Source organism: Chlorocebus sabaeus, chromosome 3, assembly GCF_047675955.1.
Source record: "Chlorocebus sabaeus isolate Y175 chromosome 3, mChlSab1.0.hap1, whole genome shotgun sequence".
NCBI classification, from domain to species: domain Eukaryota; kingdom Metazoa; phylum Chordata; class Mammalia; order Primates; family Cercopithecidae; genus Chlorocebus; species Chlorocebus sabaeus.
In genome coordinates this window covers 7140630-7717345 of record NC_132906.1, presented here as the reverse complement: position 1 = coordinate 7717345, position 576716 = coordinate 7140630, and the positions used below count along the sequence as shown (strand labels likewise).

Genomic DNA, 576716 nt, shown 5'->3' with positions numbered 1-576716 from the left:
TTCCCACCAGCAGTGTAAAAGTGTTCCTTTTCACCACATCCATGCTGGAGTGCAATGGCACAGTCATGGCTCACTGCAGTCTCAACCTGCTGGGCTCAAGCAATCCTCCCACCTCAGCCACCCAGAGTGCTGGGACTACAGATGTAAGCCACCATGCCTGGTCCCTTTGTCTTTTTCATATGAATTACTTCAAATATGTCAGGACTTACCTTTATGTCAATAATTGGATTTTCAGCCCTGTTTCTTATGTTCCTAATTTGTATTTCTATAATGGCTAGTTCGACAGGTAAGGAGCTTAGAAGTTGCCACTCCCTCTTAACAGCAAGAAAAAAGCTGAGCAAACTGAAAAATCAACAATTCTTTTTAGATCCATAAGAGAAAATCCACAGGGAAAACTGCTGCCCCCAACTTTGCACAGCCGGAGAGGTAGATGCGGAGAATCACAATACACTGGAGGAGCAGAAATTTCCGCAGGAACCAATGCTGGGGTAGGAAGACCTGAAATGTATTTACAAATTGCTGGACACTGAGTGTGGACAAGTCAAAGACTCCAGAGGACCCAGTTCTAGTGGGTGCCTCCACACTCTTGTGAGTTTTACCTCCAGGAACTCCACCAGGTTCTCATAGTAAATATTAGAGAAAAGTTCTGCGCTTCCAGCAGGGAGAGGGGACCTGTATTTTGAAATACCGAGCACTCCATTCTTCTTAAAAAGATTTGCCTTAAGGAGAAACTGGTCAACCAGAGCCTAACTTGCTAGGGTTTAATTACAGCCTAAGTGACCTGGGAGAAAGGAAATATCCAGCTCTAGCTCACCCTAGCCATCCTTTCTCACCTAAAAGGGGAGGATAAAACTAAGAAGCACTTGTGAAAGGCACAGTCCAGAGACACAGGCTCACTAGAAGACTGAGGCCTGGAAGGGCGCGGTGACTCACGCCTGTAATCCCAGCACTTTGGGGGGCCGAGGTGGGTAGATCACAAGGTCAGGAGATTGAGACCATCCTGGCCAACATAGTGAAACCCCGTCTCTACTAAAAATACAAAAATTAGCTGGATGTGGTGGTGCACGCCTGTAGTCCCAGCAACTCAGGAGGCTGTGGCAGGGGAATTGCTTGAACCCAGGAGGCGGAGGTTGCAGTAAGCCGAGATCACGCCACTGTACTCCAGTCTGGAGACAGAGCGAGATTCTGTCTGAAAAAAAAAAAAAAGACTGAGGCCTAATCCCAGGTCTATAGGGTGCTTCTCCTCTCCCCACACCTTACCTCCACATCACTAAAGGCCTATTTACAGCAGGTCCTTTTACCCAGCACATCATGTATGGCTTTTAGCAAAAAGTTACAAGGTATACTAAAAGATAAAAAACACAGTGTGAAGAGACAGAGCGAACTGCAGAAGCAGATGTGGTAGGGATAATGGAATTATCAGACAGGGACTTTTTTAAAACTACGATTAATATCCCAGCACGGTGGCTTACGCCTGTTATCCCAGCACTTTGGGAGGCCGAGGCGGGCAGATCACGAGGTCAGGAGTTTGAGACCAGCCTGGCCAACATGGTGAAACCCCGTCTCCACTAAAAAAATACAAAAATTAGCCAGGCGTGGTGGCAGGTGCCTGTAATCCTGGCTACTTGGGAGGCTGAGGCAGGAGAATCACTTGAACCTGGAAGGTGGAGGTTGAGGTGACTATGATTAATGTGCTGTGGATGCTAATGGATGAAGCAGACAGCATGCAAGAACAGACAAGTAGCACGAGCAGAGAGAAGGAAATTCTTTTTTTTTTTTTTTTTTTTTTTGAGACCGAGTCTCGCTCTGTTGCTCAGGCTGGAGTGCAGTGGCGCAATCTCAGCTCACTGCAACCTCTGCCTCCCGGGTTCAAGTGATTCTGCTGCCTCAGCCTCTTAAGTAACCAGGATTACAGGTGCCTGTCACCACATCTGGCTAATTTTTTTTGTATTTTTAGTCAAGACAGGGTTTTGCCATGTTGGCCAGGCTGGTTTCGAACTCCTGACTTCAGATAATCACCCCACCTTGGCCTCCCAAGAGATGGAAATCTTATGGAAGAACCAAAACGAAACGCTAGAGATCAAGAGCACTGCAACAGAAGTGAAGAAGGCCTCTGAGGGACTTCTTAGTAGACACAGCTAAGGAAAGAATCTCTGAGGTTTCGGATATGTCAGCAGAATCCTCCAAAACTGAAAAGCAAAGAGAACAAAGAGTGAAAAAAAAAAAAAACAGAACAGAATAATCGAGGATTGTGGAACAACGACAAAAAGTGCAAATACGCTTAACAGGAATACAAGAGGACAAGGGAGATAGAAAGGAGCAGAAGTATTTGAAACAATGACTGAGAATTTCCCCCAAATTAATGTGAGACACTAATCCACGGGTCCAGGAAACTCAGAGAACACCAAGCAGGATAAATGCCAAAACAAACAAACAGAAAAACCAACACACAGGCATATCATTTTCAAACTACAGAAAATCAAAGATTTTTTAAATTTCCTAAAGAATCAAGAGGAAAAAAATACCTTACCTATAGAGGAGCAAATATTTTATCTGACGTCTCCTCAGAAGCCATGCAAATAAGAAAAAAGTAGAGTGAAATATTTAAAGTATGCGAGAAAAAAACACCAACCTAGAAGTCTGTACTGAGCAAAATTATCCTTCAAAGTGAGGGAGTAATAAAGACTTCTCATGCAAATGAAAATTGAGGAAATTTGTTGCCAGTAAACCTCTCTTACAAGAAATGTTTAGAGAAGTTCTTTAGAGAAATAAAAATAACGTAAGTCAAAAACTGGGATCTACATAAAGAAGAGCATCAAAGAAGAAATAAATGAAGATAAATTTTTCTTTTATCTTCTTATTTTTCTTATTATTAATAGATCTAGCAGATAAGCTTGTTCAAAGCACTAACAATGTGTTTGGTTGTGTATGCTTTTGTATATATCATATTTATATGCTTGTGTATGCTTCCATGTAAGTGAAATGAATGGCAGCAATGATATAAGGGGTGAGAAGGAGGAACTAACATTATTTTACTTTTATAGCCTGGCCAACATGGCAAAACCCCGTCTCTACTAAAAATACAAAAATTAGCCGAGTGTGGTAGTGGATGCCTGTCGTCCCAGCTACTCAGGAGGCTGATGCAGGAAAATGGCTTGAACCTGGGAAGCGGAGGTTGCAGTGAGCTGAGATCGTGCCACTGCACTCCAGCCCGGCGACAGAGGGAGACTCCGTCTCAAAAAAAAAAAAAAAAAAAAAAAATTATTTTTATAAGATATTCCCATTACACAGGAAGTAGTGTAGTATTATTTGCAAGTCAGCTTAAATTTAGTCACAAATGTATATTGCAAAATCTAAGACGACCACTAAAAAAAAAAAAAAAGAAGAAGGAAAATAAAAAAACAAATATAACTGGTGTGCTAAGAAAGAAGAGAAAATTGAACCCTACAAAATGCTCAACTGAAACCACAACAGGCAGAAAAGAGCGGAAGACAAAAATAGAATACAAGAACAAAGGGAACAAATAGAAAACAGTAACAAATATGGTAGATATTAATCTAACTATATGAACAGTCACTTTGAGCATCAGTGATCTAAATGTACCAATTAAAAGGCAGCATAAATCAAAAAACAAGCAACTCACTTTAAATATAAAAACAGATATAAATTAAAAGTAAGTGGATGAAGAAACATACGCCATATTAACACTAATCAACAGAATGCAGGAGTAGTTATGTTAATTTCAGACTTCAAAGCAAGGAAAACTATCAGGGATCAAGATAGCCATTACACAATAATAAAGGGATTGATTCTCCAAAAAGACATAGTAATCCTTAACATGTATGCACTTAAAAAGAGACCATCAAATTACATGAGGCAGGCCCGGGGCAGTGGCTCACGCCTATAATGTCAGCACTTTGGGAGGCAGGTGGATCACTTGAAGTCAGGAGTTCAAGACCAGCCTAGCCAACATGGTGAAACCCTGTCTCTACTAAAAATACAAAAATTCGCCGGGTATGGTGGTATGTGCCTGTAATCCCAGCTACTTGGGAGGCTGACACAGAAGAATTGCTTGGATCTGGGAGGCAGAGGTTGCAGTGAGCTGAGATGGCACCACTGCACTCCAGTCTGGGCAAAAGAGCCAGACTCTGTCTCAAAAAAATAAATAAATAAAATAAATAAATAAATAATAAAAAAATTACATGGGGGCAAAAACTGATAGATCTACAAGAAGAAATAGATAAATCCACTATTATGGTTGGAGACTTCAACATCCCTCTTCCAGAAATGGACGGACTCAGCAGGCAAAAAGTCGGTAAGGATGTGGCTGAACTCAACAAGACGACCAGTTGACTGGATATAATGGATATCTATAAATGCTATCCTCCAGCAACAGCAGAAGATGCATGCTTCTCAAGCTCATGTGGAACGTTCACCAAGACGCCACATCCTGGAACATAAAATGCACCTTCACAAATTTAGAAGAGTGGAAATTACACAATGTCTGCTCTCAGACCACAGTAGAATTAAACTAGAAATCACTAGTGGAAAGATAACCGGAAAATACAAAAATACAGTGAGATTAAACCACACACTTCTAAATAACACATGGGTCAAAGATGAAATCTTAAGAGAAATTTTAAAATGTTTTGACTTAAATGAAAACGAAAACATGACTTACCAAAATTTGTGGGAACAGGCAAAAACAGTGCTTAGAAATTTATAGCACTGAATGTATATATTAGAAAAGAAAAATATCTAAAATTTAAAAATCTAAGCTTCCAACTTAGGAAACTGAAAAAAAAGAAAGCAAATTAAATCCAAATTAAGTGGAAAATAAATGAGTAGAGCAGAAATCGATGAAAGAAAAAACAGGAAATCAATAGACAAAATCAATGAAACCAAAACATGGTTTTTTGAAAAGCTCAATATGATTGATAAGTTTTTAGCTAAACTAACTGTAAAAAAAGAGAGAGGACACAAATTACTAATATCAGAAATGAAAGAGGGGACATTGCTACAGATTCCATGGACATTTAAAGGATAATAAGGGAATACTATGAACAATTCTATGCCCACTAATTTGATAATTTAGATAAAATGAACTAGTTCCTGAAAGACACATTCTGCCAAAAGCCACACAAGAAGAAATGGATGATCTGAATAGGCCTATATCTATTAAATAATGGAATCAATAATTGATTACCTTCCAAAACAGAAAGCACTAGGCTCAGGTGGGTTCACTGGTGATTTCCACCAAACATTTAAGGAAAAAATTATACCAGTTCTCTACATCTCTTATATAATGATATGGTTTAGACATTCAGTTGTTTTCCTCAGGTCTGCAAACTCCTTTATTTCATTTTGTTGTTTCATAATATTAGTCAGGATGAATTAGGTTATGCTACAGTAACAAATCTAACCACAACTTTTCAGTGTCTTATCACAATGAGGTTTTTTGTTGTTGTTGTTGTTTGTTTGTTTTCATGCACAACTGGGTGAGGGCTGACAGCTCTCCAGAGCAGCTCCTTTCCAAGAGATGACACAGAGTCCAGGGTACTTGCATCGTAAAGCTATGCCACATGGAACCTTAACGCTATACCACATGGAGCTGATGGTTTCTAAGTCGCCCAGGCAGGAGAAATAACAGCACAAGGAATTCACACACACTTGCCGGCCTGGCGTTGTCTTGAATTGGCCTGGAATGTTCACCTAGCAATTAGATTTATTGCTAGAATATACACTTTTGGGTCAGATGGTAGGGTTCAAGGGAATGCGAAATGCCTGTGTGCCCAGGAAGAAGAAAACGACACAAGATTTGGTGAAGCCATGGCATTATCTCCTTCACATTTACCGTATCATATCATTCTTGCATTCTTGAGCTCTTATTTTATTAAATATAATGGCCTTTAAAAAATTACTTTCCAGTGTAAAGAGATTGGGAGGCATTTTCTTCTTTTATTTGAGAAAAGTTTTCTTGTAAGTTCTTTGCCAGTCTTGCGCTTATTTGCCTGTTTGCTTTTCTTTTCTCTTTTTTCTTTCTTCTTTCTCCTTCCTTCTTTTCTTTCTTTCTCTCTCTCTTTCTTTCTCTCTTTCCTTCCTTCCTTCTTTCCTTCCTTCCTTCCTTTCTCTCTCTCTTTCTTTCTCTCTCCTTCCTTCCTTCCTCCCTTCCTTCTCTTTCTTCCCCCCTCTTGCAGCATCTTTGCCTAGTTATAATGCTATTTCTTTTCATCTTGAACAAACAATTCTGTCCAGACCTTCTATTTTCTCTAATAGAATGTGGATGACTTTTTTTGAACTCCTTTTCCACTATATTTAAAAACAAATTTTCCCCTCTGAGTTATAGTTTGTGGATTGAATATTTCATATTTTCTATATATTTTAATATGAAAAGGGATAGTTGGAAAGGAAGAGTTTATCTGTGGTTCTAAGTGGTATTTTTTAGAATATGTGAACCTTTTCTCTCTTCTGAGATTTTGTTAAAATGCTCACACCAGGACTCCCAATCCCCATGTGAGGACTGTCTCAGATTTGGGGGTTTTTTCTTGTGATATGGTCACTATTGCTACTATTCATCAGACAGAAGAGGAAAAAGATTAAGACACCCACACAACTTGTTCCTCTCTGGTGGGTATTAGTGAGAGGCGTTAATGAGAATTCTTAGGATTTTTCTACTCACCAGCATGGTTTTGGAGCATAGGGGTAGGATTAGAAGCTTAGTCTTTCTGTGCTTTTCAACTCTGCTCCAGAAGTTCCTTGGCTAATAATATTTGAGGTGTGTTTCATTAAGGTATAATTCCATCATTGCCTATGTGCTGTTAATGAATATTTGGGGGTTGGTTTTTGTGATTTTTCTTTTAATGTGTTAAGGGAGGGAAATTCTTTGATATAAATCCCATCTGTCATTTTCATCTAGACATCTATTCAGTCCAGTTTTGTACTTTTTTATAAATCATTGTCAATGTAATCTAAATTTTCAAAATTATTGTATCCTTTAGTCCAGAGGGTTTTTTAATGATTTTTACAAACTCTGGACTGTATCTGTAGATTTGGCCCCTTTGTTAATTTTTGTCTCCTCTGTCTTTTTTCTTTTCTTTATCAGTCCTACTAAAGGACTGTCTAGCTTTTGTTTCAAAATCACACTAACAATGGAAATCCTTAAAAAGTTTAAGACATGTTTTCTACGCTCAGTAAACCTTTAACAAAAGTGTAAACATTATAAAATTAAGATGTAAATAGTATGTTATTGATTACAAGATAAACTTTTAATTTTAATAATTAAGAAAGCAAATCGGCGGGAGTGATGTTTACTAGGGCCACATGACGAAGTACTATGGATTGAGTGGCTTCACAGAAATCTATTCACTCATGGTTCTAAAGGCTAAAAACCCAAGATGTGGGTGTTGGCAGGCATGTTTTTTTCTTCTCCTTAGCTTTTAGGTGGCCATCTCCTCCCTGTGTCTTCACATGGTCTTTCTTCTGTACCTGTGTTCAAATTTCCTCTTCTTATAAAGACAAGTTATATTAGATTATGGCCAGTCTTAATCACTTCATTATCACCTCTTTAAAGATCATATGCTATGGTTTGAAGATGTCCCCTCCCACATTCAGGTGTTGTCAATGTGACAGTATTAGGGGGTGGGGCCTTTAAGAGGTGATTAGATCATTAGGGCACCTCCTTTCATGGATGGGATTAAAGCCCCTACAAAAGAGGCTTCGGCCGAGCACGGTGGCTCACACCTGTAATCCCAGCACTTTGGGAGGCCGAGGCAGGCAGATCACCTGAGGTTAGAAGTTTGAGACCAGTGTGGCCAATATAGTGAAACCCTGTCTCTACTAAAAGTACAAAAATCAGCTGAGCGTGGTGCTGGGCACCTGTAATCCCAGCTGCTAGGGAGGCTGAGTCAGGAGAATCGCTTGAACCCCAGAGATGGAGGTTGTAATAAGCTGAGATCGCACCACTGCACTCCAGCCTGGGTGACAGAGAAAGACTCTGTCTCAATACACAAATAAATAAATAAGGCTTAATGTATTTTGTCTACCCTCTGTCATGTGAGGACATGGAGTTCCTCCCCTCTGGAGGATGTAGCCCTCACTCCACAATGCTAGCAGCTGGATCTTGCACTTCTAGCCTCCTTAACTGTGAGAAATAAATTTCTGTTCTTTAGAAATTAGCCAGCCTGTGATGTTCTGTTATAGCAGCACAAGCAGACTAAGACCTCTCATTTCCAAATACAGTCACAGTCCGGGCACGGTGGCTCATGCCTGTAATCCCAGCACTTTGGGAGGCCAAGGCAGGCAGATCATCTGAGGTGAGGAGTTCGAGATCAGCCTGACTAACATGGTGAATCCCTGTCTCTAGTAAACTACAAAAATTAGCCAGGCATGGTGGCGGGTGCCTGTAATCTCAGCTACTTGGGAGGCTGAGGCAGGAGAATTGCTTGAACCTGGGAGGCGGAGGTTGCAATGAGCCGAGATCGCACCGCAGCACTCCAATCTGGGTGACAGAGTGAGACTCCCTCTCAAAAACAAACAAACAAAACAAATACAGTCACATTTGGAGGTACTGGGGATCAGGGCTTCAACATACGAATTTTGAGGGCACACAATTAAGCTCACAACAAGTAATCAGGAGACACTTTTTAATGTTATGTTATAGGCTGAGACACTAAAAAAATAGTGACTCAAAAAAAAAATAGGTTATTTTCTCTCATGAAGCAACCTGGAAGTAGGTAGTATGGGGCTTCTTGTGTGTCATCCGGTGCCCCAAGTCCCTCTGAATTGTTGCTGCTCCATTTCCCAAAGAATTGCTCTCATCCTGTTTCTAGAACTTCTAGTCACTCAGTGAATATCTGTGGAATAACTGAATGAATAACATGGTGTGTTCTGGAACAATGAAGGGACTAGATGAAAGGAAGTGAGACTCCTGATAGGATTAAATACATAGAAAATATGATTAAATATCGATGTCTGACCAGATTTGAGGAAGCCTTGGAAGCCAGAGGGTTTTGGAAGCAAAAGGGATGAAACAAACCCAACTCATTCATTTTCTACCAATGAGAAAACTGAGGCCCAAGAAAGTAAACTGATTTGCCCACATAGCTAATAAGTAATCATTCTTCTGATTCCAAGCGAAGGTCACTGCTTTCCCCACTATCATAGGCACAATATGGATACTCTGCAGTTTTTAACATGGAAAATGACATGATGTATGCTTTGTGGTAGGAAGACCAATTTTGATGGCTCTTCAGTGTCATTCATCAATGACTATTGAGATACTGTGACTGACACTGATTTTGTGCACACAAAAGATAATTGTTTTCCTCTTGGCTGCTAACAGGCCGCCCCCCACCCCGCCCCCCCCATATTGTTCAGGTTGGTGGGAGGGGAAAGGAGATCCTTTGTTCTAGGAGACGGAGTGCCCTGCCCAGTGTGTGTGTGTGCATGTGATCCTGATTAGGCCAGTCATGCTCATTCCACTTCCCTTTGCCAATGATTGGTCTAACGTTGACATGGACCAGTTGATATGTGACCTAGTTCTGGCCAATGAGATATAAAGGGTGTTCTTCCGGGTAGTTCCTTGACAGAGTTTTCTCTGACTTAATAAATAGATAGGACTCAGCAAGGAGAGGACTTCTTCGCCCCACCTCCTGACTTGAATGTAGTTGTACAAGCCACCTTGTGACCATAAAGTAACATCAGAATTGGCAGGGCAGAAAGACAGGAAGGGCATGCTTGACCATTTCAGCACACTGTGAAATTGCCTCATTCTACCTGAAACTGTCTTCTGCAGACCCCTTACTATGTGAGATTATTAAATTTTGTCTTTATTGCTTAAGTTGCGGTTAGGCAGGTGTACCGTTTCTTGCAACCAAAAGCATTCCTAACTGGTATATTCACCATTACGTTTGCTTTTAAAACAAGCAGTTAAATGACAAAAGATCTGCTTGCAGTTCCCTACAGTTTTCTTTTTCATATTTATTTATTTAGACTCAGGGTCTTGCTCTGTTGCCCAGGCTGGAGTGCAGTGGCACAGTCATAACTCACTGCAGCCTCAACCTCCTCGGCTCAAGTCATCCTCCTGCCTCAGCCTCCCAAGTAGCTAGGACTACAGGTGGGTGCCACCATTCCTGGCTAATTTTTAAAATTTCTTTGTAGAGACAGGGTCTCAGTATGTTGCCCAGGCTGTTCCCTACAGTTTCTATACAAAGACGTACAAGATAAAAATTCAGAACTGTACATTCCAGAGGAGAGAAGGGTCTGGTTGACCAGAGGGCTCAGGGCACTTGGGCCCACACTCACACACGGTAGGTGAGAGTTGAACAGTCCGACAGAAATTGTCAGGGTGTTCTGGGCGCAAGTGCAGGTCCCAGCATGAGCAAACGATGACAGCTCCTTTGGATACCCTAGTGGACCTGGATTCCAGTCTGGATTCCAGACCTGAATTCCAGTTTAAACTCTTGCCTGAGTGTTCTAACGCTCGTGGGTGCTTCAGGAAGTCTGCTCTTTCAGTCTTACAACACTCCCTGAGGATCATCAAGCCAGGCATGTGTTGAGGCAGGAAGCTCCGAGGCTGAACAGCACAATAACAGGCCCCCTCTCTTACCCCACCTCCAGGCTGCAGGGCCTGCCCTTGGCTCTGAGCTGGGTGAATTTCCTGACTTCTTAATATACCTTCCTCCTGGGGCTGAGGTCCTTATCTCCTTCCTTTGTGGCCCAAGTCTTAATTTTAGTGTCAGGGGATCAGACCAACAGCCTGAAAGTTTCCTTCTAGGACCTAGAGGGGTCTTTTAAGCTAAAGGGACTCCTGGTGGCCTGTTGCAAACTTCCCAATTTTTAGATGTGGTCAGGCTCTTCAAATCATGTCACACTATTAAGGATTTAAAAAATACCATAGGTAACAAAAAATACATGTTTAAGTGACTCTTGGCTGGACGCAGTGATGTCTGTAATCTCAGCACTTTGGGAGGCTGAAGCAGGAGGATCGCCTGAGGCCAGGAGCTTGAGACCAGCCTGGGCAACACAGTGAGACCCCATCTCTATGAAAAATAATAAATTAGCTGGGTGTCGTGGCACACACCTGTAGTTCCAGCAACTCGCAGGGCTGAGGTGGGAGAATTGCTTGAGCCCTGAAGTGCAAGGATGCAGTGAGCTATGATTGTACCACTGTACTCCAGCCTATGTGACAGGGCAAGACCCTGTCTCTAAAAAATCAATAAATAGTGACTCTTCACCCGCAAGACCAGGTACTGAGACTGTAGAAGAAAAGCAATCACTTTAATATTTGGGGGCTTCTTTTTTTATTGATAAGGAACAGGTTTTGGGAGCTTTTCTAAACTGGAACTGTATTTTCACTGGTTGTTAATTATAACTGCTGTTCTTTCTAGATACTGAAATCACAGGATTCCTACCTTTTCCTTTTCCACCATCATTTTTTTTAAAAAATGGGATAGGATTTTAAGTGCAAAGTACAAAATAAGCCAAGACAAAAGTGAGCCGTGGCTTGCCCAGGCAGGCAGTGGGGATTGGTGGCCAGAAAAGGCCTAGACAGGCCAGCAGCCTGTCAGCTTCCACCTCCTCCAGCTTTTTTACTGAAGCCGATACCTGTGGATTCTTCCTGGTTCTGGAGCTCAAGCACATCATGCAGTTTGATGGAAAAGGGAAGGGTGGTGCTCAAGACAGAAGCAGGAGGAGAACCTCAGGTGGACTCTGGACAGCGTGTGCCGCCTCCGCTGTTGTGTTGCCTGAGCCTTTAGCTGGGTCCTGATGAAGGTTCCAGCTAACCCAGGGATGCTGATGGAAGCTCAGGGAAGCAGTTGTCCACATGTGGGAAACTCCATAAAGCACCATGGAGCCCTGAAGACCAGTCCCCAGGGGCAGGAGTGATTGCTGGGCTACCCAAGGGAGGAGATGTCAGGACAAGAGGGAGACAGAGAGGTCTTCACCAAGATGAGCTCCTGCCTCTGAGACCAACCTTGGCAGATCAAGGTTTTTGTTTTAATTAAGGAGCTGGGGTGGGGGGTTCTTACACAGAGCTAAGGATTTTGTGCTAGGACTTTGGCAGCAGAGGCTGGTAGAGAGAGGAGATGAGCAACTGGACTGGGGCAGGACGGAGAAGCAAGGGAGCAGGGAACAAGACAGCAATGAGCTGCCCTGCAGTAATAGCCATGCAATCCAACAGTTACCCAGGAGCAGGGTCTCACAAACGGGCATCTGAGGGCTACCAGTCCAGAGGATGGGGCTGGCACCCAGAGGCTGGCTTTAACCATCAGGGGACACTTGAAGTCAGACAGGAGGCAGGGTCTCAAACGATGCCTAAGGGGAAGGAAGAAAGGGTTCAGTCTTGAGTAAATGTACATGGTATGCTGGTGCCCATCCAAGGCCCAATCCCATCAGAGGCCTGGAAGTACAGCTTCCAAGGGCAGAAGTACAGCTAACCCATGGGGATAAGTGCTGGGGGATTAGTCAGGCAGCATGCAGGAGGCGTGTGGCAAACATTACTCATGTAATCATACTTAACACTTATCCAGTGCTTAGTTTGGTCCAGACATTATTATAAATGCTTTTCTGGATTCTTCCTTTAATCCTTACAACAACCCTACTATTCTATCATCATCCCTGCTTTGGAGATTAAGAGACTAGAGCTCACAGACATTAAGTGACTTGCCCAAGGTCAGATATCCTGCAAGAGGCAGAGTCAATATTTGAACCCCCGGCAGGCTGGCCTAGGAGCTGTGCACAGACCCACTTTGGCAGTAGAAGTTTTTTGCCCTCTGCTCTATGTTGCTTTCTGGGTGCAAGCGACCCTGGGCACAAAGGTGGCAATCTTGACCTGAATAAGTTCTGAGCTGACCTGCAGGCAAATCCTGCCTGCCTTTCACTGACTGAGGAGATCATCTCACAGGGATCCAGAGAACAGAGCAATGCATCTTAGGCTCTCTCCTTCTGTGAAGAGGCCAGAAGGTATGGGGATTGTGTGGGCAGAAGCTCTCAGCGATAGTCTCAGAAGGTCAAGGGTTACCCCTACATTCTGATTCAGGTGTGACTGGCCAAGCACATCACCTCGCTGCCTCTTTCCTCAAAGCAAGATCATGTGATTGGACTAGATCTATAAGGTCCACTTGCGCACTAAGATTGTATGATTTTGTGTTTATCTTTACCAATCTTCTGAATTTCTTTCCTTGTCCAATCATGGGGACTTCTGCATAATTCTAGAAAAAAAATGGCTAATGGTCTTGCAATATTATCTTCCTGTTCCCAAAATTGCCTAGAATGCTTGCCAACAAATCATGTTTGTTTTGTTTTGTTTTAAAAACATAGTTTTTAAAGTCCTTTTTAATAATATCGTTAGATGATGCAGCATGGGTTTTTATCCTCTCACCCCAAATTTCGTTTTCTCTACTTAATGATCTTCAGCCATAATTTTCAAACAAATAACATGGAGAAGAAAAGGGATTTTTAAAGGAATTTATTTAATTTTCAACACATAAAATGAAAAAGAAAAGTGATTTATTTTCCTCCTCTCCATCACATAGATAGTAATTTTCCGGATTTTTCCTTTTAAAGGGTTTTCTTGTTCTTTTTCTTCTGCTGCATTTTTTATCTGGTTTTTACTTCTCCGTGCTACTTCTTTCTGCAGCAGACTTTCCACATCAACTGGATTTGTAACAGTAGGATTTGTTTCCTCTGTAATTGCTTTATACCTCTTCATGCCTCTTCATCACACTCACACAGAATTTGCTAGAAACTCATGGGGAGGACATATGTCTTCCTATCAGTGAAACCAAAGCTCTGGTCAACAGGTTACATTCATTATCCCTCCTTTTCTCTGTAGCCTCAGGCTCAGATCCTGAAATTTACTTTGGACCAATCGTTCGCATTTTCAATTTCCGACTAGAATAGAAAATTAACTTTTGCTCTGAAAAAATTGTAAGCATATGCATAAGAGGAAATAAATGTTCATAAATTATGTATGTTTCAGCATTATCAATACATGGCCTAGCATGTTTCATCTTTACTCCTCTTGGATAATTTTTTAAATTGATGCATAGGAAATGTACATATTTTTGTGGTACATGTGAAAATTTAATACATTCATATAATTCGTAAAGATAAAATCGGTGTAATTGGGGTCTTGGATAATTTTGAAGCAAATCTCAGTCATTTTATCACTTTGTGATTACTTCAGCATGTGAAGAAAGGGAATTTTAATTAAATAATAAACTATTATTTGGCTGGGTTTCAAATTTCAGCAAGAAAACCCACACTAATGGTATAGCTGGGGCTTATTTTTATAGATTATTATTTTTTCAACAGAAAAATCTAAAGTCAATTATGATACGCAACTCTTCCCTCCACAGTACATTTGGTTGAGCTTCGGGATCTAACTTTCTTACAAATGCCGGACTTGCCTCCAGGAGGGCAACAGAGCCGTGTTTCTGCAGGCCTGGCTGACTGCTGGGCGGATGGCCCGCGGTCCAGGGCAGAGTGTGGCTGGCTGCTCCGTGACTGCTGCCGCTGCTTATGACAAGTGTGTCCAGGAGGAGCCTGGAAGAGACACAGGAAGGAAAGGGCTGGTCTTCCACCGAAGTCGCCAGCAGATCTGCCCTGAGGGTGTGTCTGGAGTTCGGGAACTTTTGAAGAAGGAAGGCTAAAACTGGAGTACTCTGCTAGGCACCCCTCCTTCCTCAGAGGTGGAAATTAAACTGCCTAGTCAGAACCTAGCCATTACAGAAAACTCAGGCTATCTCAAATACATGTGATTTTTGTCTTATATAGATATGACATATATGTTACATGTTAAAATTATAACATATGTATGACATGTGAAGTCAGGATATAGCACTACCTGTTGAATTTCTACTTCCTTAAAATGTTTAGACCTGAGCCACGCTATCCTGTTGTCTTTTTAAATATTTATTTATTTATTTATTTATTTATTTATTTATTTATTTATTTTTAGAGACAGGGTCTTGCTGTGTTGCCCAGGCTGATCTTGGATTCCTGGACTCAAGCAATCCTCCCACCTAGACCTCTCAGGCAGCTGGGACTACAGGCACACGCCACCACACCCAGCACGCCATCCCTTTAAACTCTGCCTTGGCTCCAGCCTGACAGTAAAGTCAGTTGCTTTCAATTGCCCGCTCACCCCAACATGGCTAAAACTAAGTCCTCCTGCTTCGTCTCCAGCCATCTCCGCAATGTCCCCATCAGCCAGTGCCTGACTTCCTCAGAGTCCTCCCGGGAACCCTGAAGTTCTCCTGGTCTTTTCCCTCTCCCTCACCTCAACCCCAAACTCAATTATTTCTACATCCCTTCCCTGAACTGCTAACCAGAGCCACCCTGCACCCTCCCCTTCCCCTCATGGTACCAGCCCTATTCTATTACCTCTTAACAGATTTGCTTTTTCCTTCATGAATTTATTTAATGGTTTATTCATTTCCTTCCAGTCTCATTCCCTTGTAACCCACTATTGGCCAGTCTAACCATCCTAAAGCCACCCCTTCCTGTACTGACAGAATGAAACACATGTGAGCATCTAACCAACGGCCAGGTCTCAACCTTACCTGTGCAAACTCAGCCTCCCTGTTCCCAACGCCTCCACCCTTCACTGGCCTCTCCCACAGTTGATTGGTTTGATTACCTTCTCTGTCTTTCCAGAATGCCTTCTCTTCTCTGCTGATATAAACTGTTACTACCTTCAAAGCCATTTCCCAATGCAGTAACTAATGATTCCTTTTAGAACTCATAACTGTATCTTGCCTTTAATCGCCTTAGAAATGTTTCCGAATATTTCATGGAAGCCTGGCCTTCTCTAATAGAGTGCAAGGTCTTCTAGGGGAATAATTATATCTCCTATGTTACTATTTTCAATCGAATTAGCATGGCATTGCTGAATGAAGGAATACATTTCCCGGATCATGCACCATGCCATGAGTTGTTTCCTTCCACTGCTCAGCCAGGTCACTGGTGGACTAAGCTGGTAGGGTTTTAAGTAAAGCAGGGATATTGATGAGTGTGTATGTGCGTGTGTACATCTGACTAAAAACATTCCAGTGTCAAATTAAGATTATTTTGGAATTATTTACAATGCAGAAACTGGAATGTCTAGCAAGAGGATAATAGTTTGCAGCTATTAGCTACAACAGTTATGAAGGCTCTATAGAAACATGGAAAGATAAAAGCCGTCTGTATGGAAAAGGCTCGAATGAAATACACCACAGTGATCACAGTGGCTCTGCTGAGATGATGGTATTATGACTCATCCTCCAGACCTTCCCTTCTTTTAATCTTTACCAAAATGTTATATTTAATGACTGTGAGTATATTAAAAGTAATAAAACAGGAAAAAGAGTAAAGAGAAAAGTCAATGGCTGGCAGTTAAGTTTCTCTACTTGGCCACTTTTCCTTTAGGCCTTGTTTGCTTCTCTGATTTGCCGCTTCCCCTGCCCCATGCTTCTCCAACTATCCCAGTCTGGGCTTTTTTTTTTTTTTTCTTTCAACTTTTCTAGTATGCCTTCAATAAAACCTACCTGTCTTATTTTTTCTTGCTAGGACCATCGATTATTCCTAAATAATGACATGGGAAATGTGAATGAGTTAATATGCAGCCTCCTTTGCTGAAGGATAACGAGCTAGAGATAATGACACAAAGGAATAATTGGAGTCCTTCCTTGGTTTATTCAACCTCCACAGATCTCTACTTTCATCCATCCGTCCATTCATTCATTCATTCACTCACTCAGCTTTGTCCTCGTCAGTGATTTTGATGATGACCCAGAAGGCACGTTTACCATATTTGTGGATCATTTGTAGCAGGAGCTATAGAAAGTCCACAGGATGGCAGAGACCAGAAAGACTTCGACGGGCCAGAAAGGCAGACTAAAACAAACAAGAGGCTTAAACAACACGCACAGGGTCTGCAGCCTGAGTCAACCCAAGCGGCGGCTGCACAAGGGCAGCCAGATAGCAGCTCTCGTGAGAAAGCCTTGGGGCTTTCACCGAGAGTAAGTTCCGGAAGAGTTCAAGGTATGAAGGCACGGACAGAAAAGGTTCCTTTAATCTCAGGTCCCAGGAACGAAAGCAAGTTCTCTCTGTAGCAGCCCCTGGGAGGAGCAGGAGGAGCAGGCGAACCAGGAGTCCAGCGCTGGGAGGTAGAGCCTCAAAAAGCAGGCAGAATTCCAAGTAAAGCCAATGGCGATCTTATAAACAGCAGCAGCGCCCACCCATGCGAGGGAGAAGGTAGTCAGGAACAGACAGGAGCATGAGTAGCAGGAACAGGAGGAGCCAGGGAGCCCAGGCCAGTGGCCCCTGAGGTACCACCAGTGCAGTGCCGCCCTGCTCTCAGTGGCATTGGCCTCATCTCCAGGAGGGGGCTGTTCCCTGTGCTTCCTTCTCCACACTGCTCTTCCCACCTGAACGATTTTCCTTCCTCGCTCCCACTGGGCCTTCCCACAGGCTTTTCTCTCTGCCTGAAAGGAAAACTACCTCTAGGAGGAGGGAAATGATAGTTGTGCTGCATTTTCAATCCTGAGCGTGTCACCTGTGGGGACACTGATATGCTGGAGCCTTGTAAGCTGAGCTAGATGGAATTTCCCTTCGTGTCAGCCGAAGGGTAACCAAAGGGACGTGGATGTTGAGGCTGGAGACAAGATGCCCACGGCACAAGAGGTGTTTTTACGTGTTCAATAAATTTTCATGTGGAGATATTAGAGCATTGAAGAGGAAATCCACAAATTGACTCAGTAGATGGGTTGAATGGCTTTTAAACCCAGCACCAGATGTTTACGTTCTTTGAAAATGGGGGCATTTCAGTCACAGTGGTAGCTTCCCATAGCATGATTTTTGAGCCAGTGGAGTCATCAGCATCTGATAAGTAAAATCATACATGTGCCTACCTGGTGAACTCCACAGAACTTCTTAGCAGAGATTTGCGAGTGTGTGCTCTTTAGACCAAGGAGCCTGAACTGTCCAGAGGATATGTACTGTGAAGCTTTTTAAAATATAACACAGAAGGGTTTTATGAGATCATCTGCTTCTTGTATTCAACCATACATATTTGCGTTATGCAGAATATACCCATAGAGTATTTTTTCCTTTTGTATCAAGCCACCTAACCCAAGTGGGAAAGAAATTCCCGACTGATCCTCAGTGACTGTAGCTGATCAGCTCCGCGCTTGGTCTTTGGAGGAAGGTGAGAACCCAGGCTCCCTCCTGTCTCTCACACTGGTGCTCCAACACCCTTATTCAGTCTCGAATATTAAAGCTGATGGATTTAGCAACAGTGTGCTTCTGAATAGGGGTGAGAAAGAAACCTCAAGAGAATGTTTGTAGCTGATAACAAGAGAGAAGTGTCTGGTTTTGCTAACCAAACAGGAGATGAAATGTTCTTTTGTATGTGAGCAGGAAGCAAGCAGATTGTCTAGTTCAATAGCTTTTTATACCCACCAGCCGTGTTGAATTCCATCTTCTCCATCAGTATTATCTATAAAACCTCTTTCATTAGTGATTTAGTTAGGAGAGTGCTGTAGCCTGTTTTCATTCAAAGGCATTATCTCTTTCGGGGAGAGGACTGGGAGCTATACGTTTATTCCCCATATCTAAGCTAAAATGAAATCAGGAACAAACCCTTGTGACAATCTGTAGCATTTTTGAATTCTTTGTGAGAAAGCTAATGCAACTAACAAAGAAGTCACAGTCAATAAATTGGTGACTGTAATTAAAAGCAACTTTTCAAAAGAGTAGTTGGGAGATGTGGAAGTCCACCCTAACTGCAGCATGGTTTTCATGTGAATCTTAGATTTGACTGTCACTCTATTAACCTTAAATAATTGAGCAAATATTAATATCATTGATTAGCATCTTAGATTATATAGATTGCTTCAGCTGTCCGTCAAATACCTGTTCTGGCTTTACAGATACAACGTAGATTCATTGCTGGCAGCAGGTTTGGAAAATGTCTCTATGAGTTAAATATATCAAAATGGCATTTGAAAAAATGTATAAGCAAATTAAACCTTTGTACATGGTACTATGGACCACTTTCACCCAGAGTCAAGTGAATGTCCCTCCTGAGAAGCCCTCCTTGGGTTTTCCCTGCCAATAAATGTGCCTTTTCTTCTTTGAGCCCATGGAGGACTCAACACCCCTCCAGCACTGGAATGCCACTCCTGCATTGCAGCCTCTTCAAGTGTCCACCTCCTTATCACAGTCCAAGCCCTTTAGAAGGCAAAGATGATGACTCTCCATCAGTGTTTTCAGCCCTAACCCAAAGCCTGGCCCCTGCTGAATGCTGCAGAAGGACGATGCTGACAGCTTCTCCTTGAAAGAGGGTGTAGGAGTGACAAGCAGCTCTCAGGTGAGATCAACAGACACTGTGGCTCTGCACCTATGTCCCAGGCTGTGTTCAGGGCGAGGGGACCAGCGAGGAGAAGGATCAGCTGTCAGCTTCCAGCTGTTCTGCAGGATGATGCTGTGGGTTTTAGAGGACGCAGGGGTGCGGGAGGCAGAGAAAGGCGCCAGGGAGAGGGGTGAGGAGAACTGGAAAAATAGAAAGGGCTAGTGAAGCCAGCAGGTGAGCAATGCCTCCGGCAGTCTTCCTTGCCTCTGAACCAGAAGGGATCCAGGGACAGTTAGTGGCTCAAGTCCTGTGGCTCCAGGTGCCTAGACGTGCATTTCCTGTGTGGAGTGGCCGGGGCCTCTCCTTGGTGTGCAGCCCAGAAGTTTGGCAACTTCAGGTTGCCCAACCTTCCCAGGCGGGGAGGTAGTCCAGTCCTTCAGGAAGAGTCGCTGGCTCCGTTCAAGTGCCATTACAGCCCTTGTATTATGTCCCTCTGACGGGTTCCAATAGGGCTATTTTTCAAACCTGCGGTATTTACAGAGACAAGACTGGGCTGCTCCATGCAGCCCAGAACGATTTCAGCCTTTGAGGTAATGGAGACATAATTGAGGAACAACGTGGAATTAGTGTCATAGCAAATGATCTAGTGCCTCAAGTTAATTTCACCCGGTTGTGGTCAGAGTCACTCATCTTGAGTAGCAAGCTGCCACCAGAAAGATTTCTTTTTCGAGCATTTAGGAAATAAAGTTCAAGTGCTGTGCGCTTCCAAGTTGCAGGAGCAGTTTCACGCCTCAGCTTTTTAAAGGTATCATAATATTATTCCTTGTTTTGCTTCTAGGAAGCAGAAGATTGAGGAAATGACTTGGGCGGGTGCATCAATGCGGCCGAAAAAGACACGGACGCGCTCCCCTGGGACCTGAGCTGTTTCGCAGTCTTCCCAAAGGTGCCAGGCAAGCGTCAGTTCCCCTCAGGCGCTCCAGGTTCAGTGCCTTGTGCCGAGGGTCTCTGGTGCCTTCCTAGACTTTTCGGGGCAGTCTGATCGGGTGAGAAGCGGCGGGACAGCGCGGGAAGAGCAGGCAAGGGGAGACAGCCGGACTGCGCCTCAGTCCTCGGTGCCAAGAACACCGTCGCGGAGGCGCGGCCAGCTTCCCTTGGATCGGACTTTCCGCCCCTAAGGGCCGGGCGGCGGAGCTTCAGCCTTGTCCCTTCCCCAGTTTCGAGCGGCCACCAGAGCTGAGTAAGCCGGGTGGAGGGAGTCTGCAAGGATTTCCTGAGCGCGATGGGCAGGAGGAGGGGCAAGGGCAAGAGGGCGCGGAGCAAAGACCCTGAACCTGCCGGGGCCGTGCTCCCGGGCCCGCGTCGCCAGCACCTCCCCACGCGCGCTCGGCCCCGGGCCACCCGCCCTCGTCGGCCCCCGCCCCTCTCCGTAGCCGCAGGGAAGCGAGCTTGGGAGGAAGAAGAGGGTAGGTGGGGAGGCGGATGAGGGGTGGGGGACCCCTTGACGTCACCAGAAGGAGGTGCCGGGGTAGGAAGTGGGCTGGGGAAAGGTTATAAATCGCCCCCGCCCTCGGCTCCTCTTCATCGAGGTCCGCGGGAGGCTCGGAGCGCGCCAGGCGGACACTCCTCTCCGCTCCTCCCAAGCAGCGGCGGCGGCTCGGAGCGGGCTCCGGGACTCAGGCGCAGCGGCCAACGGGCGCCTGGCGGCGAGGATTACCCGGGGAAGTGGTTGTCTCCTGGCTGGAGCCGCGAGACGGGCGCTCGGGGCGCGGGTCCGGCGGCGGCGGAGAACGAGAGGAAGGACTTGGGCGGCCGGGTCGTTGGCCGCGGGGAGCGCGGGCACCGGGCGAGCAGGCCGCGTCGCACTCACCATGGTCTTCTGCTGGGACACCGGGGTCCTGCTGTGCGCGCTGCTAGGCTGTCTGCTTCTCACAGGTGAGGCGCGGCCGGGGGCCGGGGCCTGAGGCGGGCTGCGATGGGGCGGCCGGAGGGCAGAGCCTCCGAGGCCAGGGTCGGGTGCACGCGGGGAGACAGGGCTGCAGCCCCGAGAAGCTGGCTACGGCGAGAACCTGGGACACTAGTTGCTGCGGGCACGCTTGGGGCCGCTGCTCCCTTTTTCCGAGGGAGCACCTCGGGGAGTGGCTGGCCTGGACCCGCGAGCATCAGCGCTCAGACGGGGTCCGCGCTGGGGCTGTCCGTTTGCGACAGGGTTGCCGATCCCTTATGCAGCTGTTGGGTTGGGGTCTCACTGCCGAGGCCCCGGGCACTAGGAGCCCTACGCACCTGGACCTGCCTGGCACCCAGAGCCCGCTCCTAGGCGGCCTGGCGCAGATACACGGGGTCGCCTGGAGCCGGGAGCAGAGGCTCCTGAATGCCTGCCAGGCTGCCCGGGGCAGCGCTGGGCTGAGGCCGGGGCGTTGGTGATATTGGGCACTGGCCGCGACCTCGCGCCACGAGAGTGAAGGAGGGGAGCCGATTTGGAGGAGACGCGTGCCTGCGGGGAGCAGGAGGAACGCAAGAGAGGGCCAGCGCTGGCATCTCATGACCCGCTAGGGCCCCCGAGCCGGACTGTCCCGGGGAACTCGCGGTGAGCGCCCGCTCCTCCCAGCCCCGCGCGGACCGCGGGGCCCCAGTGCGCTGCGCTCAGCCACCGGGTGGGGCCTCTGCCGCGAGCAGGCGGGGTGCGCGGTCCAGCCAGTGTCGCCGACATCAGTGACCCTGACCGACGAGGGCAGCCCAGGGCCCAAATACTGTTAAGTTACTGACTTACAAGCCTAGCCTTTAAAATCCCCAGCGAAGAGAGGGCGGGCGATTTTGACCAAACGATGCGGTTTGAGGAATCGGTGAGGTCCGCCCGCCACCTAAGTCAGCCTTCGCTGGGCGTTTGGGAGACGGGCGGTGGAACCATCAGGGGCTGGGGGTTTTACCAGCAGTTAGACCGCCGCCATCGAGGGGTCAAAGCCCCAAGGAACTTGAGGGTTCGGACTCGCAGCCTCTGCTCAGTGGGGCTGAGTGGCGGAGCCTTGTGCCTCGTTCCCCTGGGCGCAGAGAGCCAGATTTCGGAGCGCCTTTCTTTTAAGCATCGTGGAGAAAAGGTAAAATATGAAATAAAATACAGTAGTATAAAATAAATCATTGCAATGATTCCCGGGAGGAAAAGTCAATAAGATGGAGCATACTAAAACCACCACCACAACAAAAAAAAGCTCGTTAAACTCAAAAAGCAGTAATAGTTAAATATTCTTTCTCAGTGGGAAGACTAACTAGAAGGTCAGTTTCCAAGTAACAAGTAATAGTTCCAATTAGATTGGTGAAACTACTAAACCCGGAGACAGGGCGAAGTAGTAACTTCTGAGAACTCACTGTAGGTTGGGAAAGATGCTAACATAACTATATTAAATAAAATGTTGTATTTTCTATTTCACGAATACATTTTTTGTTTTGAAAAGTCACTTGTATTAAAATATAATTGCTTAGAGAATTTAAATACCTCACTCGACTATTATGTAAAGATAAATCTAGGTAAATTACATGAATCTAAAATTATGGAGGGAAAAGTATGTGATTTATTAGTTTTTCTACTTCACATAGATATATCTTTATTTCAAAAACATGCTGACTTTAGTGAAGCATCGTTTTGTTTGTAATTGGGACCATCTTAGTTCGGTGGAAACTTTACAGAAACGTGAGTGGGATCCTCTTGTGATTTTTCTTAGATTATAATTTACTGAAATGGGGCAGCAGTTTTCGAACTCTGATTTTTTTTTTTTTTTTTTTTTTTGCACTTTTTTGGAAGAAAGGACTAACATTGGCAAGGTGAGAACCTCTTTACCTGACAGTTAACAGAACACACTGTTAGCTCATGTTAGCTCAGTCTGCAGCGTGGGTGCTTTTGAAAACCCATAGTTTCTCTGTCTGGTTAACAAGCATCTCACAGTGAAACCATCAGCTACCACCTACTTTACAAACCGCATCAGGGCTTTCATGCTCAACTGAGGGGCTGCATATCCGGGAAGCAATGTCTAGTAAGAAGCCACATTTCCGCCCTGCAGAGTTCTCTTGCATCATTAGGAACCTGGGTCTGCTTTCCTTCAGGTGCTATGTAATCTTTGAATACTTATCAGCTATTGATATTGTGTGTGTGTGCATGCCTGGTGTGCACATGCATTGAGATGTAAAATAACCAGAGGCTCAGTAATACAAAAAGATAATGCCTTTCCCCTCTAAAGAGTTTATTTACCTCTTCCAGATCTTCTGGGACATAAAAAGATGCTAATAATTCAGATCCTTTCAAGTGCTCTCTATTGCTCTTTCTCTGTACAGGATACCAGCACTCTTTCTCCAGCTCTGAGCCTCATTTCCTACTTTTAAGGTATCACAGCCTGGATGAAAGCTAGAGATCTTTTTCTTTGTCCTCATTTTTCTTGAGTTCTTAAACAGCTAACATTTACAATTTACTATAACTAAGTGGAAATATTGAAATCGTGAATTTTGTGAAGCAAGTCCACATTAATAACATTAATGTGTACATGAAAATACCTATTTCAAATTGAATGTAATAAATCTCTTAAAGTTAATTTTTTGTAACAATTTTTGTTGTTTTCTCCAAGGTTTTTAACGAAGCTGCCCTTTTTTTGGGTCTAAATTGCATATTCAAAATACTAATTATTTAGGAGCTTTGGCAGCCTACATAGTTTTCCAACTGATGCATCATGTTACAAATGAACTGTAGGTGACTGCTTACTCCAGTTTCTCAAATATTTTTACTTTATATTTTAGCACTTTGTTCCATTTTTTAAATTTCCCTGTTGGAAATTCTATAATAGGCTATCTGGTTTCTTTTCTAATGATCACCAAATGGGTACTTTGCTTTCATATGTAAAATGAAGACGTTAGAATAGGTGGTTGATTTCTAAGGCCCTTTCCTGACTCCAAAATTCAATTAATGATTCCAAGAAATGGCCTGAACACCGTGTCTGTCTTTCCCTTTTTCTCTTCCCCACCTTATTTATATTTGTATGTAGAGTGGATGAGAAACCATATGATGCTGGAGCTGTTAGGATGAACTGGGTTTCCCCTGCTAATCACATTAAACTTTCTTTTTCTCTAGTAGTATGTACCTAAATAGCCTGTCAGTTTGGCCTTGTGTAGGCTGTTTTGGAAGAGATGGGCTGGTAGAGGACGCCTGAGCCAGCAGTCATCTTTATCTTGGGCTTTTTTTACTAGTAGAATGTATAACTCTATAAAGTAGATGCTCCCTCAAAACTCTAGTGGCATTAACTCTTCTAAGGATAGCAGTCATTTTAAACCCCTATTTATTTCTTGAATTTTAAAAACCAACACTTATTTGCTTCAAAATGGCTTTATTCTTTTAAAAAAACGTTCCAGATTTTAACAGGGATACTAAACTCCGTATTTAAGATTGAGCCTACTTTATATGACTTTTAAGAAACTAAGTAATTACTTTGTTCTTTCCAAAAATGATTGAGACATTTATAAATCTACTTCAAATTTATTTAATATGGAAGTTGAAAATGATGTGTTACAAAAAAATGGTTTCACATTGACCAAAATAATGTAATGTCCTTGAGGAAGATTATGCAGCCAGTCGCGATCTACACAGCAGAGTTTTATGGCTGATGTTTGACCTGGCTTGGGCAGTTGGGCAAGACAAGAACAAGTAACAGAGTAAGTAGCTTCTGTAGTGCTTTAAACTGAGATGTGTATGTGGGTGGGGATAAGAATGGAGAGAAAGCGAGAGAAGCTATCTTGGCAATGAATGTTAAAAGCGAAGCCTGCTGGTGTTAGTAGAGACCAGGAGTGTCCAGTTCTTGGTTTGGATCTCACAGTTAGGGGTCTGTTGGGTGTTAAGTAAATATCATCATTTTTCAGTGCGTTTGTCATTGCAGGTAGGGGAGGAAGGGCATCTGAAATCATACCAGACTTTTTTTTAAGTAAAAATATATTAGTGTGAGTAGTTAAAAGCATAGACCGTCTGCTGCATTTGGTTTAAGCAATTTGGTGGAACCGAACAGTCCATTCTGCTCCACTGGCCTTCATCGACAGGAGGGGCTTGTAAGAAATGACAAGATCTCCTGCCAGATGCTTTCCAGGATCACTGGTGGTTCCTCGCACTCTTGGGTGCTGTGGAAATTGCATGCTGCTGATTAAATTGCTGGATTTTATACCAGATTGAGGGAGGGGAAGGAAATGGGAGGAATGGGGTATTTGAGGGAGGGCTTGAAAAGAAAGCTTCTGACTTAGCTCATGGGGCTGCAGGGGGGTTCATTAAGGAAACAGTTGCATTGAGTCTGCTGAAGATAGTGGACTAGATTTCCTGCATTGCCGCTGGGGCGGATGTGGGGAGATGTCAAGAATTCCTGGGGATTTCCCATCCGTCTTGGTAAAGCTGGATGCCTGAAAGCCATTTCTGATTGCTGCTCCTTTCCTCAATTTTGAGCTCTTTGAGGGACTTGATCTTGCCTCACAGACACACACGCACGTTGTAAAAGCTAGATGGAACCTCATAGACCCCATCTACTCATGCCAGAGATGGGAAAACTGGCCCAGAGGAGGCCAGTGCTGTTTTTCAAGGTCAACAGCTGGCTAGTGGCAGGCCCAGGAACAGAACCTGATGTTCCTGCTACAGACAACATCTCTTCTTCACTGGTGTATTTCCTCTTCCCCAAACGGAAGGCAGATGTTCAAATATTTATTGACTAACATTATTACAGTGCTAAAATTTCTTTCGAAATGACATCTTTTTAATATGAAGTTTTCTTCTATTTTCTTAAAGCACATAAGGGGTTTAAACTAAGAATCAAAATGATGGCTGCTTAGTAGCACGCCAAGAGGTTTGATGAGAAGATTAACTTTCCTTACAAGCACATGGCATCCTTTTTCTGAACAGCTGTGGCTTACATACTTGTGGCTTATGGTACTAGCTTTGTCTTTCACCACTTCTCTCCACACACACACTGGGTTCCAGCTACACAAACTCTACCCTAGTCAAACAAATTATTCCCCCTTCTTCAGAGGCGCCTTCACTTTCATCACTGTGTTCATGCTGCTCGTCTGCCTGCAAGACCTTTTCCCTCCCTCTATGTCTCCTCCTTCCCTACTTGCAAGATCCAGCCCAGTAATCACCATCTCTGGGAGTTCCTCCTTGGAGCTCCCAGACAGCACTTGCCATTTCTTCTGCTCTCCTGTAGCCCTGCGGTGTACCCCTCCTCCAGTAATTCTCACTTTGCATTGTTAGGATTTTATGTGTCTGTAGTCCTTTCTCTTTGGGAGAGACCCCATGTGTTAGCTGTCAGACCGCTGGTACCTAATGTAAAGCCTTGTACAGAGACTCTGGGTAAGTGTTGGAACGAATGAGTAAATTGATGAATATGTAGCCACACTATCATTTCAAAGAAGCAATCTGATACAAATTTATTCCATGAATTTATTCCAGTATAGTAATGTGCCCCTGCCTGTTCATTTCACCTCATTTACAAGGGATTACTTACAGCAACTGTTCTCAACAGATAATATTTGTCCTCTTCAGTGAGCAATTGAGATGTATGAGATCAGCTATGCTCTTCGACTCTCTCAGAAACCATCTCGTGTCCTCCCCTCCTGTGTGGGCACAATGCTTCACTGGGGCCTCTGAGCCACCAAAGCCAGGCTCTGGTCACTGCAGGAGTCCTGTCTTGGCCTCTGTTGGTGAGGTGCTAAGCACTTTAGCCTTGTCCTGCAGTGTGTTATGCAATTTTTAGAGAACAGAGTCCTCAGATTTTAGGGTTTGACTTTTTTGCCCACTCTTAGACTCAAACCCAAGTCCTTGGGTGTTGGGCTGAGATGCATAACTGAACGACAGAGGTCCAGCCACAGTCAGAACCAACTCTGTTTTAATAGGGGCATTGGTTATAGGACCACACTGGTCTAACTTCCTCTTTCTTTAGGATGAGGTCTCCTCAATGCTTCATATAAATGGGTTCCTGGCAGGACCACCCTACTGGGTGTTAGACATATTCTTAAAAATTGGAATCCCATGGCTTGGGCTCAAACTGGTACCTCCCTATCCTCACCCTCATCCCGGCCCATGCTGCGCATGCCCACACCGTACTCCAAAACATGCTTCTCACTGTGTGCTCCGAGGTCCAGAAACATCAGCATCCCCTGGGAACTTGATGACTCAGAGCCTATACTTTAATAAAATCCCCACGTGTTTGTTTTTTTCATTAAAAATCAAGAAGCTTTGATTTTAGTAAAGGATCCAAAGTCAGTTCTGGTGTCAGGGTTCATTTCCTTTTATTTTTATTTATTTATTTTTTGAGACAGAGTCTTGTTCTGCCGCCCAGGCTGGAGTGCAGTGGTGCAATCCTGGCTCACTGCCACCTCCACCTCCCAGGTTCGAATGATTCTTGTGCCTCAGCCTCCCAAGTAGCTGGGATTACAGGCATGTGCCACCATGCCTGGCTATTTTTTTTGTATTTTTTGTAGAGACAGGGTTTTGCCATGTTGGCCAGGCTGGTCTTGAACTCATGGCCTCAAGTGATCCACCCGCCTCGACCTCCCAAAGTGCTGAGATTACAGGCATAAGCCACCATGCCTGGTCCCATTTCCTCTTCACTAATACCCTAGTGATGAACTTTGACATGTGTGACTAAGGGACTAGACCTGGGCCAGCCAGGAATCTTTCTCTTCTGGCTCCCATGTTGGTCTCGTGCCACCTTCTGCTGGGACATCTGTGTCCTGCTCCAAAATTCTTTACAAAATCTTGTACTTGGCTTAGACTTGTAATCAAAGTAAACAGAGGTTGTGGTCTTGAAGAATACCATGGTTTACCAAATCATGGGTGGCGAGATCAAGGTCCTGGAAAATATGGATTTGGTGGAAAATAGTAAAGATGCAATTAAATAGCCAGGTTTTAACCATAAGGTTCTACGAGGCTTTTGCTTCTGAAAGAAAATGACTTGGTGGCAAAAACCAGCAGTGGTAAGTATCCTGCAGCATTTTTGGTTATCAGGGAGGTGTCATTGTCTTGCTGCATTGTGCTGCCGCCGATCACACATTTCATGTGCCTCTTCCTGGCTTGAAATTGAATGTATTTGCACTTACATTCTTCCTTGTCATCATTGCCAGTCCTGACAAATGCTTTTACCTTGTCACAGATTGTCACGGTGCTCGCAGGCACTTTTCCTCAGCCTGGTCTTCTATCCTTCTATTTAATGGGTGGAGCACAAATGGATTTCCTCTCAAGCCACAGAACCACCCATGTGGTCTACACAGGCAGAGCTACAACAATTATCGGATTCTTTTGTTAAAAGGGGCCTGAGGTGAACCTAGCAGAAATGAAAAGCCTTGGCTGTTATTATACACAAATATAAAACCACTTAAACTCAAGGCCACCTTTAGCAAAACCCTAATTAGGAATTAGTCTGCCAAGTGATTTCTATGAAAGCCTTTGCCTCTCTCTAGGGCCACGGTCCCCAGCCTGGGCTCTACATTAGAATCATCTGGAGAGCTTTTAAAAATCCTCGGGTCTTGGCTGTAGCCCTGACCAATTTAATCATGAACTATTGAGAGGGACCTGGGTATAGGTAATTTTAAAGCTCCTGGGTGATTCCAATGGACAGCTGAGGTTAAGAATCTCAAATTTCATCACACATTAGAATCACCTGGTGGGCTTATAAAACTAGCTAGCTGGGCCCCACCCCAGAGTTTCTCAGTCAGTAGGCCTGGGGTAGGGCCAAGAATGTGCTTGTCTAACAAGTTCCCAGGGGATGCTGTTGGGCCTGGTCCAGAGATCATACTTGGAGAACCTCTGCCCAGGGGCTAGTTTGAGAGGCCTGGCCACATGGGAGGCACCTGCCCAAATGCCAATCTGTAAAAGGCACTAAACCATCACTAGACAGACGACAAGGTGGAAGAAACGACGAGAATTCCTGCCAGGAAGAGTATGTGTTGGTGGAGTATGCAAGAAGGAATACTTGGAGCAAATGCCGGGGCATTGAATCAGTGAGTCTAGATTAAATTGCCTTCCCAGGAGAGGGGGACTGTTTCGCCGAGTGAGGTAGGTACGTTAGCGGCAGAAGTGAATTGCTGGTCTAGACTAACAATAGTCCTCCTTCTCTGCCTTATGCTGTGGAGCGCTCAGTCTTTCCTCTATGTAAATATTGGCAAACACCATACTGTTGGCCTGTCCCGGGCACCCCCATGCCTTGGTCCAGCCCTGGTTTCCTCCAGTATGCCTGCAAAATTGCCTCTCCAACCGGGCCTCCGTATCTGCATTTCCGGGGCTGGGATCGGTATGGCTCCCACTTGGGTGGCTGAATTCTACCCGTTGGGGCAGGGTGGCCTCCTGACTTTCATGATGTGCCAGGGTTCTGTCCCCACTGTGGTGAAAAGCTACTGCTGGCTGGAGACAGAGCTGGCCTCCTATTGTGTGAAACTACGGTCCTGGGACACTTCTTCTGAAACACCAAGAATTCAAGCTGCTTCCCCCTTGCTGGGGGCATCCAAGGTAACCTGTAGAGCATTTAATTCATAATATTGCATGAGCTCCACTTTGGTGCTTTTATTTTCAGATACAGAAAGAGCATACACTTGAACGACCACACAGTCACTGTTTCTACAGGGCTGAGGCACAATAGCCATTTGGATCTGCCATCTATTGCTACATAACAGGATGTGCCAAAACGTAGTCACCCACCACAACAGTGCATTATGCTTCAGGATTCTTTTAGACCTTTGGGCTAGCCTCAGCTGAGTAGTTTTCCTTGGAGTCTCACCTGGGTCTCTCATGCATCTCTAGTCCCTGGCATTTCAACTGGGTCCTTGGTGCAGGGCCTCCCTGTTCATGAGATCTTTCCTCATTCAGTAGCCTGGCCCGGGTCTTCCTTTTCCTGGGGGCAGCGGTGTTGCAAGAGTGTAATGGTGGAAGCTGCAAGGCATATTGAGGCTTAGGTTTTGGAACTCCTACAACACCGCTCTACCACATTCTATTGGTCAAAGCAAGCCCAGCTCAGATTCGAGGGGTGGGAAGCAGATGCCTGTGTGGAGAGGAGCACAGCCTCACCAATGGACCACACCACTGTTCCACACTTCATGTTTGCTTTTCAGTCTAGCTATTAGGCTGGAGTTTGGCCAAGAAAATACAGTAAATAACTTATAATAGTAAATAACAATAAATACTACATAATACCTTGACTCTTCTAAACAGTATCTGAGAGTTAAAGAAAACAACAGGCCCCAGAGAAGAGCTTTCTATTCATACATCAAATTTTGTTTTGGGTACCTGGCAGGCATGCGGGGCGGCAGCCTCTGATGACTAACATGACACCAGTAAGGGAGGACAGCTGACCCCAAGATTCTGAGTGCAGGCAGTGCTGCAGCTTCTTGGGGCTCCTATCATAGAGGCCCTGATTTAGCACCTTTTTCTGGAGGTGCAGAGACTGCAGGGACAGATGTGCTTTGGGGGAGGGAGAAAGGAGGCAACCAAGCCCTACTGACTATACAATCAATATATGTATTGATTGACATACATTATTTTACTCAGTCCCGAGAGGTACGGTCCTCTTAACCATGCAAAAACTGATGCTTAGGTAAATTAAATACTTTCCCTAAGACCACAGAAGTGGTAAGTAAACCTGGAATTATTTGAATCTGAGTCTATCAGACTTGCAAACCCGACATTTAGGGCTCCCCCTACCATGCCTTCGAACCTAAATGAAAAGAGGAGAAGGAAAAAGCATCAAGGGGAGTGTGCTAGTCTTTCCCTCCTTCTATCCTTGGAGTTTGGCCATCTCCAAAGAATGTGAGAAGCCACTGCTACTCCAGCTTAAAGTGGCCTTGGGAGATTCCACTGCTCTATGTGGCAGACACTGTTCACATCTCCAATAAGACAGAATTTTAATCATGTGGGTTTTCTTATCATAGGCATTCAAGGACCTCCCAAAAAACTTAAAGTCAGAAAAAAGGAGCCCCAAAGCCATCAAGGACATGATTTTATGTGGACTTCCAAACTGCTTTCCCAGATATGACTTTAAACCAGTTCAGATGACAAAGAACAGCATGAGACCCGCACTTTACTCTAGAAAAACTCGTATCAGGCAGGTCCTAGGAGAAAGCTGGGATTGCCCTCTCACAGGTGGTTTCCAGGAATCCAATGTGGACTCCTCTGCACCTTTCAGATCCCAGAAAGCTCACAGCTTTTCCAGAATGAAACTGAAGTACCTCAGGGAACGACCCGGAAGTGCGTTTGACCCTGAAGGCAGATGCTACATGAGTTGGATAGGGGAGGACATTAACTGTCCCCCAGGGAAGGAAAGGAGTGTAAGTACTGAACATCTCAGCACGGGGCACTTTCTGTGTTAATTCAATCAAGTCTCTTCCTAGCCATCTACCGTGCACACCTGTAACTTTGTTTTATGGATTGAAACCCCAAGACTGAGGAATCCCTGCTGACTTGCTGAGGGCCACCCATTTATGAAACAGCCAAGCCAAGATTCAAACCGAGGTCTTTTTAATTTTGAAATCGGGGACTCTTTCCACCAACGTTTACTCAAAATATCTTGAATGATTAAATCTAGGGATTAAAGAAAAAAGGCAAGAGTTTTGTTTTCAGGGTTTAGAATAAAAAACTGTCATATTTGTGAGAAAAGACAACCATCCAAGAGACTTTTTCTCAAACAAAGTGACCTGTCAGTCACTTTGATTTCCCTGTTTGATTGGCAGTCGTTGAATAGTGAGCAACACTGGGAGCATTTATTTAAGCCCTGTAGCCCCTGTGTCTCTCCCTCCTCCTTAGCATAGACCTACAAGAAGTCAAGAAGGAGAAAATAGTGTTTTCCTTCTTCTTTCTTGACCTGTTACTCGGAGAAGGACACTTTTTCAACCAGAATACTGTCATGTTACCAGAATCTGAGAAAAATCCTATCCTGCCACCTATTGAGGAGTTTTATCTTTCACTCCAAAGAAAAAACTGGAAAGTCTGGTCAAATAGATACATGCTTTAGATGGAAATTATATGGAATGGTATATATACTATGTAAAAATATACATGGTGGCTATATATGTAAAAATCCACTGTTGGATTTTTATGGTGGTTTTCTTTCTCTAAATTGGCATTAGAGAAACTAAAAATGTATGTAAACAGATGGGGAGGCAGGGATATATAGAGAGGATTGCAAACAATTTCAAAAGGCAATGTAAACTCTGGCAACAACATTGCATCTATGATTAATGGTATTGTTTCCTTTTTGGGAAACATTGTCTAACTCTCTTTTTCCACTTAATGTCTCCTGCTGGATCAGATTTTTGTTCTCTGCTATTCTTTGAAAATTTTTATGGCTTCAGAATCCTCTCCATAAGGAATTCTGGTACAACTAGAGAAAAATATATGTGTGGAAATTGAGTAATTGCAGTGCCCTGGAATGGACTTTGGGTACCTGTAACTTCTTGAGCGTTAGGAAATATTTGACACACATTGTTGGTGTACAAACTAAAAGTGGTTCAACCACTCACACTCCCATCCCATCCTCTGTCTTCAAAACTGGTCAATGAAAAATACCCTGTCACAGTATTTGCTACACAAAGTCACTTAAAAGGCAAATGGGAAATTCAGGAGACTAACAGGAATGAATTTTCAGGAATTTCTACTTCAATTTAGCCTTTTGGGACTGACATTAAACTTAGTGGTTCTATATCCAGATATATCTTTTCTTAGAGGGAGTAAAATCCTAAACTGTATAGAAGTAAAGTTTGCTTGATTGTTGCTATTTCTTAAATGTGCTTTGTAGTCCAGACCGATGGACATGGGATTGCCTTGCTGGAGTAATTCATTCACCATTGTGGGATAATGTTGAATACAAACTTAGGAGGGGAGGTTTAAGAAATACTCCTCTTCCAGTAATTTGGAGGGCTGTCTTTTCTTTTCCTTTTCTTTTTCTTTTTTCTTTTTTCTTTTTTTTTTTTTTGAGATGGACTTCCACTTTTGTTGTCCAGGCTGGAGTGCAATGGCATGATGTCAGCTCACTACAACCTCCATCTCCCGGGTTCAGGCAATTCTCCTGCCTCAACCTCCCGAGTAAGTGGGATTACAGGCATGCACCACCATGCCTGGCTAATATTGTATTTTTAGTAGAGACGGGATTTCTCCATGTTGGTCGGGCTGGTCTCAAACTCGCGCCCGTGTCGGCCTCCCAAAGTACTGGGATTACAGAGTGAGCCACCACGCCTGGCGAGGGCTGTATTTTCTCCCACAATCTCATGAGGAAAAACATGAGTTATATTAAATTTAATTTTCCTGATCCCAATTTTATAGCCAGTCATTATTCTAGATTCATACCCAGTTTCCAAGCTGAGTTCAGGCATGTGTAGAAAACTTTTATTTTTTAACATTTTAATACATTCATTTAAAGATGCTCAAGGGATTATCATCAGGTAATCCATTATATTTTATTTTGAGGTATAGATATGGTCGTATTCATTGTGTTACATGTTCATCATTGAATAAGTGTTCTTATTTTTTAATTTAGCTGAGTTTTACTAAGATATATCACTTATGTTGGTGAAGAATGTGTGACTTCCTATACTAAAAGATGGGGTCTTTAAAAACACAGTGTACATAGTTTGCAGGAGATCTCTATTTGTTGATTTAGATTATCTTCCATATTTCTTAGTATTCACCTATTCTACTTCCAAATGCCATCCCCTAAGAGGCCAGCTTAGAGCTGAAAGACCTTCAAGAAGAAGGAATGTTTTTGATCCATCTTTGCAGTTGTGAATCCAGTACAGTGCCTGGCACATAATAGTCACTCAATAAATACTGGCTGGACTGACTGAAATCATATCCTGAGCCATTTCTCTGGGTCTGAGACCCTTCTAGGAGTCATGGTTCCTCATTGGTTCCCCTTCTAAGTGTGTGTGTGTGTGTGTGTGTGTGTGGGTGTGTGTGTATAAGCAGAGGAGGTTAGGAGAAATATGCCCAGGAGCTGGCAACAATTCTTCCAGTTCACAGGTGATCTTCTGTTCCTTCCATTTGGGTTATCATCTAGGTTCAGTGACCATTTTCTCATTTTTGGCTAAGCTGACCATGTTCTCCTGACTCGACTCTAGACTCAGGATTGAGAATGAGGACTTACGCTGCCTACTTTCTACAGAATTGCTTCCCAAAAGATATTTTCCCTGAGATGAGCCTTCCTGCTAGGATACTGTTAACTGGCTCAGGTTCCCAAACAGCACAGAAGATAGTTGATTGGAACCTTCAATTTCTAGGTACACCAACAAAGCCCGAGTCACTTTTAGAACAGTCTAAAGGACTCCAGAAAGATGTTTTCTATATAATTTGGACTTCATAAACTGCATCAAAGTAAGCTGAAGATTAACATCAGAACTTTATCACATTCAGCCTTCCAATCTCATTTCATCTCTCCTCCATTTTTATATACAAAGCAAATGATATTCTGTCATTATTTGTAATCGATTCTAAAGTTGGAAGTCTGTATGAGGAGAATAGATAAGGCTTTGTACTGTTATAAGGCTTTGTATTGTTATATCTTTGTATTGGTTGCACAGATAGTTACTATTGCCGCCATTCTTTTGTTACCTGGAATGTGAACATTTTGGTTGAAAATGATTTCCTCTTGGCTCTGGGCCATGTGTGGTACTGGCTAGGTGAACTGCCAAAAGGAAGGACACGTTAAGAACATGAAGTCCTGGCTAATGCATCATATCTGACAGTCCTCATTCATTCCCTCATTGCTGAGTCTCCACCCTGATCATCTTCCACGGTGCTCTGTTTCAACAAGCACAACATGACCTGAATATGTATCTAAAGCATGATTACTTGTGGCTTTTTTCCCAGTGGCAGGTGAAGTCAGGTAGACCACAGACAAAAGATATGCAAACCAGAGCACTGAAAGAAGGTGATAGAGCTTTCTCCTCCCAGTATAGAGGCCGAGGAAAACAGAGTTGTGAGAAACAAGGAAATGTATGTGAAACTGTTAGAAGAAAACAACTGTTTAAAAGGGAAGATGAAGCTTACAGAGTGGGAGGATGTGGAAGTCTTTGAAGGAGAAAGAGACTTTGCTGTTTCTTTTAGCAAATACACATTGATTCTTCAGGTCTCACCTTCAACTTTATTCTTCTAATAAAAGACTCTCGCTCCCTGGGCTGAGTGAGGTACCTCCACACCTGGCACTTCCCCATGATAACACACAAATATAATGTAATTATCTAGTTCCTTTAGCAGAAATTATTTTTATGCATCATTACATATATATCCATATAGACTTATTTATCTGTTGTTCATGCTAAGCTATAAACACTGTAAAGGAACCAACCACGTTTGTCTTGTTCATATACCTCTTGGTATATGTTCAAAAAATTAAATGAAAGAGTAAATGTTGAGGTTAAAGATGGAAAAATAAACAAGGTAAGGGAGTGAAAGAAAGGGGTCATATAGAGAAGGTAGTGCGGGGAAAAACCAGGATTGGGTGACAGTAAAAGAAAGATAAGAAGCATAGGTAAATGAGGACAGGGTTCCCAGACTCCTGGAATTGCATCTAAGAGTCCAACCCTTCACCCAGTTCATCAGTCTCATCCAAAGGAGGTGGTGGCTTAATTTCACGGGAACAGCTTCGGCATTGGGCACCTTACTACCTTTCCACAGAGCTGTTCCTTTTGGTTTTATGTAACTTCTGCTTACTGGTTTTGGTTTTGTCCTCCAGAATGAGCTGATTCATAAGTTATTTTAAAGCTGTTAGGTTGGTGGCCAACTGATAACAGAAACTGTTGTTGTTTTTCTTCTATCAGAGATATAATGTCTTGGATGATTTTTTTTTTTTAAAAGGCTAATTTCTAGAAATACAGTTCTAGGTAGAGTAATGAAGGTGTGTGAGTATACATGCGTTGAGAATGAAAACCAGCATTCCCCAGGCATTGAGTACAAACAACTCTGAAGTCTTCTATGGGTATTTGTAAGGAAGGCCTTAATACCACATGCCAAAATGAGTGACAAGCTTTATTTGGTAAATTATTTCTTTTAAAAATTGAGATACTGCTGGTGAAAATGTACTGCTTTTAATAGATTACTTTTCCTTCCAGAACCTTGACTCTCAGCAAAACTTGTATAACATGAATTCCATCTAAGATAAGATTTTTTTAAGTTTTTGAAATCTTAGGAAAGCACAGCTCTCATAAATATTTACTGCATGAAGGATATCTTAAGAAAATGTGAAATTAGAAAAACCCAGAATAAAAACTAACAGTTTAATCAACATGTCCACCCCATTTTCTAAGTATGCTTTATCTCCAAAATATGTGTAATGAAAGGCAATTATATTTCAAAGTGTTTAACTTAGAAGGAAACTGATTTTGACAATAGAAAACACAATGGTCAAGAATTGCATTTGATGAGTCTTAGAAATTTGCTAATGTAGCTTTCAAAAACTCAATTCCCCTATGATGGATAACTTTATTGCACACTCTTGGCCATTTAAATCTCAAAGGTCAGAGGGTTTGTATATATTACTGGTTGCAAAGATAGAAATCTTCTCAACTTTCCTGTTAGTGAGTGAATTTAAAGTATACCCTTTATGAATAGTCTAAAGGACTCCAGAAAGATGTTTTCTATATAATTTGCACTTCATAAACTGCATCAAAGTAAGCTGAAAATTAACATCAGAACTTTATCACATTCAGCCTTCCAATCTCACTTCATCTCTCCTCCATTTTTATATACAAAGCAAATGATATTCTGTCATTATTTGTAATCGATTCTAAAGTTGGAAGTCTGTATGAGGAGAATAGATAAGTCTTTGTATTGTTATAATAACACTTTTGGCTGTTCTTGCATGAATAGCTACAGTGCTAAGGTGCACACTTGTCTATCTCCCTGTTTGCCAGCCTTTCTTCTTCATTTTATTATACAGAAATGTGAAGGCACTATTTGGGAATCAAACTAGAAACTTGAACAATATGCATTTTTTTTTTATTTTTATTTTATTTTATTTTTATTTTTATTTTTTTTTAATATGCATTTTATGGTAATTTAATATCATCACATTACAGCTCCATGACATATTCCTTTTTTTCCAGAAGGAACTGTGTGTGGATCTGAAGATTATGTCACATGACAGGTTATAAGATGTAGCTGAATAAAATTTAAAAGTTCCAGTTCCCACTTGTATATTTTAAGTGTTCCATGGCAAGCTCCTATACTGAATTGATAAAATATCTCCCAGATCTTTTCTGTGAGACTTTCCTTCTAAGGGAACCCACAGGGATCCACACAAATGATAAATCCATAACATTGAAACATGCTGTCATCATCTCTATAGATGCCTGGAACTTTGACACTGGACAGTAATGAAAGCAGAGTATTTGGTAAAATATCTGGACATAGACCAAACTGTAATCCTAATGCTATGTAAAACAGAAAAACTTTCCATTTTAGATTGCGAGTCACATGCATTCCATACTATGCTTCCAAATTGGGTAATTGTTTATTTTAAGAGAACATGGAGGATGCCTTTGGCAGAACTGAAATTTGCAATCCTAAATGATATAGAGATTAGAAGTCTAACATTAAGGGAGTTCAAGCATTTTATTAGGACTACTGCTCTTAATAATACAACTCTATGCAAATGCTCTTGCAGCTAAAAGCATTTTGTCACTGATCAGATTCTATGATTCTAAAGAGGATGCACAAATTGATTTAAAAAATTAACAAATTACTTTAAAAACTCAGTTACTTTCATTAAGCCACGTGTATATTTAGTCTCACATACTCTGAGTGTGTTTATTGAAATCGCACCTCCACTGAGCAATCAGTTATCATGTGTCTTCCAGGTGTTCACAATTGGAAAATGTGTATATTCCGGCCTGAAGCAACTTCTGAGTAGCATAACACTACTGGCAATTATGATCCATTCTATAAGACATGACATCAGAGCTCAGTTTCCCTGCAGACCTCTGAACAGTGACATTGGATAAGAACATAAGCCCGTGGCGAGTATGCTTCAAATGTAACAAGTGCTCTGCCATTGATAGAGAAAACAGAGACGTGTCCAAGCCCTGCCTAACAGACAAAACGTTCCTTTATGCATTTTTAGGGTGTAAAGAGTGTTTTCTCTGTTTGTGGCCCTTTGCATAACCAGACGAAGGTCTACCAGACTTCTCTACCGAGTATTTTACGAGTTACGTCTTGTGCCCTGTCAACCAGATCTTGACCTTTGCCCTAGGCAGCTCAGATAACTTTCATGACATCGTATGGTAAACTGAAATGACATATTGTTAGACAGCTCTGTGGAGGTGGGTTTTGAACTCATTTAATAACAGACCAGCGGTGTAGGAGTAGAGCATTTTTTGGGAAAAGGTAACTCCTTGGTCAGCAGGAGATTTCTCCCAAACCAACCTTAATTAACTCTGATGTCACATGAAAAGGAGTTGTGCATGGCTGTAGGTCATTGGAAGGGTAGGCCCCTGATGGTAGCCTGGTGACAGGCCTAATGATCAATGAATGTGCCCTGTTAAACTGTGACCCACAGAGAAGGCAGTGTCAAGTGAAAAGCTCAGAGAGGCACGCGGAAGACATGTTCCCCTCATAAACATTGACAGTAGGAATGTTGATGGTATTAGAGCATTTTTTCCTGGTAAACATTTTAAACCACACAAATTTTTTTCCTTTTAAATAACTTTTATGAAGCTTAAGGAAAAATGAGTAAAGTCAATGACCCATGTATAGATGGGATGAAAACCGTCCAAGTTCTGATGATTTTAGACTTTGGCCACTTCAGTGGCTAACAGTGTGATGTCTTTTGTGCCAAGAGCTACAAAATCTATTTATGGGTTTCATTGACAGACAATTAAAATATGAATTGTAAGACAGCCTTAAAACGAACAAACCAGAGCAGAATTATTGAAATGAACATAATTGCAGAGAAGTGCCAATGCCAACTGATGACGTTAAACGTTTATGTGATTTCTTAATTTATTTTTTGACACCTGGATTCAAGACATAAATGCTGTATACACGACTATTTTGAATTTTCTATTCAGGCTTTGAGATCAGAGACTTCACATATTGAATCAAATAGTTTAGGGATTACTTAGAATGGCAAAACCTCTAAAGCAAGAAATCAGTGTGGTAAAATAGTGAGTTTAATATACTATAAAGATTTAAAGGAAAAAGTAGGTTCCTAGGTTTAGAAACTTTCTACAAACTAAATATGCTGTTGCTGGACAGCAGCTGCCTAAACATTCAGTGCTATTGTGGACCTTGAAGACCAATAACATAATTACTCTAAAATAAAATATTAGGTATTTGTAAAGGTGCCCATGTGAAAGTCACAAATAATCTCATCTGCATAAGGGATTAGTCAGCAGTGAGTCACAGCCTCATACTCTTGCCACATACAAGTCAATTTCTAAATCCCCGCCTAGAAAGAGCTTTCCCTAAGCCTAAGCTGAATGAAAAATGTAATTAAAGCACACACCAAAAACCTCTGCTCGTTCTACATCAACCTCCCCACCACCATTCAAACAAACTTGAAGTTTTCATGGAGAGAAAAGCGTATGCATGCGTGTCAGCAGGCGTGTGTGTGTGCGTGCGTGTGTGTGTGTGTATTTATGTGCACATTCTTTCTTTACATTCTGTCTTGATTTAAGGCCAATTGTTTTGAAAGACAAACCCGACATTTTAAAAATTAATATCATTGCTAATTGTGAGACGTAAAAAAATATGCTTTCAGTTCATACAAATCCCCATGGCTTTCACATCATCTGTTTAGTCTGTTGGTGGATGGAATATGAACTCTCTGGCCTTTCTCCATCATTCTGGAAGAGAGGAGATGGGACATTATAATGCTCTTCATCAAAGCATGGTCCCTGTCAGCATAGCTGGTAGTGTAGTCTCCATTTAATGTGGTAATTTAAATCTAGGCATTCACTTATAATGTCCACTTCATATTGTCTGATAAAATACTTGGATAGAGATATGACACAGAGGTTAAGAACCAAGAGTTAACTTTTTTATTAAGTTTCAGAGCCCTATAAGAATTAGCATCGCAAATAAAAATGTTAGTAGCTTCTGGAAATTTGCAATTGCATTCTTAACCCTTCTCCCACCCTTGCCACGAACCACAAAGATTCTATGAGATTTAGTCTATGAGACTTAGGCCTTTAATAAGCTACCTCTTAAGGAAAGAATATTGTCTCTTATTGTGAATTATGTTTAATTAACCTCGAACAACCTTTGTAAAAGGCTCATGATCTTAAATTCAAATTTTAGAAACATGATACTTGGGGATCTCTATTTAGATAAAGAGGCCATTTATCATGCAGGATTATGTACTACTGAAAATGCAGTATGCAAAATCAAAGACAGATGCATTTCATTTGAAATAAATGGAATATACAGAGCTTTAAGTTAAAAACAAATAAATTAGAAATAAAAAAAATTGATATAAAAGGAAACACCAGATTTATTCAGAGAGTCTTAGCTACATAATTTGTTAAAAATTTCAATTTAAATAGGGAAAATTCAAAAATGCAATTAGGAGTGATTTAAAACTAACACTAAATTAAATTGAAAAGATTGTAATGGGGGAGGGAACAGTACGTTTTTTGCAACATGTTTGTAAACTTCTACTATTAGGTAGTGATGTTACGGAACATGAAGGAAAAATTAGGTCTCTAAAATCAGCCTTCTGAAGTTTTAAGCTGGAGAAACAACTAGTGTAAAATCTCACACTGATGGGGTCATATGTGGCAACACATTTCAAAATAACTGGATATTCTAGGCTTTCAACAGAACTCTGTGATTACTTTAGTCATAAGTTGTTAGGTTTTTAAAAATAGCTACCTTATTGAGATAAAGCTCACATACTATAGGAGGCCAGAATATGACACCCCAAAATACGACTGTAAGAGACAAGAATATTAAAGTATATAATTCAGTGGTTTTCAGTCCATTCAAGAGTTGTACAACCATCACCATTAATCTAATTTTAGAACATTTTCATCACCCCCAAAAGAAACCCCATGCTGATTATCAGTCACTCTCCATCCTCCTCCCATCACGCCCTGGCAACCACTAACGTACTTTCCTGTCTCCAGCATTTGCCTGTTCTGAACATTTCATATAAATGGAATCATACAATATGTGGCCATTTGTGACTGACTTCTTTTACTTAGCACAATGATTTGTGGGGTGTGTGTGTGTGTGTGTGTGTGTGTGTGTGTGTATGTGTATGTGGTTATTTTGTTTTGTTTTGTTTTTGAGACAGACTTTCTGTCGCCCAGGCTGGAGTGCAGTGGTGCAATCTCAGCTCACTGAAATCTCCTCCTCCAGGTTCAAGCAATTCTCATGCCTCAGCCTCCCGGGTAGCTGGGATTACAGGTGCATGCCACCACACCTGGTTAATTTTTGTATTTTTAGTAAAGACAGGATTTCACCATGTTGGCCAAACTGGTCTCGAACTCCTGACCTCAGGATGCACCTGCCTCAGCCTCCTAAAGTGCTGGGATTACAGGTGTGTGCCACTATGCCTGGCCTGTTTTTGTTTTTTAACAATAAAACTAGAGGAACTTATTTTCTCATAATTCTGGAAGCTGGAAGTTTGAGATCAAGGAGATCAAGGTGCTGGCAGGTCTGGTTTCTCCTGAGACATCTCTCTGTGGCTAGCAGACAGCTGCTTTCTCCTTGTGTGCTTACGTGACTTTTTCTCTGTGCGCCAGCATAATGTTTTCAAGATCATCTATGTGGCAGCACATATCAGCATTTCTTTTTATTGCCAAATAATACTCCATTGTAAGGATCTGCCATATTTTATTTACCCATTCATCAGTTGATGGACATTGGATTCCCTTCCTTCCTTCCTTCCTTCCTTCCTTCCTTCCTTCCTTCCTTCCTTCCTTCCTTCCTTCCTTCCTTCCTTTCTATTTCTTTCTCTCTCTCTCTCTCTCCCTCCCTCCCTCCTTCCTTCCTTCCTTCCTTCTCTCTTTCTTTCAATGGAGTCTCGCTCTGTCACCAGGCTGGAGCGCAATTACGCAGTCTTGGTTCACTGTAATCTCCGCCTCCCGGATTCAAGCCATTCTCCTTCCTCAGTCTCCTGAGTAGCTGGGACTACAGGCGCACACCACCATGTTCAGCTAATTTTTGTATTTTTAATAGAGATGGGGTTTCACCATGTTGGCCAAGCTGGTCTCGAACTGCTGACCTCAGGTGATCCACCCTCCTCCGCCTCCCAAAGTGCTGGGATTACAGGCGTGAGCCACCATGCTGGGCCCAGGTTGTTTCTTTTTGGCTGTGATAGGTAATACTGCTGTGGACATTGTGTGAAAGTTTTTATGTGAACAGACGTTTTCATCTGTCTTGGGTAGATACCCAGGAGCGCAATGGTTGAGTCATGTGTTTAAATTATGATCAACTCTATGTTTAACAATTCGAGGAACTGCCATACTGTTTGCCAAAGTGGGCTGCACCATTTAAAAATCCTACCTGCAATGTAAGAAGGTTCCAATTTCTCCACATTCTCACCAACACTTGTTCTTATCTGTCTTTTTTTATTTAAGCTTTCCCAGTCGGCATGAAGTGGTGTCTCCCTATGTTTTTTATTTGCATGTTACTGATGACTAATGATGTCCTTTATCTTTTCAAGGGCTTATTGGTCATTTATATATCTTCTTTGGGAAGGGGTCTATTCAGAGCCTTGCTTGATTTTTAAAATTGGGCTATTGTCTTTTTACCAACCGTAAGTCTTTTTAAAATGTGATTTCTAACTTACACATTGTTATCAATTACTGTGATCCCAGGATCAGAATTTTTAGCTGAAAAGGACCATAAAAACCGAAGTCTAACCTCCTGTGTTGACAGATGAAGAATCGGAGGCTTAATGTGACCTGCCCATGGCCACAACCGAACTCGCCAGTGGCAGAGCTAGGGAGATTAATGACTTACAATAAAAAAGGGGAAAACACAGATGTTTCATGATTTATATTCAAATAAAGCTCCTTTCTTACAGAGAATAACCCTAAGACTTCAGTAGAATAAGGGGCACCAAAGTGGCATCTGGTGGGAGAGAAACCAGGGAATTTGTCTTGAAGTTGGGTTCGACCAGCTAGAACACTGTTTATTTAGATTAGTAAAAATAGCAGTTTTCTAAACATACTCTTAGTCAGACTTTACATTGAGAGTCTTGAGTTTTAAAAGTGACCTCAAGGCTGTCTGGTTCATAATGACCTCTAGTGCGAGTTGGCTCTTTTAGTATCCATCATGGTAGCTCTGAAGAGCATTTGAAGAAGGAACCTCAATCATCTGGGCTTTGGATTTGGTTGCAAAATAAAGCCATCCTTTACTTACATATGTATTCACCCTTCCCATTGAAGTCAAAGAAAAAAAAAATTCCATTTTGCCTAATGAAACTAAGATGGGAAATTAAGTGTGGCATTTTAGAACAGTCTACATATAGGCCTTCTATGTGAGGTTTAGCATGTGGGAAAGGAGAGGGATTTGTGTCAAAGAGTCATAAAGTTCTGTTACACCTGCCAGATAATACAGAACAGAAAAACAACAAAGAAAATACTCAGATAAGATCAATATAGGCTGGGCGCGGTGGCTCACGCCTGTAATCTCAGAACTTTGGAAGGCCGAGGCGGGCAGATCACAAGGTCAGGAGTTCGAGATCATCCTGCCTAACACGGTGAAACCCTGTCTCTACTAAAAATACAAGAAAATTAGCCGGGCATGGTGGCAGGCGCCTATAGTCCCAGCTACTCGGGAGGCTGAGGCAGGAGAATGGCGTGAACCCAGGAGGCGGAGGTTGCAGTGCGCTGAGATGGTGCCACTGCACTCCAGCCCTGGTGACAGAGTGAAACTCCATCTCAAAAAGAAAAAAAAAAGATCAATACAAAGTGTCCGTGTTCAAATAAGTCCACGTTCACATGTTGGTTTTTTAATGCTATTAGCTTACACTGCTTGACCTTAACAGTTTTTCTAACAAAGTAGCATGGGATAAAGCCCATTTTCATGCTGTGTGTTGAGTTTTTTTTTGTTTTGTTTTATTTAAACATTAATTTTCCTGATGTAAGGAGATCTGTATGCCTCTTATGATTATATTGTAATTGACTTTGATGAAAACAGTAGTTCACAGAAGGGACAAGATCGTTTATTGGGAGGACAAAAATCATTCTTTTAAATCAGATTTTTAGGCTGCCATGTGAAGCAGTGGAAAGTTCTGATCCCCATCTGAGCTTCATTGCTAAACTATAGCACTCCACCCTTGAAAATGAAACAGCCTGTGGATTTATTATCTAAATGGGCAATATGACTCTGAGCTACTGAGACGACCAAGCTCAGTCCCCCATGCTGTGACTATGCACGTGTTTATGGGCATGTACATACATATCTATCTTTATATAAATCACTAATAAGATGGGCAAGTGTCTAGCATGCAGTAGATGCTAAAGCAGATGTTGAATCTTTGTTACTCAGATAGGTATATGGACGTTAAACTGCCTCAAAGAAATGTTTTAAGGTCTAATAATGTGAATTCAAAACATTTGAGAAATAAATATTTTCACTTTCCCTTTTTCTTATTCGTTTTCCTGTTAAACTATAATCTTGACACTTCCAATAACCTTTATGAGATTCTAGTTTCCTATTAACTGAAGGATAGTGATGCACTCGAAATCACCAGTTACTTGGAAATTTATTTCCTTATCCTTCTGTTTTCCTTTGTTTTGGTTAACTATTTTTTATCTAGCTTCCTCATTCTAAGTGCAAAATTCACTGATATTACTGGAGACAAATTATGTAGCAACATTTTTTTTTTAGAATAACCCCATTTTTGTCAGTGTCTTTTAGCCACTCAGTTATGTTGTCTTCTTCTGGTTGGGGGACAGCGTGGGGAGTGCAGACAGGAACAAGTAGAGGGCACACTATTTAAGAGACCTTCTGTAAATAGAACTTCTTGTCGGGCACGATGGCTCACTCCTGTAATCCTAGCACTTTGGGAAGCCAAGGTGGGCGGATCACCTGAGATCAGGAGTTTGAGACCAGCCTGGCCAACATGAGGAAACCCCGTCTCTACTAAAAAATCTAAAAATTAGCTGGGTGTAGTGGCGCACGCCTGTAATCACAGCTGCTTGGAAGGCTGGGGCAGGAGAATCGCTTGAACCCGGGAGGCGGAGGCTGCAGTGAGCCGAGACTGTGCCATTGCACTCCAGCCTGGGTGACAAGAGCGAAACTCTATCTCAAAAATAAATAAATAAATAAATAAATAAATAAATAGCACTTCTCTCAGCTGGGCTTTGGGTGGTTCTTTGAAGTTAGCGGTTTCCTCTGATGAGGGTCAGGAGTACTGGTGTTCTAGGTTGCTGATAAAGAAAGATTCATATGATCTGGAAACCAAGATGTAGGCAGTGGGATTTACTTCATGTCACAAACAGGGGAACTGCTGCTTTTCCTGGACGGGAGCGCTCAGCATCTCCAGACAGACCACAGAGATAACTATAAGTAATGCCAGAATTTTCCACAGGAAGCTTCAATGGATCTTTTCCAGCACGTGAACAATTGCTCAATTAAATCCCCAGAGTTCCATGCCGTAAAGAAGGGCAGAAACTCTTCTGGCGTAGTTTCTCAGGGCAGGTGTTATCCATTGCTGGCTGTGGCTTTAGAAAAGCCTGGCGTTTCCACAGATCCCTGATTTCAGGCTACATGTTGCCTCAAGAAACTCATAAAGATGAGTGAAAATATGTTCCTAGGTACCTGGAGGGGTCGGCTTGATCTAGGAGGTGATCTGATAGACCAATGGGATCCATATGAAACAGGGATTTTAATTTAGTTAATATTCAGCAATTTTATTTAGGAGTACTTTGATACCAGGATAAAAGTTACTTTTAAGATATTAATTTCGGCTGGGCTCATGCCTGTAATCCCAATACTTTGGGAGGCTGAGGCAGGTGGATCATCTGAGGCCAGGAGTTCAAGACCAGCCTGGCAAACAGGACAAAACCCCACCTCAACTAAAAATACAAAAAATTAGCCACACTGATGACGCGCACCTGTAGTCCCAGCTACTCAGGAGGCTGAGGCACGAGAATCACTTGAACCTGGCAGGCGGAGGTTGCAGAGTGAGCCAAGATCGCACCAAGGCACTCGAGCCTGGGAGAAAAAGTGACACTCTGTCTCAAAAATAAAATAAAAATTTAAAAGATGCTAATTTATATCGTCAGCAATACCAGAAAAGCACGTGTTAATTTAATATCTTTGAAATTATATACCCAGCAGAATGTTCTGACAGAAGCAGGGGGAGGGGAAGTGATTCTCCTAGATGTCGGTGACAGTGGGCATCTGCCACATGCCAGGCAGCAAGCCAGCCTCTTCCACAGCACAGCACCGAATGCGCACACCCTGCCTGTGAGGTGGCTCGCAGGCTTTCCATTTCCACTCATGAGCAGCCTGAGGAGCAGCAAATGAAGTGATCCCAAGGCCATGCAGTCAGTAGGTGGAAAAGCTAAGCCTCGGACGCAGATCTTCTAACTGAATCCAGCTTTCTTTGAGATAGTCAAACCCAAGAGAAACGCTGGAGAGCACTGCTGGGCATAACCAGGGTATTTGACACACGCATCTCATCTCACAGATCTGTGTGACCTAATGGTAAAGCCTGCATGACCATTCACTTCGAGCTTCTACCTTTGCTTCCCCTGTTTAAACTGATTTTTTAAAGTAAAACTATGCCCCGAGATTGATGTCAATACTAAGTTTTCCTCCCTCCAAGAATCTCTTTCTTCTCTCCTGCTAACTTCTATTCCCGCCTAAGGAACGCTAATCCTGGACCCCTCATCCCCTGCCTTTCGGAGGCATTGCAGCTGCCTGGGAAGAGGGGAGGAGGAGGAGGCTGGTGAAGAAGAGGGAGAAGGAGAAGAGAGTGAGGGATGAGGGGAGGAAGGAGGCGAGAGAGATCCTTACTGATAGTATTCTGATTGGTCAATAAGAACTTCAAGGGAGGCTCAGCCTCTGTAGCACCTATAGTTCAAAAAATCATGAGGCTGTCTGTTAGGCTGTTCTTGCATTGCTGTAAAGAAGTATCTGAGGCTTGGTAATTTATTAAGAGGTATAATTGACTCACAGTTCTCCAGGCTGTACAAGCATGGTGCTAGCATCTGCTCGCCTTCTGGTGAGGCCTCAGGGAGCCCTTACTCATGTCAACGGCAAAACAGGAGCAGGTGTATCACATGGTGATGGCAGAAACAAGAGAAGCGGGCAGGTGCCACACACTTTTAAATAATCAGATCTAAACGACAGCACCATGCCATGCATGAGGGATCCACCCCGTGACCCAAACACCTCCCACCAGGCCGCACCTCCAGCACTGAGGATTATAATTCAACATCAGAACTGGAGGGTCAGATCCAAGCTATATCAGGCTGGGACTGTGAGAAATGGAAGGTCAGAGATTTCAAGGTCATCTAGTCCAATCTCTTTTTTACAGATAAGAGAGCTGAGATCTGGAAAGAGAGATGACTTGTCTAGGGTGACATAACTAGTCACTAAAATGGATGTCATTATTGCATCATACAGAGATGTGTAGACTTTAAAGCACTTTCACCACCTCACTTCATTGCCTCACAACAGTCCTCTGTGAGATGTTTGTCGAATGTCACGTAAGCGTGCAAACAGTTCCCTTTTGACTGTACCACTATAGAGGGAACTCACAGATTATGTAAGACAAACCAAATGGCTTCTAAAACTGATTTCGATTCTAAAGTTAGTTTTCCAAATGAGGAAACTGGTTCAGAAAGGGAAATGATTGACCAAAAATATCATTGCTCAACTAATGATTGCACTAAGTCCAGAGCCCAGGAAAATTTCTGTACTTTTTATTCAGAAAAAAAGATGAGACAGGCCTACAGGACTAGGTGAGCCACACTGGAAAAAGTTCAGTATTGAAAATATATTTTGGATGACACATTTATTCTTGAAAGTTTTTACTAAGTTATTAGATATTTGAATATCATAACAAGTTATATATTCTAATATAATTGCATTGAACCTATATGAATCCAGTAACATTCTACATAAATAGGCTTTTGGATGTTATTTAGGTCATTTGGTATAAAAGGATATATAATATTTATGAGCAAGGGTAGAGCTAGAAAAAAATTGTGAGTTAAGAGAAATTTGTATTAGTGTATCTTTTGCTTATAAATTAAAGATGCAAGTACATTAAAGATGTAAATAAATTAAAAATGAAAAACTCACCTTTATGGAAAGATAACTAAAAAGAGGTTAGAAGGCAACTTATAAATAACACATTTTAAAAATTTGTTTTTCAGGATCTAGTTCAGGTTCAAAATTAAAAGGTCCTGAACTGAGTTTAAAAGGCACCCAACACGTCACGCAAGCAGGCCAGACACTGCATCTCCAATGCAGGTAAGTGACTGTGTTGGTTTGGGAATAATCTAGTCCCCATGCCTAAGGCACAATCATTCCCTGGCAGAGTAAAAAGGTAGGGACCTCAGTGATCTCCTGTGATCTGCAAAGTGCAAACCATACCCTCCAGCTTCCCATGAAAAGGGGATTCATGGGGAAGGGAGAGCATTACTCACTCAGGGAAATGGGGGAAGGGATGCCCAGATAGTTCTGCGTCTTCATTCTGAGTATTGTTCTGCAGCTTTTCTGAATGTGTTGCTTTCCCGTAAAGAGGAAGATGACTACACTTAAGAGAGGACCTCCACTTCCTAATAAAATGAATACTTAGGAACTGGTGCTGAGCCCAGGGCCCAGCCATAAATATGTTTTGTCTTCTTATCTGTGATTGCAGGGGGGAAGCAGCCCATCAATGGTCTTTGCCTGAAACGGTGAGTAAGGAAAGCAAAAGGCTGAGCATAACTAAATCTGCCTGTGGAAGAAATGGCAAACAATTCTGCAGTACTTTGACCTTGAATGCAGCTCAAGCAAACCACACTGGCTTCTACAGCTGCAAATATCTAGCTGTACCTACTTCAAAGAAGAAGGACACAGAATCTGCAATCTATATATTTATTAGTGGTAAGACTTCCATTTTCTACATTCTGTTTGCTGCTGCTTTGCAATGAGTCATAAGTCTACCCGGGTCCATTGGAAGGGTTGCTTTCCTGGTGAGTGTGAAAGAAACGGGTTAGGAAAGAGACTCCATCCTAGTTGTAGACACTTTCATGAATGTCAATTTTAACCAGAATTGTCAAGGCCTGGTCAGTCACTTGTGTGCTCCACAAAGAGAGAGACTGGTCTGTATAGATGACCTCTGTACCCACAGCTCCTAGCACAGTATGTGGCCCATAGTTGGATGAATAAGTGAATAAAAGGATTTTAGTTCTATTCCTTAGTTATTGAGAAGCCCAAAATAGAATACATGATTTTTGTCATTTAACACAGCTGCATTCTCTTATATGTTGGAACTGTAAAATACTGTTGTTTCTACTAAATTAATAAACACAATGTTGCTATTATCACAAATGTTATATAACTGGTTCCAATGGACAATGTTGTATTATTTCATGTTCACTGAGGAACTACTACAATGACATGAGAACTGGCACTGACCAGGATACAGTGCAAAGGGCAAAGGGTAAAAATGAATCATGTTTGATTCATTTTTTATAGTACTCGTAAAAAAATTATTTTCATTCATTCATAATTTTTATGATACTGTATTTCCTTCCTTAGAGAATGAACAAATGAAGTAACATTCAAAGGGAAGAAATGCAAAATCTTTTAAGAAGTAGAAACTCACAGTAAAATCGGAACCCAGAGAAAGAATACTAAAAATGGCCTGTCACTTTCTTCTTCTTGTTTAGTTCCAGTCAATTTTCACATCTTGAGGGGATTAAAGAAAAAGGCACACACACACAAACAAGGCTGTAGAGAACACTAAGCAATATTAGTAGGCATTTCAGACACAGAATCAGGTTTAAAAAAAAAAACAAAAAAACAAAAGAAAACAACCAACCATCAACTTCAATAGCTAAATATACATTGTGGGTCTACCTTCTGGTGAGTTCAAGAACTGGGTCTTTGCATTGGAGGTAGTACAATAGAATTAATGTTTTAGTGAGGTAGTTTTTTTGGTTTTTTGTTTGCTTGTTTTGTTTTGTTTTGTTTTGTTTTGTTTGAGATGGAGTCTTGCTCTCTCACCCAGGCTGGAGTGCAGTGGCACGATCTCAGCTCACTACAACCTCCGCCTACCAGGTTCAAGCAATTCTCCTGCCTCAGCCTCCCGAGTAGCTAGGATTACAGGAGTCTGCCACCACTCCTGGCTAATTTTTTTATTTTTAGTAGAGACGGGGTTTCATCATGTTGGGCAGGCTGGTCTCGAACTCCTGACCTCAGGTGATCCACCTGCCTCGGCTTCCCAAAGTGTTGGGATTACAGGCATGAGCTACTGCGCCTGGACATGAGATTTTTTTAAATTTGTGAAATAAGGCAACTAGACAGTGTTTTCCCTGAGCATAACATGTACATATCCAGATTCAGGATTAGTCTTAGGAGACAGCAGAACAGTTGCCTGTTATTGACAGTAACCTCTGTAGCTGCCATCAGCCTGATTTTGACTGAGCCACTTTCATGTCCCCAATCCTCCAAATTCTGTTTTGACATTTTGCACTTGGTCAGCGGGTAGATAACTGTAAGGGACTAACCATCCAAGCAGTTTGCCATCAAGGGATGCAGTCAGCTCACTTCCACGTAAGAGTGGGAGGTAGGCCGGGGAACTTTGCTTGGGGAAGTCAGCCCGCTTCTAAAGCAGGGATGAAAGGATGGCAGGCAGGAATAAGGAAGGGTGGAGAAGGTGCAGCATTAACAGCAGAGACTTTCAGAGAGGTACTTTTGCAGCTGAGGGGGAAAGAAAACATGCTTGATAGTGGTGGAAAAAGCCATATACTCAGCCATCTGTTCCCTTTCTCTAATTCCACATAGCATATTGTGTTCTTTCCGACATTTGTGGAGAAAGGAAAACACTGCAGTGAGTCACAGACTGCCCCTGTCTCTCTAGGGGAGAGGGAGAAAAATGTACTCATTCTAATATTTTCATAAAACTTTCTCCTATGGGTTTATCAGTCTGACTTGCAAATTAAACACTTAAATGAATAAAAAGAAAACCATCTCTTTTTGTTTTCTAATAAACAGTGTTCAACTATTTTCACCTTTAACTCCTCAACTATTCAATAGACACCATGGCTTTATGGAGCCAGGAAGTACAAGCCTCTCCACTCAGTCCCCTACTATCGCAAAGGAGAGACACTACTACTTAGAATTAGTTCCATTTCAACTACACAACAGAGCAGATCTGGCAAACAATCATGACTTTGAGCGTCAAATTCGTTGTTCATCTAAGCCCTGTGATGGCACAGTCCATGTCTGTCCTGGTTACTTTTATCTGCAATGTGCTGCCCTGGTAGAAAGCCTTGCACATATTAAGAAATCAATAATACTTGCTAAAGGAATAAATGAATGGATTAACAGGTGCTGTGTGGAATACTATGTTAAAACTGACATTGAGGATAAATTCCAGGCTTAGTGGGAAAAAGTGCCATGATTGATTATTGATGTCTCTTGTAAGACTGTGGGGGAGCAGTGGCCATTAGGTCATGTATTTATCATGTCTGCCTTCCTGTAATAGTCCACAACCATTCGCAGAAAATTACAAGTTCCAATATCATAAAACACTTGCATAATTTGCTGGACATCAGGAAATTATCTATCACAAAGATTGTTTTTGGACAAGGAAGGATTGTGAAATGCATTGTATTTCATAGGTTATTATGGAATACACACATATATATACAAACATATACTGTGAATATTATATGAGCTCATTGGAAAAATTGGTGTGATAATATTATGAGACTACTATTTTTAAATAGCACTGTTACTAAAAGATGTTGGAATCAATAATGGTAACCATAGAAGAGCCTTCTGAATCTTGTTTGCTAATTGATTTAATCAGCAAATATTTAGGAAACAGTTACTATGAGCCTGTAACTGTACTACTGTGAATAGTAACACCTATTTTGTTATTTGTTTCCTGGTAGGGTGATATTGGTCTCATAATCACACCTTGTTAAAGTCCAAGATAACTGTGATATAATCCATTAAACAATCATAACTTTTCCGCGGAGCCTAGTATTTTATATATCTCTTTTTTCATTATTTTATTAACTCTCTCTCTGAGGAAATTTGATCTTCTGCTTCCATTGTTACTGAACACTTCCATGACAGGTTTATTTTAGTTCAGGAGCACAAAACTTATCTCTGATGACTCAGAGCATTGTCTCTGGCACTAATAAAACTCCAACCATTTCCTAATACACAGCTGTGATTATTCGCCAGATATTAGCTTGGTTATCATGTATTTATTATTGTTGAATATTTACTTTAGAATATGTTTGCGGGATTTCAGCCCCAATAAGCATCTGCAGATTATTGGGATTTCATTTTATTTTTCTCCGAGGATGAGTAACCGCATTTAGACACGTCTTTTGAAAAGGTAGATTTGTAGTCTAATAGCGTTTTAAGAAAAAGAATCAGGAGTGCAGCTCTGTCTACATATCATGAAATCCAGCATGCAAATTATGAACAAACTGTTACTTAGGCATTATTGATTGCCTGCTGCGTAACAGGCACCGTTCCCACCTGAGCACTGATTAGGATGTAACCTCTGATATGTAATGCTCAGAAAAATCAATATCAGCACTTTGTCATTCCAGCTTGTGTAAATCCACCAAACCTCTAGCATAATGTATTAAATCAGTTTAAGCACCCAAGTAATTATATTTAACTACTTTACTTAATTACCAAATTATCTAGTAAATTTAAGTTTCCACTAATATAATAATTTCTTATATTTGTTTCTTTTCGCTTAAACAAATGGTTTCATTTACTTTATGCCATTTAATCCTCACAACCATCCAATGAAGCATCATTCTCTTCATTTTACAAGCGAAGGACCAAGAATCCACTTCACATCAGGGCTCTGTGGGGAGTCATGGCAAAGTGCTAGCACTGGAATAAGGTGGTCAGCTTTTCCCTTCACATTCTCAGTGGCAGGAGGAGATCAGAAGGGGCAAGACTGAGGCAGGAAGCCAGATAGGGGCCTGCTCTGTGCATCAAAGCAGGTGGAAGGCGGTGTCCTGAGTTCACTTTGGTTGTGGTCGGGAAGGAGAGTTAATAGAATTGGGGGATTCATTGGCCTTGGTTATCAGAGGTTTAGTGGCTGAGGGAAAGAGGGGAATCAGTGTGACACTCAGAATCCTGGAAGGGGCCACTTGGTCCCACAGCCAGGTGGAGCTTTGCCACACTAAATTACATTGATGCAAAGGCACCATCATTATCATCATCCTCTCTGGATATACCCTTGGTATGGCTTTTGAATCATAATAGTGGAAAATATGGTATACATTTGTAAAAACTGCTTTCTTAAAAATGAATTGAATATAGCTACAAAATACCAGGTCATAAACAAAAAGTTGAAATGGAACTAATTACAAAGCACCTCCTAATTACAACAGAATACAATTCTTCTACTAATTTCTAGAAGAATAGTAATGTTGGGGCTATTTAGGAGAACCTCATTCCCTTGGAGAGAAAAAGGAGCACTTTTGCACTTCTTTTCTGACACTCTGGTCTACACAGGAAATTGGCTCTAGGTCAGCCTTTTCTCACAGTTAGAAGATTTCATTGAAAATATTATTGTAGTGTATTAGTTATGACTGTAAAGTAAGAAAACTGACCAGACAAGTTTTTTAATGGCATCTCCAAAGTGTTTAACACTTGTCAATATCTTTAATTTAGTTAGCAAGACCTTAAACTTAGGGTGTTGAGCTCCCGACACCCCACACTGTGAGGTTAGCTTATATCTCTCTCTCACCAGCCATAAGCTTCTAGTGTCTATTTAAACATAATATCTCCTCTTGAAAAATTATAATCGAAAAGCAAAAATGATGGGGGTGGGTGGATCCCTTCTAGTTCATCCCTGTAAAATAAACTCATCTCTTCTCTTCTGTTTCTCTTTACTTGATTGTTTCCCTCTCTGACTCTATTAAAGTCAATGGGTTGGAGCATTTTTACAACAAATTTTTCCACAGTTGATTTCCCCATATGCACAAAACTAATGAGATTTGCATAGCAGCATAATTTGAGGTAGAAACATTATTGGATGCATTGGGAATATAACTGAAAGCAGTAGAATTTCTAACACCTTAGATATTCTGGGAAAGAATAATAATTATGCTTTTATATAAACGTGTTTAGTGGGGGGAAAAAAAAGCTCTACCTGGCTATGAAACCTTGAGCGAGTAGAAATCCTACCAGTGCAGATATTCTGATTCTTTTTTTGTTTTTATTTTTACTTTTATTTTTAATTTTTTTGAGACAGAGTCTTGCTGTCTCACCCAGGCTGGAGTGCAGTGGCGATTCTGAGGAGGATGCAATGAACTCATTTGTACTGAACTTCAGTTTTCCTTAAGAGCTTTTACTTAATTATCTCTGAGAAAAAGGGAGTTGGTATTTCTTCCATGTTATATATGAGAAAACAGCCTCAATTACTTGCACGAGCTAGACAGAGCTCATACACTGAGAAGCCAGGATGAGGATCCAGCTAGGTTAGGGCTATTCCCGCTGCACTGGAGGTGTAGCTCTTGACATCAAACTACGCATTAGTTGTTGTTTTAATTGTTAAGAATATAGATTACATACTTATTAAAATTTTTTAACCTCGAACTTAATTTTTTTCTTTTGAGGAAAAATTTACTAAGTTGAGCAGGGCTTTTTAAAATGTGCCTCCAAATTCATTAATGGGCTATGGAATCAAATGAATGGGTTGCAACCTGCATTAAAAAAAAAAAAAAGCTGGGAGCTGGGGCATCCACCTGTAGTCTCAGCTATTTAGGAGGCTGGGGCAAGAGGATCACTTGAGCCCAGGATTTGAGGCTGCAGTGAGCTGTGATTGCACCTGTGAATAGCCACTGTACTCCAGCCTGGACGACATAGTGAGACTCTGTCTCAAAACAGAAAAACCAACCCAGGATAGAAAAGAAAATATCCAAGTAAACTGCAAAGAGTAAGGGTAAGTGTTGTTTAGTAAAATTATTTTTGTTTCAATTTTATACACGCATATATCCATTTTACCCGCATAAATGTAAAGTAATATGTGTGTGTGTGTGTGTGTGTGTGTTTAATGGGTCTGACATAAAATGTATTTCTTATTATGAATGTTAGCATAATAAGTTTAAAAATTACCAGGATAGGCCATAGCTGCTATTTAGGTAAGCAGTGCCAATTGTAAGCACTGTGATTTTTTTGGGGGGGTGGGGGTGTGGAGGGGCACACCAGTACTGAAACAGAGGCCTGGAGAAAACGTGGCTGTGGAAAGAAGCCCTCTCCTTTAGCTGATTTGGGTCCACTGCTTTTGGTGGCTCTGTGCAATCCACTCATTTCATTCCTGAACTGAGTTTTCCCACTCGGAGCCTCGGCCCAGGAGTTTCCACCGGCAGGAATCGGTCTGCAGATGTTGATTACATACCTACTCCACATAAGGCCCTGTTGTTTGTTGTGTGGGAGACATAAAAAGCAAAGTCACAGAATCCTGTAATTGTGAAGTCCCTCAGTTACTTTCTAGGACCATGGCTTACAGATTTGTGAGTATTTTTTAAAGCACGAGTTTTATTTTTTAAAGAATAACTATTGTTCCGAAGTGGGTCTCTAAGGAGTGAAGAGGGCTCTGTTAATAGCCCCTAATGGGGAGCGCTATTCTTGTTCTGTGAGGCGTGGCTGTTGCTCCAACACTGCCTGCCTTTAGATCCCTTCCCAGATCTGACACAATTTGGCACACACAGGAGGCTCAGCCAACACTGCCCAGCTGGGTGATGGTTGGGCAGATGGTGTTTGTTGCCCAATCTGCCAGACTGGTATGGCAAGTCCAATAAACATCTCCATGGAACCAGCAGGGACATCAACAGAGTAGCAATCTGCAGGTTTCATCGCCTAGCCTCGCTGCCTCCACTTTCCCCCTGTGGGGATCAGAAGGACCCTTGTAAGGTGGGAATGCACCAGGAGCGTGGTCCCTTCATCCCCAGACCAAAAGGTGTTCATGCTTTCGTGCAGGTCAGCGCTGTGAAGGGCAGAGAGCAGCACATGGCTGAACAGATTGCCAAAGCTTCAAAAATATGTCAATGGAATCACTGTCATAATTTCATGAGATAAACTTTAAAGTATTGTTTCTATTCATCAAAATTCTCCTCCAAGGGAAAATAAGCAAAAACAGTTTACATTTTGCAGGAAGAAAACAAGAAAGCTCCCAAAATAAAACCCAAACTCATAGCCACATTAGTTGGTTGAATTTTTTAGGCATAGATTTCTTAGGAAATCTATGACATTATCTAATGTTGCTTCGTTAATGTCTAGAGTCTTCTCTGGTTTTAAATTTCTGTTTTCCACATGGCTTCATTCTCTCCTCCCCCTGCCCATGCAAAGAGCTTCCCTCCCTTACTCATCTCACCTCTGTCCCTAACATGTGGTTCCTTCCATGTGTTTTCTGAAATGTGTGTTTCTTCTACCACTAATATTCCAGTAGGAACTGGTTTCCAAAGTTTTGATCAGGAATTGTCTAGGGTTCCTACCATAGAGTCACTTGAGTCCCTGCATTGCCAGGAGGCCACAAATGCAGACAGGTTGGGTGATGGATCCTGTTTTTCCTCTCACATCCCTACTGGATGCATTTGCTCAGGAGACTGGTGAACATGTTGGGGTGAACAAAGGTGGGACTCTCAGTCTCTGGATGACATGTCTGGAAACCCAAGTGAGATTCCTAGAATGGCAGCAACCTGAGACTGACGTGCATCTGCAGAATTGTCCTTCAAATTCTCTAAAGAACTCCTAGGAATTTTCTGGCCCATCTGCAAACATCTTCATCAAAAACCTAGTACAAGGTCAAGTTTTGCTGGATTTATTTTTTCATTTTGATGAAGATGTGAAAGAGGGGAAACAGATATTTCTAGGGTTTAAAATACACACTGATGATGTTGTTGTTTGCAATCGCAGATTTTTTCTTGGGAATTAGACCCCTCTACATCCTGACTGTGCACTCCCTCTAGGGCGGAAGTATGAAGGAGATTATTCATTCTATCTATCACTGGCAGACAGCTGATTAGGACCACATGGTGAGAGTTTAGAGAACAGTAACTTAACTCTTAACCATTTTCTTTTCCAGCTATGTGAAAATTGGATGGAAGACATTCTTGATATCTTTAAGCCCTGCCATGTCACATTTTCCTTCTAAAAACATTTCTGTCAATAAACACCAAGGGAGTTTGACCATAGAAGACCCTGACATGTGATTGGGACAGAAGCCACTCATGTTGGTAGACTTGTTGGCAGTCAGGAACAAATGCATCTTCTCTCCTTGGCCCCTGCCCCAGACCATGTATTCTCCTAGGATGTCCTAGGAATTTCATCCTTATCACTTGGTGTGTGGACATGTAAAATGTTCAGGCCATTCCCTCAGAGAGAAAACAATTTCTGGGGCTCTCTAAAATCCATACCAGAAAAAAATTTCACATGCCATCTCTCTAGAGCCACATTGCTAAGATTTACTAGCAACAATGCAGTTATACATCGTCAGGCATTTAGTAGAACTATATAAGTACTCAAAAAGAATCAGAATGAACATAGTCCTGAATAAGCTACTTGGACACAACTTAAGACTTTGAAAAGTTGATGACTGTGGTGGAATTATGATATCTAAAGATGGGCTGGGTGTGGTGGCCCACGCCTGTAATCCCAGTACTTTGGGAGGCTGAAGTGGGCAGATGACTTGGGGTCAGGAGTTCAAGACCAGCCTGACTGACATGGTGAAACCCCATCTCTATTAAAAGTACAAAAAAAATTAGCTGGGTGTGGTGGCGCATGTGTATAGTCCCAGCTACTCAGGAGGCTGAGGCAGGAGAATCGCTTGAACCTAGGAGGTGGAGGTTGCAGTGAGCCAAGATTGCGCCACTGCCCTCCAGCCTGGGTGACAGAGCAAGGCTCCATCTCAAAAAAAAAAAGAAAGAAAGAAAAGAAAATAAATCTAAAGATGGTAATGAAGTCCAAAGGCAATAAAACTGACCATATTCTCTCATTTTTTCCCCTACAATCAAGAAGTGCGAAAAACAATGGATCAAAACTTCATGGTTTTAAGGATTTTAAAAAATCTCCCTCAAGTGATCTTTTAAGAAAAATAAGCAAGGGACTTTTTCAGAAGAAATCCCCTTAAGCTGAAAAGGCTTTACGTTTCTGGCATTTCATAACTTTAACAATGATAATGAAATGCTTGCCTTGCTTGGAGATGAGGAGGTGATCTGTTTTTATCTTTATGGTCCTTCCAGTTCTAATATTCTACAGTTTTTCCTTTAACTATTTAAAGTATTTGTTCAGTGTGTCATTTGATGTATTTTTGCTGAATTATGTTGGCTAGCTGATTGTGTTGTTCAAAATAGGTAGCTTACTAAAGCAGTAAACACCCCTCCCTTCCTTCCTTCCTTCATCCAATATCAATTAATAAGCTACAGTTGAAACAACATGATCCAGGCTTCAGACTGGTTTCAAATCCCTGTTCGGATACTCACTAGTTCTTTGACTTTGGACAAATTACTTAATAAGGAGAATGGTTAACATTTAGGTGGATCTTAATCCATGCTGGGTGCCATCCTAAGCACTTTGCATTCGTTAACAGATTTTATCCTCACAACAATCCTGTGAAGTAGAGCTCTCATTTTAAAAATTAGATGTGTGTGCATGTATGTGTGTGTGTATGTATGATTTTTTTTTTTTTTTTTTTTTTCCTAGAGCAGTTTCAGGTTGACAGCAAAATTGAGAGGAAGGTACAGAGATTTCCTAAATACCCCTTGTCCCCACATACATAGTCTTCATTATTAACATTCCCCACCAGAGTGGCACTTTTGTTTCAGTTAATGAACCTACAGTGAGATATCATAATCACCCAAGTACAAAGTTTTCATGAGGGTTCACCCTTGGTGTTGGACATTCTATGGGTTTGGAGAAACATACAATGACATGTATCCACTTACAGTACCATACAGAGTATTTTCACTGCCTGAAAATCCTCTGTGCTCTACTTCCTTTCCTTCATCCCAACCCCTGGCAAACACCTATCCTTATCTTTTTTTTTTTTTTTTTTTTTGAGATGGAGTCTCATCCTGTTGCCCAGGCTAAAGTGCAATGGCGCAATCTCACCTCACTGCAACCTCCACATCCTGGGTTCAAACGGTTCTTCTGCCTCAGCCTCCCAAGTAGCTGGGATCACAGGTGCCCACCAACACACCCAGCTAATTTTTGTATTTTTAGTAGAGACGGGGTTTCACCATGTTGGCCAGGCTGGTCTTGAGCTCCTGACCTCGTGATCCACCCGCCTCGGCCTCCCAAAGTGCTGAGATAACAGGTGTGAGCCACCGCGCCAGGCCGGCAAACACTTATCTTTCTTACTGTTTCCATAGTTTTGCCTTTTCCGGAATTAATGTAGTTGGAATTATACAGTATGTAGCCTTTTCAGATTGGCTTCTTTCATTTAGTAATATGCATTTAAAGTTCCTCCATGTCTTTCCATGGCTTAATATCTAATTTCTTTTTATTGCTGAATAATATTCCATCATATAAATATTTTTATATTCAGAGTTTATATATTTTTATATTCATTATATAATTATATTCATAGTTTATTTACCCATTCACCTACCAAAGGACATCTTGACTGCTTCCAAGTTTTAGCAATAATGAATAAAGCTGCTGTCAACATCCCTGTGCAGGTTTTGTGTGGATCTGATTCTTCAGATCCTTTGGGCAAATACCAAGGAGCATGATTGCTCAATTTTAGGGCAGTTGAATGGCTAGTTTTGTAAGAAACTGCCAAACCATCTTCCAAAGTGGCTGTCTCATGTTGCATTCCCACCAGTAGCAAATGACAATTCCTATCACTCTGCCTGCTTGCCAACGTATGCTGGTAGCAGTGTTTTGGATTTTGGCTGCTCTAATAAGTACGTAATGGTCTCTCATTGTTATTTTAGTTTGCATTTTCCCAATGACATGAAGTGGAGCACCTTTTCATATGCTTATTTGTGGTCTGTATGTCTTCTTTGGTGAAATGACCCATTTTAAACAGGGTTGTTTGTTTTCTTACTGATGAGTTTTAAGAATTCTTTGTATGTTTTGGAAAACAATTCTTTTTCAGCTGTATCTTTTGCAAATATTTTTCCCAATCTGTGCCCTGTCTTCTCATTCTCTTGATGTTGTCTTTTGCAGAGCAGGAGTTTTTAATTTTAATGAAATCCAGCTTATCAATTCTTTTGTAGATCATGCCTTTAGTGTTGCATCTAAAAAGCTATTGTCATACCGAAGTTCATCTAGGTTTTCTCTGGTTATATTCTAGGAGTTTTATAGTTTTGCATTTTACATTTAGGTCTCTATGATCCATTTTGACTTGATTTTTCTAAAGAGTTTAAGGTCTAGACTCATTTTTTGTTTGTTTGTTTGTATGCAGATGTCCAGTTTTTCAGCACCATTTATTGACAAGATGATTTTTGCTCCTTTGACAAAGATCAGTTGACTGTATTTACGTGAGCCTATTTCTGGGCTCTATATTGTGTTCCACTGACCTACTTGTATATTTTTTTGCCAATATCATGCTGTCTTTATTACTATAGCTTTGTAGTAAGTATTGAAGTTAGGTAGTGTCAGCCTTCCAACTTTGTTCTTCTCCTTCAATATTGTGTTGGCTATTCTGGGTCTTTTGCCTCTGCATATAAACTTTAGGATCAGTTTGTCCATATCCACAAAGTAACTTCTGGGATTTTGATTGGGATTGCATTGAATCTGCAGATCAAGTTGGGAAGAACTGACATTTTAACAATATTGAATCTTTTTATCCGAGATGAAATATCTCTCCATTTATTTAGTTCTTCTTCAGTTTTGTTCATCATAGTTTTGTAGTTTTCATCATATGTACAGATTCTTATACATATTTTGATAGATTTATGTCTAGGTATTTCATTTTTGGGGGTGCTAATGCAAATGGTATTGTGTTTTTCATTTCAATTCTACTTGTTTTCATTGCTGGTATATAGGAAAGCAACTGACTTTTGAATTTAACTTTATGTCCTGCAAGCTTGCTATAATCTCTTACTAGTTCTGGAGGTGTTTTTGTTGAGTCTTTTTGATTTTCTGTACAGATGATCACATCATCTGTGAACAAAGGCAATTTTATTTTTTATTTTCCTGTCTATATACCTTTTATTTCCCTTTCTTGTCTTATTGCATTAGTTAAGACTTCCAGTGTGATGTTGGAAAGTAGTAGTGAGAGAGAACATCCTTGCCTTGATCGTGATATTAGTGGGAAATTATTATCATAGTCATCTCCATTTATTTCTCAGAAAGGGTAAGTAACTTATTCGAGGTTATATAACTAGTGCATGGCAGAGGTGGCAACAAAGTTCTTGCCTGTAACCACCTCCCATAGTCAAGAGTGTATATGTGCAAAACATTGAGGACAGTGTCTGGTGTATAGTATGCACTATATAAGTGTTTGTTATTATTAATACTACCACTCATTATTACCATTTTTTGAGCTTGGTTTTCTCAACTGTAAAATGAGAAGAGTATTACTTCCGGGGCTATTAGGAGACTAAATGAGATAATATAGACTGCCTAACACTTAGGAGGCAGCAGTGATCAGTAGTAATCCCTATGTGTGAAAAACACTGTGCCAGACAGAGTAGGAAGGACAAAGATGATACCTACAACTTTTAGGGGGGCCTCCAGTTTGGTGGGTCAAAGAAAATGAGTTACAATTAACCATACTGCAAAGCATGATGGGAAAAGAACAGTAAAAGGGTTGTAGACGGGGGGGGTGCTCTGCCTGGGACATTCCACCCTTCCCCACTCCCCCACCCAGCTCTTCTGTAATAGCTCACTCTTCGTCATTTTTCAGGTCTCAAGTTAAATATCACCCCTCTGGGAAGCACCCTAGGCCCTCCCAAACTCGGGATGGTGCTCCTGCTGACCTTTCACACAGGACTGACCTCTCACAAGCTCTAAGGACAGGACTGAGGCCATCCTGCTTACCATGATAGCCCCCGGACCCAACACAGGGTATAGTACACAGAAGAAGGTGCTCAGTAAGTCTATGTTAAATGAAAGAAACATGGGATTTTTAAGTAGATTAGTCTTACCTGACTTCCTTGACTTTAAAAAGGAAATTGAGGGCACACTGAGAAAATGAGACAAATGTGGGGGTCAAAATCACATCACGTGACTAAATCATAATCCCCAAATTTTCCAACAGACTAGAACGGTGAACAGGGATTAGCAAAATGTGATTTAGCAGGAATACATATAAAGGCCTGTATTTGGCTTGCAAAACCCACTATCTACCCTAATACTGGATGGGGGAAGCCATGACTAAGACAGCACACATGCAAAAGACTTCAGACTCTCAGTTGACTCCATATTTACCAAGAGAATGTATCCAATCTTGGGATACATTAAGAAATATGTAGCACCCAGCCAGGCATGGTGGCTCATGCCTGTAGTCCCAGCACTTGGGGAGTCCGAGGCAGGTAGATCACTTGAGGTCAGGAGTTTGAGACCAGCCTGACCAACATGGTGAAACCCCATCTCTACTAAAAATACAAAATTAGCCAGGCATGGTGGCACATGCCTGTAATCCCAGCTACTTGGGAGGCTGAGGCAGGAGAATTGCTTGAACCCAGGAGGTAAAGGTTGCAGTGAGCAGAGATGGCACCATTGCACTCCAGCCTGGGCAACAAGAGTGAAACTCTGTCTCAAAAATAAAAAAAAATAAAAAAAAAAGAAAGAAAGAAATATATAGCACCCAGAATAAAGGTGGTGCCAGACTTAGGTGATGCTAGACTTACTGTTTAGTTTACACCTCAAAAGGGATATTACAAATAGGAATTTCAAGCAAATTATTAATCCCTTTACACTTCATTGTCATCATCTTTAAAATGGGTGCCTGCCTTATAGGGTTGTGAACATTAAGTAATTTGACGATTTTGTTATTTTCATTGGCAAGAAGCAATTGAAAGGACTGAAATATTTAATCTAAAAATATAAAGAACTGGGTGGGAAAATAAGAGACATGAGTGACAGTCTCCTTCAAAGTTCTCTTATGTGAAAAAGAGATTAAGCTTCATCTTTATAATCCTAGATGGCAGAACAACTATGTAAGAATTTCAGCTTGACTTAAGGAAACACTTTCTGACATGCAAAGCTGTCCCAAAGTGGAAGGAATGCCTTGGGAGTGGTTAGTCCCCATGCATCTAGGAGGCAGACACTCATTTGGTGGGACCAGACTAGATGAGGCCTCAGGACCTTTCCACTGCTGGGATTCATTAAGCACCTGGTGTAGGTCACTATCATTTATTGATGTCCGGCTCAGACTTGTTATTAATACATACATCATCTCATTTCATCCTCGAAACAATCCAATAAGAGAAATTCTTTTACAGAAAAGTTAGAGAAATTCAATACCATGTTTAAGGCCGCATACTTCTGAAATTATCCAGTCAAAGCTTTGGGCTCAAGTCTGGCTGACTCCAAAGCCCCTGGTCTTTCTAACGTGTCCTTGCCTGGGCTCCCACCCCAACTCCCTCCGACCTTTGTGTGCGTTATAAAATAGGAGAGAAGGGACAGGAGCGCATGCAGGGTTGCAAACGGGAAGTATACAGGCTGGATTCAGCGGGCACACGTGTTTTGATTGGCAGGCACAGCACTTTTGGCTGCCAATGCTTAATAGCTAGAAGAGTTCACATAAAAATTTCATTTCCTACTTATCTTTAAAAACTGGAAACACTAGCCACACTGGCCCATATTTCCACTTGGCAATAACGGACTGCAGCAAGCAGGGACGGCCCCCTTCAGACACGGGCTCGTGTTCCCAGCTGCCACCACGCCTCCTGTCCCCCCTCCAGTTCCTCCACTCCGGTGCCTGGCCCCCAGAGGGATGTCAGTGTGCTACTCCCAGTGTGAACATTTCAAATGAATGCATAACAAATCGTGAGTTTAGGAACAGGGAAGTGCCTGTCCCACATTCCAGATGAGGAGGCTGAGCCCTAAACAATCCCGTGGTGGCGCGGGTCATCAGTGCAGCACTTCGACACAGCCCGACTCCTTCCTCCCCTCAACTGCCCGCCCCCTACCCCGACCCCCCTGCACACAGCTGTGCTGATGGAATGCGTCGGGACTGTGCTCTCGGAAAATCCACAGTCCCCAGTGTCCCCACTGGAAAGGGGTCTGATCAGGCATCCTTTGCACCTGAGAGGGAATTTCCTCCCCAGACTCCAGAAAACAGGGCTTGCTCTGGTGTGACTGTTGGTTTTTTTTTTTGAGACGAAGTCTCTCGCTCTGTCGCCCAGGCTGGAGTAGAGTGGCGTGATCTTGGCTCACTGCAACCTCTGCCTCCCAGGTTCAAGCGATTCTCCCACCTCAGCCTCCCAAGTAGCTGGGACTACAGGCGCCTGCTGCCACACCCAGCTAATTTTTTGTATTTAAGTAGAGATGAGGTTTCACCGCCTTGCCCAGGCTGGTCTCGAACTCCTGAGCTCAGGCAATCCTCCCACCTCGGCCTCCCAAAGTGCTAGGATTACAGGCATGAGCCAGCATGCCTGGCCGACTGTTGGTTCTGAGAGGGTCTTCACCATCTCCTAAAAAGTCCCCAGCACCTTACAGCTGAGAGCTAAGCAGAGGATCTGATGACTCAGGCTTGGTTTACATGGTGAGACTTCATCAGTCTATTCTTTCCATTTCTAGTCCTGTCAGAAGGCTCCATGTTACTCCTGTTTCTGGGCCCTCATTTCTCTCCCACTGAGTGTGAATATTTGAAGATGTAATTGTCATGCTTGAGTCATTCAGGAGTGTCGGGGCCAGATTTTGGTGTGGTGGAGGGAGACTAGCCTCGGATCAGGAAGCATGAATTCAGTTTTTGCTCAGCCATTAATCGTATTCCTGTGCTTGTGGGAAGGTCTCTCCTCTCTGGGCCTCAGTCTTCTCATCTGTAACATGATAGGCAGTATTACAGCATCTTAAAAGTCCTTTGACAGTTTTATAATGTTATGATTCAGAGGCAGAGCTGGGAATAAATAATAGGACTTGGGACATGGCCAAAAATCTTAGCAGTAGAAGAAAGATTTATAGTAATCCATTAGAGTCCTTGCTTTTGCTTTTTCTTTTCATTTCCCTCCCTCCCTCCCTCTCTCCTTCCTTCTTTTCTCCCTCTCTCCCTCCCTTCCTCCCTTCTTCCCTTCTCCCTTTCTCTTTTTCTTCTTTTCTTTTCTTCTGAGATATCTCAACTGATCAAGATGAAGATCTCTGACTGAGGTCAGTCATGTGGTTAACAGAACCTAGAAACCGCCAGCCAGCTTAGTGTGAAAACCCAGAGAGCGCAGAAAGCTGAGACCTTAATCTTACAGTCCATCAAGCTTCAATTCAGCCAGCATTCCACTCTCACTGAGATCTTCAACCCACTTACTCAGATCTTAGCTGTAAATTTTTAACATGAGGTCCCTACTTCCCTTCAAGGCAGGTATTAGTACTTTTTCCTCTAATCAACATGAACACTCGTGTGTGAGGTATGTGTGTGTGTCTGCTCAGCTAGACTCTGAGGACTTGAGTCCAGGGACTGTCTGTGTGCACAGTGCTGGATACATAATATGTCCTGATTTCACCTTTCTTTCTTGCTTCATCTTATATCTTCTCCGTAAACATCTGTTGACAGTGTGCCATGTGTCCGCCTCTGCTGGACATCAGATTGAGGGGATTGGTTATCCTGATCCCCTGCCGCTAGACACCCACATTCCAAAGAGCTTTCCAGGGGGTTTAGGCGAAGCCAGAGGAAGGAGAAAAGGAACCGCCACTCCTGTTCTCTCCTTTCTAACTCTTCTCCTTTACTCTGCTCTTGCTATTCAATCTGCTGTTATAAGTGAGGCAGTGCAAAAAAAAAAAAAAAAAAAAAAACACCAACGTCTTTCCTCTGTGGAAAGGCGGGTAGTAGGCAAAGAGCTCTTTTTCAGAAAGAGGCATTTCTTATTTTTTTTTTAACCACACAAATAATACATTTTTAAATGTTTCATTTCAGAATGGCATCTTGAGTCTGAAACACAATGACTTTTCTCTAAGTTTACCCTGCCCAAATAGAAATATTTGTGTAACATGTAAGTATCTGTCTGCATGGCAGAAACTAGCAACTGATTTTCCGATATTCCTGAGCCAGTCTCAGTGAGATTTTTCATTACCTTTGAATTTGTATATGAATCCACCAATAGTGGCGACAGTTGTTATATTTTTAGCTGATAAATTATAGCTGAGGTTTTTATGATATTCATTTGGGTAATCAGGATAGCTTACTAGGAGATATTAAATTGCACATTCCATGTGGACCATAATACCCACCCACACCAGGCAAGTATTCCCACATGTGTGAAGGCAGAGATGTTTCATTATGCTACCTGCCCACCAGGGGCTGCCAACAAGGAACTGAAGGACATTTTTTTTTTTTTCTTAGAGACAGGGTCTTGCTCTGTCGCCCAGGCCGGAGTGCAGTGACACTGCAGCCTTGAATTCCTGGGCCTTGATTGATCCTCCTATCTTAGCCTCCAGAGTAGCTGGGACTATAGGTGTGTACCACCATGCCCCGCTAATTTTTAAAAATTTTTTGTAGACATGGGGTCTCACTATGTTGCCCAGGCTGATCTCAAACTCCTAGCCTCAAGTAATCCTTCTGTCTTGGCCTCCCAAAGTGCTGGAATTATAAATGTGAGCCACCGCGCCCAACCTTGAAAGACATATTTTAAATCATGATGATTCTATCACAGGGGAACATTTTATTTTTTGTGAGTGGCCCAAACTGGATGCGGGAGGAGAGTGGGAGAGAAATGCTGCAAAGACTCATAAGGTGAGGAGTTTACCCTGGGAGACCTCTGGGAACCATTCCAGCTCAGCCAGCTCAGGAAACAGTGGACCATCATTTCTAAGAAAGAGACTAAACCTCTGTTTTAGTTCAAAATAAGTTTTATTGAGATATAATTTACATTCCACACCTATTTAAAGTGATGATTCAGTAGTTTGTAGCATATTGACAGATATATGCAACCATCATCACCACAGTCAATTTTAGAACATTTCATTGTCTCAAAATAAACTCCATAGGCTTTAGCTATCACCCCTTATCCCCCCATATCTCCCTAACCCAAAACAACCACTAATCTACTTTCTGTTCCCATAGATTTGTCTCTTATGGGTATTTTATATAAATAGAATACATAATTTGTATTCTTTTGTGACTAATTTCTTTCACTCAGCATAATATTTTTGAGATTCTTTCATGTTGTATCATGTATCAGCACTTGATTTCTTTCTATTTCTGAATAATATTCCATTGTATGGACATATCACATTTTAGCTATCCATTAATCAACTGATGGACATTTGAGTTGCCTCTACCCTTTGCCTATTATGAATAGTGCTACAGTAAACATTTGTGTACAAGCTTTTGTGTGGACATAAGTTTTCATTCTCTTGGGTAGACACCTAGGGGTGGAATTGCTGGGTCATATGGTAACTTTATGTTTAACCGTTTGAGGAACTGCCCGACTGCTTTCCAAAGTGGGTGCACTACTTCACATTCCCACCAGCAGTGGATGAGAGTTCTAGTTGCTCCACATCCTTGTCAACACTTGTAATTATGTCTTTTTTATTATAGCCATTTTAGTGGGTATGCAGCGAATCTCATAGTGGTTTTGATTGGTATTTCCATGATGGCTTATGATGTTAAGTATCTTATTATTTGCTTATTCACTGCTTTTTTATCTTCTTTGGGAAATGTCAATTCAGATCCTTTTCCCATTTTTAATCAGCTTCTCTTTATTATTGAGTTGTAACAGTTCTTCAACTTTTTATTATTTCATAAAATTGTATATTATATTTTATATATTCTAGAGATATATAGATACATAATACATCTAGATTTTTATGTATTCTAAACATATAAGTATATAGGTTATATATGTGGATTTTAAAAATCTATTTGAGACATGTAAAAATATATTTTATACATTCTAGATTTAAGTCCCTTATGAGATATATAATTTGCAAATGTTTTCTCCCATTCTGCAGGTTATCTTTTCACTTTCTACACAGTATTCTTTGAAGCACGCAAGTTTTAAATTTTGATAAAGTTCAGCTTATTTTTTCTTGTGTTATTTGTGCTTTTGGTATCATATATAAGAATCCAATGCCATATTTGAGATCATGAAGATTTACCTCTGGTTTCTTCTAAGAATATTATATTAGGCCAGGTGTGGTGGCTCATGCCTGCAGTCCCAGCACTTTGGGAGACTGGGGCAGGAGGACTGCTTGAGCCCAGGAGTTCGAAACCAGCCCTGGCAACATAGTGAAACCCTCATCTCTACAAAAAATTTTTTTAAAAAATTAGCTGGGTGTGGTGGCACATTCCTATAGTCTGAGCTACTCAGGAGGTTGAGGTGGGCGCATCACTTGCGCCTGGGATATTGAGGTTGCAGTGAGCCATGGTCATGTCACTGCACTTCAGCCTAGACAAAGTGAGACCCTGTTGCAAATATATATATATACAATATATTATATATTATATTATATAACTATAAAATATATTTTTTTATAGTTAGCAATTTTTGGTTAATATTTGTATGTGGTGTGATGTAAGAGTCCAACTCCATTCTTTTGCATTTGGAGTAGCAATATTTGTTGAAAAGATTATTCTTTCCCCACTGAATGGTCTCCTTGAATATCAAGTGGCCATAGACACATGGGTTTATCTCTGGGCTCTCAATTCTATTCCATTGATCCATTGTGCCAGCACCACACTATCTTGATCATTGTAGTTTTCATTTGAAATCAAGAAATGTGGAGTACAGTCTTCCAAGATTGTTTTTGCTTTTCAAGATTGTTTTGTCTATTCTGGGTCTCATGCAATTTCATATGAATTTTAGAATCACCTTGTCAATTTCTATGAAGTCATCCGGGATTCTTATAGTTATTGCATTTAATCTATAGATCAATTTGGGGGACATTAACATCTTAACAAAATTAAGTCTTCTAATCCATGAACATGAGATGTTTCCCACTTAGTAGATCTTCTTTAATTTCTTTCCACAATGTCTTACAGTTTTCAAAGTATAAGTTGTACGCTTCTTTCATTAAATATATTCCTAAACACTTTATTCTTTTTGATGCTGTTATAAATGCAATCGTTTTAATTTCATGTTCAGATTGTTCATTGCAAATATATAGGAATATAATTCATTTTTGTACATTGATCTTATATCCTGCAATCTTGCTGAACTCATTAATTCTAATAGTTTGTAGTGGATTCCTTAGCATTTTGTAAGATCATGTCATCTGAAAATAGAGACTATTTTCCAAAATAGCTGTACCATTTTGGTCTTCCCAATCTGGATTTATTTTTCTTGCCCAATTGCTCTGGCTAGTACCTCTGGTACACTGTTGAATAGAAGCAGTGAGGGTGGACAATGATGTCTTATTCCTGATCTTAGGGGGAAACTTCCAGTGTTTCACCATTAAGTATGATGTTACATGTAGGGTTTTTTCTAGATGCCATTTATCAGGTTGAGGAAACTCGATGCAATTCCCGCTTTCCTGAGTGTTTTCATCATGAAAGGAGCTTGGATTTTTGTCAAATCCTTCTTCTGCCATTTTAAGATAATCATGTGGGTTTTGATTTTTATTCTATTGACATGATATAGTAATTGCATTAGTTTTTGGATGTCACATCAATCTTGCATTCCTGAAAAAAATTCCACTTGGGCATTGTATATCATTCTTTTTATATGTTTCTGAATTCAGTTTGCTAGTATTTTATTGAGTTTTTTGCAGCTACATTCATAATAGATATTGGTTTGTAGTTTTCTGGTGATGTCTTTCGTTTTGATATCAGAGTAAAACTAGCCTCCTAGAATGAGCTGGAAAGTTTTCCCTTCTCTTCTATTTTTTGGAAAAGTGTTTGAAAAATTGGTATTAGTTCTTCATGTTTGGTAGAATTGACTTGCCATCTGGGCTCTGACTTTCCCTTGTGAGCAGTTTGTTTTTGTTGTTGTTGTTGTTGTTACAATTCAGTCTCTTGTTATAAGTCTACTGGGGTTGTCTAATTCTTGTTGAGCTTGTTTCAGTAGTCTGTGTCTTTCCAAGCATTTGTCCATTTCATCTGTGATCTAATTTAATGGCATGTCATTATAATATTCCTTCATAATGCTTTTTAATTTTTAATTTTAATAGTAATGTCCACTGTTTCATTTCTTTTTAGTCTCACTCTGTCAACCAGGCTGGAGTGTAGTGGCACAATCTTGGCTCCTGCAACCTCTGCCACCTGGGTTCAAGCGATTCTCCTGCCTTAGCCTTCTGAGTAGCTGGGATTTACAGGCACCTGCCACCATACCTGACTAATTTTTGTATTTTTAGTAGAGATGAGTTTTCGCTGTGTTGGCCAGGCTGGTCTTGAACCCTTGACCTCAGATAATCCACCTGCCTCAGCCTCCCAAAGTGCTGGGATTACAGGCATGAGCCACTGCACCTGGCCCTGTTTCATTTCTGAATCTAGTAATTTGAGTCTTGTCTCTTTTTTTTCTTGGCTTGTCTGGCTTAAGGTTTATTAGTTGTGTTTATCTTTTCAAAGAACCAGCTTTTGGTTTAGAAATTTAGTGAAACTAATTCTGTTGTTTTGCATTCTCTTCAATTTTACTACAATCTTTATTATTTTCTCCCTTATGCTTCCTCTAGGTTTAGTTTTCTGTTCTTTACCCAATGTTCTAAGGTGCAAGTTTAGGTTATTGATTTGAGATGTTTCTTCTTTGTCAATATAAGCATTTATGGCTATAAATTCCTCTCTAAACACTGTTTTACCTTCATCCCATAAGTTTTAGTATGTTTTATCTTCATTTACATTCATGCCAAAGTATTTTCTAATTTCTTTTTTAATTTCTTCTTTGACCCATTGATTATTTAGGAATGTGTTAATTTCCAAATATTTGTGAATTTTTCAAATTTATTTCTGTTACTGATTTTTAATTGCATTCCACTGTATTCAGACAACATACTTTGTATTATTTCTGTCCTTTTAAATTATTTGAGGTTTGTTTTATGGTCGAGCATAAGGTCTATCTTGGAGAATGTTTCATGTGCACTTGAGGAAAATATATACCCTGCTGTGATGGGTGAAATGTTCTATAGATGTCTGTTGGGTATAGTTGGTTAGTAGTGTTGTTCTGGTGTTCCACTGACTTTTTAAAATCTTCTGTCCAGTTGTTCTATCCACTTTTTTTTTTTTTTTTGAAATGGAGTCTTGCTCTGTTGCCCAGGCCGGAGTGCAGTGGTGCGATCTCAGCTCACTGCAACATCTGCTGCCTGGGTTCAAGCGATTCTCCTGCCTCGGACTCCCAAGTAGCTGGGACTTCAGGCGTGCATCACCACACTGGCTAATTTGTGTATTTTTAGTAGAGATAGGGTTTCACCATGTTGACCAGGCTGGTCTTGAACTCCTGACCTCAAGTGATCCACCTGCCTTGGCCTCCCAAAGTGCTAGGATTACAGGCATAAGCCACTGTGCCCAGTCCACTATCTCCTATTGAAAGTGGGGTATTGAAATCTTCACCTATTATTGTTGAACTGTCTATTTCTCCCTTTGATTCTGTAAGGTTTTGCTTCCTGTGTTTTAGTGCTATGTTATTAGGTACATATATGTTTTTAATTGTTATATCTTCCTCAAGGATTCACCCTCTTAATATTATCAAATACCCCTCTCTATCTTCACTAACCATACCCTCACTAATAATTTTTTATTTAAAAGTCCATTTTGTCTCGTGTTAGTATAACCACTCCAACTTTCTTGTGGTTGCTCCAAAGCTCTGTTTTGAGTTGTCAGTGACTTTGATGGGCAGTGTAAGTCAGCAAAGAACCTGCCTCTTTTCTTTTCTTGTTCATATTTCAAATAAAATATATTACCAATCAGTACCTTCTCCTTGAGTATTACTTATGGTCCACAATATGAAGATCTGTATGATGTGAAAACTCTTATGTCTAGATAGAACCCTTTTCATGGGATTGGTTAATTCATTTTTATCCTCTCCACTTCATCTTCAATAAATGAAAATCATACCCTCCTTTAAAATGACTAGGTGTCCTCATGACCAGGAGAAAAATGCAATTAAAAGAAAGGCAACCAGGAAAAACTTTGTAAAAACCATAAATATGTACATGTGCTAGAAAACAACGTGTTTACTCTTGAACTCCTCTTCAAGTCAGAAACCCTAAACAATGGACATTGTTTACTTGCTCTGAACCCAGCAGAAGAACTCCCAGGTGATGCCAGTTGGAAATGGAATTGATTGAGGATAACATGCAGGGTCCACTATGTCTGTATGCTTCAATGTACCAGCATGATTACAGATTTCAAAAGGAAAAAACCCATTTAAAAAACAGACATCATTCCATTCTGAGCAAGGGTCCCAGTTTGATCTTTCTCCGTGTCTGAGCCCACTTGTCCTGAAGGATAGGTGACAGCCCAGATACTCCCAGTGGGTGAGAAAACCTCATATTCTATGCCAGTTTCCTGTCACTGCTTTGAGCTCTAAGAGTTCAGAGAGGTGAGGGCAGTGTGACCTCCACCTAGCTGAGTGTTGGCATGAGTCCCTGGTGACAGTGTGTCTGAGCTGCCGGTACACCGGCAGTCTTTGGAGCAGCTCTTCCTCACTCTTTCAACAACCAGCCAATTTGGTCTCAGGAAATCACTCTGCAGTGCTGGCTGGGATTGGAAGTCATTTTTAATTTTGTGACAAAGACAAATGTGTCCTACGGGAGTAGTAAGTAGTTTTACTGGTGATATTAATGGAACCGTGACCTCTTCTATATCTATGGTCCTACAAAACAAAATATGTTTGTATTATTATATGTCAGGCAACTTCATTCTTAGCCCTTCCTTGAAGTAAATTGCAGAGGAAATATACTATTAATAAGCCCAGAGAGTACTGTTCGTGTGTGTGTGTGTGTGTGTGTGTGTGTGTGTGTGTGTGTGTTTGTATCTGCAGTCATATGCTCATTTGCAAACACGGTGGATTTATAATGCCACTACTGACTGTCACACAAATGATGTGTTTTGCATTGTGTTTGGAGGGACACAAATCACTGAAGTTCTGATATCTTTGGATAGAATTTCAGTGGACCCAGTGCTGAAATTGATATTGGCTTTTAAAGGCCAATAGCTGTAGTAAAATTTAAGTGTTTGGGGGATCCACAGTACCAAAGGGAAAGAAGAAATTCAAAGATATATTGAATTAACCTTTTCTATTTTCAGTTGGGATTGGTATGCATTAGTCTAGAAATGACTACACTGATTTTATTATCTCCTGTAGGAACTTTTTGTGCCAGTGCCCTTTGTTGAAAACGGTCACTTAAGGAGACAGTAAATTAAATATGAAGGATTTACAGTTTAGTTAAACGAATTAAACCATTTCTTGGTGTTTGTGTTTACCTTGGGAGGCACAAAAGAGAAAAAAATATAGACTCACAAGAGGAAGGAAAGGAATGATCAAATCCCAATAGTCCATGGCTGAATGTCTAGCTCCACAACTTTATTTAAAGGAGGAATTTAATGCTGATAAGAAATCCTTGTCTCTATCTGATTAACTTTCTCTCTGCATATGTTACTATACCCATTGAGATTTCCTAATAAACACGTAAGTTTATTAACTGTGACAGTTAATGTCTCATTCTATTATAGAGGACGAAACTCAGGTAAATCAAATGCAAAATTTATAGTTTTCCTTAAGCAAAAATGGATGGAGCTTTATCATTTGAGTTTTAACTTTAATAATTAAAAATATTACTATAAAATAACGCATGATCATTCTAGGAAGACTGACAAATACAGAAGAAGGTAAATAAGAAAACAATAATCCATAAAGCCAACACCCCAAGATAATCATTGTTAATTTTTTTCGGGTAGAGAAGGGATCTTGCTGTGTTGCCCAGGCTGGTCTCAAACTCTTGGCCTCAAGTGATTCTCCTGCCTCAGCCTCCCAAAGTACTGAGACTGCAGGTGTGAGCCACTGCACCTGGCTGTTAAAATTTTAGTATATTTGTTTCCAATCCTTCTTTCTATGCCACTATGTCAATATATATTTATATTTTTGATAGTTAAGATGATGAGTATAATTTGTGATTTTCATATCTACCTACTGGTACCAGCAGCGAATCTGTATGGGTTTACAGCAACTTGATCCTTGCCTCCTTGGAGGAAAGAATTCAGCCAAGGGCATTAGTAGGTGTAAGGCAGATGGAGAGACCGAGGCAAATTTTAGAGCAGGAGTGACAGTTTATTAAACAGTTTTAGAGCAGGAATGAGAGGAAGCAAACTACACTTGGCAGAGGGCCAAGCAGGCGACTTGAGAGATTAAAGGGTTTGCGTTTACTCTCCCCTGATTTTTCCTTTGGGATGGGCTGTCCACATGCACAGTGGCCTGCCAGCACTTGGGAGGAGCTGCGTGTGCAGTGTGTTTACTGACGTTGTGTTTGTGCTCACTTGAGGTGTTTTTCCCTTACCAGTTGAGCATTCGCAGAGGAAAGTCATATACCGGTGAAACTCTGCCATTTGGCCTCTGAGTGTGCATGCTTGAGCCTGCTCGCCCAGCTTCCGAGATCTTATCAGGAAGCTGCTGATCACCAGCTGTAGGTGTTTTCTATCTGTTGGGAGACTGTCTATCTCTGGTGCCAGTTGTGACTAATTATTATTTTAGAAAGACAGTTTAATAACCACCTGTCCGTCACCTGATGGTCACCTGACATTCTTGGGAGGAGGGGCACTCTCCTGCCCCACTCATGTCTGCCTGATGCCAACTCTAACACTACCCCTCTTTGTTCATAAGTTCAAATGAGTCAAAATAATAATAAGAAAATTAACAGCTAACTATTTGCTAGGGAATCATTCTAAGTGCTCTACATATCTTAATTCATGTAATCCTCATTATAGCCTGTTCACATAGATTTTACAGATGAGGCACAGAGGGCATAATGATTTCCCCAAGGTTTCACAGTTACACAGGACCACAGCCAGGATTAAACCCAGGCATTGAGGCGTACTCTGAACCACCATGATCTGATGCCTCCCTCCGACTCAAAGCCTGTCCCAAAGTCTGCTGTCACACCCCATCCCTTGGTGATCAGTCCTTTTTCAGAATTTCTCCAACACTATACAGTACCATGAGGTGCTTACTTTCCCACTGAATGTGTGGAAATTAGCCTTCATCTCTAAAAAATCATTGTCACCTGCTGGCAGCCCTTTCTGTGGGGGCCTTCAAGAGAAGGTAGCCAGAGGTTCAGCCTTCAGGGTGCTGCAGGGGAAGGGGCTGTAGATTGGAGGCAGAAGTAACTGGCCTACAGGCCTGGCTCTGCCCATCTAGACACCTCATTTCACCTGTTTGTGCCTTTTTTCTCATCTGTAAAATGACAGGGTTGGATACCTGTTCACTCATTCATTCAGCACACATGAGACAGACATGAATACAATCCATTTCCTCTCCTCTAGGAACTTAGCATCCAAGGAGTACCCAGAGGAAAAAACTGCTGGTTCTGTGGACTGTATTGTAACAGAATCAATGGGAACACTGGGAAAGTCCCTAAGGTGGGCTAGGGTGGAGACGGGTGCAGGAAGGAAGGGGGCTAGCAAGGCTTCCCAGAGGATCAGTGAGAATTATTAACATATAGGTGCCAAGGACCACACAAGATGGGCTGTGGTGAGAGGGTCTCTCTAGAGCTTACATCTGTGCCTCCATTCCACACTGCTGTGCACAAAACCATCCCATCTTCAGCAGGCTACTGCAATGGCCCACTGTTTTTTCTTTTTTGGCTTAAAACTACAGACGTGTGTTATCTCACAGTTCTGGAAACTCTAAGTCTGAAATCAAATCATCTGGGCCATGCCCCTTCTGAAACCTGCAGGAGAACCCTTCCTCGCCTCTTCCTACATGCTGGTGGTTGCTTGCAATCCTTGGCATTCTTTGGCTTGCTGCTGCATCACACCCGTCTCTGCCTCCGTCTGTACATAGAGCAAGTCTGCACACCCTGTCTGCCTTCACGTGGCTGCCTTCTTATAAGGATGCAATCATATTGGATTAGGAGCCCTCCCTTACTTAGCTTAAGTAATTACATTTGCAACAACCCTGTTTTGAAATGAGGTTACATTCAGAAGTACAGGGGGATTGGGACCTCAGCATATCGTTTTGGCGGGGACACAGTTCTACCATAATGATCACTGTAGCCACCATCTAGTCTAGGCAACCATTGCCTGCTTACTGCTTTTGTTTCTCTCCTATTCATTCTCCATTCAGCATCCTGAATGAGTTTCATAACTCACAAACCCGAGACAGGACCAGCAAGCAGGTGGTGGCCTGGTTGGTTCTTTCAGCAAATGGAGAGAGTTCACACAGGACTTCTTTCCATTTAGTATATAAGGCTGGAGCAAATGGGGGACGATCAGAACACAATGATCCTTGCCTGAGGATGTCAATGGATTCCCCAGGGCAAGGACAGGGTAGACTGAGAATGTTTCTAAAAGGATCTCGGGCTCATTCTGGTTCCCTGAGGAGTTACAGGGAAGCTGAACAAGTGTTTGAATCCTCCTTGCCTCTGAGACTGGCCAAATGCCATGCTTTTTAAGGAAGTATTGGTGCTTAAAATATTTTCCAGACTTCTCTGCAGGTACTTGCACATACTTTGCTATTAGCAGGTAAGTAGTGCATACTAAAGAAATAAGCCTAATATACATATGAAATAAATGCATCATTCAACACAGCTTCTCCTGCCTGTCCCCCTCCCCCTAAGCAGCTCAGACCTTCTCGTTCATTATTATTAGCCTCCGAGGAAAAGTCTCGAAAACCTTTAAGTCATGCTTCTGTGATTCAAATGATAATCCTCTCCTCGACTTGCTAGACTTCTGCATCACCTTGAATTCTCCAAAGAAGAGTTGACTTCGCCACTGCATCTGCGCCCTTTGAGCGCTTACAAAGGCTCTGGAGGGCGCTTCCTGAGGCATTTAGCATAACTGTGGTGATAAGTTTATGCAGAATTTTCTCCTTTTGCTCTTACTGCACTTTTAGGCCTCTTCCCACAGTGGTCCCCCCATATCACAACTGCATATTAGGGTATGGGGCAATCTGATCAGAGGCCAACAACAGATGTGAACTTAGGCTTTATTAGGGAAGCTTTCTTTTTCTGGGTAGAAACACAGAGGGCCAAACTCAGAGACAAAGATATGAATGTATGGATTACATTAAGGGAGAATGGTGTGACTGTGGCAGTGGCTGCCTTACCCCACTAGCTACAGTGTCTAGATGCTTGCGTGTCAATCATTTATATATATATATATATATTTTTTTTTCATTTTCTTCTCATTCAGATACAGGTAGACCTTTCGTAGAGATGTACAGTGAAATCCCCGAAATTATACACATGACTGAAGGAAGGGAGCTCATCATTCCCTGCCGGGTCACATCACCTAACATCACTGTTACTTTAAAAAAGGTAAATTTGAACACTGCTTTTCTCAGAATACTTTTACTGCAAACAAGCATAATGAAGTTTTACTCGTTTTATCTTTCCAGAATAATTTCCTTACAGACATCTGGGCTTCTCAGTGGACTTTCCTGTAACATCCTTTTACTATAAGGAATCATGCTAGAAGTTATGCCCATGGATGTGGTTAAATAGAATAAAATGATAGTGTCTTAAGCATGAATCGATGTGAATAATGAAAGAACTGAAATCATGAAAAATGTTATGTATTGCCACAAACCCAATTGTGTGCAAATGTGAGAAAAATCAATTCTGCTGCTTACACAAATTAATAACTTTGCAGACAGTGGATTATCCAGATTACTGCAGAGTAGACAATGTCAGCAGGGTGCCCAGTTCTCCAGGCATTGACATTCTGGCTTCATGCATAAGGAGACACCACCTTTGGTTTGAATTGGCAAGTTCCTTGGTGAAAAAAGGCCTGTCTCCCGCTGAGCACCCAAACTTCATCTCTTAGGAAAAAAAGGGAGGAAAGGCCATACATGAAACTTTTCTTCATATGATATTGTAAATTGTACGTATGGAAAGGAAAAACATTTAGGGTAGAATCTAAGAAAAACAAAAACTAAACATATGACAATTTAGCTAATTAATCAGCAGTAAGAGTTAGGAGTATACCAGGACTCAGAACTGGATAAAAACTCCCCAGATGGAAAACTGTGCTAAGTTCTGAGAGCTTAGAACTTTAAGACAAACAGTCAAGGCCGCCCCAGGGCAGCAGCTCGCACAGTGCATCACAGAGCAGGCACTCAGGAAGTGTTTGGTGCTGGTAGTGGTGGCAGTTAGGCTGGAAAGGTTTAGAGAATGATTTTCAGTCTCATCCATCAACCCTGAGTCCTGAAATGTGGTGGAGGAGTCTCCTCGTCCTCTTCCTTGCATTCACTGTCCTGGGTTGTTACTCACGTAGGCCCTCAACATAGTCCATCGGAGACAGGTTTTGGCCTCCATTACATTTGTGTGCCATCGCCAGGAAATAGACAGTCATTATGGCAGAGCTGGAAATGCCAGAGGAGTCAAACTCCTCAGCTGGTCAAGATAAAAACACTCTGGTTTCCAGAGTGTCAGGAACTTCCCAGGTCATAGGGAGCATTTGAGCCAATATCTTGCCTTCTCATTCAGTGTTCTGTCATCCTTCTTGAATGGTCTAGTTTGTATAGGAGGAAGACACGGGTGGTTAAGAGCAGAGGCTAGTGCCACATTGCCTGCACTCTGAACACACTGCCGCTCATCACTGGGCAAACTAATGAGTCATCAAACCTCTCTCCACCTCACTTTCCCCATCTGAGGAAGGGGGTGATGACAGTGGTACCACCTCACATTGCTGTTAGAAAGATTAAGTCAGGTGATATATGGAAAGCACTTAGATCAGTATCTCAGTTCAAGATAAGCCCTATTCAGGGGTTAGCTTTAGCATTATTTAACAGTTTAATACCCAATACTGTACTTAATATATCACCAAGTCATGTTTTCAACAGCATGGCATTACTCCCCTTAGTCTGAGATAATTATTGCTGTATGATTAATACGGAAAACACCGTGTGGAGAGGGAAACGTTCTCTTTCATGCGCGCGCCAATGCAGGTGGGTTTTTCGGTCATCAGGAACATTCCAAAATTCCCATATAAAAATCTGGGGCTGGTGGGAGTCTCTTTACTGTTTTTCTGCGTAAGATCTGCAGTGCACAGTTTAAAAAGAGAGAAAGAGAAGTGTACAATTTTAACGGGGATTTTGGTTTGGCACATGTGTACTGGAAATATTCTAACCTATGACGTATTTCTGCTGACATGAAGTTAATATCTTTCCCTTTCATTTCTCTTATTGTCCCTTTTCTTCTAATTTTCTGTCCCCTCCCTCTCCTTTTCACATGCCTGCTTTGGCGGAGCCGTGGTCAACTGCAGACAGGCCTTGCTGCCCAGGGCATCCTTTCGAGGCTGAGATCCACCTGCCCATCTGCCTTCATTCTTACACATGCGGTGGTGGCCACAGCTGATGGGCTACAGTCTTTGACTGCTTTAGATCTTCTCAGCTAAATGTAAAGTTACTTTGTCAATGGAATGCTACTAACAGCCGTAATGGATAGATGAGAGTAAGATAAACACTTTAAAGGAAATTTGAGTGTATTTTTAAGTTGTACTGAGGAAGCCTGTCAGCAAACCTTTCTTTTAGATTCAGCACATACTTGTTTTCACTTATTTGTAAAGTAACATAGATGTCAGTCCCTGACTTAAATTTTTCTGGGTTTTCCTTTGTCTGCACTAAATTAGAAGAGAAGGTTTTTTTTGTTTTTGTTTTTGTTTTCCCACCGAATACATTCCTAAGTTTACAGGTAGCACCTTGATATAGTGCAACATGAAACGAATCCGTTAATTGCTTTCAGTTCTTCATAAACAGGATGTAATTAATTTCAAACCCAAGGAACACCGGTAATACATTCCAATGTAGGCACAGTCCCTAGAAGAGAGGCACTAGTGGCTTCTGGACTAGAAATTTCTGCCATAGGATCACAAATCCAGATCAGCTCCTTCGGCAAGCAATAGAAATAAATGACAACTGGATAGAGAGAGGGACATCGGGTGCACTTTTTAAAAGGCGACAGGAAAGGTTTCAAGCTTCTTTATGGCTGTTTGGTATTTCCTGTATAATCTGTTGGGGGAAGGTAATTTGATTTTTTTTTTCCTTTTTCAACTGGGAATAACGAATAGTGGTAGTTGGGAGTCGACCACCACTGAAATTGGACTGGCAACCTGGCATCAGGGGAATTTGGCTGGGCCACTTGATGGAGCAATGACCCTTTACAAATAAAGTTCAATCCCACGGCAGAGTGTTTATCTTGTAGTCTTTAAACGTTACATTCTTGATGTCAGAAGAAGGCATAAGGAGAAAGTCAAATCATGGATTATTTTCTTCTGTTTGGACTCACCATGCTTGGGAGTACTTCTAAGCATTTGAGAGCACTTCATTCATGGCAGAGTCTCTGGCCTCCAAGGCTGCCTTCACCATCAGCAGCTCCAGCTTCTGGGATTTTCCCTTCCAGAGGCAGAGCTGACACCTTCCTTGTGACACAGCAGGATCCTCAGAATGACAATCCCAGTGAGTGCCAAGTTAATGTTATGAATCTTGGAGGACCTGGAATTATTTACAGTCTTTTGAAGACAGCCACTTCTTCAGTAAACCATGCAAAATGGGAGGAAAAGCTATGACTTGTTAAAAGCGCTGGACGATGAAAACAAATGAGAATAATCTGGCAGCCCCAGTAGAAAAAAATGCAATTGGCTTCTCTCTCTTTTTTGAGATGGAGTCTCGTTCTATTGCCCAGGCTGGAGTGCAGTGGTGTGATCTCAGCTCACTGCAACCTCCGCCTCCCGGGTTCAAGCGATTCTCCTGCCTCAGCCTCCCGAGTGGCTGGGATTACAGGCACCTGCCACCGTGCCCAGCTAATTTTTGTATTTCTAGTAGAGACAGGGTTTCACCATGTTGGCCAGGCTGGTCTCTGCTGACCTCAGGTGATCCACCCACCTCGGCCTCCCAAAGTACTGAAATTACAGGTGTGAGCCACCACGCCCAGCCTGTTAATTGGTTTGTCTGCTGAGTGTCCGACCAGTTTATTATGAAGATTCCTGGAGGCCAAAGAGTTATGGGCTCCCCCTGAAAGTCTGATATGACAACTAGGTCTATCCTGGGTAGGTGCCACTTGTTGCCAAGGCTGATAGTAAATTATCATAATTACTATAATTAATCATAATGCAAGTATCTTTTGCTATATACAAAAAAACTCAAGAACCAATGATAGCAAACTAGAGTTTTTAACCTAGTTTGTTATAAGCAAACTACAGAGTTTTACTATTTTCATTTTAGATGAAAAACCATGTTTTCACCAACTGCTGGTGAAACAGTATTGCCAACCAGTGCTAATAGGACCTTGTTAACACATGCCTCTTCCTTTTCAGTTTCCACTTGACACTTTGATCCCTGATGGAAAACGTGTAATCTGGGACAGTAGAAAGGGTTTCATCATATCAAATGCAACGTACAAAGAAATAGGGCTTCTGACCTGTGAAGCAACAGTCAATGGACATTTGTATAAGACAAACTATCTCACACATCGACAAAGTAAGTGATGCTTCAGAGGCATGAACATAAGCCGAAGTGCTCTTTATTTTTATCTGCGTAATGAAATCTTAATTTAAAAAAATTTCTCTTTTATGCTTGCAGCCAATACAATCATAGATGTCCAAATAAGCACACCACGCCCAGTCAAATTACTTAGAGGCCATACTCTTATCCTCAATTGTACTGCCACCACTCCCTTGAACACGAGAGTTCAAATGACCTGGAGTTACCCTGATGAAGTGAGTGACCCATTTTTCTATTTCTTCTGCAGGACAGTATTTTTAGCAAGTGAAATCCCGCAGGGTTTTTGAGATGGGAAAAATCAGAAAATCCTGATTCCTGTGGCAGTGTTAGTCAATAAAGCAGCTTTGGGTTTGGTTCGAGTGCTTTCTTTGCCTGGCATTTCATGAGTGTGATATGCAGAGATATCGTCTTTTGATGTCTGGAAGTTTTGTTTTGAAGAGCATAGACTGGTATTTCTATTGCATGATTCTAGGTGGAAAGAAAGGGATTGTTTCATTCCTGGAAACTATTCTGTAGGATTTAGAGATGAGAGAGAAATGTATCACTAAATGCCAGGCAGGGACTGCCTTTTGTAACAACAACAACAACTTTCCAGGAGGCTGTCTCTGTCAGCGCATTCATTTAGGATACTGGCAGACAGTCAGGCACCTGATTGGAACATGTTTGGAAAAGATATTACAACCCAGTCATCCAATATTCCATTTGTTAAGTGTCAGGGGAGCAATTCTGTCCTTCAGAAAAATGAGAAGAATGAAGCCTGAGTTGGGTTCCCTTATTCAAATCGAACATCTTTGCAAACAATAATTGTTTTAGAAATGTATACATGGGGAAACTATCATAAACTGTTACGGAAATTTTGACAGTAGTTCTGGCCCCCATTTCTTGTGTATCAGCGTGATTTATGCGGCATATCTCAAGTACAATCATTTGTTATGTTGTTCAGATTGCCCAATTACAAAGTCAATTTATGATTAAATTATGTATGAAAGATTAATGCATGAGCCCCAAGCTAGTGTTGTTTTTCATCGACATTTCTTGCCATGGAAATGGAATAACTTAGCAACAAAAACGTGTAACGAGTGCCCTGTAGGGGCACATTAAGGCCTTATCTGTCATCAGCTGTTTTCTAGGAGTGGTATTGTTTCATTTAAATAAAAATGCTATGGCTTGTAGCAATATTTTCTGGGTTTTAATAGAAATCAAATATTCTCAATAAGTGCCAAGAGGGAAGAAACTTCTATCCTGCTAGCATTGCTACTGTAAGTAAGAGTATCTATAATACATCTATTAAATGCTAATAATCTTCTAAAACAGCACTGTCCAACAGAACTTTCTGTGATGGAAATATCCTGTACTTGTGCCACTAGCCACATATGGCAGATGACCACTGGAAATGTGACTAGTGTGACTGAGGAAATGAATTTTTGATTTCATTTAATTTTAATAGCCACATGTGGCTGGTGGCTGCAGTACTGGGCGAAGCAACTCTAAAACACAGGATGAGTTATTTCCCAAGTCAGAAGCAATACCAGTGTTACTCAACTTGGCAAAGGGAGTAGTACCTGTATAAAAGAGCTGCAGAAAGCTCCCTCAGTCTGTTACGTTAAGGGACTAGTTCTCTGACTTTTGATAGTGGCAATTGACTTTTCTCTCTGGTTATTGCTGAGAATGAAGAAAATGGCCTCAAAATGTGTCTGTCTGTTCCAACAGGGAAGTAAATGGACAGGTGGGTAGAAGTGTATTAAATGTGGCACAGAGGAGAACTAAGCTCCCGATCCAAAGATCAGTTCTGGACAGCTCCCAAAGACATTTTTCCATGCTCCTCCCCTCTGCCCCTATGACTATGGGGAAGGATTGAGAGGCGGAAATAACTTTTTAGTTATAAAATACAGTGCTTAAAAAAAAAAAAAGGGAGAAGGCAATGTGATCTTGTCTTCTCAAAACAGTGAGCAGGACTGTCATTGTGGCCAGGTCAGATTGCGGAGCCTAAGACTGATTCTTGTTCTTCTCTGAGACAAACCTGGGACAGCACCTTTCAAGTCTTGGTTAAACCTGCTGATGGCTTTGCATGTCCCCAGATCCGTTTACTATGATTTAGCCAACATGGGCAAGCATTACTCAAATAGTGAAATAATGAAATTATAGGATTATTCCACCTTAGTAAGTAGAGACAAGACTCATTATCTTTTCCTTCATATCTAGTAGGGACAAAAAAGGAAACTCACACAGTGATTTGGTGAGAGAAGCACTGTCATTAAGCCAGACACTAAGGCTTATGATTGTCATGTTTGTGTGTGATATGTATGCCTACAGAACAGGTCACTGTGTAGAGAGGTGTGTGTGCCAGAGGAAGGACACTAGATTTATGCTCAAAAGACCTGAGTTCCTGGCCAACTTGGGCCAGGGGGTCCCTTCCTTCAGTTTTTTCATCAGTAAAAGGGCAGTCAGCCTGCCAGTCTCACTAGGTTGTTGAGACAAACAATTGAGATGGTATATGTGAAAATGCATTTGAAGAAAATTAAGTGCTAAATAAATCCTACTATGCTACATATTTGAAGCATCTCTAGACACAGATATAGTTTCCAAACATTGTGCTCTAGGTGGATGTGACATGATTCTTAGCATAAAACAGAAGCTATTGTCGAAGTTATGATCTAAGAAATGTTAAAATCCTATATAACTTTAAGCATGAACACTCACTCCTTCTACATTTGTTATACATTTTCTTTCTAGAAAAATAAGAGAGCTTCTGTAAGGCGACGAATTGACCAAAGCAATTCCCATGCCAACATATTCTACAGTGTTCTTACTATTGACAAAGTGCAGAACAAAGACAAAGGACTTTATACTTGTCGTGTAAGGAGTGGACCATCATTCAAATCTGTTAACACCTCAGTGCATATATATGGTAAGCATAGTTCAGCGTTGCCAACTCATGCTATGCTTTCTAATCATTGTAGATGTCTGTGTTCTCTAAATAAGTCAGTTTTCTGTTGGCCAAGAGTTACGTTAGCATGAATGAATATGACTTGGCCATGGTTCCCTCCTCGCCCTGTCAAAAAGCAAACCACATTAAGTACTCTTTAAATTTAATACTTTTGAATTGAACAGAGAGTCCTTTCTTTAGATATTTATTATAGCTAATAATTCGGTTAGAACCTAATATATTTATGAAATTTTTAGTGTCCTATATAAACAAAACAGAAAAAGATGATGAATTTTATCTTTATTACCTCAGAAAAATTTCTCAGGTACTACCATGAATTAGAGAAATAAAAATATGGTATGCTAAATCATTTAGAATTAATGCTATTTTATCCCTACTTTTACTCTCATGGAATCCTAATGTTGTTGCTTAATTTCAGTATGCAAATTCTATAAAGAAAATGCTTAAAAGCCTTATTTCCATTGCTGAAAAGGAAACAGTGTGGAGGGCAGAAACTGTGGAACAATTCTCTATCAGTAGCCTTTTATTTCCTTTTGTCTTTCTCCAGTTGATTTTTGATATCAAATTAGTTGTTTTAGGGTGCCCAGAGCAACTTTTTCTCACCTTGCTCACAGCAGCCACGTAGACTTTTAGAAATATCTTCCCACTTCCTTGTTATTGTGATAGAGATATTTAAGGTGTTTTACTTTCTGTTGCTCTGCCACTGTTTTATGTTGCTAGGACGTGATACCATTTGACTTGAAAGGCGTGCACCAGTTACGGTGCTTTTAAAGTATCCTATTCATTGATCAATATTTAGGCTTATTGATAGGCTCTATCATAATTCAGCTCTGTTTATTTACTCATTGATTACACCCTCCCTTCATGAGGCCCTAAGGTTTTGCTTATGGAAATATATTCTTTTCTAATGTATTTATCACTTCTCCTTTCAAAGATAAAGCCTTCATCACTGTGAAACATCGAAAACAGCAGGTGCTCGAAACTGTAGCTGGCAAGAGGTCTTACCGGCTGTCTATGAAAGTGAAGGCGTTTCCCTCGCCGGAAGTTGTATGGTAGGACCATACTTATTTCCATAACAGTGTAAGATGTGCTTTGTAAGTGGGAAGCTGCAAGAGCCTAATGACTCCAATTCCTGACAAAATACCAAGAGACGTTCCTCAGACAGCTGCAGAGAGCTCAGAACTCTGTAGATTCTTGGGTGGTGGAGGTGAGAAGGGCTGGGGGAAAGGAAATAATGTAGCAAGGTAAGCAAGAGATGAGGTTTGTTCGAGTGCTCACTTCAGTCTAGTCAGTCTCTTACTGTGGTTAACTTTCTGCATCTCTAAACCTTCCTATGATGTCAGCATTCTTTGAATGGGATGCGTTGAACAATGACTAGGAAGCACTTTGAATATGTAACATGCTCTATTAACCCTGAAGAAGTGGACTCTTGTAATGAGAATGATGAAAATAATTCTTTTATGTACAGCTGGGTTGAAAGTTCCAGTCTTGTTTTAAAATTAAACAAACATTAATAGAGACAAGACCTACTCATTTGAAGATGGGGACGAATGGGCCTACTTGAACTAATTAAGTTTTTTTTGGCTAGAAGGATATATATTCAAAACCTCGTTCAGCAGTTTTTGAAAGCACTAGTACAACACCTGATGTAAAACAATGTAATCTGTTTATGATCTGCAATCATTTTACAAAATTACTGTTAAATGCCAATACCTTTGGCTCAAGTCATTACCTTTTAAACAAAGGTTATGGTGCAAAACTGATTAGCAAAACAACCCATACAATAGGGATGTGGTGCCGTTTTAGAATCCCCCTGACCAGCGCTGATTTGGCTTTCAATGTCGTATGAGGGTAGTGTGTTTGTTTGCAGTTCCCTTAAATACTTAATAGGGAATTAAAGAGAAAATTTTAACTTTGTGCTATGTCTTCATGCCATTGCAGTAGAAAAATGATCTTTTTTGCTTCAGAATATCAAAAGCATTTAGTAGTAAATTTTTAGGTTTAATAGTAAATTGAATAGTAATTTAATGACTCCAGGAGGTACATTCACTCCACCGGGGTCTGAGAGCATGCTCATCTGTTAGTGTTGATTTCTTCAGTAACTAAGTCGCAAGGGCATTAAAAAAATTCAGTCCACCGTCAAAAATGCTGACTTGTTGATAGGAAATAATTTAAAGTAATACCAAGACAATATTTGTAATCACAAAGTGTAGCATCCTCATTTTAATTACTTAGGATCTGAGACACACTAGTAATGGGAATTTGTTTGTAGGACTTTATAATCATGCATGATAACGAACTAAGTTCCCAATATTAAACCTTTATACAGAACATAAGAAACTCCTGATGGATTAAAACTGCCTATTTAAAGAACCATGCATTTTAATGAAATCACAGAATTTTAGAGTTATAAGGAACCTTTGGGAAACTCTAGAAAATTTGAGAAAATTGGAGCCCAAGCTGGTTAGTCATGTGTGCAGCAGCCTGCAGTGAGTAGCAGAGCCAGGTCAAGCATCCAGGCTCTGACTGTCAGTTCTGTGTGCAATAGAATGATATCAATGCATCGATTCAGTATTTAATATGTTCTTAAAATTTTTTTAAGTTTATGCTTTCTGTTTGTTTTGCACCTTAACTGTTCTTCCTCAGAGGAGAAATCTTGATCATCTTGATTTCACTCTAGTTTACGAAAGGGACAACTGGTGTGACCATTTATAAAACTAATAAGAACTCCACCTGAGACCACAATAGGAAAGTCTATTTGTATTTTTATCTGGAGAAGTGATCTAGTTGATCTGACTTACAATGGCCCTTATACTGCTGATGGAGCCTCGTGGAAAACTCTGAAAAACATCTCGGATGGAATCAGAGCCCCTGCCTCTGGGTTAATCCTTAAGTCACAGTGGTCACCGGTATCCCTGTGGGCACACTAAGCTACTGTTTTTCTGTCTTCACTCGCTTTATTTCTTCCTCCTTGCCAGTAAATATGAAGTGTTACCCAGTCTAAAAAGCATATCTGCCTTTACTGAAAAGTTAATGGCTACATTTTAAAAATCAACACTGATGATCAAAGATTTGAAACTGGTCAACTTGAGGCCGGGTGCGGTGGCTCACGCCTGTAATCCCAGCACTTTGGGAGGCTGAGACGGGTGGATCACAAGGTCAAGAGTTCAAGACCAGCCTGGCGAAACCCCATCTCTACTAAAAATACAAAAATTAGCTGGGCGTGGTGGCAGATGCCTGCAATCCTAGCTACTCAGGAGGCTGAGGCAGAGAATCGCTTGAACCCTGGAGGTAGAGGCTGCAGTGAGCCGCTTTGCGCCACTGCACTCCAGCCTGGGCGACAGAGTGAGACTCTGTCTCAAAAAAAAAAAAAAGAAGAAAGAACTGGTCAAATTGAGCTCAAAAACTTAAATGACAGTGTTACCAAAGTGATATTGCGAGGCCATGTGAAATGACTTACTGATTATGCTTTTAACCACAGGTTAAAAGATGGGTTACCTGCGACCGAGAAATCTGCTCGCTATTTGACTCGGGGCTATTCGTTAATTATCAAGGATGTAACTGAAGAGGATGCAGGGAATTATACAATCTTGCTGAGCATAAAACAGTCAAATGTGTTCAAAAACCTCACTGCCACTCTAATTGTGAATGGTAAGTTTGCTGCTCAGGTTTTCTTCTGGTTCTGATAGGAAATAAATTAGTGAACACTTATGAATTCAAGAATCAGCATAACAACATCAAAGATAACAAAATTTCAAATAATCATTTGAAAAAACACTTAACGTTTAGTTCCCATCTTCAACAATCTCGTGTTTGTTTGTTGTATTCCATAGGCAGCATGATCTTTTATCATTGTAATCACAATGTACATACCATGGAATCAAATTATTAATATTCTCAAAACACTGCTACTATTTTTAAAAATCTGCATTTTCTTGACAAATAGGAGGGTTTACTTGTTTTTTGTTTCTTGTTTGTTTCCCTGACATCCAAACCAGTGAGAATGTGGTCCTTCATGTGTGGCCCAGGAGAAAGTCATTAGAACAGCTCTTGACTTCTGTCCTGTTCTTCATCTCCTTTCCAGTGAAACCCCAGATTTATGAAAAGGCCGTGTCATCGTTTCCAGACCCAGCTCTCTACCCACTGGGCAGCAGACAAATCCTGACTTGTACCGCATACGGTATCCCTCAACCTACAATCAAGTGGTGCTGGCGCCCCTGTAACCATAATCATTCTGAAGCAAGGTAGGGACAGTCAGTTTTTTGACTAACTTTCAAATACTTTTTGACACCTGGAATTAAGATTTTTTTAATGGACACAGATGGGAATCTGCAGATGGGGTGTACTGTATATTTAAGGCAAGGCTCTCCCTGCCTTGGAAAAAGGTGGGCAACAGCTACTCTTCTTTCTTACTGAGTATACCTTACCATTGGCTAACAATTTCATAATTTTTCTCTCTGGTTTACAGTTTTAGAAGCACAAGCACAAAACTAAGGTCCTCCCATGAACTGTTATATGAGCTCAGGTTGGAACTCTGGTATCCTGTTTCTCAATTGAAGATCCCTAGACTTTGGCTATACCACTATGTCAGTTACATTCGCGTTCCCACTGTTCATTTTGTATTCTTTGGATATGATCCAAGTTCTTCCCAACACCGATGATCACTATGTTTCCTACTTTTGGGCTTTGCTCTTCCATCTGTCTGAAATGCACTTCCACCCACTGCCTGCCTCCTAAGAGGGCCTTACTTATCAAACCCCATGGCTCAGTTCTTACATCACCTTCTCTGTGAACCCTCCTGACTGCCTCATTCAGAATCACGTCTTCCTCCTCAGTATGAACAGCACTTTGTTCACACCATTGTTACATCGCTTGATGCACACAGGTTTGTCTCTCTCTAAGCCAAGAGCTGACTGAGAGTACCCCTGTGTCTTTAGGCTGGGTGAAGGCTGGCACACAGTAGATGCTCAGTGTATATTTGCTAAGCGAATACATCCCCACCCTCTGCTAACTGTGCAACATTTCTTTGCATCCTGTTGATGACTGAGCCTTGTTTGCTTTTTCCTCTTTTTGTTTAGTCTAGAGGAATGATACTAAGGATAGTTCATGGGAGCTAATTTGAAGAACAGGAATAGAATTGATAGGTGCAACAATAAGATATTATTGAAACTGCCCAAGAATTATCATTATGCCAAACTATTTTCCTTTTTACTTTTAACTCCACTTGCAGAGTGTTCAGGAGGATTGTTATTAAAAAAAAAAATTGATAGGAAAAGTAAACAAAGCATAATTCTAATGTAAACAGATAGAAGTGGCTATTTGATTTTCTAGATTATTCCCACAATTCCAACTCGTTTTGCTTAGGGTGTATTACTCTCAGAGTAGAAAGTTACTGGTGAGTTATGTAATTCCTGGAAAGTAGCTATTTCCACACATCTGATTTCTCATTTGACTGTCATTTTCTAATAATAGAAATATAAAGGACTTAAAAATCTTAAATATCTTCTTTACCACTGTGAATGTTTAACGCAAAAGACAGTGAGATCTACTGAAATTCTATACTATTTTGCAAATTTGGGGTATGCATCAATATTAATGGACCCATCCTCTTAGGGTCTTGACATATGTGCCAACCTAACATGCAAATAAATCAAAAAATAACTAAATAATTGAAGCTATTTGATTGGGATAAAAGTGTAGAGTTGAATTTTTCTGGAATAACAGAGCCTTTTCTAAATATATTTACATTTTGTTTTGGCAATATTAAATTTAAAATTTCTATTCTATCTAGGATTAGAACTAGTAACTATGTTAGAAAATAACAATTATGAATGATAGAACATAATGTTATAAATTTGGGTTTAAGTGATGCTGATAAAATGTGATTTGGAGAATGAGGCCAGCTCGAATGGAACTTTGTAAACATTAGCTTTCTTTCCAATTTCTTTGTGGTATATGGGATCTTTCTTCTGTGTTATGCAGTAAGTTCGCCAAGGCCTAAAAAGATGTCTTCTTCCTTTCAGAGTGGTCTCAAGACTCAGAGCATTACCTTAAATGTTTGTTGGCCATTTGAATTATTCTCTGTTAAAGGCATTTTTTTTCACTACTTACAAGACTGATAAGAAATGAATGTTTAAGGTTGCATATGCTTTATTTCTTTAATATGTTGCTGCTTGAAAGTATCTGCCAAAAATGTACACATCTTTGATGTACAAGAATGAGAACTTGATGTACATTAGTCAGCAGGTACTAATTGAGTAGCCTACCTGTGTCAGACCCAGATTTGGTGCTTGGTGGTTAAATCAGTACAGTTAACTAGAAATGTTTCAAAAATATATGTAGAAACTTTGTACACTAGAAAATAAACAGAACCACTCTTTCACCCTGTCAGAGAGATGAAGCTAAAATTTACAGATAAATGAAGCCCTCTTTAATTACCAAAAGTTCTCAAATATGTCTTTATGTAAATATATTTGTATATACTTAGATTAACTCAGATTCAGCTGTAGACAGGAATTTTAGTAACACATGAGTACGAAATGCTCTATTGCACTTAGTTCGAGTGATATGGTAACATATTTGCATACTGGTGTCTATACATGATCATCAAAAGAGATTGAGTGACTAATATATGCACACTACTCTCAAATATGTAGAATAATTCCTGGCATTTAAATTTTAGGCTCTAGTGAAAGGGTGTATCTACATATACCCCCGCTAAAGCATTTGTTCAGTTTGAGGGCAGAATATAGTTGTTTAAGGAACTCGAAACTATTAATTGGTTTAATATGGCCAGACAGTTAATGTATCTAATGTAGAAAGAGGTTCAGACTTAACTCAAATTGTATGTATCTAATATAGAAAGAAGTTCAGACCTAACTCAAATTGTTTAGTTTCCTAGAGTCTAATAAATATGTAAACATATTAAGCTATTTTATAACTACTGACAGTTCAACTAAAAATGTCACCCTTTAAAAAAAAGAAGTGGCAAAATGTTTTATGAAAACGAGCTAAGTTTTAACTGAGTAATATTGTGGTTTTCATTTTGCCTAGAATTTGTTCTTATAAAACATGAGGAATAAAAGAGAGGAAGGAAAGGATGATTACTTTTAAACTTAAACAGGAAATGAACCAAGAAGAAATAAAGCAGAATCTTTCCCCTTTTCAGTTTTTTTGCATTAAAAAAAGGAAAATGGGGCCAGGTGCAGTGGCTCATGCCTGTAATCCCAACACCTTGGGAGGCCAAGGCGGAAGGATCACCTGAGGTCAGAAGTTTGAGACCAGCCTGGGCAACATAGTGAAACCCCGTCTCTACTTAAAATACAAAAATTAGCTGGGTGTAGGGGCGGGCACCTATAATTCCAGCTACTTGGGAGGCTGAGGCAGGACAATTGCTTGAACCTGGGAGGTGGAGGTTGCAGTGAGCCGAGATTGCACCACTTCTCTGCAGCCTGGGCAACAAGAGCAAAACTCTGTCTCAGAAAAAAAAAAGAAAAAGAAAGAAAAGAAAAATGATAAGAAAACTACGATATTTCTTTTGAATATTAGTAACACCAAAATAAGTCATCAACACTGAATGAGGTGGAATATTTTATTTTTCTCATCCTCAGCCAACTGGTAGACTTCTAAATAGATATTCCTAAACCTGCTCCCATGAGTCTCAGCAAAAAGCCAGAGAGCATCATAAGGATGTTAGGCATATAGTGCCTTCCACATGTCTGTAGTTTACAGCCTCTGCTCATAAAAATAAAGATAAGGATACACACTTCATAGAAAGACGATGAGGATTGAATGAGGTAATGTATTTAGAAAGTTACAGAGTGCCACAGATTTTCATCGCTAGCATTGGGGTACATTTCTTTAAATAAGACCCAAGAACCTTTAATGAACTTGAAAGATTATTTCTGCCTACTATAGAGCTAGTTTCACAACAGTTAGCAGTTTTACCAAACATTTCTGAGAAATGAATGTAAATTATGGAATGTAAAATACAGTTTTGTTGTGCTTTAAAAATAGTAATTTAGTAGGTCTAGGGTGGAGGGTGGCTGTGGAATTGAGGAAAATATGACTTTTCAGAAGAAGAAAAATTAAGGAACTACAGAAGAGTTAGGCAAAAGTAAAAGGAAGAGTAAATGGAAGGGTGTCATGAGGGAATGAAGTAATTCTCCCAGTTCATGTGGGCTGTCCCATTCATTGTTTTCCCGTCATGAGAGGAAGTGGTTCTGCCCTGTGGGTTGGCTGAGGCTGGGGTGGGCTGAGTGGGCATGTAGGGGAGCTGATGCCTGCTGGACCAGTCCACTTTCGATCTCTAGAACTTCACGTTTGCCCTGCATTTTGAACAACTAAGTAGTACTACTAAACCCCCCGTGGACTGAGCTCCGCTTGATCTTACAGTCGTCTGTGAACTCTGCCACAGTACTGATGCAGCCTCACAGGAGTTACTATTTAGATAACATTGTCCATGGCAAGGAGGTTGGTTGGTTTCTAAAGGAACAATAGTAATACAGGACTGGAGGGAAGGGGACTTTCTCTGGGGAATGGAAAGTGTGGATTTGAGGAACCAAGGAGAGGATGGAGCAAGGACAGTCTTGGCATAATCAGTTTGTACTGCAGATCACTATTTTCTCAGGAAGAATCTAAGATGTTGGAAGGCTACTTTTCTTTATGTGTGCTTGAATACCAAGGAGACCCTCGGGTAGCTGACTGTGTGGCCTGAGTGGGTCTTTGTGCTCATCTGTTCCCCACAAACAGGGCATGGTGGGGGGCTTCTGCTGATCTCCTTCCTGGTACTCTCATGAGCTCTGATCACCTCCTCCATGGGTGTCCAGAGTCCACCTGGTTGTTTCTGGATTGTCTTTTCTTCTTTCTAAAACTAAGATCTGTTTCTAAAATGTTGAATGTGTTTGGGTCTTTCCTCTAGGGAGGTTCAGTGCCTGCAGCCTTTAATTACTGCAGTTTTGTTTTGAGAGCACACATTCTTTAGATCTTAGATCTCTCTCCCCATCTATCACAAATCGTAGTTTCAAAGGAAGAAGTAACACGGATTGATTATAATATACAGAGTTGTACCACATACTGTGTTATTCCCCTCTAATGGAAAAAAAAAAAAAAAAACCTTAGGTAACATTGGGTTCTTTGTGAACAATCTCATTTTCTTTATAAGCTATCTGTGATAACTACTCAAAATATGTAGAGAAACATTTCTATCTACATTGCATTAATACTGCTGACATCTTACAAAGCAACTTGGCATGTCACTGATATTCAATCTAAATATACTGTCAACCATCTGCTCATCACACAAATATTTATTAGGCACCAACCGTGTGTAAAACATGAAGATAAATACCACTTGTCTTTAGCATTTATATTTGCATTATACAAGATTAAACATAGTTGGTGATTACTTATAGGATCTATATAGGTACCTGTAAAATATCTACTACATCCTCCCAAAGATAGAGAATTGGGAATCAAGGAAGCAAGTCCTATTCTTGGCACAGTCCCTGACTTCTGTGTGATCTTGGCCAGTTCTTTAATCTGTGTTTCTATTTCCCCTTCTGTAAATGGCAATGGCTGTGCTTCCCCGTTCCTATCATACACAGCTATGAATGAGTTAACTTAGAAAATCATTGTAAATTATATTTTCTTCCTTCAAAAAGTCTTGAAAGTATTTCCCAGTGGCTGCACACTGACGTTTCCCTTCTGTTCCATATAAACTATAAGGCAATTTGACCATTAACTCTGAGGATCGGTGACAAATTAATAGAAAATTTCAACTTATGAAAGTAGAATGACTGTCAGAAAAGTCTTAAATGGAGGTACAAACTCTGTGACACAGAACTGACTTCATGATTATAATGTTAATAAGGGCCCAGTAAGGAAAAAAAAGATGGTGCTGCAGCTCCTCCACCACTGGGGCCAAGCCATGTTTTCTGCAGTGCCAACCTGGACCACCTTGCCAGCCTCGGTCCAGCCCATACAAATGAAGGCATTCTCATTCTCTGCCCGGTTAGCTCTAAAGCTTTGCCTGCTTTATTTGGTCTTCTGCCAATGGGTCTCTTCAGGGTGTGAAAAATGTTGGGTTCTCAACTCATGGAAGGTTGAGGGAGAACATTATTCTTTTGACTTTCTTAGATAAAACGGTAGGTTTTCTAAGAAAAATCTATTAGACATACATGGACTCTCAAGGAACTACTTGCAAAACTCTAAAGTAGGTCAGGACTGGAGTCTAAACTAATCACATGCTTTAGAAGTTAACTAGAAAATAATGTTTACCGCCATTCTCAGTGACAGTGTGACGTCCCATGTCTGAAACACTCTTCATGTGCCCTAGCAGTAGAGTACTGTCGGGGGTGGGGTGGATGGTGTCAAGAGAAAGCTGACCACTCTAAGAGTAAGGGTGGTTTACTGCCTTCCGTCCGGGGATGGGGGGATGGGGTGGCCTACAATATCAGAAAAGCAGAGGCATCTAGGAACTCTGAGAAGGGCTTCTGAGAGGGGCTTGCCTAATTGCATTTCTCTATTGTTTACGTCAGCAAATTGGCAAAGAAAGGAGGGCCTGAGTCATTAGGGATGTGTTAGGGATAGATCATTTGGGGGAAACATAGTTTGGCTCATCAGTGGGGTATGTAAAATTAACAGGACAGAAACAAGACAATTGTTAATGGTAGTTAATTAGAAATGTACTCAAAGACCCAAATTTAATTGACTGCCAACATGAATGTCTATTATTTTTATGCTGTAACAGTTTTATGTCCCATATTTTATTTTACATCTACACAATGACAGTTTTAACAATATAAAGATTGAAAAAGTCAGCATTTCCTGGGGGCAAAATGGAGGTCAGATGTCTGAGGGAAGCTGTAATTTAAGACCTCTTCTTGTAGAAATATGGTCACATACCTCATGTTTAAATATTGATCACATTCTTCCTAAGTACACATACAATTTGTATCCATCCATGTGTCTCAACATACATTCTGTACAGTGTATGCCTGGGTATGCAGCCTCAATTCAGCCACACTACAGAGAATTTTAATTTACCACAAACAAAACCTTGAATCAAAATGAGTACTTTAAAGAAGACCACTTGACCAAAGACCACTTTAGCAGGACTTTGAGCTTGAACAAACAGCCAAATAAAACTGGCCATCTTATACAGGAGGCTTTCATCACAAGCCAAAAGTGAATGTTCACTTACTAATGAGAAACTTCTTGCATTCTGTTATATAATTACTGGACGAGGAAGTGCATGCTGCTCAATGTGAATGTTCGAACAACAGCCCTGATTAATATTTCAAACAAAGTCCTGAGAACAGAGCATGAGTTCATTTGCCAAAGGCCCCTTTGCCACTTTTCTATGCTTTGTGAGATTTTCCTCCTTTTCCTAGTCTTCTTAGTAATACAGTGAATCTGACGAATAATTGTTTCTAATGAGTTAACTGTCTCCTGTAATTGCTATCAAACATTTCATTATGTGTTTTAAATTAAACCAAAAGGCTGAGTCACAAGAAATCTATGTGGGATGGTTTTTTTGTTTTTTTGTTTTTGAAATGGAGTCTTGCTCTGTCGCCCAGGCTGGAGTGCAGTGGTGCGATCTCGGCTCACTGCAACCTCCGCCTCCTGGGTTCAAGTTATTCTCCTGCCTCAGCCTCCCAAGTAGCTGGGATTACAGGCGTGTGCCACGACACCCCGCTAATTTTTTGTATTTTTAGTAGAGACGGGGTTTCACTGTGTTAGCAAGAATGGTCTCAATCCCCTGACCTCGTGATCCGCCTGCCTCGGCCTCCCAAAGTGCTGGGATTACAGGCGTGAGCCACCGCACCCAGCCGCTGGATGGTTTTTATAGTGATCTTTTCAGCAAGATTCAATGTAGCTTCTCAGGTTACCAGAAGATAGTGACACACAATTTGGGAAGATTCCTTAAGAAGATTGGCAGAATCTTTCAGATTTTCTGTGGCCAAATTCACAGATTGAATGAGCATTTTTATTATTGAATCTAGAAACTGATGTCCTGACACAAGATCTTTAGGTGATGGATAAGTAGAACAAATCACTTATAAAACATGCGCGTCTGCCTGGGGATCTACATTTTAGTGTATCTTCACTGACTTGGTAGATTTTTTTCTTAAAATATGGTATCTAGGTGACTTTAATGTAAAATCAGTGCCCCTTTAGGTGACAAAGCAGAACCTGTTGGATTGAGAAGATGGAAAGGGCGTGATAGATTTAGACTCTGGCCCTGACAGTGCCTTATAATGAACTTTTAATCACTAGCCCTTGTTTCCTCATACTTTCTCTAGAAGCTTCCTAGGACGTTTTGCCACCTTGAATACAATGGTCTACTTCATTATAATAGCTGTGATAGACTTAATCAATAAGTCATTTTTGGTGCCAAAAGCCAATGTTCACCCCTTTACACACATTATCTCTAATCTGTACAACAGTTCCACGGAATGGTGATTACTTCCCCTCTTTTCCCATAAGTAAAACTGAGGCTCAGGGAGTCATTTCTCAGGTGTTTTCAGATTATGGTATAAAGAGGGAGGGCTGGGCACAGTGGCTCATGACTATAATCCCAGCGCTTGGGAGGCTGAGGTGAGAGGATCAGTTCAGCCCAGGAGTTGCAGACCAGTCTGGGTAACATAGAGAGACCCCATCTCTACAAAAAAATAAAAATAAAAAAATTAGCTGGGCATGGTGACACGCGTCTATGTTTCCAGCTACTCAGGAGGCTGAGACAGGAGGAAGGCTTGAGCCTGGGAGGTCGAGGCTGCAGTGTCATCACTGGACTGCAGCCTGGGAGACAGAGTGAGACCTTGTCTCAAATAAATACATAAATAAAAGACAAGGGGCTAGATACATTGGCCTTCCAGAAGGTTACTTTTCCCTGGTGTCCCATAGGAGTCCTCAGAGGAGATCTCTGTGGATTCCCAGGGGAAAGAGCTGAAGTCGGCAGAGAATAGGTTTGGGAGGGCGCCTGCCTAACCTGAGGGGTTTGCTCTTGTCTGTAGTGAGTTAGAGCTGGCCCGTCTGTTGAGTTAGAGTTGAGCGGAGAATGGGAGAGGAAAGGAGAAAAACGCGGGCAGCAAATCGGTGAATTGGGCTCAAATTTCATGATATCTTCGGGCACCAGTGGTGACCTACAGCTGGTTTGGGCCCCACATCTGCAGGTGGGAGTAGGAACTGGAGGATAAACTCCACTGGGATGAGCAGTGCCTCCAGCCTCAGGAGGGAGGCAAGTCTAACTCACAGTTAATGTGCCTGCTTATTGTGGCACTTTACCCTGTTTGTATTGTCCTTTTCTGTGACTTTCGCACCATCCAGTGGTATTTGATCTCTTGCAGGGCAGGGAGCCCCATTCTCTCATTTATTGTTCGGAATTAATGTTCTGGATTAGGATTCAGCAAGCGCTCAGCCCTCAGTGGGCCTCACAAAGCTCATGGCTATTTAGGCAGGAGAGCAATTAAAGGCAATGAAAAGGAGGGGTCAAAAGAAAATGAAGGAGAAAACATGAGGGTTTACAGTTGATGAGGGAATGAAATGGGGACATGGAGGCTGCTAATTTCAGCCTCGGCATGCCTTGACCTAGTCACTGCAAATGATTCATTCACTCAGAATTGAAGAATCTGAGCCAGGCACAGTGGCGTGCTCTCGTAATCCCAGCTATGCGGGAGGACTGCTTGAACCCAAGAGTCCTGGGCAAAATAGCAAGACCCCCATCTCAAAAGAAAAAAAAAGAAATTAAGGAATGTTAAAGATTTAATTTTTAAAAAGAGATTGTTTTATAGGTGAGAAATTGTGGCTCAAAGATAAATAGTTATCTCATTTCACAGCTAGTTAATGGCAAGCTCAGAACTAGATGCATGTCTCTGATTCCTGTTTACTATTATTTCCACCATAACACTGTATTGAGTCTCCATGGGAGGTGCTTATAATCTGGCCAAACGAGTCAACCATGAGTGGTAGATGGTGATGCTGCAGTTTAGAGGCAGCAGCAAGGAGGAGGTGGGATCTGGGCCGTAAAGAGGATGGGTAGGTCTTGGAAAGTTAAATGGAAGGGGAGAGGGACAAAGTTGTGATGCAGTGACACAGGCATACAAACAGGTTGGAAAGTTGAAAAGAACTTGCCAGAGATTAATGTGATTGGTTCATCAGATTTGGGTTGAGAAAAAATAAAAACCAAAATTGGAAAGGTAATTTTGGACCTGATGTGAAACTTTTTCAATGGAGGCTGAATGGTTGAGCCAGGCAGTCACCACCTGGCTAGTGCCTGGATGTTCTGCTATCTATTGGCCAGAAACCTACTTTGTCCCTCCTTCCAGGCTGATGGGCTTCCACAGACTCATTATTGGTGGTCTTCTACCTGTGGCACTCCTTCAACCTGCGGTATGTGCACTGTATCTCAGAAACTCTACCCTCCATGCCTGAAAATCAAAGGCTTGGGTTTTCACTCACCCTTTTAAAAAACATTACATGGGTGCATATTATTCAGTTTCTAAGGTCTTTAATGTTCCATTTGCCTTGTCATCATCATTGAAAATTACATAAGATGATCACTGATTGCTACCTTGTTGACAAATCAGCCCTTGTGAGTGTGAAAAAAGTCCTTGAACAAGTAGCGTGAGGAAAACAAAAATTGGTATTTAAAGACCATCTAGATATAATAGAAGATGGTGGCTGACAGAGGCTGTATAGCCTGGGGTTTCTACTTTTATTTTCTTTATAGCTAAGTTATTAAGCATTTACCTATGGGACGTTAAGTGCTGGATATGTGTTTTATATGCATCATCTCATTGAATTATCACAGAACTTCTCTAAGACAAATACTAGAATTATTACCATTTTCCAGATCAGGTAGAGAGTTTGAGTATCTTATTAGGACACTAGTCCTGGTTAACATGTCAAAGAGCCTGTAAGTGAGCAGCCTTCCAGCATGACATCAACCAGGCAGTTGAAAGCATATCATTTGTCACCACCAGGATTGGTTGTGTCACAACTACTTAGACATTAAAATGAGTCATTTTTAGTCAAAAGCTCATGATCCTGAAAACCAGTATGGTGACATCAAAAGCTCACAATCCTGAAAACCGGTATGGTGACATCAAGAGATGCAACATAGTTTAGAGTTTAAGGACGTGGGCTCTGTTGCCTGAATCCTGGCTCTGCCACCTACTGGCATCCACTGGCTGTATGATTCTGGGCAAAATAAACCACCTCTCTGAGTCTAGGTTTCCTCATCTACAAATGGAGTTAACAGTACTGACATCATAAGGTTGTTTGAGGAGTTAAATGTGATCATAGATGTGAAGTACTTAGCACAGTGGCTGGCACATTGCAAGTGCTAAGTTTGTTTGCTGAAAAGTACCTGGTACTTCTAGTACTTTTAGGCAGCTCTAGGGCTGCCCACTGCAAAGCCACTTCCCTCTGAAGTGGCATCATATACACACTAATGTTCTGACAAGATGATCCATGCTATTAGGTTAATGTTCTCCCAGGAAATATATTTACATCTTGGGACAGGTCCTCTCACTGTTTATTCCAAAGAAATCAGAATGGGACCAGAAATGGTGGCTGTTTCAGATTATTTAGGAAATCAAAGGAGTTACAGTATCCAAGGAGCTACTCTCGTTGGTGAATTCTCCCTCAGCTATTCAAATGGTCAATCACTCAAGTCTTGTTCAGCCTATAGTAGTATATGGGCTCTTGTCATTTTACTTGCCTGTGCTCAATTGTATTCTGATATTTTTCCATTAATTTGACCTGTCTCTTCAATAAACATATATGTTTCTAAATAACAGAAGGAATTAAATCATCTGCTTCTTGCAGGGGGTGTGATTTTACATCTCACATGAAATAAGAGTGAGCAAATTCTGTTTCAGTTGAATAAAATGGTGCTATTATTATTATTATTATTTTTGAGACAGAGTTTTGCTCTTGTTGCCCAGGCTGCAGTGCAATGGCGCAATCTTGGCTCACTGCAACCTCCACCTCCCGGGTTCAAGCAGTTCTCCTGCCTCAGCCTCCCAGGTAGCCGGGATTACAGGCATGCGCCACCATGCCCGGTTAATTTTTTTTTTTTTTTTTTTTTTAGTAGAGACAGGGTTTCTCCACGTTGGTCAGGCTGGTCTCAAACTCCCGACCTCAGGTGGTCCGCCCGCTTTGGCCTCCCAAAGTGCTGGGATTACAGGTGTGAGCCACCATGCCTGGCAAAAATGGTGTTATTATTGACAAGGCAATATTTTTGCCTATATTTGAAGATAGGCAAGAAGAGGAGGCCATTGCCAGTCAGTTTCCTATTTGCCATTAGACTTGATGACACTGCTTTGCATGTCAGCATCCTTGCCTGAGTTGAAACTGTCCATGACTATCAGTTTGTCAGGTGCTGACACTGCTGTGCTGAGGTTAGTCAGGGCCCTGGCAGATCCCATGTATCCATTAATATTCATCATTGTGAATGGAGAGGTGCTGATGGTGGTGACATCGTACTTAGATCAGGTGTGCATGTGAGGTCATTTGACAGTCACTAGAGCCCCTTTTTCAGCACACTTGAGATAAGTGTAGATGGCAGGGTTGACATCTGATGTGAGGTAGGGTTGACATCTGATGTGAGGTTGGGTCCCCATCTCATCTGGCCATTCTTTGGCAGGACCCACTCTTCTCATCGGGGAGTTAACTGAGCAAAAGACAAGTGTTGCTCACCCACTACTTCCCAGGTGATTGGGCCAGGCACCAAAGCTATAATGATGAATAAAACATAGTCCCGTTGTGTACGTAAGTAGCTCTCGATGAAATCAGATAATAAACTGACAACTAACATTAATGATTTGTTTCCTGTGTGCCAGGCACTGTGCTAAGCGTGTTATACATTTAGTATCACCCTAATATTTGCTGATGTCAAACCAATCTTCTTTCAATTCTTTATTTAAATTATTTCCCTTATGTGTGTGTTTTTAGTGCCTATAATAAAACTAGTAAAACATGGTAGCTTGGGGTTGCTTGTTTGAGTTGGTTATGCTAAGAACACATCCATTCCCAAAGAATTTGAGGTAGTTCACAAAAAGGACAATACATAACTAAGCAGCCTTGGTGAAGTGAAAAAATGGGTAAGACCAGTATGGAGGTACGGCCCACAGGCTTTACTTTCCAGTTGTCAAGAGCAAGAAAGAGAAGTGAAACAAACATTTGCAAGATTAACGGGCTCATAAGATACCTTTCAGAGGACTGAGATCCAAGAGAAGTGATTTCTTCTCTCATGTGCTGTGGGACACTAATAGTAGGCAAACTCCCTGACCACACTTCTTCCACAGTGAGTGTCAAGTCTGGTAACTAACATCCCTCAATGTTGGCCAATGCCATAGCGCCAAAGCAGAATTTATTAAAAATGATTTTGTGGGCTGGTGTGATCTAAGGACAAAATTTTAGAATGATACAAGAAATCAACAAGACTGCTAAGTTCTCCGAGCAATCTTCTGTGACTACGATTCTCGTAGTCAGGTTTTTGACATCCAGAGTTACATAACTGGAATGTTATAAAACCATGATTTCAACTCAGGTCTGACTAGCTCTAAAATCTATGTTCCTTATACTAACCTGTGATTCCCTACCTCCACTCCCAAAAGCTTTCTGGATGTTTCAGTATTGACCACTAAATAAGAAGTAAGTTGTTCTCTTCCTTTTCGTGAGAACAAAATATAATGATAGCTTAAAATATTCTCCACTGAGTAAATGCAGCTACTATTTTAAGCCTCCTTCTTGAATGTGTTAAAGGATATTTTTTGTAGGCGCTCCTAATTTTTTCTTAAAGATTTCTTATTTCTCAAATCACCCTTCCTCACCGACTATTCTTTCAGTAAGAAGAAAAGTGAATGAACAAAACAGGTGTCCTCTGTGAGGCCCCTATCTGGGTGTAGCCAAGTAAGCACCCACTCTTTTAGCCTCTCAGTTACCCAGGTGCAGGCCCGTGAGGATCCCCTGGCCCTGGACTGTGTGAAGGAGAGCGGGGAGCTGGGAGGGAGAGAGTGTCTGGCTTGGGAGGGGGCGGGGAGATTGCTGGCACTCACTCTAGAAGCCAGCAGAAGGAGCAAGGAGGAAGGAAAAGCAGAGGCTGGGAAGAAGGGCCATGTTCTGAGTGTGAATGGACCACAGGGCCCTCGAGAGCAGGAAGCAGCGTGAGCCAAGACGCTCACGGAAAAGCTCTTATCTAAACAGAGGTGGCCCAGGACGCTGGATCCCCTCCACCATTGTCCAGGGAGCCGATCCGAAGTCCACAACCCCCGAAACTCTTCTCCACTCCCCCTTCTCCATTGAGGCAAGAAGTAATTTTCAGTATGGGCTCCAAGGCGTCACAAGGTCTCTCACTGCACAAGAAAGTCACTCCTCCAGGATCCCCTCAGCCTGACCCTGTGACCACCCTGAAGGCCCAGGCCCTTTTCCTGGAGCAAGAGGAGCAGGAACCATTCTGTCTAAACACTCCTTCCAATGCTACGCCTTTTTCTGCCAGCATCCGCTCTCCTATATTGTTTCATCTGTTTTAAGAGAACGTGGCCGGCTGCGGTGGCTCTCGCCTGTAATCCCAGCACTTTGGGAGGCCGAGGCGGGTGGATCACTTGAGGTGAGGAGTTCGAGACCAGCCTCAAGACGGCAAAACCCTATCTCTACTAAAAATACCAAAATTAGCCAGACGTGGTGGCACACGCCTGTAATCCCAGTTACTCTGGAGGCTGAGGCAGAAGAATCTCTTGAACCTGGGAGGCGGAGGTTGCAGTGAGCCAGGATGGTACCACTGCACTCCAGCCTGGGGGATACACTGAGACACTGTCTCAAAAAAGAAAGAAAGAGAGAGAGGGAGAGAGAGAGAAAGAGAGAGAGGAGGGGAAAAGATAGTGTTTGCAGATTCTGTTAATCTGATGGCTCAGACACACAATCACTAATGTTTTGACACACACCCACAGTAGCAGAAGAATGTTTACATCAGGCCCTGCTACAGGATGGCCGCCATAATGGAGGCCAGCCCTGGTCATGCCCTCTGGCAGGGTTCCAGATGAGCTTTTTTTTTCCTTCCTATTTTTTTAAAAGACATTTTACAGCTTCAATTTGCTTTTCATTACTCTTCTATCCTTTTGTTTCCGAGCTTGAAATGATTCAATATTCTTTACAAACAGATTCTAATCACAGTTAGCACGTGCAGTAAAATCTCATTAAACAGATAAGCAGAGTTCACACAAGTCCTCAGATTTCATCATCCAAAAAAAAAAGAAGAGAGAGATTACTGTCTTGAGACTTCGTAGAACTTTCTAGACCCTCTTTGTTGCCAAATTAAATGTGCTTTCATTATACATTTATATAAACATTCATTCCCAGACAATGGTTCTGTCTCAAATAGGCAGCCACTGGGAGTTGGGTACTCAAATCGCCCACACCCACACCCCTGTCCCCGGGGCACTCATTCTAGCATTGGAGTTTGTAATAAAACAGGCCAGCTTCATCCCAGAACATGCTCCTTGATCATGCAGACAAAAATAAGTTACCAAGGAGACAAAAAATTGTGATAAATATTGGATGGTTTTATTTTGTTGTAAGATTTTTTTTTTTTTTTTGAGACGGAGTTTCGCTCTTGTTGACCAGGCTGGAATGCAATGGTGCGATCTCGGCTCACCACAAACTCCGCCTCCCAGGTTCAAGCGATTCTCCTGCCTCCGCCTCCCCAGTAGCTGGATTACAGGCCACCACGCCTGGCTAATTTTTGTATTTTTAGTAGAGACAGGGTTTCTCCATGTTGGTCAGGTTGGTCCCGAACTCCTAATCTCAGGTGATCCACCCACCTCAGCCTCCCAAAGTGCTTTACAGGTGTGAGTCACCACACCTGGCCAGATTTTTTTTTAACAATAAAATGTATCAGCCAGTAGAAGGCAAAGAGTTCCTATAATTTCACCATCAAAGCATGTTTATGACCAAAACAAACTAGAATTTATGCCAAAAATGTAACTATAAAGTAGTCTTCTGCCCCTTTCCCCTGTCCTTGTCCACCAATAGACAGGTACATCTTCTTTCTCCCTCTTAAAAAACAAACATTTAATTTTGCTACTGTCTGACTTTGTGCTGGTTTGAATTTAGAGGCCCCCCCCCCCGAGTTTTCCTCTGTAACAGGTGACTCTGAGCCAGACTTTCCCCATGGTGGGAAAGGTTTGGGGAGGTTTTTTGGGATCAGAAGTCACCCTACATGATGGACAGAGCTCTGGGATGGTGAAAAGAGGAGAGTCTGGGTTCTGATCCTAATTCTGCTCCTTTCCCTGTGAACTTGAACAAAGCATTTGATTTTTCAGAGTCTCAGTTTCCTTATGGATAAAAGGATTTACGAAATAAGGATCATAATACCTGCTTCATAGGGTGACTGTGAGAACTAATTGAGGCAAAATGTGTATTGCTTCTAGCCCAGGCTTTAGTAGCACATAGTAGCAGCTCACAAAACTTGTTTCCCTTCAAGCAGCCAAGAATCGGATATGAGCACAACAGAGATTTGAAATGCCAGCTTAATATCATTTATTGAAAGAGGATCCTTTTTAAAAACAAATCTGTGTGTCTTAAGACTAAGGCTGTAGAGCAGACCTTCTAGAATCAATGTGGTTATTAAACTGGCAGGAAACCATTTATGAAATGAGAATTTTATACTGGATTGCTACAGGAGTCTTGGGTACCATAACAGGCACTAAACAGATGGACAGTTTCTAGAAAGGCTAAATGAAGTGTTGAACCATCCCACCCAATACTCCAAGAGAATTGATCATTTTCTCACAAGAGAATCACTTCAAAGAAAACCCAAGTACTTACTATCACAGGTAACGCTCACCCAGCTGGGCTTTCCCTTCTGATTCCACCAGATGTGACAGTCTATCCCCCTAAGGAAAGAAAGTACTGGCTCTGCGCTTTAAGTAGGGGGAGGGGAGAGGAAGGCAGGAGGAATGAAGAAAATCTAAAAATAAGAATTGTTGAAAACCAGCAATTAAGAAAAAGCACAGGTGAACAAAGGGGTACCTTTGGGTGTGCATTGTGCATTACGTTTCGTGAGTGTTGGATTTGAAAAGGTGAATGGAGCCTGTCTTGAATTTAGGAACTGCAGGGTGACAAAGTGAGCTCTCATAGAAACAATAATATAAACTGTAATTGCAGACTGTGCATGCACTGGTCATTCAACATATTTTGATTGTGTAAGATGAGAGATGTTTAGCAAATTTTGGAAGGAGACTGACCATGTTATGCAAAAGGAGCTAAAAAAAAATAAAGACATGGAATCCTCAACGTAGTAATGGTGTTTGTATAGTGAATATTTGAGATGTCTTTTCTTACTATATCCAAGAAGTAGTGAAGCATAATAATTTCTTGTCATATGATGGTAGTACATGGATATCATGTTACATATGGTGTTGGGGTCAAGTGCACAGGTTCTGAAATGAGCCAGAACTGAGTACAAATTCTGCCAGCAGTCATACTGTCAAGATTGTAGGTTTGACTAGGCACATTGGCTCACACCTGTAATCCCAGTACCTCGGGAGGCTGAGGCAGGCAGATTGCTTGAGCCCAGGAGTTCAAGATCAGCCTGGGCAGCATGGTGAAACTCCATCTCCACTAAAAATACAAAAATTATCCTGGCATGATGGCTCATACATGTAGTCCCAGCTACTCGGAAGGCTGAGGTTGGAGGACCAGTTGAGCCCAGGAGGTCAAGGCTGCAATGAACCAAGATTGTTCCACCACGCTTCAGCCTGAGTGACAGAAAGGAAAAGAAAAGGAAGAAAGAAAGATTGTAGGTTTGACCTCGTGTTGGTTTTGCCTTTTTCTGTGGCTCCAGACTGCCTTCATCTGTCTTTGGTCACAGAGAAGCCAAATATTGTTGAGTGTGGTGGGAATAAGGCAAATTCATCACCGTTACAAGAAAATCAGCCCAAAGCATGTAGCTCAGTAGTGTCATCTGCATATATAGAGGGTGGCGGTTTCCCATAATGTGTCAAGAGAAGAAGACTAGTAACTTAGACCAGATGGGGAGTTCCACAGACGGCTCCCACTCGGAATGTGGAAGGCTGACACACCACACATGAGGCCCTAGCTCCTTGTGTTGGAAACAGAATTGGCTGCGTTCTTTTAATTTATTTGTATCAATCTCTAGTCCGAAACTAAGTTGTTTCAGGTCCAGAGCAATCAGCAGAGATGACATGGAGTACACTCTTAGCCCATAATTTTTTTTGTTTTTCTTTCAGGGGTTATAAATACCTCCCTGCCATTGTACTTGGCATGCTGTATGCAAATGGAGGTAGGAGTCCTATAGCTCATTAGGAAAGGGACCAAGGCTTGGAGCAAAGAGAGGACAGCGCCGAGCTGAGGCTGATAACAGTGGCCTTGTCCAGAATAGTGCATGGGAGCTTTCTTATCTCGCTTTGGCAGGAGGTGCTGTGGACTTCCTGTGCGAAATCAGGAGCGAACGCTGCTTTCCTCTTGTTGTTCGGCTTCCTCCCCCCTCAAGACAGTTCCCAGCACAGTGATTATCTTTGCATCTTCAAACATGGCACAATCTACTTCCTTAAGAGCTTGATGTATTCTTAAGGCTTAGGCACATTCCCCTCCCCTAAATCTCTTTTCAAGTGCTGTTATATAGTAAGGCTTCTAAATGACATTCTATTTTTATAGCCCCAATTACAAAGAGGGAAAAATAACAGCCCCTAAATTAGAAAATAGCCACAGAATCTGTCCTTTTTATGTGGAAGAGCTGGCAATAAGTCTGGCCTATAGTTTCCATACTAAGGCTTGTGCCCTTAGTAACTGCCCTCAGAGTCATGGGTGTGGGATGGGGGAGGTGTGGGGTGTCAGAGGTCAACAGCCCCAAGTGAACTCAGATAGCAGACTGTATTTCCCTTGAGAAACATCCAGGCTTGCTTTACTCTAACATATTTCTTTGCATTTCCTAAAGCCCAGGAGTATGAAATTAAGATCTTTGACTAAGGCCTCCCTGATCTTTTTCCTTGCTTTGGGGGAAAAGGAATAAAATCTGAAAACTTGTCTTCCAGATGCAAGAGAACTTTAGCTGTTTGATGTCACAATCCCAAGTACATATGCGCATGTCTAATCTAGGTATATACACATGTATATGTGCACATTATATATACTCATGTATATAAGTACTGTACTTATGAGTGTTTGAAAGACAGTAAGTCTAACACGAAATTAAGGTGGGGATGTTATAGTCTAGAAAATGGAGAATATGGATAAAGAAAAAATAGGGCAAAGTGACTCTAATATAATGACTTTTAAACTTTGTCATTAAAATGTTTCTAATAAAGGAGAAAGTGTATAATTTCTCTTTGGCTCAGTTTACTTATCAATAAGCATTAAAGTGTTCATTTATTTTACCTGATGATTATTATAAGGATGATACTGGGTAAAAACTGCAGAAATTCCTTGAGGAATGGTTACCTTTTATTCATTCTTTTCAAATTTTAAATCTTGTAATCTAACTGTAAAGACATCTTTAAAAACATTTGGGGAAATCTGATACATGGTTTAGGTGCAAACACCACCATGGAATTATTGCTAATTCTCTTAGGTATAAAAGTAGCGTTGTGGTTATATTGGAAAAATTTGCTCATTTTTTAGAGAGACCCACTGAAGTACATAGGGCTAAAATGACAAGATGTCTGAGATTTGTTTTAAATACAGAAATCTTTCATTTGGCCAGGCTAGAAAGTTGAAAATAAATTTAAAAACACAGAAGAAAAAAAAGAAGGGATAGATGAAGCCAATGTGACAAAATCTTGACAACTATGAAATCTAGGTGACGGGCATATGGGAATATATCACCCTATTCTCTCTATTTCTCGGTATGTTTGATAATGACAAACAATTAAAACAAGTAGAAACTCTTAGCAAAAACAACATGCCGGTACCTTGTGCCTGTCTGCACGTGTGCAAATGTTTATGGGGTGCTGACGGCATGCTCGGGCCCTGCCCTGCTATGGGGACAGAGTGAATACGTTGATTTGTCCCCTGTCCAGTAGCTGTCGGCCCAGCGGGGACTCAGAACCATTAAGTCAGCACTTTAAAGGTGGTGAGTACTCTGCAAGAGGACGTTACAGGGCAAGGACCCCCGCAGATGCGGTAGTTTAACACTCTGGAGTTCCTTCTCAGCCCAAGGACCAGAGAGGAGTTGTAACAGAATGTTTTTCTGATTACATTCCCTTCTGTCTTCCCCTTTTTCTCACTGACTTGCGCCTCCCATTTTCCTCTCACATAAGTCATTCCTGTTCTTGGCTACTTAAGACAAACCACTCATTTTTTTCTGGAAATGAAGCTTGAAAATTTCATTTAGCCTATAATCCCAGGTACAGGCTGACGCGGCAGGATTGCTTGAACCCAGAGGTTCGAAGCTGCAGTGACCTATGATTGCACCACTACACACTCGACTAGGTGACAGAGTGAGACCCTCTCTCTAATAATAACAATAATAATAAAATTCCTCTTGGTTTAAAAAATCTGCAGAATGTGCTCAAGACATGTACAAATTAGAGACCAGCAAGTTTTCTGCTCAAAAAAATTCTAGTCCAGAAAATCAGAATGCAAAATGGTGAAATGTTTAAAACAGAGAGAGAGAATTCATGGACCTCAAAGATAAATAACATCAACGCCTTTATTTTATAATTAAACACTTGAGGCCTGAGAGCTTGAACAGTTCCCCAAAACTCGAGCAGAGTTAGACTGAATTTAATAACTGTTTCATGATGTTTATTTCCATATGCACTTAATTAGCCCTGGAAAAAATTAGCCATCCAACTGCATATTCCGATTAAAAGTCAGCTTTTTATAGATATAAAATAGTATGATTTCCTTGACGTTTTTATTCATTAACATAACTTCATTTTTCCCGTGTTTGAATGTTACTTCCACTAAAAACTAAAATCTAGCTATTAAATTTTAAAATTTATGCATTTTTACTTAATATTAACATTTAGAACAAGGATATATGGTGACACACTAGTGTGGGGTTTTTTTCAAGTATGAGCCAAATATATTTGCTATTTTTAAGTTTTGAGGATGAATGTAGGAAAAAACCTAAGGAAAAGAAGACTCACACATAAAATTTGTGACTTTGTTATCTGAGGACTTACACCAAGTTTTCATTTCACCTGTCTGCATTGACTGAACCATGCTGTAAAGTCACATTGTGATAACTTTTTTTTTTAATAGGTATGACTTTTGTTCCAATAATGAAGAGTCCTTTATCCTGGATCCTGACAGCAACATAGGAAACAGAATTGAGAGCATCACTCAGCGCATGACAATAATAGAAGGAAAGAATAAGGTATTGTTCGTAAAAATGAGCACTGGGATGTTTATTCTACAAATACACTGTCAGCTCCCAATTCTAGGTTTATTGGAACCAGGAGTAATTCAAATGTTCAAACAAAAATTCAGAGAGAAGAAAGACAATGTCTGAACTATGTCTTTATGGAGATACATACAGAGACTACTCAAGCTGCCAGTTCCGACATAATGAGTACTCATTCCTAATGGTAGAGATGGCACTGTCTGCTTCAACATCAAACTGGCCCACACTGGTGGTTCGCAATACTGGCTGCCTATTAGAATACTCTACCAATTATTACTACATCCAAATCTCCGGAGTGCAGCCTAGGGCTTGTAAAAGTTTCCCAGATGATTACAGCATGTGATGAGGATTGGAATCACTGAGGTACATAAAGTGGGATCCCAGTAAGCAAAAGCTAGTACAAGACTTAGAGCGAAAACTGAATGTTTCTATTTTGTGAAATATGTATTTCCCTCTGTCTTTGCAAGATCAAAGCTTAAGTTGGGGGGGAGGCGCAAACACACAACCTATCAAGATTCCTTGACCTCATCAGCGCACTGTTCATTTTATACTCCCCTCACCCCCACTGAACCTTGGCAATAGCTAACAAGCCTGTGAGCTAGGCAAGTCTCAGTGGTTCTCAGACCTAGTGGCTTTTTCCTGTTGAATTAGAAAAGAATACACTTAAAAATCTGCTATTGTCTGGCACAGGGATAGTGATTCTTTTTTTTTTTTTTTTTTTTTTTTTTTTTTTTTTTTTTTTTGAGATGGAGTCTCACTCTGTCACCCAGGCTGGAGTCCAATGGCATGATCTTGGCTCACTGCAACCTCTGCCTCCTGGGTTCAAGTGATTCTCCTGTTTCAGCCTCCCAAGTAGCTAGGATTACAGGCACCTGTCATCACGCCTGGCTAATTTTTAGTAGAGACAGGGTTTCACCATGTTGGCCAGGTTGGTCTTGAACTCCTGACCTCAGGTGATCCACCTGCCTTGACCTCCCAAAGTGCTGGGATTACAGGTGTGAGTCTCCATGCCCAGCTGTGATTCTTTAAAAAAAGAAAAAACATATCAAGTATCCCCTTGCTGACATGTCTGTTTACACATATATATCTTGATTTGGAGTAGAGACTGTTAATACAGTTTCCACTGCCTGCTTGAGTGTGGATATGCTTATGTTATCTATTCAGCCGTACCCTTTGCACTTGAAAATGACAAAGTAGATGGCATCGTTCCTCATGTATGATTTAACAATAACAACAAATAACATCTATAATTTTCATTAAGTGAAACTTTTTGACATATGCTAATGTCAACATCATTCTTTGGCAGATGAGTGTGGTTATCTCCATTTTAAAGATAAAGAAAACAGAGATGATAAGATGATTAACCCAAAGCCAGCTTAAAAGTGTAAATGAGAGACTCAAACCAAAGTCTTTCCTTTCCAAAACCTAATAATCTTATAGTCAAGTAAGCCAATGTAGAAATTAGTCAGAGTGGCAGTAGCTTATACAATAACACCAATAGTCTCTTATTAAACATTTAGGAAGTTTTTATAACTACAGCAGTAGCTGTAGGTGGTTTACAACTCTTTTTCTCTAACAGAAATAAGCAGTACTTTAAAACATGCCGTGATGTGTGGCTATTGATAAGAGAGCAGTTTAATGAAATACTTAGAAGAAGTTATATAAACTTGCAAGTTTAATTTGTTCTTTCTTTTTTTTTTTTTTTTTTTTTTTTTTGAGACAGAGTCTCACTCTGTTGCCCAGGCTGGAGTGCAGTGGCCCAATCTCAGTTCACGGCCACCTCCGCCTCCCAGGGTTCAAGCGATCCTTGTGCCTCAGCCTCCCAAGTAGCTGGGATTACAGGCGCATGCCATCTAAGTTTTGTATTTCTAGTGGAGACAGGGTTTCACCATGTTGGCCAGGCTAATCTAGAACTCCTGACCTTGTGATCTGCCCGCCTTGGCCTCCCAAAGTTCTGGGATTACAGGCATGAGCCACCACATCCGGCCTTCAGATATTTTTAATAAGGAAACTACCTCAGTTTATTAGCAGTGGACAGCAAATTACTTGTCACAAAGTACTAGAAAAATGTCAAGATGCCATTCATTGGTTATGTCAATTCGTTTTGTTTTTTCCTGAGCGTATCAGGAGGATGTACTGTTAACTGCTGGATATTAACACAAGAATTTATAAGCTTAATTTCAGTGGTAACTTCTAGTGCTATTTTGATATCCTATCCACAAAAATATACAATAGGAAATAAAATGAAAAATGAGAAAGCTAGGTGAAGTTTCTGGCTAACCCAAACCATGAAGTAGCAACTTGACTCCATATATAATGTAAAACCTATCAAAATCAGCGGAAGTGGAGTATCAAAACATGCCCATGATAAAAGAACTTCCATGATTTTCTCCATGAAGGTTTAAAACAAATTTATTGTCTTGTAATTTTATAGTTATGCAGAAGATTTTAAATATAGACCTCTGCACTTGTGCTACCCAACCTGCCATCAGGAGCCCTGGAGTCAAACTATGACACTTCCTCTCTGTATAACCACATGCAAACCAGCTCACCTCTCTCAGCCTGAGTTCTTTCCTCCAAAAAAACAGAACTAATGATACTTGCCTTAGCTAGTTCCCTGTTACGAGGGTGAAATGAAATAACATAATGAAGTCCAGGTGCGGTGGCTCATGCCTGTAATCCCAACAATTTGGTAGGCCGAGGCGGGCGGATCACCTGAGGTCAGAAGTTAAAGACCAGCCTGGCCAATATGGCAAAACCTCGTCTCTACTAGAAATACAAAAATTAGCTGGGCATAGTGGCGGGCGCCTGTAATCCCAGCTACTCGGAAGGCTAAGGCACAAGAATCGCTTGAACCCGGGAAGTGGAGGTTGCAGTGAGCCGAGATTGTGCCACTGCACTCCAGCCTGTGTGACAGAGTGAGACTGTGTCTCAAAAAGTAAATAAATAACATAACATAAGATAACATAGCATAACATAACATAACATGAGAAAGTCCTATACAAGTACTACTTTATTCAAGTGATTGTCATATGTACCCTTATGCAATTCCCCCAACTGATTGTGATCATATACAATGAAGACTTTGTTAAACAATTGTTTGCACTGAAAAAACTTTTACTACTCATACTAAACAAAGTCTCTCTCTATATATATATAAAATATATATAAAAATATATATTATATATATTATATATATAAATATATATAAAAATATGTAAATATATATATATGGTACATATCCCATTAGCAGTTGTAATTGTAATATATTAGACTTTAAATAAATTATTGAGTTCATGTCTTGAATTTAGGAGAATTTAGTAACTTTACTTTTAGCATCTACTAATGTATCTTTTTGTGGGTTTGAAAAAAATGTATCTGTCATATGATGGTGACAAAATGGAAGTTTTGCTGTTTCTGAATTATATGCAGTGCTTTTTCTCTTACAATTAAAACTGTTTTTGTTTTGTATACATTTTTAGAAAGTAAATTAAAGTCCCAGCTCAGACTGCAGTGATCCCTTTATCCACCGTCACATGGTAGCCTGCCCAGCAATGCTGCTCCACAGGTCAGTGGGGCAGCGCTCACACTCATGCTGGAGCACCTGTTGGATTTTTTTTCTTTGTTTTGTTGTATTTTTTTGTTTAACTCAAGGAAGGGTATAGAGGACAATAAAATTTAGTTTCCTTATTGGCGAGTTTTGGCCCAGATTTGTGAAAAGTGAGTCATCAACTGGAGTTGCTAATAGCAAATGTGCACTTTCGTATTGTCTAAATGGGGTTGCCAAAATGTTAGGTTTGTAGATACGGAGTAGGAAGTAGAAGGAACCCCGTGTTAGAAAAAACACACAGGAAATACGCTATCACAGCATTAATTCTGTAAGGTTGGAGAATCATTACCATTTTAATGTGTTAGCAATGTTTCCATTGAAATCCTTCTGACTGTACCTTGAGAAGTGTGTCCTGTATAAGACAAATCCATGACAGGAGCAAGAATCCCAGCCACAGAATTACAGCTTGTGTTTCAGTTCCCACACACACCCCAATGTTTTCTAAATCTCACGTTTTATTTTCCCATCAGTTGGCTCAAATGTGCCACCCTGTGTTAATTTTAGATTCTTCCATGACCTTTATACATCTACTTTTATTTCTCCGTGAAACACTTGAAAGGAAGCTATATTAGAAACATCCCGAGATTAAAATCAGTGTTCCATATATAGATTTTTAAAGAACGAGTGCTGGAATTAGGTTGAATGACACATCACCCCATCCATTCTATTCCGTGAGGTTCAAACAACATTGTAGTAACAAATTACTAATGCTTAGTGAAGGGGAAGGAAGGAAGGAGCATGAAAAACTCCAAACTTACAGTACTTGCTGATAGTTTTATGAGCATTCCTGGGCCATACCAAAGAGCCCAGAGAATGGGCTTGAAGGATCTATCTCTAACATGTAAATCCTTGAGGGCCAGGCCAGGCAACTGGAAGCACCCCGAAAAGCAAATGTAGTAAAAATGAAGAGTAGAACGCATGTGTCCTTTAAGACTAATATAAACTTTGATATTCTAATTTTATTTATTTATTTATTTATTTTGGCACTATCTCGGCTCATTGCACCCCCCACTTCCCATGTTCAAGCGATTCTCCTGCCTCAGCCTCCCAAGTAGCTGGGACTACAGGCGCCTGGGACTACACCAGGCCCAGCTAATTTTTGTATTTATAGTAGAGACAGGGTTTCACCATGTTGGCCAGGCTGATCTTGAACTCCCGACCTCAGGTGATCCGCCAGCCTCAGCCTTCCAAAGTGTTGGGATTACAGGCCTGAGCCGCTGTATCCAGCCTGATAGCCTAATTTCATTTCAGCACTTCTGCTTTTTATTCTTCCTCAGTCCTTTTTCAATTATTTTCAATTGCGGAAAATGAAAACTATAGAACTAATACAAGTAGATATCCTTAAGAATTTATTTTGGCATACCTTATAGAATAAATGATTATAATTTCAAACATGCAACTCAAATTCTTGGTTACTTTCTCTTTGAAAGTATTTAGTTGATATTGCATGCCCCAATTGTGATGCTATTTTCATTTTTTTCCCTTGACACCATAGTATTTGGATGTAAGCACTGAGGAACAGATCTTTTCCTTTATTCAGAAGACTCAGACATTGAAACTCACTGTCCCATGCGAAGCTGCCTTCTAGTCCAGCCAGACTACACTGAGCTACAATTCACACTTGAGCTCCTTTCTCTGACCCTATAAAGTTTAAACTTTAATTGTCAAATAATTTTATTTTTAACGAGAAAATGTTTGAATTTATAATTTAAAAATATACCCTCTGAAAGAGAAGTACTCTAGAAATGAGATAAATTTTAGTAAAACTGATCATAGAATATGTTTCACCTTATTTTTAACTTTTCTTCTTTAATGATAACCATTGTACTTATCAAATATATTTTCAAACCACATAACAACACAACAGTTGAAAAGCAGCTTGCCCCTTATGTAAAATGTCATGAAAGAAGCAAACTAGTGTTTCTGTAAACAGTAGTAGTATTTAATTTATGTTACCCATCTCTGCTGATTAAAGGAAGTATTCTCAAGGAAAAATTCAATCCAAGGTGTAGACAGAACTTTGCCAATCAATCTGTGTTATTCAATTTAAAGAGTCTCAACGAGAAGCAATTTGGTACAGAGATTAAGAGCATAGGCACTGGAGGCAGACATACCTGAGCATAAATTCTGCCCAGGCCTATCTGTGGTCCTTTGTATCTTTGGGTGAATCATTTAATCTCTCGGAACCTCAGTTGTCTTACCTGTAGAATAGGGTAATACACCCATCTCACAGGGTTTTAGGGAGGATTAAATGAGACAGTTCCTATAAAGTGCCTTGCATGCTGCCTAGTGCATTGTAAGGGATACATAAAGGTATGCAGAAACAAAGAAATAATGTAAACTCCCATCAACATTGTTTTCTGCTTCTGTTTTAATAGAAGCTTTGTAGACATGATTTCTGGGGCAGGCTTGACGATGAGTAATGTGTCTTGTTTTTGAAGGTGTCATTCACACAAAATGAGAAAAATTCAAATACATTTCTGTCTCCATCTTGTGACCTGGATTCATTTCACTTCGGGGCACCTCAATTTTATTGTCTGATTATACATAAATTTAGACCTATTTGACTGTTTGTTGGAGACTTGTAAAATGGCCACGGCCATTCGCAGGTTACCTGCACAGGTCTTAAACGTGGCAAATGTATACATCTGAATTGATTTTCCCTTGCCACAAAACCCAGTTCTTGTTCTCAGTTGCTCTAAGTTCAATGAAATCAAAATCTTTTAAATAAAAACCCAAACACAACTCATAGAGGCAGGTAAATGTTGTCCATAATTTCAAACACTCTCAAGCCAACAGAAATGGGTTTGTCACTTATTTACTGAGCAATGATTAATCTGAGAATCTAAGTAAGTTTCTCCTGAGGCCCATTAGGATAAACACTTGAGAACTAACTTCATAAGAAAACCAGTGCTGGAGCTGACACCCCAGCTTAAGGCGGCTTCATCTGAGCTCCTTGTTTCTGAAGTTTCTGCAAACTGCTTTGAAGCATCTAAGCTTCCTGAGACAACATAAGGGAGTCAGAGTTATATTTGACGATCTCTCCTGTCTTCCAGCTTCCACCAGCTAACAGTTTTCTCATGTTGCCACCTACAAGCTTCTCTTCTAACTACTTTTATTTCCTTCCATGACTCTAAACTGGTGGGAACAACAATTACAAGGAAATGGCTATTCAGAATTTTTTATGTCCCACCTCTTACAAAGATTCATCATCAAAATAAGAAAGGGACACCTGAGCTCTCTTTCATACTCTTTCCCGTGGGTTATTTGCCTTCATATGAGCTTTCCTTGCAAAACAGAGAATAATTTTTGTATGATCTTCAAGGAGGGAAATTCCTTTCTATCACCTTAAAGAATGATAGTGTTAAGGGGAGGGATTGTGTCATATTCATCTCTGTCTCCCTTACAACATCTGGGCAATGCCTTGATAATCACTCAATAAATGTCTGCTAAATTGTCTGCCACATATTGCAGACACTTTCATTATCAATAATTTCAGTAATACACAGAGAATATATGGGTAGGTGTAATGAAGCAGATCCTTCCAACAAACAGAAGAGAAAGCACTGTGTACTACTCACCATACCACAGTGAAAATTGTAGAGAATTTGGACCAATGAATTTGCTGGCTAAAAACATTAGGAACATGTTTTTAAGTCTTCCTGATCTGTAAAGACAGAAATACCTTAATTTATTAGATGGAATAAGAATACAACTAAAGTGCCTAGCACATTACTTAGAAACTCAGAAAATATTAGGACTCTCTCCTACAGCCAAACCACTTGTAGAGTATGTCCACCACCTTGGAAAGTCAGCTGTCACATTTCAGCCTTACATTGCTTTAGCCTGTAAGCCACTTGGTAATTATACTTCAGCTAGGACACTCCATTAGTCTGGAAGCATTAGCACAGCCTCTGCAATTTCGAAGCCCATAACCAGTTATTTTTGTCCTAGGAGACAGGCTGCAAAGATTTATAAGTAACTGGACCAACTTTTCCTTTCTGTAATTTTAAGTATGAGAAACTAACTAGCTTTTTCATTTTTTTAATGTAGATTATACACTACTTTTTAATGCAAGCTTGGGTTAAATTTAAGAATGTTTAACAGTTTGTTTCATATTGCCAACTTTTTTTCTTTGGAAGACTGCAAGTCTTTAAGTTGTCTAAAATTTTGTTTCATTATTTTGTTTCATTACTTTTTAGACATCACAGTTTGAAAAGTGCTTTCAAGTTCATGCAATTTTGACTGCTAATGTTTCTTTAGGGACTAAGTTGTCAAATAACAGCACTAAAGTCTAGTGGAACAATATTATTGTATTAATTCATAATTTTTTTTTTTTTTTTTGAGACGGAGTCTCGCTCTGTCGCCCAGGCTGGAGTGCAGTGGCGCGATCTTGGCTCACTGCAAGCTCCGCCTCCCGGGTTCACGCCATTCTCCTGCCTCAGCCTCCTGAGTAACTGGGACTATAGGTGCCCGCCACCACGCCTGGCTAATTTTTTTTATGTTTCTGGTAGAGACGGGGTTTCACCGTGTTAGCCAGGATGGTCTTGATCTCCTGACCTCATGATCCGCCCGCCTTGGCCTCCCAAAGTACTGGGATTACAGGCGTAAGCCACTGCACCTGGCCTATTAATTCATAGTTTAATTTTTCATCTTCTAGATTAGCAATAGAGACAACTGAGAAATTAGGTAATTTACACACACACACACACACACACACACACACACACACACACACACGGCCTCCTTCAGGACCATCCATTGGTGCATGCCACATTATTTGAACATATAAAAAAATGTTTCAAGCCAGGTGAGTGACATGTACCTGTTGTCCCAGCTACTTGGGAGACTAAGGCGGGAAAACTGCTTGAGCCCAGAAGTTCAAGACCAGCCTGGGCAACATAGCAAGACCCCATTTCTTAAAGAAAAAATAAAGTTTCAACCAAACATTCTCTTCTGTACTTGCTCACTTAACATTCTTGTTATAGAACCAAATAGCAGAGAAAGCTCCTGTCACAACTGGCATCCATGCTGTCAGGTCACCCAAACAAAAGGGAAGGCCTCAGCCTCACCTGTTCCTCTCATTGATGTGGGACTGACCACCTCGTAGGGTAGGACGTGCAGTCCCACATCTCAGCTTCAGGTCTGTAATTGTTAGGCCAGCAGCACGAGATAAATAAGCCTGAAACCCTCATATGAGTCGGATGTCATAGGCCCCGGTCTCCTGAGGACCTGCTTTCCTGTTATTTTTCCATTCTTGTTGGGGCTCGGCAAGAGGAGAGCCTTCTGGTAACCACCACCTATGTAATACTCTCTTTGCAGAATGAATGGAATAGCTGAATCATTTCAACCTCAGAAGTAGCTTGGGGTGTTCAATTAGTTATTTGTCCTATTGCTAGCTAAAGTTTCCTTTTCTTTTGCAGACGGCTAGCACCTTGGTTGTGGCTGACTCTAGAATTTCTGGAATCTACAGTTGCATAGCTTCCAATAAAGTTGGGACTGTGGAAAGAAACATAAGCTTTTATATCACAGGTAAGCCACACATCCTATACCCAGAGACAGCCTGGTGACTTCATTCTCTCTTCAGTCTTGTTTGCTTTTAGTGCATTTATAGCTTGAGTGATTTTTTTTTTAATTCCACAGAATTGTCAAACTTTGAGTGCCTTCATCCTTGCTCTCAGGAATAGAATTCTACCTCGTCGGATCTCCTAAAGAGTTATTTCCCCGAATTCTCTTTTAGAGTTATTTGTGTTTGTCTCCCTCCCAGACTGGATTGTGAATTGGGAATCTGTATGCTCATTTTTTCATTCCCTTCTGTACCTAGCACAGGGTCTAGTACATAGCAGTTCAATACCAATCAAGGAAACCAATTATAATGCATATAATATGATGACATCGTTTTTGGTTTTGTTTTTGTTTTAACCAAACAGTTAATTGTTTCACAACTTAGGTAATTTAGACTTTTTGGGGAATAAGGCTCTATAGCAATCTGAAACTGAGCTTTATTAACAATAGTTAATGTGCTATTTTTTGATAGCATTTAAGAATTTTTAGCCTTAAATATGATGGTCTCTGCAAATCTTAAAAACCTCCAAGGTACACAAATGGCACTCCCTATGTCCCTCAATGGGTACAGGAAGGAAGCAAGTAGCTCAAAGTATAAAAACAATTGCCTGGCTCCACACTCCCCCAATTTCTGAGGAAACATGGGCAGTAGGCCAACTTTCTGGAAACGTCTTACTGAACGGGGCAGGCTGCAGAAATTGCCAAAAGTTCACCAGAAAGAAATAGACAGGTTCAATTCCATGATACATATGCGTTGTCAGATCACAGGAGCCTCTGGCAAGTTAACCAAGCCCCAGAGAAGCTGTGCCATGGGAGATATCCCTGAGGAGATTCTCAGAACATCAGGGCTGGCGGGGATTCCAGAGGCTGTTCTGCATCATAGCTCTTGTGTTTTCCAGATGAGCAAATGGGATTTGGAGAGGTGCATAGCAGAGCTGCTCTAGGCCAACTCAGTCCCTGTCTCTTATGTTAGAGAAGTGGAAGAGAAGTCATCTTTGCATCCATTCCAAATAGGACATGGCCTTTAGTTAGAGAAGGATTCAGATGGAGATTTCACACAGATTGGTGCTCTAATAAAACTCAGAAGATGTGGACTAATTAAATACAAAGGTTTACACTGTCCTTTATATTTGGTTGGAAACAAGTTACTGTCTCAACCCATAGTCAGAGTATGTCTGATTTAGAATACAAAAGACTGAACAATTCTTGTTTTGCTCTGAACATTCAATAACTTTGTAACAGTTTAATGAGCACTGTTAAACGGTACAGTTCAACTCTACTGAGCACTGGGAGGAGCATCAATGAAGTCCTGTCTTTCTAGGAACACAGTTCTAACACCAAGGAAACAAAGAAGAAATGTTAAATTACATACATCCTAGTATCAAAATTTATGTGCAGAGGTCATGTGACAGATGAGCTTGCTTTCTAAAGCCACCACTGTCCAATAGAGATATAAGTCACAAATACCATTTAAAACTTTCTAGTAACCATGTTTTTTTTAAGTAAAATTAATTTTATTGAACCCAATATATCCGAACTATTGTGATTTCAATATGTAATCAGTATTTTAAAAAATATTACACTGCTTCAGTTTTTACACTTAAATCAATTTAAATAAAATCAAATAAACTGAATATGCTTCAGTTCCTCTGACACAGTAGCCACATTTCAAGTGCTCAAAAGCCACATGAGGCTCACAGGTACCATATTGAACAGTGCAGCTGTAAGACTCTGAGAAGGAAGCAGGACCTGAATAGGTAGAGAGAAGGTGGGATTTGAATAGGTGGAGAGAAGAGAACAGGCTTGCCCTGACATTTTCAAAGCCAAGACAAGAGTACCAGTGGAGGCCCACAAACCATATGTCTAACTACTGACAAGTTCTACATCAAGCAAACAAGCCATTAAATATGTTTTAGCCCCCTATGAACAAATATACTTTCATGATGACCTGAGAGGTCAGGATCAATTTAGAGCTCTGAGACTACTCAGATTCCACAGTAGATTGTGGCAGCACCTGGCGGTGCAGAAAAACTAAACCACCCACCTCCCCTCTGCGCCCCTTACCCTGTCCACACTGCAAGGGGCCATGCACCATGTGTGGTGTCTCCCAGCCCACACATCTGAGTTCTGTCCGTGCCCCCCAAAGACAGTCTCCCTTGGCCACTGCTTGGACAGACCCAAAGGTGTGAAAACTGACAAGCAATCTGAGCTCAGGAGGCCGGACCTAGGGAAGAGCCAAGCTAGACGCAGATTTTTCTAGGGAATTCTGAGATCCCAGGGTCCTGGAGCATGATACAGGAATGAAGTGACACAGGCTGTGGGTAGGCATGCTCACTTGGCCCCATAAACTCTTCATATTGTGGGAAGAGCTATGACCAGAAGAGAGCTGCCACAGGGACCCTTCTTGCCTGGGTCTGAGGGCAGTACTGGAAGAGGATGTACCAAGAGAAGAGGGAACATCATGCTCACTTCCTTATTAATCAGTGTTCCCAAGGAAAGCTAACCGATGCCTAGCATTAGTCACAGCACCAACATCTGGCTAGCCCAGAGTCTCATCGCTGCATCATATTTCTACCCATGGTGTTGTTGCTGAGAGAGTCCAAGTTGATAAAGGTGATCACCTGCTGAATTCAGGCGGAAATTCCCTCCTACCTCTCACCATATTGTACAATGTATAACCATGGTGGGGTAGAAACCTCTTCTAGATCCCAAGGCTTATCCATATTGGACAGGGTCCAAAAGAACAATGAGAATTCAATTCAGACAGACCTATTTGAAGCTCACAGTTCTTTTCCTCTAGAAATCCAAGAGCTTTAATCTTAAAACTGACACAAGTTCAGCCAACCAAGCCCTCATTGCCTGGAATATACTTTCCCTTAATCCTTTTCTACCAGTCCTGAAAAGTTCTAGTTTTGATTGTGATATTAGGTTAACTTGCTTACATTCATTATTAGTTTTTAAATAATTATTATCTTTTTCTTACTCAAATCTTTGTCACTAGCGAAGAGCGTAAAGACTCAGGAATGTTGTACCTCATATGCCTATTTTTTGAAAAAAATGAACATATATTTGTTCAGTGTTTATACTTGACTCAGTGAGGGTAATGCTTTAAAAGTGCCTGTCTGAAATTTTAATGCTCTACTTATCTAGATTTGGATCTTTACTGGTCCTCATTTCAATCATGTTGTCCCTTCTTTAAAATACAATTACTTGGGGCCAGGCACAATGGCTTACGCCTGTAAATCCCAGCACTTTGGGAGGCTGAGATGGAAAGATCGCTTGAACACAAGAGTTTGAGACCAGCCTGAGAAACATGGCAAAATTCTGTCTCTACAAAAAGTACAAAAACTAGCTAGGCCTGGTGGCATGTGCCCGTATTCCCACCTACTTGGGATGCTGAGGTGGGAAGATCACTTAAGCCCAGGAGGTCGAGGCTGCAGTGAGCCATGATGGCACCACCACGCTCCAGCCTGAGTGTCAGAGTCAGACCCTGCCACAAAACAACAGCAGCAACAACAACAAAAAGACTTTTAGTTGCCTTCCAAACTGATGAAAATGGTAAACTGTGGCCATTAGAATCCTTGACCGCTTCGACTCCAAACTGTGGCACACACTTATACATAGCATCCACTTGAAACAAACAAAGCTTCCTGGTAACCGTTCACTCTCTTTTTAAATAATGTTATTTCCACTCTTCAGTGGCAGTAGAGCCTTCTTTATTTTTTTACCCAACAAACGAGATCCCTGGCATCCTTTTAAATTCCTATGCTTGTCCCTTTCATGAACTTAATGCACATGCCTGATCCAATTGAGTTGAAATATCTACCCCCAAGTATGCACCTTTACAAATAGATTACACTGTCATCTAACCCTGGGTCGAATGCCTCTTCTGAGCAAGGGTTGATTCTTCTCCATGACACCTCATAAGATGCCATGGATGTGATAATATGTTAGATGGATGAGTATTATTTGGTAATGATGATGACTGTGCTGAATTCGCCACAGATACTTAAGTGTGGGAAGATTTCTTGTTTTCACTTTGAGGGTTAGAAGGCAATTCTTTCTTGGTCTGTTTTTGTACTCAGACTAAAAAAAAATCAACATGAATTAAGGAGAAAAATCCCTCCGGGTTCATTAAATAGTTGAGCACATTTTATTTATCGTCTTCCATGGATCAAAAGAGAATACCAAAGGGGTGAGACTGAGAAATAGTCATTTCTAAGAGGCTGTCTGATAACATAACAAATTAGCTTCAGTGACCATGTCCCCTATATAAGAAACGGGCCTCAAAACGAATTTGGTTCTTTGCTTTTCCTATGTGTGTGTTTTTGCTGTTTGGCTGGCACTCAGCATGACTGTGGGTGTGTTAGCAATTACTGAGGGTGAAACAGGAACAGCACTGCTTTATCTCCCTGGCTTCCCAATGTCACTGAATGCATTTTATTTTGAGATTCCTGGTGGTGCTTGGCAAAGATAAACAAAATCTTCCATCAGGAAACCTGTGAGCTATTTCCACAGGAAGTTTCAAATCACTAAAGTAAATAGAAACTCTCTACACGATCTCAATGGTGTTACTTGGGCTCGCTTGGGTTCTACCTACCAGGATGAGAGCTCATAAATGGAAAGTCTGTGGTCTTGTAAGAGCTGATGGCAACCAGTGCACAATACCTCTGCTCTAGTATCTGTGTAAAAGTTGATGGCTGATGTTTTACTCCTCATGCTTGGAAGATGTCCCAAATATAAAAAGATGCTGAATTAGAGCAACTATTTCTGACACCTTATTGTTATCTTAAAAGTGACTGTCAGCTGCCCCTCCTGCATCTTCTGGCACATTCTTAGATTTTCGTTTTAAAAGCAGGAAAACCTCCACTGGTATCCTCTCTCCTCAGCCACTGACGGCTTCGTAAGCCACTGTTACGCCCCGCTCCCAGGTTCCAGATGAATACTTTGGCATTTCTTCAGACGTGACACTTTATAATAAAGCCAAAGCTCAGAAAAATCAGAAAAACAAGCAAAGTGAGATTTAGGAAAGAGTTGATATGATATCTAATTTTGGACTATTGTCCCCTTAACGTTTAAAGGTTTCTTTATAGCTTTGTGTGCAAAGTATAATAATAATAATAGCATAACATAATGCTTTTCATCTTCAAAGCACTTTGTAAGATGTTGGCCCAAATTCTTTGCTCAAATGCAGATACACCACTAGTAGTAAGCAATGGGAAGGTTTTGAGAGCAGGTCAGTTCAGGGCCGGCAGACTTTTTAAAATCCTCCCGTGAGATTGGCCAAATGATACTAAGGAACTCTCAGCCCCAGAGTGGACTGACGGCCCAGGTGAGGCATGCAGGGGGGAAGAGCTCATGGGATGTTGACAGAGACACCTGGGAGATGGGGGTGAAGGTGCCCAAAATATCTGAGACAGGTCTCAGTCAATTTAGGAAGTTTATTTTGCCAAAGTTAAGGACACATGTCTGTGACACAGCCTCAGGAGCGCCTGACAACATGTGCCCAAGGTGGCGATTGAGGTACAGCTCGGTTTTATACATTTCAAGGAGACATGAGACGTCAATCAATATGCGTAAGATGTACACTGGTTCTGCCTGGAAAGGCGGGACAACTCAAAGTGGGGAGGGGGTTTCCAGGTCATAGATAGGGGACTTCTGTTCTTTTGAATTTCTGATTAGCCTTTCCAAAGGAGGCAATCAGGTATGCATTTATCTCAGAGAGCAGAGGGATGACTTTGAAGAGAATGGGAGGCAGGTTTGTGCTAAGCAGTTCTCAACTTGACTTTTGCCTTTAGCTTCATGATTTTGGGGTCCCAAGACTTATTTTCCTTTCACAAAGATTAGCTGGAAATCGACATTGGAGAAAATGGCTTTTAATGATATAGCCACCTTCAGAACATGTTTAAAATATTATTGAGAGTAAATTTGATTTTTAAAATTATTCTCTTTACCCCTCTATCACCCCCATTTTAGAATCTGGCAACTCTTCCAGATTAGTTGTCCACATTTTCAGAAGAAATCTTTGCTCTCTCAGGTCTGAGTAGAACCATCCCCATGAAAGAAGTCCTGAGTAAATCAGCAGGCTCCTCTCTGGCCCACTGTGGTCTTTGCTGGACCAGGGCAAGTAATCTGGGACAGGAGCAGGAGGAGGGTAGTGAATAACAGTTACTTCTCACTGCAAAAGTCTAGGACTAAAGTGGAATTGATGGCACTTTACCTAGGACTTTCTATTTTCACTTGTTTGCAAACTATTTTGGATAAGTTTGACCATAAGTGTGCCTTTGGTTTTTAGGATGAATTGCTCTTATGTTACTTCACTATTTTGCCCGCTTGCCAGTGTCACTTGCCAGTAGTAGTACTGTGCATCATTTTAAAAATAGGAAATGAGGCCGGGCACAGTGGCTTATTCCTATAATCCCAGCACTTTGGGAGGCCGAGAAGAATGGATCACCTGAGGCCAGGAATTCGAGATCAGCCTGGCCAACATGGTGAAACCTCGCCCCTACCAAAAAGTACAAAAATTAGCCCAGTATGGTGGTGCATGCCTGTAATCCCAGCTACCCTGGAAGCTGAGGCAGGAGAATAGTTTGAACCCTGAAGGTAGAGGTTGCAGTGAGCTGAGATCATGCCACAGCACTCCAGCCTGGGCAACAAAGCGAGACTCTGACTCAAAATAAATAAATAAATAAATAAAGTTAACACCCAAGTTGGAAAAAACATGCCACTTTGAAGAGTAACTTCAGGTAAATCAAGAGAAAATGCATCCTAATAACTCTCCTCTTTTGCATTTCCTACCTCACTTCTGATAGAATGAACTTAGTTGATTCCCACCTGCTATGTTTGCTCATTTACCTTAAATACTCATTCTTCTTAATGCTGATGCTGAGAGAATTTGTGCACAAATGATTCTTAAGATCTTTGAATATCTCATTAAAAGACACTGATTTTTCTGTGAACTGAAATTCTTTATTCTTATTTTATAGATGTGCCAAATGGGTTTCACGTTAACTTGGAAAAAATGCCGACGGAAGGAGAGGACCTGAAACTGTCTTGCACAGTTAACAAGTTCTTATACAGAGATGTTACTTGGATTTTACTGCGGACAGTTAATAACAGAACAATGCACTACAGTATTAGCAAGCAAAAAATGGCCATCACTAAGGAGCACTCCATCACTCTTAATCTTACCATCATGAATGTTTCCCTGGAAGATTCAGGCACCTATGCCTGCAGAGCCAGGAATGTATACACAGGGGAAGAAATCCTCCAGAAGAAAGAAGTTACAATCAGAGGTGAGCACTGCAACAAAAAGGCTGTTTTCTCTCGGATCTCCAAATTTAAAAGCACAAGGAATGATTGTACCACACAAAGTAATGTAAAACATTAAAGGACTCATTAAAAAGTAACAGTTGTCTCATATCATCTTGATTTATTGTCACTGTTGCTAACTTTCAGGCTCAGAGGAGATGCTCCTCCCAAAATGAGTTCGGAGATGATAGCAGTAATAATGAGACCCCCAGCCCCCAGCTCTGGGCCCCCCATTCAGGCCGAGGGGGCTGCTCCGGGGGGCCGACTTGGTGCACGTTTGGATTTGGAGGATCCCTGCACTGCCTTCTCTGTGTTTGTTGCTCTTGCTGTTTTCTCCTGCCTGATAAACAACAACTTTGGATGATCCTTTCCTTCCATTTTGATGCCAACCTCTTTTTATTTTTAAGTGTTGAAGCTGCACAAACTGAATAATTTAAACAAATGCTGGTTTCTGCCAAAGATGGACACGAATAAGTTAATTTTCCAGCTCAGAATGAGTACAGTTGAATTTGAGACTCTGTTGGACTTCTGCCTGGTTTTATTTTGGACTATTTCATCTGCTCTTGATTTGTAAATAGCACCTGGATAGCAAATTATAATGCTTATTTATTTGAAAATGCTTTTTTTTTTTTTTTTTTTTTTTACATTAAGCACATTAATCTTGAACTGGAGCTTCTAAAATGGGCCCCAGGGGTGCAAGATGTTGGTGTAATTCAGAGATAGTAAAGGTTTATCGCAGTGTGAATTATAAGAGTCCATCCAAATCAACTTCCCCTCCCTCCTTTCATGCGATCCAGGTAATTGTGCAGTTAGTGCCACAGTAGACTAGCCTAGCAAAGGGTTTGCTCCTTGCTGTCTCTGACTGCACTGCACAGCTATTGATGGCACCTGAAAGAAAGTGGATCATGCCTTAATTTTAAATATTCCTGTCCTCTGGTTATTATTTTAAGGAACTCTATCATGTTAAAATGACAGTAATTCAAAGGTGTACCACAATCAATTTATCAAGGAAATAAAGGCTATTGCAACCAGAGAATTAATGCATTCTTCTAAATGTAAATTTAAAATTTGCCCATTAAAAAGGTCCACTTTCCCCATATGCAGATGTTAATAGGATTTTTATGGGGATTAAGAAACGACAAAACTGTAGAAGCAGAATTCAAAGTAATTTTTAAAATACATACCAGTTTTAAATCAAGAGAAGTTATAATTTCTTGTTTTAAGCTTGCATTTGAGGGAAAATGACTTTTTCACCAATTTAATATGCATTGTTCTGTTGTTTTTATTTATGATTGATCATTATATGTGACTTGCATAAACTATTAAAAAAAAAAACAAAACTATAATGACCAAAATAGCCATGGCTGAGAAACACAGTGGCTGGACAGTTCAATAGGAGGTGACAATATGACAACTTCTCAAGCTTGGGAACTCACCAGACTGTTTCCTCCTTTAGGTAACAGACTCTGTCCCACGGCTAAACTTGTCTTTCACGTGGGAATTGCTTTTGTCGAATGTGAAAGAGTAAACAATAGCATTTCCCCAGAATGCCAGTTTTATGGAGCCCCAAATGCTCTGAAAACAATTAGTAACCTGGAAGTTGTCAGCCCAAAGGAAAGAAAAATCAATTGTATCTTGAAATTTTACCTATGGCTCTTTGGCCTGGCGTCTTTGTTCATTATAAGTTAGTGTGTTCCTTCAGGAAACAATGCCTTAATAGCATAGAACGTGGGGGCCTTAATAGCTGCTAACATTAAAAAAGCAAATAGGATGATTGAGGGATCCTTATGAAAACAAAATGGTGAATTGGACATGCAAAACCTACCTTTTCCTTCTCCCTGTTGCAATTTTTGTGGGGAGGGGAGGATGGTAGTATTTACAAAAGATGATTTTAAGAACTTCCAAGAGATGAGTATAAGAATTCCATAGAGTATTAGTTGTTCACTGTGTAATTAATCCTTCCGGAGAGTCTTTTTTTTTTTTAAAAGAAACTTTTGGGTGGGTTTTGTTTTTTACTACATACCCTAGGGGTATGTTAACCTGGGGTATGAAGGGAGGTGAAGATAACAGAGGGGGTGGGGGGAAGAAGAAAAAAGGAGCCTAAAATGGGGAATAATTGAAATGGAATAGGGGGTGTGAGGCTGGTTCCTCAGTCCCCATTCCAAACGGAGGATAGAAGCTGTGTATTTATGTGACCTGGCAGATCTCTGGGGCCATAACACTGTAAAGTAAAATAACCTGGTGGACAGCTATCTTTGGCTACTGATAACCAGCACAAATGTCTGTTAATTCTGATTTTCTCAGTTTGAAGGGATCAGCTACACTGTTAAACTTTGGAAAGCCACTACCTACTTCCATTAAGTAACTTAGGTTTTGAAATATGGGTTCAACGCACCAGCCTTATTCAGAACGTCAAAATAGATTATATATAATGTATAAAGTAAGAATTGACAAAATATGATTCCTGGGTTGATTGATCATTTAGAAACTAGCCAAAAATGAGACTTTTAACATAGAACATTTTTCAGAAATGGGTACAAAGAAAAATGCATATTACTGTACATTTCAGAATGTTTATGTGAACCTTGTATTTAATTGAGAGTCCCATGTACATTCTGCAGCCTTTTTGCTGCTTCTATCATCTGAAGTTTGTGTAGTACAAATAAGGCCTTTGAAATTCTTAATGACATTTATGTTAAAATGTTCTCTTCTCTTTAAACATCGTTTTCCAATCCACCTGTCAGGGAGTCCAAATCGTGTCTGTGTTGATGATGTTATACTTTGTAGCTAGAAAAACGATTTTAGTGTTGTGGGCCCTATATTCAGACTTCCTTTTTATAAGACCTATGGGCAGTGATAGATTATTTTATCATATTAATGCATGGGAAATAGTGTGCTGAGGAAGCTATTAAAAGTATAACTCAGTGAATTGGGTCTGAGTTTTAAATAAGATATTTCAAAATTGGCTTGCCACCGTAAAAGAGACTAAAAAATAATATGATACAGTTCTTTATGGTCTTGTCATGTTTCGCTGATACGTTTGGGGTCTTTACTATGTAAAAAAAAATGCCAAAATTGTAATGAGCAAGCATGTACAAGTAGTCATAAATCAAAGGTTTTAAACAGGACTGCAGTTTCAATTAGGAAAAGCTGTTTGACAGATAGCACCCAATGCAAAAACAGAAATATTGTAATGGTTCTGCGTAGGGGGCAAGACGAGATAGGAAAGACATGCTCAAAGAGGCAAAAGGATCATTGCTATCATTCATTCCACGCTAGTTTGAAGAAGTTTCTATACATCAGAGCACTTCCTTCAACACACTTTTTTTGCCTTCAGATTTCATTTTTTACAAAATGAGAAGACTAATGATAAGCTATAGAAATCAAAATTTATTGAGAAATCTGTTTCTCCTAACAGGTAGTAACCCTGCCATGATATACTTCTTCAACAATGTTATAAAAGTTATATGATAATACACATTTTAACTTGGGATTTCTAAATTGCTTTAACAAATGCTAATCCTGAGAGTTGCCCTGCAGGACTCAAAAGAGAAAGGTTTGGGGACTTGGCAGAACCCTGCAGGGACATGGAATCAAGGCCATTGCAATGTATCATCTTTGTAGCATCGTCATCACTCCTAAGCTGCCTTCAAAGTTTTAGTACACTAAGATGAGGAAATCAAAAACGGGCAGAGAAAGCTCATACTGTATAATTGAAGACAGTAACAGAGAACATGTCAGTTATGCCAAAACTCTTTTGATTTCTGTTCCAGGATCTCCAACAAGAGGGGAAAGGAATGACTTGGGAGGGTGGGAAAGATATTAGGAGTTGTTTTTATTTTTTACCTTGGAAGCTCTAGCTACCAATCCAGTACCCTCCTAACTAGAATGTATACACATCAGCAGGACTGACTGACTACTTCATTAGAGATATACTGTACTCATTGGGGGCCTTGGGGGTACTGCTGTTCTTATGTGGGATTTTAATGTTGTAATGTATTGCATCTTAATGTATTGAATTCATTTTGTTGTACTATATTGGTTGGCATTTTATTAAAATAAATTGTATTGTATCATATTTGTATGTTTTAAGAGAAAATAATATAAAATACAATATTTGTACTATTATATAGTGCAAAAACTACAAATCTGTGCCTCTGCCTCTTGAATTAATTCTTTGGTTGCTTGCATTTGGGAAGGGAATGGAGGAAGGAAAGAACCAATAAAGCTTTCAAAGTTCAAGAAATTCTCCTGTTTGGTCTGCTGCCTTACAACTTAGGTTACTGACAGCTGAGTAACACAAACATGCCCCCACAAATACATCAATAAAAACACACAAAATTGTATTAGCCTATCACTACAACACTATATATAAAAATTCATTACAAGACTATACACAAAATCATGTTTTTTATTTATATCTCCTGAACTATTATCCAAAATCCTTGAGTTTTAGAAAAGCTTCTCTCAAAAAAGGAAGGAAACTAGCTAGCTAGGCAAAAGCCTTTGTATTGAAATCTAAAAATACAAAATCTAGTCCTTGATTTCACTGTGTTGTAATAAATTTCAATTTATTGTAGCATCTTATTAAAGTGGAAGCAGCAGGTTAATGATTGAAGAGAAAGTGAACAAAATGCAAATGAAACCTAATAGTTGAGTTTTGCTGTTTCTCTGTATATTTTAAATGTTGATATGCATAGACAATATGAGAATAAAGTTGACGAGTAATCACAACTCCCTTTCTTTCTTCATTAGATCAGGAAGCACCATACCTCCTGCGAAACCTCAGCGATCACACAGTGGCCATCAGCAGTTCCACCACTTTAGACTGTCATGCTAATGGTGCCCCTGAGCCTCAGATCACTTGGTTTAAAAACAACCACAAAATACAACAAGAGCCTGGTAAGAGACTTTTTTCTTGAATTTATTATTTCTCATCTTTCATCAGTCCCTTTTTCCTTTAACATTCCCATCACCTGCTTCCAGTATGTGTAGACCTACTTGCTGATAGAGCCCCAGACACCCGGATCTGGTTCATGCTGATACCAACTTCCAGTGAGGAATATTTGGGCCAGTTCCTATGCAGACCATATTCCTAACCCATAGAAAGATCCTGCAGATCTATTCAGCTGGAATGCTTTAAATAGTGCATTCAGAAAGAAATGAGAGGAGCCATGTAGAAAATGATTCAGTTCACCATGACAGCTGGGACAGTGAGGAGTTAGTTTCTTGGCTTTGAGGTATTGCAGAACTTGGAACAACTGGCATATATGAAGTTCAGAAAAGTAGATTTACAATCTCTTTTTCTTTTTTTCTTTTTTTTTTGAGACGGAGTCTCACTCTGTCGCCCAGGCTGGAGTACAGTGGCACCATCTTGGCACACTGCAACCTCCACCTCCCGGGTTCAAGCGATTCTCCTGCCTCAACCATCCAAGTACTTGGAGAAGTAACTGGGACTACAGGCATGTGCTGACACCACGCCAGGCTAATGACCACGCCAGGCTAATTTTTGTATTTTTAGTAGAGACAAGGTTTCACCATGTTGGCCAGGCTGGTCTCAAACTCCTGACCTCAGGTGATCCGCCTACCTTGGCCTCCCAAAGTGCTTATAGGCGCATGCCACCCAGTCCAGCCGATTTACAATCTTTTAAATTCATCTACGCAGATGTTAAGGATTTGGTAAAAAGAAGACTTTTTAAATTATGTTTGATCGTACTAGTAAAAAAAAAAATCTACACGAGTGGGTATAGGTTTATTTTCTTTCAATAATACACATAGTGCTATGGGGTCCATGGGGAATTGGTTCCAGAACCTTCTGCAGATTCCAAAATGCACTGATGCTCAAGTTCCTTATATAAAATGGCATACTATTTGCATATAACCTACACATATCTTCCTGTATACTTTAATCATCTCTAGGTTACTTTTATTTTTATTTATTTATTTATTTATTTATTTTTGAGACGGAGTCTCACTCTGTCTCCCAGGCTGGAGTGCAGTGGCTCGATCTCGGCTCACTACAAGCTCTGCCTCCCAGGTTCAAGCGATTGTCGTGCCTCAGCCTCTCGAACCAGCTGGGACTACAGGCGCCCGCCACCACACCCAGCTAATTTTTTTTTCTTTTCTTTTTTTTTTTTTTTTTTTTGAGACGGAGTCTCGCTCTGTCGCCCAGGCTGGAGTGCAGTGGCGCGATCTCGGCTCACTGCAAGCTCCGCCTCCCGATTTCACACCGTTCTCCTGCCTCAGCCTCCCTAGTAGCTGGGACTACAGGCGCCCGCCAACACGCCCGGCTCATTTTTTTGTATTTTTAGTAGAGACGGGGTTTCACTGTGTTAGCCAGCATGGTCTCGGTGTCCTGACCTCGTGATCCGCCTGCCTCAGCCTCCCAAAGTGCTGGGATTACAGGCATGAGCCACCGCGCCCGGCTCTAGGTTACTTTTAATACCTAATACAATACCTACACATCAATTCTGTGACAAGTTCTTTGGTTTTTGGAACTTTGTGGAATTTTTTGTTGAATTCACAGATGCAGAATCCACGGATACAGAAGACTGACTGTACTCTTTCTTTCTTTTTTTTTTTTTTTTTTGAGAGGAAGTCTTGCTCTGGGCTGACTGTACTCTTAAAAACAACGAGACTTAAACCATTAAGTATAAACACTATTGCCTGCCTCATAATTCTGTGGTTAAATAAGAGTACATTGAAATTATTTATGATTTTAATTGATATTCATGTTTTATTAAAAATAAAATTGCCATTTATTTGCAATATTCCAACAACCTAAATCAAATAAATAGCAATATGGAGTAGTCCTTAAATGTGAGTCCTCTACACAAAACGAAACCTCCATTTGAGTTTGATGCACAGAATGGGGTTGTGGTATAACAACTCCAAATTTTAAGATATCTGCAAATGTCTTAGAGAGACCTTACACTGAGCAGGTTCAAAACCAATCACATCACTTCATTTTTCTCCATAAAGTAGCACCTCCTCTTATACTGACATCAGATATTTAATCATCCAAACTAGAAGGTGATGGCCTCTCCTTTACCCTCTTCATCTAATCAATCACCAGACTGAGCAGATTACACCTACTAAATACTAAATACTTCTCAAATCCATTCCTTTCTCTGCTTTCCCATTATTCTCTTGGTCCTGGCACTCATTACCTAGCCTCTGAACACCTTCAGTGGTCTCCACACTTGTCTCCCTATCTATCTTTGTATCTACTTTCCACACAACAGTATAAAATGCAGCTGTGAACATGTCATTTCTCTGCTTCAATTCTTCCGCCGGCTCCAACTCTTCATCTCTAACACACTTTGATGAAGTTCAAGAATCTGACAGAGAATGCCCTCAACATTGGGCCCCTGCCTACACCTCCAATGTTATGCTCAGCGTCGCCTGCCTTGAACTTTCTAACTTTATATTCCAGCAGTGCCAAACTCTCGTAGATCACTGCAGACATGATGCTGCTTAAACTCCCTATGCTTTCTTTGGTTCTTGCATACTCTCTGACTGGAGTAGCTTCCCTTTCTTTGTCTCATCCCTTAAAACCCAGATTGGGTGTTCTCTCTCCAACTAGGCCTTACAAAACTCCCACAGATGGGCGGCAGTTCCTCCACGAGTCTTTATTACTTGTAACTGTTTCTACTTCTCTCTTACTGAGATTTTTAAAAATCATCAGTTCACATGTATCTGTATTACCTATGCATATTTCTACTCCTCTCTTATGTATTTTTTAAATCGTCAGTTCTTATATGTCACCCCTCCAGAGGGCAGATAGTTTCTTATTTGTCTTATTTATGTCTTGTCTTTTTATCTTCAGAACCTAACACAGTGCTTGACAATTAATAAATAAATATTCTATGCATGAATGAATAAATGGTTTTCAGAAAATCTTAGGCTATCCTTAGCAAGCTCATAGTGGTAGCACAAATGCCTGGATTTGGCATGGAGGTGGGGCCCGTATCAAGGAAGTTTTAAAGCTGAAGGGACCTTTAGAATATCTTTAGTCTGACATGTAGAATGGAAAACTTAGGCTCAAAGAGGTAAAGTGATTTTCCCATGATGACACACTACTAAGATGGGTAGTTTTGTGGAAAACTAGTCCCTCAAGATGTTCTCCCAGAATAAAAGGATGAATAAATACATGAGTAAATAGCTTGTGAAAGAAACTGGTAAATTGTACTAAGTTTTTTTTGTTTGTGTTTGTGTTATTTTGTTTGTTTGTTTTTGAGATATAGTCTTGCTCTGTCGCCCAGACTGGAGTGCAGCGGCGCAATCTTGGCTCACTGCAACTTCCACCTCCCGTGTTCAAGTGATTCTCCTGCCTCAGCCTTCCGAGTAGCTGGGATTACAGACACCATGCCTGGCTAATTTTTTGTATTTTTAGTAGAGATAGGGGTCTCACCATGTTGGCCAGGCTGGTCTTGAACTCCTGACATCAAGTGATCAACCCACCTTGACCTCCCAAATTGCTGGGATTACAGGCGTGACCCACTGCACAGGGCCAACTGTGCTAAGTTCTGTATTCCTCAGACTTACTTGATCACAAAATCTATTTTATGAAAGATTAGTGTAGGATATTGAATGATTCTTTGAAAGAAGTAAATGTGAAATAAGTTCAGTTTTTATAATTTGGAAGTGGGTTAAAGAATCAAAGTTAAAATGATTTGGGAAGCTTAGGACCATTATGAGACTATAGGAGAGACAAGGCAAGAGAATGTGCCCTGGCAGCTACCACATGCAAAAAAAACGAGTCCAGTGTGCTGGGGAGATGAGGGCTTGAGTCCTAGCATGGCCCTCATGAGTCATATAAGAATTTGGGCAACTCGACTGGGTGCGGTGGCTCATGCTTGTAATCCCAGCACTTTGGGAGGCCGAGGTGGGTGGATCATGAGGTCAGGAGTTTGAGATCAGCCTGGCCAACACAGTGAAACCCCATCTCTACTAAAAAAATACAAAAATTAGCTGGGCGTGGTGGTAGGCACCTGTAATCCCAACTATTCGGGAGGCTGAGGCAGGAGAATCACTTGAACCCGGGAGGCAGAGGTTGCAGTGAGCCAAGATTGTGCCACTGCACTCCAGCCTAGGCAACAGAGCTAGACTCCATCTCAAAAAAAAAAGAATTTGGGCAACTAGTTATTCCTTACTCTCAGAGTCCTTTTTCCCTTATTTATAAAATTGGGATAATTCTGACCACACAGGGATGTGGTGAGGTTTAAATGAGTTAACATAAGCTGGCCCATGGTCATGGATTGTTCAATGCTGCCTTCTGACCCACCTCATTTATACAGAAATTGTCCAGTGAGTTGGCAGAATGCACTGGAAGGCATCAGAGTTAATTAATAAGCTCAAATGTCAAACAACCCTAAAACAAAATAATACAGATTCTCCCCCAACCACACCCTACCACCCAGCTTTCTCTGATCTTCTGAGGGCCAGAAGAAGAATGTCTAAAAATAGGTCCACTTTGGGAGGCCAAAGCGGCTGGATCACAAGGTCAGAAGATCGAGACCATCCTGGCTAACATAGCAAAACCCCGTCTCTACTAAAAAAAAAAAAAAAAAATAGCCGGACGTGGTGGCAGGCACCTGTAGTCCCAGCTGCCTGGGAGGCTGAGGCAGAAGAATGGCGTGAACCTGGGAGATGGAGCTTACAGTAAGCTGAGATTGCGCCACTGCACTCCAGCCTGGGCGATTGAGCAAGATTCCATCTCAAAAAAAAAAAAAAAAGTCATATAAATTCTTACACAAAATATTCTATAAATATCCTTCTAGGATGCTACTATTTAGCACTTATTAAGTTCAGCTATACCAGTCATCAGTTTTCCTTCTCTTGCTTCCTTTTATTCACCTTTAGGAAAGGGCTTTCTTAATTTTCTGGAGATAATCTTCCACATGTATATAGTTTCTGTAAAGTTTCATATGTAATATCCCCACTTGAGGAGCAAATGCAATAGTCAATGCAATATGCTCCATGAAGATGACCCTTATGTTTGTATATATGAGTATCTTCAAAACTGCCAACTCTTTGATGATTATTTCTTTTTATAAGCCTATGAATAAAGGTAACCAAAGTGTTAATCCCTGATTCGCCAATTGCTGCAAAACTGAAATGGAAGAATACTAAGATCATGGCCTGCAAAGACTGAAAAGTAGTTCATTATATATTCGGCCTTTAGCCAGCTTGACTGAGTTGTAAAACCCTGAAAATAAACTGTATATCCTTTAGAGACTTGAGGTGCACCTTTTAGATGAAGCCTGGCAGCTCAAAAAGGATTGATATAGTAAGAGAATTTTAGTGACCTTGGATCACTGATAGGATCCAGTCCATTATCATTGTTATTTTTTAAATGATAACTTGCTCCCATTCCAAAGAAAATACGAGAAAGGAAGCGAGGCACACACAAGGGCTCACGCTTTGTACAAGCGCCTATAAAATGCCTACTTGGGGTAGTTGGAGCTTTTTCCTCCCTTATCATTTCCTTTCAGGAAAACACTTTCAGTGGGGCACAGTCATTCACCAGAAGAAAGACAATTTTAAGAAAGAGTTATAAAAGCTGAGTAGTAAATTCTTGGGCCAAAGGGCATCAAGCAGGAATAAAAGGGATCTTAAGCATGAAGGTCCTGGAACCCATGTGAATGGATTGCAAGAGACAGCCTTGGCCAGGGCAACCCACACAAGAAGAGACAGGACCCTCCACACCACACCACACTGCCTGAACACCTCGGGGGTGGCATGCTGTCTGCCGCCCGTGCCCAACTCCCAGCATCGCTGTCAGGCTTTCCAGGGCTTCGACTGCTTGGCCCCATCCAGCTCCTTACCACTTACTTCCTGCCGCACCCTGACCCGACTCTTCCTCACTTTTTCCTGTCTCCTCTTCTCCCCTCAGCCCTCTGGGCCACGGGCTGCCTTCAGTTCTCGCCTGAAAAATTCTCCTTCCTCTCACTACGCTATTCTGCTCCCACTAATTCTTTTTTGTTTTGTGTTTCTTTGTTTTTTTGAGATGGAGTCTTGCGCTGTCGCTCAAGCTGGAGTGTAGTAGCATAATCTTGGCTCACTGCAAACTCCGCCTCCCAGGTTCTGGTGCTTCAGCCTCCTGAGTAGCTGGGACTACAGGTGCGTGCCACTACGCCAGGCTAATTTTTGTATTTTTAGTAGAAACAGGATTTCACCATGTTGGCCAGGCTGGTCTTGAACTCCTGACCTCAAGTGATCCGCCCGCCTTAGCCTCCCAAAGTGCTGGGATTACAAGTGAGAGCCACCGCACCCAGCCCCACTAATTCTTGATATTGTGAAAGATCTTCTCTCACCTTCCAGGGAAGTGATTCTTCCTTTTTTCTGATGTCTAGGTTTATGTACAACTCATGTCATTGAGCACATCACTTCATTGTTCTCTGGTGTTACATGTGTTTATTTTATAATATCTTAATATGTCTTCTCTATTAAACATAACAATATAAGATTTATCGAGTGTTTACCAGGTACCAAGGCACCGTGCTAAGTGTTTTAGAGATATCTCATTTAATTTTCACAACTCTCCTATGATGTAGGGATATTATTAGATGCATTCCACAGATCTGTTTTACTTAACAAGCACCTGCGAGGTGCCTGCTGCTGCTTTCGAACTTTCTTAACGCTAATTTCCTAATGCAAATAACTGGTCCCAGGTCATAGATAGTGAGTAGCCCTCCAAGGTTCAGACCAGAAGAGTTTGACTCTGATACCTGCACTCTGCCCACTGAACATATGGGCATTTAGCATTGAGCATAACTAAACATTAGCTCACCTCACTCACAAGAGAATAAATGAGCACCAGTTTTAAATGATATCGTGAGCACCAATAAACATGTATTTAAAATAATGAATATCTGCTCATTCCTAACCCTTAAAGATTAAGTCTCGGTGAGGTGCGCTGGCTCACACCTGTAATCCTAGCACTTTGGGAGGCCGAGGCGGGCGGATCATGAGGTCAAGAGATAGAGACCATTCTGGCCAACATGGTGAAACCCTGTCTCTACTAAAAATACAAAAATTAGCTGGGCATGGTAGCACACGCCTATAGTCTCAGCTACTTGGGGGGCTGAGGCAGGAGAATTGCTTGAACCCAGGAGGCAAAGGTTGCAGTGAGCCGAGATCACGCCACTGCACTCCAGCCTGGGCAACAGAGCAAGACTCCTTCTCAAACAAACAAACAAAAAGATTAAGTCTTTTGAAGACTTTGGTTTATTTAAAGCATGTTTTGAAACATTTTAAAAGCATATTAAAAACACATAAAGCATTTTTTTAAAAACTAGACATGCCATGTATAAAGGTAAAAATTATTCTGAACCCAGATTGGGGGTTAGTTTTAAGATTTAAGGTAAACTAAAGATTAAGTCTCTTGATGACTTTGGTTTATTTAAAGCATGTTCTGAAACATTTTTAAAGCATATTAAAAACACATAAAGCATTTTTAAAAAACTATACATGCCATGTATAAAGTTAAAAATTATTTTGAACTCAGATTGGGGGTTACTTTTAAGTTGTAAAGGTCCAGAATGTATGCCTAATATCATATATTTACTTATTTAACAAGTATTTATAAGGCACTGCTTTGTGTCTGGCACTGTGCTAGGCTCTGTAAATACAGCAGTGAACAAGAAAACTGAAATCTGAAGAACCAAAAATCTAGAGTAATTAAGTGATGCATGTATTTACCTGAAATACAGCTTCTTCCAGCAACAACCCTGTGTGTTCTGACTTATTCACTAGTATTGTGTCAACTGGTCTAAAAATGGAATAAGGCAAATTAATAAATGGGCAAGCAGAAAAATTAAATGGTTCGATCATAGTATTAAAATATATTTAATACATTGGATAGCTGAAAAGAGATACCCTTTGTGCTTTAATTTTCCTAGAGAAAAAGACATACTCTTTGTGCTTTAATTTTCCTAAGTTAATGCATACAGTAAGTTCTCAATTGTTGTTAGCTGAATATACAGAATGCAAGAAGAGATAAGGGAAAATTAGTAGGGCCTCCAAATTAGAACTGAGTAAAGAAGCAACTGGGAACTCTTAGGAGTGACTGATATGGTGCAAAGTGTTGAAAGATGAAGGTAATTTTAAGACCTATTTACTTTGAAGAGGCAGGTGAAAAGAGAGTAGACAAGCTAAAGTGAATATAATACAGAGAGCCAGAGATAAGAGAGGAAAATGCAGTGTGAAGGGACTAATACCAAGAAGCACCACACAAGAGTTCAAGGTTGGAGATGAATCCTGTTTGACAGTAGTTGCTTTGAGTATGGTCTGATTCCTAGGGGTATATGGACAGCAAAGGTCTTTTTAGAAACATTTCTTTCTGTTGGGCTAAAAATATTTAAGGTTTGCAACCCAAACTTGGAACAAGCGTACAGTGTCACCTTGGAGAACCCTTGACCCTAAGTGTCTTTACTACCTCTCCAGGCCACCCGCCTAAAGGACTGACAGCTCTCCAAAATAATCAAAAAGTCTCCTTTCTGCCTTACACTCTTCCCAGGTTCTCCAATGAGGTCGTAAAATGTTTCAAGTTGTGACATTGCTGAGCAGGTGCTGTAAGTGGGGGGCTACTGGCAATGCTCTTCACAGTGGCACTGCAAGGAAGTAACATAAGTTGGCAAAGAAGATATGGCAGAAGGCCTATCTAGTTTAGCTTTGCACTGATACAGGCACAAACCATCTCACAAGTGATTGTGCTCTGAAAGAGTCATTAAAAGGCTGAAAAAAGTAACAAACTCTGCCTCTCTGGAAATATTTGAGAAAACAGAAGGCAATCTTGATCTTAGATGTTTTTAGTAAAGCCTGCCTGAACCAATAAACCATCATCAAACTATTATTTAAACTAAATTTTTATGAAGGCAAAACATTTCTAGAATATTTTAAGGTTGAAGCAGTAGTATTAGACAACGAAGAGTTCAGAAAGAGTAAATTCTGTCTTAAACAGACTGAGGCTGGAGCAGGAGAGAATCACGTTAACCCAATGATTAATACTCCTTCTTAAATGAAATCTTCTTGATCACTAGGACTAAGTGTTTATTTAATACTTAGAGGACATCTTTCCTGTCACACTATATCACTGACACCAAGTGTCTGCATCTGTAGGTACCATATTCAGATCCTAGTACCTAAGGGGACAGAATCACCTCTGAATTATAAAGTGATTTGACTAGATCCAGGAAAGATCTTAAGGAACCTTAGAAAAGAGAGAGGAATGAGGATGTTAATATCCAGGCATGAAAAACTGACCATCTGTCACCCTTAGGCTTCTAGAATCAGCAGTTTTGCTTGATTCCTTAATCAAATTCCTTAATGAAATTCAGAAATGTCAGATATCTTTTGCAAAACTTGAGTTGTAGTTGCCTTTTCCTTCTCATGAAGTCTATCCTTACGGTACACAATGAATGAAGAACTATTATTGCAGAAAAGAAATGTGAACAAGATATCCAGGGTGTGCCTGTGAGGGTGAGCTGGCTGCTCTACTTAGCACCCCCACCGAGACTGGAGCTGATCTGCTGTTGTGATTCACTAAGCAGCTGTTCTCGCTAGCCCTGTCTCTTCAATATGTGCCATTAAGGTCAGGGGCTGTCTACATCCAGATCAAGGAAAACCAAGCTTCACTGCTGATACGCGAGTAGCTCTTCTTCCCTGCCAGTGCTAGGTTGCAGAATCAAAGCTCAGTTCTTTTCCAAGAACAAAGTTCCTTTAGGAGGTAGAAGAAAGGAGAGTAATGAAGTAAGAGAAGGAGTGAGGTAACAGCACACAAAAACTAACCTGTTAACATTGCCAAACTTCAGCCCTACAACCCTCATCTCAGCCAACAGAGGGAACCTGACTTTAAAACACAGCCCTATCATGGCGAAAAAATTGAAAATGTTACTTCATGCACTTTCTGCAATTCTGCAATTACTTGTTAATGTTTGGCTAGTTCAGTGAGACTGAAAAGTACAGTGGTAGAGTTCTGTGATTTATATTTAGAAAAGTAAAGTGATCCATGAGTAAAGTTCCATGTTGAATTGGAAAGCAACAGAAGCTGTTTGTGAAGAATCAGTCAGCCCTAAAGTATCTCTTTTTATTGGCAAGATTCAGGTGATTTAGGTCTTGCACCTACATGCATAGGTATACACATACATACACAGCAATATATCCTATACTAATGCTTTGCCTAAAGAAGATTTCCTGGATGCATTTTACAGCATAACATCCTAATCTCTATTCAGCCCAGAAAAGCCTCCTGAAAGCTGCTGGCCACAGTAAGGTCCAACTGAGGGATCATACATTGGTCAACACAAACATATATTCATATGAATAGCAGGGTCCCCTGCTAGTTATCTAAGTTTAGTGGTGGTGGTGATGTGTGTTTGTGTTTGTGTTAGGTCCTCTTAAATGTTTAAATGAAAACTTTAGGAGATAAGAAATAGGAGAGAACTTGTAAATGTGGGCATCACTTTAGAAAAAGTGTTTTTTGGGTTTTTTTCTTTATGTTTTGTTTTGTTTTTGTTTTTTGTTTGTTTGTTGAGACAGGGTGTTGCTCTGTTTCCCAGGCTGGAGTGCAGTGACATGATCGTGGCTCACTGCAGCCTCAACTTCCCAGGCTCAGGCGATCCTCTCACCTCAGCCTCCCGCATAACTGGGATTATAGTCACATGCCACCATACCCAGCTATTTTTTTTCTCTTTTGTAAAGATAGGGGTCTTTCTATGTTGCCCAGGCCTCATTTTTTTAAACTGTGGCAAAATGCACATAACATAAATTTTACCATTTTAACCATTTTAAAGTGTACAATTAAGTGGCACTAAGTACATTTACAATGTTGCAAAACCATCACCATTATCTAGTTACAGAACTTTTTCATAACCCCAATCGGAAATCCCGTGCCCATTAAAGCTTCTCCTTTTTTGTCTATGAATTAACCTCCTCTTTTGATTCTCTCTGTGACCTCTCGCAACACACGGAAATGTACTTTGAGCATGGCCAAGATCAGCAGTGAATTTTGTCTGAAGAGCAGTCAATGCTTGAGGGACCAATGGCCGAGAAAAAGAAATGGGGAATGAAGAAAAACAAAGAGAAGAGATACAAAGAGATTTGGGGACATCGTGGGGGTAGTGGGGGCGGTAAACTCTCCCAGCAGTCATCCCAGAGATCTCTCAGAGGCTATACTCTGTCCAAAGACACTAACTCCAAAACTGAGAGCCAGCGTCTGGGCTCTTAGAGTGAGAGGGATCTCAATCCCTCATCAACAAAGTCCTCCCTATGCTAAAGACTGGATGAGTATAGAAGGAAAACTCATACACTCCCTTAAACATGCTTTCATGTTTTAGCAAAATAATTAGATGAATTTTTTCCGTTTTACAAGTCCAGAATCTGCATGGAAATCTCTCCTCCCCTCAAGCATAAACTTCAGACAGTTTAATCAGGACCTAAAGTGGCACATACACAGCAATGCAGCTGGGATCACCACTATGCCCAGTTCAAATATACTCTCAGATAACTAGTCAGTGAACTCAGCCCACCCTTTCCACGACTCTAAATTGCTGCTGAAAAAAATCGAAATCAAGAAAATTCACCTCCCATTCAAACGATAAACCTGATTTTTATATAATCTCCTGCTACCACGGAGCCTTAAACAATCAAGACTGTATATTAGTTTAAGTAGCCATCTCATTCAACTCAGTCGTAATTAAACTGAGCGTCACTGAGAAACAAACTGAAATGCAGAAAACATACTCTATATCACGTTCCCTCCCCCACCCCCACGCGCTGGGGCAGTCTTCTGACTGAATGGGTTTTGATTTGTCCTTTTATTGCCTCAATCTACAATTGTAAATTGTCATAAAGTATAAATCTACTTTTCTTGCCTCAAAAACATTCATTCACTCATTCTAACATAGTCAATATTACAAAGTTTTGCAAATGTTTAAGTATTTGAATCTATATTACTTTTAAACTTTCATTTAATGGCTCTTTGCCATTGAGAAAGAGGTAAAAAGGGCTACAGTTTCATGTCTTAATGTTTCATTTTTATTTTATTTATTCATTTATTTATTTTTGAGATGGAGTCTTGCTCTGTTGCCCAGGCTGGAGTGCAGTGGCACGATCTCCGCTCACTGCAACCTCTACCTCCTGGGGTCAAGCGATTCTCCTGCCTCAGCCTCCCAAGTAGCTGGGACTGCAGGCCCACACCACCATGCCCAGTTAACTTTTGTATTTTTAGTAGAGATGAGGTTTCACCATTTTGGCCAGGATGGTCTCAATCTCTTGACCTCGTGATCCACCCACCTCAGCCTCTCAAAGTGCTGGGATTACAGGCATGAGCCACTGCACCCGGCCATATATATATATATATATATATATTTTTTTTTTTATTTAAACGAGGAATAGATGAATACATTCCCACTGTACAGAAATAGAGTAAGCTATAAAAGTTTCCCTTATGGATAGGTAATACATATTTACTGTTTGATATGTATCTTGTCAATGATTTTTCCATTTTTTAACCTGTACGTGTGCACATATACAAATGTGGGCTTTAAAAATATATGATCGGGTGCAGTGGCTCACGCCTGTAATCCCTCAGCACTTTGGGAGGCTGAGGCAAGCGGATCGCCTGAGGTCAGGAGTTTAAGACCAGCTTGGCCAACATGGTGAAACCCTGTCTCTACTAAAAATACAAAAATTAGCCAGGCATGGTGTCAGGCACCTGTAGTCCCAGCTACTCAGGAGACTGAGCCAGGAGGATCGCTTGAACCCAGGAGGCAGAGGTTGCAGTAAGCCAAGATGGTGCCATTGCACTCCAGCGTGGGAAACAGATAGAGACTCCATTTCAAATATATATATATACACACACATACACACACACACACCCCAATGATTCATTCATTCAATAGATATTCACTGAGAGTCAACTCTGTGACAGGCATATTAGGTGCTGGGAACAAAACAGGGACCTCGAATTTACATTCTAATGGAAAAATACAGGCAACAAATTTAACAAACTACTGTCATGTCCCCTTATCCACAGGGGATCTGTTCTAAGACCCCAAGGAGATGCCTGACACCTCAGATTATACCAATTGCTGTCCATCAGAACATGCTCTGTTCATGTCTTCTACCCACAAACTTAAATGCCTTTTCAGGTTTCTTTTTCCTTCTTTCCAATTTCATGGATAGAAGGTTCGTTCTTACCATAGATCTTAGCCAACTTCAGCATATGATTTTTTTCTTTTCTTATTAAGTCAAGAACTTTCACCTTTTAACATAAAAGGAAGTACTTCACAGCTTCATTACTATTCGTGTGCTCTGGGCCATTATTGAGGGAAAATAAGTGCTCTCTGAACACAAACACTGTGATACTGGGACCGTCTATCTGGTAGGCCAGCTACCTCCTAAGGGATTCATAGAAGGGTAGCAGCTACAGCGTGGAGATGCGTGCGGGACAAAGGGAAGATTCACGTCCTGGGTGGGACAGAGTGAGACAGTGAGAGACTTCGTCATGTTACTCAGAATGGTGTACAATATAAAACTTATGAATTGTTTATTTATGGAATTTTCCATTTAATATTTTTGCACGGTGGTAAACTGAAACCACAGATACAGGGGGACTACTATACAAGCATATGGTATAAATCTGATAATCATCACTGTTATGATGAAAATAAAATAATGGATTACAGTGAGTCAGTGGTAGTGGGCTTATATGGGAAACCCAGCATTTCTGAGATAAAATTTGAGTTGAGGTCACACCATATGTTGTTTTAAGACTTGCTTTTATTACTTAATATATCTTGGAGGTCTTTCTATGTCAGTACATATTGTTCTACCCCATTCTTTTTAGCAGGCATACACTGTAATATGATATGTATTCCCATAATTTATGTAACTACTCCTCTATTGAGAGAAAAACACTTTCTTGACTAACTTCTTATGGAGTGCAATAGTACTGATTTTCCTGTCTTAAAATGGTCATTAGAATTGCTACTTCATCATACAAAAAAAAAAGCCACTGTAGGTGAATGGCCGTCTTCTGCGGAACTAATGGATCCAATCTTGTGGACAGACTATGGCCAATCTGAGCACAGCACAAGGATTTATTGGGGCAGGAGCGTGTGGGTGTGTGCACACACTCACATGTATGTGTTCACAGTTTACAAATAAACATAGCTGATAGCTAAGGTTATATAGATAATAACCATAGAGTTAGTACCATTTGACACATTTGTAAGTGCCTGAATCATCCTGAAATGCTTTATTAGAACAAGAGCAAAGTTCACAGTGAAAGTGCACAAAGCTGCTTTCATTTTAAATATTTAGAATACGTGTGTTTTTGGCACAGTTTCAAAGAATTCATTTTAACTATTGCCTCTTCAAGGCTTTTAGAAACTATTCTGCTATAATAACTCTATTTTGTAAGTTAAAGTAGTGAAGGAATAGACATTATCCCAAATGAAAGGACCTTTGTTTCTGGTATTTCCCTTATTCGGAGGTTACAGTGAGAAGATTATTATACAGGTTTTTTGTTTGTTTGTTTTTTGGTTTTTGGTTTTTTTTGAGACAGGGTCTTGCTCTGTCACCCAGGCTGGAAGGCAGTGGCGTCATCACAGCTCACTGCAGCCTTCTCCCAACTCTCCCACCCCTCCAAGTAGCTAGAACTACAGACACATGCCACCATGCCAGGCTAATTTTTTTTATTTTTTTATAGAGACAGTAATCTCACTGTGTTGCCCAGGATGGTCCTGAACTCCTGGGCTCAAGCTATCCTCCTGCCTCTACCTTCCAAAGTATTAGAATTACAGGCATGAGCCACTGCACCCGGCCTATACAGCTTTTTTCATCATTGTCCCCAGTCTTATTCTTTTCTAAGTGTTCCTCTTCTTTCTCTGTCTTTTTCATGGCTAAAGAGTAAATCATCTCATCAGGGCTTACATTGCCATCAAGTCTCCTTTAGACACTACGGTTTGCAACATTCTCATATTCTCTTCCAACTTAACGCATTATTGCAAGGCTGCTTTTCACTATGTCTCAAATTATCCCATGTGTCAACTTTTTTTTTTTTTTTTTTTTTACATTCACAAAAGCTTTGCCATGAGGCTTGATCTTAGGGTGAAATTCTCAATAAAGAAGAAACCACATCGTAACCATTCAGAAGCACTGAAATCATTCATCTTTTTAGTGTCATTTAATGGACTAATTGTTCTTCATTTTCCTTTTCTTTTTTTCTTTTTTGGAGATGTAGTCTCATTCTGTCATCCATGCTGGAGTGCAATGGCATGATCTCAGCTCACTGCAACTTCCATCTCCTGGGTTCAAGCAATTCTCCTGCCTCAGCCTCGCAAGTAGCTGGGATTACAGGTACCCGCCACCACGTCTGGCTAATTTTTGTATTTTTAGTAGAGACAGGGTTTCACCATGTTGGCCAGGCTGGTCTTGAACTCCTGATCTCAGGTGATCCACCCACCTTGGCCTCCCAAAGTGTTGGAATTACAGGCATGAGCCACCGCACCTGGCCTTCATTTTCCAATTGTGTCAGCCTTTGCCATTTCACTAAACTCAAATTTCTGTTCCTCAGACATAGTTTTCCAAACATCCAAAGTTTGACTGGATATATAAAATCTCCTTTGTGGAAAGTCAGTCTGACATCTTGCCTCTAGCTTTCCCGGGTCACCTTTAGCCATCTCTATGTTTTGGCTCTTCTGGTTCTTAGTTCCAACACAGCTCTTAGCTAATCAATTAAAAGCTGCCAATCTAGCCAGGCGCGGTGGCTCACACCTGTAATCCCAGCACTTTGGGAGGCTGAGGTGGACAGATCACCTGAGGTCAGGAGTTGGAGACCAGCCTGGCCAATGTGGTGAAACCCCATCTCAACTAAAAACACAAAAATTAGCTGGGTGTGGTGGTAGGAACCTGAAATCCTAGCTACTCAGGAGGCTGAGGCAGAAGAATCGCTTGAACCCAGAAGGCGGAGATTGCAGTGAGCAGAGATTGCACCATTGCACTCCAGCCTGGGCACCAAGAGCAAAACTGTCTTAAAAAAAAAAAGCAAAAAAAAAAAAAGCTGCCAATCTAAAGATATGATTATTTACTGTGTACCTAGAATAGTATACATCAACATCACCATCGTCATCATCGTCGTCATCATTGTCGTCATGATCATCATCATAGCTATCATCATCATCATCATCATCATCATAGCTACCATTTATTGAAAACTATGATGTGTCATCTTCAAAGAACCCATCCTTTAGTTGGAGAGCCAAGACAATCATAACAATAATAAACATGGCGGGGCACGGTGGCTCACACCTGTTATCCCAGCACTTTGGGAGGCCGAAGTGGGTGGATCATTTGAGGTCAGGAGTTCAAGACCAGCCTGACCAACATGGTGAAATGCTATCTCTATTAAAAATACAAAATTAGCTGGGCGTGGTGGCGCATGCCTGTAATGCCAGCTACTCGGGAGGCTGAGACAGGAGAATCGCTTGAACCCAGGTGGCAGAAGTTGCAGGGAACTGAGATCGCACACTGCACTCCAGCCTGGGCAACAAGAGTGAAACTCCATCTCAAAAATAAATAAATAAATAAATAAACAAACAAAATTCACTTTTTATTCTATTAAACTCAACATACATATATTAATTGCCTACTCTGAGCCTGACCCTTTATTATATTCTAGAGAAAATGAAAATAAGCAACACATAATCCTCACCTTTGAAAAACTTAAACATAATAGGTACAAAGTCAGTTCATAAATGTGCAATGTGAGTGGTATAAAATAACATCAGATAAAAATGAGCACTTCTGATGACTACTTAGGGGAGATTTTATGAAGGAGATGTCATCTGAATTGGACTCTGATGAATAAAGAAGACAGTTTTAATAATGAATATTAGTTTGGCCAAAGTGGATGAACATAATGTTCTCTAAGTCAACAATACAGATGGTCAACTGAGCAACAAAACAGAAGCTGCTGGTCAGACTAATAGGCCCATTTAGGAGAGCAACAAGCCACTTTTGTGTGTTGTGGGGCGGGGGGTGGGGGAACAGAAGGCAAACACATGGCCTGCATTTATGTAATCAAATGGGTGAATTCAAAAGCTCTACAGATTTATTTACTCAATGGTGAATTGGATTAAAATTATATTCCATGGTCTTCCCTGGGCAATATGGTGCTTACACATAAAATGCCAAGATTGTCCTTCACCTTAAGGTATAATGGGAAGAAATAAAACTATCTACAAAGTCCCTTGAAAATTATACCTTTAAAATTGACAGTTGGACATCTTGAAAATTTAGACCACATCCCACGAATAAATTAGGCCATGATGGTCAAAAACTTATCCACCTCCTCCATCAGCAGCCGACATAATAGGTAATTCAAATTCTCACACTGAGTTTCACCATCAGATACCTTAGAGGACACCCCAGGTTTCTAAAAAACAGCCCAGTGTAAAGTTTTCCTTAGCAAACGCATGGAACTACCAGAGTTTGCATTCTAAGCTCCAGGAACTGAGGCTTTCTGAACCTTAAGATGACAAAATTAACTGACACAATTTTATAAATTCTGAGGTGAGCTTGGCATGCTGCAGGTCATCAGTCCATACCACCACCCAGGGAGCTAGCACTAATAACCAGCTTAGCTTCATCATATTCTGCAAAGATTGCAAAGCTCAGTCCCCTCCTCCACCCTCTACATGACATTTTCCATTGTCTTCATTTACATGGTCATTTTCCTCAGTTACTGAAGGTCAGCTATCTGTCAGCCCTGCACTAGACACTGGGGACTCAGTAGTAAATAAGGTAGAGTTACCATTCTCCAGGAGCCCACAGTGGAGTGGGCAGATAAGAAAGTCAGCAACTTTATGACAAAATGGTAAGTGCCAGAGTAGGGGCATGCACAGGGTGATGCAGAAGTAACAGAGATGGGGTCCAAGATCATCAGAAGATGCTTTCCACCGGGCGCGGTGGCTCACGCCTGTAACCCTAGCAGTTTAGGAGGCCGAGGCAGGTGGATCACCTGAAGTCAGGAGTCCGAGACCAGCCTGGCCAACATGGTGAAACCCCATCTCTACTAAAAATACAAAAAATTAGCTGGACGTGGTGGCGGGCACCTGTAATCCCAGCTACTTGGGAGGCTGAGGCTGGAGAATCTTGAACCCAGGAGGCGGAGGTTGCAGTGAGCCAAGATGGTGCCATTTCACTCCAGTCTGGGCAACAAGAGTAAAACTCCATCTCAAAAAAAAAAAAAAAAAAAATGCTTTCCAGAGCAGCCAATCCTGAGCTGAATATTAAAGAACAAGCAAATGCTAACCAGGCATCAAGGGAACCACGTGTGCAGAGTCACTGAGGCTTAGAACAAACTGCAAATAGATTAGTATGGCTGATACCAAAGACACATGTAGGGATGCAGCAGGCAGCTAAGCTGGGAAGATAGGAAGGGGCCAGATCATGAAGGTCCTTGCTTAGTAACAACATAAAAACTTATCGCCATGTATATACTCTAAGTCATGTCAAATATATCTTGCATCCATGTTTTTATTGGCCCTCACAGTAAGTCTATATAAGTTGATCTGGTTGCCAACATTTAAGAATCATGAGCTTTAACACTAAAAACAAATAAATTCAAATTTCTGCCTTCTTTCTAAAACTCAGAAGACAACACCAGACTCAAATCCCCAAATTCCCAATAGGTTGGAGCTAAGCAAAGGCTTCTGCTTTTAGATGGGAGACAGGCTTTCTGTTCTCCAGAGACATAGTCCCCCTTCCATTATTTCATCCCCAACTCGTTTATATTACGTGCCTGGCTCCTGAAGGCATCTATGTTTGCAAGTGCTGCTCTATGCCTGTTGGTCCATCTGATACAGCTTCTTAGAGTAAAGAGAGAAATAAATAATGGGTTTCCATGGGAATTGTCAAGTCTTCAGTGGTTAAAGAATCTGTATTCAGTGTCAGAAGTCAAGGAAATACACAAACAAGCACATGGAAATGACTTAGGCTATACTTTAGAAGAAAGCAAGCAGGCCTATGATTAAATTATCTCAGAAACACGAAGCAGAGCATCATGTTTATAAGTGAGTTCTTCCCGGGCATGGTGGCTCACATCTGTAATCCCAGCACTTTGGGAGGCCAAGGTGGGCAGATCACTTGAGGTCAGGAGTTCGAGACCAGCCTGGCCAACATCGTAGAACCCCATCTCTACTAAAAAATACAAAAATTAGCCAGGCGTGGTGGCACACGCCTGTAATCCCAGCTACTAGGGAGGCTGAGGCAGGAGAATCCCTTGAGCCTGGGAGCAGAGGTTGCAGTGAGCCAAGATTGCACCACTTCACTCTAACCTGGGCGACAGAGCGAGACTCCACCTCAAAAAAAAAAAAAAAAAAAAGTTCTACATGTTAGTTCTAATGACTAATACCCAAAAAGGAAAGAGAAAATTCAAATAGAGTGACCTTTCAAAGACTTCAATACTATTTTACTATTTTACATAACAAAAAAATTATATCTAGGAATAAATATAACTAAAGAAAAGCAGGATTTAAAGAGAAAATCATAAAACTATTAAATGACATAAAAGAAAATCTAAATAACTCAAAGATACTCAATATTTTTCTACAAAAACACTCAGGTAGAACCATATTGCTATTTTTGTAGGTCAAAGTATTGGCAATTCCATATGATTCTACCTAAAAATAAATATGACCATTTCCCCCAAATTATAATATAATATGAACTCAGTGGAATTCCAATAAACATTCCAATTGTGCTTTTTATGGAATTTGACAAGCAAAATCTGAAGTATAAAGTATCGCAGTATAAAGGGCCAAGAACAGTCAAGACCATTTCGAAAATGATCTGGTCAGGCCATACCATGTATCAAGATGTGTTAATATTAAGTAATCATAATTTAACTTATGTGGTACAGTGATAGACAAATAGGTTGCTGTGAATAAATAAAGAGCCTAGAAACAGAACCACAAATACACAAATACATGGGAGCTTCAACATAAAAAAATTCAGATAGTATCTGAGTAGAGCTGGCACAATAACTTAGTGGGAAAAGAAGATCTTATTCAATAAATGAGGCTGGGATCACTGGCTATTTATATGGTAAAAATTAGGTCCTTACTTCACACCATACACATACCCCTCCCCAAAAGAAAATCTAGATAGATTAAAAACCTAAATAAGAAAACACAAAATATGGCTGGGCGCGGTGACTCAAGCCTGTAATCCTAGCACTTTGGGAGGCCGAGACGAGCAGATCACGAGGTCAGGAGATCGAGACCATCCTGGCTAACACAGTGAAACCCCGTCTCTACTAAAAAATACAAAAAACTAGCTGGGCGAGGTGGCGGGCGCCTGTAGTCCCAGCTACTCGGGAGGCTGAGGCAGGAGAATGGCATAAACTCGGGAGGCGGAGCTTGCAGTGAGCTGAGATCCGGCCACTGCACTCCAGCCCAGGCGACAGAGCGAGACTCCGTCTCAAAAATAAAAAAAAAAAGAAAAAACACAAAATATTAAATGAATCTTTTAAACTGATTTTATGAAGAAAGTATACAAGGTGAATGCTTTATGATATCAGGGTAGGAAAAGATTTCTTAAGTAACAAAAAGCACAAAGTATAATTAAAAAAACACTGATAAATTTGATTATGTTAAAAAATTTAAAGCTTTGTATTAAAAATTCACCATGGCCAGGGACTGTGATGTACACCTGTAATCCCAACTACTCGGGAGGCTGAGGCTGGAGGATCACTTGAGCCTAAGAGTTCAAGGCTGCAGTGAGCTATGATCTTGCCACTGCAGTCCAGCCTGGGCAATAGAAACAGACCTCATCTCAATAAATAAGTAAATAAATAAAATAAAAATTTACCATAAGTGAAGTTTAAAAGACTGTTCATACAATGAAGGAAGACTTGAAATGTATTAAGCCAACAAAGAATTAGCATCCCAAACATAAAGAACCCTAAAATCATTGACAAAAAGACAAATAGGACAATAGAAAAATGGGCAAAGGATAGAAACAGGCAATTCACAAAAAGAGAAACCTTGAATGGCCAATAAAAATATTTCGCCTGACTAGTAATCAGGGAAATGTAGATTAAAACCACAACAAGATACCTTTTCACATCAATCATTTTGCCATCAATTAAAAAGCATGGGCTGGGCGTGGTGGTTCACACCTGTAATCCCAGCACTTTGGGAGGCCAAGGCTGGTGGATCACCTGAGGTCAGGAGTTCAAGACCAGCCAACATGATGAAACCCTGTCTCTACAAAAATACAAAAATTAGCCAGGTGCAGTGGTGGGCGCCTGTAATCCAAGCTACTCGGGAGGCCAAGACAGAAGAATCACTTGAACCCAGGAGGCAAAGTTTGCAGTGAACCGAGATTGCACGACTGCACTCCAGCCTGGGTGACGGCAACATTCCACCTCAAAAAAAAAAAAAAAAAAAAGGATAAATATAAAAGCATTGCTGAACGGGAAAACAATCAAGTTGAAAAGGATATATAATCTATGATACCTGTTATTTTGAATTTTTAAGCACACAAAATAATAGTCTGTGTTATGTAGAGATACGTACCTATGTAGAAAAAGTGCAAAAGCATGCATGAGAATTTACACACCAATTTCAGGTACCTCTGGAGAGAGAGGGTAAAGGAAGGGATAAAGTATCTATAAATCTTATTTCATATAAAAGACAGAGAGAAATGGATCTGTGTAAAGCGAACATGGCAAAATGTTGACCCCTGATCATCTTAATGGTTGACACATGGGTTATGTTTTTCCTGCACTTTAAAATTTTTGAAAAGTGCTCACAGTCAAAAAAATTAAAATTAAACTAAAAATAGAACCCCTTTAAAAAGGTATTTTCCTCAGCAGAACAGAGCCTGTATCCTAGGATTTGAGTCATATAAAGTGAATATCAACAGATTAAGGTATTAGAGAAAACAGGGGGAGACAACAATGAATTAAGTATGAAGAAAAGATCTGAGGAATGAGACAAGCTATAAATCACTGCTTATTTTTGAAAGAAGGGAAATAAACAGCAAGAGTGGAGGATGAGCAAGGGCCTGATGACAGTTGTGAGCATTTGAGTGGCCTATCTGATGGGGACGCATCTGTCTCTGTGTCGTTTGTTATAGTGCAATAGCGGGCACGTCAGAAAGAAGAGCTTTGCCCATTGAATTTGGACACCTTCTCACCCCATTTCCTCTCCTTCATGGACTAGAAAAAGGAATCTGTGCCAGATGATGTTAGCTCATGAGTATCCTGGCTACTATCTCTCACCTTTCATAATTACATGCTCTCCTTGAATCCAAGTTCTTTAACTTTATTTGCTCATGGTGCCAGCCCCCTTTTTTTTTTTTTTTTTTTTTGGTCAATTTTTAGTAGAGATGGAGTCTCACTATGTTGCCCAGGCTGGTCTCAAACTCCTGGACTCAAGCGATCTGCCCGCCTCAGCCTCCCAAAGTGCTGGGATTACAGGCATGAGTTGGGGATTTGAGTGATAGAAAATTGGCTGAGTTTCAGATCTGCTGCAATGGAGATGATTGTAATCATTGTAGGTACCAAGATAGCTGCTATTATAAATGTTCATTGACCTCGAGCAACTGTACAGCCACACTTTTATTTTCTGTAATTGCCACTTACACTATATCTTATACTTCTCAAAGCTTCAATGCTTCCATTTAAGTTATCTCAATTGATCATGAAATAGGTGGAGCAGGTATTATTCTCATTTTACCGATAAGGAAATAACCCCAAAGAGATTAAGTGACTTAGCCAAGGTTCTGGGGAAGAGCTGTCATTTTTTTCCTGTTATCTGGGTTTAAAATATTGGAATCACCTTGGACTCATCTCTCTCTTTTTCTATTGCTGTATCCAGTAAAGCACCAATTCCTACAGGTTGTTTCTACAGAGTGTCTGTTTCCATTTCTTCCTCTATACTTCCTGTCAAGCAGCAAGTTCCCACCATCCAGGTTTGAGACTTCATCATTCCTTGCCTGAATTACAACTGATGAGCAGAACTTGCAGATACTATGCTTTCCTCATTCCAGTCCAGCCTGTATTCTCCTTCTAGACTGAACGTCCTTAAATGTCGCTTTCACTATGCTCAAAAATCTTCATGATTCTTTTTTCTTTTACATTTAATTGAAACTCCTCAACCAGGATTTCAAAGCTCTCCTTAATCTGAATTCGCCTTTTCCAGTCACCTACTCAAAACAGGTCTTTGGAAATAAAAATAGCTAATACACACATGAAAAAATGTTCAAAGAAATACAAATTAAAACAATCATTTTCATCTATCAAATCAGCAAAGTTTTGTGTTTTTTATTTTTTAGACGATACTGCTCATTCTCCACTCTTGCTATTTATTTCCCTTCTTATGAAAATACGCATGTTATTACCCTCATAATTTGTCTCCATCCCTCAGATCTTTTGTTCATACTTAATTCATTGTTGTCTCCCCTGGTTTCTCTACTACCTTAATCTGTTGATGCTCACTTTGTAATTCCCCAAAACTAGAATTTGTAGGCAAGGATTTCTTTTGCTTGACAGTTCATCACCAGTATCTAGAATAGTGTCTACGACATAGTAGGAGCTAAAAAAATATTTGTTATATAAATGAACAAACTGTGTTTTCAGAAAATACACTTTAGAAAGACTAAAGAAACAACATTTGGGAGGTGAGACTGTAGGTGTTTGGAGTTTGTGTGTTTTTTACATTTCTTTCTTTCTTTTTTTTTTTTTTTTTGAGATGGAGACTTGCTCTGTCACCCAGGCTGGAGTACAGTGGCACCATCTCGGCTCACTGTAAGCTCCACCTCCCGGGTTCAAGTGATTCTTCTGCCTCAGCCGTCTGAGTAGCTGGGACTACAGGTGCAAGCCACCATGCCCAGCTAATTTTTGTATTTTTAGTAGAGCTGGGGTGTCACCATATTGGCCAGGCTGGTCTCAAACTCCTAGAGCTCGTGATCTGCCCACCTCAGCCTCCCAAAGTGCTGGGATTACAGACATGAGCCACTGCACTCAACTGTTTACATTTCTTTAATTGGCAAATAATAATAATTATATATATGGATGGGGTACCGTGTGATGTTTTAATATTAATACATGTATACAATGGGAAAGATCAAATAAGCCTGATTAGCATACTCATCACGTCAAATATCATTTCTCTGTGGTGGGAACACTTCAAATCCTCCCTTTTAGCTATTTTGAAGTGCGCATTATTTTTAACTGTTGTCACTTTGCTGTGTAATAGAATGCCAGAACATATTCCTCTTATCTAACTGTAACTTTGTACCCAGTGACCGATATCTTCTCTTTCTGTATCCAACTCTCCCCACCCCAGCCTCTGGTAGCCATCACTCTACTCTTTACATCTGTGAGTTCAACTTTTTTAGATGCCACATATAAGTGAAATCATGCAGCATTTGTCTCTCAGTGCCTGGCTTATTTCGCTCAACATAATGTCCTCTAGGTTCATCCATATTGTCATAAATGACAGAATTTCCTGTTGTTTTTTAAGGCTGTAGTATTCCATTGTGTATATACACCAGATTTTTAAAATCTATTCATCCATTGATGGACACATAGGTTGCCTCCATATCTTGGTTCTTGTGAATAATGCTGCAATAAACATGGGAATGCAGACATCTCTTCAGCATACTGATTTCAGTTTCTTTGGATAGATAACCAGTAGTGGGATTGCTAGATCACATAGCAGTTTTCTTTTTAGTTGTTTGAGAGGCTCCATATGGTTTTCCAAAATGGCCGTACTAATTTATAATGCCACCAACTATGTATAAGGGGACCCTTCTCTCCACACCCTCGTCAACACTTGTGATCTTTAATCTTTTTGATAATAGCTAATCTCATAGGTGTGAGGTGCTACCTCATTTGTTTTTTTCTTTTTTCTTTTTTTTTTTTTTGAGACAAAGTCTCACTCTGTCACCTAGGCCAGAGTGCAGTGGCATGATCTTGGCTCACTGCAACCTCTGCCTCCCAAGTTCAAGTGATTCTCCTGCTGCAGCCTCCTGAGTAGTTGGGATTACAGGCATGCGCCAGCACACCCCGCTAATTTTTGTATTTTTGGTAGAGATTGGCTTTCATCATGTTGGCCAGGCTGGTCTTGAACTCCTGACCTCAGATGATCCGCCCACCTCGGCCTCCCAAAGTGCTGGGATTACACGCGTGAGTCACTTGCACCTGGCCTCATTTGGTTTTGATTTACATTTTTGTGATTAGAGATGGTGAGTATTTTTTTTTCATATATCTACTGGCCATCTGTCTTCTTTTGAAAAATGTCTATTCAATTTCTTTGCCCATTTTTAAATAGGATTATTGGTTTTCCTGTTATTGAGTAATTTGAGTTCCTTGTATATTTTGGATATTGGCTCCTTATCTGATGTATGATTTGCAAATATTTTTCCCAATCTGTTGGTTGTCTCTTCACTCTATTGTGTCTTTTGCTGTGCAAAAGCTTTTTAGTTTGATGCAATCCCATTTGCCTATTTTTGCTTTCGTTGCCTGTGCTTTTGGGGTCATATCCAAGAAATCTCTTCCCAGACCAATATCATGGAGTTTTTCCCCCAAATTTTCTTCTAGTAGTTTTATAGTTTCAGTCTTACATTTAAGTTTTTAATCCATATTGAGTTCATTTTTATATAAGGGATAAGAGAAGGGTCCATTTTCATTTTTCTGTATGTAGATATCCAGTTTTCCCAACCCCATTTATTAAGGAGACTATCCTTTCCCCATTGCGTGTTCTTGGCACCTTGTCAAAAATCAATTGACCATAGATGTTTGGGTTGATTTCTGGGCCTTTGCTTATTCCATTGGTTAATGAATCTGTTTTTATAACAGTACCATGCTGTTTTGATTATCATAGCTTTGTAATATTACATTTTCTTTTTTTATGGTTTCAAATGTTTCTCAAGTTTTCTATATTAAGTACATCTTTCATAATCAGGAGAAATACACAAACTATTTAAACTAACGAAATACAGCCTATAGTCTGGCCAGGCCTGTTTTATCACTATCCTGGAACAATTAATCAATCCTGTTTATTTCTACATCATGCCATTTCTCATGCTTTCCTTTCTCACTTCACCTCTGACAATCTTTCAAACCTCAACTCGAGGCCCACCTCTTCTATGCAGCCTTCCCCAAGTGCACCCTTCCTTACTGATCTCCTTCCCTGTGCCAGACTTTCCACTTAATTAGTTATACTGTGCTACATTCACTCATTCTCATTCATTAAATATTTTCTATTTGCTGGCTTGTGTGTGTGAGTGTATGTGTTGAGCATGTGAGGGAGAGAGAGAATGTATATGTGTGTGTTTGGTATGAATTAATTTTTCCATCTCAACAGATACCATGTCTTAGCCTGACCACATCTTAGCCTGCTGTTTTTTTTGTAACATGAACTGATGGCAGAGTAAATGCTCAACAAACACTTGGTGATAGTACAAGGTATTGAAGCTTCAAGGTCTTGAAGCCTTTCAGGGGTCTGAAAGTTCTTGGGGCTCCTTCTACTACACAATGCTCTGTAGTAACCCTTAAGCTTACGTTTACCGAGCACTTACTAGGTGCCATGGGCTTGCCATTTATTTTTTCATTTATAGAGTAAGAATTACTTTCATTTTTATCTTAAGATTAAGGGAACTGAAACTTAGAAAGATCAAGTAACTTGCTTAAGTGACAAAGCTTGAAGCGCTAAGGCATGGATTAAAACACAGCCCAGGCAAGCTCGTTATCACTAGGCTATATTGACTCACCAGGCTTTATGACAAATGAAATATTATTTCCTTTGACCCATATGCCACAAATGTGCTTTCAGTCAAACTGCATGCTCTTGGTGAAGTTACTTAACCTCACAGAATCTCAGTTTCCTCGTTTGTAAGAGGAAGACATTGTTAGCTGACAGACTGGTTGTAAATGTCAAGGTACGAAAGTGTGTCACACAATGCCGAGCACATAGAGGGCGTTGAGTCAATGATAGTTGTTATTATTAGATATGCTGCCTTCTTGATATCTGCAACTTTCAAGCTGGGCATGGCAGCTGCCTCGCGTTTCTTTCTACAGGGTGGGTGGATCTGCATCTCCGAAGCTGAGGATCACAGCTCTGCTGGGTGGTGAAGGTGCTATTAGAAAGCTTGTTAAAAAAAAAAAAAAAAAGAAGAAGGAAAGAAAAGCAAAAGAAAGCCTGGACCCAGAGAAAACAAATAATCAACCCTGCCCCAGGTTCACTAGAGCTCGGATTTCCTTGTCTGAATGCATAATGATAGGAAGAAGGCTGTGTTACAGAAGTAGCTGTTTTTTGTTTGTCATCCAGGCCCACTAATCTAAACATCTCACACTCCTCAGGAATTATTTTAGGACCAGGAAGCAGCACGCTGTTTATTGAAAGAGTCACCGAAGAGGATGAAGGTGTCTATCACTGCAAAGCCACCAACCAGAAGGGCTCCGTGGAAAGTTCAGCATACCTCACTGTTCAAGGTAAACAGCTGCTTAAGAAAGCAACAAGAAATTGGTCAGACATCTATTTCCCTGTTTGTTTAACTTTCCACCTCCCAGTCTCCTGCTGCCCACTCCAGTCTGTTCCTTTCCCTGACCTCCTTCTCCCCTCTCCCTGCCACTCCGGGAAGGGACTGTCTGGTTCTGTCTGGCAAAGCAGAAGGTGAAGACACTGGCTGGCCATCCTTGAGAGCCCAAAATCTGAACGCGGTGTCTGTGGGAGAAGTCGTTCCCAGAAGAAAGGAAACCCAGTTCTGACAGTGTGATGAAGCTCTGCCACAGAGAGTGGCCAGAGTAGTCCACACCTGTGAGACAGACGTCCAAGAAGGAAGAAAAGGGAGGGGGTAGGTGAGGAGGGGGAACTCGCACACTTAAAATTGTTCATTTGTTTTCCTTTTCTAATTCCCAGGAGTTAGACATATGCTGCTATTCCAAATGCTTTAATAAGCTGGCTTTTAAAATGAAGTGTGCTGTAATATTTTATCAGAGAGAAGCAATACGTAATCAACAGACCACATTTAAGAAAAATATTCCAAGTGCTTCCTCTTTATAGGTCTCAGACAGTTTGCTCAGCAGCAAAATACAAAGAGGCCTAATCCTGCCCTGGCTATGGCCATGTGGCTTACATTTGGAAAACAGTTTTGACCTCAATTTCAATTCTCTAATGCTAAGAATCATCCAAAACATAAAATTTACAACATCATAAAATATCAGATTGGCACCTCTTAGATGTAAATATCTATGGCATATTGAGGTTTGACGTGAAAAGATGGAATTTGTTCAGTAGCCTATTTCCAAATACTAACCAGTCGACTTCAGAATATGCAAGTATTTTGCGGGGAGGAACTAGGAAGAAGGCAATGTAATTCAGTTTTTTTCCCCCTGAAACTTACGTTGCTTAAATATTTTAACTCTGAGAATTCACACCCCTTTAAAACAGAACATCATCTCTATTCTTTTACAAGGAGATGAGCCACAAATTTATACTTCCAGAAAAACTGAGAGGGTAGCATTCCCCAAATACCTTTAGTAATGGTTTTGTCTCCCAAATAATCCTTGTTCTAAAATATTATGTTCACTTTTCTGTTCGGTCGTACAGAAACAGTTTATTAGCATCTCTGTTTAACACCTTCTTCCCCAGATGGCTGCTAATCTGTCTTTTAACAGGCACCCCAGACATACAGCCCTCAGGAATGGCCGTGTTGGGCCAGGGAACACAGAGAGCAAGGAGACCTCACTAATCTCAGAGCAAATGTCATTTCCCCCATATCCTCCCAACAACCCCGTGAGATACACAGAGCAGTGATAAACCTCCAGAGAGGTCTGAACTGACTCAACTAACTCATACAGTCTAGTCATGGCAGACCGGAGGAGAAAACTGAGCTTTTCTCAGACTCTCCTCCCCTCACCCCATGACTGCCTTCCCCTGTGCCCACCCCTCCACCAGGGAATATGGGGCAGCAATGGCTGGACTCTGATGGCCTGGGAGGAGCCTGGGTGTGAAGCAGTGCTGTTTTTGCATGTTTGTAGTTCTCCCCAAAGTCTTGACTTCCTTCCCTTTTCTGCCAGGTTAATCTGGGTTTCTCAGAAGCCAGTGTGCTTAAAATTGTGCATTTATGACATCTGTGAGTTTCTTCTCCCCACCTTCAGAACCACCACCCTTCTGTTTGCCAGCAGTCTGCTCTGCAGGAGGCCTGCTATTATTCTTTCACTGCCCCAGGCCAGATCAGCAGCACTGGGGGGGGGGGGGGGGGGGGAGGCTTCCAGATTGGATTAGAGTCAGTCTTTTGGCCATTGGTGAGCTCGACTTGCCACATAACGCCAAGCATGGCCTCTGTTTGTGATGTTAGTGCATCCTGGAATGTCTTTTGTACAGGCTCCATTCCCTATTCCAGCCAAATCCTTCTTGTGCTCTCAGGCCAGCTGAAATGCTTTCTGCCCTGGACTACCCTCCAGGATGAACAGCTGAGGCAGATACTCATTCTCTGCTCTCTCACTCCCCGCTTCTGGAATCATTAGTCAGTACTTATTTTATTCTGCCTTTTATTATTATTTTGGCGTTGATATGCTTCTCTTCCCTACCGAATTATAAACTTTGAGACAGTACTGTCTGACATATCTTTGTATCCCATACACATGCCCAGCACTTAGCACAAAACATTTATTTAGTACCTTTATGTGCAGGCACTGTGCTGGACACGTGACATACTTAATCCTATTAAACCTTGTAAGAATTTGAAGCAGTCAATAGTAGTATCTTCAGTCTACAGATGGGAAGACAGAAGCTCAAAGAAGTTAAATAACTTGCCCAAAGTTGCACAAAGACTACGTGGTGAGGCTGAAACGTGAGTCCATGTAAACCTCAGAATATTTTCACCGTTGCTCCACTCTTCTCATGCCTGAGGTGCCTGAGGAAGTTGTCTGCAAGGACTTAGGATAAAATTGAGCAAAAGCACTCTTCTAGTGATCCTGTTATTTTTATTTTCTCCATTTCTCTTATGTTTACATGCCTCTAGACTTCCTACGCTGATTCCTTTTCCCATTAATGTTATGCTTCTCTGAAAAGTCAGATGCTAAGAATGCTGCATTACTGATCATTTCTTTTTTTTTTTTTTTTTGTATTTTTTTTTAGTAGAGATGGGGTTTCACCATGTTAGCCAGGATGGTCTCGATCTCCTGACCTCGTGATCTGCCCATCTTGGCCTCCCAAAGTGCTGGGATTACAGGCTTGAGCCACCGCGCCTGGCCCTACTGACAATTTCTAAACCTTTCTGTTAGCCATATCATTTACTCTTGTGAAAAGTGGAGGTAATTTTCACTTGAATTGCCCATATTGGTTGCCACATATATATAATATATGGCATATATAATGGAATGTGTAAACATATATTCCATTCTGTTGTTCATTATTGCCCCCAACTGCCATGATTTTGAACTCTGTGTCTGCTTGTTGTAGTTTGTTGGCCTTCTCCTTTGCTCTCTTTTGTAAGAGTGATGGCTATGTCCAACCTTTTTTGCTTAAAAATTGTAGTTAGCTGAAAACATGGACTATGTGATTGGCAATCACCCAGCCACACCTGAAATATTGTGCCCATTTATAAAAGAAACAAATAAGTAGAGCTATATCCTGGATAGGAATAGGATAGTGCCAGAAAAGAGGATACTTAGTCCAAAAAAGAGACAACAAGAGGGTAACAAGATTGTTGTCTTCAAATACTTAAGGAGCTTTCGGACAGAAGAGGCATGTAACGCATTCTTTGACACACCAGAAAAGATAACTAGAACCAAGCGAAGGGAGATGGTAGTGAAATCTCCAAGAGGCAGGTTTCAAGTCTATATAAGAATATAATTTTGCACAGGAAGAAATTTTGAACGTTAATAGTATGTGGACCTTAGAAAAGCTTGCATGTATGAGTCCGATGCAGTGTCTTGAATGGAAGTAGTTTGGGTTCACTGGATTAAAATTTGATCCTGGGATGCTGTTCACAACAGCTGAATACGGTACCTGCTCAGTAATTTTATAACTGAAATGGGACTCTTCTTCTAGAGTCATTGTTCTTCCCACCCTGGTAGCTATGAAACATTCCCTAGATTTAGACTTTATTTCCTGTTAGATGCATATGGACCCTCACACTGACCTATCTTGTCAAATTGAGTTTAGGAAATGAAACCAAGCGAACAAGTTGTGTCTGTGGCTATGTTTAACAGATTTAAAGAGGTTGGTGAATTAGCCAGGAAGGAAACTGTCTGCTCTTTTTATTTCCTTTGACAAAGGATTCTTATACCCACAGATAAAACAATGTGTTATTTTTGTATCTATAAAGGATGAATGAACTGTGGAGTCAAAGTACCTTCTTTAAATAATCACAGGTCTTGTTTGGTTTGGACCTAGCGCCAGCACGAGGACACATGAAGTGCTCAAAGGGGAAATTCCATATCAAAACCGACAACAGAAGTGTTAGTAACCAAAATCATTTCTGAAATTAACATAGTGCTCAATAGCCCTGGAACTCAATGGGGCTGTTACAATTTCATCCAAGGACTTAAGCTATGCTTTATAATTATTATTGCAAATAACCACAATATATATAAGAACATTCTTTTTTTATTATTTTATTTTATTTTATTTTATTTTATTTTATTTTATTTTATTTTATTTTTTGAGACACAGTCTTGCTCTGTCAGCCAGGCTGGAGTGCAGTGGCACGATCCCGGCTCATTGCAACCTCTGCCTCCCGAGCTCAAGCAATTCTTCTACGTCAGCCTCCCAAGTAGCTGGGATTACAGGCGTGTGCCACCACGCCTGGCTAATTTTTGTATTTTTAGTAGAGACAGGGTTTCACCATATTGGCCAGGCTGGTCTCGAACTCCTGACCTCAGGTAATCCACCCACCCCCGCCTCCCAAACTGCTGGGATTACAGACGTGAGCCATTGCGCCCCGCCAAGAACATTCTTATATCAGATTTAGGCCTTAGTATATTTCATTTATAAGTACAAAGGAGAAGACAACTTGAAGAACAACAACTATCATTTTAAGCATTTTTTAAAGATGATTGACAGATACAAAAATCACAAAAGCACAAAAGGACTATGTCAGGGTCCTGCAGTCTAAATGCTGGTCATGGCATTAGAGGCTGATATGCAAACGATTGCACGTTGTCACTTGCTTGAGAAAGGACTCATCCAGTAGAAAGTAGACACTATGTTCCCTAATAAATTAAATTCCAAAAGTCAAGAATAGAAAAAACTGAAAACAATATGGCCGTGGGTCTTCAGTCACTCCTTTGTATTGTCCTTGGCCAGCTATCAGTTTTCAGTTCTCCATTTTGACCTTCCTCTGATCCCTGACTGACCTCCTTCCACGTTAGCTCCTCTCTTCCTGAATCCTGCCCCCAAATTCACTCCTATGACTATCCTGGCAGTGAGAAAGGATGTGATAAACTAATTCGCATGAATATGTTGGGGATTGATGTTACGCCTCTCATGGGTGTTGGCTATTTAGAAAGGTTTCCCGAGGAGAGAGCAGTGCTCAAAACAGAGATGAACCAGCTGGCAATAATGCCAATAGGAGGGCTGAGGGACAGGGATACATATGCCTTTATACTTCACATCTAACCAGTGACATAAAGCTGGCCTTGATCAAGAAGAATTTAAAAAAAAAAAATGGTGATGGAATTCAGTTAGGCTGATTGAGGTCTTTGTAGAGAGTTCTTGAGGCAAAATAATTCAAACTCAAAAGATATTCATCCTAATTCCTTCTGTAGAAACTAGACTGGCATAAAACTGCATCGGGTATTTTAGAAGTGGGTGTTAGGCCTAGGGAACTTGGTGCTGGGCTCTTTGAGGGCCTGGGACCATGTAATTAATATCTTGCACTTATAGAACATGAAGTGCACTATTTTATGCACATCCATAATCCTACTTAAGTTTTGCAATAATCCTATAGGTACAAGGAAGTACAGTTAGTTGAAAGTGAGAATCTAGGCACAAAAAGGTTAAGTGACTTGTCCAGAGTTACACAGCTAGGAAATGGCAGAGCTGAGAATTGGAACCATGTTCAACCATCCTGCTCTATTGCATCTCAACTCTAAGGTAGCACAGCACGGTGGTTAAAAAGACCCACTCTAAAGCCGGATGCCTCACTCTTCATGAGCTGCATAACTTTTGCCAAGTTCCTTACCTTCCTGGTGCTTCCAGTCTCTCGTTGTAAAATGGGCATGCTAATGATGGTATACCAGTCTTTATAGGGTTGTTGTAAGGATTAACACATTTAAAACAGCATCTGGCATATAATAAAAATTTTGTAACTGTTAGCTAACATTACTATTTGTTAATACGATATACCAAATTGCATTTCAACAGAAGTTATACTTTTCCTGGACTCAACTAGTAGGTCACTTAAAAGGTGTTCTAAGCCACAGAATTCCCGTTTGACTTAAGGATTTAACTTGTGAAAAAAGAAATGTGTTCCAGAACTAATGTCACATAACAGCAATTTAGATATCCATACTTAAAAGTACTCTTGAAAATGTACTTGAAATTTAATGGGAATACAGCATTTCCATACATCACTGTCCTTTGGAGTAGTTCCAAATTGGTGTACATAGATTCCTAAAAAACTTCATCAACAGTAACAAAGGTCTGCAGGCCTATTTTAACATTTCAATAGACTCTAGAGAAACCACATTGTAAGGTTACTTGGATTATGATGACTGGGTTTTAGATAGAAGGAGATGACACTGGTTGAGTGACTCGTGTTGATCAGGGATCTTGAGAGTCAGGTCAAAGTGCATCTGAGTAATGTTCTTTTCATCCATACCTAAATCTTTATGGAGACTTCCTCTGAGTCAATGCTGGAGACTCAAAGCGAACAAGAAACATGTCCTTCTCTTGAGGTCCTAATAGGTTAATGGGCAATAAACCCACATAAGTAGTTACTCAAATTATAATAACAATAGAACCAGAGAATAACATCTAAACTAATCTCTAGGGTCAGGCAAATTTCTCAGGGAAGTGGTGGACCAGTTGTTTGCAGAAATTGATAAGTACTTAGGTCCAAATCTGATTTGTTTCAGAAAGAAAAGGCAAATTGTATTAAATAATACATGCCATGTGTTTGGATGAAAAAAAAAAAAAAGATACCCTGCACTTGAGGTCCAAAAAGTGATATGGAAAAAAAAAAAGGAAAGGGTTGGGGTAAGGGGTGTAGATGGAGAAACAGCGAGTGTGGGAGAGGGAGAGAGGAAGGGAGGGAGGGAGGGAGAGAGAGAAGGGAAAGAAGGAAGGAAGGAGGGGAGGAGAAGGAAAGAAGGGAGGGAGGGAGGAAAGGAAGGAAGGGAGGGAGGAAGGAAGGAAGGAAGGAAGAAAGGAAGGAAGGAAGGAAGGAAGGAAGGAAGGAAGGAAGGAAGGAAGGCAGGCAGGCAGGCAGGCTTGCTTCAAAATGATAGCTAACACTAGGTTTACACAATTCATGTGTGAGGAAGGGGCTGTTATCTCCACTTTGTAAGGATGAGGAAACTGGGGCACAGAGTACCTGCCCTTTCCTGATGAAACCTGTGTTCGGTCCCTAAGTGAAGGCAGGCCCTGGGCCAAGGTGCTCTGGTCTGGTCTTTTGCTTGGGGTGTTTCCTTAACTCCTTGGGAAACTGGTTATATTGCATGAGCTGAGTTGGTTGGCTCTGCTGCCTACCCATTCATGCGGTCTGATGCCACACAGTGCCATACGTCAGGGCTGGTGTGATGCCGCCAGACCATGCAGCCCAGGCCGTGTGTACAGAGAGCTACTGTTGCTATCAGGAAAGCTCAGGACACTGTGCAGCTGCAGAGACTTCAGGCAAGATACATGCCCCTTCAGAACTCAGACCATCCCTGGTGTGGCATCTCCCCTCCCTATTCCAAAAGGGATGGTATAAAGCTTGGGAGAGTAATTGACGTGGAATGCTCTGTGCAACCAGGTCAACTGTCTGTCATAGATACAGTTATCATACACTCTTTAAATTGGCTATATTCTTGTCAGTATCCCAAATAAAAGTAACCTTGTACTGTGTCCTGATGCTGGCCTTTCACATACATCATGTGGGAGCCATGTCCCTGAGACCCAGTGCTAACTCCTAGTTACTGTCAAATCCCACCCACATTTCCCTGGCCTCTTTCCCCTCCTGTGTGCAGCTGGGTTATCTCATGCACTTAGCTCATCAGCTGTCACCAGTAAGTTGAAGCTGGGTTTAATCAGGCCAGTGTGTGGATGTCTGACTGCTGAAAAAACACCTAAGGGTTCACTGCAGTCAGTCACCCAGCATAAGACTGTCCTAACAGTCGCTTTTCAAACAGAGATAGAGACTGAGCCATCAAATGCAATAGAGCATTGATACTACAGCACATTCTGTAAAATTCTAATGTTTTTCAATAAGCAGTACTGAGCATTATTAATATTAAATAGATCTTTCCTTCCTGATAAATGGTCATCTTGAGGATGTTTTTTAATGGGCTGATTCCTTAAATGTGTAAGTGTTTGCACACAAACACATTTGGTCCCACTGAAACGAATTTTGCTTGAGTAAGGACTGTGGAATTAGACTTTGGGGGTCAGCTTCCTGTCCCACAGAATGCAGTGGGAAAGTTCCCACAATCAAGGGGGCCTCTCTTAGTGCATTCCATGTGGGAAGCATCTGCAGAGGTTTTATGCAGACAGTGCAATGTCTCAAGATGCTATCAGCATCTCCGACAGCCAAAGGCCACTGTGTCCTGAGAGGATCCCAATCCCAATCAAATTCCACAAAACTTATTTGCAGCATAAGCAAGAATGTGTGTGCGTGTGTGCGTGTGTGTGTGTGTGTGTGTGTGTGTGTGCAGCAAGGCCGCATTAAACCTCACTCACTGTGGAGAAAGAAACCAAACTCATATGAACTTGAGCTTACAATCTTCCCATTGTGAGGATGTGTACTGAGAGAAAAGGTTATCATACTGAGAAATTTCTTTAAGGAAGTTATTTTCAATCAACCCCATGAGGTTCAGGGAAACTTAAGCACAGCTGACAAAGCAGCAAATAAGCCAATTCATTCATTTGACCACTATTTTCAGGATGTCTACTATATGCCAGGCACTGTTCTGAACCCCGGGGATGTAGCAGTGAACAAGAGAACCATAGCCCTACATTCTGCTGCTTCACTCAGAATTTATAACACGCTCATCAGTTCATATTTGAATACCAGACTGTAAGAGCTCCAACCATGCCCTTTCTCTTCTCACTGTATACTGGCACCTAGAACACATCTGCAACAGAGGTGGTGGTCTGTATGTTTTATGAAGTAATACACAGGAACAAAGATGTGACCCTAAACTCTTTTTTTTTGAGATGGAGTCTCACTCTGTAGCTCAGGCTGGAGTACAGTGGCACAGTGGCACGATCTCAGCTCACTGCAACCTCCGCCTCCCAGGTTCAAGCAATTCCCCTGCCTCAGCCTCCTGAGTAGCTGGGATTACAGGCGCCTGCCACCACATCCAGCTAATTTTTTGTACTTTTAGTAGAGATGGGGTTTCACTGTATTAGCCAGGATGGTCTCGATCTCTTGACCTCATGATCTGCCCACCTCGGGCTCCCAAAGTGCTGGGACTACAGGCGTGAGCCACCGCGCCTGGCCCCTAAACTCTTTAAAACCCTCATGAAATTCTTTAGAGATAGGTAAAGCAAAACATATATATATTTATTTATTCACCCAACCTGATGAGTAGGGTGAATAAGTTATGGACTCAGTCGACAGGAAGCACACATTTTGGCAGAGAAATAGCAAAAGCCAAAGCATGGAGGTTCAGAAGGGTTGGTGTATTTCAGAAACTATAAGAACTGTGGCATGACTGAAGCAAGTGGGAGGACAGCAGGAGATGAAGCTGAAAAGAGGCAAGGTTGGGCATAAAGGATTTAAGGATTTGGACTTCTATCCTGACGGTAATAGGGAACAGACAATGGAATTTAGACAGAGGAGTAATAGGATTTTAAATTGGTGATTTGGCAAGATCACTCTGGCTGCAGAGGTGGAGGACAGACTGGAGGGAGCCATGGCCAATGAGGTAGTCCTGGTGAGAACTGATAAGGCCTTATTTTAGGCAGTCACAGCTGGGTAGGAGAGCTGATAATTTAATGATCCAAGGAAGTAGAATGGGCAGGACTTCGTGATGGGCTGGATGGAGAGAAAATATCAGTTTCCACTCCAGACTAAAAGATAACTTTGTGGCGGGGACTACGGCCAATAGGAAGTGATTAATCTGTGCTTGTAAAGGCTGGAAGGATCAGAGAGGAGGAAGTGGCGTACTCCTGGAAGCTTAGTGGTTAAGCATGTGCAGTCAGATTATCTGGGTTAAAATCACAGCTCCACCACTTGCAGGCTGTGTGACTTTGGGCAAGAGGCTTAATCTGTCTCTGTCTCAATTTCCTCATTCATACAACGGGAACAATCTAGCTTGTAGGATTTTTGTGAGTCTTTGGTGACAATCAATACATGTCGGTCCTTAGAAAAGTCCCTAGAATAGAAAGCACTCAATAAGGGCCAATGAGTTATTGTTATTCTCAGGTTTACAGCTTGTGTATTTGCTATGATTTGGGCAGGAAACCTTGGCTCCAACTGCCTGCAGCCTTTAGATCAAACCCATCACACAGATGCTGAGAAACCCCTATGGTCTGGTCCTGTCCTGTATCTTGTATTATACTTCCCTATCTTTTCACAGGTCTGGGTCTTTTGTCTTGTTTTGGTTTTGAGACGAGTCTCACTCTATCAGCCAGGATGGAGTCAGTGGCACGATCTCAGCTCACTCTAACCTCTGCCTCCTGGGTTCAAAGCGATTCTCCTGCCTCAGCCTGTCGAGTAGCTGGGAACTACAGGTGCACCCCACCCCCACCACACCCGGCTAATTTTCTTTTTGTATTTTTAGTAGAGATGGGTTTTCACCATGTTGGCCAGGCTGGTTTTGAACTCCTGACCTCAGGTGATCTGCCCATCTCAGCCTCCCAAAGTGCTAGGATTACAGTCGTGCGCCATCGCACTTGGCCAGGTCTGGGTCTTTACTCGTACTGTTTCCTCTGCCTATAATACCCTCCCCTGCCTTCATCTCTGTGGATTAAAATTCATTTCAAATGCCACCTCTTCAAAAAAGTATTATTAGATTACTATTAGATAGTAGTATATATTAGATTCCCTCAACCACCAAATCTTTTAAAATCTAATTTCTTTGTATTTGCCTTAAGTCTCTTGGTTAGGTTTGAATGGGCTCCTTGAGAGTGGCAACCGTCCCTCATTAATCTTTCTATCTCCTCCGGCCCCTAACCTTGCCTCTAGTACAACTCAATACATCTTTGTTGCATTGAAACAAAGAGCCCCGAAGATGAAGTGCTCATGTATGAAATTGGAGTATTACTGCCACCGATTTCATAGGGTAGTTTTGCATGCTTGGAATATAATAAGTGCTCAGCAAATTAGATCGTCATCCACATCATTATTTCTAAAAAGAAAGTTTCACTTGTCCTTTGCCCACCTTAATATAAACATCTATCTGTCTGTCTGTCCCTCTTTCTCTCCCTCTCTCTTTTGAGACAGGGTCTTGCTCTGTTGTCCAAGCGGGAGTGCAGTGGCACAATCATAGCTCACTCACTTCAGCCTTAAACACCTGGGCTCAAGTGATCCTCTTGCCTCAGCCTCCAGGGTAGCTGGGATTACACGTGTGTGCTACCACATCTTTTTTTTTTTTAAGAGAAGGAGTCTTGCTATGTTGCCCAGACCGGTCTCAAACTCCAGGGCTCAAGCGATCTTCCTGCCTTAGCCTCCCAAACTGCTGGGATTACAGATGCGAGCCACCACACCCAGCCACTTCTGTCTCATTATAATTAAGTTAAAGGATAAAGGCATTACTTTAGAATTCCTGGGAAATTGCTCACAAGAATCAATACTGTTCTGGTCCATGGAGGCATTTCTTTACAAATTCCAGAGTTCCCTCTCTGGAGGCATGACTTGAATACTTTAAGTCTTTTCTTTTTGGTCTTGGAGGAATAGTGCTCAGCTTTTGATCTCTGTGATTCTGATAGAGAAGGTGACTGGGAAGGATTCAGGTCCAGCAATTGCCTCTTCTATCTCAGGCCTCCCAGTTTGGCTGATGAAGTCAGAAACAGAGCCCTAGACACAGGGAGTGGGATGTGGGCACTTGGGCTGGCTGTTCCAAAGGGAGCAAACAGGCAACTGTGGCAGTCCTGGATTTATTTTTATTTTTAAAACCTACTTTGAAGAATTTTGTGAGTCCCAAAGGAGCCCTTTTATGTCATTATTTTGTCTTTTTCTTTAGAGTTTCCTCTAAAACTCATTAGGGAGATTTAACATATTCCAGATTTAGCACTTTAATGGGCTTTTGTTCCTGCCTTAATTTTTTCCCATTTTTAACTTCTCCTCTGATTTTTACTTAGCTATTTCTGGAATTACAAAGTTTGCAAAGTTGACAGCAAAATTTCTGGAAAGCCTTTTCTATGTGAGTTCATGTGTATTGCCTGGCTCAGTAGGTAAGAGATCTGTCCCAGAGACTGATTTTGTGGCAGCAGATTGGGTTCGCTATGATAAACCATTTAGGGAAACTGAGCCTCTTTTATAAAACCACAAAGATTCTGAGTTTGGGAGTTTCTTTTTTGCACCACTATTGTGATTTTTTTTCTCTCCAGGAACCTCGGACAAGTCTAATCTGGAGCTGATCACTCTAACATGCACCTGTGTGGCTGCGACTCTCTTCTGGCTCCTATTAACCCTCTTTATCCGAAAAATGAAAAGGGTAAGAACATAGATGATGTTCTATGCTCCTTTTTACATATATTATAAAATGCCTGATCTGATGTCTAGAGTAGGCAAACCAACGTTGGACCCTCTTTCTCTCCCTTTCCTCTCATTCCTGTTTCTGACCTGGTGAACACAGAAAGAAAATAAATCATCAGACTGTCTCTAACCACAAGGTGGGGTGTTCAACAGAAAAGCCATAACAATGAACTGATGAATACTTCTTAGGGACAGAAGGTATTTTTGATATAAAATATGTTAATAGAGTTTTTAAAGTCAACATGGGACCTGTGAAACCTTTATTTCCTAACCCTCACTCTCTGCTAAGAAATAAAAAGGAGGCTGGGCATGGTGGTACATGACTGTAATCCCAGCACTTTGGGAGCCGAGGAAGGAGGATTGCTTGAGGCCAAGAGTTCAAGACCAACCTGTCCAACATAGTGAGACCCTGACTTTATAAAATATTTTAAAACTTAGGCAGGTATGGTGGTTCACACCTGTAGTCCCAGCTACTCGGGAGGCTGAGGTGGGAAAATCACTTTAGCCTGGGAGGTCAAGTAAGCAGTGAGTCATATGCCACTGCACTCCAGCCTGAGGGACAGAGTGAGACCCTGTCTCAAAAAAAAAAAAAAAAAAAGGAAAGGCCCACCTTTGACTTATCTCATAACATATTGGAAGTAAAAATAAGTGAACTCTTGTTCTATACTCTCTCAGTCACACCACAAAATTAAGTTCTTTAGAGTGTGAGGTCCAGGTTGACATTCAGGACGTCGGATTTCTGTACTTAGGTCTGCAATATGATCTGCTTCTCTGAAATCCAGTGGGAAAAGAGCTTACATTCATTCATTCATTCATTCATGCTTCAAATGTTTACTGCATACCCACTCAGTGCAGCATGCCAGGCCCTGTGCAAGGCCCTCTGGTGACAGTGGGGCAGATGCTGGAGTGAGCAGTCAGGGGAGATTGACTTTAATCAGTCACACAAATGTCAAACTGCAACTATGAATTAACTGAAAGAGTGGCTGCCTAAAAGATGTGTAAGAGGAGTGTTAAGGTAAGGAAGAGAGGAAGGAGTGTTGTCGGCAGAGGGAAGAGCATTTAGGAGGCTGGGCAGGGGAGGAGGAACACAGTGAGAAGGAGAGACTGACAGAAGGCCAGGGCTACAGTGTGGAGAACAGGAGGAACAAGGTATGAAGTGAGGCTGCCAAGGAATGGAAAGGGAAGGCGGCAAGGCCTGGCCAGGCAGGGTCTTGTAGGCCATGGTGAGGAATTTGGTCCGTATTCTAAAAGCAATGGGAAGCCTTGGGGAAGAAAGGTATGTTAGGCTAAGGAAGGGATGGGGGAGTGGGGTGCCTAGTGTGACAGATACATGTCTGGAAAAATTATTTTGGCTACTGTGAGAAGAATGGACTGGGGGTTGTGGGGGGAATAATGAATAGAGAGGCACCTGGTAGAAGACTTCATAGCAGTCCAGGTAAGAAATTATGGTGGCTGCCGGACATGGTGGCTCATGCCTCTAATCCCAGCACTTTAGGAAGCCAAGGTGGGTGGATCCAAGATCAGGAGATCAAAACCATCCTGGCTAACAGGGTGAAACCTCGTCTCTACTAGAAATACAACAAATTAGCTGGGCGTGGTGGCAGGTGCCTGTAGTCCCAGCTACTTCGGAGGCTGAGGCAGGAGAATGGTGTGAACCCGGGAGGCAGAGCTTACAGTGAGCCGAGATCACACCACTGCACTCCAGCCTGGTCAACAGAGTGACACTCCATCTCAAAAAAGAAAAGAAAAGAAAAGAAATTATGGTGGCAGGCTGGGCGTGGTGGCTCACACCTGTAATCCGAGCACTTTGGGACGCCCGGCACTCAGGGTGGATCACCTGAGGTCAGAAGTTCGAGACCAGCCTGGCCAACATGGTGAAAACCTGTCTCTACTAAAAATACAAAAAATTAGCCTGGCGTGGTGGCAGGCGCCTGTAATCTCAGTTACTTAGGAGGCTGAGGCAGGAGAGTGGTTTGGACCCAGAAGACGGAGGTTGCAGTGAGCCAAGATCACCCCATTGCCCTCCTGCCTGGGCAACAAGAGTGAAACTCCATCTCAAAAAAAAAAAAAAAGAAAAGAAAGAAAGTATAGTCGTGGCCAGGCGCAGTGGCTCACGCCTGTAATCCTAATCCCAACAGTTTGGGAGGCTGAGGTGGGTGCATCACCTGAGGTCAGGAGTTCACTGCATTCCAGCCTGGGTGACACAGTGAGACTCCGTCTCAAAAAAAAAAAAAAGAGAAAAGAAGGAACGAAATTATGGTGCCTCTGACTAAATGATTAGAGTCAAGGGATATTTGGGAAGTAGGACTCGATCAGAAGGCCTCCTCAATTTCTAGAGGTTAGCCCTTATTAATATGCCAGGTTTTATGGGAAGCTCTTTATGTATTATGTCAATAAATTATTCCAAAAATATGAAAAGGTAAATATATTATTATTCCAATTTTATAGAGAGGGCAACTGAGGCTCAGCAAGATAAAGTTAACTGATCCAAAGTCACTATGGTTGAACCTTAGTTTTGAACCCAGGCTATTTGACCTTAGATTTGATATTTACAACCAATAAGATATACTTTATAGTGCTAGTATGAGAGACAAAGCCAGCAGCCATCCTCTATGGTAAATGTTTAACATCAGGCTTTTGCCATTTGGAGTGACTGATTTTGAGACATGACAACTAAGTCCACTGCTTGAGAAGGAAACAAAGATCACACAATAGTTTTGAAAGGGGAGATACACCATATAGGGAAATACATCTAACAGAAGCAAAACTTGCCAAATCTGCAAGGGAGGTACAAAGGCTATAGGAGTTCAAAGGAGGAGAAGGGGAGAAAAAACTTCCGAGAAAGCGAGGCTTGAGACAGACTTTGAAGGCTGTAGCTGGAAGGAAAGAAGCAGAAAAACAGCCCGCCCTAGTCCTTCCTACTCCCCAGAGCGGGGAAGTAGTCTGGTTACTTAGCATAGAGGAGCACAGGAGAAATAAAACTGGAAAGGGGCTGGGCACGGTGGCTTACACCTGTAATCCCAGAACTTTGGGAGCCCGAGGCGGGCAGATCACTTGAAGTCAGGAGTTTGAGACCAGCCTGGCCAACATGGTAAAACCCTGTCTCTACCAAAAATACAAAAATTAGCTGGGCATGGTGGCAGGTGCCTATAATCCCAGCTACTCGGGAGGCTGAGGCAGGAGAATCACATGAACCCAGGAGGCAGAAGTTCCAGTGAGCCGAGATCATACCAACTGCACTCCAGCCTGGGCAACAAGAGCGAGACTCCATCTAAAAAAAATAAAAAATAACAAAAATAAAACTGAAAAGGTACGTTGGGACTAGATTGAAGAGGTCCCTTCTATTTCTAAAATTCTGTGAAATTTTGATGTCAATAAGAAAGAATGAGAGCAAGAGATCATTATCTCAAAAACAGAATGCCTATAAAAATTTGAAAGGGATTAGGAGAGGCAAAAAGGAACAAGACATCCAAAAATATTTCCACGTGGTTCCGCTAACGACAATGTAAATTCCTCATTGATAAAGACGGCATTTTATCTTTTTATCCTCACCTTGCATAATTATAGCTAACATTTATTGTTATAATTATAGCTAACATTCATTGTTGCTTACTGCATACCAGGCCCTGCTCTTAATAGCCTTCCATGGATTGTTTCATTTGATATTCACAACAACCCTATGAGATAAGTAGCATTATTACAGATAAGAAAACTAAAGTTAGAGGGCCGCTTGCCCACAGTCATGTGTGTGGGTGGGCAGAAGTTGACCTGTGATTCAAACCCAGGTATTCGGCCCCCAGGCCTGGGCTTTGAAGCAGTTCGCTGTGCAGCCTCCATGCCAAGCACCTAGTAGCTGCTCAGTGTTAATGTCAATTGAAAGAATAAATATTTGCCAACTAACATTTTACTATCACAGTCTCCTCAAAGCCCTCACTTAAGGTTTGTTTGGTGTCTCCTCTCACCTGCCTTATTGAGAGAAACCATAAAATTCCATGGGTGCCACATGGGAGACTGCCTACCACTGCCTATTCCCCTGCCTCTGTCAACACTACTGCCACCCTCCCCACACACCCCACATGAGCCCAAGATGTCCCTTGTGAGGTTTTAGCTATCCTATGCTCTGTTGAGGACTGGAGATTGTTTCTCAAGGCTTTGGGTATACTGGACATTAAAAAGTTTAGTCATAAAACCTACTACTACAGCAGCTTCTCTAATGGGCACCCAGTACCCTGGTATAGGAATTCATACTCTTCACAGAGTGTCTGGCAGGCCGTACCCTCATAGTCCAACACCAAAGGCAACCCCAGTTCGTTACAAACGTGTTCCATATCGTTTTTTGCTTCTCATCCTTTACGGAGGCCAAGCAAACCTTTCTGCCTTGAGCTATTTGTCACACATTTTAGTGATAATTTTTGTGAGAAGGAGAATGATTGCGAGTGATGGATGAGGTGAGCTGTGACAGCCCAGAACAGAGTAAGGGCTGAAGAATGCGGGTGGGTGTGAAATGGTGTGTATGGAGTGGTTGTCTTCTCTATTCCAACTCTGATCCTATTTAGGGAAAAGCACCAAAAGGAAGGGCCTCAAAACTCATTTAAATGAAGTTTACATAACTTCTGGCCAAGAGTTATATGGGAAAACATACTTCCTTTCCATCCTATCCAAGAGTCTGCCCACAGAAATGCAGTCATCAATTCTAGAAATTTGCCCATTAACAGGAAATACCCCCATTGATACGAATCTAAAACATTAAATGTAAATCCACTTATCTATGATCTGAAATAAAGGGTATTTTCTGGGCTTGATTTGCATTACCAAGATAAAAAAGCACTTCAAGGCAGATGTCTGCCTTACTCACTTGACATCCTACCAATGGACAAAGGAACTCAGAATGTGGCTTGTGTGTAAGTCTTATACCATATTTACTCCTTGACCTTTGAAATAATCAATTTTTTTTTTTTTTAAGACAGAGTCTCACTCTGTCACCCAGGCTGGAGTACGGTGGCGCCATCTTGGCTTACTGCAACCTCCGCCTCCTGGGTTCAAGCAGTTCTCCTGCCTCAGCCTCCCGAGTAGCTGGGACTACAGGCGTGTACCACCACACCCGGCTAATTTTTGTATTTTTAGTAGAGATGGGGTTTCATCATGTTGGCCAGGCTGGTCTAGAACTCCTAACCTCAGGTGATCCGCCCACCTCAGTCTCTTAAAGTGCTGGGATTACAGGCCACCACATATGGCCTCAACTTCCATTTCTTACAGAAGGTAAACCTTACTCTAATCTCACTAAGGATTCAGCTACAACCTTTCCAGATAGCTGAAGCAACTAAGAGGTCAGGCCTTCTGAAAGTGTAAACACTTCATAAGAAATGTGCCTTTCAGTGCCCCAGGGATCCTGGGTTTACTTTGCCACTTCTTGCCTTTCCTATATATGTAGAAAAGCCACAATGCACCCGACTGTTGGCCCATCTGTAATGTATATTCCTGCTTATACAAGATGGCCATGGAAAGTTATTTTTAGTCATTGTTTGGAATGACTTTATAAAAATGCTTTGCATTTTTTAGCAAGACCATCATATAATTGTTTAAGATCAAATACAACACATAAGGTCACTGGAGAGTTTGAGCGCATGTTATCCAAGATAGGATGGTAGAGCTCACATTACAGAAATGTAGTGTGGGAATAGTAAGGAGTTGTTTAATAGAAATTGCACACTTAAGTATGATGACTGTATGTGAATGTGGAGAAGTACTTTCTGTACCTGGTCACACAGTTTCAACCAAATGATCCCAAATAAAACAGTGGATGTTAACTGAATATCCAGGATTCGTAAAGTTGTTTTCTTCTTAATGACTTTGAGATCTCTTTATTTCTCAGTCTTCTTCTGAAATAAAGACTGACTACCTATCAATTATAATGGACCCCGATGAAGTTCCCCTGGATGAACAGTGTGAGCGGCTCCCTTATGATGCCAGCAAGTGGGAGTTTGCCCGGGAGAGACTTAAACTGGGTAAGATATTTGTTCAACAGATTTATAAACCTATACTGAGTACATATTACATTAAAAGCACTGTGCTTTGAGAGATGCAAAGTAAACCAGACCTGGGATTCTACCCTCCAGCTGCTCACAAACCATCAAGGGAGATGGACACAAAAGTAAATAATTCCAAAGCAATGCTCAGATAACAGTACAAGGTGACAGGCAGCACCTGTGTGTTCATTCAACAGTTATTAGGCACCTTCTCTGAGCAGCAGATACTGGTCAAAGCCCTGGAGATGCAAAGGTGCATGCATCTCTTCCCTCAAAGGCTCAGTCTGGAGATAGGCGCAAAAGTGGTAAGTGAAGGGGGACGGGAGAGAGGCGTTCCAACAGGAGGATTACAAGTACACGTACTCTTACATAATGAAACTGTTGAGGGATTAGAAATAGGTGATCCAGAACGTAATTGAGGGTGGCAAGGAACAGTGAAATCAAACATTTGGTGAAAGAGTTGGTGCTTTTCAAGGCCATGGATCAAAAAAACCCTCTGCACAAATCCACAAATTACATACTTGGATTTTCCTGGGAATGTCCAGACCGAGTAGAAAGCCCTAGAGGAGTCATTTAAGTTTCACTTTTGAAGAGCAAAGACTGTTGTTTTCCAGGTAGCACAGATGCTATAAACAGCAGGCAAATGTGCTTTCCCGCAGCCTACCTTCCAGTTCCTCCAGCTCAGACGTCACAAAGTCCATTAATCTCCAGCCTCTGGTGCTACAAAACAATTGAAACCTCAATTACTCCTACCCAAAATGTTTGGATTGTGGCTTCTGAAAGTTTTCCAATCACTCCTGTGTATGCCAGAGTCATTAGTAGTTGAAACTAGGAAAACAGATTGTGGATCCGGTATTCTTGGAGCTTGTCACTCTCAGTGTGGAGAGCCTGTTGTTCCAAATTCAACAGTATCACCCCTCTCCTTACAAGCAAATTATACTGGGGTGAGGGACGTAGAGGGTAGAGAGGGGAAAATGGCTTTTGTTTTTCTCTTGGGCTTTGAAATGATTCTGCTTACATTGAGAAAGGACTGGCCTCAGGAGCGTGTTCTGTTTGGCTTGGGGAGGAAACTTGGAAATCAGTTAAAAGCTGGAGAGACAGGAGAGAGCCAGCAATGGCTGTGGACAGGAGAAAAACTCAACTACATTTAGAGTAGTTAAGGGCAGGTGGCACACTGGATGAGTTCCTTCTACAAGTCTTAATTATATGGCAGCTAGCCCAGCCCCTCAGTGACCTCGGCAGGAAATAGGGGATAATTTTCCCACAATCACAAGCCATTCTCAGCCCACATTGCTTTCCAGAGTTATTAGTCATAATCAAACGTGCTTCTTCCAGTACAGGATACATGAGCTTTCTGTCCCATCGCTTCATTCCTTCCTAGTTATCATTGCGATCCACACCGCATCACAGATTGCTAATCCTCTGCCAGAATTCCCCTGGGGCTCTGTGGGTTTAAATAATCCCATTTCAGGATTATGATTTTCAGTCTCCTTGTTAAAGATCATTCTTATCGTTCTTTTCCTTTCCAGAGTTGCCACATGCTAGGATTTGGCTAATGTCCATTTGAGTGCCTCTGATGGGTGAGAAAAAGTGTGTCAAGTCTGCTAACTTTGTCTTTCAATGCAGAGTGTGGCTGCAAGGCCTGGAGGTATACTCCTCTGATTGATTACCGTGGGAGCAACGAGGCCCAAGACTTGTTTATTTCTTAAGCCAAATAAATGACAAAGTAATTTGAAGTAATGTCTAGCAACTGAAAATAACCCAGATTATGTCCAGATAGAGAGAAAAGGCTGTTTTAACTGGCAGTTATACTGGCGTTGTAAATGTAGAGAAATACACAAGGTTATATCTGGTTTCAGCTGTGTCTACTGTGTTGGTTGCTATCAGCAGCCCTAGTGAGTGAGGTTGGAATTTATAGTACCTGTTAGATGGATGCAGTTGGAGCTTGGGTCAAAGGTGTTGCTACCACTAAAATTCCTGAAATCCAAGAACAAAAGGAACCTTTAAAAAAAAAATGATTCCTCACTAACCCATGGGAGGGAATTCAGCTTCTATAAATTTATCACAGAACTTAGGAGAGAATTCAGCTCCTATAAATTTATTAAAGTTAGAATAGGCCGGTTGGTGGCTCACACTTGTAATCCCTGCACTTTGGGAGGCTGAGGCAGGTGGATCACCTGAGGTCAGGAGTTTGAGACCAGCCTGGCCAACATGGTGAAACCATGTCTCTACTAAAAATACAAAAATGAGTCAGGTGTGATGGTGCGTGCCTGCAGTCCCAGCTACTCAGGAGGCTGGGCCAGGAGAATCATTTGAACCCGGGAGGTGGAGGTTGCAGTGAGCCAAGATCATGCCACAGCACTCTGGCCTGGGAGACAGAGTGAGAGTCCATTTCCAAAAAAAAAAAAAAATAATAATGTTCAATATTGCATCTTTCTATTGGAAAATAATCAAAAGTCAGAATTACCTAACATAGCTAACCATACAGGTAGTCTGGAGTTTGGCAAGCAAATGGTGCCTGGGCTGGTGCTGCCTCTTGTAAGACCAGCCCTGAATGCCAGAGACAGCCCAGCCCATGCTGCCATGCACTCTCCCCAGTGTCCAGGGCCCCTGGCCAGGCCAAAACATTCTTGGAGGAGATTCCAATATCCTTGCATTGTATGGGAATGACCTAGCACACTTCCGAGCTAGTTAGTGGCATTCCAGGAAACACTGAGGAGAATTTTAAGGGAAAAGAAGGACAGGTGAGGTCAAGTCTGATGCAACTTGGCTCCCCTGAAACTGGAACCATGGGTCTGCAGAAGGATTCCAACACATCAGATGACTAAGGAGCCCATAACAGCTTCATGCTGCTTTATGAGGCAGCAGTCGGCTTCCAAGAGAATAAATGAAAAGACTGAAGGAAGCCAAATGAGAGCCAGTTTATTCTCACTGATAAGAAGCAAAGTCCCAAACACTTGTTAAAATAAAGTGTGTTGTGACGGGATGTGGGGGCTGAAACTATGGAAAGTGCAAAGGATGCCACTTACCCCAAACATGCAAGAGTCTTAGGAGTGTGAGGAGAAAAGATCCGGATATTTCTCAGGCTCAGGACACTTTTCTTTTTAGATGGCAGAAGGCACTGTGGAAGAAAAACATTGATCTTTTATTCCAAATAAAACAAGGAATAAACCTCCAACCAAAATGCACCAGTTTTTACTAGTGTAGAGAAGGCATCTGCCAGCGCTGTTCCCACACCTGATTTTCAGATGTAGCACTTTCAGGATCCACTGGAGGCTCTTTTATTTCAACTCAAGGGTCCCCATCCTGGTCTATTTTTTGGACGATTTTACACGAAGAAGGAAGCAGAGGCTGTAGCTCTGCCCATGTTGCATGCTCTGGGAGGAATGTCATTTAGTAATCACCACAGGAGCATATTTCACAAAAAGAGAAAAGTGTCATCTCTCTGGTGTTCCCTCTGAATGCAGAGCATGTCCCTGCAGACAGCCACACAGAGGCACTAATGATGACACTGGTATAACTGAAATTTTCATACATCCTAACTGGACACCTGGGGTGGTGGGTAGTGGAAGACATTAAGCAGAGCAAGGTAAAGACATTTTTGTCACTCAGTAGTTGGGCATAAAAGTAGAAAGCTTCTAATATGATGAGGAAGAAGCAAAGCTTCATTACAAACTACAAGAAACAAACAAACAAACAAACAAAAATGTCCTTTGGAGAAAGGGAGGGGAGTATGAGGAGGGAAGGAAGGAAAGAAGGTTAATTAACTGAAGGCACATTATCAGACAGGTCTAAGAAAGAGCACTTGGTTGGGAAAGGAGGGGTTGTGTTAAATTAACAGTCTAACTGCCAGGATTTATAATAGTTTTAACCAACCCATGGTATTCTGTCATTTCACCTTCCCCCAAGAAGAGCCAAAAAAGAGTGACTTATTTCACTTACTCTTCTTTGAGCATATCATGCTGGAGGGGTACCATTTCTCTGGGTTCTACTGAGCTGTTTCCTGATGTGCAAAAGGAAGTTCCCTGATATAAAAGGTAGCTTAGGCACTCCAGGGAGTGCCCTCCCCAAAGGGCATCAATCTCAGGGTCTCTATCCCACGGGTCCCTCTAGTTACCTATGACTAGGAGACTCGCTTTGTGCATCCCACAAATTCCTGAACACTACTCTCCATTGGGCAGCAATATACGGTAATAACAGATAGCACCAGGCACCAAGTTAGGTTCAAGGAAGATTCAGACATGGTCCTTGCCCCGCTTTACTCAGGGGGGCTCATTCTAGGACAGGGAAGGAAACATATTAACAGTCATTAGAGCATAGCATTATGGAGACCATGGAAGAAACCTTGCTTGGTTATTGCATTTAGCAACTACCTCTCTGGGGTTGAAACCAATCTCTACCAGCAGTTGACCAGGCTCTTGTGCTGAACCATGAGGATTCGTAATATTCATATAAGACACATTAGAAAGACTGGGAATATTTTGCCTGGTAGGGGAGTCGGAGAAATGACTTAGTGATTATTTGAAAGTTATGAGCTTTATTATAATCCACAGTAGTAACCACCATTTTCTATTTCTCCCTTTTTGCTGAAAACAGATGAGAGAAAATGACTGCAAATGGCAAGAAAAAGAGCTTAGGTTCCACACAGGGAAGTCTTCTTGGTCATAATGTTATTAAACAATGGAACGGACTTGGTCCCATCTCTCCTATGTGAGGACCTTGTGGAAAGGAAACTGGACATCTCCCTTCACTGAATGCCTTCTAGGGACTTACTCTATCTCTGAAGGATGTGGGGCCTCAGGAACAGAGTTAAGAGTTGAAAGGAAGAGACTCCAGAAACAAGTCCTTTACTTTGTCTCTTTTAGGGTCAGTTCACTGGAGATTCCATGCCTCACATGCACACATAGGAAAAGGCATTTCCTTCCTGAAAAAGACTTAAATTCACCCTATTGCCTTGGCAAACAAACCACTGTCTTCTCTTCATTGTAGGCAAATCACTTGGAAGAGGGGCTTTTGGAAAAGTGGTTCAAGCATCAGCATTTGGCATTAAGAAATCACCTACATGCCGGACAGTGGCTGTGAAAATGCTGAAAGGTATGTATGCTGTAGTTTGGCTTTCAACTGACGCATCACCATTTTGCATTTCCTAAATGTTGGTACAAGTTAGATATAGCCTGGGAACAGACACAAGCTTTTCTGCCCCGGCCACATAATTTTCTTCTACTGCTAGAGGCCTCTTTGCTCATGAGTTTTAGATTAGGCCAGCACGAGCTCAGAATAAACCTTGTAAATGGAACAATCCAGCACAGTCCACACAGGAAAACGATCTCTGTCACCTCAAAGGTCTTTCTCTTCTCACATCGCAGACTGTAGACAACAAGGGACTTAAGCCCATTGTAACTGCAGGTTCAAATTTTGGCATGATCCACTGTGATGCTGTAATGGAAACTTAGCAGCACATCCTAAATCCCAATGGCTTTGCTTGGGCTTGACCTGACTATAAAGTAAAACTATAAAGCTAGAACAATTGAGTTGACCAGAACCCTAAACTATTTTATACTAACAACCTTAGCCATAAAACATTTCCTCTTTAGCAATTTGAAAAACTGAATTATCTTTCTAGTGTTGAAACATACTACTACTCTGTGAAGCACTGGGAGGTAGAACCAAATCACACAGTGACTTATGCCCAACACCAAAGACAGATTGAAAATGAAAATCAGTGAAAATTGTGTAAACCAAATGTCTCAAAGACTCACAGGTCCTTTACAGTGTAGAAACTACTTCATTTCCTCATCTGTAATGGAATTTTATGATGCTTCAATTCAACAGAACTGAAAACTCAAAAAGCAGCTTTTAACTCTCCAAAGTCTCCAGGATATTGCTGGGAGATTTTGAAGCCCAGCAAGCTGTGAGTCCAACTACACAGGTACCTAGTACAGGCTCCAGGAGAAAGGGCTGTTTGCTTAGAGAGACTTCAAAGTTCTTAATCTTCTAGCAATAACTCCATTATTTCAAAAGGCCCTTGTAAATATATTTTCAACTTCAAAAGGCTGTACTCCTCAAGAAAAAACTAATAAAACTCTGCAAAGAACCTGCCAGTTCTACTCTGAAAGTAGTCTGGGAAGGAGTTTGGCATCCACAAGTCAGAACTTTTGTTTGGAGTAGACTTCCCAGACCATGGCAGGTATTTCTGTAAAAATAGAGGCATGCTAGCACCCTCCTCTCAAGAACCCCAGATTCTGAAGAGGCATCAACTAGAAAGCACCAGACTAGATGCTTTTCATATTAGGCTGAACCATATGAAATGGCCATTTTTCTTATGTCCTTTCAACAGCTTTGTGAGGTAGACATTATTATCCTGTTTGCAGATGAGGAAACATGGCCAAGAAAGGTTAAAGAGCCTCTGCAAGGCCACACAGCTGCTCAGTGTAAGTCAGGGTTCGTGTGCGAAAGTCTTCCAGCTTTGAATGCAGTGCTCTTTCCTCCACACCAGTCTGCCACAAAAGAGGGGCTGCAGAGGTCTGGCCTCCTGGAATTGGCCCACTGCTCCAAAACCCTGAAAATGATCCTGGCCTGGTTTATGGAGGCAATCCAGTATCCAACCTGGAGACAGGTGGAAACTAAATCTGGAAGCAACTGTTTCCTCAGCTAGTCCCATTTCCCTTCTTGCTGCCACAAATTGTCCTCTAGGAGAGGCAGCTCTGATGGCCACACTAGTCTGTTGGGGATCCAAGATAACTCCTGTGGCCCTGCCTATAAATACAGCAAGCTGAACCAGAGCCTGGTTTTCTTCCTCCAAAGAGGAAAGGGTTATAGGGAGACGAATGAGTTTGAAAGAAGATTCTAACTTGAGATTTTTTTTTTTTCCCCTAAGAGACAGGGTTTTACTCTGTCACCCAGGTTAGAGTACAGTAGCATGATCATCGTTCACTGCAGTCTCTGCTTCTCAGGCTCAAGCAGTCCTCCCACCTCAGCCTCTCAAGTAGCTGGGACTACAGGCTCACACCATCACACCTAGCTAATTAAAAACAAACTTTTTTGTAGAGACAGTCTCACCGTCCTACCCAGGCTGGTCTCAAACTCCTGGGCTCGAGCAATCTTCCTGTCTCAGCCTCCCAAAGTTCTGGGATTACAGACGTGAGCCACTGTAGCTCAGCTTTTTTTTTTTAAAGGCTCAGAGAATCTCTTCTATGTAATACAGAGTGCGTGTGTCGTGTCTTCATAAATGCCTATTTCTTTTTTTTTTTTTTAGCCATCAGCATTGATTATAAAAGACTGCCAAATCACCCACTCTATAAAATTCCTTAAAAAAAAATTCATTCAGCATTCTTGCTTAAATTAATTGGCCATCTGTTTCTGGGAGATATAAAAAAGGCATGGCCCAGCACGGTGGTTCATGCCTGTAACCCCAGCACTTTGGGAGGCCGAGATGGGCAGATCACGAGGTCAGGCATTCAAGACCAGCCCATGGCAAAATCCCGTCTCTACTAAAAAATACAGAAATTAGCTGGGCGTGGTGGCGGGTGCCTGTAGTCCCAGCTACTTGAGAGGCTGAGGCAGGAGAATCACTTGAACCCAGGGGTTGGAGGTTGCAATAAGCCGAGATCATGCCACTGCACTCCAGCCTGGGTGACGGAGCGAGACTCCGTCTCAAAAAAAAAGAAAAAAACAAAAAAAGCATAAAGTGAAACAAAGGCCATGAGTCAAAAGCTCTTTCAAAGTGTCCTTGAGCAAAAATATTAATCTTTTTAGGCCTTACACTCATGCCTGAAATAAGAAGAGTAATTGTGTTTATTTATTCCAAAATATTCGTTGAGCATCTACTGTAAACCAGCCCTCACCCCATGTGCAGGCTTTGGAGTTTATCTGGTTATTATTAAAAATGATTTGTGCTTATGAAATACCATGTTGGTATCTAACACAATGTTAAATGCACATACCTCTAACCTACTTCCAGGACACTGTCCTACAGAAACACTTACATGTGTGCACAGAGATTACACACAGACTATCACAGTATTAATTGTAATAGCAAAAAGACTACAGACACTCTAAATGTCAGGGACACCATTAATCAATTAAAAAGAATGGGCCCACAGTGGCCACCATTAACGTGATTAACCTGCTGAGCATGGTGTCTCACAACTGTAATCCCAGCACTTTGAGAGGCCAGGGTGGGTGAATCACCTGAAGTCAGGAGCATGGTGAAACCCTGTCTCTACTAAAAATACAAAAATTAGCCAGGCATTGTGGCACACACCTGTAATCCCAGCTACTCGGGAGGCTGAGGCATGAGAATCGCTTGAACCCAGGAGGAGGAGGTTGCAGGGAGCTGAAATCGCACCACTGCACTCCAGTCTGGGTGACAGAGCGAGACTCTGTCTCAAAATAAATAAAAATAAAAAATAGAAATAAATAAAAAGAATAGAAAAAGTCTCTGATTTATTAAAAGGAAGGAAACAGATTTTTTAAAATAGACTATAAATGTATATGATCTCATATATATATATATATAGGACCTCTGATTGAATATACATATTTATAAATGCATAGAAAAAGGTCTGAACACCAAACTATTAACAGTGACTGCTTCTAAGAAGGCAAGTGGGTTGGAGTGGCTTTCACTTTTTATCTAGATCATTTTACTTCGTATCTTTTTATTCCAACTTATATTGTTGAAATATTTTACAGCAAGATTATTTGATTTTTATATTTCTAAAAATAATTTAAAATGTTTAAATGCCTTGCAAATTAACTAATAAGAACAAACAGAACAAACTCAATGTAGGCTTTAGACTCTGCTAATTCTTGGACTGATAATGCTTATCTCTGAGATTGAAGTCGAAGTCAGATGCTATGGATCCTCACAACCCAAGATAACCCTGTGAACTCCAGAGAGGAAAGGGTTATAGGGAGAAAATAACACATTGCAAAGATGTTTACAGAAGTAGCCATTCTGCCCTGGCAGGCCCCTTGTGCTCCTTCTCTGTGACTCTCCAAAGGGAGAAGGTGAGAAGAAAGGACGTGGAAGTGTACTCCCTGCCTGGTGGGTTCTTGCTGCACCTGGTTCCGACAGAGGGAAGCCTTTGGAAGGCACTTTCACGAGGTGCTCAGTTCTGAGTCAGCGCATTGCTGAACAGAACTAGGTCCACCAAGAGGAAATGTCCAGTGACTAACCCCACTACTGTGCTGGGCCTAACTGTAATCAAAAGGATGTTGGCTCAGGAGGGTGGGAGTAATGAAAACAGTCTGGAGACTTGGCCTTTCTGCAGAATGTGGGGAAGTTAGTGAAGCAACCGGCTGAGCACTGACAAACAAGGAGGGCAAGAATGCCGCCTCCGGCGGAAGGAGCCCCATTGTCCTGTCGCCCTGACTCTTCCTTGCTTCTCACACAGAGGGGGCCACGGCCAGCGAGTACAAAGCTCTGATGACTGAGCTCAAAATCTTGACCCACATTGGCCACCATCTGAACGTGGTTAACCTGCTGGGAGCCTGCACCAAGCAAGGAGGTAATGGAGAAGGGGAGGGCCGGCTCCATCTCCCCCTGCACAGGCTGGGAGAACAGTTCTCTGCCTTAAAGCTCCTTCTCCCTGGCACTGTGCTTCCTCGCTTCCGGGAAAATGGCCTCCCTCATAGCTCCAGAAGAAACAACTTGTGCATCTACAGAAGGGTGCTCCCATAAATCCCTTCCCTATACAGCTAATTTAAAGATTCTGAAGAGGACTCCCTTTTAGATCTCCTTCCACAGGCTCTAGGCCAAGCAGAGGGCACTTTTCTCTCAGGATGGGTTTGAAGAAGTGTGGTCAGAGCCAAGGTAAAAGGTAGAAGGTTGCATATTCCTTGAAGCTTCACCTAAAGGAATGAATGAATCACTACTGGTAGGGTCCCGGGAGGAGGTGATGTGGGGGCCCTTCCCTCCAGATCCACCATGCAGATAGACCTTACCCAAGGGAGCAGGGACAGAGCTGTGCTTTATGATTAACAGCTCCAGCATGTTGTCGCAGATCTTTCTTTCTGTATGGCAGGGTTAGAGCTTGAGAGAAGATGTGTGATCACTGTTTGCGCCAGCAAGGTGCAAAGCTGTGCATGCCGATGTTTTCTCCAGCTCTCAAAAGAGGTAGCAGGGATGAAGGGTAGCTGGGGAAGACCTATCTGCCAGGGGCGAGGGTGGTTAGAGAGGCGCTAAAGGCCGGCGAGGCCAGAAAGATTCGGAGGGACCTGGCCAGGGCTCCGCCTGCTTCTCCGTCATCCCCGATAACATTTTCTCGTTATTTGTCGTGGCAACCTCATTCTGTTTGCCTCAACTGCATCTGTAAAACTGACCAGGGATAATGAGACAGCCTACCCTTATGTGCGGCCGTCAGCTCCCTGCAGCCGGGCGCCAGTATGGAAGCCGCTCTGAGGAGGGCGGCCGGACCCCAGGCAGGAGTCGAGCTCTGCGGCATCCGCCGCCATAGAGGGGAGATACAAAACTCTGGAAGCAACTTCCCGTTCGGGAACCTAGGGAGAAGATGAGATGCTATCAGGATTTCTAGCGTGTCCTCATAGTAAGAGAAAACCACTCCACCAGGACCAGCCCAACTTCTGCAAGACACAAAAAAGAACTAGCGGCTTTTGGGCTCCCAGCATGCCCTGGGCAGCGGCGGGTGAAGCAGCTCCAGGGTCACTCCCCTTTGACCCGGAAGTGGTCCTTGCTTTGTGGGTTGCGTGCCCAGCCCAAGCACGCAGTGGAAACGCAGAGCAGGAGAGAGGAGGCCTTCAGAGCACCACATGGGCGCCACAGTGCAGCTGGACTTCCTTCCCAACCCTCTTGCTTCCTTCAGACCGGGGTCGGGTTGACAAACGAAGGTCAGCCTGTGAGCTTAAAATGGTTTGACCTTTTTCAATAGTTGGGGGAAAAAAATAAAAAATGAAAATAATATTTCATGACATGAAATTGTATGAAATTCAAATTTCTGTGTTCACAGTTTTCTTGGAGCACAGTTATACTTGTTTGGTTGTTTCCAGGCTACAAAGGCAGAACTGAGTAGTAGCTCCTTGGTCTGCAAAGCCTGAAATGTTTACTAGCTGGACCTTTACAAGAAGAGTTTGCCGACTCCTGCTTTAGATACTCTGGCAAGCCCCAAGGCAAATTGCGCAGACACTGCTGGGGAGAGACGGCCAGGTAGCCGTCTCTGCCCTGGGAGGGAGGGAGGAGCTGCTTAATAGTCCCAGGACTGGTGTGACAGTAACCAGAAGCCCCTCTACTTGCAAGAGTCTGGTTAAGAGGCAGAGAGGCTGGCTTTTGCCTCTCCCCTCCTCAAAGGTATTTCTGTCCTCCTTCTTCTAATCCTTTCTCTCTAATGCTTCTGCACTGCCCCCCACCTCCAATTTTTTTTTTTTTTTTTCCTGTTTCAATTGTGTTCTTTAAACGCCGCCTTAGGTGAAACTGAAAAAGTCACCGTATTCATGGGCCTCTCATCCTTAAATCGCATCCCTCGGCCCCACTAATACAAAGGCTGGTTGATTTGAGGTTTCTCAGGCAGGCTGAAGGCTGGCAAATGGCTGACTGGCTTGGTGTGGCTGAGCATGAGCATGTGCTGTTTTGGCTGCAGGGCCTCTGATGGTGATTGTTGAATACTGCAAATATGGAAATCTATCCAACTACCTCAAGAGCAAACGTGACTTATTTTTTCTCAACAAGGTAAGGATTTTAAAAGTTGGAGTTTTTTAAAGATAGCAATGAGTTTTCATTTAGTCTGCAGCAATATAAAGCAAGAGAAACCTGTATTGTTCTGTTAATGATTAAGCTTAAAACTCAATCTCTGCTGCTTCTCCTTTTTTCATGTATTTTTTCCCCCTGATAATCTGTTACACTCTAGTGTGGATAGCACAGAGAATCATTTGATCCCTTTGTGTATGCAGCCATAATTTGAGAGTAAATCTACTAGCCATCTATCTAAATATCTATCAATAACTTTCTGTCTTTGTCTTCCTATATATGTGTGCATGTGTATATACATGCAGACATACACAAGTCACTTATTTCTTTAAGGAAAATAATAGTTAATATAATTGTCTCCATTTATTAGGTTAGATTTTGACTAAGGCTAAATCAACTGAGTGACTTTTACAATCAGCAGTAGACCAATGATGGGGCTAGGGACAGAAAGCATTATCTTTCCTTTCTACTGCCCTTTCTCCCACTTCCTGACACCCTCACTACCCATGTCATCCCTACATATACTCTGAACCAGCCTTATCACTAAATAAAAGCTGTGTAGTAAAAGGAACATGTGGACCCAAGACCTAAGGGCAAACAAGGTTTAAAAGACATTATTGGACCGGGCCCGGTGGCTCACGCCTGTAATCCCAGAACTTTGGAGGCTGAGTCGGGTGGATCTTGTGAGGTCAGGAGTTCGAAACCAGCCTGGCCAACATGGCGAAAATCCGTCTCTACTAAAAATACAAAAATTAGCCAGGCGTAGTGGCCCACGCCTGTAATCCCAGCTACTAGGGAGGCTAAGGCAGGAGAATCGCTTGAGCCTGGGAGGCAGAGGTTGCAGTGAGCCGTGATCACGCCACTGCACTCCAGCCTGAGCAACAGAGTGAGACTCCATCTCAAAAAAAAAAGAGAGATTATTGAATGGAGCAGAAATAATTTACTAAAACTTTGCCAGTGTGACATATGGCACCAATACTGTGTCCTCCTCTGAGCTGAAGAAGTCCAAGGGACAGTGATTCAACATTATTAACCAGTAATCAGCAACACTGGTGATGAACCCATGTAGTGTGGTGGTTAAGCACTGAGACTCTGGAGTCAGACTTCCTGGATTCAAATCCTGTCTCTACCGCTCATGAAATCTGGGAACGCAGATTACTCAACCTGTCTGTTTCAGTTCTCTCATTTATTAAATGAAGCTTATAATAGAATCCAGCTGATGGGATTATCGGGAGAATGAAAATCTCTCAGTTAAACATTCAATAAATGTTAATCATCACTGTCACCACCACTGTCATTATCATCATCAACATCATTGACCTACTAAGATAGAAAAATTGGGTGAGTCCAACTTCATGCCACTGATCTACATAGTGGATAAAATGTCTGAAATCCAAGAATGATGCCCATCTTTATAATGTGGGCAAGAATCTTCACACACAAATAGGAACCACTGGACAGCTGGCCAATTCTCTCATCCCTCAAACTTTGATCTAATCAAAGACAGAGTGTTCTACCAGACAGGCAATATATGCAAGAACATCATTTTCCCCAGGTTTAAGTCAGGTCCTCTAATAATTAGAACTCTTTTTTTTTTTTTTTTTTTTTTGAGACAGAGCCTCTCTCTGTCACCAGGCTGGAGTGCAGTGTGCGATCTCAGCTCACTACAACCTCCGTTTCCCGGGTTCAAGTGATCCTCCTCCCTCTACCCTCCCGAGTAGCTGGGATTACAGGAGCCCACCACAGTGCCCAGCTAATTTTTGAATATTTTGGTAGAGACAGAGTTTCACCATGTTGGCCAAGCTGGTCAAACTCCTGACCTCAGGTGATCCACCTACCTCAGCCTCACAAAATGCTGGGATTACAAGTGTGAGCCACCGTGCCTGGCCTAAGAATTAGAATCTTGAAGTTGAAAGGGATCTTTGTGATCAGTTGTTTCATACTCGCAGGCTGTAGATATGCTCAGAGAAGTCAAGTGATTGGCTTAAGGACACACACCTACCATGAGGTGAAGTCAGAAGGAGAAAGAACTCAGCTGTCTTGACTCCTCCTCCACTGCCTTTTCTGTGCACCACACTAAATAAGGTGAAAAAAGTATAAGAAAAAGTGGAAAGTGGTGCCTTGGGCTGAGGGCAGTACAGATTCCCCTTAGTCCTGAAATTTTGGACTGACTTCAGGAAGAGCGAAGCCAGCAGAATACCCTAGGGACCTGGGCAGGATGGAACGTTTGGGTTTGTGCGTCCTTTGTTTTGAAGAGTTTGCTTCCTTCTCTGGCTATATTTAATGATTTGCCTCCCTGTGCAACTTGGTGGAGCTTAGTGTTTTTGTGGAAAATCCATGGCTGTCTTTCATATTTGGAAGATAAAGGTAAAGGAAAGACAAAATCAAAAGGCTAAATTGCAAATGGAATACTTCATTTGCCAAATAAATTAACTGGGATCCTTAAATATGGTTTGTAATAAATTCACTATATTCTGCCAGAGTCCCAAGAGTTCAGTAAATTACCTTTATTTAACAAAAGTGGTACTGATAAGCAAAGCTGAATATACCATTGATTGGGAGTCAGGAAGGGAGTGAGGGAGCCTGAGTTTTGGCCCTTGGGGACGTGCCTAGGCTGTGACTTCTGGGTGCCTTGGGGACGAAGGCTGCCCAGGGAGAGTTTTCACATGCAGAACCCTGAGTGAGCATGTGGAGCTTTTTTCTCCCCACGCTATTGCCAGCGCTTTGTCTGATGCCTTCTGTCCCGCAAAAGATCTTGTGAAAAATAAAATTCCAGTCTCCAAATGAACAGAATCCAACATAACTGCATTGTGGAAACACAATAACAAATAGTGAAAGTCTTTACCTGCCCTCAGGTGGGTTACCTGCGATGGCAGTGGGTATTTACTCTGAGGCCTGCCTTCCTCTGCAACCCGAAAGGTCTCTTTTCAGGGACTGGGAACCTTGATGCCCTTTTGGCTTTTAGACTAGGTTAGGGCTGTCCCTCCTGAAGCTTTCTCCCTGTGCTCTGCTTGCTCCCACTGTGCCCTCTAGTGGAGGGATCGCTCTTGCTTTGTGACATTTCTAGAAAAGCCCAGGAAGGATGGGGGAGGCGGGTTAATCCTAGCACTGCCATACCATGCAAATAGATCAAGGGACACCACTGAACCCCAGTCCCTCTCTGCCTCTGCCTCAGTATTGCTGTCTAGCAGAATCTAAGCTAGGAACATGGTCTAATTATAAAGCCACTGAAAGTGCTAGGTTTTTAGAGTGTCATAGTTACTAGATGAATTACAAAAGGCAATAAAAATCTTTTCTGGTTTCCCATGAACACCCAGAACCGACAACTCCTTTCCTATGAATCATAAAATAATAGCATAATAGAGCTTTTCAGAAGAGGATAATGAAACTCAGAAAAGTCAGGTGACTTGCCCAGGATCGCATGATTAACGGAAGAGCCAGATGAACCGGGGCTTGAATGCGCGTCCAGGGTAAAAGGCCATTACTACCCTTGTTAGAATCAACTCGTATCTTTGTTTTGAATGGAAGAGAAAAAAAGCAATGTCCATGTTCCCTCCTTCCCCAAGGAAACCTGGGAAATTGGTAACTATAGCCTTCTCTTATAATTCCTCCTAGGGGTTACAGAGTGAAGCACCAAGCACGCTGGGGATCCTTTCCTCTCAGTGATGTCATCCTTCACAAGATGGCTTGTGGCATGGAAGAGTGGTTAAGGGCACAGACGTGGGCACCGACCAATCCTGGGTTCAAGCTTTTTTTTTTTTTTTTTTTTTTTTTTTGAGCTGGAGTTTTGCTCCCATGGCCAGGCTGGAGTGCAATGGCATGATCTCGGCTCACTGCAACCTCCACCTCCTGGGTTCAAGCAATTCTCCTGCCTCAGCCTCCCGAGTAGCTGGGATTACAGGCATGCACCACCATGCCCAGCTAATTTTGTATTTTTAGTAGAGACAGGGTTTCTCGATATTGGTCAGGCTGGTCTCAAACTCCCGTCCTCAGGTGGTCTGCCTGGCTCGGCCTCCCAAAGCGCTGGGATTACAGGCGTGAGCCACTGCACCCGGCCAGTTTTGCTATTTATTAGCTGCATGTGAATTTGATTACTTTACTTCTCTGAACCTGTTTTGGAAACATTAAACAAGAAATGTACCTAAAGCTTTTAATATACCGGCTCACACAGAGCAAGCATTCAGTAAATACCCACCACTGTTAATTTTTTTTTTTTTTATCTGATCTAAGATGCTGTCTGGAAGCCCAGGCAAGAGCACAACAGACTCTGCAACCCCAGAGGTAGTCAGGCTCCTGGACACCGTAGGGCCCCTGCGCTAGTTCACAATACATTTTGAGAAGTGAAATGCTCTCATTTCTCATCAGGCAATTGCCAGTTGAGGGACTGGTTTCCCACTGCTGTGCTGGAGCTCCTTTTTACCTGGGTCCTTTTCGGTCTCTTCAAAGGATGCAGCATTACACATGGAGCCTAAGAAAGAAAAAATGGAGCCAGGCCTGGAACAAGGCAAGAAACCAAGACTAGATAGTGTCACCAGCAGCGAGAGCTTTGCGAGCTCCGGGTTTCAGGAAGATAAAAGTCTGAGTGATGTTGAGGAAGAGGAGGGTAGGTATTAATTCCTTCCTGTCCTACGCGCTGAGATATTTTTACAACATACTGTGCATCTCCGAAATTTTTTTCTTATTTATCACTCTAATAAACATCCGTGGGAGACTCGAATGGTAATGTCCTGAGGAGATAAGATTTGAATTAAGATTATTTACAGAGTTACTAATTTTGACAGGGAACTGTACCGTTTTCTCCCCTCAGGCATTTTCATCCTAATGGATCATCCCCCTGCCCCCATGCTTGGATAAAATGGGCTGGAGGCCTGGAAAAAATCTCTGGTGTTCATGTTGAAACTCAAATACTCTTAAAAATGAACTCTGATCTACTTGTTGGTTTGTTTTATGTTTTGCTAACATTGTTCCAATAAACTGGGATTTGGTGGGATAACAAGAGCCATTACAAACAGTTACGGTTCTAATGCTTTCCAGATTCTGATGGTTTCTACAAGGAGCCCATCACTATGGAAGATCTGATTTCTTACAGTTTTCAAGTGGCCAGAGGCATGGAGTTCCTGTCTTCCAGAAAGGTCAGTCTTGCTGTTCACTGTTTTTTCTTCTTTGCCAGGGTTGGACACACACCTTTGCTATAAATTCATTTTTCCTAGTATTTGCTGATACCTGTGTTCTTAAATGTAGAACAAACACCACTGCAAGTACCTTAATTTGCCCTGATATGAGGATTTTTGAGAATGAGGAGTCGTGGATACCAGTGGATAGAACTTAATTCTGGGGAAAACTCACAGGTGTCAGACTAGACAAATCTGGCATCTGCTCTCCACAGTGCCCTCTGGCGTATTTTCAAATCTGGCCCAAATCGCAATACATGACTTCATAGGAGAGCTACTGTTAATATAGCCATGTGGGGCCCTCCCACAAAACTGCAGCTGAAGAAAGATCTCATCTTGGCAGCTCAGGATAAAAGGCTGTGGGGCAAGTTTTCCCACTGGTAAATCTGAGATAACCAGCTTCACTGATCAAATAGTAGCCCACGAGATTCAGAACATGTCTTGACTTTGGGGCTTGGGGACTTGTATTTGTAGAGAGACTCTTCATGTTTATGGTAGCAGTGTGCACTGAGAGGTGCTCCCTTCACAGCATGGGAAATGGATTCCCAAATTAAGATTAATGACGCAGAGGTGTAGGAAATTAGTTGGTTAGGTTAAGGAAATGCATTGATTATGCAGCTGTTTTATTATAGTGCATTCATCGGGACCTGGCAGCAAGAAACATTCTTTTATCTGAGAACAATGTGGTGAAGATTTGTGATTTTGGCCTCGCCCGGGATATTTATAAGAACCCCGATTATGTGAGAAAAGGAGATGTAAGTCAGTTTGATGCTTATTTGACTCATTTATGTCCTATTACTTTTAAACAACAGACTTGGTAAATATTTACACTTCCTCAGCTGTAGTCCCTGAAAACCATCATTGGCTTTCTGTGAAGACAAGCAGTCCAGAGGAGCGGCATCCCAGAGAGCCCTTGTGTAAGGCTCAGAAAGGCCACTGTCTCCTGGTTCTGCTCTCCCCTAATGCCTGGCCTGCCACCTGTCCTTTGGGCAGCGCTGTGTGAGACTTGCTAACCTGAGAAGTGTTTGGTGGGGCCTGGGTGAGACCTTAGCATTACCTTCCTTTGAATCCTGGGGAAATTCCTTGTACCACTGAAAAGAACAGCCTGGACTCTTTCCCTCAAATAAACCCGGGTGATTGATTCAGCAGGTGTATCTGTCTCAGGAAAGGGCGGGGAAGACTGTCAGCAGTAGCTGGCTATGAAGGAGACTGTTTACTTCCCATGGCCTTCCATGCCTAGCATCTCTCTGCTGGCTCGCACTGGCTTCTCTTCCCTGCTTGTTTTCAGACATAGTGTTATTTTTCACTTTTGTAGGTGACGTCCCATGTCCTCCCTTCTCCAGCCTATATACCCTGAGGGTTAAGCTTGTGTCTGGGCACCAGTGAGTTACAGTAGTGGTTCTCAACTTAATTGAACATACGTATCGACTAGAAGGTGTGTTATGCTACAGTGTGCTGGCCTAACAAGCCTTCCACCCCCCAGAGTTTCTGAGTCAGTAAGTCTTGGGTGGAGCCTGAGAATTTGCATTTCTAACCAGTTACTACACCAAGGGTGTCCAGTCCTTTGGCTTTCCTGGGCCACATTGGAAGAAGAATTATCTTGGGCCACACATAAAATACACTAACACTAACAATAGCTGATGGGCTAAAAAAAAAAAAAAAAAATTGCAACACATCTCATAATGTTTTAAGAAAGTTTACGAATTTCTGTCAGGCTGCATTCAAAGCTGTCCTGGGCCACATGTGGCCTGCGGGCCAGGAATTGGACATGCTTGTTCTAGAAGATGCTGACATAGCAGGTCCTAGGACCATACTTTGAGAGCCACTGCACCACAATCTGTTTGTATAGAAGCAAAACATATGACTTCACATTGACCCTTTGTAAAAATAAAAGAAAATAGAGGAAAACAAACTTTCCTTGGGGCCCTGGTCTGGAGAGATGGCATCAACCTTCATGTTAGTCCACCCCTCCTTTCTGTTCATCTGTATCTGAGTCAGCCTTCCTGCCCGTCCCACTTCCTTTCTCCTTGTCTCTCCTTTATCCCATACCTCCCATTAGTCCCCACCATCTAAAGTGGTGAGGCCTAACTCCCTGGGATTCCTGCTATCTGAAAAAGAGGAAGATTTGTCTACATGCTTGAAAACCAACTCTATATTCTCTTTCAACACTGACTTCCTTCCTTCTTCTCTTCTTTCCGATGCTTTTGCACACTCTCCCTATTCAGTGACTTTTGAAATCTTGTCTTTTTGCATAGGAATGCTTTTAAAATCCTCCTTCTTGGGAAAAATTTTTAGAAATCACCACCATTTTTCAGGATATCTTCAAATTCAGATCACTTTTCCTTTTCCAAGCCCTGAGTGTCCCTGTGGAGTGCAAGCTTTCTTTGTAGGGGAGGATTTCTCATAGAGCCGTGCAGTTAAGGACATGCTGAACACATCAGAGGGGCTTACTGAACATGCACTGCCTTCATCAGACTCAGTATAGCACTCTAGCTCCCTCTTTTAGTGTAACACTGCATACTATGGTGTTTTCTATGTTAGAAACCAGAACTGCTCTAGGAAATGATTTATGGGCCATATGTTATCTGGGAAGTGACCCCACGGGCACTTGGATTGAATGTGCTTTGTTTTCATGCCCTTCTGCTCAAGGCCCCTTTGCCCTCTTCTAGACTCGACTTCCTCTGAAATGGATGGCTCCTGAATCTATCTTTGACAAAATCTACAGCACCAAGAGCGACGTGTGGTCTTACGGAGTATTGCTGTGGGAAATCTTCTCCTTAGGTAAATTTGGGAGAAGGAAGAGATCAAACAGCCCAGAAATAAATGTCTGCATCTTCTGCTGAATGTCCTTTGGCTAGATAGCCTTTAGATTAGCTCCTACTGTAACAAAAACTCTTAGGGTGCCATGGGTCCATGTAGACTCTCAGATGAGTAATGGCATATGCTTGTCTGCCCTCTACTGTAAAAGGGCTTTATCATGAGCAAGGTCAGATGGGTATAAAGTCTGAAGTTGGGTTTATCTTTTTCTGTACTTTGCCTGATTCTGTCCTTTTCCAGTTCCTCAACATGCACACCTCTAACGCCCTTACCCATTCCCTCCCGGCATCTCCCACCACCTCAAAATTTCTTCCTAGGAAAGGCCATAACAAGCCCAGCTAACCCAGTGAGGAAAGTGTTGTTAGAAACAGGAGACCTTTCCAGTGCCTCTGATATTAACACATGATACGGCTCTGGACACCGGATTATACAGGATAAGCAGTAAAGAACACTGGTTGTATTTATTCTGCTTGCAAAAACATCCACTATGGGTGGCTAGAAGTCCTGTTCAAAGCACACAGATGCGTGCAGAGCCCACATCTGCTTGCAGACACACAGTGATGATCTGAGGCCTCCAAAACTCAAGTTCTAGCCAAGAGTCTTCTGGGCTTTGCCAAAAATTTGCCTTTCACAGCAAATAAAAGTCACCCAGTAACATCCCTGGTTTCCTGTAATGTGTGAAAATCATTCCTCTGCTTTCGATGACAGGCACCTGTTGCTTCCAGTCTTTGAAAGCAGCTTGGCGGCTGCAGTGGCCCCACAATGACACAGTGCCAGCACTGCACGTCTCCCAGCTGCTTCCTACCAGCAGTAATCACTAGAAAGTGCAGACAAACAAATGCTGAGGTAGATGAGGCTCAAGGGCTAGAACAAGAGTGCATTAGAAGGCCTTGCCACCCCCAACCCTGGCAAGAATCCCCCTAAAAGGAAAGGTTGTAGGGGAATCCTGGGCAGTAAAACTGGCAGAAGGCAAAGCCTAGGCCTCTTAGGTCTCTGGTGCTCTTAGGTCTGCAGACTCCTGACCACGGGCAGCCCCCACCCCATTCCACTCCATTCAGCCCAGCCCTGGAGCCCAAAGCCCCCCTTCCCTCAGGCCTGTCACAACTCCTAGAGCCCTGGTACTATAGGAAGTTTGCAAGAGAGTGAGTTAAAGTCATTCCCACTCAAGTGTGAATGATTCCCACGTAGCCTATCCCAAATCTATTGGCGTTTTAAAAAGAAGCCTAAGCCAAGTGCCGTGATGGTGAGGACCTGGAGTCCCAGCTGCTCTGGAGGCTGAGGCAGGAGACTTGCTTGAGCCCAGGAGTTCGAAGCTGCAGTGAGCTAAGATCATGCCACCACACTCCAGCCTGGTGACAGAGGGAGACCCATCTCTTAAAAAAAAAGAAAACTCGCTAACCCAAAGGATGAGTCTCTAATGATGGGACTTCTTTAGAGTTACTTGTGGGGAGAAGACCAGGACCCTTCAGACGACACCTCTTCCTCTGACCACACAGGCAGGAGTAGCCATAGGAATGGCCTGTGGGCACCAGCCCCACACCATGTGACCACCCAACCAAGCGGGTGTCCTTAGCAAGGACTCGCTGACCTTCTCTGTGTGTTGTACTGTCCATTGAGATCTGTTGTAATCACTGGGAATTTATTACTAAAACATCACTTTAAAGGGAGGAAAGAAACACTGAATTGTACCCTCTTGGTCTTTTGTACCCTGAAGCTATAATAGGCCCTGTGTTTTCCACATTGTCTCCCACAGGCGGGTCTCCATACCCAGGAGTACAAATGGATGAGGACTTTTGCAGTCGCCTGAGGGAAGGCATGAGGATGAGAGCTCCTGAGTACTCTACTCCTGAAATGTGAGCCCTTGGTGCCCTCCGCTCCCCATCTGACAGCTCGCTTTTCACCAGGGCATCCCTGAGAGGGGATGTTTCGTGGATTCTTAGAGTCCCAGTCTTGGAAGATGCCAAGGTTCTTCTTTCCTTTAGAGATGCTCCCCTCAGCCCGTCAGGCCCAGTTATTTTGGGAGCATTTTCTTACAGTGGGGCACATGGCCCTTGACCCATCCCTACCTGTTTCCTCTCCTGACCAGTGACATGACTTTTCAAGGGCTCTAGCTGGGAACTGAAGTTAGAAATTCAGTTTCTAGGTATGAATCCAGGCAAAACAAACAGGCCACCCAGGAACTGAATGCAAGACCTCGGCCTCACTCACAGAGTGGGAGCCAAACAGGCCTAGCAGCCCTAGGGATGGACCTTGATCTTGTGACCATTCCTATATCTGCACGGAACGCCCATGAAGGGGTTGATGTGGTCTGCAGAAGAGGTCTTGGAGAGGAAAAGGGGAACTTCCTGACGTCATGATTATGCTTCACAGAAGGCTTTGTGGGCAATACAAGTTCCTTAGAATCCTTTAGGAGGAATAGGGGCCGGGCGCGGTGGCTCACATCTGTAATTCCAGCACTTTGGGAGGCAGAGGCGGGCGGATCACTTGAGGTCAGGAGTTCAAGACTAGCCTGGCCAATATGGTGAAACCCCGTCTCTACTAAAACTACAAAAGTTAGCCGGGCCTGGTGGCAACTACTTGCGAGGCTGAGGCATGAGAATCACTTAAGCCCAGGAAGCAGAGATTGCAGTGAGCCAAGATCACGCCACTGCACTCCAGCCTGGGTGACGACAGAGTGAGACTGTGTCTCAAAAAAAAAAAAAAAGAATCCTTTAGGAATAGGCCCAGCAGCTGTCTGGAGCTGCCTGGTCACATGGCTTTTCGGGGTGTCCCTGTGAGGCTTTCTCTACTGTGCAAATTGCACTTGCTTGCCTCTCTTGGACACACTTTTTTTCCTGGGGCTTTGTGGATGTTTTGCACTTTGAGGCCTGAGCAGGAATGTGATGACACTTGCACTTTTGTGGAGCTGCTGACAAGGACTTGGGCCTCCCTGAGGCGGCACCACCTTTCCTGAACTGGCAGGGGCCCTCCCATTCCACCCACACAATGGGGTCCTGTCAGAAGCACTGGCCGGCCTTTGAGAAGGAGTCAGGGAATGCAGGAAGTGTGGGCTTGGCCAAAGGGCAAAGTCGCTGTCTCTTTCCTTCATCATCTCGGGGTAAGGGTAGGGCAGGCCCAGAATGGGGAACTGGAGAGGTGGACGGAAGACTCAGGCCCAACAGCAGGGCTGGGTAGCTCTGCCCACGCATGGGGAAGCAGGAGGGGACCTGTTCTTGTCACAGGTGCATGGTGTCCTCATCAGAAAAGTACAGGGAGCTGAGGCAAGGCGTGTTTCTGAGAGCTGGGGATAGAGCTAGATGATTAACTTTATGATTTTCTAAGTGTTTTCCCACATATAGTCTCATTTGAAGTTCCCAGAGACCGTGAGGGGTGGTCAGGGCAGCTGTTATAATCTGAATTTAGCAAGTAATGAAACTGAGATGCCGAGACCTGAAGCAATGTGCTGTCTGTCAGCTGAGAAGCAGAGGAGACATTCAGAACCCAAGCCTCTGGACTGACGTCCCTAGACCACAGGGGCTGTTGAATTAGGAACAGATCCCACAGTCCTCAGAAGAAATGGTTCTCTGATATGGCCACTCATGCTTTGAATTAAATATGTCCTTCCAATCTTCACATAGTCTGAAAATCTCAAGAGTAAACTCTCAATTACCACTAATAATTGTTATTATTAAATAACAATATTTTTACATCAAAATAAATGCAAAACAGTATGAAATTAATTTTTATTTTTACTTCCGTATAAATTCTAAATAGTATGAAATTAGTTTAGTTGGGTTTTTTGTTTGTTTTTTCCAGATAGTGTCTCGCTCTGCTGTCCAGGCTGGAGTGCAGTGACGTGATCTCAGCTCACTGCAACCTCCACCTCCTGAGTTCAAGTCATGCTTCTTCCTCAGCCTCCTGAGTTGCTGGGACTATAGGCATGCGCCACCACACCTGGCTAATTTTTGTATTTTTTTGTAGAGATGGGGTTTCTCCATGTTGGCCAGGCTGGTCTCAAACTCCCGAGCTCAAGTGATCCACTGGCCTTGGCCTCCCAAAGTGTTGGGATTATAGGAGTGAGCCTCCATGCCTGGCCTGAAACTAGTTTTTATTATAACAGTATTGAATAATACTGATTAAATAGTTATTTGGTGCTTATAAGTGCCACTATTTTAAGCATTAATTTATTTAATGCTCCTAACAGTCCTATAAAGTAGGACTACCATGATTTCCATTTCACAGATGAGAAAACAGGCACCGCACATGTAAGTGATTTGCTCAAGGCTGCATTGGTAATAACTTAAGCGAATTCAGCCTGAGTCCAGAGACCACAGCACCATCCCACACCCCTGCAGAGTGCGCTTCCCGATCATACCCAGGCTGTGGTCGGAAATAACTCAGAGGTACAAAGTCACATCAGCTTTGGGCCAAAAATTGCCTTGGACTTGCTCAAACCTTCAAGTCTTTACATAAACCTCACTCAGGTAGCTCCCTTGCCTCGAGCGACCTAGAGAGAGTGGTGTGGTTCCTTAATTCTGAGGAGGGAGAGATTTTAGACATTTTAAAAAGTAAGAAGCTCTGGTGAAATATTTCTTCAGAAGGCCAGACTTCAAACCTTCAGACATTTTCTCAAGCATGTGAAAGCTGATGGAGTAATTTCCTTCTTGTTTGTTCTAACAGTAGGAAGGGCTGGGTGAGGACCAAGTGCAGCTTCTCAGAACTGGGATTCTGTGATCTGAACTTGGCGTAAAGCGGTGTGTATTTGGGAACTTGGGTGATAGCTTGGAAAGAAAACTTCCTGGAGGCCCCTCGTCTCCAGCTTGGATGCAAACTAATGTCTCTTAACTTTACTAAACCTATTTACTTAGTGGCACAAAATCTTGTAACATTGAGTTGTTGGTTCCTTGCCCAGATACTGTTGAATCAGATGTCCTTCAATAAGGGAATAAGCAATGAATTTTTTGATTTTGTGTTTTCTTTTCCTTTGGTGTTTGCTGAGATGATTCACATTGGATTTTAGGCAAGAAGAGTGGAAACTAAAAATCGGAATCCAAGAGTCAAAAGTAAAAAACAGCAAGTGGTTGTAGATGGTTCCGTTTACAAGTGTCAGCAGGGCAATCAGGGAGTGTCCTGCTCAGGATGGTGCCTCTCCCAGACAGCAGCTTGATCCTGTGGGGAGATGATGGTGCGGGAGGAGACGAGCCCAGAGCCTCTGCCTGAAGGCCTCTCTGGAGCCCAGCCTCAACCTCACAGGCTCAAGTGATCCTCCCGCCTCAGCCTCCTGTACTACAGGGACTACAGGCGTGCATCACCATGCTTGACTAACTCTTCTATTTTTTGTGGAGATAAAGTCTCGCTATATTGTCCAGGATGATCTTGAACTCCTGACTTCAAACAATTGTCCCACCATGGCCTCCCAAAGCATTGGGATTACAGGTGTTAGCCACCACACCCGGATTCTTTTCTTTTTTTTTTTTTTTTCTTGTTTTTACCTTCCTGTAGTCTTACTGCCTTTGGCAGCCACCTCATATACTTTGAAACAAAATAGGAATATACTTGAGAGATATCTAGAGCCATTGGCGCCCCCTAAAGGCATACCTCTAAGAAGTGTCCGAGGGAGGATATGAACTGGGGTTTCTCCCAGCACAAGCACAGCTGTGCTGTCTGCAGTACAGCTGAAGAATTCACAGAAGGAGCAGAGTCATCTCTTTCTGGAGACGAGTCTGACTTCTTTTAGCAGATATTTATTGCTCTGGGGTAGGCGAGAGGTGTGGAAATGAGGCCCTGCCCACACAGTGCTTACAGCCTGATGGGTGGGAATCAAATTCGGAGCCCATTCAGATTTGAGTGTGACTCAGAGTCCTTTTTCATCCAGACCATCTTCTAAGAGAAGAGGTAACGTATAATAAACATCCCTTGAAAAGCGCAAGGTTCAAGGAGAATCAGTTCTTAATGCAGTGTGCGTATGGACCTCTGGCCTGTGTTTTTCAGAGAGGGCGGTAGGTGCAGACCTCAATTCCATGCAGACATGCCCAAGAGAGGAGCCTGATGCCGTTACATCTAAAATGTAAAGAAGAGGCTGGGCACGGTGGCTCATGCCTGTAATCCCAGAACTTTGGGAGGCTGAGGCTGGTGAATAGTTGAGGCCAGGAGTTCGAGACCAGCCTGGCAAACATGATAAAACCCCATCTCTACTAAAAATACAAAAATTAACCAGGCGTGGTGGTGGGCACCTGTGATCCCAGCTACTCAGGAGGCTAAGGCAGGAGGATCACTTGAACCTGGGAGGCGGAGGTTGCAGTAAGCTGAGATCACGCCACTGCACTCAAGCCTGGTCGACAGAGCGAGACTCTGCATCAATAATAATAATAATAATAAAATGTAAGAGAAGACTTGCAGAGGAATCTGTTGACATTGGAATCCCAGGACAAGATTTGACCTCTGTGCTATTAGGACAAATGTTTCATATGCAGGTGCCCAGCCTGTACTGTGTGCCTTGAGTGGTGGGAGGCCGGTTTGTAACAGCGGCTCTGCAGTGCTGGGGGAGAATGATCAGCGACACACAGGAACCTTGCTCACAGCCCCAGAAACTCCACACTGGGGCTTCAGCTTCTGGAAGTGACACAGTCATGTACACAGGACCTTCCCCACTGGTCTCCACTGCTTAGTCCATCAAGGGAAGTGTGAGGACTTGGAAATGCCACATGCTTTTTAAGAAGCCAGCTAAACAACCCGAGAATGAAATAAGTACCACAGACTATTCGGCCATTGATATTTATGGCTGTATGACCTTTTTTTTTTTTTTTTTTAAACTTTAAAGTACATTGTCCTGCTTCTGAAAGTGCAGGGAGGAGTACTCCACTTCACACTCAACTGCAGTGAGCAGTGGGGTTTCCTTTCTGAATAGCTGTGTTTCAGTCACAGAACTCAGACCTTCCACCTGCAGAGGCCACAGGCACAACAAAGAACCTGGGTATCCATGGGCTCTGGAGGGTTGGTTAGTCTGTCTTGGTAGATGTGTTTTCCACTGACGGCAGGACCTGGCTCAGACAGCCTTTTAAGTGCTGGTGCTATAAACCCAAACCTAAAAGTGAAACAGGGTCACATAGTATACAGAAAGCTTGGTCTTTATGCAGATGACAGCCCTCCCTTTGCAGTACGTAAGGCAATGCATAGGATGATCACTGCTCTCCAGCTACTTCTGTTGCTGTTTTCCCCACCAGCTATCAGATCATGCTGGACTGCTGGCACAGAGACCCAAAAGAAAGGCCAAGATTTGCAGAACTTGTGGAAAAACTGGGTGATTTGCTTCAAGCAAATGTACAACAGGTAAAACGAAATTTATCTACATCTAAATGCCTTTGAGTGTACATCGGGGGGCATTTTATTTGTTTTTTTAAGTGCTATTAATAGAATAGCTGAGATGAGAAGTTTTAAAAAAGTGTGTGTGTGTGTGTGTGTATGTGTGTGTGTACAGAATTTTCTCAAAACACAACCAAGATTGTATGAATGACAAATCAAAGTTGACATAATGGTTCGTAGAAATTGTTGAAGTCAGAATTGATGCAATGAGAGCTCTATCTTCGGTATTTTAGGATGGTAAAGACTACATCCCAATCAATGCCATACTGACAGGAAATAGTGGGTTTACATACTCAACTCCTGCCTTCTCTGAGGACTTCTTCAAGGAAGGTATTTCGGCTCCGAAGTTTAATTCAGAAAGCTCTGATGATGTCAGGTAAGATTTCTTTCTCAAACTTTATATCACAGAATTTTCCAACAAAAAAAGGAAAAAGAAAGAAGGAAGGAGGGAAAGAAGGAAGGAAGGAAGGAAGGAAGGAAAAAGGAAGAAAGAAAGAAAGATTGTGTAGTGATCAGCACCCATATGCCCATCCCCTAAATTCAACTGTTGTTAACATTTTGCCCTATTTTGTCTATTATACGCTCTATGATTGTGTTTGTTATGGATTTTTCTTTTTGCTGAATCATTTAAAAGGAGGCTTAAGTCATAATAGTACTTTACTCCTAAATACTTTGGTATACATTTTGGAAGAAGGCTATTATTGCTGGGCACAGTGGCTTGTGCCTGTAATCGCAGCACTTTGGGAGACTGAGGTGGGAGGATCACTTGAGCCTAGGAGTTCAAAATCTGTCTCGGCAACATAGAGAGACCTTGTCTTACTAAAAATAAAAAAATTAGCCGGGTGTGGTGGTGTGCACCTGTAGTCCCAGCTACTCAGGAGGCTGAGGTTGGAGGATCACTTGAGCCCAGGAGATGGAGGCTGCAGTGAGCTATGATTGCGTGACTGCACTCAAAGGAGGACATACTCCTATGTAAACCACACCAAAATTATCACACCAAATAAATTCCTTAATGCCATCTAATAGTCAAATTTCCATAATTTCACCTGTGTCTTTACATCTTTTTTTAAAAAGCAGGATCCAATTAAGAATAACAGATTACATTTTCTTAAGTTTCTTGTCTATCTTATTCTAGAACCTTCCCCCATCTTTTCTTTTCCCCACGACATTGAATTTTTTGGTGAAACCTTAGATAAAACTAAACAAACAAAGCGAGCTGTGTTTTCATTTGTTTTGCTTTGTTTTGACCTAACAAATGAATCTATCCCGTATTACTGCAGAGGGAACTGGAGAAGGGGCAAGGCAAGAGAACAGATATGTACTGTGGCCACTGCTGGCCCCAGGGCCTGACTTCAGGACTGATAGTTATGCATGCATGAAACCTGGGCAGGGCTGATGGTTACACAGACACGTGCTGGGTCTGGCACGGTGCTAGGCTTTTTCCATCTATCAACTCCTTTTACGCTCAGAGCAGTCTTGGGAAGAACATATTCCTGTTACATAAATGGAGACCTTAAGGCTCCCAGGAGGAAGGCTTGCCGAAACTGTGTAGCTAGAAAGTGGCAGAATAATTTTCTAACCCAGGAGTTCTGACCCTCCCTCCCTGTACCCGATGTAGTCAGGACTCCTTTTAGGGCTTCCAGACCGTGCTATGGACCTCTAGCATTTCTCTTTGCAGTAGGCACAGCTCTCTGGCTCTGACCTCAGTTCAGCCACCAGGGAAGATATGGGAAGGAGCTGCAGCAGTCAGAAAATACTGCTCACAGCCGGGCGCAGTGGCTCACGCCTGGAATCCCCCCAGCACTTTGGGAGGCCGAAACGGGTGGATCACCTGAGGTCAGGAGTCCAAGACCAGCCTGGCCAACATGGTGAAACCCCGTCCCTACTAAAAATACAAAAATTAGCTGGGTGCAGTGGCATGCACCTGTAGTCTCAGCTACTCGGGAGGCTGAGGTAGGAGAATCACTTGAACCAGGGAGGCGGAGGTTTCAGTGAGCTGAGATCGTGCCACTGCACTCTAGCCTAGGTGACAGAGCAAGACTCTGTCTCCAAAAAAAAAGAAAAGAAAAAAGAAAATACTGCTACCCACCTGTGACAGGACTCAAAGAAACCCAGTGGCACATCCAGACTTGTGGTGATGGATTACAGGTCTGCCTCACTGTTCAGGCCTCACAACCAGCCCAAGAGGCTGAAGCAGATGAGTCATCATTTTGTGAAGTTGGGAAAACTAGTTCGGATTAAATAAATTGGCAAGGTCTGGCTGCGTTAGAGGGAGAGGAGGGGTGGGTGGCATGTCAGTTATATGTGGACCTTCTAAGGGGGCTTAGCCTTAGGCCAGTAGGGAGCTTGCCCAAGACACTGGGACTGGCAGAGAGTGACAGAGTATGGGACTGAGAAATTCAGTCAGTAGGTGAACTTGCCTTGCGAGTAACCACAGAGTGGATGTCTCCAATAGTCCTTCCTAATAATCATCAACAAAAGTCAGTAGGTAGTTATAGAGACATCATGCAACACTACCCAATTCTCCCAATCTGTAATCACAGAAAAATATACAAGCCTGGCGCTAGCACTCGATTATGCCATTAAGTAATATTTAGCCATGTAGCCATGCCAGGTCATTCTGCCGCCTCACATCCTTTTCGGAGTACCTGCTAAAGTCCTATCTCTTCCCTGCACATCATTTCTCTCCTGCGCCATTGGGCACTCAGACGAGATGATGCCTCCAGGCTCTCCTAGGCCTGACATTCTCTGATTTCACAACAGACCGGAGCAGGTCCCTCTGGGAGTTTCCTCAACATGACAGAATGTGAATTGACAACCATGGGAGGCAGTGGCAATGCTGTCAGGATTCCCAGGGGTCACAGGGGGAAGATTGGGGCCTCAGGAGTTAGGTGATTCCTATTGGTGTGTTGGTTCCTCTTAGCTGGGATAGGATGCCTGTGGTCTCCTGACTCATTAGAGCTGAATGCCTTTTCCTGTCTTAATAATTCTTTGTTTCTTCATTAGATATGTAAATGCTTTCAAGTTCATGAGCCTGGAAAGAATCAAAACCTTTGAAGAACTTTTACCAAATGCCACCTCCATGTTTGATGTAAGTCACGAAGTTAAGGTACCCAGTGCACGCTGACAGACCCCTTCTTCAGATCCCTTCCAGACACCAACGCCAGTAGTGTGGTAGCTCTTGGTCAGCGAGGGTCTGGATTCAGGAGTGGCTGAAATGACAGTGTCGGGAGGACTGACAACTAGACCTAGCTGTGCAGAGCTAATTTGAAAGTAGAGTTCCATGAACTCACTCCAGGACCTAAGTCCCTGCGTGGTAGGAATTTAGACCCTTAGGAAACTCCATTGTGTATTTCTAAGCTGCTTAGCTGTCAGCGATGCAGCTTTGCTTTCAGAGTAACAGAGGAACTCCCAGCTGTGTGGGTGGTGGCCTTTGAGGCGGGGAGGGGTCCACCCAAGCCTTATGCTCCTTTCCCCTGAGGCTCTGCAGGTTGAACAGCTGTGTTCCTACCCAGCCACACTGGGAGAAGCCAACCAGTATAGCCTGGCAAACAAGAGGCCTCACCAGCTCTTCTGTCTAAAGCCCAGTGATGTGGGGTTGAGGGGCTAAGGGGAGGTGAGGAGGATGGGCAGGAGCGATACTGCAGTTCCTTTTTTTTTTTTTTTGTTGAGACAGAGTCTCGTTTTGTCGCCCAGACTGGAGTGCAGTGGCCGGATCTCAGCTCACTGCAAGCTCCGCCTCCCGGGTTCACGCCATTCTCCTGCCTCAGCCTCCCGAGTAGCTGGGACTACAGACGCCCGCCACCGCGCCTGGCTAGGTTTTTGTATTTTTAGTAGAGACGGGGTTTCACCGTGTTAGCCAGGATGGTCTCGATCTCCTGACCTTGTGATCCGCCCGTCTCGGCCTCCCAAAGTGCTGGGATTACAGGCTTGAGCCACCGCGCCCGGCAATACTGCAGTTCTGATGTTGCAGCCTCTGGGACTCAAGGTGTTATCTCCAGATAGGCAGGTTCCTACAACCTAGGAGCCGGCTAGAAATGCCAACTCTCAGCACCCACCCACACCCACTGAGTCAGGTGCGCCTTGGCAAGATCCCTAGGGGATTCCTGGACACATTAACGTTTAAGAAGTGCTGGTGAGGCCGGGCACGCTGGCTCACGCCTGTAATCCCAGCACTTTGGGAGGCCGAGGCAGGTGGATCACGAGTTCAAGACCATCCTGGCCAACACGGTGAAACCCAGTCTCTACTAAAAACACAAAAAAATTAGCTGGACGTGGTGGCAGGTGCCTATAGTCCCAGCTACTAGGGAGGCTTAGGCAGGAGAATGGCATGAACCTGGGAGGCGGAGGTTGCAGTGAGCCGAGATCGTGCCACTGCACTCCAGGCTGGGCAACAGAGCGAGACTCTCTCTAAAAAAAAAAGAAGTCTGGCAATGACCATGTCCCATAAAGGGCCTGGAAGGCCAACAACAGTGTGAAGGTGATCACTACAATCAGTGTGGCCTTGAGGCAAGCACAGTCATCCTTAAAAAAAAAAAATCACAACCTTATCGGACACACCAGATAAAGGGAAAGATTATTTTAAATATTTTAAGCATCAAAAATAAGCTGAATATTATAAAAGTAAAGTATATGGATATATTGTTTGGCTGCTTGGTACATTGTTTTCAAGGCCAAGGGAAAAATACTGAGCAAAACGTGAAAGAATTCTCAACCTTCATCCTCCAACCCTCAATCAGTGGTGAATGATGACAGCTTCTTTGTTTGCTTAGGTGTTTACTCATAATTAAGGACACTGCCCTGTAAGACTCTTAAAGGGTGGCAGGAACAAAGTGTGGGATCCACTTACTGGAACATGCCGTATTAACAAAGTAGTGAAGAGTCTGCAGGCAACTCAGTGCCAAAGAGAAACCAACAAGGAAATCTAATTGCTGGAGACTATAACCAAGGGGTGGGGGATGGGGGCTGAGAATTCCATCAAGTTTAAGAAAAAAAATCAAACCATGTCTTTATGATTTCTTAGAATTCGTGTCTATGGTGGCCACCGCTACTATGGCATACTCATAGTCAATCACGATCTGCCAAATTAGTTTTAGTATCTTTATGCGATAAGTTGCATCATAGTTTACTATGGAAAATGTTAACCTGTTACTTGCCATTTTCCCTTTTGCTTAAATGTATTTACTTCATGTTCAGGAAGGGCCTCAAAGTCACTGGAGATCAAACATGATTTGCAGCGGGTCAAGTTTGTAGTGACCAACTTAGAGAAAATGCTTTGTCTCAATAGGTGGGGATTGTGGAGGGTGAGGCAGAGCCTGGATCAACAGATGCATCCCAGGATCATCCCTCAGGCTCAGCATGGACTCCCGCTGGGCCAGGCAAAACTATAACCTTTCTCCTTCCCCCCACCAGGACTACCAGGGGGACAGCAGCACTCTGTTGGCCTCTCCCATGCTGAAGCGCTTCACCTGGACTGACAGCAAACCCAAGGCCTCGCTCAAGATTGAGTAAGCATCGGGTATCTTTTCTGTGATCAGTCGATGGAGGGTAGGAGGGGAGATGCTGGGGATAGGTGGCGTAATGAGGGATGTTTGAGGACTACTTGCCCTCCTGCACTATAGTGTTCAGGCGTTGCAGAAAAGCATTTCCCCCCAGAGGGCAAAAAAAGGGGAACATCAAATGGGACATTTGAGCACCAAGCTCTGGGGAAAACATGCAGAAAATCTTGCAGACAGGCATTCCAGACGTGGGAAGCACAGTGCCTCAGGGAAAGAAGCCTGATGTGCCCACCTGTGCATGGCGCAGAGGGAGACGCGCTCCTGGCGGTGGGAGAGGACGCCCCCGCTGTTACTCCCTATGCCGGCAGGGTTGATACATGAGGAGTCCCAGTACTGTTTTCCAGGGCTAAGACCTGTACCCTGAGAACTCAGCCCCTACAGATGAGTGCCTTTCCCATTTCATCCTGGCACCCTTTTCTCACTTGACAATTTCTCCACGAAGCCCTGGCTTGACCAGTCCACCAGCTCCTCCCTCCACGCCGCGGCCACCACTGTCAGGAGTCTTATGCACCACCCAATGCCGCTGCAGCTTCTCTGTGCGAGTCGCTACCTCGCAATGGTGCTGGACTGGGAAAAGCTGCGCCTGTCGGATGTTCCTTCCTTTCCTCGTTCAAATGCCTGTTCCCTGTCTCACCCAAAGGCAGAACCTGCTCCTCTTTCACCTGAATCCGGGGTGGGCAGCCATTTTTTTAAAGGGCTAGATAGCAAATGTTCCCTACTGCCATTAGCAGGAGTGTCCAATCTTTTGGCTTCCCTGGGCCACAATGGAAGAATTATCTTGGGTTACACATAGAATACACTGACACTAATGATAACCGATAAGCTAAAAAAGTTGCAAACAAATCTCATAATGTTTTAAGAAAGTTTACGAGTTTGTGTTGGGCTGCATTCAAAGTCATCCTGGGCTGCGTGCAGCCCGCGGGCCACAAGTTGGGCAAGCTTGCATTATAGTATAAAAAGCAGCCATAGACAGTACATCATCAAGAAGACATGGCTCTGTTCCCACACACTGTATTTACAGAAACAGGTGAGCATGGCCAGCGAGTCCATGAAAAGATGCTCAGCATCATCAGTCATTAGGGAAATACAAATCAAGACTACCATGAGGGGCTGGACGTGGTGGCTCATGCAGTAGTCTCAACACTTTGGGAGGCCAAGGTGGGTGGATCACTTGAGTCCAGGAGCAACATGGCAAAACCCTGTCTCTACTAAAATTACAGAAATTAGCTGGGCGTGCTGGCATGTGCCTTTAGTCCCAGCTACTTGGGAGGCTGAGGTGGGAGGATCACTTGAGCTTGGGAGATTGAGGCTGCAGCGAGCCACAACTGCACCACTACACTCTAGCCTGGGTGACAGAGGGATAAAAAAAGGGAAAGAGATTACCATGAGATACCACTTCATGCCCATGAGGATAGCTAGATGAAGTCAGTGTGGCGAGGATATGGAGAAATTGGAACCCTCCTACACTGCTGGTGGAAATGTTAAATGGCGCAATCACTTTGGAAAACAGTTTAGCTGTTGCCCTAAAAGGTTAAACAGTTACCCTGAGACTTAGCAATTCAACTCCTAGGCATATACTCAAGAGAAATGAAAACTGATGTCCACAGCAAAACTTGCATACAGATGTTCATAGCAGCATTACTCATAATCGCCAAAAGTAGAAACAACCTAAATATCCACCAGTTGATGACTAAATGAATAAAATATGGTATATCCACACAATATAAATTTGTCAATAAAAAGTATGCAGTACGCATGCATGCTACAACCTGGATGAACCTTGAAAATATTACGCTCAGTAAAAGCAGTCATAAAATATCTCATATTGTATGATTCCTTTTATATGAAATGCCCAGAATTGGTAAATCTGGAGGCAGAAAGTAGACCAGTAGTTGCCTTGGCCTGGAGCTGGAGGGTGTGAGGAACAAAGGCTGCTAATGGGTATGAGTTTTAGGGGATGGTGGCAGCTCTCTAAAGTTGATTATGGTGATGTTTGCACAACTTGTGTCGATACAAAAAACCATTGGCTTACACACTTTAAATAGGTGAATTATGCAGTATGTAAATTATATCTCCATAAAGCTCTCATTAAAAAAAAACGCCAGCCAGGTGGGCAGATATGAGTTATAGTTTTTGAACCCTGATCTAAATCAAAGAATGGCAACAAGTGCCTCCAAGTGATGTACTTAGCACAGTTCATCGACCACAAGTAAATGGGAACGACGGGCATTTCCAGGCAAACATCTGTGTGTTTGCTTTTCACATGAGCACAATGGTATTAGAATTGAGTTACAGCCCATCAGAGGCACCAGTGAGGAATGAATGGATCAAAGGGGAAGGTAGGATACATGCTCTTTTGTTTCCTACTTTAGAACACCTCAGAAAATGGGTGGTGACTAATTTTATCTAGATATTTGTTAAAGAAAAACATAAACTATAAATTGTATCCTCTACTCTGAGACTGAAAATATAGAACATGGACATGTTAGTCCAGACCAGTCTAAAACATGCTTCACGGGTTCCCTTCCTCATCCCAGATCCCTTGAAAATAAAAAATTCAAACGAATATTAAAGGGCAAGAGCAGCCCTTCCTCCTCAGGTGTCTGTCCTAGTCTGGATATAACGTAGAGGACCCAGAAGCAAGTTTCTCCACCCTTGAGCCTTGCTGGTGACAAGTAGCACTATAACTAAAAACGCTTCCTCTTCTAGAACACAGGCACGAGAGGGAGAGGGGCACTCACCTGTGTGTGTGAAGTTCTATTGTTTTCTGAGACTGTTGTAACAAATTGCCACTAACTTGGCAACTTACAAGAGAAATTTATTCTCTTGCAGTTCTGGAGGCCAGAAGGGAGATAAAATATGAAAAATTTGAATATTTTGGAGGGCAGGAGGCATTTCTCAGCCTACCACAGAAGCTGTTTGACCCCAGAATAGGAGAGGGCTGCATCCAGGTCTTGGAGTTACTTTCCACCCGGATGATGGGTTTGCGTTGTCTTAGCAGACATTTCACACCCTCCCCCAGCCACTGTCTTTCTGCCCCATGACACCCAGCTGCTATGAGGGAGGCCGTGTGCAGCTTTAGAACAGAGGAAATCTGACAGCAGTTGAGGGGGGGTTTCAAAAACCATGAACTCTAGGACAGGTATGAACAAATGATCCACTCACAAAGAGTGGATTTTAGTGTCTTGTTTTCTAAAAACCAATTCTGAACATTTGATTTCTTTCCTTTCTTTAGCTTGAGAGTCACCAGTAAAAGTAAGGAGTCGGGGCTTTCTGATGCCAGCAGGCCCGGTTTCTGCCATTCCAGCTGTGGGCACATCAGCGAAGGCAAGCGCAGGTTCACCTACGACAACGCTGAGCTGGAAAGGAAAATCGCGTGCTGCTCCCCGCCCCCAGACTACAACTCGGTGGTCCTGTACTCCACCCCACCCGTCTAGAGTTTGACACAAAGCCTTATTTCTAGAAGCACATGTGTATTTATACCCCCGGGAAACTAGCTTTTGCCAGTATTATGCATATATAAGTTTACACCTTTACCTTTCCATGGGAGCCAGCTGCTTTTTGTGATTTTTTAATAGTGCTTTTTTTTTTTTTGACTAACAAGAATGTAACTCCAGATAGAGAAATAGTGACAAGTGAAGAACACTACTGCTAAATCCTCATGTTACTCAGTGTTAGAGAAATCCTACCTAAGCCCGATGACTGCCCTGCTCCAACCTCCGCCACCTCAGGGCACACAGGACTAGTTTGATTCAGGAGCCGCACTGATCACCCAATGCATCATGGACCCCACGAGGCCAGCCCCGCAGCCCAAAACCCAGGGCAACAAGCCCGTTAGCCCCAGGGATCACTGGCTGGCCGTAGCAACATCTCAGGAGTCCTCTAGCAGGCCTAAGACACGTGAGGAGGAAAAGGAAAAAGGCAGAAAGCAAGGGAGAAAAGAGAAACCGGGAGAAGGCATGAGAAAGAATTTGAGACTCACCATGTGGGTGGGGAGGGGGACGGGGCTCAGCAATGCCATTTCAGTGGCTTCCCAGCTCACCCTTCTACATTTGAGGGCCCAGCCAGGAGCAGATGGGACAGAGATGAGGGAACATTTTCTGGATTCTGGGAGGCAAGAAAAGGACAAATATCTTTTTTGGAACTAAAGCAAATTTTAGAACTTTACCTATGGAACTGGTTCTTTGTCCATTCCCATTCGTGGTATGTTTTGATTTACAGCACTGAGGGTGGCACTCAACTCTGAGCCCACACTTTTGGCTCCTCTGGTAAGATGCACTGAAAACTTAGGTTGTATCCATGGCATGATGGCCTTAACACTTAAAATGTCACATTCTATTTTGAGTATTAATATACAGTCCAGACACTTAACTCAATTTCTTGGTATTATCCTGTTTTGCACAGTTCGTTGTGAAAGCAAGCTGAGAAGAATGAAAATGCGGTCTTGAGGAGGGTTTTCTCCATACCAAAACTAGGGCTGATGGAGGAAAAAGGTCAATTAGGTCAAGGGAAAACCCCATCTCTATACCAGCCAAACCAATTCACCAACACAGTTGGGACCCAAAGCACAGGCAGCCAGTCATGTTTCCTTTTCATTTCATGGGGATTCCACTGTCTCACACTAATCTGGAAGGATGTGGAAGAGCATTAGCTGACGCATATTAAGCACTTTAAGCTCCTTGAGAAAAAAGGTGGTATGTAATTTATGCAAGATATTTCTCCAGTTGGGACTCAGGATATTAGTTAATGAGCCATCACTAGAAGAAAAGCCCATTTTCAACTGCTTTGAACCTTGCCTGGGGTCTGAGCATGATGGGAATAGGGAGACAGGGTAGCAAAGGACGCCTACTCTTCAGGGTCTAAAGATCAAGTGGGCCTTGGATCACTAAGCTGGCTCTGTTGGACGCTATTTATGCAAATTAGGGTCTATGTATTTAGGATGCCTGCACCTTCTGCAGCCAGTCAGAAGTGGACAGGCAACAGTGGATTGCTGCTGCTTGGGGAGAAGAGTATGCTTCCTTTTATCCATGTAACTTAACTCTAGAACCTGGGCTCTAAGTAACAGAAGAATGTATGCTTCCATTATTATGTGCCACATCCTTGTTTAAAGGCTCTCTGTATGAAGAGATGGGACCACTATCAGCATATTCCCGAGCGAGCCCACTGGCTCCTGGCAGTGGCTTTTGTGGAAGACTCACTAGCCAGAAGAGAGGAGCGGGACAGGTCTCTCCACCAAGATCTAAATCCAAACAAAAGCAGGCTAGAGCCAGAAGAGAGGACAAATCTTTGTTCTTCCTCTTCTTTATATACACAAAAGCACCTGTGACAGTTGGCAATATTATAAATCAGGTAACTGGAAGGAGGTTAAACACAGAAAAAGGAGGTTAAACACAGCCCAGCAAATAGTGGTAACAAATAAAACCTTAGCTATTCATATGTCTTGATTTCAATAATCTAATTCTTAAATCATTAAGAGACCATAATAAATACTCCTTTCCAAGAGAAAAGAAAAATCATTAGAATTCCGTTACTCAGCTTCTTCAAACTCAGGTTTGTAGCATACATGAGTCTATCTATCAGTCAAAGAATGGTTCCATCTGGAGTCTTAATGTAGAAAGAAAAATGCAGGCTTGTAATAATGAGCTAGTTACAAAGTGCTTGTTCATTAAAATAGCACTGAAAATTGAAACATGAACTAATTGATAATATTCCAATCATTTGCCATTTATGACAAAAATGGCACTAACAAAGAACAAGCACTTCCTTTCAGAGTTTCTGAGATAATGTATGTGGAACAGTGTGGGTGGAATGGGGCTGAAACCATATACGAGTCTGTGTCTTGTCAGTCCAAGAAGTGATGCCTAGATGTTAATTTTAGGGACCTGTGCCTTGTTTCCTAGCCCATAAGAATGCAAACATCAAACAGATACTCGCTAGCCTCATTTAAATTGATTAAAGGAGGAGTGCATCTTTGGCCAACAGCGGTGTAACTATATGTGTGTGTGTGTGTGTGTGTTTTGTGCATAACTATTTAAGGAAACTGGAATTTTAAAGTTACTTTTATACAAACCAAGAATATATGCTACAGATATAAGACAGACATGGTTTGGTCCTATATTTCTAGTCATGATGAATGTATTTTGTATACCATCTTCATATAATAAAATTAACTTCCAAAAACGTACATATTTTCTCCCGGATTTGCTTGTAAGTGTAAACAAGAGGTCACGGGTGTCCCTGGGGGATAGAGGACTGGTGTTCTTTACTAAACACAGCACAAGAAAGAGAAAGCAAACACTGCTGAAGAGAAGGCAAAGAGGCTTCCATTGGTCCTAGAGAATGGCTGTGCTGAACAATCCGAACACTGCAAACAGTAAGCAAAAAACAAAATCAAACGAGGCAGATTGCCCAGAAAACTAAACCCTAACATCAACAGGATCATGAAACAAGTAAAGCATATGCTGGGTGTGAGTGCCAGCCGCAGAGAAAAGTGCCCTCAATTAAAAAGAGGCAGTTGTCCCCAAACACTAATTTTCAGCTGATAAATCATTAGCATAATCACAGCGGGTGTGTGCACATGCTGCAGGAAACCACACAAAATAACAGGCAAAAGCTTGACACACAAGAATGTGTCAGTACACATGCCAGCTCAGCGTTCTTCAGTCTTGTTTTGTGGATTACATCCTAGGAAAACAGCTCAGGTCATAAGTACTAGCAACTGAATAAGTGACCAACACTTTGTCTTAGAAAGTGGTCATAGTATTACCTGCCTAATAACGTCATAAGGAAACTAGATATAAGATATTTTAAGGGGAAAAAAATAGGCCTACTTTATTTGGGACAAAGACAATAAAAATGGATAAATGACGAATCTCAGTAAACTTTTAGTTAACTCAAGAGGGCAAGAGGCATTTTGTCTTCAAGAATCTGAAACCTTTAAAAAGTATTACGGGTTTCATAACATAAGAATAAAATCACTCATTCAGGCAAATGACTTGAAGAATGCTTGAGGAATCAATGTCACGTCACAGTTTAGAAATGTTCTCATGGCTCTGGAAACTTATAGTACATTTGGGAATTTATTTTTATTTTTTCCTCCAGCAGAAGTATGGCCTAGTAAGGTTTATTGGACTCCTCAGTGTTAAACATATTACCAGACTTTTGGGTTTCACAGGCCAGGAAATTAAATAAAAGAAAAATCCTTGATCCCAACAAGGGGATGGCCATTCTTCTATTCTGCGAACTAAGAACACTTAAGGGAGGGGGAAAAAAATACAAAACAAAATCCAACCGGATGCTACTAATGTTCTATTTCCTGATCTGGGGGGCAGTGCACAGGTATGCTCACTTCATGATGAGTCACTGAGCTGCACACTTACTTGTGAATGTGTGTGTATATATATGAATGTATGGATGCAATTATTCAATACGATATTACTAAAAGAAGAAAAAACCCCTACCATTTAGTACCACAGCTTTTCATAGAAGAAAACCCATTTGAAAAGGTGGAAGGGCTTAATCTCAGACCAAAATATATTTGTATTTGAAACATACCTCTATTATCCTTCTTTTTCCCATTTTCATTTGTACTAGAATAAACTAATGAACACATGTTGTTCCACAGATTGGTATTTGGGAAGCAGTGATAGCTAGTAATTGCTATCATTGCTATCATTTGAGTGCCCAATATGTGCCAGCAACTATTTAGAGTGCTTTAAAGGAATACACTTATTTTCAAGGCAATCTAACATGATAGGTAATATTAGTATACCCTTTACGTCAATGGGAAGATTAAAGAACCCCAAGACCCCACTTGTCATGTCTCCCCACCTCCAAGCTTATGTCCCCTTATACTGTGTAGCCCTTCTAGATGGCCAGCCCAAAACACACTGGTCTCCCTTCCTCTCAGACTTGAAGCTATTGCTTTAGCAATTCTCCACCCCCTCCCACCATCAATTTTCCCCTCTTCCATTGGAACATACATGTTATTTCTCCCATGTCACAAAATTTTCATCTGTACTTTCTCCTCTAGCTACCACCCAATTTCTCTATTTCCCTTTACAGCAAAATCCCATGAGCGAGTTGGTTATTAGTTATTATTACTTGTTGCCAACTCCCCTCCTCCCACTCCCTCTTAAACCCACTCAAACCTAGCTTTCACGCTCACTTACCGAAACTGCTTTTGCTAAGGTCACCAGTGACTCCGCGTTGATAAATCCAATGGCCAACTCTCAGTCCCATTCTTATTTGACACTTCAACAGCTTGACACTTATTCACAAAAACAACTTCAGTTTGGTTCCAGGACATGATACTTTCTTCCTCCCATCTCACTGGCTACTTCTGTCTCTTTTGCTGGTTTTACCTCTTTCCCCTGACCTTTGAACATCGCTCTAGTTACCCCAGGACTCGCCCTTGAAGCTTTCTTTTCTCAGTCTATACCAACTCCCTTCAAGATCTCAACCAATCTCAGGGCTTTCAGTGACACCCATATGATGACTTTCATCGACAGAACAGATTCTCCCTACCCGCTGCAACACTCTAAACTTATATATACACAAGTGCTAACCTGACATCTCTCCTGGATGCTCTGGCAGACTGTATTTTTTTCGAATACTGGTGTATTTTTCAAAGATATTCTATTGTATTTTTCAAGATAGCTGCAAGAATATCTCCCATCTCACACGACCTTTGGCAATGTCCCCTCACCTAGAATCAGAGCTGGCTTTAGGACTCACTCGTGATCAACGGAATGTGAAAGAAGGGACACTGCATGGCTTGGAGGCCAGGTCAGAAAAGATCATGCATTTCCTGAGTCTTGATACGCTCACTCTTCAACAGTTCCCGCGAGGGACCCAGCGGCCGTACTTGGAGAAACCTAAGCCACATGGAGGCCAACTGAAGGTGCTCCCATAGACAGCAGCCAGCTGAGCCCAGCCTTCAAGTCATTCCAGCCCCCAGCCATTAGAATTTCCCAGCCGAGGCCCAATCACAATGGCGCAGAGACAAGCCTCCCTGCTGTGTCTTGCCCGGATTCCAGACGCACAGAATCCCCAAACGGAATAAAATGCTTGTTTTATGCCATTAAGGGTGGAGTTGTTACAAAACAAATAACCAGAACAAATGTGTACTAACCATCTCAAACTTAATGGGCCTCAGATCAAACTCCCAAATTGTCTTCTGTTTCTCCATCCTCGCGTCCCGTAGACTCCTTGTTACAACAGTCTCTTCCAATTCAGTAGAATCCTCTATCCTGTCACCATCAAGCCAAAAAAAAAAAATTTTTTTTTTGAGACAGGGTCTTACTTTGTCACTCAGGCCGGAGTGCAGTGGCATGATCTTGGTGCATTGCAGCCTTGACCTCCTGGGCTCAACCAATCCTCCCACCTCAGCCTCCTGAGTAGCTGGGAGTACCTGGGACTATAGGTGCATGACACCACGCCTGGTCAATTTTACTTTTTGTGGAGATGAGGTCTCACTATGTTGCCCAGGGCTGTCTCAAACTTTGGGCTCAGGTGGTCTGTGCACCTTGACCTCCCAAGTGCTGGGATTAACAGGTGTGAGACACTGCATCTGGCCAGCAAGCCAAAATCTTAAAGAGTCATTCCTGACTTCTTCTTTGTCCATATCCAGTGAATCAGGCTGTTGGCTCTACATTTAAAACATATTTGGAGTCCAGTCACTCTGCACCACCTCTACTGCTACCACCCTACTCCATCTGTTTTTATTTTTTTTTGAGACAGTCTCGCTCTCTCACCATGTTGGCCAGGCTGGTCTTGGAACTCCTGACCTCAGGTGATTCACTTGCCTCGGCCTCCCAAAGTGCTGGGGTTACAGGTGTGAGCCACTGCGCTCAGCCACAGGTGGGTTTTAAAACTCAAAGATGGCTGCGCGCGGTGGCTCACGCCTGTAATCCCAGCACTTTGGGAGGCTGAGGCAAGCGGATCACCTGAGGTCAGGAGTTCGAGATCAGCCTGGCCAACATGGTGAAACTCCATCTCTACTAAAAATATAAAAATTAGCCGGGCATGGTGGCGGGTGCCAGCTACTCGGGAGGCTGAGGCAGGAGAATCGCTTGAACCCAGGAGGCAGAGGTTGCAGTGAGCCAAGATGGCGCCACTGCCCTCCAGCCTGGGCGATGGAGTGAGAATCCGTCTCAAACAAAACAAAAAAACAAACCACCAAAACTCAAAAGACATGGGTTTTGAAATCCAACATCCTTCACTTGGAATGCTGTGAGAGTTTCCCACCACGCCAGGACCTCACTTCCTCCCTCAGTCTGTTCACAACGTCGTAGCCAGAGTGATCCTTTTAAAATGTCCTATCAGGCAGGAGAATGGCGTAAACCTGTGAGGTGGAGCTTGCAGTGAACTGAGATCCGGCCACTGCACTCCAGCCCGGGGGTCAGAGGGAGACTCTGTCTCAAAAAAAAAAAAAATGTCCTATCATGTTACTCTTCTGCCGAAAATCCTCCTGCAGCTTCCTCTTTTATTTTTTATTGTTTAGACAGTCTTGCTCTGTCGCCCAGGCTGGAGTGCGGTGGCTAGGTCTCGGCTCACTGCAAGCTCCGCCTCCCGGGTTCCCGCCATTTTCCTGCCTCAGCCTCCCGAGTGGCTGGGCCCACAGGCGCCCGCCCCCGCGCCCGGCTAATTTTTTGTATTTTTGATAGAGACGGGGTTTCACCGTGTTAGCCAGGATGGTCTCCATCTCCTGGCCTCGTGATCTGCCTGCCTCGGCCTCCCAAAGTGCTGGGGTCACAGGCGTGAGCCACCTTGTCCAGTGCAGCGTCCTCTTCTAGTGAGGGTAAAAGCCAAAATAACTTAAAATGGTTCACAGGACACGCCCCTTCCCTACAGACCTTTATGACGTCATTCCTACTTAACTTGGCTCTACAACATTCGCTTCACCTCAGTCGCTCCCTTGCTGTTCTGCAAAGACTCTGACACATTCCCTCACCTGAATACTTTACCCCCAGATATACACGTGGCAGACTCCTCCATTTCCTTCAAGTCCTTGCTCACATACTGTGAGGCCTCCTTTCCAGACCACCACCCCATGTGAAACTGTACCCCCACCAACCACACTCCTCATATCTAGAGTTGCAAGATGAAACACAGGATGGCCAAAGGAAATGTGAATCGCAGACAGACAAGAGAATGTTTTCGTATATATATATATGTCCCATGCAACACTGGGACATACCATTTTTTAGTGTATGTCCCATGTAATACTTGAGATATATATACTCATGCTAAAACAAGTTATCCATTTATCCAAAATTCAGATTCATCTGGGTGTTCTGTATTTTTATTTGCCAAATCTGTCAACTCACACCATTTACTCTGCTTTCCTCTCAAAACCATTATTACCTGCTAATGTACCATGTATCTGTCTTCTCCCTGCTAGAATGGGAGCTCTTAAGCAGCAGAAAATTGTTGTCTGTTGCGGTCACAGCTTTTCTCTTGGTTCCTAGAACAATGCCTGGCATATAACAGGCATTCAATAAACTAAAGAATGAGCAAGCTAGATGTGGTGACTCACACCTGTAATCCCAGCACTTTGGGAGGCCGAGTCGGGTGGATCACTTGAGGTTAGGAGTTCAAGACCAGCCTCATCAACATGGTAAAACCCTGTCTCTACTAAAAATACAAAAATTAGCCAGGCATGGTGGTGGGCACCTGTAATCCCAGCTACTCAGGAGACTGAGGCAGGAGAATCGCTTGAGCCTGGAAGGCAGAGGTTGCAGCGAGCCCAGATCATACCAGCCTGTGTGACAAAGCTAGACTTTGTCTCAAAAAACAAAACGAAACAATATTCCTAATGTTTCCTCCTAAGAAATTTAAAGCTAAAAGATCCTCCAAACACTCCATTCTAGGAGACTAGTCCACCTTTTATCCCATGACCTACAATGGTCATTTGATTTCCATCTGAATCCACAATTTCTTTCAATATCCTCTACACGAAAGCCCTCCTTGCACTTCTTCTCTCCTCTGAATTCCTAAAACCAAGTCATGCTGCTGGAAATAACTCTCCTTTTTATTCTAATTACCCTTCACCTATGCCTCAAGCACCTTACCATATCTGTCTAGTAGTTCCCCCTTATCCATGAAGGATATGGTCTGAGACCCCACGTGAATGCCTGAAACAGTGGATAGTACAAACCCTATGTATACACTATGTTTTTTCCTGTACATACACACTTATGATAGAGTTTAATTTATAAGTTAGGCATAGTAAGAGATTAATAAAAATAACGAGAAAAATTATAACAATATACTAAAATAGAAGTTGAGTGAATATGGTCTCCCTGCCTCAAAATATCTTAACTGTGCTTCAGGTAACTGAAACCTCCGGAAGTGAAACAGCAGTTGGGGGGTGGGGGTGGGGGTGCTTACCATATTGTTTTTTGTTTTCAACTTTTCATTTCAATGCACAGAAAAAACACTCAACACTAAATACTAACTACCTAGGTTCAACAAATGTTACCATTTTGCCATATTTTATCTGTCCTTATAGTCTAAATAATGATTCTGGAGAATCTGGGGGAAGGGATGCCCCTCACCTATATGATACATTAAGTATTAAATCAAAGACTGGCTATGTATCATTCCCTATGCTTTCTCATGAGTAGTCTGCTCTCCTAAACTATACTGTTAGTCATGTATTATATTAAGATGTCTGGGTATAACTATATATTCTGTAAACACCAAGTCCCCATATCTGTCTTAGTGCCTAGAACAGATCCAAGGACACAGGAAGTAAGACTTAAGGACTATTTGATAAATTAATGAATAAATTTGCTGCCAATTCATCCAAATACAAAAATTCCTCCAAAATGCAGAGGAAATAACCAACCTTTTAAAACTCAATCATAAAACAAACATCATCTTGTTATATGAACAGTGCAAGAAAAGGACAAAGTTATCTCTGTAATTCTTTATTAAAAATACTGCTGTACACATAGAGACTGAAAACAGGATTAAAGATGAATAACGCAAATTGGGTCATGACATTAGAACTTAACATATTGGTGCTTTTTAGGGAAGTTGCTGACATCCAAATCACAGAACCAAGGTCAAAAGCAAAATACAAAGGTACCCTCAAAAATATTTACAATGAAGTAAATACACTAACAGAATTTAAAACAGGTACAAAAACTGGAAATGACCAATGTTACATGATTTCAAGGGTTGTCCTTTCTGTGCTTTTATCTGTCACGACAGGAAGGTGTGGAAAGTTTATATCCTTAATTTGACTACTCTCGGATATTAAAATCTTTCTATGAATTAAAAAGACTTTTAGACAACCTCTTAAATGGAATTACACTATGGAAAACAGGGCTCCCCCAAAAACACCTAGGCAAAACTGAGAGTTCTTTGAAAACCATTCCCAATAAAAACTAAATGAAAAATAAATATAAAACAAAGCTTAAAAAAATATGCATTACCTGACACCAACCTTTTCTGGCTGACAATATTTATTCATGAAAACATATCAGCTGTCTACCTTTTATATGCAAACCAAGTCCTGAGGTTAACTAGGGGCTGAAGCAAACTAGCGTTTAGGATGCAAACATTCTTGGATTTGTGATGTAAACTTGCCTTGCAGAGGGAAGTTTGCTGGTCTATACAGAATGAGAAATTCAAGCCCTATTTTAACCCCTGCCCTCTTCAGCTTTCACAAAACATTGGTCCACAAATTAAATTTTCAAAAAGTTCCCAGACCCCAAAACTAAATAGATGATCCCCTTTCATTTTCAAAGAAAACAATATTGGAAAAAATCTCCAGCCCGCTTATAAATTAAGCATTTCATATTTCTTCTAGAATACAAGTAGTTCTTTTTTGTACAAAAGAATTACAATATGATTTGTCAAAAAACATATAAAAAGACAGCTGCTCTTCCTCAAATACATGAGCTAATGATAAAAGACTTTTGCATGTTAATGTCTCCAAGTTCTTGTTCTTTTTACATAAAAAAGAACATTACGGTGGCAAATGTTAATTATCCTTTTAATATTGAACATTATGTTCTTTTAAAATCCATCCAGATCAAATGCAATAATTTTCTTTTTAACTCAACAACTGATGCTACCAAACGTGGACTCAATATACTTGTTAAAACGTGTAAAGCGTGTCTCTAGTCTTCAAAGCTTTCAGGTGAAGAGAGGTGCTTTTTCTTGATGCAAATCTCAAGGCAGAGAAAATCATTTTAAAGCTTATAAAAAGTGGACAGAGAAATACTAAAAACTTCTCTGAAATATACAAATATGTGTAATTATTAAAATTGAAGACAGTAACATCAGTTGCAAGTGCTTGTGAGTCTGTCCTGACCTTTTGAGTTTCCACATTTTCTTCATCGTTGCATGGTGAGCACCCAGTGCTAGTAAAACATTCAGTGCTGGGAAAGGAGATAGAGTCTTCATTACTGATTTTAAGAAAGAAAATTCCTATGTATTTGGCAGTCTTCAGTATCAAAGTATAGGTATTTCATTTACTAGAAATTCCATGAATACCCAAGTTTGGCGACAACTGCTTGTCCAAATATTAAGAAAGTTAAGAGGAGGAAAATTCCAAACTTTTGAGATGGACTCATTCAGGAATATCGCACAGAGTGAGTTATTATCAAAAGTACTATTACTTTGGGCTAAGCAGTGACTGCAAAGGCACAGCAGATCGTTATCCCTCCAAATTCAGGCTGTAAAACATCAGAAAGCTCTTGATACCAGACCACTGCTGAGTTTAGTTCATCTTCTGAACAGTGTCTCTGTGTCTGTCTCCAGTGTAAAGGACCATAATAAAGCTGTGGTTCAAAGAGCAGAACTTCATACAAAAGAAAAAAAAAAAAAGCAAACTGGAAAGAACCTAAAGTAATATACTCCTGAACTTTAGGCCTTTAACACAATTTCTTAATTTTCTCCTATTTAAAAAATTTGCATAAATGTAAATGTATCTGACTAGCAGGCAAATGTCTTTTTAAAAAGGCTCTAGTTGAATTTGAAGGAAAGAGCTATACATGCTCCTTCAGTTACTGTTTATCTGATCTTTATTCAGAAAGGATTTAAATCAACTAACAGGGGAATTCATATCCAACAATTCACTGGTATTTTCTCGGTTTGTTCTTACGAACAAAACAAAACAAAAATCTCAATTTGAACTAACAGTGGGTGGCATACAGAGAGCTTGCATACAATACTCTTACGAGAATTACGCACTATACTGAACTTCTATGAAATTATTTACCTGGTCCATAATGTTATTCAGGGCAACCCATTCCAAAAAGAGCAAATTCTGCAACCCTCAATGGCAAAAACGCTGCCCAGCATTGCTTCCCAAAAATGTCCTTGCGAACAGTTTCCCTTAATAAGTATACAATGTGGCAAAATTTCAAAGATCAGAAAAAGTCTTTAAAAAATTAAAATTAGTGCATATACAAGTGGAAAAAACAAAAGCAGGAACATCATTCACCTGATGGTGCTCCTAAATCTAAAATAAATTCTTCACAGATATAGCCTCCAATGGCAGCCATAGCTCTTGGGTAAGTGAAACATTCTTCCTTTCAAGTAACAGTGTACCTGACTGAAGTGCAAGCAGCTTTGCTCATCTCCTGTTCGTTTCCCAAATGTGAATGAGATGATGAAAAGTTCAGCTGTAGTGCAATTTGCTATTGGTTAAGTTCCTTAGCCATGTCCTGCGTGCTTTTTTAGCAAATACTACAACTGACCATTCGCAGCTGCAATCAGTTCTTGAAAAGTATTTTCAAAGCAGCGCTTTAAGTCACTGTAGGTCACCACGAGTACACTCTTCTCATCTCTGGAAATCAGGCTTATTTTTTCTGGCACACCAGCATCTAGCTGAAACAATATATACACAAGATATGAATTCATAACATGCAGAAAAGAATTTATCTACATTTGCAGCAAAGATAAGTAAAATATCTAAATTTTTTGGTCACATTCCCTTTCAGATATTCGTAAGTACTTTACATCATTCACTAGTATGCGCATAATTTTCGACTCAGACATGTTCACACAAACACTGCCCTATGTTTCTAACTATCCCTTCGCGGAGCTTAATGTTCGCTTGCATTATAGTCTACCCAGTTGACGCTCAATAATTTTTCTCCCAGTATCTTCCATTTTTGGCATCATGAATTACAATGCAAAGAACATACTCATCTACTTAATTTTTTTCTTCTGTAGGAAGTATTTTTTTCCTTAGGAAAAATACTTAGAGGTATAAATATTAATAAAAAAATGTAAAGTATTAAGAAATTAGTCTTTAAAAATATTTTTAAAAACACAAAAAAAATAAAGTAGAAGTGGTTTATAGCTTAGTACATAGAACCAAATTGTTTTCCAAAGCGTATCAGACACCATGAATTTATAAGTTTTTAATACTTTTCCAGCAACCCCACAGCGAATGAGCACCTTGCTATTTAAATTTAGATTTTAACTACTATTATCAAAGTTTTTTTTCATACATTTACTTTGGTATTTCTGCTTGTGTAAATGCTAGTATATGATCTTTACCCACGACCCTAATGGAATTTGGCAGTAATATTCCAGTGAGGTCTTTATAAAGCATAAACACTGACCCTTTGTCGGTCCACTGGTCTTATTATGGTTTTCACTTTGTTATTTTCAATGTACTTTTTTATTTCATTAATTGATACAAAATTAAAATATGTTTACAACTCACTGAAGGCTCAAACATCCAAATCATTTACCAGATAATTTCTGTCATTACTTCTACCAAAATAAGCTTATATAAAATCTTAATTTTGTATAATCAATCTGGCCATCCTTCCAATTTATCACACTCTTTTCAAACTTAGAATATTGTCAGACTTCAGATTCGGGGTATTATTTACTACTAGCTAGTTCATGATGTGAAATGTAACTTTCTTCAAATTTTCAGTTATCCTAATTTCATTATTGATAATTTCATTATTGAATGGTCTTTGATGAATTTAATGAATATTATCCTTCATTAAATGATCTTTGCTTAAGGCAACTGTCCATGGCTTAATCCATATTATCTACTTGTCAATGTTTGTTCTGGTTTTATGTATTTTTAATTACTGGTGCTCTGATACTATGTTCTAAAATCTGACAGAATTATTTTCTACATACTGCTCTCAAGAAAAGGTTTTTCCCCTAAGAGAAATAAAGGGAAAATAAATATATAACTCATACTGAATTAGTTCAATGATACATATAGTTTTGTGCAGTCTTATTGCCCAGGCTGGAGTGCAATGGTGCAATCTTGGCTCACTGCAACCTCTGCCTCCTGGGTTCAAGCGATTCTCCTGCCTCAGCCTCCCAAGTAGCTGGGATTACAGGCATGCACCACCAATGCCCAGCTAATTTTGTATTTTTAGTAGAGATGGGGTTTCTCCATGTTGGCCAGGCTGGTCTCCAACTCCCGACCTCAGGCGATCCGTGTGCCTCGGCCTCCCAAAGTGCTGGGATTACAGGCATGGGCCACCGCGCCTGGCCAGTTTTGTGCAGTCTTAATGTAGGTTATTGACAATACTCCCTATAGAGTTTTAAGGAAGTTAAAAGAAGGCAAAGTAGTGCTTAAAAACAAACCATAACATTTTCCCTGAAGGGTTACCACACTGTACATTAATAGTTCTAAATCATGTGCTACAGTAGATGTTTTTTCCTCTAGTACTTATAATTTAGGGAAGTTTAGACAAGAGTCAGTAAATGTTTTTATGAAGGGTCAGACAGTAAATGTTTTAGGTTTGGCTTACTGTTTATTTTACAACTCTTTAAAAATGTAAAACTATTCGAGGCTCTCAGGCTATAAAAAAGTAGGCCCATAGAATGGATTTGGCTTGCAGGCCACGGCTTGCCAGCTCCTGGTTTATACATAAATCTATACAGAGACTACATTTACTCTTGGAGACCAGTTCTAAACTTCATAATGCCAAGTAATTCATAAGGAAAATGTCTTCTTCCTTTTCTCTGTAATTTTCGTCTTTCCCAACCTTTTCTAAAACATAATGCTGCTGGCCATGGTGGCTCACGGCTATTAGCCCAGCATTTTGGGGGTGGGTGGATTGCCTATCTCAGGAGTTTGGGACCAGTCTACATGGTGAAATCCGTATCTACCAAAAGGACAAAAATTAGCTGGGTGTGGTGGCATGTGCCTGTGGTCCCAGCTATTCAGGAGACTGAGGCAGGAGGGAGGATCACTGCAGCCCTGGGGAGTCAAGGCTGCAGTAAGCCATAAGTGCCACTGCACTAAAGGCTGGGTGACAGAGCAAAACCCTATCTCAAAAAAACAAACAAACAAACAAACAAAAAGCTCACCTCACCTCTCAAATAAATTTATGATCTATTTTTTAAATCTACTTAATTCATCTAATCATCAAATTCACCATTTATAACAGTTGAACCTGCTAGTAACTAATGTCACTAGTATTGTGCTTTTATTTACTACTTGATTATAATACCCATAGTTAATAATAAATAATTTGATAACACCCAACGTAACTCACAATGATTCAGAAGGGGTTCAATTTTTAAAAAATAAACATAAATTTATTTTTTTGGTTTTCACCACTCATTGTTTTATGTGGCATAACAAAACCACATGTAAACAAAACATTGCATAAAGGAGGGAAGCAGTCATTTTATAATACTTTATCATAATAAAAAGATCCACAATAAAACATTCTAAAATGATTCATGAAGGCCAGGCGCAGTGGCTCACACCTGTAATCCTACCACTTTGGGAGGCTGAGGCAGGCAGATCACTTGAAGTCAGGAGTTCGTGACCAGCGTAGCCAACATGGTGAAACCTTGTCTCTACTAAAAATACAAACATTAGCTGCACGTGGTGATGGGTGCCTGTAATTCCAGCTACTTGAGAGGCTCAGGCAGGAGAATCGCTTGAACCTGGGAGGCAGAGGTTGCAGTGAGCTAAGATCATGCCACCGCACTCTAGCCTGGGCAACAGAGCAAGACTCTGTCTTCCATCGCCCAAAAGAATTATTCATGCAGTATTTAAAAAATCCTCCCATTGTAAAAAGTGTTATTAATAAAATGTCTTACAGGCTACTGTAAGAGTACATCCTGATTTCTTATGTCCCCAAGTATTTGTAGAAGATATAACTCTATACACATTATAGGCAGAATTGTGATCTTAAAAATCTAAATACAAATTACCTTGTTAAGACAAGAAATGATATGACTGAGGTCAATCCAGGGAGCACCCGCTTCTGTCACCTGATGAAAAAGATGATCTCTAAAGAGTTTCAACAGATAACGGTCTCCAGTCTCTGACCAAGTTGGATCCTTCTGAAACCTGGGGGAAATTAACATTTTACCTCAGTAACTCATGCTGTATGCTCTGTGGCCATATGTCTATTTTTTAGACCCAAAACTAGTTTAATTTTATTTTTTTCCCAATAAGTAAAAAATTGGGAGGGAGTCTGGTACAGTGTTTTTAAAAAACAATTTGACTGAACTAGTAAGTATATGAATTCTAGTTTTCAGTTAGCAACTGTAAGGGGGAAATTATCCCTTACGCATTCCTATTTTATATGACCTCTTTATTTCAGCCCCCACTATTAGATAAAATGGAAAAGATAAAAATGTCTTAAATCTTCTTTTCTTCCTCCCACTCTGTAGGTTACAGAATAGAGAGAGGTCAGATACACCTTCTACTTCACCAATATGTATAAAACAGAAAAATGTTTAGCAAACAAAAAGGAAGTAAATATCAGTTTCCTACCATTCCACGTGAAAGCAAGCTGTAAAGAAGCAGATGACCACTGTGAGTTTTCAGTGACCTTAGGAATTTACGGTCTAGTAGGAAACAGACGTTACTCAAATAATCAAAGAAAGCTGTAACTGCATATTTACATAATGCTCCTAAAAGGGGTATGACATAAAAACAGAAACATGAGTTCTTCTAGCGGGGCAAGGAAGGTTTTCCAGAGGAAGTAGTGGCTGCCCTTCCCAGAAGAGGGATGCGCCTTCGTCAGAGATCGGTATTTGGATGGAGCACTGAGGAAACGTAAGGAAGGTCATGTGTCTGAATGGGTTGGGGGAGAAAAGAAGAAGAAAAAAAAGACGGAAAGAAGAAGACAGAGTGAGGGCAAGGAAAGCGACAGAGTGAAGACAAGAACAAAGAATGGGGGATGAGGACAAAAAATTAAAAGGCAGATTCGAGACCAGGATGCGAAGTAGTTAGGGATCAGACTACACAGCTTAGGTCATGTTTTAAAACTGGGTCTTTATTCTAAGAACCAGAGGAGAAGCTCACCATATGTTTTTAGCACAATCATATATATATGTTTTGCAAAGGTCACTCCAAGGACTTCCAATTAAAATGAAGATTAAATACCCATTTATCTCTGCTCCCTTTCAACAGCCCATCAAATTGACAGTAAATGTCTAAAAAAAGGGAATAAACACAAGGACAAAGGGATCAGAAAAAGCAACAACAGTGAAGAAGAGATAATCATGAACATCTGGAAGGCAGAGGCAGATAGGTAAGTGGGATGACTTAGTAGACCTGACAAAACTGAACCCTAATTCTACAGGGGATGTGGGAAGAGGGTGCCCACAGGAAGCAAGCCACCCACACTGGCATAGCTCAGAAACTGAAGCCACAAAGGACTACTAAAAGTGCAAGTTTGGACTGAGGATGAAAATAGGAGGATTGAGAAAAGGTTCTATAAACAGCAAACAGATAACCCATCTCTTAACCCCACCCCCACCTCTGTCTGGCAAAAATCTGGAGGTTTTACTTTCTAAAAAGGGTGAATGAGAGAAGCTCGAGCCTCAGAGATGCCAAGCAAACCAGAAGGTGAAGAGCTGAGGAGTGCTGGATGACACCCTATTGAACAAATGCTTTCCCTTTGTGTGGTTCCCAAACCTGGCTTGTCAGGCTGATACCACAGACAGTAGAGGTTGGAAGATTCTTTTCAGGGGATGCTGACCTGTCCAAGACAAATGACAATACTTGAGAGTCTACCAAACACAAACAAAAATCATGTATAACAACATCACACTGCTTTATCATACAGAAAGGTTCAACATTCTATAATCCCTGCCCTCTCACAGGCTTCCCATTGGCTTTTTAGGACCTTATTTTTAATACGAATGGGCAGCTAAGTATCAGAAATCTTTTGAGGAGGAAACAAAACAAAACAAAATAAAGCAAACTCTTGATTCCTATGAGATACTGCAGGGAAAACAGAACAAAACTTAAAACTAAGACAAACACCAACCACCAGTAAAAATCTATTAATTGACGGCCTCAGAGAAACAAGAATTAGATGGTACAAGACAAATATTCAGAAAACAGAATTGTTCTTGGAAAATAAAAATATGATAGCAGAAATTTAAAAATTCAAAGAATTAGAAAAAACTCTTTAATTTTAGAAAAATATAATTGAGATAACTGCCCAGAAAGTAGGACAAAAAAAAATTAGAGATATAAAATAGAAGAGAATATTTGAAAATCAATTGCAAAGGTCTAACATCTGAGCGATGAGAATTCCAGGAAAAGAAATTATTAAAGAAACAATGAAGACCATGTCCCAGGACTGAAGGACGTTAAGTTTCCAAGATTAAATGGGTTCACACCTGTTAATCCATCATTATGACTCAAAACCCACACCAAGGAACATCACTGTGAATTTTTGAACATCAGTGACAAAAAAAAAAAAAAAAAAAAAACCCACACACACACACACACACCAAAAGCTTGGAGGAAAGAAAAGATTTATAAAGAAAATGGCTTTGAATCTGCCTGGAAGTTAAAAGGAACAATGCTTCAAATTCTGAACTATCACCACTATTATTTACCTATGTACTGAAAGTACCCACTAACACAATCACTCAAGAGAAATTAGAAGTATAGAAACTGGAAAGGAAGCTATCATTATTTGCAGATGATATAATTAAACACCTGGGAAACTCGAAGCGAATTTACTGAAAACGACCCAAACAGAAGGTACCAGAGCATAAAATTTAAAGAAATCAAGAATTCTTATATACACAAATAACAAGAAGACACAATGGGGGAAATTTTCCCATTTATAATAGCAACAAGATGAAACACCTAAGAACACACACTCAGTATGCTATAACTATATAAAAAACAATTTAAATACTACTGAAGAATACAAAAGTAGACATCAACAAACAGAATGACATACCATGATCTTGGATAAGATGACTCAACATCTAAAACCACAAATGTTCCCAGAGTTTAAACATGATAAACAGGCTATCTTCCCTATTAAGAAACCATCAGGTTTATTGTTTTTTTTTTTTTTTTTAACTAAAGAAGCTGATTCTAGAATTTGTACAGAAAATAAAATAGTATTAGGAAAATAACAAAGTGGTGCCCAATAAATGGAAATGGGAAACAATACTGCTAGATTTCAAAATTCAATTTCATGACTGAATTAAAATAGTATGGAAGAGGTGTGGCTTCAAACCAGTGGGGAAAAGCTAGATTGTTCAACTATTCAATAAACAGCTTTTGGACTACTATGTAGTCTTGGGGACAAGGGGAGATGGACTTACACCTTACGCCCGATACAATTTCTAACTACGTAAAACATTTTTAATATGAAGAAATGAAACCACAAATGTTCTGGAAAAAACCATGAAGTTCCCTCGTAATCTTCGAGTAGAAAGAAGCTTTCTAACTATGATTCAAAATCCAGAAGCATAAAATAAATTTGGAGGCCGGGCGCGGTGGCTCACGCCTGTAATCCCATCACTTTCGGAGTCCGAGGCGGGTGAATCACAAGGTCGGGAGATCAAGACCATCCTGGCTAACGCAGTGAAACCCCGTCTCTACTAAAAATACAAAAAATTAGCCAGGCGTAGTGGCGGGCATCTGTAGTCCCAGCTACTTGGAGGCTGAGGCAGGAGAATGGCGTGAACCCAGGAGGCAGAGCTTGCAGTGAGCCGAGACTGGGCCACTGCACTCCAGCCTGGGCAACAGAGCGAGACTCCGTCTCAATAAATAAATAAATAAATAAATAAATTTGGTCAATTACAGTACATACACAAATGTCTCCAAGGGTGGGAAATGAGCAGTCAAAAAAAAAAAAATCACAAAAAGAGTGAATCTCTTTAGCTCTTATATATCAATAAGAAAGACAAGCAATCCAACTGAAAATAAAGATGGGCAAAGGATATGAATTGAACAGGACATAAGAATGGATCAATAGCACAAAAGAGATACTCAAACATGCTCGTTAAGAGTAAATAGAACGTAAAACTGCATTTAAATTCAATTTCTCACCTACAAGGTTGACTACAATCTAAGAGTTTGAAAAAAGTATTTTGGTGAGGCAGTCTCATGAATTACACACAGGTAAACTATTCTCCAATAGCTATGAAATTATTGTGATGTACTGACTGACCTGGCAATCACAATTGGCCTATATTTACATAGATATAAGATTAAGTATGCACAAGTTAGTCCCTACAGTATCGCCCACCCTAGCAAAAAGCTGAAAACAGCCCAAATGCCCATCCAGAAGGAACTGGGGAAATATACTATAATATATCCACAGGATATACTACTACCAGGCCATAAAGTGTGAGGAGACACACAGCACAGTGGATAGGAGCACACACTCTGGAACCATACTGTCTAGACTAGAGTCCTGGATTATATACTTAATAATTATGCAACCTGTTCAAGCTATTTAACCTCTCTATGCTGCAGTTACTCTGTTAAATAGGAATAGCAATGGTAACTCCATCACAGGGTTGTTACGAGGAATAAGTTAGGGCATATTTGTAAACTATTTTGAATAGTGCTTGGCATATACTAAACATATATAAAGATTTCTAAAATACACAGTTATGACAAAATATACTGTATATGGTTTACAATTTTTATATGTTTAAAAAGGGAGGGGATAAGAATATATAGTTGTATTTGTAACTCTGGAATAATACAGAAGAAACTAAAAATACAGACGGATGGGGGCAACTGGGAATAGATATTGGGGATGTCAGGTATGAAAGAGAGACTTCTACAGTTTTCACTGCAAACTTTTCCTACTTTTTACTTTATTCATAGACAATCTATTTTAAAAATTTAATTAATAAAAATAATTTCCTGGCTAGGCGCGGTGGCCCATGCCTGTAATCCTAGCACTTTGGGAGGCAGAGGCAGGTGGATCACCTGAGGTCAGAAGTTCGAGACCAGCCTGGACAACACGGTGAAACCCCATCTCTACCAAAAATACAAAAATTAGCTGGGCATGGTGGTGTGTGCCTGTAATCCCAGCTACACAGGAAGCTGAGGCAGGAGAATTGCTTGAACCTGGGAGGCGGAAGTTGCAGGGAGGCGGAGGTTGCAGAGAGCCGAGATCGCCCCATTGCACTCCAGCCTGGGGGATACAGAGAGATTCCCTCTCAAAAAAAAAAAAAAAAAAAAAAAAAGGATAACATTTCCTGAGGACAATCTAGAATTTTATATGCATTCACAGTATCAATAATGTGTGAAAGTAGAATAATGCCATTTTCAAATTTGCAAGACTAAACTCACCTTTTTCAGGAAGCTACAAGGACATGCTCCACTAAGTCCAAAAATAAATAAATAAATAAACAAAGAAAAAAAAGCAAGAAACCAGGGTATCCAACACAGAGAGATAATGAGAATTCCCAGATAATAGTGAAGGGAAGTTCCAGTTCTAAAGTGTAAGCACGTGCAGGCTTAAAGCGTAACCAGCCCAGATAGGAACAGGAAGGGTGGAGGATCTAGAGCCAATTCTCTAGGTGGGAGGGAAAAAAAGAAACTGATACATTACCTATTTTTGACCATATGGAAAGGTGTTTTGTAACACTAAATACAGAATTCAACTCATGTGTGCATGTGCGTGTGTGTGCACACATGTGCACGTGTGTAGGGAAGAGGATGAGTCATTACCTGAATTATAGATTGGGGGGAAAATCAAGAATAGAACTATAAACATACACTTTAAAGTAAAGAGATAAATGCTAGAAGAAACAGCCAAAAGAGTTTATTAAAAATGGTTTAACATATATTATGTTCTCTTCATTTAGAAAAATTATTAGGGAAAACATTAAATGAGTCTTTTGACTTTGAAGAAAAGCAAGTGGACTTCAATTTCATGGTTTAAAAAAAATCCCTCAAGTAGCAGTATTTATCTCTCACCTATCTCTATTAACAAATCAAACATTCCTGAAATGTAACTTACACTACAGTCATAATAATTGCAAATTCTATTCTACCTGTCTTTGACAGTTATGTAGTACAAACATCAGCTCTGCTTGTGTATATATGGTTAACATTAACTTACAAATGAGGTGGAACTAAGTGACAAATAGTGTAAAAGGTAATGCCTTTCCAATGCCACTGATATGATGGCTAAAAAAAGTGTACTTCAGGCCAAGCGTGGGACTCACGCCTGTAATCCCAGCACTTTGGGAGGCCAAGGTGGGTGGATCACCTGAGGTCAGGAGTTCGAGACCATCCTGGCCAACATGGTGAAACCCCACCGCTACTAAAAATACAAAACTTAGCTGGGTATGGTGGTGTGCACCTGTAGTCCCAGCTACTCAGGAGGCTGAGGCAGGAGAATCGCTTGAACCCGGGAGGCGGAGGTTGCAGTCAGCCGAGATTGTGCCATTGCACTCCAGGCTGGCGACAGAGGGAGACTCTGTCTCCAAAAAAAAAAAAAAAAAAAAAAAAGGTGTACTTTAATAGAAGGTGAGAGGCATGCAAAAATTAGAGATTTCTCAAGTATTTAAACTGACCAGGGTAAACTGATATGAAACTTCTTCCTCAAAAAGAAGACAGGGTAGAGGTAGTATTAGTCATAAAATGTGCCCTCACGTGCAAACCACAAGAGATTTCTAACGCAGCATATTTTCTGTAAGTATACATGTGTGTAAAATTCATAAGGACAGCCACACCTAGGCTGTTGTAAAAATAGCACCTTAACAGCTAACACAATCTTAAGGTCACTTCACGTAAGAATTTTTCTCTCTTCCCAAATAAAACCAGGCATACTTATTCTTATTATGCAAAATAGTGCTCTCGATTAAAAATATATTGTAAAATACTGTAAATCCTTACTCCGGCCTCTCATTGATTGTTCCCAATTTTGCTAGGAGCCTAAACAGTCTTCCATTTTGAACCTCCTATAAAACATTTTAAAAAGAGAAAAATGTTAATGTTCCAGATAACTGAACATAAAAGCCAAAATTTACAAAAACTGGTAACCTGTACCAATATTACCTTTAAACGATAAGTCCTAACACCCCCACCTTTTGGTTATACTTTTAAACAAACACAATATGTCCATTGCATTTCATAATGGTACTCAAGAAGATTATGGTACTGTCCATAGGAATTGGAAAAGTAACTTACATGAAAAACCAAGATTTTTGTCACATGACTGTAGCTAAGCCATGAATGAAAAGAACAGTGTCCAGAGGACATAAGAAATTAAAATACCACACATTCAGTGCCGACAAAAATATCTGCAATCTTAGCAAATAAGGCATTATATTTAGTACAATGATTATTTTGTGTATATTTATATACACAGATGCAAGTTGTGTGTACATTCTTTTAATTACACTCTTTACTGGCCAGGCACGGTGGCTCACACCTGTAATCCCAGCACTTTGGGAGGCTGAGGCGGGCGGATCACTTGAGCTCAGGAGCTGGAGACCAGCCTGGTTAACATGGTGAAACCCTGCCTCTACAAAAAATACAAAAATTAGCTGGGTGTGGTGGTGTGCACCTGTAATCCCAGCTACTTGGGAGGCTGAGGCAGGAGAATCACTCGAACCCGGGAGGTGGAGGTTGCAGTGAGCCGAAATAGCACCACTGCACTCCAGCCTGGGTAACAAAGCAAGACTCTGTCTCAAAAAAAAAAAAAAAAAAAAGTTACACTCTTTACCTTTGCAAGGTCTTCCTCTATGACATCATTTCTCATTTGAGCAGCATCCAATTGAGTATAAAATCGAGCACCAATCATGGGCATGATGTCATTTACACTTCGCATCCTGTTTTGGTCAGTCAACAAATACCTACCCAAGATAAAAGAGGAATTACTTGAATGTCCAACACCAATTTAAAAAACAAGATAACCCACAAACACATAACTGTTTCAGCGGCCATCATCTTAGCACACAAAATTTTGAAAACATTTTAATTCATGCAAGTCAAGCTCATTCTTAAAGCTTAAATATTACATTTCATTCCTCTGGAAAATTGTAAGAGCCAATGGAGAAACAGTAAACATGTCTCTTCTCTACATTTTCACTACTATGGAAATGAGAAAGAAAAGTGAAGTAGGGTTTCACTTACCCATTACTATTTACAAAAGTGCGAGATGAAAAGAGTGTTACAGGTCAGGTGCAGTGATTCACACTTGTAATCCCAGCACTTTGGGAGGCCAAGGCAGGTAGATCACTTGAGGTCAGGAGTTTAAGACCAGCCTAGCCAACAGAGCGAAACCCTGTCTCTACTAAAAATACAAAATTAGCTGGGCATAGTGGCAGGCGCCTGTAGTCCCAGCTACTCAGGAGGCTGAGGCAGGAGAATCAGTTGAACCCAGGAGGCAGATGTTGCAGTGAGCCGAGATGGCACCAACGCACTCCAGCCTGGGCAACAAAGCGAAACTCCATCTCAAAAAAAAGGAAACAAACAAAAAACAAAAATAAATTAAGAAAAAGAAAAGTTTTGTGTGTGAGAGAGAGTGTGTGTGTGACAGAGTCTTGTTCTGTTGCCAGGCTGGAGTGCAGCAGCATGATCTCGGCTCACTGCAACATCTGCCTCCCAAGTTTAAGCGATTCTCCTGCCTCAGCCTCCCAAGTAGCTGGGACCACAGGCATGCGCCACCAAGCCCAGCTAATTTTGTATTTTTAGTGGAGACGGGGTTTCACCATGTTGGCCAGGATGGTCTCGATCTCTTGACCTCATGATCTGCCTGCCTTGGCCTCCCAAAGCACTGGGACTACAGGCATGAGCCACCGCACCCAGCCAAAAAAGAAAAGATTTTTAGAAACTTTTTTGAGAGGACTAAAAGGGGGTGGGTGAGGGGTGTGGAGCTTTTCCTGTTGCTCTTCAAAGATTAATTTTCAAAACTAAAACTGGGTTTTCAATTTTGCTAAATTGAATGAGCCTAACTTTTTAAGAAGCTGTCCTCTGCTCTAAAACTTAATTTACAAGGTATCATGACACACTCATTTCTGAGAAATGCAGTAACACACAGCAGAAGTAACCAGTTAAATTTCTTCTATCATTAGAACAGTGGCAGAAAATACTACATATTTCAAGGGCTACCTGTTAGAACACAAAGATTCTCAATCATCTATTGCCGCTTATTCTATAGGTAAGCCATTCTTGCCCTTTCTCATGAAAGCAGCCTCCTACTCCTTCACTCTTCTGCTTATAATTCTCTTATTTTCTTCATAGGTCTTATCACTACCTGAAAATATCTCACTGGTTTTTATGTTTATTTACTCTTTATTTCCATTAGGGTGTAAGCTCCAGGAGATGGGAATTTTGTTCACCTCATTCAAAGTATCCTGTATTTGGTATATACTAGTCATTCTTTTTTTGGATAAATGAATAGTTACACCTATGTGAATAAACTACATCTTAGCAATTCATTTGTAATTATGGACCTATTTGTACCCTGCTAATCATATTTAATGTTACTACAGGCTATGTGACTTTGGCAAGTTATTTGATCTCTGTGGCTCAGTTTTGTGTCTCTAAAATGGGACTAATAATGGTACCTAATTTATAGGGTTACTGGGAGAATTAAAAAAATTAATTCCCATCAAGCAGTTTGAAAGGGCCTGATACATGGTTTAATTACTCCATCAATTTTAGTTTGTGGTTATTATTAAAGTATGGCTTTTTTGTTTATCCATTTTTTTATTAAAGAAAATTTCAAACATTTATAATACTAGAATAGTAATGTAATGAATCTCCATGTATCATCACCCAGTTTCAATAATTATTAACATATGGCTAATTGATTATTTTTACGTCCTCTATCCCCACTTTTTTAAAAAGGAAAATTTAGAGATTATAACCTGAAATTATTTGAGGCATCCTAAGTATTTGCAAACTAAGGCTAGGAATCACTGTTGTGATCATAAATAAAACAAGTATTTTTATTGAAAAGATAAATCATCGTATTTGAATTTGATTATGAATAGGATCCAGACAACCACTGGCTTCTAGTGCTGTCACAAGCAGGACATTTATGCCAGTGTAACAAACAACAGGTGGGCAATCCCACCCTCCATCCCCCAATTCATACCCCAGGGCTGGTCCAAAAAGAAACTGGATCATCCAGGGCTACACAGAAAGATCAGAAGGGGCAGCTGTAAGCTAAAAGAGACTGTTGATTAGCACCTCTTCTCTAGTACAGCTCATAACTGTAAGCAAGGTTGTGGTTGCCCACCCTCTGGGATCTCTCAGTAGTAGCTATATCTTAGGGAGAAGTCCTTCTGTGGTGACAGTAGTCCACAACGGGTTCTCTTAAGCCAAATTAATCTCAACTCCATACTCAAGGATTCACTGGAATCTTAAGACACTGGAGCATAAGCCTGGGGGGTCTTCACACAAATGCTTTCCGGAATGGGTGTTTTGGCCAGAGTACATGAGTGGATTGTACCTGAGGCTTATTCATGATGGCTTTCACACTCTCTAGAGCAGCACTATCCAATAGAACTCCCAAGATGAGGGAAATATTCTATGTCTGTGCTGTCCAATTATGTGAGCCAGTAATTACATGTGACTGCTGAGCTCTTGAATTGTGACTAGTATAACTGAAGAAGTAAACTTTAAATTTCAATTAATATCAATGTAAAAGGTCACATGCAGCTAGTGGACACCAACAAACTTCTACTGGGTACCCTTTGACCAAATGTTTAAAACATCAGTAACTAATTTAAACACACTGGTTTATCAATTTATCTAAGAAATATTTATTTTGCAATAAAGAAATAAAGTTTCTCTTTTGTTTGATTTTAAATAGTGGGAACCAAAACAATCACTTAAAACAAAAAAAGCTCTGTCTTATCGCAAATAATCATTCTATACAATTTATCATATATTAAAACTTACAAAATCAGATTCTTCAGGTCAGAGGAATAGTTGATTGTCACCAGTTCCATGGCTTTCTGTAAATTCTCTCGCTGAATTCCTGCCAAAGAGTTGCAAGCCAAAGCCAACACAACTTTTCCTAATGATATCAGATCTGCTTGCTGACATGAAAGAATAAACATAACTTTTAATTTTCATTTCATAGGTACTCATTTCATACACTGACACCACTGCCTAAATGGAAAAAGCATCATTATAAATAAGCTGCAGGCAGGGTTCTCAAACAGCAGTGCTCCTCAGAATAACCTGGAGCTAATTCTGAGCCTCTCCACCAGATTCTCACTGGATGGGTCCAGAAAACGGCTAAACATTTCTAAAGCACCCAGGTAATTCTGATGAAGGTAGTTCTAGGTCCACGCTTTAAGAGACTTTAAGCAATTCCCATGCCAACTACGAATTGCCATTTTTAAAAGTTTTTCTTTCTAACTTTTTTTTATTTAAATAGAGCTAATATTCTTCTCTATTACAACAAATTTAAGGTTACTATACATTTGATTTGCTACGACCACTATAACTTAAGACACACACTTTTCTCATTTTCTGTTACTCCCAGAATATAGTGTGAATGTGAAGGATTATCTGAAGAAAAGTTATCCTGTTACAAACATTAGCATTAACCAGATTTTAGAGCAAATTCTCTAGAACATCAAAAATGCTACAAACCTCAATGAATGACATCCCATCTATCTTTGTTTCCAAATAGACTATTTTTACTCACACTATAACAGATCTTTAAGCTCTGGAACCACCAGCTGCTTTCCTAAAACCTCTCCCACTCAAGATTTACCATTATGAGGCTTTCCTTCTAAAAGTATTTTCAAAAGACAGCTGTCTGAATTAAGTCCTTTATCACCTATTATAACTCCAGGAAACAGTATGGTCATCCCAAGTGGCCCCGACTGGTAGGAAGCTATCAACAACTACATGCCTTAGAGAATGGAGTACTTCAGAATTAACATGAAACCACCTGAAGCAATTTCTACAACAGACATTTGCAGATCTTTAAAATCTGAGAACTCATCTAAATTATTAGACATATGTACATTTACTGAACGTTAGTTTATTATAAGGAATTTTCAAGACTAGCTGTACATTATCATCACTTGAGGAGCTTAAAAACAAAACCAAAATCATCTAGTAGCCATCCCCTCATCTCAATTTTGGTATAATCAGTCTGGGATCAAAATCTAGGTATTGGTATTTTTCTTTTTCTTTTTTTTTTTTGAGACGGAGTCTCGCTCTGTCGCCCAGGCTGGAGTGCAGTGGCCGGATCTCAGCTCACTGCAAGCTCCGCCTCCCGGGTTCATGCCATTCTCCTGCCTCAGCCTCCCGAGTAGCTGGGACTACAGGCACCCGCCACCAAGCCTGGCTAATTTTTTTGTAGAGAAGGGGTTTCACCATGTTAGCCAGGATGGTCTCGATCTCCTGACCTTGTGATCCACCCGTCTCGGCCTCCCAAAGTGCTGGGATTACAGGCGTGAGTCACCGCGCCCGGCCGGTATTGGTATTTTTCTAAGCTTCCACAAATGATTGTGATATGCAGCCAGGATTGAGAACCACTGGTTTGTTGGAATATTTGTAACTTTAAGGCAATCATTAGTGAAATTCTAGCATTATATGGTTATCCTTAACAACACCCTACCCAAATAATGAGTAAATTTTAACATTAAACTCCATTACTAAAATAACATTTAAAAGTTCATACTAAAAAATTTATCCAAAACTAGCATTTGTGAATCTGACACTGAACAGGAGATAAGGAGACAGACTGATTAGGTAGACAAACTACTTCGAATCTATTAGAAAAGATCCAAAGATTCATGCCAGAAAACTTTGTAAACTTCACTGGTGGAAGAGTCAGGAGACAAGAATGGCAGGAGGGAAGCTGGCATGGGAAGGAGTACTATTACTGTTGCCATCATTTCTGTTCACTGGAGGACACTGTGATGAACTCCAAAAAGAACGCCTCTCAATCACACTTTAGATCAAGTAAAACATTCCAAGTTATATTCATGAAATTATAGAAATCTCAGCCAAAAGAAATCAGTGCATGTAAATGCCAACTATAAATTTCTATGGGCGATTCAATCCAAAGTATCCAGCAAAGCACAGCAAAGATTGTGGCTGTTTATCACATGTTTGAGCAGCAGATATCAACACCCAGTCTTCCAGCTCTTCGAGCAGCAGAATTTTCAGTTTGTTCCACCCTGAACTGATGCTGTATTAAGCCTCCCTCCCAGAATATTCCATTATTCTTTATTACGAGACAGAAAACCAAAATGGTCCAAGAGAGCTGAAGAACCAGATGGTTTTAAAAAATAACAATATCTGATTTTCAGTATATCCCACCACCTCTCTAAAGCAGACTCAAGGTGAGAACATCCGCTTTTAGAAATAAAGTACACGTGTGACACAGTCCAGATTAAATTAGAGGTTTTTTTAAACAAAAGAAGTTAATAAAATCTTAATTAAGAGAGTTTCACACCATAAAACTCAGTTAACTCTCCTTTCCTTATTTCTCAGCTAAATAATTTTCCATTTGTTATTTTGCTTCTTACCTCCATCTGGTTTTCCCCCCATTTGTTGAATTCAGGAGATTTGCCCCCCAACTGATTTTCAGTTTCTTCCTGATTCTTGACTTCTTGATTTCTTTTTCTGATTCTATCTATGGCTCTACTTATGTCCATTTTACTCAAAGTCAGTCTCTATTCACGTGTCTGAAACAGACTATGAAAAATATACTACAAGAAACAATGCACTCCTCATGTATCCTCTTCTCTGTAAAATCACACTCCCCCTTTGGAACTATCTTTCATTCTTTCCTATACCTTACTATAATAAACTATATAAAAAAATCAGCTACACATATATACCCAAAAAAAGAAAGCCTGATATATATCCTTCAATGCTGAAAAAAAAATAAAGAGGTGATAATTAATTGAAGGTTGCCTGATTTTATGAATGAAGGCATATCCTGACTTACAAATATTAATAAGTTGCCTTAAATGCTTACATAAATTTGGTTGTTTGGAACTCAGAGATTTTTTTCTTATGAAAAGTTTTGTTTTTCAAGGTAACTACACAACCCATAACATACCTGAAAAGGAACCCTATTGAGAAAAGAACGAGGAGCATGTGCAGTTTTGTTTTTGTTTTTAATGCAGACAGGGGTTTCTAGATACTTACATTAGAAGATGATGGTACTGCTCTAAAAATGTGTAATTTTCCTTCAAAAATTTAATATTATCTGCTTGGATGTATATCCAAGTGTATATAATCTCTAATATTTTAAAAGTCAACAATCTGTCACTTTGGAAGCATAAAGGTCATAAAGAAAAATTAATCAGAGCCAACTAGTTAGGCACTAAGTATAAGAAGATAAGAATGACAGTAGCTAAGAAACAACATATCCAGATAAGAAAGAGGCAGCAAATGCCCTCAGGCAGAAGAACACAATGCTGCTGTTGGAGGAAAAAAAAAAGAACTAATCACATTCCTCCCCGTATTGCCCACTAGATGTTGCTATCAACCAGAACAGCTTGGCTGCTGCTGAGGTTAGATGGGCACAAGCAGAGGGGAAGGAGGATGTGAAACGTCTGCAAACAACCGAATGCAATGAGTGCCTGCAAGTCTTTGGGACTGCACTGTCTGTGGTTTACCAGCAAAAGAGATTGATGCATGAACTGAAATACTAAACAGTGATTAGACTCTACTTCTCATTTACCCTTTTTGTTCTAAAATTCTATCAGTGAATTAAAATCTTCTTCTAAAACTTTAAACAAAGTAAGTTGAAAAGAGAAGAGCAATAAGGTGTTTCTCCATGTAATTAAGAAATTATGCCTTAGAGCAAACCTTTGTCAGTTAATAAACGTTCAAAAAACTCAAAAACTTCTTATACACAAAGAACTAAAATTGTCTTAAAATTACAGCTGCCTATCCTAATGTGAAGCATTCCAATACAAACTGAATAACCTATTTACTTTAGTTTTGTTACCTGTGGAGTAATCAAGGCAAACGCAACTATTCTTTCTCTGAGATGGAGTCTCGCTGTGCTACCCAGGAGGGAGTGCAGTGGCACGATCTTGGCTCACTGCAACCTCCGCCTCCCAGGTTCAAGCGATTCTCCTGCCTTAGCCTCCCAAGTAGCTGGGACTACAGGTGTGTGCCATCACAAACCTGGCTAATTTTTGTATTTTAATAGAGACGGGGTTTCACCATGTTGGCCAGGCTGGTCTCGAGCTCCTGAGCTCAAATGATCTGCCCACCTCAGCCTCCCAAAAACGCTGGGATTACAGGTGTGAGCCACCGCACCTGGCCTAAAGCAACTGTTCTTAATGCTTGAAGAAATACGTTCTTATTATTCAATACTTTATCATTTAAATCAGGAAATAAGGAGCAGCAAAATAGCTAAGAAACATCACAAGGCCTAAATCAACACTAATAAAATGAAGTCAGACAATAATCAAATACTAATAATGTATAAGAAGTGAGTGATATGTTCTGACTAAATTTTAAAAATTACTTAGAAAATGGCAATCCAACAACAGATCTCTGAAAACATTTCCAAAATTTTATGACTGGTAGTCAGACAAGTGTTCTAAAAGTAAAAATAATAGGTGTAATTAAAGGAGTGAAAAAGAAGGGTGTCATTTAATATAGTCCATTCATTTGATTAGTCTGTTTTAATCTATCTATGCTTAGGACACGTTTCCTAAATCACATAAATACATTTTCATTTTGAACAGTTAAGAGTCTGACATTGTCATGAGGCCGGGCACAGTGGCTCGTGCCTGTAATCCCAGCACTTTGGGAGGCCGAGGTGGGCGGATCACCTGAGGTTGGGAGTTTGAGACCAGCCTCACCAACATGGAGAAACCCCATCTATATACTAAAAATACAGAATTAGCATGGTGGCGCATGCCTGTAATCCCAGCTACTCAGGAGGCTGAGGCAGGAGAATGCTTGAACCTGGGAGGCAGAGGATGCGGTGAGCCGAGATCGTGCCATTGTACTCCAGCCTGGGTAACAAGAGTGAAACTCCGCCTAACAAAAAAAAAAACAAGAGTCTGACATTGTCATGAATTCCCTTTATTCCAGCCTACAAGGGCTCTACACTAAATACATCATAATGGTTAAGAAATACCAGCCTGGGCAACATAGTGAGCCTCCATCTCTGCAAAAAATAAAAATAAAAAAAATTTTAGCCAGGCACAGTAGTGCACATCTATGGTCCCAGCTACATGGGAGGCTAAGGTGAGAGGATTGCTCGGGTCCAGTTCAAAAGCTGCAGTGAGCTGACTGCACCGCTGTACTCCAGCCCAGGTGACACAGCAAGACAGAAGCAAAAGAAAAGAAAGGAAAAGAGAGAGAAAGAAATAAAGAGGGGAAAGGAAAGGAAGACAAGAAAAGAGAGGAAGGGGAGGGGAGATACATGTTCAAAGTCTGCACAGACACTACCCCAAAATAAATTAAAATCTAGGCTTAAAACACTGAAATACTTTAAAATGAACAAAATTTGTATTTAATAAAGGAAAACAAGTAAATATCCATGTTAATTCTTACTCACCTGGTACTGGGCCATTAATGCCAATGGATTATTATTTTGACTGTTATCAAATGTTAAAACATCAAAAACTCCAACACAATTTACTCGCAACCTTTAAGGACCAGATAATTTAAAGAAAATAATTAAAATAAGTTTTTAAAAAATTGCATATTCATGGAAAAGTAACATTTCCCAAAATATTAGGAAGGATCTCAGAATTGAGTTTAACTTCCAACCTACCCCACACCACCTCCACCAACCACCATTTTGGAAATGGGAAAATTAAGGCTCAGAGACATCAAGTGATATACCTACAGCTGTAAAAGTCAGAAACGGACAAAGCCAGAACTATAACTCACATCTCTTGACTAACAGGTCAGTGTCCTTTTCACCATTCCAAGCTGTTTATTAGTTATTCATAAAAGAGAACTAGTTAGCTTTCTAACACTTGTAAAAGATGTACCAGACACTGTTCTAAGCATTTCACATGACTTATTCAAATCTCTCAATAACTTTTTGAGGGTACCTCATAAATAAGCAGAATGGAGTTAGTAGCACACTTTTCTAATAAGGTTGTCGAAACACAATTTGAAGAAGTAACTTGTTCAATGGCATATCAGTAGTAACTATCAAAGCCAGGATATGAACTTAAGTAACTTGGTACCAGATCTATAGCTCTATGCTATGCAGCCTAAGACAATCTCAAAATTATAGCAACGCAAAACTCAGGTGAAGAAAACACTGATAACTGTACCAGTTGTTCTCAAAGCATGTGACTCAATAGCAGCAACGGCAACATCTAGAAACTTGTTAAAAATGCAAATTCTTAGGCCCCAGTGCAGACTTATGAATGAAAAACTCTTGGGGTAGGGCCCAGCAAGCTGTGTTTTATAAGCCCTCCAGGTGATTCTGATTCACGCTAGAATTTGTGAACCATGGTGCTACATAGAAAAGTTGTACTGATACTATCTTTATATTCCCCTAACCCTAACCACATATACTTCCCTAACCTTTCCCAAGATTTTTGGTTAATAACCAGGCATTTTATTCAGAATTCAACATTTTTTTTTTTTTAAAAAAAAGCTTACAAATGAATTCAAAGTCATAGAAGTTCTTCTGGATGGAATATATGCAAAGGCAGAATTAAAGCAATCATGTTTTGTTTACTAAGCTGTCAAAGGTAAGATGCTCAATAAAAGAAACCAAAACTCAAAATGCTAGTACCTTGTTTTGCCAGTTATCAGAATCTTTGTTGGATCCATAACTCGACATGCCAAACCTGCTGTATGAATGGTACGCAATGCAGAACTTAGTTGGACAATATATGCCCAAATAAGAGATTCTGGCAATAATCCAGCATGTTGCCTGGGCAACGGTCCATCATGTTGACCTATACAGCAAAGAAATCCAAAAAATGACATCTTAAGTAATCAACTAAAAGACTAAAATATTAAAACCAAAATTAGCAAAGATAATTCATGTACACTCATGGCACAACATGTCAATTTATATATGTGTGTGTATGTATCTGTGTAATTTAAGTTTAATCTATTGCCCAAAGGTTCCTGTCCGAGATTATGACTTTTATATTGTTACCAGCAACAGGGCTCTCACTGAAATGTTCTTTTCTGTAACCACATAATTACTGAATAAAAATTATTTAAAGTAAGAATTTATATTTAATTGTTAACCAAATAAATATAAAAACAGAAACTGTAGAGGTTATTCCACTTAAAATGTGGCTGGCTAATCCTACCCTGTATTATTGTTTAGGCATGTGAGAGCTGTTCATTGTGTGGCTTGATGAAAATAAAAGTCTCTACCATCACTTATGGTGAATGTTCGTTTTCCTTATACCACTCGGCCCCCTCTATCACAAAGGTGTATTCTATCAACTCATTAAGTGGTTTTTGATAATATTTTCTAGGTCATTGTTAATATATTGTAAATCAGTAGAAAAGGAGACATATAAATTTAATCAAGATTTTGTAATTATTCCAAGGAATATGTCCTTATATTCTTTTCTTTGTGGAGACAGTTTTGCTATGTTGCCCAGGCTGATCTCCAACTCCTGGGCTCAAATGATCCATATTTCTCAGCTTCCCTAAGTGCTGGGATTGCAGGCATGAGCCGCTACACCCTGTCGACCTTATATTCATATTGTTGTAAAACAACCTTTTGTGAATCAGTTATAAAAAGCAACATAATTAAATGGTTAATTATGTACTTACAATAAATAACAAATATGTACTTATGGCTTGAAATAAAATTTTCGGTAAGCAGCACATACAAAATTCAAAAATAATTATCTCTCAATTTGGACAGAAGATAATACACTCTGGAAATATGTGTAAGAAGACTCAAAAAAATGGCACTGGTAACAAATGCCAAGCCAATCTCAAAAATGACTATCAATCGTTTAAATGAAACTATTAATAAATGTAGTAATAAGGAAACAGAGTTTTTACAGCAAACATACATATAGTGCTTACTGTCTGCCAGACTTTGTTCTAGTTGTTTTACTGATATAGACTCATTCTGAATCTTGTATCAACTCCATATGGTATGCTATTCTTCCCATTTTCTAAATTAACATATTTCTTATACTTTGCTATTTTTTTCATTTGTGCTAAGATAATAAATTACATAGTATAGGAAAATGGTAGGCTTCTATGCATGCATGGTATGGTTAGGGAAGTTACGACTACTCAATACTTTAAAATATTAAAAGGACTACTTCCTATGAAAATGTAAACATTAGTATATTAATCAGTGAACACCAAAAACAGAATAATTACGATTAAAAAATTACTGGAAAAGAATGCTATAAAACAGTGGGTCTCAAAAGAAACCACTCCAGCATTTGGCAACATCTGGAGATATTTCTGGCATTACAATTGGGGTAGAGGGGGATTGCTACTGGCATTCAGTAGGCAGAACCAGGCGCTTCAGTCAGAAGAGGCCACTATAAACATTCTGAAATGCACAAGACGGCCCCCACAAAAATAATTATCCAGCTCAAAATGTCAATACTGCTTAAGTTGAGAAACACAGTTATAAATTAAAGCCAACAGTCATTTCACAGGTGTTACTACCAAAATAAATTGGAGCAACAACTACAGTCATCTATAAGAAAAGTTGTACCACATCCCCTTCCACAAAATTATGCATGTGTCTACAGATGACATAGCAAAAGGAAAAAAATGACCACATTCTATGTTAAATGTGAAACAGCCATGTAACCACAACTTTCTTTTTTCAACTGTCAGAATGCAAAAAGCGAAGTAACAAGTAAACAGAAGTAATCTATTTTTGTCTATAATTAGAGTCTTTAAAGAGAGTTGCAATCTGAAAGATACTAGAATATGGACTCAAATCTTTCTCCCCTCCTCTTTAATTTTCAAGTCAAGAAAATCTTAAAAAGATTAAAAAGCATAATGTGATGCTTCTTTCTTGCCCCCAGAGACTGAGACCTTCCCCAAATACATAAATTAATGAATAGAACATCTCAAAATGGATTTATTTTTCTCTGAAATCATTTACCCTTTAACACACATTTGTTAGACTTCAAGTATTCTGGTTGTTTGCAAAATCTCAATAAAACAATTCTTTAAGTATATATTAGAAGGGGGCAAAGGGGCAAAAAATAAAATATTCCATGTTTAAGGAAAAGTTACTTAAAATTCTATTTTGAAACCTTAGATTAAGTAATATGGAATCCAACCTTCAAACTGAAACATTTGTTTAGGGAAATAATTATCTAAAGAACAATATAGTCATAGTAGGAATCATTAAATTATATTGAGAGAATATAAAAACTATAGGGAAAATACTTACAATAAAGAAAAGATACAATATGATATAAAATGTTAAAACAAAAACAAAACAATGCAAAAGGAGATGAAAACAAAACAAAGCAAGACTAGAAAGAAATGTACTAAAAGATTCATAACGGTTGCACTTAGGCAGGGAAGCCATGAAGACTGTTCCTAACTAAGCTATTGAATTTTCCAAGACACCTTTATTAAGAGAGCATTATAATTTTAAAAGAAAAACATTTTAAAGAGAAAAACAATTTTAACACATTCCCAGTTATTTAAATATCTGATATCTATGTGAATCTTCAAAAATCTATCTTATCTTAGTAAATATGCAAAATACATTATTTCCTAACTTCTTGACCATCAACTCCATTTCTTTGACATATTTCTTTTTGAAATGTGATATGGTTTGGCCGTGTCATCCAAATCTCAACTTGCATTGTAACTCCCAGAATTCCCATGGTTTTGTGGGAGGGACCCGGTGGGAGATAACTGAATCATGGGGGCAGTTTCCCCGATACTGTTCTTGTGGTAGGGAATAGATCTCATGAGATCTGACGGTTTTATAGGGGGAAACCCCTTTTACTTGGCTCTCATTTGCTTTTCTTGTCTGCTGCCATGTGAGATGTGCCTTTCACCTCCTGCCATGATTGTGAGGCCTCCCCAGTCACAAAGAACTGTAAGTTCATTGAACCTTTTTCTTTTGTAAATTGCCCAGTCTCAGGTATGTCTTTATCAGGAGCATGAGAACGGACTAATACAAAATGCAACAGTCTTTAAACTAAATGATTACAGGGGAAAATGATACATATTTTAAAGTAGAAAACTACTGTTCCACAGAGCAAAAGCATTAGTCAAAATATAGTTTGCCTGTATCTTCTTACCCCACTTTCTCTTGGTGAAATAGGCATCAGCATTAGGGTCATTAAAGTGTCTGCTCATCATAGTTTCTCCTCCAGCATGGAAATCATATGCAAACACAAGAGCTTAAAATAAAACACAAACACTCATTACTGAAAGCTGGCTTCAAATAATGAAGCTCACTAGCAAAAAGACAAATTACAAGTTACTCACAGGGCTCGGCAAATGCTTTAGTGGTGAATACTTCGCGCAAAGTTACGATATTTGAGTGTTGAATTTTCTTCCACATGTCGACCAACACCATGCACTTTGTGTTAACAAGACGAAAACCTGAAAGACAATTTTTCTACTACAGTAAACTCTAATTGACGTCTCCTTCATATTCTATCAGAAATGGAAAGAAAATGCCATATTATACATTGCTCATGAGGTACTAATTTCCAAATAAAAAATTTCCATTCATATGTTAATATATTCAAGAAGGTTTGAATAATCTTAGCCCCAATGATATGATTATAAAAGAAGATAACTTATCTTCCTTACCATGTATCCTCCGAAGGCAATATGGCAGATCATCTTTGCTATTTACAGCTTTGTAGCAAGATGTAATATACCCAAAATTACTTGATTTCTGTATCCGGTTGGGAGGTGGCAGTGGTTCTAGAGGAAATAGGCTATGGTAGCTGTCAACCTCTGTAGGAACTGCTAGAGTAATTCATAAGAAGACTTGAAAATACAGACATTCATAAGTAGGAACTGCTAGAGTAATTCATAAGAAGACGACTTGAAAATACAGACATTCATAAATCTTTCTCAAAAATATAGAAGAAATCATATTTACTATAAACGCCTTGTATATCACAATGTGCTCTTGTATTATAGAATAAACATAACAATTCCATAAGACAAACTAGCTTCAGTATCAATAAAAATAGGCATTATAATACGACAAAATAACCAAAGAACAACTAAAGTTCATGCATTCAAAAACATTTCCTTTTATAGCACAATACAAATTTGTTTCTCAGAAATAATTTTTATAAACAATTTATCACTTACAGATAAATTTTTCTAGAACAAACATGTTATCAGGTTTATAATCAAAACGACATGTATTTTTTAATGATTCAAATACAATCATGTTTTCCAATTGAACACCAACTTATACTTTCACTTTGTTAACTGTCTTGAATGACTTCGGAATGCTTACAATATTTTAAGTGAATGGAAGATAACCCAACATGTAGTACAGCCATAGTAAACTAACTAGAAGAAAATATAGCAGATGGCAACAATGGTAACCTTTTAAAGGGAGGATTATTATTCTTTTCTTTACATTATTTGGTATTTGCCAAATGTTTTATAATATACATGTTTAACACTATTTTTAAAACATGGCATTATGCCTGTTTAAAAAAAAAAAACCTACAAACAAAAACAACTGATAATTTTTGACCTCTGACTGGTAAGAAACACAGATGAAACCCTATTAAGAAAACTAATTCCAGAAGACAGGCTCAAAATGATCCTTCCTCTGCATTTGCCAAATACTTTATGCTCATTATCTCTTAGTTCTCACAACAATCCCATGAGGTATAATTCCCTATTTCATAAATAAAGATAATAAGGATTGCATAGCTGAGAGAGAAAGGTAGGATGCAAACCCAGGACTTTTTGATTCTATAATCATAATCTCTACATGGCATTTGGGCCATAATGAAAAACAAATATAGAATGATTAAAATGTCATCAAGTGGCACGTTCTACTTAAATAAAGGCAGTATACTGCCATGTGTCATGGCATGTGACTACAGTCCTAGCTACTTGGGAGGCTGAGGCAGCAGAATCACTTGAACCCAGGAGTTGAATTCAGCCTGGGCAACATTTAAGACCTTATCTCTTAAATTAATTAATTAATTTAATTAAAGCAATATAATGAAAGAATACACACAAGTGAATACAGTTGTAACTTTTACTTTTGTGCATTTACCTAGTTTGTATTTGAATGAACACTATAATGTCCATAAGGAAGTCAAATGATACATTTTGCTTTCCAGCTATTTCATTTATTAAGGAGCAGTTAATACAGGATTAATTTCAAATCAGTAAAATATACTGAGCACCTACTATGTATTAATGAACCTAAAGAAATATACGTTCTTACCCTCAAGAGGCCTAGAGAAAAATAAAGAACACAGATTTATATAAAACATGTAAGAGGTAAAGTCCCCATTTAAGAAGTACAATTCGCGATGACACTGGTTCTTAAACGTCAGCACCTGTCACAATCACCTAAAGCCTTGTTAAAACATAGTTTGGTGGGCCCCAATCCCCGAGTTTCTGATACAATCTGAAGTGGGATCCAAGAACTTACAATTCTAACAAGTTCCTAAAAGTCAATGAAAATGAGGCCTCTGGTTAAGGAATCATACTTTGAGAGCTAATACACTATGAAAATACAAAGAACAGAGCAATTCCCAAGGATATTAGGCACTCGTTTGCTATGGGGTTGCTAGTAAATTATTACAACTTACAAATCAATGGTGTTTAACTGATATCCCTTGGAAAGCAATTTGGTTCTATGTACTAAACTTTAAAACCACTTCTACTTTACATTTTTCTTTCTGTCTTTTTTGTGTAGACAGAGTCTCACTCCGTCACTCAGGATGGAGCGCATGGCACAATCTCACTGCAACCTCCACCTCCCGAGTTCAAGCGAGTCTCGTGCCTCAGCCTCCTGAGGAGCTGGAATTACAGGTGGGCGCCATCACACTGGCTAATTTCTGTATTTTTAGTACAAATGGGGTTTTACCATGTTCGCCAGGCTGGTCTCAAACTTCTGACCTCAAGTGACCCACTCACCTTGGCCTCCCAAAGTGCTGGGATTACAGGTGTCAGTCACTGCACCCGGAGCTGTTTTCTTTTTTATATATTTTTAAAAGAGCATCAGTTGATCAATTATGTACATTTTTTATGCTTAAAAGTACAAATAATTATAAAAGTATTTCTGAATTATACTGAATCTATATATAGATCAGTTTAGAAATATTTGAAGTATTTCTTCTAAGGAAAAAAATATTTCCTACAGAAGAAAAAAATTAAGTAGATGAATATGTTCACTGCACTGTAATTCATGATGCCAAAAACTATATGATCAAGTGTCAAACGGTTGAACTATAACGTAAACAAATGTTAAGCATGAAGGGATAGTCAGAAACATAAGCGGTGTTTGTTTGAAAATGTCTAAGCTGAAAATTGTGTGCGTACTGATGAATGATGTAAAGTACTCATGGATAGCTGAAAGAGAATGTGACAAAAAAATTTTAAATATTTTATCATCACTGCAAATGTAGATAAAATTAGTTTTTATTTTTTAAAGTATTTTAAAAAGTAGATAAAATACATTCATTTAATAAGAGTTTTAGAGTTCTGTTTTAGACATGTAAGTTCTTAATTTATTTGAAGTTGACTTTTTCATGTGGCTTGAGATAATCACCCAATTTTATCTTGTCAATATAGAAAACCATTTTTTGTGGTCAAGCACAGTGGCTCATGCCTGTAATCCCAGCACTCTCGGGAGGCTGAGGCAGGTAGATCACTTGCGTCCAGAAGTTCAAGACCAGCCTGGGCAACATGGTGAGACCCTCTCTACAAAATATACAAAAATTAGCCAAGTGTGGTGGTGTACACCTGTAGTCCCAGCTACTTGGGAGGCTGAGGTGGGGGAATGCTTAAGCCCAGGAGTCGGAGGTTGCAGTGAGCTGCGATCACACCACTGTACTCCAGCCTGGGTGACAGAGCAAGATGCTGTTTCAATCAAAGTTTATTTTTTTAATTAAAAAACCAAAAACCATTTTTCCAATGCTTTCTTTTCCCCACTGATTTGCCACCTTTATCACAGAACGTGTCTGGGCTCTCTGTAATCTGTTCCATTAATCTGTCTAACCCTGTGTCATCATCACATTTTAGTTACTGTAGACTCAAATCAAACCTCTCCTTCCCTAATACACAAACAAATTCTTCATATGAACATAAATAACAACCATACTCTTCAAAGTACGTTGGATGGTCTTGGGTTTTATTCTTTGATACACTTTATCATACTTCATGAAAAGATTTGACTGGAAGTTATGCTTTGACTGGAATTCTACTGGATCTATATGTCAGTTTAGAAAAATTGACATCTTACTTGTTCTGTCTTCCTAATCATGAGTAATCTCTACTAATCTACAGAATTTCACTTTACATTATTTAATACTTCTTAATGAATAAATCTCCCCTGCTGAAATCTTACCTATCTTCTGTTGTATTTATTCCTACATACTGATACTGCATTTTTAAACAGCATTTGCTTTTAATTATATTTTGAAGTTAACTGGGTACTGGCCTACAGAAATGCAACTGATGTATTAATCTTATATCCAGCCATTTTCTACAGTTTGTTATTTCAAATAATGTCTAATCTGCAGTCACATGATTTATAGATGGCAGTTCTATTTTCTCCTTTCCAGTCTTTGTGCCTTCCATTTTTTTTCTTTTTAAACTTTTGCAAAACCTGGCTAAAGCCTCAAATACAATATTAAACAGTTAAGAAAAATTCCAAGATGAGTATTTCAAAGGTTATGACAGGTAAGTTCCTTCCCACCTTACCTGGAAAGATCCATCTTAAGAAATAACAGCCATATTTCTTTTAATTCTTTAGCAATCAAGAGACAACACACACTAGACTATGCTGAATTCCTGATTACAACCAGGCATTTTGAGATGATCTTTATGGCAAATGTGTTCCTACTGTATTATTTATGAAATTTTACTAAATTATATCATATTTCATTTATACAGAGTAAGCTAAGGAAAGATATTTTAATATGCTTTAAGAAATATCGTGGTACAGTCTGAAAAACTTTGGTTTAGGTCTGGAATCAGTCAGTTATTTACCAGCCATTGGTCCTAAAGGTAAGTTACTTAACCTGCCAACTTCAGTATTCCTCATATGTAAAGTGGAAATAATATGTCACAGGATGTTTGTGAGACATAAAGACAGACATGTAAAGTATTTAATTAGTATACTGTCTGGCACACAGTAGTCTCACAAATGGTACTAATAATTACCATCCTCTCCTGCTTAAGAACCCATGCTTTATTAAGTTTCAGGAGATAAAAATATTCTAGTGCACAGTAAATCACCATGAATTCTAAAACTATATACACTTTTTATGAACATACGTAAAATTAACAGAAATAAACCAGATGATCAGTAGTATCTTGGGGCTGTTCTTTTTTTTTTTTTTTTTTTTTTTTTTTTTTTTTTTTTTTGAGACAGGGTCTCACTCTGTCACCCAGGCTGGAGTGCAGTGGGGCGATATAGCCAGCTCACTGCAGTCTTGACCTTGAGGGCTCAAGTGATCCTCTTGCCTCAGTCTCTCCTGAGTGGCTGGGACTACAAATGTGCACAACCACGCCTAGCTCATTTATTTTTTGTAGAGACACGTTCCCACTATTTTGCTCAGGCTAGTCTCAAACTTCTGGGCTCAAGCAATCCTTCCGCCTCAGCCTCCCAAACTGCTGGGATTACAGGTATAAGCCACCACGCCCAGCCTGGAACTCTTCTTAATAATGCATAAAACATGTACTACCACCTAAGAATTATTACAGCCTTTAAAAGAGAGGAAGGATCAACTTGCATTTTACCTGGCATATCTGCTTGATCAATTTGAGCCATTGTTATTAAATGTCTGTTGATCAGCTCCTATGAAACAGAAATAAGTACATTTCTATTTAAACACAGATTCTGAAACTTGGATTTCCTATTATAATTAAATAACCTAAATATTAATATTTTTGGCATGTGCACTTTTTAAATATTAAAATCATGAAACAACATTTCTAAACATGGTAAAATGTCTGAACTCCAGGCCCAGATAGACTTAGACTTGCCCATAATTAAGACTGAGTTTAAGTAGCTGTGCCACTTACACACAGGTAGCTGGGCTACCCAAAACACATGACTAACACTGTGGCTGAAAATTCAAGGTCTACTAGTAAGCTGGTAATAATTAATTTAAAAAGCACTATACTGGTAGAACTCACCTCTATGAAACAAAAATATTTCTGAGAATCTGAGTGTAAAGTGAAATTCTACATATCAAATAACTAGTTGTTTACCAAAAATTAAACAAAACACTTTTGTAAAACATTCTTTTAAAAAAATATTAAGCTCTCTTTAAAGTTATTTCCTGAGCCAAACTACTTATTTTTAACCTACACCTATTAGAAGAATACTGTTAGAAACCACTGAAATCATTTATATACTTCAGAGCCCCTTCAATAGAAATAAAATGAAGTACAGAAGAGCGAACCATTTAAATAGCTATTCTACGTTTTATATCCTAACACAAAATTTATTTGAAATTTTTTTAAAAGACAGGTTTCCTTAAATAAACACACCAATTAAAATTTATAAATTCGATGTGCTTTACTACAGCATATTTGATTAAATAATATGATTTGAAAAGAGCTCTGTTCTTTCCCCTGTTCACTAAAGCACAGGAGACATTAAGTTTTCTTACTACGAATTCTGAAAGCGTACCTGCCGGAGTTCATCGGCCATGAAGAAGGAAGGTGCATTTGCTTTCGGCTGCATATAAGCAACGTGAGGTGCAGTCGGAGGATAAATATGATAGTTTGGAAACACCTAAAAAGGTAGGAAGGGGGTAAATACAATCACTCATTTTTCTTTCTTTTTTTCTGACAATGTCTTGCTCTGTTGCCCAGGCTGGAGTGCAGTGGCGCAATCTCGGCTCACTACAACCTCCGCCTCCCGGGTTCAAGTGATTCTCCTGCCTCAGCCTCACGAGTAGCTGGGATTACAGGCACCCACCATTATGCCCAGCTAATTTTTCTATTTTTGTAGAGACAAGGTTTCACCACGTTGGCCAGGCTGATCCTGACCTCAGGTGATCCACCTGCCTCGGCCTCCCAAAGTGCTGGGATTACAGGTGTGAGCCACCATGCCCAGCCTCACTAATTTTTCATAATTGATAAGCTTTATCAGTGTTTTGATAAAATTTTAATCTTTACATGATAGCAATAAATTTTAATACATTTTAACGCTGTAAAGAATATTGAAGTAAAAACCTCAGAGAATAGCTGTTATAGAATACTTTCTGAAAGAATTTCATATTAAAAATAATATTTCAGCTGGCACAGTGGCTCACACCTGTAATCCCAGTACTTTGGGAGGCTGAGGTGGGCGGATGACCTGAGGTCAGGAGTTCGAGACCAGTCTGACCAACATGGAGAAACTGCATCTCTACTAAAAATACAAAATTAGCCAGGTGTGGTGGCACAAACCTGTAATCCCAGCTACTTGGGAGGCTGAGGCAAGAGAATCGCTTGAACCCGGGAGGTGGAGGTTGTAGTGAGTGGAGATCGCGCCATTGCACTCCAGCCTGGGCAACAAGAGCAAAACTCCGTCTCAAATAAATAAATAAAAATAATATTTCAGTAATCAATTAAAAATCTAATGAGCCAGCCTGGCCAACATGGTGAAACTCCATCCCTACTAAAAATACAAAAATTATCCTGGCTAACATGGTGAAACCCTTTCTCTACTAAAAATATAAAAAATTAGCCGAGTGTGGTGGCACGCACCTGTAGTCCCAGCTACTCAGGAGGTTGAGGCAGAATCATTTGAACCCAGAGGCGAGTTTGCACTACTGCATTCCAGCCTGGGTGACAGAGCAAGACTCCATCTCAAAAAAAAAAAAAAAAAAAAAAAAAAGTTAGCCACGCTTAGTGGCAGGTGCCTGTAATCCCAGCTATTCAGGAGACTGAGGCAGGAGAATCGCTTGAAACTGGGAGGTGGAGGCTGCAGCGAGCCGAGATCATGCCACTGCACTCCAGCCTGGGTGACAGAGCAAGACTCTGTCTCAAAAAAAAAAAAAAAAACCTAATGAGAAAGAAAACATTTCTTCAGATACAGTAAACTTTAAGCTCCACTGAGAAGACAAAAGTAGCTCTTTCGAAGAAATGTCACATAGTCAGCCTTCTGTATCCCTGGGTTCTGTATTCAAGGATTGGACCAACCATGGGTAGGAAATATTCAGGGGAAAAAAATGACAACACAACAATAAGAAGTAATACAAATTAAAAATACAGTGTAACAACTATTCGCAGACCACTTATACTGCATTAGGTATTATAAGTAATCTAGAGATAATTTAAAGTATACAGGAGGATGTGTATAAGATCTACACAAATACTATGTCATTCTATATCAGAGAATTGAGCACCCAGGAATTTTGCTATATGTGGGAGTCCTGGAATCAATCCCCCTTGGATACTAAGCGGCAACTACACAAACAGTTCATCACCACTTTTTGAAAGCAACTGGAAGCAAGGAAGGAGAAATTAAAGGTGTTTGGGTACTAGGAGGTAACAAAGGAACATTGCCCCGACTGCCCAAAGAATTCTCCCCTTCACAGGCATTTTGTGACCAAACTAAACAAAGTGTTATTCAAACCTATTCTAGGTCAGCAGGATAAGTGAACAGAAGGATACAATAATACATTTACCTTCCAAGCAAACTACAATAAAGTTACTACATCAGCTTCCAGCTTCTTGTCTTTCATTCTTCCAACTGGACTCATCCCACCACCCTTTCTTCTCTTTATCACTCTTTTCTCTGTCTCTCCTTCACTGGTCCATGATACAAAATCAAAGTTCAGTTTTAAATATCTTTTCTATTTCTTCATTCTTTCATTTTAAACAATGAAACTGTTTTTCTCTTTTAAAAACGAATTCAGCTGACTTGTGCTGCCTCAACATGACTGCTCTGATCTAGATCTCAACCAGGAAGCAGTTTTGTGATACTTGTAAGGTTTCCTTTAGCCTGTGTCTGCAGGAAGAGTAATATCTCTTTTTTCTCATGTTGGTTTCCTTACATAACATAGCATAGTTTAGGCTGGACACGGTGGCTCACGCCTGTAAACCCAACACTTCAGAGGTCAAAGTGGGCGGATCACTTGAGGTCAAGAATTTGAGATCAGCCTGGCCAACTGGGTGAAACGCCATCTCTATTAAACATACAAAAGTTAGCCAGGCATGGTGGTGTGCATCTGTAGTCCCAGCTACCAGGGAGACTGAGGTGGGAGGAATGCTTGAACCCAGGAGGCGGAGGTTGCTGTGAGCAAAGATTGCACCATTGCCCTCCAGCCTGGGTGAAAGAGGGAGAATCTATCTCAAGAAAAAATAATAATAAATAATAATAATAATAAAAAATATATATATAGTATGTGAAGGGTAAAAACATTATTAAAATGTGCCATATTTAATCTCTATAAAACTGGTGGAGGTAAATTTAATCTCTATAAAATTGGTGGAGGTAATTTTGTGCCAAAGAGCCTACATATACATTAAACTAAATTTCTTTCTACAAATAAAATTAAAAGGTAAATGATTATAAAACATAATAAACGAAAAAGGCTAAAACACTCATGGATTCCTTATTTGAAAGAACAAAGAGAAGTCTCTACCTACCTATTTTTTTGATCTTCTGTTTGGAAAGTGGTTCTGTGATAATGTTTGAAAGATTTCTGATTTTTAAAAAGCCCACAAAACTGTTAGCTATTTTATTATTTTTAAAAAGCAGTTTACATGACTTACAACTATTTCTATAAATGTTTTCACATCTATTTCTCATAGAACAGTTAGGTATTAATATCCTTATTTTACAATTGGAGAAACAGTTTCATAAGTACATAGATTCACGAGTCTAAAAACAATGTGGCACAAACAAAAAAAAGAAGTATGCTTTCTTTTCACTCAAATTATCTTAGTAAAATATTAAATTCAATCAAAATAAGTTAACTTTGAGGATCAAAACGGCATATTGAAATCCAAATAACATTTCATATAAACCTATCTTCTATGACTGTCAAATGTCTATAGATTAGATCAGCTTCCGTTATTTTAATGTAGCAATCCCCAACCTTTTTGGCACCAGGGACTGATTTCGCAGAAGACAATTTTTCCATGGACTAGGGGGTGGGGGTGAAGGGACGTTTTTGGCATGATTCAAACGCATTACACTGATTGTGCATTTTATTTCTATTATTATCACATTGTAACATATAATGAAATAATTATACAACTTACCATAATATAGAATCAGTGGGAGCTTGTTTTCCTGCAACTAGGCAGTCCCATCTGGGCGTGATGGGAAACAGTGACAGATCATCAAGGACTAGATTCTCATAAGGAGCACACAACCTAGATCCTTGGCATGCACAGTTTACAACAGGGTTCATGTTCCTATGGAATCTAAGGCCGCCGCTGATCTGACACAAGGAGGAGCTCAGATGGTAATGAGAGCAATGGGGAGTGGGTGTAAATACAGATGAAACTTCACTTACTTGCCCACTGCTCACCTCCTGCTGTGAGGCCGGTTCCTAACACTGGTCTATGGTTCAAGGATTAGGGACCCCTGTTTTAGTGGACTCTGGCTTTCTCACTCATGAGGTCTTCATCTACTACTTATTTTTCTAGGGTAAATAAAATAATTTTTGAATATGGACGAAGTAATGAAGCTAAAAAAGGTACAATTTACATAACATGGAATCCTTCCCTCTCCTTCTCCATTCATTCTCGCCCCCTTGACTCCTGTCCCTTCTCCCTGTTCTGGAACATTACTAATTGACTCTGATAAGAAATCTTTCTTTCTGGCCATGTTCTTCCTCTCTTGGTCTTCATATTCATGTCTCCTCTGGGGCCACCTCTTCCCAACTGTTTCATGATTCTTCTCTCACTTCATCACCAGTCCTTTGGTAACTCTTTCCTCATCTATAATCATGGCTCTCTTTGGTCTGACTCTTCTACCTCCTTAGCAAAGAGCCATACTGCAGGCCCCTTATCACTATGTGTCACTCCACCATCCACAGATCTAGCTGTTAAATAACCACCTCATCTGAAATAAGGGTTTATCATTGATTTGCTTCCAGTAACTACTGAGGACATACCATCTACTTTTTCTAGCTTCTTACTAGAGGTTAAACTATCTATACCTAAAAACAAATGTCAGCAGGCATCAACTCCAGCTAGTACAAGGTAAACCCATAAGCAAAACATGCCATAAAGTACTAAAGTAAGACCATGGATATAATCTAATTTCTGATTAAACCAGATTAGTCTAAAACTAGAGTTATTAGTAAGGCAGAACTAGATAAATTTGAAGAGTTGAGAAGAGACTAGACTTCTCATCTAAGTGAGAAATTGAATACTTTTTTGCATCACAGTAAAAAGCTGCAGGAGGGGGTGGACCACCTCATTACTAAAAGGACCTGTTACAAGAGAGTACTAAAATGTCCTCTTTAATGCAAACATACCATTCCAGTCAAAGGTGCTGGAGTTGTGTCTGTATAGAAGTAAGTCGTTCCACCAACAGTTTCCTTTTGGATCACCTGACCAGAAGACGGAGTCTGAGAAACAGGATTATTAACAGATGTAGAGGCACTAGAAGGCACCATGTAACTTGCTGGATTTGGAGTGTGACTTCTTCTTCTGGGAGCAGGAGAAGTATGTGGAGTAATCTTGGGGGAATGAAGAGGGGAAGACCCAGCAGACAACGACATTCCTGAAGAAGACGTAAAAATGTTTCTTAATGGAGCAATAATTGGTTTTAGAGAAAAAGTCTGGAAAATAAAATGCAAACATTCATTTGGAAGAAACATCATCTTTGGGCTCTTAAGTGCACAAAGATGAAGGAAATAATTTTATCTTGTTTTGTTGTAGAAAAAGCTCTGACTAAAGCAAATGTAAAGTTTCTTTTTTCAAATGTAGTTATTTCCAAATATGTTAGCAGATTTATTGTAAGAACAGTCTCCTCCATATCAAGGTTTACATCACAAACTTTAATAGCAAGAATGACCAAAAATGTAATAAATTAATGGAAGGGTGGGAAGTAACCGAATTGGGACTCTTTATAAAATTAAGCCTTTTATAAAAGAAAAGCTTTTATAAAAGGCATAATTCCTTTTTTATTAAGAATCATTAACAATACAAATAGCGCATTCCCCAAACATATTACAGTATTAAAAATTCAAATTATCTATGAAGAGCTACTAGATTTCATTCAGCCAAATATAATTAACAAAACTGTTTGAAAAAGCAAAAAAAAAAAAAGTTGAAATACATAGCAGCTAAAGTGCCATATGTTTAATATCAAGCAGTCTGTTGTTCTGATGCCTTTTTGTCATTAACTCTAAATAGGCATATTCTGAAAATTTCTACAGATGCGTACTATTTAAAATTAGGCCAACTGATACCATTATGTACTAGTGGAACCACCACAACCAATAAGAAACATTATGTGCAGAGCACCCTCTATTATTGGAGAAAGGGAAAGGACAATTGTCTTTACCCTTCAGGAGATTCCAAGCTAGCTGAGAAAAAAAGACCAGGTCACATGTAAAAGACATAAAATAACTTAAAAAAATACATATATATAAACTAATGCACTACAACTACATGCATAAATGCTGATGAAATGCAAATTAATTAAAACCAGGTAGAGTTAATCAAAGGCTTAATGGAGTGATCAGTTCTGAGCAGATTGAAAAGGGTATTTAGAGCAACAGTTACTCTTCCTGAAAAAAAAAGAGCTTATCCAGGAACTGTTTTCTGGCTATTTGGTGAATGCCTAAAAACCTTCAACACTGAGGTAATATGCCACCTCACAATACAAGAAAAAGGTTACCAAAAAATGCCTCTAGTCACAAAATTATGATTACCAGGGATATGAGTTTCAATGTCTAATAATTCATAAGATACCAACATGTTTTCTGAAAACATGTAGGTGAACAAAAATAAGCAGAGAACTGAGGTAATACTTTTCTTTTCTCTGAATAGCCCTCTGTACTTTCTGAAGAGCCTCAACATAATTATTTCTGGTTTTCTGAGCAACTAAAGTAGGTAGGTGAGGTAAGTCAGGCTATAAACACCACAGGACATACATGCAAAGTCAACAGCAAAGCCAACACTCAACTCTACGAATTCCCAATCTAGTACTCCTACTACTATAACACAATGTCTACTGCATTGAGATTAAAATAGGATAGGAATTCTCAAGTTATGTCTCAAATGTGTGTAAAAGAAAATTAAACCCCAAACTCCTTAAAAAAAATATGAAGCCAAATTACTATATTGATATAAACTTTTTATTTTTAAAAAACTATTCCAGAGCTCTGTTTCTGTCTAACTCTATATTGTACATTTAATTAAAGGTTAATCCATACAGCAAAAATTATATTAGACTATTATCAATGGATAAAAACTTCCTACTTGTCTAAAATGAAATGCATTTTAGACAGCTTTTCCTAAAGCTAGTCTCTAAGACTTTCCAAAATAAAACTGGCCAAGTAACCAAAGATGAGTAAATTTGTTTACTATTATGACATTAAGTAACACAACAGAACTACAATTCTTGAGCCAGGCACTAATCAAAGTGTTCCACATCCATCAGTCTACTTAATCCTCACAACCACCCTGTGAGGTAGATATAGCATATTTATTTCACAGAGGAGAAACTAACTTAAAAGATCAAAACAATTACTGTAAGGACAAATATAGGTAATTCAACAAAAGAATCAAGATTCAAACTCAGGTTGATTTAATTACAAACTCTGTGCTCTCAGCCAACATGCTATATAGTTGCCCAGTTCCTAAGTCTTGCACACTCAGAAAAACAGGAAATCAATTACATGTTTTACTAGCTTTAGTGTGACTACTGAAGCTATGTGTAGCATGGGCTAAAGGGAAAGACTCTGACATCAAAGTAGGTATGTAAGAGAGACTAAAAGTAGAATCTCTCTTTAAGGCTGAATACATGGAAAGAGATTACCATAAAAACAATCTAAGGTGAGTTAAGATAGAAATTCATGTACAGTAGAATTTACACTATAGAGTATCAAGAGTTCTCTTAAGAATTCTAAATTTTGTGAAGTTATTTTAATATAAAGCTGCAGAAATAAAATTTGAATTCACCTCTGAGCTGAGGCTGATTGGAGTTACTTAAATACATTTAAAATGTAAGCTGGGTGCAGTCGTGTGGGCCTGTAGTCCCAGCTACCTGGGGGGACTGAGGCAGGAGATTCGCTTAAGCCCAAGGGTTTGAGGCTGCGTGAGCCATACAGCGCCCATGAACAGCCACTGTGCTCCAATCTGGGCAACATAGCAAGACCCTGTCTCTTTAAGGCGGGGTGGCGGGGAGAGGAAAACAAGAAAAAGAAAAGAAAGAGCATTCAAAATAAAACATGTACAACAGTAAGTATCACCCCCCCATAAGGATAATAGGATATTTAAATTGCATAGGAAATTAAAAACTAAATTACTAAAATACCTAATCTAATCACAAAAGGCACAGCTTTGTGTCACCTGTATATTTTACAAGTGTGTTAAAGAACTGGGTAAAATATCTACACATCTGCTTGGAGAGAGGTATTCTGTATTTAGTATTATGAAGACAAATACTAACAAGATGCCCATTCTTAAGTGCCTATATACAGTACTAAATTATAAACAGCAAGAAAGAATAGAATCACACTACAAGAACAAGTAGTTTAAAATAGGATGCTGAATTAAAATGAACAGATTCTGATCAAATTAAGAAAATGTGATTGAAAGTTCAGAATTCTTAATTTAAAATGACATCTTCCATTGCACATTATTTAATATTTAACCACAGGAATCTTATGCTAAAAGGGTTTGAGGAAACAATTTGATATAATACAACTAAAGGTCTTCTTTTAATAATGAGGTACATCAGACACACCATAATAGAAGTTTCTTCTTCATTAGAAATTTCATGTTTCACACATATTCTCATATAATTTCAATCTTTCCACATACAGCAGGGAAAGGGCTACCAATGGTTATTGGAACACCCTGATATTAACTGACACTCAATCAACAGAATACCAAAGCAAATATAATAATACATAGAAGATCAGCATAAGAAACAACCTAGAAGAATGAAAATTTATATTTTAAATATTCTAAATTAAGAATATTTCACTTTTGTATTTCATTTTTTGTATTACTTCTTGTCATTTACTCTTGAAATGACATTCTGATGACATTAGTATAGAATAATTACACTATAACTTCTAAAGTGAATATGCAAACTGAGATATTTAAAAGCAATATGATAAATTAACTGCTTTAGGGCATTTGAAAAATTATTCTCAAAAGTACCCAATTCAAATAAAAGTAAGGAACAATATAGGAATGTCCACTGGAGAAATTAACCAGAACTGACCAAATAAAGAAATGAGATAAAAAACTTCAAGGCTAATTTATAAAGGCAAAGCATCACTGTTTTTTTAGATGACACAATTCTATTTCTGGAAAACCTAAGACAAACAACATAAAAAACTCCTGAAAATAATTACAGAATTATTAGAGTAAATGATTAGAAAATTAATACATACCAAATCAGCACCCTTCCTAAATACAACCAACCAGTCAGTACAATATTATTTCTGGAAAATGAGAGACTAAACTAACATGGACACTCTCCCTCAACCCCTACCAATGTTACGAATGCACAGAACTGTGAGATAAAACACAACACCCCAGCATTTAAAATATACCTGATTTGGCCGGGCGCGGTGGCTCAAGCCTGTAATCCCAGCACTTTGGGAGGCCGAGACGGGCGGATCACAAGGTCAGGAGATCAAGACCATCCTGGCTAACCCGGTGAAACCCCGTCTCTACTAAAAAATACAAAAATCTAGCCGGGCGAGGTGGCGGGCGCCTGTAGTCCCAGCTACTCGGGAGTCTCGAGGCAGGAGAATGGCGTGAACCCGGGAGGCGGAGCTTGCAGTGAGCTGAGATCCGGCCACTGCACTCCAGCCTGGGCGAGAGAGCGAAACTCCGCCTCAAAAAAAAAAAAAAAAAAAATACCTGATTTAAAAAAAAAAAAAAAAGGGCCAGTCGCAGTGGCTCAGACGTATAATCCCAGCACTTTGGGAGGCCGAGGCAGGCAGACCACCTGAGGTCAGGAGTTCAAAACAGCCTGGCCAACATAGCGAAACCCCATCTCTACTAAAAATACAAAAATAGCTGGGTGTGTTGATGTACACCTGTAATCCCAGCTACTCAGAAGGCCGAGGCAGGAGAATCACTTGAACCTGGAAGGTGGAAGTTGCCGTGAGCCGAGATTGCACCATTGTACTCCAGCCTGGGCAACAGAATAAAATTCTGTCTCAAAAAGTAAATAAATAAATAAATAATAAAAAATAAATTAAAACCCCCAAAGCAAGAAACTAAAGCAGAATCTGAAGTCAGGAGCTTATGTTGTGGAGTTTGGGAAATTATAAGCTAGGTCAGATACAGTCTCTACAGCTGAGTTTCTAAGGCCCACAAGGGTACATGAAAAGTGGCCATGAGTCCATAGAATACAGAAAATGAAACTAAACCCCCTGTGTAAAACCAGGACTCTGGAAAAGCAGTAAATATAGGACAAAACCATTTCTATCAGCTCATAGAACCAAAAGGGAAGCCTGTTTATGGAACAGCAATGGAGAAAAAAAGAGGAAGGTTGGAGGACCGAGGTGATGTCTTAAGAGAAATGGAAACCACATGCCTGTTCTATGCATAAGTATAAGAGAGAAAATCCTCGTGAGATTCCATGCTACAGAATCCCAACAAATCAACACAATACTCAACTTGCTTTGGAAAACCTCTTCAGACACATTGCTGAAGCAAACACCAAACTATTTTGATGAATATTTCCACAAAATGACAACATATAAGAACCTTCCCCAGAAAATAATCCCACTTAAAAGAACTCGTAAGAACCAGCAAGTACAACATACTTGAAAATTAACAACTCAAGAAGAAAGAGTGCACGTAACAGAACCATATAAAACAGATTATAAAATATAATTACTACTGAGGTGATTAAGAATATGAAAGAAGTGACAAACATCACAAAAGAATAAGGTGTTTGTTCTTCCAAAACAGAGCGCACTGGCTAAGAGTGAAAATATAAGCATTAAAATTAAAGGGAAAAAACCATCAAAAGATGCATTAAATAGTAAAGTACATAAATCAAAGAGGGAAACAACAAATTAAAGTAGATAAATCAAAAAGGAAACAATAAATAAATAAAGATCTGAGGAAATTACCCAGAAATAAAACTTGGAAAATTTAAGAGTAGTTAAGAGATACAAAATGATGAAAATGTAAATATCCAGGAGAAGAAGAATATTGGAGAAGCAACATTTGGAAAAAAAAAAAAAGATTTGTGATTTTCAAGAACTCAGCACATAACTCCTTTGCACATAACTCCTCATTCAAGAAGTCCTAAGTAAGAGTTCTCAGCAGAGGCTGGGTGTGGTAGCTGAGCCCTGTGATCTCAGCATTTTGGGAGGCTGAGGCAGGAGAATTGCTTGAGGCGAGGCATTAGAGGCCGGTCTGGGCAACATGGTGAAACCCCGTCTCTACAAAAAAATATAAAAAATTAGGCCGGGTATGGTGGCTCACACCTGTAATTCCAACACTTTGGGAGGCCGAGGCAGGTGGATCACCTGAGGTCAGGAGTTCAAGACCAGCCTGGCCAACATGGTGAACCCCCGTCACAACTAAAAATATAAAAATTAGCCAAACATATGTCTGCAATGCCAGCTACTTGGGAGGCTGAGGCAGGAGAATCACCTGAACCCGCGAGGCAGAGGTTGCAGTGAGCAGAGGTCACACCACTGTTCCAGCCTGGATGACAAGAGTGAAACTCCATCTCAAAAAATAAAATAAAATAAAATAAAATAAACCAGACATGGTATGCCTCTGTAGTCCCAGCTACTCAAGAGGCTGAGGTGGAAGGATTGCTGGAGCCCAGGGAGGAAGAGGGTGAAGTGGGCTATGATCATGCCACTGCACTCAGGCCTGGGTGACAGACAGATGCTGTTTAAAAAAAAAGTTCTGAGTAAAATAAGTCCTTTCTACCAATTACGCAAAAATGTAGCATGCGAAAGACAAAGAGAAAATCTTAAAAGCTACCAGAAAAGAGACAAATGATCTAGCAAAAGAAAAATACGCTAACTGTATCAGCAACACTAAACAATGAAATTTTCAAAGGAGAAAAGATAACTGTCTACTTGAAATTTATATACCATCTACAAATGAAGAGAGAAAGACACGTTTAAGGTTTGTCACTCACATCTCCATGGTGAAAGAACTATTAAATGATCAACTTCACTAAAAAGGAAATTCCCCCCTTAAAAGGCATGGAATGTCAGAATATGTGAGAAAATCTGAATAAGCACTAACAGTAAAAGAATAATAAAAGTCAAAGTATAACTAAAATTCTAGACAACTAAAACACTGAAGGGGGACAGGAAGGCTCAAAGTCATTAAAAATTCTTGTATTGGCCAGGCGCGGTGGCTCACGCCTGTAATCCCTGCACTTTGGCAGGCTGAGGCGGATAGATCACTTGAGGTCAGGAGTTCGAGACCAGAATGGCCAACATGGTGAAACCCCATCTCTACTAAAAATACAAAAAATTAGCCAGGCGTGGTGGTAGGCACCTGTACTCCCAGCTACTCGGGAGGCTGACGCAGGAGAATCACTTGAACCCAGGAGGCGAAGGTTGCAGTGAGCCGAGGTCACGCCACTATACTCCAGCCTGGGCAACAGAGCGAGACTTCATCTCAAAAAAAATAAATAAAAATCTTGTATTAATATTTTTACTGCCCATCTCTTCAACAATTCCATACTTAAAGAATGAACGGTAAAAATCTAGTGGTGACCATGTGAAACAGAAACATAATATGTAACATCCAACACCTAATTTCATACCATACACAAAAATTACTTCAAAATGAATCAAAAACCTAAATGTACAAAATACAACAAAAAAAACATAGGTATAAACCATTGTGACTTTTAGTCGAGCAATGGCTTCTTAAGATACGACAAATACTGCCAATGAAGCAGATGCAAGAAATAAATAACAAACAAATAAATAAAAGATAGGACAAATAAAGCACGAGCAACCAAAAACATTTTTTTAATCAGGCTTCATCAAAGTTTAAAACGTTTTGTAACTCATAGGAAACTATCAAGAAAGTGAAAAGGCAACTCACAAAATAGGAGAAAATATTCGCAAATCATATATTTAATAAAGGTCTAATATGTGATGGTCAGTTCAATAGATGTTGGAAAAATATTTGACAATATTTAACATCCCTTTATGATAAAAACTCACAACAAACTGGGTAAAAAAGAAACTTACATCAAAACAATAAAAGTTATATATGACAAACTCACAGCTACCACCACATTGAATGAGAACAATTAAAAGCCTTTCCTCTGGCCCAGCACTTTGGGACACCAAGACAGAAGATCGTTTGAGCTCAGGAATTTGAAACCAGCCTGAACAACATGGCAAAACTCCATCTCTACTAAAAATTCAAAAAATTAGGGCATGGTGGTGTGCGCCTGTAGTCCCAGCTACTCAGGTGGAGGCTCAGGTGGGAGGACTGCTTGAGCCCAGGAGGCGGAGGTTGCAGTGAGCCAAGATTGTACCACTGAACTCCAGTCTGAGTGACAGAGTGAGATGCTGTCTTTAAAAAAAAAAAAAAAAAAAGCCTTTCCTCTAAGATCTGGAACAAGACAAGGATGTCCATTTTCATCACTTTTATTCAATATAGTACTGGAAGTCCTAGCCACAGCAATTAGGCAAGAGAAAAAAACAAAGGTAACCAGATTGGAAAGGAAAAATCTAAATCTAATCATCCTTGTTTGTAGACAACATGGTATTACATTTAGAAACACCAAAAGACTCCACCCAAAAACTGTCAAAAGTGATAAACAAACTTAGTAAAAGTTTCAGGAAACCAACTTAAAAAAACCAGTATCATTTATATATGCCAACAGTGAACAACCTGAAGAAGAGATCAAGAAAGCAATCCCATTTACAATAGCTACAAAAAATATAAAATATCTAGGAATAAATTTAACCAAAGAAGTGAAAGATCTCTATAAGTAAAACTATAAAACACTGATGAAAGAAACTGAAGAGGACACAAGAAGAGTGAAAGATATGCCATGCTCATGAATTGGAAGAATTAGTATTGTTAAAATGTTACTACTACCCAAAGCAATCTACAGATTCAACAAAATCTATCAAAATATCAAGGACATTCTTTGCATAAACAGAAAGAACAATCCAAAATTCATATGAAACTACAAAAACCTTAACAGCCAAAGTATTCTGAGCAAAACTAACAAAGCACGAGACATCTACTACTTGCTTCAAAATACGTTACAAAGTCACAGTAACCGAAACAGTATGGTACCTGCATAAAAGCAGACACACAGACCAATGGAACAGAACAGGGAACTTGAAATAAATCCACATATTTATAGGCAACTAATTTTCCAGAAAGGTGCTAAGAACACATATTGGGGAAAAGACAGTCTCTTCAATAAATGGTGTTTGGGAAACTGGATAACTACATGTAGAGAATGAAGCTATGTTCCTTTCTCTTACCATATGCAAAGGTCAAATCAAAATGGATTAAAGACTTAAATTTAAGGCTTGAAACTATTAGGATAAAAACACTGGGAAAACCCTTCAGGACATTAATCTGGGCAAAGATATTTTGGGTGAGATCTCAAAAGCATTGGCAACAAAAGCAAAAATAGACAAATGGGGCTATATTACACTAAAAAGTATCTGCACAGCAAAGGAAACAATCAACAAAGTGAAGACAATCTGCAGAATGAGAGAATACATATGCACACTATCCCTTCATCAGGAAATTAATGATTAGTATAAAGAACTCAAACATCTCAATAGCAAAAATTAATAAATAAATCCAAATAGTCTGATTGTAAAATAGGCAAAAGATCAGGACAGACATTTCTCAAAAAAGACATACAAATGACCAAGTTATATGAAAAAAGTCCAGCATTATTAATCATCAGGGAAAAGGAAATCAAAACCACAACGAGATCATATTATCCCAGTTGAAGTGGCTTTTATCAAAAAGACAAAAATAATGAATACTGGTGAGGATATGGAGAAAGGAGAACATCGGTATACTGTTGATGGGAATGAAAACGAGTACAGCCACTATGGAAAACAATATGCAGGTTCCTCAAAAAAACTAAAAACAGAACTGCCATATGATCCAGCAATCCCACTGCTGGGTTTATACAAAGAAAAGAAGTCAGTATGTAGAAGAGATATCTACATTCCCACGTTTATTGCAGGACTATTCACAATAGCCAAGATAGAGAGTCAACTGAAGTGTCCATTAATGGATGAATGAATAAAGAACATGTGATACATGCATACAATAAAATATTCTTCGGTCATAAAAAAAAATGACATCCTGTCATTTTCAGCAATATAGATGGTACCGGAGATCATTATGTTAAGTGAAATAAGGCCAGGAACAGAAAAATAAACACTGCATGTTCTTGCTCATATGCAGGAGCTTAGACAGTAGATCTCATAGAGATAGAAAGTAAACTGGTGGTTACCAGAAGTTGGGAAGTATTGGTGGGTGGGGGACTGAAGAGGTTAGTTAACGGGTACAAAAATACGTTTAGAAGGAATAAGATTTAGGGTTCAATAGTATAGCAGGTGACTACAGTTAACAATTTGTTGTATAATTCAAAATAGCTAGAAGAGAAGAAGTGAAATATTCCCAATACAAATGTTTGAGGTAATAGCTATCCCAATTTCTCTGATTTGATCATTGTATGCATGTATCAAAATAACACACATACCGGCAAATTATGTACAGCTATTATGTATCAATTGAAAAAAAAACAGGTCTAGTATGAAGAAGAATATAAAAACCACACAATGATTTAAAAGAATCAAACAAGTAAATTTAAAACAGGGCAAAGGATTTGAATAGACATTTCCTCCGAAGAACACATACAAATGGCCGATAAGCACATGGAAAACTCCTCAAAATCTTTAGTCATTAGGGACACAGAAATCAAAACCCCAATAATACACTGTTTCATACACACTAGGATGGCTATAATCAATTGCTATGACCCTAGCAGTGGAATTGTGACTCCGAATTGTGTATTACCGAAGAGCACTAAAAACATAGGTTCGCACAAAAACTTGTACATGAATGCTCATAGTAGCATTATGCATAATTACCAAAAAGAGGAAATAACCCAAATGTCTATCAATGGATAAGTGGTAAACAAAACATGATATATCCACATAATAGAACATTATTCACCAATAAAAAGGAAGGAAATACTGACATATACTACAACATGGATGAACCTTGAAAACATTAGCTCAAAGAGGCTAGACATAAAAAAGTCACATATTATATGATTCTATTTATATGAAATGTCCAGAATAGGCAAATCTATAAAACGTCAGAAAATAGATTAGTGGTTTTCAGGGAATGAAGAAAGAGAAAAATGAGAAGTGTCAGTTAACAGATACTAAGTTTCCTTTTGGGGCAATGAAAATGCTGTGGAATTTGAATGGTAATGGTTTCATGATCTTTTGATATATTAAAACCTACTGAATTACATACTTTAAAAGGATTGATTTTATGGTATGTGAATTATATTTCAATTAAAAAATTAATATTCAAATCACTGCCTAGGGGTAGGGTAGAGGGATCAAAAGGATCAAGAAAACTATTAATCAAATGTGAGAGGAGTGTTGGTGGGACAATGAAATACAATGTTTAAAAAAAAAAAAAAGGAACTCATTTACATTTACTAGCAGCAACAAAAAAGATAAAATCTGTAGATACAAACAACTAGAACTGTGTAAGACCCCTATGAAGAAAACACAAAAACCTACTGACAGAAATAACGGATTACTTAAACAAACAGGAATAAACACCCATACTTATTTGTTATAAAGATGTCACTTCTACCCTAAAATAAACTACAATTATGATGCTAGCTCAATAAAAATACCAACAGGATTTAAAAATATTAGCCAAGCTGGCCAGGCTCACGCCTGTAATCCCAGCACTTTGGGAGGCTGAGGTGGGCGGATCATGAGGTCAGGAGTTGAAGACCAGTCTCACCAACATGGTGAAACCCTGTCTCAAATAAAAATGCAAAAATTAGCCGGGTGTGGTGGCACGTGCCTGTAATCCCAGCTACTAAGGAAGCTGAAGCAGGAGAATCACTTGAACCCGGGAGGCGGACGTTGCAGTGAGCCAAGATAGCGCCACTGCACTCTAGCCTGGGCGACAGAGTAAGACTCTATCTCAAAAATAAAATAAAATAAAATAAAATAAAATAAAATAAAATAAAAATATTAGCCAAGCTAATTATATCTATGTGGGGGAAAAAAAGCATCAAGAATAGCCAGGAAAAAAAAACTACTGAAGAAAAGAAAAACAATTAAGGATGAAATTGAAGAAAATTTAAAAGAAAAAAACAAAAGATAAAAAATTAAGAAGAAAAAAGTGGGCCATAACACCATTAGACACTGAAAAATGATCAAACCTACAGTAACGAAGATAGACGTTTGATAGAGGCTCATATGAACAGTGCAAAAGAACAGGACACCAAAACTGATCTCAAATATATATAAAAAATATATATATATAAATGTATATAAATATATATATATATAAAAAAAATAAGTATAACATAAAGGCTGTACTTCAGACTTCAAAGGAGGAGATGACCTGTCCAATAATCAGATGTAACAACTTGCTATCACTAAACAATGAAGTGAATAAACAAACAAATGGTTATATAGATAAAATCAAAAAAGTGAATTTCCCTTTCATTCATTACACCCACATAAATTTTACATGAATATTCAGATTAAATATTTAAGAGTTTAAAATAACTCTCTATTTTTAAAAATATGCTGTTACGAAGAAACAAAATTCAAAGGTCAAAAAATAAAATGTTCATCAATTTAACTTCTTCAAGAGACAAAAACTGACAAAAATTGCTGCAGAACAAAAAAAGATATCTGCAACACTTAATAAAGGGCTAGTCTGTTTAACATATAGTTCTTAAAATCATAAACAGAAAGTAAGCAGTGAAAAATGAACAAGTTATACAACTAGCCAGTTGGCAGAAAAGAAAAATACCTCAAACATAAAAAGATGCTCACGTCTGGTGCTAATTAAAAAGATGCATCTTTTCCGAAAGATTTTATGTTTTAAAGAAAGAATTAGACTGGGCGCGGTAGCTCACGCCTGTAATCCCAGCACTTTGGGAGGCCAAGGCGGACAGATCACGAGGTCAAGAGTCCGAGACCAGCCTGACCAACATGGTGAAATCCCGTCCCTACTAAAAATACAAAAGTTAGCTGGGCGTGGTGGCACGCACCTGTGATCCCAGCCAGTCAGGAGGCTGAGGCAGGAGAATCGCTGGAATCTGGGAGGCGGAGTTTAGAGTGAGCCGAGATCACACCACTGCACTCCAGCCTGGGTGACAGCAAGACTGTCTCAAAAAAAAAAAAAAAAGAACCAAGAACTAAAGAGATACAAATGAAAAGTGGCTCACTGTTGGCCTCTTCTCAGACTGGCATAGATAAAAATAAGTTTAATTAGACCATTATTAAAAGGGTATGTGGAATATAAACACTGTCGTAGACTTCTGGTATCTTTTTAAGTCAATGTAGCAACACCTACCCATTAAAACATTTTCATTATGATAATGGTAAATAATTCAAAGTGTAAGTAATTCAAACGAAGACAGACACAAATGAAAAATAAAAATTGTGAATTCCATAAAAGTGAAAATTCTTGTCTCGTTTATGTTTTTGGCCTATAAGAGTCACTGAATAAAGGCCTCATGAATTAGTGTCAAGGTTTTAAATCCATTCCAGTAAAATCTGGAGGAAACATTTGCTTCAACCAGAAAAGTTAAAAAGTGTATACAAATCAAGTGCGTCTGAGATTCCAGAGTGAAGATCATCCTAAACAGGGAAATATTAAAAACATTCTTTGTAAAATCAGTAACAAGACAAAAATATCAACTATGAGCACTTCTCTATAACATTATACTAAAGGCCCTAGCCAACACAAGATAGCTGGAAAAAAGGCTGGAAGGGAAGAAATAAACCTATCATTGTTTGCCATCGTCCAAATACAAGAATCTATAAAATACACGCAATAAGAGTTTATCAGGGTGACCAAATACAAAAGTTTATCACATATCTAAACACCAGAAATAATCCATTTAAAAGATTGTTTTAAAGACACCAATTATGATACCAGTGAGTACTACAAAGCATCCTGTATAAAGATACAAAATAAATCTAACAAAATATGTATAAGACCTAAACATGAGTAATTACAAAACTTTGTGGAAAGACATTAAAGACAACCTGGAAACAGCTGGAGAGGGAGAACCCATCCGTGTTCAGAGATTGAAAGACAATATTGTAATGAGGATTCTTTTCAAACTCTCTCATACAGCTTCTCTGAAGACACCATGATGCTTCATGTATCCACACATCAAAAAAGCTTCTCCCTTCTCTCATACATCATCAACAACTGTACTTGCCAACACCAAATACTCTAAACCTCAACCGCACAGTAAATTCTAGTTCATCCTTCTGAAATATCTTCTTACTTGATGAAGATTTTCTTGACACCCATATCTAAAAATTATTCCCATCACTTTGTTGTTCTTTTTGCTGCAAATACCACATGTGATTCAACCGTTCTATGGGGAAGAACTGTGCCTTAATCCTCTCTGTATTCCCATCTACACATGTAAATGGCAAACTGTGTAGATGGGAAATTATTCAAAATATAATTTTGTTGAAAAGAAATGGATATAGAGGTGAAGATCTCCTCTTTTCTTGGTATCAACAACCAAGATGCTAAATACAGCAATAGCTATCATTATCAAATTGTCTGGAATAACAAAGGCCATCATGGAAGTACTCAGTATAACAAAAAGCTGGGGGCAGAGGAAAAGTAAATGATCATGCTATCAAGCAGCATGTATGTCAGTCAATAGAAGCAAACATAAAACAAACCCCTAGACACTATGAGAGAAACAGAGGAATGTAAAGGAATCTGGGGTGAAGGACACTCTTCTGACAGTCTTATTACTCTAATATGTGTTACTTTTTCTAGGTCAACGCAATCTGAGTAAACCTAGGTTACACAAATAGTTTTAATGAAGTTCCAATAACCAAACTAAATCCTCAATAATAAATTGTCATGTCTAACTACATTGAAGATGATTTAGATTAGAAATAACACATATGTCATCTTGAACAGATAGATGACTTGAGAACATGGGAAGCATTATCTTCTTAACAACAAGGCCAATATCTGGGGCTTCTGCCATGAGAAAAATCATACTAAGGAACTTATACAATCACAATCAAAATACAAAAAAATGCACTACTACAAATACTTCTTTATTCATTTTTAACCAAATTCCCCAAATCACCCCCCAAAATTAAAGAATACATAGTTATAGCCCAAAACAGATACTATGTTTATATCCCCAAATTCTGAGTCCTAAACATGTTAAGAATTAATAAAGTCTCTTCTTTGACTTTCCTGATGATTCAAAGAGTAGAAATAAATAAATTATCCAAAGTTGAGTTCAACGAAACCTCCCTCACAACCCCCACCCCTGCCACCAACACTTGTTATTTCAGTGCTTCAGAGACAAGCTTTGTTCCCTACACCATTTCTATCACTGGCTCTTCTAAGCAGCAGAAGAAACTGAGTTTAAGGAAGGTATTTCAGCATAATTACTATTGCAATTAAAGTTTGAATGTCATAGCGTTATTTGCAATTGAGGCTAAGAACCTAGTCAAAAAAATTCCCAAGCTCTAGATGACTATATACTGTATGTAAGCACAGCCTTCTACTGAAGAGAACTTTCTTTTTTCTTTTCTCCTTTTTCTAAAACAGGGTCTCACTCTGTTGCCCAGACTGGACTGCAGTGGCGCCAACAGGGCTCACTGAAGCCTCGACTTTCCAGGCTCAAGCAATTATATACTGTCTCAGCCTCCCTAGTAGCTTGGATCACCAGCACATGCCACTACCCTTGGCTCATCTGTGTATTTTTTGTAAAGACAGGGTCTCAACATGTTGCCTAGGTTGGTCTCGAACTCTGGACTCAAGCAACCTTGTCGCCTCGGCCCCCTGCAAAGTGTTGGGATAACAGGCATGGGCCACCACACCCAGCCAAAAAGGAAAATTTAAAAGTGGACACAAATAAAGATGTGACTCAGATAAACAAGCCATAGGCATATGTATGTTTTAAATGTGGCTCTCATTCCAGAATAGAGTGTACAATATAAAACCAACCACTTCACCATCAGAAAATCAATAGAATCAGAAAGTAAACACTAAAATAATACTAGCCTTTACTTCTTTCCTCAAAATAATTTCATTTTTTCAATCAAATTCAACCTTGCAGAGAATATCAAATCTGGCAAAAAATGTTCTTAATCAAAAGTATCAAGCTTAACAAGGTAATAAGAATCATGCAGCTAATGGAGCGAAAGTTGAATTTTCTGCAAACTCATTTGTCTAAAGCCCAATTTTCTAAACTCTACCATGATGGATGACTATTTCTATTTCCAGCCTAATCAATCAAAGATATTCAAATAATCTACTCAAATACCGGCTAGGTAATACTATCATTACGCCTACATTATTTTCAATCATACCAACTTTCAAATGACTAAAATAAAATTTATACATTTATAATCTTTTAATGCTTAAATAACAAAATTATGTGTTACTACACAGACACAGCTTCGGGATTTCCTATGTTATCCCACAGCATATTTTATCTTCAAAAAGACAATCCACTGTATCCCTGCATAATTATGGCCCAGAAAATTAGGGTATGAAGATTTTTATTCTGTAGCTTAAATCCCTCATGTTTCAGATTAAAAATCCATATAATTAAACATTATAATAAATCTTATTTCCTCAAAGATTGATTTTTAAAAGTCTGTGAAGTTTTAGGGTAAAAATTAATATCTTATTAATAAAATAGTTATCTAAAAAGCATGTCAGCCATAAGCCAAAATATATTCACTAAACTAGTAAAATATTTAATATTCAAATTAACTTCCATAAATCTTAAAAATTCTAAGCCACAAATGCATACTACCTTTGCAAAGACTAAATAATCCAAGTGTCAAAAGGTTTACTTGAGAGAAATGTTTATAAGCTCATACATTAAAAAAAAAAAAAAACTTGGATTCATAAGCAGACTGCAAAGCTTCTATGCTGACCTCTCAGTACATACAATTTCTTGCTGGCAAAAAAAGCAGTAAAATTTCTCCACTTTAAAGAATTGTTCAACGAAGTTTGACAATAAAATGAAAACGAAGTCAGTAAGAATACTGATGTTAATTGCCAGAACTGATTCCTTCACAAACCCTGTTTTCACAACAGCAACCCCTTATGATTAGGGGAGTTAAAAGTTGCTGAACTCAACAATCCCTTCAGTTAAACAAACAGACCCCTCATAGAGCTGTCCAACGCTGCCCAAACTATCCATCCTTTAGTCGAATCAGTCAGTTTCATGAATTGTAGGATTTATCTTCAAGTCCAGTGCTGACTCAGAGGGTAGCTTGTTCCCTAGAGAAAACAACCAACAAAAATCAGAACAGCTACTGCTCATAAGCTCTTTCAACACCCAAGTAGAAAGGACAAACTTGGGTTCAACTTCCTTTCAACTACAGAAGTAGCCAATGAACCGAAGGCATCTATATGTCACGGGCAGTTCTTGATTAAAGCTTTCACTCAGTTACAGTGAGACTGTCAAATAGTTAACAAAGTTTTCAGGAAAAGCTATAGCACAAATCATATGGCTTCTCACTGGGAAGAAATATGAAGGGAACATAAATGGAAAGTATTGCAAGGGCCAAAGCTATTTTTGTTTTGTTGTATTTTATCTTTGAAAAGGTGGTTACTTTCCTAGTGTGTGTGTGGGGGGGGGATTGGGGGGGAATTAAAAGTCTCCACCCAGAAGCAGTTTGGACGTCTAGAGTAGCTTTGCTTAAGGGCATGCATAATCAACTAGTGAAGTGTTACATAATTCCTTAAATTCAAGGTTCTGATTCACTTGTTAAATAAAATATTCTCAATCAAAAGATTAAAAAGAGGAACATGTTCTGTTTCAAGACCTGAAATAGTGACTTGCCTTCCTTATTATGTCTAAAACCAAAAAAAAATCAACATGCATAGCCTTTGAGCTTCAAGATATGCCTTAACAAAACAAGGGAACCTTCCCATTTTATGACTTAGTGGTTTTGTCTATAATAATACACTATTATGGAAAAAAAGGGGGAAAAATAAGAAAAGGAACTAAAGAGCTCAAGCTAATTTCAAAACACTGAAACATCATTTTTCCTTTTGTATGAATTAGATTGAAAGTTTTTGTTTGTTTACAAAATAAACACATTACTCAAGCCTGCACCCAGACAGAATCATGAAGGTGGCCAATACAACTTTTCATTAAAAAAAGTATCAATGCTATTAATCAAATGAAAATATATCCTAATCAAAATATATCTTTCTCATTTCCAAGTTTTAACATGAACAAATCTTTTTTTTTCTTTCTTTTTTTTGAGACGGAGTCTCGTTCTGTCGCCCAGGCTGGAGTGCAGTGGCACGATCTCGGCTCACTGCAAGCTCCGCCTCCCCGGTTCACACCATTCTCCTGGCTCAGCTTCCTGAGTAGCTGGACTACAGGCGCCCGCCACCAGGCCAGCTAACTTTTTGTATTTTTAGTAGAGATGGGATTTCACCGTGTTAGCCAGGATGGTCTCCATCTCCTGACCTCATGATCCGCCAGTCTCGGCCTCCCAAAGTGCTGGGATTACAGGCATGAGCCACCATGCCCGGCCTAACATGAACAAATATTGATTCTCAGTCATAAACTCAGTACCTAAGAGCTCAGACTTGTGAAATACAATATAGTAGTGACCACGCATTGTCTTGAAAATTGTGCTCATTTGAATATAGGCATCTGACATTTTGGTTAAGTGGTTTTTTTGTTTGGTTGCTTGGTTTTTAACGCCTTATTGATTCCTCACTTTCCCAACTTTTCTAAAGGGGTTCCAGGGGGATTAAGCACCAATGAGCTAAACACCCATTGTATAATGCCACCTGATAGATATTACCCTTTGGAGAATGACAAAATAATTGCTTATATCACTTCTCTGTATTCTTTGGTTCAAATGAGGAATCTCAGCTAAGAAAAGCTGCAGCCTTCCTAGCCTCCTTAACCCATGTACTGGTACATTCCCTCCTACTGAGAAACAGGCCACCTATGGCAGTGATTTTAAAACAGTATTAACTAAGCCTTAGGCCTTCCAGCAATGCCTTGGGGTTTTGTAAATGCCTGATTTGAATTTCTTTTTATCCGCTTTTCCACTATTTATTAAATAAATAAAAACACACAAATGCAGGTCCAAATTAATATGCATTCATGTTTTAACATACCAACACCAATCAATATACTTAATTTGTGTTGGGTTTCATGCAGACCTCAAGGTAAAGCCTCTCTCTTATCACCCTTGTTCATATACACAGTTTTTTTTTTTATTAGGAAGGTAGTGACTCTGCAATTAACTTTATTTAAATGCACATGCACTCAGATAAACTTGAACACCTGAGTACACAACTTACCCATGGAATTCATGATTTTCATGTTACTATATGATTAAAAATATAAAAAAAGAAACTTGAGGAATACAAAGTTATTCTTCTTCACCCACTAATTTCAAGCTATTGCATTCAATAAAATACTACATAGCCTTGTTATTCTCACTGAATAACTTTTATGAGTTACTGTAATAAACCCGAACCTGTAAATTCCAGTTTTATCTGCTTTATGTAACTTTAGGGTTGGGAGTTTATACAAGACTTCACAAGAGTACTGCTGCTATTTTTTAAAAATGTATGAAAACTAATGTTCTAAGCTCTAATTAAGTTTTGGTGCTCCTGGTTCACAGGTTCTCTAGGGGCAGAAATGATAATTAAGTCTTAAAGTTTGGTTGCCTGCTCATTTCTGAGTTCCTGTGATACAGTTAGGTTCCAACCCATCTTTCCAGTCTTATTACCTACTAGTCTCTTCTCCCCACATTCTGACAATCCTCAAGAAACAATGTGCCAAACTCTGCGAAGCCGGTGGCAAATAAAACTGTTCAAGATTTTAAAAGAAGAGCATCAGGTACTTAACATGTAAAAAAAAAAAAAAAAAAAAAAAAAAAAAAAAAAACCTGTCTACCTCTAGGCCATTTTCCATTAATTTTTCCATGTTCCAGCCCACGTTTTCACTTGCCTAACGATTCTGATTTTAAAACAAAATTATATTCTTTAGATATAAATATTTGAAAAGATAAAACAAAAAGAAACTCCGCATACAAAGATTTAGCTCTGTAAAACAAAATAATCCATATGATCTCAATATTCTAAATAGTCATGCAAAATCATCACTTTTAGAGAGTTGGTATTTAACCAATATGCACTGATACCAAGGTATTATTTACTTTTAAGAAAAACAAACGAAACAAAACGCTTTGAGAAGCCAAGGCAGCAGGATTGCTTGAGTCCAGGAGTTCAAGACCAGGCTGGGCAATGAAGGGAGACCCCACCTCTACAAAAATAAAAAGAACTCTGCTCTAAGCCTATGGCTTGGTACCATGCCTGAGATTTTCTTCACAGGTGTTTAGTCTTTACCTAATTCAGACTGAATTAATTTTTAAACATTAACTGAGAACATTTGTCTTTATGCTAAACTGGTTAAAACAAATAGAAAAAACAAGCTTCACTGATTCTCAACCGCCTATTTTTAAAACAGATAAAAAAACTTATCCTTCCTTTAAAAACCATCTCAAATAGTTCCTCTTCCATGAAACTTTTTTCCTTTATACCCTCATTCAAATCAGATAAAATTTACCTTCCTTCAAATTTTCTGGCACTTTGAACACTTTTTACTCTAGATGTAAAGGGGTATATGTTAGAATCTCCTGTGAATTTTTTTAAAATATAGATAAAGGCTGATGCTCCAGATCTGTGTTTCTGATTTAATAGGTCCTAGATGGGGACTAGAGAATTTACATTTTCAAAGCACTGTATGTGATTCTGATCTGTAACTATATGTGAAAGCTCATTGGAACCAGCATGAGATCAAGCACTGAGCAAGATTCTAAAAATTGAAGATACCGACAAATAAAACCTAGGTCTAAACTCACAGTTAACATTCTACCATAAAGCTCATTAAAATGCTTAAAAATGTTCAATCTTAATACTTAACTGTAGCTCTCCATATGTGATCACAATAAAGGATAAAATATCCCAGGAGCATTTAACTTTAGTGGAGGAAATAAATACGTATAAAACTAACATGAAGGCCATGCACAGGGGTTCACGTATGTAATCCCAATACCTTGGGAGGCAGAAGCAGGAGGAACATTTGAGGCCAGGAGTTTGACCAGCCTGGAGCAACTTCTACCCGCCTGGAGCAACTACAACTCTATAAAAAAAAAAATTTTTTTTTAATCAGCCAGGCATGGTGGTGAGTGCCTCTAGTCCTAGCTTCTCCATAGGGTGAGGCAGGAGCCCAGGAGTTTGAGGGTGCAGTGGGCTATGATCGAGCCACTGCTCTCCAGCCTGGGCTACAGCCTATCTCTAAAATAAATACATATGTGTGTGTGTGTGTGTGTGTGTGTGTGTGTGTAAATATACATATATCAGAGAAAGACAAAAATATTTAAAAACTATGATACTCAACACACCATAAAAGCAAAGAAATGGGAGATACTATAATGACTACAGAAGTAGAAATGACTTCTAAGAAAAAGACATTTGACCTAATCAATAAATATGAGAGCCTTCCAGGCAGCATAAGGCCCAAGCAAAGGCACAAAGATGGGGAAAAGGCTGACCATGTTCAAATACATATTCTTAGAGAACAGGAGATGTATTTCATAAAACAGTGAGGTCCTATATGAGCTAGAGTTTAAGGGACTAGGTCTATTTAATCAGAAAAGAAAGATGGCAGTATTTTAATAAAACCTTTGATTATTTTAAGGAAGTAAACAGGGGAAGAGGATGGAAAATAATGGTGGGAAACTTCCTTTACGTTGTTAGTCAAAGGCCTTTTTTTATAAGTGACACTTTAGCAGGGACCTAAGAAGAAGAGAAGAAACCAGCTATGGGAGGAATGAGAGGAACGACACATGCAGAGAACATGAGTCAAAAGGAGCTTTACATTATTTGGGGAATGTCAGTAAAAGGCCAGAACGGAGTACCCAAGGGAAAGAATGACAGATGAGATTATAGGTATATAAAAAAGATTACTCAGGCCATGGTAAGGGGCTTGGAAATTATTCTAATGACAATTTAGTCATGATTTGGTCTATATTTAAGATTACTTTTGTGATTGTACAAAAAAGGAAATGCAAGGGTAGACCAATTAGTCCGAATAGCACATGAAAGAGGCTATGATGGCAAGAGCAAAAAAAGGAAAATAGAAGACAGTTCATAGATATAATATGAAAGCCAAGTAGATACGGAAAATGAAGGGCACAAAAATAAATCTTAGGTGTCCTGTTCAAGAATCTTCCTTAAAATGAAAGTTTTGCAATTAAAAACAGAAAGAAAAATAAAAAAGAAAGAAAAATAAATAATACTTAAGAGAAATGATCACTTTACTCAACTTCATAAAAGCCTAGACAAGAAAAAGCCTCAACTCAGCAAACAGAATGTAGGATAAGAATTAATAAATTCTAAACTGAACTGAAGTATGAAGACAAGTTAGGACACATACTCCTAAGGTAATTAAGAGATTTTCACATAGCTTAGGTAGCAAAAGAGAAAACTGAAGATGGGAAAATGAATTAATCAGTTTAAAATCTTTGTTACCTATAATTTTTATAGCACAAAGAAATTATACATTCACATGCATACAGATAGTATCTTAATAATCATACCAAACTCCAAAACATGAAAAATTTTAAGACAATATGTTAATGTTTTCTTCTAATTATTAACATGTGGAAGCCAGTAATCTCAACTTTGGGGGGCCAAGGTGGGAGGACTGCCTAATCCCAGGAATTCAAGGCTGCAGTGAGTTATGATCACTTTACTGCACTTCAACCTGGAAAAGAGAGCAAGACCCTGTCTCCTAAAATAACAACAACAACAAAACCCATGTGGAACTGAAAGTATGAGGAAGGGTGAGCCTGTTCTCCCTCACTGTACCAGACCACACTAGTGCTTCTTAACTGCCTCAACTCTCTTAAGGCACTGGTTCTTAAACAGGATTGACATCACAATACCTTTAAAGGCTTTCCAAAAAAGACATTTATAGAACTGAAAGAAAAGAAAAATGGAGGATCTGGATGAGAAACTGAATTAGTAGGTTTAGGGGTCCTGGTCAACAATGCATATTTTAAAAGCACCTTAGGAAATGCTGATACACATCTTTGGTTAATTTTTAAAAGATTAACATGAAACCAATGTTAATGCAATAAAACAGAATTTCTGTTGAAACAAATGCAGCTATATTCTTTTTATAGAAATACAAAGGGAAAACATCAGGGAGATTAGATTTTACAAAGACTATAAACCTGATATTTGCCAGTGAAACTATAAAAGCCTATTTAACTTCTACACTGATTTGATGACATCCTGAGGTAGCTTTAAAGCTTCCTCAAGGAATAAATGTTCAAGCACAAAATTAATTTGCAACATAAAAAATGCACACAGCTACACAATATACTCTTCCTCCAAACAAAGTAAGTCACAATTCTAATAAGAATGTCATAATTTCCAGGCCGGTCATTATGGCTCATGCCTGTAATCCCAACACTTTGGGAGGCCAAGGCAGGCAGATCACTTGAGGTCAGGAGTCTGAGACCAGCGTGGCCAACATGGTGAAACCCCTTCTCTACTAAAAATACAAACATTAGCCAGGCATGGTGGCACACACCTGTAATCCCAGCTACTCAGGAGGCTGAGGCAGGAGGATCACTTGAGCCCAGGAGGCCGAGGTTGCAGTGAGCTGAGATCGTGCCACTGCACTTCAGCCTGGGCAACAGAGTGAGACTCCACCTCAAAAAAAAAAAAAGTGCATAATTTCCAAAATATTAGGAAAAAATGCACTTGAGCAAATCACAAAAATCCCTTCTCCTCTATATGAGGTTTTTAACATATTTTTTTCCACTTTTAAAGAATTACTAAAAGCAACCATCCAAAGTTAATACCCATGAATTTCCTAACTACACCAATACATTTACTTTTGAGAATTACTGATTTAAATTTTTCATATTCTAGTTTAACAATATGCATGCTGGATATCTATTAAGCTACTCAAGAAAAAAAAGATAATAGTATTCTAATCTGTAAATTCAGATAAGTCTTACAGTGAATCTAACCTAAAAACCTATTCTGTAAAATTGATGAGGAATATGTACACTCACAAATCATTATTTTCATAGAGGCCAGATTTCCCCATAGATCATAGTTATGTTATTTTCTGTCAACAGGTTACAATGTTAGCCTAATAAGCCGGACGCGGTGGCTCATGCCTGTAATCCCAGCACTTTGGGAGGCAGAGGCGGGCGGATCACGAGGTCAGGAGATCAAGACCACGGTGAAACACCGTCTCTACTAAAAATACAAAAAAATTAGCTGGGAGTAGTGGCAGGCACCTGTAGTCGCAGCTACTTGGGAGGCTGAGGCAGGAGAATGGCGTGAACCTGGGAGGCGGAGCTTTGCAGTGAGCTGAGATCACACCATTGCACTCCAGCCTGGGCGACACAGCGAGACTCAGTCTCAAAAAAAAAAAGAAAAAAAAAAAGAAACACAATTTTAGCCTAACATAATAAAAAGGAGTCTTTAAAAAAATATGTTTTTGGATAAGGGTTGCTCATCCTCGAAACTAATTTTAGTGTATGTGCTGCCAAAGTGAGCATACATTTATTTCATAGAATTTTTTTTATGTTGATGCTATTAGAACTTCATCTTCTATATGCAAATATAATATATCCCACTTAAAGTGGGTCCAATCAATAGCTACCACTAAAACAACAGTTTTTTAAGATGTGATAGAAGAATTTCCTATTCTTGAAGTATGCAACATCTAGATTCGTGGTAAACCGAACCTTGGATTCAAAGACTATGCTCTTTATAATACCTAATTCTACTTTTATTTTGCTATCTTTCAATGTCTATCTTAACAGTAACTTTCTGGAAATTTCTAACCCCTCATCCTCATTTTTACGGCCTCCAAAAGGTGGGGGTGGGGGGGACTAGGAATTCTGTGAATGAGACTACAAATATATTACAAATAAAGTATTCTTTTTCATTTTTTTGAGAAGTAAACAAGAACTGGCTTTCACTTTTGAGTAAATATAAAGGAAAAGTGCGAAATGTTTACCTTATTACCGCATAACAGTGACATTTCAATTATAACACTATAAACTGATTAAAAGTACAAAATCTTCTCCTTATATTATGCAATAAAATGACAAATTTCAACACGCTCTAAAAAGTTTTATTTATTTATTTATTTTAATTTTTAGAGACAGGGTCTCACTGTACTGCCCAGGCTGGAGATCAGTCGTGTGATCATAGCTCATTCCAGCCTTGAACTCCTGAGCTCAAGCAATCCTCCTGCCTTAAGCTCCCAAGTAGCTGGGACTACAGGTGTGTGCCACCATACCTGCCTATGGTTGTTTTTTTGGTTTGTGTTTTTTTTGAGACGGAGTCTCGCTCTGTCGCCCAGGCTGGAGTGCAGTGGCACGATGTCGGCTCTCTGCAAACGCTGCCTCCCAGGTTCACGGCATTCGCCTGGCTCAATTTTTTGTATTTTTTAAGTAGAGCTGGGGTTTCACCATGTTAGCCAGGATGGTCTCGATTTCCTGACCTTGTGATCCGCCCGCCTTGGCCTCCCAAAGTGCTGGGATTATAGGCATGAGCTACCGCGCCCGGCCTTGGTTGTTTTTTGTTTGTTTTATTTGTTTTGAAAGACCAAGTCATGCTGTGTTGCCTAGACTTATTTTTATATGTAAACCACCTTTAATAGAGGCCATGTGGACCTAGCCAAAATAATTGCAACTTAATTTCCATCTCTGATTTTCCCTTTAATAACTACAGAATTTCATCAACTAATTTATATAATCATACTTCATTTTGGCTAAATATCTATCTGTGATATCTTAGACTATCTGGTATTAGAAATACTGTAAACATTAATAAAATAATTAAGTACCCTAAAGCATCCTCATAAAATCTATTTAATCTTATTGACCAATCTCAGGCACATGTCAATTTATATAATTCATATGTTAGCTACTAAATATAACTTTTTTGGTTCAAAAGAACCATTTTTTCTTCTCGAGTGGTAGTGAATGTTTGAGTAAATGGTGTCCTTCATTCATAGTGATAAGTCGTATTGTTTTCTTTACAAACAAGAAACTTACTCTAAGACAAGAGTGTCTTATGAAAATTAATTACAAAATTTCACACAAAAAAAGTAAGATTTAGTTAACAATGTAATTTTAATTTTGGATTTCTTTACAATGAAAAAAAGTTACCACCAAAGTACAAACAAAAATTAAAGTTGATCTCAAGAAAACTGTGGTTGAATCAATAAGCGCCTCTTATTTATCTAACATGAACAACAATGTAGTTTTTTCCTCTTATTTTCTCTTTCTTTTGTTGCCATGACACATTCTCATGTGAACAATTTAGTTGATTTTTTGTAACAATTTTAAAACATACATATTAAAGTGTAACATGTAAATAAAAGATATCTGATTACTAGTTCCAGAACCATAGGGTTGTTCCTCTCCCCACCCCATCCACGGGACTCTGCTTGAAGGTTTTAAATTTTAAACAGCCACGGTACTTATGCTACTCATTTTCTAAGTATCTTGAAAAACTAAAAGTTATAGTAACTAATTTACATTTTGTCTCACTAACATTACCAAGGTGGAAGGAATCCCTGTTTCCCAGATTTATTCATGACTAAGCATCAGCAACCCCTATATTCATGAATTCAACGATAACCTTAGTTTTTCAGAACACAGACATTAACACTTCAGAAATGAAGTGATACTAGCCTCAGCCAAAAGATAATAAAAAGCTCATGTACCTTATTCACAGGTAACAATTCAAGTCTTTGACTCAAAGCCTTTTTCTCATTTCAAAAAAAAAAAAGAGGTACTAGATGTATTTGTGTCCTTAGCTCTCAGCAGATTAGGAGGAAGAGGAGAAAGGGAGTTTAAGAGGAAAGAGGAGATAAGAATTATAAAAGTTCTAAATCGAGCAGTCATTCTCAAAATGAAGTCCCAGGACAAGTAGCAGCATCAGCAACACCTGGGAACACATAAGCAAAGCAAATCTTCCCTGGTTCACCCAGAGCTACTAAACCAGAAACTCTGGGGATGGGACCATGCAAATACTGGGGGGGTTAGGAAGCCTCTAGGTGATTCTGGTAAACTGAAATTTGAGAATCACTGTCATAAACAGCACAACAGAGTTACCAATAAAAAAGCCAATAAAAACAAAAAAATAAAGTAAGCTTGCCAGATTATGGCCATTCAAGGCACTACTTTCAGGCACTTTAAGAGATTCAGAAGCAAGAGAAAGACCTTACCTTCAAAAAGTTATAATCTAATTCATTGGAGCAGAAGACCAGTGGCAAGAATAACAAATCTAAGTAATTACAAAACTTGAAATAAACTGTTCTATAAACTTGGATATGTAAAGGGTATCAGTGTATTATAGTTCAATACAATTACTGAGGCACATATAGTTGAACATCAAAAAATAAGATTATATTTTGTTTTAAGTCAGAGAGTACTATGGAAAAATTTGTGAAAATATAAAGTTCTGACAATTAAAACTGTAAGCTTCTGATATCCAAAAAATTCAAGTATGCTGGAAAGATTCATTTTCCCTGACGCTAGATAAATCAGTTATTGCAGCTGCTTTGGTGATATTTTTAAAGTCATTACAAAAGACACAAATGAGAAAATATCCCAAATGTATATTCATGAAATAACCAGGATCAACTGTTGAAACTTTTGCTTCTAAAGGAGGCTGGGAAATGTAGCCAGGCTGCTTAAAATAAAATTTAAGTCCAGATTTTAGTCAAAAGTCATCATAGGAAAAACTTTCAGGCTTGGGTCATCCCATCTTCCCATTCTTGCTCTTTCATGCTCTTCCCTCTTCCTTTCTAGCTCACTTGAGAGATGCTGAGAAGTTCTTGACCTGTGTCCCTTATAAGCTATGTGAAGAGCATCCTAGCCACTTGAACACCTGCCTTGGGAGTGTTACAAAAGCAAGAAACACATTTTTGTCATATTAAGCCATGTCATTACATTTTGGACCTACTTGTTTCAACAGTTTAACTTACACCACCTCGCGCACAGTGAGCAGTAAGATTATAACCTATATTAACTATGGGTTAGAGAGCAGCTGGTCAATACTCTGGTACCTTTCACATCAATATCAATTAACATCAATAGGATGTTAATATATTTAATCTTAATGTTAATTTATTGTTTACTGATGTTAATTTTACTGTTTTCTCAAAGGTACCCCCACCAAATGACTATTAGTTATTAGTTACTATGTACAGGAATACCACACTAAAATCTAGACAACCACATGTAAAATATATGAAAGTACTTATGAAATCATAAGAAAACATCTTATTTCAGACATACCAATATGTAAGAGATTCGCGACTGAAAAATTTAGAACTAAACATTATTACCATAATAAATATGCAATCCACAGGCATTTATGAGTAGGATTTACATGCCTATGTGCTTTGGGGACTTGAAAAAGGCCACATCTTGAGAAGCCTGAGAAGCTCTTGACCTGTGTCCCTTATAAGCTAAGTGAAGAGCATCCTAGCCAACTTCTCCTTTTACTAAGACCCTACCTACATGCCCTACTCTAGAGTAACTACATCTGAAAGGCAGTTAAGAATAAGAAAAAGATGAATTTCATGGTCAAGCTGAGAAGAATCAAAGGATAATTTAAGAAGCAGAAGGGGCTACAACCATCTGATTCATTCCTATAGAATTACAGGACCACTCCCAACTAGAAATGTAACACACAGAACAGTAAATTTATTCACACAAACACTGTCTTCTCCTCCGAATAGGCACATTGCTCTGGGTATCACTGAGCTAAAAGGTTAAAGAAAAAACGATCCCTGGTGCTCTCAACCTACTTGACTAAAGAAGGAGGTAGAAGGAAGGTGGACATCTAACTCTCCACATTCAGCTGTGAATCAGATCAGAAATATTCTTGGGCATTTATTTATACCTCTTCTTTCTGCTTCTTAGTTCATCCAGAACCAATACAACACTCTGATTCACCCCAGAATCTAATCTTATATTGCTGAACAACAAAACTCCCCTCATCTCCACCTATGAAACAAAGGGAGCCATGGGAAGATTTTCTACTTACACAGAATGTCAAGAAGTCCATATACCTTCTAAAATCTTTCTTAAGTCTAGTACAAATGTTATCCTTCCCTTTTTACTACTTCTCACCACTGTCTTCATTTCTGTCTCTGTTTACTGTCCTCTATGCTTCTACAGATTTCCACGTCTCAAAAAAACAGAATTTTAGATCAGAAAGACTTAAAATCATCTATTACCTTCTTATAGAACTGAAGACTCTAAAACACAGAAACCAAGCGGTACGCTGAAAATCACATAGTTGCTTCAGTAGAACCGGTACCAGGTTCTAAAGGCAATGGAGTCACAACACACTGAAAGCAGTCCAAGAGCAGCAAGAGACTTTGCTGCAGCTGTAGATCACTGGATTAGTAACTCATCGTTAAAGGGAATCCCTACCCACTCCCATCCAGCCCCTACCCCCTAATTATGGGACAGAACATCCAATTCAATGAGATTTAAACAGGAAGCTCACAGTAGGAACTCTTACACCTATCAGGACCCATTAACCAGGGATTCCACAACCAGTAGAATATTATCTACTGGTAGCTATTTAAGCCTTACCTGACAGGTCTCCAAGCCAGCTGCAGCAGCCACATCCCTCTCTGCGCCATAAACGTCTCGCCTCAGTTTCCTGAAATTCCCAACTGAGAAGGGAATATAGCCAGCAGGCACTCCCAACCCTGTTATGATTCTACAGTTCTACTGTTAGTAACTTTCCCAGGGGCATCACAATCTGTGTCCTTACACATGCACACACAGAGGAGCTTCCTTCTAGGATGAGCTCCTCATTACAGGGCAATTAAAAGGTCCACTTCACAAAAACCTTGAGATCCCTGATCTTAATCATAAAATAGTTACTTTACTTGTTTTTTTAATGTAGAAAGTAATCTCCAAACTAAAGAACTTGGAAAGATTTGAATGAATCTGCTGAATATACCTGAAAAACAAAGTAGTTACAAAGAGTAGGAACATGCAATGTAAAAATACAAATACTTTAATTGGTTATAAGAATGCTTCAGCATCTCAAAACACACAGTGACTCTAGCTTTGATGCTGTTAAACTTTGTCAACAGGCACATTTCTGTTCCTCATTTGACTATTCACCTGCATATTCTTGAATATTTGCAGTTTTTAGAAGTTCTTCAAAGATGTTTATTAATTAAAATTCACTGTACTTAAGAGATACCTAACAATTACGAAAGTATTTTCCAAGACAAAAATGAAGCCTTATCTATTAAGCATTTATTAAGCACCATTTATACCTAAATTTGTACTAGATGAGAAATGGCATGGTCCCTTCTTCTTAAGCAATTTGTGAGATGTTTAGGAAATCTAATTAATATTTAAAACAATTAGAAGGATACTTTAATGCCAAACTACCATTATTGATATTAAGTACAAAACTAATTTAAAGAATTCAATTTAGACAGAAACATCAAATTAATTTGAGCTATAATTATTTGACTATCCCACAGAATCCATTTAACAGTAGACTTCTGAGAAACAATTACAAGGAAAATCTGTTATGTTATGTTGTTATGTTATGTTAATTAAAACTGATATTTAAGAACTACATAAATACGGTTATAATTTTATTTTTAATAATTATATCACTTAGTAAACACAAAGTAATCTAAAGCAATAGCTTATAGAGTTTTTGTGCCTTGAAACACTTAATGTAGAGCCCTAAAACACATAATGAAATTTAAAATCTGAGCTTAGATATTCACCATCTTCGACACCATAGATTCATCATGTTTTCCCAGAAAAAGAACAGTTTCCAAAGAGTTTCCTATTTTTCCAATGGTACACTCCTTAGCTGGATATCAAAGTAGTAATATAGCTAGGTAGACATATCTGTGGATTTTATTTTACCCACACTAGTGTTCCATTCCTTATGACTTACAAGAGTTCACAATTTGGACCTATACAATTCGCTGAATTGAGTAACACTTCTCCCCAGTGCCTGATGCCATCTTGTCTCTTACAAATAAATCAGTTATATGGACACACACAGAACCAGTCTGAAAAATAAAATAACTAAAAGCACTATCATATAGGAAAAATTTGTTTTCCCATTCAACAAAAAAGGAGAGGACTAGGACAAGTGGCTGGAAGATAGACAAGACAGACTTTGGTTTAGCAGAAGACTGAGTTTTATATTCAAATTGTTAAAATGTATACTGGTTGGCTGCCTTGGTTAGTTAATGAATTCCTTATGTTACTGTTAAGTGGCTAAGCAGAGACTAGATGACAATCTGTCAGAAATGCCACCTCTAGACTGGCACAAGGCTGGACTATGTAAATCCCAAAGGTTTCCACTTAGATTGATAACCAATATCATACTATTGCCTAATCCAACTACTATGTAATTTAAATATATAAAACCTCCATTTCCTCATCTATGATATGAAATGCCATAGAGCTAATCAATCACAGAATTTTATTTTTTAGCACAGAACTTTAAAACTGAAAATGATCTGCTTATCCCAACCCTTCAACATTATGAGCAAATAACTACTTTTAGTCTACAACATTCATAAGTTTTGATATTTCTGAACAAGAATGACAAACATTAATTTCCCCTTTTTCTTTTCCTTCCCTTTCTCCCTCACCTATTTCTCAAGCTAAAAATGTTTTTTTTTTAAAAAGGGTATTAGCCAATTTTACCCACCAATTTGGCACCATAACCTCAGGAATATGTAAGAAATGACTGTTCAGTATTTTTTAAAAACTGGATCTAAGAACATAATTTTCTTCAGATTTATTTTCCCAAAAACCTACAATAAACTTGGTAATAAATGAATACAATTATTTAATAATGCTAATTTTGGTATAATAATTAAATGATTCTCCCCATATCAATTTTATGAGTTTGCCTTAATAATATGCAACAAAGGCTGAGTGGGGTGGCTCACCCTATAATTCTAGCACTTTGAAAGGTTGAAGAGAAAGGATCACTTGAGGTTAGTTTGAGACCAGCCTGGAAAACAAAGTGAGAACTCGTCTCTACAAAAAAGTTTTAAAAAGAGTATTTTTAATTGGCATGTGTCTGTAGTCCCAGCTACTCAGGAGTTTGAGGTGGGAGAATTGCTTGAGCCAGAGCTGGAGGCTGCAGTGAGCTAAGGCCATGCCACTGCATTCCAGGATGGACGACAGAGTGAGACCCTCTCTCTAAAGTAATAATAATTTACAATAAAATGTATCTAATTATTAAAAAATAAACCTGTACTATTTTCATCTTGAAGGAATGAATATTGAAAAATGCTGAAAGTCACCGTGACTCGTTTTCTCATTTATAAATCAGTGATGACATTTGCAAATACAAGAACTCACCTCTGCCCCTCCCAAGGGCCCACACATAATAATTAAGCAGAAGGAGAGACGCTCAATTTCTGAGACACAACTGTGCACTAAACCACCAAATGATACACAAGAACACTACCCAGAAATGTGTGCTGTTCCCACTGCACTTAAGTCACTTTCAAACACACTGTGGCACTGCAAATTTGTTAACACTGAGGTAATTAAATCTAAAGTACACGAAGACTTAACTATGTCTACTATTAAAAATACTTGGGAAAAAAATTCTGATGAAAAAGGACATTCAGCAATTAGTTCTCATGATACTTTCCGGCCGGGCGCGGTGGTTCACGCTTGTAACCCCAGCACTTTGGGAGGCCGAGGCGGGTGGATCACGAGGTCAGGAAATTGAGACCATCCTGGCTAACACGGTGAAACCCCACCTCTACTAAAAATACAAAAAACTAGCCGGGCGTGGTGACGGGCGCCTGTAGTCCCAGCTACTCCGGAGGCTGAGGCAGGAGAATGGCGTGAACCCGGGAAGCGGAGCTTGCAGTGAGCCGAGATGGCGCCACTGGACTCCAGCCTGGGGACAGAGCGAGACTCCATCTCCAAAAAAAAAAAAAAGGCTTTTCATGACACAAAAATTAAAGTATAAACTATTATTTCATATACTAAGCACATTCATAATTTGGTTTCCAGAGATCTAGTCAAAAAAAACCCTCTGCCTAAGCAAGAGCTAGTAGAAAAATGTATCTTTAGGCTATGTGTTACTTGAAAGTACTCTTACTATATAACACTCTGGAAATTAGTCTTGTTTAAGTTGTGTTAAATCAGTGGTTCTCTGGGAGGTGGAGGTTGCAACGAGCAGAGATCGTGCCACTGCACTCCAGCCTGGGCAACAAGAGCAAAACTCCGTCTCAAAAACAAAAAACAAAACAAAAAAAACAATGGTTCTTAACTTTTGGAAGGCTGTGAACCTGAGAGAGGATAATAAAAGCTGTTGCCAGAGAAAAATGCATATTTAAAAATAAAAATATGCATAATTGTAGGGATTCTCAAAGACAAGCCCAAGTGCCATATCTTTAGTATCATTAAAACAACTACTTTCACAAAAGACACTTAGAAATGCAGCTACTGTTCTAGGTTCAATGTGCATAACAAAACTGTATCTCTAAATCCTTGATTTCTTAAATTAAAAAAGAATAAAATGGGTGTGTATGCAATTTTATAGAAATAGATGCCACATATTTTAATGTCTTTTAAACCTAATCAGCTGTGATTAAATTCAAATATTTGTATAAAGTTTATTTCTTACATTGAGACATACACAAAAATATGATTTATTTTTTCTTAAGTGATCAAAACAAATTTTAAAAAAGCAATGTGATTCACTCAGGGTCTCCTTTGTGCCAGGCATTATGCCTTTGTTCCTCATAATTTGAAGAAATGCACTCTTAATATCCACTCAACTTTGCTCAAATATTAGGCCAAAATAAATTGGCCTAAAAATTTTGACAAATATATTTGGTCAAAAATATATTTAGAGACGTACTTTCCCATACATAATGAAATGACGTTACCCTAGTTTACATAAGTGTCAAAGTATTTAAGGTTTCATATTTTATAGTAATTTGATACTTTCAAGGGCAATAGTTTTGGGGATAGAAATTTTAAAAGAAAATTAAAAACTTGTAACTGAAATTAATGAGTTACACCTATAATAGTAAGCATTAAAAATAAACTAAATCACCACTAACGTAGGTAAATAAACTCTGTATTTATTCTATAACCTTACAATGTAAATGTCAAGAACCCTTCCTTAAACAAAATAACATTTGTAGGTAAGAAATGATGGAAGACACTGAGAGTATAATGGTTTTTCCGAAAGGCAGACTCAAAGATTTTTTCTTTGCTCATCTCCAGAGTGTTAAGCCAATAACCAAACAGAAAAAATAATTAATGCAAAATCATTCATCATTGTTAAAAAAATTTTAACTGACTTGTCATGTGAATGAAGAGCACTTTTAAAATAATAGTTATTAGAATTCAAGAATACATTTCATATGATATAATGACCTATTTCCAATGGTTCCAGGGAGTGATTACTTTCATCATTAAGAGGAGCTAGAATAACCATTTAATGCTAGGACTATGTAGAAGAATAGTTTTCCAGCTAATTTAACTTTTAAATTAATTAATTTCACCCTAAGTTTCAACTGTGAGGTCCAAATGGGACCAATGAATACACCTACCTCCAAATAAGCTTATACCTATACCATAAGCATTAATGGATTTTTTAAAACTGTTTTTAAATTTAAAATTCTCTTTAATATTTTTAACTCCTCCAATTGAAAAGGCTAATTTTTTTCTGAATGGCATGCCTAAATTAGTCTCATGAAGTAAGTTAACAAAATGTTTATTTCTGATATGAGGAAGGAAGCATTGTTAGACCAAAATAAATTGGCATGTAATTACGAAGGCCAAAGTTTTCTGATTGCTATATGGATCCCATTATTGCGGGTGCTTTGGAAAGAGACATGTAAAGTTGAATTACAACACTGCTCAGAAGTCTAGACAATGCCTGTCTAAGAAATTTTAAAATGTGTAGCTCACTTGTAGATTATGCTCATGTAAACAATGCAAACACACCTCAATGAAAGAAAAATCATAGTAGTACATTACTTACAAAAAAATTTTTAGGCTACCAGAGATATTCAATTCTGACACTGCTTTCTAGGGAAGAAAGGAAAATGCTTACAAATTTAACTGAACCTGAAAAAAAATCAAAGTAGAAGAAAAGGTAAGGGAACAAGTCGGGGGAGAGGAGTGGAAGGGAGGAGGGTAGTAAGACAGAAAGAATGGTGGGGAAATGTGCTGACAAAATCCTTAGCAACACAAGGTTATTAAGCTCTGAGTACACTGATACTTTAATGCTAAAACAGATGCTCTACTCCCCTTTATCTTTATCTTCTCCCATTTTTCGTCCCAAAGAGGTCCTTGAATTAGATATATCAGTATTTAAATCAAAGATTTACTTACTAATTGGATTAAGCCCTGGAGGCAGTACCAGTTCCCAGCTGACCTAGATACATCCTTTGGCTTTTAGTGGGTATATATATTTCATTTTGTTTCTGTTTTTTTTTAATGTCCAAGACCAAGTGCTGATTTTCCTGTATAGGTTCTAGAAGCATAATTTGTGTGTGCAACTCAAACATTTGACAAACATAAGATACCAATCTGCTCAGGACTTACTATTAATTAAATATGATTGTGCATATCACCTTGCTTTCCAAATCAAGGTATACAGCAGTGGGGATAAGTGATGTTAATTTTAAAAATTTAAATATTTTTATATTAAAATAAACATTATGGAGTAATAGATGCAAAAATCTGCATGAATTCTTAAGATAAAAACAAAGACTGCAAAGAATCATAGATTTCTCAAAGGGTCGCACTGAACTATGCCTTCAGGAATTCCGGAGTACAAGCACATTTGCTGAGATTCTTCTGTCATTACTGGTGCACTTGGCAGAAGATGACTAAAAAGTGTTTTCTCTACTGCAATGATCCCTTATGTAATATATATATATTTTTACTACTGTTTATAATACTTTACCCAATTTAAAATTACTACTATAGCATTTATAATCAAACATCTGAAAGGGAATACCATCTAAAGATGTAGAATGATATAAATTATTTTTTAGAAAGTTAATACAAAAGGCATATGTAGATCTAAGGCATATGTACATAAATATTCCCGTTATTTCTGATGCCTTTATAAGTTTTAGTGGAACAGCACGAAGTTTTAAAAATAGAGAAATACAAAAAGATAGATTTTTTTCCTAAATAACCATTTTCCCCTTTAAATTTTTTGTGAGTTTTACATATAAAAATTCTTATATGTAATTTCATTCATATTTAAATTTTGCTTTAAAATTCTCAACTACACATTTGGCCTATGGTACCAAAAACTAGAACATAAAGCTCATAATTTGTTCAAGTGTGAATCATTCAAGTATACAATTTCAGTTCTGATAAATTAATAGTAAATGGTGCTTACAGATTTGGTATCTGGAACTCACTGGAAATAGTTACTCAACTTACCTGGTGCTAATCCAGCAGTAGCAGGGCTTCCCATGGATGGGTGAGAGAAAACTTGAGAGAAGGCAGACATATTTGACTGGGACACGTTACTCAGCCTGGAGGTTGATCCTCCTTTAGGAATAAACTCGCTTGCAGTAGGATTTGGTGTCTATTTAAAAATCAAATATAGTAAGTTAACACACTTTAAGCTGAAAAAAGACATTGAATCTACTAGGCATATTCCACAGTGCTTTATTTACTAAGTAAAATATATTCTTGAAAGGATTAACAAGTGTTTTAGGTTCCATATTTTGGTAGGTCATAATTAAATTTCTTAAAGGAAATTTGATCATCAAATTTGAAGATTTTAATCATTTCATTTGCAGAATTTTAACCTCAGTAATGTGTAAAATTTGTCTTTATTATCAAGCATGCATCATTACCAAACTACTATGTTTTAGAGAACCGGGAGGTTGAGATTACCTCAAAACTGAGCAACAAGTTTCAAGTTTAGTATCTTTAAACCACTTCTACCAAGATAAAGGTCAAAACTGTTTTCTTCCAATATTAATCACTTTCTTTTTTGTAGTTACTTCAAACATTTCCCTAATAATATGGTATCATGTATTTAAGTAACAAAGTAAAGGTTAGAAAAACATTTAAAAACAAGGCAAATATGGGAGGAATCAAGATATAAGAAAAACTAAAGTGATCCTAATGCCCATACAGTACCATGTGTGACTTGTTACACTGAAAAATATTTGGCTATGAGATTACATGGAAAACATCTTTTTCACAGTGGTACTATGCTACAACTCTTTATATATTCAAGTGGCATGGTATTTTTAGCTTTAAGAAATACTAGAACATATGAGACTATACGTAAGATTCATAAAAAGTCTACATATTGTCCACATTAAATTTCCACAGGAGGCAGAAATAATAGCTTCCCCATTTAATATGAATGAGTTAAGAGTTCAAAATACTGCCAAGTTAGAGTTCAAAATACTAGATCTGGAAGGTAACAAGTCACCAGGCTAACCCAAATATAAACTCCAAAACGAGTATTATCAGCTATGTGCCAGCTAAAGTTAAATAAAAGGTGATAAAATATAGAACAAATGCTAAATCTGGGCTTAATTAAAATATACTAGAACTACGGAATCAATCTTTTACTGCCACATCTAAGGCACGAATTTCTGAAAAAGTAAAATCAGGCCTGAGGCTATATTTTCCAAAGGGGAAAAAATCCTCTTTTGTGACTTAAATGTATTTTTTTTTAATTTCCAATTGTAACATTCCCCAAAATAGTGGTATGTTCTCTAAACGGATGGCCAATTCCTTGATTTCTGGAGGAGAAAAGAAGCCACTGCATTTTACTAATGTAGTACCTTCCTAGTTATAAGGGAACAAATGGCTACCAACAGAATAAAAAGTATAACAGGGCCAGTACGTCCCAGTTAAACCTAAGTCTTAGAAGTTGAGGGTCAAGATAAAAGCCATTGATATCATGATAAAAGAGTCCAAAATGGCTAGAGACATGGACTTCGGGATTACGTAGGATTACTAGGAGACACCAAAATTACATAAGGAAAATAATACACAATATGAATATTTTTAGAATGTTCCTGAGAAACAGGTATTACCCAGTTTCTATTTCACATATAACCTATAATTACAGTAAATAACAGACCGATTTTAAAAATGAGTTTCTCTAACCTTATTATTTTGAAAGCCTATTTTTATTATTTTTGAGACCCTGTAAAAAGGAAAAAGGAGGGGGAGGTCCATCCTACCTTTCATAAATTACAAAGGACCTCCAAATATGTATGAGTGGAAGTTATTAAAATTAACCTAACTATTAAGATTTACACACAGAACTGTAACTTCTACAGATTCAATAACCACGGATGCCGAAATCTACCCAACAATGAATTTGAATTAAGAACTGAAAAGGATGACCTAAAACCCTACTTGTTTCTTGATTTAGTATTCCTTGATTTGGTGGTTTGAGAGTTTGTTTTGTTCAACTGTGAGCACTTGAGATTAAAGATAAAATAATTTAAATGGCAGAAAAATAATTATGTAAGATTCAGGTACAACGGCACACACAAAAAATCTTTGATAATATAAATTAACTGTAGCCAGATCAGAGAATGATCGGATACATTTAAAGTACAAATCAGAAATTAAGACCTTACCTAGAATATTTTTTCATGATAAAAATTTTTAAAATAAGATGCAACAATAAAGATACATTCTTAAAACTTCTTTAATATTACTGGTTTAAAATATAAATCTTTTTTTAAAACTATAAAATCTATTAAAAATAGCATAGGTATATATTTTTAACATGTTAAGAATAATTTTTTGAAAGATAAGGCTAAACAGGTAACTAAAACAAGTATCACATTAAAATGAAATACCTGTTCAAAAAAGAAACTATTTTTTTCAGGTTTAGGAGGCAAAGGTTTTATCTAGGATTAGAAGACATAAGGACTTGAGTTATATAAATTATTTGACTAACTTCAACAACAATAAGGAGTTTGGCATAAATAAGAAAAATAGAAATAAAAACATTGAAGTTTTACTATCCCTGCCCTATGTTTGAATAATCCTTTCCTAAAGACATAGATATAATATTAAATTTTTGGTTTCTGTAAATATACAGATATGCAGTCATTTATATTCATAATTAAAACCCTAATTTACATTTATACTTTAAATAGTTCTAAGTGGACATTTTAAAAAATTAATGTTCATTCAACAGTCTTAGATTCTCATACACTCAAATTTACCCCACAATTTTCTTTTTTTTTTTTTTTTTGACATGGAGTCTCACTTTATCGCCAGGCTGGAGTGCAGTGGCACAATCTTGGCTCACTGCAACCTCCACCTCCCAGGTTCAAGTGATTCTCCTGCCTCAGTCACCCTAGTAGCTGGGATTACAGGTGTGCGTCACCAAGCCTGGCTAATTTTTGTATTTTTGGTAGAGGCGGTGTTTCATCATGTTGGCCAAGCTGGTCTCAAACTCCTGGCCCCAAGTGATCTGCCCACCTCAGCCTCCCAAAGTGCTGAGATTACAAGTGTAAGCCACTGTGCCCGGCCTGCCCCCCAGTTTTCATGTCAAAAACAACCAAGTGCTTCTCATATAGGGAGTTCTCCAAAATGACATCATCCCCCAACTTTCGAAAATGATCCCTACCGCTACCATCTAGACCCACATATAATTAATCAAGAATCCTGACCGTTAACTTAAATGTTATTGTAATTATTATTATTTTTTTTTTTTTTGAGACAGAGTTTTACTCTGTCACCCAGGCTGGAGTGCAGTGGCATGATCTCGGCTCACTGCAACTTCTGCCCCCCAGGTTCAAGCGATTCTCCTGCCTCGGCCTCCAGAGTAGCTGGGATTACAGGCGCCCACCACAGCGCCTGGCTAATTTTTGTGTTTTTAGTGGAGATGGGGTTTCACCATGTTGGCTGGGCTGGTCTCGAACTCTTGGGCTCAAGAGATCCACCCACCTCAGCCTCCCAAAGTGCTGGGATTAGAGGCGTGAGCCACCACACCTGGCCTAAACTTTTTCTTTTTTTAAATTAGATGGAAAGACAAGAAGTTTCTGTTGAATAATAACAGAACATAAGATATGTAACATTACATTGCATATATGGCTCAAAAAGGCCTATAAGAAAAAAATAGTTGTCATACAATGATGGGATGAATAACTCAGAAACTACTAATATTCCTGAATACTGGTCAGGGTTATTTTAATCACATAGCAAACTCATAAAACTATTGGACAGCTCCTTAAAGAGCTCAGCTTGCTTTACCTGTCTTAAAGGCTTTGTAAATTGGTATCAGTAATCATTCTATCCTCTGAATGAAAACCTAACCTGGTGACTTTTTCTTTTATTTAAGATATGATTGACATGTAATACGCTGTACATACTTAAAACTTTGGCAACTCCTGACACAGGTATACAACCTTGAAACCATTACCCAAATCAACATAATGACTATATACATCATACTAAAGTCTGCACAGGCCTCTTCTAAACCCCTCCCCCCTTTCCACCCCTCTCTGCTCTCTGTTCCCAAGTCTCCAGGAAACCACTGATGAGCTTTCTGTCACTATGAATTAGTCTGCATTTAAAAATTTTTCACATAAATGGGTCATACATATATATGTGTTTTTTACCTGGCTTGTTTTTTTCTCGCTGAACTTTGTTTTAATGGGTCTCAAAATTCTGTGACAGAATTTCGGTCAAGTTGTTTCCATTAAAATGTACTGATTTAAAAAACTAGTAACTTAACCACATGCAAAAAAAAAAAAAAAAGAAAGAAAAGAAAAAAACAAAAATGAATTAGTTCACAAAACATTCTCCTTTCCTTCTGAAGGTTTTAAGATGCACTGTTATCTTTAACCAGTCTTTTACAATTAAACTTAAATGGCCAATTGAAACTAACAGTCCTGAGACCATTCTTCCACCACTGATTAAGACTAGAGTGGCAGGTATTAGGGATAATACTCATTTAGCCTTCTGAGATTTCTGGGCAAACTTGGTGACCTTGCCAGCTCCCACAGCCTTCTTGTCCACTGCTTTGATGACACCCACAGCAACTGTCTGTCTCACACCTCCAACAGCAAAACGACTCAGAGGAGGATGGTCTGAGAAGTTCTCAACACACATGGGTTTGCCAGGAACCATATCAACAATGGCAGCATCACCAGACTTCAAGAATTTAGGGCCTTCTTCCAGCTTCTTACCAGAATGGCAATCAATCTTTACCTCCAGCTCAGTAAACCTGCATGCAACCTGAGCTGTGTGGCAATTCAGTACAAGGGCATAGCCAACACTGATTTAGCCTGGATGGTTCAGAATAATCGACTGAGCAGTAAGGTCAATTGCCTTCATTTGTGGGTCATTTTTGCTGCCAGCAGCAACACTGCCACAACAAACATCTTGGATTGACACATTCTTAACATTGAAGCCCATAATGTCTCCAACAGGAGCTTCACTCAAAGCTCCACGGTGCATTTCAACAGACTTCAGTTGTAACGCTGACTGGAGCAAAGGTGACCACCACAATGGGTTTGAGAACACCAATCTCCACTCGGCCCACAGACACAGTACCAATACCACCAGTTTTGTAGACATCCTGGAGAGGCAGGCGCAAGGACACGTCAGTTGGACAAGCTAGTGGAAGGATGCAGTCCAGACCCTCAAGCAGTATGGTTCCACTGGCACTGCCATCTTTACGGGTGACCTTCCATTTGAACCAAGGCATGTCAGCACTTGGCTCCAGCATGCTGTCACCATTCCAGCCAGCAACTGGCACAAATGCTACTGTGTCAGGATTGTAGCCAATTTTCTTAATGTAAGTGCTGACTTCCTTAATGATTTCCTCATCTCTCTTCTGGCTTTAAGGTGGCTCAGTGGAATCCATTTTGTTAACACCAACAATTAGTTGTTTCATACCCAGTGTGTAAGCCAGAAGGGCATGGTCACCAGCCTGCCCATTCTTGGAGATACTAGCTTCAATTTCACCAACACCAGCAGCAATAATCAGTACAGCACAGTCAGCCTGAGATGTCCCAGGAATCACGTTTTTGATGAAGTCTCTGTGTCCGGGGGCATCAATGATAGAATTTGTTGGTCTCAAATTTCTACAGGGAGATATCAATAGTGAGATCACGTTCATGCTCAGCTTTCAGTTTATCCAAGACCCAGGAATACTTGAAGGAGCCCTTTCCCATCTCAGCAGCCTCCTTTTCCAATTTTTCAATGATTCTTTTGTTAATTCCACCACATTTGTAGATCAGATGGCCAGCAGTGGTGGACTTGCCTTGAATCTATGTGTCCAATGAAGACAATGTTGATAAAAGTCTCTTCCCGTTTTGGCTTTTAGGGGTAGTTTTCACGACACCTGTGTTCTGGTGGCAAACCTGTTGCAAAAAAGCTGATTGGCTTCTTTCACTCAGCATAAAGATTCACCCATGTCACTGCATCTATCAATACTTCATTTGTATCGCTTACGAGTATTCAACATTATCAATATACTATAATTCGTTTATCCTTTCATCCATTAGATACTGAGATTGTTTCCAGGTTTTGGCTATTACAAACAAAGCTGCTGTGAAGATCTGTACACAAGCCTTTGTACACAAATACATGTTTCATTTGTATACAAATACACATTTCGTTATTCTTGGTTAAAAACGTACCAGTGAACGATTTGGGCATGTAATACGTATGTATATATAACATTTTTAAGTTAGTAAACTGTTTTCCAAAGTAGTTGTGATTTTTTATTTTTTTTCTTTTGGAGACAGGTTATTGCTTTGTCACCCAGGCTGGAGTGCACTGGAAAGATCACTGCTCACTACAGCTGCTCAAGCGATCCTCCAGGCTAGCTGTATTATTTTATTATGTCCACCAGCACTGTATAAGAGATCAAGTTGCACTATGTCCTCAGGAATACATGCTTTGGTTAGTCTTTTTCATTTTAGACATTCTAATAGGTGTGTAGTGGTATCTCATTGTGGTTTTAATTAGCATTTCCCAAATAACTTATTTGTCATTTTATATCTTCTTTGAAGTGTTCACATTTTTTGACTATTTTTATTGAGTTTTGAAATTTTCTATTATAAAGTTGTGAGAATTCACCAAATAGTCTGGATTGAAGTCCTCCCCCACCACCCCCCCATTTTTTTTGCTTTTTTAAAAAAAAAATAATAATCTTTTGACACAGTGTAAAACTCATAAGAAATGTTACCTTTCACCTCGTTTCATGATAGGTAACATCTTACATAACCATAGTACGTTTTCAAAACCATAAACACTGGTGCAATAATTTTAGCTAAACTGACCACCTTGTTCGAATTTTACCAGTTTTTGAGTGCAAAAATGCACTCAATTTGACTGCATTTTTGCAGGATATTTTTCCAAGTACGGAATTCTAGGGTGACACTTTTTTTTCCTTCCTGTATTTTAAAGACACTGTTATACTGTCTACGATTTGTGTTACTTCTAGTGAGAAATCAGCTATCAGTACTGTTGTTTCTTAGCATCTGCAGGAGATTGGTTCCAGGACCCTCCTCCAGTCCCTCCAGATACCAAAAACCACAGGTAATCAAGTTCCTCATATTAAATGCCTAATAGTTATATGTAGTCTATGCACATAGGTGTACACTCCTATATACCTTAAATCATCTCTAGATTACTTACACCTAATGAAATACAAATGCTATATGTTACATGGTATTTATTATTTGTATTATTTTTATTGTTGTATGATTTTTTTTGTGTGTTTAGGTTTGTTTTTTTTCCCGTCCATGATTGGTTGAATCCAAGAATGTAGAACCCATGGATATGGAAAGCCAATGGTATAGCTGTTCCGCAAAAATGGTTTTGTTTTTTGGCATGGCTGCTTCTTTGATGCACCTTGGTGTAATTTTCTTCATGTTTATTTTGCCTGTGATTCACTGGACACCTTGAGTCTGTGGGTTTACAGCTTCATCAAGTTTGGAAAATGTTGCCCAATATTTCTTAAAATACTTTTTCTGTACATCCCACCAGCCCCATCAGGAACTCCAATTATTCAGATATTAGGTCACTTGATGTTATCCCATGGCTCACATTTTCTCTACATGTGGTTTTTTGGGGCAGTTTCTATTGCTATGCCTTCAAGTTCACTAAACAGTTCTGCAAGTTCTACTGCCATTAATCCCATCCAACATATTTTTCAATTCAGACACTATAGCTTTAAACTTTCGAAGTCTGATTTGGATTTCTCATATATGTAAATATGTTTCATTCCTGTACTAACATGTTTAATCTTTCCTCTAAGCTTCCTCAACATATGAAATAGTTATAATAATTATTGTTGATGTTCTTATATAACTATCTCTGAAGCATTTCTGCATCAGTTTTGAATGATTATATTTTCTTTTCTTTATGGGTCTTACTTTCCTTCTTTGCCTGTTTGGTAACTTTTAATTACATGGTAAATAATGTGACTTTTGGCCGGGCGCGGTGGCTCAAGCCTGTAATCCCAGCACTTTGGGAGGCCGAGACGGGCGGATCACAAGGTCAGGAGATCGAGACCATCCTGGCTATCACGGTGAAACCCCGTCTCTACTAAAAAAAATACAAAAAATTAGCCGGGCGCGGTGGTGGGCGCCTGTAGTCCCAGCTACTCGGGAGGCTGAGGCAGGAGAATGGCGTGAACCCGGGAGGCGGAGCTTGCAGTGAGCTGAGATCCGGCCACTGCACTCCAGCCTGGGCGGCAGAGTGAGACTCCTTCTCAAAAAAAAAAAAAAAAAAAAATAATAATAATAATAATAATAATAATGTGACTTTTATCTGCTGGGTGCGGGATATTTTTGTATTCCTGCAAATCTTGACCTTTGCTCTTTGTTGTAGTTAAACTGCTTAAAAATTAGTTTGATTCTTCCAGGTCTTGCTTTTAAGTTTTGTTAGGAGGAACCAGGGAAGAATTTATTCTAAGGCTAATTTGACCCCACTACTGAGGCAAATGCCTTCCAATTAGCCTTACTTGGTGCTTCATGAGTTATGAAGTTTTCCATGTTGGCTGGTGAGAACAGGAACTACTCCGGGTCATGTACAGATCTGAGAATGGTTGACTGTGATCTTCTTGGCAACTTCTTTTTCCAGCTCTGGTAGCCTCTTCATTCACATCCTGAATTCACATCAGCTAAAGATTCAAGAGGGATCCCTTAGCAAATTGCCAGAGTTCTCTCTGTATGTGAGCTCTCTCCTCTTCAGTATGTTTTCTTGTACACTATTGCCACCTTGGCCACTGTGGACTTCCAGTTTGGTCTCCTCAATTCAGACACATCAGCAGGCTCCACCTGATGTCCCCCTTTCTGTACAAGGTTGGGAAACTCTCCCAAGGTAGTAAGCTGGTTTAATCACAAGGTTCACCTCATTTGTTTTCCATCTCCCGGGGATCACTGTCCTTCACTGTCTGATATCTAATGTCTTGAAAACTGTTGTTACATATGTCTTGCTCAGCTTGTTAGCTCCTTCTGAAGAGAGAGTAAGTCTAATCCCTGTTCTTTCACCTTGGCCAGAACTTAGTGGTAATGTTTTGAAAACATTAAGGAATTCCCTGACTTTGAGTTATCAATATATAAAATTTAGCTAACTGTTTTTGGTTAAACATCCAGTAGTAGAGAGGCAAGCTACAAGTACCATTTCAAATAACTTGTGAGCAATTCAGTCTACTTTCTTATAAAGTTGGTTTTTCAAGTTTTGTTGTGCTTTCCTTATAATCTCTTTCCTAAAAAGACAAATTATGTCACACGCACAGTTCAACTAACTGTCCTTTTGATAATGCCCACATTTTTGAAGCAACAAGTCAGAGGGTCTATTTTACATAAATATTTCTCCAATACAATTATGTCTACCCATGCCACTGGGACAACATGCCACTTGGCAATAGCAATGAGTAGTGAATTATTTGGAAAAGCAAAAGAGAGGGTACCAATAATGAGAGAGAAAGATAGGCCTACGGAATTTTTTTTGCCTTGTTAAAGTGATCTAAAAAGACATAAAAAGATGAGACCCAGACAGGCACAGCTGCTCACACCTCTAATCCTACAACTTTGGGAGGCCAAGGCGGGAGGACTGCTCAAGGCCAAGAGTCTGAGACCAGCCTGGGCAACAAGAGACACTCTCTCCACCAAAATAAATAAATAAATAAATAAATAAATAAATAAATAAATAAATAAATAAATAAAATAAAATAAAATTTTTTTCATTAGCCAGGTGTGGTGGTATCCACCTGTGGTCCCAGCTATTCAGGAGAATTTCTTGAGCCCAGGAGGTGAAGGCTGCAGTGAGCCATCTCTACACCAACACCCTTCAGCCTGCGTGACAGAGTAAGACCTTGTCTCAAAAAAAAATAAAGATGAGATTCGTGGACATAAAGAGCAGCCCAACTGAGACCTAATTTTACTAGTCTTCAGTGTTAATAAACAACACAGGATAAAGAGGAACAGAGGGAGATGGAAAGGTGAAGTCAGATGGTTAACAAGAATCCCCAAGTTCACATAAGGTTTTTGTTGTTGTTGTTATTTAATGAATTGTTATTTCCACTTATTTCAAGCACATACAAATATGGCCAATTTAAAATTTATTATCAAAATATACTCAACTTCTGGGTTAGTAAGAAACTGACCTATTTAAAACCTGTGAAGTTTAATCTTAAAAAAAAAAAAGTTAAAAGTGACACCTAAATACAATGACTATTGTAAAATTAGTCTAATAATATAGTTTATAAACTTTCTGAAGCAAACTAGGCCCTCTGATTTAAGCATCTCAATAAAGGAAATATAATTTTCTAAATCAGATAAAATTGGTGGAGACAGCAGAAGAAAGCTAATTACCAATATTTCCAAAAGAGTCACATTAGTGTTCTTCTAAACAAAAGTTCTCCAATTTATAACTCGACAATCTTAAAAGGAAAGTAGCATGTGTATGTTGGAATCTGGCAAATGAAGATCAATTAGTAATAAGCTTTACATTATAATGAGATGAAAACAAAAGTTTTTATGATCTCAGCATAAAGCAATTCTCTGTACGTAACAGCTTGAAACTATAGACACGTAAATTTCCAAAGACAGTTGTTAGCTCATCCTTTACAAAGTTTACCAGAAATGGATAATACTATAAACATTTCTAACAATCTCCTGGTGTACCTTTTATGAGAACAGTTTGATAATATTATCAAAATGAAAAATAAGGCCATGCAGTGGCTCACACCTGTCAACCTACTACTTTAGGAGGCCAAGGGTGGAGGATCACTTGAGCTCAGGAGTTCAAGACCAGCCTGGGCAACACAGCAAGACCCCCATCTCTACTAAAAGTTAACAACATTTAGCCATGCATGATAGCACACATCTGTAGTCCCAGCTACTCTGGAGACTGAAACAGGATGACTTGAGCCCAGATCAAGGCTGCAGTGAGTTGTGATCATGCCACTACACTCCAGAGTGGTAAAAGGAGAAAGGAAAAAGGGAAGGAAAAGGGAAGGAGAAGGAGAAGGGGAAAAGAAAAAGAAAGGCAGGCAGGAAGGAAGGAGAAAAAAGGGAGGAGAGGGGAGAATAAGCAAAGAATAAGCATGCCCCTGATCTAGCAAACCTACATCTAAGAATTAAAGCTAAGGAGAAAAATGACACATGTAGATAAGATTAAGGTTAGCACAGCATTTTTTATTATAATATTTTTTAGAAAGAAATAAGTAAAATAGCTACCAGTAGGGATTTGGTTACGTGGACTGTGGAACATATCATAATGTGTAACTATTAAAAACTGTGAGTCGATATATTTTTATTAAACATGAAAAGAGCCACCTATACTACTGATTCAGTAAAAATAAAAGATAAGCTAGAGAACAGCAATGAAACTAAACTGCTATTTATGTAAAGTAGCTTCCTTATGCCTGAGAGGGAATGGGGGAATGCGTGTGCATGCAGGTGTGTAAAAACGTGCTAAAGATGGTCACTGAAATGTATCACACATGTTATCTGTGGGTGGTCACCTGGCTAAGGACATTTTTGCCTCCTTCTTTGTACTCATCTATAGTATGTGATTTTTTTCAGTAGTATATACAGTCAGCACTCCATATTCATGGGTTCTGAATCTGCAGATTCCACCAACCACAGATAAAAAATATTTGGGGTAAAAAAAACCAACAACAATTTAAAAAATAAAAACAACACAGTACAGCAACTATTTACATAACATTTACATTGTAATAGCTATTCTGAAGAATGCACATAGGCTATATGCAAATATGCCTTAAGCACCCCAGTATTTTGGTATCTGCAGGTGGTAGGGAGGTTGTTGCTAGAACCAGTCCCGCAGAGTACAGAAGACCACTGTATAATTTTTACAAAAAACTTCTAAGAAAGTTCAAGATTTCCAAATCATAAAACCACTTACACCATTCCCTTTTTCATTTGCGTATCATCGCTGGATGGAATTATCGTAAGAATTCACATGGATTATACAACATTTAAATTCAGACCAAAAAAGTCAATGCATATAAAAAGGAAAACCTGTATCCAAAGAATAGAAGACATTTAAAAATAAAATCTGGTGTGTGCATCTGCTACAAACTAGGTATCCCTAATCAGAAAATCTGAAATCCTAAATGCTCCAAAATCTGAAACTTTTGAGCTCGAACATGATGCTCAAAGTAAATGTTCACTGCAGTATTTCAGGCCAGGTCTTCAGGTTTAAGATGCTTAACCAATAAATAGATCCAAATATACCACAAAAAAAAAAAAAAAAAAAAAAAAAAATTCTGAAACACTTATAGTCCCAAGTATTTTGGATAAGGGATACTGAACCTGTACTTAAAAGAATCTGAAGTTATTTACATGTCACAGTGCTCCAGTAACAATAATCATTAATAATCACAGGGCATACCACCTAGTTTATTCTATTACGGTCCCTAAAAGGAGCAAAAATGTTTACTTAGGTCAGTGAATAAGTCGTACAGGAAAGTGAGACTATCACAACATTCCAAAGAGGCAAGAACTACTTTACACAGCTACAATTATTTCTATACTTATGCATATCTTCTATCCATAGCCATATAACAGTAAAACCTATTTGTCACATTCCACAGTAATTTGTAATACTTAGATGTATTCTTCCTAACAAAGAATCCTGCCATATTTAATCATAAAATTTAACATATATTAAGATTTTCAAATGTTTTCCACATTGATAGTTTATTTCATGAAACTGTACCGAGGGAAAATTTATGAAAATACGTAAAGTATTACATTTCAGGAACATATTAGGCCAAATAATCATCCAACTAATCAATAATCCAGGTCCATCCATTCAATTATTTGAATACCTAATATATAAAAGACACTGTGCAAGGCACTGTGCTAGGCACTGTGAGAAAGAAAGACATAAAACATAGACACTGTGTTCTACAAGTTCACAGGCTGACATTTCACAGGTATACAATGTATCCTGAACCCAATTCCACACTCTCAAGAACTCTGAACATCCATGTATCAAAAGATATATATTATCTACAATGTGCCATATCAGTATATGATATTAGCTTATGTGATGAGTTCTATAAATGAATAATTAGAATCTGGTAAGTGCTAGGACAAAGGGAGCAAACACCTAATGCTGTCTAATTAGGCCATAAGACCATATGCATGAATTGAATCTTAAAAGACAAGTCTAAGTCAAGACAGAAGAAAGGGTACATCAAGCAAGGTGAATGTTCAAAGAGAATAGTCATAGGAGAAGCAAGAAGAACATGGAACTCTTCGTGGTACTTGCATGGTGCTGCAAACAGTTCTGTAGGCATGCAGCAATAAACAGGAACAAGAGCAAGAGGCAGCTTGGATGCCTTCGTAAGGGATTTTGACCTTTTTTCCCCCTCAATGACAAGCACGAGAGGCAAAATCAGACAATCAGGTAGTTGCTTGAAAAAGACGACTAGAGGCCGGGCGCGGTGGCTCAAGCCTGTAATCCCAGCACTTTGGGAGGCCGAGACGGGCGGATCACGAGGTCAGGAGATCGAGACCATCCTGGCTAACACAGTGAAACCCCGTCTCTACTAAAAACACAAAAAACTAGCCGGGCGAGGTGGCGGGCGCCTGTAGTCCCCGCTACTCGGGAGGCTGAGGCAGGAGAATGGCGTAAACCCGGGAGGCGGAGCTTGCAGTGAGCTGAGATCCGGCCACTGCACTCCAGCCCGGGTGACAGAGCAAGACTCCGTCTGAAAAAAAAAAAAAAAAAAAAAAGACGACTAGAAGCAGGAAACCAGCTAACAGACCACAATATAATAATCCAAGCAAGAATTAAAGGGGTACCCTACATTATAACTCAGTTAACAGAGTAAAAATAATTTCAAACCAGCAACAGAATTTAGTAGCTGAAGGATATGGCAGGTAAGGAACTGAGGTGTCAAAAAGAGCTCACAAGTTAGACACTGAATGAGATCAATAACCAAGATATACAGTGGCATATAGTTGTGAATAAGTGAATGCCTACAGATGTGTGTCAATGAAAAACAGGTTTGAAGGAAAATATATGGTGTTCATTTTATTTTTTATTCATTTATTTTTATTTTTTACAGGAACCCGCCCTGCCTCTGTGAGAGGGGGAGGAAGACAGGCTGAGTTTTAAGTCCTATGTCATAGAGATGAAGATGCTCAGAAGAAACCAGAAATATAATAGAATGAGCGCAGAGGACTAGGAGGGGAAAAAGGTATCCAGGAGTCAAATGTGACTAGGGAGGAGCTGAAGTATTGAAGACATGTGAGATTACAAAAGAGCACTATGAAGGGTAAAATAAAAAAGAGTCAATGACAGAGCTTGGGAGAGTTCCTGAGGGCAGGACAAAGGCCAAGAAGTCTTAAAACAAACAAAAAACCACTAATAACAATCTAAGAGCTAAGAGAGTAAGTTTCAAAAAAAGAGGAATCATCAACTCTCAATTGTAGCAGAGGGCGAGTAAGAGGAATGCCATTAATTTTGCAAGTTAGAGGCTGGGCACGGTGGCTCATGCCTGTAATCCCAGTACTTTGGGTGGCTGAGGCAGGTGGATCACCTGAGGTCAGGAGTTCGAACCAGCCTGGACAACATGGCAAAACCCTATCTCTACTAAATATACAAAATTAGCCGGGTGTGGTGGCACAGCCTGTAGTCCCAGCTACTCTACTCGGGAGACTGAGATAGGAGAATTGCTTGAACCTGGCAGGCAGACTATGCAGTAAGCCAAGATCGCACCACTGCACTCCAGCCTGAGTAATACAATGCGAAACTCCATCTCAAAAAAAAAAAAAAAAACCGTTTCAATAGAATGGTGAAAAGGAAAGGGAAAATACTGGGAATTAAGTGATGAACAAAAGGTGAAAAAGTAGCCACCACAATAATAGAAACCATTTCCCAAATTGTATCCCAGAGTTTTCCAAATGTACTAACCAAAGAACCTTTTCCTCATGTAGCATTCTTTGTTCTGGGGTTCATCAAGTGTCAGAAAAGATTTAAACATGGAATGTTTATAAGTTAAGAGTATGTAACCAACATAGAGAAATAGACTGTATTGAAAAAGAGACACATGAAAGAACAAGTTGCTGGAAAAAATAAAGATGGCTTTCAGCATATAACAAACACCATTTGTCTGACACAGGAGGAAAAATAAGAATATTAATGAAAATGTAGATAGGCAGAAAGCTGATACATCAGGCAATTCTTTCTTTTTTTTTTTTTTTCTTTTTTAGAAACAGGGTTTTTTTTGTTTTCGTTTTTAAGAGGGTCTTGCTCTGTTACCCAGACTGGAGTGCAACAGTGCAATCACAGCTCACTGCAGCCTCAAATTCATAGGATTCTCTTGCCTCTGCCTCCTGAATAGCTGAGACTACAAGCACATGTCACCACACCCAGCTAATTATTATATTTTCTTTTGTAGAAACAGGGGTCTCACTATGTTGCCCAGGTTGGTCTCAAACTTCTGGGCTCACGTAAATCCTCCTGTCTCAGCCTGCCAGTGCTGGGATTACAAGAATGAGTTATCAAAGGCCAGGCACGGTGGCTCACTCCTGCAATGCCAGCACTTTGGGAGGCCAAGGTGGGCAGATCACGAGGTCAGGAGATCGAGACCATACTGGCTAACATGGTGAAATCCCATCTCTACTAAAAATACAAAAACAAAATTAGCCGGGCGTGGTGGTGGGCGCCTATAGTCCCAGCTACTTGGAAGGCTGAGGCAGAAGAATGGCGTGGACCCAGGAGGTGGAGTTTGCAGTGAGCCGAGATCGCGCCATTGCACTCCAGCCTGGGTGACAGAGTGAGACTCCATCTCAAAAAAAAAAAAAGAAAAAAGGAAAAAAAAAAAAAGAATAAGTTATCACATCCAGCCCATACTTCATTCTTTTTAAAATTTTTAAACTTTGTCACAGTAGACAGAACCACAATGAATTCCTAATGACCTTTATTCTCCCTTCTCTGAAGAACACAAAGTCATTACCCTAAAGTGATAGAGTAAGGGTTGAGTAGGTCTGAGAATATTAAAGATTTAGAGTATCAGCTAGAGAGAAGAGGAGGTCCAGGGTAAGATGGGTGTACAGAAAGTAATACATTTATAGAAAGGCCACTGCAGCTGCACCATAGCTCTGTAACTCTTCAAAGTCCCCAGGCACCCTATGTAGATAGCTTGAAGCTTCACCTTTACAAAGTCCAATCCATTGAATCAAAAGCCTACATTATCCCATTTCCTGGGGCCTAAGAGGTTACAAATCACCTGAAGTAATACCAAAACCCAGTGAGTAAAGACGGAAGTAAATCTAGTGAGTTTCCAAACCACCCCCCGCCCCCGAGATCTTAAAAGAAGCAGTAACAAGCAACTAGAATTCACATGAGAATTTATAGGCCAAGAGATTTTAATGTGCGCATTCTTATAATTACATACTTCTTACAAGAAATGCCATTTAATCACACAAGGGGAAAAAAGTAGCATCAAAAGAGATGCTGACAAGGAGACAATGAAATCAAATGGATCCCCTAACACATCCACAGTCCAACAGTTCTTATTCAATTGTATTACTTCATGGAATAAGCTAAAACAACAGTAACATCATAATTTATGATTCGCAACCACACAATTTTTAAAAGTCTGAGACAAAATTAGCGTGATTTTATTTAACATGTCACTTAACCTGCAATACTATGAGACATTTACAAAATCATCCATTTCCCAGACTCTTTCATTCAGGTTGAAATGTAAAATCACAGGAAAAAACACATTTTTTTTAAAGTTGTCCCTTCAAAAAAAAGCATTTATTTTTCAAAACATTCAAGTGAGTTAGCATTTAAATGTGAGCCCTTAAAGGAGAGCAAGTGTCACTGCCCCATTCTACACATACCATGATTTAAGCACATACGAATATAACTGCAGGCTGCACTCTAAATAAACATAAACAAATACCAACTTTAGGAGATAAGGTGAGAAGGTAAAACTGGACAATGGACATTTATTTAGTATCTATTATGTGCTTGGAAATTTGAATCCTCACAACAATTCTGTAGGACAGGTTATAAAATATTTCAACCCCAAGCATGGCATTTGAACTATGTGGTCATAGAACAAATAAAAAATCTTGAATTCACATACAGATTGGCCAGGTAAAGTGATGAGTAATCATCCAGTGACGGGTAAACATCCTAGGCAAAGACTAAAGGAAAGATCGAAGTGAATTTGCACTTAGGTGAAACGAAGTGTTTTTCATGTGGTGTCTCAGGTGATCTTCCATTCACCATCTGCTTGGCGTCTGGGCTGAGATGATGAAAAAAATATAAAACAGAGAAGCTGGTCAGGCGTGGTCACTCACGCCTGTCATCCCAGCACTTTGGGAGGCTGAGGCAGGCGGATAAGGAGGTCAAGAGATCCAGAGATTGAGACCATCCTGGACAACATGGTGAAACCCCATCTCTATTAAAAATACAAAAATCATCTGGGCGTGGTGCTGTGAGCCTATAGTCTCAGCTACTCAGGAAGCTGAAGCAGGAGAATCACTTGAACCTGGAAGGCAGAGGATGCAGTGAGCCGAGATCACACCACTGCACTCCAGCCTGGCAACACAGCAAGACTCCGTCTCAAAAAAAAAAAAAAAAAAAAACACAAAGCAGAGATGCTTTCTCATTAAACAACACTGTCAAGAAGTAATTAAGTCTATCACAAGGCTTAAAAGATTGAAAAATAGCAAGAATGCTTGGATAACGTTAAACTTTTTTTTTTTTTTTAAAGATGGAAGATCTCTAATATTCAAAATAAGTAAATATCCTATGTACGAAATCAGTTGTGTGACATTAAAACTAAGCAGTGGTAACATATGGTGGCTATGAGCTCCAAAAAGTCTATGATTAATTTTTTTAAATACAGAAAACCCAGACCCAGTGTGGTGGCTCACACCTGTAATCCCAGCACTTTGGGAGGCTGAGGTGAGTGGGTCGCTTGAGTCCAGTAGTTCAAGACCAGCCTGGGCAATATGGCGAAACCCTGTCTCTACAAAAAATACAAAGAAAACCTGGCTGGGCACGGTGGTACATACCTGTAGTCCCAGCTACTTGGGAAGCTAAAGTGGGAAAACTGCGTAAGCCCAGGAGGTAGAGGCTGCAGTGGGCCATGAGGACACCACTGCACTCCTGCCTGGGTAACAGAGTGAGGCCCTGTCTCAATAAATAAATAAATGATATAGAAAAGTCTTAAAATAAATTACCACAAAATTACACATATTACCCAATAAAAGAAAATTAAGGTCAGGCATGGCCACTCACACCTGTAATACCAGCACTTTGGGAGGCCAGAAGTTCAAGAACAGCCTGGACAACATGGTGAAACCCCGTCCCTACCAAAAATAAATAAATAAATAGCCAGGCATGGTGGCACACATCTGTGGTCCCAGCTACTCGGGAGGCTGAAGAGGGAGCATCGCTTGAGCCTGGGAGGCAGAGGTTGCAGTGAGCCAAGATTGCACCACTGCACTCCAGCCTGGGCAACAGAGCGAGATCCTGTCTGGGGGGAAAAGAAAGACAGAAAGAAAGACAGAAAGACAGAAAGACAGACAGACAGACAGACAGAAAAAGAAAGAAAGAAAGAAAGAAAGAAAGAAAGAAAGAAAGAAAGAAAGAAAGAAAGAAAGAAAGAAAGAAAGAAAGAAAAAAAAATTAAACAGTAGCATTTAAAAACAATAAAATACTGGGTTGGTACAAAAGTATTTGTGGTTTTTGCATTAAAAGTAATGGCAAAACCGCAATTACTTTTTCACCAACCTAATACCTTCAGGATACAGAAATAAACACATGCTTAACCTCAAATATTTACAATCCAGTAGAAAAAGACAAACAGGCAAACAAATTTAATACAAAACAGAATGAAATAACTGTTAAACACCAAATACACTGGGAATAGTAAAGTTAAACGAATTGTGTGCGTATGTACATATATATATTCCATCCTGCCTGCTGTGTGGACAAGTAATCCCAGAGAAAGTAGTATTTGAGCCATCTCTTAAAGGAAAAAGAAGGAAGATTTGTTTTTCAGGCTCAGTTAACAATGGTTCAGTGAACTGACAATGTATTTTACATTTTATGTAATATAAAAGATCTCATATGGTTAGGATGTAGTATATGTGGATGGATATGAAGAGACAGACCCAGAGAGGTAGAAAAGATTAAATCCTAAAAAAATTGACAAAAATTATTCAGAAGCTGTTTATGTGTAAGGAATAAACAATCTCAGTATTTATTAAAAAGGAAAGAGGGGTAAGATACTGTAGACTTTTAAAAAGTAAGAATTAGAGGCAGATAATACAGCAGAAAAATCTCAAAATTTAGTACAGATCTTGGCTAGAATCGCAGCTCTACCACTAACTAGCATTAAGCTTTCCTAAGGCCCAATTCTGTTGTCAAATGGGGATAATATGTGTTTACTGTTATAAAGACTTACTATAACAAATGTACACGGATCAATATATTCTATTTTAATTAATGATTTGTCATAGCACAGTAGTTTCCTTCTTACAATATGTGTTAGATTAAAAAAGTAATCCAGGGGAGAAAAAAAAAGTAAGTGGTAGAATCAAAGAGATGACAGGGAAGGAATACTTAGTCTCAGAGACCAGGAAGATAATACCATAAACTGAAGAAGGAGTATAAGAGAAATATATGAGAAGCAGTAAATCTGGAAAACCAAAAATTAAACCATGTTTCTAGACTTTCCAGAGATGTAGGGAGAGTGGCATATTTACCCATATGCAAAGATATCAGAGGCACAAAAAATCTGGGCCTTGAACTCATAAGACAATTCTAAAAGTAACTTTTCAGAATCAATGGCATACAAGAAAAAGCAAAGAACAAGTGAACCAAGAACAGGAGCTCACAAGGAGCCAGGGATGAAATAAAGAGTGAAAAGTCCAAAGAGAGGCAGTTGTGGCTGTTTATGCCTATAATCCCAGTACTTTGGGAGGCTGAGGTGGAAGGATCACTTGAGGCCAGGAGTTTGAAATCAACCTAAGCAACATAGTGAGACCCCCCCCATCTCTTAAAACAATATATATATATTATTATTATTATTATTTTGAGATGGAGTCTCGCTCTGTTGCCCAGGCTGGAGTGCAGTGGCACAATCTCGGCTCACTGCAAGCTCCGCCTCCCAGGTTCACGCCATTCTCCTGCCTCAGCCTCCCAAGCAGCTGGGACTACAGGCACACTCCACCACGCCCAGCTAATTTTTTTGTATTAAAAAAAAATTTTTTTATTAAAAAGTGCAAAGAGAAAGAAATGTCATGGCCAGTACAGTGGTTCACACCTGTAATCCCAACACTTTGGGGGGCCAAGGCAGGAGGATAGCTTGAGCCCAGGAGTTCGAGACCAGCTGAGCAACATGGCAAGACCCCGTCTTTACAAAAAGTAAAAAAACAAAAAAAAAATTAGCTGGGTGTGGTGATATGTGCCTGTAGTCCCAGCTACTCGGGAGACTGAGACAGGAGGATCGCTTGAGCACAGAAGGTCAAGACTATGAGGTAAGCCATGATCGCATTACTGCACTCCAGCCTGGGTGACAGAGAGAGACCCTGTCTCAAAAAGAAAAAAAAAAAAAAACAGAGAGAGAGAAAGAGTTTCATGATTAAAAAAAAAAAAAAAAAAAAGTAGCCAGCAATATTAAGTGCTCAATAAAACTGCTGGATTTGGCAATTATGGAGATCCCTGGAAAACTCTGAGAACAGTTTCAATAAAATTTTGGTAACACCAGTTTGCAGACATTTAAGGAGTAAATGGGTGGTAAGGAAATTTAGAGAAAAGAGTAGAAACTATTCCAAAGGTTCCCAACTGGGGACTTTACAAACATACTAATGGAGATCAGATGGGTCTTATCAATATTTCAAACAGCCATATGAAGAATAAATTTACCCTCTACAAACCTACAAAAGATTAAGGAAAATTTTAAGCTTCTCTGTTTCTCTAATTAGCAGCTCCATACATGTATTTTTCAAATGTATCACCATTTAACAAATGCCATGTTTGGCAGACAGGCTCCTTCGTATCATAAAATCTTTGGTAAAAAATGAGCTAAAAGATTACTAAGTAATAAAGGGTAGGGAATCATGGGCCTCTTGAAAGAAATCCAGCACTGAAGAGAATAAATGCAATATGAATGACTGCATTCCAACAGAGCTCAGAAACTCGGACAAAGGTTTTGTTAAGTTTCTTGTTAGTTGGTTTGCTGGTTTTCCTTTGTTTTCAGAAGCAGAAAAAAAGACCAAGATGTTAGGTCAAGATTAAGAAATGAACATAAAGAAATGTTTAAAGTTCCAGAAAGAAAAGTAGCTAAATGGCACTGAGAAGAAAGATGAAGCACGAGGAAAACTGACAGAGCTTACAAATGCCGCAGCGTCATGCGTAAGTTACAGCCTGTGTCTAGACAAATATGGATGCATTCTCATCCTCAAAAAAAGCTGTCCTGCAGAAATTCAGTTAACCAGTTAGATAATTAAACCAACTGTAGCTACTAGAGCTACAGCACATAGAAGTAAAGAGATTCTGAGTCTGACAAACATGGGACTCAAATTTCTGTTCCTCTACTGTTTAACCTTAAAGCTACTTAGCTTCTCTGAAGATGTTTCTTCATCTAGCAGTAACATCTACCCCATAAGCTATTAGCAATACCAAAAGACAATACATGTAAAAAGCTTAGCACAGTGCCTGGCACAAGACAACCATTTAAGAAATACAGTCATAATTGTTATCATAAAAGATGTTAAAACATTTTTCTGACCCTAGGATTGAGAGGACCTAAGATTTAAGGAAACAAATGGAATGGGAAAGATGAATATGCTCCTGACAAAATTCTTTAAACTAATATATGTCAAAAACACAAAACTATATTAAAAATAATTTCTAATCACACAAAAGGAAAAAAATGATATGGAATTGATTTATGTTATTTTTCTCTTACAAGAAAAAGATAAAAACTCCAATACAAAAATATGGATCAACATACTCTTTGCTTTGTATAAACTATTCCAGACTCCACAGTTTAGGAATCCACACAGACAGTAATGGAGACGAGATGGGTATTTTTCAGTACTTCAACATGTGCCTGGTAAAGTGAAGCATTTTAGAGACTGTAAAGTTCTAAATTTGGGGTACAGCATTCCTTATGTCCTTAAAGGAAAAGAACTACCTGAAGTATAAAATAACAGTATTTGAAAGATTCGGATAACACCAATTCAATATTTCACACATTAATGCAAATCTATTACCATTTTAATTATAAATAAAACATAACTATAACCAACCTAAAGATTTTTCAAGCTATTCTAAAAAACAAAGTACCTCAGAACTGCCACCAGGATAATGGGGGCAGTTGTGGAGAGGTCGAGTGGCTACACCTCTGCATTGGTAAGTATTTCACCCCCACAACCTACAAGTAATTCCAGTTTCACTTGTATCTGCTCTTAAATAGTTAGAGTCCAATTTTTTTTTTCAGACCTTCTTTTTTAAACTAAAAAACAATTGTAACAATCCATATCAAAAATCTCTCCACTACTGATATCAAAGACAAGCAAATTCAGTTAAAAAAAAACTATATTGTTATTCATAATTGACATAGTCAAAACTTTCCAATGAAATCTGAAGCATATGGTTGCATGAAACTCCCACCTTTTCTTATCTTTAGAAAATATTACCAAAATATCAGTTGAAGCAAATACCACATTTTGCAATATTTACTTTTGGAATAATTTATTTATTCCTATGCCCAAGGCAATACAGATACTACTAATGTATCAATGTTAAACAGAACAAAATACTGTGGAACCTATTTATAATATAAGGTTGGAAACAGAAACAAAACCAAGTTGTTACCTTTGTTACATCTTTTCTGTGTATGGTATGTACATGTGGGATTATAAGCTTTGCCTCGGGATATATTTCAAATGCAAGTTTGGGAGGAAAGACATTCTACCTTTGGCTAAATTGAAATTTGGTTAATAAAACTATATTACAGAATGATTATCAATTTTTCAAAAATGGGAATACAATTATTATCCATATTAAAATGGCATATAAATTTTTTGTTGGTACTTCAAAATCTTATATAGAAGCTACCTGAGTTATAAATTTTCATTTGCATTATTCAATATTGACAATAAAGGTAGAGTCAAAGATGGAATGTATTTGTAATGACTCTATGACAACATACTACTGAAGTTAGTTTTAGAGCAACTCTTAACAAGTTTGTTTACATATAATTTTTGTTTCCTAGTAAAAATGTTAAAAAGACAACATATGAAGCATCTTGTTCTTCAGATTCCAAATAAATGTGTCTCTGTGTAAGAAATTTTATATGACTCTTTTTTTTTTTTTTTTTTTTTGAGACAGAGTCTTGCTCTGTTGCCCAGGCTGCAGTGGGTGCAATGGTGCAGTCTCAGCTTGCTGCAACCTCTGCCTCCTGGGTTCAAGCTATTCTCCTGCCTCGGCCTCCCAAGTAGCTGGGATTACAGGCACTCGTCACCACGCCTGGCTAAAAAAACTTTTTTTTCTTTTGTATATTTGTGGAGACGGGGTTTCACCATGTTGGCCAGCCTGGTCTTGAACTCCTGACCTCAGGTGATACACCTCCCCCGGTCTCCCAAAATGCTGGGATTACAGGCGTGCACCACCATGCCCGGCCTTATATAACTCTTGAATGTAGTCCTATCCTGAATAACTCTTGGGTATTAAAAATAATTGAACTCAAGTATTAATAAAATTGAAAAAGGGAAAACTAAATTTAATTAAAAATAGCAAAATAATCGGCCAGGAGTGGTGGCTCATGCCTGTAATCCCAGCATTTTTGGAGGCCACGGCAGGCAGATCACCTAAGGTCAGGAGTTCGAGAACAGCCTGGCCAACATGGCGAGACCCCATCTCTACTAAAATTACAAAAAATTAGCCAGGCGTGGTGGTGTGTACCTGCAGTCCCAGCTACTTGAGAGGCTGAGGCACGGTATCTTGGACCTGGGAGGCGGAGGTTGCAGAGAACTGAGATGGCGTCACTGCCCTCCAGCCTCGGGCACAGAGCGAGACTCTGTCTCAAAAAACAAAACAACAAACAAAAAAGTAAAATATTCTACAAAGAGGAAAAGCTCAAAAAGCCACCAAGAAAAAATCATTTAGTTGGTTAGGGGGTCACTAACCTTATACTCTGATTAGAAATTTTTTAAATTACCTAAGTATATCAACTAAGTCATCCAATCCTTTCACACCCACCACCCCAAACAGACACAGAAAGCAGCCAAGACATTCACTTTCAAGAAATGTCTAATAAAAATTATTTTTACCTGTAAATTGTTTTCTGTGACTCTGTTCCACCAAACCATATTGATGGGTACTCCTGATTTACACCTGTCAGCAAGGCAGCCAATAGGGTTCTTTGCTTTTCGTGCCTTTGATCCCATCGGAACTAGCCTCTCCTCCAGCATCCCCAGGCGATACTTCCTTGGCTAGGAAAAAGAAGGAAAGAAACCAGGCCACTCCTAACATCCCCCACACTAATCTAAACTAACATAACTAACATATAGAGGATACTGGGAACGGTGGGATAGGAAACAAGTTTCTAAAACACTCCTTCTAATATCCTTACCACCACCCACCATCTCCCACCCCAGTATCAAACCCACATCTCCAAAATAACCCACAGTCCTAATGGGCTAAAGAATATTATATAAAGCAACAAATGTTTTTAGAAAAATACATTTTAATCTGATTGTATACAACTTTACTTAATGAACAGAAATTCAACTTATCAGCCAAGAAAAATGCTTTGCAAAATTTTTTCTACTGTCACTTACCTATTCTCACTGCAATACAAAGAAATGGTTTCAAGGGTACAGAATATAGTTTTTTTTTTTTTTAAGTTCACCAAACTACAACTTTTTCAGCTCCCCATCTTGTTACTTTATTTCCTACTGAGAACTAATCCACTTTTTAAAAAGCAGTTGATTCCTAATAAATTGATTTTTTAAAAATTTTAATTCTATGCACATTAGACTTGACTATAAGTCACTCTATCTTAAATAGGCATTCAACCTAAAGTATTCAATGAAAAAAAAAAACACTCAGACTAAAAAACAACAACAACAAAACAATAACACAAATTTAACTGGTCTTTTAAATCTCAATAATATGAACAGACTGATAATGAATAAATTATTCAATAAAATCATAAATTATTTGCCTAACATTGTAAGAAAATTAATAAACCATCTTAATAGTGGTTAGCAGGACTTTCGTTCATGAAAATTAGTGATTGTTTCCACCATTTTACTTCTCTTAATTACAGCAAATATGCACTACACTGCATCTTAAGGAAAATTTATATATATTTTTTTCCCTTCAGAAAATACTAACTCATGCTTGGGAAGGTAACTAATTTAAACTCTGAAATAAGAAAATATATGTTTACTCATTGCTCTGTCATGAGGTATAAGACTGCTGAAACAAAGAGTTAAAATTAAGTTTCTTCAAAAAAAGATGCTGGTCAGGCATGGTGGCTCATGCCCGTAATCCCGGCACTTCAAAGGCTGAGGCACGAGGATCACTTGAGCCCAGGAGCTCCACAACAGCCCACGCAGCATTGCAAGACCCTGTCTCTATTTTTAAAAAAAACATAGCCAGTCAAATATATTAATTATGTTTTCTAGTATAAAGAGAACCAATCTGAAGAAGACATAATTTCCAAATTTCAAAAGTCTTGCAAATAATGCCTATGTGAATTATTCCATGCAAATTAGATTATCCATTCCACAAGTATGCACCTGCTATATTGTCTTTGATTTAAAGAGGACAAGGCTGGGCGCAGCGGCTTATGCCTGTAATCCCAGCACTTTGGGAGGCCGAGGTGGTGGATCACTTGAGGTCAGGAGTTCAAGACCAGCCTAGCCAACATGGTGAAACCTCATCTTTACTAAAAGTACAAAAATTAGCCAAGTTTGGTGGCATATGTCTGTAATCCCAGCTACTCAGGAGACTGAGGCAGAAAAATCACTCGAACCTGGGAGGCAAAGGTTGCAATAAGCCGAGATCATGCCACTGCACTCCAGCCTGGGCCACAGAGTGAGACTCTGTCTCAAATTTAAAAAACAAAACAAAACCAAGGACAAAAATAACTAAACTTGCACTGAAAAAAGTAACTGGATTGCCTACCTACTCAATAAATAAGGCAGTGGACAGAGTTTTATTTCTTTTTGCTTTCTGAGACAGTGTCTCATTCTGTCACCCAGGATGGAATGCAGTGGTGCAATCACAGCTCAGTGGCAACCTCTGCTTCGGGGGCTCAAGCGACCCTCCCACCTCAACCTCCCAAGTAGCCAGGACTACAGGCATGCGCCACCATGCCAGGCTAATTTTTGTATTTTTAGTAGAGATGGGGTTTGACCGTGTTGCCTAGGCTGGTCTCGAACTCCTGGACTCAAGCCATCCACCACCTCCCAAAGTGCTGAGGTTACAGGCATGAGCCACCACGTCAGCCCAGTGGACACACTTTTATGAGACTAACATACTTCCACCTTTATGCAATCCTGAACCAATCTAGTTATTCTCTATGTCTATGGTATAGGGAACATTTTTTCTTTTTATTTGCTATCATACTTTACAAAAGCCACAGAGGGAACTTCTGTGAATGAGAATAAGTATGTACCCTAGTGATTCATGCCATGGAACCACATTATAAGCGGAAGAATTTTAAAGCAAGTTATTTCTAGTAACTTAATTCCTTGGAAAGAGTATAAGAATTAAATTGTACATTTTTGTGTTCAAATAGAAAACTACAAGGCTTTGACATACAGTAAGAATAACATAACCCTAATTAGACATTCACTACTTTAAAATTTATATTTGGCCAGGAACAGTGGCTCACGCCTGTAATCCTAGCACATTGGGAGGCGGAGATGGGCAGATTGCCTGAGCTCAGGAGTTCAAGACCAGCCTGGGCAACACAGTGAAACACTGTCTGCACTAAAATACAAAAGAAATTAGCCGTGCGTAGCGGTGTGCACCTACAGTCCCAACTACTTGGGAGGCTGAGGCAGGAGAACTGCTTGAACCCGGAAAGCAGAGGTTGCAGTGAGCCAAGATCACGCCACTGTACTCCAGCCTGGGCAACAGAGCAAGACTCCATCTCTACCAAAAAAAAAAAAATATATATATATACACACACACACACACACATATATATGAAAATTTCTGAGCTGAAGATTAACCTTGTTCTATCAGGAAAGTTCAACATATCAAATGTTTACTTCATCAAAATCTCAGGCTGTCAAATGATTTATACATGGACACCTAAATTCCAGATCATATATCTGAATGCATGAAAATTATTTTAAAAGGTCTTCTGCAATTCAGATCCTTCACGAAATCAGATGTACTTTTTTTTTTTTTTTTTTTTTTGGAGACAGAGTATCTCTTTTTTTTTTTTAGACTCCATCGCCCAGGCTGGAGTGCAGTGGTGTAATCTCAGCTCACTGCAACCTCCGCCTTCCTAGTTCAGGTGATTCTCCTGCCTCAGCCTCCCAAGAAGTTGGGATTACAGCACCTGCCACCATGCCTGGCTAATTTTTCTATTTTTATTAGAGACGGGGTTTCACCATGTTGGCCAGGCTGGTCTCGAACTCCTAACCTCAGGTGATCCACCTGCCTCGGCCTCCCAAAGTGCTGGGATTACAGGCATGAGCCACCGCACTGGGCCTCAGATGTACTTTTGACACAGTTATTACAGTCAATACAATTCACTTTCTATTCAGTAGCCCAGTAAACAACATTGAAAAAAAAAAAAAGGTTGTTGTTCTTTGGTTTGTTTTTGTTTCTTGGGTTTTGTTTTTTTTAGTCAGGGTCTGACTCCCAGGCTGAAGTGCAGTGGTGCAATCTCAGGTCACTGCAACCTCTACCTCCCAGGCTCAAGGGATCCTCCCACCTCAGCCTCCGGAGAAGCTGGGACTACAGGCATGTACCACTACGCCCAACTAATTTTTGTATTTTTTGTAGAGATGGGGGTCTCTGTATGTTGCCCAAGCTGGTCTCAAACTCCTGGGCTCCAATGATCCACCTGCCTTGGCCTCCCAAAGTGCTGGGATTACAGGTGTGAACCACGTGCCCATTCCCAAAAATGGTTTTAAAAACATCTGATGTATCATCCTCCCTCCTTAACTGCACTCATTAAATAATTAACGTTTCTTCATTTCAAAAAGGGAATTCATCACTCCTCTCCTTCCACTCCATGCCCCAAAACCCTTAACTAGCCTAAAGCCTCTCCTCTTAGGTAGAAGAGATCTCTAAACATATGCCATTATAAACCCTAAATTTTTTGAATAAATAGCCAGAGATTAAACTCTAATCCAAAAGTAAAATCTTCTCTGTGTAACTAAATGAAAAGATACTAAGGCAAGCTTGTCCAACCAGAGGCCCAGGATGACTCTGAATGCGGCCCAACAAGAATTTGTAAACTTTCTTGAAACATTATGAGATTATTTTGCCATTTTTTCAAAAGCTCATCAGCTATCATTAGTGTCAGTGTATTTTATGTGTGACTCAAGACAATTCTTCCAATGTGGCCCAAGGAAGCTAAAAAATTGGACACCCTTGCCCTAAGGTATCAATACTATTTAATGTACCATTAGAAGCAACAGAATACAAAATAACATCTGAAAAGAGATGGCAGCAATGTAAAACATTATGGTGAGGCAAAAGATTATATAGAAAGGTTTCATTGCATAGAACATAAATTATAACAATATTTCATCTATAAGCTAACTTCCAAATTACTAATTACTCCTTGAAGAAAAAATGTACTTTCAACTAAACATCTGAGAACCTACTTTGTATCAGGAACTCTTCTAAGTATTTGGAATACAATACACACCTTTGGCTTGAAGACAGAATACAGGCTAGGATGTAACAGAAATGTAAACAAATCATAACCCACTGTGATATAATAATGCATAAGTAATCATGTATGAATAGAGCAGAAACAAAGGTGGCTTCACAGAGAAAGTGAACACCCAAGTCAAGTTCTGAAGGAAAAACAAATGTGCCTAGATAGGAAAATAAGAGAGATGGAAGTATGTAGTATAGGCTAGGGGAAAAGTATGTACAGAGACATGGTGGTGTTTAGAGCAAATCACAAGTATTCAGTTCACCATTAGCAAAGGGTCAAGTTTGAGAACAAAAGATGAAGCCTGAATACAATTTTTTAAAAGTATTGGTCAGGCACGGTGGCTCACGTCTGTAATCCCAGCTCTTTGGGAGGCTGAGGTGAACAGATCACGAGATCAGAAATTAGAGAACAGCCTGGCCAACATGGTGAAATCCCATCTCTACTAAAAATACAAAAATTAGCCAGGTGTAGTGGTGCGCGCCTGTAATCCCAGCTACTCAGGAGGCTGAGGCAGGAGAATCTCTTGAACCCAGGAGGCGGAGGCTGCAGTGAGCCAAGATGGCACCACTGCACTCCAGCCTGGGTGACAGAGTGAGACTCTTGTCTCAAAACAAACAAACAAACAAAAAGTATTGTTTTGGTGCCAAGCACAATGGTTCATGCTTGTAATCCCAGCACTTTGGGAGGCTGAGATGGGAGGACTGTTTGAGCCGAGTTCAAGATCAGCCTGGGCAACACAGTGGGACCTCACCTCTACAAAAAATGAAAAAAGGAGCCGGGCATGGTGGCCCATGGCTATAGTCCCAGCAACTTTGGAGGCTGAGGTGGGAGCATCACAAGCCCAGGAGGTCAAGGCTGCAGGGACATGTGGTCTCATGTCTCAAAAAAAATTAAAATAAAAATAAACAAGTAAATAAAAACATATTGTTTCCTATACTAAGGAATTTGAGGATCATTCCCTGGGCAAAGAAGAAATGACAAAATCAGATCTGCATTTTAGAAAGGAATGTCTGTGGCAGTGTGGAGGAAGAACTGGGGAAGAGGGAGTAAAAATGGAAATAGGTCGACAAATTAGTGGACTCTGGCAGTAGTCTAGGTTAGGGTTTCCCAACATCAGCACCACTGACTTTGGATAATTCTTTCTTGTGGGGGGCTGTCTTGTGCATTGTAGGATGTTTAGCAGCATCTCTGTCCTCCCACTAAATACCACTAAGCACCAACTACCCAGTTGTAACAACCAAAAATGTCTCCAGATATTACCAAATGTTCTCTGGGGGTAAAAAGACACAACTGCCCTGGCTACAAATCACTAGTCGAGAAAGGAGATGAACTTGAGGCAATAATAACAGAAACAGAGAACTAGTGAAGGCTTACTTGTGGAAACATCTGGTAGGTTAAAAACAACTATTGGTGATTAATTGGAAGCAGGTGCTAAGGGAAAGGAAGAGTTTAAAGAGAAGATGAGAAAATAAACAGGGCAAACACAATTTTAAGGGAAATGTTTATTTACCATTTCAGTTCTTTAATATCCAAGCCCCTCCTTCAGAGCAAACAAAAGCAACAACTCCTCTTCCCTTCCGAGCTTCTAGAAATCCTTACCTAGACCAACTTTTAAGAACACAGTGGTCCCCCAAAACAGGTAAACTCCCTTATCGATCCTCTATTCTTGATAGCCTGACCAGTTCCACCTTGCTGGTTATTATGAAATAAAACCATTTGAAAATGCCGTGTCCTACTGAACGTGTAAGTTAACATTGTACAACAAAATTCCCAATCCCCTTGATATGGTTTGGCTCTGTGTTCCCACCCAAATCTCATCTCAGATTATATTAATAATGCCCATGTGTTAAGGCAGTGACTAGATCATGGGAGTGGTTTCCCCCGTGCTCTTCTCGTGATAGTGAGTGAGTTCTCACGAGATCTGATGGTTTTATAAACGTTTGACAGCTCCTCCTTCATACACGCTTCTCTCTCCTGCCACCCTGTGAAGAAGGTGCCTGCTTCCCCTTCCACCATGATTGTAAGTTTCCTGAGGCCTCTCAGCCATGTGGAACTGTGAGTCAATTAATCCTCTTTCCTTTATAAATTACCCAGTCTCAGGTATTTCTTTATAGCAGTGTCAAAATGGACTAATACACCCCCTTTTCCCGTGGTAAAACATCCAGCAGAGGCCAGGCACAGCAGCTCATACCTGTAATCCTAGCACTCTGGAAGGCCAAGGCAGGAGGACTGCTTGAGGTCAGGAGTTCAAGGACCAACCTGGGCACCATAGTGAGACCCACCCCATCTCTACCCCTGCCCCCTGCCAAAAATTTTTTTCATAATCCAGGTGTGGTGGTGTGCCTGTAATTCCAGCTATTCAGGAGGCTGAAGTGACCAGGAATTCAAAGCTGCAGTAGGCTATGACTGTGCCACTGCACTCTAACCTGGCAATAGAGTGAGGCTCTATCTCAAAAAACAAACAAATTGGCCAGGTGAGGTGGCTCACGCTTGTAATGCCAGCACTTTGGGAGGCCGACGTGGGCAGATCACTTGAGGTCAGGAGTTCCAGACCAGCCTGGCCAACATGGTGGAACCTTGTCTTTACTAAAAAACACAAAAATTAGCCAGGCGTGGTGGTATGCGCCTGTAATCCCAGCTACTCTGGAGGCTGAGGCAGGGGAATCACTTGAACTTGGGAGGCAGAGTTTGCAGTGAGCCAAGATTGTGCCACTGGACTCTAGCCTGGGTGATAAGAGCAAGACTGTCTCAAAAGTAAAATATCAAACCAAACAAACAAACAAGCTCCAGGTTTGAATAAAAGTTTTCAAGAATAAGAAAAGGTTTGAAAATATATTCTAGAGTAGTACTTCTCAAACAATAGTGAACACAGAAATCTTCCAGGGATCTTGCTAAAAGATTCTGATTCGGTAGGCCTTAGAGCAAGGCCTAAGATTCTGTGTTTCTAAAGATGCTCCGAAGACTGCAAATGCTCCTGGTCTGGTGATCACACTTTGAGCACTAAAGTTTTTAATAACGTCAGAGAGAAGATCTGCAGAAGAAATAATTAGTGGTACAAACAGAAATTGGAGCCACTCCCCAAAATGAAAAGGGGTAAAGGTTTAAAAATTCAACATCTCAAGTCCTTGTAGCTAGCTCCTTGCCCCTTTGGAGCTTGACCTCAACACTGAGAGCTTTTTTCGTTTGTTTGTTTTTGAGATGGAGTCTCACTCTGCCACCCCAGGCTGGAGTGCAGTGGTGCGATCTCAGCTCACTGCAACCTCCGCCTCCTGGGTTCAAGCCATTCTCCTGGTTCAGCCTCCTGAGTAGCTGGGATTATAGAGGCCCACCACCACGCCTGGCTAATTTTTGTATTTTGAGTAGAGATAGGGTTTCACCATGTTGGCCAGGCTGGTCTTGAACTCCTGACCTCATGATCCACCCAGCTCAGCCTCCCAAAGTGCTGGGATTACAGGTGTGAGTCACCACGCCCGGCTAACACTGAGAGCTTTTAAGATCACTACTTGTAGCCCTCAAAGCTCTAGCTTTTCCAAAAACCTTTGCCCCATTTTATAAAAGCCAGTTCCAGTGGTTTAGGACTAAGGGAAGTCCACTCTCAATACAAGGGAGGTAAGCCTCTAGACTCACTATGTCAAAGGAAAGAACAGAAGGTAATTTTAGGACTGTTTTAGTTCTGAAGTCTAGATGCACATATGTATATTTTTTCATTCCTTGATTTACTCAACATTTCAGTATAAACCTCTCTATCATTCTTAAAAATAAAATGATGAAGAAGATCTATTCTCTTCTCCCAAAAAGTTCAGAGTCCAGCTAAAATAACAGTCTATAAATATCAGCACTTGTATAAAAAAATGTAGTTAAAGCTACCAAGTAACAGACCAATTTTCAGAGCATAACTCTTTTGGTAATTGCAAAACAGCACCATCTCCAAAATGCCTCACATTATCAGTCACACATTATTACATATCATGGTCTACTCATTAATAATAAACTAGAGAAAACTAATTGTTGGTTTAGGACAAAAAGTTTCCAATGCCTTGAATTATAAGAACCTCCTTTGAACATCAAAAATGTAATCACTGTATAGATAATCATTTCACTATTTACACTTTGAAATAATGTAATTTTTTTTTCTGTTTCTTCTTTTTTCTAGACAGTCTTGTTCTTTTGCCCAGGCTGGAACGCAGTGGCCCAACCATAGCTAATTGCAGCTTCAAACCCCCGAGCTCAAACGATCCTCCCACCTCAGTCTCCCACATAGCTGGCACTATAGGTGAACACCACCATGCTCCATTAACTTTTTAAAATTTTTTGTGGAGACCAGGTCTTGCTATATTGCCTAGGCTGGTCTCAAACACCTGGCCTCAAGTGATTAACCACCAATCATTAATGGTATACTTTGATATTTAATTCTTATAATTGCAGATATGCTAAAGTATCAGGATATTTAATGAAGAGAAGGAAGATCATTAGGAGTCACAGGAGGTTGTAAAAAAAAAATGCAGGCTTATTTTGAAATAAATATATAATAAATCCTAGGCCAGAGGTTTCTCAATCGATGTACCTAAGACCCTTAGGAGTGTCAGGAGATAGGCTGCTGAGTTGATGCTGTAAAAGATAATAAATTCATATATTCATTTAAGCAGTATCTGAAAAGAGATATTTCACATTTGTATACTACTATTTTTCAAGTTTGTAAAGATGTTCTGATTAATAAAACATAAATCATTTTAAAGTGTCATTTAAGTCATTCATTGGGCCAGGTGAGGTGGCTCATGCCTGTAGTCTCAGCACTTTGGGAGGCTGACATAGGAGGATCATTTGAGACCAGGAGTTCAAGACCAGCCTGGGCAACACGGTGAGACCCAGTCTCCACAGAACTTTAAAAAATTAGCTGGGCATGGTGGCATGTGCCTGTAGTCCCAGCTAAGTTGGGTGGATGAGACAGGAGGATCACTTGAAGTCGGAGTTTGAGACCAGCCTGGGCAACAGGGCAAGACATTGCCCCTCAAAAAATAAAAATAAGTATAAAATGAGAAAAATTATATCAAACACGGCAGAACACAATTTACATGTATAAACACATATACACAATTTGTAGCTTCTGCTATGAGTCAGGTCATTGAGGGGGACAAACATTATCTACATAGTAATTTAAGGAAGTCTACAAAGCAGTCTTTACTTATGTTCTTAAAATCTCAGTGTTACAAAGGGATTTTATGCTACCAAAAATAAAATCAGTTGGAAGATCTTGCTATGCAAGGGCACACTGAATTTCTAAACAACTGGAACACCAACTGCAACTTCTTATATCCTTTTTCTTTAGACTGGAACCACAATACGTACCAGACACAAAGAAATAAAATAGCATGCCAAGTTATTAAAATATTTTGAGTGAAAGTAAGTTGTTGTATTTTTTGAGACAGGGTCTTGCTCTGTTTCCCAGGCTGGAGTGAAGTGGTGCAAACAGCACGCTGCAGCCTCAACCTCCTGGGCTTAGGTGATCCTCCCACCTCAGTCTCCCAAGTAGCTAGGACTACAGGCGTGCACCACCAAGTCAAGCTCATTTTTGTATTTTCTGTAGAGACAGCGTTTCGCCATGTTGCCCAGGCTGGTCTCAAACTCCTGGGCTCGAGTTATCTACCCACCTCAGTCTCCCAAAGTGCTGGAATTAAAGGTGTGAGCCATCTCACGAGGGCTTTTTTCTTTTTAAACACGGGTCTTACCATGTTGCCCAGGCTAGTCTCAGGCAATCCTCTTACCTCATCTTTTCAAAGTGGTGGGATCACAGGCATGAGCCACCATGCCAGGCCAATTTTTTTTTTTTAAACAAGAAAGTTATTTACATTATAATCTATCAATTGTAATGAACATTAAAGTTTTCTATCAATTTCAGTCCCTTACCAAATGCATTCATTATATTAACAGTCTTGTTCTGTTGCCCAGGCTGGAACACAGTGGCCAGATCATAGCTCACTGCAGCTTCAAAACCCTGAACTCAAACCTCCCACCTCAGTCTCCCACGTAGCTGTCACTATGTAGCTGCCAGAATGTCTACTGGCTTGTTAACAAAAGGTTTCCATTTTATTCAACTTTTACGTGTACACTTTTTCAGAAATGAGTTTTATTATAATTGAATTTAAACAAAGATGGTAAATAATGAAAAGCAGTCTTGTGCATAATTAAACTTTTAAATTGCAGATCATAATAGAAGACTATAACAATAACTACCATTTGACAAGTACAAGGCACTATAAACACTATATCCATTAACACATTTAATTCACATAATTCTGTGACATAGCGCCTATTTTATACCAACTTTACAGATGATAAAAGTAAGTCTGAGAGGAGGTTAAAATAACTTGCCTATTATCTCAAAATTAACATAAGGTCGGGTTCCAACACTTGTCCTCTTAACTATAACATCTCATCTCCAACTCAAAGAAATCAATTCCACATTCTGTAATATTCCTTTACACTTTACAATCTTAATGTCATTCTAGCTAAACCTAAGATAACCAAATACAAATACCCAAATGAATAAATCTTTTTATATTTAATCAGCGTGGATGGAATGAATGAGAACAGATGAAGACTTCACTCAAATAACTAGAATTTAAAAGTTCTCCTTCCCCATTTTCAAAATACAAGGACAACAAATCTTGGGAATAAAACAGAGTTGGGGAAAACCACATGGTTTTGGTTACATTTAACTCGGAGCTTAGGCTAGCATGTTTGTGGATGAGAATTTTAAGTTCACCTTTACTAATTCATTCCGCAAAGCTACCTCCTAGGAAAACAGAGATGAGCTATCAATAATGCTAGACCCCTAAATATCAGCTATTAAACTTTGCAAATAGAATGACCAGAGTGTAAAGAAGCCAACCAGCTAACCTTAGAATGATCTACTAGTTTGTAGGTCCAAGTGGCAAATGCACCACGGTCTTACTTAAACTGCCATTACTTAAACTACCATTACTGTGTATAAGAACTCAAAATCTTCAAAGCTATATGATGAGTATAGCCAACAGTATTACAAACTGTATATAAAAGGCATACAAAAATTTCAGTTGATGTTTAAATATGAGAAAGCATCAAACACCATACTACTATACATACCTTTAAAAAAAGGCTTCCAGAACAAACTCATGAGAGCTCTTTTTAAAAATCAATCAACTGAACAAAAATCATGAATTTGGAGGAAGCTTTCTTGATTCAACAAAAACAAATGGTCACTGCACACAAAGTGCCAATTAAAATAAAGTACAGGAAGTACATGGTTGAACCTCACACTTGTTAAAACAAAATTTAATCTGTTCTTTCCAAAGTACATCTTTATCTCAACCCAATCCTGGAAACTCAGCCACAAATACTCTTTACTTAGCAGGAAAGGAAAGTCAACTCTCAAAGTCTTTCTCTATAAGAACTATCATATTTTTAGCAAGTTTCAATCTAATGTTACTTGTATATTTTAAGAAAAGAATAGACTGAGGCTGGAGATAACCAACAGGAAGAACATTCAAGCCTACCAGTTAAAAAGCAGAGAAAAGAGAGAACACACAGCCATTAACTAAGGGTAACTGATTACTGGAGATCATTCACAATAAAAATCACAGTGTATTCAAATTAATTATAAAAAACAATGATGGTCCTTTATATTCAAATTACTAACTCATTGGATCAGAGAGTTCCATGTTATTTTAACAAAAATTGGCTTAATATTTTTCTATTTTAAACATAGTATGACAGAAACAGAGTAAGCACGACATTTCAACACTGACAGCATAAATTACTTGTGAAATTCAAGACCAACAACAAAATGGAGGGAGACTGTAACATCTGATAGAAGAGATTTACATCTCTAATGTACAAAGAGCTCTTAGAATAAATTTAAAAAACAGCCCAATAAGAAATGAGCAAAGGACATAAAATAACACCAATGACCAATAAACATAAAAGAGAAGTCTACAACACCATCAAATTTAAACGAGGTTTTTTGCCTGTGAAATTACAAAAATATTAAAGATTTTTATAGCCCAGTGTTTTCAAGACTATAGAAAAACCAGCCCCTATTAGTTGGAATATAATTTGTGCGCATTTCTGAAAAGTTGTCTGTCAATTATAAAAAATTAAATTGTCTATTCTTGCCCCAGAAATCATTTTGACAGAAATTTACACTGAAAAAAATCACTTAAGAGGGAAAAGAAGCAGGCATAAGGTTAAATGATGTTTTATCTCCTCCTCTCTATATTACCAGTGGACTATTTTTCACCCTGTAGTAAACTCAGTCAACTTACCCTTCTCATATTGCCCTATGTAATTTATATTACTCTATGAAAATTACTTGATCTCTCAAACTTCCATTTCCCAAAACAGAAAAAAACAATCTCTCCCAAAGAACTAGATGATATGATAAATATAAAACATTTAATTTATGAAATAATTATTTAGGTTTACCATATTATCTAGAACAAATACAGAAAATCATCATGCATATAAATAAAATCAAGTTTCTATCTGTCTGCAATTACATTGCAAGAAACCCCCGATGGATTTTCACATAATCTGGAGGACATGTTTGAGAAGCTAACAGGAAGAAGTTTCTGTGAGGAAGATGGCAAAAAATTAATACTGGGGGAGGAGAGGGCCTGAACATCTCAAAGAAAAGGTAGACATCCTCAGAGCAGCTATAGAGCCACACTTCCAGAGGACAATTGTAATACAGCCTGATCCAGAGTGAGTAGCCAGGGATACTTATTTCACAACAGTTAACAATTTCCAAGAAAAGTTCGAAATTTGACCAACACTATTTATTAGCTACTACCAATAATAGTCACCACTTCTGTGCCAGGTAACACATCCCATTTAGTCCTCAAAACAACCTTACATAGTAGGTACCACATTCTCATCTTGCAAATGAAGAAACAAAAAGGTTTTCTATGTTGAAGACACAAAGATAATCAGTGAAGCAATACAAATTCAATCCTGACTGCCTCACATCTAACTCCAAACCCTGAAGCCTTAACCACTACTCAATACTGCCGTGTTATTACCATTCCTGCTGTTTGTTCTTTGAGAAATTAAAATCCTCCAAGAGGCTCTGAGTAAGCTATAAACAGGAACCACGCATGGGTGTCTTACCCACACCCCGAACTTGGACTCCAATAATTGTGTCAGTTTCCACAGGAAAACATATCTATCTCGAAGCCTACAAGTTCACCTAAACCTGGCTTAGGCCGAGATGGCACACATTCCCTCCTCCATCTTGACAAGCGGAGGTGAATGAATGTTTAGTGACTTCAGAGCATAACAGTTGTGAGGACATTAATTTGGAATTCTCGCCACAATTTTCCAGAAACAATACTGAATAATACTCAATGGGTAAAAGATACTGATGTGGCTTACTGGAAATCTACATACCAAGTAAGGCATTATTTCTTTGAGAACATACATAAAGAACCTAAAAACAATCGTTTTACAGATTAAATTTAGATTGTAATCTCTTTTAAAATTTTGTTGTCTTTCAATGTCTTCTCCATTTTCTCCTTTTCTTTTTTTTCTGACATAAATACTTGATTTAATATGCCAAAAAGGCCTAGCCTAACCATCAGCAGGATTAAGAAAAGATTTACATTCCAAATTATCTATGCTATACTCATATTAATTTCTCCAAATTTACTTTATCTTGCTCCATAAAAGAACTCTACCGTAAATATGCTCTAGTCTTTGTTATTCCATATTTTATTGCCCAGAGTAGAAATAATGTAAAAATTATCTTTCAAAGAAAGACTTTAGAATACAAATGCTGTAAGAAAACTTTTAAATGTCAAGTTAATCAGAAAATATAAAATATTTATCATCAGTAAGTTTTCTAAGAGAGATGGGTGCTCTTAAGATAAAGAACAGCACAAAAGGGAGACCCAATCTAGGTTCCAACAAAGAAAAAAGCAGAGAAAAGTACTGCTGGTGAATTTTTCTCTCAAGTAGAATAATCCAGAACTGTACCTCTAACAACCTCACATCTCCTCACAAATAAGCTATCAGCAGATGAACCAGCCAAGTCCCTTTGGTACCACTTCCCTAGTCCTAACAAAAAGCTTTAAAAGCAAGAACAGAAGAAATAAACACGATACTTCAAAAGTCTTTGCCTCCTAACCCCAAAGAATTTAACTTGATGTTAAAACTTAAAAAAATTTACAGAGTGACAATCTGTTCTCTCAGTATTAGAAATATAATACAAATATCCAGGTAAAACTGCATATTGACTGAAACAATATACTAAAGTAAACCAAAGAAATACAAATGATGGGTATCAGACCATTTTTTGCTTTAATAAATGGAAGAAGTAGGGGGAAGCTGAATAAAATGTGACAGGGTGAATAAAAAAAGAAGGTGAAGAAGGGCAATAAATAGCCCAGAAAGATATAAAAGGAGAAAGCCAAGATATAAAAGGAGAAAAAAGATATAAAAGGAGAAAGCTAGACACAAATTTGAAAGATTTCTCATTTTGCCTAGGATTTGCCTCAATCATACATGGTTGCCCTACATAAAAACTTCTGTCTTAGCAAGAATCATCAGCAAGATATCACAGCACTGAACCACTTCATTTATGAATATCTGTATTCCAACATCTAACTCTGTTGTAAAGATACTTTGTTCCCGAATAATTTCTCATCGGAAATTTTAATGCTTGTCTAGATCACATCTGTGATTCACAGTGACTCACAAAACTACTCCTTCTCATAACAGTGGTCAAATTTAATTTCATCTATCTTGCTATTAAGGTTTACTCATGTAATAATCTCTTGTATATTAACTCGTACATTTAACAAAACTCAAATAATGATTACTTTTTCTATCTATAAAATTAGGCATTCCTAATGTGGCAAATAAAAGAAAATCAGTGCTTCTCAAACATCAAAAAAGATTACTTTTTTAAAAACCTCCTATACATCATGGTCCTATAATTTTGTAAAATAAAGATAAATCACTAGAAAAACGATTCCATAATTGAATGTCATGGTATTATCAAATTTTTACAGAAGTATCTAGACATTTATTTTCAGTGTTTATCTCCTAACAGACAAGTCTCTAGACTAGCCCTGGTCCCATGACACATTATGAGTAGTACTGCCCAAAGGCGTACATTCTCACCACACAAGTTTCTCATATAGTTAACAACAGTTACACAGCCCAGATATATGGCTGTGACCCTTCTGTACCGTTTTTGTTGTTGTTGTTGTCGTTTTTGAGACAGGGTTTTGCTCTCACATAGGCTGGAGTGCACCGGAGTGATTATGGCTCACTGCAGCCTCCACCTCCTGGGCTCAAGTCATCCTCCTACCTCTCAGCCTCCCGAGTAGCTGCAACTACAGGCGTTCACCACCACTCCTGGCTAATGTTTTTGGTTTTTAGTAAAGACCAGGTCTCACTACATTGTCCAGGCTAGTCTTGAACTCCTGACCTCAAGTGATCCTCGAGTCTCAGCCTCCCAAAGTGCTGGGATTATAGGCATGAGCCACCGTAACAGACTGTACTATTTTTCACATCCCACATTTTCCTTGAAGTTCCTAAAGATACTAAGGCCCTCAGTCATATTTTCTTAGCTTATCTATGATTCTCAGAATGGAGAAGAATTAAGAGTTTACTAAAGCTCCTGCCTCTATCACTTGTAAGCAAGCATACCTTTTGCCTAGGTATCTTTGCCTCTATACATTCCTCATCCACAAAAAAACCAATTCAAAACATCTTTTCTCCAGAAATTCTTCAGGATCTAGAGAATTCTTTGCTACCTAGTGATCACCAAATATTTAAATTGGCACTAATTAATATGCTGCTGAGTAAATGTTCTCTTATAGGTTCATGTATTACATCTCCAATTAGATTTTACAGAAGAAAAAAAATTCAGTCCTTCATTTTCAATTTGTCCACATAGCATACAGTAAAACTGCCTACTATAAAAATACCTGACTAATCTGACCCAAGTAAATCATATAATCCCACAGGCAAAAGTTAGCGTATCTGGTTCAGAGATTAGCCCAACTGAGATTTTCAGAAAATAATTTACCTCACTAGCTATGATATAGTGGTAAGCACAGTCTAACAATCTGTTCTCCTGTATCATTATCAAACAAAGTATCACTAAGTAATCATGCTAGCCTGCTGAGATAAATTTGGAGTTGTGATATTCATATAATTTTGAGTTACTTCTACTAAAATTACTTCGTTAATTCACTATGGGTAATATGCCATACTCCTATGCCAAGAGTATTTCTAATGTAAAGAGATTTTGAGATTTGAAACCTTCTCAACTTAACCATTAACAATTTTAAAATATATGCAACCTGTACTCACATAGATTCTAACTATATTGCTCACTACTGGAAAAACTCTGTGTCCCTAGATTACACATCATTTTAAACATAAATGGCAAGAAAAATATGGTCCTTCAAGCTATATGAATATATGAACCACAAATTTCTAGGTAGAAAGGGACATGTGGATGCTTTCAATTTAGACACACATTAAGTTTTAGAGATGAATGACACCACAGCAACTATGGTAATGATAAGGTCATGCTCTGCATTTCACAGATGGGATGATTCCAGCCTAGAAAGTTGGCCAAAGGTCACAAAACGGGAGATCCAGGGCCTCAAATACCACAGTAGAGTGCTCATTTTTTTATATTAGTCTGTTTCCATTGGATATATTCTAAAGTCTCTCCAAATATGTAGGTCACATTTCTAGTAACATTTTATTATTTTCAAATTTCTAGTAACATTTTATTATTTTATAATAAATTATAAAAAGAATAGGTATTATATATTCTCAATTTCTAATAATTTTCATTATTTTCTCAAAAGTAAATGTCAGGAGCTCTAAATCGTGTATTTCCACTTTAAGACACATCCCACTAACCTCTTATATTAGAAATACTTTTAAATATTAATTTGTCATTCTAGTTTCACTTTCTACTCATACATCTGAGATGCCAGTTATTAACTGATTTTTTTTTTTTTTTTTTGGTCTGAGACAGGGTCTTCACTCTGTTGTCCAGGCTGGAGCGCAGTGGCATGATCTTGGCTCACTGCAGCCTCAACCGCCCAGGCTCAAACAACTCTCCCACCTCAGCTGGCACTACAGGTGTGTACTACCACACCTAACTGATTTTTTTTATTTTTATTAGAGATGGGGTCTTGGTATGTTATACATACTGATCTCTAACTCCTGGGCTCATGCAGGTCTCCCCTGCCTTGGCCTCCCAAAGTGTTGGGATTATAGGCCTGAGCCACCTTGCCCAGTCAAGTTAACTGATTATTATTTTTTAAATGAGAAAAAGTCATTAGGGAAATACCTAAGAAAATTTTAAAACTTTGTTTTCCCGTAAAAAGCTCTAGATAACTTGATTTCCAGGTTGTGTTTGCTTTTCAGCATTTTACTGCTTGCTTCCACATTGTTAGGCTTTGTTTATTGTCCTGGGTCTGTTTCTACCCAACTCTACTATTACTTCTAACATATGGATTTAGAAACCAAATATTCCAGTTTATAAGAAAAGTATGTAAAGCAGGAGTAAATTTATCCATGATAAGAGCCTATAAGGAAATCCATTAAATTAAACCCACAGATTTCAGTCTATCAATTCTAGTTGCTAAAAAGCATTTTGTAATTACCTTATCATTCTCATCTGCCTCAAAATGGAAATAACATTAGATACATGAGGTTTTAATATAATTTATATCGGTCCTCATAACTTTTTTTTGTCTTAAGAAAATCTAGTCTTTCTGAATTTTTAAAACTACTTTATTGAGGTCTGATTGACATGTAAAACGCTATACATATTTAATGTATTCAATTCAATGAGTTTGGGGATAACTATACACCGTGAAGCCATCACTGCCACCTTCTTGAATTTATTTCATTTTATACTATCTGCTGATCAGATCCTTCTTAAAAGTATCTTAAGTTCATATCAGCTATTCTAAAATTTAATATTCATGAGACATATTGACATATTTTATCTTCATTTCTGAGCTTTAGTTAATTTTATATTTATTACTCTCACTAAATTTTGCATCTTTCTTCCATTACTTAGGAAACAATGCTATAACTTTATAATAACTTCCACCAAGATTTACAACCTGTTTAACATCTTTAACTGGTCCTAACCAAAAAAGACTATCTTCTCTAGATGATTATTAGTATTAACAAGATTCTCATTAAGACTCAAAGGCATCAAATTATTCAGCTTGTCACAACATCAGTCCTTATAAAATACTTCAAAAATCCATACATGGTCTATCAATCTAAATTCCAAATAAAATTAAATTTCTAATGTGAAGAGATTTTCAACTTTTTAAACTGTTGGGCCAATTATGAAAAGTTGAAAATTTTAAGTTTGCCTTGTAATGAGGAGTAAATTAGGGAAGAATCTTTGAAATTTAGATAAAGCCATCAAAAAATAAAGTTTAAACATGATGAATATGCTTACAATGGGTCACATTAACAGCAACTATAACATTAAATTAGATGTTATCTTAAAAACAGAATACATTGAGATAAATAAAATGAACAAAAATAAGCATGATTTCATCCCTTCACACAAAATCTCTATTCCATGCAGAGATCAAATAAATTTCCACATATAAAAAGATAAAGAAAAAGGATTTTAAAAAACGCAGGAAAAACACTAAAGCCCATAAAAAGCTCTCCCTCCACTTACGAAAACATTGACACTACATAGGTAGCAATGCCAACATCACTTCTAAATTCCATTTAGTTTAATTCAAGTTTCAATTTCACCTACCTTTCGTCTCTGAGAGATGTTGAGGGCACCAAAGTCATTAAACAAGGATGAAGCAGGTGAAGTTAGAGGATCTGAAAGGTAAGTTACGTAAGTTTCCACACATAAAACTCGGGTAACCCACAAATCTAGTAACTGTTTAACTGGACAATGCCTATATAATAAAAATCAAATGACACAATAATTAAACTTAGTACCTAACACACAGTTATGTTCAAATATTTTCTGAGCAAATGAAACACAAACTGGTGAACTAATTTGCTCAAATATTCAAAAGCTATATGGATCAGGATAGATCTATTTGTATAGAACCAAAAGAAAAATCAAATAGAGAAAAAAACCTCTTAACCATACTATTGTGTGTGTTCATGAAGGCAGTAAGTTGACTGCCCCCACCCTCCTCTATAAATAAAGGTTTACAATCTTGAGACCAAATCTTGGGAAGGATAAAAAGGAGGGTGGGGCGGGTGGGGCAGTGTCAACCACAGACTCGGAGAGATCCTGTCTTGGATTTCAACACATCAGCAAGGCTTTAAAACCAGCTACTCTACAAACTATTCCATATTTTAAAGTCTATCACCAGATATTTGATATTACTAAAAAGATAAAGTAAAATATTAAGTAGTTAAAGACAGAAATAATAAATTTTTCAAAACACAAACATGAAATCCAAAGATTTTGTAGGTTCAAAATTCCACTACTCTGCAGAAAGAAGTTACAAACAAAACTATATATCTTAATTATTTCTCACTTTACAAATGAGAAGAGTCTCCGAAAAAGCATGCATGAGATATACTGAAATATTTATCTTCATTTCTGAGCTTTAATTTTTTATTTATTAATCTCATTACATGTTCTGCTAAATCCTAAAAAATATATCAAATGCCCTTATGTAAAGGAACCTTAAATCTCTTCACAATGTAGTACAAATAGACTGCTGCTTCATTTCTCTGCCTTCTTCTTCCTGGTTTTTCAGACTCACCTTCATTAAAATTAACATGAATTTAATATTAAATAACTAATAGTGCAAAGGGCAAGATGTTAACAAAATAGCTTGACAAAATTTTTTTATACAACTTACACACTGACTGTTCTTTAATAATAGAGACATGGTCTTGTTATATTGCCCAGGTCGGTTTCAAACTCCTGGGCTCAGTCAATCCTCCCACCTGAGCCTCCCAAAGTGCTGGGATTACAGGCGTGAGCCACCACGCCTGGCTTGAGATCTAAATCTCAATAGTTAGATCTGAGTGGGAAGATAATAATTTTTATTTTCTTCTTTATACCCGTTTACAATTTTCAACATTTCTACAATGGTTGTATATTACTTTTAGAGTAAGAAATATATACACAGACACACACAAGCAAAAGGGAACAGGTCTTACCATGGCCTGAATATGGCTTGGCACTGTCGTTTAGAAGGCTTGGGGAGCTGCTACTATTAGTCATTCTCTGAAAAACAAAATATGTATTTATAACACCACTGAGGAATACAGAAATAAAAGTATCCAACCAATTAACACTGGCTCTCTTTGCTTCTTCCCCTCCAATATACTGTTCACATTACTGATAATCTAATCTTCCTATAAATGTTACCGCTTGGATTACAACTATGTAAAAACCGCCACATGAAATGAAAATTTTACTCACTACCCAGGTATTTAAAGCCAAAGCTACAGACGTATTTTGAATTGTGCTTCCATAACTTACTAGCCTGGGCAAAACACATAATTAAGTTTCCTTGTCTGTAAAACATAAATTCCAATATCCACTGAGGAGGGTACACGCTGACTATGAATAAAACCAGTAAATGCTCTAATGTCCTTTCTCAATTTGTACTATCATTCATACACCTTACACAGCTTATAAAAGTAGGATATTTTCTGTTCTCTAAACACGTTCTATGCTTTCTGGACTCACTCCATAGCCTGCATGGTCTCTCCATCTTGCAAGGCCCTTCATCCCATGCCCACAAACCCTTGTCTCATATACAACATCTAACTCGATGCCTTAAAAATTATAAGTTAGGAATTTCTAGCTCTGGCTTTAATTCTAGAGTCCTGAATCTGTTTGCTCAACTTCTTATTTAATGTCTGCATAATTTTAAAACAGAAGAAAAAAGCTAAGTTCCTGAGGTAATTTTAATACAAAAATATATATTAAAAAGTACCTGAAATTGTGGCTCACGGGCAGTCAAAAGAAGATACAACTATACAATAAACTAGTTACATTGTTCATAAAACATAACCATCTCTATATATGGCTGTGCATGTTTGTTTATAAACAACCTTTAGAGTGCATAGCTACAAGAAATAAATAAAAGTTAAAATAATTCAAAAAAGCATTGGTTTCATACAGACCCTTAAAATCAGTTCAGCTTGAAGTATAAACACTAGGCCAGGAGTGGTGGCTCATGCCTGTAATCCCAACCTGTAACACCTCCTTTGGGAGGCCACAGCAGGAGGATCACTTGAGACCAGGAGTCTGAGACTAGCCTGGGCAACACAGACCTCATCTCTGCTAAAATTATTTTTATTAGCCGGGCATGGTGGCACACACCCGTAAGTCCTAGCTACTCAGGAGGCTGAGGCAAGAGAGGAGTATCACTTGTGCCTAGAAGGTTGAAGCTGCAGTGGGCCATGATCGCACCACTGCACTTCAGCCTGGGTGACACAGTGAGCGAGCGAGCGAGAGAGAGAGAGCAAGAGAGAGAGCGAGAGAGAGAGCGAGAGAGAGAGAGAGAGAGAGAAATGTGTTCAAATATCATATTGTAATACTGGAGAAAACCATCCAGTGGTACATCACAGAAACTAAAAAGGACAATACGTTGCCTTTACTATTATGGCAGTTTTCCAATTAAAAACACTAGAATACTTGCCAATTTTATTCCAATTCTACAAAATTGTGCAATACTAATCAACAAAAACTAATCTAAAAACAAATCTCCTAAGCATTGCGTGCAGTCATATGATAAACAAAGGGGAAAAAAGAGCCAAAAACAACAAAGTGGGGTCAAAAAAAATTCAGACATTTTTAATGTAAAATGCCCCAAGTACTATGACTTTAAATTTAACATTTTAAGCATTAAACAAAATAAAACTAGCACTATGCTTCTATAATGCAAAGAGTATTCCTGAGAGGATACACAGGAAACTTGTAACCGGTAATGGTAGCTACCTCTAGGAAGGTTAACTGGAAAAGTGATGAGTAACGATGGAAGGGAGGCCCTTTTGTAACTTAACTTTCATAATACATGTATAATCTGCTCAAAACATAATTTTAAAATTGCTATCAACCAGGCGTGGTGGCTCACGCCTATAATCCCAGCACTTTGAGAGGCTGAGGTGGGCAGATCATAAGGTCAGGAGTTCAAGACCATCCTGCCTAACACGGTGAAACCCCGTCTCTACTAAAAATACAAAAAAATTAGCCGGGCGTGGTGGCAGGCACCTGTAGTCCCAGCTACTCGGGAGGCTGAGGCTGAAGAATGGCGTGAACTCGGGAGGTGGAGCTTGCAGAGCTGAGATTGTGCCACTGCACTCCAACCTGGGTGACAGAGCAAGACTCCGTCTCAAAACAAAACAAAACAAAATTGCTATCACTACCAAGTTTAACTAACAAACAAACAAAACACACAAGTGAAATTAGTCTCTAACTACCCTCTCTACATACTCCCGTCACTCTTGCCCCTAACCCTACCAAACCCCCACTTACAAAAGCTCTCATTAACTCCAACCCCATGGGAGATAGTTTAACTACATCTCACCCATCTCACTGCTCCTAAAATCTCACTTCCCACTCAATAAATGTAGGAGTAAATGAAGACTCTATATGTCCCCTGGTCCTAGAATAAACTGCATAGTGCAACAGGAATTTATACTGAGGATACCTGCATCAGGGGATATTTTGTTTCTACAGGGCTTCCAAATCCATTGACTCCAATAAAGCTGGTGCTAAAATAGGAATCTGTGAGGCTTGTATCAGTTAAAGCACCTCCATCCATTCCTGGAACTGAAAGAGAAGGAAAATTCAAGTATTTAAAATTATTTCAGAGGATGAAACATTGATTTCACTTCTGTGTTCCTAAATAAGTTGTAAAGTCTCAAATCTGTCACACTTATTTTTATTTACCAGTTTATAAAAGGCAGGATCAAATAAAATTGGCTTGGCTCTAGAAATCTGTTAAACAGTGCTCAAGCTAATTACTTCCCACAGAAATAATTTATTTTCTATGAATCACCAAATAGCCCCCAGACACTTATGATTAAGTTTCTACCACCTGCATTTCCAGTTTCCTCATCAAATTTTCTTTCTTCAACTCAGTAAAAGGACAACAATTTCTCCTGTGAACTACTGGATGGTAAACATAAGCAATTTTCTCAAGACGGTTTCTCACAACACATCTTTTGAAACAAACCAGCAGACTCACACTAACTCAAAATTCAGGGGTAAAAAATTCTGCAGAGGTAGCAATAGGATGGAATTCAGGAATACTGACAGTTCTTTTTAGAGTTTAGGGTAGGACGATACTGAAGGACTCTAAAACTATTAGGGCAATCAACAGGACACTGTGTCTTAGATGTTACTTCCTAATAAGTACTTAGCATGCAGCTATTTTCTGATCTGCCAGTTTAACAATAAGATGGGCTGCAAGTAGGCTTGCTCTTCTCCAGGCAGTCATTGAGAAACCCCCTTCAACCCCAGTAAGAAGCAAACTACAAAAATGTGGATAGAAGGGATGTTGGGTCTCTTTGGAAAACAATGAGGTAATTTTTATTTTCTTCTTTTTTAAATTTATTTCCCAAAACATCCATAATGAAAATGTACTGCATTTACAATTATAAAAAGTTTATTTTAATGGTTCATATCTTTTAGTGATTACAACTTCAGGATATGGCTGAAGAATATCATCAGAAACACCTAAATATTTATATATAAAAAAGTTCATCTTTAACAAGGAATTAGAAACAATGTGAAATGGGAAAAAACAAAGAACTATTTATTATTTGAAGAATGTAAACCCTTTTAATATCAGGCCCAGAGAGGTATTAAAATGAGACAGCAGTCACAGCCTACTCCCCACTTTGAGCTACGTGCTCATCTCTTGAAACTCCCTGCTATTGCCAAAAGTAGCTATAAATTAACCTAATAATGCCACATTGGACACTGTAACCATCACCCTATAGCTTAACAATGTATAGCTGAATCAATGTTAATTTCTGTAAGCCAATGAGAATTCCTACACTTTCACTCCCTGTCCCCCTATTCTACCTTTAAAAATCCACTACAGCTAATCATATTAGAGGATATATTCGGGGCAACTTGAGTCTGTGCTCCTGGGTTGCAATCCTCAAGTTTGGCCCAAATAAACTCTCTACTTTTCTTCTGTTTTTGTAGAGATGAGATTTTGTTATGATCCTCAGGCTGGTCTCGAACTCCTGCCCTCAAGTGATCCTCTCATCTCGGCCTCTTTAAGTATTGGGATTACAGGGCCACTGTGCCTGGCTGACTCTCTATTTATATTAATTTTGCCTTAGCTTCTTCCTTGTAGGTCGACATGTCTAACAACAGAAGAATGATTAAGTAAATCTACTGAACAACTACCATGAAATAATGTAAAGTCATGGTAATTAATGTCCAGGATATGTTTAAAATATTTCAGCAAAATAGAACTAAAATAGAAGGACAGACAACGTAAGACTGGGAAAATATCAATCATTGTTGAAGCTGGGTGACAGGGATGACACTATCCTCTCTACTTTTACCAAAGTTTAAAATTGTCCGTAATAAACTGCTACACAAAATGATAATAAAGACTAAATAATTGTATGTCTGTCACACTGTGAAAAAAACACATATTTCTTTTGTCTTCATCTATAGTTCCTGGCATAGAGCTCCTAGAAAAACTTGTTTCCTAAATGATAGGTGCTAGGAGAATCTTTGTTCAAATACTTGGTGCTGGGAGCATCTTTGGTTCAAATTTTTGGTCTTTGACCTCAGTTCTTAACACAGACTTCCTAAATCCCTTGGAATTTCCAGGGTGATAGGAGTATCTTTTGTTCTAATGAGGTGACTTTTGTTAGGTACCTAGATGGGAGCTGGTCACCAGAAAGACCGAGCCCTGATTACAAGTCTGGAACTTTCAGCCCTACCCAACCATCTTCCAGTGAGGAGAGAGTGGCTACAGGTTGAGTTTCCCTTGCCTGTGAGATGATTTTTCCTTTGCCTGTGAGATGAAGCATCCATAAAAATCTCTCAACTGTGAGGTTCAGGGAGCTTGTGGGTCGGTGAACACATTTATGAGCCAGGAGGGTGGCACACCCCAACTCCACAGAGAAAAAAGATCCTTGTTCTATCTACTTTTTCATCTGACTGTTCATCTGTATCCTTTGTAATAAACCAGTCAAGCAAGTGTTTCCCTGAGTTCCATGAGCCATCATGGCAAATTATCAAACCTGAGGAGGGGTCATGGGAACTCCCAATTTGTAGCCAAGTCGGATAGAAGTGTGTATAATCTGGGGACCCGCTACATGTCACTGGTATCTGAAGTGGAGAGCACTCTTGTGTGACTGAGCTTTTAACCTCTGGAGTCTGCACTAACTCCAGGTAGTGTCATAATTGAATTGTAGGACGCCCAGGTGGTAACCAGAGAATTGGAGAATTGGCTGGTGTGGGAAAAAAACTCCACACATCTGGTGTCAAAAGTGTTGTGTGAGAATGTAGTAGAGAGAAAATAGGAGCAAGTTTTGTTCCTTTCTAGTGTAATAACCATTTACAATGTGAAGTGAAAGGGGAACACATTTTTATTTGAGGGTAATTATGTGTGCTTACACATACACAGAAAAAAATGACTAAATATGTCAAAATGTTAACAATTTTGTGTCACGTGGCTGGTTAGAAGAAAGACATTCGGCCAGGCGTGGTGGCTCACGCCTGTAATCCCAGCACTTTGGGAGGCCAAGGTGGGCAGATCGCCTGAGGTCGGGAGTTTGAGACCAGCCTGACCAACATGGAGAAACTCCGTCTCTGCTAAAAATACAAAATTAGCCAAGCACGATGGCACATGCCTATAGTCCCACCTACTTGGGAGGCTGAGGCAGGAGAATCGCTTAAACCTGGGAGGCAGAGGTTGTGGTGAGCCAAGATCGCACCATTACACTCCAGCCCGGGCAACAAGAGAGAAACTCCATCTCAAAAAAAACGGAAAAAAAAAATAAAGACGTTCGTCTTTTATGACTTTCTTTATAATGTAGTTATTTCCACAATGATGAGGAGGATGATGATGACAGAGCAATCCATAAGGGGAGAGGTTCCTCTATTCTCTAGGGCATCTACTCTTCACATTTTCCTAATAAAATAGAATGGTTACTCCAAAATAGAGTACAATTCTAGAGTCAAATTGTTTTCTAATATAGCATTTTTATTTCAAATGCTTTTCACTTCAAAGGTTTTTATTATATTTTTAAATTTCAAATCCAATTTTCTTTTTTTTCACGTTTTGTACAAGCCAATAGAACAATTACTGAACATGCCAAGAATTCAAATATCTACGGTCAATATCTTGTCTTAGTAGAATTTTTAAGTTCCTCAAAAGCAAGGTCCACTGCACATAAACGAAATGAAATATTGGTAAAATTAATGAATCAGAGGACAATAAAACCAAATTTCCCATCTTATAATAACACCTTATCATTAAGAAATAGAATTTGTCCCAATAAACACACAAATTTCTGGTAGTGATTTTCACTATGTTAACACTGGTATATATTCCTTTCAGATACACAACTTTGATAGAAGAAGCCTTATGCTCCCTAGCAGAGGAAACACCTGACTGGACTTAACCAAAAACAGGGGTAGGTGGCAAGGGAGTGCTGACATAGCCAGTAATCAACGATTAAAATCATTATTATTATTATTATCATCATTATTATTATTTGAGATGGAGTCTTGCTCTGTCACCCAGGCTGGAGGGTAGTGGCGTCATCTCGGCTCACTGCAACCTCCGCCTCCTGGGTTCAAGCGACTCTCCTGCCTCAGCCTCCCAAGTAGCTGGGATTACAGGTGCCCCCCATCACGCCCAGCTAGTTTTTGTATTTTTAGTAGAGATGGGGTTTCACCATCTTGACCAGGCTGGTCTCAAACTTCTGACCTCATGATCCACCCACCTCAGCCTCCCAAAGTGCTGGGATTACAGGCATGAGCCATTGCGCCCGGCCTAAAATTATTATTTTTTAAAGTAAACATTCCACACACACATACATCTACATTTGACTTTTCTTGTTTTGGAAGGGAGAAAAGAGGAATAGATACTTGGAGTGCAGTTAGGAAAAAATCACTAACCAATGATACATTATTCCATCCTATATAGATCATAAATATATTAATTTAATTACCAAGAACAGGCACATATCCAACCTACTTCATCAGGTGTTCAAAGAGAAAATACAGCTGGGAACGGTGGCTCACCGTGTAATCCTAACACTTTGGGAGGCCAAGGCAGGCAGATTACCTGAGCTCAGGAGTTCGTCTGAGACCAGCCTGGCCAACATGGTGAAACCCCATCTCTACTAAAAATAAAAAACTTAGCCGGGCATGGTGGTGGGCGCCTGTAATAACAGCTACTTGGGAGGCTGAGGCAAGAGAATCGCTTGAACCTGGGAGGCAGAGGTTGCAGTGAGCCAAGACCGCGCCACTGCACTCCAGCCTGGGCAACAAAAGCGAGACTCCATCTCAAAAAAAATATAAAAACAAACAAAAAAAATGAGAAAATGCATGTAGAATACTTTTAAATTTAAATTACTTAAGTGTAAGATATGTGAGTGACCTTAATTACCGAGAATAGATCATCAGGAATTTTTCAGTCCTTCAATCCTTTATTTTTGCAAGCCACTTTAAGTAAATCTTAACACTATTTCCATGGACTAATAGTTTGCAAGTCACTTTTTTGTTTTTGTTTTGTTTTGTTTTGTTTTTTTGAGACAGAGTCTCGTCTCTCTGTCGCCCAGGCTGGAAGAGTGGCATGATCTTGACTCACTGCAAGCTCCGCCTCCCGGGTTCACGTGATTCTCCTGCCTCAGCCTCCCAAGTAGCTGAGACTACAGGTGCCCACCACCATGCCCAGGTAATTTTTTTGTATTTTTAGTAGAGACGGGGTTTCACCATGTTAGCCAGGATGGTCTCCTGACCTCATGATCTGCCCTCCTCAGCCTCCCAAAGTGCTGGGATTACAGGTGTGAGCCACGGTGCCCAGCCACAATACACCTTTTAGACAAGAGTCTCACTCTGTTGCCCAGGTTGGAATGCAGTGGCAACCTCCGCCTCCTGGGTTCAAGCAATTCTCCTGCCTCAGCCTCCCAAGTAACTGGGATTACAGGCATGCTCCACCCGACTCAGCCTCCCAAAGTGCTAGGATTATAGGTGTGAGCTACCTCACCTGGCCTAAAGATCAAATTTACAATCAAAACGGAAGCAGGACTGGCTAGGTTGTAAAGATTAAAAATGGGTATTAGGCCGGGCGCAACGGCTCACACCTGTAATCCCAACACTTTAGGAGGCCGAGGCAGGCGGATCACCTGAGGTCAGGAGTTTGAGACCAGCCTGGCCAACATAGTTGAAACCCCATCTCTACTAAAAATACAAACATTAGCCAGGCATGGTGGCAGGTGCCTGTAGTCCCAGCTACTAGAGAGGCTGAGGCAGGAGAATCGCTTGAACCCGGTAAGTGGAGGTTGCAGCGAGCTGAGATTGTGCCACTGCACTCCAGCCTGGGCAACAGAGTCTGTCTCAAAATAAAAAACACGGAGTGATATTGGAAGAGAATACCACAAGCATGACCAAGTGACCTTTTGATAAGGAGATTGCCCAGAGCCTGGGCAACATACGAGGCCCCATCTCTTTAAAAAAAAAAAAAAAAATTAAGATTAAAAAAATAAATAAAAGGAGATTCAGATAGATACAAGGAAGCAGCTGATATTCATCAAGAAAATGGAAGAATGAACCCAAAGACATTTCAGATACATCCAAGGTTGCTACTCCTCACCAAAGGACCACAATGGCAGAGCCTTGAGTACAAAACTGTTTTCTAGGGAGAGGCCCAGCTGCCCAGGGTTGCCTCACATCTCTGCTCCCCTTATTCCCAAGCAAGGCTCCCTGACTACCCCCACTGTGACTCAAGTGAGGCCAGGTACAGCTCAGGCCTCCACTCTGGAGGGCAAATGTAGGCACAAGGGGTAAACCTTGATGATGCCCACATGGTGCTAACTCTTCAGGAGTGCAGTACACTCATAGGCATGGCTATCCCCACTTAGATTTCAAAGGATTCCTCAGAAAGCCTCAGGGGCTAGACAGAGAACTGCCATAGGGGCAGGCTGTAGCAGAGAGCTTTTACCAGGGTTATGTCTAGTGAAGTTGTGAAGCCGAGGCTGCCCCCAACACCTCAGAACTGTGCAGCCACCAGCATGCAACACCAGCCCAGGAGAGCCAGAGGCATCAGACTCCAACCTGTGAGAGTTGCATTAGGGCTTGCCCCAGATGAAGTCAGAAGGGCGGGGTTCCCTGAAGCCTTCAGGACCCACCCCAGTCCCAGTGTGTCCAGAAGGCAAGAAGAGGAGTTAAACAAGATTATTCTCAGGCATCCAGATTTAATGTTGTTTGGCTTTCTGGGTTTTGGGCTTTCTTGGGACCTGCTATCCCTTTCTTCTTTCCAATTTCTCCCTTTCTGAATGGAAGTATCTATCCTGTATCTGTCCTACCATTGTATTTTAGAAGAGCGTAACTTGTCTGATTTCACAGGCTCATAGCTGGAGAGCAATTTGCCTTAGGATGAATACCTTGAGTCTCACCCACACCTAATTTAGATGAGACTCTGGACTTTGGACTTTTGAATTGGCGCTGCAAGATTTTTGATACTATTGGGATAGAATTTTGCATGTGACAAAGACAAGGATTTAAGGGGTCATGGGCAGAATGCTATGGTCTGAACGTCCCTCCCACCCCCTGCAAAATTCATGTGTTGAAACTTATCATTGTGGCAGTAATAAGAATTGGGGCCTTTAGATGGTGATTAAGTCATGAGGGTGGAGCACGCCATGATGCTAATGGAATTAGCACCCTTATGAAGCACAAGGAAATTGTTAGACCCTTCCCCCATGTGAGCACATGGCAACACAGGACCATCTTGAAGCATAGACAGCAGCCCTCATCAGACACCAAACCAACCCGCATCTTGATCTTGGACTTCCCAGCTTCCAGAACTCTGAGAAATAAATTTCTATTCTATAAAAAGTACTCAGTCTCCAATATTTTGTTAATAGTTGCAGAAATGAACTAAGACACTATAGAATAACAACAAATTGAACAATCATTATTGTTGATATGAATCTACATCTGAATAACAACTGTGGCAAAGTTGATTTTTTTTTTTTTTTACGGTTAAGCAAAGTGTGATTCAGAGATTATAGCTTGCCTAAAGTCACAACACTAGTAAATGGTACACCTGGGACATAAAAGTAATCTTGCTACTATATTGAACAGCCTTTCAAATTTTTAAAAGAAATGGGGCCAGGCACAGTGGCTCATGTCTGTAATCCTAGCACTTTCGGGGAGGCTAAAGTGGAATTATCACTTGAGCCCAGGAATTCAGGACCACCCTGAGCAACATAGCAAGATCCCCATCTCTACCAAAAAAAAAAAAAAAAGAAAATACAAGTATAAATCAAGAGACAAAATTTCAAACTTTGGACCAAAGGATCCTATACCTAACGAATCAGAACTTCGGCCGGGCACACCGGCTCACGCCTGTAATCCCAGCACTTTGGGAGGCTGGGGCAGGAGGATCACGAGGTCAGGAGTTCGAGACCAGCCTGACCAACATGGTGAAATCCCGTCTCTACTAAAAATACAACAATTAGCCAGGCATGGTGGTGCGTGCCTGTAGTCCCAGCTACTCAGGAGGCTGAGGCAGGAGAATCGCTTGAACCTGAGAGGAAGAGGTTGCAGTTAGCTGAGATTGCACCACTGCACTCCAGCCTGGCAACAGAGTGAGACTCGGTCTAAAAAAAAAAAAAGGAAGAACTTCTGCATCTGTCAGCAGTCACCCCACAACTATTAACAGATAAATGTACACAATAATAACCTACTTTTTAAAAACTACAATCTTGCAGCTGAATTTTCTTCTTCACACTTAAACCTCTCTTAATGAATTGAGTCTAACTCTCCAAAAACATCATACTAGAGCAGTGTTACTCAAAAGGTCTTCACTTTGGGAGGCTGAGACGGGCGGATCACGAGGTCAGGAGATTGAGACCATCCTAGCTAACCCAGTGAAACCCCGTCTCTACTAAAAAATACAAAAAAAAACCAAAAAAACTAGCCAGGCAAGGTGGCGGGCGCCTGTAGTCCCAGCTACTCGGGAGGCTGAGGCAGGAGAATGGCATAAATCCGGGAGGTGGAGCTTGCAGTGAGCTGAGATCTGGCCACTGCACTCCAGCCTGGGCGACAGAGCAAGACTCCATCTCAAAAAGAAAAAAAAAAGGTCTTCAATGGTCAAGAAGCTTGAAAAATTCTGGGGGAAAATGAGTAAAAACAAGTAAACCCCCATTTCCTTACTCTACACCTTCCCAGGACGTGTGTATACAATGTGAATTGTGACAATCCAAAAAGAAGACAGAGTACTTCCCAAATTTATTTGACTAGGGAACCCTTTCCACATGGAGCATCTTGAGAGACAAGAGTTCCATCATAGAAGACACTTTCCAAAAAGTACCCATCTACAAGTGCTGAGTAGGGCATTACGGAGAAGATGCTGGCGATGCTCACGCTAAAGGATGAAATCCGAACTTCTTAGTCTGACATTAGCATATCCTCAACAGTTTGTCCTCAACTATCATGCTAATACTTCCTAAAAGATGCTGAGTTTGAGTCTCAGTTCTGCCATTTACTAGCCACAAAGTCTTGGGCAAAATGCTTGTAAAATGCAGATTATGCCATCAATTATAAAATGAAAATAATATCATCTACCTAGAAAACATCAATTAAGTTATGAAAAACAATAAATATCTTCAAGTTCTTTAAAAAAAACTGTACAACTCTATACAGTACTGAAAATAATTGAATTGTACTTACAATAGGTGAATTTAATAGCATGTAAATTATATTTCAATAGATTGTTTTCGTTTTTTTGAGACAGCTCTGTTGCCCAGGCTGGAGTGCAGTGGCGCAATCTTAACGCACTGCAATCTCTGCCTCCTGGGCTGAAGCAAGAAATCCTCCCACCTCAGCCTCCCGAGTAGCTGGGACTACAGGCGCACACCACTAGGCCTGGCCAATAAAACTTTTTATTTAATTAGTAGAGGAAAAGGGGGATTATTCAGTAAATGGACTTAAGACAACTGAGTATCCATCTAGGGAAAAAACTGAATACCTTACACCAATATTTACAAAAGATTAAAGATCATGGCGTAAAGTAATAAAAGTATACATCTACCATAAGATCTTTACAAGAACCATATAATGACTGAACTTTCTCCTCCAGTCACAATGATATACTCATTATATGCTTAAAATCTCCCACACTTTACCATCTAGAGTATAATCAATTTCTAATATACATACTCAAGACTCAGGTATGATGAGAAAGAAAAAATACTTGGGAGTTACACATTGAGTTTGAATCCTACTTGTGCCATTTACATACTATATGAGCATGAGCAAGTAACTGTAAATTTCATTTCTTCACCTGAAAAAAGAGGTTAAATATCATCTCACTCATAGGGTTGCAGTGTGGAATCAAGTGAAAGAATCTATGTAAAGTATCTAGCATCTTTTCCCACAGGTCTTCATAAACATTATTTTTTAATTCCCCCTTCTCCAGAAAGTATTCCCCAATTATTCCAAGTTGTTAAAAACTTTACCTCTTAATATACTATTTATATCATTCATTTGACAAAAAAAAAAACTTCCTTTTGACTTTTTATTGCTGTCTTCAACTACAATATTTAAACCTTTAAATTTTCACATATTTCTGTACTATCTACTAATCTAAATTATCTGAGCTTTGTTTTGTTTTGAATTTATTTTGTATTTTTTTTTTGAAGAGACAGGGTCTCATTATGTTGCCCAGGCTGGTCTCGAACTCCTGGGCTAAGGAAGTTAAGGCTGCAGTGAGCTGTCATCATACCACTGCACTACAGCCTGCGTGACAGAGTGAGACACTGTGTCAAAAAACTTTCTGGGCTCAAGTGATCCTCCTGCCTTGGCTTCCCACAGTGCTGAGATTACAGGTGTAAGCCACTGTACTCAGCCTTATATTATCTGTAACTACACTTTATGTATCTGTAATTATGCACACCTTTCACTTTTTGGTATTCCTTAATCTAATAGCACATTTTTGTTAGGTTATTTTTTTTAAGTTTGGTGGCAAGAAGTTGTTATTTTTGAGAAACAGTCTCCCTCTGTTGCCCAGGCTGGAGTGCAGTGGCATAATCAGCTCACCGCAGCCTCAAACTCCTGAACTCCAGCAATCCTCCCTCCACCGCCCCTCAAATTACCGGGACTACAGGCGTGAGTCACTGAGCCCAGCCTAGCACATTTGTACAAACATTTATTTTCAATGAAATGTTTTGTTTTTTTGAGGTGGAATCTCACTCTGTTACCCAGGCTGGAGTGCAGTGGCGCGATCTCAGCTCACCGCAACCTCCATCTCCCGGGTTCAAGCGATTCTTGTGAGTAGCTGGGACTACAGGTGTGCGCCACCACGCCCATATAATTTTTTGTATTTTTAGTAGAGGTGGGGTTTCGCTATGTTGCCCAGGCTGGTCTCAAACTAGTGAGCTCATGCGATTCACCTGCCTCGGCCTCCCAAAGAGATGGGATTACAGGAATGAGCCATGGCACCCGGCCGATTGCCTCTACTTTTCCAGTGAGGAAACTGAGACCTCAGAGATGCCAGATGACAGTACAGTGGGTGCAGGCCCAAGAAACGGGCTCCTCTACCCCCTCAGCAGATACTCACACCATCCTTTTCTTTATTGGATTGTGGAATGAGCATAGACTTTTAACAAATACTAACCATGAGGTCTGTTTCAGCCAGTTGTCAACTACTAATCTTCAACAGTATATTTAAGTCTCAGTTTCTTCCTCCGTAACACTAAAATGGTAGCATCTACTTTCCAAGGTTGTTGTGATTATAATTCTGTATACTGGCATGCCCAGTTGATATTAGGTGCCAAACCCACTTATTTATTTGCAAAAAGTAGCCTGCTTTTTCTGATGAAACACTAACATGCTCTTTGTAATAGAGTATTAGGAAAAACTTTCTATGTAGGTTTTTCTCTTTTTAATTTTAAAATAAATGATAAAAAAGGTAAGCTAGAATATTTTACACATCTGTTATAAAACCCACAGAAGCTGTAAGAAAAGACTCAAATCCAAAGCAGGTGGACAAGACATACTGTCTGTTCGAAGAGCTGGAATTCCCTTGAAAGTTCACAAACTAAGAAAAAGTCAAAAAGAACTGTCAGAAAATAGCAATTAATGACTATAAACACTATGCTTCCTGCCCTTATGATAAAGCTTCTGTGGAGAGTCATAAAGAGAACAAGTTCAAATTCTCAATTCCCTACCTAACTTCGAAGCTCTATAAGGCATTTTAGGTTACTATCTCATTTGTTTAACCACACAACTGTTAGAAGTTCAAAGGTCCTCCCAACCCCCACCACATTCCTATGTTGAAGTCTTAATCCCCTGTACCTTGGAATGTGACCTCATTGGAATATAGAGTCACCGCAGATATAATTAAAGATGAGGTCATTAGGGCAGCCCTAATCCAATATGACTGGTGACATTATGGAAAAAGGAAATTTGAACACAGATGCACACAAAGGGAAAACATCAAGTAAAGATGAAAGGAGTGACTAGGAAGATGTTTCTACAAGCCAAGAAATGTCCAAGATTGTAAGCAAACGAAAAGCTAAGGGGAGAGACATGGAATAGATGATCCTCCACAGCCTTCAGAAGAAGGCAATCCAGCCAACACCTTGATCTTAGACTTTCAGCCTCCAAACCTGAGACAATAAATGTCTGTTGTGTAAGCTCCCCGCCCCCGAAAACATACAACAGAGCCATATAATAAAAGATTAAATATAGGTCAAACTAAAAATACAGGTTAATAAAAATATTTCAGTCAAACATTAAGCTCAGACGTTTTGAAATAGCCAAGATAAAAAAAGAGAAAACAGAAGTTTAAAAATTGCTTGCTTAGTAAAATAACAAATACCAATTTGTTTGAGCAAAAACCATTTTTCCTAATACTAAACTCTTTGAAGAAATTATTACAAGGATTTTTCCATAAAGAACATTGAACACCATGACATCTTCAAGACAACTGAAAGATTTCTTGAAACACTTTTTATATTCATTCTCAATAGAAGTACAGAAAAGAATATTATGCCACAACTGAAGTGAGGTAATTCCATAAAGAACTAACAATATAGCTCAAGTACTTAACTTTCCAGCAATCTAAATACATCAATCTCTCCCTCTTAAACTTTCATCCATTTGCTGTGAAACATTCAATTCTAGTTATGATAGATTAGACAGACAGATAAAATAATGTCAAGCATTACTTATTGACAGGTTTATATGCACAATCCCAACAGTTCTTTAAGATATATATGGTTATTTCTCATTTTAGTGACAGTACCAGAGTTGAGATTTAAAACCTTGTCTTATTTCAAACATTTCAAAAATCACTACACTACATTCATCTCACTCAACCCTAATCTCTTAACTCACATTTCCAACTGCCTATTACTAAAAGTCTCTAAGACATGTGACAAGTACTTTAAAACTAAAAACTTAGTTATCTTTGCCTCCTTTCTCTCCCTTATGCATCCCAGGTAGCTGCTTCACCAAATCTCTCTAAAATGTGCCCCCCTTTAATTCATTTCCACTGCCCTAAACTATGTCCTCAGCGTTACTCCCTTTAACTATAGTAAAGACTGTTCCAAATGATTTCCCCATGTCCATCCTTAGAAGTCAAAGGCCTACTATAGTTATCTTTTTAAAATAAAGAGTAAATAAAGCCGGGTACGGTGGCTCATGCCTGTAATCCCAGCACTTTGGGAGGGGGCCACGGGTGGATTACCCAAGGTCAGAAGTTTGAGACCAGCCTGGCCAACATAGTGAAACGCCATCTCTAACAAAAATACAGTAATTGGCCAGGCGCGGTGGCATACGCCTGTAATCCCAGCTATTTGGGAGGGAGGCTGAGTGAGGCAGGAGAATCACTTGAACCCAGGAGGCAGAGGTTGCAGTGAGCCGAGATCACACTGCTACACTCCAGCCTGTGCGATACAGCAAAAGCTGTCTCAAAAATAAAAAATATAAAAAAAAAAAACCTTTTATTTCAGTTTCAGGGGTATACATGCAGGTTTCTTATGTGGGTAAATTACATATGGTGGGGGTTTGGTATACAGATTATTTTGTTACCCTGGTAATATGTACAGTACCCAATGGGTACTTTTCCCTTCCTCACCCTCCTCCTACTCTCCCTGCTCAAGAAGGCTCCAGTATTGGCCGGGCGTGGTGGTTCACACCTATAATCCCAGCACCTTGGGAGGCTGAGGCAGGAGGATCACCTGAGGTCAGGAGTTCAAGACCAGCCTGACCAACATGGTGAAACCCCATCTCTGCGAAAAATACAAAATTATCCAGGTGTGATGGTGCATGCCTGTAATCCCAGCTACTAAGAAGACTGAGGCAGGAGAATCGCTTGAACCGGGGAGGCAGAGGTTGCAGTGAGACGAGATTGTGCCATTGCACTCTAGCCTGGGCAACAACAGCAAAACTCCATCTCAAAAAAAAAAGAGAAGGCTCCGGTGTCTATTGTTCCCTTCTTTGTGTCTATGTATACTCAATGTTTAGTTCCCACTTATAAGTGAGAACATGTGGTATTTGGTTTTCTGCTCCTGCGTTAGTTCATCTAGGATAATGGCCTCCAGCTCCAACCATGTTGCTGCAAAGGACATTATCTTGTTCTTTTTTATGGCTGTGCAGTAGTCCATGGTGTATATGCCCCAAATTTTCTTTATCTGGTCTACCATTGATGGGCATCTAGGTCACTTCCATGTCTTTGCTATTGTGAAGAGTGCTGCAACGAACATATTCATGCATATGTCTTTATGACAGAACAACGTATATTCCTTTGGGTATATACCCAAAATGAAATTGCTGGGTCAAATGGTAATTCTAAGTTCTTTGAGAAATCAGGAAACTGTTTTCCCCACCAGTAGTGTATACATGTTCCCTATTCTCTGCAACCTCACCTGTATCTGTTATTTTTTTAATAATAGTTATTCTGACTGGTATGAGATGGTATCTCAATGTGGTTTTCATTTACATTTCTCCATTTCTCTAACGATTAGTGACGCTAAGCATTTTTTTCTTTTTCTTTTTCTTTTTTTTTTTTTTTTTGAGATGGACTCTCGCTCTGTCACCCAGACTGCAGTGCAGTGGTGTGATCTCCACTCACTACAAGGTCTGCCTCCTAGGTTCACGCCATTCTCCTGCCTCAGCCTCCTGAGTAGCTGGGACTACAGGCGACCACCACCACGCCTGGCTAATTTTTTGTGTATTTAGTAGAGATGGGTTTTCACCGTGTTAGTCAGGATGGTCTTAATCTCCTGACCTTGTGATCCACCCTCCTCAGCCTCCCAAAGTGCTGGAATTACAGGTGTGAGCCACCACGCCCAGCCAACGTTCAGCATTTTTTCATATGCTCATTGGCTGAGTGTATGTCTTCTTCTGAAAAGCATCTATTCATGTCCTTTGCCCAGTTTTTAACGGAGTTAATTTTGCTTGTTAATTTGTTTAAGTTCCTTACAGATTCTGGGTATCAGACCTTTGTCAGATGCACCATTTACAAATATTTTATCCTATTCTGTGGGTTGTCTGTTTACTCTGTTGATAATTTCTTTTGCTGTGCAGAAGCTCTTTAGTTTAATTGGGTCTCATTTGTCAATTTTTTGTTGTTGTCGCAATTGCTTTTGGCATCTTCATGAAATCTTTGCCAGGGCCTATGTCCAGAATGGTATTTCCTAGGTTTTCTTCAAGGGTTTTTATAGTTTTCAGTTTTACATTTAAGTCTTTAATCCACCATGAGTTAATTTTTTTGTATATGATGTAACAAAGGTGTCCAGTTTCAGTCTTCTATATATGGCTAGCCAGTTATCTCAGCACCATTTTCTGAACAGGAAGTCCTTTCCCCATTGCTCGTTTTCGTCAACTCCGTGGAAGATCAGATGGTTGTAGGTGTGAGGCTTTATTTCTGGGCTCTCTATTCTGTTCCATTGGTCTGTGTCACTGTTTTTGTACCAGTACCGTGCTGTTTTGATTACTACAGCCTTGAAGTATGGTTTGAAATCAGGTAATGCGATGCTCTGCTCTTTTTGCGTAGGATTGCTTTCGCTATTCAGGCTGTTTTTTGGTTCCATATGAATTTCAGAACGGTCTTTTCTAATTCTGTGAAGAGTGTCATTGGCAGGTTGATAGGAATAGCATCGAATGTTTACGTTGTTTTGGGCAGTATGACCATTTTAACAATATTGATTCTTCCTATCCATGAGCATGGAATGTTTTTCCATCTGTTTGTGTCATCTCTGATTTCTTTTAGCAGTGTTTTCTAATTCTCACTGTAGAGCTCTTTCACCTCCCTGGTTAGCTGTATTCCTAGGTATTTTATTTTTCATAGTTATTGTGAATAGGATTGCATTCTTGATTTGGCACTCAGCTTGGAAGCTGCTGGTGTATAGATATGCTACAGATTTTTATACATCGATTTTGTATCCTGAAACTTTGCTGAAGTTGTTTGTCAGACTCAGGTGCTTCTGGGCAGAGGCTATGAGGTTTTCTAGGTATAAAATCATATCATATACAGAGGTAGTCTGAATTCCTCTCTTCTTATTTGGATGCCTTTTATTTCTTTCTCTTGCCTGATTGCTCTTGCTAGGACTTCTAGCACTATGTTGAATAGCAGTGTTGAGAGTAGGCATCCTTGTCTTGTTCCAGTTCTCAAGCTTTTGCCCATTCAGTATGATGCTGGCTGTGGGTTTGTCATACATGGCTCTCATTATTTTGAAGTGTGTCCCTTCAATGTCTAGTTTGTTGAGGGTTTTTAACATGAAAGGATGTTGAATTTTATTGAAAACCTTTTCTATATATATTGAGATGATAATACGGTTGTTTTTAGCTCTGTTTATGTGACAGGTAACATTTATTGATTTGTGTATGCCCAACCAGTCTTGCAACTCAGGGGTAAAGCCTACTTGATCATGGTGAATTAACCTTTTTTTTTTTTTTTTTTTTTGACAGGGTCTCACTCTGTTGCCCAGGTTGGAGTACCACGGCCCAATCTCAGCTCACTGCAACCTCTGCCTCCCAGGCCCAAGTCATCCCTCCACCTCAGCCTCCCAAGTAGCTGGAACTACAGGCGTGTGCCACCACACCCAGCTAATTTTTTTAATTTTTTGGTAGACATAGAGACTCACCATGTTACACAGGCTGGTCTTGAACTCCTGGCCTCAAGCAATCTACCTGCCTTGGCTACCAACATGCTGAGACTACAGGCCTAAGCTACTGCTCCTGGCCTGGTGGATTAGTTTTCTGCTATGCTGCTGGATTCAGTTTGCTAGTATTTTGTTGAAGATTGTTGCATCTATGTTCATCAAGGATATTGGCCTGAAGTTTTTGTTTTGTTGAGTCTCTGCCAGGTTTTGATATCAGGATGACGCTGGTCATTGAACAAGATAGGGAGGAATTCCCTCCTCTTCCATTTTTTTGAATAGTTTCAGTAGGAATTGTACCAGCTCTTTATATTAATACGTATACTATACTAGTAAGTGATTTTGAATCCATTTGGTCCTGGGCTTTTTCTGGTTGGTAGGTTTTTGGTTACTGATTCAATTTCAGAATTCGTTATTGCTCTGTTCAGGGTCTCAATTCCTCTCTGGTTCAATCTTAGGAGGTATGTTTCCAGGAACGTATCCATCTCTTGTAGGTTTTCTACCCTACATGCATACAGGTGTTCTAAATAGTCTCTGAGGGTTTCCTGTATTTCTGTGGGGTAGGTGGTAATGTTCCCTTTGTCATTTCTGTGTTTATTTGGATCTTCTTTTTTCTGTATTAGTCTAGTTAGCAGTCTAGCAATCTTATTTATTCTATTAAATAACCACTTCTGTTTTCACTGATCTTTTGTATGGTTTCCTGCATCTCAATTTTATTCAGTTCAGCTCTGATTTTGGTTATTTTTTGTCTTCTGCCAGCTTTGGGGGGTGGTAAAACATGGATCTTATCATATCACTTACTAGTATAACCTAGAAGGGCCTTCGCAATGTGGCCACAGTTTATTATCTGGTACCACTCTCCATAACTGGTCTATTCTCTCACCACATCAGATGACTACAAAACTATGAATAGTGCTTCCTCTCAAAACCTGTGTCTTCTCTCATCTGCCTAGAATGCCCTTTTCTACCAGGTATGTATGCCTCAAACATCTTTTGAAAAATACTTCAAATATCACCCACCTCTCAAGATATCGCTGAATAGAGTTTGTTATACATTTTATGTACGTGTGTGTGTATATATGAGATGTGTATATATATCATACTATGTCACAATTTATAATGTCAAACTCCTTTATTAATCTATGCACTCACAAATGACCAGGGCCACGTCTGATACATCTTTGCTTTTTATTTATTTATTTATTTATTTATTTTTTGAGAGGGAGTCTCACTCTGTTGCCCAGGCTGGAGTGCAGTGGCGCCATCTCAGCTCACTGCAGCCTCCACCTCCCGGGCTCATGCAAATCTCCTTCCTCAGCCTCCTGAGTAGCTGAGACTACAGACACATGCTACTACGCCTGGCTAATTTTTTTGTATTTTTGGTAGAGACGGGGTTTCACTATGTTGGCCAGGCTGGTCTCAAACTCCTGACCTCAAGTCCCCCGAAGTGCTGGGATTACAGGTATGAGCCACTGAGCCTGGTCTGATACACCTTTGTATTCCCCAATATCTATATGATACCTAGCACAGAAATGTTCAACATATGTTTAATAATTAAATTACGTTCTCTAGTCAGTGCCCAGAGAACACATATACTATGTCATTTAGTGAACAGTGAGTTACCTGCAGAGATATCAGACCTCCAGGGAGGAAAGTTAACATTGTTTTAAAAACTGCAAAGTCAAGCCAGGTGTGGTGGCTCACACCTGTAATCCTAGCACTTTGGGAGGCTAAAGTGGGTGGATCACCTGAGGTCAGGAGTTCAAGACCAGCCTGGCTAACATGGCGAAACTCTGTCTCTACTAAAAATACAAAAAATTAGCTGAGCGTGGCGGCAGGCACCTGTAATCCCAGTTACTTGGGAGGCTGAGGCGGGAGACTCGCTTGAACCCTAGAGGCAGAGGTTGCAGCAAGCCAAAATCGCGCCATTGTACTCCAGCCTGGGCGACAAGAGCGAAATTCTGTCTCTAAATAAATAAATAAATAAATAATACAAACTGCTAAGTCTATCTGGCAAACTGGCTCTTAAGGAAGTTGTCATACTTGTCAACACTAAGATAGCCACAGCAATGCCTATAGTAAGAAAAAAAAAATCCTGAAACAGAAATTTTAGATGAATCAAGTAGCTTAACGACAAGTACCCAGCTGAGATCCAACTGTTTCACTGGAGTGTATACAGTACACTGTTTTGACCTGAACATGTTTATGATATACATTATTACTTAGCCTCTTCAATCAGAAAAGAACTGCAGTGCAGTAAGACTCTGGTAAAAACAGCTGATTCTGGGGAGGACTGCAATACTACAGGCATTCCAAGATGAACTTGCTACAAACTTGAACATCAACAACTAAATAAATTGGGCTCTTGGGTGAAGCTATTTAGTATCATCAATCTGAATGCTCACTGAAAAATAAAAAGCAGTTTTAGTTTGACATCTATGCCAAGATAATTACTATTTTCTACACAATCAAAAGCTGCCAATAAAGCAATAAATGGCCTAAAAAGTTTTCCGTTATTGTTTTCTCAGTAATGTGGCTAGGAATAACAGAGAAAATTTTATTTCTAAAACCAGCTTACTTGTCATATAAAGCATCAGTTTAAGATCATCCAAATCCATGGATGAGCTCAGAAGGCTAATGCGGAATTTTGGAGAAACTAGCAAACCACATGCATTTCCAATTATTTTGCTAAATCTTGTAGTATCCTAGCTTCTGGAGGGTTGGGTTTGGGTTCGTCTTTTGTATGTGTGTATGTTAGTTATCTTTACTGATTCTTTTTCTGATTATAAAAGACTTGAGGAAAAAAGATCCAGAAATGTAGAAATCAAAGTTTCCCATCATGCCACCACAGAAATACTAACATTAACAACTCAGTGCTGTCTCTAGATCTTTTCTTCTTACATATCTTTTTAAAGTGTATTACGGCCAGGCACGGCAGCTCACACCTGTAATTCCAGCACTTTGGGAGGCCGAGGTGGGAGGATAACAAGGTCAAGAGATCGAGACCATCCTGGCCAACATGGTGAAACCCCGTCTCTACTAAAAAAATATAAAAATTTGCCAGGCATGGGGGCGGTGCCTGTAATTTACCCAGCTACTCAGGAGGCTGAGGCAGGGCAATCGCTTGAACCCACCAGGATGCAGAGGCTGCAGTGAGCTGAGATCACGCCATTGCACTCCAGCCTGGCAACACAACGAGACCCCATCACAAAAAAAAAAAAAAAAAAAGGGCGTATTACACATACTGTTTTATAACTTCTTCTTCCTATTTAGTAATATAGTTTAAGCATCTTGTCTGTATATAAAATTCTTGCTTGTTTTTCCTGCTGTATGATATCCCGCTATATGGATAACACCCTTATTAACGGGAATTTCACTATTTTCAACTTTTCACTACCTCAGATCAGCTGCCGTGAATAACTCTGTACATATATCCTGTGTTTCCATAGAACGAGTCTAACAATTGTGCCAAAGGATGTGGACGTCTTAAATTTTAATGAATACTGACCTCTAAAAGTGTCACACCAGAGTGTCTTTCCCCCCAGGTACCAACACAAACACTAGGTATCAGCAATCTTTGTGCTCTTACCAACTTGAAAGGTAAAAGATACATAAATAAGTAAATGACAGTTTTAATTTTATTTTATTCACTTGTTAGGAACTTTTATATACCTACTGGCCATTTGTATTTCTTCTGTAAACTGCCAGAGTTTTCTGAAAGGCTATTTTTCTTTTTTTTTTTTTTTTTGAGACGGAGTCTTGCTCTGTCTCCCAGGCTGGAGTGCAGTGGCCAGATCTCAGCTCACTGCAAGCTCCGCCTCCCGGGTTTACGCCATTCTCCTGCCTCAGCCTCCGGAGTAGCTGGGACTACAGGCGCCTGCCACCTCGCCTGGCTAGTTTTTTGTATTTTTTAGTAGAGACAGGGTTTCACCGCGTTAGCCAGGATGGTCTCGATCTCCTGACCTTGTGATCCGCCTGTCTCGGCCTCCCAAAGGGCTGGGATTACAGGCTTGAGCCACCGCGCTGGCCGGGCTGTCATTTTTTTAAACAGGACATTTATTTTTAGCTCCATGCTAACCAACCATGTAAGGGTAGCTAATTAGAATAATCTAGCCAAGACTGAATGTTCATCTCACAAAAGGACTCAATTTAAAAAAAAAAAAAAAAAGACATATAGTTTTTTGGTTCTTGTTTTTTTTTGATGCAGTTTCGCTCTTGTTGACCAAGCTGGAGTGCAATGGCGCCATCTTGGCTCACTGCAACTTCCACCTCCTGGGTTCAAGCGATTCTCTTGCCTCAGCCTCCTGAGTAGCTGGATTACAGACGCCCACCCTCACGTCCAGCTAATTTTTGTGTTTTTAGTAAAGACAGGGTTTCACCAGGTTGGCCAGGTTGGTCTGAAACTCCTGACCTAAGGCGACCCACCCCCCTCACCCTTCCAAAGTACTGGGATTACAGGCATGAGCCACAGTGCCCAGCCTCTGACTTCAATTTCTTAAGGTTATACAGCAAGGGATAGAGAGAGGATTTTTAATTGTTTGCTTATTAAAACCAGTCTTTTTTTAAGTGCTAGTTTTAACCTGTCAAATGAAAACAGTATCTATCTCACGAAATAGTTATTAAATGTGATGGGACAGTGTATGCAAATATACATATGGCATGACTGGCACATACGTAGAACCCGAATGTTACTTACCTATTCTTTCTTTCTCCTGGGAAAAAGAAAATAGCCTACTGATTTATCAATAGATTTGTGTTTCCCAAATTCTTATAGAAGCTATATTCCTTGGCGAATTCATACCGTTCCCTGACTTTAAATGCCATGTATACACTGAAGACTTGAAGTTTATCATCTCCAGTCCTAATCTCTCTCGAGAACTCCAGGCTCCTATCTACGTACCTCCTCAAAATCTCCATTTGAATGGCTAATATATCTCTCAAAGTAACATATCCAAAACCAAACTCCTGATCTGCTCTCCCATATTTGCTCTGTCTGCAGCCTTCCTCATCTCAGCTGGCATCAAGTCCATCCATAACCTTCCACTCTTGAAACCAAACCTTAACTCCTCTCTCCAATGCCCTACATTCAATGTGAAATTATACTGGTTCTACCTGGAAAACACATCTAAAATCTGACTAGTTCTTGCCACGTTCACTGCTGTAACCTGCCTAAACCACCATCATCTCTTATTGGATTATTGCAAATAATCTCCTAAATTCTCTCCTACCCTCTTACCACAGAACTTTTTTTTTTTTTTTTTTTTTTTTTTGAGACGGTGTCTGGCTCTGTCACCCAGGCCGGAGTGCAGTGGCATAATTTCGGCTCACTCAAGCTCCGCCTCCCAGGTTCATGCCATTCTCCCGCCTCAGCCTCCCGAGTAGCTGGGACTACAGGTGCCCGCCACCACACCCAGCTAATTTTTTGTATTTTTAGTAGAGACAGGGTTTCACTATGTTAGCCAGGATGGTCTCGATCTCCTCATCTCGTGATCTGCCCGCCTCAGCCTCCCAAAGTGCTGGGATTACAGGCGTGAGCCACTGCGCCCAGCCCACAGAACTCTTTTAAAACCTTAGATCCTACCACTCCTTTTGACACAAAATAAAAGCAAAAATCCTAATTCTTCCCTGTTCCTCACTCCACACCAACCTGTTAGCCCTATCACTCTGCCTGAGATACTCTTTCTCCTGATGACTGGCTTGGCTATCATTCTCCAGTCTACACTCAAGTTTCGACCACAATGAGGTTTACCTTGATATCCCTATTTCATTCTGTAACAACCCTATTCCTACACTCCCATTGCCTCTTACTCTATTACTTACCCTTTTGTTTTCAGTAGGACTTGTCATCTTTTATCATACTATACAATTACTGCAGTTATATTTATAAATACAGTCTGCCTTACCCATTAAAATGTAAGGTCCACAAAGGAAGGGATTTTTCTTTAATCTATTTTGTTCACTAAGATATCCTAAGAACCTAAAACACTACCTAACAGAGTAAACACTCAATAAATGTTCTTTAACCAATTAAATGAATTAATCTCCATTAATTATTAGCCCAAATTACACTAAGCTGAATGTTTGTCATAATCTAAGTTTTTCAAAGATATTACCTACATACATTAAATCTTTTTTTTTTTTTTTTTTTGTGAGACGCTGTCTCGCTCTGTCACCCAGGCTGGAGGGCAGTGGTGTGATTTCGGCTCACTGCCAGCTCCGCCTCCCAGGTTCACGTCATTCTCCTGCCTCAGCCTCCCAAGTAGCTGCGACTACAGGTGCCCACCACCATGCCCGGCTAATTTTTTGTATTTTTAGTAGAGACAGGGTTTCCCCCTGTTAGCCAGGATGGTCTTGATCTCCTGACCTCGTGATCTGCCCACCTCGGGCTCCCAAAGTGCTGGGATTACAGGCATGAGTCACAGCGCCCAGCCCACATTAAATCTTTTTATAATATATATCATATCTGAGGACCTTGCTAAAAATTTTCTTTAAATGCTGCCTTATTAATTTTTCAAAGTTCTGGGAGTAGGCAGAAGATTCCCTGTCCCATCATGTATCAACGGGGCTCTGCCTCAGAGATAGCTGACATACTGCCCCAGCATCTATGAACCATAAAAACTGACATGGAATTTAAAAGGCCTCTTTCCATTTTGTCCTTCTTCACCGTGATCTCATCTCTCAATGAAGTATACCATCAAATTCAGGAACATCAGTATTACAGCAGAGTAAACTTAGAAATAGAGGAGTAAATTAAGAAAGTTAAAATAAAGATATATAAAGTCCTTTCCAGCTTTTTCCAACTATATAATTGCTCTATCTGATACTTCTAAAAGCAGCATAAGGTATCTATATAAAGAATGTAGGCTTGGCATGGTGGCTTATGCCTGTAATCCCAGCACAACACTTTGGCAGACTGAGGTGAAAGGTTCACTTGAGGCCAGGAGTTCAAGACCAGTCTGGGCAACATAGCAAGACCCTGTCTCTACAGAAAATTTAAAAAAATTAGCCAGGTGTGGTTGCGTGTCCCTGTAGACTTAACTACTAAGGAGGCTGAGGCAAGAGGATAACTTGAGCCCAGGAGTTCAAGGGTGCGTGCAGTAAGCTACGAGCGTGCCACTGCACTATAGCCTGGGTGACAGAGCAAGACCTCTAAAAAACAAAGCAAAACAAACAAAACATGAATGTAGATCAACTAGTAAATAATCAGTAACAACATAATTTTATTACATACACAAATGAAACTTTCCAGCGACTAGTAGGCTACTTACAAATATCAACTTATGGTATCAAAGATGTGATTTATATAACTATCTCTAGTTATGTTAGCCATTGAGGAGAAAAATTTTACTGGGGCAGATACAAATGAATATTTCAAGTATCTTATTTTCAACCAATGGTATATAAATACAGTGGGTTTTTTTTTTTTTCTTTTTTTTGGAGACAGGGTCTTGCTGGAGAGCAGTGGCGTGATCACAGCTCACTGCATCCTCTGTCTCCCAGGTCTCCTGGGTTCGAGCAATCCTCTCACATCAGCCTCCTGAATAGCTGGGACTACAGGTGCACCACCAAGCATCGCTAATTTTTTTTTATTTTTAGTAGAAACAGAGTCTCACTACATTGCCCAGGCTGGTCTCGAACTTCTGAGCTCAAGCAATCTTCCTGTCTCAGCCTTCCAAATTACTGGGATTACAGGTATGAGTCACACAGTGACTTGTTTAATATATCAAGTGTGAACCAGATTACTGAAGACTCTATATGCTCCTTAAGTATATATCACATATTTGTGTAAATGTATATGTAAATAAATATACATAATACATTAAAACATAACTTTGTGCCAACATTTGTAATAGCAAGACTATAAACAGCTGAAATATACATTATAAAGAATCTAATAATATAAACATATAATGGAATATTTACACAGCCATGAGAAAGAATAAGGTAGATTTCTATGTGTGAATGTGGAACAAACTACAAGATAAGCCATTAGGTAAGAAAATTCAAAGTGCATAAGGCTTCCATGTGTGCACTCATGCACATGTGTATATATGTGTGTTAATGTGTTAGATGTAGAGAAATATAAACATATGACTAATAGTACAGGCAAAGAATATTTGTCAGTGGCTACCCCAAATAAGCTAGAAAGAGTGACTGTCTTTGGGAAGCAGGAATCAGGTAACTGGGAGGGAAGGAGGCTGTTTTTCACTGTGTACCCTTTTGTGCTATTTAAATGTTTAACTTGTGCATGTATTACATTTCTAATTCCAAAAACAAGAAACTGTTCTTATTTTTCTGACACTGCCATTTTTTTAATATTAAAAATGTATAACCAGGCATGGTGGTACATGCCTGTAGTCCCAGCTACTCAGTGGACTGAGGCAAGAGAATTGCTAGGGCCCAGGAGTTCAAGGCTGCAGTGAGCTATGATTGTACCACAGCACTCCAGCCTGGGCAAATGAGCACGACCCCATCTCTAAACACACACACACGCTATAATTTAAAACTGCTTTAGGCAGGGTGTGGTGGTTCACGTCTTTAATTCCAACATTCTCAGAGGTCAAGACAAGAGGATCACTTGAGCCCAGGAGTTAGAGAACAGCCTGGGAAACACAGGGAGACCTCACCTCTACAGAAAATTTTAAAATGAGCTGGGCACAGTGGCTCATGCCTATAGTCTCAGCTACTTGGGAGGCTGAGGTAGAATTGCTTGAGCCCAGCAGGTTGAGACTGCTAAGAGCTGTGATCACACCACTGCACTCCAGCATGGGAAACAGAACAAGACTTTGTTTCAAAAAGAAAAGAGAAAAAAAAAAAAAAAACAGCTTTAGAAAAAACAGGAACAGTATCTTTATTTTTTTACAGAAAAAGCAAGAGAGATAATGCCAAAAGAGACATCAGAAAAGACAAAGCTTTTTTCAGGGAAGAGGGCTATTACCTACATGCCAACTGACTCAGCCAGGATTAGTGAGATCAGCACACCCTTACTTACACAGACAATTCCAAACTGACTATGATAGTTTGACTTTATGATGATGTGAAAAATGATATGAATTCAGTAGAAACCATACTTCAAATTTTGAGGTTTAACGTTTTCCCAGGTTAGTGATCCCTGGTATCATACTCTGTCACAAAGTTGCACTATGGCAGCAGGCTACAGCTCCCAGTGAATCACTCAATTAGGAGGGTAAACAATTGATACAGTATACTGTGCTGTCAGGTAATTTTGCCCAACTGTAGCTAGTGTAAGTAGTCTGAGCATATTTAAAGTAGGCTAGGCTAAGCTATGATGTTCGACAGGTTAGGTGAATTAAATGCATTTTCAACTTAACAATAGCTTCTACTTTACAAGGGTTTTATTGGTATGTAACTATTTTAAGTCGAAAGTACTGTTATGTCAAAAATGCATTTAATGCCTGAATAAACTCATCCTAAAGTCAAAAACTGGAAGTCGAATCACTGTAAATCTAGATGTTCCTTGACTTATGGATGGGGCTACATTCTGACAAATGAATTACAAATTCAAAATGGAGACCATCTGCAAAGAAATGTATTTTCACACAGACCAAATGACTAGCCAAAGGCTAGTTTTATTTTGTAAGTCACCACAATAAAATGAAAATTTCGGTCCAGTGCTAAGTCCTGAAATGAGACACAAACATATATTGATTTGTTAGTAACAATATTTTAGTCGATAACAGACCAAATGTATGACAGTAATCACATAAAAATGTAACACTGTATTTTTACTGTACCTTTTCTATTTTTTTCTTTTTTCTTTTTTTCTTGAGACAGAGTCCTGCTTTGTCACCAGGCTGGAGTGCAGTGGCATGATCTCGGGTTGCTCCAACCCTGCAACCTCCGCCTCCTGGGATCAAGCAATTCTTCCTGCCTCAGCCTCCCGAGTAGCTGGGACTACAGGCGTGGGCCACCACGTCCAGCTAATTTTTTGTATTTTTAGTAGAGACAGGCTTTCTCTCCACGTTGGCCAGATGGTCTCTATCTCTTGACCTCGTGATCCGCCTGCCTCGGCCTCCCAAAGTATTGGGATTACAGGTGTGAGCCACCGCGCCTGGCCTGTTTAAATGTTTTAATACACAAATAGTTACCTCTGTATTACCACTGCCTAAAGTATTCAGTACAGTAACAGGCTGTACGAGTTTGTGGCCTAGAAGCAACAGGTTATATACCATATCACTAGCATGCAGTAGGCTATACCACCTAGGTTTGGGTGCTCACATACCTAGATAATATAGCCAGGAGAGAGCCCTCACCAGGAACCCAACTCCTCATCTGGGACTCTGAAAGTCTGAGAAAACACATTTCTGTTGTTTAAACCACCTAGCCACTCAAGTTCCTAGATCTATGTGGGGAGGAGTGGGGGGGGGTTAACCACCCAGCCTATGATATTTTATTTTAGCAACCCAAGCTAATACGAGAGAGAGAGAGAGAGAGAGAGAGAGAGAGAGAGAGAGAGAGAGAGAGAGAGGAGAGGGGAGAGGGGAGAGAGAGAGAAAGATAGAGAAATATATATAGGTAAATATATATTTTAATATATATACTAGATATATGTCTACACCATACAATGTGTAGGAAAGATCTAAACACACAGACTATTAATAACGATTAATCCTGGGCAATAAGGAGACTGATTTATTTTGACTTTATACAATTCTATTCCAATGTAAATTTTTACCAAAAAAAGTGTACCTTTCATCATTTAAAAACTCAGGGCCAGGCACGGTGGCTCACATCTGCAATCCCAGCACTTTGGGAGGCTGAGGTAGGTGGATCACTTGAAGTTAGGGGTTCGAGACCAGCCTGGCCAACATGACAAAACCCTCATCTCTACTAAAAATATAAAAATTAGCTGGGCGTGGTGGCACAAGCCTGTAATCCCAGCTACTCAGGAGGCTGAGATATGAGTATTGAGAATCACTTGAACCTGGGAGGTGGAGGCTGCAGTGTGCCAAAATTGTGCCAATGCACTCCAGCCCAGGTGACAGAGCGAGAGACTCCGTCTCAAAAAAAAAAACTTACCGAAACCAAATATTACCTTATAGATATTTATAGCCTCACTAGAATATAAACTCCATTAGAGCTGAATTATGTTTTTTGTTGTTGTTGTTGTTCCTATCACCTAAATCAGAGCCTACCACCTTGGAAGCAGAATATTAGATGAGTGAAATGAATATATAGTCTTTCTGATATACTTAGTGTATTATTCCAATAAAAATGTTTAAACCTAGGCCAGCTATCCTAATGGCAAATTACCAGTACTCACTTTTCTGTCACTTAGTATAGGTTTGTGGGATGTAAAGGCTAGTCTTGGCTTAAACAAAAACAGCTTTGCCACACACCACACGTTATATACTCCAAAGTTACCATTTGAACTTCAAGTTATCCATGGCACTGCCCTCCTCCATTTGGACAATCACAATCCAACAATCTGTAGCTACTTTACTGGTCTTCAATGTATGCCCTCAAAAATTTGGACAAGAAAGGAAATATAGAGGTTAACTTATACTAATATTTAATAATAGCAACAACTAAGACTGAAACCTCAATATGTGTATGCAATGCCATGCAATTCTCATAACATTCCCATTTTCAAGATGAGAAAAACTGAGGCTTAAAAGTTATAACTTCACTCAGTCACAAAGCTAGTCAAAGAGCCAGGATTCTGTCTGAAACATGTCTTATTCACTAGTAACCACATTAGTAGAACTGAAAAGTGTATTTTGGTAAATTAAAACTAGTGGGTTTCAAATAATGTACACAAAATACAAATATTGACATAATAAATATTTTACCTGCTAAAAACTGTGCACTTTGAAGATTAAAGCCATTTTGAAAATCTAGCCAGTTGAAAATATTAGAATTACATCATTAAATGTCAAGAATCGATAATGCAGTTGAATACAAATCAAATCACTCTTAAGCCTTAGAAAAATCCCAAGACTAACAGAAACACAAAATGTTAAGTAAGCTAGGCATGGTGTGGCACACCTGTAGTACTTGCTACTTAGGAGACTGAGATGCTAGGATCACTTGAGCCCAGGAGTTGCAGTCCAACCTAGACAACATAGCAAGAACCCCCAACCCCCTAATCCAAAAAAAAAAAAAAAACTAAACTAAATTACGGTTTCCTTTAAGGTTGAAACATCATTGCAACTAAGTGTATTAAGAAAAAGCCTTTGTGCTTCAGTTTTCCAATGGCTGCAAAATAAAAATAAAGTTTTCTCATGCACCCACCTCCAAGGTTTTAACACTATCTGAAACACCAACAAAACAAAAACAATTCTGCAAATGTGAAGTGCTAAAGTTAAGGTCAAAACCTCAAATGCCTGGATATAAAAGTCATCCAGTTAGGGAATGAGTCAAAATGGAGAGAATTATGCTCTATCAACAGCCCTAATTCCAACACAGGTAAGAGATGTCCTTAAAGGGAAACCAGAAATTTGTACTTCTATATTAAATCTTTTGCTTTTTTGTTGTCAAATAATTCAATCAAAACCCACAAACATGGAAATTAAAAACACTAAATTATGGTGTATATGGTGGCTCACAGGGTGGGCACATCGCTTTGAGCCCAGAAGTTTCAGACCGGCCTGGGCAACATGGGGAAACCTCATCTCTACCAAAAATACAAAATAATTAGAGGGGCTTGGTAGCCAGTGCCTGTGGTCCCCATCTCAAAAAAAAAAAAAAAAGTGCCGTTTATTTTAATTGCCTCATACACTTAATTAACAAATGAAGGCCAGATGTGGTAGCTCACACCTACAATCCCAGTGCTTTGAGAAGTCAAGGCAGGAGATTGCTAGAGCCCAGGAGTTCAAAACCAGCCTGGGCAACACAGCAAGACATCATCTCTTTAAAATAAAATAAACAAACAGATCAATACTCTCAAAACACACTGAATAAGAATACAGTAAAAGGTAGAAAGTAGTCTAAACAGTGAACAATAGGCCGGGCGCGGTGGCTTACGCGTGTAATCCCAGCACTTTGGGAGGCCGAGACAGGGGAATCACCTGAGGTCAGGAGTTCAAGACCGGCCTGGCCAAGATGGAGAAACCTCATCTCTAATAAAAATACAAAATTAGCCGGGCGTAGTGATGCATGCATGCCTGTAAACCCAGCTACTCAGGAGGCTGAAGTAGGAGAATCGCCTGAACCCGGGAGGTAGAGGTTGCGGTGAGCCGAGATCCTGCCATTGCACTCCAGTCTGGGCAACAAGAGTGAAACTGTCTCAAGAAAAAAGTGAACAATAAGTGCAAAAACTCAAAGAAGCCATACAATTACCAACATAACCTTTTTTCCTGATTCCTGAGCAACATTATTTCCCATTCCTTGGTATCTCTCAGTAATACCTAGGATGTGATTCCTTATGAAGAAATCGCCATCCACAAGGAATTACTGAGAGATACCAAGAAATTTTTCCTGATTCCTGAGCAACATTATTTCCCATTCCTTGGTATCTCTCAGTAATACCTAGGATGTGATTCCTTATGAAGAAATCGCCATCCATAAGGAATTACTGAGAGATACCAAGAAATTTTTCCTGATTCCTGAGCAACATTATTTCCCATTCCTTGGTATCTCTCAGTAATACCTAGGATGTGATTCCTTATGAAGAAATCGCCATCCATAAGGAATTACTGAGAGATACCAAGAAACCTATCACAGAAAAGAGGAGCCTTAGGCTTCAGCCAGTCAAGCTAAAGCAAACACCACAGAATCCAAATACATAAATCAACTATTTAATCAGACAACTTTTACTAACCAGTGACAAAGTATTAATTTTAAAATACCTTTTCAGCATTAACTGCCTGTCCTCTCAAGTTCTTATATCTCAATTATTTTCCTAAGGTGTCCCACCTTTGAGCCACTGCTAATATTTTTTCCTCCACCTTAAGGGTACTTACCTTCCCCTCCCATCTTCATCTGCTTACATCCAGTCCTCTTTCTTGTCTCAACTCTACTACCTACTGTGTGTTAATTAGAAAATCCTCCACCAGGCGCTGTGGCTGGCACATGTAATCCCAGCACTTTGGGAGGCCGAGGCAGGCGGATCACCTGAGGTCGGCAGTTTGAGACCAGCCTGACCAACTTGGAGAAAACCCGTTCTCTACTAAAAATACAAAATTAGCCAGGCGTGCTGGAGCATGCCTGTAATCCCGGTTACTAGGGAGGCTGAGGCAGGAGAATCTCTTGAACCCGGGAGGCGGAGGTTGCGGTGAGCCGAGATCACTAGATTGCACTCCACCCTCGGAAACAAGAGCGAAACTCGGTCTCAAAAAAAAAAAAAAAAGAAAAGAAAAATCCTAGAAAGATCATCAGAGCTGTCTGTCACGAATAAGATTAACAGATAGATACAACTTTAAAAGATGTTTTTAAAAAGAAAATCCTACAAAGATCACTTACGAAGTCTAACATCAGCATTTTAAAAAGTGCGTCTTTCTGGCCAGCACAGTGGCTCACACCTGTAATCCCAGCATTTTGGGAGGCTGAGGCAGGAGGATAACCTGAGGTCAGGAGTTTGAAACCTACCTGGCCAACATGGCAAAACCCTCCCCCCCACAAAAAAAAAAAATACAAAAATAAGCCGGTCGTGGTGGTGCATGCCTGTAATCCCAGCTACTTGGGAGGCTGAAGCAGGAGAATTGCTTGAACCTGGGAAGTGGAGGTTTCTGTGAGCTGAGATCGCACCACTGCACTTCAGCCTGGGCGACAGAGCAAGCCTCCATCTAAACAAAAAAAAAAAAGTGCCTCTTTCTGTCAGTAAGAAAACTATTGTTCAGTGTCATAGGTTACTAATCAAACATTACTATTTAGTCACAACTCACACATCCAGCAAGTTTACCCTGAAAATGCAAAGTTGATGCTCAAAAGTGATAAAATTCCACCCATAAGTAACCATTTGTTTTACAAAACATCTGAATTTACAAAATAATTTTATTAGCATTATCAGCCTCAGCAAATATATCTTCATTAAAGTCAAGCCCATCACAACAAATGAAACACTTTTATAAAAGAAAGAGAAAGAAGAGAGAAAGGAGAAAAGGAAAAAAAAAAGAACTTGGCCCAGCATGGTGCCTGACTCCTGTAATCCCAGCACTTCGGGAGGCCCAGGCAGGAAGACCGCTTGAGCCCTGGAGTTCCAGACCAGCTTAGGCAACCTAAGAAGACCCCGTCTCAAAAAAAAAAAAAAGCAAGAAAGAGCAAGAAAGCAAAACCCTGGGGAAGATATTAAATAATCTTCATAGAGCAATTAAACGCTAAAACTTCCTATCAGATTCATTAACAGTGTTTAAGAAAAAGACAAAATGTTCTCATGTACAAATTGAACTGCCTATCGGATTATTTTAAGATGTAAAAGTTCTCCAGTAATTTCCAGGAAAGTAGGACTCCTATTTGGTTTAGAAACGCTCAATATACTAACAAAACAGGAACATCAGGCACCGGCTCTATTCTTAAAGGCAACATTTTCTAATAGATTACACTCACATTTGTGGTAATTGTAAACTCCACTAACAACTAACAAGATGCAAATCAATAGATAACAACACACTCTGGGAGGCTGAAGAGGGCAGATCACTTGAGGCTACCAGTTTGAGACTAGCCTGGCCAACACAGCGAGACCACTATCTCAACTAAAACTACAAAAAATTATCTGGGCGTGGTAGCGCGCGCCGATAGTCCCAGCTACTCCGTAGGCAGAAGCAACTGAATCGCTTGAACTCGGGAAGCGGAGGTTGCAGTGAACTGAGATCGCGCAACTGCACTCCAGCCTGAGCGACAGGGCGAGACTGTCTCCAAAAAAAAAAAAAAAAGCAACAACAACAAATGAAAAAGAAACATAAACAGCCTTAAGATGTCCCCACCCAAGAGCTCAATTGCACATAAACGGAGGCTGCACATGACATGCATTCAAGACACAATGCTAAGAGTTTGCTTGATACAAAGCTGTAAAAGACAGGATCCCAGCTGATACCACCCAGCAAACTTATTCTAGCTTTCAGGGAAACTCGGATGAAATGCGTCTTTGTGAAGTCCCTACTCTAAACTCTCGATTAAACCTGAGCACACTTTGAATGCGACAGTCCGCTCCCTCTTAATCCTTAGAAAGCATTTCCTGCCTGGAAAACCTTTCTCCTGCAAGCCTTCTACAAACTTTTTCCGTTCTTTCAACCTACTCCACGAAGCCTTAAGCCCGCCCCTCACCTCCCGCCCCCTACCCACACACACACACCCCTCCCACTAGGGAACCTCAACACTCTGCAGACGCCACTCCACAAGGGCACGCAAAACACATGTGCCTGCAAACCCAGCCCCTTTCCACACCCCCCGGAAACGACACCCCCTTTCTCACACTCCGCACGCCACAGCCCATCCCCCTTCCTCCCCGCCCCCACTCACATCACCCCAGTCCTCCCACCCACGTTCCCGGGAACCCAACCTCCCCTCGCTCCCCGGCCTGCCGAAGGCAGTGGGGAGGGGAAGCAGGAAGAAGGAAGCAGGGCTCAGGCCCGGCCTAGGCCTCTCAGACCGCCTTGGGAGGTGAGGGAGGGAGCCCGCGGGCCGGGCTCAGCTCCCGTCGGCAGCAGGGCCTCATCCGGACCCAGGCCTGCCCTCTGCTGCCGCGGCGCGGCCCGCCCTGCCTGGACCACACTCACTTGCCAACCGCGGTCCATCGAGTCCCCCGCTGCTGCCTCCTCCGCCGGCTGCGGCTCCTGTCCCCGGGTCCCCCAGGTCCGGCTTCTTGGGCCCGGGGGGCGGCCCAGCTCCCCCTCCCGGGACGGCTCCGGGCGGAAAGCCGGCCACGGGTGCACCAGCCAGAGCCAGGGGGACGCTGTTGCTATGGAGGCCGAGGCCCGGGGCAGCCCCGGCTGCTGGGTCCTCATGCAGGAACTGACACTCCTCCCCGTAGAAGCAAGTCTTATCCTTAGCGTAGTAGCGGCAGTACTTTAGCTTCACTCCTACCGCCGCCCCACCGGGGACACCCCCGACCCCCGGCGGGGCCACCACCGCCACCGCCGCCGCCAGCGAGGAGGAGGAAGGGGAGACGGCGGCCGAGGGGGGCGGGAGGCCGCCGCCACTGTTCATGGCAACGCCGCAGCCTCGTCTTCCGCCGCCGCCCGAGGAGCCGCCGCCGCCGCCGCCGCCGCCACCACCATAGACGGGGGAGGAAAGGAAGACGCTGCCGGTGCCGGATAAAAGCCTGGGCGGGTGGGTCTGTCCCGCTGCGGGAGCCGGAGCCGCCCGGGGAGAGGGGGGAGGGGAGAGGGGAGGGAGGAGGGGGTAGACGGAGGGAGGGTAGGGGGAGAGTTGGGATTCTCTCTCACTCACTCTCTCGTTCTCTTTTCTTAAAGGGGCCGCGCGGGACGACGGGGTGGGCGCGCGGGCCCAGACGGGGACTTCGAGGGCGCGGGCAGGGGAAGAGGGAGCGGCAGCGGCAAGCGGGTGGGGAGGGCGGAGGGGCCGGTTTATTTTTAAATTCTGCCTCCACTCGCTCTCTCGCGCTCTGGTTCCTCCGAGTTGTTTATTCCATTTTCCTCTTCCTGAGACGGCCGTCGCCGCTGCGCGTGCGCGCCGAGACGCGAGGGCTTGTGGGTAGCTGGAGCGCGAGGGGAAGCCTGGCCGGCGTCGGGCCCCCGGGGGCATCTGCGAGCTGGCGGCGGTTGGACCTGCGGCCCTCGATGGCGTTCCGGACGCGGAGCGGGCGCCAAAGTTCTCACGAGACCTGATACCTTCCTTATTCGTATATTATCTTACTTAAAAAGCCAGATGTTATTTTTTTTTTCATTGGAAAGAGAAAATTGACAACGTAAACGGTCGTTTGGAGGGGCTACCTGGGGACGCGGCCGAGCCCTGGCTCTACCTGAAGAATATTTTCTGTTTGCCACACTTCCTCTCCCCGTTTCCTTTCGTCGCCCCCTCTCCTCTTTTCCTTTCCCCTCGAAGGTAATGAGAACTACTGGACCGATCACGCTAACCTCTTGGCCCTTTGTCAAAATATAGAGCCAAAAAGGTTGATTTAGACAGACCCCCTGCTCAGTGCAGCACCTGTTATTCTCTGTATTTATATTACCAAGGGCCTTCAGTAAATTATGAAAAATAGGATGCCACCTGGGACGACACTGCTCAGGCAGCACCGGAAGACTTTCATAAATATACTAGGTTGCTTTTCTCCAATCAGCCTAACCTTGATTTGAAATTCATTTTTAAAAGATAGTTTTAACCTCAGCGATCTCTGATGTTTGCGCTAATTCCCTTTAAAAGGGTTTCAGAAATTTTAAAGAATTACTATGAAGGGAAAAGTAACATTCTAGTTTTTCTCTGTAAAAGAGGTTCACAAACGGCAGATCGCTGTTATGAAAAGGAGGGGTGGAAGTATTTAAGGAATTGTGGCAAACAGACAACAGAAGAATGGATGTAAGCAAAAGTACCACACTGAAAAAAAGGGGAAAGGTGGAGTCTAGATCACAAACTGGTAAGCTTGGTGATATTCTGTAGCCAAATTCGAAGATAATAACATTGTATTATGGCTTTCTGTTTAAAAGCAGTTTCGCTTATTTGATTATTCAACAAATCTTTATTAACACCCATTACGTGTACCAGGAATTGTGGTACACGTAACTGTGGAGCTGGGGAAGCAACAGTGAACAACATGCCTTACGTGAGTTCAGGTGGCTTATCTTCCGGTTGGGGAGGCATCAAGTACACACGTCCGTTGTAAACCAATGTTTTAAGTGCTAACCTTATCACATTTGCTATTAGAGGATATTAAACATGTTAGACTTCTTGGAGAAAGTTGATATTTTGATGTTCCAAGTTTGGGAACATCGTTGGATTCAGACAGATTTGGACTGAAACAGCTTAAAGTGGCTACGCTTCAATAGCTGTGTTCCTCTCAGTAAATTGCTTCATTTCTCTGTGCCTTATCTGTACACCTGGAATAAGAATAGTACCTACTTCATAAAGTATAAACTAATAATGTATATAAACTGTCCCATGCCCAATAAGAATCCTGTAGGTTGTAGCTATCACTAATAGTATTGGCCAGGTGCAGTGGCTCACGCCTGTAATCCCAGCACTTTGGGAGGCCAAGGCAGGTGGATCACCTGAGATCAGGAGTTCGAGACCAGCCTGGCCAACTTGGTGAAACATGGTCTATACTAAAAATACAAAAAAAATTAGCTGGGCATGGTGGCAGGCACCTGTGATCCCAGCTACTGGGGAGGCTGAGACAGAAGAATCGCTTGAACCCAGGAGGTGGAGGTTGCAGTGAGATTGCACCACTGCACTCCAGCCTGGGCCACAAAGCAAGACTGTATCTCAAAAAAAAAAAAAAGAACTTTTTCTTGAGGACAATTGGAAATTATTACAGGGTTTTTAAAAGTCAACATGGCAGGGCACAGTGGCTCACACCTGTAACCTCATTGCTTTGGAAGGAAGCCAAGGCAAGAGGATCACTTGAGACCTGGAGTTGAAGACCCTCTTAAGAAACCTAGCTCTACAAGACCCTGTCTCTACAAAGCAATTTAAAAATTAGCCAGGTGTAGAGGTACTTGCCTGTAGTCCTAGCTACTGGGAAGGCTGAAGCAGAGAGGATCTTTTGGGCTAAGGAGTTCCAGGATGCAGTGAGCTATGAAGGCACCATTTCATGCCAGCCTGCACAGCAGTGAGACCCTCTCAGTCAATAAATAAAAAATAACCTTATTTGCCACACATTTCGTATCTCCACACTTTTTTAGGAGACAACTACTTACTCCTATAGTAGGGCTGTCTTTTTAATCTGGGTTCGTTGTTGAGTATTCCTTTACTAAAAATAAATGTGTGGTCAACTCTAAGTCATTTTCATGTTAATGAAGATGACATCCAAAACTGCAAATAATTCATAAATTATACATAAAATACATATATTTGACCTCCAGCAGTATTTCCCCAGCAACAGAGACTACATTGCTAAAGGGTAATGTTAATTTCTATTAAATACTAATAATTGAGGCCAAGCGCAGTGGCTCACACCTGTAATCCTAGCACTTTGGGAGGCAGAAGTGGGTGGATCACTTGAGGTCAGGAGTTTGAGACCAGCCTGACCAACATGATGAAACCCTGTCTGTACCAAAAATACAGAAAATTAGCTGAGCGTAGTGGCAGGCACCTGTAATCCCAGCTTCTCAGGAGGCTGAGGCAGGAGAATTGCTTGAACCTGGGAGGTGGAGGTTGCAGTGAGCCAAGACTGCGCCATTGCACTCCAGCCTGGGCAACAGAGTGAGACTCCATCTCAAAAATAATAATAATAACAAGAGGAAAACTTCAGATTTTCTGAATGGTTAATTATTATATCAGTGATAACAGCCTGAGTCTTAAAAATTATCCCTTAGGGACAAGCATGTGGCTCACACTTACAATCGTAACACTTTAGGAGGCCAAGGCAGGAGAATCACTTGGCTCAGAAGTTGTGAGACCAGCCTAGGCAACATAGGGAAACACTGTCTCTACAGAAAAAAATTAGCTAGGCCTGGTGGCATTCTCCTGTGGTCACAGCTACTTGGGAGGCTTAGGTGGGAGGATTGCTTGGGCCAGGAGGTCGAGGCTGCAGTGACAGCCTAGGTGACAGCAACTCTGGTGTCACCTGGTGAAAAAAAGGTGACCCTGTATCAAAAAAAATTAAAATTATCCCTTAAGATAGAGTGGAACCTGCATGTGGATAAATGAGAGTTAACTGTTTTTGAGTCCTAGAAATGAAATTTGCTGCATATGTGTAAATGCTTTTCTTACATATTTGTAAAGTATGTTCCTTATGCACTAAGCTCTATTCTATAATTTTATGCAAAGTTACTAGCAACTGCTTAATTTAATCTTGTTGACAAATTTTGGGTGCACTAGAAGCAAAAACCTTCCTATTTGTGGCAGTGATAAATAACTGATACATGAAAGATTTTTTGGCCAGGCGCAGTGACCCACGCCTGTAATCCCAGCACTTTGAGAGTCCAGGGCAGGCAAATCACTTGGGCCAGGGTTCCAGACCAGCCAGGCCAACATGGTGAAACCCCATCTCTACTAAAAATACAAAAATTAGCCAGGCGTAGTGGTGCAAGTGCCTATAATCCCAGCTACTTGGGAGGCTGAGGCATGAGAATCACTTGAACCTGGGAGGCGGAGGTTGCAGTGAGCTAAGATCATGCTACTGCACTCCAGCCTGGGTGACAGAGCAAGACTCCATCTCAAAAAATAAAAATAAAAAAAATTAATAAAAGATTTTTTTTATTGTATCTGTGACCCTCTATAGAAGTCTTTCATCATTGTCATCATACATACTGATATATACTACATAGGTTTTTTAGTGTTCATGGCAGTAAAAGCATTTTGTTACCTTTCTGTACAAGTTTTCAAAGGATTTCAAGATGCCCATACTTATTATATTCTTGTGAAATACATTAAAGGCGAATACGATTTTGAAATTAATTGTATCTTGGAAATAGCCCTGACAATCAAGTGTATCATGGTATCATCCCATACAACTACCACCAGCCGTATAGAAAGAAGTACCTTTAACGTAGCAAAGCTCACTATTACCATGTCTGTTGGTTAAGCACCCCCTGCTCCGGAAATTATTTGTATGTGAAATATGCCTGTTATAATTTTAAATCAGATAATTCTGTGTTAATAATTGATTTTACTATTTCAAAGATTATGTGTTTATTTCAGTTCAGATTTTCTAATTTATACTCTGATGAAAGACTTTAAATCAGGAGACTTGCTGAAAAGTATATGTATTAAAGCAAGAATTTTTTTTCTTAATCTTTACAACTTTTCTGTAAAAAGCAAGAATCTTAATAAGATATACTATTAATAAAATGAAGCTCCCAAAATTAAAAAAAAAATTTGTCTTTTACAGTCTGTTAACCCTTTCACATGACCTATTACAGAGCAATAATATAAGTACTAAAATTTATTCTATTTTATTTTATTTTGAGACAGAGTCATAGTCTGTCATCCAGGCTGGACTGCAGTCGCATGATCATGGCTCACTGCAGCCTCAACCTCTCAGGCTCAAGTGATCGTCCCACCTTGACCTCTCAAGTAGCTGGGACTACGGGCATGTGCCACCAGTCCTGGCAAGTTTTTTATTTTTTGAAGAGACAGGGTCTCACTGTGTTGCCCAGGCTGGTCTTGAACTCAAGCAATCCTCCCACCTCAGCCTCCCAAAAGCTGGGATTACAGCTGTGAGCCATCGCAACTGGCCTTATTTTTTATTTATATTTATATTTATTTGAGAGACAGGGTCTTACTATGTTGTCCATGCTGGCCTCAAACTCCTGGGCTTAAAGGATCCTCCTGCCTCAGCCTCCCAAGTAGCTGAGACTACAGGTACTTAAATAGCCAGACTACAGTCTTAACTATTTTTATTATTAAAAAAGAGTTAATAATAACAGACAAGGACAAAATGAATCAAGAGCAAGGAGGAAAAGGGAATGTGCCATAAAGGAAAGGCTGAAATTAATAAAATGGAAAACATTAAAAATCTTAAACCAAACTTTCGTTGTTTTTAAATAGCAATAAAAATAGATACACTCCTGACAAGTCTAATAATGGTAAAAAGAAAGAAAAATACATGTCATTAGTACCTTCAGTACACTTACAGAAAATAACTGCCAGTCTAGCATTCAATATCTAATGAAAATATCCTTTAAAATGGAAGATGAGGCCAGGAGTGGTAGCTCATGCCTATCATCCCAGCACTTTGGGAGGCTGAGGTGGGACGATCACTTGAAGCCGGGAGTTTCAGGTCAGCCTGCACAGCAAAGTGTGACCCCATCTTTACAAAAAAATGAAGATAGGCCAGCCGTGGTCGCTCACACCTGTAATACTAGCACTTTGGGAGGCCAAGGTGGGTGGATCACCTGAGGTCAGGATTTCAAGACCAGCCTGGCCAACACAGTGAGACTACCATCTCAACTGCAAAAAATTATCTGGGCATGGTGGCACGCGCCTATAGTCCCAGCTACTCCTTAGGCTGAGGCGGGAGAATCACTTGAACTTGGGAGGTGGAGGTTGCAGTGAGCCGAGGTCACACCACTGCATTCCAGCCTGGGCAAGAGAGGGAGGTTCTGTCTAAAAAAAGAAAAATTAGCTGTGCGTGGTGATGTTCTCTTGTAGTCCCAGCTACTGGAGGGGCTGAAGCAGGAAGATCACTTGAACTCAGGAGTTTGGGGCTATAGTGAACTATGATTATGCCATTGCACTTTAGTGGGGGCGACAGAGCGAGACCCTGTCTCTAAAATAAAGTGATTAATAATAAAAAATAAAATGGAAGGCCAGGCACAGTGGCTCATGCCTGTAATCCCAGCACTTCAGGAGGCTAAGGCGGGTGGATCACTTGAGGCGAGGAGTTCAAGACCAGCCTGGACAACATGGTGAAACCCCATCTCTACTAAAAACACACAGAAAAATTAGCCGGGCATGGTGGCATATACCTGTAATCCCAGCTACCGGGAGGCTGACGTGGGAGAATCACTTGAACCCGGCGGGGCAGTGGTTGCAGTGAGCCGAGATCACGCCACTCTACTCCAGCCTGGGCAACAGAGTGAGACTCCGTCGCCGCAAAAAATAAAAATAAAAATAAAATGGAAGATGAAATAAAGACTTTCAGACAAAATGAGAGAATTTGTCACTAGCAGATGTACACTATTCCAGATGGAAGGAATTAAGAGCAATTGAGTGAAATATGTGGGTAAGACTAAATTAATATTGACTATAAGACAACAGTGTCTTGTGGAGTTTTAAATAGATGTAGAATTAAAGCACACAAAAACGTCAACATGTAAAGCATCAGATATAAATGAAGGACTGCAAAGTCTTTGCATTTTAAAAAAAGCAATAAAAATGGTAATTTATTTATCTTAAAGTAAATCAGAGATACATGTTATAATTTCCAGGGCTACTAAAATAATAGCAAAGTAAAATAATAAATAACAACCTAATAGAAGGGAATGGAATAATGAAGTACTTAATCGAAAATAAGAAAGGACAGAAAACAGAACAGGCAGAACAAATAGAAAACAATTAGATTTAAGTCTGAATACACTAAATGTAAACAATCAAGCTTCTATTAAAAGGCAAAGACTTTCGGGTTGAAGTAATAGAATAAGAAAACTGTATTAGGGAGGGTTCAATCGGAGAAGCACAACCACTATGAAAAACAAAGAATGAGGGGTTTATTGCAGGATTAGATTTGACACCGTAATAGTAACTGGTGGAGGAGTCTATGCTGTGTTATTGTCAGCATCTGGTGCAGAGCTGAAGCTGCTCTGGGTCAGCCTAACCAGTAGTGTGGAAGGAGTACTGGATGTGAACAAGAATATGGGCAAAGGGGAATCTACAAGGACACCTGGAATTCCTGAGAACAAACTAGAACACATGTCTATTTCTCACTGACATCAGCAGCTGCCATGGCATTGCACATACTCTTGGCCCATGAATTATAAAAGCTGAAGGAAGGATCCTCAGTCCTGCTGCCTCCTCACACCACTATCAGATCAGTGACAACCTGTGCAAGTTGCGATAGTGCCTGGTACTCTGCACTGGCTGCTGCTTCACTTCCGCCTTCCAAACTGCATACAAAGTCTTCTTGTCTTCAGCACTGATGAAGAACTGTACTAGGAAAGAAATTCTGGTAAATACAGTTATAGTTTAGCTAATTTCACATAGTACAAAGCCACCACAGTCTACAACTTGGCATCTATACAACACTTTTTCTGTAAACATTCTTAGCTGACAATAACAAAGTCATGTTTCTAACTAAGATGATCAGTTTCCTTCATAAACAACACTTGCAGGACAGGAGGATATAAAGTCACTCCTAACTAAATCACCCTATAATGATATCCTGTAATTTAAATCCTATGAGGTTTATTACCGTTAGCACAAAGTATATTCGATGGTAGAGGAGTGGGGAGAGAGAGAAAAAAGATGTTTAATATACAAAAACATACTCAAAAGAAGAAATAACTATTCCAACCCTCATTTCTGCCCCTTACTCACATGGTCAAGGCTGTTTATTACAACAGGTCCTTGAAAAATGTTTAGTTATAACATTAATGATAAAATTCTCTTTCCAGCTTGTGCCACTGTTGGTGTGGAGTGTGCATGTTCTCCCCATGTTTATGTGGGTTTCCTCCAGGTACTCCAGTTTCCTCCCACATCCCAAAGCTGTGTACAGGAGGAAAATAGTTGCATCTACATTTTCCCAGTCTGAGTGAATACAGATGTCATGTGAGTGTGCCCTATCATAGAATGGCCACCTGTCTAGGTGATTCCTGCCTTGACCCCTGAGCTATTGGGATGGGCCTTCAGCCACCCATGACCCTGAGCTAGAGTATTTGTGCAAATAATTATCCTACTTATTTGTATTAATAATTCTTAAATGTATGTATAGCCATCATTTTTTTTCAATATTTAATATTAGAAGTGCTTTGGTCTTTATTTAGAACTTTGGTGATGTTTTCATGACCATAAATATGGTCTAGTTAAGTGACTTAACTCTTGTTTATATCAGCCTCTGGTAAAATTGTTTTCTTCGTACATCATTTCACTGAAAGGAGTAGTTTCCGAGAACCTGTTGATAACCTTAAGTTAGGACTTACTGTACTTCCTTCTTCTACTACCTATGCCATGTTTCCTTTGCCTTCAGCAGGCATCCTTTCATGATTTGCCTTCAGCAGGCACCCAGGCTTTCGTGATTCCTATCTGGTGAGGTGACCCACACCTTCATTTTTGAAGGGTCTGGACTGTAGAGGATAGTTATAGTTTGACTTTAATCACTGGGCAAGGGAGTACTATGAGATGCCCCAGGGGACCTCATGCATTCCAAACGTACTGCTTACCTAATTGTGTAGTAGTGATCTGATTTCTTCTTTTTTGAGACAGAGTCTCAGCCTGTCACCCAGGCTGGAGTGAAGTTGCACAAATCATGGCTTACTACAGCCTTGACCTCCTGGGCCCAAGTGATCTTCCTGCCTCAGCCCTCAGCCTCCCAAATATCTGGGACTACAGGTGTGCACCACCTCACCTGGCTGATTTTTTTTTTTTTTTTTTTTTTTTTTTTTAGAGACAGGGTCACACTATGTTGTCCAGACTGTCCAGTTTCTTCTTCATAGGATTAGTCACCCCAGCTACTATAATAATTTCCTTCTTTGATTTACTGTTACAGAAAGCTAAATATGGCTAAGTGCAGTTTCAACTCCTAATTCAGTGGCTTAATTAACATATGCCCCCTTTACCAGTGGAAGCAAGGTAATGAATACCTTTAAACCTAATTAGATTAGGGAACTAATTCCAGAGAATCCAGAAATAATACAGACAATCCATCTATAAGGTTCTGTTCCACTTCTGGCTATCCACTGCTGAATAACAACCCACCTCGAAACACAGTGGCTGAAAACAATCATTTATTTCTCCTTATAGATTATTTATTTCTGCTTACAAGTCTTCAATTTTGGTAGTATTTGGCAGCAATGGCTTATATGCAGTGTCACCCAGCGCAGCCTGTCTGGGAACTAAGAATCCACTTTCTTTTCTTCCTTCTTTTTTTTTTTTTTTTCTTTTGCCACACGTCACCTGAATGGGAAGCCACCTTCAAGATATCTCAGGCATATGGCTGGCAAGTTGGTGCTAGCTGTCATATGGTAGATCACCCAGGGCTGTGGGCCAAGGCCTCAATTCTGCTCCACCTGGTCTTCAATATGGACTGTTTGTGCTCCCTCACAGCATTGTGGCTGGTTTCCAAGAGTGTCTGAAGAGAATCAGGCAGAAACTGCATGGCCTTTTCTAACTGAGCCTGAGAAGTTACACAGTGTCAGTTCCACTATAGCCTATTCATGGAAGCAGGCACCTACCTACCCAGACTCAAGGAGTAAAGAATTTAACTCTTTTGATGAAGACGTGATTTCTAGAAGAGCATGTGGGATGGGGAGATACTGTCGAAGACATCTTTGAAAAATAAAATCTACCACAATATGCTACCTGAAAAATAAGAAATCAAGAAAACAAAGAGTAAAAAGCTGGTAAAAATGAAGAATATGAGCACTAACAGCAAGCAATACTCCTAGAGATAAAGAGGGACTTCTTTCTTTCTTTCTTTTTTTTTTTTTTTTTTTGAGACGGAGTCTTGCTCTGTTGCCAGGCTGGAATGCAGTGGCACGATCTCATCTCACTGCAACCTCTGCCTCCCGGGTTTAAGTGATTCTTGTGCCTCAGCCTCCCATGTAGCTAGGATTACAGGTGTGCGCCACCACACCCAGCTAATTTTTGTATTTTTAGTAGAGATGGGGTTTCACCACGTTGGCCAGGGTAGTCTCCATCTCTTGACCTCGTGATCTGCCCACCTCGGCCTCCCAAATTGCCGGGCCTGTGAGCCACTGTGCCCAGCCAAGAGGGACATTTTATATTAATAAGTTAAATTCACTAATATGATTTTAACAGTTCCAGGCCAGGCATGGTGGCTCACGCCTGTAATCCCAGCACTTTAGGAGGCCAAGGCAGAAGGATTGCTTGAGCCCAGGAGTTGGAGACCAACCAGGACAACATGGCAAAACCCTGCCTACAAAAAATACAAATATTAGCCAGGCATGGTGGTGTGCACCTGTAGTCCTAGCTCAGGAGGCTGAGGTGGGCTGATTGATTGAGTCCAGGAAGTTGAAGTTGCAGTGAGCCATGATTGTGCCATTGTATTCCAGCCTGGGCAACAGAATGAGACCTGGTCTCAGGAAAAAAATAATAATAATAATATTTACTTAGTTATTTTGAGACAGGATTTTATCCAGTTGCCCCGGCTGCAGTACAGTAGCAAGATAATAACTCACTGCAGCCTCCATCTCTCAGGCTCAAATGATCCTCCCACCTCAACCTCCCAAGTAGCTGAGACTATAGGCACACGCTACCACACCCAACTAATTTTTTTTTTTCAGTACAGAGGAGATCTCGCTGTGTTGCTCAGGTGTGAGTGGCATCACCCAGACAAGAATTTAATCTTTTTCTTTCTCTTTTTTTTTTTTTTTGTGACAGAGTCTTGCTCTGTCACCCAGGCTGAAGTGCAGTGGCATGATCTCGGCTCACTGCAGCCTCGGCCTCCCAGGTTCCAGCGATTCTCCTGCCTCAGCCTCCTAGGTGGCTGGGATTACAGGCGCCCTCTACCACACCCGGCTAATTTTTGTATTTTTAGTAGAGATGGGATTTCACCATGTTGACCAGGCTGGTCTCGAACTCCTGACCTCAGGTGATCTGCCCGCCTCCACCTCCCAAAGTGCTGGGATTACAGGCGTGAGCCACCGTGCCTGGCCTTTTTTTTATTTTTCTTTTCTTTCTTTCTTAGTGGTGGGGTGTGTGTGTGTGTGTGTGTGTGTGTGAGAGACAGAGTCTCACTCTGTCACCCTGGCTGGAGTGCAGTTGTGCAATCAAGAATTTAATCTTTAAAGCCACTTCTAAAATAGTGAAGAGTGGGAGTGGGTTATGAACAACACATAAAACCAGACAGCATGTAAAGAACTCCTACCAATCAATAAGAAAATAATAAGTACCCCAATACAAAATTAGTAAGAGATTTGAAAAGGCATTTCTCAAAAGATGGTATGAAAGGGATGGGTATGGTGGCTCATGCCTGCAATACAGAACTTTGGGAAGCTGAGGCAGGAGGATCCCTTGAGACTAGACCAGGCAACATTGTGAGACCCTATCTCTACAAAATATTAAAAAATTAGCTGGATATGGTGGCGTGCACCTGTAGTCTCAGCTACCCTGAAGGCTGAAGTGGGAGGATCCCTGCAGTCCCGGAAGTCAAGGCTGCAGTGAGCCATGATTGTGCCACTGCACTCCAGCCTGGGCAATAGAGAGACCCTATCTCAAAAAAAAAAAAATACACAAATAGCCTATAAGCATATGAAAAGGTATTCAATATCATTAATAAGGGAATGAAAATTAAAATAAAAATGAATATTATCATTGGGACTCAGAAACCAATACCTCAAGATCTCTCTGACATTCTCCACCCTCCACCCTCCCCCAGACTTTCCCAAATAAGAAAGAAATTTTCTGAAGTTCCTTTATCTGCCTAAGTTCCAGACTCACCAAGAAGAACAATTGTTTTTTTCTTTCCCTCCCTGTAAGGCCAAGAATGTAACTACACCACCTGAACAGACCCTTTCACAAGATCATGTACAGATTAATCTCTGTTTCCTGATCCATTCACTCTACCTAGTAATCCCCTCGACACAATTCCTCTTCTCATTCCCCATAACCTGTTTTGCCAGGATTACGTATAAGCTTCTGAACTCCTTTTGGGGTGGGTAATCACTCTGTGATTCTCCCCATGTATACATTATATAAATTTGCATGCCCTTCTCCAATCTGCCTTTTACGTTTTTTTTTTTTTTTTTTGGAGAGTCTAGCTCTGCTGCCCAGGCTGCAGTGCAGTGGCGCCATCTTGGCACACTGCAACCTCTGCCTCCTGAGTTCAAGCGATTATCCTGGCTTAGCCTACGGAGTAGCTGGGATTACAAGCATGAGCCACCACGTCCAGCTAATTTTGCATTTTTAGTAGAGATGGGATTTCTCCATGTTGGTCAAGCTGGTCTTGAACCCCCGTCCTCAGGTGATCCGGCCACCTTGGGCTTCCAAAGTGCTGGAATTTCAGGCGAGAGCCGCCGCGCTCGGCCTAGCATCCACTTTTAAGTGAGAACGTGAGGTACTGGGTTTTCTGTTCCTGCATTAATTCGCTCAGGGTAGTGGCCTCCAGCCACATCCAGGTTGCCGCAAAGGACATGAGTTTGTCTTGTTTGTTGGTTGGTTGGTTGGTTTTTGAGACGGGGTCTCAGTAACCCAGGTTGGAGTGCAGTGGTGCGATCTCGGCTCACTGCAACCTCTGCCGCCCCAGTTCAAGCAGTTCTCTGCGCAGCCTCCAGAGTAGCTGGTACTACAGGCGCCTGCCACCATGCCCAGCTAATTTTTGTATTTTTAGTTAGGGATGGGATTTCACCATCTTAGCTAGGCTAGTCTTGAATTACTGACCTCGTGATCCACCTGCCTGGGCTTCCCAAAGTGCTGGGATTACAGGCGTGAGCCACCGCGCCTAGCCGATTTTTTGTATTTTATTGGAAACGGGGTTTCACCGTGTTGCCCAGACTGGTCTCAAACTCCTGAGCTCAGGCAATCCGCACGCCTCGGCCTCCCAAAGTGCTGGGATTACAAGCGTGAGCCACCATGCCCGGCCAACTTTGTTGTTGGTGGTTGTTTTTTTTTTTTTATGACTGCCTTAACCTTTTTTTTTTTTTTTTTTTTTTTTTTTTGAGACGGAGTCTCAGAGTCTCGCTCTGTCGCCTAGGCTGGAGTGAAGTGCACGATCTTGGCTCACTGCAAGCTCCACCTCCCAGGTTGACGCCATTCTCCTGCCTCAGCTGGGACTACAGGCGCCCGCCCCAACGCCCAGCTAATTTTTTTATTTTATTTTATTTTTATATTTTTAGTAGAGACGGGGTTTCACCATTTTAGCCAGGATGGTCTCGATCTCCTGACCTCGTAATCCGCCCTTCTCTGCCTTCCAGAGTGCTGGGATTACAGGCGTGAGCCACCGCGTCTGGCCTTAGCACTACTCTTTTTTTTCTTTTTTTTTGTATTATTTATTTATTTTTTCAACTTTTATTCCAGGGATACATGTGCAGGTTTGTTACACAGGTAAACATGTGCCCTGCTGGTTTGCTGCATAGATCAACCCATCACGTGAGTATTAAGCCCAGCATCCATTAGCTATTCTTCCTGATGCTTTCCCTCCCCCAGCCCCCACCCCACAGGCCCCAGCCTATGTTGTTCCCTTCTCTGCATCCATGTGTTCCCATCATTCAGCTCCCACTTATAAACGAGAATATGTGGTGTTTGGTTTTCTGTTCCTGCGTTAGTTTGCTGAGAATAATGGCTTCCAGGTCCATCCATGTTCCTGCACAGGACATGATCTCGTTCTTTTTTATGGCTGCATGGTATTCCATGGTGTATATGTACCACATTTTCTTTCTTTTTCTTTTTTTTTTTTTTTTTTTTTTTTTTTTGAGATAGAGTCTCCTCTGTTGCCCAGGCTGGAGTGCAGTGGCACAATCTTGGCTCACTGCAACCTCTGCCTCCTAGGTTCAAGTGATTCTTGTGCCTCAGCCTCCCGAGTAGCTGGGATTATAGGCACTCACACCACCATGCCCGGTTAATTTTTGTATTTTTAGTAGAGATGGGGTTTCACCATGTTAGCCAGGATGGTCTCCATCTCCTGACCTCGTGATCTGCCTGCCTCAGCCTCCCAAAGTGCTGAGATTACAGGCGTGAGCCACTGCGCTCAGCCTATGTACCGCATTTCCTTTATCCAGTCTACTATTCATGGGCATTAGGTTGATTCCACGTCTTTGCTATTGTCAATAGTGTTGCAATGAACATAAACATGCATGTATCTTTACAATGCCTTAACCTTTTTTTTTTTTTTTTTTGAAATGGAATTTCGCTCTTGTCACCTAGGCTGGAGTGCAGTGGCGCAATCTCAGCTCACTGCAACCTCCACCTCCCAGGTTCTAGTGATTCTCCTGCCTCAGCCTCCCAAGTAGCTGGGATTACAGGCAGCTGTCACCATGCCCAGCTCATTTTTGTATTTTTGGTAGAGACGGGGTTTCACCATGTTGGCCAGCTGGTCTCAAACTCCTGACCTCAGGTGATCCACCCACCTCAGCCTCCCAAGGTACTGAGATTACAGGCATGAGGCACCCGGTCCCTACCTTAACCTTTTTTTTTTTTTTTTTTTTTTTTTGAGACAGAGTCTTGCTTTGTCGCCAGGCTGGAATGCAGTGGCGCGATCTCGGCCCACTGCAACCTCCGCCTCCTGAGTTCAATCGATTCTCCTGCCTCAGCTTCCTGAGTAGCTGGACTATAGGCACACATCACCACGCCTAGCTAATTTTTGTGTGTGTGTATTTTTAGTAGAGATGGGGTTTCAGCATGCTTACCAGAATGGTCTCGATCTCCTGACCTCATGATCCGCCTGCCTCAGCCTCCCAAAGTGCTGGGATCACAGGGATGAGCTGCCATGCCCAGCCTGTCTTAACCATTTTTAAGTGTACAGTTCAGTAGTGTTAAGTGTTAAGTATATTCACTTCATTGTGCAACCAATCTCCACAACTCTTTTCATCTTGCAAAACTGAAACTAAAATACTAGCCATTGGGGTCTCCAGAGCAGGCCTTAAATCATCACTTTGAGATTTCCCCAGGACTAACTAACAAGAGTTTATGATGGGAGTGAAATAACAGTTCTCCCTCAAAGAGGGAATGAAAAAGGGATCTAGCTGTGGGTAGTTAACACTGCTGTTTCGGGAGTTTTAACGCTGTGACTAGAGGTAGATATACCGTGAAGCTAATGAAGTTTGGCTTGCATAGGATCCTGTTAAGGCCCTGGGAGGGGCCCTAGTAATGTGCTGTCATGGTTATACATATTTGTAAGATGTTCAAATGTAACGTATTTTAACTGCAATTGGTTACAACTATCCACTTGGACTTCCCCTCTTGTTGGGTGATGTTGGGATGTTGAGTTGGGGATATATTTATTTAGTTTGGGTTCCGTGAGATATTTTTATGGAACTCGCAGTCAATTCTGTGTATAATTCAGTCACTGATAGTCATCCAGGTTGTAGAAATGGCTCCTAAGTGCACTCCTACCTCCCAATGCCAGCTGGCCATGAACCATGACACCAAAATCCAAGGCCAGAACTTGTATTGGAATGTGAACCTACAGTATTGGTTAGTGGAGGGGAAATAAGATTTGAAATATGCAAAGCTAGAACTTAATCTGTAGAAAATTCTTCCAGTCATCGAACTTGTGAAATTGTAATCTGAAAGCTTAGGTTCTCATCAATACCTAGTCAAATTGAAGTCCTCTCTATAAGGAATGTGTTCAGCAGTGTACTATGTACAAGTATAAACACATTCATTTTTTTAAATACGAATGACACAAAATAGAATTAATCCAAATTTCTGTGTTTGCAGGGCTAAGTCTGTAGCATTATTATAAACATCAAGTGTGCTTTTATGTGAAGTCATATGTTTTATGCATCCATGATTGGCCTGTATCCTAGCATATCTAACACATCTTGTCCTGACAGTCGGGTGGTTCCAGACAAGATAGCATACAAATTGGCACCGAAGCAGTAAAATCTTACCACTCATATATGAGAGAAATTTGATCGAGATTTTCTCAAATTTGACAATAGTTCTAAAACTTTACATGGCATAACCAATCGAGTTGAAATGTAAAAATTTTAAACAATTAATCATAAAAAATGAAGTTTGTGGGAACAGATTGTGAGGACAGATACATAAAAAAGAAAAAATATATATAAATGAAGTTTGATTGGCCATGGGCTTTATAAAAGATTGAATTATCTTTCTAGTCTCTCTGTAGAATGCTTTTCCAAAAGCATTGTCACGACAAGAGATAATCAAAAAAGGTGGGGAAAAAAATTGTGTAGCGAGCTGCAATGGCTCATGCCTATAATCCTAGTACTTCAGGAGGCTGAGGCAGGCGGATTGCTGGAGCCCGGGAATTGGAGACCAGCCTGGGAAACATGGTGAAACCCCATTTCCGCTAAAAATACAAAAATTAGTCAGGCATGGTGGTGCACACCTGTAGTCCCAGCTACTCCAGAGGCTGAGGTGGGAGGATTGCTTGAGCCCGGGAAACAGAGGCTGCAGTGAGCCAAGAGTGCGCCACTGCTCTCCAGCCTGGGTGACAGAGCGAGACCCTGTCTCAAAGAAAAAAAAAAAAGAAAGAAAAAAGTTGTGTCATGTGGTTAATTAATGAATAACTAATTCATTAATTAAAATAATTTAATAAAAATTAAGTTGTCTTGATTTTTTGAAATCTGTGATATTTGTCAGCTTTTGAAAATCTGTAATTTGTTGTGATTCAATTCTAAATAAATATTTGCTTTTGCGCCTAATTTTACACTTCGAATTTTGTATTCTTTTTCCTTAAGAAGTTTCCCAAAATTGTATGATTCAGGTATCCCCAAAACCTGGATCCTTCCTTTGGCTCTGACAGCAAGGGAAAAAAAAAATACTCTAGGACCTTTAGATGAGAATTCACTTAGAAAGTCGATATAGATATACATAATAGGGTGGATCAATGAACAGAGTCATTTAATTTCCCAATGAAAAGGGAAGCCTGCTGGCTGCTGCAGCCCAATACTCAGTAGCCTACTTTCTTGCAGAATATACACTTTCACTTGGATATTGTGTTTTCTGGGCTCTTCTATCCTCCTTCTGAACTATTTTCCTAGATAATCTCACCTCTTCCCAGATTTCAGTCTCATGGGTTAAATACTATCCATCTCATAGGCTGGTGACACCCAAATTTCTATCGCCACCTCAGACATCTCTTCTAACCTCCAGACTTGTATGTCAAACTGCTTACCTGACGTTATTGTTTGAATTTTCAACCTTAGCTTGTCAAAATTGCACTATTTCTCCAAGCTTCTTTCTCTGCCAGTCATTCCCATCTTAATAAAGGGCATTTCCGGCCTGTCGCAGTGGCTTGCGCTTGTAATCCCAGCACTTTGGGAAGCCGAGGCGGACAGATCACAAGGTCAGGAGATCGAGACCATCCTGGCTAACACAGTGAAACCCTGTCTCTACTAAAAATACAAAAAATTAGCTGGGCGTGGTGGTGGGCGCCTGTAGTCCCAGCTACTCGAGAGACTGAGGCAGGAGAATGTCATGAACCCGGGAGGTGGAGCTTGCAATGAGCAGAGATCGCACCACTGCACTCCAGCCTGGGCGACAGAGTGAGACTCTATCTCAAAAATAAATAAATAAAATAAAGGGCATTTCCAAACACCCAGTTTGTCTTAAGGCAGACACCTGAGAGTCCAGTACTTTGGGAGGCCAAGGCAGGTGGATTGCTTGAACCCAGGAGTTCAATGCTAGCCTGGACAACACGGTGAAACCCCATCTCTAATAAAAGAAAAAATTAGCCAGGCATGGTGGCATGAGCCAGCTACTTGGGAGGTGGAAGTGGGAGAATCACCTGCCTGGGAAGTCGAGGCTGCAGTGAGACATGATTGCGCCACTGCACTCTAGCCTGGGCCAGAGAGTGAGACCCTGTCTCAAAATAAAATAAATAAATAATAAGAAAAAGAAAAGAAACCTGAGAGTCATCCTGAACAGCTTCTCCCTAACTCCCTTCAGCCTTCAACATCCACCCATTGTCTTATCTTCCCCTCCACTGCCCAGAACCTTGTTTAAATCATCATCAGCCTCCTACTTTATCTTGTATAATCTATTCTCTACAGAGCAGTCAATCAGCATTTTACAAGGTAAACTGGATGACCACACCCTTGCCATCCCCAATGACAACCTTCATTTCCCATTGAATTCAATATGAATCCAAACTCCTTAGCATGGCCTTCAGAGACCTGTGTGATATGGTATATCTCTCCAGCTCATCTCCTATTGGTGGACCCCCTCGGGCCTTATTTCAGTTCCTCCACACAACAAACGATTCTACTTCAAGGTCCTTACACATACCATTTCTTCCGCTTGGAATATAGGCCCCTCTCTCCCACCATACACACTTTGCCTGACTGACTTGAACCCATCCTGATACAGGTCTCAGTGTAAATCTCCTCAGAGAGCCTTTTCCTTATCATCCAATTTAAATGATGTCTCTGTTACATAGTCTCTCGCAGCACCCCGCACTTTCCCCTTGTAGCATTTATCACAATTTGTAATTATAGATTATTTGTTTCATATTTGTCTGTCCTCCTGAGCTGTGGGCTCCATGAGGGCAAGGACTGTTTCTATTTAACTCAGCACTTGGTGCACAGAAAGATTCCCATAAATATTTATTAAATGAATGAGTAAACAAATATGAGCCCAGTGCGGTGACTCACGCCTGTAATCCCAGCACCTTAGGAGGTCAACCCAAAGAAACTTTGTTTTTTTTTTTTTTTTGAGACAGAGTCTTGCTCTGTCGCCAGTCTGGAGAGCAGTGGCAGGATCTCAGCTCACTGCAACCTCCGCCTCCTGGGTTCAAGCAATTCCCCTGCCTCAGCCTCCCGAGTAGCTGAGATTACAGGCGTGTGCCACCATGCCTGGCTAATTTTTTGTATTTTAGTACAGATGGGGTTTCACCATGTTGGCCAGGATGGTCTCGATCTCCTGACCTCGTGATCTCCCCACCTCAGCCTCCCAAAGTGCCGGATTACAGGCGTGAGCCACCACGCCCGGCCAAAACATTTATATTAATGATAGAATAAAAATATAGTTTCATATATGATTACTAGTAAATTCTCATTGCTCCTCTTTCTTTTCAGCGCATTTTAACATTTTCTCCTTTCATCAAATGTAATGATTTCCTGCACTGACCAAAGTTTTATACATTTCTCAATTCATTTATTAAGGTTTGAAAGTAGGCTACCCAGCACTTTGGGAGGCCAAGGTGGGTAGATCACGAGGTCAGGAGATCGAGACCATCCTGGCTAACATGGTGAAACCCCATCTCTACTAAAATACAAAAAAACTAGCCAGGCTGGTGGCGTGCACCTATAGTCCCAGCTACTTGGAAGGCTGAGGCAGGGGAACTGCTTGAACCCAGAGATCACGCCACTACACTCCAGCCTGGCAACAGAGCCAGACTCTGTCTCAAAAAAAAAAAAAAAAGGAAGGAAGGAAGGAAGGAAGGAAGGAAGGAAGGAAGGAAGGAAGGAAGGAAGGAAGGAAAAAGGAGGCTTAGAAAAATTGTACAGTTATCTGTTGCAGCTTAACAGATTAATTCAAAGCTTAGCATCTCAAAATAACAAACATTTGGCCAGGTGCGGTGGCTTATGCCTGGCCAATTGGCTTATGCCTGGCCAAATTCCCATTGGATGGCATTTGCCATCCAAATGCCTCTGGTGGCAGAGGCGGGTGGATCACTTGAGGTCAGGAGTTTGAGACCAGCCTGGCCAACATGGTGAATCCCCATCTCTACTAAAAAGACAAAAATTAGCTGGGCATGGTGGCAGATGTCTGTAATCCCAGCTACTTGGGAGGCTGAGGCAGAAGAACTGCTTGAACCTGGGAGGTAGAGGTTGCAGTGAGCCAAGACTGTACCACTGCACTCCAGCCTGGGCCACAGAGTGAGACTCCGTCACGAAGAAACAAACAAACAAAATGAACATTTATTATCTCACAGTTTCTATAGGTCAGGAATCTGGGTGTGGCTTAGGTGGGTTCCTCTGTCCCAGGTTCGCCCACAAGCTGTAATCAAAGCCAGGGCTGCAGTCATCTCAAAGCTTGACTGAGGGAGGGAGCATTGCCTTCTAAGCTCAATATGTGCCTATTGTCAGGCCTCATGTCCTCCCTGGCTGTTGGCCAGGGACATTGGCTCATTGCCTCATGAACCTTTTATAGGAAGCTCAAGATATGGTAGCTGACTTCTCTCAGAGGGAGAGAGGGCAAACAAGATGGAAGCAAGTCTTATTTTTATTTTTTTCGGCAGTGTCACTCTGTTGCCGAGGCTGGAGTGCAGTGGCCATCTCGGCTCACTGCAGCCTAGACTTCCAGGGCTCAAGCAAACCTCCCACCTCAGCTTCCCGAGTAGCTGGGACTACAGGCACATGCCACCAGGCCTGGCTAGTTTGTTTGTGTTTTTCATAGAGACAGGGTATTGCCATGTTGCCCAGGCTAGTTTTTTAGGGTTTTGTTTTGTTTTTGTGGTTTTAGGAGTGGAGGTTTAATAGAAGAAAGAGAGAGGAGAGCAGCTCTCTCTCTAGTGAGAGAGAGGGGCTTCTGAGAGGAAAGAACCTGCTTTGTTTTTTTAAGACAAGGTCTCACTGTTGCCCAGGCTGGAATGCAGTGATGCAATTATGGCTCACTGCAGCCTCAAATTCCTGGGCTCAAGAGATCCTCCTGCCTCAGCCTCCCGAGCAGCTGGGCTCACACCACCATGTCTGGCTAAACTGAATTTTTTTTATAGAGACAGAGTCTGAGTTTGCTGCTCAGGCTGGAAGCCACAGTTTTTTGTTTTTTGGTTTTTTTGGCAACCAAACTGTGAAAATGACGTCCTGTCAATTTTGCCATGTTCTTCGTGTCAGAAGGGAGTCATTACTCTTACACTCAGGGGAGGGCATTAACCAAAAGCATGAATGACAGGAGGTAGAAATTCTTAAGACCAGCGTAAAGGTTGCTAGTTGTGAGCCATTTTAACTTTAGCTAAAATCCATTAATAATCCCTTGAATACTTGAAACTGATTCAAGCAGAGCAAGTCTTTAGTTAATATGACTGCTTTTTGTTAACTATAAATCTGGAAATGTTAAAATGTTGTTAGTATATATACTTATAGTAATCCTAACTGACTGATGACATTAGGTTATTGTTTGCTGGAATGCTGAGATTTTCAGGATTATGTTCATGATTTTTAGGGGGCAAAGGGGAGGAAACAAAATTTATGAAATCTAGTTTATCCTCTAAAATCATAAAAGTGTCCATAAAATTCTCTAAAACATGTATTTTGAAATGTCATAGCCAGAAGTGCTCAGGAATGGCTTTGTTTATAGGCAAGTAAGTCATTGGGCACCCTTGGAGATTTTCCCGTGTTATTGGCAAGATTTACATTTTCCCACTGCTTTTCCATGGCATGAAAACTTGTGCTGCTCCGAGAATATCACCAAATTCCCATTTCAAATTAAAGCCCTCATATAAAATTGATCCCCATCCTTTCATTTCACTACCTTCATCTCTCACTGCACCCCAAGAGGAGTTTTCTATTTACCACCTGAACTCATCTAGTGATCTCTCCCTACAGGGTCATCACCTAGCAATCACTCAAATTCATAACAGATTCTTTATATCGGCACTATCAAGCCATGTTTTTCCCTTTCCTTCCTTTAAAAGTCACCTTCCAGACCAATTCTAGCAGATTTTTAATCACACAAACCTCATTAGACTCGAATTAAGATGTAGACCAGGGAGGGGATTGGGAGTTACTATTAGATTGGTGTATGGGAATTTAAGATTTCAAAGGTAGAGGATTTCAAAGTGTAACAATAGAAACGGACTGGTAAGTTGTGGTCCAAGTTGTTGGCAGCAAGGGCGTCTATGTTCTTTAAGGGTAGACGATTGGATGGATATTCGTCATCATGAAAAGTGTTTGAGTGGAGAGGTGCAAATGAATGAGAGTAGCTGGGAGTGCAACATTCCTTCCACTCAATTCAGGAAGTGAAAAGTTGTGTAAGAGATTACAGTTCAAAAAGGTAGTGGTGGCCAGACATGGCGGCTCACATCTGTAATCCTAGCACTTTGGGAGGAGGCGGAGGTGGGCAGATAGCGCTTGTGCTCAGGAGTGCCAGACCAGCCTGGGCAACATGGCAAACCCCAGTGTCTCCAAAAAATACAAATAATAGCCAGGCATGGTGGTGCGTGCCTGTAGTCCCATTTACTTGGGAGGCTGAGGTGGGAGGATCCCTTGAGCCCGGGAGGCAGAGGTTGCAATCAGCTAGGATTGCACCATTGCACTCCATCCTGGGTGACAGAGTGAGCCCCTGTCAAAAAAAAAAAAAAAAAAAAAAAAAAAAGTGGCAGAGGCTAAGAGGAATACATGATAAGCCAGATTTTTTAATTTTTAAAAAACGTGATGTGAACTAGCCAAAAGAGACTGCCCTGTATGAATTATCCCAAAAGGTGCACCCAGCTTCCACCTCCTGATGCCAGATCTATAACCTATAATTGTAAGCACAAATCACAGTCATCCTGAGCTCCTCTTAGGCAGGAGAGTAAACTTGCAACTCTGGGAAGCTTTTAGATTATTAAAAAAACTGATGCAAATTACAATGTTAGTATTTTTGTGCAGGTGTAATAAGTTTGCAATCTGTTATAGTTTCTGTGTTTTGTTCATGATTTGAGGTGTTTCATATGTTTTAAAAGAATCTGACAGATTTATGTTTTTAGGTGAAATACTTAGAAAAATGTAGCTAATTAAGTTTGTAATCACTGTGTAAACAAGTGAAGGAATCTAATTAGTAAATCTGCAAATTTTGCATTAGTATGCATGTAAATGTTTCTTAAATGCTGAGAAAGTTTGATTAGACTTTTATTAAGTGTTTGAAGCACTACAGAGGAATAAATTTACTAAATGTGTGACTAGTTTGAAACTTCTAAGAGAATTTCATAAAGGTGTTGAATGTTTAGGAAGATTTAATACAATTCAATAATTTAAATTTATAAGATGATTACTTATCGAAGAACAAGATGAGTTTTAAATTTCAAAACTATATTCAGTTTATAAATTAAATGACAATATTTGTAAGTTGAGCTCAAAAGCTTCAAAAAACTAAGTTCTAAAATTTGCATCCTTGGCCAGGCACAGTCGCTCTTACCTGTAATCTCAGTACTTTGGGAGGCTGAGGTATGAGGATTCCTTAAGCCCAGGTGTTTGAACCAGCCTGGGCAACACAGCGAGACTGAATCAGTAAAAATAAAAACACAATTAAATACATAAAATGTGTAGCCATAATAACTGAATATTAAAACAAAGATGCCTGGCCAGGCATGGTGGCTCACACCTATAATCCCAGCACTTTGGGAGGCCAATGTAGGTGGATCACGAGGTCAGGAGTTAGAGACCAGCCTGGCCAATAAGGTGAAACCCCATCTCTACTAAAAATACAAAAATTAGCCGAGCATGGTGGCCTGCGCCTATAGTCCCAACTGCTCAGGTGGCTGAGGCAGGAGAATTGCTTGAACCTGGGAGGCAGAGGTTGCAGTGAGCTGAGATCATGCCACTGCAATCCAGCCTGGGTTACAAAGCGAGACCCAGTCTCAAAAACAAAATGCCAGGCATGGTAGCTCGTGCCTGTAATCCCAGCACTTTGCAAGGCCTAGGTGGGTGGATCACCTGTGGTCGAGAGTTCGAGACTAGCCTTACCAATATGGAGAAACCCCGTCTCTACTAAAAATACAAAATTAGGCAGGCGTGGTGGCACATGCCCGCAGTCCCAGCTACTTGGGAGGCTGAAACAGGAGAATCTCTTGAACCCGGGAGGCGGAGGTTGTGGTGAGGCGGGCGGATCACGAGGTCAGGAGATCGAGACCATCCTGGCTAACAAGATGAAACCCCGTCTCTATTAAAAATACAAAAAATTAGCCAGGCGTGGTGGCAGGCGCCTGTAGTCCCAGCTACTCAGGAGGCTGAGGCAGGAGACTGGCGTGAACCCGGGAGGCGGAACTTGCAGTGAGCCAAGATCACACCACTGCCCTCCAGCCTGGGTGACAGAGCAAGACTCCGTCTCAAAAACAAAAAACAAAAAACAAAAAACAAACAAACAAAACAAAACCAAAGATACCTATAAAACGTCCAACAACACGTATTGGTTCCATAAATTATGATTCATCTATATCATGCAATGAGTAACTTAACAGTAATATCGTGGCATAATCAACACGGACAATATTTGTTTTTGTTTTTGGTTTTTTTTGAGACGAAGTCTCGATTTTTTGGCCAGGCTGAAGCACAATGGTGCGATCACTGCAACCTCTGCCTCCCAGGTTCAAGCAATTCTCCTGCCTCAACCTCCCAAGTAGCTGGGATTACAGGCACGTGATAGCACGCCAGGCTAATTTTTGTATTTTTAATAGAGACAGGGTTTCACCATGTTGGCCAGGCTGGTCTCGAACTCCTGACCTCAAATGATCTGCCCACCTCGGCCTCCCAAAGTGCTGGGATGGCAGGTGTAAGCCACCACGCCTGGCCGATTTTTTTTAAAGTAAGCAAAGAAGGAGCATGTGTATTATAATCCTATTTATAAAATATATGTCTAGACCTATGTATAAATATATGCATAGAGAAAAAACTAGATAGACTGTCATCAAAGTGTAAATGGTTATCAGTTGGTACAGGTAATGTGAGTGTGCGTATGGGTACTTTCCAACTTTTTTTTCTTTTTTTGCATTTAACATGTATACTTACGGTAGAAAAAGAATATAACCTTTTCTTTTCTTTTCTTTTTTTTTTTTTTTTTTTTTTGAGACAGAGTTTCGCTCTTGTTGGCCAGGCTAGAGGCTAGAGTGCAATGGTGTGATCTCAGCTCACTGCAACCTCCGCCTCCCAGGTTCAAGCGATTCTCCTGCCTCAGCCTCCCAAGTAGCTGGGATTACAGGTGCCTGCCACCACACCTGGCTAGTTTTGTATTTTAATAGAGATGGGATTTGACTATGTTGGTCAGGCTGATCTCAAACTCCCAACCTCAGGTGATCTGCCCACCTCGGCCTCCCAAAGTGCTGGGATTACAGGTGTGAGCCACCATGCCCCACCAAGAATATTATTTTTAATAGAAAAAAAAAGGTAATGATCTGTAAGTAGCAATGGAGAACTAGAAGAATGCCAACATTCCAGGCTTCATTATATATGGAACTGGGGGAAATAAGAATTTTCCCCAACTGCTTCCTCTGTAGCATTTGAAGAGCTACAGAGGAAGCAGTTTCCTTGGGCTAAAGCCAGTTTCTAAGGGCCATAGTGAAGGGAATGTTTTTTGGGCCACTCTTTTCACTGTGACCGTAGTATGCCTGGCACATGCTTTTATCAAAACCTCTGTAACACTTTGGTGCAAATATTTGTTGATGTGACTGTCAAGCAATATTATATTATATACCTGTGGGAATAAAGAATAACTATCTCTCTTATTGCCTCTACAGTGTTATTTATTTATTTAGAGACAGAGTATCGCTCTGTCGCCAGGCTGGAGTGCAGTGGCGCTATCTCAGCTCACTGCAACCTTTGTCTCCCAGGTTCAAGTGATTCTCCTGCCTCAGTCCCCCAAGTAGCTGGGGTTACAGGCACATGCCACCACATCCAGCTAATTTTTGTATTTTTGGTAGAGATGGGGTCTCACCATTTTGGCCAGGCTGGTCTTGAACTCCTGACCATGTGATTCACCTGCCTCGGCCTCCCAAAGTGCTGCGATTACAGGTGTGAGCCATTGCACCCGGCCTACACTGTTTTTAAATTGCAGATCCTGATATGAAGACCCTTATCCCCTAAAATAAAAATCCTGAAAATACCTCCTTACCAGATTGCCACAGTGACTGAAAATATCCCAATTGAGGCCGCGTGGTGGCTTATGCCTGTAATCCCAGCACTTTGGGAGGCTGAGGTGGGCAGATCACAAGGTCAGGAGATCAAGATCTTCTGGCTAGCATGGTGAAACCCTGTCTCTACTAAAAATACAAAACATTAGCAGGGCGTGGTGGGGGGCGCCTGTGGTCCCAGCGGTTCAGGAGGCTGAGGCAGGAGAATGGCATGAACCCAGGAGGCGGAGCTTGCAGTGAGCCAAGATCGTGCCACTGCACTCTAGCCTGGGCCACAGAGGGAGACTCTGTCTCAAAAAAAAAAAAAAAAAGTCCCAATTGAAGTAATCCTTTTTAGTTAAAACGTTATCTCCAAAAACTGCACTCTGGAGCTCTCCTTATTCTCAGGAATGACAAAATGATGGTCATTGTTGAAACAGAGTGATGGATACATATATCATTATATTATTCTCTGTACTTTTGTGTATGTTTGAAAATTTCTGGCCTCCAGAACTGTCATACAATAAAGTTCTCTTATTTAACTCCACCCCCACCCCCAGTTTGTGGTACTTTGTTATGGCAGCCCTAGCCAACTAACACATTATCTGTTGCCACGAATTCTAAGGAGATGATTATTTTGAAATCATCTTAGACATAAAGGAATACCTATCAATTATCATGAAATTCGGCAGTTGGAATTTTGCAGTTCACCTGTGTGCCATCAAGTTTGCGTAATGGAAACAGATTCCAAGGTTCTTTTATTGTTCATTCCATTTAGGTGGGTTCATAAAAACATAGTAAAGAGCAGCTCATGCGTTCTAAGCTGCGGTAGTTATCTTCCACACATTCAGGATAAGTTAACTTGTCCAATATTTCAAATCTTTTTTTTTTTCTCTTGGAAGAAAATGACTTTATTCTAATTAACTCACAAAGAATAAAATCACAACAACTATTTTAAGGAGGCCACACAAACATTTGCCCAGCTCCAACTTCTACAGAGTAGGAACACCTCCTTCCATTTCAATTCAGAAGCAAAGAAGCAACTAATAGTACACTTTATACCTTCTCTATCAATTCTGTTTTTATACTAAATTAACTTGGTTATAGAGCTGATTTCCCATTTCTCCAGGTTGAACTTCTTGATTAGGCCAATCCTTTTGCAAATCAGCACTGTTTCAGCACCTCATTGAAACCCTCACAGAGCTTGATGTCATCCTGGTTCTCGGCACACTCCAAAAACTGTTTGATCTCATAGAAGCAAGGCTGCTGCTGCTGTACCAGCTGGGCTCCCTGAGGCTCCTGGTAAGTAATGTCAGGTCTCACAGGCTCAGCATTACCTCCTCCACTAAATCCCCCAGTAATGGTGTGACCCAGTGTGTGCCCGACAGCAGAGCCCACAGCCACGCCAGCTGCAGTGGTTGCCATCTGGGCCATCAGACCTGGCTGCCGGGGCGCAGCAGCAGGACAGCCAACTGCAGATGGGGGCGCCGCTGCTGGTGGCTGAGCGGCTGGTGCTGGCCTGGGTGCAATTCTCATCTGAGGGGCCCGGCTGACCAAAGGGGTCATGCAGGAGGTCAAGCTTTGGCTTCCACGCAGCATCCTAGGCACACGACGGCTCGGCCTTTTCTTCAAATCTTTTTTATTCAAAACCTTTTATTATAGAAAATGTCTAAGAAAAGTATAATGAGCTTATATGACTGTGGCTCAGGTGCAACTACTGGTGACACATGGTTAATTTTGATTCCTCCACTTAAACCCTCCACATCAGATGATTTTGAAGAAAATCTCTGACTTTGTATCATTTTTTACAGCTTCACTGAGATCCAATTTACATGTCTATAGTTCACCTATTTAGTGTGGTTTTTAGTGTATTTACAGAGTTGAGCAACCTTCACCATAATCTAATTTTAGAATAGTTTTATCATCCCAAAAAAATAAATCCTGTTCCCATTAACCGTCACTCCCTATTCCCTCTCAACCTTCCCATTTCATATCATTTTATCTGTAACTATTTCATGTGTACCTCTGCAAAGATAGAAACTATTTTTAAAATAAATAACAATGCTATCATCAAACATATAATTTATTTTTTTTTATGGAGACAGAGTCTTGCTCTGTCGCCCAGGCTGGAGTGCAGTGGCGCAATCTTGGCTCACTGCAACCTCTGCCTCCTGGGTTCAAGCAATGCTCCTACCTCAGCCTCCCGCACACATATAATTTCTTATAAAATAATGTCAAAATTAAAACCAGTGATCACATTTTCCCAATTGTTTTATGTCTATTTTTCAGGTTACTTGAATCAGCATCCAAATAACATCTTTACATTGCACATTACAATTGCTTGATATTGTAATATACTTAATATATCTCTCAGGTTTCTTTTAATTTATAGGTTCCATCTCTTTTTTTTTTTTCCTTTTTTTCTTTTTCTTTTTTTTTTTTTTTTTTTGAGACGGAGTCTTGCTCTGTCACCCAGGCTGGAGTGCAGTGGCCGGATCTCAGTTCACTGCAAGCGTCCCCTCCCGGGTTTACGCCATTCTCCTGCCTCAGCCTCCCGAGTAGCCGGGACTACAAGCGCCCGCCACCGCACCCGGCTAGTTTTTTGTATTTTTTTTAGTAGAGACCGGGTTTGCACCATGTTAGCCAGGATGGTCTCGATCTCCTGACCTCGTGATCCGCCCGTCTCGGCCTCCCAAAGTGCAGGGATTACAGGCTTGAGCCACCGCGCCCGGCCTCTTTTTTTATTTTCTTACAAATTTTGGTTGAAGAAACCAAGTTATTTGTTCTATACAGTTTCCTAGGGTCTGGAATTTTATTTTATTTATTTATTTTTTATTTATTTATATTTTTTTGAGATGGAATCTTGCTGTGTTACCCAGGCTGGAGTGCAATGGTACCATCTGGGCTCACTGCAACCTCCGCCTTCTGGGTTCAAGCAATTCTCCTGTCTCAGCCTCCTGAGTAGCTGGGATTACAGGCAGCCACTACCATGCCCAGCTAATTTTTGTATTTTTAGTAGAGACAGGGTTTCACTATGTTGGCCAGGCTGGTCTTGAACCTCAAGTGATCTGCCTGCCTCAGCCTCCCAAAGTGCTGGGACTACAGGTGTAAGCCACTGCGTCCAGACTTCGGAATTTTAAAATTGTGTCCCTGTGTTGTTCCGTGTTCCATTATCCCACGTATTTCCTATACAACGGTAGTTGGATCTGGGATCTTCAGGTGTGCACCACCAGGTCCTGGAATCTTAAGCAGATTGAGATATCATTTGTTTGTATAAGAATACCTTGTAGGTGAAAATGTGTCAAACTTATTTATTTATTTATTTTTAATAGACAAAATCTTGCTCTGTTGCCCAGCCTGGAGCACAGTGACAAAATCGCAGCTCACTGCAGCCTCGACTTTCTGGGTTCAGGCAATCCTCCTGACTCAGCCTCCTGAATAGCTGGGACTACAGGTTTGAGCCACATGCCTGGCTAATTTTAATTTTTTTTTTCTAGAAGTGGAGTCTCACTTTATTGCCCAGGGTGTCTCTAACTCCTAGACTCGGTGATCCTCTTATCTCAGCCTCCTGAAGTGCTGGGATTATAGGTGTGAGCCACAGTGACTGGCTTCAAACTTCTTTAATTTTCCCTTTTTTTTTTTTTTGACATGGAGTCTTGCTCTGTCTCCCAGGCTGGAGTGCAATGGCACCATCTTGGCTCACTGCAACCTCCACCTCCTGGGTTCAAGTGATTCTCCTGCCTCAGCCTCCCAAATAGCTGGGATTATAGGTGTGTGCCACTATGCCCGGCTAATTTCTGTATTTTTAGTACAGACGGGGTTTCACCTGTTGGCCACGTTGGTCTCGAATTCCTGACCTGTGATCCGCCCACCTCAGCCTCCTAAAATACTATGATTACAGGTGTGAGCCACCGCACCCGGCCTTTAATTTTCTTTTGTTGTGAAATACATCATACAGCAGTGTGTAAAAATAATTACGTAGTTTAAAGAATAACAATCAAGTGAACATCCAGCACCCACCACAGAGGTTAAAAAAAACAATAGGGTGTGGTTGGGCATAGTGGTCCACGCCTGTAGTCCCAGCTACCCAGAGGCTTGAGCCCAGGAGTTCAAGGCTGCAGTGAGCTATGGTTGTGCCTGTGAATAGCCATTACACTCCAGCTTGGGCAATGTAGCAAGACCTTATCACAAAACAACAATAGGGTGTGTTAGCACCTTAGAGATCCCCAGTTTGTCTTCTCTAATTAAATCTCCTCTTCCCACCCCATACCAGAGGTAACCACAATCCTGACTTTTGTGATAATTATTCCTTTACTTTCCTTATACCCCCTAAGAATGTACTCCTAAGAAAAATATTGTTTGCTTCTGTCTTTATGTCTATTATTCCATGACTTGCTTTTCCCCCTCAACAGTATGTTTTTGAGATTCATTCCTGGTGTATCAGGTAACTCATTTATTTACTCAGGTAGCTCATTTATTTACACTGTTATTTAATATATAAGCATTTTATTACAACTGTACTGCAATTTATCCTTTCGTTGGTGGGCATTTAGATTGTTCCCAATTTTTGATATTATAAACAATAATGCTATGAACATTCTTATACACGTCTCTTGGCACATATGTGTGTTTCTCTGAGGTTTCTATATAGGGGTGAAACTGCTGGCTGGAGGATATGTTCAACTTTAGTAAGAGATGCCAAATTATTTTTCAAAGTGCTCACACCCATTCAGACGTCCACCAACTGGGTGTGGGTGTTCTCCATTGCTCTGAATTCTTGCCAACACTTAGTATTGTCAGATTTTGCCAATTGGTGAGTTCAAAGCCCCTATTAATAAAAGACGTGTAAAACTGTACTATAAAGTTGATATCTCAACTGAATTCACGTGAACCCTATTCAAATATTCCTTTTGTTTGTCCCTTATTTTCAGGAGAACATAAAGCTTTGTATGTTAAAAATGACATTGAAATATTTCACCTGTGAGCTGCTACTGAAACAATGTCACAATTTTTGATGAGAGAGAAGAAAGGCAGAGGAGATATTTGTGTGACTTAAGGGGTGGAAACATGGCATCAAGATGCTGGTAAGATAGACGACCACTTACTCCTGGCTGTGTAGCCGCTAAGCATCACAGTGCTAAGAATCGAGATAAAATACATCCTTTTGTGGAATTAGCACTGGACGCTCCATTCAACCCAGAAACAAACTTACTCTTCTCTTTTCTGATTTCTCCTGTTTCACTTCATTTCTTCTGGTTGCTTTTGACCCTTTAAGAGTTTCTTTATTGCAGAATTCCTATCATGAGCTCTGACACCAAAATTTCATACCTGGGCGTGTAATCCAGGACTCTAGATAATCTCAGGCTACTTTCCTTAGTGTTGCTGTGAGGAAGAAATTAGTTCTCATATTAGATATGACTCTTGGCACATCTCAAAAAACCAGGGGCATTACTTCACCTTCTGTTAGCCTATACCTCATACTCCAAAATATTTCAGTCTATAAGATTTGCTCTTTCTAGAATTATTTTTTCCACCAATTTCCATGGAAAATCAAGTGTGCATAGAAGCCATTCCTGACTGGCCATGGTGACTCACACCTGTAATCCCAGCACTTTGGGAGGCCAAGGCGGGTGGATCACGAGGTCAGGAGTTTGAGACCAGCCAGGCCAAGACAGTGAAACCCTTCTCTACTAAAAATACAAACTTAGCCGGGCGCAGTGGCAGGCGCCTATAATCCCAGCTACTCAGGGGACTGAGGCAGGGGAATTGCTTGAACCTAGGAAGCAGATGTTGTAGTGAGCCGAGATCGCGCCACTGCACTCTAATACTAAGGCGATATAAGAATTTCATTTTATTTTTTTTAAGACCAAGTCTTGCTCTGTTGCCCAGGCTGGAGTGCGGTGGCATGCTCTTAGTTCACTGCAACATCCGCTTCCTGGGTTCAAGCAATTCCCCTGCCTCAGCCTCCCGAGTAGCTGGAACTATAGGCGCGTGCCATCACACCCAGCTACTTTTTGTATTTTTGGTAGAGACGGGGTTTCACCATGTTGGTTAGGCTGGTCTCCAACTTCTGACCTCAAATGATCCATCCGCTTTGGCCTCCCAAAGTGCTGGGATTACAGGCGTGAGCCACCGCGCCCAGCCAATCAGTTTCCTTTAATACAGCAATCAAGCTTTAAATAAAAGGTAGTGTGTTAGGTCTTGGCCATTGAAAGCTCACTTTTCTCCCCATAACCAGCCCGTTTCATTGCCTTGTCTCCTCATGTTTCACTTATTTCAGGCCTTCTTCCTTCATTTCTGTTTCTGACCTAAGGTAGACACAAAACTCTTTAACACAATTTTTAAACCCTCAGCAGCTACACAAAAACTTTAAAAATTTAAAATTGAGGTAAAATACACATACATAAAATTTACCATCTTAACTTTTTTTTTTTTTTTTTTTTTTTTTTTTTTTTTTTTTTTTTTTTGAGACAGAGTCTGGCTCTGTCACCCAGGCTGGAGTGCAGTGGTGTAATCTCAGCTCACTGCAGCCTCTGCCTCCCGGGTTCCAGAGATTCTCCTGCCTCAACCACCCAGGTAGCTGGGATTACAGGCATGCACCACTACGCCTGGCTAATTGTTGTATTTTTGTAGAGATGGGGTTTCACCATGTTGGCTAGGCTGATCTTGAACTGCTGACCTCAGGTGATCTGCCCGCTTCGGCCTCCCAAAGTGCTACGATTACAGGCAGGAACCACCGCACCCGGCCTTAGCTATTTTTAAGTGTACAGTTTAGTAGCGTTAAGTACATTCACATCGTTGAGCAACCAGTCTCCAGAACTTTGTTCATCTTGCAAAACTGAAACTCTGTATCCAATAAACACTGGCTCCCCATTTCCCCCTGCCCCCAGCCCATGGTAACCACCATTCTACTTTCTGTCTTTATGAATTCGTAATGGGATACAGCATTGTATGTTTCAGGACTAGCTTATTTCACTTAGCATAATGTCGTCAAGATTCATCCATATTTTAGCATGTATCAGAATTTCCCTCCTTTTTGAAGCTGGAAAACACTCAGTCGTATGTATATACTGCATTTTTGTTTATCATTCATCTGTTGTGGACATGGGTTGCTTCTACCTTTTGGCTACTGTGAATAATGCTGCTTTGAACATGGGTGTATAGACATCTCTTCAAAACCCTGCTTTCAATTCTTTTGGCTACATGACCAGAAATGGAATTGCTGGACCATATTTTTTTAAATTTTTCGAGAAACCTCTATAGTGTTTCCTATAGTGGCTGCGCCACAGTAGACACTTCTAAAGTTTCGGCCATGTCCTGGGGGAAAGAATTATTGTACTGTAAACAACATCTAAGGAAAAGAACTGTATGGCCAAGAGTAAACAATTTTCATGCTTTATTAGAAAATGATTAAAATAATTAAGAGCATGGAATTCCTAGAATTGGGAAGAGACATAAACCATTTGGTCTACCCCTTTCCTTTACGATGAGTAAACAGAGGTTTGTGGAGGTCAAACGGCCAGTTAGTTAAGTAAGGGAAGAACCAGAATTGGCATCCAGAGCTTTCCAATCTTCAACTTATTGCAGGAAAATAATAATAATTTTCAACTCGAAAAATTATGCGACGAAGAAGAAGAACTATTGAGCGGATGATTCGCAACATCCTCTGGGATGTATTTTCTGTGTGTTTTGTTTTCAGGGCTGTTTGTTAACCTCCCTATGCCTTGGTTGACATTGAAACCCTGCCTGTTTTTCTTGATCCCGCCGCTGACTGGGTCCTGGGCATCCTAGGAGATGGAGGGAGAGACAAAGGAAATCAGTCCACAATTAAGATCCACGGGGAATGGAATGAGACCCCATGCTCGCCTGTGCGCTGGCCGGAGTCGCCAGCGTGCCGCGCGGATTCAGCGCCCTTCTCAGGGCCTCAAAGATCCCAGAGCGCTAGAAGGGTGGTTTGTGGCTCCCTGCAGTCCCCACGCCCCGGATCCAAACCACCGAGTTCGGGGACTCACAGGGGCAGCAAGGAGGCAGAGCCGCGGAGCCCGTGCAACTTCTCCAGCGGGACCGCGCCCAATCTTCCCCGCCGCAGTCGGGGAGCCCCGGGGGCCGCCAAGCGCAGGCTGCGGACCGCGGCGGGCACGTGGGCTCGGCTGCAGCGCTGCGCCAGGCACCGGCTGCTCGGCTCGGCCCAACCTCTCCGCTCCCGCCTCGGCCCCTGCCTCTGGGGAGAGGGTTCCTCCCCCCTTCCACTTTGCACCAGTCCGAGGGAATTTGCGGTCGGTGACGCGCATCCTTAAGAGAGCCACCTGCAGCGCGGGGCGCGCCGCTCCAGGCGGCATCGCAGGGCTGGGCCGGCGCGGCCTGGGGACCCCGGGCTCCGGAGGCCATGCCGGCGTTGGCGCGCGGCGGCGGCCGGCTGCCGCTGCTCGGTAAGGCCCCGCTAGCCCGCTCGCAGCCCCTCGCGGCCCCTCAGCCCCCACCCCGTACTGTGGACCCGGGCGCGCGCCTCCTCCGGCCCAGCCGCCTCGCTCCTCCCCGCGCTCGCTCTTTCCATTGCCTCCCGCGCCCCTCCCCTCTTTCGCGCCCTCCGGACTCGCCCACTACTTACCTGCGGCCCCGGCTTTTCCCACCCCGCGTCCTCTTCCCTGTTCTCCGACGTCTCTCCTCTGGCCCGGTCCGCGGTCCCGAGTGGCGGCCCGGACTTTGCAGACGGCCTCCCCGAGGCGCTGCGCCGGGTCTGGGGCAGCTCGGCCCGCGCGCTCCGGTGCTGGGCCGTCAATGGGAGTCTGCGGCCGCGAGCTCTGCGCCAGGTGGCCAGGGACCTCTCCTGGACCGACCCCTGGATACTGTAGACTCCTGGGTGTCGTCGTTAACTCTTCTTTTGAGGTTTTGATTTATAGAGGGAACTCTGATGGAAAAATGCGTCCGGGTTCTCCCCTAGAGCGAGTCGTCCTCAATAACGATACACCCCAGCCCCGCCGAATTTTGGTTGGATCAGCGAATAGTTTACCTAGGAAATATTATGCAAACAGATTTATATATTAAAATACTAGCTGTCTCTTTCTTCTACGCTCTTCTTATCCTGGCATTAAACCCCAGTGGGGTTTTCAAGGACTCTGAGGACTGTCCCCAAAGAATCTGCTGGGTAGCATAGTTATTGGGGGAAAAAAAAAAAAAAAAAAAGGCTTCCGATCGGTTCGTGTCAGCTTTCTATTTGGAAGGATGAGAGGACTGAATCGAATTTGGGTTGAAGGCGACAGAGTTCTGGGAGCCCGGGAGCCCCGGTCCCTGTCCTAGGTCTGCAACCTTGGGACTGACACTCACCTCCCCCTGCCTCTGCGTCCTCATCTGTGCAGTGAGGGAGTCCGTGCGTGTCCCCTTCAGCTCTGAAATGCTAAGACTTGAAGTCTCTGTGGTAAATAGAGAAAATACTTGCAATATAGAAGTGCAGGAATTATATCCAATAGCTTTTGTTACAAATAATTATGAAATATAAAAAGTAAAAAATGTAAATCAAGGGAAAAAGTGGAAAAACAAACATTTTAAAATTTTAGTTCTTAAACATTGTAGTTTAGCTCTCAAACATTTATCTTTACTAGTTAGTAAATCTGTAATTTCAAATGTATAGTACAATGTGTTTTTCAGATTCCACTAATACAAAATGTTAGCTTTCTATTATGTATGATATTAAGTAGTAAGTACATTTTTCAGAAGCATAATGGGTTTTCTAAAGGTATAAGCATCAATACTTGCAGCTATATTTAAGCTGCACTGAATTCTTTTATATTTAGGAAAGAATTCAGAAATTTCTATATCTCTCTCTCCAGATATTTCTAAATGAAGTATAATTGGCACACAGTAAATATGCACAAATATTAAGAGTACAATTTCATTCGTTTTCATATATGTGTGTGCCCAAATAACCACGATCAGACTGAAATATAAAGCAATTCTAGCTCCAACCTCTCTGTCAGTGCTCCCTCCCCAGGTAGCCACTATTCTGACTTCTGATGCCATAGGTTACTTTTGCCTGTGTTTGAACTTCATGTGAAGCAAACCATCATCGTGTGCTCTTTTATGTCCAGTTTCTTTTACTCAACATTATAATAATGAGATTCAACCTTGTTCTCTGTAGCAGTGTTTTTTTTTTTTTTTTAATTGCCGGTACCATTCCATGGTATGAATAGATGTTATAATTTATTTTATCCATTCTGTTCTTGAAGCACATGGAAGTTGTTGCAATTTTGTGTAATTATGCATAGCACTGCTGTGAACATTGTTTTATGTATGGTGGACATAAACACCATATATAAAGGATTATGCCCACACGTAGAATTCCTGGATCATAGGGAAGGGATATGTTCAGTTTTGATAGATACTGTCAAACAGTTTTCCACAGTGGTTATACCAATTTCCACTCCCAGTAGAGTGTATGTCAGTTCCAGTTCCTCACATCTTTGTCAACACTTGGTATTATGGATTTTCTTGAATAAAGAAAGATAAAGTGAGAAGCTTAAACATGAGAACTTTAGAATGGTTAATAGCCTTAAATTCCTTGAATTAGAACATGAGATCCCAATTTCCCTTATATTGTAAACACTACTTTTTTTTTTTTTTTTTTTTTTTTTTTTTGAGACTGAGTCTCGCTCTGTCACCCAGACTGGAGTGCAATGGCGTGATCTCAGCTCACTGCAACCTCCACCTCCCAGGTTCAAGCAATTCTCCTGCCTCAGCCTCCTGAGTAGCTGGGATTACAGGTGTGTGCCACCACACCCAGCTAATTTTTATATTTTTAGTAGAGACGAGGTTTCACCATGTTGGCCAGGCTGGTCTCAAACTGACCTCAAGCAATCCACCTGCCTCAGCCTCCCAAAGTTCTGGGATTACAGTCGTGAGCCACCATGCCTGGCCATGCCCGGCCTTTTATTCATCATTTATGAATAAAGAAGAAGCTTTCCAAGTGGCATTTAAAGGAGAGGAACATGTTCCCAATGGGCTTTTCTGCATTATGTGCTGATATTGGACAGAGAGAAGTAGTTCAATATTTTAAGAGCTGTGATACTACCTTTTTCATTAGTGTTAAAAAAATTCATATTCAAAGCCTTGAACTGCACATTTGAGTTGCCATCCATTTCCCTTGTTGCTTATCTTCCTTTATTTGCCTTCTTGGAAACTCCTAGCCCAAGGGGGATGATTCAGGAGAAAGTGGAGGGAAGGGACACTCAGCAAAGCTTGGTTTGGATTGAATGTGAGCCCAGACCTGCCGACCTGACATTAAGGTCCCCTCTGACTCTGAAAGTCTAGCTCTATTTTTTGCCGTTATATAGGTGTAGATTGGATATTCATTTCTTTTTAGGTACTTCACGTCTATCTATAGTAAATTATCCTCTTAGGTTTAATTGTGAACTGCTTGCCTTACATTAAAAATGGATTAACTTTTTATAACTAAAAAGGCACTTTCAGTAACTCTTAGTTGTTGGTAAAGATTTGTTATTGGATTCTCCTGTTGTTTAAACTGAAAAACAATCAGGCAATGAAATATTAAATGTGAAGGAGGAAGACTTACTTATATTCCAAGGGAAGACTTCAGATAAGAAAAATGAAGAGAAAACATCCATTAGGAAGAAAAAATCTGTTTTTATTTAAGAAACTTTAATTTAATACCAATTTTTTTCCTTCCTTACTTCGTTCCCTCCCTTCCCTTCCCTTCCCTTCCCTTCCCTTCTTCCTTCCCTTCTTCCTTCCCTTCTTCCTTCCCTTCTTCCTTCCCTTCTTCCTTCCCTTCTTCCTTCCTTTCTTTCTTTCTTTCTTTCTCTCTCTCTCTCTCTCTCTCTCTTTCCTTCTTTCTTTCTTTCTCAGTCTACCTTTGTCACTCAGGCTGGAGTGCAGTGGTGTGATCACAGCTCACTGCAGCTTCAACCTCCTGGGCTCAAGCAAGCCTCCCACCTCAGCCTCCTGAGTACCTGGGACCACAGGCACGTGCCACTACACTGGTTAATTTTTTGAAAAATTTTTTGGTAGAGATGAGATCTCACTGTATTGCTCAGTCTAATCTTGAACTCGTGGGCTCAAGTGATCCTCCCAAAGTGCTAGGATTACAGGCGTGAGCCACCATGCCTGACAGAATACCTATTTCTACTATTTATTGCTGGGCACAAGGGGTACAAAGTTTAAAGAGATGGGGGTAGGGGAACTTGTGTATAAATAACCAATTTTATTCTGTTTAAGAAATACATGGTCATTGCCTTTCCCCAGGAAAAGTATTTCAGTATGCTTTCTTTTAGTTAAACCTTCCAACACAGTTATTATGATGACTAAATATACATTAAAAATTGCATGAGTCTGGCCGGGCACGATGGCTCATGCCTGTAATCCCAGCACTTTGGGAGGCTGAGGCGGGCAGATCACTTGAAGAGTCTGAGACCAGCCTGGCCAACATGGTGAAACCCTGTTTCTACTAAAAATACAAAAATTAGCCGGGCGTAGTGGCGGACGCCTGTAATCCCAGCTGCTTGGGAGGCTGAAGCGGGAGAATCGCTTGAGCCCGGGAGGCAGAGGTTATAGCGAGCCAAGATTGCACCATTGCACACTACCCTGGGTGACACAGTGAGATTCCATCTCAAAACATAAATAAATAAATAAATAAATAAATAATTGCATGCATCAATGAAGGAAGCTTTAGCCAGGTCAGAAAAGGGATCCCAGTTTTTTTGCCCCCTTAAACTACTTTTTAAATTTTTTTTGAGACAAGACCTATCTCTATCACCCAGGCTGAAGTGCAGTGGTGTGGTCTCAGCTCACTGAAACCTCTGCCTTATGGGCTCAAGCAAACCTCCCACCTCAACCTCCTGAGTCGTGGGACTACAAGCATGCACCACGACACCCCGCTAATTTTTGTATTTTTGCTAGAGATGGGGTTTCACTGTGTTGCCTAGGCTGGTCTTGAACTCCTGAGCTCAAGCAATCCTCCTGTCTCAGCCTCCCAAAGTGCTGGGATTACACATGTGAGCCAGTACGCCCAGCCTAAAACTACTTAAAAATGGAGATATAGTGCTGTCTTTAATGCTTATGGGAAAGAAAATGCTCTTCCATTTAAAGTAGAAGGAACAAACTGTTCCAAAGTTAAATATGGCCATCTTTTAGGTCTTGGGAAGAAGTATTTTTCCAAATTGTTCTTTAAACAAAGGTGTGGACTACATTTTACTCCAGGAGGGTATTCCTGCTCATTTGAGAAGCCCACAAAATGCCTCGGCTTCGACAACATATCCACAGTTCTTTGTGTTCCTCTCATCTCATCCTTGCATGACACTTGGCAAGCAGTGTGACAGTAACTAACCCCTATCATTCAAGTTCAAAATTACAATCTTGCTGCCTCCCCACGTACCTACCAGATATTGCCTTAATCTTTGGGCAAAGATTTTGATTTGACAAAAAGCAAATAATCCCAAGAGTATTGTATTTTATCATTTTTCTTAACTTTGAAAGGGATCTTGTAGATAATAGGAATAAGAATTTGGAGAGGGGGCCGGGCAAGGTGGCTCATGCCTGTAATCCCAGCACTTTGGGAGGCCAAGGTGAGCGATTCACGAGGTAGAGAGATCAAGACCATTCTGGACAACATGGTAAAACCCTGTCTCTACTAAAAATACAAAAATCAGCTGGGCGTGGTGGTGCACGCCTGTAGTCCCAGCTACTCAGGAGGCTGAGGCAGGAGAATCGCTTGAACCTGGGAGGTGGAGGTTGCAGTGACCCGAGATCGTGCCACTGCTCCAGCCTGGAGACAGAGCGAGACTCCTTCTCAAAAAAAAAAAAAAAAAAAAAAAGAAAAAGAAAAGAATATGGAGAGGGGGAACTGAAGGGCTGGAAATTGGAAATTGGCTTAGTTTGGTCTTGCCACTGTGCTGTATCCTTTATTCCCTCTGAAATAGCAAATTCTTGTGAACCTCACAGTAGGTGGTTTGTCTGAGTAGAGCTTTTTGGTTTTTTGTTTTTTCTTAAATACCCAGACTGCTCACCTGCAAGCTTTTTGGTTTTTATCAGGAGACTTTGTGATCTTAAGATGTTTTTCTATGATGCCCAGAAAAGCTGTATCCACTTCTCAGGTAGTCATAGTTATGGGGTCGAAGGTTTTTCTGTCTTTGGGGAATCTGCGAGTTTTATACCTAAGTGATTTAGTTATTCTTGGTTGATACTTTCTATGGCTGTATTATCAGTGGTTTTGAAGTAATGAAAGCTTTTGTAGAAGTCACTACTGGTTACTAATTTGACTCACGCAATTCTGTTCTATTAGTACCAACACATGTGAAGGAAATTTTAAAATAAGATAAAGTAGGCAGAGTGCAGTGGTTCACACCTGTATCCCCAGCATTTTGGGAGGCCTAGGCGGGAGGATCACTGGAGCCCAGGAGTTCAAGACCAGCCTGGGCAATACAGCGAGACCTGGTCTCTACAAAAAAATTAAAAAATTAACTGAGCGTAGAGGCACATGCTTGTAGCCTCAGCTACTCCGGAGGCGGAGACAAGAGGATAGCTTGAGCCCAGGAATTTGAGGCTGCAGTGAGCTATGACCATGCCACTGTACTCTAACCTGGGTGGCAGAGCAAGATGCTATCTCTAAAAAAAGAAAAAAGAAAGGAAAAAATATATAAAGTGCACACAGTGTTCTTTTGTGGCCACAGAAATTGCATAAGATCCTAAAAGAGGAACCATGTTTTTTTTTGGGTTAAACAGTAAAAATATATATATTTTTCCTGCTGGCATTATAAGGTCAATTGGTAGCCAAGAATCTTTCATAGAATTATTTACAGTCTATGCTAAAGCAGGCTTTAGTGCATAAGATAGTCACTGAATTCAGTCTTCAAATATTTTGTTATTTGATTTATGGTTTTCCTAATGTTTGACATGTTCTTGGAGGTAATGCCCGTAGATATATTAGGACTAACAACACATTTAGGAAACGTGCTGTTTTCTGTGGCAGGGAATGTCTCTGCACTTAAGTTCCTCATTTGTAAAAAGGAGATAAGCAGTATCTTACTCCTTCATCAGATAATACTTGTAAAGCACAGCTGCACTCTTTGTTAGGCACGTGTTTTGCAGAAAGAAATATATGAAGTCTGAAGAAATTAGGATTTGGAGTCACAAGATTTGCCTCCTTCTCTCCCTCCCTCCCTTCTTTTTTAATTCCCTCCCTCTTTCCCACCCTTCCTCCTTCCGTAGATGTTTTTGAGCTCTGTCTATGTCTAGGACCTGTGTTAAATGCTACACAGTACTGTTTCCTGCCCTCAAAGTATAATGTTCGGGATATCGGTGGCAGCAGGTCAGACATATAGAAAGAAATTTGCAGTGGAGTTTTAGAAATATGCACCATGGCTGAACCTCTAAGCCAGACTGAGAAAGTAAAGCAAAGCTTCCAAGAGAAGGTGATGCCAGAGTCATACTGGAAGAGAAGTAAGACTTGTCAGAGAAAGAAGAGGGTGAGGATGTTCCAGGTAAATAGGACAGCAAAGAAAAAGGTACAAAAGTAACAAATATGTCACAGATGGTAAACTATAATTTCATTCCGAGTTGTTATGACACAATGTATAAGGTCACCAGGATTAGAGTAACTATCATTTATAAAGTTGTAATTCAGCAAATTATTTAAAGATTTCTAATGAATAGCTTTAAAAAAAGAAAATTTAGGGTTGCCTGAGCATAATGTATACTGTGTAAGGGATACTTTGGTGATGTGTTAAGTGGTTGGACTTTATCATGTAGACCAAGAGTCTCTGGATGGTTGGTCTGACATGGTGGTCCATGCCTATAGTCCCAGCTACATGGAAGGCTCGCTTGAGCCCAAGAGTTCAAGGCCAGCCTGGCCAACATAGCAAGATCCCATCTCTAATTAAAAAAAAAAAAAAGAGGCCAGGTGTGGTGGCTCACACCTGTAATCCCCACACTTTGGGAGGCCAAGGTGAGTGGATCACTTGAGCCCAGGAGTTTGAGGCCAGCCTGGGCAACATGGCAAAACCCCATTTCTACCAAAAATATGAAAACAGTTAGCCAGATGTGCTGACACATGTCTGTAGTCCAGCTACTGGGGAGGCTGAGGCAAGAGAATTGCTTGAGTCTGGGAGGTGGAGGTTGCAGCAAGCTGAGGTCACACCACTGCACTCCAGCCTGGGTGACAGAGTGAGACCCTGTCTCAAAAAAAAAAAAGAAAAAAAAAAGTAGTCTCTGGTTGGATTTTAGGGGGTTTGTTATATCTTCCCTCTGTGTGTGTATGTGTGTGTGGCATGCTTTTTTTTTTTTTTTTTTTTGGAGAGTGAGTTAATTGCTACCTTCAGATTTTCAAAGGAGTCTGTGACTCAAGAAAGAGTAATCACTGCCGTTGGTTCTGGAGGGCTTTAAGCAGAGGTGTGACATGCTCTAATTTGTATTTTAGAAAGACAATTCTGGTGTCTGTGTGGAGGATGAATATGGGGCCAATAGGACTATGGCAGGGAAGTTGTTGGCAGTAGTCTAGGCCAGAGATGACAACGAGGGCTTGAATTAGGGCAATGGTGATAGAGATGTGGAGCTGAGAATTGCTTTGAGAATTATCAAGTAGTCAGAATGTTAGCTGAGCATGGTGGTGTGCACCTGTCTGGAGACTGAGGCAGGAGGATCGCTTGAGCCCAGGAGGTTGAGGCTGCAGTTAGCTATGATCCTGCCACTGCACTCCAGCCTGGGTGGTAGAGCGAGACCCTATCTAAAAATAAAAGTCAAAATGTAAGGGATGGCAATTGCCTGGGTAATGGGAAATGAGGGAGAGGAAGGAGTCAAAAATGGCTTCTGGGTTTCTGGATTCTGTGACACTGGAGGTTTTACTACTGAGGAGGATGGGGGGAGAGAGAGGAGACAGGGAGGCAGGAAGAGGTGGGGCTTAGGGAGGAGAAAGGTGAGTTAAATTTCCCTTTGAGTTTAAGGTTCCTTGGGAGGGCTACCCAGATACATAGTTAAAGACACAGAAGGTATAAATTAGGGACTTGTGAGCAGATATATATTTTTTAATTTTATTTTTATTTTTTGAGATACAGTCTCGCTCTGTTGCCCAGGTTGGAGTGCAATGGTGCGATCTCGGCTCACTGCAACCTCTGCCTCCCGGGTTCAAGTGATTCTCCTGCCTCAGCCTCCCACGTAGCTGGGACCACAGGCGTGCTCCACCACTCCTGGCTAATTTTTGTATTTTTAGTAAAGACAGAGTTTCACCATGTTGGCCAGGCTGGTTTTGAACTCCTGACATCAAGCAATCCACCTGCCTCAGCCTCCCAAAGTGCTAGGATTACAGGCGTGAGTCACCGCGCCCGGCCTATTTTTTATTTTTATAGAGATGAGGTCTTGCTGTGTTTCCCACCTGAGCTCTTGAACACCTGAGCTCAAGCGATCCTTCCACCTTGGCTTCCCAAAGTGCTGAGATTACAGGCGTTAGCCGCTGCACCCAGCCTCACGAGCAGATAGACAGTAGTTAAAATTACAAGAATTTACAGAGAAAGAACATTGAATGAATGAATTCAGAGAATGAAATCTTAGAGTTACCCATTCTACTGCCCTCGTTTACCACAGGAAGAAAATGGGGCCCAAAGAGGATAAATGAGTTGCTCAAATTCAGTTTTCAAAGCTGGTAACTTTCCAAAGAGGGACTTGGAACATTGGTCTGCAACTCTTTGCCCCACAGAAGACAGCTTGAAATTGAAGTGTCTTGACATCCTCTGGTTTGTTTCATAATGTGTAAATCCACAGCTCTTTGAAGTTTCAGATTATTGTCAACTTTTTGTTTTTTACTTACCCCCACCCCCATCCCAGTACTGTCTGTTCAAAGTGTACCACTTTGAGAGCTCTTTTTCAATTCCAGAGTTGTTCTGACTGCTCAGAATGTGTTTGGAACTGGATTCTGGGAATTTCCATTACGGTTTTAGAATGAATTTTTGGAAAGAACCTTAATATTGACGGTGGCAAATTTCCTTTGGCTTTTTTTTTTTTTTTTTTTTTTTTGAGGAGAGTGGGTGGGGGAACAGGTCTCACTCTGTCACCCAGGCTGGAGTGCAGTGGCATGATCTTGGCTCACTGCAGGCTTCACTTCCTGGACTTCAGTGATCCTCCCACCTCAGCCTCCTGAGTAATTGAGACCACAGGTGTGCACCACAAAATGTACAAAAATTACACCAGGCTAATTTTTGTATTTTTGGTAGAGGTGGGGCTTGGCCATGTTAGCCAGTCTGGTCTCGAACTCCTGAGCTCAAGTGATCCTCCTGCCTCGGCCTCCCAAAGTGCTGGGATTACAAGTGTGAGCCACTGCGCCTAGCCAGCTTTTTAAAAAGTCAGGTTTATTGAGGTACAATTTTCATACAGTAAATTTCATCCTCTATAGTATGCAGTTCTATGAGTTTAAGAAACAAATACAGTCATGGAACTGCCACCACTATCAAGACATAGACATTTCCATTCCCCTTAAAAGTTCCGTCATGGCAGTGCGCAGTGGCTCACGCCTGTAATCCCAACACTTTGGGAGGCTGAGGCAGGCGGATCATGAGGTCAGGAGTTCAAGACCAGCTTGGCCATCATGGTGAAACCCTGTCTCTACTAAAAATACAAAAAATTAGCTGGGCATGGTGGTGTGCGCCTGTAATCCCAGCTACTTGGGAGGCTAAGGCAAGGGAATCATTTGAACCTGGGAGGCGGAGGTTGCAGTGAGCTGAGATTGTGCCACCGCACTTCAGCCTGGGTGACACAGAGAGACTCCATCTAAAAAAAAAAAAAGTTCCCTCAGGGCGGGGTGCAGTGGCTCAAGTCTGTAAGCCCAGCATTTTGGGAGGCTGAGGTGGGCAGATTATTTGAAGTCAGGAGTTTGAGACCAGCCTGGCCAATGTGGTGAAACCTCATCTCTACTTAAAAAAAAAAGAAAAATACAAAACTTAGCCGGGCATGGTGGCAGTCGCCTTTAATCCCAGTTACTCGGGAGGCTGAGGCAGGAGAATTGCTTGAACGCTGGAGGCAGAGGTTGCAATGAGCGGAGATTACGCCACTGCACTCCAGCTTGGGTGACACAGCAAGACTCCATCTCAAAAAAAAAAAGAAAAAAAAAAAATTCCTCATGCTCTTTTGTTGTCAACCCTGATCCCTACAGCAAGCCCCTCACAACCAGAACTCTCTTTCCTGTTTTCATCGTTTTCCCCTTTGTAGAATGTCATGTAAGTGGAATCTTATGATATGTGGCCTTTGAGTGTGTTTATTTCACATAGCAGAATTATCAGATTTATCTGATCAGATGATTGTTACGTATATCAGTTATTTTTTCTTTCTGGTGCTGGTCCTATTGTATGGATAGGCCTCAGTTTGTTATTCATTAACCGGCGACTGGTCATTTGTTTGCTTCCAGTTTTTGGCAATGATGAATAAAACAGCTATAAATCTTTGAATACAGGTGTTTTTGGTAAGCATAGATTTTCATTTCTTTTGGGTAAATACCTCAGAGTTGTATTGTATTGCTGCACTGGATGCTAAGTGAATGTTTAACTTCATGAGAAACTGCCAAACTGTTTTTCAAAGTGTACCATTTGTCATTTACCCCAACAATGTGTGAGAATTGCATTTGCTCAAGGTCATCATCAGCATGTGGTATTGTCAGTTTTTTGGTTTGGGTTTTTAACCATTCTAATAGCGGTGTAGCAATGTGTTACTGTGGCTTAAATTTGCATTTCCCTAATGACTAATGATGTTAAGCATCTTTTCATGTGTTTAATTGTCATCCTATATTTTGTTTGAAGTGTCTCCCAAAATCTTTTGCCCATTTTTAAAATTGGTGTGTTTGTTTTATTATTATTGGGTTTTAAGGGTTCTTTGCGTATTATGGATACAAGTCCTTTTTCACATGTGTATCATCAAAATATTTTCTCCAGTCTGTGGCTTGTCTTTTCATTTTTTAAGAATGTTTTCTGGGCTGGGAGTGCTGGCTCATGCCTGTAATCCCAGCACTTTGGGAGGCCGAGGCAGGAGGATCAGCAGGTCAGGAGTTCGAGACCAGCCTGGCCAACATAGTGAAACTCCGTCTCTACTAAAATACAAAAAATTAGCTGGGTGTGGTGGCGGGTGCCTGTAATCCCAGCTATTTGGGAGGCTGAGGCAGGAGAATTGCTTGAACTCGGGAGGTGGAGGTTGCCGTGAGCCAAGACCACACCATTGTATGCCAGCCCAGGCGACAGTGTTAGACTGTCTCAAAAAAAAAAAAAAAAAAAAAGGCTTTCTGATGGCTCACACCTGTAATCCCAGCACTTTGGGAGGCTGAGGCAGGTGGGTTACCTGAGATCAGGAGTTCAAGACCAGCCTGGCCAACATGGCAAAACCCCATCTCTACTAAAAATACGAAAATTAGCCAGGCATGGTGGTGTGCACCTGTAATTCCAGCTACTTGGGAGGCTGAGGCGTGAGAATTGCCTGAACCTGGGAGGCGGAGGTTGCAGTGAGCTGAGATTGTGCCACTGCACTCCAACCTGGGCAACTGAGTGAGACTCTGTCTCAAAATAAATAAATAAATAAATAAATAAATAAAAGAATGTTTTCTGAGGAGCAAACGTTTTTCATTTTGGTGAAGTCCACAAGTGGAAAAAAATTAACTCTAGACTAAGCACTGCTCCGATCCCACTAACCCAGCTTAAATGCAAGACATGAAAGAACAGAGTGCTCACCATAAATTTAATTGCATCCCAGAAAAAAGTTCAAGAATATTTAACAGAAGACAAAAACATCTGGCACCAGGTAAAATTCACAATGTCTGACACCCAGTTATAAATTTACTAGACAAAGAACACGAAAAATTTAACTTAAGGAGAAAAATCAGTCACCCAAAAGGGACTCAGAAATGACATCAAATGTGGAATTAGTGGTCAAAAAAATTAAAACGATTATTATAACAATATTGCATATATTTCTGAATGAGGAAAGATTGTACATGTTAAGAAGGACATAGTAAATATAACAAGTTACCCAAATTGAATGTCTAAGGATGAAAACTCAGTTACACTGGAGAGGATTAGTGACAGATTAAACATTGTAGGAGAAAAGATTAGTGGACTTTCCTCTGAATGAGGAAAGATTGTACATGATAAGAAGAGACATAGTAAATATAACAAATTACCCAAATTGAACTTCTAAGGATGAAAATTCAGTTACACTGGAGAGGATTAGTGACAGATTAAACATTGTAGGAGAAAAGATTAGTGGACTTGGAGGCATAGCAACAGAAAATATCCAAAATGAACAGAGCAAAAAAGACCAAATAACATGAACAGAGAATTAGAGAGGTACAGAACTTCAGGTAGTCAGATATACATGTAATTAGAGTCCCTAAAGGAGAGAATGGGGGAAGGAAGATGACAGTAAAGACATTTCAAAAATAGTGGAGGAAAATTGTCAAACTGGATAAAAATGATATACCTATGGGTTCAAGAAGCCCCGTGAAACTCAAGCACATGACTCATGAAAACTACAAAAGGCTCATTATCATCAAATTAGTTAAAGCCAGAGACTAAGAGAAAATCTTAAAAGCATCCAGAGAAAAAAGATACATTCATTTGGCAGACTTCTTGTCATGAACTATGTAAGTCAAAAGACAGTGAAGAAACATTGCAACATCTTTAAAGAACTGAAGGATGCTTTGGGAGGCTGAGGCAGGAGGATTGCTTGAAGCTAGGAGTTCAAGACCAGCCTGGGCAACATAGCAATCCACTGTCTCTACAAAAAATAAAAGAATTAGCCAGGCATGATGGTATGTCCTTGTAGTCAAAGCTACTTCAGAGGCTGAGGTGGAAGGATTGTTAGAGCCCAGGAGTTCAAGGCTGCAGTGAGCTAAGATCATGCTACTGCACTTCAACCCGGACAACAGAGCAAAACTAATAATATACATGTGTGGTTCTATATCCAAAAAAAAAAAAAAAAAAACCATCTTTCAAAAATGAAGAGAAACAAATAGTCTTTCAGATGTACAAAAACTGAAAGAAACAATCACTCCAGACTGGCATAATAGGAACCTTTTTTTTTTTTTTTTTTTTTTTTTGAGACAGAGTCTTGCTCTGTCACCCAGGTTGGAGTGCAGTGGCACGATCTTGGCTCACTGCAAGCTCCGCCCCCCAGTTTCTCGCCGTTCTCCTGCCAAACTACAGGTGCCCAACACCACGCCCAGCTAATTTTTCGTATTTTTAGTAGAGACAGGGTTTCACAGTGTTAGCCAGGATGGTCTCAATCTCCTGACCTTGTGATCCACCTGCCTCGGCCTCCCAAAGTGCTGGGATTACAGGCGTGAGCCACCGCGCCCGGCCTAATAGGAACTGTTAAAAAAAGTTCTTCAGACAGCTGGGCATGGTAGTTCATGCCTGCAATCCTAGCACTTTGGGAGGCCAAGGTGGGCGAATCCCTTGATGTCAGGAGTTTAAGACCAGCCTGGCCAGCGTAGTGGAACTCCATCTCTACTAAAAATACAAAAATTAGCTGGGTTTGATCGTGCAAGCTTGTAATCCCAGCTACTCGGGAGGCTGAGGCAGGAGTATTGCTTGAACCTGGGAGACGTAGGTTGAAGTGAGCAGAGATTTCACCACTACACTCTAGTATGAGTGACAGAGCAAACTCCATTTCAAACACACACACACACACACACACACGTTCTTCAGACAGATGGAAAATAATACAAAATAAAAATCTGGATTTACACAAAGGAATAAAAAATAGTGGGAATGGAAACCATTGAGTAAGTATAGCCTTTTTTTCTTATTGTTTAAATCTCTTTAAAAGACAATTGACTGTTTAAAGCAATAAAAATAATAATATCTTGTGGGGTTTATAAGTTATGTAGAAGTATAGTGTATGTCAGCAATACCTCAAAGCCTGAAAGAAATGAAATGGAAATATGCCAGCGTAAGGTTCTAGTATTAGATATGAAGTCATATAACATCACTTAAAGGTAGGCTGTGTTATGGTAAACACGTAATACTATGAACCTTAAACCGACTACCAAAACAAAATAAAGCATTATAGCTAATAATCCACAAAAGGAAATAAAGTGGAATCATTTTTTAAAAAGCTCAGTTATTCCCCAAGGAGGCAGAAAAAAGAGAAGAAGGGAATAAAAAAACAGATGGGACAAATGAAAAACAAAGAACAATATAGTGGATTTAAATCTAATCATGTGAATACTTTCTGTAAATTAAAATGATCTAAATATCATGATTAAAAGGCAGAAGTTTCAGATTTGGCTAAAGAAAAGTAAGACCCAGCTCTATGCATCATAAATGAAACCAGTCCTGGATATGTTTTTATAATGTAATTTTTTATTTAAAGAAGGGGTTTTGCCATGTTACCTAGACTGGTCTCAAACTCCTGGGCTCAAGTGATCTGCCCACATTGGTGCTGGGTTTACAGGTGTGAGCCACCATGCCCAGCCCTAGTCCTGAATATGAAGACACAAATAGGTTAAAAGTGAATGGATGGGGGAAAAATCCCATTTTAGCACTAATCAAAAGAGAGCCAGAGAGGTAATAATATTAGGCAAAGTACATTTCAGAGAAAAGAATATTGCTAGGAACAAAGAGAGCCATTTCATAATGCTGTAAGGCTTGATTCATCAAAAGGGCATAAAAATCCTAAACGTATGCACCTAATAACAGAACTTGAAAATACATGGGTCAAAATCTGATTGAACTGCAAGGAGAAATAAACAAATACACAATTATATTCAAAGTGTACGATACTCCTTCTCCTTCAATAATTGATTGAACAAGGACAAATAAATAAGTAGGAGATAGAAGACTTGAACAAGCAACTTGACCACATCACGTTTATGGAACATTCCACCTAACAATAATCACAATAGTCAAATACACATCTTTTTTCTTTTCTTTATTTTTGAGATGGAGTCTCGCTCTGTTGCCCAGGCTGGAGTGCAGTGGCACAATCTTGGCTCACTACAACTTCTGCCTCCCAGGCTCAAGCGATTCTCCTGCCTCAGCCTCCCGAGTAGCTGGGACTATAGGCGTGTGCCACCATACCTAGCTAATTTTTTGTATTTTTAGTAGAAACAGGGTTTCACCATGTTGGCCAGGCTGGTCTCGAACTCCTGATCTCAGATGATCAGCCCACCTCGGTCTCCCAAAGTGAGGTGTCACAGGCGTGAGCCACCGCTCTGGCTTGCACATCTTTTCAAGTGCACACTTACCAAGGTAGAGCATATTCTGAAGCATGAAACAAGTGTCAGTAAATTTTAAAAGATTCAAGACATACAAGACATACTTTAAAAGATTCAAAGTATATCTTCTGACTACAATGGCATTAAATTAAAATTTCAGCCTGGGCAACATGGCAAAACCCCATCTCTACAAAAAATAGAAAAAATAATTAGCCAGATTGGTGGCATTTGCCTGTACTCCCAGCTACACAGGAGGCTGAAGTAGGAGGATCACCTGAGCCCAGGGAAGTTAAGGCTGCAGTGCACCACGATCACACTGCAGTCCACCCTGGGTGACGAGTGAGACTCAAAACAAAAAACAAACAAAATTAATACTGCAGGACATTTTTGTAAAAAAATAAATAATTAATCCATTAAAATTAATAACAGAAAGAGGCCAGTATAGTAGCTTGCACCTGTAATCCCAGCATTTTTGGAGGCTGAGGTGGCAAGATCACTTGAGGTCAGGAGTTTGAGACCAGCCTGGGTAACATAGCAAGACCTTGTCTCCCAAAAAATAAAAAAATAATTAGCGAGATGTGGTGGCCTATGTCTGTAGTCCTTACTAGTTGGGAGGCTGATGTGGGATGATCATTTGAGCCCAAGAGTCATCCCAGCTACTCAGGACATGAGATTTGGAGGGACCGGGGCAAAATTATATGGTTTGACTGTGTCCCCACCCAAATCTCAACCTGAATTGCATCCCCCAGAATTCCCACGTATTGTGGGAAGGACCCGTGGGAAGGACCCAGGGGGAGGTAATCGAATCATAGGTGCCGGACTTTCCCATGCTATTCTCGTGATAGTGAATAAGTCTCATGAGATTTGATGGGAATAAATCTCCTGAGGCACCAGAACTGCTTGAACCCAGGAGGTGGAGATTGCAGTTGGTGGACATCTCCTCCATGAGATCTGATGGGTTTATCAGGGGATTCCGCTTTTGCTTCTTATTTTTTTCTTGCAGCCACCATGTAAGAAGTGCCTTTTGCCTCCTGCCAGGATTCTGAGGCCTCCCCAGCCAAGTGGAGCTGTAAATCCAATTAAACCTCTTTTTCTTCCCAGTCTTGGGTATATTTTTATCAGCAGCGTGAAAACGGACTAATATATGAAGCTTCCTGAGTTCCTCACCAGAAGCAGATGCTAGCATCATGCTTCTCACACACACTATGTAACTGTGAGCCAAATAAACCTCTTTTCCTTTCTTTCTCTCTTTCTCTTTCTTTCTTTCTTTCTTTCTTTCTTTCTTTCTTTCTTTCTTTCTTTCTTTCTTTCTTTCTTTCTTTCTTTCTTTCCTCTCTTTCTTTCCTTTTTCTTTCCCTCCCTTCCTTCCTCCTCCTTCTTCTCCCTTCCCTTCCTTCCTTTTTCTTTCTTTCTTTCCTTTTTCTTTCCCTCCCTTCCTTCCTCCTCCTCCTTCTCCCTTCCCTTCCTTCCTCTTTCTTTCTTTCTTTCTTTCTTTCTTTCTTTCTTTCTTTCTTTCTTTCTTTCTTTCTTTCTTTCTTTCTTTCTTTTCTTTCTTTCTTTCTTTCTTTCTTTCTTTCTTTCTTTTTCTTTCTTTCTTTCTTTTTCTTTCTTTCTTTCTTTTCTTTCTCTTTCTTTCCACCCTCCCTCCTTCCTTCTCTCTTTTTCTCTCTTTTCCTTCCTTTCTTCCTCCCCTCCCTCCCTCCCCTCCCTCCCTCTCTTCCTTCCTTCCTTCCTTCCTTCCTTCCTTCCTTCCTTCCTTCCTTCCTTCCTTTCTTCCTTCCTTCCTTCCGTCCGTCCTCTCTCTGTCACCCAGAGACAGGGTCTCACTCTGTCATCCAAGCTGAAGTGCAGTGGCATGATCACAGCTCACTGCAGCCTTGACCTCCCTGGGTTGAGATGATCCTCCTGCCTCAGTCTCCTGCATAGCTGGGACTACAGATACATGCTACCACACCTGGCTAATTGTGTATTTTTTGTAGAGACAGAGTTTCACTGTGTTGCCCAGGCTGGTCTTGAATTCCCAGGCTCAAGCAATCCTCCCACCTTGGCCTCCCAAAGTACTGAGATTACAGTCCTCACTCATGCTACAAACACTGCCTTCTCTCTCCCTTCTGGAGCAGGACAGCTTTTCTCCTCCTGCCTTTGGACATCAGACTCCAGGTTCTTTAGCTCTTGGACTCTGACACTTGCACCACCTGCCTTGCACCTGAGAGCCTGTCGCAGGCTCTCAGGCCTTTGGCCTCAGACTGGGGGTTGCATTGTTGGCTTCCTTGGTTTTGAGGCTTTTGGAGTTTGACTGAGACACGTTACTGGCTTTTCTCATTTTCTGGTTTGCAGACAGCTTGTCCTGGAACTTTGCCTTTGTAATCACGTGAGCCAATTCTCTCTCAAAAATTCCCTTTCATATATAAATATATATCCTATTGGTTTTGTCCCTCTGGAGAAGGCTACTACAAGTGTATTGTGTAAAATGAAATAAAATAAACATCAGCATTTGATTATACTTTGCAATATGTTTTATCTTTTTGGGGCCATTGTAGATACTTAATATTTGTTAATTGCATGGATGGATGAATAAATAAATGTCAAAGTGCTCATATTTTAAAAATATGAGCATTGTATATGAGAAAATTGCTAAGAAAGGCCAGGTGCAGTGGCTCACGCCTATAATCCCAGCACTTCGGGAAGCCAAGGCAGGCAGATCACTTGAGGTCAAGAGTTCAAAACCAGCCTGGCCAACATGGTGAAACCTCACTTCTACTAAAAATACAAAAAATTAGCCAGGTGTGGTGGTGCATGCCTGTAATCACAGCTACTTGGGAGGCTGAGGCAGGAGGATCACTGGAATCTGGGAGGTGGAGTTTGCAGTGAGCTGAGATGGTGCCACTGTAGTCCAGCTTGGGTGACAGAGTCAGATTCTGTCTCAAAAAAAAAATTGCTAAGAGAGTAGATTTTAGATATCTCAACATGAAAAAATAAGTACATGAAATGATGCATCCTTTTTTTAAAAAAAAAAAAAAAAAAAAAAAAGACAGAACCTTGCTCTGTGGCCCAGGCTGGAGTGCAATGGCGCAATCTCGGGTCACTGCAACCTCCACCTCCCGGGTTGAAGCAGTTCTTCTGCCTCAGTCTCCTGAGTAGCTGGGACTACAGGCATGCACCACTTCACCCAGCTAATTTTTGTATTTTTAGTAGAGATAGGGTTTCACCATGTTGGCCAGGCTGGTCTTGAACTCCTGACCTCAAGTGATCCACCCACCTCGGCCTCCCAAAGTGCTGGGATTACAGGTGTGAGCCACCATGCCCACATGGCCTTGTGATGCATCTATTTTTTATTGATACGTAATATTTTACATATTTATGGGGTACATATGATATTTTGTGACATCCATAGAATGTGTAATGACCAACTCAAGAGTATTTGAGGTAATCATCACTTTGAATATTTAATTCTATGTGTTGAGAACATTTCAAGTCCTCTCTTCTAACTGCTTTGAAATATACATACTTGTTGTTTACAAATGGCCAACAAATATATGAAAAAATGTTCAACATCACTAATCGTCAGGGAAATACAAATCAAAACCACAATGACGTATATGTTAATTAGTTTGATTTAATCATTCCACAATGTATACATATATTAAAACATCACATTATACTCCATGAGTATATATTTTTGTCCATTATAAAATACTCACTAATTTTTAAAATGAGCAATCCCTTTAAAAAAAGATTAGGTGTGGGCAAAAGATATGAACAGACACACCACCAAAGAAGTTATGGAATGTAATAGCATCATCTAAATGGATGTTCAGTGTTCATTAGTCAGGAGGAAAATGCAAATTAAAACCACAATGAGGGCTGGGTGCAGTGGCTCACACCCGTAATCCCAGCACTTGAGGAGCCCAAGGTGGGCAGATGACTCAAGCCTCGGAGTTTGAGACCAGCCTGGGCAAAAAATACAAAAATTACAAAAATACAAAAATTAGCCAGGTATGGTGGTGCACACCGGTTGTCCCAGCTACTCGGGAAGCTAAGGTGGGAGGATGGCTTGAGCCCAGGAGGTCAAAGCTGCAGACAGCTGTGATCACGCCACTCTACTCCAACCTGAGTGACAGAGTGAGACCCTGTCTCAAAAAATAAAAAATAAAAATAAATAAAAACACAATGAGATACAACGCACTTATTAGAAAGGCCAAAATTTTAAAGTCTCATCATACCAAATGTTAGCAAGGATGTGACGCAACTGGAATTCCGTACTCTGCGAGTGGGAACATAAAGCTCTAACCTCTTTGGAAAACAAGTGGACACTTTCTTAAAAAGTTACAAATTCAGGCAGGGTGCAGTGCTCAAGCCTGTAATCCCAACACTTTGGGAGGCCGAGACGGGTGGATCACGAGGTCAGGAGATCGAGACCATCCTGGCTAACACGGTGAAACCCCGTCTCTACTAAAAAAATGCAAAAAACTAGCTGGGCGAGGTGGCGGGCGCCTGTAGTCCCAGGTACTCAGGAGGCTGAGGCAGGAGAATGGCGTGAACCCGGGAGGCGAAGCTTGCAGTGAGCTGAGATCCGGCCACTGCACTCCAGCCTGGGCGACAGAGCAAGACTCTGACTTAAAAAAAAAAAAAAAAAAAAAAAAAGTTACAAATACACCGACCCTATAACCTAGGCCTTCAATTCCTTAGTATTTACCCAAGAGAAATGAAAGTGTATATCCATATTAAGACTTTTATATAAATAACAGCTTTATTAGTAAGAGCAAAAGTGGAAACAGCCCAAATGTGTGTCCACAGATAAATAGATGAAAACAAATTGTGTTATATATCTATATAACAAATGACTACTTGGTAATTAAAAGGAATGAACTACTAATATCTACTACAGTATGGACAAATATCAAAAAAATGCAGAGTGAAAGAAGCCCGACCACCCACCCTATAAAAAAACAGTTCATACTGTGATTCCATTTGTGTGAAATTTTAGAAAATTCAAACTATAGTGACAGAAAATAGATCAGAGGTGGCTTGGGTGTGGGGGGATGGGGTTGGTAGGAGGGCGTGATGTCACAGCTCCATAAGGAAACTTTTGGGAGTGATAGGTCACTTTACTATCTTTAAAAATTTTTTTTTCTTTTTTAGAGGCAGGGTCTGTCTCTTTTGTCCAGGCTGGAATGCACAGGTGTGATCATAGCTCACTGCAGCTTCAAACTCCTGGCCTCAATCTATCCTCCCACTTCAGCCTCCCATGTAGCTGAGACTACAGGCTCGTGCCACCACACTTGGCTAATGTGTTTTTTTTTTTTTTTTTTTTTTTTGAGGCAGAGTCTTGCTCTGTCGCCCAGGCTGGAATGCAGTGGCACTATCTCGGCTCACTGCAAGCTCCGCCTCCTGGGTTCACGCCATTCTCCTGCCTCAGCCTCTCGAGTAGCTGGGACTACAGGCGCCCGCCACCACGCCCGGCTAATTTTTTTGTATTTTTAGTAGAGACGGGGTTTCACCGTGTTAGCCAGGATGGTCTCGATCTCCTGACCTCGTGATCCACCCACCTCGGCCTCCCAAAGTGCTGGGATTACAGGCTTGAGCCACCGCGCCCGGCTGGCTAATGTTTTAAAAACGAATTTTTGTAGAGATGGGGTTTCACTCTGTCTCTCAGCCTGGTCTCTAAGTCCTGGTCTCAAGTGATCCCCCCACCTTGGCCTCCCAAAGTGCTGGGATTACAGGTGTGAGCAGCATGCCCAGCCTTAAATTCACTATTTCGATTGTGGTGTTGGTTTTGTAGATATGTGTGAATTTACTGAATTGTATACTTTTAATGTGTACAATTTATTGTAAGTTAATTATACTTATAAAATATTTTTAAATTATTATTTTTTAAAGACTAGGGAGAAAACATTACAAAGTGGAGCAGGAAAAGTTCTTACTTTCTGAGACTGTCTCAGATTATAAGGTTACAAAGATGGCTGAACACATATATTACCTCCTGTCGTTATCTATAGACCACTCAAGTGACAGTAAAAAATACTTTTTTTTTTTTCCAGAGATGAGGTCTCACTCTGTCACCCAGGGGCTGAAGTGCAATGGTGCAATCCCATCTCACTGCAGCCTCCACATTCCATGCCTGAGTGATCCTCTCCCACCTCAGCCTTTTGAGTAGCTGGGCTGGGACTAGAGGCACACACCACTATGCCCAGTTAATTAAAAAAATTTTTTAGAGACATGATTTTACTGGGTTGCCCAGGCTGGTCTCAAACTCCTGGCCTCAAGCAATCCATCCACCTCAGCCTCCCAAAGTGCTGGGATTACAGACATGAGCCACCATGCCCAGCCAAAAAATGCTTTTAAAGAGATAAGCATGTTTGTTAAGAGAATAGATCTTGGCCAGGTGCAGTGGTTCACGCCTGGAATCCCAGCACTTTGGGAGGCCAAGGCAGCTGAATCACTTAAGGCCAGGAGCTTGAGACTAGCCTGGGCAACATGGTGAACGCAGTCTCTACTAAAAACACAAAAATTAGCTGGGCACAATGGTGCACCCCCGTAATCCCAGCTATTTGGGAGGCTGAGGCAGGAGAATCACTTGAACCCCGGAGGCAGAGGTTGCAGTGAGCCGTGATCGCACCACTGCACTCCAGCCTCGGTAACAGATCAAGACTCTGTCTCAATTAAAAAAAAAAAAAAAAGACAGAGAGTAGATCTTAAATGTTTTCATCACAAAAAAAGAAAAAGATAAAGATAAGTATACGAGCTGACGGATAGGTTAGTTAGCTTGATTGGGGTGTTCATTTCACAATGTGTGTATGTATATGTATATATACTTATATGTGTATATATACTTAAATACAGAGAAGCCCATATATATGTATATATATTAATATACACGTATACATACACACACATATATAAATACACATATATTTCGATATATATATCAAAATTACATGATGTACACTGTGAATATATGATGTACACTGCAATTTTTATTGCCAATTATACCTAATGCCCCCAAAGAAACAAAGATATAAACATATAAAGACAAAGAGGAGGCCGGGCATGGTGGCTAACGCCTATAATCCCAGCACTTTGAGAGGTCAAGGTGGGCGGATCACGAGGTCAGGAGATCGAGACCAGGATAAAACCCCGTCTCTACTAAAAATACAAAAAAAAAATTAGCTGAGTGTGGTGGCGGACACCTGTAGTCCCAGCTACTTGAGAGGCTGAGGCAGGAGGATGGTGTGAACCCGGGAGGTAGAGCTTGCAGTGAGCTGAGGTCGCGCCACTGCACTCCAGCCTGGGCAACAGAGCGAGACTCTGTCTCAAAAAAAAAAAAAAGTCCAAAAATGATAAATAAATAAAAGACAAAGAGGATGGAGAAGGAGAAAGTAAAACTTTGAGAGCTTTAAAGCAGATAAAGCTGGGTGCAGTGGCTCACACTATCAGCCAACAACTTGGGAGGCCAAGGCAGGAGGATCACTTGAGTCCAGGAGTTTGAAGTTAGTGTGTGCAACATGGCGAGATCCTGTCTCTTAAAAAAAAAAAAAAAAATTAAAAAGAAGAAGCGGATGATGAAAGCTGAATTATAGTTGGGGGTTGAGAAAGCTGAGAAGCAGCCTGCTTTTCATTGCAGGACCCCACAATAGTGTAACTTGCCAAGACCAGCTCACAGGACACAGGCAGCAGGCAAGAGAGAGAATCTTCTCTGGGAATAGGACCAACCCGTGAGAAAAGACCTAAAGATACACCTACAGAGATTGGGCTACGGTCCACACCATAGAGCTTAGGACAGACACTCAGCACTTCATTCTTATATGTGAACAGACGGTTGAAGATTGTCAGTCATTTGGGGAAGATATCTACATCATGGGCAAACAGAAAGTGAAGAGGAGAGAAAGAATCAAAAGAAATAATTCAAGAAAATGCCAAACAGAGGGATATGAATTTCTAGACTGAAAAGGCCCACTGTGTACCCAGCACAATGGATGAAAATAGACCCTCAAGAAGGCACATAATTTTGAAAATTTTAGTGCTGTGGTTTCGAAGAAAAGATTCTATAAGCATCCATAAAGAAAAAAAGAATAGGCCGGGTGTGGTGGCTCACGCCTGTAATCCCAGCGCTTTGGGAGGCCGAGGCGGGCGGATCACGAGGTCAAGAGATAAAGACCATCCTGGCCAACACGGTGAAACCCTGTCTTTACTTAAAAAAATACAAAAGATTGGCAGGGCATGGTGGCGGGTGCCTGTGGTCCCAGCTACTCGGGAAGCTAAGGCAGGAGAATGGCGTGAATCCGGGAGGCGAAGCTTGCAGTGAGCTGAGATCGCGCCACTGCACTCCAGCCTGGGCGACAAAGCAAGACTCGATCTCAAAAAAAGAAAAAAAGAGTATTAGGCTGGGCGCGGTGGCTCAGGCCTGTAATCCTCTCAAAAAAAAAAAAATCCTTCTCAACAACAACAAAAAAGAAATCTACATACAACAAAAGGTGCACACGCACACACACACACGCACACAAATCATTTATACAAATAATCATTTCCTCAGTCAAACTAGCCTCATTTCAAAAGCTTAAGAGCCACATGTAGTTAGTGGCTACCGTATTAGACAGCACAGGCATAGAACATGTCCATCCCTGCAGACTGCTTTATTGGACAACCCTGCTCTAAGTACCTCTGCTCCTGATTTAAAGCAGACTAAACTTGCATAAAATCGAATTTCCTACATACTTTCCTAGTGGCCGATTTCCCCTGATTACACTTTGTTTTGTTGTTTGGTTGCAAGATAAATACATGTTTTGTTTTTAAGGTGTGCATGTATCAACATTATCATTTTTATTTTGTTTTACAGTTGTTTTTTCTGCAATGATATTTGGGACTATTACAAATCAAGATCTGCCTGTGATCAAGTGTGTTTTAATCAATCATAAGAACAATGATTCATCAGTGGGGAAGTCATCATCATATCCCATGGTAAAGTAACGTTAAAATTATACCTTTAGCTGTTTTTCTCTAGAGACCATAATCTGTAAGTTATTGAAGGCTACCATGGCTAAATGGGCTTCTCTTTATGTATTTAAGTATATTATGTTCTCACATCTGGTACCGACAGAGCATCTATACTCGTAGCTCCCTGGCACTCCATTCCTTCAAGAACCATATTCTTCATATGAGGATTTAGGAAGGACACTGATTGATAACTAGCATGAAGTAACGAGTAGAGTCGTCCCTCGGTATACAGTGGAGATTGGTTCCAAGACTCTCACTAATACCAAAATCCATGGATACTCAAGTCCCTAATATAAAATGACTCAGTATTTGCATGTAACCTATGCAGATTCTATATATTTTTGAGACAGTCTCATTTTGTTGACCATGCTGGAGTATAGTGGCATGATCACAGCTCACTGCAGCCTCGCCCTCCCAGGCTCAAGCAGTCCTCCCACTTCAACCTCCCGAGTAGCTGGGACTAAAGGCACATGCCACCACACCTGACTAATTTTTTAAATTTTTTGCAGAGATGGGGTCCCACTCTTTTGCCCAGGCTGATCTTGAACTCCTGGGCTCAACTGATCCTCCCACCTAAGCATCCCAAAGTGCTGGGATTACAGTCCTGAGCCACCATGCCTGACCCTCCCGTATACCTTTAAAATTATCTCTAGATTACTTATAATACCTAATATGATGCAAATGCTTTATAATACCTAAACAACTATGTGAATAGATGTTATACCCTATTGTTTAGGAAATAATGACAAGGGAAAAAAGTCGGTACGTGTTCAGTAGAGATGCAACCCCATTTTTTTCGGAATATTTTCAATCTGTGGTTGGTTGTATCCACGGATGCAGAAACCATGGTTACAGAGGGCCGACTGTATTTCCTTCTCTCCTTAAAGAGAATTCAGGCTTTTCTCCCAAGCCTGAATCCCTCACTTCCAGATGCCCCCAGTATTTAGGTAGATTTTCCATTTGCACATCAAAATCCACCTATATCATTTATTTTATTTCATTTCTATTTTCCCAAGCCTGCTCTTATTCTTGTATTAATTGATTTCTGTTTATAACCCTGCCTAGTTCCCAGGCTTGAAAGCTCAGCATCATCTTTCTTTCTATTACTTTCACATTTGGTCAGTTACCAAGTGTTGTCGATTCCCTGTAGGAGTTCTCATATAATCATCTCATAATCTCTAGTCTCACTGCCACTTCCCTAATTCAAGCTCTCATTAACTCCCTCATAATCATAGTGATATCCTAAGTGGCCTCTTCTGCTACAGTTCATTTCATATATAGCTGCTGGGCTAGCCTCCCTGAAGCAGGCACATCCTTCACTGCCTGGCTCTGAACCCTCCATGATTTCCCATTACTTAGAATGATACCAAGATTGCTCAGTAATCTGGCACTGGCTTCTTCAAGTTCCGACCTTGTTTTTCATTACTCCTCTCTTTTACGCTATTCATCTTGTTTTTCATTACTCCTCTCTTTTACGCTATTCATCTTGTCTTTCATTACTCCTCTCTCTTGTGCTATTCCCACCCCTCTATTTTAAAAACATATATTTAGTAAATTTACTCAAGGGAAGCTTAAGTGATGGAGAACTGAAAATAGTAGAAATCAGCCAGGTACACTGGCTCACACCAGTAATCCCAGCACTTTGGGAGGCCAAGGTGGGTGGATTGCTTGAGCTCAGCAGTTTGAGACCAGCCTGAGGAACATGGTGAAACCCGTTTCTGTCAAAAATCCAAAAACAACAAAAAAATTAACTAGCCATGGTGGTGCGTGCCTGTGGTCCCAGCTACTTGTGAGGCTGAGGCCAGAGGATCATCTGAGCCAGGGAGGCGGAGGTTGCAGTGAACCAAGATTGTGCCACTGCACTCCAGCCTGGGCAACAGAGTGACACTTCCATCTCAAAAACAAAAAAAAAAAAAAAAGGAAAAGAAAAAAAAGTAGAAATCTATATACAACAAAAAGTGCCCGTAAATTAGTAAGCTTTACAGACATTTCCAGTTGAGGGTTCATACAAATGTGTAGCCACCCTTTTTTCTTTTATATAGGTATAACACAGAAATACATGACATAATGACCTGACTCTCCCCGCTCCGTAAATCAGATAGAGATATTCTGAAGTTTTAAAAACAGTGTGAAACAAGTTTCAGTAACAACATTCTACATGAATATAAAGAAATACATGATTTTTTCATGCCAGAAGCGTGGTTGGTTTTAATTTTTCAATAGGTGTTGGCATCATAACACGTTAGCTGGTTAATAATTAAGGTATTTTGCATACACAATATTTCAATGTGGACAAAATAATTTTAATATTTGCTATGATATTTTAAACTTTTAGTGTCTTTTTGATATAAGAAAATAGCTGCACACATTTAAGTGTTTTTGTGTAAAAACACAACCTTAAATTAATGATGATTGGTTAATAATAATAAATCATATATATATATATATATATTTTTTTTTTTTTTTTTTTGAAATGGAGTCTTACTCTGTCACCCAGGCAGGAATGCCATGGTACGATCTCAGCTCACTGCAGCCTCTGCCTCCTGGGTTCAAGTGATTCTCCTGCCTCAGCCTCTCGAGTAGCTGGGATTACAGGCACTTGCCACCACACCCAGCTAATTTTTTGTATTTTTAGTAGAGACGGGTTTCACCATGTTGGCCAGGCTGGTCGTGAACTCCTGACCTCAAGTGATCTGCCTGCCTTGGCCTCCCAAAGTGTTGGGATTACAGGTGTGAGCCACTGCTACTGGCTGATATATATCAGATATATATACACACACATATATATATCATAGATACATATATCATAGATATATTTAGATATACTATATATTCTTATGCAATATTCAGGATTGTATTAAGACCTAGTAGTTCTTTTATTATTATTATTATTATTATTTCTTTTTTAAAGGCAGCATCACGGCCAAGCATAGTGACTCACGCCTATAATCCCAGCACTTTGGGAGGCTGAAGTGGGTGGATCACCTGAGGTCAGTAGTTCGAGACCAGCCTGGCCATCACGAGGAAATCCCATTTCTACTAAAAATATAAAAATTAGCCAGGTGTTGTGGCACATGTCTGTAATCCTGTAATCCCAGCTACTCAGGAGGCTGAGGCAGGAGAATCGCTTGAACTTGGGAGGTAGAGGTTGCAGTGAGCAGAGATCTGCATTCCAGCCTGGGCAACAGAGAGAGACTCTGTCTCTAAATAAATAAATAAATAAATAAATAAAGGATCTCACTATGTTGCCCAGGTTGATCTCAAACTAAGACCCAGAAGTTCTTAAACCACATTAAACAAATAACCATACAAATCCTAATTGCTGCAAAGATGAACAGTCTTTATGGTGTACTTTCATCTCATTGGACTTGCTTCTTTTAGATACTTCCCCACTTCAATGTGAAGTAGATTGTAAGAGTTTCAGTGGCTTAAAAAAAAAGTTTTCATTTCTTCCATAGTTCACACTTCTCAGATGAGGCATTTTTCTGAAAATCCTCCAGTCCAGGGATGTTTTGAATAACCACCAAGCACTCTTTAGTAGATAAAACTTGTCAATGCCTCTGTAATGGCGTTGATCACAGTGTGATCTACGTCTTTAGCTCTGTTACCAGAGTATACCCTGGAACCAGAGTAAGATGGTTTCACAGTTCCCACAATCTACTTAATTGTTTAAGATACAATTTTTTTTTGGTCTTTGTATTCATCATGAAACTAAAAGAAAAAAAAAAAAGAATGTTTCTATCATTTACAGTCTCTATTTGGGATGATAGTTCTGATCACCCCTTTTTATGACTGCTTGAAGCCAGCTTAGACCAACTGTTAGTCCATTTTTGTGTTGCTATGGAGAAAGACCTGAGATTGGGTGATTTGTAAAGAAAAGAGGTTTCACTGGCTCATGGTTCCACAGGCTGTACAAGCATGGCAGCAGCACCTGCTCAGCTTCTGATTAGGCCTCAAGAAGCTTCCATTCATGGTGGAAGGCAAAGGGAGAGCAGGCATATCACATGGCGGGAGTAGGAGTGAGAGAGAGGGGAGGTCCCAGACACTTTTAAACAACCAGATCTTGCATGAACTGAGAACTCACTGATCACCAAGCCATTCATGAGGGATCCACCCTGGTGATCCAATACTTCCTACCAGGTTCCATCTCCGACATTGGGAATCACATTTCTTTTTTTTTTTTCTTTTTGTGACAGAGTCTCACACTGTCACCCAGGCTGGAGTGCAGTGGCGCCATCTCGGCTCACTACAACCTCCGGGTTCAAGTGATTCTCCTGATTCAGCCTCCCAAGTAGCTGGGACTACAGGCGTGTGCCAACCTCACCCACCTAATTTTGTGTGTGTGTGTGTGTATATATATATTTACATACATATAAATATATATATGTGTGTGTGTGTGTGTGTATATATATATATATTTTTTTTGTAGAGACAGGGTTTTGCCATGTTAGCCAGACAGGTCTCGAACTCCTGACCTCAGGTGATCTGCCCACCTCGGCCTCCCAAAGTGCTGGGATTACAGGCATGAGCCGCTGCACCCGGCTGGGAATCGCATTTCAACATGAGCTTTGGAGGGGACACACATCCAAACCATATCACCAACTATTCCATATTCTTGAAATTTGCTTTTAAGAAATGACTGTACTAAGGCACCAAGTATTCACAGCAGCTGAGCAAGATGTACTGTTGTTTTTTTCCTGTCAGTGATTAGAGAGCATAGGCAGGCAAGCCACCCTAACTCTAAAATTATCTCTCCTTACCAAATCAGTTCCTTTATACCTCCCTTCCTCCAGGAAGTCAAAGCTGCATTTAATGTCACATTCCTCCTGAACAAATCTTGTGCCATTGCGGCACAGTCTAAACAAAACAAAACATCACAAAAACAAAAACAATAAACACCAAAAGTCTCCACTATGGTTTAACGATGGGTTTTCTGTTTGTGAAGAACTGAAGTCACTGGAGTTGACCAAATGTGTTTGACAATCATGACTTCATATTTCAGGCAGGTGGCCTGCACAAGCCAGCTCATTTTCTTTATTTGCCATGTCCCACCCTGTACTTCTAGAGAATGAGTTGTTGATTTGTTCGTTTGTTGGTTGGTTTTCTGTAACGAGGATTTGGGAAAGAATGGTGGACTTTGTGTGATAGATCATTTTACGTGCTTTCTCTGGACTTTTCACAGCTTGTGCAGCTGTTTTATTTGTGTACTCAGACAACAACTGTGTTAACGATTTCATGTTCTCATTAATTAGCTATACTTGTTATAAGAAGATCAACAGACTGAACTTCACTGTTATTACCAAAGTTGTGTTTGTTTTTTTTTTGACATTGTGAGTTTTAGATATCACAGTCTCTTAAATTCCAGTGCCTTCATGGCACCGTGGGACACAACTCTGCCAGGTGGTGAAGAACCTGGCCTGGCCTTCAAGAACATCCCTTAGCTCCTGGCCAGCCTGGCTCAAGCTATTTCTGGACTACCAGCAGTGGAGCCCACCACCTCTGTACTGTGCATTTATCACGCTGTTCTCTTTCCTCTGAAGCCCGCAGATTTGTCTATCAGGATTGCACCCAGCTTTAATTTTTAAAAACGTTTTATGGGGGCTGGGTGCAGTGGCTCACGCCTGTAATCCCAGCACTTTGGGAGGCCTAGGCAGGCAGATCACCTGAGGTCAGGAGTTCGAGACCAGCCTGCCCAACATGGAGAAACTCCGTCTCTACTAAAAATATAAAATAAGCTGGGTGTGGTGGCACATGCCTGTAATCCCAGCTACTCAAGAGGCTGAAGCAGGAGAATTGCTTGAACCCAGGAGGCGGAGGTTGCAGTGAGCCAAGATCATGCCATTGCACTCCAGCCTGGGCAACAAGAGCAAGATTATGGATTTCTGGCAAGAATTTCTGAGGAGTGTGTCCTTCCCAGTGCATCATATTCAGAGTAACAGGAAGTCATTTGGTGTCATTATGAGATGTGAACCTTGATCATTAGATTTAGATGGTGCATACCAGGTGTCCCCACTGCAAAGTTACTATTTTCTTCACTTGTAATTAATAAGTGTCTTGGAGGGGATGCAAATATCCTGTTCCTTCTTTAATTTTTACCTACTGATTTTAGCACCCATTGGTGGATCTTGCCTACGATTATTATGGTGGTATTTGCCTAATGGTGCTTCTCTTTTTCCTACATTCCCTCTATGTTAATTGTACTGTTTTGTGAGGAAGCACTGTCCCTTTGCCCTCATTTTATTTATTCGTTCGATTTTTAAATTTATATCAATATAGGCCCATGAATATTTATTTTATTCTCTGGGTTGTAACCCAATACAATCATTATTTTGTTGCTTAAATTGTTCCAGCTTTGGCCGTTGGGAGCGACTTCAGTTTTGCTCCCATGTCCTTTCAACATCTCCTCATCTTTTTCCAAGCCCTTCCTTAATTTTTGGCACACTACCAGATAGTTCAGGTTCATCTTGTATTTTTCTTGCCTTAGTCCTGGAATTAAGCACTTCTCCAAAGAGTACTGGCTTCTTTGGGGGATAATATTTAGAAACCAAGATCTGAGAGCTGGGTGTGCCCATTGCTGCTGGGATATCATTGCTTCTAGGCCCTCTCAGCAGACAGAGCCTGGAAATACAATATATAGATAATCTAATTTTAGAATTACTAATCCGTACCCTGGTGAGAAATAGATTTACTAACTAAAGGACAGTAGTGCTTTTTGTCTTTAGCCTTATAGGATCCAAAGTATTATTTTCTGAAGTTACTTAGGTTAGTTCCTTTCTTTCCCATCCCCTTCACTATGGTTTTATTATTTATTTGTGATACAATTGAATTTTTTTTTCCATTTGGTTTTAATTCCATTTTGATATTTCTTTCAGCCCCCTCATTTCACATATTCTAGTTGGTTTATTTATTTTATTTTATTTATTATATATTCTTTTATTAGAGACAGAGTTACACCATGTTGCCCAGGCTGGTCTCGAACTCCTGGACTCAAGCAATCTGCCTGCCTTGGCCTCCCGAAGTGCTGGGATTACAGGTGTGAACCACCATGCCTGGTTTTTTATTATTATTATTATTTTGAGATAAGATCTCACTCTGTTGCCCAGGCTAGAGTGCGGTGACACAAACATAGCTCACTTTAGCCTCAACCTCCTGGGCTCAAGCAATCCTCCTGCCTCAGCCTCCCGGGTAGCAAGGATCACAGGCATGTGCCACCATGCCTGGCTAATTTTTTTTTTTTTTTTGTAGAAATGGTGTCTCATTTTGTTGCCCAGGCTGAGCAGGCTGAGCTTGAACTCCTGGGCTCAAGTGATCCTCTTGCCTTGACCTCACAAAGTCTTGGGATTATAGGCATGAGCCACTGTGCCTGACCTTCCTGGTTGGTTTAATTACTTGTTTTTTGAGACATGACATGACTCTTGTCCTATAAGTCAAAACTATGTGAAACCGTATACTCAGAGAAGGATCACTCTCTCTCATTCCTACTGACAAGTTTCTACCCTCTTTCCACATCCCCTGTAATTAACCAGTCCCTTTGGATGTTTTGCCATTGTTCCTGTATTGTGCACAAGTGACCAGATACATATATATTTCCTTATATTCTCCTCTTTCTTACATAGGGTAGCATAGTTGAAGGTAGATACTTTTTGCACCTAACTTTCTTCACTTAACAGTACATCCAGGAAATCATTGCAAATCAGTTCTTAGAGGCTGTCTTCATTCTTTTATATAGCTACATGGTACTCCATGGTGTGGATGTCCCATAATTTGTTCAACCACTCTCCTATGTACGAGCATTTAGGTTGTTTTCAGTATTTTGCAATTACAAGTTGTGCTGCAATTAATGCTAGACGTACGCTTATTCCCAGAAGTGAGATTGCTGGCTCAAATGGTGAGTAAATAGCAAGTTTTATTAGGTATTGCCAGATTCTTCAGAAGGGTTGTGTGGGGTGTGTTCCCCCAGCAATACAGGAGAACAACTGTTTCCTCATAGCTTCACCAACAAAATGTATTGTCATATTTTTATGTTTTTTAATTTTTTGCCAGTCTGATAGATGAGAAGTGATATCTCAGTCTTTTCTTTTTTTTTTAAGTTGAACTATTTATTCCCTTTCAAGTATACATCTGAGAGCATACAATGTATTTAATCTCTACCTTCATTTTACCACTGAAGAGCAGACCCAACCTTTGTTCATATAGACAATTTGATCTTACATAAGCTTATCAAAATTAACACTGCATTTCTCACCAGGAAACAATTTGCTGGGCACATATTCACGGGTAGGTAGGCAGACAAAGACAGTTTCAAGAGCAGCCCCTAAGGCGAACCCCAGCATATCTATACCATAGTAAGATACCACTATCAATCTATATAAGCTTCCTTAAGACAATGCCTATGTGAAAAGAATGTAGGTATCTGTGCTTGGTGGAGTTGTGTGCTCTCCGAAAGTTAAGCAGGCGGGAAGCCAAAAATATAAACTGGGACTGACAACACAAGAAAGATTCTTTCACTGAGGTGGTTAAGTAGCCCTGAAAAGATACTTTGGAGTCAAGCAGCCGGGACTCCCTTGGAGCCGGTGTACTTGGTGACCGCCTTGGTGCCCTCAGACAAGGCGTGCTTGGGCCAGCTCGCCGGGCAGCAGCAGGCGCAGGGCCGTCTGGCTCTCGCGGGACGTGAGGGTGGAGCGCTTGTTGCAGTGCGCCAGGCGGGACGCCTCTCCCGCGATGCGCTCGAAGACGTCATTGGCGAAGGAGTTCATGATGCCCATGGCCTTGGACGAGATGCCGGTGTCGGGGTGGACCTGCTTCAGCACCTTGTACATGCAGATGGAGTAGCTCTCCTTGCGGCTGCGCTTGCGCTTCTTGCCGTCTTTCTTCTGGGCTTTGGTGAGGGCTTTCTTGGCGCCCTTCTTGGGAGCCGGCGCGGACTTGGCAGGTTCAGGCATGGCCAGACCCAAGACCGACACTTTCCCCCCGAGAACGCAAGCAGAACCATAGTGTCGGGGTCTACCGGAAACGACTGTGCACTTCCAGAGGCCATGCGCATGACGCTGCGTTGTGGTTCGCGAGTTTTTTCCCTCAGTCTTGTTTTAACTTACGGATTTCTAATTACAAGTGGATTTAACATTTTCTCATATGTTTGAGGGCCATTCTTTTTTTTATTTTTTTATTTTATTTTATTTTTTGAGATGGAGTCTCGCTCTGTCGCCCAGGCTGGAGTGCAGTGGTGCCACCTTGGCTCAGTGCAGCCTCTGCCTCCTGGGTTCAAGCAGTTCTCTGCCTCAGCCTCCCAAGCAGCCGGGATTACAGGCGCCTTTCATCACACCTGGCTAATTTTTGTGTTTTTAGCAGGGACAGGGTTTCACCATCTTGGCCAGGCTGGTCTCGAACTCCTGACCTCGTGATCCGCCCTCGTTGTCCTCCCAAAGTGCTGGGATTACAGGCATGAGCCACCGCTCCCAGCTGAGGGCCATTCTTTATATCTTTTTTCGTGAATTGTGTATTCAATTCTTTTTCCCATTTTTCTGCTGTGTTTTAGTTCTGTGTCCCTCAATTTTCAAAGGTTCTATTAGAGGCATTCATCCTTTACTTGTAATATATATTGGAATATTTTCTTCTAGTATGTCAGCTGGGTTTTTTTTGTTTGTTTTGGGACGGGGTCTTGCTATGTTCTCCAGGCTGAGCTTGAACTCCTGGGCTCAAGTGATCCTTCCATCTCGGCCTCCTGAGTAGCTGGAACTACAGGCATGTACCACTATGCTTGACTTGTCTATTATTTTTTACTTTATCTTGTGCCCATCTTTTATGATCCAGCTCAATTACTGGACTTAGGTGAACACCTTAAACATCCTGGCTTAGAAGTCTCTTCTCCCTTCTTTGAAGTTCCAGGGCACTTAAAATTTACATTTCAAAGTAGTTGGTGTCTTTTTATGGGACACATTGTATTTCTCCTGTGTTTTACTTATTTATAGTCCTAGGAGACTCAAACTCTTTAAGGACAAGATTGGTGTCTTTTCTTTCTAGTCTCATAGTACTCAGTAGATGGTCTTAAACTTATCAGATACTTACTAAGTTAACAAATAAGACCAGAAATACAGTTTTTGACCAGTAGCAGAAGAGCTACCCTGCTCTTCACCTGAAGAAATACATGTGTGCGTGTGTGTGTGTGTGTGTGTGTGCATGCTGTGTTCAGCCATGTAAAGGAGGTAGGAGGTGGGGACTCCACAGCAGAAGCTGCTCCAACCCCTCCTCTCAATATATCTCAATTATTTATTTATTTATTTTTTGAGACAGAGTGTCACTCTGTCGCCCAGGCTGGAGTGCCGTGACAGGATCTTGGCTCATTGAAATGTCCACCTCCCAGGTTCAAGTGATTCTCCTGCCTCAGCCTCCTGAGTAGCTGGGATTACAGGCACCCGCCATCACACCCAGCTAATTTTTTGTATTTTCAGTAGAGACAGGGGTTCACCATGTTGGCCAGGCTGGTCTCGAACTTCTGACCTCAAGCGATCCGCCCGCTTCAACCTCCCAAAGTGCTGGAATTACAGGCGTGAGCCATGGCGCCCGGCCTAATATATCTCAATTATTTAAAGCAGGCAAGAAGTGTGGTGGTGGGTGTGCCTATGGGGACATCTGCCCAGAAAATTTGGTTTTTAAATTTCCTTTAACACCGATATCAATTTACCATTGTTTTATACATTTTAATTTATATACCAACAATCACAAAAATATTTACCTATATATTATGGATTTTATAACTACGGTCTGAACATTAGTTTGCTAGGGGTGATACGACAAACTACCACAGATTGGGCAACTTAAACCAACAGAAATATATTGTCTCACAATTCTGGAGGCTAGAAGTCCAAAATTAAAATGTCAGTAGGGTTGGTTCCTTCTAAGGGCAGTGAGCAAGAATCTATTCCAGACCTCTCTCCTGGGCTTGAAGATGGCTGTCTTACTGTTCACATGGTGTTCTTACTATCTGTGTATCTGCCTTCAAATCTCCTCTTCTTTTTTTTTTGAGACAGAGTCTCACTCTGTTGCCCAGTCTGGAGTGCAATGGTGTGATCTCAGCTCGCTGCAACCTCTGCCTCCCGTGTTCAAGCCGTTCTCCTACCTCAGCCTCCCAAGGAGCTGGGATTACAGGCGCCTGCCACCACACCCGGCTAATTTTTTGTATTTTTAGTAGACATGGGGTTTCACCATGGTGGCCAGGCTGGTCTCGAATTCCTGACTTCAAGTGATCTGCCTGCCTCGGCGTTCTTGTTTTTTTTTTTTTTTTTTTTGAGACTGAGTCTCGCTCTGTGGCCCAGGCTGGAGTGCAGTAGCGCGATCTCGGCTCACTGCAAGCTCTGCCTCCCAGGTTTATGCCATTCTCCTGCCTCAGCCTCCCAAGTAGCTGGGACTACAGGCGCCCGCCACCTCGCCCGGCTAGTTTTTTTCGTATTTTTTCATATTTTTTAGTAGAGACGGGGTTTCACCGTGTTAGCCAGGATGGTCTCGATCTCCTGACCTCGTGATCCGCCTGTCTCGGCTTCCCAAAGTGCTGGGATTACAGGTTTGAGCCACCATGCCCAGCCCCTGCCTCCTTTTCTTTTAAGGACACCAGTCATACTGGATTTAGGCTCGCTGTAATGACGCATTTTAACTTGATTACCACTGTGAAGACCATCTCCAAACAAAGTTGCATTCTGAGATACTGAGAGGTGGGACTTCAACATATGAATTTGCAGAGGTAGGGGGACACCCACTATGTCAGTCTGTACAACATTTTAGAAATGCAGCCCAAAGTTATTTATGTTTTCTTTAGAGAATTGTAATTTATAGGACCTTCTGTTGGCAACGTGTTCTCAGTAGGTTCCAGCTTGTGTGGGTGTTGTGTGCAGTGTGTCAGCATGAATGTATTTGATAAAGTTTTGATGTGAAGAAAGGGAGGCCTTAGACCTGCAATTTTCCTGAATTCACTTTTTTCTGTCTACAATGTAGGTGTCAGAATCCCCAGAAGACCTCGGGTGTGCATTGAGACCCCAGAGCGCAGGGGCAGTGTACGAAGCCGCCACGGTGGAAGTGGATGTATCTGCTTCCATCACATTGCAAGTGCTGGTCGACACCCCAGGGAACATTTCCTGTCTCTGGGTCTTTAAGCACAGCTCCCTGAATTGTCAGCCACATTTTGATGTACAAAATAGGTAAGTGGAGGAATACCTTCTTGACATAAAATGTGGTTCATTTGGAATTTTGTTTCAAGTTTCTGTTCATGATTATTGTAAATCTTTTTTGTTTTTGTTTTTGTTTTTGAGTCAGGGTCTCTCTCTGTCACCCAGGCTGGAGTACAGTGGCACAATCTTGGCTCACTGTAGCCACGACCTTCCAAGCTCAAGTAATCCCCCCACCCCAGTCCTCCCAAATAGCTGGAACTACACGTGCGTGCCACCACACCTAGCTAATTTTTAAAATTTTCTTCTAGACACCATGGTGTTTCACCATGTTGCCAAGGCTGGTCTTGAGCTCCTGGGCTTAAGCAATCCACCCACCTCAGCGTTCGAAAGTACCAGGATTACACGTGTGAGCCACTGCGCCTGGCCTCAGCCTGTTTTTTGTAACTCTTCTCTTCAGTGAAATAACAAGCTAAAAATATAGTTAGGGCATCGATACATGACATTATATATCTGTCAAATTTCCTAGGATGTATAACACAAAAAATGAACCCTAATGCAAACTATGAACTTTATTTTATTTGAGTTTTGAGACGGAATCTCGCTCTCTCACCCAGGCTGGAGTGCAGTGGCCTGATCTTGGCTCACTGAAACTTCTGTTTTTCCCAGGTTCAAGTAATTCTCCTGTCTTAACTTCCTGAATAGCGGGGATCACAGGCGCACGCCACCACACCCAGCTAATTTTTGTATTTTTAGTAGAGATGGGGTTTCATCATGTTGGCGGGGCTGGCCTCAAACTCCTGACCTTACATGATCCTCCCACCTCAGCCTCCCAAAGTACTGGGATTACAGGCATGAGCCACCATGCCCGGCCCAAACTATGAACTTTAAAATTGGTTCATCAGTTGTAACAAACATATCACACCTATGCAAGATGTTAATAGGGAAACTGTGTGGAGAGAAGTGCATATATGGCATCTTTCTGTGTCTTCTGCTTAATTTTCCTGTAAGTCTAAAACTGCTCTAAAAAGTGAAGTTGGTTGGGTGCAGTGGCTCACGCCTGTAATCCCAGCACTTTGGGAGGCTGAGGTGGATCACCTGAGGTCAGGAGTTCGAGACCAGCCTGGACAACATGGTGAAACCCTATCTCTACTAAAAATAAAAAAATTAGCCAGGCGTAGTGGTGTGCACCTGTAATCACAGCTACTTGGGAGGGTGAGGCAGGAGAATCGCTTGAAGCCCAGAGGGGTAGGTTCGGTGAGCTGATATCATGCCACTGCACTCCAACCTGAGAGACAAGAGTGAGACTCCGTCTCAAAAAAAAAAAAAAGAAAAAAGAAAAAGGTTAAGTCTATTAAGTTAAACCTATACACACACACACACACACATATAAGTATATAGAAAGCAGTGAGTGACTGGCAAAATGTAAAACAAATAGTGAAAAGAATATCTGGGATTTTTCTTTCTTTTTTTTTTTTTTTCTGAGACAGTGTCTTGCTCTGTCACCCAGGTTGGAGTGCAGTGAGGCTATCTTGGCTAACTGCAAGCTCCGCCTCCTGGGTTCATGCCATTCTCCTGCCTCAGCCTCCCGAGTAGCTGGGACTACAGGTGCCTGCCACCACGCCTGACTAATTTTTTGTATTTTTAGTAGAGATGGGGTTTCTCTGTGTCAGCCAGGATGGTCTCGATCTCCTGACCTTGTGATCCACCCGCCTTGCTCTCCCAAAGTGCTGGGATTACAGGCATGAGCCACCGCGCCTGGCCTCTTTTTTTTTTTTTTTTTTAAATATTTTTACCTTGTTTACGAAGAAGAACTTTTTTTTTTTTTGAGACGGAGTTCTGCTCTGTCTCCCAGGCTGGAGTGCAGTGGCATGATCTCAGCTCTCTGCAACCTCTGCCTCCCAGGTTCAAGCAATTCTCATGCCTTAGCCTTCTGAGTAGCTGGGATTACAGACACCCACTACCATTCCTGGCTAATGTTTTTTGTTTTCTTTTTTTTTTTTTTTTTTTCATATTTTTAGTAGAGGCAGGGTTTCATCATGTTGGCCAGTCTGGTCTCAAACTCCTGACCTCAGGTGATCTGATCCACCTGCCTCAGCCTCCCAAAGTGCCGGGATTACAGGCGTAAGCCACCTCACCGGATCTATTTGGGATTTTTTAAATGTCTTGTGTTAAAGATAAAATTTAGAAAGTCTTCATTTCATTCTTGTTAGTGTAGCAAGAAATTTCTTTCTTTTTTCTTTTTTTCCTTGAGACGGAATCTTGCTCTGTTGCCAGGCCTGGAGTGCAGTGGCATGATCTTGGCTCACTGCAATCTCCTCCTCCTGTGTTCAAGCAATTCTCCTGCCTCAGCCTCCCGAGTAGCTGGGACTACAGGCACCCGCCACCACGCCCAGCTAATTTTTGTATTTTTAATAGAGGCGGGGTTTCACCATGTTGGACAGGATGGTCTCCATCTCTTGACCTCTTGATCTGCCCACCTTGGCCTCCCAAAGTGCTGGGATTACAGGCATGAGCCACTGCACCTGGCCAAGACATTCCTTTAAAAAAAATTTTTTTTAAAGGAAATTTATTTTTGAGAAATGCTTGGGAAAAGAACATTTGATTTTATCTATTTTGTTTCACAATATGGTAAGCAGAATTGCAATGTTGTGTGCTATCTACAGATTATTTAGTAAGACATTGTCTGTCTGTGAGGGACATTGGTCTCATCCAGAAAAATGTCTTAGCCAAGATGTGTGGGTCATGTCCTAACCCTGTATAGCTCTGTGCTGCTTGCTGCCCCCTGCTGTCCTTGTCCTCTTGCTGAAATGAGGTAGGGCAAAGGACATAGGTCAATTAAATGCCCTCTTAACGCAGCCTTTCTTCAAATACTTGCGGCTGTCCTGTTGTCCCACAGGTGTAGAGAAGGCACGGGCTTTCCAGGAACTATGTAGTAAACAGTACCCAAATGGGCTGCAAGGGGTGTCAGGCCCCTTGATGGGGCTTGGAGAACGTCTCTGTGATCAACTTGTACCAGTTATTTGTATTTTTTTTAAGGTCAAATACATTCTTAAGTGATTTGCCGGACAGTGAGTATAGTTCTGAAGTTGAGTTCTAAATCTTGGAACACATTCATTTCCTTTCCTCTTTTGAGATTGTATTACTCACTTCTTGTTTTTTGGCTACAAATGTGCTGGGATTACAGGCGTGAGCCACTGTGCCAGCCACATTTTTTTCTTTTTATTGGGAAGGCATCTCAATATGTTGCCCAGGTTAGTCTTGAACTCGTGGCCTCAAGCAGTCCTCCTACCTTGCCTCCCAAACTGCTGCGACTGCAGACGTGGTGGCTCACGCCAGGCTAAGGGTTCAGAGAAAAAAGCATATCATCAAAATAGATCTGCAGAAGCAAATCAAGTATGTATCCTACTAATCGACTGTGTTTATGAATGCAGGCCCGTGTACTCTTGAACCTGCTTGCTGCTTTAAAGCAGGGCTTCTCGAATATAGCCAGTATTTGGATTGTCTGGAGATCTTGTTTAAAATGCAGATTCTGATGAGTAGGACCTGAGATTCTGCATCTTTGTCAATTCCCAGCTGATGCTAACACTGTTGGAGAAAGACTACACTTTGCACAGTTAAGGGTCTAAAGGTCAGAAAGTGTGAACTTGTTTTATCATTTTATTTTATTTAATTTTTTGAGATGGAGTTTCACTCTTGTTGCCCAGGCTGGAGTGCAATGGCGCGATCTTGGCTCACTGCAACCTCCACCTCCCAGGTTCAAGCAATTCTCCTGCCTCAGCCTCCCGAGTACCTGGGTTTACAGGCATGTGCCACCCTGCCCAGCTAATTTTGTATTTTTAGTAGACAGGGTTTCTCCATGTTGGTCAGGCTGGTCTCGAACTCCTGACCTCAGGTGATCCACCTGCCTACGCCTCCCAAAGTGCTGGGATTACAGGCATGCGCCACCGTGCCTGGCCAGAAAGTGTGAATTTAAATACAACATCACTCAACAAAGTGCTAGGAGGACTGTCAGCTTTAGAGAGGATAGCACCAAATACACATCCTAGTTATCTCTTGGAAGAGAATGCCCCTAACCCAATTTATGTTTACTAATTATCTGAAAAGTTAAAAATACTGACACTGAGACATCTTTCTCTTTACATCTAAGTGATATTCAGTGTAATTATTACTTTATAGGAACATGCCTTTTGTCAGATTTTGCTTGAGTTCTTTCATTTAGACAGAGAAAGGCACAAACTAGGGGAATTTTTTTTTTTAACCTCAGTGTTCTGTGAATGGGAAACTGAGACTAAGGCTGGTGACCAGGTGACTGGGCACATGTGATCACAGAGGGTGCTCTGTCATGGCAGGAAATGGCATGCCACTGCTAAAGGGACTGTATCACCAACACTGTGTGTGGGTTTTTATTTATTTATTTATTTTTTTGAGACAGAGTTTCGCTCTCGCTGCCCAAGCTGGAGTGCAATAGTGCGATCTCAGCTCACTGCAACCTCCGCATCCCAGGTTCAAGCGATTCTCCTGCCTCAGCCTCCTGAGTAGCTGGGATGACAGGTGGGCGCCACCATGCCCGGCTAATTTTTTGTATTTTTAGTAGAAACAGGGTTTCACCATGTTAGCCAGGCTGGTCTTCAACTCCTGACCTTAGGTGATCCACCCATCTCGGCCTTCCAAGGTGCTGGGGTTACAGGCATGAGCCACTGTACCAGGTCGTTTTTAAAAATTTTTTAAAAATAGAGGTAGGGTCTCACTATATTGCCCAGGCTGGTCTTGAACTCCTGGGCTCAAGTGATCTGCCAGCCTCGGCCTCCCAAAGTTCTGGGATTACATGTGTCAGCCACTACACCCGGCTTACTGTGCTTTTGTTGTTGTTGTTGTTGTTTCAGTTTTTTTTTTTTTTTAGATGGAATTTCACTCTTGTCGTCCAGGCTAGAGTGCAGTTGTGCGACCTGAGCTCGCTGCAGCCTCCACCTCCTGGATTCAAGCAATTCTCTGGCCTCAGCCTCCTGAGTAGCTGGGTTTACAGGCACCTGCTATCATTCTCGGCTAATTTTTGTATTTTTAGTAGAGACGGGATTTCACCAATGTTGGCCAGGCTGGTCTCAAACTCCTGACCTCAGGTGATCTGCCTGCCTTGGCCTCCCAAAGTTCTGGGATTACAGGTGTGAGCCACCGCACCCAGCCTCCTGTGTGTTTTTAGATGGGAGTTTTCGCTCCTAGAAGCTCAGGGAAGATGAGCTGATGGCACCAGAATAGAGCTCTCCCATCCTCAAGGAGAGGACTGATTAAAAGTCAGAGTCCAACGAGCAATGCCCAGGCTGAGTGCTGGGCACATGACAGAAGCTGTATTCTCCATAGAGCAGCTTCCGTGCCGGGCGGGGAACGCTGGAGTACCAAACTGCCTTTTTAGTCACTATGAAATTTTGTTTTTAGTTTCACACATTTTCCAAAATAACTAGTTCTCTTTCTTGTTTTGCAGAGGAGTTGTTTCCATGGTCATTTTGAAAATGACAGAAACCCAAGCTGGAGAATACCTACTTTTTATTCAGAGCGAAGCTACCAATTACACAATATTGTTTACAGTGAGTATAAGAAGTAAGTCCAGCCTGCTACTAGCATTCCAGCCTGGAATACCACAGTATTTCAAAGGAGTGATTTAGAACCCGTTAGCTTGACCAGCTCCTCTAGACATATTCATGTTTCCCTCGATACATCGTTGGATTGATTAGATTCCCGTCAACCCTCTGTAGAACCTATAGAGAACTGAGAATCACTGATGAATCACTGATGTGTGCCATGGACTCTCAGAATGTGACTGCTGCTAAAAACACCTGGGACATCCTCTGTTCAGTAGCAGATGGCTGACAGGGAAGAAATGGGAAACATTTTGACCTTGGAATCAGAAGACCTCGGTTCTGATTCTGGTTCTGATACTACTACCTATGGCAGGTCACAATTTCTCTGAGCCCCAATTCCCTTGTTGGTGAAATGAGGATAAAAATACATACCTCACAGGATTGGAAAGTCTCAGCATGATCCAATAGAACTTTCTGAGATGATGAAAATGATCTTTGTCTGCTCTTTCCAATACAGTAGCCACTGGCCACATGGGGCTGTTGAACACTTGAAATGTGGCTAAGGTGACTGAGGAACTAAAGTTTCCATTTCATTTAGTTTTAATTCATTAAAATTGAAATTGAAATAGCCCCATGCAGCTAGGGGCTACTGTGTTGGACAGCGCAGGCCCACACGCACGCCAGACCATATGCAAACTGTAAGGAACAGTCCAAATAGTCTTACCAAGGGAGGCAGCTGTGCGGTTGGCAGAGGCACCACCTGCATGTGCTTTCTGGCTTCTCCTTGTTTCGTCCCCATCATGCACAGACTCAGTGCTATGCACACTGACTTGCTGCTTCACCTTCCATGACCAAGAAGGACTAAAGGTGGCTGCATTCATTCAGGTCCTCGTGCCTTTAGGGGCCAGTGCAGTGCTCCAAAAACCCTGGGTTAATATCACTTAGAATTAGCTTCCCTCCCACACATTGACACAACTTGCCAGGCTGCCCTCTTCCTTGTCAGTGACTCAAGTGCACAAAGCGTGTGTGTCCGGCCCACGCAGGTGCCCTGGGTCAGGAATAAGCACAACTGCCCTTTGCTGAGGATCTTCTGCCTATAACATCTCAGATGCTCGCAGCGATCCTGCGTGCATGTAGATGAGAAAACAAACCCTCTGAGAGGCGTGGTGGTGGGCACAGCTGGAGGCTTTCTGCACCACACTGCCCTGGGTCTTGTGTGAAAGAAAGTGTGTGGGTCCTGCTGTCAAAGCTACTAACAGAAGAGAGCACTCGAGATTCCCAGAAGTGTCATCTTACTGGGGTTGGGGGTAGGGTAAGGTTCGAAAGTCAGCCTGTAAGGTATACATTAGCTAAAGTCAAAATTACTCAAAATTTGTTCTGGAAAGTCCTTTAATTACTCTGAAAATGATAGGACCAGAGTCCTACAAGCTCCAAAGCCAAGAATCACCTTTCGTTGCTCTTTGATGTTGGTCTTGTTCCCTGCCCCCTTTCTAGTCCCTCACCGCTTCTGTGGGCCAGTCAATACATACATGCCCCAGGTTGGATGAAGCGAGGACATTTCTTGCTCTCCCTCTCTTCCTCTTTCTCTTTTTCTCTCCTTTTTAAATTTTCTTGCCAACTATAAATAGTGGTATAAGGTAAGTGGACATCTGCTGTGTCTCTGTTATACTCAGGGTATATTCCTTTCACTTAAGATTCACCGTGTAAAAATGTAACAACAATTATTCAAGAAAATTATAACTTATTTTTAGCATTCTGCAAGGTGGTGGGGTCCAAAAAATAGGTGGGAGAGACGTGGCAACAGTCAGTGTGAAAAAGAGGAAAGGGTTTAGTCAACCACAAGCTCAGTATTAACCACCAGCAGGGCATGGTTGCCAAAAAAAGTAAATTTGAACCTTGGCAGTGTTCATGAAAATATAACGTCTAAATTAAGGAAATTAATGGAAGGCTATTCATTTCAGTTCTTCTTTTTTTTTTTAGATGAATACTGACAAAATGGAGCCACCAGGATAGTGGAAAATTTGGAATTCTTTAAATTAGGAGCAGTTGAAGGAATTGGGAATGTGTAGTATATAGAAGGAAATATTTTGAAGACACAATAAGGTTGATTGCAGTGTAATACAGAGGAAATTCTTTTAGGATTTGGGTCAGGAAACCTGAGCTAACTAGTTAAAGTACCTTGTATGGTAATTATCTCCCTTGATATCAGTTTCTAATTTTAAAAATTTGAAGGATTTTCATATGGAATCAAAGCTAGACTTTTAAAAAGTTGCTCTAGGCCGGGCGCGGTGGCTCAAGCCTGTAATCCCAGCGCTTTGGGAGGCCGAGACGGGCGGATCACGAGGTCAGGAGATCAAGACCATCCTGGCTAACCCGGTGAAACCCCGTCTCTAGTAAAAAATACAAAAAAATAGCCGGGGGAGGTGGCGGGCGCCTGTAGTCCCAGCTACTCGGGAGGCTGAGGCAGGAGAATGGCGTAAACCCGGGAGGCGGAGCTTGCAGTGAGCTGAGATCCGGCCACTGCACTCCAGCCTGGGCGACAGAGCGAGACTCCGTCTCAAAAAAAAAAAAAAAAAAAAAGTTGCTCTAGAGGGTAGGATAAGAACCAGTTGTTAGAAATTACAGGGAGAGATCGAGACCATCCTGGCTAACGCGGTGGTCTCTACTAAAAATACAAAAAATTAGCTGGGCATGGTGGTGGGCGCCTGTAGTCCCAGCTACTTGGGAGGCGGAGGCAGGAGAATCGCTTGAACCCGGGAGGCGGAGCTTGCAGTGAACTGAGATCCGGCCACTGCACTCTAGCCTGGGCAACAGAGCGAGTCTCCATCTCAAAAAAAAAAAAAAAAAAAAAAAGAAATTACAGGGAGAAAAAGTAAAAATCACCACAAGATGGGAAAAGTTACTTGCAGTTCACAATCAACAAAGGATTAATAGTCATAATATGTAAAGTCAATAAGAGAAACAATCTCTGTAAGTCAGTAAGTCAATAAGAAAAACAAAGCAAAATGAAAACCTGTAGAGAAATGAACAAAGGACATGAGTAGGCATTTCATTTTTGGGACATGAAACCTAAATGGTCAAGAAACATGTGAAAAGATATACTTAGGCACGTTAAAGTTGTAAAGAGTATATTTGAGCAGAAAGCAATTCATGAATCGGGCAGTGCCAGATGGTAAGCAGGTGGGCTCCCGTCAGGGGATTCAAGGGTAAGACTTCTTTCTAGAAGGTGTTCCTGGAGGCAAGACAAAGAAAAGATATGATTGGTTAAGGAAGGGCAGTCCCTCGTTTGGTCAGTCTGCAGTTCCTCATTGATTAAGCTAAGTGGCATTTTGCTGCTCATATTGAATTGGGTTTGTTTTTTGCTTTTTGTTGTTGTTTTTGTAGAGACAGGGTTTTGGCATGTTACCTAGGCTGGTCTCCAACTCCTGGGCTTAAGCGATCCTCCTGCCTCACCCTCCCTAAGTGCTGGGATTACAGGCATGAGCCACCGTGCCCGGCCTTTATTCTTTCCCTTTTTTTTTTTTTTTTTAAGTTGAGTTTTGATTTGTTTACATAGGAACTCAAGCTATTAGAGCTGTCTCAGCCTAATGGCCTTCCAAGTAATTATTTTAACACATGTTAAATTAATAATGGATAAATTAAATTAAGACCACAATGAAATACCATTTTATACCTGCTAGATTGTTGAAAATTAAGAAGTCTTGGTACGTATCCAAAGCAATAGGTGCTCTCATCTCCTGGTGTGTAACATAAATTAGTATAACCACTTTGGAAAACAAATGGTCATTATGTGTAAGGCTGAATGTGCTCATACCATGTAGACCAGCAGTTCCCCTCTTAGGTATGTTATTAAGGAAACTGTTATACACATGCCTCAGTACAAATGTGTGGAATGTTCAGAGCACATGGTTGATCATACAAAAAACTATGGCCGGGTGTGGTGGCTTATACCTCTAATCCAAGCACTTTGGGAGGCTGAGGCAGGAAGATCACTTGAGCCTGGGAGGTTGAGGCTGTAGTGAGCTGAGATTGCACCACTGCACTCCAGCCTGGGTGACAGAGACCCTGTCTCACACACACACACAGAAGGAAACAACCCAAATGTCTACTGCAAGAAAATGAAAAAACAATGATATATATACCAATAGAATATGATGTAGCAGTAAAAAAAAATGAATAAAGTATAGCTACATGTAAAACCATGGATGAATGTTAAAAACATAAGGTTGGATGAAAAAATGAAGTTGTGGAAGCTGCATATTGATTGATAACACTGTTTTGAAGCTCAAGAATGAAATAAATCAGTATATCATTTAGCACCACATATTTATGTGGTATAACTACTTTGAAGAGTCTCCGAATAATAAACAAAATTCAGGATAAAGGCCTTGTACAGTTGAGAGATGGGGAGAAGCACAAAAGTAGATCAAAAGGTATTTATTAATATTCTAGTTATTAGGTGGATAGTGGCTCCGTGGGTATTTGTTGTTATTATGCTTTGAAATTTACACTCCCTATATTCTTTCATATATATATGAAAGAATATATAATATTTTCAAGCAAAATTTATTGTAAGGAGAGAGGCTAGAATTCAGTATAGGGAAACTTTCCTTAAAAAAAAAAAAGTTTGTCAGAAATTAGAATGACCTGCCCCAGAAGGTCATGAACTCCAGTCCCTAGAAGAGCCAAAGTAGTAGAAAGTTTATGTTAGAAATAGCTGGGAGTGAAGGATGGTGTGTGTGTGTGTGTGTGTGTGTGTGTGTGTGTGTGTGTATGTGTGTGATGATCCATGGGAGTGAGAGGCTCAACTAAACCTCTTAAGTTCTGTTGCAATTCCAACTCCACCCTACCATGTTTCTTCTGGCTTTCTGAATCTTAGTGTATTTCTGACTAGTTGCAGATCAAATTATAGGAAGAAAGTTGAGGTCTAAACTATGCGTTAAACAAGGGTTTAAGCCATATGTTATTGCTAATTTCCTTTTTCCTGTGCCTATCAATATTTGTATTTTCACATGGCTTCACTCGACTACTTTAGTTAGCTGTGGATTTATGAAATACCCAGAGAAATTGGCCAAGAGGATAAATGTTAAAGTTGACACTGCAGCCAGAGCTAAATTTAATATAGTGGTTGGTTTTCTTTTGATGCCTTTAGTATTAAAAAAAAGAAAAAAATCTGTATATGTAATGGTTGGCGGGGATGCAGAAGACACTGCTATGGTATAAAATACGAACTTTTCTTAATGACATAGAATCCTTTTTTGAGGGGCTGCTAAGATAATTATTTTTAAAATAGTAAAATGTTAATAACTTATGATGCTTTAGATACCCTGCTTTACACATTAAGAAGACCTTACTTTAGAAAAATGGAAAACCAGGACGCCCTGGTCTGCATATCTGAGAGCGTTCCAGAGCCGATCGTGGAATGGGTGCTTTGCGATTCACAGGGGGAAAGGTATGACACATCCGTGGTAGCCGCTATTCTTGTAATTTCCTTTTGGCTTTTTTCTAATGTAGTTGACATCAAGCTGTATGTAAAATTTAATTTATGCTCATTGAAACAGGAAACTCTGGCTTCTTAAAGTTAAAAAATGACCAGTATAGGGCCGGGTGAAGTGGCTCACGCCTGTAATCCCAGCATTTGGGAGGCCAAGATCACTTGAGGTCAGGAATTTGAGACCAGCCTGGCCAACATGGTGAAACCCCATCTCTACTAAAAATACAAAAAATTAACCAGGTGTGGTGGCAGACGCGTATAATACCAGCTACTCTGGAGGCTGAGGCAGGAGAATCTCTTGAACCTGGGAGGCAGAGGTTGCAGTGAGCCAAGATCATGCCATTGCACTCCAGCCTGGGCAACCAGAGCAAAACTCCGTCTCAAAAAAAAAGAAAAAATTAAATAAATAAAATAAAATAAAATAAATAATACAGAATGGCCAGTGTACAGGGAGGACAAGGAATTTTTTGGTAAGGGGCTTTTTGGAGCCCCTGAAATCAACTGCAGGACCCTTCCTGGGCATCATAGTACACAAGTAAAAGTCCCTCTACGTTCCAGGATTGTTGGCTCCCTGGGCATCTGGTTGGGGCAAAAAGAAAGATACTGATTTTAAAGTACAATTCTCTTATAAGTATGAAATTCTAGGCCGGGCACAGTGGCTCACGCCTGTAATCCCAGCACTTTGGGAGGCCGAGGCCGGAGGATCACGAGGTCAGGAGATCGAGACCATCCTGGCTAACACGGTGAAACCCCATCTCTACTAAAAATACCAAAAAAATTAGCCGGGCGTGGTGGTGGGCACCTGTAGTCCCAGCTACTCAGCAGGCTGAGGCAGAAGAATGGCGTGAACCGGGGAGGCAGAGCTTGCAGTGAGCTGAGATCGCACCACTGCACTCCAGCCTGGGTGACAGAAGGAGACTCCGTCTCAAAAAAAAAAAAAAAAAAAAAAAAAGAAAAAGGAAATTCTAGGTCGGGCACGGTGGCTTAGCCTGTAATCCCAGCACTTTGGGAGGCCAAGGCAGGCAGATCACCTGAGGTTGGGAGTTCAAGACCAGCCTGACCAACATGGTGAAACTCCGTCTTTACTAAAAATACAAAAATTAGCCAGGCGTGGTGGCGGGCATCTGTAATCCCAGCTACTCAAGAGGCTGAGGAAGGAGAATTGCTTGAACCTGGGAGGCGGAGGTGGCAGTGACCCGAGATCGTGCCATTGCACTCCAGCCTGGGTGACAGAGCGAGACTCCATCTCAAAAAAAAAAGAGAGAGAAATTCCTTGTGACTAAATGCTCAATTTGTGATTGTCCTGTTTGTTCTGGAAAAGCAGTCTAATACGATTGTTTAAAGATATAGAATCTAGAGCCAGATAGCCTGGGTTTGAACCCTAGTTTGTTTAGCAGCTGTGTGGCCTTGGACAAGTTACTTAACCTCTCTGTGCCTCATCAGAAGAATGGGGATGACAACAAGTACTTATAAGACTGCTATGATGAGTAAATGAATTGATATATGTAAAGCACATAGAACAGTGCCTAGCCGTTAGTAAGTATGGTATAAATGTTTACGTAGTTTTTCATATATGCCAAAGCTAAGTTCTCACAAAGTAAAAATTCATGCAGTTTGAACTAATTAAAATTTACTAAACAACTTTTTTTTTTTTTCTTTTTAAATGGGACCAAATAGAAGGAGAAAAAGTACCAAATACTTTGTTCCAAAGTGGTACAAAAGTTCGCTTTCTGCTGAGGCAGGGAGAGGGGTTTTGTTCTGTTGAATACTTGGGAGTCTTGGCTGATTTCCCTTGCAGGTGACACCTTGGCCCTCCTCTGTTCCTGTGGGAACTCGGGTGACCTTTGAAACTTTAGCTTCCCCATCCCTTACTGCGTCCCCTTCAGTGCTGTGAAGAAAAGGATGCTTACCTTGCTAAACTTCATGAAAGCCCAGTCATGCTTTTTCTCTTCTCTCTTTCTTCTCTTTTTTTCCTTGATCTTCTTTCTCATTTTTTTCCTTTCTTTCCCTGTCTTTAAACAACAGCAACAAAGAGATCACCAAACATGAACAATTTTAAACTGTTTTATTATGTAATTCTCCTTAGTGTTATTCTAATTCATTGAGATAATGAGTAACTAGCCAGCTCCCTTATGAGCTCTTAACTGAAACCATAGATTTGGGCTTGTTTACCTTTTGACCTTTTGCTTACCATTTGACCCTTAAAAATGGCTCTAGAACTTTGTTCTCCTCTTGAGCATTCATTTGTAATTTTAAAACTTGTTTAACAAAATGGTACTTATTTTCTAATTGCAGTTGTAAAGAAGAAAGTCCAGCAGTTGTTAAAAAGGAGGAGAAAGTGCTTCATGAATTATTTGGGACGGACATAAGGTGCTGTGCCAGAAATGAACTGGGCAGGGAATGCACCAGGCTGTTCACAATAGGTAACTCTATCATATCACGTACTTTCATTTTCAGTGACTATTTCTTAGCAACGATCAGGGACTAACAGTAACTGCGTAGGTGATCATTCAACTTCAGAAATCCTGTCGTTCTTTTAGGCCCCAGTAAATGCAATATTATGGATTCTGTAAATGCTGATTTATTCATAAAAGAGAAGAGTCAGTCTCTAAAAGCTTCTTTGATTAATGTGGTTAGTAATATTTGAGATGATGCTAAAGTCTTTGTTCAGAATGTTCAGGATATCCTTTGTGATGAGGCAATAATCACTTTCTTTTTTCTCACTTGGGATGTTTTCATCTCCTAGATCTAAATCAAACTCCTCAGACCACATTGCCACAATTATTTCTTAAAGTGGGGGAACCCTTATGGATAAGGTGCAAAGCTGTTCATGTGAACCATGGATTCGGGCTCACCTGGGAATTAGAAAACAAAGCACTCGAGGAGGTAAAAGGACAAGTTTGTGTTCTGAAAATGCAGGAACAATTAACTAACAGTCCGGATTGAAAACATTAAATGCAAACTCTGTTTTATTAAAACCTAGGGCAGCTACTTTGAGATGAGTACCTATTCAACAAACAGAACTATGATACGGATTCTGTTTGCTTTTGTATCATCAGTGGCAAGAAACGACACCGGATACTACACTTGTTCCTCTTCAAAGCATCCCAGTCAATCCGCTTTGGTTACCATCGTAGGTAATGCAGGCTGCTCACACAATCTGTATTCCTATTTTTAGTTGCTTTAGTGTGGAATGTGAGGTATGCGGTACAAATTCGGATTTCAATATAATGCTACTATCAAACACTAAGAAAGAAACCGAGTTAGAATAGCTTTGCAAAGATAATCTGCTCACCCTCTTCCTTTTCCCGTGAAACCAGGCCCGCTTGAATGCCACTGTGTTTGCACATAACACTTTGTAATATGACCATCTGTTTGTGTGCTTTTATCCCCCAGTAGACTGTAAGTTTCCTAAGGACAAGGACAATTCATTCTATCCTTGTAGTTCCAGAACCTGACACAGAGCCTGACACAAAATAGAATAGAAATACTGGTTCTAAGAACCAACTAGCCTCACTGTTAGGGCAGTGAGCACTGAGAGACAGTACAAGCCCTTAGATGCCCTGAAATTTTGGTGGGGTTTGTAGGATCTGAAAATAACCACAATTCAATAATCTCAGGTTAGGGTACAGTGTTCAGCCATAATGAAAATGCTAAGAAACACAGTGATGCTCTTAGCAGATTAATAAGGAAGTGTTCCATAAGGCAACCTCGTGAATATTGCTAGCCAGATCGCTCTTTTATTTGTGCCTTGAGTTTATTTTACTCTCTCTCATCAACGAGAGAGTGGTGCTGGCTGAGAGCAGGGGCTTCCAGACTCTAAGGAGACCCCTAGTGTGTACCCGAGAGTGGGGGATCCTTTCAACCTTTGGAAATTGTCTGCAAAATCTGTAGGTTTATTTATACATTTCTCTGGGAAGACAGTCAATTATCTACATCCCATTCTTTTTGTTTCCTTCTTTCTTTTTTTAAACATTTCTTAACTTCGAAAGATAATGAGCTCAGGCTTAGAACTAGGGATAGGACTCCTGGGTTTTCACTCGGATTATCCAACCTGACCTGCAGCAGGCCAACACCTGAGTTTTCCTGTGTTAAACTGATGAATACAAGTTTATTTTATCTTCTCAATACGTTTCCATATGAATATATTAACTAACTCATAAATGTCTATTTTTTCTTACAGAAAAGGGATTTATAAATGCTACCAATTCAAGTGAAGATTATGAAATTGACCAATATGAAGAGTTTTGTTTTTCCGTCAGGTTTAAAGCCTACCCACAAATCAGATGTACATGGACCTTCTCTCGAAAATCATTTCCTTGTGAGCAAAAGGGTCTCGATGATGGATACAGGTGAGACCACAAAGGACTCTTAAGATATCATTTTTAGCATAATTCTCCTTGCTTGTTGCCCTTGAGAAGGACAGTTTTATACTTATGGAAGCAAATTCACTTATTATGAGTTTATTATTGAGTTGAAATTGGAGATGAGAAAACAATAAGCAGATGTGAGGATACAGTAGCAGTCTTACTATTGCTTTAGATAATATAACCTGCTGCATGAAAACAGAAAGAACCATATTAGTCTGGTCTAGTTTGAGTCTGGTTCTCTGGCATTTTCTGAGTCACAAGGTAGTTACTTCCTGTTTGAGAGTGCGGTGTATAGTACACTGAGTCTCCCCTAAAACATTTGCAGATGATTGAGGAAGTAAAACTCCTTAAAAACAGAAAAACATTACTCATAGGTGTATTGATTTAAATTTTCAGAAAATACATGCAGAAATAGCCCAATAATAAGAGCTGAAGGAAAATGTTGTTTTCCTCAGGATTTGTATGAGGAAACTATGCAAGATTCTTTTTTTAGGAAAAACAATTTTTCTTTTCTTTTTCTTTCTTTCTTTCTTTCTTTTTTTTTTTTCTTTGAGATGAGGTCTCACTCTGTCACCCAGGCTATAGTGCATTGGTGCAATCTTGGCTCACTGCAACCTCCACCTCCCAGGCTCAAGTGATCCTCCCATCTCAGCCTCCCAAATAGCTGGGACCACAGGTGCACACCACCACATCTGACTAATTTTTTGTATTTTTGATAGAGACATGGTTTTTCCATGTTGCACAGGCTGGTCTCGGGCTCCTGAGCTCAGGAGATTCACCCTACCTAGGTCTCCCAAAGTGCTGGGATTACAGGCATGAGCCACCGCACCCAGCCGAAAGGTTCTCTTGTGGGAGGAATTCTCCATTCCTTCTTTGGAAAACAAAAAACAAGCTTCCCCCATATCTTCTATAGTTATGACATCTCTTGTCCCTTTAAACTAATGCTATGGAACATGGTTTTGGACTAGACTATGAGAGACTGAGACGCACATGTTATCTTTCAAACAAGTCAACGGACTAGAATAAATCATCCTTTCTCAGCATGTGGTCTGTTGAACAACTAAATAAGAATCATCTGAGCAAGTGCTCAAACTGTGGATTCCTGGCTCCCATTCCAGACATGCTGACTCAAAACTGGGGCAAAATGCTCAGACTCTGCTTTTTTAATGAGAACCTTTGGTGATTCCTATCACAGGTCTAGATCTGTGCTGTCCTGTACAGTAGCCATCAACCACATGTGGATATCGAGAGCTTGAAATGTGTCTGGTCCAAATTGAGATGTACTCTAATTGTAAAATACACGCTAGATTTTGAAGACTTAGTATGAAAAAAATGTAAAATATATTATTAATAATTTTTATATTGGCTATAAAATATAAATTTTATTCTATATTTTATAAAGTAAATTTTATTTAATTTTTATAAAATTTTATTTTTTAATAAATAAAATGGGTCACACCTGTTGTAATCCCAGCACTTTATGAGGCCAAGGCGAGTGGATCGCTTGAGCCTAGGAGTTTGAGACCAGCCCAGGTAACATGACAAAATTCCATCTCCACAAAAAATACAAAAATGAGTTGAGTGTGGTGGTGTACACCTTTAGTCCCAGCTACTTGGGAGGCTGAGGTTGGAGGATTGATTGAGCTCAGGTGGTTGAGGCTGCAGTAGCTGTGATCACACCACCACACTCCAGCCTGGATGACAGAGCGAAACCCTGCCTCGAAAAGAAAAAAAAAAAAAATTAAAACAATTTTTATGTTGATTATATATTAAAATAATAGTATTTTGGATATATTGCATTCAATGAAATCTATTATTCAACTTAATTTCACCTGCTTCCTTTTACTTTATACAGCCAACAGAATTTATAAATGATATACAAGGCTTGCAGTCATGACTGACATTGTATTTCATTGGCTAGCACTGTTCCAGATGAAGAGTAGGAGTTCTTTTCACCTTGATTCTGCTAAGTGTTTGTTTCATGATTATTGTGCTACTCTTTATACCTAAAAGGGATTTGTACTAAAAGTCCCTTGTTGGGACTTTTAGAATCTCAGTGCAGGGTTTGCATGGAGTCGTCTGCCGTCTGTTACTGAAACCCCCCAATGTTCAGAGCATTCATTTTTAAGGTAATTAAGAATGCAGACTGGTCTGGGAGTTGACTGAAACACACTCCCCCAAACTCAGGGTTTGTCAACAGTGGCACTGCTGACATGTTGAGCTGGATAATTCTTTGTTGTGGAGGACTGTCCTGTGCATTGTAGGATAATTTTCAGTGTCCCTAGCCTCCTCTCACTGGATGCCAGGAGCACGTTCCCCTTTCCCAGTGTGACAATATCTCCAGACACTGCCAAATTGAGAAAAATAACCCCTGGCAATGTTTTTTGAGAACCATTGCCTTAGAGGCATCACCCCACAGTCGTCATAAGCTCTTATTCAGAAACATCAAGCTTGTTTTTTTTTTTTTTTTGAGACAGAGTCTCACTCTGTCACCCAGACTGAAGTGCAGTGGCACGATCTTGGCTCACCAAAAGCTCCTGGGTTCAAGCAATTCTCCTGCCTCAGCCTCCCAAGTAGCTGGGATTATAGGTGCACGCCACCATGCCCAGCTAATTTTTTGTATTTTAAATAGAGACGGGTTTTTTCATGTTGGCCAGGCTGGTCTTGAACTCCTGACCTCAAGTGATTCAACTGCCTCGGCCTCCCAAAGTGCTGGGATTACAGGCGTGAGCCACCGTGCCTGGCCTATCAAGCTTTTAAATGTAGAAGGTTGGGGATTCAGCCCCTCTCTACCCTAGTTGACTTGATTACCACTTGGCCTGTGTTCAGAAGGAAATGAGCGTATCACTGTCCCCTCTCTCCTTTGTATCTTATCCCCATGTTAGATAAGCTCTTAGCGTTATGGGAATCTCTTCTGAACCTGATTCAAAGAGATAAGAGGTCAATTCAATTTAGTTCAACAAATATGACTTTAATATCCTCTTGATGGGTGTGATGCTGTGAAGGGCTGCCAGAGTGAATAAGGTAATGTTGCTTTCCCTCTCCCCCTAGAATGTACACAGATTGCCACTGTGCTGGTGATACCTGGTATAACCTTTTATGATTTTACAGAATCGCCAGTTGGGGACCGTGTCACTGACATATAGGTCATGGGCCAGTAGGCTGCTTCCTGTAGCTTCATTCCGTGGCCACAATCCATACCCATGACCCCAGGTTGTTATCCTATAGAGGTAGCCAAATGAATGAATTAGGGGAGATCCTGACTCCTATAGCGTTTTGTACCTCACTCATTCTTACTTATCTGGTAACAGAGTTACCTCCTTGTATGTTGCATCTCACCAGGGAGTTTATAAACCCTAAGAATAGGTTTGCTGCCATATTTCTCTATCTTTGTACAATGCCTTGTTCAGTAAGTGTGTGTTTAATATATGAATGAATTCATCATCATATCTGGAACGCAGCTCACAGTGCAGTCTGGGCCAAAGATGAGTCAACAGCATTCTCTTCACTTCAAGGACCACACACGTGGTTCTTAGCACAACACCCAATACTCAGTGTTTATTGTATTGAAAAGTTCTTGAAGAGCTACAGTGTTTGTGCTAATAATGTGCATTGTTGGTAATAATAATGTACCAGGTGTTGTGGGCCACTGACGACACACAGCAAAGGAAAGATGGGCCCTCCTTCTTCATGAAAAAACGTGCTCAAAATACTGAACAAGAAATGAACAACACAAAATTTGAACACGCCTCTGAGTGCTCCAAATGTCTTTTTCTTTCCACACGAGGCTCTATGTTGAGATGGGGATGGCAGACTAGATTACAGTCAGGGGTCATTTACACTGTTCTTTCTTTTTACTTTTTTTTTTTTTGGACTAAGTCTCACTCTGTTGCCCAGGCTGGAGTGCGGTGGTGTGATCTTGGCTCACTGCAACTTCTGTCTCCCGGGTTCAGGTGATTCTCCTGCCTCAGCCTCCGTAATAGCTGAGATTACAGGCATGAGCCACCCTGCCCAGTGAATTTTTTTGTATTTTTAGTAGAGACGGGGTTTCGCCATGTTGGCCAGGCTGGTCTTGAACTCCTGACCTCAAATGATACGCCCACCTTGGCCTCCCAAAGTGCTGGGATTACAGGTGTGAACCAGCACACCCGGCCCTTCTTTTCGCTTTTTTTTTTTTGAGACGGAGTCTTGCTCTGTCGCCCAGGCTAGAATGCAGTGGCTCAATCTTGGCTTCCTGCAACCTCCGCCTTCCAGGTTTAAGTGATTCTCCTGCTTCAGCCTCTTGAGTAGCTGGGATTACAGGCATGCACTACCCTGCCTGGCTAATTTTTGTATTTTGAGTAGAGACGGCGTTTCACCATCTTGGTCAGGCTGGTCTCGAACTCCTGACCTCGTGATCCACCCGCCTCAGCCTCGCAAAGTGCTGGGATTACGGCCATGAGCCACCTTGCCTAGCTTCTTTTTGCTTTTTAGAGTCAGGGTCTTGCTATGTTGCCCAGGTTGGATTCTAACTCCTGGGCTCACGTGATCCTCCTGCCTTAGCCTCCTGAGTAGCTGCAGCTTGGCGTGTGCCACTGCACCTGTCTTTCCTTTTGACTTTTTATTATAGAAAGTTTCAAATGTACTAGTAAGTTGAAATAATAGTGCGTGAGCATTCTTTACCTACCACCTAGATTCAACAATTTAATTGAGCCGAATTTGGTTTGTGAAGTACTGTATTTTAGTCATGTATCAAGATTTCATAGGCAAAGTGATACAACTTTAAAAAAATCTGTAACTGAAAGGGCCCTGTAATAACAGTACCCCTGAAAAAACTTTGGTGTGGTCATGGTATGTGCACCAGAAATCTCTCGGCTTCCCCACTTTCACGGCTTCATTTCTCCAATTTACTTCCTCAAATACGACGCCAAAGTTTACTAGGGCTTGCCTTTATATGTTTACATTTTATTAAATTATAACTTTCTAGCCATCCTGGTGTCCTGGTCCTGATAAAGGTTTCCAGGATATTTCACCCATTCGTTTGTATAATTTCGTATCTCTACAGACTTAATTACAAATACCAAATCTACCTTAGCTTTTTCCGATTTCATGGGAAAAAAGAGGAATGGGACTGTTGTAATTACTTAGTAACCTCTTCTGAAACCTTCTCCTTGGCCTTGCCTAAGCCTGATGTTTTCCTTGTTCCTGAAATATTTAATTTTCCAACTCTGTGAATCTAAGTTTTGCCCATAGTAGGCACTAAGCGAGTGCTTACGGGGTAGACAGCTGTGTGGTGGTCGTTTGGGTTCTGGGTGGGGAGCCAGGGTCCTGCTCGGAAGAACCACAAACTGAAAAGCAGAGGTTGTCACATGAAATGAGTGATACACAATTACAGAAGATTATGGAGCCTGGGAGAGGAGCTTTTTTTTTTTTTTTTTTTTCTTCCTATTTTCTGAAGGAGTTGAGCCTTGAGTATAGACAGAAAGGAGGGAAAATGAGGGAAAAGTTTGAGTCTAGTGAAATACCAGCAGCTCCTACCTAAATCCCGTTCCTGTTCACTTCTGCAGTCTGAGACAGTATTCCTGGCTGAGGGTCTTCCCAAGACCCCACTCAGTTGTGAGTTATTAACCGTATCTTATGAAGCCATTCTGCGAGAATAAAACATCCTTCTTTGAGTTCTTGTCATGTGCAAAATCCTATAGGTGTATTACCTCATTTAACCCTCATAATCCCATTTTATGAAATGTGGAAATTGAGGCTAAATTACTTGCCCAGTCACAGAAGGCAAAGCCAACACCCTTTATTCATTCTTTTTTTTCTGAAATTGCCTTAAAAAAACACCATAATTCTGCCTCCAGAGATAACATTGCAGACTTTTTCTATGTAACCACCATAATAGAAACATACAATATGGATCTTTGTATAAACATGAAATAATGTACCATTTGTAGTCTGATTTTTCACTTAAAATATATCATGAGCGTCTTTCTATATTAATAAGTATGTTGTTATATCCACCTTATTGTTTTAATGGCTGCATAGTATTCCACTTTTTAGAAATTTTTATTTTAACTCCTCTTGATGAATATCAACTTTACTTTTTTTCCTTTCTCTTTCTTTGACGTTTTTATTTTTTTATTTTGTATTTTTATTTATTATTATTATTTTTTTAGATGGAGTCTCGCCCTGTCGCCCAGGCTGGAGTGCAATGGCATGATCTTAGCTCACTGCAACCTCAACCGCAAGCGATTCTCCTGCCTTAGCCTCCCGAGTAGCTGGGATTACAGGCGCGTGCCACTGCGCCCGGCTAATTTTTTGTATCTTTAGTACAGATGGAGTTTCACCATGTTGGCCAGGCTGGTCTTGAACTCCTGACCTCAAGTGATCCTCCTCCTTCAGCCTCCCAAAGTGCTGGGATTGCAGGCATGAGTCATCGTTCCCAGCCAAGAAACCCCTTTTCTTAATTGTAACCAGAATGCATCTTCTTGGACACCGAGATACTGTTTCACTGTAAACTCAAATGTCCTGACATCCGTCTCCTGTCAACTGGCCATTTATAGAAAACCCCTAGGTGAAAGAGGAAGCTTTGCATCTCCCAATCAGCGTAACTGGTTAGTCCCCTTGGAATTCCCATGGGGTCAGGACACAGTTGTCATTGTAGTTGTCATTGTTTCCAGGGTTAACTGTCATAAGCACGAGGAATGTTAGTTTAAAGCGATCTGGATATTCAGTTTTGTGTTCCGGCTATTTATGTGACCAATTTCCTACCTGGTGTTTGTTCAGAAGAGTGAAAAATATTTCAGGTGCTCTCTCTTCTAAACCGTGGCAAACCACACTCTGTTAAGACAGCACAGAAGACTGAGGAAGAAAAACGTTTATGAAACATTTTGCTTTGGTCTGCCTCATGAGAAGTAATTGTACTGGTCATTTCTTTTTCCACTGAATTGACTGGTGTCTCTGACATGGTGCCTGGTGAGCCACACTGGCTTTATCATCTCCTCTTCTCTCCTTTTTCAGGGTCTTTGGCCATAGTCCACAGAGAATTACACTTTCCCTGTTAGAAGCTCACGTCTTTCTTCTCTTGGGCCACTTCCATGCCAGCCTCTTCCACACTGCCTTCCTGAGGTCGGGCACCGGCATGGAGCTCTGTTTCCTCTTCTCCTCCCTAGGGTCGTAATCTGGCTTTCCCCTGATCTTTCTATTGTTTCCACTTCACCAGTGATTTCCTCCTTTTTGTCCAGAAATAGGTCAGGATAAGAAATTCCTCTTTTTTACTTCTTTAGGCTTCTTGTTAACAAAGTAAAACAAGGTTAAACACCTTATTCAATGTTCAGCCTTTTTTTTTTGAGTCTGGGTCTTGCTCTGTTGCCCAGTCTGGAGTACAGTGGCTCCAGCCATTCCCCTACCTCGGCCTCCCAAGTAGCTGGGACCACAGGTGTGTGCCATCGCACGCAGCTAATTAAAAAAAAAAAAAAATCTGTAGAGACAAGGTCTCGCCATGTTGTCCAGGCTGATCTCGAACTCCTGGGCTCAAGTAATGCATCCTCCTCGGCCTCTCAGAGTGCTGGGATTACAGATGCGAGCCCCTGCACCCACCCAAAGGTCAACTTTTAACTGCCTGAAAATTTCTTTTGTTTTCTTTTTTTTTTTTTTTTTTTTGAGATGGAGTCTCGCTTTGTCACCCAGGCTGGGAGTGCAGTGGCGTGATCTCAGCTCACTGCAAGCTCTGCCTCCCGGGTTTATGCCATTCTCCTGCCTCAGCCTCCTGAGTAGCTGGGACTACAGGTGCCCGCCACCTCACCTGGCTAGTTTTTTGTATTTTTTAGTAGAGACGGGGTTTCACCGTGTTAGCCAGGATGGTCTCGATCTTCTGACCTCGTGATCCGCCCGTCTCGGCCTCCCAAAGTGCTGGGATTACAGGCTTGAGCCACCGCGCCCGGCCTAACTGCCTGAAACTTTTGATAGGTCAGAGAGATGAATTCTCTCATTCACAACACACAGTCAGAATTACCTTAGCTTAGGAGTTCAGGCCACAGAACATTGGTGTCACACAGACATGGGCTCAAAAGCTGCAATTACACAGTGGCATTTTGTGGATTTTTTTGGTAGAGATGGAATCTCACTAGGTTGCCCAGGCTGGTCTCAAACTTCTGGCCTCAAGCAGTCCACCCACCTCAGCCTCCCAAAGTGTTGGGATTACAGGCGTGTTTTGAATCTTGGGGACCAACTGGGATTCTCTTCTCCTCTTTATCTTCTGTATCCAATCCAGCCCCTGCCATTTCTTTTTTTCTGGTGCCTCTTGGGTTTGCTGTTTCCTCTCCTTTCCCATTCTCTTACATTAAACAACACTCCTCTTGTCATGCTCCAAAACCTCAAATCTGAACTTTTACTTCTCCTATCGCAGAAACTTCCCACACTCTAACTGCTTATTACCCCTCTACCTTCACCACCAAATTGTAAATTCTGTGAGAACAGAAACCCAGTTTTTTGAATTTGCTGTTGTGTCCTCAATTTCCATCACAAACACTTTCTAACATTGACAGTTGAATGAATGAATGAATGAATGAATGAGTTCTTGAATTGCTACGACTGCCTTTAAAATTCCAGTAAACTTTTGCTGCCATCAGCAGGTGAATATAAAACACTGTTCATAGGCCAAGGCACCATGACTCATACCTGTTATCCCAGCACTTTGGGAGGCCGAGGTGGGAGGATGGCTTGAGACCAGGAGTTTGAGACCAGCCTGGGCAACATAGTGAGACCCCATCTCTACAGAAAAATTACATAAAATAAAATAAAATTGAGGCTAGGTGCAGTGGCTCATGCCTGTAATCCCAGCACTTTTGGAGGCCAAGGAGAGAGGATCACACGAGGTCAGGAATTCAAGATGAGGCTGGCCAACATGGTGAACCCCATCTCTACGAAAAATACAAAAATTAGCCAGGCGTGGTGGCGTGCACCTGTAATCCCAGATACTTGGGAGGCTAAGGCACGAGAATCACTTGAACCCAGGAGGCAGAAGTTGCTGTGAGCCAAGATCGTGCCACTGAACTCCAGCCTGGGTGACAGAGCGAGACTCCATCTCAAAAAAAAAAAGAAAAAAAAAGGTTTTTTGCAATGCTCAGGGCAGTATGCATTGTTATAGAAAATAAGTAATTTGTATTTTTAAAATGTATAATTCATCCCACCACTTTGGGAGACTGAGGCAGGCAGATCACGAGGTCAAGAGACTGAAATCACCCTGGCCAATATGGTGAAACCCCGTCTCTACTAAAACTGCAAAAAATTAGCCAGGTCTGGTGGTGGGCACCTGTAATCCCAGCTATTCAGGAGACTGAGGCAGGAGAATTGCTTGAACCTGGGAGGCGGAGGTTGCAGTAAACCGAGATGGTGCCACTGCACTGCAGCCTGGGCGACAGAGTGAGACTCCGTATCAATAAATAAATACATAAATAAAATAAGTAAACAAAATACTGTTCATGATATTCTGCTCCCGTGAGAGGCTCGCTGTTCCTCCTCACTGTGGCCCTATGACTTCCTGTCTGGCACCTTCAGTTGCTTCTTTGTCTCCTCCTTGGATGCCTTTTCTTTTGCCCTCTTACCAAAACCAACTCATTCATGAGAATCCAGCTCGAGCTCTACCTCCTCTATGAAGCCCCTGAACCTTTCCCACCAACACAGACCTCTGCCTTCTTTGATCATCTGCTGGTCTTCAGTTTAATGCTTTAACGATTCCACTTGTATGGATCCTGTCTACCCACCCAGTTTAGGTATATTTGAAGATAGCTATACTTTTTAGGTCTTTTGCATCCTCCACACTTCTCGTCTAAAGCTGCGTCCATTCTGACTCGTCTTCCTAACCTACCAGGCAGGGTCTTTTTGTTTTTTAAACTTTAAGTAGGCTGGGTCGGGCATGGTGGCTCATGCCTGTAATCCCAGCACTTTGGGAGGCCAAGGTGGATGGATCACAAGATCAGGAGATCAAGACCATCCCGGCTAACACGGTGAAACCCCATCTCTACTAAAAATTACAAAAAATTAGCTGGGCATGGTGACAGGTACCTGTAGTCCCAGCTACTCCGGAGGCTGAGGCAGGAGAACGGCGTGAACCTGGGAGGCGGAGCTTGCAGTGAGCCGAGATCGCGCCACTGCACTCCAGCCTGGGCGATAGAGCAAGACTCTGTCTCAAGAAAACAAACAAACAAACAAACAAAACAAAAGACTTTAAGTAGGCTATGTGAAGGTTGAGTTAGCTATCTTCGGAACAAGCCTTAGATATCTTTTTCTGTTTGAAGGGAATTTATTTTCTTTTTCTCCAATTTTGTTACTGTGAGTGCATGAAGGCATATTCAACAGCTCCTTGCTCCCCTGCCTCTCCTGCACCATCCAACATCTCACTGCAGTATCCAGCAACCCACAGGCCTGCTGGGCGTGGTGGACAGTCCCCAAGATCGGGTTATCCGTGTCAAAATATTGAGTGGTTGATGAGTGCTCCAAGTAGGCACTAGAGCCTGCGAGAGCACTCAGAAGTTTCTGCACAAGCTCAGTGGATTTGAGCCCTCATCATGGTTCATTGCTATGTAAGTCAAGGGTTGGTCATAGGTCCTGCCTTGGACCATCATTTCAGGAAGCAGGGCAGCTACAGCAGCAGTCCTCAACGTTTTCAGCACCAGGGATCCATTTTGTGGAAGACAATTTTTCCATAGATTGGGGGTGGGGGTTGGTTTTGGGATGAAACTGTTCCACCTCAGATCATCGGGGATTAGATTCTCATAAGGAGCACAGGACCTAGATCCATCCCTGGTATGCGCAATTCACAGTAGGGTTTGTGCTCCTGTGAGACTTAATTCCTCTGCTGCTCTGACAGGAGGCGGTAAAGCCGGCTTGCCTGCTGCTCACTTCCTGCTGTGTGGCCCCGTTCCTAACGGGCCATGGACAGGTACCAGTCTGTGGCCAGGGGGTTGGGGACCTCTGAACTACAGGCTCCTCCACCTGCACAAGATCTGAGAAGTCAGACTATCCAGAACAAGAGGGGCAGGAACTTCCATGTCTCACTGAGGATCTTCGGTCAATCCCAACTCTCAGTGGGCATGAGACTCACATGGTGATCATCTTAAAATGCAGATTCTGAGTCAGTGATTTGAGATGGGACCTGAAATCTTGCAATTGTAACAAGCTCCCAGATGATACCAATGGCGATGTTGATGCTGCCTGTCTGTGGACCACACTTTGAGTAGCAAGGGTCTAGAATATGGACATCTCCTTTTCCAGTGAACTTTAGCAAGTAAGGAGCATTTCAAGGAAGACTCCTCCCATGCACACTGTCATTAGTTGCAGCATCTCTTGTAGCAATCAGGCTAAATCTGTCTTTAATTCTTTTTCAAACAGCGTATCCAAGTTTTGCAATCATAAGCACCAGCCAGGAGAATATATATTCCATGCAGAAAATGGTGATGCCCAATTTACCAAAATGTTCACGCTGAATATAAGAAGTAAGTTAAATTGCCAAGAATTTAATTTTTATTTTTTAATTCCTTAATTCTTTATTAGTCTTAACTAGGAAGAGCTAAGTAATGGCTTAGAAGGGGTACTAAAAACTGTTTTTGTATGCTGAAGTATTTTGAAATTTTACTTTCATATCTACTGGCATCGATCATATATCTCTTTATTTTTTTATGTTATTTTGTTTTGTTTCATTTTTAACACCAGGTCTCACTCTATCATGCAGTCTGGGGTGCCATGGCACAATCATAAATCCCCATAGCTTCAAACTCCTGGGCTCAAGTGATCCTCCTAACTAAGCCTCCCACGTAGCTGGGACTACAGGCACACTCCCCCATGCTTAGCTAATTTTAAAACCATTTTTGTAGAGAGGGGGCCTCCCTTTGTTGCCCAGGTTGATCTCAAATTCCTGGCCTCAAGGGATCCTCATACCTTGGCCTCCCAAAGTGCTAGGATTACAGGCGAGAGCCACTGCACCTGGCCATAGATCTCTTTCTGTGTGTATCCTCAGAGGCCGAAAGACTTATTTCACATTGTCTCTGAATTGGAATTCGTGTTGTGACTTTATTGATTTTAGTATTTTGAAAGGGCATGTTAAGGAAAGGCTGAAAGTCATTTTCTCTCTCATTTATTTGTTTTTAATAATTTTCATTTCTTTGGCTTACAAAACAACAAGAAGTCCAACTTCTCCTGAAGCTGAGAATCATTTTAAGGCGTGCAAGCAGGTGGAGGTCTGTACCTCAGCTCTCTCCAGGGGGAGGCTGGCAATGGGAAAATGGTGTGTAGCAGAGAGGTATCAGGGCTGCCCAACCAGAAGCTTGCATGGCAAGGAGGAAAGAAGAAATTACCAGAGGTCTGGAGTCATTCTGAGTGAGACATCCTCCCAGAAGCACAAACTGCCCTGGCGTAAATGGGTAGCCTGTACTGTAGGCAACTTTGAAACTATTTCCAGAAAGTACCGTGCTCCATGAGCTTATTTTATTTTATTATTTTCAGAGACAGGGTCTTGCTATGTTGCCCAGGCTGGTCTTGAACTCCTCGGCCCAAGTGATCCTCCCACCTTGGCTTCACAAAGTGTTGGTATTATAGGAGCGAACCACTCTGCCCAGCCAGTGAGCTTATTTCACACGTTTTCTTTTCTGTAGGGAAACCTCAAGTGCTCGCGGAAGCATCAGCGAGTCAGGCGTCCTGTTCCTCGGATGGATACCCATTACCATCTTGGACCTGGAAGAAGTGTTCAGACAAGTCTCCCAAGTAATAAGGACATTGATGTCTCTTATAATGGAAGAACGTAAAACTCTGACATATTGACTCTTTCATGAACACAGTTTAAGAAGAAATGATGAAATATTTAAAATGCTAATGTTCTCAATCAACCATAATTCTCAATGGTCAAAGATTGTTTCTGATAGCTTATACTGGATGAATCTCTTTTAGAATTCGCTGCAGAAACCCTAACTTCCCATCTGATGACAGCTCACCTGTCTAAATTCTTTGCCATTTTGTTTTTTTCAGCTGCACAGAAGAGATCCCAGAAGGAGTCTGGAATAGAAAGGCTAACAGAAAAGTGTTTGGACAGTGGGTGTCAAGCAGTACTCTAAACATGAGTGAAGCCATAAAAGGGTTCCTGGTCAAGTGCTGTGCCTACAATTCCCTTGGCACATCTTGTGAGACAATCCTTTTAAACTCTCCAGGTACCACAATTGCTATTGTAATACTCCACCATCAGGAATTCCCCACGAGAAGTTAGTCCCCATCGCTGACTTTTACTTGGGGAATTTTACAGGAGAGTATAGGGTCAGTGTATGAGAAAAGGTTTCTTGAGTCAGGCAAGAATCCCCAGACAGACTGTTTCGCAGGTTGGGGCGGAGTCCTGCCTGCGCCCTCGTGACTCATCTGTCACAGTGATGGGGAGAAGCGGAAACTCCCGGTGTGGCGAATCTCCATGCAAAGATCGAACTTTAGAGAGACAGATTTTGTCACTTGGAGTCTCTGTCATTTTCCCTTCTGATTAGCTTCCTTATTTGCCCTTAGCCTGCTGTTTTGTAATTTTTGGTTTGCTTTTTAGAGCCCTCCTAAGTTAAACAATTCTGAAACCTGGCTGCCCACCCTTATAATTAGGATCACCAACCTCACAAAACTGACTTCTCCACTTTTATGTGAGACCTTCATAAAAGGGATATGAACTTCTTTTTTCTCTGACTTGTACATCCTGTAGGTTTAAATTCATGGTTTTTGTTGTTGTTGTTGTTGTTTTTGAGATGGAGTCTCACTCTGTCGCCCAGGCTGGAGTGCAATGGCGTGATCTTGGCTCACTGTAACCTCCGCCTCCAGAGTTCAAGTGATTCTCCTGCCTCAGCCTCCCAAGTAGCTGGGATTACAGGCACCTGCCACCACGCCCAGCTAATTTTTGTATTTTTTTCTAGAGATGGGGTTTCACCATGTTGCCTGGGCTGGTCTCTAATTCTTGGATTCAAGTGATCCTCCCACATTAGCCTCCCAAAGTGCTGGGACTGCGGGTGTGAGCCATCGTGCCTGGCCCAGATGTAATTCATGTAACCCTAGTAAATGGTTTTAAAGAATGGATTCAGAATAATCTGCAGTTTCTAGGGAGGAAACGTGTCCTTTACAGGGACATTGCCTGATTGTCTGTGGGGAGTAGAGTATATGCGGAATGGTTGTGAGGACTGACAATGATTATTACTGAAACAGGATGTGAGAGATTATAATGAGTTGTCCACTATTTATAAAGTTGCACAGGAATTCTGTTTCATCATCGCTGAGTGACACTCTTTGGTTGCAGGCCCCTTCCCTTTCATCCAAGACGGCATCTCATTCTATGCAACAATTGGTGTTTGTCTCCTCTTCATTGTCGTTTTAACCATGCTGATTTGTCACAAGTACAGAAAGGTAAAAGCAAAGGTAAAAATTCATTATTCTTTCCTCCATCTGCAGAACTGCCTATTCCTAACTGACTCATCATTTCATCTCTGAAGCAATTTAGGTATGAAAGCCAGCTACAGATGGTACAGGTGACCGGCTCCTCAGATAATGAGTACTTCTACGTTGATTTCAGAGAATATGACTATGATCTCAAATGGGAGTTTCCAAGAGAAAATTTAGAGTTTGGTAAGAGTGGAATGTGCCAAATGTTTCCGCAGCATTTCTTTTCCATTGGGAAATCTTTCAAATGCACGTACTCACCATTTGTCTTTGCAGGGAAGGTGCTAGGATCAGGTGCTTTTGGAAAAGTGATGAACGCAACAGCTTATGGAATTAGCAAAACAGGAGTCTCAATCCAGGTTGCGGTCAAAATGCTGAAAGGTACAGTATAGTGGAAGAACAGCAACAAAGATGCACAAAAATGGGAGGCACGGTTTCCCACCGTGCCTTCTTCTCTTTTCCATCCTTTCAATGGTTACTGTTTGCCATGTTTCGAGGCTAAAAATGGAGTGGATTGGGATGAGTGTCAACCCAGTCATGAATACAAAGTTCAAGTCATAAGTACAAAACTCCACCTCTTCTTCCACTTCTCTCTTTATTTTTATTTTATTTTATTTTATTGAGATAGGGTCTCACTCTGTCACCTAGGTTGGAGTACAGTAGTGTGATCATGGCTCACTGCAGCCTCCGCTCCCTGGGCTCAGGCTCCTCAGCAGCTGGGGATACAGGCACGCACCACCATGCTCGGCTGATTTTTGTATTTTTGGTGAAACAGGGTTTCACCATGTTGCCTAGGCTGATCTGAGCTCAAGCTATCTGCCTGCCTCGGCCTCCCAAAGTGCTGGGATTACAGGTGTGAGCCACTGTGCCGGGACTATTTAGTTTTTATAGGCTTTGATATTTGGGGATACAGTTGCCACAGGCAGAAGTTCTTTCTTACATCTGTGTTGTTGTTGTTTTGTTTTATTTTTAGAGACAGGATCTTGCTCTGTTGCCCAGGCTAGAGTGCTTTGATCATAGCTCACTGCAACTTCGACCTCCTTGGCTCAAGCGATCATCTCACCTCAGCCTCTCGGGAGTGTGCCAATACAATTGGCTAATTTTGTTTTTATTTTTTTGTAGAGAGGGTGTCTCACCATATTGCCCAGGCTGGTTGCAAACTCCTGGCTCAAGTGAGGCTGCCTTGGCCTCCTAAAGTGCTGGAATTACAGGTGTGGGTTGAAACAGACTCTGGGTAGGACAGTAAATTGGGGCCCTTCGTATCCTCACTTCATTGCTCCATCCATTTCGATCTGGCGTCCAGCCCCATTGTTGGCCTCCCCATTATCACTGCTGACTCAGCAAAAGCACCTCCAGCTGGCTCTCTTGCTAAGGTCAACAGTGACCTCAAACCAAGCCTAATGGATATTTGTCAGTCATCATTACTTGATTGTTCAGCATGAATTGATGCTGTTGACTCTTTTCTCCATCTAGAAACTTTCTTTCTTTGGGTTTTGTGTCGCCGTATTCTGGTTTTCCTCCCACCCCTCTGCCCTTCTCAGTCCTTTGTGAGCTCATCTTTTTCCATCCAGCTTTGGTTGCTGTGGCTGTTTTTGAAACACAGCCTTGCTCTGTCACCCAGGCTGGAGTTCAGTGGTGTGATCTCAGCTCACTGCAACCTCCACTTCCCAGGCTCAAGCCATCCTCCCACTTCAGGCTCCTGAGTAGGGGGAACTACAGGCTTGCGCCACCATGCCTGGCTAATTATTGTATTTTTGGTAGAGATGGGGCTTTGCCATGTTGCCTAGGCTCCATCCAGCTTTTTAGGGGGCATCCCTGTAGGCTTGCTCCTGGACCGCCTTGCATTTCTGCTCCACACACTCAACACAGTCCATCCCCACTATGCCCGTGATGTCCTCCCATACACCAATGGCCCTCATGCTTGCATCTCGCTTCAGAGCTTCAGGTTCACGTATTAAATGTTTGGATGTCTCAAAGTTCCCTTTAACACAGTGTATCCAAGGTGAATTCCCCTAACCCTGGCCCTGCACCAGCGGTCCTCTCTGTGACTGGTAATGAATGCCAGTGAATAAATAACCACATTCTATAGAGTTGGGCACACTAGAAACCCGTGACTTTTCCTTGACACCTTCCTCTTTCTGACACCCTGTGAGCCAATCCTCTCAGGTTTCCGCTTAGTGTCTCTTGATTCCATCCTCGTCCCTCCATCTCTATTACCACCACCCTAGTTCAAGGCTGTCTCCTGGACGAAAGCTTCCAAAGCAAGTTCCTGTATCCACTCTTGCCTCCCTTTGGTTTCTCCATGCTGAGGTCCAAGTGACAGTGATGAAAGGCTAAGCAGATCAAATGGCTTTCCTACTTCGCATTTCCTCTACCACACGCATGGCTAGGCCGCCGCCGCCTTCCCACCTCTTGTTCTCAGCACCCAGAGCACTGGCCTTCTTTCAGTTCCCCCAGCACTGTCCTCCCGCCCACTGTGGGGCCTTTGCACAAGTGGATCCTTCTGCTTCCCCTTCCCCTTTCATGTAGGTATCTCCCACTGCAACCTCAGATCTCAGCTTAAACACCACTTCCTCTGTCTCACGCCACAGACAATATTGAAGCCCTTACAATGTGCGACGTTAGTTCTCTGCAGACTTTTCCCCGTAGAATCCGTCACCTTTGTCACGACATGTGTTTAATATCCAGTTGCTGTCCCATCTGCCCAGCAGCCCCTGTGCCTCATGAGGGCAGGGTCTGTGTCTGTGGTGCTGTGCTCTCTCCTTTCTCGACCTCTGCGCACTCTTTCACAACCCTCGGCACCGTTCTCCTCCCCCTCCACCATGGCCAGCTCCCGTTTTTCTTCAGGACTCAGTTTAGACATTGAATGCTCCTTTCCCCACCCCTCGAAGGCTAAGGTAGCTGTCCCTTTTGACCCTACAGAACCCCTGCATTCCTTTGCCAGTTTGCATTTTTTCTTTTCTTTTTTCTTTTTTTTTTTTTTTGAGATAGGGTCTCAGTCTGTCACCCAGGCTGGAGTGCAGTGGAGTGATCATAGCTCAATGCAAGCTTGAAGTCCTAGGCTGAAGTGATGGTCTCTCCACAGCCTTTCCAGGAGCTGGAACTACACGCATGCACCACCACGCCCAGCTAATTTTTATTTTATTTGATTTTTAAGTAGAGATGAACTCTCCCTATTTTTCCCAGGCTGGTCTCAAACTCCTGGGTACCAGCAATTCTCCCGCTTGCCTCAGCCTCCCACGATGTTGGGATTACAGGCCCACACCTTGCCTGCCATATTGCATTTATGGCACTGTATTGTAATGGCTTATTTACTTCTCTGCCTTCTCCAGGAGACTCTAAACTCCAGGAAGACAAGAGTTGTGTCTTGTTTATCCCTCATTCCCCAGTGGCTAGGATATTGGCTCTTACACAGTAGGCACTCAATAAATACTTATTGAATGACCGAATGAAAGAGGTAATGGTATATGAAAGTGCTTAGAAGAAGCAAAGCATGCCGAAAAATATAAGATATTATTTTAGTCATGAGGAATAGGACATGAACAAGTGAAAGCCCGGATCCCTGTCCAGCGTGAAGCTGAAGACATGATGTATTCCGGGGTCCCAGTGCCCACAGGAAATCCCACCCCCAAGCCAAAATCTTGGAAACAAGGATACCCCTGAGAGCTTGCCCAAGCCAAAATAGAGGATGTCAGCACTGGAGAAGCTGCTATACAGGTTAGAATGCCCTCCTGCACAAAATAATGGAATCTGGAAATCAAACCAAATCTTCACTGAATGTAAAGAAGAGTTATTATATCTGGAAGAAAAAATCCGTTCACAGAGGGGTGGTGCCTGGAGCCTGGAGAGGGAAGTCCAGAGACCCTGCCCTTGCCCCTGTGGCTGCCCGGGCTCCCCTGACCAACTGCACATCAGCCACAATGACAGGACCCCTGGATTCCATGGTGACTTTCCTCGCACTGTGCTTCTAAGCCAGGTTATGAGCACAGTTTGCTGAGCCCTCTAGAATTCTCCCTAGAGAGAGAATGCATTGGCCAACCAATACGTTCCAGCCTCCTTGGCAGTTTTATTTCTCAATGTCAATTAATGGGTCTCTGGAGCACTTGGCAGTGGGAATTAGTTCTCTTTGACCTCCTCCCATTGGACTTGCTGGCAAATCTAATGTTCTAGACCTGAGGGCCACGGGTTAGAGTCAACCACGCTCGTGACACTGCTATCTTATCTCTCTCTGACTACAACAAATCCAAGAGTTCAAACAAACAAAGAGCATATTTCTCCCTTCTGTTAACTTGTACTGAGGAGGAAAAGCATGTGTTATTATTTTGTTTGCTAGTTTTGAGGGCCAACTGTAAGGATTTTTATTTTGGTAGGTAGAAGAAAGTCCTGATGAAAGCTGCATCACCAGATTCAATATTTATACTATAGCCTTTGTTTTGTTTTGTTTTGTTTTGTTTTGAGACAGAGTCTCACCTGTCACCCAGGCTGGAGTGGTGCAGGGGCTCGATCTTGGCTCACTGCAACCTCCGCCTCCCCAGTTCAAGGGATTCTCTTGCCTCAGCCTCCTGAGAAGCTGAGAAGCTGTAAAAAAATTACAGGTGTGCGCCAGCATGCCCAGCTAATTTTTTGTATTTTTAGTAGAGACACCATGTTGGCCACCATGTTGGCCAGGTTGGTCTTCAACTCCTGACCTCAAGTGATCCACCCGCCTCGGCCTCCCAAAGTGTTGGGATTACAAGTGTGAGCCACTGCGCCCGACCCTATACTACACTCTGAATTCTGCCTTAGGCTGAGCATGGTGGCTCATACCTGTATTCCCAGCACTTTGGGAGGTGGAGTTGGGAGGAGTGCTTGAGTCTAGGAGTTCAAGACCAGCCTGGGCAACATGGTGAGACCCCATCTCTACAAAAAATTAAAAAAATTAGCAGGGCATGATGGTCTGCGCTTGTAGTATCAGTTACTTGGAGGACTGAGGTAGGAGGATCACTTGGGCCCAGGAGGCAGAGGCTACAGTGAGCTGAGATTGCGCCACTGCACTGCACTCCAGCCTGGGTGACAGAGTGAGACCCTGTGTCAAAAAAAAAAAAAAAAAAGAAAGAAAAAGGAAAAAAAAGGAAAAGGAGAAATTCTGTCTTAAAGCACAGGATATTGTTTGTTTATTTATTTACTTATTTATTTATTTATTTTGAGACGGAGTTTCACTCTTGTTGCCCAGGCTGGAGTGCAATGGTGTGATCTCAGCTAACTGCAACCTCTGCCTCCCACGTTCAAGCAATTCTCCTGCCTCAGCCTCCCAAGTAGCTGAGATTACAGGTGCCTGCCACCATGCCCAGCTAATTTTTGTATTTTTAGTAGAGATGAGGTTTCACCATATTGGCCAGGCCAGTCTCAAACTCCTGACCTCAAGTGATCTACCCACCTTGGCCTCCCAAAGTGCTGGGATTACAGGCATGAGCTACCATGCCTGGCTTCTCTCATAATTTTGAATTTAAGTAAATAATGCAGATTGACTCTGAGCTGAGAAAAAATTTAATTTATTTAATGACATAAAATTTGTATTTTACTTGAGTTTTATGTTTTTAATGCTCCTTTCTTTGACAGAAAAAGCAGACAGCTCTGAAAGAGAGGCACTCATGTCAGAACTCAAGATGATGACCCAGCTGGGAAGCCACGAGAATATTGTGAACCTGCTGGGGGCGTGCACGCTGTCAGGTAACCCACTTCCATGAAAATCAGCTCATCAAAAAGACTGTAGCCTGATGACAAAGAGGATGTTTGTTCTCTCTCTTTTTAATTCTTTGTCTTTTCTCAGTCACAGTGTGAACTCTCAAACCCAAGTGAAATTAGACACTGAGCACTCTGTAAATCAGAGGCATCAAAATAAAGAATGCGTCATTCACCTGCTTTGTCGGGATATATTGCATAATTCTCACCTGCTTAAAACAACAACAGCAACATTGCAAGTACATTTGGTGGTGTCTGTGCTTCTCCCCCAGCTTGGAAGCTGGTGCACAGGCGTCGTGAGAGTGGTTACAGAGCCTGGCCACTGCCCCAGTTGTGCTGCTGTCAAATACGGCACAGCCCAGCTAGGATATCAGACTTTACTTTCCCAGAATTCTCTGGGGCATGCCCTCTGATCCTCTCTCTTCTGCCTAGAAATGCCCAAATGACGTGCCCAAGGTTCATTCTTTCTGCAGCAGCAGGCCTGGGGCTGGTACTGAAAGAAAGGAAAAAGAAGAAAGTGAATCTGAGAGAGGACTGGGAATATATTTCTCTCTTCTCAAGCAAACTGCAAATTGGCATATAGTTACCCAGTGTTCGCTTATAATACACAGCTAGAACATTACTTTCGGTTGCAAACTGGAGAATCCAGGAGGCCAGTGGTATTGGTGAGGCCACATGTACAAACAAGGGCCACTGAGAAAGTCGAGAAGATGATGCTTTCCAAAGGAATTTGAGCAAAAGTTGAAACTGAATTTAAAGTAGAAGAAGAGATAGGCTCAGCAAAAGTTGTACTGTCCCCAAGTCAGTAGAGAACTGAGCCCTCGTAAGAGTATGTTGTCTGTTACATAGACTTCTGAAATAACAGTTTGCTTTGTGTATGCCTATAATTGAAACTGTAACTATTTCAGGACCAATTTACTTGATTTTTGAATATTGTTGCTATGGTGATCTTCTCAACTATCTAAGAAGTAAAAGAGAAAAATTTCACAGGACTTGGACAGAGATTTTCAAGGAACACAATTTCAGTTTTTACCCCACTTTCCAATCACATCCAAATTCCAGGTAAGAGGCTGGGTCAGGGTTTCATAATTACACATCATAGAACGTAGACAAAGTGGCTGTTCAAACACACTTCGTTGACCAGTTTTTAAAGGCATGGTGTGGTCTGTGGGTCCTGCAACCTAGAGATTTCCTGAATCTTTGCTATAGTTTCCCTGTTGACATGGAACAATGAGCCCCGTCCCTTTCCTTCAGTACAGTTACTATAGCTGAGCTAGCCTCTTTCTACCCATGCCTGCATCACACCCTAGACACCTATTTAGTTTGGGGAAAGGTGCATTATTCAGTCTTTCAGGACACCTGATTGCCTCACAGGTATTGGTAGAAAGAATGAAGACTTTTTCCAAAGTCCTTAATGTATTCAAAGAGAATAGCTCAGGTCCTGGGACTACTGCGCAGGAGAAAGTTGAACTGAAATTGGATTCTAAAATATTAGGATGGATTGATTGACACGTGATGGGGACACAGTAAAGTAGCAGTAACCCTGCCTCCGCTCTATGTGTATCCTCCGCATCTGTGGGGATCCTGAGAGATGCTTGGTCCTGCAGGGATTTATTGCTTTAGCGGGCATAAGTGAGGGCTGTAGGAGTTTGCTGGGATCTCCTCCTCATCCTTGAACTTTCTTGCTAATTACTTGAGCATCATGGCTTTGTGCCTTGGAGCATTCTTTTTTTTTTTTTTGAGACAGAGTTTCACTCTGTTGCCCAGGCTGGAGTGCAATGGTGTGATCTTGGCTCACTGCAACCTCTGCCTCCCGGGTTCAAGTGATTCTCTTGCCTCAGCCTCCTAAGTAGCTGAGATTACAGGCACGCACCACCATGCCCAGCTAATTTTGTATTTTTAGTGGAGACAGGGTTTCACCATGTTGGTTAGGCTGGTGTCGAACTCCTGACCTAAGGTGATCCGCCCACCTAGGCCCCGCAAAGTGCTGGAATTACAGGCGTGAGCCACCGTGCCTGGCCGAGCCTTGGTGCATTCTTATTTCCCTACCTGTGTGGAAGCTCTCCCTTATTCTGAAGGGTATTTGTTTGTTGGAGACTTTTGTCTTTACCAGGGGCTTTTTAGGGATACATTTGAGAGTCCCACCTTTGTTTTCTTAGAATGTAAGTTTTAGTGCAGGCCTCTGGCCTTCAAGGTCTGACACAGAGACCCAGTGTCTTAAAGCCACCAGGCTCCACGGAGATTCCCATGCACGTTCGTGTGCAGCTGCCCTTAACCCTTGCAGGCCTGTCACACCAGTCCTCCCCTTTACACTCGTTTCTCAGCTCATTGTCTGGAAATGAGAACTCTGTAAAGCCACGCACATTCTGGAACAGTGGGGCTTATCCTACTGAGTCAGATGTGTGTGACCAGCATCCACTGGTCAGTACTTAGCCTCTTTGATTCATTCTGTTCACGGGAATATTAAATACACTGAAATTATTCCTTTTGGAATATTTGTGGTCTGAAAGCATGAAGCCATTTCCTAAAGATATGTAAATTGTCAATTGCGTTAAACTCATCTATTGGAATACATTGAATCATGATCTATTCATAATTCCTACAGAGTTCCTCAGGGAAGAACTTTTATATACCTTAAAAGAGATTTGTATTATGGCTATTTATTAATTTCACAGTAAAAAGAAATGAGCTTTGCAAAGGCAAACTGGAAAAAAGAAGGATGGTGAAACGCTTACAGGACTCTCGGGAAGATCTGTATTATGTGAGGGAAAGTGGGCTGAGTTCAGACACCAAAGAATGAGATCGATGTGAGTCCTGGTTCCACTCGAATCATATTTATCTCACGTGCCTAATTTCTCTTTTATAAAATGCCACCCATCTTGTAGGTTGTGGCAAGGATTGAGTGAGGTCCTTTTTGAACTGTAAGATTCTCTACGGAAAACAGGGATTACTTTTATCTTAGACTGGCAAGCCCAGTTACACAGATGTTTTTAATGGACACAAAAAATGGACAAATGGATGGTGTGCTTTTAATTTAAAAGTCAGTTTATAACTGGAATCCATTTATTTGATGAATTATATTTGTAAAATAAAATGTCTGCTGAGAAGAAGAATGTAAATAATGAAAAAACACATTTTTTTAACAGCATGCCTGGTTCAAGAGATGTTCAGATACACCCGGACTCGGATCCAATCTCAGGGCTTCATGGGAATTCATTTCACTCTGAAGGTAATATTTTATTCTAAGTAGTAGCACTTTAAAATGGAAATGAATGCCAAAGTTTTATGTTAGCTATTTTTTTTAAAAGTGTGTAAACACAAAAGCATTTTAAAATTTGTTAATTGTCAGATGATAGTTTGTATAATGTAGATTTTACGTCAACATTCAACTAATAAACACTGAGGACTATTTTATTTGGTCAGATTATTCATTTAAAGTCATATACTGATTAGAGCCTTCTTATTACCTGAGAAGTGGAAGAGATAATGAGTTCTGAAGTTACATAGAATTTGGATTAACTTCTGCTTACTTCGCTTTCTGACTGGATGACTTTGGACAAGTTATGTGACCACCAGAATCACAATTTTCCTATTTACAAAATAGGCCTAACACTGCCTTCCTCACAGGACTGTTAGAAGGAGTAAATGAGGGGCTGGGCGTGGTGGCTCATGCCTGTAATCCTAGCACTTTGGGAGGCCGAGCCAGGCAAGTCACCTGAGGTCAGGAGTTCAAGACCAGTCTGGCCAACATGGCAAAACTCTGTCTCTACTAAAAATACAAAAATTAGCTGGGTATGGTGGTGCATGCCTACAATCCCAGCTACTTGGGAGGCTGAGGCAGGAGGATCACTTGAATCCAGGAGGTGAAGGTTGCAGTGAGCCGAGATTGCACCACTGTATTCCAGCGTGGGCAACAGAGCGAGAATTTGACTCAAAAAAAAAAAAAAAAAAAGGAAGGAGTAAATGGAAGAATATGAAATGTACAATACAGTTTATAAAATGGGATAGATGGGCCAGGCGCGGTGGCTCATGCCTGTGATCCCAGCACTTTGGGAGGCCGAGGCGGGTAGATCACAAGGTCAGGAGATCAAGACCATTCTGGCTAACACGGTGAAACCCTTTTGTACTAAAAATACAAAAAATTAGCATGAGCCTATAGTCCCAGCTACTCGGGAGGCTGAAGCAGGAGAATCCAGTTGCAGTGAGTCGAGATCGTGCCACGGCACTCCTGGGCGACAGAGTGAGACTCGTGAGACTCGTCTCAAAAAAAAAAAAAAAAAAAGGAATCAACGCTTAATTAATATTAATTCCTTTCCCACTGTGACAGCCCTACCTAGTACAAAAGGGAAGGATCTAAAACTCCTGACTAATCAATCAGGAGGTCATCGGTCATCAAAGCAATTCCAAAGTTTATCTCTAACCAAAACAAGTTTCCAGTGACCCTTGGTAAGCAGAGTAAACAGGTCAGCTCTAATGCTGCTGCGAAGATAATGCCATAGCTTCATGTGTATGTCTTAGCACCTCACCTAACTCTGGCTAGAATAACCTCCCCATAGAGATTTAATAAGACAACTTCTTAGGGTTTTGGCAAAAGTGAAGACTGGCTCTATTTTACAGATGAAATTGAATATGAAAACCAAAAAAGGCTGGAAGAGGAGGAGGACTTGAATGTGCTTACATTTGAAGATCTTCTTTGCTTTGCATATCAAGTTGCCAAAGGAATGGAATTTCTGGAATTTAAGTCGGTACGCTCCTTTTAAAGAAAAAACAAACCAAAAAAAAAAAATTCGAAAAGATGTGCTTATATATTTTTTCTTGTTTGTTTTAACTCGTATCCCTTAAAGTCTACCTTTTCTCCCCCGTTCGCTGTTGGAGTCACCTAGAATGTTACCTTGACTCTTGGCTAATTGTGGTAGCATAAAGGCTTGGGATCCCCTGTGAGGTCACGGCTAGCACAGCCCTCCCTGCCTGCACAAAGTCCCCTGAAACTTCCAGGGCTGAAGGTGGAGATAGGAAGTCCTCAGAAATCCTTCCTCAAAACAAAGTATGGCATTGTCAATCCCTTTCTGAACAGCTGTTCAGGTTGTGCCCTGCATGTGGGCATTCACTCAGGGGATGAGTGGAGGCTGAAACCCAGCCAGCCACCCTGCGTGTCTTTGTCTAATTTGCACCCTACGTGCTGTGGGCTGGCAGCAGCTCTGTAGGCTCACTGCCTCCTCTGTTGCTAACCCCAGATCCATTCAGGCTGTGTTGGTAAGACCCTGGAGCCTGCCGTGAACCATGGTCTCTACTCCAATTTTACTTTCTTTTTGAACTGCCTTTCCGCCCACTGTTCTCTGTGATTTCAAACGTCTCCTGCCTATAAGCAGATCACAGCCCGCCGTCTGGCTACCTTCCTTCCTCGTTTGCTTGCCTTTCATTACCTTCTCTTTATTTCCCAAAATTCTTCCCCTTCATTTTTCTTGCAGTCTTCTAATCTCCTCCTCCTCTTCTCCTCCACTTCCTTCCCCTTGCCTCTTCTCTCCTCTTTTCTCTCTGAATTTGGAAAGACTACTTTCAATTGTATTTTGTTTTTTTCTTTTCCTTTTCTGGAGACAGAGTCTCGCTGTGTTGCCCAGGTTCGAGTGCAGTGGTGCGATCTCAGCTCACTACAACCTCTGCCTCCTGGGTTCAAGCAATTCTCATGCCTCAGCCTCCCATGTAGCTGGGACTCTGGGCGCGCACCACCATGCCTGGCTAATTTTTTATATTTTAGTAGAGATGGGATTTCACCATGTTGCCCAGGCTGGTCTTGAACTCCTGAGCTCAAGCAATCCACCTGCCTCAGTCTCCCAAAGTGCTGGGATTAAAAGCATGAGCCACCGCACCCAGCCTTTTTCCTTTAAAAAATTACTGTCTCAGTCAGACGTTCATGGTGCGTGTCTGTAGCTCCAGCTACGTCGGAGGCCAAGGTGGGAGGATAGCTTGAGCCCAGGAGTTGGAAACTGCAGTGAGCTAGGATCGCACCACTGCACTCCATCCTGGGTGACAGAGCAAGACCCTTTCTGTAAAAAACAAAAAAATAGGTGGCTGGACGCGGTGGCTCACACCTGTAATCCCAGCACTTTGGGAGGCCCAGGCGGGTGGATCACGAGGTCAAGAGATTGAGACCATCCTGGCTAACACAGTGAAACCCCATCTCTACTAAAAATACAAAAAAAATTAGCCGGATATAGTGGCAGGTGCCTGTAGTCCCAGCTACTTGGGAGACTGAGGCAGGAGAACGGTGTGAACCCGGGAGGCGGAGCTTGCAGTGAGCCGAGGTGGCGCCACTACACTCCAGCCTGGGCAACAGAGTGAGACTCCATCTCAATAAATAAATAAATAAATAAATAAATAAATAAATAAATAAATAATAGGCTGGGCCCAGTGGTGTATGTCTGTAACCCCAGTGCTTTCAGAGGGAAGCCCAGGGATTTCCAGGCTGCAATGAGCTATGACTATACCACTGCTCTTCAGCCTGTCTATTCAAAATAATAATGAAATAAGCTTAAGAGCAATAATAATACAAGTTTTTCAAAATTACTGTCACAATAGTATTTCCCCACCTCTCAACTGCAAGGCCCATTCTTCTCTTCATTTTCCCCACCTGCTGCTTGGATTCTTCTTTCTCATGCATCTTGCCCACCTCAGTCTTTCTCTATTTTACTTACACATCTACAATCCTGCTTTCACAAGCATTTTTTTTTTTTTTTTTGAGACAACATCTTGCTCTGTTGCCCAGCCTGGAGGGCAGTGGTGCGATCTCAGCTCACAGCAACCTCTGCCTCCCAGGTTCAAGCGATCCTCCTGCCTTGGCGTCCCTAGTAGCTAGGGTTACAGGTGCGCACCACCACACTTGGCTCATTTTTTTCTATTTTTGTGGGGACAAGGTTTCACTATGTTGGCCAGACTGGACACGAACTCCTGACCTCAAGTGATTTGCCCGCCTCAGCCTCCCAAAGTGCTGGGATTACAGGCGTGAGCCACTGTACCTGGCCCACAAACATCTTTACAGATGTGGGAGAGCACCTACTTAGATTGTCTGGCCTGGTTTGCTGCCCATAGTTAAGTAAATACTCAAACCACTTCCAACTGGTGGTCAAGGGCACTGCTTCCCCTTCAACTCCAGGCTTGTAATACTATGAATTTTTGAAGAACATCCAGTTTCTTAGGCCCTCTATCCTTTTATCTTCACATCAGGCCTCCCCTTTGAATCATGCATGTCACTGTCCCCTACTTGTCTCTCACCCCCGCCCTGATACTCCTTGGGTACCCCTCAGTTTACTCTATAGGCCCTTGACTTCATCAAGCATTTGTTGAGCCCCAGCTACGTGCCAAGCACTGTCCTAGATGCTGGAAATACAGAGTCCGTTATGATATGACTCCTGGGCTTGAAGATCTTATGAATGACAGGAGAGACAGACAAGCAGACATGCAAGTCAAAGATGACACAGAGGCCAGGGACGGTGGCTGAGGCCTGTAGTCCCAGCACTTTGAGAGGTCGAGATGGTGGATTGCTTGAGGCCAAGAGTTCAAGACCAGCCTCGCCAACATGGTGAAACCCCATCTCTGCTAAGAATAGAAAAATAGCTGGGCATGGTGGTGAATGCCTATAATACCAGCTATTTAGGAGGCTGAGGCATGAGAATTTCTTGAACTGGGAAGCAGAGGTTGCAGTGAGCAGAGATTGCACCACTGCACTCCAGCCTGGGTAACAGAGTGAGACTGTCTCAAAAAAATTTTTTTAAAAAATTAAAAAGTTTAAAAAAAACAACACTGTAGCGTGGTAAGTGTTGTGATTGAAGTAAGTTCTGGGAACCCAGGGGAGGGATCTGCACAGCAGCCCTGGCCAGGGGAGGGGGAGATGCAGTGGAAGAGGCTTTCTGAAGGAGTGCATGCTTCATGTTTGGACTGATGGAGATTTTTGAAGGAAAAGGAAAACCAGCAGGGAATGTGGGATAGGATAGGGAGCATCAAATCAGGAGGAGGTTTTTTTGGATAAAGGTAATGAGTTGGACATACTGAATGTGAGGTGCCTTGGGCAACCAAGTAGAGCTTGGTCTAGCAGACACTTGGACACTCCTGTCTGAAGCTCAAGAGAAGTGTTTGGGTTGGAAATAGGGATGTTGGCAATGGTAGTTGCATCCCTAGATTTGGATGAAATGGCTTGGGTGAGGGTGTGGGATGTGAGGATGCAGCCCTCAGGAGTGAGAGTAGGCTCATGCACAAAGCCCCTGAGGGAGACAGGAGCCGGCAGAGCAGTGGGGAGAAAGCAGGAGTGAACCATGCACAGGGTTCCCAGAGGAAGGACCAGAAGCGGGAGGGGCTGGCCACCAGCAGCAGACACCACAGGGAGGTCCCGTCAGATCGACACTGGGTGGGTGCCATGTCAGTCAGTGCGGGCTTTGGCCAGAGCAGCTTGGGCAGACAGGCAGGAGGAGCAGGCAGGTTGCAGACCTGGGGGTGAAGTGGGCAAAGTGCAAGTAGACGGCACTGAAAAAACTGGGTATGGAAGAGGGAGCTCTAGAGGGGCTGTGGCACGGGGCTGCTGGCGTTCATGGTGCTTCTTTTTCTTTTTTAAAGATGAAAGAGTGTACATTGGACCTTTGCTGCTAGTCCCTGTTCCCCTTCAGATCTTCCTTAGTAAAGTTCATTTTCTTGTGAGACCCCTTTGATTAACGTCACGACATCTCTCAGCTCAGGGACTCCTAATTCCACTTCAGTAAACCTCTCCAAACTCATTTTTAGCTCTTTGTTTTTCCAATTATTTCCTTCGATATTACTCCATTTATTCCTAAAGCTATTTTCCAGTCAGAAAAGAGATGCTAGCCAGGCGAGGTGGCTCACGCCTGCAATCCCAGCACTTTGGGAGGTCAAGGTAGGTGGATCACCTGAGGTCAGGAGTTCGAGACCAACCTGACCAACATGGCAAAACCCTGTCTCTACTGCAAACACAAAATTAGCCAGGCGTGGTGGCACATGCCTGTAATCCCAGCTACTTGGGAGGCGGAGGCAGGAGAATCGCTTGAACCCAGGATGCAGAAGTTGCAGTGAGCCGAGATCACGCCATTGCACTCCAGCCTGGGCAACAAGAGTGAAATTCCATTTCAAAACAAAAAAAAAAAAGAGAAAAAGAAAGAAAAGAGATGCTATTTCTTACACCCACAATAACAGTACTGGAGGACATCCTCTGAGACTCCCTCTGGAGGCTCAGAGGAGGGCCCCTGTTGGGGAGCCTCTCACTTTTGCTCAGAAGCTGCAAAAGATTCGCTCTTCTTTGGCCTCTGGGGATGCTTCAGAAGCTGCACAAATAACTGCAGCCACCATAGCTGCAGAATTAGGTCTTCTATGTTCCCTTTGTTTGTTACACATCATCATGACCGCTCACGGCACGGCCCAGTAAAGATAAGAGGCCTTCTATCATCGGTACCTCCTACTGAACTTGAGCCTAGAAGAAAGATTGCACTCCAGGATAATATACATCACAGTAAATAACACTCCGGTGTCATTCTTGACAGTGTGTTCACAGAGACCTGGCCGCCAGGAACGTGCTTGTCACCCACGGGAAAGTGGTGAAGATATGTGACTTTGGATTGGCTCGAGATATCATGAGTGATTCCAACTATGTTGTCAGGGGCAATGTGAGGCTGCTATTTCCTACTTATTTTTATGCTGCTATTTTGTGTTTTGTCGTTATCATGGTAAACATCTGCACTCACTGTGGTGCATTTTTGATTAATGGTAACATCAAAAAACCCTCACAGCAGTCTGCTTGCTTATGCTTAAAAGGTTTTTCTGCAGCTTCAGGGAATCTTCCATCTATAATAAAAGCTGAGCAAAATAGCATCACATCTGTCCTTGGGCTAGCTAGTCAGAGTAGATCTGTTAGGGGCCTTTGAGTGCAATCCTCACTTTAAAAAACCCCAAATCTCAATGCTTGCACTTACTTCAGTTATCCTAGCTATAAAGTGACTATTGAGTTATGTTTTCAATTATGTGAAAAGCTAATCGTCACAATAAAGCACTTCAAAACATAGATAACACATAAATACATACAAAATGTTAAAGCTAAATACTTAAATATGAATTAATGAATATTTGTCATCCTTTTACTGTTAACACAGGAAGACCTAAAACATGAGTGAATTGGCCGGGTGCGTTGGTTCACGCTTGTAATTCCAGTACTTTGGGAGGCTGAGGTGGGCGGATCACGAGGTCAGGAGTTCAATACCAACCTGACCAATATGGCGAAACTCTGTCTCTACTGAAAATACAAAAAATTAGCTGGGCATGGTGGCGTGTGCCTGTAATCCTAGCTGTTTGGGAGACTGAGGCAGGAGAATCGCTTGAACCCAGGAGGTGGAGGTTGCAGTGACCCAAGATCGTGCCACTGCACTCCAGCCTGGGCAACAAGAGCGAAACTCCATCTCAAAAAAAAAAAAAAAAAAAAAAAAGCGAATTGACTTGGTAATAAAAAACTAAGGACAGATGTGTTTACAAAAAGAACTATTAGAAGTAATAGATGACAAAATTGTGTAGTTGAAAATGTGTGTTTTTAAAGAATTACAACACCTGGCTTGGTGCTGGTGGCTCACACCTTTAATCCCAGGCACTTTGAGAGGCCATGGTGGGAGGATTGCTTGAGACCGGGAGTTCAAGACCAGCCTATGCAACATGGTGAGACACTCAACTGTCTCTATAAAAAATTTAAAAACTAGCTGGGTTTGGTGGCACCTGCCTGTAGTCTCAGCTACTTGGAGAGGCTGAAGTGGGAGGATCACTTGAGCCCAGGAGGTCGAGGCTTCTGTGACCTATGATCACGCCACTGCACTCCAGCCTGGGCAACAGAATGAGACCCTGTCTCAAAAAAGAATTCCCTACTTATGAAATAATAATGATAATATTAAATGCTGATATAGTGCCTACTATATGCTAAGCATCTAGGTGCTTTATGCATATTAATTCATTTATTCCTCAGAGTACCCACTTGGAAACTGAGGCACAGAAAAGTAACTTGCCCATGGTTACACAGCACGTGGACTTGGACATGAATAGTCTGAGCCCCGAATCTGTGCTCACCCCTGTGTTGTAGTGTCTCCCATGAGGGTTTTGCACTTACCTCATAGCATTGATGTGGGAAAAAACCAATAAAACCAATATGAAAGCACCTTGTCCAGGGTGAACATCCAGTAAATGTGAAAAGTCAAATTAAACTGTATTCCCACTAGAATCAAATAATCATCTTAGTTGATTTACAGTCTACTCCTAGTCATCATAGACTGCTCATATGTAGTCATTCAGTTTCTACCCCACCAGCTGGTTGTCTGTTATGTGGGAAAGTGAATTCCATTTGGAACCACAATTAATTTCTTTAATTAATCAAATTAACCAGACCTGCCGGCTTGAATCAATAGCTCATCAGTTTGCATACATTTAAAAGAGGGTTTACTTGGCAGATTAAGCATGTGCTGATTAAACGTGTGCTGTGAAGGACTCCTCAACCCATGTAAAAGAAAATCAGTACAGCCAGGCACAGTTGCTCACACCTGTAATCCCAGCACTTTGGGAGGCTGAGGTGGGTGGATCATGAGGTCAGGAGTTCGAGACCAGCCTGGCCAACATGGTGAAACCCCGTCTCTACTAAAAATACAACAATTAGCTGGGCATGGTGGTGCGTGCCTGTAATGCCAGCTACTCGGGTGGCTGAGGCAGGAGAATTGCTTGAACCAGGGAGTCTGAGGTTGCAGTGAGCTGAGATTGCGCCATTGCACTGCAGCCTGGGCAACAAGAGCAAAACTCCGTCTCAAAATAAATAAATAAATAAATAAATAGAAAGAAAATCAGCACAAAGCTCTGCCCCAGTAACCTACCCATCTTGTGTCTTGATTCTAATCTGATACTATACTAAGTCAAAACCCCCTTTCATGCTAGTGGAAATTATTAAAGCCACAGAAGCCAGACTGGCATCATTTCTGGAAGTGATGACATGGGCTCCCCTCCCGACATTCTTGTGGATGACATTTCCACTAAAGGTCTTCCCAGAAATGCTTTAACAGAAGATCTCACTAATTCACCAGTACCCACTTACCCCTAGGCAAGTAACTGGCTCTTCCTTAATGGAAAGTACATCTTTCCACTGGAAAGATGGAAAGTTAAACTTACCCATTCCAAGCACAAGCCTTTGTTCAAGAGGAGTTGTAAAGAAATATGCCTTGTGTTTTAGGCTAGTATTATCAGAATGTTAATTTGAAAGTGAAAACCTTTCACGTGAGGAATGTGATTTTTGCAATAAGGCGTTAAGAGTGGTCTTAGGAAGATGATGCATTTCATCCTAATACAAGAGAAAAGAAGTCATGTCTGTATGTGGGAAATTCACCATCTTATTTCCTCTGGGTTTTCCACAGGCCCGTCTGCCTGTAAAATGGATGGCCCCTGAAAGCCTATTTGAAGGGATCTACACCATTAAGAGTGATGTCTGGTCATACGGAATATTACTGTGGGAAATCTTCTCACTTGGTATGTTGGGCAGCTGCTGGCCTCCCTTGACTCTGGGCTTTGCATGCTCTGCTCTGTCGGTGCCCCCCGCCCCTTCCCCCAACACTGATGGGTCTTGTATTGCAGCGCATAACTTTATGTTTATTTGCTGGTGTCCTTCAGCCTGCCTTCCTCACTGGTCTATAACCTGTTTGAGAGCATGAACCGTGACTTCTTTTTCCCAGCTGCAGCCTGTGTGCCTGCAACAGTGTCTGGCACATGGCAGCTCTCAATACATGTTTGTTAATTGAATGAATCAATAAACAAATGAAGAAATGGATGAATGGCTGCAATTGTCTTGTGTTTTCCTCAGGTGTGAATCCTTACCCTGGCATTCCGGTTGATGCTAACTTCTACAAACTGATTCGAAATGGATTTAAGATGGATCAGCCATTTTATGCTACAGAAGAAATGTAAGTTCAAGTCAGACAGTAATTTGGTTGAAATCAGAAATTTACAGTCTGTCTACTTCCAAATGCATGACCAAAAAATGTCAAACTCCTTAATGCAAAGTTTATAAGATTCTTTTTTAAAAAAATAGAAGTGAGGTCTTGCTCACTAGGCTGGTCTCAACTCCTGGCTTCAAGCAATCCTCTTGGCTCAGCCTCCCAAAGTGCTGGGATTACAGGTGTGAGCCACCACACCCAGCTGTCTGATTCCATTTTAAAAAGAAAAGAAAACGCTTCCTTTTTGTTTTGGGAGTTTCTGAACAAAGCTGAACCTTTCCTGTCCTCAGAGGCACCTGCTTCCAGGTTTTAATTCCTTTCCTTGAGGGCTCTACGAAGGTAATTCGATTCTACCCACTACATCACATTTTAAAAAATGCATTTCTGCCCATCATCTGATTTCTCCTTTCAGATATGAATTCAAAGTCTGGTAGAGGACTTGCCACAAAACAAACATGCTGTAAACAAGTAGCTCCAGAGGAATCAATGGTGCTTCATTATATGGAAAATGATCCATTTTGCTTCATTCAGACTTCTTCATCTTGTTCCTTGTTCTACTGCTTTTACAGATACATTATAATGCAATCCTGCTGGGCTTTTGACTCAAGGAAGCGGCCATCCTTCCCTCATTTGACTTCATTTTTAGGATGTCAGCTGGCAGATGCGGAAGAAGCGGTATGTAGCAGCCAGGACTTTGTAAAGCTTTATAAAGGAAATTGGTAAATTAAAACACTTGTTGCTGACTTCCTGTGAACCAAAGGTACCAAGTTCTGATTCTCATCGCAGTTCTTCTTGGTTGCCCTTGCAAAGTTGTGTGGGGTAAAACTTTATTTATTTGCTTATTTATTTATTTGTTGAGACAGGGTCTCACTCTATGGCCCAGGCTGGAATGTGTGGTGTGATCATGGCTCACTGCAGCCTCGACCTCCCAAGCTCAAGCAATCCTCCAGCCATAGCCTTCCAAGTCGCTAGGACTGCGGGATAGCACCACCACGCTAGGCTTATGTTTTTCTTTTTTGTAGAAATAGGGTATCACTGTATTGCCCAGGCTGGTCTTGAACTCCTGGGCTCAAGCAGTTCCCCCACCTCAGTCTCCCAAAGTGCTGGGATCACAGGGTATGAGCTACTGTGCCTGTCCTAAGACATATTTATTGATACGAATGTTTTTAGAAAAAATAAAACACCTTTCCTGATTTCAGCCAAATGATTAATACATTAAAAGCTCTCAAGTGTTCAGTGCAGTGAAGTAGGCAACTAAATAAAACTAAATAAAAAGAATCCCTGGCCTCCAGAAGCCACTAGCCCTTTCTTATGAAGCATGAGTGTGGAAAAGTCACATGACTCGATCACGCTCTATGGTAGCATGGAAAGCACATTGACCTGGAGTTCTGAGGGTTGAATACCAGCTCTACCACTCTGTCTCCCAGTTGTGTCCATTATAGCAAATCACTTTACTTCTCTAAGCATCAGTGTTCTCACCTGTAAAATGGGTTGTTAAGTTAGATTATCTTTTGAGCTTTGGGAACTTGGAATTTCTTTGCTAACGCTTCCCCCGTCAGCACCACCACCTGGTGTAGTGAAAAGAGCCATCTCCAGATGAAGTAAATAAAGGAGAGAACCTTGAGCTCCCAATACTGAGGTTCACATCTTGGCTCCATCATTTACTTGATAAGTCACTTAATCTTTTGGGGAGTCTCCGTCTCAGTTTCTTTACCTGAAATACGTGATTAACAAATCTCGCCTCACGGAGTTGTGAGACGGAGTAAATCAGGTGATGTATGTGAAAAGAGTTAGCCCATAGTGGGCACTTAGTATTTACTCAATAAAATATTAGTTAAATATAAATCTGATTTTTAAGTGGATTGTCTGTCCTCCTTTCTAAATTGTTGAGAGTCTGTTTTCAGTTCTGTGTTCTCTATACAGACTTGGGTAGATAGTGTGGACTTTCCTACTGCTGTGATGTTTTTCTGAAAATTACATAGAAACTAGGTTATTTTCAGAGAATTAGGTCAAAAGGCTGGAGGAAATGGAAAGCCCCCAATGGACTTATCCTATTGCACAGATGCCTGTAAACTGTTAATGACACTGTAAGGAAAACTGAAAGAAGAGTTATAGAATGAAACAGGAAGTGAGCTGGTAAAGAAAGAATATATATGTACATGTATAGCTAGCTATCTATACACTTTTTTTTTTTTTTTTTTTTTTTTTTTTGAGACAGGATCTTGCTCTATCATCCAGGCTGGAGTGCAGTGGCATGATCTCAGCTCAGTGCAGCCTCTGCACTGTGGGCTCAAGCAATCCTCCCACCTCAGCCTCCCAAGTAGCTGGGACCACAGGTACACACCACCAGGCCCAGCTATTTTTTTTTTTTTTTTTTTGTATTTTTGGTAGACACGGGCTCTCACTGTGTTGCCCAGGCTGTTCTCAAACTTTTGAGCTCAAGTGGTCCACCTGCCTCAGCCTCCCAAAGTGCCAGGATTACAGGCATCAGCCACCGTGCCTGGCTAAGAGAGGACTGATTGATGTTACTCGTTGCATAGTTGGGTGTGGATTTTGGGGAACTTATTTGAGCTGGATGTGAGGACTGAATAGCATCTTGGCTGCTGGAGAGTAGAGGGTGGGTAGGATATTCCAGGATGAATGAATAATATAAATAAAAGTCCAAAGTTGAAAAAGTAGAGTGGCAAGTAAATGGCTATGCCTAATACACAGGGAGAATGGGGGAGTAGAGAGGAAAACAAAAATGTAAAGGTTGTGTCGCCAAGATGGAGGCTTCAGGACCACTTGGGTCTTGGTTTGAACTTCTCCTTTCACGTCCCCATACCCACAGGATGTCCAGATCCCCTTCCCTCTGTTCAGGGAGCCTGTCAGGTATCAGGAACCATTGAATGGCAACGTGTCTGTGCATGATTAATCAGCTGAGGGAATCCATGCTTAGGGACAGATAGTTCACCAACCTTTTCTCCCAATTCCTTCCACTCTGTTCCCTGACCCTCTGTGACCAGTGTCAAAAGCACCCAGAGAAAATGGTAGCTCCTTTAAGCAGGTTAGAGAACAGGCCCCCACGGCCCGTTGCGGTGGGTCACACGTGTGATCCCAGCACTTTGGGAGGCTGAGGTGGGCAGATCACTTGAGGTCATGAGTTCCAGACCAGCCAGGCCAACATGGCTAAACCCCATCTCTACTAAAAACAAAACATTAGCTAGGCGTGGTGGCGTGCGCCTGTAGTCCCAGCTACTTGGGAGGCTGAGGCAGGAAAATCTCTTGAACCTGGGAGGTGAAGGTTGCAGTGAGCCGAGATGGCACCACCGCACTCCAGCCTGGGTGACACAGTGAGACTCTGTCTCAAAAAAGAAAAAGAAAGAAAAAGAGAAAGAAAGAGAGGAAGGAAGGAAGAAAGGAAGGAAGGAAGGAAGGAAGGAAGGAAGGAAGGAAGGAAGGAAGGAAAGGGAGAGAGAAAGAAAAAAGAAAGAAGGAAGGAAGGCAGAGAGGAAGGAAGGAAGGAAGGAAGGAAGGAAGGAAGGAAGGAAGGAAGGAAGGAGGGAAGGAAGGAAGGAGGGAAGGGAGGGAAATGCACCCCTTTTCCAGGTGGGAGGAATCCAGAGAGAAGCCCCTTACTCAGGGCTCATGCAGCCTGCCCCAGTCTAAGCCAGTCTGAAGGAGGGGAGCTTGGAGTGGATCTCAGCCATCTTGCCCGCTCTGCTGGGCATTTTTGTTGGTGCAAGGCAGAACCCACACAGCCACGCAGGCAGCCCTGCCCACTCTGCACAATCCTATCTAGTCCCTTGGTTGGAAAACTGACCTTGTCACCTTCCCCAGGGTGACCTTCCCTGGTACATCTGTGAATGGTTTTGTAGAATCTTCTCTCCTCTCCTCCCCTCCCCTCCCTTCTCCTCTCCTCTCCTCTTTTATTTTATTATTTTTTTTGAGACAGAGTCTCACTCTGTCACCCAGGCTGGAGTGCAGTGGTGCCATCTCAGCTCACTACAACCTCCACCTCCTGGGTTCAAGTGATTCTTGGGCTTCAGCCTCCCGAGTAGCTGGGACTACAGGCATGTGCCACCACGCCCAGCTGATTTTTGTGTTTTTAGCAGAGATGGGGTTTCACCATATTGTCCAGGCTAGTCTCCTGACCTCATGATCTGCTCACCTCAGTCTTCCAAAGTGCTGAGATTACAGGCATGAGCCACCCCACCCGGCCCTATTTTCTTTTCTTTTTAATTTATTTTTTTTAGATAGAGTCTCACTTCGTCACCCAGGCTGGAGTGCAGTGGCGTGATCTCGACTCACTGCAACCTCCACCTCCTGCGTTCAAGCAATTCTCGTGCCTCAGCCTCCTGAGTAGCTGGGATTACAAGCACCTACCACCACGCCTGGCTAATGTATCTGTAGTAGAGACGGGGTGTTACCATGTTGGCCAGGCTGGTCTCAAACTCCTGAACTCAAGCGATTTGCCAGCCTCAGCCTCCCAATGTGCTGGGATTACAGGCGTGAGCCACTGTGCCCGGCCAGAGTCTTTGTTTCTGCATCAAGGACTAGGGAAGGAAAAGGGCCATCAGAGAACCAGGAGAAAGAGTGGGAAATACATGGAGAAAACATAGGTTAAGGCTTTTATGTCTAACCTCAGCACCAACGGGGTTAAATCAAGGAGGTCACTGATTACATGATTACATGCCTAGGCATTTAGACAGTGGTGAACCGATGAAGATTTTTAGGATGGACGAACATGTTTCAATCTTTAAGATCCAGATCAAACATTCTGTGCTCTGCAAAGCCTCCCCCAATTTCCCTAGTCAGATCTCAGTCTCTTCTGAATTCCCATGACACTTTCAGCTATAACTCCATGTGAGACTCAAATCCTAGTGTAGGATGACTTTATTTTATGGGTCTCTCTCTGTCGTCACTAGACTTCATTAGTGAGGGTAAGTTCTATTTCCTGTTCATCTTTACACCCCATGGGGTAGCGCTTGCCCTGTGAGATTAAATCAATGGGTGAAGTCAGTATGAAAGCAAGTTGGAGACCACATCTGTTTGGTTCATCGTTATAGACCCTGCTGCTAGCATGATGCTTAGCATGTAGAAGGCGCTCAGCAGACGTTTCTGGAATGAGAAAGAAAAAGAGAGCGTAAAAGGAAGTTTGGAAAAGCCAGGCAGAAGATGAGATGTCAGGACTTCAGTTGAGAGGGGCGGCAGCAGCCGGGACGGGCACGCTGAGGGAGCGCACTAGGCAGGGGCTGTGGGCTGATGAAAGGGGGCACATGCTTGTCCCCTGTTTCAGAAAAGGAGTCTGAACTAACATCACCTCCCCTCTCCTACTTGGCCCCATAAATTATAGGAAATATGGATTTTTTTTGGTTTGTTTTTTGTTTTTTTTTTAAAGAGAAGGGAGGCCAAGCATGGTGGCTGACACTTATAATCCCAGCACTTTGGGAGGCTGAGGCACAAGCATAGATTGAGCTCGGGAGTTCAAGGCCAGTCTGGGCAACATGGTAAAACCCTGTCTCTACAAAAGAATTTAAAAATTAGCCAGGCGTGGTGGTGCCTGCCTGTGGTCCCAGCTGCTAGGGAGGCTGAGGTAGGAGGATCACTTGAGTCGGAGGGAGGTGGTCACGGCTGCAGTGAGCCATGATCATGCCACTGTTCTCTAACCTGGGTGACAGAGCAAGACTCTGTCTCAACAAAACTAAACTAAACTTAAATAAAGTTGAGGCCATAATTGGCTTAGAAAGTAAGAAAGAGATCTTTTTGTGGACCAGAAACTGTGGAAAATCCCTGAGACAATGAAATCAGTTAAAACTGCACTGCAGAGGGAACACCCGCAACAGAGGATGCCTGGAAAAACAAGTTGAAGGCTAACATAAAGGCAGCAGGAAGTCCTGGGACCCTCCACAAGTTCTGAAGCAGGAGCAGCCACATGGTGAAATCCACATAAGATTAAATGTGGGTGCTAAAAATGTAGGAATGATATTGGTGAGATAGAAATGTAACATATAACTTTCGGTTCAGTACAGGGGAAAAAAATGACTTTAGAAAACATAATCAGTCCAACAAAATGGGGAAGAGAGAAATAAAGAGAATTTGTGGAAATAGAAAAGACAAAATTAGCTGGGTGTGGTGGTGCACACTTGTAGTTCTAGCTACTCAGGAGGCTGAGCTGGGAGGATCCCCTGAGCCTAGGAAGTCGAGGCTGCAGTGAGCTATAACTGGGCTACTACACTCCAATTGTGGGCAAAGGAGAAAGACCCCATATCTAAAGAATAAAATAAACAAACAAATAAAAATTGAAAATACAAAAATAAAACACAAAATGGCAACAATCAGTAAGCCTACTTAGGAAACAGAATCTCAGAATAAATAAAATTGTTATCATACATTATTAGTGAATGCCACATTCACTAATCTCGATGCAATATAATAAAAAAATCACCCAACCAAAAAAGCCACCAAATTTATATACCAAAATTAAAAATCAGCCAGACGTGGTAGTTCACACCTGTAATCCTAGCACTTTGGGAGGCCAAGGCAGGTGGATCACCTGAGATCAGGAGTTCAAGACCAGCCTGGCCAACCTGGTGACACCCCGTCTCTACTAAGAAGACAAAAATTAGTTGGGCATGGTGGCAGGCAGCTATAATCCCAGCTACTTGGGAGGCTGAGGCATGAGAATTGCTTAAAACCAGGAGATGGAGGTTGCAGTGAGCCTAGACTGCACCATTGCACTCCAGCCTGGGTGACAAGTACGAAACTCTGTCTCAAAAAATAAATAAAATAAAAATCATGCTTCTTAAGGAAGCTTTGCTTAAGAAGAAGAAGGGGAAATAGCAAAAAGGAGTAAAAATGGGTATTGCCTATTAAAACCTGTAAGAGTTACCCAAATTCGTAATTCTAAATTCATTTATTAGAAAACAAAGAAAAATGAAAATCAATAACTAACTTTTTTTCCCTTTTTTTTTTTTTTTTTTTTTTGGAGACCGGTTCTTGCTCTGTCACCCTGGCTGGAATGCAGTGACATGATTATATAAGTCACTGCAGCCTCAAACTCCTGGAATCAAGCGATCCTCCCACCTCAGCTTCCTGAGTAGCTTTTTAAAAATTCTCTTTTGCAGAGATGGGGATCTTGCTATGCTGTGCAGGCTAGTCTCAAACTGCTGGCCTCAAGCAATCCTCCTGCCTCAGCCTCCCAAAGTGCTGGGACTACTGGTGTGAGCCATCACACCTAGTCTGATTAGCCTTTCAATTTAAGAAGCTAGGGAAAAAAACAAACAACAACAAAGAAGAAGGTGGAGAGAGAGAGGAGGAGGAGAATGAACAAAGCAGAAAGAAGGAATTAATAGAGACATAGCCAGATTTAATTAAACAGAGGAAGTAGCAACAACAAAATAATAGCGATGGTCAGGACAACCACAAGTTGTTTCTTTGAACTAATAATGTAATTGCTAACATTTTTTGAGTATTTAATCATACAGTTTACTAATGTATTAGCCATAAAATTAATAACTCTTAATCCTCACATGAATCCCCTGAAGTAGGTTCTACTATTACCCCTTTAGCAGACTAGTAAATTGAGGCCCAGAGAGGTTAAGTAATTTGCCTCAGGTAACATGATAAATGTCAGACTTAGGATTTGAATACAGCAGTCTGAGTGTAGTCTATGCTGTATATTAATGTTGCATATCAACGAAGTATACAAACATACTACTAAAGCTGCTATCTTTGAGGTGAACAATTAAGAAAAAAAGAAGCCGGGTATGGTGGCTCACGCCTGTAATCCCAGCACATTGGGAGGCCAAGGCGGGAGGATCTCTTGGACTCAGAGGTTTGAGGCCAGACTGGGCAACATAATGGGACCCCATCTCTACCAAAAATTTTAAAATTAACCAGGTGTAGTGGCGCACACCATAGTTTTCTAGAAAGAAAAGTGAAGTGTAGGAGGCAGTCTGGACAGTTCACACTAAAACTGTCAAAAAACAAAGATAAAGAAGTAGACAGTAACAAGGGCTGTGGGAAGGGAGCAAATCTATAAAATTTAAGTAGAATGCATGATTCTTAAATCATAAAGTTCTTATAAACAAATAATAATAAAAATATATCACCTTTTAAAAGAGACAGGGTCTTGCTATGTTGGCCAGGTTGGTCTGGAACTCTTGGCCTCAAGCAATCCTCCCGCCCTGGCCTCCCAAAGTGCTAGGATTGCAGAGGTGAGCCACTGTGCCCAGCCTGTATAGCCTTTTATGTATATAAAAGGCAAAGGAAATAGGCAGGCTGTTCAAAATTAAAATCAAATGAACATAAAGTATAGGAAAAAGGTCCAACTTTGCAGATAGTGAAACATATATAGTTAAGGAGATAGAACGTCTCGCTCAGCAAAAGAGAAGAGATGTGAGAGGCTGACATACCCATTGATCAGAAGGCTCTGGAAAATGTAGGGGCACTGTTGATAGGAGTAGAAATAAATACAACCTTTCTGCAAGGCAGCCTGGCCTTGTGTATCACAGTTCAAGTGTGCATCTTTTTTGATCCAGCAATTCCACTTCTGCTTATCCCAACATCAGATTACATCGAGTGTGCACTTTTCAGTTTGTTTTGTATAACCAGTGGGTCAAAAGGTTAATTATGACACATCAGTACTATGGAACTCTAGGCTGCCATGAAAAAAAAATATGTGGCCATCCTTAGTGAATAATGTAAATATTGGACACAGGCAACATATGAGCAGTATAATAACAACATATTGATAATTCAAAAATAAGGTTCTAAAAGAGAATATACAACCTGAACCCACAGACACAAAATTGTATGTGCATAGCGAGCTGTCTATAATGGTGGGTACTTGTCATGACTTGTAGCCTTTTTTCTTTTTCTTTTTCTTTTTCTTTTTTTCTTTTTTTTTTGAGATGGAGTCTTGCTCTGTCACCCAGGCTGGAGTGCAGTGGCACAATCTAGGCTCACTGCAGCCTCCATCTCCCAGGTTCAAGCAATTCTCCTGCCTTAGCCTCCCGAGTAGCTGGGACTGCAGGCGTGTGCCGCCACACCCGGTTAGTTTTGTATTTTTAGTAGAAACAAGGTTTCTCCATGTTGGCCAGGCTGGTTCTGAACTCCCAACTTCAGGTGATCCGCCCACCTCAGCATCCCAAAGTGTTGGGATTACAGGCGTGAGCCACTGCGCCCAGCTTTCTATATCCCTTTCTTTTTTTCTCAAATTATCTATGTGAATGCATGTTAACTTCATATTTGGGAAAGGAAAGTAAATCTCTTCATTTCAGAAAAAAAAAGTTAAAAGTCGTGAAACTCCCAAGGGAAAACTCAAGAATCAGTCCCTTGTATTAACTCCATAATGAACAGATTTCTTTTTGTGGCCTTTCTGTTTTTTGATTTTTCTGCATGGTTTTAGGATTTCTAGAGTGACATTTTATATCTAAGAGTAGACTCAATAATGAAATAAAATATTTGACTATGACTTGATTTCTCCATTAATAAAAGGACCAAAATTGCTTTTTTAGTTCTATAGAATACCCTCTGAGACCTACGCATAATAAAAGTACCTGTCTACACGTTTCCTGAGAACATATACATCTATTATACATCAGTTTAAACGTTTTGAAAGTGATGTCTAGGCCGGGTGTAGTGGCTCACACCTGTAATCGCAGCACTTTGGGAGGGTGGCGTCTTGGGGGATCACTTGAGCCCAGGAGTTTGAGACCAGCCTGGGCAACATAGTGAGACCTCGTCTTTACAAAAAAATTAAAAACTTAGCGGGATGTGGTGGAGCCTGCCTGTGGTCCCAGCTACTCAGGAGGTTGAGGCGGGAGGATTGCTCAAACCCAGAACATCAAGGCCACGGTGAGCTATGGTTGTGCCGCTGCACTCCAGTCTAGGCAACAGAGCGAGGCTCTGTCTCAAAAAAAAAAAAAAAAAAAAAAAAAAAAAAAGTAATTGTCTATATAGAACAATTGCTTTTATTTAAAGAATTTGTAATATGGGCGCATAACATGTACATCTGCATCAGATGGTAATCAGCGTTCTGTCTCTTTCCCACATTCAGATGTATCAGAATGTGGATGGCCGTGTTTCGGAACGTCCTCACATCTACCAAAACAGGCGACCTTTCAGCAGAGAGATGGATTCAGGGCCACTCTCTCCACAGGCTCAGGTCGAAGATTCATAGAGGAACAATTTAGTTTTGAGGACTTCATCCCTCCACCTATCCCTAACAGGCTGTAGATTACCAAAACAAGATTAATTTCATCACTAAAAAAAATCTATTATCAACTGCTGCTTCGCCGGACTTTTCTCTAGAAGCTGTCTGCATTTACTCTTGTTTTCAAAGGGACTTTTGTAAAATCAAATCATCCTGTCACAAGGCAGAAGGAGCTGATAACGAACTTTACTGGAGCATCAACCTGCATCCAAGGCCTTCTCAGGCTGGCTTGCGTGAATTGTGTACCTGAAGTACAGTATATTCTTGTAAATACATAAAACAAAAGCATTTTGCTAAGGAGAAGCTAATATGATTTTTTAAATCTATGTTTTAAAATAATATGTAACTTTTTCAGCTATTTAGTGATATATTTTATGGATGGGAATAAAATTTCTACTACAGAATTACCTGTTATTGAATTATTTACATGGTATAATTAGGGCAGGTCTTAACTGGAGTTCATGAACCCCCTGAAATTGTGCACCCATAGCTACCTACACATTCCTTCCAGAGCACGTGTGCTTTTACCCCAAGATATAAAGGATGTGTAGGCGGCTATGGTGGTCACAGCCTAAGATTTCTGCAGCAACAAGAGTTGTATGGGGGGACGTTTATAATGAATAGGCGTTCTAGCATAAAGAGTAATACATCACCTACACACTTTGGCGGCCTTCCCAGACTCAAGGCCAGTCAGAAGTAACATGGAGGATTAGTATTTTCAATAAAGTTACTCTTGTCCCCACAGTTCCCTTTGTTTTATTTTTATTTATTTGTTTGTTTGTTTGATGTTTTAGTGACAGGGTCTCACCCTGTCCCCCAGGCTGGAGTGGAGTGATGAGATCACAGCTCACTGCAGCCTGAAACTCGGGGCCTCAAGCAATCCTCCCACCTCAGCCTCCTGAGTGGCTGGGACTATAAGCACATGCCACCACGCCGAGCTAATTTTAAAAGTTTTCTGTAGAGATAGTGTCTTGCTATGTTGCGCAGGCTGGTCACAAATTCTTGGCCTTAAACAGTCCTCTTGCCTCAGCCTCCTAAAGTGCTGGGATGACAGGTGTGAGCCACGGCAACCAGCCCCCTTTGTCCTTTGAAGCTTAGCACCCTCCATCCCGTAGGTTTATGAACTTGGCTTGTGCCCGCCCCAGCCCGCCCACCTCCGCTTACATGACAGGTGCCACCAAATTCTGCCTATTCTTTCTCCTCGACCTCCTGTTGTGTGTAGTGGTGAGGACAAGGGCTCTGGAACCGGTCAGCCCAGGTTGGAATTCTCTTTTCACCTGGTCTTAGCTGTGTCACCAGGGGCAAGTAACAACTTCTCTAGCCTCAGTTTCCTTTTCTGGAAAATGGGACCACTAAGGACATCTCTTTTATAGAGTTGCTGGAAGAATTAGATGAATTAAATATATAACACATGTAGCTTAGAAATATAGAAATACAGAACATAAACATATATATCATGTAGCTCAATGCCTGGCACCTAAGTGTGACCTAATAGCATCATCTGTGCTTTCCTTTATAGTTTTAATCCTTTGCCTAGTACCAGGTCACCATAAACTCCCTTAGATTACCAGTCCTTTTAATGGCAGCAGTGGCCTATCTGGAATGGCCACTGCAAAGATGCTGGCTGTGGTGTGGGAGCCACAGGGGCTGTGAGCTCCATGGAGCTGGCGGGAGCCCCGCCCTCTTTTGAGATGGCAGAGCGGGAGCCCCACCCTCCTGGGAGCAGCTGCCACCAGACTAGTGGTGGCTGCGGACTCAGGCATCCCTGTGCTCCCGGCTGGGGAAGCCCTTCCTGCCCCCACTGCTCACAAGTGTCTGCCCTTGCTGCCTGGCCTCTTCCCACTCCTGGTGGCACTCAGATTTTGGAGCAAAGTTGAGGCTGAGCCCCATGCGCTGTCGCCACCCTGCCAGGTGTGTGTGCACTTAGGGTGGCGCTGACATGCCAGCTCCCTGCTGCCTTGGCCCTCTCTGGACTTTGGACACCGACCAGCACAGGAGGGAGGCCAAGCCAGGGCTGAGGGTGGCTGGGCATGGGCCTGCAGGTGCCCCTCAGTAGGAACAGCCTGGGCACCGTGGATGATATAATTGATGGTAGCAGGAGGCAGATAGGCTCCTGGGCAGAAGGGGTCAGGTCCCCAGTGAAGCCCCACCTTCAAGCCAGGGACTGCCTGAAGCATGGGGGCCAAGCTGTCAGTTCCAGGTGGAGTCCCCAGCAGGGAGTGAGAAATTCTGGTGCTTTTTCCGCTGGCCCATGCAACAACAATCAGCATGTACTTTCTCCTTTCTGAAGCCCATTAACCTCTCCACTTTCTGCACCCTCCTCCCTGCCCCCTACAACTCAGCCAGACTTGCAGAGACCTCAGGACAACTTGCCTGTGGAAAGGAGCTACCCACTTCGGGTCTTCTGAGAGCTGTTCTGTTGCTCAGTGAAGCTCCTCTCTGCCTTGTTCACCCTCCACGTGTCTGAGTGCCTCATTCTTCCTGGACACTGGACAAGAACTTCGGACCCCACTGAAAGGTGGGACTGAAAGAACTGTACCAACCTGGTGACAAGGGGAGAAGACATGTGGCCCTCCAGGGGACCCAGACCTAGGGGCTCCCCAAGCCAGGGCTGTGACAGCCTCTTTGGGGCTCTGTGGTTCCTGGCGTCTCCAAGCTGCCAGGCCACCGTGTTCCCCTCATCCAGACATGGGTGCCTGCAGCGGAAGCAGCATGTGGTATATCTAGCCCAGCTGTAGCCTCACCCTGAGCTGGCCCCCGTGCCAGTGCCTGGAGCTGCGCACCCTGCTGCAGCAGTGAGCGTGCCTGGCTGCACACAGTGGTCAGACCCTTGGTCACTAACCCACGCAACCCTCCTGGCTCTGTGCCTGGTTTGCCTTTGGCAGGTGTGGGATCTGGGCCCATAGTGCAAGCTGAGCCAGCCTGCTGGGCTGCGTGGGCGGAATAAGCCCAGAGGCTGCCAGCAATACTCAGGCAGAAGGCATCGCGAGCCACAAAGGTTTCCAGCTGGCAAAGCAACACCCCAAGGATCCCGTGACTCCTTCCTCACCTAACTCTTCCTCCAATCTCTCCACCTTTCAGGGTTTTCTCTAAGCCACTTCCTAAAGTACTGATTTGCATATGTTGCTGCCTGCAGGGCTCCCTGGGGTCTAGCAGCTAGTTCCCAGGGTCGAGTAGCAAAAGTCACACTCTCTTCCTAGCACTCCATGCACCGGCAGCCTGGCCTCAGCATTTTCAGCACTGGCTGCCTAGCCTGTCTTTCTAGCGAGTCTGTATATATGTCCCTCTAGCGAGTCTTGAACATTCCCACCTCCAGTTTTCCTTGTTTTCACCCTCCATCTCCTTGGAATGTCAACTTCTGCTCTTCCTAGTTATGTCCTTGCTTCCTGACCAGACTTCAGCTCTTTCTTCTCCTTAAGGTCTTTGCCAGTTTCCACGCCCATGAGTGATGGCTTCCTGTAGTGAAATGTAAGGGCTTCTGGTCTGTATCTTAAGGTGGAGCCTGCCTACTTTATGCTGTTATTTATCTTCTTAAGTAAATGTCCCGTCTTCTCAACATGATTTTAAGAAGTTTGAAAGCAAATATGATTTATGCCAAGTTGTATGCTTAACTCTGACTTGGGTATACAGTCAAGATACAATAAGTATACATAGTCAATCACTTTTTTACCTACTCAAGTAAAAACATAAAATATACTTGATATTAAAAATCAAATCATTCTGACCTGGCGCAGTGGCTCACGCCTGTAATCCCAGCGCTTTGGGAGGCCGAGGCAGGTGGATCACGAGGTCAGGAGTTCAAGACCAGCCTGGCCAAGATGGTGAAACCCCCTCTCTACTAAAAAATACAAAAATTAGCCGGACGTGGTGGTGGGCACCTGTAATCCCAGCTACTCGGGAGCCTGAGGCAGAGAATTGTTTGAACCCGGGAAACAGAGGTTGCAGTGAGCCGAGAGCATGCCGCTGCACTCCAGCCTGAGCGACAGAGGGAAACTCTGTCTCAAAAGAAAAAAAAATCAAACTTTTAAATTTTTACCTATAATAATAAGTGGAACCTTTTATTTGCACAACCCAAATCCCAAAATACTTCTTTGGGAAAACTACTGATAAAGTTTGCGGTATGGGCTGGCTGCAGTGGTTCATGCCTGTAACCTCAGCACTTTGGGAGGCTGCGATGAGAAACTTGAGGCCAAGAATTCAAGACTAGCCTGGGCTATGTGGTGAGAGACCCCATCTCTACAAAAATATTAAAAAATTAAAAAACTAGCTGGGCGTGGTGGTGTGTATCCGTAGTCCCAGCTACAAGGGAGGCTCTGGTGGGAGGATGGCTGAAAGGAGTTCAAGGCTGTGGTGAGCCATGATCACACCATTGCACTCCAGCCTGGGCTACAGAGTGAGACCCTGTCTCTGAAAAAATAAAAACGTTTGAGGTACATTTTCCCCATCTTCTTGTTAAATATATTTACACGACTGGGCACGGTGGCTCACGCCTCTAATCCCAGCACTTTGGGAGGCCGAGGTGGACGGATCACCTGAGGTCGGGAGTTGGAGACCTGCCTGACTAACATGGAGAAACCCCGTCTCTACTAAAAATACAAAATTAGCCGAGCATGGTGGTGCATGCCTGTAATCCCAGCGACTCGGGAGGCTGAGGCAGGAGAATCGCTTGAAACCGGGAGGTGGAGATTGTGGTGGGCTGAGATGGAGCCATTGCACTCCAGCCTGGGCAACAAGAGCAAAACTCCATCTCAAACAAACAAATGAACAAACAACAACAACAACTAGATAGATAGATAGATAGATAGATAGATAGATAGATAGATACACTGCACACACGTAGTTACATACACACACAAATCTTTGTTTTTTGTGTAGATGAAATCACACTGGCTATATTGTCAGATATGTCTTTTGTTCTTTACAATGTGTCAATATTTGCCCAATATGCATATCCGTGAAGCCCTTGTTATGTGCTAGGCGTTGTGCAGGGAACTAGATGTGTGTTATCTCATTTAATCTTCATAACTACCTTATGAAGAAGGTTCTAAACTTATACCAATTTTTTCTGAGGAAATTGAAACTTGAGCTAATAACTTGCCATCTCCAATCTCCTGTTAACACTTACCTTGAGATGACTGTTGGGTTCTATTATGTGATTTTCTGTATTTCTTTATTTTTGTTTCTTAGCATTTTGTGATTCTCATTTTGTCTCTTTTTCTCATACCTGTCTTTATTTTTTATTGTGATTTAAAAAAACACATAAAATGTACCACTCTAACCATTTTTAAGTGTAAATGGAATCATGTTAAGTCACACTGTTGTGAAACAGATCTCCAGAGCTCTTTCCGTCTTGCCAATCTGAAACTCTCGACCCTTTAAATACGAACTCTTCATTCCCCCTTCCCCTGGTCCCTGGAAACCATCACTCTACTCTCTGTTTCTGAGTTTGACTGCTTTAGGGACCTCCTATAAATGAAATCATATAATACTTGTTCTTTCATGTCTGGCTTATTGCACTTAGCATAATGTCCTCAAGGTTCATCCATGTTACACAGGTGTCAGAATTTCCTTCCTTTCTGAGGCTGAATACGATCCCATTGTATGTATTTCCCACATTTGATTTATCCATCCATCCTTCCATCAGCATTTGGGTTGTTTCCCCCTCCGGGCTATTATGAATATGGCTCTATGAACATGGTGTGCAAATATCTCTTCCAGATCCTGCTTTAAGATGGGTGCAGAGACTCACGACTGTAATCCCCACACTTTGGGAGACTGAGGTGGGTGGATCACCTGAGATCAGGAGTTCAAGACCAGCCTGGCCAACATGGTCAAACCCCATCTCTACTGAAAATACAAAAAATTAACCAGGCCTGGTGCCGGGCACCTGTAGTCCCAGCTACTTGGGAAGCTGAGGCACAAGAATCGCTTGAACCCATGAGGCAGAAGTTGCAGTGAGCCAAGATGGCGCCACTGCTCCCCAGCCTTGGAGACAGGGTGAGACTCCATCTCAAAAAAGAAAAGAGCCGGGCATGGTGGCTCACACCTGTAATCCCTGCACTTTGGGAGGGCGAAGCGGGCGGATCATGAAGTCAGGAGATCGAGACCATCCAGGCTAACACGGTGAGACCCCGCCTCCACTGAAAATATAAAAAATTAGCTGGGTGTGGTGGTGGGCTCCTGTAGTCCCAGCTACTCAGGAGGCTGAGGCAGGAGAATGGCATGAAGCTGTGAGGTGGAGCTTGTAGTGAGCTGAGATCGTGCCACTGCACTCCAGCCTGGGCGACAGAGCAAGACTCCGTCTCAAAAAAAAAAAAAAAAAAGAAAAGAAAAAATACCCTGCTTTCAATTCTTTTGGGTAAATCTTCAGACATGAGATTGCTGGATCATAAGGTAGATCTGTTTTTAATTTTTTGTTGTATTTTTTATTATTATTATTAATTTTGACTATTGGTACAGACAAGGTCTCACCATGTTGCCTAGGCTGATCTCAAACTCCTGGCCTCAGGTAATCCTCCCACCTCAGCCTCCTGAAGTGCTGGAATTACAGGCATGAGCTACCGCACCGGATCCATATTTATTATTTTTAAAGACCCTTATTTCAGTGCTTACGTGTTTCGTCAGCCATCCAGTATGAATTCCCATTTCACAGCAGCAGCGCTGTAATTTGGGATATTACTTCTCCCTAGCGCAATGCAGTTTGTTGGGACTTTACACAGGTAGCTTTGCCTTCTAGCCAAGGAGGGTCCTTGACCCACCCAAGGCTAATCAACTTCCTTTCTTGTTCTGGAACTTTACACCTTGCCTAGATTCAGGCAAGGACAAAAAAGAGTTGGAGCTTATTCATACAGTTCCAGTCTTGAAGAGTGGCAAGCAGTTCCCGCTTTCTAGATCCTGGGAGCTGTTATGGTCTCTCTTCTTTCCCAAGCCTCGTCTCCAGGCTTCCTCTGAGCCACCCAGTGTCATTTTAGTAAATCCTCTTCTGATGTTATGAGCCCAGGCCTGCCTCTGTTGCTTACAATTTGAGAACCTTGGGTTGGGTCCACTTGTGCTGACTCACAGATTCCTTGACAGAATTGAAGCTTTCATCTGCTTTACTTTTTTGTTTGTTTGTTTAAAGACAGAGTCTCACTCTGCCTCCCAGGCTGGAGTGCAGTGGGGCAATCTTGGCTCACTGCAACCTTGACCTTCTGGGCCCAAGTGATCCTCCCACCCCAGCCTCCTGAGTAGTTGGGACTGCAGGTGGGCACCACCAAGCCCAGTGAATTTTTTCATTTTTAGTGAAGATGGGGTCTCAGTATGTTATCCAGGCTGGTCCCAAACTCCTGGGCTCAAGTGATCCTCCTGCCTCAGCCTCCCAAAGTGCTGGAATCACAGGCGTGAGTCACCATGCCCGGCCTGGTTTACCTTCTCTAGAATGTCCTCTCTGGTTTGGTCTGCTAACGGTCTTTCTAGCTTTAGTGCTACACTAATTTATTTTCATTTTTATATTCTTCTATTATCTGGACAGGATCTGAGGAGGGAGTAGAGTCACAAGCGTTTGGTAAGTCCGCTTGAACTGCTTGTCACAAAATGCTTGCTGGTGATGATAGGGAGGAAAATAAATGTGAGCTAACACTTGTAGAAATGCCCTCCTCTCCCTTCTGCCAAACTAATTTCGCTCAGGACACATGCACTTCCCTTTAGACAGAGTCTGGCTCCGTCGCCCAGGCTGGAGTGCAGTGGTATGATCTCGGCTGGAGTGCAGTGGTATGATCTCGGCTCACTGCAGCCTCCGCCTCCTGGGTTCAGGTGATTCTCATGCTTCAGCCTCCCGAGTAGCTTGGATTACAGGTGTGTGCCACCATGTCTGGCTAATTTTTATATTTTTAGTAGAGATGGGGGTTTCGCTACGTTGGCCAGGCTGGTCTCAAACTCTTGACCTCAAGTGATCCACCCTCCTCGGCCTCCCAAAGTGCTGGGATTGCAGGTGTGAGCCACCGTGCCCAGCCATGTGCACATTTTTAGTATGACCTCTCTGATTGAAACCAAAAAAATACATTTATACCTGACATCACCAATGGAGCACACTCATTGCAGTGTGCAGTATGAAAGTCACCAAAGGATTTGATTTCTTTGAAAGTGAATATTCTCTTGTCTGCGAGCTTTATAAAAATGGTATTACGTAAACCTCCAGATCCTGCATTCTTTTTTTTTTTTTTGAGACAGAGTCTCACTCTGTTGCCCAGGCTGGAGTGCAGTGGTGCGGTCTCAGCTCACTGCAAACTCTGCCCTCAAGTTCAAGCGATTCTCCTGCCTCCACCTCCCGAGTAGCTGGGATTACAGGCACCTGCCACCATGCCAGGCTAATTTTTGTATTATTATTTGTCAGTTTAAAATAAAACTTTAAAAACCCAACCCAGTAGAGATGGGGTTTCACCACATGTTGGTCAGGCTGGTCTCAAACTCCTTACCTTGTGATCCGCCCGCGTTGGCCTCCCAAAGTGCTAGGATTACAGACATGAGAGATCCTGCATTCTTAAAAGTAAATCAACATTATGCTTTTAGGATTCATGTATGGTATTAACATGGAGCTGAAGTTATTTTTTGTTTTTCTGATGTACTGTATGAAAATACAATTACACTATTTATTCTCACACTAATAACATGTGAGTAGTGTTTTGTGTTGACAGTTTGGCTGGAGGTGTGATTGTACTTTATTTATTTTATTATATATTTATTTTTGAGACAGGATCTCAGTCTATTGCACAGGCTGGAGTGCAGTGGTGCAATCATAGCTCATTGCAGCCTCGAACCCTGGGGCTCAAGCCATCCTCCCACTTCAGCCTCCTGAGTAGCTGGGACTATAGGCACGTGCCACCACACCTGGCTAAATTTTTGAGGTCTTGTCGTGTTGCCCAGGCTGGTCTTGAACTCCAGGGCTCAAGCGATCCGCCTGCCTCGGTTTCCAAAAGTGCTGGGTTTACAGGTGTGAGCCACCGTGCCTGGCTGTTGCTGTGCTTTGGAACGTTTCCTTCGTATGTGTCAAATCTGATATTTAAAAGGTAACATTCTCTGTGGAATGATGGCACTTCACAACCTCTTAAGGAGAAATTAAAATGAACTCTTTATTAAACCCAATTCTTACCACATATTTTATTTCATTGTGGGTCAAGTTTTGTCCCTGACATAACTACCTATTTTTAACACCGAGGAGGAATACAACTTGCTATTCCTACACAGGCTGTTGCTGTGCGAGGACAGCCCTTTCCACCAGGACTTTGTAGTAATCTTGCCAGCAGCTGGCGCCCTCGTGCTGCTTTAAAACACTGACCTCAGGCCCCAAGCCTGACTTCACAGCTACATCCTGCCTGCCCCTGGAAAGGCAGATTTTAAGTAGCAGAATGAAAGAAAAAGCCAATCAGTTGATTTGAAGGAAAACAACCCTCTATGCAGATAGCTTCAATTCATTTCTTCAGTATATTCAGTTGCTTTTTTAAAGTTTTATTTTAAACTGACAAATAATAATTATATATACTTAGGGGGTGCAATGCAATGTTTCAATACATGTAAACACTGTGGAATGAAGAAGTCAGGGTAATTAGCACATCCATCGCCTTAAATATTTATTTATTTATTTATTTATTATTATTATTATTATTATTTGAGATGGAGTCTTGTTCTTTCGCCCAGGCTGGAGTGCAGTGGCGCGATCTCTGTTCACTGCAACCTCCACCTCCCAGGTTCAAGCAGTTCTCATGGCCTCAGTCTCCTGAGTAGCTGGGATTACAGTGTGTGCCATCACACCCAGCTAACTTTTGTACTTTTAGTAGAGACGAGGTTTCACCATGTTGGCCAGGCTGGTCTCGAACTCCTGACCTCAGGTGATCCACTTGCCTCAGCCTCCCAAAGTGCTAGGATTACAGGTGTGAGCCATCACACCCGGCCTCAAATATTTATTATTTATTTGTGGTGAGAACATTTAAAACCCTCTGTTTTCACCATTTTGGAATATACAATATGTTACTATTAACTATAGTTAATAGTTGTACAACAGAACACCAGAGCTTATCCCTACTGTCTAATGGAAACTTTGTACCCATTGACAAACTTCTCCCCTCACCTCTCTTACTACTACTCAGGAGGCTGAGACAGGCGAATCGCTTGAACCCAGGGGGTGGAGAGTGTAGTGAGCTGAGATTGCGCCACTGTGCTCCAGCCTGGGTGACAGAGCTAGACATCGTCAAAAAAAAAGAAAAAAAAAAGCCTAACAACATGAAAAGCAGATCTGGCTCTAATGCTTAGAGTGAAATATGGCCCCTGCTGCCTTTGAGAATGGTTTGGTTGAGAACGTTGACCGTGCAGAGATCTCTGCTCCCTGGATTAGAACTTTAAGCCTGTGCTTGTTCATTACACAAGTATTCTGGATCTGCTTCTCCCAAGGGCATTTAAAACACGTGAAGGTGGTGTTGCGTAAAAAGCAAGCTCTTGTGTTCAGCAAATATAACCGAGTAAGCAGAGACAGCGTCACTCACTCACCGAGAGGGGAGCTGGACGTCCCACTGTCTCCAGTGGAATACAAGCAATGGACATTGAGAAGGTCAACTCCATGGACTTTGGAGAATTCGTGGATGTGTTTGGGAATGTCATTGAAAGATGTCCTCTGATTGCAGCTGCTGTTTGGTCCCAGCGACCATTCTCTGATTTGGAAGATTTAAAGAAGCACTTTTTTGCCTTTATTGATGCCCTTCCACAGTCAGGTAAGGCTTCAGTATCAGACATTCTCTGCAAAGGGATTTCAAATATGCTTATCAAAATATTTTTAGATATTGGCCAGGCATGGTGGCTCACTCCTGTAATCCCAGCACTTTGGGAGGCTGAGATGGGAGGATCACTTGAGCCCAGGAATTTGAGACCAATCTAGGCAACATGATGAGATCTGCCGCTACAAAAATTGTTTTTAGCCAGGCACGGTGGCTCACGCCTGTAATCCCAGCACTCTGGGAGGCCAAGGTGGGCGGATCACAAGGTCAGGAGATGGAGACCATCCTGGCCAATATGGTGAAACCCCATCTCTACCAAAATACAAAAAATTAGCCAGCTTCGGTGGCATGCACCTGTAGTCCCAGCTACTTGGGAGGCTGAGGCAGGGGAATCGCTTGAGCCCGGGAAGTGGAGGTTGCAGTAAGCCAAAATTTCGCCACTGCACTCCAGCCTGGCAACAGAGCAAGACTGTCTCAAAAAACAAAACAAAAAAACAAAAAAACCCCACAAAAATTGTTTTAAAAAATCTATCTATTGGCAAGGCGCGGTGGTTCACGCCTGTAATCCGAGCACTTTGGGAGGCTGAGGCAGGCAGATCACGAGGTCAGGAGATGGAGACCATCCTGGTTAACACGGTGAAACCCCGTCTCTACTAAAATACAAAAAATTAGCCGGGCGTGGTGGCGGCGCCTGTAGTCGCAGCTACTCGGGAGGCTGAGGCAGGAGAATGGCGGGAACCCGGGAGGCGGAGCTTACAGTGAGCTGAGATCCGGCCACTGCACTCCAGCCTGGGGACAGAGCAAGACTCCATCTCAAAAAAAAAAAAACAAAAAAAAAAAAACAAAACAAAAAAAAAACAAAAAAACCCAACTCTCTCTCTATCTCTCTCTCTAGATATTTTAGTATAATTCCTTATACTTGATGTGTTTATTGAGCTCTTTCCTTTGGAAGGTTCAGTAAGTTTCCTCAGGTCTAGTCCATGAGCGTCCAGCACTTGCGTGGTTTAGGTCAGACACGGACTGGAAGAACACGTTGGCTAAGGTAAGTGGCTGTTAAATATTAGAGCTTTGAGGTGACAAGGAGGAACCTGGCAAAAGACATCAGAGTGATTCAGAGGCTAAAGGCCAGGCTGAGGGCCCACCCTCTCAGCCACCCCATCTGGCTTGGGAATGTCCTGTATGTGACAGAGAGGACAGCTGGATATCAGACTATCTCCAGGGCCCAGGGGAAAGGGCAATCAGCTGACTTTTGTACCAGAAAAGGCCAGTGTGGCCTGGACGGCTGAGGAGAGTGAATTCATTCAGATCAGCGCCTCCCCGAGGGATGGAGGGAAGAAGGAGAATCTGAAGGCATCCCTCTGGAGAAAGGGAACGAAGTTACTGATTTCTTCTGTGGAGAGAAAGAGAAAATGAGGCACTTCTGGGTGTGGGGTAAGGAGAAGAGGGGGTGACTCCAAATGACACACGCAGCTTCACAGAGACCAGGCTGCCTCAGGGGCTGTCCTGGATGCTCTGTGGAGAAACCTGAAATGTGCCGAAGGAGTGGCCAGGGGCAGAGAGGCCTCGGTGGATGTCTGGGTGGGGAAGGAGAGCCCCTGCTCTCTTCTCCCAGAAGAAGCCAACAGACACTGCTGCCTATCAGGATGGGCTTTGACAGCCAGATGGCTTCTGACTGTCCCAAAGACGTCTCCAAAATGAGGAGCTCCTTTTAATTCATTTGAGGCTCATCTAGGAAGAGCAGAGGATGTTGTAAAATCAAACGGACAGGAATGTCGGGGCCATGTGGACACTCACCCACTTCTGGGGGCCTCTCCACAGCTGAGGACTTCAGCTCCTCCACTGGGCTTGGGGGCCATCACTGGAGCCTTCTGACCCTTGACTCACAGGGGCAGCCCAGTCCCAGCCTGATGAGTGAAGGGACCGCAGCCTCCCAGCTGAACTCCTGCAGGGCAGGCCGGAAGGAGCAGGCAGCCCCGGAGCCCACCCTCCCAGTGTCTGAGGGGAGGATAGAATGGAGGAGGCAAAATGACAGCCTCACAGGAAAGTAATTTCTTTTCAAGAAAAAAAAAAAAAGAGAGAGAGAGACAAATCCTTTGATTGTCTTAATACCCAAAGGAGTGGTGAGGCTGAGGAGGGAGCGTGTTAAGAGAGAAAGCTAGGATTGCGTGAATAATTTAAATCTATTATTCTTGGGTTTGGCTAGTTATTTAACACACATTTTGGGGGCTTTATTACTCTGTGTCCGGAACTTTGATAAAAACATAAAAATTTCTCCATTTTCATCTTATTTCTCACCAACACTCCCCACAACCCGTCTGGCCAGAGGTTCTAGCTACGGGTCAATCCAGTCAGGGCCCTGAGCACAGTGGTGTGTGGGTGGCTCTGAACGTGGGCTACCCCCACTCCCGAGGCTTGTTTTGATGCCCCCGTGACTTGATGAAACCTCTGTCTCCTGGCTAGTGTCAGAATCCCAGATCACAGACGGAACCGGATATTGGGACTTAATCAAGGTTTGCTGAATGAATGCATGAAATTTCCAAGGTGATGTTGAAAAATGGGGATTCTGGCATTCCCCTCTCCCCCACACATTTTAACTGGGTGACTTTAGTGGTAGGTTAGAAGACAAAATGGCTGGAGGGGGTTTGGGCCCCTGGACGGTTGTTGGCGTCTGCAGTAGACATGGTTCTGCGGAGGAGCTCCCTGTGGTGAAGGCTGCCTCTCAGTTCTGCACTTGTCTGGGGCAGCTGGGGCCTCAATGCTGTCTGGCGGCAACTCCTCATCTTAACATCTCAGTGACAGTAGATAAGTGATGTTATCAATAGTGACAATAACAACAACAAATAGCTAAAATGTATTGAACTTTTACTCCTGGTGTATTTCAGGCACTTTTCCGAAAAGTTTGCACTTGCTGACTCATTTAATCCTCTAATGTCCCTATAAAATAAGGAATAGTATTATTATTGCTCCCAGTTTTACCGATGGGAAGACTGAGGCACACAGACATTAAGTAACTTGAGCAAGGACACACTACTAGAAAGTGGCAGGACTGGAATTCTAATAACCCTGAGGGTCAACCCAACAGCTTGTGAAGAAAGTGGCAGAACTGGGAGTCAACCCAACAAGTTTTGAAGGCTTTTTCCAGACAATGAGAAGCAAAGTCTAGAAACAATTTTTAGGGTTTTCATTCATTTATCCACTAATGTATTTATTTATTTATTTATTTTATTTTATTTTTTTGAGACGGAGTCTTGCTCTGCCGCCCAGGCTGGAGTGCAGTGGCCAGATCTCAGCTCACTGCAAGCTCTGCCTCCTGGGTTTACGCCATTCACCTGCCTCAGCCTCCCGAGTAGCTGGGACTACAGGCACCCGCCACCTCGCCCGGCTAGTTTTTTTTTTTTTTTGTATATTTTTAGTAGAGACGGGGTTTCACCATGTTAGCCAGGATGGTCTCGATCTCCTGACCTCGTGATCCACCCGTCTCGGCCTCCCAAAGTGCTGGGATTACAGGCTTGAGCCACCGCGCCCGGCCTCCACTAATGTATTTGATGAACATAAATGCTTGATGTCCTAGGCCCCATGTTTTATTGTTTAAATAATCAAATAAAATGATCTATTTCATTATGGCATGGTGACTATAGTCAATAATAATATTTTTATACTTGGAAATTGCCAAGAGAGTAGGCTTTTTAAAGAATTTTTTTTAATTGAGGCAGAGTCTCACTCTGTCACCCAGGCTAGAGTGCAGTGGCACCATCTTGGCTCACTGCATCCTTACCCTCCCGGGTTCAAGCGATTCTCCTGCCTTAGCCTCCCTAGTAGGTGGGATACAGGCACCCACCATGCCAAGCTAACTTTTCTATTTTTAGTAGAGATGGGGTTTCATCATGTTGGCCAGGCTAGTCTCAAATTCCTAACCTCAAGTGATCCACCCACCTTTGCCTCCCAAAGTGCTGGGGTTACAGATGTGAGCCACCTTGCCTCACCTTCAAGAGAGTAGATTTTAAATGTTCTTACTACCCAAAAATGATAAATATGTGAGGTGATAGATATATTAGAAAGCTTGACTTCATCATTTCGCAATGTATACATATATGGAAAACATCAAGTTGCACACCATAAATACATATAATTTTTATTTATCCCAAAAAATCCAATAAAATGGGTTTTTTGTTTGTTCATTTGTTTTTTTGAGAAGGAGTCTCGCTCTGTCATCCAGGCTGCAGTGCAGTGGCACAATCTCAGCTCACTACAACCTCTGCCTCCCAGGTTCAAGCGATTCTCCTGCCTTAGCCTCCCTAGTAGCTGGGACTACAGGCACACACCACCAGGCCCAGCTAATTTTCGTATTTTTACTAGAGACAGGGTTTCATCTTGTTAGCCAGGATGGTCTCAATCTCCTGACCCTGTGATCCACCCACCTCAGCCTCCCAAAGTGCTGGGATTACAGGCATGAGCCACCGCACCCAGCCTTAAAACGGGATTTATTACAGTCTAGCTTTACCCTTTGGATAGTAAGAAACAAACTGGGTGAAATAGATTCTTTGAATCCTAAAACTAAGGTACCTTAGAGAGACGTTCAAGTTACAGTGGTCTACCTAGTCACGTATTTGTTTTAGTAACTGAAGAAAAACCTCCACCATTAACAGAAAACAAAATTGGGTTTCTAGACTAAGGTTGAGTCCATTTAGGTTCCGCTATGATGATTATTGGCCAGTAGGTGGCAGTCCAGGATTAATATTGAGCTCTAGTGCTACTGGGCAAAGTACCTTCTCGAGTCACTCAGTTCCTATAGATTAAAGATGAGGCAAAGGTTTTCCAGGAAAGAGAACTGACAACTAGTAAAGGGAAGAAAGTCGAAACACACATGCACTAACCTGAACAAATTCAGGACGGATTTGTGTTATAAAATTAAAGAGCGAGACAACTTTCATAAGAGTTAATTAACTGCATTTCCGCTGGCTATGGTGACTCACACCTGTAATCCCAGCACTTTGGGAGTCTGAGGTTGGAGGATCGCTTGAGCCCAGAAGGTTGAGGCCACAGTGAGCCATGATTGCACCGCTGCACACCAGCCTGGATGACAGCGCAAGAACCCTGTCTCAAAAGAAAAAAAAATGTACATCTCTGTGCCTTTCAGAATTATAGTAATGCCACAATTTATTACTTTATGCTTATTAAACAACATTTTTGTGGAATGAATGGTGTTGGATACTAATAAGTTCCTTATAATACAGGCTATGAAGGTTTTAGATCAAGCTATTAAAATATGTTTGTTTATTCAGTCAAAAAAAAAAAAACACTCCTTACCAAAAGTGCTGTGTTGGTCAAAAAATACTCACTGAGTGCCCACTGTCCCCAGGGATTGTCATGGGCACTGGGAATAGAGTAGTGACCAAGACAAGTCCTTGCCTTAAATGAGCTTACATTCTAGTGAAGAGAGACAGAATTAACATGAAAAATACTATTATTTCAGGTTTTAGAAATTCTCAGAAAAAATATACGCAATATAGCAGAAAATATGTAATAACGGAGGTCTTTCTTAGGAGGTTAAAATTTAAGACTGAACGATGAGAAATAAGTAAATGAAATCTAGGATGAGGCCAATCTTAGAAAAGGAATGTAAAAGGGTGCGGTGCCTCATGCCTGTAATCCCAGCACTTTGGGAGGATGAGGCAGGTGGATCACTTGAGGTCAGGAGTTTGAGACCAGCCTGGCCAACATGGTGAAACCCAGCCTCTACTAAAAATGCAAAATTAGCTGGGCATGGTAGCGCACACCTGTAATCCTAGCTACTCTGGAGACTGAGTCAGGAGAATCACTTGAACCTGGAAGATGGAGGTTGCAGTGAACCGAGATCACACCACTGCACTCCAGCCTGGGTGACAGGATGAGACTCCGGCTCAAAAACAAAAAAAGGCAAAGGAACCTGAGACCAGGATGAACTTGACATTTTTGGGGCACAGAAAGATCAAGGTAGTTGGAAAATAAGGAGTGGAAGGATGTGAGGAAGAGGCAGCAAGGGCCCGATCATGTAAAGCTGCTTAGGTCTAATAAGGAACTTGCTTCTCCATTTGCAGTGGGTCACTGGGGTTTATGCTTTAGGATGGTGATGTGGGGGCTATGTCAGATGCAGGGGGCCAGGTCGAGGGGCCGCTGCAGTAGTAAGAGTAAGAGATGAGGTTGCTTGGACTGTGTTTGGAGCAGCAGAGATGGAGAGATGAGACTGGATTCTCAGAATAGGGCTTACAGTTAGAGTCAACAGGATTTTTAAAAAAATGGATGTGATGGCAGAAGGCAGATCAGAAACAAAACTGAATGGTCACTCCTGTTTTCAGTCTGAGCCACTGGGTGGCTTGTGGTGCCATTTTCTGAGTGGAGGAAGACTTAGAGTTGAGAAGACAGGATGGAGGAAAGAGCTTGCTGAGTCTGAGGTACCCAAAAATCATCCAGATGAAAATGCTGACTGCTCAGTTGCATCAAAACAGAGAAGCTTGGTGAAACACTGAGAGTTCAACTATATCTGGCTGTCATCAAAGAATGGATGGCATTTCAAACCATAGGACTGGTTGAGGGCACTTAGCAAGTACATTGGTGTAAATAGCGAAGGGACGAGATGTGGGTACTGAGTCCTGTGGTACTTCTGTGCTAGTGACCTCTTTGGGAGAGCAAGATGAAAGTAGGCAAAGGGTGTCTCTGAAGGTAAGTGGTAGTCATTGTTTTTGAGACAGAATCTTGTTCTGTCACCCAGGTTGGAGTGCAGTGGCACGATCTCGGCTCACTGTAACCTCCGCCTCCCGGGTTCAAGCAGTTTTCCTGCCTTGAGTAGCTGGGATTACAGGTGCGTGCAACTACACCCAGCTAATTATTGTATTTGCAGCAGAGATGAGGTTTCACCATGTTGGGCAGGCTGGTCTCGAACTCCTGACCTCATGATCCACCTGCCTCAGCCTCCCAAAGTGCTGGGATGCCAGGTGTGAGCCACTGCACCCGGCCATTTATGGTCATTTTTTAAGGAGAGAGGGCCAACCAGGTGACATGGTCTGGAGAGGCTGAGAAAGAAGAGGTCAGGCATTGGTCTCTGGGCTCAGGCAAGATGTCCTTAATGAGTACAGATCAGCTGGCACAGTGGCTCGAAGCTTGACAGCGTGAGCCTGGAAATGGAGGTGAGGAAGTGGAGAGGCCAGGAGATAACTCCTTTAAAGTCTTTTCTGTAAGGAGGAGCAGAGAAATAGGGAGAAACAAGAGGGAAACAGGGAATCAAGAGAGAATGTTAATATTGTTTATGGGATGGGTGATTCTAAGGCATGTTTGCACATTGATAAGGGTAAGCGGTGTGGGAATGCAGAAATAGGTATATGAAATTGCAGAAGCAAAGTCTTTGACAGGAAAGGAGAGCCAGCTTCAAGAACACAAATGGAGGGGTTGGCCTTCCATAGGAAGAACAGATTGTCCATTGTACCAGGGATAAGAACATACCCAGACACCACTGGGTGTGGACCAGGAGGCAGTTGGACTGTTATGGGATTCTGGGCTTCCATGGCCACAGTTGCCTACCCTGTTCCTCTCCATTGAATAATGAGTGTCTGCTCTGTGCTAGGAATTATTCTAGGTGCAAAATTTCAGGTCCTGTGGTCCCAGCAAATAACACACATTCACACCTACATCTATAGACGTGACACGCCAATGGCTTAGGAGGTAAGCCCAGAATTTCAAGAAAGACTGAAGAATGGGCAACACTTAGATTCCCTGTGAACCACGGGCTGTCTAACTGGCCTGGCCAGCGCCTGGGCTTCCAGGTGGGGGACACTGAGGACTGGAGGCAGGGAGATGGCACCTACTCTCCCAGTCTCCAGTCTCCCACTGGGGCTCATGGGCACAGCTTAGGGATAGCATGCTGGCACTGGCAGGGAACTGGGTCCTTGCTGCAGGGCAGTGGGCACAGTAGGCACCATTCCCGATGTACTTACTCAAGGGTCCAGTAGTTTGGGGCAATGAAGATGGGATATCTGGCCAGGTGAGGTAGGCTGTGTTTCTTCTGAGCTACCATCCTCTACCTGATTCCTCACACCTTTTTCTTGTTAGGCGCAGCGGAACGACAGAGAAAGGGGGGGGGGGAGAGGGGGAGGGAGAGAGAGAGAGAGAGAGAGAGAGAGAGAGAGACGGCTGAGAGACAGAGAGTAAATTCCAGTTTCTCCTTTTTAGTCTCTTTTCTTCTGCCCTTTGCTCTGTTTGTTTATCTGTGTCTTCTCTTCTCGCCGCTGCAAGTGTGGAAAACTCATGCTCAGTTCTAGGCAAACATTAACCCCGGGGGGCCTTTCCAAGCGGGAGACAAACTCTAGAGCGTGAGAAGCGGGATGCCAGGGCACCAAGGGCAAGAAGGGGGCCAGGCGTGCGCCGGGTTGGAGGGACGCCGCCGCCTCCCTCTGCTGCGCGGCCTGCGCGGGGAGCTTGGTGGGGGCGGCAAGAGGACAGACCCCGTGCCCGGGCCTCCCACCAGCGACCACCTCCCCCGGCTTCCCACCAGTGACCACCTCCCTTGCAGCTTGGGGAGGATGGAAGTCCCCTGACTGGACGGGGGACCTAGTGGCTGCTCTGAAACTCTGAACACTTGAGTAGCAGGCGCGGAAGGGCCAGCCGCCCAAGACTCGCATTTTTCCCTCCTCCGCAGCCCAGGCAGGTTGCAGTCCTGGGCCTGGTTGAGCGCGGAGGGGATCGGGGCGGCAGCTGAGCTCGGTTCCCCAGGCCGGGCAAGTGGACGCGTGGCACGACCAACCCCGGGCCCAGAGCTGGGGCTGCTCCCCCAGGTGGGGAATTTAACTCTCATATTTTCGCACTACCCGGACGGGGCCGGACGCGGGAAGCGGGAAAGACCCGTCCCTGTTTGCAGTGCCCGAGGGGCAGGACACCCACGAGAAGGGCTCTACCACAGTGGTGTTAGGCCGGCTCAGTGGCTCACACCTGTAATTCCAGCACTTTAGGAGGCCGAGTCGGGAGGATCGCTTGAACCCGGGAGGCAGAGGTTGCAGTGAGCCGAGATTGCCCCACTTCACTCCATCCTGGGTGACAGAGCTGTCTTGAAAACACACACACACACACACACACACACACACACACACAAAACAGTGGTGTTAGAGGGATGGGATTATTGGTGACATGGCTTTCGTTTTGAACTTTCCTTAACCTTGCAGAGGCAGCCGTGCCCTGAAAACTCCTGTGATTGGGAGTAGAGGGTCCAGGTGCAGTGTGGTGAGTGACCCTAGGCAGGTCACTAGTTCTTTTTGAGCCTTCACTGAATCATCCCTTAAATGGGGATGTTACCCCCGGTTCTCCATGTCTTTCAGGGAGAAACCAGTTCCTGAGTTAAATGGTGCAGTATCAATCATCATTTTATTACACAGAAACAATAAGTTTAAGGAAGAGGACGTCTACCTTACAGGGGGCTTAATTTTCAGCTCCTTTGAGATAAAATTCATTGAATGGTGTTTTACATGCGCGCCTTTTCCAACAGATTCCACGTCTATTCCCAGCGCCAGAGGCGGACAACCGCTTTACTGAGATACAGACACAGGTACTTCCTGAGGCGCCTCAGTCCAGTTCCACTGGGTTTACTACGACTAATAATGACTGTTTCTGTTTACTAGGTATTAGGCAATGTGTTTTAAGTGAATGAATTGTCTCTAATCCTCACAACTCTTCAGCAAGTTAGGCGTCACCCGCATTTTACAAATCATGGCGCCCTGCTCACCATATCTGGAATCTTGCCTCGCCCCGAGGATTTTAATTTTCACTTTAGAGCGCTGAGCTAGATGATTGCCCAGCGCTAACTCCGGGAAATCCCTGGGACTGAAAATCGCAGGTAACTCGCCAGAGTTTTTCAATTTTAGGCCTAGGAGATTATGCAAAGCTTTCCTTCAAGTAAACGCTGTTCTCTGGGGCCTCTGGAATCTACTGTCGGAGAAGGGGAATAAACCCCGGGCCGGTGGGGGATGGGTGGGTGCAATTTCCTAAATAGAGGAAAGCCACTTTCATTCAAAGGGCTGTGGAACTCTGGTTAGAGGTGGGTTTCTTTGCAGTTAATCATCTGCAAGGCTCTTTGGATGCCTGATTCCAGAAACCCAGAACTCACACTTAGGGTCACAAAATCCAGGGCTTTTATTTGCCGAGCCCCATGGATGTTGTCCCTATGGATGCACCCCGCCCCTGTCCGTTCTCCTTTGGAGCAGAACGAAACCCATTCCAGAGCTTTTGCAGGAAGTCTTCAGGCCTTTGCGTCCGGCCCCTTTAGACATCAAAGCCCCCCCTGAGAGCAAAGGACTTTGAAAGATAGGAAAAACTCAGGCTCCTTATCGCGTCTCTGCTCCCTCCCGACCTAGTCGTAAATTCCGAGCCTCAGCGGCCGCCCTCCCTCTCCTCCGCTCTTCTTGACCCAAGGTCTCAAAAGACAAACGTGTCACTTCCCGCCCCGCCCCTGGATCCTGGTCCCGACCGAATGTGGTGGGGACCGAGAAGCGCAAGGTCCAGGACTTGTTAGAGGGGCGCGCCAAGGACGTCCCCGCGCCGCCAGGACATCACTGCCTGGGGACTCTACTTCACCCTCCCGCAGCCTTCTTTGGGGCGGGGCGGGGCAGGGGGGCCGGGCTCGGCCTACGCGCCCCTTCGAGTGCGCGGTGCGGAGCGGGCGCGGTGACGCGCTCCCGCCTGTGTCTGTGCTTCTCCGCAGGCCAGGAGGGCATCCTGCGCTGCCACCCGGACCTGGCGGGCAGCGAGCTGCGGCGGGGCACGCTCACGGCCGAGTCGCAGCGGGAACAGAGTGCCGCGGGCCTGACGAGCCTGGGCGCGGAGGAGCGGCTCCGGCTGGCGGAGCTCAATGCGCAGTACCGCGCGCGCTTCGGCTTCCCCTTCGTGCTGGCCGCGCGCTTCAGCGACCGGGCGGCGGTGTCGCGTGAGCTGGCGCGTCGTCTGCTCTGCCCGTCCGCGCAGGAGCTGCGCACCGCTCTGGGCGAGGTGAAGAAGATCGGCAGCCTGCGCCTGGCCGACCTCCTCCGCGCCGACCCCGCCAAGCTGTAGCTGCCGCCCGGGCCAGGGACCTGGGAGGCACAACCGGACGCGCGGGGGCCACGGCCCGGAGCTGTGCGTCCTGGGCGGGAGGCGGACTCGGGCCTGGAACAGCGTCCATACACGTGCACAAAGGAAGTGGAGAATTGAGGCAATCATACGAGTAATGAGTCCTTTTGTCCACCCACCCACACGCGCACGCGTTGCCGAAATATCCATATTGTTTAGTGCTTTGCCCCGGATTTATCCAGCTCACTGCTTCAATTCTTCACTCCCTTTGCGGCCCCCGACACCACTGGCCTTTGTGGATTCCAAAGCGTTTATCCAGTTCTCCCCAACCCTCTCCTGCTAAGCCCGAACTGCAAAGCAAAACGGACGGAAAAGGAATCTTTTATGCCACAGCGGTTTGTCTGTTTGTTTCTCTTTTCCCACTTCATTTGCTGCACCCGACCTTTACATGTGAGCGGAAGCGGTGTTCTCACTCCTGGGAGTCAGGAAAGTCAAACGCTGGCCTCGGTCCGGCCTGGGGAGCCGGGGAAGCCGCGGGAGGGAGGCGGTGGGCCGGGGAGAGCCCTCCGAAGGGCTGGCGTTGGGAAGGTGCCCCGTGGGGACGGACGGAATAGCTGCAGCCATCGCTCCTAAAAGGCGGGGGGCCAGGGGGCGTCCATGCTGGACCGGCCTGAAGATCTCTCCCGGAGGTCGGCCTTTGGGAGTTGGCTCGACTGCCCCGGGAAACCCATCAATTATTAAAATAATAACACTCATTGAGCAGCGCTGGGTATTTGGACCCCAGAATGAAGCGAGATTGCAGTGTCCATTAAACGGAGGGAAGTGCCCCTAGAAATCTTTGCTTGTCAGCCTGGAGTTTCAGACCCCTATTAGGCTGGGCAGCCTCCTGCACCAGCAGCCAGACTGTCCACTGGGGGAAAGTACATTAGCATCCTGCGGAGGAGCCCACCACATTCTATCACCCGCCCACACTCCCACCGCCCCCCCCCCCCACACACGGAAGGTGTAAAGAGCCCCAACAAATACTACTTAGGCTTCTGTTGGCAGAGGAGAAACGAAACACCTATGGTCTCCCCAACAAAGACAAGGTAACAGGCGAAGGCCAGAGGTGGCCCTTTTGAAGACAAGAGCTTCCATTAGTCACCAACGGTGTCCAGGGTTAGCAGCAGCAGCAACAACAACAACAACAGCAAGGAAACCTTTCCATAAAGAGCTGCGTGGCTGCACCCTTGGTTCTGGGGCTGATTTTCCATAGAAATAAATCATTCCTGGAGCACTAGGAATTTTAGGCAAGGAAGCCCTTTTCCCATTTCCATCTCACAGTGTTTCCTGCTGTGGTAAAGCTGAAGGAAAGAGAAGCTGGTAGTGGGGCAGGTGCCAGGAAAGCGGGCTGTGCTACCAGCGTCCCGGGGCTTGTAGCTAGACACCGTTTCTGTGTGTAGGAGAACCCGGTGCACACCATGAAGAAATTTCCATGGCTCGCTCCTATTCTTTGGGACCCTGCAGTAATGGTGGGGTCCTAGGCCTGGGCCAGACACCTGCCTCTCTCTAGCCAGGGTAACCTGGGGATTTCCTGACATACACATTAATTTGCTGCTTGGTGAAGAGGATTTTCTGACCCAGGATCCAAATACCACAGGCGGGGCCTAAGACTCAGAATAACCCACTGTAGTCAGGCACCCTGTCCCAAGGCTAGGGGTAAACCCCAAGCTTAGATAAACGAGGCCCCAAATGCAGAGTCTGTGTTCTTTATGTAAAGGAGCTCATGTGAGATGCACAGATCCCATCAGGGCTGGGTTCCCCGCAAGAGCGTAGATGAGCGCAGAACCTCCCAGAGACGACCCTGTTGTCTCCAATTACACAATTACACTTCAACAGTTCAAAGCTTGTCCGGAAAATGGTTTATTCCTGCGGGAAGCGATGCAGATGGGGGCAGATGCTGAGTCTGTCCCTTTAGAAGGTGCTGGAGCTGCGCGGCGCCTCTTCCGAAACACCTGAGCATAAGCAGCCGCGAAGGCTAGCGCAGGACGCGGGGCGTGGGCGCCCGGCTAGGAAGAGCCCGGACCAAACCCGCGGGTGGCTCTGACTCTCGCCTTCCGGAGGAGCTCTGCGCAGAGGCCGTGGCTCGCGTGGGCAAGTCACCTGTGGCGGCCTGGCAGGGCAGTTCTGTCCGGCAGCTTGCTCTTGGCTCAAATAACGACATGCTCTGGGTTTCTCTCTGCCTTGGCCTGGCAGAGCCACTTTCCGCTTTCTGGCTTCTTGTGCGCCCGAGGCGGGAGAGGAGCCCCGGCCGCGTGGACCCCAGCTTGTGCGGCAACCATCGCACATTGACTCTAGGCCCTGCTGCTCAGGAAAGGGACAGCCCGGGGCGCACCCAGCGAGCTTCAGGGGGTACGGAAGTGGTTAGGGCAGATTTCAGGGTGAATAACTAATATTTTACTTACTAATTCATTAAAAACACAAAGAAAACAAAACCAATCACGGTGGCAAGGCCAAGAAGAGTTGGAAGGCAAGGAGCTGATTTCAATTTCTGTAAATCGACGACCCTCCAGGCACAGTCCCTTACGAAGTGGGGGCGGCTTTGCGGATTTTCACTTCCCTTGGAAATGTCCAAGCCCCGGCAGGAGAACGCTCCCAGTAAAGGGATGGAAGAGCGCAGCTCCGGATAAGAACTCAGGAACCGACCCGGGCTTGTCACTCACCTGTGTAACTTAACTGGGATACGGAATGGGGCCTCCTCTTTATTAACCCGGAAAGGTAGGCATTTTGGTCTGTGAGCCCAAAAGATGTCTACGGACACTAAAATTGGAAGGAAGGAAAGCGAAAAGGGCAACATAAATTCTATACATAATCTTTACCCATTTTAAATATGACACATTTCTAGAGATTAGCCACAGGATATCAGTTCTGACTCAAAAATAGAGAGGAGTTCTTCTTCTTCTTCTTCTTCTTCTTCTTCTTCTTCTTCTTCTTCTTCCTCCTCTTCTTTTGAGATGGAATCTTACCCTGTCGCCCAGGCTGGAGTGCAATCGTGAGATCTCAGCTCACTGCCAACTCCGCCTCCTGGCTTCAAGTGATTCTCCTGCCTCAGCCTCCCAAGTAGCTGGAATTACAGGCGCGCACCTCCACTCCCAGCTAATTTTTGTATTTTTAGTAGAGATGGGGTTTCACCATGTTGGCCAGGCTGGTCTCGAACTCCTGACCTCTTGATCCACCCGCCTCAGCCTCCCAGAGTGCTGGGATTACAGGCGTGAGCCACGGTGCCCGGCCCAAGAGGAGTTCTTCTAAGGAAGTATTTACTGTGAGACAAAAGTAGATGGATACCATCTTTGTCAACTGGAGAAAAATCTGGGATGGAATTTATGGAAAATTCATGCAATAAATGAATAAACCACAGTTATGAGGTGCCTGTGAAAGACATAGGGCATGGAGCGTGGTCAGAACTGTAGCAATAGCAGAACCTGATTGTTCTGGTACTATTTGGTGTGGGGGGTGGGATTGGGAAAATGGGAATCTCTAACTCATGCTAGTTGGTTTTGCAGTTGGGGTGCAATGTTTCCAGGTGGCCCCAGCAACTGTAGTAATAATAAACATCTATGCAGATCACTATGGGTTGCAAAGAACACACATACTGTAGCTCATTTACTTTAAGGGACTTGAACAGCTAGCTGTGCAACTTGGGGAAAATCATCTAACCTCTCTGGGGCTCAGGTTCACCTTTGTAAAATGGAAAGGTTAAACAGACTTTAAGACCCCCTGGCTCCCCTCCAGGGAATGCAGCCAGCCAATGGGCCCAGTAACTCAAGAAGAGCAGAGCCTTATTTAAGCTCCTTCCCTTAGCCACATAAAACTTACCCTGTAGGACTTCCTAGGAACATATTTTCATGTGGCAAACAAAGGTCATTCCAGGCACGAGACAATGGTGAGCGAACAAATGTTCATTGAAAGCTCTCCACTCCAAAGCCACGTGGTAACAGTTGGCTGGTGCTGCCTGGGAAGCCTGGAATCCTAGCATCAAGAAGTTTCCTTTGGGTTGGAAGTCCTGGTTCCCAGTAGGGACACCAGTCTTTGAGACCTCCAAGTCCCTCCCTCTTGTGGATTTAAATCATCCTCTGTCCTCACCCACCACACAGAATGTGTTATACAATGCCCAAACAGTGTCCACAGTTTCAGAAGAAAGGAAGAAAATGGGCAACGACTATTTATTTGCCTAACTTTTACCCAATGTACCAAACCAGACTTCTGTACCCAAATACTACCCTTTCTCCTGAGGCTCTTAATTTTCCTTGATCTCTTGGATGTGATAATATATTTTGGATAGAGAAGCATAAATTAAAAAAAAAAAAAGTGTTCCTTGCCTTGGATCAGAAACTTGGTGGTCTGTTCACAACAAACGTAAAACAGCTGGCTTTTCTCATCGTATTCTCCTGCAGCCTGGTCCCTGAGTGGTAACATGTTAGCCCACATGACCTCCCATTAATTCAGAAACCTTTCCTCAGGTAGAGAGGGTCAGACACCCAGTTTGCTTGGGAAGAAAACATGCTTCACTCCACTGGGCAAGGACACATCTGCTGCTGTGAATGAAGCCTGGGTGGCTGTGGGCAGCTGCGGTCCCTCCCTGCTGTTCAGGGTGGACATGTTGGGATCCATTGTGGCCTGATAGGGCTGGACAGGTGGCGGACTCCGGGGAGGCCCTACAGAAAGGACAGTGTCATTGATTTCCTTCCCAGAGATGTTAGCTGAGTGGGCTGTGGCAGGGCAAGACAGGGTTGTTGGGGTCAAACTAACCATTACTGAACCTTTCTTTGTGTGAGTAGATGGCTGATTGAGTGCAATGGCTGAAAGACTCCCTAAACTCCGAATTGAGTAGAGATTGAGCTGTTTTTCCACAGCCGTATAGATGGCCAAGCTGAATAATTTTGTCAGCTGACATTCTCTTCCTTTTCACTCCTTAATTATCCCTGGAATTCAGGTCAATGCAAGGTAAGAGTTTCCTGTGCAAGGTATAGAAGACTACATTATTTGGATAATTTTATTGTCTTTTTTTCAAATTAAAAAAAAAATTTTAGAGACAGGGTCTCCCTCTGTCACCCAGGCTACATTGCAGTGGCACAACCATAACTCACTGTAACCTCGAACTCCTGGGCTCAAGCCATCCTCCAACCTTAGCCTCCCAAGAAGCTGAGGCTACAGGTGCACATCACCATACCCAGCTAATTTTTAAATTTTTTTGTAGAGATAAGGTCTCGCTTTCCTGGGCTCAAGTGATCCTCCTGCCTCAGCCTCCTAAAGTGCTGGGATTACAGGTGTGAGCCTCTGTGCCTGGCTGGACAATTTTCTTGATCTAAAAAAGATTCAGAAAATCAACTTACATGCTAAGGTGGGTAGAGATGGCCTGCCCTAACTGGGCTATGTTAGTCACTGGGTTCCCCAGTTTCCAGGAGCCACAATTATCAGGCAGAGCAGGGTCCCCTTAGTCAGAGCAAATACTAGGACCTTTGAGCAGGTAGGGAGCTGTGTCAATGATGTCTGGATTTAAGGAGTGTTTCATCTGCCTGGAGGGGCAGCCCGCCCTTCCAGTAGCCTCCTGCGTCCCACCCCCTTTGTGGCCCCTGCCCTTGCCACCAGCCAGGATCCTGCGTGCCTGGTCCCTTTGTGAAGAATGTGGAATGGCCTCTACACTGTCAGTAACAGAGGCATCCTTTTGATAACCTGATCGTGGCCATTCCTGCAGTTTTACTGTTGCTTCATTTACCAGGGTCTCTTTTTTTCCCCCACCCTTTTCTGCCTTAGATGTCAGCTCTAGCTCTGGCTTTGTGGAGTTGCAGTTTCAGCCCCAGGCCAACCGCAGGCCCGAGCTTCCCAAACAAGTTTGCCTCTCCCAGAGTGAGTTGCTGCAGGCTTCTCTGGCCCCGCAGCAGGACTTACAGGGTGGAAGGGCACCTCTGGCATCAGGGCGTAAGGAATGACCACCCCTGTCCCTTCCCGTGGGCTGCTCAGTGCAGGCCAAAAGGCTCTTAAGAAAGCTGCCAAGCACCTGGGGCCTAGGACTAAGAAAGCCCTGCATGGAGCCCTGATGTGGGTGGCTTCTGCTTCCTCCCAGGGACACAGGCCTGCGCTTAGAAGCTGGAGAGGCTGCCCCTGAGCAGAGCCAGTCATGGGGCACCAAACTGCTAGGGGCCAGGACTCTCTAACGGCAAAGATGACCAGGCTCCTAGAGTTTTGTCAGCCACCTTCTACCCCTCTCTGACTGTTCCCACAACCCTGCCTTTTCAGGGACCCAGCTGGGCCCTCTCCTGGCTGAGAGCAACCTGGATGTACAGGGATGGGTACATTCTGAGAAGCTTGTCCAAGGACATCATTTACCAGCTCCTTTCCCCTCACTGAACAGTCTAGACCCTGGGACCACAGCTGTGCCATGCCATTGCTAAGGAGACCCATTTTTGCAATGAGGGAAATGTTCGTTTTCACAATGATTTCCTTTCCATGGCGGGAGCACTCCAAGTGAGCCTCAGGCTTCCCTGTGGCTTGGCCTGCTCTGGGGCCTGGCTTGACCTGAGGGACCACAGCAGCCCTGCCCACTCCCAAAGCAGTTGGATGAGCAGGCCAGAGCCATTTCTTCAGGGCACAGCACAGAGACACAGCTGGAAAATGGGGACAATTAGCCAGAGGCCGGCAGCCTGGGCCATAAAAATGCAGGAAGCGGCCACCGCAGGGCGGAGGGAATGGCTGTCCCTAATAAAGTGATTGTTCCAAAGAATGCCCGCATTCCGAAGACATAGGCTGGAGCCTCAGCCTCGGCTTCCAGAGCTCGGGCCTGGGAAAGGGGGAATGTGGGGGATGGAAAGGGGAATTGTGTCTCCAGGAAGAGGAGGAAGATGTTTGTTAGATCAAAAGTTCGAAGTGCCCACCACTTAACCTCCCACATTCCCACCCCATCAGATCTGTGGACCTCCCCTACTGCCCTTCTCTCAATGATTTGGGTTTTGTGACGGGGTTTGCAATTTACATCCGGTTTTATTTCTCTGGAAGTCCAATGACACCCGGCTGTCCAGGCCAGGCCCTGGAAGTCCCCCAGGAGGACCAGCTCGGTCTCCCACCTCTTGAGTGCACAGCTCCTTGGCCCCTGAGTACCCCACCACCCTCATTTTTAGCCTTCTTCCTTACGAACACGAAGGGTGGGAGGAACCAAAAACAGGGGATCCCGCAGCCCTAGGTTAGTTCTGATCGCTTTCAGGTGTGTCTGCAGAGGCAACTTGCTGGTTGTCACCTGTAAAATGGGGAGGATAAAAACACCTCCTAGGTTTTGTTCTAGATCCAAGGTGGATGTGAGGCTCAAGAGAGATAAAGGACACTGGAGAGCACCCCAGAAATGACAGGATGAAGGCGATGGTGACAAATATCCGAGCGAAACGCTTGACAATAACAGACAAGTGCAGGTCTCCAGGAGTGCCGCGAGCGCCCGCGGGTTCTGAGAGCGCTCAAAGCCACCGAGTCAGGCTGCCCAGCCAGCCGGGCCTCCCCGCAGTGGTCCTCATTCCCGAATCTGGCAGCGCTGTCAAAGGCTGGTATAGGAGGTGAACGGCGGCCACAGGCCCACTCCACGCTGTTGCTGAAACCCAGTTGGGCGCGCGCGAGAGCCGAATCTCGCCGCCTCCGTGCTCCTGTCGGGGTAGCTCCCAATTCCCGGCTGCGCGGCTCCGGTCCCCAAGGCGGCCGCTTCCAGCCCTAGGCCCCTTGGCCGCAGCGCTTCCCAAACCGAGAGAGATCCTTTCTCAACTCAGAGCTTTTCATTAACAATCGTTAATAACGGCCCTGAGTTGCCTTGTGATCTCCTGGAGATGAAAAATAAATTTCTTAGGAGAATGTTTCACTTTGTAAAGGACAGAGTTTTAAAGATATAGGTATGATGTAAGACACATAAATACCTAGGTAAGTATTAGCAGAAATTCTCTTTTCCTTCATTGTTAACCACTTATGCAAGTATAAGAAAAATACAAGTGTAGCTCAATGAATTTTCACAAACTGACACTTCATGTAACCAGCAGCCTAAGAAACAGCGTTACCAACGATCCCCTAGTTCGCCTCCTTACGCACGCCAATAACCACTAGCCTAACTTCTACCACATGCCCATTACTTTTGTAGTTTAAAACTTTTGATTATTGAATGTAAACGTTTATCAATAAATCGCTTTAACTCAAATCTCAAACGTAAGATGAAGTCAGAGATGCAGCCTGAATCTAGGATCATAATTTATCTTGTACGGAGGGCGAGTAATTTCCTTGGGCAAGAAAATAACTGATTGGAGGTGACAGTTGTTTAGGGCTGCAGTCGTCCGGGCCAGGAGCACAGGGCGGGAAGGAATGGCCCATCTCTTAGGGCTCTCTGCTTGTCACCTACCAGGTTGGTCAGAAACGTTCTCATCAAAGCAATGGCTTCTCTTTTCTTTTCTCTTTGGGACAGAAGGAGTTTCTTGACCGCCCCCTTCCCCGCAAAAGCATAAACAACCACTGCTCCTGTCTCCAAGCTCAGATTCCCACCAAGATAGCCTTTTCTCTCCCCTGTCTTTTGTAAGTCTCTTGATTTCATTCTTTGAACCTGTGATTGGAGGTTAAAGTGCACCAGGTTGGAAGGAGGAAGCTCTTAACAATAAAGGTTTGAATATTTAGCTGTGATCAGGTCGCTGCCCTCTCACGAACCTCCCCCCCCTTATCTTTTAAAATGCAAATTATGTTTCAGGGGGTTGTGCGTTGAGTGCGCGCTGCGCCTCGACGTCTCCAACCATTGGTGTCTGTGTCATTACTAATAGAGTCTTGTAAACACTCGTTAATCACGGAAGGCCGCCGGCCTGGGGCTCCGCACGCCAGCCTGTGGCGGGTCTTCCCCGCCTCTGCAGCCTAGTGGGAAGGAGGTGGGAGGAAAGAAGGAAGAAAGAGAGGGAGGGAAGAGGCAGGCCAGAGGGAGGGACCGCCTCGGAGGCAGAAGCGCCGCGAGGAGCCAGCAGAGCACCGCAGGCTGGGGCGCAGCCACCCGCCGCTCCTCGAGTCCCCTCGCCCCTTTCCCTTCGTGCCCCCCGGCAGCCTCCAGCGTCCGTCCCCAGGCAGCATGGTGAGGTCTGCTCCCGGGCCCTCGCCACCATGTACGTGAGCTACCTCCTGGACAAGGACGTGAGCATGTACCCTAGCTCCGTACGCCACTCTGGCGGCCTCAACCTGGCGCCGCAGAACTTCGTCAGCCCCCCGCAATACCCGGACTACGGCGGTTACCACGTGGCGGCCGCGGCTGCAGCGGCAGCGAACTTGGACAGCGCGCAGTCCCCAGGGCCGTCTTGGCCGGCAGCGTACGGCGCCCCACTCCGGGAGGACTGGAATGGCTACGCGCCCGGAGGCGCCGCGGCCGCCGCCAACGCCGTGGCTCACGGCCTCAACGGGGGCTCCCCGGCCGCCACCATGGGCTACAGCAGCCCCGCTGACTACCACCCGCACCACCACGCGCATCACCACCCGCACCACCCGGCCGCCGCGCCTTCTTGCGCTTCTGGGTTGCTGCAAACGCTCAACCCCGGCCCTCCTGGGCCCGCCGCCACCGCTGCTGCCGAGCAGCTGTCCCCCGGCGGCCAGCGGCGGAACCTGTGCGAGTGGATGCGGAAGCCGACGCAGCAGTCCCTCGGCAGCCAAGGTAAGCCGAGGCTGCGCCCTGCCGGACGGTGCTTGGGAAGGCGCGGGCAGAGCCACTGGCTGCTGCGCGTCCGCCCGTCCGTTACGCACAGGGGCGTCCCAGGCTGTCTGGGAGCTCCGCGCCAGGAGGGACACGGTCCGGGAACAAATTCGGGAGCCTCTGGCCCCTCGGGGCTTCTCTGACCTACAGAGCCTGGAAATGAATATTATGAGTCTCACAACACCATGTTCAGGCGTCCTCTTTTCAATAGCTTCTCATTCGCAACCCCGGGACATCTTCGGGAAGCTCTAGGGAATGTCGGCGTGAGCACTGCTGGACGCGGGCAGAATCGCGTCCTCCCCCACTTGCTGCCGCAGGCATTCCTTGCCTGGCTCCTGGCCGCGGAGGAGAGAGGGAGGCTCGAACCTTCTTGGGCTAGATCTAGGCCGTTTCTTTCCGCTCTCTGTTTCCCCATCTGAGCCAACCAATAAGAGAAGTGACCTGGAGCGGGGTTGGGGGTGTCGGGGGACGGCTAGGCTGTGCGTGGAACAGTGTTTGGCCGTTTAGGCCAATTCAAGGTACAGCGAGCAGACAGACCAGGTAGAGTTGCTGTCGCTGGGAAGAAGGTGCTGGCCCCAGCTGCTAAGGCGACGGGGGCGCGCCCCGTCTCTGAACCTCTGACCTGTGAAGGGGTCATTTCAAGCAAAAGCTGGAGGGGTAGGGGCAAGAAACCGAGGGGCAGTCGTCTGCGGAGAGAGCAGGGAGACGGGGAGGAAACCCTGGTGGAAATTAAGTCGCTGCTCCAGGTAGGGGTCATTTTCCCACAGCTTCCTTTAAAGGGTGTCAGGGATGTCTGTGAGTGTGTGTGTGCATCTGAAAAAGATCCTAGGTTTGCCAGACTGTGGGGCTTATTGACTCCGGGTCTGCCCCTTCTGGTGTTCGAGTGTGCCTAGAGGTGGCAAGGAAGTGCGGTGGGGAGAGTCCTAGTTGCGTGCCCCCTTTATTTCATCAAGTCTTTCCACAGCCCTCAGCGCTTCCGCTTTTCTTGCTTCGCTCCTTGCTGCCCCAATTGGGCAGGCACGCTGGTTATGGGCACTTGGCAGAAGTTTATAGCCAATTATAGCTAGTATAAATCAAAGCGCCCTTTAGGGGCTGCTTCTGGGCATCGGTTTCTGCGTCACTGTGCACATGCTAGGGAGAGTCCTGGTGGGAATGCGGCCGTCCGGGGAGAAGGCCACAGATCAGCCTCGGGTGGGCCGCAGAACTTTGGTTTGGTCCCTTCTCCAAGAGGAGGCGCCTTCCTCCTGGCAGGGGCTCCCAGATCCTGGCTCCCAAAGACCCACTTTCTACAGCGCATTTCTGGGGAGCGGTTGGCGGAGGTCGCGCACGCCCTAAGGAAGACTTTTGCGTGTCCCGGGAGAGTGGCCGCGGGGTGAGGGCCTGGAAGGGGGCGGGAGGGAAGCCGCCAGAGCCCAGGCCGCGAGGTCAGCAGATGTGAAGTCCTGCGCCGAGGTGGCAAGGCCGCGGTCGGCGCCGGGTGCCCTTGTGATGTTAATGTGGGGTGGCCGCAGCCCGCTGGCCGGAGCCAGGCTCCTCTGCGGAGCGTCATCTGTCAAGGGGTGGATGGGGGGACGCGGCCTGGCCTGCTTTGATATACACCTTCCCGGCCCTGCCATTGTCTCTTTTAGGGCCCGGAAAGAGGGTGGTGACTTTCGCAGTCAATAATGAATTCTGACAAGTCCCTCTCATCCCACCCCTCCACAGCCCCGCTCCTAGGTTCCCAGGGGGTGTGGGGCGCGGGCCGAAGAGCGCACAGGGTCTGGTCATCGCGTTGCCCAGCCCGTCTGGGACACTGAAGGGGCAGCACCCGAGCAAGGGTCGCTCCGAGGTACTTCCAGGCGAGTCTCCCTCCTGGGGTGTTCGGCTGAGGGAACTGCCCTGAGCCCCAGCTCCGGGGGTGTCCTCTGTGGCTCCAGTCAGGCTCCGGTGCCAACCCCGCCTGATGCTATTTGCGTGACCTGGTCTGATTCTCCATTTCCTCATCTGTAAAAAGGGGCGAGTACCAATGGCAGCCTGGAGTGGGTTTGAGGCGGTCACGCGTGTCCGAGCGTCCACCGCGGAGAAAGTCGCGTTAGTTCCCCTTACTTTCATAGCAGGCGCGGGGTCGGGCCATTCAAATGCGCCTGCAGGGCCGTGTTTATGTTAATACGCCTGGCGGGGAGGGGGATGAAAGCCGGGGCCGCCATTTGCTCAGTAGTGGTAATTCAAACAGAATGCGGTTGTTATTAAGGCATTGAAAGGGCTTTTCTTTGATAAGATCGCCTTGTCCTGCATTGTTTGCGGCTGTGTTCCCCTTTCAGCGGCTCCGGGGAGCTCCCTCTGATCAGGCCTGTATCTTCCCAGGACGCTTTTGTTGTGGTTTGCAAAGGGTTTTACCTGAACAAAGTCAGCCTGCGGGACATTAAACACCTCCAGGCAACTCCCAGGCCCTTCAGATCTTTCTGTGGGACTGGGCACTGGGAGATTGAACCTGTTCAGCTGCAAGAAGACCCAAAAGTGGGACGGAGCCAGAGAGAACAGCTTCTGGCCAGGGCTCTGCCAAGGGCTGAGCCAAGACAGACCTGGTGGAGACACCAGGCTCGGGCCTGCTCCAACATTGTGGACACTATTTGTCAAGGCCCTTCAGTAAAACAATCAATCTAGGATTTAATATGTTGACTCAATCCAATGAGCATAGATCACTGGTCAGGATAACTCTGGCCAGGTTTGCAGCAGGAATAAATGGAGGGTCAAAAAAGAAAAAGTACCAAACGCCAAACCTGGTTTGGGCAGGTATAAAGTGTCCCTAGCCGGAGGGGTTTTCTGCTGGTTCCCTCTGCCAGAGCCCAGCTCAGAATTCCACCAGATGGGCCTGGTGTGTCTGGGGGATGATTCTGGCGACTTGTCAGCTCCTGTACCCTGCTTTCCACCCCCACACCTCCTCTACAACATGTGCCCACAATGACAGCTGTTTTCGGGGTGGGCTTCCATCTCTGTTAGACCTGGAAATCTAGATGTTTCCAGGATCCTGGCCACTTCACCCTGCCCCCTTTCCGTTGGTGTCAAATATATGCCAGTACTGTATTTGGTTTACTGAAAGGGTGGTTACATTCTGTTATCTTCTGTGTGAATTAGGTTTCCACTTTTCTTAATTTTAAAAAACCACTTAATACCAAGGTTAGTTTAGTCGCCTCCACTAGCCTCACACCCTCCCCCCACAGGACCCTCTGGGGGGTCTTGTCAGACTTGGCAGGAACCAGCCAAACCCGGGCCCCCCGGGGTGGTGGAGGAAGAGAAATGTCCCTGGGTTAGGGAGGTTTGTCATTACCCATGACTGATGGGCTGCCTTGCAGTTCTCAGCCCTCACTTCTCCTTCCTCCACAGTGAAAACCAGGACGAAAGACAAATACCGAGTGGTGTACACGGACCACCAGCGGCTGGAGCTGGAGAAGGAGTTTCACTACAGCCGCTACATCACCATCCGGAGGAAAGCCGAGCTGGCCGCCACGCTGGGGCTCTCTGAGAGGCAGGTGGGGACCGCCTAGCTCCCTCCGGGCGGGCCACTGCCTGGGAGAGGACCATGAGAGTTAGAAAATCTGGCTGCAGGGGCCATCTAAATCTGTGGAGAGATCGAAGCAGGAGGATGCAAGCATTCGTCTTTGGAGCCCTTTTTTTTTTTTTTAAATAGAGATGGGGTCTTGCTTTGTGGCCCAGACTGGAGTGTAGTGGTACAATCATAGCTGACTGTAGCCCTGACTTCCTGAGCTGAAGGGATCCTCCTGCCTCAGTCACCTGAGTAGCTTGGACTACAGGCTCGAGCCACCATGACTGGCTAATGTTTAAATGTTTTGTAGAGATGGTCTCACCGTCTTACCCAGGTTGGTCTCAAACTCCAAGTGATCCTCCTGTCTTGACCTCCTAAAGTACTGAGATTACAGGTGTGAACCACCATGCCTGGCCTGGAGTACTTTTTTTCCCCCGCAAGATGTAGTTTTGCTCTTGTTGCCCAGGCTGAAGTGCAATGGCGTGATCTCGGCTTACTGCAACCTCTGTCTCCCGGGTTCAAGCGATTCTCCTGCCTCAGCCTCCCAAGTAGCTGGGACTACAGGTGTGCACCACCACACCCGGCTAATTTTGTATTTTTAGTAGAGATGGGGTTTCTCCATGTTGGTCAGGCTGGTCTCCAACTCCCGGCCTCAGGTGCTGAGATTACAGGTGTGAGCCACTATGCCTGGCCCTGGAGTACTTTTGTAAAGGTCCCCTTCTACCTTTAGTCGTCTTTTTTTGATGTTGTTGATTTTTTCTCTCTCTCTCGAGGGATATAGGAAGTGTGAAAAAAAGCCAGGGGTATTAGTTTAATCCAGAATTCCATTTGGGTCTACAAAGACATATTAAAGACCTATTCTCTTTGTTTCTAGCACTGTACCTAAGAAAATAAACTAAATAAAATACTCAGTCTCTCATAAAAACTAGAGGGACAAGACTTGGTTCATGAACATTTTATTTATATCATCTAGAAAAACAGGCCAACTTCACAGTCAGAAAGCCACACAATTAAATCTCATTTTCAGCTCTAAGGTGAGGAAAATTACATTTTAGTTTAGCCTTGAAGGGTCAAAGGTTGCCATTTGAAGTACACCACCCAGCACTGGCCTCCCTTTGCTGTGTAGAAAGGGCCTTGCAGTTTCTGTTTTCCTTGGTTCTGAGACTTTACACTTTTCCAGTAAATGCGTAGATAAAAGTTGCTTTGAAAGCAAACCCAGGGAGCTAGGAAGGAGGAAGACTCTTCCCCATGAGGCTGAACTGGGCCTGAGAACGGATCCAGGACTGGGCTGTTATGGGGATGCCCAAGGAAAGCTTCTAGAAGGATGTGGAGTTCTGTAGTTGGAGCGGAAGATGTTGATGATACTGCTGGGTACTATTCCTCTTTTCCCTGGCATCTTCACCACCATGTGCTTTTCTCCACCTTTCCATTTCTAGGTTAAAATTTGGTTTCAGAACCGCAGAGCGAAGGAAAGGAAAATCAACAAGAAGAAGTTGCAGCAGCAACAGCAGCAGCAGCCGCCGCAGCCGCCTCCACCGCCACCACAGCCTCCCCAGCCTCAGCCAGGTCCTCTGAGAAGTGTCCAGGAGCCCTTGAGTCCGGTGTCTTCCCTGCAAGCCTCAGTGCCTGGCTCTGTCCCTGGGGTTCTGGGGCCAACTGGGGGGGTGCTAAACCCCACTGTCACCCAGTGACCCACAGGGGTCTGCAGCAGCAGAGCAATTCCAGGCTGAGCCATGAGGAGCGTGGACTCCACAAGACTCCTCAGGAGAGACCCCTCCCCTCCCACCCACAGCCGTAGACCTACAAACCTGGCTCTCAGAGGAAAAATGGGAGCCGGGAGTAAGACAAGTGGGATTTGGGGCCTCAAGAAATATACTCTCCCAGATTTTTACTTTTTCCCATCCGGCTCTCTCTGCCACTGAGGAGACAGAGAGGCGCCACTGGGCTTCATTCAGGACTGGCAGAAGCATTGCCTGGACCGACCACACCAATGAGGCCTTCAGCCTCCTCCCCAGCTCTTCTCATCCTAGATCTGCAGGCTGCACCTCTGGCTAGAGCTGAGGGGAGAGAGGGACTTAGGGGAACAGCAAGCTTGAGGCCAGCCTGCTCATGGCCCTCGGAGGTCCAGCTCGGCCTCCTGCCTCCAGGCAGGCAAGGTTTACACTGCAGAAGCCAAAAAGGCAGCTAAGATAGAAAGTTGGACTGACCAAAGACTGCAGAACCCCCAGGTGGCCTGTGTCTTTTTTCTCTTCCCTTCCCAGACCAGGAAAGGCTTGGCTGGTGTATGCACAGGGTGTGGCATGAGGGGGTGGTTACTGGACTCCAGGCCTGACCAGGGGGCCCAAACAGGGACTTGTTTAGAGAACCTGTCACCAGAGCTTCTCTGGGCTGAATGTATGTCAGTGCTATAAATGCCAGAGCCAGCCTGGACTTCCTGTCATTTTCACAATCTTGGGGCTGATGAAGAAGGGGGTTGGGGGGTTTGTGTTGTTGTTGCTGCTGTTTGGGTTGTTGGTCTGTGGAACATCCAAGCCAGAGTTTTCAAAGCCTTCTGGATCCAGGGGGAAAGAAGTGATATGGTGAAGGGAAGTGGGGAGTATTTGAACACAGTTGAATTTTTTCTAGAAAGAAAAAGAGATAAATGAGCTTTCCAGATTTCAGATTCTGTATTTATCTTCAGATTTTGTCTGCAACTATTTTTTAAAGAAATGAAATATCTTCTTTGCTTGCAAGCTGATTTGGAAAATTCAGAGAGGGAGTGGAGATTATCTAGACGGGCTCATTTTACCCCAGAGCATCAGAAGCCTGAAAGAGCAGGTTCTGAGACCTTCCCTGCCCCCAAGCCTGAGCCCAGCCTAGGAATGTGTGGCTCTCCTGGGGGTGCCTTTGGGCAAAATGCACATCTGAATGGCCAGCTGCTTCCCAGCAGCCAGAAATGGGGGGTGGGGGTGAGAGGGCCCCCTCATAGCATCTCACCAAATCCACATGGAGGCTTTTTGCAAACAGCAGGCAGTTCCCTTCTGCAGTGACTCCCTCCTAAGGACCCCCCACAACCCAGCTAGTTAAACGTGAGCATTAAATTTTTTTTAAAAATCCCCCTACTTTCCCAAGACAGCACTTCCATGAATTTAGTCTTCTGTAAATCACTGGGCATTTCTGTGAGGCCTTTCTACCTCCACTTTCTTCTGTCCTCGCAGTTTCCTTATCCCGGACCGCGCCCCACTTCCCACCCAATCACCCCACAAACAAGATTTCAAGACCCAATAGAAAATGATCCTTTTAGTGACAGTTGCTTGTTATCTGGCCGATCCACTGGGCACCGGGGTGCAGTCTTTGAGATTTTTGATCCTGGAGGCCACCGAGCTCATCGTTCCGGGCAGGACCTGGGCGAGGGGCGCTTAGTCCTTCGTTTAGATCTTCCCACCAACATCTGAGAGCCTAATCAGCGCGCCCACGGAGGCGCCTTAAGGGCAGTTGGGGAGGATGAGCAGAGCCGGGAGACAGCAAGAGGTACAGACCCTCTGCAGCACCTCTCCAATTCCGCAGCCCTTCCGGGTGGCGTATACAGCTCCAGGATTGGGAAAGGGGCTCCGGTGGCCCGGCCCGCGGGCGCCTGGCTTCGAAACCAGGGGCAGGAGTGTGGGGCGCGGGGTTGGGGGGTGCCGGACAGAGGAGGAAGCCTTGTCCGGGTCCGCTGGGCGAGGGGTCCCGGGTCAGGGCCGGTCTAAGCCCCGGTGCCCCGCAGGTCTCCCCGCGCCCCGGCCGCGCCCACACGCCCGCCCCCTAGCCGCTGCGGTTGCTATGCGTTGCTGTGAAACGCCTGTCAATAAACCCTGTTTGGACAGTGGAGCAAGAGCACATGGGTTGTTTGCTTAGTGGTTAGAGGTTCAAAAGTCGACATTGTCCCGCTGCAAGCGATTACAAGTTCTTCCCCTTCCCGGGGCTAGGTCCCCTTGCACGCGGGTACGGGGCCAGGGAAAGGAGTTCGGCTGCTCTCTGAGATGCAAAAACCCGGCTCGCTGCTGCGAGCGCCTGGCAAGCCTCCTGGGCCACGGAAAAAGGTGCAAAACCAGGACCCTTGCCGGCAACTGAGGCCACCGCGCTTCTAACGCCAACTGTGTCACTCCAGGACCAATACCTACGGAACGAGGGATGTGGCACGAGTGGGGAGCGCAGCTCGAGGAGTTTAGGGAGGCGCCTGAGGTTATTTGAGACCAGATGACCTCGCGGCTCCTGGAGCCTCCAGCGCAGAGCTGGGGGTGGGGGCCTCCGAATCCCACGCCTCCACCGCGTCCAGTAGTCGGCTCAGGCGCCAGAGGGCGCGCGCGCTCTGGGAAGAGATGGGGCTTGGACTCGTGGACTCGCAAAGGTTCCAGTTTTCACCCAGTTGGGAGGTGCAAGCGCCTCCCCCAACTCTAGCTGAGCCCAAACCCGGGCGCTGCCAGATTTTTCTACGTTGGCCGTGGGCCTGTTGAAACTAAGTTCAAACTAAGTCAGGCAGGGGAGATTCTTGGATTTGTTGAATGTTTAAGAAAAACAAAATTGGCGGAGAGGGACTATACCTTTCTAAAAGGGTCATTTTGCACAAGATGTTTTCTTTCTAAAATTACAGTAATGTGGACACAGTATTAATATATGGTAAGACCGGAAATTTAGGATAACTATGGGAATAAAACCTATCAGTATTGTGGAACTGAGCTCAAAAAAAAGTTTTCTATCGGCCGGGCGCTGTGGCTCACGCCCGTACTCTCAGCACTTTGAGAGACAGAGGCGGGTGAATCACTTGAGGTCAGGAGTTCGAAACCAGCCTGGCCAACATGGCGAAAACCCGTCTCTGCTAAAAATACAAAAATTAGCCGGGCATCGTGGCGCGCTCCGGTAATCCCAGTTACTCAGGAGGCTGAGGCAGGAGAATCACTTGAACCCGGGAGTCTTGGAGGTTGCAGTGAGCCAAGATCCAAGCCACTGCACTCCAGCCGGGGCGACAGAGAGAGACTCCGCCTCAAAAACAAACAAACAAAAAAGTATTTATGGAGAATGAACGGCCTGAGTCTCCGCCCCACCCGATTCCCCGCCGTGAACAATTCGTAGCTTTGTCATATTCATCCAATAAAGTTAACACGATGGACTGCTAATGAAAGCAACGAATATTTCATTGCAATGTGTTTCACTTCTTTCTAATAATATGCAGAAAGGGGTCTACATCAGTGAAGAAAACTAAATTAAATAACAATGTAAATATGCACATAGCAATATTCTTGCTGTTGTTATTCACAACTACTCAGGAAAAAAAAACAAGCAACAAGTAGAAATGAAAGAAGTCTCAGCCACAGAATGGCAAGGAAAGTTATTTAATTAATTAATTAATTAATTTACTTATTTATTCAGTTAGTTAGTTATTTTCTGAGATGGAGTTTCACTCAGTCGCCCAAGCTGGAGTGCAGTGGAGTGATCTCAGCTCAGTGACCTCCACCTCCTGGATTCAAGAGTCTCCTGCCTCAGCTCCAGGCGCACGCCACCATGCCCGGCTAATTTTTGGTCAAAAAGTTATATATATTTTTAGGGCCACTCTTTGCACCTCGTTTTAGAGACAGGTTGCTATTTACCAGCTTACTGACCTTGGGAAGGCCCCAACCTCTGAGCTACCACTTCCTTATCTGTAACATGGGGATCCAATGAGGTAATTAATGTAAGCCAGGGTAGCATTGTATGCTTATAACTAGACCCTAGTCACAATATGAGCTGCTTCTTGTACTGTATTCTGCAAAGTGCTGGAGAGTCCTTACAAAGAGCTTTTGAGCAAGATAATTTCTCAAATTATGATAGAATAACCCTTTCCCAGAATTTTTTTCTAATGCGTTTAGCTTTGCTTACTTTGTCAAAATTGCCTGAAGTATGTTGTTTCTTGATCGCCACTTTCTAAGTATCTGCATAAAATCTTGAGTGGCAAGGCACTAAGCAGCATTCCAGATGTGGCGACAAGTTGCTGGTCTGTATAGCTTACTTGCCCTTTTATTTACTAGAAGACATGTTCCCAGCTAGAACATCTAGTTTCTAGCTGTACTTAAGAGAATCAAGATTAGTTGAGGATGTAGTTGAGAACCTTCTTATCAGTACACCCTTTTTTTTTTTTTTTTTTTTTTTTTGAGATGAAATTTCACTCTTGTTGCCCAGGCTGGAGCGCAATGGCTCAATCTCGGCTCATTGCAACCTCTGCCTCCCAGGTTCAAGCGATTCTCCTGCCTCAGCCTTCTGAGTAGCTGGGATTACAGGTGACTGCCACCATGCCCAGCTTTTATATATATATATATATATATATATATATATATATATATATATATATATATTTGTGTATTTAGTAGAGACAGAGTTTCACCATGTTAACCAGGCTGGTCTTGAACTTCTGACCTCAGGTGATCCGGCCTTCCAAAGTTCTGGGATTACAGGCGTGAGCCACTGCACCCGGCCATCTGCACACTCTTAACCCAAAAGGAGCAGACAGGCAGATACTCTAACTAGATGGCATTAAAAGTTTCTTTATTTTGAGACAATTTCTACCCCAACACTTCAATATTAATTCTGCGCTCTTCAGGAACCACCCAAGAAGGGTACTGAGGTTTAAATTCTCTAAGGCTGATTCATCCTTAGATGTTGTTTTAAGAAAAGTGTTTTACTCTTATCTCCAGAATTCTCCCTTACAGTAAAATTACAGCAGCAGATCTTGCATTAACTTGGTTTTGTTTCAGAGTATAACAAAAACATTCATATCTGAGTAATGTAGATTAATTTGTAAATATTTAAAATAAACATTTAACTTATCTTCTTAATCACACTTAGACGGCACAAATTTTCAACCCCACAACTCCTACATTCAGTCAATTTTCCTTTGCATTTTTCCTTTTGCCTCCTGCTCTTCTTGGAGTGGGTGCACTATGATTTTAACAAACCAAACAGGTTTTAGAGATGGCTGTGGGGCTAGCTGTATGATACTGGGCCAAAAGAATCACCTACTGTCTTCTTTCTTTAGCTACAAATCAGAGGAATACACACATATAAATAAAGATAGAGATATTTTATACATATTTTTATATATATAGGCATATATATAAAAAATATCATGACTTTCTAGAAGGTTATGATATTAGATTTAGGAAAAAAAAAAAAAAAAACAACTCTCAAATTCCAAATAAAGAAAGTAGACTCTGTGAGTTCCAGAGATTATACCAACATTTACCTTGACATTCTTCTTGGAGGAATCAGTCCAGAGAAGGTGGGGGCAGCACTTAGGTGACCTTTTGGCTCCTGCATCTCTAGTGCCCAAACATTACATTTGTTTTAACAACAGCTTTTCCCAACTGGAATTTGTCATTAACCACAGCAGATATAGATAATATCAACCAGGTTGCCAGAGCCCCAAAGTTAAATGACCAGTAAAGCAGGATCCTGGTGATTCTGTTCTAGAGATCTAATCCATAAACCACAACACAACCAGTTTTGATCCATGAAAAAGACTTCCCTGAGATGAAATGATTGCCAAACCATCCCTTCACCCGCACAATTACTTAAAAATAATATTTATATCATGTACTGGGTTTATGTGTCCAATATTTTATTGATAAGTAAAACCCCAGGCAGTTCATGCACTTTCATATTTGAGTTTTAACTTCAAAACTAAAAAGGAATTTTTTCCTAATTGCTCATGTGTTATCTCAGAACTTTCAGGATTAACAGTCTGCTATCATCACACTTAGTATCTGTAGTATGATGATAATAGGTTTTATGCAAGTGGTAGTTGATAAGTTCCTCTCCAACCTCAGGGAAGCAAACAAGGAAGAACAATGCACAGCTAAAGTCATTGCAGTACAGACTTATGATGGCTTGTTATGTGGCACTTAAATAATTTTAACTTATTGATAATTAGTAGTCAAGAACAAGGATTATATACCTAAACCACAGATTAGTTGTTGTTAAAAATGACCAGGGCAGGCTCTGTTTCCTACTCACGAAATACACTTTGGGTATTTTTCTTTCATTCTATGTAGCTAATATTTTAAAAACAACAGCTACAGCAAAACTTAACAGAACTAGATTCTGTTTTCAGTCTTCACTTCACCTGGCCCTCTCTTTTCTTTTTTTCTTGTTCTTTTTTTTTTTTTTTTTGAGAAGGAGTCTTGCTCTGTTGCCAGGCTGGAGCGCAGTGGTGCGATCTTGGCTCACTACAATCTCTGCCTCCCAGGTTCAAGTGATTCTCTTGGCTTAGCCTCCCGAGTAGCTGGGATTACAGGCACGCGCCACCACACACAGCTAATTTTTGTATTTTTAATAGAGTCAGGGTTTCACCATGTTGGCCAGGTTGGTCTTAAACTCCTGACCTTGTGATCCGCCTGCCTCAGCCTCCCAAAGTGCTGAGATTACAGGTGTGAGCCAAGGCGCCCTGCCGGCCCTCTATTTTCTGGACAGAAGCAACTCAGGTCGTGACTGGGGTCTAGTCATAAGCGTACAATGCTACATTGGCTTACATTACCTCACTGGATCCCCAGGTTACAGATGAGGAAGTGGTAGCTCAGAGGTTGGGGTCTTCCCAAGGTCAGTAAGCTGATAAATAGCAACCTATCTCTAAAATGAGGTGCAAAGAGTGGCCCTAAAAAACATAGAACGGTTCTTGCCATTCTGTGGCTGAGACCTCTTTTATTTCTACTTGTTGCCGCTTTTTTTTTCCTCAGTGGTTGTGAATAATAATAGCAAGAATATTGCTATGTGCATATTTCTTATTATGTGCATTGCCAGAAACAAACAGAAAAAAGATATAAATAAGTCAGAACCAGAGATCACTGTCTAGTAACAATACAGAAATGTAGAAGAGTGCAGGAAGAACAAAAAGAAAGACTGGCCGGGCGCGGTGGCTCACGCCTGTAATCCCAGCACTTTGGGAGGCCGAGGCGGGCGGATCACAAGGTCAGGAGATCGAGACCACGGTGAAACCCCGTCTCTACTAAAAATACAAAAAATTAGCCAGGCGCGGTTGTGGGCGCCTGTAGTCCCAGCTACTCGGGAGGCTGAGCCAGGAGAATGGCGGGAACCCAGGAGGCGGAGCTTGCAGTGAGCCGAGATCGCGCCACTGTACTCCAGCCTGGGCGACAGAGCGAGACTCCGTCTCAAAAAAAGAAAAAAAAAAAAAAAAAAGAAAGACTGCTTGTCTGGAATCCACATATAAAAAATTAAAACATTATTTTTCCCTTGGACCACTTTATTAAAAATAATGCATATTTTAGAAATCCAGATCCTTGTATTTTCATTCATTCCTATTATTTTCATCATATCTATGAATTTTACATAAACATCTTTACACTTTCAGATCGCTGTTAGTGATATATTGTTATACACATAGCACATTAGACAATGATTCAGATTCTGGTAACTGGAAAATGACAGTTCTTGGGGGTGATCACAAGTCTACAGAAAACCAACAATTGACATTTATTTATCATGTCTACAGAGAAATGAGAGTCTTGACATGTATTAATACACCCAGTGTTATGACTGGTTCTCTTGGGTGGATATTTGTCCGGAATGGGAAACTAAAAAGCGATTCATCAAATGATCATGCCATGTGAAGCTGTTCAGTGGGTAAGTTTCTAGGAGGGCTTGGTATTATTGAGTAAAGCCGGGTGCTCCTTTTGCAAATCTGTAGTCAGACAAAATAGGCAAGAAGCAAGCTCCTCACCCCAACTTTTAGTGTATTCCCACCCGCCCCGCCCCCGCCACACTTCTACCTCAGAGAAACTACTGTCTAGATTTCAGTCTTCGAATGTCTCAGACAGAAAAATGGATGAAACTTGTTCTTTGTTCATGCCCAAATGGGCCCGTTGTCTACAACACACCTTGGGGAAGCGCTGGGCCTGGTATTCAGGCATCTCCGCGGATCTACTCCAACCATCAGAGCAGATGGAGCTCAGGTAGCGGCGATCCGCCCCTACCCCTGCGGCCTACGCGGACCAGTCGCGTCCACTCCCGGCCGCCGCGGGGCCCGGGCTTCTTGACCCTCCCCCAAGGCCACTGGGAGCGCAGCTTCCCTGAGCGCAGTGCCTCCCCGTGCTCCCAGCGGGCGCCCGGGGGCTCGTGTCCCGCTGCTGTTGCCCCAGGCGGCCGGTCTCGGCCGGCTGCCCCTCCTTGCTGGGTCTCCGCGGCGGCCTGGGGCTCCCTGGAGAGATTTGCAGCGTCTCCCGAGGGGTGGCGCACGGTGGGGGCAGGCGAGGTCCCGGCGCCGCGGCCTCCTGCCGGGTGGGAAGCTCTGGGAGCGCCTCTCCGCCGCCGCCCGTCGCCTCGGAAGTCGCGCCCTGAGATTCCGGGCACTTTATTTTTCCCCTTTCGAACGGTGTGTGGTGTCCGCGGTTGTTTTTGTCCTTATACCTGAAGACGCCGTGCTTTTCAAAAGGCGCGCGTAACTACGGCGCGGAGGTGAGGGGAACCTGGGGCCGCGAGCGCCAAAGCCACCTGGCGAAGAAGGCCCGGAGCACTGGCCTTCGACCTGTCGTAGCTGGACGACCTGGGCCGGCGATGGTGGTACCAGGCCCGAGGGATTTGATTTTTGGAACGCGCAAAGGGAGCTCTGGTGTGTCCGGCCCCTCAGAGGGGCCGTCGCCCGCGGCCTCCGGCGTCTGGCCTGTCTCGCCTGCGCGAGATCCCCGGCAGGGGGCGCTGCTGCTCCAGCTGAGCGGGCGAAGCGTCCGGGACCCCGCGGCCTCTGTCCCTAGCCCTGCGACCGATCTGAGAACTGGGACTCAGGGCGGGCAGCGGGAGGCTGAGCAGGAGCAGCCGGAGCCGCCGCAGGAGGGGCTGAGGGGGTACCCCGCGGCCCTTCTCGGCCGCCTCGGTGCCTTTCCCGGCCTCCCGGCCAAGGGCGCGGGGCTGCGGGTGGGTCTCCCGGGAAGTCGTCTCGCACAACAGGCGCGAGCGAATCTACTCCTTTCCACTCTCGCCGAGGCGCTGTGGCTCTTAAAACCTCCGCTCCTTCTCTTCGCAGCCACCAGAAGGCGCAGCCCGCCACCTGGGCAAACGCAGTCTCTCCCAGAGCCCGGTTGCGCCCCAAAGCCGGGTTCCATCTCATCTCCGACAAAGACACTTCCTGATTTGCCCCTCACCAGACTCCAGCAATTTTCCAGGTACCCGGGAACCTGATTTCGTCTCTGGGCTTCCATGATTAGTGGCGGCTGGAGCGCTGCTCCCCAACCTGGGCCCACTTTAGGGTGTGTGGGGCAGGGAGGAGGGTGGGATCACTCTTAATCTCGTGTCACAGCTAAATAATTTACTCAAGGTCTTCTCTTCCTGCCGGTTCCCTTCCCTGTTCCACTGCCCTTGACTTCCTGCTTTGTGAAACCCCGGGGAAAGAAAGGCCAAGTCTTAATAAAAGTTAATATTAATAGAGGCCCCATGCTCCGGGCTTCTCCAACACCTCATCTTCCCCTCTCACCTCCATCCGCTCCACTCAAGCCCCGTTTCTCGGGGAATTCTTTCAAAACTGGAGATGGGACTGTACTTTGGGGTACATTCAGGAAACAAGGACGCTTGGGCCACGTTGTGTCTAAACCACATCCTCCTCCAGTTCCCATCAGCGCGGAGGGTGGCAAAGGTCGAGGGTGCACACAGTAGCTGCCCCACAGAAGCCGCGCTGGTTCCAAAGCAGTCCAGAGATAAGGGCGGGGGCCAGCCGGCAGGTTCTGCAGGAGAAATACCTGCTGGAAAGAACAGGCCGAGCGACTACCGTGAGGCGAGGAGCAAAATTTACCAGTGTTCAACAGATACTTTAAAAAAGGCAACAAACCAATACTGTACAAAGAAGACGTAACAGTATCAAGCTCACTGTTCCCTGATGTGTGTGCGGATTCGAGCCTACTGACTTTCCCCTAGTAAAGTCTAGTTTGGTTTGAGCTAAGGGCTTGCACAAACACTTTCTTCCAAGAAGGTTAAACAATGCAGAAATGTGAAAAGAAAAAGGTAACTTCTCCTCCATCCTTTCAGTTCCATCCCTCTGTTAACAATGTTAACACTCTGTTGGACGTCATTTCGAGAATTTTTCTGTGCTTACACAAATATGTATTACATATAATCTTGTTCTTTCTTTTCTGTCCTTTAAAAAAAAAACAACAACAAAAATGAAGTCACACTTTACTTTGTGACTTGCTTGTATAATTTAATAATATATCATGGGCATTTCCCCAGGTCATTACACATAAATCACATCAATTTTTAAAATGTCCATTGCATTATGTAAATAAGATGTAATAGAATTTTATCGATTCAATCATTCCTTTTGAATATTTACTATGTTCTAGGTGCTGGGAAAACAGCAGTAATTGTCACCGTTAAAAATCCCTATTCTTGGGGAACTTAATTCTAGTGGGAAAAAAATTTAAAATCCATTTATTTAACAATTTCCTTACAGATGAACATTTAAGTTGTTGTCAGTGTTTTGTTATTACAAACCATATAAAGGTAAACTTTTTACATATACCCTTTTGTATTTTTAAAGGATAGATTTCTTAAATTGGAAATGGTAGGTCAAAAAATGTGTACATTTTAAAGCTCTAGTAAAGATAGCCATTGCTTTCCAAAAAACTTTAGCAAGTCACACAATTCACAGTCCCCTTGAGTGAGTTTCCCTTTCTTCATATCCTCTTTTGCCCTAGAAATTATCTCTTAAATTTTTGCCAATCTGATGGGCAGAAAATGGTAACCAATTTAATTTTTCATTCTGAAATTATTAAGCAGGTTGAGCACATTTCATGTTTATTGGGCATTCGCATTTTGTCTTCGATGATTTTTCTTTTTTAGTAAACAGAACCAAAAGAAATGGAGTGAGTACTTGCATATCCCAGCCTTCATGCTTGATTTTTAAACTTAAATTATTTTATTTAAGCTTTAAAACAACCAGCATTCGTTTCTATGAGACAGATTCTAATTTAGGCCTTTCTGAAATCAAACACTGTGTAATTTCAAGCATTATTGAGTCTGCTCTCTGAATAGTGCAGACTTTGGACCAGGTGCGGCCGCTCATGCCTGTAATCCCAGCACTTTGGGAGGCTGAGGCAGGAGAATCGCTTAAACTTGGGAGGCAGAGGTTGCAGTGAGCTGAGATCACACCACTGTACTCCAGCCTCGGTGACAGAGCAAAACTCCATCTAAAAAAAAAAAAAAAAAAAAAGTGCAGACTTTATAAGTATAAAGGTAGAGTGAGAAGTGACAAAGGAAACAGTAGATAGTAATTAAGGACATCATATCTGCAATTTAAAAGCAAATAACAAAATGATGAAAAAGCATTTGCTACAAGAATGCCAAAAAATTGCTAACCTATAAAGAATCCAATACAAAATGGGAAGAAAACATAGACTTCTAAAGAAATATTGGCAAGGCCAGGTGCGGTAGCTCATGCCTGTAATCCCAGCACTTTGGGAGGCCGAGGTGGGTGGATCACAAGGTCAGGAGTTCGAGACCAGTCTGGCCAACATAGTGAAACACAAAAAATGAGCTGGGTGTGGTGGGGTGCGCTTGTAATCCCAGCTACTTGGGAGGCTGAGGCAGGAGAATCACATGAACCTGGGAGATGGAGGTTGCAGTGAGCTGATATCACACCATTGCACTCCAACCTGGGCAACAGTGCGAGACTCTGTCTCAAAAAAAAAAAAAAAAAAAAAAGGGCAAATAATAACCAAAACTAAAAAATCCAGTACTCAATGCTGGTAAGGATATGATGAAACAGGCACCCACAGGAATAATAAAATAATACATTAATATTTATTTCTAAATGGCAATCTGGCAGTATAGTCACAAGTCGTAAACTGCTCACACTCACTAAGTTCCATATCTAGAATCTAGTCTCAGGAAATAACAAAAAAGTAGAGAGTTGGAAATAAGTGTCCAACATTAAGGTTTTGGATCACAGTGAGATATCATCTCACACTAATCAGAATGGCTATTATTAAAAAGTAAAATAACAGGTAGCGAGGTTGTGGAGTAAAGAGAATGTTTATACACTGCTGGTGGGAATGTTTAGTTCAGTCATTGTGGAAAGCAGTTTGGAGATTTTCAAAGAACTTAAAACAGAACTACCACCTGACTCAGCAATCCCATTACTGGGTATATACCCAAAGGAATATAAATCATTCTCCCATAAACACACGTACACACATATGTTTACTGCAGCACTATTCACAATGGCAAAGACATGTAATCAACCTAGATATCCATCAATGGTAGACTGAATAAAGGAAATGTGGTACAAATACACCATGGAATACTACACAGCCATAAAAAAAGAATGAAATCATGTCCTTTGCAACAACACAGATACAGCCAGAGATCAGGAAAAGAAAATTAAATACTGCATGTTTTCACTTATAAGTGGAAGCTAAACATTGAATGCACATGGTTACAAAGAGTGGAACAATACACATCAGGGCTTATTTGAGGGTGGAGTATAGGAGAAAGATGAGGATCAAAAACTACCCATTGGGGCTGGGCTCGGTGGCTCACGCCTGTAATCCCAGCACTTGGGGAGGCCGAGGCAGGTGGATCACTTGAGGTCAGGAGTTTGAGACCAGCCTGGCCAACATGATGAAACACCATGTCTACTAAAAATACAAAAATTAGCCAGGTATGGTGGCGTATACTTGTAATCCCAGCTACCCAGGAGGCTGAGGCATGAGAATCTCTTAAATGGAAGCTGCAGTAAGCCAAGATCACCACTTTAGCCTGGGCGACAGAGCGAGACCCTGTCTCCAAAACAAAACAAAATCATCCATTAGGTACTATGCTCACTGCTGCCTGGGTGATGACATCATTTTTATACCAAACCCCAGCAACATGTAATTTACCCAGGTAACAAACCTGAACATGTATCCCTTGAACCTAAAATAAAAGTTAAAAGAACAAAACAAAATTTAAGGTTTTGGACAACTAACTTATGTTACATTCATTCAATAGCATATTACATAACCATTAAAGTTTCTGTTTTCAGAGTATGTAATGGCATGGGAATGCTTGTTTTGGCTCATACATTTAAAAAGGCAAGATACAAGAGAATATATACAGGGTAATATTTTGCAACTATGCAGTGATAGCAGGCTGAAAAAGGGTACCCCAAAAGATATCCATGTCCTAATTCCTAGAACCTATGAACATTACTTAGTATGAGAAACAAAATAAAAAAGCAAGCAAACAAAAAATCAAAATCCAGCTCAAAAGAGTCTTTGCAGGTATGATCAAGGATTTTGAGGCCAGGTGTGGTGACTCACACCTGTAATCTCAGCACTCTGGCAGGCCGAGGAGGGTGGATCGCTTGAACTCAAGAATTTGAGACCATCCTGGGCAAGACGGTGAAACCGTGTCTCCATAAAAAATACAAAACATAGCCAGGGATAGCGGTGGGCACATGTAGTCCCAGCTACTTGGGAGGCTGTAGTGAAAGGATCGCTTGAGCCTTGGAGGAAGAGGTTGCAGTGAGCTGCGATTGTGCCACTGCACTCCAGCCTGGATGACAGAGCAAGACTCTGTCTAGGAAAAAAAAAAAAAAGGATATGGAGATGGAGAGGTTATCCTGGACTGTTCATGTGGGCCCTAAATACCATTGCAAATGTCATAATAAGAGACAAACAGAAGTCTGCTCACGCCAGTAATCCTAGCACTTCGGGAGGCCAAGGTGGGTGGATCATCTGAGGTCAGGAGTTCCAGACCAGCCTGGCTAACGTGGTGAAACCCCATTTCTACTAAAAATACAAAAATTAGCTGGGTGTGGTGGTGTGCGCCTCTTATCCCAGCTACTTGGGAGGCTGAGGTAGGAGAATCCCTTGAACCCAGGGGCGGAGGTTGCAGTGATCTGAGATCGTGCCATTGCATTCCTGCTTGGGCAACAAGAGCGAAACTCCGTCTCAAAAAAAGAGAGAGAGAGAGAAACAGAAGAGATTCCCTCTACCCTGTCTCATCTTACGCGCACACACACACACACACACGTGCACACACACAGACATGCACACACACACATGAGAAAGCAATGTGAACAAGGAACAGAGAGAAATTTGTAGATATTGGCTTTGACACAGTCAATGTCAGCAACCACTAGAAGCTGGAAGAAGCAAGGAAGGGGTATTCCCCAACAGTCTCCAGGGGGGTGTGGCCCAGCTAACACCTTGATTTTGGCCCAGTGATAACAATTTAAACTTCTGGCCTCCAGAATAAGAGAATAAACTTCTGTTGGGTTAAACCATCAAGTTTGTGATAATTTGTTACAGCAGGCACAGGAAACTAATATAGCAGTGTTTCTGTTATTACTGTCAAACAACAAACAACTTCAAACTTTGTGTCACATAACAACCATCTCATTATGTTCATGGATTCTGTGGGACAAGAATTCAGACAGGGTATGTAAGAATGACTTGTCTCCATGCTACAGTGTCTGGAGCCTCAGTTAGGAAGAATTGAATGTCTGGGACTGAAATCACCTAGAGGTTTCTTTATTGGCATCTGGGCTAAATCAAGTTGAAATTTGAGCTTACTTTGGGTTGTTAACCAGAGTTCCTCTTCATTTGGCTTGGGCTTCCACAGGGTTGTGACTTCTAACATTAGCTTCAAGAGTCAGTGTTCCCTGTAGGCAGGATGGAAGCTATATGTACTATTCTGACCTAGCTTCAGAAATCACATGGTGTCACTTCCCCCACCATTTTCAGTTGATTGAAGAAGTGACAGGCCCTCCAGGTTTGAGAGGGAGAGACATAAATCCACCATTCCATGGGAGGAATATCAAAAAATTTGCAGCCATGTTTCAAACTTCCAGTTTGCCGCATGTGCACAAATTATTTACATTCTTCCACCTCCAAGTTCTTTCCTCCCAAAGTTTCATCTCATTAAAGCACCAGGCTTATGCTCAAGGTCCAGGGTCTCATGATATAAATCAGGTCCAGGTGAAGATTAAGCTCCTTCAGTTAGGTTGCTTGAATATGGTTCCTCTTGATCGGAAAATGTGTGAAACAAATAGAAACATTTTCTGCCACTCTTCCCCCAAATAAACCCAACACAAAGTGATATAGGTATAGGATAATGTGCATAAATTCTTTTGTTCTAAAGTGTGGAAAATGGAGACATGTAACAGTCATTGGTTTATGTTAATTCTGAAACCCATCCGAGCATATGTTGCCCATGAATTGATTAGGGCCCTGTCCTGCTTGTTGCAAAGTACTCTCTGGAACTTTTTCCTCTGTTTTATAAGTCTTTATTCCCTTTTTCTGAGCTATCCTTTCTTTTCCATAACAAGTAGCCTGTATGTGGCTGGGCACAGTGCCTCATGCCTGTAATCCCAGCACTTTGCGAGGCCGAGGCAGGTGGATCATGAGGTCAGGAATTCAAGGCCAGCCTGGCCAAGAGGGTGAAACCCCATCTCTGCTAAAAATACAAAAATTAGCTGGGTGTGGTGGCGGGTGCCTGTAATCCCAGTTACTCAGGAGACTGAGGCAGAGAATTGCTTGAACCCAGGAGGCAGATGTTGCAATGAGCCGAGATTGTGCCACTGCACTCCAGCCTGGGCGGCAGAGTGAGACTCTGTCTCAAAACAAACAAACAAACAAAAAGTAGCCTGTGCAGAGTTTCAGTCTGCTTTCTGACTAGAAGTCTGGGGAGCCTTATTTTATTTTGTACTATCTGTTCCTTTCGAACCAAGCTGATATAATTCCTTTAACATCTTTGTGGGTTTCCAATGTACCAGTTTATAAAATCCATTCCATTAGATAAGGCTACACCCACAAATCTCTTTGTGATAAGCTCTTCTCTACCTTGAGCTCCCCATGAAGCTGTAGTGCAGCAATGCCCTTGAGATTTTCAGAAGCCCCACTGTTAGACAGAGTTTGTTTGAAAGACTTCCCTAGAATCCTTAGGAGGCCTTTTGTCTACTTGAAAGAGTCTACAAAGGACCACCTTATACCTTTCTTAGATCCTAACAAGGAGCTTTAAAGTCACATGTTTGTCTTCATTTTTATTCTGAGAACACATTTTCTTGACTGTGTCCTAGATTTGATCTTCCCTAGAGGTCTTTTCTTGCCTTGAGAATCTCCTGCTGGATAAATTCAGCTGAAAGCCCTCTATGTATCTTCTTAATTTGACCTGAAAGCTGAACATCACATTTTTTTTTAAACTTCATCTTCATCATTTCAGATTTTACATAGGCAGCTATAAGAAGCTGGTGGCACCTTCAGTACTCTGCCCAGAAATCTCCTTAGCTGGACAACTTGAGCTTATTAAGTACCCTTCCTGTTTTCCATATTATCTCAGATGACAGTGTTGCCAAATTTTCTGCCAATATATAATAAATATTTTATTTTCTCCAGTTTCAAATACTATTTTTCTCACTTTATTCAAATATTCACCATCAGCTTACCCCAATACCTATCTGGCTTCTTCCTGCCACTCAGTCCTCAAACCACATGTTTTAGTATTGGCTAAATAAACGTGGTAGTTATGTTTTAGGTGTTTAAGCAGTACCTTATTTCCAGGCACCAGACTCTGTTCCCATTATCTATTATTATTTAACAAACCACCTCAAATTACAATTATTTTAATACCTTCATGGCTTAAAATGACAAAGTTTTTTCTCTTACAGTTCTGGAGGTGAGGAGTCTAAAATCAAGGTGTTGGCAGGGCTGGTACCTTCTGGAGGTTTCTGGGAGACAATCCATTTCCTTGCCTTGCCCTTTCCAACCTTTTTTTTTTTTTTTTTTTTTCTTTTTTAGACAGAGTTTTGCTCTTGTTGCCCAGGCTGGAGTGCAGTGACGTGATCTTGGCTCACTGCACCCTCCACCTCACGAGTTCAAGCAATTCTACTGCCTCAGCCTCCCAAGGAGCTGGGATTACAGGCATGTGCCACCACGCCCAGATAAATATTTTTTGTATTTTTAGAAGAGATGGGGTTTCACCATATTGGCCTGGCTAGTCTTGAACTCCTGACCTCAGGTGATCCACCCATCTCGGCCTCCCAAAATGCTGGGATTATAGGCATGAGCCAGCATGCCTGGCCACCCTTTCCAACTTCTAAAGGCTGCCTGCACACCCTGGCTCATGGCCTTCCCTCCCATCCACCACCGCAGTCTCTTGCTCCCATCGTCACCACATAGCCACATTCCGTGGTCAAATCTCCCTGTGTCATTTTAAGCCACGGCATTTGTGGTAATTTGACAGCAACAATTCAAAAGGAGCACAGGGATTAGGCATGGGTGCCTTGTTTGTGCTCTTTCTTGCCTCTGCATCTTTGCCCCAGGTATTCTCTGGGCCTGGAACTCCCTCTCCCAGCCACCTTCCCCCAGGCTGCCTACTGTAAGAGAAACTCTGCTAAGACTCACCGAATCCTTCAGGCTTGATTTTTCCTTCCTCTGCATTCCTTGAGAGGAATAAACCTGTGTTATATCACTTGTCTCACTGTGTTATAATTTATCTTTTCTACCTGTCTAATTTTTACTTTTGATGAGAGACTTCATGGGGGCTGGGATCCTATATTTTGCCTCTTTCTATCCCCCACCAAGCATGAGCACAGTGCTTGGTAAACAGTAAGCAGCTCACACAAATTAATGGAGTGAAAGCAAACAGAAAACCACAACAAGGAATCACACCATATGAAGATCCCTTAACAACGGCCACTTGCTCTGCAGTACCTGGTATTCCTCAGCCTGGTTCTGATGGTGTCCACGTTCCACACCCCAGGAAGACTCCCACTCCCTTCCCAGTCAGTCTGACCTTGAACCGTGAGGTCTGAGGGCCTGAAGGATCTGAAGTCAGACAGCCTTCCCAAGCCCTGTGCAGTGTGACCTCATGCCTTTATTTCTGGTTGCTGAGTCTCTATAGGTCAGCCAATGATTAATGAGGTGAAGAAGGGTTCACAGACTTCCAAGAGCCAGACCTACTTGTAACTTGATACACTTGTTACGCTTTCTGCAGGAAAAGTGACAATGTGGTTGATGTTCTTTTAAATAATGCCTATTTTTCTCAATATAAATATTAAAATAATAAAAAATAAAAATCTTCTGTAATCCCTCTACTCAAAGTTAGTCATTGGTAATATTTACAAAGTTTATTTTTAATTTTAAAATCAATACATTCCCATTGTGAAAAATACAAACAAGGCAGAACATAAAGTAAAATAAAAGGAACACCCAGTTCCACTCCCCAGAGTTCACTACTACTATTAACGCTTGGTTCTAGCTGTGTCTAGTCTTTTTTTTTTTTTTTAACTATAAGCAACTGTTTGAAAAAGCACAAAAATCTCAATAATAGGAATGGAAACAAATAAAAAACATTCCACAAACCCTAGTAAGATCAACTAATTTCTTTTTTTAAAAAATCCTAGTCTTTTGTTTATGAGTGGCTAAATGGATTGTGTGGGGGAAATGCTTAGTACGGGGCACACACCCTATAATTACACAAATCCTGTCATAGATTTAGTACAGAGCAGACAGGAACAACTGTAGTGATGAGGACTCAGTACTTTATCAGCATTGTTTGGTTATTTACATAATGCCTGTGTTTTATAAGTGGCAAAAATAATACAGCTGACAATGAGATCCTAACAACCTTTACAAGTTAATTGCTGGTCTAAGTAAAGAACACTGGACTCTCAAGTTCCTATTTCTGGTCTCTATTCCACTTTTTCTCATCACTGAGGATTGAAAGCTATGTGGTGTCTTAATTGATAGCTGGGAGAGATAAATAGTATGTGTGAATAACAAGGGGAAGCCATAGAATTTACCTGTCAAAATGGCCTTAGTTGTGTCTGTTCTCAAGTATGTAGATGGTGTCTGAGTTCTTTTCTTTACATATGCTTTAGGAATGAGTTCTTGAATCAGCTACAGGGCTGACCTTGGAAAAGCAGCCTTATTATTTCCGGGAGAAACAACTTACATTTGCAAAACATGTTGAAGAGGTTAACATCTGAAATGGATTCTGTATTTGTCTATTTACTTTCATTAGAGAGCGAAAGATATGGGCTCCACAGATAACACTGAGAATCTTACAGAATTCATACTTGTATCCCACTCCTCTCACAACTCAGCTCTATCCCTGGATTTTGCTTTTTGGAAATATCTTGACCATTTATTCACCTTTGTCTTCCTAGCATCTAGCATAGGAGGGGATTATAATTATATGTGACACTGCCTGATGGATAACAAATTAATTTGTACATTCATCAATTCATTCAACAGGCCTACCAGACTTTCTACTTATCAGAGCTTGTGTTACGGCTAGGGATTCAGAAATGCACTACAGGCTGTTAATTGGCCCTTATCATCCATTTCTAACTCCATCTGTATTCTCCCCTGTGTAGAATTAACTGGAATGCTAAAAGCTACAGTTTCCAGAAGGTTTCTTTCTTTCTTTCTTTTCTTTTTTTGAGACAGGTTCTCCCTATGTTGCCCAGGCTGAAATGTAGTGGTGTGATCATAGCTCACTATGGCCTCAAACTCCTGGATTCCAGTTATCCTCCTGCCTCAGTCTCCTGAGTAGCTGGAACTACTGGTGTATGCTGCCATGCCTGGCTTTTCCAGATGTTTTAGCAACAAGACTTCTAGGTGCAATGAAGGTTCTGTCAATCAGATGAATTCATGCAATAACTGGAGGACAGAAAGAAGACGGAAGTCATTGTTCTTGTCATAGTGGCTGGCGGGTTCTGGCAGATGTATTTGCATGGCCAAATCCACATTCCACTGTCTGGACATCATTTTCTTGGATATAGGGTAGAGCTGTGGTAGTACCAGCAATTTTTAGACCTATGCATTACAATCATGGTGATATGACCTTGAAGCCAAAAGCCTAGTGCTGTGTCTTTCAATAATCTTGTAAATACCTAATCTCCTTTTGCTGGAAATGCCTTGAGTGGTTCCTGTTTTCTATACTGAACTTTTTCTGATAAAATAAATAAAGATGCAATCACCACCCTTTAGAAACTTACCATTTCTTAGGGGAGAGAGACAACGCAGCTTGAGTAGGAATATAAGAGAAGTACAAATGGACAAGGTGCTATGTGATTAAAGAGTAAGAACATAGAATGGGGAAGGGGCATTTCAGTTATCTATTACTGCATAGCAAACCACCTCCGACACTTAGGGGTTAATTATCTCTCACATTTCATAGATTAACTGGGTTCAGCTGGGCAGTTCTTCTGCAGGCTTCATGTCATTGCAGTCAGATGATGATTAGGGCTGGGGTTTTCTGGAAGCTCAACTGAGATGCTGGGATGCTGGGGCCTCTCTTCTCAGGTATTCTCAGGGTTTCTTTTCTCCATGCAGTATCTTCCTGTGAGGACATCGTGATATAGTCTCTCCAGCAAGGCAGCTGGTTTCTTCTATTTTTTTTTAACATGGTGATCCAGGATTCCCAAAGCACAAATGTGGAAGATACGAGGTCTTCTTCAATTTTAGGCTTAGACTGGGCATAATGACTCATACCTGTCATGCCAACACTTTGAAAGGCCGAGGCAGGTGGATTGCTTGAGCTCAGGAGTTTGAGACCAGTCTAGGCAACATAGTGAGAACCTGTCTCAACAAAAAAGAAAAAAAAATTTGGCTGGGCATGTTGGTGTGTGCCTGTGGTCCCAGCTCCTTAGGAGGCTGACATAGGAGGATCACTTGAGCCAGGGAGGTCAAGGCTTCAGTGAACTGGGATTGCACAGCTGCACTCTAGCCTGGGCAGCAGAATGAGACCTTGTGTCAAAAAAAGAAAAAAAAAAAAAAGATGTTAGGCCCGGAAGGGGCACAGCATCAGTTTTGCTGCGGTTAAAGTGAGTCACAGGCTCAGCCCAGATTCAGTGTGGGAGGGGAGGACATAAAGGTGTGGAAACCAAAGGCACGATTGATTGGCAGCCATCTTAGAACGAAGACACCACAGGGGGGTACTTGGGACATTTGGGAAGTTTCACGGAGAACATGAAACTCGCTGGTTCCATGGTTGTGTTTTAACAGAGTTTACAGAGGACCCAAAGCCTAGTCCAGACCCTAGTATAGTTACTTAGTACATTTTATTATTATTATTATTATTATTATTGCCATATAGATGAGAGGTTTCTATGTTGCCCAGGCTGGCCTGGAATGCCTAGCCTCGCCTCCTTATGTGCCAGAACAACAGGCCTGAGCCACCGTGGCTCCCTACTCAGTACGTTTTAAGAGAAGCCAAGACAGGAAAAAAAAAAGGCAGGCAGGCAAACATAGGAAGTATAAGCTGATAGGCCCTTCCAGTCAAAGGCACTAAGGCAGGGTGTCCAATCTTTTGACTTCCCTGGGCCACACTGGAAGAAGAATAATTGTCCTGGGTCACACATAAAACACACTAACACTAATGAAGCTGATAAATTGAAAAAGAAAATTGCAGAAAATTCTCATAATGTTATAAGAAAGTTATGAATTTTTATTGGGCCACATCCAAAGCTGTCCTGGGTCACATGTGGCCACTGCCAGGGACTGGACAAGCTTGTACTAAGGCATCAGGGAGTAACTGCAAAATGCAGCTACCAGCCCCCCAGGGCTGAGGCAATAAAATAAAGAGGTTGTAAATATGAAAATGTAGAAGCTTGAAGGAGGGGCTTCACAGAGCTGGGACTCACACCTGTGAGAAGGGGTTGCTGGCCAACTGGTGTTGATATCTTTGAGGCAGTGCTGATTCTGAAGAAACTGCAAACCAGAATACTGCTGCTAATGGAATAAATTGCCGCTACCAGGAGAAGCATGGCCTAGCTCACAACTGACGTAACTGGAAGCAGAAAGAAACAAGTCCTTCCACTGGCCTTGCACCTTGAAGCCTCCCTCCTGGCCGGTGCTGAGTAGCAGAGCCTGACCAATAGCCTGTTGCCAAAGGAGAATGTCATTTTCAGCGCCTCAGCCCACCTCCAGCATCACAAAGCATACTGTGAAAGACTGACTCTGAGGCTGAGATTAAGAGTTTAACAATCAGGTTGGGCGTGGTGGCTCACACCTATAATCCCAGCACTTTGGGAGGCCAAGGCGGGCAGATCACGAGGTCAGAAGATGGAGACCATCCTGGCTAACACTGTGAAACCCCGTCTCTACTGAAAATACAAAAAATTAGCTGGACGTGGTGGCGTGCGCCTGTAGTCCCAGCTATTCGGGAGGCTGAGGCAGGAGAATCGCTTGAACCCTGGGAGGCAGAGGCTGCAGTGAGCTGAGATTGCACCACTGCACTCCAGCCTAGGCGACAGAGTGAGATTCTGTCTCAAAAAAAAAAAAAAAAAAAAAAAAAAAAAGAGTTTAACAATCATTCCTTATTTGAAAAGTATTTAATATGAGTTTTACCCTGGCCCTCAGTCTCTCTCTCTCCTAGCTCAACTTTCTCTCTCCAAAATAGATGTGAGTTGGTTTCTAATAAAAGCATATGATGAATAGAGCACTAAAAACAAAACAAAAAACCAAATGTTTAACACAGATAAAATGAAGATCATACCATTCCAAGCAGTGTTTTCAAAACTTTGTAACAAAGTTACAAAGTCAAAATGTATTTTACATTTTGATCTGTTAGGCATATACATGTATAACTAAAAAAGTTACATGAAGCAATCTTTATCCTCACTGTGTATAATGCACTCTGATATTCTCTACTATGTTTTATCTAATTTAAAAAAATCTGGTAATAACCCACTAAGTTGACTTCATTGACTAATCTAGTTGCAACCTACTGTTTGAAAAACACTGACTTAGAGGAAGGGAAGATCCAATGTTTTATACGTTTCATATAAATGTATAAATGTTATATAAGTTTTAATTCTATAAATACATGTATAGAGCTCTTTTTCATCTCAAAAAGTACCTTTCACATACCTTGTTTTATTTAACCCTCACAACAATCCTATGAGGTTGATATTTCTCCCAATTGACTAATAAGAAAAATAGAGGGTCAAAGATACTAAGTCGTTTGCCCTAGTGCAGAAGGGGGATGAATGGTCAATGCAGAACTGGAAGCCAATGTTTCCGATTGAAAATCTCAGCCTTCCTCAATAGCCTATGCTAGGTTGAGACACATACTTGAGTGTTAATTCAATACTAACTTTAGTTCAGAGCTAAGACAAGGCTAACGCTGGGTGTTGTATAATGCACATTGTTTGACGAAAGCATACAAGTTTGTCTGAACAAACTTCCTTCTAGAACTAAATTTCAGGACATGGGCTTCACATATGCAGGAGGATAACTGGAATCCAGGAGTTTGAGGCCATAGTGAGCTATGATCACACTACTACACTTCAGCCTGGGCAACATAGGGAGAACCTGTCTCAAAAAAAGAAAAGAAAGAAAGAAAGAAAAAACCTTCTGGAAACTGTAGCTTTTAGCATTCCAGTTAATTCTATACAGGGGAGAATATAGATGGAGTTAGAAATGGATGATAAGGGTCAATTAACAGCCTGTTGTATAATCATGAGTATTGTTTTCATCTGTGGCTTTTCAGAAAACACCAAATTATTATGACATTTTTTTTTTCTTTTGAGATGGAGTCCTGCTGTGTCGCCCAGGCTGGAGTGCAATGGCGTGATCTCGGCTCACCACAACCTCTGCCTCCCAGGTTCAAGTGATTCTCCTGCCTCAGCCTCCCGAGTAGCTAGGATTACAGGCACGTGCCACCACGCGTGGCTAATTTTGTATTTTTAGTAGAGACGGGGTTTCACCATGTTGGCCAGGCTGGTCTCACATTTCTGACCTCAAGTGATCTGCCCGCCTCGGCCTCCCAAAGTGCTGGGATTACAGGTGTGAGTCACCATGCCCTGCCTATTAGGACAATTTTTTTATACAGACCCTTGGTAACAGTCGTGGAGGCTGCTAGTTGTCCCCAGTGTCAACTGGACCCTTCCTTTTTAGTGATGTACTTCCTCCCATTTTTCATTAGACAAATGGTTGTCCAGAATAAAGCCTACATTTTCCCACCTGCTGTGCAGCTAGGTGCTTTCATGCTGCTAAGTTCTGTGAATGAGGTGTCAGCAGGCGTGGTGTAACTTCCGAAAGTGTCATTCAAGTAAAGGAGACTATATTTATTTTCGATTGCTGCAATTACAAATCTCCACAAATGTAGCAGCTAAACGCAACATGAAATTTACTTTTTTCATTTAAAAAAATTATTATTATACTTTAAGTTCTAGGGTACATGTGCACAACGTGCAGGTTTGTTACATAGGTATACATGTACCACGTTGATGTGCTGCACCCATCAACTGGTGATTTACATTAGGTGTTTCTCCTAATGCTATCCACCCCCCACCTCCCCCACCCTCAACAGGCTCCAGTGTGTGATGTTCCCCACCCTGTGTTCAAGTGTTCTCATTGTTCAATTCCCAACTATGAGTGAGAACATGTGGTGTTTGGTTTTCTGTCCTTGTGATAGTTTGCTGAGAATGATGATTTCCAGTTTCATCCATGTCCCTGCAAAGGACATGAACTCATCCTTTTTCATGGTTGCATAGTATTCCATGGTATATATGTGCCACATTTTCTTAATCCAGTCTATCATTGATGGACATTTGGGTTGGTTCCAAGTCTTTGTGATTGTGAATAGTGCCACAATAAACATACGTGTGCATGTGTCTTTATAGTAGCATTATTTATAATCCTTTGGGTATATACCCAGTAATCAGATTGTTGGGTCAAATGGTATTTCTAGTTCTAGAACCTTGAGGAATCACCACACTGTCTTCCACAGTGGTTGAACTAATTTACACTCCCACCAACAGTGTAAAAGCGTTCCTATTTCTCCACATCCTCTCCAGCATCTGTGGTTTCCTGACTTTTTAATGATCACCATTCTAACTGGCGTGAGATAGTGTCTCATTGTGGTTTTGATTTACATTTCTCTGATGACCAGGGATGATGAACATTTTTTCAAGTGTCTGTCGGCTGCATAAATGTCTTCTTTTGAGAAGTGTCTGTTCATATCCTTTGCCCACTTTTTGATGGAGTTGTTTGTTTTTTTCTTGTAAATTTGTTTAAGATCTTTGTAGATTCCGGATATTAGCCCTTTGTCAGATGGGTAGATTGCAAAAATTTTCTCCCATTCTGTAGGTTGCCTGTTCACTCTGATGGTAGTTTCTTTTGCTGTGCAGAAGCTCTTTAGTTTAATTAGATCCCATTTGTCTATTTTGGTTTTTGTTGCTATTGCTTTTGGTGTTTTAGTCATGAAGTCCTTGCCCATGCCTATGTCCTGAATGATATTGCCTAGGTTTTCTTCTAGGGTTATGAAATTTATTATTTCACTGCTTCTGTCCATCAAAGTCCCCCTTGGCTCAGCAGTTTCTCTGGTCCAGTGTTGGAGATGCCAGGTCCTTGTGGCTGCCCCCAGTTTCCTTGCTGGCTGTCACCTGGAGGTGATCATTAGCTCCTACCAGCCTCTCTTGGGTCCTTGTCAATGGACTCCCTCATCTCAGAGGCAGCAATGGCTCCATAAAGCCTCCCCATATTTGGAATCTCTTCAACTTTTCCTTCTGCTGTAGCTCTTGAATTCTAGATAGACAAAGTTAATTGCTTTCAAGGACTTGTATAATTAGATTGGGCCTACAAGGATAATCTAGAATAATCTCTTTATTTTAAGTATCTAATCTAATCACATCTGCAAAAATCCCTTTTGCCCTGTAAGGGAACATAGACACAGGTTTCAGGAATTGCAATGTGGACACCTTTCAATTTTTCAGGGGCCATTATTCTGTCTACCATAGATGCATATCCTTCTGATTTGTCTCTTCTCCTCTGCTGCTGAGAAAGTAAGTGTATGGGCTGGAGTGCTCTAAGGGACTAGGGAGGTCTACAACACTTAGGGATGGCAGAATAGAAAGTCAAAGCAGCTTGGATTCCATATATACATTTTATATATATATAATATAAAAATCTGGTAACAACCCACTAAATTGACTTTTTTGTGTGTGAGATGGGGTCTCACTATGTTGCCCAGGCTGGAGTGATCTCAGCTCACTGCAACCTTCACTTTCTGGTTTCAAGCAAAACTCCTGTCTCAGCCTCCTGAGTGTCTGGGATTACAGGTATGCGCCACTATGCCCAGGTAATTTTTTTTGTATTTTTTGTAGAGCTGGGGTTTCACCATGTTGGCCTGACTGGTCTCGAACTCCTGACCTTAAGTGCCTCGGCCTCCCAACATGCTGGGATGATAGGCGTGAACCACCACGCCTGACTAAACTGACTTTATTGACTAATCAGTTGCAACCTACTGTTTGAAAATATACAACATATTATATAAAATATATATTATATATATAAATATATATTAACACTCATCAATATAGTAACATCTAAGGAGATGATTTATTAAGAAGGTCTTGGAACAATCTCCTATTCTTTGGGGCCGGGGGCTAGAGATCCCTAAAATATTCTACTTTGTCAAGACACTTTCTATCTTTGGTTATCAGACTATCCTTAAATTGGCTGAAATACTTGTGCCTTACAAGTAAAGCTAATTGCATGTGGGTATCAATGCTGTTTGACGTGTAACTTCAGTCAGTGTAGCCGGCTTTTGCCTCTGTGTTTTATACAGGTGGTGGTTTATTTTTGCTCATGCCTGGTCAGCTTCAATGTGACTTTGCAGTCCAGACATTCTCTTGTGAAGAGCCGGGACAAGACCTAGTTGTCCCCATCTGAGGGAGGACTCCAGGGCTCCAGGGAAAAGGGCATACATCCAATTGGTGTGGCAGTTGTTGCCTCCCCTGAGGTCCATTGAGCAAAGAGCTGTCTGTGATTTAGTAGGGCAAGAAAGGCCTCAGCTTCTGGAAAAACCACATCCTTCTAAAGGGCTCCACTCAGCCGGGTGAGGTGGCACTCAGCCAGGTGACGTGGCTCTCACCTGCAGTCCCAGCCACAGGAGGCCAAGGCAAGGGAATTGCTCAAGCCCAGGAGTTTGAGACTAGCCTGGGTAACTTAGCAAGATGCCCATGTCCAAAAAAAAAATTTTTTTTTAAAATTAGCTGGGCTTGGTGGCACGTGCCTGTGTTCTCAGTTACATGTGGGGCTGAGGTGAGAAGATTGCTTTGAGCCCAGGAGTTTGAGGCTACCATAAGATCGTAGGACCACACCACTGCACTCAAGCCTGGGCAACAGAGTAAGACCTTGTACCTAATAAATAAAAATAAAGCTTTCCATTCACCCAAGTATGTGCTCTTCACATACCTTATCTTACTTAACTCTCACAGTAGTCACATGAGATGGGATTATCCCTAATTCACAGGCGAGTAGACAAGCTCAAATGGATCAAGTTATTTGCCCTAGTTCAGAAGGGCAGTAAATAGGGAACACAAAACCGGAAGCTAAAGCCCGCCCAACATAGTGAGAAACAGCACTTTCAATTTGTACATTTGGCCAGGGATTGTTCCTTGTTTCCTCCACTGGACTAGAGGACAAAGGGTAGCATGAACAATGGCTTGTGCTTTATACAATCTGTTTGTGTTTCTGTGGAAAGATCCAATCATCCACAGGAGAAATTATCCACTCTCCTGCCTTAGGGCCTAGAAACATAGTCTTTCAATATTAAATAAAAATAAACCATGCATTCATTGATTGCAATAAATCCAGTTATATAATATTTTCTATTTATTTATTTATTTATTTATTTATTTATTTATTTATTATTTTTTGAGATGGAGTGCCGCTCTTGTTGCCCAGGCTAGAGTGCAGTGGTACGATCTTGGCTCACTGCAACCTCTCCGGGTTCAAGCGACTCTCCTGCCTCAGCATCCCTACTAGCAGGGACTACAGGTGCTCACCACCATGCCTGACTAATTTTTGTATTTTTAGTAGAGACAGGGTTTTACCATGTTGCTCAGGCTGGTCCCAAACTCCTGACCTCAAGTGATCTGCCCACCTCAGCCTCCCAAAGTGCTGGGATTACAGGCATTAGCCACCGTGCTGGCCAATTTTTTATTTCTTAGAGATTGTTTTGAACATTTAAAAATGCTTTATTTAGAGACAAGGTATTGCTCTGTCACCCAAGCTAGAGTGCAGTGGCACAATCATAGCTCACTGCAATCATAGTCCTAAACTCCTAGGCTCAAGCAATCCCCTCTCCTCAGTCTTTCAGAGTGCTAGGATTACAGGCATGAGCCGCCTTGCCCAACTCTATTTTGTAAATTTTTTTTTTTTTTTTTTTTGAGACACTGTCTCAATCTGTCACCTAGGCTAGAGTGCAGTGGCGCAATCTTGGCTCACTGCTACCTCTGCCTCCCAGGTTCAAGTGATTCTCCTGACTCAGCCTCCCAAGTAGCTGGGACTACAGGCTACTTGGCTAATTTTTGTACTCTTAGTAGAGACAGGGTTTCAGGGTTTCACCATATTGGCCAGGCTGGTCTTGAACTCCTGACCTTGTGATCTACTCACCTCGGCCTCCCAAAGTGCTGGGATTACAGGCATGAGCCACCGCGCCTGGCCTTATTTTGTACATTTTTTTGTTTGTTTCTAGAACTGTGAAGTGGAAATAATTCCATGTAATATGTTGATTTCAAATTAGCAGTATTTCCAGACATATTTAGAAGTGTGGAACTTCTGAATTTTCTAGAGCATATGTAAATAAGAGAAATGACTTCAAAATGTTATACCTTTGGAAATCAGGTTCATTGAGAATTCTGAAAGAGGAGAGATATAATTTATTCAATGATGTAAATAATTAACAGCAAAAATATTGCTACATGTAAATTTTTTTGAATTGACAAATAGTACTTGTACATATACATGGGGTACATAGTGATGTTTTACTCCATATTATGTGTGGTGACCAAATCAGGTTCTTTACACTTTTTAGATGTGTAATTATCATTAGAAGTGAGATTTCAGAGTATTCCACAATGTAGACGACTATCTTGAATGCATGCTGATAATATGGCATATATTTAAGGTTTCTATATGCTCTATGTTCAGGGAAGGACTCCAAGGTGTTCAACCTAAAGTTGAATGATAGAATACTGCTTAAAGCTAGAGCTATTTATGCTTTCAAAAGCCATGGGATCTCATTTACAGAGGAAATAATTTTAATGAAACATCAGGAATATAATTTTTTTTTTTTTTTTTTTTTTTTTTTTTTTTTTTTTTGAGGCAGAGTTTCACTCTTGTAGCCCAGGCTGGAGTGCAATGGTGCAATCTCGGCTCACTGCAACCTCTGCCTCCCAGGTTCAAGCGATTCTCCTGCCTCAGCCTCCTGAGTAGCTGGGATTACAGGCATGCGCCACCATGCCCAGCTAATTTTGTATTTTTAGTAGAGACGGGGTTTCTCCGTGTTGGTCAGGTTGGTCTCGAACTCCCGACCTCAGGTGATCAGCCCGCCTTGGCCTCCCAAAGTGCTGGGATTACAG

At 41.7% G+C, this 576716-nt stretch overlaps 5 protein-coding genes, 1 long non-coding RNA gene and 3 pseudogenes across 16 annotated transcripts; 4 read left to right on the top strand and 5 right to left on the bottom strand.

The window, feature by feature from the left end:
• The first annotated feature begins 20896 nt into the window (after positions 1–20896).
• FLT1 (fms related receptor tyrosine kinase 1) lies at positions 20897–216660 on the top strand. 6 transcript variants are annotated; one of them, XM_008021816.3, is made up of 30 exons: positions 20902–21271; positions 48665–48761; positions 49153–49379; positions 77869–77993; positions 81991–82153; positions 82256–82392; positions 84911–85085; positions 86059–86176; positions 88606–88775; positions 89209–89368; positions 110358–110472; positions 119533–119641; positions 126661–126969; positions 131741–131887; positions 159369–159500; positions 171712–171818; positions 177732–177864; positions 182875–182979; positions 187284–187397; positions 189483–189571; positions 194036–194192; positions 194624–194721; positions 195393–195515; positions 197430–197541; positions 199331–199430; positions 204780–204885; positions 205152–205294; positions 207925–208009; positions 210331–210425; positions 213712–216660. In XM_008021816.3, exons 1-30 carry the CDS (start codon positions 21208–21210, stop codon positions 213911–213913), a joined length of 4017 nt encoding a protein of 1338 aa, XP_008020007.1. In that variant the 5' UTR covers positions 20902–21207; the 3' UTR covers positions 213914–216660. The 6 variants fall into 6 exon arrangements, with proteins under 6 accessions (XP_072869196.1, XP_072869202.1, XP_008020007.1 ...); XM_073013095.1 differs by lacking the exons at positions 159369–159500; positions 171712–171818; positions 177732–177864; ... (11 more) ...; positions 210331–210425; positions 213712–216660 and adding an exon at positions 132949–133433 and having other exon boundaries at positions 20897–21271; XM_073013098.1 differs by lacking the exons at positions 159369–159500; positions 171712–171818; positions 177732–177864; ... (11 more) ...; positions 210331–210425; positions 213712–216660 and adding an exon at positions 148095–148615.
• A 6735-nt stretch (positions 216661–223395) lies between these two features.
• Positions 223396–380519, bottom strand: PAN3 (poly(A) specific ribonuclease subunit PAN3). Of its 4 annotated transcripts, none has more exons than XM_008021813.3 (19): positions 379746–380519; positions 346401–346522; positions 343897–343963; positions 342515–342585; positions 323117–323278; positions 298743–298890; positions 262245–262492; positions 257450–257554; positions 256552–256609; positions 251404–251565; positions 251074–251190; positions 250884–250985; positions 247403–247568; positions 246200–246290; positions 240595–240734; positions 237407–237536; positions 236575–236639; positions 229653–229791; positions 223396–226325 (listed from the first exon to the last, which is right to left on the bottom strand). In XM_008021813.3, exons 1-19 carry the CDS (start codon positions 380173–380175, stop codon positions 226185–226187), a joined length of 2664 nt encoding a protein of 887 aa, XP_008020004.3. In that variant the 5' UTR covers positions 380176–380519; the 3' UTR covers positions 223396–226184. The 4 variants fall into 4 exon arrangements, with proteins under 4 accessions (XP_008020004.3, XP_008020005.3, XP_008020006.3 ...); XM_008021814.3 differs by having other exon boundaries at positions 251404–251562; XM_008021815.3 differs by lacking the exon at positions 323117–323278.
• On the bottom strand, positions 301512–306982 carry LOC103249074 (elongation factor 1-alpha 1 pseudogene; annotated as a pseudogene).
• A 50-nt stretch (positions 380520–380569) lies between the features above and the next one.
• FLT3 (fms related receptor tyrosine kinase 3) lies at positions 380570–511060 on the top strand. 2 transcript variants are annotated; one of them, XM_008021811.3, is made up of 26 exons: positions 380570–381033; positions 407322–407494; positions 411124–411276; positions 439219–439340; positions 451362–451564; positions 457011–457126; positions 462430–462559; positions 464897–465024; positions 465348–465487; positions 465585–465738; positions 466785–466953; positions 478339–478442; positions 479598–479706; positions 479968–480146; positions 481256–481362; positions 481449–481581; positions 481672–481776; positions 486994–487104; positions 488025–488178; positions 490263–490345; positions 491734–491861; positions 496656–496778; positions 499542–499653; positions 499985–500084; positions 500687–500792; positions 510160–511060. In XM_008021811.3, exons 4-26 carry the CDS (start codon positions 439233–439235, stop codon positions 510280–510282), a joined length of 2925 nt encoding a protein of 974 aa, XP_008020002.1. In that variant the 5' UTR covers positions 380570–381033; positions 407322–407494; positions 411124–411276; positions 439219–439232; the 3' UTR covers positions 510283–511060. The 2 variants fall into 2 exon arrangements, with proteins under 2 accessions (XP_008020002.1, XP_008020001.1); XM_008021810.3 differs by lacking the exons at positions 380570–381033; positions 407322–407494; positions 411124–411276 and adding an exon at positions 414498–414621.
• On the bottom strand, positions 407357–407803 carry LOC103249069 (coiled-coil-helix-coiled-coil-helix domain-containing protein 2 pseudogene; annotated as a pseudogene).
• On the bottom strand, positions 447822–449191 carry LOC103249071 (histone H2B type 1-H-like; annotated as a pseudogene).
• LOC140710692 (uncharacterized) lies at positions 460233–464885 on the bottom strand. Its single transcript, XR_012091822.1, has 3 exons — positions 464793–464885; positions 464512–464613; positions 460233–460339 (listed from the first exon to the last, which is right to left on the bottom strand). It is a non-coding gene; the product is annotated as an uncharacterized lncRNA (long non-coding RNA).
• A 9765-nt stretch (positions 511061–520825) lies between the features above and the next one.
• URAD (ureidoimidazoline (2-oxo-4-hydroxy-4-carboxy-5-) decarboxylase) lies at positions 520826–532550 on the top strand. The gene is made up of 2 exons (XM_008021808.3): positions 520826–521054; positions 531778–532550. Exons 1-2 carry the CDS (start codon positions 520880–520882, stop codon positions 532122–532124), a joined length of 522 nt encoding a protein of 173 aa, XP_008019999.1. The 5' UTR covers positions 520826–520879; the 3' UTR covers positions 532125–532550.
• An 8400-nt stretch (positions 532551–540950) lies between these two features.
• CDX2 (caudal type homeobox 2) lies at positions 540951–549211 on the top strand. 2 transcript variants are annotated; one of them, XM_037986953.2, is made up of 3 exons: positions 540951–541800; positions 545203–545344; positions 546799–549211. In XM_037986953.2, the coding sequence occupies exons 1-3, from the start codon at positions 541260–541262 to the stop codon at positions 546935–546937; spliced, it is 822 nt and encodes a 273-aa protein (XP_037842881.1). In that variant the 5' UTR covers positions 540951–541259; the 3' UTR covers positions 546938–549211. The 2 variants fall into 2 exon arrangements, with proteins under 2 accessions (XP_037842881.1, XP_008019998.1); XM_008021807.3 differs by having other exon boundaries at positions 545203–545348.
• The last annotated feature ends 27505 nt before the right edge of the window (positions 549212–576716 follow it).

What these genes read in the sequence shown, in the direction of transcription:
- URAD (XM_008021808.3), top strand. Translation starts at nt 520,880, where the DNA reads ATGGACATTGAGAAGGTCAACTCCATGGACTTTGGAGAATTCGTGGAT. An exon ending in TGATGCCCTTCCACAGTCAG is followed by an intron (nt 521,055 to 531,777) that starts GTAAGGCTTCAG and finishes GCTTCTCCGCAG; the next exon opens with GCCAGGAGGGCATCCTGCGC.
- PAN3 (XM_008021813.3), bottom strand. Translation starts at nt 380,175, where the DNA reads ATGAACAGTGGCGGCGGCCTCCCGCCCCCCTCGGCCGCCGTCTCCCCT. An exon ending in TGATCAAGCAGATATGCCAG is followed by an intron (nt 251,566 to 256,551) that starts GTAAAATGCAAG and finishes GAATTACTCTAG; the next exon opens with CAGTTCCTACAGAGGTTGAC. An exon ending in CATTAATGGCCCAGTACCAG is followed by an intron (nt 240,735 to 246,199) that starts GTGAGTAAGAAT and finishes CTTTCATGTCAG; the next exon opens with CAAGCAGATCTGATATCATT.
- CDX2 (XM_008021807.3), top strand. Translation starts at nt 541,260, where the DNA reads ATGTACGTGAGCTACCTCCTGGACAAGGACGTGAGCATGTACCCTAGC. An exon ending in GCAGTCCCTCGGCAGCCAAG is followed by an intron (nt 541,801 to 545,202) that starts GTAAGCCGAGGC and finishes CTTCCTCCACAG; the next exon opens with TGAAAACCAGGACGAAAGAC. An exon ending in TGGGGCTCTCTGAGAGGCAG is followed by an intron (nt 545,349 to 546,798) that starts GTGGGGACCGCC and finishes TTCCATTTCTAG; the next exon opens with GTTAAAATTTGGTTTCAGAA.
- FLT1 (XM_008021816.3), top strand. Translation starts at nt 21,208, where the DNA reads ATGGTCTTCTGCTGGGACACCGGGGTCCTGCTGTGCGCGCTGCTAGGC. An exon ending in CCGGGAGAGACTTAAACTGG is followed by an intron (nt 177,865 to 182,874) that starts GTAAGATATTTG and finishes TCTTCATTGTAG; the next exon opens with GCAAATCACTTGGAAGAGGG. An exon ending in AAGGCCTCGCTCAAGATTGA is followed by an intron (nt 210,426 to 213,711) that starts GTAAGCATCGGG and finishes TCCTTTCTTTAG; the next exon opens with CTTGAGAGTCACCAGTAAAA.
- FLT3 (XM_008021810.3), top strand. Translation starts at nt 414,579, where the DNA reads ATGCCGGCGTTGGCGCGCGGCGGCGGCCGGCTGCCGCTGCTCG. An exon ending in CGGCCGGCTGCCGCTGCTCG is followed by an intron (nt 414,622 to 439,218) that starts GTAAGGCCCCGC and finishes TTTGTTTTACAG; the next exon opens with TTGTTTTTTCTGCAATGATA. An exon ending in TGCGGTCAAAATGCTGAAAG is followed by an intron (nt 481,777 to 486,993) that starts GTACAGTATAGT and finishes TTTCTTTGACAG; the next exon opens with AAAAAGCAGACAGCTCTGAA.